Source organism: Acinonyx jubatus, chromosome E3 (assembly GCF_027475565.1).
Source record: "Acinonyx jubatus isolate Ajub_Pintada_27869175 chromosome E3, VMU_Ajub_asm_v1.0, whole genome shotgun sequence".
In the NCBI taxonomy this organism is placed as follows: domain Eukaryota; kingdom Metazoa; phylum Chordata; class Mammalia; order Carnivora; family Felidae; genus Acinonyx; species Acinonyx jubatus.
In genome coordinates, this window is record NC_069398.1 from 37,428,004 (window position 1) to 37,968,446 (window position 540,443).

Sequence of the window (540,443 nt, forward strand, 5' to 3'; positions counted from 1 at the left end):
GTGCAGACAAGTCCAGCCCCCTCCCAGGGCCCCTAATCGGCTGTGTCATCAGGCCCTGGCCACACGGCGGACGGTTAGGGAGCGCCTGCTCTGAGCTGGGCAGCTGGGGGCTGTGCCCATCTGATCTGCGGTGAAGACCACGGGACCCTGAGATGGGCGAGGGGGCAGAGACGTGGGCAGCGTGGGCTGGCACAGACGCCTGTCACCAGGGCCTGACTGTCTCCTGGCTCACTCTGGGCCTCGAGCTGGGACCCTCCGGGGCGGCCCCGAAGACCCGACTCCTGGAGGACAAGGAGACTAGCCAGTGTGCCTCCGGGAACCGGGGAGGGCTTCCTGGAGGTGGGGGACACCCATCCCCACCCCTGTCCGGGTGACGGGGACAAACAAATGTGGGTCTACAGACAGGCCTCCTGGGGCCGCCCTGGTCCTGCTGTGGCCTGTGTGGCCCAGAGCTGGCCACTTAGTGCCAGGGGGCAGCATCCACGGGGCACAAGTGGTGGGGACAGCCATAGCTGCAGGTGCCCAGGAGGAGCAGGTGGGGCCTGCCACGGAGCCTGCCCCTCAGCTCCTCCCTCCTCCCTCCTCCCTCCTCCCACCTCCCTCATCCGTTCTGCACAGCAGGTGAATGACCCCTCCCTGCCCCACCCCAGGCCCGGCACATGGGCTCAGGGCACCCCCTAACCCTGCAGCGCACACACATCATGGCCCTGGGGCACCGTGGCCTCCAGCCCCTCACCCGGCTGCCTACGGGGCATTTCTGTCCGGCTGCTGCCCAGCATCTGGAGCTCATACCCAACCAGGGGCTCCCAACCTGGAGCTCATACCCAACTCCCCCTGGGGAGCCAGCGAAGACCCTCGCCGGAAGGTACCCAGATGGGCAAGCACGTCCCTAAAGGGGAGGACATATTGGCATCATACCCAGGTCACTTTTGCATGGCAACTGGTTAATTCTGAGAACAGATCTTGCCTTACGAGAGAAGTGGGACGGACAGATGGATGGTTGGAAAGATGGGGGATGGAAGGAGGGACGGATGCAAGGTTGGAACCACGTGGTGGCCTCTGGTGCAGGACAGAGCTGGGGGCTGTGGCTGCAGAGTGGAGCCAACCCTGAGATCCTCACTCTCCCTTGCCAAGCCTGGCAGGACACCAGCCCCAGCGCGGCCCCCTGTACCTCGGGGCTGGCCGACACGCTCCCACGGAGAGCCCACTCCACAAAGACTGACCGCACTCTGGTCGTTCCTCAAGCTCTTTAATTTGACAGTCAGCACAGCGAGGCACCCTGGGCCCCAGGGACTTCCCGCCCGCCCCCTGGCATCTTTTTGCTCCTTCCCCCAGCAGTCAGGGAAGTCCCGGACACTGAGGAGGCCAGAAGCGAAGGCGGAGCCCAGGCCAGGGACGGGGGCGCAGAGGCTGAAGCAGCAGGCTCTGGGGGGAGGAAGGCGTCGCTCCTCCGGGCCCAGCCAGGCGGACGGCCAGCAGGCCCTGGTCAGAGGCCCCTCCCGATTTGCTGCGTGATCCAGGGCACGTACGTCTGGACGCGAGCGTAGACCCCGGGACGGTTTCTCACGGCACAGCTGTCGCCCCAGCTGACCACTCCCACCAAGTGCCAAGCACCCGTCGTCTTGCAGACGAGAGGGCCTCCGGAGTCGCCCTGAGGAAGAAGAGACAGCACTGAGCCCCGGCTGGCCTCCAGCGCGGGGTGGGGGCCGGGATGGGCTGGGACTCACCTGGCAGGAGTCCCGGCCCTCGGTCCCCGCACACAGCATGTCGTCCTGGATGATCTTCCCGCCCGCCAAGCGGTGCCTGGTGGCGTTGTGGTACTGCTGGTCACAGACGTCGTTCTCCACCAGGCTCACCACCACCTCCTGCAGACGGTAGGGCGGAGGCAGCAACTCTGGGGGAGAGACGTGACCGGAGGCTGGAGCGTGGCCCCCGCTGTCGGCCGCGAGCCTGCGTTCACGCCCGGATCGCTACCGTGGGGACCCCACGGTGCAGGGTCCCATCTCCCTCTAAATTCCTAAGACCCGGAAGGTGGATTCTGCCTTTAGTTGGAAGGACCGGAAAGAAAATGGGGGGGGGGGGGTGAGGTTTTCTGCCCCCCCCAATGTCTTCCTATAAGTTGGAAAAAAACTAAGAATATGAATTTCCTCATCACAGTGTGGGTCCCGAGCTCAGTTCTGCTTCAGGGACCCTCCAGCCTCTGGGTCAGATCTCCCGATTGGGACGCACAGGGGGTGGGGTGGGGGAGGGTGTGGGAAGGTGATTCCTTTCCAGAACCTGCAGCCGCCCACCCGCCAGGACTTCTCCGTGTGGCCAGGTCGGGAAATGCCTCGCGCGGCCCCGAACCCCTCCCAACCCCCACCCCGTACACACGGTGCACCATGACGGTGCCCCAGCCGGTCACCCAGCACTCGTCCTCTGGGGTGACTTCAAGCAGGGCCGACGGGAGCTTGACAGGCCTGACGTTAGCCGTGTATTTCACAGAGTGTGACAGCTGGAGCAGGGCCACGTCCGCACCCAGTTGGGCGTTGATGTAGTCGGGGTGGACGATGACGCGGGTCACATTCAGCAGCATCCTCCCCCCGTAGAGGTACACGTCCCCGGCATGGATGCGGTAGGCTGCCGGGTCGGCGTCCTTCCTGGGGTCGCAAAGAAGCCACGGAGGCGGGTCCTTCGAGGGCGGCCCCCTCCACCTGCGGGGAGGCCGAACCCTGCCTGGAGCCCGGATTCCCACACCTCCTGATTCGCCCAGAGCTGGACGGCAGCGAGCGGGACTCACCGGGCGATGCAGTGGGCGGCGGTCAGCACCCACTGGGGGTGGATGAGGGAGCCCCCGCAGATGTGCACCCACGAGGCCCAGTTATAGTCGTAGACTTTCAGGCTGACCTGCCACGGCCACTTCCCCTGGGGGGCACTGTGTCCCCCGACGATGCCCACCAGCTCGTTTTCAGGGAGGGAGGCTGGGAAGCAACATGAGGGGGGAGGGAGGCCGGGCCTCGGGCCCGGGGCCGAGCCCCGACCCCACCTAGGCCTCCCCCGAGGGCACGACAGGCAGCCCCAAGGCCCCCCAGCGACTGGAACTGGAGACAAGGTTACAGGAGCCTCTGGGAAGGGAGGACCCCCGTGGGGTCAGGACTCACCTGGGCTCCCCGCGAGGCAGGTCCCGGAGAAGAAGGGGGTCAGAAGCAACAGCCACAGCATCTGCAAAGAGAGAGGGCACGGAGGGACAGCTCAGGGCCGGAGGGGGCCAGGGGCCTCTGCAGCCGTGTGAGAGGGGACAGCATCCCTACCTTGCCAGGCTCCACGGGTCTCTGCTCTGGGGGCCCCCCGAGGTCCTTTATCCTTTGGCCACAGGAAGTGGGCGGGCGGCTTGGGCAGCGTTCCATTGTGGGGGTGGGTGGGGGTGGAGGATGGGGAAGAAAGGCAGCCGGGTGTCAGGCAGAGTGAGTGCAGGGGGGTGGGGAGCCGGTTCCCCATCACACACCCGGGAGGCCAGACTCCCACCCTGGCCGCCCACCCCCGGCTGACTGCGCTTCTCACCACACGTCTGAGCACCAGAGGCCGCAGAGCCCGTGGCAGGCCTGGCCCGGGGCGCTGTCCGCCCACCCTGCCCCGCTTCCGGCCAGTGCAGTCACGTCTCTTCCCGCGCGTTGGCCCGGCCGTCATGGCCACGGAGGGACCCCCGCACGTGACGCAGCGCCCCGGTCCCCGGGCCTCCGCCCCATCCTGAGTGGACAAACCCGGCTTCACAGCCCACCTTCCCAGCTGCCACCAATAGCACCCATCCAGGTGGCCTCCAAGGGGGCAAATGACACAATTTTTGTGGCGAGTCACACGGTGTCCCCTAAAGTTCCCCCTGATGCCGTATTGAGGCATGGGGAGGGCAGAGGTCCACGGTCTGAGATAGGTTCCTTCGACACCACCCAGGAGAGTTGGGTGTAAGCCTATGGCTCCTTCTACATCAGCCAATCCAATCTACATCAGGGACCCTGAACCCTGTGAGCCCCTTTTTCCTTCCAGCTTAGGGAAGCAGCCAGCCCTCCAGCAGCTTTTGGGTCCTGGCTGGGCCACCAAGGGTAAATGTCTGGCTGTCCCCATGCTGCCAGGATTGCTTTAGCAAATGTCAACATGAGCAGCTGCTGTACGGCGGATTCTCCTCCATTGTGATCAGGGCCTGGGACAAAACATGACGAGCGAGAGAGAGACAGGAGTGCCCTGTGCTCCTGGACAGGGCTGCATGCACAGAGCAGATAGCCTGAAGCCTGGGGAGAGGTGGACAAAGAGACTGGTAAGGAGAGAGAAACTGGATGAGTGATAGGGGAATGGGGCAAGACCCAGAGAGCGAAAGGAAGAAACACAGAGAGGTGTGGTTAGAGAGAAACAGAGACAAAGAGGAAGTACAAGGAGAAAAGTGGAGACCTGGTCCAGGTATGTGGACGGGGCGAGATGGGCCAGGGGAGAGGGGATGTGTGAAGTGGCTCTGAGTGCTGGGGCAGAAAGGGCTGGTATCATGGGCATCATAGTTTCATGACTCTACGACACAACATCCCGGGGGCCAAGCTCTGCAGAGGCCATTGCAATTGAAAAGATGGGCATCCGTCACTTCTCCTGCAATTGTGGGGCTCAGCGTTATGTTCTGTCATGGAGAAGGATGTCTTCAGGGAGAGTGTGCTGCTCTTTGCAGGTAAACTCCAGAGCCCGCCCTGTGGGGAGGTGTCCCGGGGTCATCTGCCTCACTGCCCCAGGCCCTGTGGGATTTCCCCCCTCCCGCCACCAGCTGGCGTTCCTCATGTTCTGAACCCAGGCATGAGGCATTGTGTTGCCCCCAGGTCCGGCAGTCTGCACCTGGAAGAGTTGAGCTGCTGATAGTGATAAAAAGTACTTGACAAGAAGGTCCGTATTCTCCCTCTGGAACGAGCGGTGTGCATCCAAATCGTGGGTTGCTATCCTCCTGTCCACAACCAATCTGAGGATTCCAGAAGATAGGTGAACCCTTTAAAACACCATAGTCTTCTCTTACATCCTTCAAAGACAATTCCTTTTCCCAGCTTTCTTTTCATTTTGAAGAGATGGCAATTACTAATTGAAGGCATGATGATCCTGTAGGAAATTGACCTACACGACTGATGGACATTATTTCATCCATCCGTATCCCTAAAGCACATCTGGTTGGAAATATAAGCCACGGATGCATGTCGTAAATTCACAACAGATGTGCAGCTCCCTGTAAGTTGCATGCTGACCTTGTCACATATGTGTCATCAGATATTATTAGTGACTTTTCAGATAACCTCTAAACATCAAGATGGTCACGTTGGAGAATCTGGTATAGATGGAATTGCACAGATTCTAAATTAGGCATGATTTTTCATTTTTAATGTTTCTTTTTCCTTTTATGAGAGAGCCCGAGCTGGGGATGGGGGAGAGAGTGGGAGATACTGAATCTGAGGCAGGCTCCAGGCTCTGAGCTGTCAGGATAGAGCGTGACGTGGGCTCAAACTGATGGGCTGCAAGATCATGACCTAGTGGAAGTCGGACCCTTAACCAAGTAAGCCACCGAAGCGCCCCAGGAATGATAGTTTATTGGCAAAGAAAGAGAAATTAAAGATAGCATAAAGGATGTCGGCTTTTAATTGAAATATTCTTCACACATTTGTTGTATTCGTTGTAGGCATACGTTGTAGTCCTTCCATATGTCTATAAATTATGTTGTTCTTAAGCACAAGTGTAGCTATCCTGTGAAAGCATGCAACAGTATTATTCCAGGATGGACTCTCTTCCATTGGGTGTCCCTTGTATCCCTAGGCTCATTCATTCCATAGCTGGAAGCTGGTCTCTCTCTTTCAAAGGTGTCCATTCTTTTCTAACCTAAACACTTAGGTGGTCAACACCATTACCTCTTGTTCAGCATGTGTAATTTGGCGGTCTATTTTTCTGGGAACATTGCTTAGAGCATCACAAATGATGTCATTACGTTAATAAATTCGGTTTCATTCTTCCCTCACAAGAAAGGAGAAGGAAAAGATTTCTTTGTGTCCCAGGCCCTGTCACTAAGACCCTTCCCAATGTGGAGAACAGGCTGGGTTGCCCAGAGCACCTTCGGTCCCTCAGCTGAGCCCCCGGGGCCTTCAACATTGCAGGAATTCCCATGGTGGCCAGCAGAGAGAGCTCGAGCACCACACACCCGGAGGGGCGGGTTCCTCTGCCTGGACAGTGAGGGCCAGCAGAGGGCGCACCATCGGCTTTTCTGACCCAGGACACCTCAGAGCAGGAAGGGTTGCTGTTGCTCCCAGAGGACACAGGGCCTCTGCCGCTGCCTCAGGACAGAGAGTAGAGCTGCCTTTCCAGCGCGTTCTGCCGCCCACCCCAGGGGAGACCTTGGGAGCTTTGCAGCAACTTGGCATCTCCTGAGTCACCGGGGAGAAGCTGCCTTGTTGTGCTGAGTGCTGAGGAGGGGGCGCTGGGTGGCTTCCCTGGGCAAGCTGGTTGCTGGGCAGCTCCCGTGTTTCATTCCTCCCCTTCCCAGACAGTATTTGAACAAGACATATTTTACTGAAGGACTCATGGATTGCGGGGTCCCACGACATCATCTCATCGATGCAGTCGATGGTTTGTTCCGGATTCAGGCTCGTTTCCGGGAAGAAACCCTGACAGACATTCAGAGCAACGGGAGCTGCATTCAGTTAGGATGTGAATACATGAAATGCTCCTCTCACAACCTTCTAGGAGAATGAGCTGGGACCCAGTTTCTGCGTCCTACTGGAACCAGAGACGGAGGTAAGGGCACAAACTGTCCCCCACATCATACATGGTTTTTTAAAAATTTCATGGTTATTTTTCCAACCTAGTGAAGTGATTGAAAACTACAGAAAACCTGGCAGGTAGGTGTCATTAACCTTATGTTACCTTTTAATTTAAATTCCAGTGAGTGAAGACCCAGTGGAATATTAATTTCAGGTGTCCAATATAGAGTAACGCTTGCACGCGTCACCTGGTGCTCATCCCAGGTGCATTCTTAATCCCCAGCAGCTGTTTCACCCATTCCCCACCTCGCTGTGGAAGCCCTCAGTTTGTTTCCCAGTGAAGAGTCTGTTTGTCACTGGGTCCTTCACCCCACCCGCCCCCCCTTTGTTTTGTTTCATTTCCACGTGTTAGTGAAATCACCTGATATTCGTCTTTCTCTGACAGGCATTTTTCACCCAGCATAACATTCTGTCGCTCCTCCGCCTCGTGGCCAATGACAAGATTTCCTGTTTTTACGGCTCAATAATATTACATTCCATATACTACATCTCAACTTATTCATCAGTTGATGGATGCTCGGGAAGTTTCCGTAATTTGGCTGTTGTAGAAAATGCTGCTGTAAACATCAGGGTGCATGTATCCCTTTGAAGGATTATTTTTGTATTCTTTGTGGAAATACCTCGTAGTGAAATTGCTGGATCGTAAGGTAGTTCCATTTGCTTTTTTTTTTTTTTTTTTTTTTTTTTTGATGAATCTCCGTGACGTTTTCCAGTGTGGCTGCACCAGTTTGCACTCCAACCCACAGTGCAAGAGGGTTTCTCTGTCCTCACATCCTTGGCAACACCTGCTGTTTCAACATTCATTGATTGTAGTCCTTCTGAAAGATGTGATGTGTTATCTCGTTGTACTTTTGAGTTGTATTTTCCTGAAGATCAGTATTGTTGAGCATCTTTTCACATGGCTTTGGCCATGTGTATGTCTTCCTTGGGAAAATGTCCATTCGTGTCTTCTGCCCATTTTTAACCAGATTTCTCCTTTTTTGGGTGCTGTATGACTTTATTTGTTTTGGACACTAACCCTTAATCAGATGTCGTTTGCAAATAGTATTCTGTAGGTGTTGTTGATTATTTCCTTGGTGACAGAAGCTTTTTACTTTTACGAAGTCCCATTATTTTTGCTTGTGTTCTCCTCAACTCAGGAGATATATCTACAAAGACGTTTGTACAGCCAATGTCAAATAAGATACTGCCTGTGTTAATTATCCTCTGGGATTTTTATGGTTTCAGGTTTCACACATAGGTCTTTATCCGTGTTGGATTTACTTGTGTGTATGTTGTAAGAAGGTGGTCCGTGGTTGGTCCTGTTTTGTTTCGCAGGTTGCTGTCTAGTTTTTCCAAAACCATAGGTTGAGGAGATTTTTTTTAAGTGTATGTATTTATTGTTGAGAGACAGAGAGAATGCAGAAGAGGGGCAGAGAGAAATGGGGACTGAGAATCCCACACATGCTCTGCACTGCCCTGAGATCATGACCTGAGCTGAACCCACAATCACATGCTTTGCAGCCACCCACGTGTCCCCAGACTATCTTTTCTTTTCCATTGGATATGCTTTCCTGCTGTGTTGAGAATTAATTGACCATATAGGTGTGAGTTCATTTCTGCGTTTCCGTTCTATTGATCTCTGCATCTGTGTTGTTGTTGTTGTTTTTGTTGATGTTGTTTTTGGCCAGGACCATACTGTTCTGTTCAGTACAGCTTTTGAATATAACCTGAAGCCTGGAATTATGATGCCTCCAGCTTTCGTTTTCTTCTTCAATTTTGTTTTTGCTGTTTGGAGTCTTTGTCGTTCCATACAAATCTTGGGATTATTTGTTGTAGTTCTGTGACAAATGGTTTTGTTAGTGTGATAGGGATTTCATCACATATGCAGATTGTTTTTAGGACCAACAATCGGAACCAACACAACCCGCTCAAGCTCACCCACCGAATATTCGTAACTCTATTAACTCTGCATGTCATTGCTCATGCTGCCGGGAGTCCCCACGCCCACAAAACATCACCTGGCAGATCATAGACACCAGCTCGGGGACAGGACTTAATCAGACCTCCCAGAGCCACCCCAGGGACACTTGGTTCCCAGAACTTTGTGTAAACCTCCAAACTCTATTCCCCTTGTCACCATAAATGCAGCCGGTCCCATGATTGGGTCCATAAGCTACATGACAAGGGAGGAATGAAAAGGCCTATGCTGGCCAACTCCATCTTGTTCTGTGTCCTTCACCTTGACCACGCCTCTTCCCCTTGAGTAACCTCCGGCTCACCTGCCTAACAGGACTCGGACCCTTCCCCAGCCAATGGGCTGAGGCCACAGCCATTACCTCACCAAGGGCCCCTAGGCCCCAGTAAAACCTCTGTCCTTTTGAAACTCGCTCTCTCTCCGGTATGTCACTACTGCGTCGGTGCAGGTAGGGGATTGAGCTCGAGCTAGCTCGAAAAAAGGCTCTTTGCTTTTACATCGGACTCGGCTCCGTGGTGGTCTTTGGGGATCACGAATTCTGGGCATAACATTTTCACAGTCGGAGGTGTTTGTGCGTGTAGACTGAAGATTTCTCGGTTGTTCACACACGTGCGCTCTACTCCTTCTAGAACTGACCTCCCATCGAGGGGGGCTGTGGAAGAACCGAGGCGGGACCTTCCCCTGGTGCGTATCGAGCCCTCAGGGGAGGGGCCCAGCGAGGGCGGGGGCCGGAGGGGCATCGGGACACCGGGCCCCGGCTCTGCCCATCAGACCCCCTCGGCTGCCATGTGACGTGAGGCCTCGGCACAGGGGGGCAGGGAGGCCGCACCTTCTTAACCTGGAAGTTATTTTTATGACAAGTGTGGTACGTGCCCCCTGGAAACTCTTGGCGGATATGGACGTACTAGGATAAAAAAGAGAAACAACCAAGAAATCCGTCCTCCTTCCTCCTTCCCTCATCCCACCCAGGGGTTGTCACTGTCCGTTGTCGGGGTGATGAGTTCTAGAACTTTCTGAGGCCTGGGTAGGCCTCGGGCCGGATGAGGTGTGGAGGGAGGCGCGTCTTGCAAGGAAAGGCTCCGAGGGGACAGGGTGAGGGCGGAAAGACAGGACTAGGCTCCTTCACGCCCAGAGCTGCAGATCAGAGATGAAGGGCACCTCGGGCAAGGCAGGGGTGGGGGTTCCTGTGTGCCTGGAAACCAAACCCACACAGCCGAGACCAGGAAAGGTCAGGGCGAGGGCAGCCAGAGCCGAGTCAGCGGCTAGTGTGGGGGTGGGGGCAAGGAGGAGGGGTCCCCCTGCGGAGGCCACGACGTGGGCCCACATGACCCATGTCCCCTGGGCACCCAGAGACCCCAGCAGCCTGGGAGGGCATCCCCGGTGCCAGAGAAGGAAGGCACCTAGGGACAGGACCCCCCTCCCTGTGCCTCAGTTTGTCAAATAGGGGGCAGAAACGGCACAGTGTCTAGAGACATTTGGCGGGGGGCACAGGTGGCCCTCAGAGTTTCTGTCTCAAGCCGGGGCCGGGTGCAGACAAGTCCAGCCCCCTCCAAGGGCCCCTAATCGGCTCTGTCATCAGGCCCTGGCCTCATGCCGGACGGTTAGGAAGCACCTGCTCTGAGCTGGGCAGCTGGGGGCTGTGCCCCTCTGATCTGCGGTGAAGACCCCGGGAACCTGAGATGGGCGCGGGGGCAGGGACGTGGGCAGCGTGGGCTGGCACAGACGCCTGTCACGAGGGCCTGACTGTCTCCTGGCTCACTCTGGGCCTCGAGCTGGGACCCTCCGGGGCGGCCCCGAAGACCCGACACTTGGAGGACAGAGGAGACGAGCCAGTGTGCCCCCCGGGAACCGGGGAGGGCTTCCTGCAGGTGGGGGACACCCATCCCCACCCCTGTCCGGGTGACGGGGAAAAACAAACGTGGGTTTACAGACAGGCCACCTGGGGCCGCCCTGGTCCTGCTGTGGCCTGTGTGGCCCAGAGCTGGCCACTTAGTGCCAGGGGGCAGCATCCACGGGGCACAAAATGTGGGGACAGCCATAGCTGCAGGTGTCCAGAAGGAGCAGGTGGGGCCTGCCACAGAGCCTGCCCCTCAGCTCCTCCCTCCTCCCTCCTCCCGCCTCCCTCATCCATTCTGCACAGCAGGTGAATGGGCCCTACCTGACCCACCCCAGGCCCGACACATGGGCTCAGGGCACCCCCTAACCCTGCAGCGCACACACATCATGGCCCTGGGGCACCGTGGCCTCCAGCCCCTCACCCGGCTGCCTACGGGGCATTTCTGTCCGGCTGCTGCCCAGCATCTGGAGCTCATACCCAACCAGGGGCTCCCAACCTGGAGCTCATACCCAACTCCCCCTGGGGAGCCAGCGAAGACCCTCGCCGGAAGGTACCCAGATGGGCAAGCACGTCCCTAAAGGGGAGGACATATTGGCATCATACCCAGGTCACTTTTGCATGGCAACTGGTTAATTCTGAGAACAGACCTTGCCTTACGAGAGAAGTGGGACGGACAGATGGATGGTTGGAAAGATGGGGGATGGAAGGAGGGACGGATGCAAGGTTGGAACCACGTGGTGGCCTCTGGTGCAGGACAGAGCTGGGGGCTGTGGCTGCAGAGTGGAGCCAACCCTGAGATCCTCACTCTCCCTTGCCAAGCCTGGCAGGACACCAGCCCCAGCGCGGCCCCCTGTACCTCGGGGCTGGCCGACACGCTCCCACGGAGAGCCCACTCCACAAAGACTGACCGCACTCTGGTCGTTCCTCAAGCTCTTTAATTTGACAGACAGCACAGCGAGGCACCCTGGGCCCCAGGGACTTCCCGCCCGCCCCCTGGCATCTTTTTGCTCCTTCCCCCAGCAGTCAGGGAAGTCCCGGACACTGAGGAGGCCAGAAGCGAAGGCGGAGCCCAGGCCAGGGACGGGGGCACAGAGGCTGAAGCAGCAGGCTCTGGGGGGAGGAAGGCGTCGCTCCTCCGGGCCCAGCCAGGCGGACGGCCAGCAGGCCCTGGTCAGAGGCCCCTCCCGATTTGCTGCGTGATCCAGGGCACGTACGTCTGGACGCGAGCGTAGACCCCGGGACGGTTTCTCGCGGCACAGCTGTCGCCCCAGCTGACCACTCCCACCAAGTGCCAAGCACCCGTCGTCTTGCAGACGAGAGGGCCTCCGGAGTCGCCCTGAGGAAGGAGAGACAGCACTGAGCCCCGGCTGGCCTCCAGCGCAGGGTGGGGGCCGGGATGGGCTGGGACTCACCTGGCAGGAGTCCCGGCCCTCGGTCCCCGCACACAGCATGTCGTCCTGGATGATCTTCCTGCCCGCCAAGCGGTGCCTGGTGGCGTCGTGGTACTGCTGGTCACAGACGGTGTTCTCCACCAGGCTCACCACCACCTCCTGCAGACGGTAGGGCGGAGGCAGCGACTCTGGGGGAGAGACGTGACCGGAGGCTGGAGCGTGGCCCCCGCTGTCGGCCGCGAGCCTGCGTTCCCGCCCGGATCGCTACCGTGGGGACCCCAGGGTGCAGGGTTCCCATCTCCCTCTAAATTCCTAAGACCCGAAAGGTGGATTCTGCCTTTAGTTGGAAGGACCGGAAAGAAAATGGGGGGGATGGGGTGAGGGTTTCTGCCCCCCCCCCAATGTCTTCCTATAAGTTGGAAAAAAACTAAGAATATGAATTTCCTCATCACAGTGTGGGTCCCGAGCTCAGTTCTGCTTCAGGGACCCTCCAGCCTCTGGGTCGGATCTCCCGATTGGGACGCACAGGGGGTGGGGTGGGGGAGGGTGTGGGAAGGTGATTCCTTTCCAGAACCTGCAGCCGCCCACCCGCCAGGACTTCTCCGTGTGGCCAGGTCGGGAAATGCCTCGCGCAGCCCCGAACCCCTCCCAACCCCCACCCCGTACACACGGTGCACCATGACGGTGCCCCAGCCGGTCACCCAGCACTCGTCCTCTGGGGTGACTTCAAGCAGGGCCGACGGGAGCTTGACAGGCCTGACGTTAGCCGTGTATTTCACAGAGTGTGACAGCTGGAGCAGGGCCACGTCCGCACCCAGTTGGGCGTTGATGTAGTCGGGGTGGACGATGACGCGGGTCACATTCAGCAGCGTCCTCCCCCCGTAGAGGTACACGTCCCCGGCATGGATGCGGTAGGCTGCCGGGTCGGCGTCCTTCCTGGGGTCGCAAAGAAGCCACGGAGGCGGGTCCTTCGAGGGCGGCCCCCTCCACCCGCGGGGAGGCCGAACCCTGCCTGGAGCCCGGATTCCCACACCTCCTGATTCGCCCAGAGCTGGATGGCAGCGAGTGGGACTCACCGGACAATGCAGTGGGCGGCGGTCAGCACCCACTGGGGGTGGATGAGGGAGCCCCCGCAGTGGTGCACCCAGGAGGCCCAGTCATAATCATAGACTTTCAGGCTGACCTGCCACGGCCACTTCCCCTGGGGGGCATTGTGGCCCCCGACGATTCCCACCAGCTCGTTTCCAGGGAGGGAGGCTGGGAAGCAACATGACGGGTAGGGAGGCCGGGTTCGGGGCCCGGGACCGAGCCCCGTTCCCATCTAGGCCTCCTCCGAGGGCACGGACAGGCAGCCCCAAGGCCCCCCAGCGACTGGAACTGGAGACAAGGTTACAGGAGCCTCTGGGAAGGGAGGACCCCCGTGGGGTCAGGACTCACCTGAGCTCCCCGCGAGGCAGGTCCCCAAGAAGAAGGGGGTCAGAAGCAACAGCCACAGCATCTGCAAAGAGAGAGGGCACAGAGGGACAGCTCTGGGCCAGAGGGGGCCAGGGGCCTCTGCAGCCATGGGAGAGGGGACAGCGCCCCTACCTTGCCAGGCTCCACGGGTCTCTGCTCTGGGGGCCCCCCGAGGTCCTTTATCTTTTGGCCACAGGAAGTGGGCGGGTGGCTTGGGCAGTGCTCCATTTGGGGGGGGGGGGGTGGAGGATGGGGAAGAAAAGCAGCCGGGTGTCAGGCTGAGCCCGGGGGCGGCTGCCACCTGGATACACCATCCCCGGTCCACGCCCCACCTGAGACTCGGCCGCCCTCAACCACGCGGACTGGCCCCCGCCAGTGTCTGCAGCAGAGGAAGATCCCCGCATGCCCCAAGGCAGGCTCCTGCACCCCCGGAGGCCGGGGAGGCACCCCTCCTCACCCCCAGCTCAGAGCACGGGTCCCCAGGCCTTAGGCATGTGGCGACGCAGCGGGCAGAACTTCTCCCCCAGGGCGGGTGGACTCCCAGGGCCCAGGACGCCCCCGCCCCGGCCACCGTTCCTACTTCGGGCGCTTCCAGAAGGAGGGAGGCCTTTGCTCCTCTGAGAAGGCCGCCGAGCATCAGCAGAGTGTGTGCAGGGGGGTGGGGAGCCGGTTCCCCATCACACACCCGGGAGGCCAGACTCCCACCCTGGCCGCCCACCCCCGGCTGACTGCGCTTCTCACGACACGTCTGAGCACCACAGGCCGCAGAGCCCGTGGCAGGTCCGGCCCGGGGCGCTGTCCACTCACCCTGCCCCGCTTCCGGCCAGCGCAGTCACGTCTCTTCCCCCGCGTTGGCCTGGCCTTCAGGGCCACGGAGGGACACCTGCACATCGTGCAGCGCCCCCATCCCTGGGCCTCCGCCCCATGCTGAGTGGACAAACCCGGCTGCACAGCCCCTGCCCCTCTGCCCCCCTTCCTCATTGGGAGCAAGCTGTGTCTCCCCTTCTTCAGCCCTTGTCAGAGCTCCTGGCCCCTGAGCTCCAAGTTCAGAAGAGCCTCTATGGTCGGTGGTGACGGTGATTTGTGCCCCAGGAACCTGGGGGAGGTGACCAGGAAGGTGGCACACCTTGACCTGGAGCCACCTCCAAGTGGGGACAGAAGGACAGAGGTCCACGATAGCGGCCCTGAGCCAGGGGGCCCGGCCCAGCCCTGCTTGTCCAGGGCACGTGGGCACGGGGCAACGGCGTGCACACAGTGAGCCCAAGGGACCCCAGGAGGCAAGCTGGGGTGGGGAAGTCTGGGTCCGCCATCCTGGAGAGCCCCACGCTAAGCATGGCTGCATGAGAGTGAACAGGAGTCCAAGCAGCCCAGCCCCCGAGGCCGGCCACCCAGAGCCCATCAGAGAAAGCGTGGCCTCCAGCGTCTGGGCAGAGGAGAGGGAGAACGTGGGTCCCCGAGGGAAAACGGCCGGCAAGGGAGGCCTGGAAGGAGGGCGCTCTCGAGGGGACAGGACTGCCCCTCCTCACACCCTCCTGCCTCTGGCCCATTGCCCACCCCGGGGACCCGCACCACAGCGTGAGGGGTGACCCCCGGGGCCGCGAACGAGCGCCAACCGTGTGGCTTTCTGCGTCGGTTGTGAGGACCGGGCCCCTCATCTCCAGGAGACGGGCCTCAGCCCACCGTCCCTTGGCCATCCTGGCTCTGGCGGCTAGGCGACCGGGCCGTGGGGGCAGGACACCTGGTCGCTTTGATAGGGTCAGGACCGGACCACCAAGAGAAGGCTCAGCAATGGAAGCAGAGGAAGGATGGGGGGCCGCATAACCGTCAACACCGAGGCCACAAGGTCGAGTCCAGGACCGTGGACAAGATGCCTGGTTCAGGGATATCGTGGGGTAAAGGATGTGGCTGCCCAGGCTGGTTGCAAAAGCCCTTCGTTGGGCAAAAGACCGGGCAGAGGGTCCTGGCATGGGCGCCGGCGTCTCAGAGGGAGCCTGGAGGGGGAAGGCCCTTCAGCGCCACGTTTCTCCCGCGGCCGGTGCTTGGGCACAAACCGGCGGAGCGAACACGAGTGACCGGCTTTGGCGAGACCTCGAGGCTCTCGCGCCTGTTCCGGGAGCCCTCACCGAGAGTGTTGCTTCGGGGGATCAAATCTGGCCTCACGCAGCGAAGCCCGGTGTCCCTCGTGACGAGGATCCTGCCCTTCCAGGATGGGAAGACGGTTGCCCAGGGCCATTTTGATGGAGCCCTCGACATGCCCCCAGCTATAGGAGCTTAAAACCCACTTTGATGTGGCTTCTAAAAACAAGGAAGCTTCATTTTCCTCCAACGTGAGAGTACCTTTGTTTTTAATTACGAAAATAATGTAAAAGACGCAGGCTACAAAAAATCATCGGAAAGTAGACAGCCTGGCTGACCTCCTGCTGGCAGTGGCCACTGTGGCCGCCCCCGGTCACTCCCACACACACGGGCGCCTGTCGGCCAGAGGGGCCGCCAGGATGCCCGCTGGGCAGGCGTCCCCTTCAGCCCCGCCCATCCGGAGACAAAGACATCATTTTTCACGACCCGCCACCCTTGGCTGTGTGGGTCTAGGGTAACTTACGGAAACAATTCTCCGTGGACAGACATTTAGGTGGCTTCCAATTATTTGCTGTGACCACAATGACGAGTTGGCGAGTGCCAGCTCTTGTCCGGAGTCTCCCATGACTGTGGCCCCAACCCTCCCCCCGCGCGCGCGCTGCGTGTCCCCAAGTCTATCACCGCTGGGCATCTTTATGTGGCCATGTGGCCCTCCTCGCTGCATTTCAAGTCCTTGCTGCACATCTACGCCCCTCCGGACCCCGAGGTGGAGGAAGGCAAGGTCGGTTCCCCTGTAACCCCGGGCGGTGCTCCCCCCCCCCCCCCCCGCCCCCGACATTGCTGGGATGAATGAATGCGATCCCAAGGATGATTCCGCCCTCTGCAGACTCGCAAACACCCTCCTTTAGGACGGAGTGCGCTGCGGGCAGGATGGCACAGGGGATGGCCGCCCGGGGTTGGGGGAGAGTCTCGGACCCCCATCCTCCGCCTGCCCGAGCCCGAGCCTTCCCACACTCCCCCGCCAGCACTCTGGGATCCCAGACAGGACGGCTGGGCCCCCCAGCTCTGCAGCCACACCCACCTCAAAGACCACTTGGCCACCAGCCTGTTTACCAAGACAGTTTAATGAGACAAGCACACCAGCCCCGTCGGGGCCTCCACCCTGCCCGTCCCCACGGGCGGGGAAGGATGGGGCTGAGGGAGGGGCAGGGGAGGGGAGGGCTGAAGCCGCAGGGAGTGGAGGGGAGTGGCGCGGAAGGATCCCTCTGGGGAGGTGACGGGGAGGAAGAAGCGCCGTCCTGCGCCAACCACAGCCTGGGCTCACCGGCACCTCCGCAGCTGCTGTCGGATCCAGTCCACGTGGCTCTGGACGTTTGTGAAGACGGCGGGCAGCTCATACATGGAGCAGCCGATGCCCCAGCTGACCACGCCCACCTGGACCCACGTGCCTTTCTTCTTGCAGACCAGGGGGCCCCCGGAGTCCCCCTGCGGGGAGAGGGGGCGGTCACGCGGCACGTCGGGGGGCGAGGCCGGGAGGAGACCCGCGGCCTGCGGCCTGAGCGCCTCACCATGCAGGGACCGCGGCCCTGAGTGCCGGCACACAGCATGTCCTCCGGGATGACCTTGCCATTGGCTCTGGTGTGCAGGAACCTCCGGTAACCTTGCTCACAGGCCCCCTCCTCTTCCAGTGGGATTTGCACCTGCTGCAGGCGGTAGGGGGGGCTCAGCGGCTCTGGGGTGGAAAGGAGGAGTCAGGAAATGGAGGCGCGGAGGCGGCTGTCCCCGCCGCCCCCCCCCCCCCCCCGCCATTGGCACAGACCGGTCGGCGCTGCCCACACCGCCAGGGCTGGGCGCAGAGAGGAGCCCCAGACTGTGGGCTTGGGCCACTTCTGCCGACTCCTCCCGCTGTCACGAATGGGCTCAGATTCCATAAACACACAGTGCGTTGAAGAGTGTCCCTCAAAAACTCACGCTCACCCCGACCTTCAGAATTTGACCTTACGTGGAAATAGTCTTTGCGGACGTAATCAAGCGGAAATGAGATCGCACTGGATGCAGGGGGGGGCCCTAAGTCCAGTGGCTGGTGTCCCCACGCGAGGACAGGCAGGGGGATTTGAGCCTCAGAGAAGGCGGGTCAAGAGACCAGAGGGGGGTGGGCACAGCTGAGGATGAGCCGGAAGCAGGGGGAGGCAAGGAGGGCTCCCCTGCTAAGGCTTCTGGAAGGAACCATCCCTGCCAACAGTTCCATTTTGGACTCTGGCCCCCAGACTGTGAGAGAATACATTTCTGTCATTTGAAGTCCCCCTGTGTGCGGTCCTTTATACGGTGGCCCCGGGACACCAATACGCCAGGCACCCGGGTCCTTCGTTTTCGCGGACCCACACCTCCAACGTCGTTCTGCCGTCTGAAAACCACGGGAGTCTGAGAGGAGCAGGTTTGGGTCCGGGCGCCCTGGGCTGACTGTCGCATCCGGCAGATTCTTTGACCCGTCAGGCCCGGTTCCTTCACACAAACCCAAAGTCACAGGGCCCACGTGGCCACCTGCCCACCCGCACACAGAAGGGAGTTTCCTTCTTCCCCGTGTATTCCGGACTCCTGAACCTTCCCCCCCACCTGCGGCCCAACCCAGACCCAGACGTCAGGAAAGATCTGGAACTTGCCGGCTCCCCTCCGGGACCCGACCCCCCCCAGGCATTCTCACCGAAGTAGAAGCCCCTGCCCCAGCCTGTCAGCCAACACTCGTCCTCCGGGCTGAAATCCAGGCTCTGCAGGGGCAGGGTGACCGGCCGAGTCCTGCTGGACATTCTCACGGGGGTGGCCAGCTTCAGCAGGGCCAGGTCAAACCCCAGAAAGGCAGCGATGTAGTCGGGGTGGATGATGACGCGGCTCACGTTCAACAGCGTCCTGCCCCCGTACAGATACACGTTGCCGGCGTGGATCCGGTAGGCTGACGGGTCGGCGTCTTTCCTGGGGGAGGTGGACCCCAGGCCCCGCTTGGTCAGGGGCACAACCCCGAGGGAGCCCCAGTCTCTGCGTCGGCCCCCTTCCCCCGCCCCCCATCCAGTGTGGGGGGGTTGGGCCCGCAGCGGGACTCACCGGTCGATGCAGTGGGCAGCGGTCAGCACCCACTGGGGGTGGACGAGGGAGCCCCCGCAGATGTGCACCCAGGAGGCCCAGCGGTAAACGTAGACTCTCAGGCTGACCTGCCACGGCCACTTCCCCTGGGGGGCACTGTGACCCCCCACGATGCCCACCAACTCCCTCGAGGGGGCAGGCGCTGGGGGAACAATGGGCAGGGGTCGGGGACGAGGCTGCGCCGTCCCGCAGACCCCAGGTGACTTCTGGGTCGTCCTCACATAGGTCAGAGTGTTGGCGGGGCTGGGGCGCAGGGCCGGGGGCCGGGGCGGGGAGGGCACTGTGCCGGGCTAGGACTCACCTGGGATTTCAGGCACAGAGGCCCCCAGGCAGGGGAGGGACAGGAACAGCAGCCACAGCATCTGCAGGGGAAGGAGGGGAGGGCCCGCGTGAGATGACCAGGGCCAGCCCCCAGGGTCTGGAAAGCCAGCCCCCAGGGTCTGGAAAGCCAGCCCGGAGTGTCTGACCTCCCCCTCCTCACCTGGATGGATGGTCGCACAGCCCTCCTCCCCAGCCCTCCCTGGGAGTCCCTTTATCTTCCTGTGGAAGGAAGTGGGTGGGGTCTGGTCAGACACACCCCCGCCACCTCAGGTGGCGGGGAAGCCCCTGCAGTGACTGGAGTTGGCCGTTGGGGCCCCAACCCCACCTCTTGCCCCCTGCCTCCCCCCGCTGGGCCCGCACAGCTCCTGGGAGAGACCAACTGGGCGCCTGCCAGGCCCGCACGTCTCAACCCAGCCGTTGCACGAGTCTGGTGACATTTTTAGTTGTCAGACTACGGGGCTCTTCCGGCGCGGAGGCCCGGACCCCACGACGCCCCCCAAGGCGCAGGGCCATCAGCCCTCATGCCCCGTGTCCAGGTGGACGTGGCCCTGGCCCAGGCTCGGCCATGCTGGTGGCCAGTCCCGGAGGCCTGGCACTCAGGTGTCCTCGGCGGGCGCAGAAGCGGCGGCCCAGCGGCCATCACAGCAGCTCAGGGCCCAGCCGGGTCACCCTCCGGAACACAGCTCCTACCCCGGGGCCAGGAACCCCTTCTTGCTGTCCACCAAACTCCGGCTTCAGGCAGGGAGAGTGGGGATGGCGGTGGGATCGCAGACAGCTGGGGACTGCGTCTCCTGAAGACAGACCCCACCGCCCGTGCCCCCCTTGCTGCCCAGCCACACCTGGGGTTCAGGTCGCCTCAGGGAGGGAGGCTAGGACATCTCTCTGGAACAGGAGTCTTACTTTCCATGGGGATTGTAGTGTGTGTGTGTGTGTGTGTGTGTGCGCGCGCGTGTGGGCCTGTATGTGTATATGTGTGTGTGCGAGCGTGCGCGCCTGCGTGCGCAAGCGTGTGAGTGTGCCTGCGTGCGCGAGCGTGTGTGTGTTTGTGTGCGCGCATGCGTGCAGGAGCGTGCGCCAACCTACGTGTGTGTGAGCCTCTCCCTGAGGAGCGGGTCTCCCTGGGAAGCCCCGGCGGTGCTCCCCACAGATCTTCCCGCGGGCACAGGGTCCCGTGGGGGAGGAGGCAGGCAGGGAGGCTGGACCCGCGGCTACAGGAGCCCCAGTGCCCCGACGAGAGAAGCCTCAGGGGGACACACGGGGAAAACAGGCCTGGAGGCTTGGTTCTCAGAGACCCCTGGGGCGGTGGCCACAGGAGAGGCGGTGCGGAGCGTGCAGTGCGTCAGGCCGGGGCGCAGAATGTGCCCTGAGACTCCGGACCAGACCTGCTGCCCTCCGGGAAGGCGCGGCAGCAGCCAATCAGGATAAAGGCCACGCGTGTGCCGAGCGCAAGATGCGGGAACACGGTCCACCGGGAGCGGCCATGGGCTACGGTCACCAGACACGGGGCCTGTGGCCTCCTGGATGCCTGGGACTCCTGGACACCTGGGCACCTGGAAGCCCGGAAGCCTGGACACCTGGGCACCTGGAAGCCGGGATGCCTGAGACTCCTGGGCACCTGGACGCCTGGACGCCTGGGACGGCAGGAGGAGCCCCGGGTGCAGGTGAGTTCCGGGAAGGGGTGGCCTGAGCTGGTCCTGTGCAGAGGTTGTGATATTGGTCCTCACGCGATGGGAGAAGCCTAGATCCGTCTTTTGTCTTTACTCTGTGCCTACCTGGAGTCGGGGCGAGGTCTGAGGACATTGGGCATTTTCACCCAGACCGGGCTGGGGAAGTTGGCCAGCTCAGCGTCCTGGCCGGAAGGGCTCCCACAGGACGTCCGACTGGAGGAGAAAGAGAAATAAACCTGGGGCCACGCAGCAGGATGGTGGGTTGAATAGTGTTCACATCCTAACCCTGGGTACCTGTGAACGTGACCTCACTGGAAACTGAGTCTTTGCAGACGTAACTGAACTGAGGATCTTGAGGTGAGATCATCTTGGATTCAGGGTGGACCCTACATCCTGTGACCGGCGGCCGTAAAGGACAAGGGGGGGGGGAGGTTTGGGACAGGGGGTGCGGGAGAGGAGGCGCCCAGTGACAGTGGAGACAGGGCTGGAGGGTGGCGGCCACGAGCCCCAGATGCCCAGGAGGGAGCCTTCCTGCCACGCTCGGGGCAGTTCCACTTCTGGCCCCAGACCTCCAGAGAGTCACCTGCCAGAGCGCACTCTGAGCTGCGGCCCGGGAAAGTAGCACAGGCTCTGAGGCCAACGCCAGCAACGCTTCCTGTTTGTTCACATTAAGTGTTTGCGGCCAGCGGGTGCGCTCCCCGCCGAAAATGAATTTCCAGCTGGAAAGGACCCTGGAACTGGGCGGGGGGCAGGGGGCTGCGGGCGAGGTGAGGCGCCCACACGTCTCCTGCCGGGAGGGACCTCGAGTTAACGGTCGACGGTTGTGGGCGTGCGTCCTGCTGGTGCCCGTGAGAGGGTGGCCACCGCCTGTCTCCCTCATCCTCCCGGACCCAACGCCAGGGCACAGAGGGGCAGAGACGGTGAGGCGGGCGGCGGGAGGCGCGTTCCCCCAGCGAGCCCCTCGGAACCACAGAAGCCAGGGACACGGACGGCATCCACATGAGGAACTTTGTAAGGGGGGCTGTTCATCATAAGCCTGATGCTCAGTGAGCACAGCTGCTCAGAAGGCCCCGGAGTGCGTGGCTCTGTGTGTGGGAAACGTCCAGAACAGGCAAATCTCCGCAGAGAGAAGGTGGATCTGAGGTTGCCAGGGGCGGGGCGGGAAACAGGCGCCTGACGGCTGTGCCCGTGGAGATGTGACCACCGCTGACCCGTGAGCTGGATCTGGGCAGCGGGAGGCTCCTCGCCCCCTCCCCTGTCCTCGGAATGTGGGTTCCACTTGCCTCGTCACTCCCAGGGGCTGCTCCGAGGACACAGCCTTGAGGTAGTGATGTGATACTTTAAACACCTGCACGGGGTACACGGCTGAGCCCGCTGAGGGCCTCCCGCGACATCAGCCTTTAAGCTCTGGTGGGCGGGTGCCGCAGCCCAGGACACGTCTTGTAGGTAAGGCCCGTTTGCTTGTTGACCCCGCCACCCACCCGGCTGGAGTGGCCTGCCTCCTCCTTCAGTCTCTCCCTTCCCTCTGCACGTGGGGGCCAGTTTCAGGTGACCCCCGGATGCTCCCAAGGAGCCCGCGCACCCGCAGCGATGGTTATTACCGCTGGCGAGATTCCCCCTTATCGGATGGACAGAGTCCCCCTTGGCCCAAGTTTGGTAAGAGTTTTATCACGAGGGGTGGTTGAATTTCTCAACCAAGAGAATCATATGCGTTTTCCTTATCTGTAGCATTGACAAGGCCGTTCATCTATCTCTACTCGGTTAAACCATCCTGGTTCAGATGCTCATCAGTTTTACTGCAGTTTTTAAAATACACCGTTGGCATCAGATGATAATGTTCTATTTTGGATTTTGAATCGATGTTCCTAATTGAACTTGGCCCGGAAATCTCCTTTATTCTATGTACCCAGCTCTGTTCTTTCCTCCTTCTTCTGTTCTTTCCTCCTTCTTCTATTCCCTGGAAGGGTGTGTTCAGTGGGGACCATCTGGTCCTACAAGATTTAGTGTCATTCTCTCGAGAAACCACACAAGGCTGGTGTTTTAATTTGTACTTTGTGTCTGGGTCGATTTTCAACTGCCCACGTGAAATGCTTCAACGATTACAGTTCTGTTCAGGCTCTCTCTCTCTCTCTCTCTCTTTTTAGTTTTTATTTATTTTTATGAGAGAGAGCGAGCAGGGGAGGAACAGAGAGAGAGGGAGACACAGAATTCAAAGCAGGCTCCAGGTTCTGAGCTGTTGGCACAGAGCCTGATGCAGGGCTGGAACCCACGAACTGTGAGATCATGACCGGAGCTGAAGTCAGACGCTTAAGGGACTGAGCCCCCCCAAAAGCCCCTCTTACTTATTCTGAATCACTCTTTACTGTGTTCTTTTAGTTACATGGTCTTTGATTGTATCGTTTATGTTTTCTTTGGGCTACATCAGCTGTTTTACTTCCGCAGTGAATGTGGCATTCTGGATTGTCCCATTTTCCCCAAACCCGGGGCTGGCCCGCTCTTGTCCCGCAGACACGCTCCGCGTCTATCCCCGCGACATCGGCAGGCGGCATTTTCCTCTTGTTGGTCCTGAACAGCTTGTGCTCTCCGTTTGGACATTTCTTTGACCCGAGAGCTCTTTGGAAGTGTACTTTTAAATTTCCAATTGTGTCTGTCCCTTGATATAAGGACAAACACATCTAAGATGACAACCCAGTCTGGTCCTGTTTTCTAACATAAGGCGATTGGAATGAGCTCAGAGAGCAGAACCCAAGCTCAGCGTTTCCCGAGGGCGCCGACGGAGGCCCGGGGCCCTCCCTGGCCCTGCACCCCAGGGACACGCACGTGCGGAGGGCGGTCCTGGGAGGCCCCTGGGGCAGGGACACCAGCCTCCTGTCCCCGGCCCTGTCCTGAAGCCAGGGGGAGCACCTGAAGGCATTGGGGGGGTGCCCCCCCGGACAGGCGGCTCGGCCCTCCCGCTGCTGGGCAGCCCGTTCTGCACGAAGCCCCAGGTGCCCGCCAGGCTGACGCTGGCGACCACAGGCACTTGCCAGTCACGGCTGCGAACCTGGTGGAGGCGCCCGGGGCTCCAGGAGGAGGGACAGTGCGGGCTACGGAGCGGGCAGGGGGGAGACGCGGCCGAAGGGCCCAAAGGCAGCTGGGCTGCAGGCAGTGACGGTCACAGTAGAGCCCCGCACGGGCCCGGGGTCACAGGCCGGCACCTCGATGCCCAGGGCAGAGGGCCGGGTGACAGGACAGTAGTAAGCGGACAGCGCTGGTGGCCTTCCCCACGCCCCCGGCAGCCTCTTGGCCCCGCTCCAGGTCCCGGGTGGGCTCAGGCACCCATCCCACGCTGCGGTGCCAAACCCCGCCGTGCCCCCTGGCAGGCAGCCGAGAGGGGTCACCCTCCAGGATCGTCCTCACAAGTCAGGGTGGGGACCAGGGAGGAGTAGTCACATGCACCTGACAAAGCTCTCGGGGTCACTTTGAGATGGCGTTCGGGTGAAAAGACATCCACAATAGGCTCCACCGAAATTCCTGGCATTTCTTTCTCAGCACCTACTTTTCCTCAACCCACGTGCCTCACAGATGCTGCCTCAAGCTGAGGCCCAGGTGTGCACCTGCCGGTGACCCGGACCGGTCCCTGCCCTCCTCCTGCGGTTGCCTGAGGGGAGCCTTCCTTACCGTGTCCACCAAGGGACACCCTTCCTGTCCTTGGAGAGCCAGTCAAGCATCTTCTCCTTGGAGCACTTCCCCCAACACCTGCGGAAGGCTTGCTCAGGTTCTCCTTAGCATGGCCATCATGTCTTCCTCTGGGGTGTCACTTATATGCAGCACCCTGTACTCATTATTTGCTTAAAAGGTGGTCTCCTGCCAGACTCAAAGACTGAGGAAGGCAGATGTCATATTCTATTCATATCTGGATCTTCCATATCCAGTCCAGGATCTGCCATACAGCGTGCCAGGATGGATAAGTGAGTGGGTGGGTGGATGGGCGGATGGATGCACAGATGGATGGATGGATGAGTGGATGGATGGATGGATGGATGGATGAGTGGATGGATGGATGGATGGATGGATGGATGAGTGGATGGATGGATGGATGGATGGATGAGTGGATGGATGGATGGATGGATGGATGAGTGGATGGATGGATGCATGGATGAGTGGGCGGATGGATGCATGGATGAGTGGGCGGATGGATGGATGGATGAGTGGATGGAAGGATGGTTGGATGAATGGATGAGTGGATAGATGAGTGGAGGGATGAGAGGATGGAAGGATGGATGAGTGGGTGGATGGATGGATGGATGAGTGGATAGATGAGTGGATGGAAGGATGGTTGGATGAATGGATGAGTAGATAGATGAGTGGATGGATGAGAGGATGGAAGGATGGATGAGTGGCAGATGGATGGATGGATGGATGGATGGATGAGTGGGTGGATGGATGGATGGGTGGGTGAGTGTATGGATGAATGAATGGATCAGTGGATGGGTGGATGGATGGATAAGTGGATAGATGAGTGGATGAGTGGATGGATGAATGAGTGGATGGATGGATGGATGGATGAGTGGGTGGATGGATGGATGGGTGGGTGAGTATATGGATGAATGAATGGATGAGCGGATGGGTGGATGGTTGGATGGATGGATGAGTGGATAGATGAGTGGATGGATGGATGAGTGGGTAGGTGGATGGATGATAGATGGTTGGAATTTTGAGATGAGGCTGGCCTTCTAGCAGAGGGTGGGCTGAGAACAGCGGCCCAAGAGTGGAGTATCGCTGAGAACATCCTCCCTCCCTCTTGCCAGTCCATCCATCCTTCTACCCCCACTACCCCCACCACCCCACCACTTTTGGCATGGAGCAACAACCTCTCCAACCCAAGCCCCAGAGCAGATGGAGCCATCAGGAAGTCCCAGGGCACCTGGGCCACCCCAGCCATACCCACACCCAAGAAATCATCGGTCACGTTCTGTCTTGCTTTGCTAACAGTTTAACGAAACAAAACTGAGACTTGGCCCCGGACCCTTCTGTTCCTAACCACACCCTCGCTCAGAGAAGTTTCCATTTCTCTTCTTCTTAGTGTAAGGGAGGAAGGAGCAGCACCCACCAGGGTGGAAGGGACTGAGGACCCTGTGGGGGTGGGGGGAGCAGAGGAGTCAGATGTTGGAAGGAGGACAGAGCAGAGAGACTGGGACAGGGAAGGAGCTGCACTCTCAGGAGCTGGGCAGGAACCCAGCCAGAGAGGTGACCTGTCGTCCCGCCTCCACCTCTGGATCCTGTTGGCCACAGTCAACTTTCTGAAATTCGAACAGCACTGATCAGTGGAACTTTCCACAACAATGGACTGTGTCTCTGTGCCCACTATGACATAGCGAGACTGAGGATGTGAGTTTTCACGTAATTCACTCTTGGTGATGCGTACGTGGCCCCACATGGCCGGCGGGCTCCCAGGCCCCACACTGGCAGACAGGGTGCAGGCCGTCCTGCAGGAGCTGGAGTGAATCCCCACTGTTGTAGGGAAGGACAGATGCCGGCGTAGGACCACCTCTCACTTTTCTTGGTGTCTGGCCCCCAGGGGAGGCTGGGTTCGATGGTGCAGTTAGGGAACATGAGGTAATGCAGGGGAAGGAGTGCCGGGAGGCGACATTGGTCTCATCCCTGAGGACTGGGGGGGACGAGGCTGGGGAGGGAGGCCGAGCCGCAGGAGGGGTCTAGAATGCGGCCTCCTGGAAACAGACCCCACCCAGGGCAGGGCAGTAACCTCGGGGCCTCCCCGGCTCAGCCACTCGCCCTGCCAGCAGATACAATTGGTCCAGGTTGTTCCTGAAGCTTTCAGAGCCTTGGAACCTCCACCAGGAAGTACCCCCTCCCCACCGCGGTCAAGTACATGCAGAAATCCTGGAGGCTGCTTTGCACACAGTTTAATAGGACAGCAGACAGCGGGGAGGAGGGAGGTCCCTGACGCTTCTTACCCAACGTGCCCGCTGTCAAGGAGACACCAGCTTCCCAGCCCCTCCTCTGCCTCGGGCCCCAAAGTCAGAGAAGGACAGGGCACCGCAGGGACAGGGCATCTGGGAGACGCAGGGACAGGGCACCTGGGGGAGGGGCCTGGCTCCTCGGCCACACAGGCACATCAAGGCCACAGGGGGACGTGCTGGTAGATCCAGGATGAGTAGGTCATCACGCAGGTATAGACCGCAGGATAGTTGATGTGCCCAGAGGCCATGCCCCAGCTCAGCACTCCCACTTGGATCCACATGTCCAGCCAGGAACAGACCAGGGGGCCCCCCGCATCACCCTGTAAGGGGGGCTCACCAGTCAGTCGGCCGCAGGGTGCCCCACTGCAACACCCAGAAGCCCTGAAACGGAGGGCAGGGGCGGGCCCGAGTCTCACCTGGCGGGAGCCCCTTCCCCTCCTCCCTGCACACAGCATGTCCTTCTTGATGACACCGCCGTGGCCTCCAGCAGGTGACCCCTGGCGGTAGATCTTCTCGCAGACCTGGTCCTCCACGATGGGGACCTCCGCCTCCTGCAGGCGGTGGGCTGGGGATGGCAGGGCTGCGGGAGGGGCTGGGTGAGAGAGGGCGGCTCCAGGGGCTCACGCCCCTCCCCCCGGGACGCCAGGTCACGCTCCCCTGGGTCCCTCCTCTCGGAGTCACCCGTCACACCATCTCTTGGATGGAAAAAAGGACGGGAATCATGGCCAATTCGTTGTCGTGTATCCAAAACCGCTCCGTGAAATCAGAGGCCAGGCTTGGGTACACGAGAGAAAGGCCATGCGGAAACCAACGAGCCACACCGAGGTCCCTGTCCCGACTGGCGGTCACACGGTGGGGGTTTTGAAGACTTTGCTACTTTACTCACAACCAAGAGGCCAAGCCTCGACATTCTGGCGCGTCAACAGAGCGGGGCCACGCCAGGGGCTGGGGGCCCAGAAAGGACGCTCACAGCCAGACCCCAGAAAGAGCTGGGACGGGTTTTGAGGGATCTTAGGGGTCCGGGAGCCACGCGGTTCCCTGCCGTGTTTGGTGGTCGCCGAGTGGGGTGGTGCCGGAGGAAGCCACACCCTCACTCTCAGCCTGCGGGTCCCCCCCAACCCCCGCAGCCGGCCAGTGACACGAGCCAGGGTGGGGAGGGAGCCCCTCCCAGGACCATCATGTGATCCTGAGCCCGGGGCCTCCTTCACCCCGGCCTCAGTTTCCCCGTCGTAACCTCCGGTGTGCAATCAGCCTGGGTAAACGGGCAGGGAGGGAAGCAAGGGAAGGTGGTCTCCCCGGGAAGCACAGCAGTGAACCCCTCCCAGCAGGACGAGTCCCGAGTCCCTGGGTTCCCAGCTGCAGGAGCAGTGACCCCTTGCTTGTAGGCTGTTGTCCAAGTTTAAACAAGGACGTTCTCAGATGCCTCCTGAGGCCGGGCCAGGGGTGGGTGGCCAGTAGTCCGGCCGGCCCATCTGTGACGGGCATGTTCCCCCACCGACCGAAGCCATGGGCCATGCGGTCCCCACCGCACCCCCGTGTCCTCTGCCTTGTCCCTCCTCTGGGCGCCCCCCCCCCCCGGTCTTACCGTGGGCCCCAAAGGTGCCCCAGCCAGTCACCCAGCACTTTGTTCCGGGGCTGAGCACCAGTGAGTCAGGAGCAAGGCTGACGGGGTTCACGTGCTGGGAAAGCGTCACGGGCGCCTCCAGTCTCAGCAGGGCGATGTCCGCGCCCCCACAGGCAGACAGGCTCGCGTTGAACTTGGGGTGGCGGATAATCTCGGCCACGTTGTGCAGCTGGTCGTGGTCATAGAGTCTCAGCTGCCCCATTTGGACCCTGTATTTCTGTGGCTCCCTGGGAGAGAGACCAGGAGCTTCTCCAGGAAGCCGGATGGGGGCGGGCACCTGGTCACCCCCCCCCCCCCAGCAGGACTGTCTCCAGGGGCTCAGAGCCTGAAGGCTCCCCCTGACGCCCCCAGAGCCACCCAGACCCGGAGTCTCCTGGCCCAGGACACTGTCCCCTCACACCGCCCCGGCCCTCTGCCTGCTCCCCTCCCGCCCCCTCCCCTGCCAAGGGGGCAGCCAGAGTCACCCACAGACCAACGCAGTGGGCCGCGGTCAGCACCCACTGGGGGTGGACGAGGGAGCCGCCACATTCATGCTGCCACCGGTCACACTCTTCGTTGAAGACCCTCAGGCTGACCTGCCATGGCCACTTCCCGGCAGGGATGTCATGGTCCCCGTCGGTGCCCACCAGCTTGGGCCCCAGGCCAGGCCCTGGGGAAGCACAGTGGGGAGCCATCAGGGACCCAGAGGCCGCCGCCTGGGGCTAAGCACAGCCTCCCACACTTAGCATCTCCCAAGGGTCACCACCCTGTCCCACTCCAGGTCAGTGCAGGCCCGAGGTCACCGATGGGTTTCAGGACAACAGGAGCACTACATGGGGTAGGCACTCACCAGGGGTCACGGGCACAGAGCCCCCCAGGCAGGGGAGGGTCACAAACAGCAGCCACAGCATCTGTGGGGGGAGAGGGGGCGGCTGGAGTCGGGACACCAGGGCTAGGTCCCCTGCGTCTGGGATGGAGAGGGCAGGGGTCTGGGCTATGTCCTCACCCTTCTGGGTCCTCTCCCTTCTGCCCCTGGGGCCTCGGAGCCCCTTTATCCTGCAAGCCCAGGAAGTGGGTGGGCCAAGAGCCCCCCCCCACTAGTGGTCAGGGCACCAGCACCTGCAGAGAACCCATTGTTGCTGGCCCAGGGCCAGGCGCTGGGAACCCAGCAGCCAGAGCGGACACAGGCCCATCCGGGGGTGAATCGGGCCTCCTGGGGTGATAGTAGGTGCCCAGGGTCAGGAAAGGCCCGTCCTGGGGGTGCAGATCCGAAGGGTAAGGGTGGAGCCTCGTTCTGCAGGCCCAGGCCCTGGGTCCACACCTGCCCTCCGACCCCTCGCGGGACCACCAGCTCCCCAGGCAGCCCCACGGGAGGTCCCGTAACCTGGCCCCAGCCGGCGAGGGCCATGGGTGCAGCGACCTCCGTGGGGACCCAGCACGACCTGCGTGGAGGCCTCCTCCCTCTTCCCAGGACTGGACACACGCTGGGCCAGCACAGGACAAGGCTCCCCAGTCTCAGCACCGGGGTCTGGCGGAGGTTTGCGGGACGAGGGTGCCGTGGCTGGGGGAGGGTCCAGTCATCTGGAGCCCGGTGGGTCCCTGCTAGGCCCTGAAACCTGGGCTGAGGGGGCAGGGTGGGACGCTTGGGCATGAGGGGCTGCCCCCCGACCCCGTCACCACAGCCGACCTCTCACCCGCGCCCTCGTCCGCCCTCAGCCTCCCTGCTGCCGGCACAGCTGGGTCCCTGCCATGGTTCCACCCGGTCACGTGGCCGAACCACGATGAGGGGATGGGGAAGCACCCGCCGACCCCTAAGAAGGGACCCCCGAACTCAGGAGGGGCTGGACGCTGGGCCCCCATCTGATGAATGATCCCAGAATGGTCCTACTACACGCCTGGTGGCTGTCCCTTTTAAGACCCCCACGTCCCCAGTGCAGGGAGGGGTGCCCGGGAGACCCCAACTCGTTTATGGACACCGATGTCTGGGTGGCTTCTCCAGGCACTCATGTCCTGGTTCGTCAGCTACAAATTAGTCAGAAAATGAAAGCTCCAAGCTCTTTAAAAATTTTTCAGTTCCATGTTTATTTGGTGTTTTGTGTTTGTTTGTTTTTTAAGGCAGCTGGGTTTGGCAGGGAGGGACAGAGCTGAGGTTTCTGGAGCAGAGCAGTGCAGGACAGGACGGGGCGCAGCCTGGGGGGCCCCTGATGTGGGACTTCCTTGCTGTAGGTCCGAGCATTCAGGACCCTGACGGACAGGTGTGTGGGGCGGGGAACAGCTGTCCCGTCACCATCACGGCCAGAAAATCCAGAGGCGCCAAAGGAGACCCCCGTTTTCCTGGTGAAGCTGTCCTCGCAGGGCAACCTGGCGGCCTGATGTCATCCCCGCAGGGAGGACCTTAGGGGACTGAGGCTTTCGGGACACATTATCAGAATGAGAGAAAGAGACGTTTTGATTTGTCAGATGGGACATTGAAAATCCAGGAAAGAATCTGGTGCCAGAAGGGGAGGAAATGGTCTGTAGAACGGGGCCGACACCGTCCAGGAGTGCAGGGTGTTCTGAAGGAGCAGAGGGGCGGAGGAGGACCCCCCAGGGCCTCCCGCTGGATCCCGAGCCTCGTGCCAGCGGAGGGAGGGAGGAGGGAGGAAGAGAGATCTAGGACCGAAGCCCCCCCCCGGCACCGAAAGCAGCACATCGTCCCCTGACATTCTTTCGGGGCCCCCGGGAGCCACCCCTCTCCTCTCTGCCTGGCCCACAGATGCCAGCGCCAGGGACCCCAACAGGCAGGCCTGGCCAGCGCCCCCCCCCCCCTCAGCAGCAGACGCACCACAGTCAAGCACAGACGCGGCCTTGGGAGGTTCTCCCAGAGCGTTTAATGAGACTCCAATCGCAAGCGGTCCCCTGTGTTTCCTGGGCTTTTTCCCACGCTGGACTCCCCTCGAGGAGCCGCTCCCCTGCTCCCCCCAACCCCGCAGGGAAACGTGGTGCCGAGACAAGGGACTTCGGGGGTCTGTCCCTTCTAGGGTGCGGGGGACAGAGGCACGTGCCGGCAGATCCAGGGCACGTAGCTCGTCACTCGCGTGTACACCCCGGGGAAGTCGCGATGACCACAGTGGTGGCCCCAGCTCACGATCCCCACCTGGAACCAGGTGCAGTTCCAGCGGCACACCAGGGGGCCCCCGGAGTCCAGCTGCGGGGAGAGAAGGCCCTCAGCCCGGGCTCCCCGCGTCCCCACGGCCCAGGGACCGGCGGGAAGGGGACAGAGGAAGAGGCCAGGGCAGCCGGGAGCCTCACCTGGCAGGAGTCCCGGCCCTCACTCCCCGCACATAGCATGTCGGCCTTGATGACCTGATCGCTGCTGTCCGAAGAGTTCTGATAGTGGCGGTTACACTCCTTGTTCCCCACCACGGGGATCTCCACCTCCTGCAGGTGGCGGGGGGGGGGCAGAGGCGCTGCAGGGAGGCGCCGCGTCAGAACCGGGCTCGCCTTCTTCCCGGCCGCTGTGTGCTGGGCCGCCCCCCACTGCCAGGCCTGACCCCGGGGCCCAGCACCAGCCCCCGCGGGTACCGCCCACGTCCTCTGTGCCCGGGCATCTGTCCAGATGCCCACGCAGCTCCAGGACGCAGGACTCCCTCGCCGGAGTCTGGGCCCCCGAGCCCGAGGACAGGTCCCAGGAGAGCCCTCCAGTGTCGGCGGGACTCACAGCTCCTGCGGGGAAACTCCGCCTCAGCGACAGAGGAGCCCCGCACCTTGTGGCTCGCCCAAACTCAGCGAGCCTGAGTTCGTCCCCCGTGACGTGACCGCCCCCGTGCGCCCTCCGACTGTGGTGGCCAGAGTCCAGCTCGGATACGGCAGGGGCCGGAGTCAAACGCGGAACCGCCTGCCCCGGGGCGAGCGTCCAGTTCCTGACGTCTGTTCCAGAAACTTCCTGCCCAGAACCCCGGCATCCGCCTGACCCTGGGGATCCCAAAAGGCCCGTGCAGTGAGCCACTCTCTTTAAAGGCCCAGCCACCCCATCCCCCCATCCTTCCCCAGCTAGTCTCCCCAATACCTACAGTTGTCCGCAATGTCACCCCAGCCGGTCACCCAGCACATCTTCCTTGAGGGGACCCGTAGGGAGGCAGGCGGGAGGGAGACCAGGTTGACATGCTCAGAGAGCATCACGGGCGCCTCCAGTCTCAGCAGGGCGATGTCCGCGCCCCCCCAGGCGGATAGGCTCGCGTTGAACTTGGGGTGGCGGATGATCTCAGCCACCTTGTGCAGCTGGTCGTGGTCATAGAGTCTCAGCTGCCCGACTTGGACCCTGAAGGCACAAGCCTCCAAGTCCTCCCTGGGGGAGAAGGGGCCCAGGGCTTCTCAGGGGGGGGCAGGGGGCATGCAGAGCTGGGAGGGAGACCCCAGGAAGCCCGCCCAAAGCAGCAGGACCCTGCACATGGCACACCCCCACCCAGCTTGCACCCAGCCACGGGGATGGTGACGCACTACTCACGGCTCAATGCAGTGGGCAGCAGTCAGCACCCACTGGGGGTGGATGAGGGAGCCCCCGCATTCGTGCTGCCACAGGCCAAGCCTCATGTCGTAGAACCTCAGGCTGACCTGCCACGGATACCTCCAGCCTGAGACATCGCAGCCCCCCACGATGCCCACCGACTCTCGTCCTGGGCTGGGGGCTGAGGAACAAGTTGAAGGGCTATCAGGGGCCCAGACAATGACCTCAGAGTTCAGGAAGGGACAAGGGAAGCTTTTCCCAAAGGGACAGTCCCCACAACCCCCGGACTACTTCTGGGAGCCCTGAGCACATTGGAGGGGATCCGGACTCACCAGGGGTCACGGGCACAGAGCCCCCCGGGAAGGGGAGAGTCAGAAACAGTAGCCACAGCATCTTCAGGGGACCCGAGGGGAAGAGCTCAGATGCAGCTTTCTCCACGGCGGCCCCTTCCCTGGGCGTCCCTCCCTGGCCCCCATTTATCCTAACAACACAGGAAGTGACCAGAGTGGGTCAGCCCTCCCCCGGGGGGGGGACACTCTGTGGCGAAACAGGGCACAGCCTTGCCACCTTCTGCCAGCCAGGCAGAGCAGGCGAGGGAGGAAACCCCCTGGGCCACACCGTGGGGGCAGGTCCCATCGTGAAGGACACAGTCGCGAATGTGGTGTCTGGAGAGAGTGAGACCTTCCGTGAAGAGACGGCCCGTCCCGGCTGCTGTCTCAGGAAGGTGATTTGAGGCTGAGACAGAGATGAACTTGAAGCCATCTGCCCTCAGCCTCAGTGTCACCCCTTAGCCCGCGGTCCTGCTCCCCTGGGCCCCGGTCACTCCTGGAAACTAAGGAGCCCGTCACCCAGGGCTGATGACACCCGGGCCGTGGCCCCAGGGGACTCACCGTCACTGGCTCTCACACAGAGGCTCCGGGAGGCTCCACATCCAGGCCAAAGGACAGTTTCAGCCACAAGGGAGTGGGGGCCGGGCTGTCGGAGGGCCCCCGGGGAACCCTGGGGACTCAGCCTTCTCGGGGGAATACGTCATCATCCCCAGAGCCAAAGGACGGTGTGGTCAGTGTATCCCTGGCCATAGCCTCGGGGGGCAGGACAGGCCTGGGGAACACAGGGAACGCTGGAGGGTGCTGAGGGCCTGTGCTGTGCCCGGTTTTGAGGCCGTGAAAGAATCAGAGGAAGAGGGCCATGAGATTCCCCAGGGTCCTTCCCCGGCCCCGGACACAGCCCCTGTGAGCCTGCCGCTCGCAGACCAGCTGCCGGCCACCTTCTAGGAGAGCCTGAGGTTTAGAGACAGTTCTGCTAACGGTGTGTGGGGACAGGTGTGTGCGTCTGACAGGAGACTCAGGAGGGACAGAGATGTTCCTCCGGTTCCCCACAGAGGGGAGGGCTCCGTGGGTTCCGCCGGAGAGGGCCCCTGTTACGGCCTGAGCTGTGTCCCCCGCAATTCACATGTCGAAGGGCCGGTCCCCAGCACCGCAGGACGTGACTATACCTGGAGACGGGGTCTTTACACAGGCGATTTAGGTAAATCGGGGCCACATGGGCAGGCCCTAATCCACTCTGGCTGAGTCCTTGTAAGAGGCAATGGGGATACAGACAGGCACAGAAGGACACGGCGAGGGGCCCAGGAGAGGGCCTCAGAGGAGCCGGCCCTGCCCCGCCTGGATCCCGGTCCTCCAGCCCCAAAGAGGGAGAAAAAAACACATGAGGCTGCCCCACGAGTGGGCGTGGGGGGCTTTGCTCCGAGCTGTGCCACTGGGCTGGGACATCTCAGGACCAGTTCGGTCGTGCTCCTGTGGGGATCCCTTCGCTCTATCTACGATTCACAGACGGTGCCCCAGCCGGGCTTGTACTTCCTGACAACTCGGTCTCTCTTCCGTGGAGTGTCTGGGCCTCCCTGCTCACCCAGGCAAGGGGAAGTGAGGGGGCGTCGGGGCCCGGGTCCCCAGGCCACCGGGAACCTTGTGTTGGAGACCCTCCGGGAGGCCCGCGCTCCGCTGACCTCAGCCACTCCCCGAGGCCCCCGAGTCGATGAAGCAGTGACCCCGGGCCCCGGGCCCAGCCCAGGCTGCATCACAGCTGAGCTACGGAGACGGGGAGGTGCTGGGAGGCCCATGCAGCCCTGAAGAAGGGGTGAGGAACCCCAGTCCCAACCTCAGGGCAGGAGACGGCGGCCTGGTCCTTTTCTGCTCAGGCTGACTGTAGACAGGCAGGGCCGGAGCATGGTGTGGGGCACCGGGGAGCCCCGGGGCAGGTCAGGGAGGGCACGGGGGCGACGCGCCCACTCTCGTCATCTGTCGGGCCCTGGCGCTCGGCTCCCTTCAGCAGGGCCGCCCAGAAGAGGCAGGAGACCCCGGAAAAGGCCTTGGGCCTACAGCCTGCAGGTGCCCAGGGGGACCAGCCACAGGTGCGGCCAGACAGGGAGCCTAGAAACACAAGCAGGGTCTTCCCTGCGGATGAAGGTGTCTTCTGAGGAGACCCTCCCGCCTGGATAGTTCCACTTTGAGCCCCAGGGGACACATCTGATGATTTCCATGTGAAAATGTGACTCAGGCAGCGCTGGAGGAAGCCGTGGGTGATGGGTGGGCACCTCTGTGTGCTCCTGCCCACTCCGACCACGAGGCGGGGGCCAGGCCGGAGACACACGCACGCACTCGCCATTCTGCGTGTCATTAAAGGCAAGGAAAAAAAATCATTTAGAACCGAGCAAACTGCCCTTCAAGGGCAACCTAAGGATATCCTCGGTAACGCAGCATCTCAAACCTTTGATACTCTCTGCGACGGTTGAGATAAGACTCGTAAAGGAAAATGTTGCAAGAGATATATTCAGCGAAAGAAATCAAATATCGTGATAAAGGTTACCGCCATCCTTTTCAAAAAGATAGTGTCGAAGACCGAGAGAAGCCGTATCCACAGTAACCCAGCATCAACAGTTCAGATATCAACACAACGGAATCAGGAAAGTGAGAGCCGGAGATACGAGGTGCGGGCGGCGCGGACACGATCTCATCTTCCTGCATACGTCTGTTCTAGAAGACAGGGAAGGGAGGGACAAGAAGGAACAAACACGGGGCTAGTGGCCCAATATAAAATATAATACGTTCACATGGTAGAAATCAGTCTGAGCACATCAGTGATCGTAATAAACACAGAGGGACAGAACTTAGTGGCCAGAAGTCCAGTTCTCAAGGTGGATTGGCTATTAAAACACACACATCCAGGTGATACACTGTTTGCAAGACAGAAGCAAAAGTCAAGGGGAGAAGGGTGGGAAAAGGTATTACAGGCAGATAAATGCCAGACCACCTGTAGTGTGATTTGTTGAAAAGCGTTTTTGGCAAGTTGGGAGTTTGTCAGCATTGAAAAACACACTCATCAAAACACACTCGAAGAGGGGTGCCTGGGTGCCTCAGTCGGTTGAGCCTCTGACTCTCCATTTCGGCTCAGGTCACGATCCCAGGGTCTTGGGATCGAGCCCCGTGTCGGGCTCTGGGCCGAGTGTGGAGTCTGCTTGGGATTCGCTCTCTCCCTCTCTGCCCCTCCCCTGCTCGTGTGAGCTCTGTCACTGTAAGTAGATAAGTAGGTAAGTAATTAAATAAAATCTTAAAAAGTAATTCTAGAAAGGTACATCACAGTAGATTATTAGGATTTTTCTCTAAGTTGTTGTCATGGTAAAATACACATAACGTAAAATTCACCTTAAACGTTTTGAGCACGCTGTTCCGTGGCACTAAATATATTCACAGCATACACCCGTCCCCACCATCCACGTCCGGAACTTCCTCATCTCACAAAACTGACGCGCTGGCTCCTGCCATCTGCTTCCCGTGCCTGTGATCTGATGGCTCCAGGGACCTGTGTCCTGCGGTGTGTGCCTGGTGCATGTCGATATGGTCCTCGGGGTTTATCTGTGTTGGAGCGAGCGTCACTATCCCCCCTTCTCGAGGCTGAATCACAGTCCCCTGCACAGACCACACGGCGTTTACTCATTTGCTGGGCGCTCCCTCTGGAACACGTGTGAGCTCTTCGGATGTACTTCTGGAGAGCCCCGAACCGGTAGAGACATGAGCCGCGGCCTTGGAGAGAAGGGCGACGTGTCATGGAGGCGTTAACACCTGTAGATTCAACGTGATTCCCGTGTAAATCCCAAATGGGCCTTTTCAGGGGCTCTGATGAGATTTTCCAAAAGTACAACACAGGGCCAATGGTACCGGGCCCTACCGGGGAGGGACGGCGGGAAGGGACGCCCTTAGTACAGATCAGGACTGTGGTGGGCCCGTGCGTCCTCCCAAGTGGCTCCGTCAGACTGACTCTGGCCAGTGTCCACACTGGGCTAAGCATCACTGGGGCTAGTTGGGTTCTGAGTCAGTACCGCGGCCCTCGATGCCTCTGCGCGCCGGTTCCCCACCTGCAGCTTGACCACCTCCCGGGGTAAAGCTGGCAGAGGAAAGTGCGTGTCTCCCCTTCCCCTTCCTGGGACCAGTGCTAACGACTGGTCTTTCAGTCACTCAACAAACATTTACTGAGCCCGGCGCCGTGCCAGTCACAGGGCCGTGAGAACACAATGCATAAAACGGGCAGAGGGTCTGCCCTGGTCTGGGCTGCAGAATAGGGTCATTGGAGGTGGTGAGAAACACAGTGAAGAAACAAAGCAGGGACCGACCAGGGACCCGGGGACGTGTGCAGACTAGGCTTCTGTTGGGGGTCATCAGTTGTCCTCAGGACAAAAGGACACCCTTGGGGACGGCAGGCTTGCAGGTGGGGATGAGGACATCTGTCTTCTCCCACCTAAGGCCCCGAGGTGGCCCTGCTGTGCCCGATGAAGGATGGAGGGAACCCGTCCTGGTGGGGGGAGGGGACGGAGAGAAAGGCTCACGGTACTGGTTGGGAACTGGGTGTGTCGGAGCAGGGGGGCGGAGGGCAGGCTCCCTGGGCACCCCCTGTGCTCCACCCTGCCTGGGGCTCCTTCACAGGGCCCTACGTACGCATGACGGCCCCTGAGAACCCTGAGATCGGGTTCTCAGCCAGCTCACAGTCCACTTCTATGTGACGTGTAAGACAGTCGTGTGACACGTGTGACCCATCAGAGGGAAGGTAGGTGGGTATTCACAGCCTCCTGTCACCGAGATCCCCCCTGAAGCCTTAAGATGGGAGATCCCCAGACCCGGTGCCGGGTCCCTTGCAGAGACCGCCCTCCCCCGGACACGGCATTCAAACAGGCTAATCAGACCCAGGGCAGCCCTGAGCCTCACCCAACCTGAGCCTGGCCCCAGGCCCCTGGCATCACAGCCACCAAGGAGCCATATGGGCTCAGGGCAGCCCGAGAGCCCACGAGATAAGCCAGTGCCCCGCTCAGGACAGGGAGTGACCGTTCGTTCTCCTTGCCGTGGGGTTTGCAGTAGCCTCCCCCAGCCCAAAGGTGGGGGGTCTGGGGTCAGAGACCAGGTGGGAACAGCCCGGATGGGGTGCGGACACCCCTAGCCCCTCCCCCTACCCCCACACCCACCGCAGGCTGGCCGGGCTCGCTGCTTCTCGTCCCCAGGGTCACCCCCCTCCGGTCAAATGCCTGTAAGTGGCCAGCAGGACATGTTGTCTGCCCGGCAGTCATGACTCACACCTGAAATCTTTGCTCAGCGCAGCGCTCTGGGTGACCCGTTTAAGGCCCAGGGACACGCCTGCTTATTTCACTGAGAAAAGGACACAACAGCCACGGAGGTAGAGCCGGGGGCCGAGGAGGCCGTGAGCACCCTGCCGCTGGCCAGGCCGGGTCCCCCCTCTCTGGCCTCAGACCCCCCGGGAAGTTGGGGGGGCGTGGGGGCAGCCAGACCCGGCGGCTCATCCCAGCTCACAAACCCCAGTTGTCAGTTTTCAGGAATTTGGTGACTCAGCGGTTATACACAGGCATGAATAAAATTAAATCATACGAATTTATAATTTAGACCATGAGGGTCACCCGGCTGGCTCAGGCAGTGGAGCATAGGACCCTTGATCTCGGGGTCGTGAGTTCCATCCCCACGTTGGGTGTAGAGATGACTTAAAAATAAAACCTTAAAAATAAACAAACAGGATACTAGAAACAGGTGGAAAATACACCCAAAAATCACAGACAACCCTCACAGCAGAAACCACTGACAAAGGAAAGATTGGGGAAAAGGACAGGAGTCCGTTGGAATGAGCTCATCTGGGGAAGAGAGGTTTATCTTCTAATAAGTTTATCTTTTACTTATTTAGTTTTTATTTCTCTACTGAGATTTCTTACTTTTTCATTAACTGTGGGTTTTTCTTTACACGGCGGAGCACAGTTTCAACAGCCGCCTTAGAGGCTTTGCCCCTGATTCCAGCATCTGCAAGATCGGGCCGCTTCCGTCCAGCCCTTGTACCGCCTGTGACACTGGCCACGGTCCTGGCCAAGTCCCAAACCCAGGTGTCCCGGCTGCAGCCCACGCCTCCGACTCATGCCCTGCAGGAGGGAGGTGCTGGTCCCGCCCACGGGGAGCAAGAAACCCCAGGGGCAGCCTCAGGGGGACCTAGACAGCCTTCTTCGTTTCCTCTCAAGCCGGTTCTTCAAACAGCGCCCCAAGGACCCCAGAATTCTGGGCAGGAGGCACCCAAAAAGGCCCTGGGCCCGCAGGTGCACAAAGGGACCTATCACAGGTGCCTAGGTGTGCAAGTAGGGTCTCCCTCAGAACCAAGGAGCTAAGGCGTCATTGGGGAGGAGACCCCACCTGTTCTGGAACTATCCAGGGGACACATTGGATGATTCAGTGCGAAAATGTTTTTAAAAAGTGCAAGCCCTCTGGGGCGCCTGGGTGGCGCAGTCGGTCGAGCGTCCGACTTCAGCCAGGTCACGATCTCTCGGTCCGTGAGTTCGAGCCCCGCGTCGGGCTCTGGGCTGATGGCTCAGAGCCTGGAGCCTGTTTCCGATTCTGTGTCTCCCTCTCTCTCTGCCCTTCCCCCATTCATGCTGTCTCTCTCTGTCCCAAAAATAAATAAACGTTGAAAAAAAAATTAAAAAAAATAAATAAATAAAAAGTGCAAGCCCTCAAAGAGGCCATGGGTTACACGTGATCACCCACGGGGCCCCTGAGCCCAGCACCCGTGTGGCCCTGCCATCCACCTGCCCCTCTCTTCAAGGCTGACAGAAGTAGGGATGTATATGCCAACAAGCGTGCCCACGCATACGCACATGTACGCGCACGTGCACGTACACACGTACGCACGTACAGACCTGTTCATAGGCACAGGTACACCTTCACGCGCACGCACGTACACACCTGCACACGCAGCCTCGCCCAGATGTTTAGAAGGACCCTGAAAGGTCAGCACTACGGCTGAGCCGCTCGGCCCAGGCTGGAGTCCACGGTGGGGGGGAGGGGGGGGTGTCGGCCCGGGTCCCCTCCAGCGCTGGCAGGAGGGGGCGGGGCGGGCCCCACGTGGCCCCTGTTCTTCCAGGGTCCCGACTCCGCCCCTTTCCCGGGGAGCACGTGGCTGCCCTCGCGTGGGCGCCGGCGGCACTGCAGGTCACGTGACGTCGCGGAAGGCGGCTCCTGGGTCCGCGGCGAGTGCAGACCTGCTCCCGGAGCGGGCGCGGGCGCTGGGATGGCCGAGGCGGCCCCCGCTGTCCCTTGTCAGCAAGCCGGTCCCACCCGGGCCTCCTCCTCCCCCCACCCCCGCCCGGGCAGACCGCCACGAGGGCTGTGGGGGGTGGGGGCCCGGCCTCAGGGCGCCTCTTCCCTCTGGGCAGCCGCAGGTCTCTGCGGGTCGCGGCCGCCCCACGGTGGAGGTCTGCACCCGCCGACCGGGCCCCTCTGGGGTTCAGGTCCTCCACAGTGTAATGGGGTCTTTGCCTGTAATTCCAAGGCGCCCCCGAGGGCCTTCGGGGTCAGCAGGGTCTTCCTCTGTGGCCTGTTTGGGGACTGCTCGGCGAGGCAGGGACTAAGGGCACAGACCGCAGGAACATCACCGTGGCCAGAGCTCACCAACCCCCCACCCCCGCCGCTCACAACCCGGGGTCGAAGATCCCCACCACACGGTGTCTCCTGCCCTGAGCCTCAGGCACCTTGTCCCTGGGGCCAGATTCTGAAGGGCCTTCCTGCTCCCGGGACCCAGGTCCTGGACAGAGGGGTGGGTGGACCTCACCCCCTGGAGCCGGCGCTCTCCCGGAGCCGCAACTTGTAGATAGCTGCTCCCGAAGGGGGCGGGGCAAGCGAGGTCCCCAGGCGCCTCCAGGTCCCAGGTGGGACTGGCCTTCCCGGGACTGAGTCCTCAGCCTCAGGGAGGGAGAAATCCAGCAGTTTAAGGGGCTGCATTGGGGATGGCCCACCCTGGGTGGGGTTGGAGGCCCCCTCACCCTCCTGCGGTCCACTCGGTTCCCCACGTCCTCTATCCCAGGATCTGGCCATGCGACTAAAAGTCCAGGTGCCCAACCAGCTCCAGGACGCAGGACTCCCTTGCCGGAGTCTGGGCCCCCAAGCCTGAGGGCCCGGAGAGCCCTCCAGCGTCCGCGGGACTCACAGCTCCCGCCTCAGCAGCAGAGGAGCCCAGCACCCTGTGGGTCACCCAAACTCAGCGAGCCTGAGTTCTTCCCCCATGATGTGACCACCCCCATGTGCCCTCCGACTGTAGTGGCCAGAGTCCAGCTGGGATGTGGCACGGGTCTGAGTCAAACACAGAACCGCCTGCCTGATGGAATGATCCAGTTTCTGATGTCTGTTCCAGAAACTTCCCATCCCGCCTGACCCTGGGGATCCCAAAAGGCCGTGAGCTACTCGCGGTAAAGGTCCAGCCACCCCATCCCCCCCATCCTTCCCCAGCTAGTCTCCCCAGTACCTATAATTGTCTGTGATGTCACCCCAGCCGGCGGAGACGGGGTCAGCCCAGCTCAAGACAGTGACCAGAGGGGACCACCTCCCGGCCGGCGCACAACCTGGCCTCCCTCCAGCCGCCCCTGTCTCCGGGGACCCGGATCTGTGGCCTCCCACACACGGGGAGACCCCGAGCCCAGCTGACGTCCCACTGTATCTGCCCCGTCTCCCCGACTCACTCCTTCTCATCACCTGGAGGGCTACCAAGCGGGGGCCACCGGCTTGAGAAGCGCCAGCTGGGCTCACCTTGTCCTCGCCGTGACAGGTTGGGGTGGCGGCCGAAGTCCTCACCCCTGGCACACGTGAATGGGAGCTTTACTGGAAACACGTGTTGCGTGGTGCAGCCGCTCTGGAAAACAGGGTGGAGGTTCCTCAAAAAATTAAAACTAGACCTACCCTATGACCCAGCAATAGCACTGCTAGGAATTTACCCAAGGGATACCGGAGTGCTGATGCAGAGGGGCACTTGTACCCCAATGTTTATAGCAGCACTCTCAACAATAGCCAAATTATGGAAAGAGCCTACATGTCCATCAACTGATGAATGGATAAAGAAGTTGTGGTTTATGTACACAATGGAATACTACGTGGCAATGAGAAAGAATGAAATCTGGCCATTTGTAGCAACGTGGATGGAACTGGAGAGTGTGATGCTAAGTGAAATAAGCCATACAGAGAAAGACAGATACCATATGGTTTCACTCTTATGTGGATCCTGAGAAACTTAACAGGAACCCATGGGGGAGGGGAAGGGAAAAAAAAAGAAAAAAAAGAGGTTAGAGTGGGAGAGAGCCAAAGCATAAGAGACTCTTAAAAACTGAGAACAAATTGAGGGTTGATAAGGGGTGGGAGGGAGGGGAGGGTGGGTGATGGGTACTGACGAGGGCACCTGTTGGGATGAGCGCTGGGTCTTGCATGGAAACCAGTTGGACGATAAATTTCAAAAAAAAAAAAAAAGGAAACACGTGTTGCAGATGTGATCAAGTTTGGTTGAGGTCATGGGCGTGAGCCCCGATCCCGTATGACTTTGTCCTCACAGGAAGAGGAGGAAGCCCTGGACACGGGCACAGGATGACCGTGTGATGGCAGAGCTTGGAATCCTGCTCTGAAAGCCAGACAGAAGCCGGGAGAGGCCTGGAACAGAGTTCCCTCTGAGCCTCCCAGAAGGAGCCAGCCCGCTGACCCCTGGCTTCTGCCTTCCGGCCTCCACAACGCCAAGAATAAAGTTCTGTTGCCCTAGGCACCCCAGTCTATGGCAGTTTGTGCGGTGGCCACAGGACACTGACACGTGCTGCCAGGACGGGCGGATGGGGTCTCTGCTTCTTGCCGGTCAGCGCCTTGGTACAGGAGCCCGAGGAGACGAGGCGCAGCTGTAGCTGCCCAGCAGGAGTCTTGACATGTCCTCTGGGACCAGGCGCGGGGACGGGAAACCCGGGTTCCCGCCCGGATCACGGCAGATCCGGCAGCCTGGGCCGTCCCTGCTCTCAGATCCATTGATCCAGCTTGTGGGCACGCGGCCCATAGGAAGGTCATTGATGAGGATGTGCCCTGTGTCCTGGAGGGGGCCCTCGTCCTCACACAGAGTGTCCTCTGTGCCACGGACATACTGCCCTCGTTCCCACAGGCCCAGGAACCCACGTGGGTTGGCGCCAAGCGCCGGCTATGTCTGTTCTCGTTTTGGAGAGCAGCCAAATGACTGTAGGCGGGTCCATGGGCCTGGTGCCACCGGCAAGCCTGTCGGGGGACAGCGTCTCTCACCGGCCGCCCGGCAGGCAGAGGAGAGCCCCACGCTGTGTCTCACGATGCCAGGGCCCAGCACAAACCCCAGGGCTTTGGTGAACCGTGTGTCCCCCGAGCCGCCCCGTGGACCACGGGCTCTGCTGAGTTTCTAGCACCGTCTCCTGGGCCCTCGCATCCCGGGGTAGATAATCCCGGGGTCTGAACCCGCAGAGGGTGTGGGCTGGGCGACAGGGGGGCCACCCTGCACTCGGTCACCTGCCCAGATGTCACGTCCCACGTGCAGGACCTGCCTCGGCCAGCGGCTGTGCCCAAGGGGGTGCCCACTCTGCTGGAGCCAGCTTCCTTCGCCCCCCTGGGCACCGAGCGCCACCTGCCGTCACGGCCAGCCCGCGATCGCCGGTTAATCACCCTCAGCTTTTCGTTGTCTTTTCCTAGAGCCTCCACGGGCTTAGTGATGGTGCCACGCACCTTGGCCCCACAGTCCCTGTCGTCCCCGATCTCTCGAACAGCTGACGTCTCATGGCCACGGCTGCACACCGGCCGGCTCCCCGGGTACCGCTGGGCCACTGCACGTGCCCTTTGTCAGTGCTGGGGGACCCGGGGCCGCTGCAGGTGCCGCCGGGCTTGGGGAAGCCCGCTCCCAGGGGGAGTCAGCACGCAGGAAGTGCCTGGGAGCCAGTGCCGGATGGGGAGGGAGGGGAGACAGGATCCAGCAGGGGAGGCCATGGGCGGCCACAGTCACAGGGTAGGGGCTCGGCCAAGGCCAGCTGTCCCTGGAGACTGAAGGAAAGGGCTGGCCAGCGGGCAGAGGACATGTTGGAGGCCTGCCAGCCCCCGCGTGCCCTCCCTCCAGAAGTTGCCGCTGACAGCCTCATCCCGCGGCTGCAGGAAGGTAAGTGGGAGCTGCTCTGAAAGCTTCCGCTCCCAGGCCACGGGCCTTACTTCCGTTCCTCCCTGTGGCCTGGACAGGCCTTGTGGCCGAGCCTGCTTTCCACAGGGTGGGGGTGCATGACTCGTTTGGGGGGGGACGCCACAGGGCCACGGTGGACTCGCACGTCTCCCCACCCACCAGCAAAGAAAGGCGTTGTGGGCTTGGGGGGAGGACCCCGCGATGGAGAAGGCCCTGCCCTGCGCCCCTGAGCCCACGGTGGCCTCTGGGATGGTGACTGGTCACGACAGGAGGCCTGGGCCAAATGCCCACAGCTGGGCTGCTGCTGGTACCTGTCGCCTCCCCCGGGCCCCTGGAGAAGAGAGAGCGAGAAAGGGAAACCAGGCCGCCGGCCCACATTTGTGCCTTCTGTCTGCTGGCCTTCCCCTCGGTGGCCAGCCTCCGGATGCCCCAGAGAGGGAGGGGACATGGGTGCATCCCTCCATCTGCGGGGCCGTGAGCATCCCCAGGACCTGTCACTGTCCAAGTGTCCCTGCTGAAATCTGTCCCCCTGTTCCAACACTCCACAGCCCGCCTGCAGGCACAGCTCCGGGCTGAGGCCCCGGTGCCCTGGGAGGGGTCCCCACTAGCTCCCCGCTGAGCCCGGCCCAGGGGCAGCTGCACTGCTGTCCCCCTGGGAGCCCTCGGAGGGCATGGCCGCGTCCCCGGTTCGTCTCTGGACCCCCGGGGGCGTGGGCGGAGGCGCCCGGTGCAGAGGGGGCAGTCCGTTGGCGCCCCCAAACCTGAACAACAGACCAGCCCAAGTGAGAGCGCGGGACCCACAGGACGCGGCCCGCAGGGGGCGGCAGAGAGCAGGACGGCTGGTCCTGTAGGGCCTGACCCAGCGCCCCACACCCTCCCCCGCCCCATTCCTGCCTCCACGTGGTCTCTTTCAATCTGATCAGGTGTTTCGTTAAGACCTGGGATTGTAAACACTTATCTTCCAGAAATGGGAAGCCAGCATCCTGTCTCATAGACAGAAAAGTACAGACAATGGAGGCAGTGATGTACCGCGGTTTGGGTGACGCGGGGGCTAGCCCCCCACCCCCGACCAGACCCCTGGCGCTGTGTCCAGGGGGGAGGGGAAGAGGGAAGAGAAGTCCAGGCAGGAAGCCTCTTCCACTCCAGGCCTCCAGCCTCCTGGCCACACGTGCACTCAGTCGAGGAGGCTGCTAGGGGTGCAGGCCGGCAGATCCCGGGAGAGGCGCTCGCCCAGCCTCAGAAACTAATGCCGTGGGACCCGGAGCAAATCTCCAACCTCTCTGAGCCTGGGCTTTCCTCCGTGGCTGCTCCTCCAGGTGTGGGAGATCTAGTGACAAGCACAGGTCCTGCCTGGCGGGGACCACGAGGGGGACCCTGGACAGGAAAGGCTTGGGAGCCCTAGAGCAGGTGGTGTTGGGAGAGCCTCACACAGGCCCCAGGGTTCAGCAGGGCGGGGCCATGGGCCCAAAACAGACAGCCTGATGTTGAACTTGGGTGCCGGCTGGTGTGGGTCACCTTTGTCAGCTGGCCGTGGTCATAGTCTCAGCCACCTGACACGGACCTCGTATTTTGGAGACGAGAGGGACAGGAGACAAACACCGACCTGGTGTCCTCGCCCTGCTTGGGTCTGGAGCCCAGGGCCTGGAATGGGAGGCTGAGGTCCCCCATGGACCGAATTGGCCCCAAGGGCCCTCTCTGCCCACACAGCCCCGAGGCTGGAGGTGAGGAGGGGACAGACGGTCAGGGACACTGGACCCTGAGTGGGGCCTGCACAGGTCTCCCCACCCCCACACAAGGCTCACACAGATTCAGAAACACCTCACCTTGGGGACGTCTGGTTGGAGTCCCCCAATCCTGACTTCTGCTGCTTTTCTTTAGAGTTTTATTCCCCACAGAGCCCCCCAAATAGCACACTTTGGTTTTGGCATCATGCAGCTGCATATGCCTTTCTGACTTGCGTCTTTGCATTTGCTGGATGTGGGCAAGTCCCCGTCCCTGACGCTGAGCAGCCGTGGGTGCCGCCTCCCTGTTCTGCGTCCCCGGTCTGGTCCAGCACTGATGCTCCCCCGCTGCTGCTGGGCCTTGCCCGTCTCCTGGGGGGACCGGGGCGAGAGCGTCTCCACCCAGGGCTGCACCTCCCCAGGTTTACTGGGTAACGTGTCCCCAGGCGGCTGCCCTACCGCGAGACCCCGCTGAGCCAGCCTCGACTGAACTTGGCACGCTTGGGCTTTTCATTTTTGCCAGTCTGCTTTCTAGATGATAGGATCTCGGTGTGGCTTTAATCTGCTTTTTTCCCCAGGTACTTTGTTGTTGTTGTTGTTGCTGTGACTTTAATGTTTATTTACTTTTGAGTGAGAGACAGAGACACGGAGTATGGGTGGGGGAGGGGCACAGAGAGAGGGAGACACAGAATCCGAAGCCGGTTCCAGGCTCTGAGCTGTGGGCCCAGAGCCTCACGCGGGGCTCGAACTCACGAGCTGTAAGATCATGACCTGAGCCGAAGTTGGACCCTTAAGTGACTGAGCCGCCCAGGAGCCCCTCCAGCTTTTTGTTTTACTAGAGAAAAAAAAAAAAAAACAAAACTGCTGTTGCAAGTTACAGGTGCCATTGGTATACAAAGTGGGAGGAGGGCCTGGAAGGGGACCTTCTGTACAGGACGGTCTGCGTGCAGCCATCCCCGAGGGCTGCCGGGGCCGGACGGGAGCCCGCGTGCTGGGGAATGTCATTGGAAGGTGGGGTGTGGTGCTAGACGCGTCCCTTCGACGTTGTCAGGGCCCCCGGGTGAACAGCGCTGTGCGCCCGGTAAGATGGTCTCCACGGTGTCCGCGGGCAGTAACAATCGTAGCACTCTAATGACAGACGCTGGAAGTGAGGACATCTGTGCCTGTGGCAACTGGACCTCCCGTGCACAGTATTCTTACGGACCTCACGATGCCCTAAGAAGTAAAGAGTAAGTAAGAGTAAGTAAGTAAGTAAGGAAGAGATTTCAAAAATCTCTTAGAAGAAGAAGGAGGTCTGAGATGGGCTCAAGGCAAGAGGGAGGAGGCCAGGCGGCCGGAGCTGGCGGCGGTGACACAGTGGCCTCTCGGAGTCGTCACAGGGAGAAGGTGGCAGGAGCGGGCCTCCGCATCTGGCTTATGTGAGAGCGCGACCGTGCGGGGTCTGCCTGGCCCTCCCCCGCCCCGGGGAGAGGAAGGAAGGGGAGGACAGTCTGGCATCCACGAGGACACCCAGCACGTCCCCGGGACACATCCACGGCTGCGACTGATGCTGCAGGTGTGGGGCACAGGGGAGGAATGGGAGCCTGTGACGCCCTGACCGCACAGCCAGGGGCCCCGGCCCGCAGGAAGAGGCGTGGATGCAGGCGTCCAGGGGTCTCCTGGCTCCCACGTGGGTGTTCTGTACCCGCTGGGAGGCGGCACCAATGCCGGACCCTCGCCCATCCCACACCCTGCTTGCTGTGTGCCATCCCACATCACGCCCGTCCCCGTGGGCTCAGCCCGGACCTGGGTCAGTGACACTCTGGGCCGACTCCAGCCACCTGAAGCAGAAAGGAGACTTCAGGAAAGGATACTGGTGGTGCGGCCTCCTCCCGCTGGGGAACAGGTGCACAGGGGCTCCCCAGTCCCATTCCCGGACGCACAGGGTTTGGAATGGTGTCCTCTCCAAATCATGTCCACTCGGAAGCTCGAAATGCGGTCCTATTCAAAAACCAGGGTATTTGCAGATGTCACTAGGTCAAGGTCAGACTGGAGGAGGGTGGGCCCTGACTGCAATGACTAGTGTCCCTAGGAGAGAGGAGGAGACAGAGGCACAGGAGTGATGTGTCCGCAGGCCAGGGAGCGCGGGGGCCTCCAGAAGCGGGGTGAGCCTGCGAAGGACTCTCCCTGGGAGCGCCAGGACCATGAAAAAGTAAATTTCTGTTGTTCTAGGCCACCCGGCTGTGGTGCTTGGCCACGGCAGTCAGGGAGAGTAAGACAGCCTAACCTGGGGACAGCCCAGGAGCAAGAGAGCGTGTCCTGCGGAGGCTGGGGGGCTCCCCGGTGACAGAGGCGCAGGCGGAAGGCAGGAGCCCCGCCCCTAAAGACTGAATCACACCTCACTAAAGTTTGAAAAAGAGAAAAGCTACAAAGCGACTGAAATAAAGGCGGCAGAGCCCTGGGGCCGGTGAGGGACAGCCGGGCTGCAATCCCTCCATGTGTCCCCAGGGCGTGTCTGCGTGTAGGGCCCAGCACATCATCCAGACCCTTAGGCACGCAGTTTGCGGCGATGTAACTCCCAGAGAGGAGGAAGCAGACGTGCCTTTGTGGGGCACCGTTCAAACCGTGTGCTGGGCACCAGCAGGGGTGGAAAGCCATTTAGCCATGCGTGGTGCGGTCAGGCGGACCTGTGCCCCGGCCCCAGTGTTGGCTCCCAGGGGCAGATAGCCCAGAGAAGATTCTTGCACAGAGAGCAAGAGCCTGGCTCATGGAAACGGGAGAAGAGGAAGCAACGAGGCAGGTGTTCAGAGCAGGTAGCCAGGCCCCAAAGGCGGCGTGTTCCGAGAGAGGAGGAATCTTCGGAAGCCGAATGCCGGCGACTGGAGCTCTGCTCGGAGGGAACTTGATCCAAGACGAGGAGCCACAGCAAACACCTAGGTCAGGACAGGTTGGGGGGGGGGGGGGGCAGGCTGCAAGACCCCCGGCCCCAGCACCTGTTGTAGCACAGTCCCACGGGGGGCGCATAGCGAAGGAAGGTGGGGATGTCTGGGCGCATTTAACACCATTCAGAAACACGAAGTCGGGACTTAAAACCCAGCGCGAGGAGCAGGGACCTTTGGTGTTTTCCTCTGGGCCCTGATTCACCCCCCTTCCTGGCAGGGGGGAATCCTGCAATGCCAGAGGCCACGTGCGGCTGTCCCAGCAGCAAACCTCGAGACCGCGGGTGTCTGGAGGAACCGACTGCAAAGGTGGGGCTCGGTAACCTACCTCGTTTCCCACTTCGTGTCCCCGGTTGGTTGACTCCGCCGGCTCGGTGCAGACATTTCAGCGAATGGGCTGTCGGGCGCTGTCCCCGGCATTGGGAGTATGCAGCGAGCAAACGACAGATGCCCCTGGTCTCCGACTGTGGGGACTGAAACCTAACAGACGGAGAGGGCGCGGCCTCCGCCACCCGCACCCCCAAACGCCTCTCTGGGGGTGGGCACACCTGCACACCAACGTGAGCGGTCTCTGTAGCCCCTCAGGCTCCACGGAGAAGCTGGAGTCGGCGACGGCAGAATCCAGCCCCTGGGGGCGCAGCGCCCAGGTGTCCGGGGATCGGGTCCCGCCGCCGGCCGCGCTGGCCACGCTCCTCCGCCCCGGGGCGCGCGGCCCTACGCCCCCGTGTGGCCGTAAGGAGGTACTGCAGGCCCGTCGTGTTAAGTCGGAACAGCTCAGGGAGCCCGGGTCAGGTGCGCAGCTTAGCGCGCCAAGGTCACGCAGCGGAGGTCAGGGCGTGGAGGTGAAGGTGCGCAGGTCAGGGTGCAGAGGTCAGGGCGACGAGGTCAGAGCGTGGAGGTCAGGGTATGCAGGTCAGGGAGCAGAGGTCAGGGCGCACAGGTTGGGACTCTGCGATCAGGGTGTGGAGGTCAGGATGAAACAGGTCAGGGTGCTGAGGTCAGGGCATGGACGTTAGGTGGTCCTCCCGGAAGCTTGTCGCCGTGTCCCAACACTCCACAGCCCGCCTGCAGGCACAGCTCCGGGCTGAGGCCCCGGTGCCCTGGGAGGGGTCCCCACTGGCTCCTGGCTGAGTCCGGCCCAGGAGCAGCTGCACTGCTGTCCCCCCGGGAGCCCTCGGAGGGCACGGCCGCGTCCCCGGTTCGTCTCTGGACCCCCGGGGGCGTGGGCGGAGGCGCCCGGTGCAGAGGGGGCAGTCCGTTGGCGCCCCCAAACCTGAACAACAGACCAGCCCAAGTGAGGCCGCGGGACCCACAGGACGTGGCCCGCAGGGGGCGGCAGAGAGCGGGACAGCTGGTCCTGTAGGGCCTGACCCAGCGCCCCACACCCTCCCCCGCCCTCCACGCGGTCTCTTTCAATCTGATCAGGTGTTTCGGTAAGACCTGGGCCAGAAACAAAAGCTGTAAATCGGCAGCAGAGACGGAAGCCCAGGGTCACTTGTTGTCAATAGAAACACAACACAGAAGTTAACTCGGTGAAGACCAAGTGTTGTTGCCAGACGCTGACCGTGTACTGCTGTGTATCAGGGTCAGCCGGTGACCCAGGCCGCCTCCGTCCAGAACCCGGAAGGAGGAGAGACCCGCGAGCCTCGTTTTCCCAGAGGAAGCTCTCCAGTGCCTGCTGGGACCATCACGGTGGGAAAGGCCTAGTAGAAACCCTTAGAAATGCCCTCAGCTCCCGTCTGAGTCTATGAATCAGAGGCAACGGGCAGCCCCAGGGGAATGGCAAAGGCTTGGATGATACGGGGAGGTGGCCCACTCCTGTCCCCGCTGAACTCACCAGCACAGTCCCTGCAAAAACCACACGGGTCCTGGTGGATATTTGGTAACTTCAACGGCAGATGCTGTGCCGGCATCTTTGCGAGGACAGATCGACAGCCCTGGGCCCCGGGCGCGTGGCTGTCGATCTGGTGAATGTGTTCTTTCCGAGTAGCATCAGGAGCGAAGCAGGCGGCACTCACAGGGAAGGACGTGCACCCGGGGGTCGCCCGTGGTCACCTAGCCATCCTGCACGGCGTCCCGCCGGTCCTGCACACTGATGACATCGCGGTCGTCGGCCAGAAGGCGCAAGTACCTGGTAAGACACACACCTGCCGGGGGCGTGACTCACTGGGGAGGCGTTTAGGGTGTGGTGCTTTGGAGGCACTGAGACATCCCTTCCAAGATGAAGGACAACTTACACGTTGTCCCTCCTGTCACCAAAAAAGAGGCATGTTTGGAGGCCGTATCCGCCCCACCAGGGGATTCTGCTCCGACCCAGTTATCGAGCAACAGTGCATCTGTCACCGGCCGGTTTCGAGGGGAGCCCAGAGTAAGAAAGGGATCTGCAGCAGACTCCAGCACGAGTGACCTCGGGGCCTCTGCGAAGGTCATGATCATGACCTTCCCAGGGAGTCCCAGCCAGTCAAGGGAGCCGAGCCGTGGCTCTAGAACTCTGCCCTATGCCTTGTGGTCTACCCAGACCCCCAGAACGTGAGGCAGCGGCCGGGTTTCCCCCCCCCACACACACACACACACACATCCCCACTCCAACCAGGACGTCTGTCCCAAGCCATTCAGGGGTCTCCCACGCCCGGCTCACAGCCTCAGTCATCTGGCTTTCACAGAACCATCTGCTTCCTGGTTCGTCCCGCCTGGCCCTGGGAGCCTGCTCCACGGGTAACACATCCGCTGACTCCCTAAGCTCTGAGCCCCTCAGGTAGCCCTCTCCTTCCTGAGAACCTGTCGCTGTTCATTCATGCATTCATTCATTCATGTGGCAGGCCTGTCCTAAGTCTCTGGCCGTTTACTAAGCACCCAAACTGTGGACCTGAATAAAACTCTGCCCTGCCCCTGCCCCGGGGGGGGGGGGTCCCCTGCAGGCTCCTCCCCCCACCCCCACCCCGGGGCAGGCACCCAGCCCCCTCGCTCTGCCACCACAGGCTGGACTGGACGCAGGCAGGGGTGCAAACGGAGTCCCAGCCGGCCTGCCGTCACAACAAAACCTGCAGCCTGGGGCTTGAGCAATCGCCAGTCATTCCTCACAGTTCCCCGGGGCGAGAAGTCCGAGCTCAGGGTGCGGTTCCCTATTCGCAGGGAGGAAAGAGACAGTGATCTCTCTCCTCTTATCAGGGTCAGGGTCCCACCTCTCTTAACCTTAATTACCTCCTGACAGCCCTTCCTCCAAAGACACTCACACGGGGCGGGGGGGGGGGGGGGGGGGGGAGGTCTGGGATTGAACGTGTGGACTGGGGGGACACAATTCAGTCCCGCCACAGATGCTGTGAAATCCCAGGGGGGCCACGCGCCCTGAGCGATGGCAGAGTCCGAGCACCATCTCCCCCTGGGCAGGAGAGTGCCTCAGGGGCCGCGGGGTTAGGATCTGCTCCCCAAACCCTTGGGTCACACCCCCTCACCCTGCATGACCCTGATAGGGAAGCACATCCCCCGCCCCTTGTCCCCTGGGCCCTGCCCTGTCTCCCCGCGCCCACACTCTCTATCTTACCCTGGGTGGGCCTCAGTTTCCCCTCTGTTTATCCCTGATCTCAGTCCCTCTTCCATGAGTCACTGGTCTCTGGCCTTCCTTGGCCAACCAGCCTTACAGGTTTCCGTGTTTTTCTAATTGGTGTTGGTGACTGCTTTATTTACTAAGGTTACTTACCTTTCCTTGAGTCACGCTTACTGATAACATTTTTCTTTTCCCATTTAGAAAAAAAAATGTTTTTAAAAATTTTTTAAGTGTTTATTTTTGAGAGAGACAGAAAGAGAGAGAGAGAGCATGAGCAGGGGAGGAACAGAGAGAGAGGGAGACCCAGAATCTGAAGCAGGCTCCACGCTCTGAGCTGTCGGCACAGCTCGGCGGGGCTGGTTTACTCAAGTCACAGGTAATGGTTGTGAGCAACCATTCTGGCCAGGCTTTGGGGCTTTTGTACCGTTTTTGTTGTCGTAAAAATACGTGACGTAAAACCCGCCTTTGTAACCAATTCCGTGGCCTTTGCACGTGTGCCTCACTCTGCTCCTCCATCCCGGGGGCTGCAGATACACCTCCAGCGGCGTCTCGTGGCACCCAGGACCCCAAACTGGACCCCCAGCTGCCCCTGATCCCCAGACCCGCCCTGCAGACCCCAGCATCCACAGTGAGCACCCCCAGCTGCCAGCCGCCCAGCCTCAAGGCTGGGGTATCACCCTCGACTCTCTGTTCTTCCTGTTCCTAAGAGCCAGTCCTAGATCCCCCCCCCCGTCACCCTCCCTCCTCCTTCCTGTCCACACCACTGAATCCCTCCCCACCCCACCCCAATTTCACCAAGAGTCAGCTGGCTGGTTTCCCTGTTGGTCCTGTCCTCTCCAAACCATTGTGTGCACCCTTTGATCTACCTAGCACGCCAGGCCACCCATGTCACTAAGACACTTCCCATCCCCCTCTCCCATAGGACACAGGAGGCCTTGCTGGACCCCTCCCCTGTCCTCCTACCCTGGCCCTTCTGAATCACTCCTGGCCCTGCCCTCTCTGGCCGCGTCCCTTGCCATCGCCCTCTGGACCCTCCCAGCACCTGCTTGGATGTGGCCTCCTCCAGGAAGGCCTCCCTGACCTGTGGGAAAGGAGCCTCCCTGACCGAGGCCCTTCCTCCCCTGCCCACTTGTGTGAATCTCATTGCGTGCCCCCTTTGCTGAGCGATCTCTCCTCTGGACTGTCAGCTCTGGAGACATGGGGATGGTCCTCGCTTGTGGCTCCTTGTGGCCCATTCCCAGCTGTGCTCCAGCACGGGCACACATCCGGGAAGCGTCTGCTGTGTCAAAGGGGCCAGAGAGTGTATGTGGATGGAGGCACGAAGGGCTTTGGGCTCATTCCTCCGGAGAAGACACAGCGGGGCGTGAGTCAGTGATGTGGCATGCCACGTGGGAGCTGGCGGGCCCCGTGGACAGGGAAGACGGCGATGCTGGCCTGTGGCAGGGAGTCGGGGGCGAGGCTGAGCTGCCCTCTCTGCCTCAGGTCCGGCCCGCGCCTCGTGTCCCTCCTCAGGGATGGGCCAGCAGCGACCAGGACCCGGCTCAGCCGTGGGGACACACATCCTTGGTCCGGAGAATCTCTAGGACCTGGAGTCTGGGGTGTGGTGACCAAGCAGCAGGGAGGGGACATGGCCCACTGGCCGTGGAGCACATGGCGTTTTCCTGTGGTACAGTCGGGGCAGAGCAGTGTGTCCACAGACAGTTCTCAGGGGCTCAAGGAGCTTGTGTGAAATACCGGAGAACTAGAGGACGAAGGAGGCATTCTGGTTCCCAGTAAAATCCTGCTGACTGAAACAAGAGAAGGGCCCCCCTTGGGGGCCCTTGTGGTTACAGTCACGGCTCTCCAAGCTCTGACAGCCCCCCCACCCGCGCCCCGCTCCCACCCCCAACAGGAAAGAAGCTGTGGACACAGAATCTTGGCAGGTGACTCTATCTGGCTGCAGTCAAGGAGCGCGGCTGGGTCTGTGCCGCGTTTATGGGGGCGCAAGGCCCAGGGGCTGTGATAGAAAGTCTCTGTTTAACACACGCTTATTGACCTGGATCGGTGAGCAAACACAGGAACAGCCAGGTCAGAGGGCGCCTGTGGCTCCGTGTGGGGCAGGGTCAGACCTGCCTTGCCCGCCACGGCCACCAGGGCAGGGACTTGGGGGCACCTGGGCCACGAGACACGGAGACTCATGGGAGTAGCCCCAGCCAGGTGAGTATGCTGTTCCTGTCTTCCACGCACCCCCCCCCCCGCATATTTTGAACTCCTCCCCCACCTGGGTGCAGGTGGGGAGGCAGACCCCCACACAGGGTTATAGCGCAATGGGGAGGGCCTTCTGGGATGCTGGGTTCAGAGCAGGGGGGAGGGGAGGTGGGAGCCATCAGGCTGCAGGGTCTGGAGGCAGGAAGCAGTGGGCTGGGGCCAAGGCCTTGGCCCGGGGTCCTAGTGCCCCTGTTTGAGGCAGGGCCGGCTGCACCACAGGACAGAGAGGTACAGACCTGACCGGCCCAGCCTAGCGGGGGCGAGGACCCACTCCGGCAGTGGCTCTGGGGTCCTCAGAGCCCGCCCCCGTCATTTAGACTGGGGGCGGTGGAGTGGGGGAGGCTCAGGCTGAGAGAGGCCTCTGGAAATGTGTGCCTGCAGGGCGTGTGGAGCCTGGTCCCCCCACGGTGTGTCCAGCTCTCTCCCTCGGCATCCTGGGCGGCAAGCATGTCTCCCATCTTAAAATGAACACGAGGCAACCCCCTTCTCCTTGGCCCCACGTTCCATACACAGGGAAGAGTTGAACGCCTGCGCGACCAGGTGGGCAGGTCCCGGGGGGAGAAGAGGCACCCTCCCCCTGCCCCGTGCACCCCGCTCCACGGCCTCTTCCGTGGGTTGGGAGGCTGGGGACCAAACTCTGCTGGTGCCAGGCTCGTGCTGCCCAGTCGTGTGGGACGCCCCAGCCCCACCAACCCACCCTCGTATCCCCTACTCGCCACGGCGCTGGAGGCGATCGGGTATTTCCTACACGGGTCGCGGAGCTCGCCGCTGGCCGGGTCAGAGCGGACACCGTGCCCCGTCACGGTCCCTACCACCCAGCGGCTGGGAGGGGCACACAGCAGGAGGTCTGCCCACCGCCAAGCCTGGTCTCAGCCTCTCCCCCAAGTGACAGTGGTTTGCAGCAATGGGCATCCAATGACCATCTGCCTTTCTCGTTTGGGGCGGGAAGAAACAGTCAAACCCACAGGTCACGGCACAGAGAGAAGGTCCCGGACTTGACTCCTTCTAATCTAACGTACAAACCATCTGGGGGACAGGGATGAGCAGGCTTGGGGACCACTGACCCGATGGGGAGGGATCATTATACCTTCACGCGGCCCCAGGATCCCAGATGGGGACGTCTGGAAGGTGCCCTCTGTGTCCTGTGGGGCCAGGGTAAGGGCTGAGGAGCCTGGGGGCAGGGGGCGCGGTTCCGAGGGATGCCCTGGCCCTTTGAGGAACTTGCAAAGGGAGCCCCTGGCCATCTGCATGTGTCCCCCAGAGCTGGAAGAAGGCTCCTTGTCCTCCTGGAATGGCCCCCGGAACTCGAGAATGCAGGTCCAGCCCCAGGCCTTCCTCCTTCCAGAGAATATCTTCTCCCGGAGTTTCCTTCGATGGGCAAAAGTTTTCAACATTGATGAAGCCCGATTTATCTATTTTCTCTTTACTGGCCTGTGGTTCTGGTGTTTTCCCCAAGAAATGATGGCCAGACCCAGTGTTGTGAAGGTTTTCTCCTGTGTTTCCTTTTAGTTTTGTATGTGGTGTGAGGTAAGGGGTCCGACCTCACTCTTTTGTGTGTGGATCTGTTTTCTTTTCAACCCAGCCCCTGGAGCAGTGGGCCTCCGTGCCCACAGCTTGGCCTCTGACAGACACCCAGGGGAGCAGGGATCCTGCCCCACTGCAGGCAGCTCCCAGCCACACCGCCCCCTCCTCGTGGGGTGGGCGTATGGCCTGGCATGGCCGGCCAGCATTCTTCCTCCTCGGGGTTCTACATTCACTGATCCTGCACAAAGGCCTCATCCCCGCCAAGACTCAGTTTCTCCTTTGTACCCGGGAGCTGGACCCAACCAAATCCCGTCTCTCCTGCTGGAACTGGTACACATTGAACACACAGCAAAGTCCCCAGCACCCTGGAAATGTCATGTACGGTCCAGCCCAACTACCTGTTCCATCCTGTCCCCGTGCCAGCCTCCCTTGCTGGTGCTGCCCCAGCCACACGGGTCTCTCCCTGCTCAGCCTGCTTCCCATTCCCTCTGCCAGGAAGGATCGTCCCCCAGCATCTCCACAGCCGGGTCCTGCTCCTCCTTCAGGACTTAGTTTGGATGTCCCCTCCTCAGAGACCCCCGTGACCACCCTATCCTAGCCAGGTGTGTGTCCCTTAGCTGCATGACAGCTCGCTGCACGCTTAGTGGCTTTAAACAAGGCACTCTTCTTACGTCAGTTTCCCACGAGAATGCCCTCATCCGAGGCGCTTTCTTGCTGGCTGTCGCGGGGGCCATTCTCAGGTCCTAGAGGCCACCCCACTCTTCCCTGCCACGCGGCCCAGTCTACACCACGCCAGCGTGCTTCTTCAAGGTCAAAGTCAGTGCTCTGGGTACGTGTGTGAGCTGACTGATGAAAGGACAGCCAGGGGGCCGTCACCGAGCATGTGTGTGCCAGAGTGTGAGCTCAAGGAGGCTTTGCGTTGACGATACCCGATCGGAGGGAGCCTTCTGCCCTCCCTCCCCCTGCCCTCCTCCAACCTGTCCTCCAGCTAAATGCCCCTTCCTTCTCCACCAATCTTGACTCTCCTCCCAGCAGGAGAGCCACTCTCCACCAGGGGGACAGTTCTTACTACTGGTTGATAACTTGTCCACCAGGGCCAAGGGGCCACATCTCCCCATCTCCGGGTATCCTCTCACCACACATAAAGACAGGACCTAGTCTTACGTTTCCTGCTCCACAACCTTCCATGGCTCCCCGTGGCCCACAGGGTCCGGCCCAGGACACACACCACGTTGGTCACCTCCCCTAACTGCACCCCTCATTACCCCGCTAGGCCACCCCCATGTGGCCAGCCCTGCTCTCCCTGCCCTCATGTGTGCTGAGTGCACAGGAGCCACCTTTTCGTGGCTACGCTATTTGTTGGATGCCTTACTCGCGCGACCCTGTGTGAACTTCCCGGCAGAAAAAGACAGAACCGAAGCCCGAGCTCCTCCCCAGGAAGACAGTTTATGGAAGTGTAGTAGCCACGTGCCCAGGCTCAGCTGCGGCTCTTGTTAAAACACACACTCCTAGGACCACTCAGAACTTCCGATCCAGGGTTGGGTCCCAGAGAACAGGTGTCTCCAGGGAGCCCCTGAGGATCCTGGCACCCAAGGTGGAGACCTGCAGCTGCCTGGGTGGAGGGGCAGAGGGGAGCAGCATCCCCAGGCCAGGCCCGTGCTGGGTCACTGAGGGGATCCAGGAGTGGGCAGCCCCTTTGGAATTCAGAGTCTGGGAGAGACCTGGAATTCTCACATTCTGCTTAGGGGGCCAGGCCCTCTGGCCTTTATCACCTGGGACCCGGTCACCATAGCCAGGCCCTACGGGCCATTACTGATGGGGAGGTAACCTAGGCGCAACCCGTCCCCAACCCAGCCATGCCCAGCCACCACACCGAGGGGACACCGCCCTCCCCTGACATCTGAAGGCTTGTGAGACGCCCTCATTTTACTCCCCAAGTAACAGGACGTCTGGAACCACATGCACTGAGCATCCGGTGGGCGCAGGACCTGTGGTCCCAGGTCCCGGGGGAAGCTGGTGGCCTCAGCACAGGGCCAACTAGGGGGTTCTGAGGGAAGGAGAGGGGAAGGGAGAGAAAGCAGGAGTGAATGAATGCAAGTCGCTTCCGCTGTCCAGCGCCCCCCACCCCATGCCGGGGAGCCTGGCCCAGGTGCCCTCCACCGGCCGCTGTCCAGGGTGGGGACCCGAGACACCTCCGGCTCCCTGACCCCAAAGCGCCCACGGGCGGAGCGGGCTGACCTTGGAAGGCACCCGCTCCCCACCGTGAGCTTGGGGTTTGGGCAGCGAGGCGGGTCCGACGGGGAGGTGCCCGGCGAGACCGGGAGGGGCCGGCGTTCGCTCCGGGCCGCCCGCCCCTCCCCCACCCGCCGGCAGCCCCGGCGCCCCGCCCCCCACCCCCCGGCCAGTCCCCGGGTTAGGGAGTATCCGCACTACTCCTCCCGTCGGTCGGGCCGGCACTCGGCCTCCTGTACCGGGTCAACTCATTGGGCGGCTTCGACGGACGCCCCGCCCAGGGCCCGGAACTGACCAATTGCAAGGGGTTTCACAGGGCGCCGTGCTCGGGGGACCGTCACCGTGCTGCGACGCTTCAGGGGATCCTTAGGCCTCGGTGATCTTTTCCGCCCGGCCCCTGGTCCCAGCCCCAAGGAGACCTCCGGGACCCGTGCCCGGAGAGCTGCCCGCACGGCATCCGGGGAGCCCTTGGGGATCTCGGCCTCCCCCTGGCCCCGCTGCCCGCCGGCGTGTCCTCGAGTGGACACACGCATCGCGAGGGGGAGTTTGTAGACGCTCCCTCCATTCGGGGACGCGGCTCCTTTAAGGGCGCAGGTGTCCGCGGCGCCGCCTGACTGGAAAGGAGCACGCGGATCCCGCTCCCGGGCAGGGCCCGGGGCGCGAGCGCGCGACAGCAGGGCGCGGGAGGCGGGCGGCGCGCAGCGGCGCGGGCGACGCGGGGCGCGGGGCGGCGGCGGGGGCGCGTGGGGCAGGCGCGCGGCGGGCAGGCTCCGCAGGCCCCGCCCCGCCCCGCCCGCCGGGGTCCTCGGAGCGCTCGGGCTGCGCGCGGAGCGGGCTCGGGAGGGAAGTCCCGAGACAAAGGGAGCGCCGCCGCCGCCGCCGCCGCCGCTTCCTCCTCCTCGTCCGCCTCGCTCGCCGGCCGCGGCCGCCCGAGGTGAGCGCGGGGGCGCGGGCGGGAGGCGCGGGCGGGGGCCGGGCTCGGGGCCTCCGCCGCCGTCGGGCCCGGGCCGAGCGGGCGCCTCTTCACCCCCGGCCCTGCCCCGCGCCCCCGCCCCGGGCAGGCCCCGCTGCCCGGAACCGGTCCTCCTCGGAGCTACGGGCGTGCGGCCTCGGCCCCGGGCCCGGGGTCGCGTCGGGCCGGCCCCTCGGCCCCCCGCCGCGCGCCCCGTTCGGGAGCGGAGAGAACGGCCCCCTGGCGCGTGCTCGGCGGCGTCCCCGAGGTGCTGCTGGCAGCGGCCGCTGTTGACAGGGACGCGAGCCTGGGCCGCCCCGCCGCCGGGGCTCTTCTCCGCCCCAGGGAAATTCGTTTCCGGGGTCACGGTCTGCACACAGACCTGTGGCGTCTGGCAGCTGGGGCGAGCGTGCACGGCCGAAAGAGTTGAAAGTGGGGGATTGCAACATCGCCGGCTCGTTTAGCGGGGGTCGAGAAACCAAAACAGTCTGAGTTTTCTTGTGCCTCTGAAGAGCTCCGCTTGCAGTTGGTGGGATCCCTCCCTGACGTTAGCGCTGCGCTTGAGGGAGAGTTTTCGTACGCGGTTGCTTTGTAGCCATCGAACGGAGGTCGGAACTGGTAGTTAACGTGAGTAGGAGGAAGCGAAGGGGATGGTTAGCCGGGCTCCTGATCGTGGTCTGCAGCTGCCCCGAAGACCGTACCACTTGGTTCGGCTGGTGTAGTTTGAAAATGTCCTCAGTTCCTCGGTTTGTGAAGTTGTCCTTTTGTTTGTTTTGGAAGTCTGTAGTCCTAAGTGTTTCTCGCTCTTAAGGAAACACTTAAAAGGTGGCTTTTGGGTAGAGCGTCAACTTCACCGAAAAGGAAGATGGATCCTGAATTTGTCTCGCTTTGCTCTGGTCTTTGGTAGCGGTGGAGGTTAGGGATGAGTTCTTCTTGCTGTTGGACCTTTGTCCGGGGAGTCCTGGCATTAGGGACCTTGCTTCGGGAACAGCCTGGGGTCCTGGGAGGTGTGTTGGGAGAGAGCAGGGAAGCGCAGCCTCCGCAGGCACCTGTGTCAGGTGCACCGAGTTTCCTGCCCCACCCCACCCCCAGGGGGTGGGAAAAGGTGGTCCACAGCTTCCCATCCGTAATCTGCTTCTTCCTGGGCCAGCCTGTGGGCTCCTAGCGCCTTCCCCCATTTTGTTGGGAAAGTGGAGGATGGAGGTGCTCAGCTCTGTGCCTTCCGGTAGCAGATCGGGATCTGAGAAGAGCACATTCCGGTGCAGCCCACAGTGGGAGCCCTGGAGGGAGCCCTGGAGGCAGGTGGCAGGCTGGCCTCTCGTCCCTCAGGCTGTGACTAGTAGTGCCAGGTTGTGCTGCCCTGGCTCCTGCCTGCTGCTCTGAGGCGCTCTCCTGACACCTAAAGCTGCGGAAATGGCTCTCTTCGCTGGGCGGGTGGATCTGGGACTCTGAATGAATGGATCCGCGCTGTGGCGAAAATGTAACAAACTGGCTGCTTTGTCCTGGCAGCAGGAGGCCAGTGGGAGTGGAAGCACCAGGTCTCTGCTTGGGACAGTGCAGGTGGGCACCTGAGGCTCTGCGACCCGATGGCACAAACCGAGTTTGCTGCCCAGTCCGGGTCCACCGGCCACCCCCGAGGAGGGGGCTGCAGGGACTTTGGTGGGCCCAGCCCTCATTACCTTCCACAAACCGGGACAAGCACATGCAGCCAGGCCCCAGGACTAGGTGACTCTGGCTGCTCTTCAGGGCAGAAGAGGTGGCCCGTGGCAGGGTTGTGACCCGCGGTGAGCCAGCAGACGGCACTCAGGGTCGCCCCCCTGGCCCGGCCCCGTCGCAGCCCCTCCAGAGTGCCCGGATTGTCGGTGTCCGTGGCTCCTCCCTGTGGGGGAGCGCTGGCCTTTGGTTTCACAGACCTGTTTTGTTGCCTGGCTGAGCTCAGACTCACTGGGGACCTCGCATGCCTTCGGTCACCGAAGCTCTGTGTGGGTTAATCCTGCAGAAGCGTCCTGCCTACTTGTGCTGTCTGCCCAGGGGGCGGGGGTGTGTGCTGCCACAGTGATCACTCCGAGGACGGTGGGGCGCATGGGGCCGCGGGCACTTGATTGAGAGTCCAGAGTGTCCCGTGCCTTCAGGGCTTCTGCAGGGAAGGGCATTTCCACTGACCCAGCTTGGTGCTGGGTCAGGTTCCGTGCAGAAGAGCCAGTTGAGGTGAAGGGTTTGAGAAACTTGGGGAAGTGAAGATTTTCAGGTGTCAGGGTCCCTGCCAGCCTCTGGCCAGAGAGCACCTTAAAGACAGACTGGGCTGTGCTCCCCTGTGCCCTGGCTCCCTGAGGGTACTCTGTCCACCTCATGCAAGCCCAGGTCCTTGCCTTCAGGATCACTGCCCCCGCCTTGTCGTTTTCCCTGGGCCTCTGCCTCTGTCCCAAACAAATATTCCAGACAGGTGTGCTGTCCAGTGAAGGAGGTCCCCCAGGTGTTGCCCTTCAAGGTCCCAAACCCCCATAGCATCATGCTCCTGGCAGTCAGGTCTGCACAGGGACGGGGAAGGAAGAGGGCAGGCCGGAGCCCTGGGACGGAGCGGTGACAGAGAGGAGTTCTGGTTGGGGTCCCAGCATGGTGCTGTCTGTTTTGGACTTAATGTTGCAGTCAGGGAAGGTTGGAGCCCATTTACAAGGTGTTCTGGGGTCAGTGCCACAGCCTGAGGTGGTGGCCGGGGTTCAGCCCGTTGGTCACGTCATCCTGACAGTTTCCTGAGTGGAGGACTTTCCTTTTTGACTTTTGCTTTTTCTTACAATAACAGAAATAAACTTTCTTAGTACCGGACCCCATCTGATTGGTCTGGTGGTGTGTCTGTCACAACTCAGCCGGCTTCCTGAGACCCGGGCCCATGGATGACCCCGGAGGCTGCGGTGCTGATGCCCAGGCCCCTCCTGCCCCTTTCCTGGGAACACAGTTGTCCAAGAGCCTCCCGAACCTGTAGTGCTGGGCCCCACCCAGAGTTCCCGACTCATGGCCACGGGGCCTGGGGACGTTCGTTTCTGACACGCACCCCGGTGACCCCACCACCCGGGCCTGCCTCTGCTGAGCTGGTGGCCTAACCGCTCCCGCGCTCCGGCGGGGTGGTGGGGGTGAAGGGTGTGATTTGGATTGGGTTGCTGAGGCGGGTGAGGGTCAGCCTGAGCCGGGCGGGGGGGTTTGCACAGGCGTAGCCGATGGGTGAGTGGTGGCAGCAGCCGAGAGGAGGCCGTCCCCCGGAAGGCAGAGGGGGACGTGAGCCGGGTTCGGGTTGAGGCTCCATGCTTAACAGGCACGTTACCTTCTGGATCTTCACTGCTGGTCGTCCTGAGTCTGTGTTGAGCCCCGGGGGCGGTGGGTGAGCCTGAGCCGGCAGGCGGGGCTGGTTTCACGCGTTGTCATGCATTGTCGTGGCTGGAAGGTGGTTCTGAACCCGGTGGAGGGCGCCCCTGTTGTCCTCAGGAACGTGAGGTGTGGTCCTTTCACCCACAAGAGCAGAGAGGAGACGCTCTCCTTGGAAGGCTGAGGGGCTGAGGGTCGGGACAGGCTAGGGGACTGCCTTTTTGTCTCGTTAAAGCCTTGTTTATGTTTCCGTGGACTTTGAAGACAGACTTAAGGCCAAATTCTCTAGCAAGGTTAGTGATCCCTGAGGGTACAGGGAAGTTGGGGCTCCGGCCTCTTAGGCTGTGCGGGGTGAGCAGCACCCTGGAGACCCTGAGAGGCAGCTCTCCCCGCAGGGAGCGTGAGCCAAGCGGATGGCGGGGGTAGGGGGAGCTCTGGGCCACTAGTGGGGACCCTGAAGGCACCAGGCCTTGGGGGTCTGTGGTCTGGAGGTGCTGGGGGACCTGACACCCAGAAGCGGGACTCTGAGTAACCCATTCCTCCTGCAGCGCTCCTGGGACTGGCGGGCCCAGCGGGCAGACTGCCTACCTCTGGGCCTGCATGGGTGTCTTCTCCCCAGGGGTTCCTGGGTCCTGCTGGCCACCCCACCCCCCCCACCCCCGCTGACTTTCCCGAAGTAAACGGGAGAAGAGTCCTGATCTCTCTGATGTTCGTGGAGTGCCAGTGGATGGGGAGGTGCGGTGGGGTGAGAAAGCAGAGGGGATGGAGGAGGGTCGGGTGCTGTGGGCCAGTTGCAGTCTAGGGACTTGTGCACAACGCGGTGGGCTTGCTGTCTGGGGCACCTTTCTACTCGGTTGGTTTCAAGAATAAGAGTTACTCTCTTGGCCAGACCTGAATCTAAATTGTGAGCCCCTGATTCTACACTGGGGGCCTGATGCCCCCCCCCCATCTCTGCATTGGCAGAGGGGAGTGGTCTGCCACTGCCCTGGCCCCCCACCCCGGTCCTCAGGCAGTGCTCTGGACATCCCCACCGTGTCCTTGCCTTTCCTGTGGAGACTGACGGTGGGAACCCTGTCGCTGCAGCCCTCTGCAGTGTGACAAGAGGGCAGGACAGGTGTGCGGGCGTCTTCTGGGAATGCTGGTGAACCCTTCCTGCACCGCACATACGTAGGCCTGTGCCGTGGCCCCTGGGGGTGGGATGTTCACAGGGAAGGGGCCCCACGTGGAGGTGTTCTGGGTCTCCGGAGCATCCTGGCTCCCTCTTTCCTGGAGAGCCGCCCGCGGGAGGAGGCCGGGGTCGCCCCTTGGGGACGTGATGCCCGGGGCAGACTCCAGGCTGGGCGGTTTGCTGGGAGCCCGGTCTGTGTCAAGCTGGGTGAGCGAGGGGAGGGGCGGACGGCTCCTGCACTTTGCCTGTCCTAACCGCGTGCTCTGCCCGGTCTCTTGCAGGGACTTTGAACATGTCGGGGATCGCCCTCAGCAGACTGGCCCAGGAGAGGAAAGCCTGGAGAAAGGACCACCCGTTTGTAAGGAAAGCTTTATTTCTGTGCGTAGCGGGGGGGCGGTTTCTCCCGGTGGAACCCGGGAACCCCATCCCGCCTGCTCTGTTACACACTCTGTGCAGGGTGCCCTTGGGAGTCTCAGGACTGTTGTGCGAGCAGGAGGAATGAGATGCCGGGGCGTTGATGTGCCTGTGTGGTTGTTTTCTCTCAGGGCTTTGTGGCCGTCCCAACAAAAAACCCCGATGGCACGATGAACCTCATGAACTGGGAGTGCGCCATTCCCGGGAAGAAAGGGGTAAGGGGCGCCACTCTGCTGACTTGCTTCTCCAGGGGAGGGGACAGGGTTGGGGTGACAGGTGATTCCCCCCTCCGCCACCAGTCAGCTTTAATTCAGAAAGAAGGAGCTGTGTTGCAGGAGGGGCTGGGTGTGGCACCCCCACCGAGCCCGGGGGCAGACCCTGCTGCGTGTTCAGGGAAGAGGAGCCTTGGGACGCGCTGGAGAAGGGCCCAGACGGAAGGAAGGGCCTTCCCGTTTGCCCTTCAGACCCGCTGCAGCTGAAGTAGCCAGGATATAGTGACGCTCGACCTGGTGGTCTTTGAGCCTGGGGCAGGTAGCGGGGGGTCCAGTCAGGGCCAGCGTATTTGAAGCATTTGGGAGTCAAGGTCTCCAGCAGCCCCGCATCCGGCTCTTTCTGGGTGACCCCAAAGCCAAAAGGAGACCCCTGAGGTGACCTGGTTACGCCCCGGCCTTATCGCCGCCACGTCCCTCCACCCGTGGCGTGGCGTTTGCGTGAGCTCAGCCTGGTGCTTCATGACAGCCTCCTCGCCCGATGCTAAGCTGGCAGGATTAGGACTCAGCTTTGTCCTCGGACGATGTGGTTTGCTTTCTCTGTTTGCCACGGCTCCGTGGAGGGCCGGGCCCGCACCTCTGCCTTTGCTAAGCCCATTCTCAGCCCATCGTCTGAGGCTGAGGCAGGTGCGCCGTGGCCTTGTCCCTCCCGGAGGAGGCTGGGGAGGGCTGTGCTGGTGGAGCTGGCGACAGGGGCCGCTCAGGTGGAGATCCTGACCCCCGATCCTGGGTCACGGGGTGGCCTGCCGGCCCCCGCCTGTCTTCCCGGAAGCCTAGCTCTCGCCACGCTCCTCTCCGGGGATGGCTCTTTCCGGCCCCCTCAGGGCCCGTGGCAGCCCCCACGGTCCCGTCGTGGGGACAGCCGGTCGGTTTGTGGGGCGGTGCTGGGGGCGTGCGGCAGAGGCCCGTTCCTCCTGGGCTCAGCCCGCGGCGGAGGCCGGCGGCACGCCTGACTGCACATTCGTTTCCCCGCAGACCCCGTGGGAAGGAGGCTTGTTTAAACTGCGGATGCTTTTCAAGGACGACTACCCATCCTCACCCCCAAAATGTAAGTAGAGCGAAGCCCTCACGACTCCCGTCTGCTTCCCCACGTTTGCCGTGCAGCAGCCCCGGGGGCTCTGACCCCTGGAGGCCGTGGACTGGAGCCAGGTGCACGTGGCGGGCGTAGTCCGGTGCCGGCTGTGATCCACCGGGAGGCTCCTGGCCCTGAGTCCCTGTCGGGGATAAGGTGCCACCACTGTCTGCCCTCGCTAGGGATGGGCGTCACAAGGATCACGGTCCGGAACCCCACCTCTCGGAGGGTTTCCTTCCCTGACCCGTTGTCACCGCGCCCGTTTGTTAACACACCACATCCAACTTGTTGGCTGCGAGCCGCCTGGATGGATAAGTCTCCGGAGAAGGCCGTGGGAAGAAAAGGCCGAGGCTGTCTTTAACGTCGTGCTACGGTTATGTCATCAAAGTGCACTTTCGCGAGACTCAGGACGGGAGGAGCACCAAATTCCTCCCCGCTTGCAGCTGGAAGCCACCAAAACCGGTCCGTGGTTGGCTAATTAAATGAGTGAAGGCGTGCCTCGTGTGGAGAAGTGTCCGCACAGCACGTGGCCACCGGGAACGGCCATACGGGAACATCTACGCTTGGGTTAGTAACTTGAAAAGGTAGAAGAACGTTTTCCATCATAACGGCGTCTAGCAGAAGAGTTTTAAGCATGGATAATTAGCAGGGTGACCCCTGGGATGGAGACTTTTCATTTGGCTGGTTCTTTGCTGTTTGAATTGTTTCTGCCGCGTGGAGGTATTGCGTTGAATAGTAGCTCTGATTAAGAAACGAGACAGGTCACGGCTGCTTTCGTCACTTGTGTTCAGCTTGATACCTGAATTCCAAGCGGACTTGACAAGGCAAAAAGAAAAATCCCAGCCGAAGAGCGGGAAGGGAAGACGGGCTGCAGATGGTCTCGCCTTTCTTTTTAGATCTTTTTGGTAAGGTTGTGCAATAAAGGATTAACCTGCAAAAACCTATTTTCAACATAATTGCAACAAACGGAAGTGTTTGACCCCGACTGTTCACAATAGTGTCAAATCCAAGTGTGGAAGTTTTTGTGGAAATCGTCACACGGATTCTAGAAGTCAGGAGCACGGAGAGTAGCCGCGGCCCTTAGAGTGCCGGGGGTGGTCGGGGAGGCCGGGGCTGAGGCACGTCGGTCCAAGGGCACCCACACCCGTCAGCAGGATGGGCAAGATGTAAACCGGACAGACCTGCCACGGGGACACGGTGACTGGGATGCAGGCCTGCCGGGCAGAGGCCACACGTGCCACGTGTTTATGACATGGGCGCAAGGCTAGTCCGGCGAATGGACCGGGCCCACAGGGTATCCCTGCGGAGGAGACAGGAATTCCCCCCCCCCCCCAAGGTAGCCTTCCAGATGAATCTCGACATCCAGTGGAAAGAAGGAACGGTGCGGCTTCTAGAAGAAGATTGGTAGATTTCAGCAGCGAGGCACAGATCGTGCTTTGGCCCCGTAGACAGAACATCGCTAACGGGGCTACGTCACACTGAGCACCACGTGTTCGCCAGAAGAAGCCAGTGAGGGAGAGAGATGGGAGCACACGCCCCCCCCCCCCGCCCCCCCCCCCCCCCCACTGACCCTGAAGGGCAAAGGGCGTCGGCACGCCAGTAAGGAAACCGCAGGCGCTGTCGGGCCACACGGGAGGCTGTCCCCTCTTGTGCCCGCAGCGTGGGAAGAGGTGCCGACGTCATCTCCCGCGGAGGGGCAGAGCAGCGGGGCCCTCAGACCCCACCGCAGGTGTGGATTTGCACCGCTTCCCCTGAAGAGCTGTCCCCCGAGTCTGCGGAAGCTGAAGTTGGGTCTCTCCAGGACCCGGCTGCTCTGCTCAAGTGAGCGTTCAGCAGACGCGCACGCACGCTCACCGCGGGTGGGGACCAGCTTGGTCACGGCAGCCCCATCTGTAGTGGCCAGAATCTGGAGGCGGCCAAGTGTCCCCGATCCAAAGATGGGTGGGGGCGCCCCGGGGACCCGGTCAGTTAAGCTCCGACTCTTGATTTCTGCTGGGATTGCATCGACAGCATGGAGTCTGCTTCTCCTCCCTCTGCTCGCTCCCTCTGTCAAACTTTAACGTTTATTTTTGACAGAGAGAGATGGAGCATGAGCAGGGGAGGGGCAGAGAGAGGGGGACACACGGAATCCAAAACAGGCTCCAGGCCCTGAGCTGTCGGCACAGAGCCCGACGCGGGGCTCGAACCCACGAACCGTGAGATCGTGACCTGAGCCAAAGTCAGACATTTACCCACCTGAGCCACCCAGGGAGCCCTCACTCTCTCAAACGTTAAAAAAAAATCCAAAAAAGAAGAATGGGTAGACATTGGGGGACAGTCTACAGCAGCCAGAGGGAAGGGCCTGCGAGTACCTGAGACTGCGCGTCTCCCAACGTGATGCGGAAGAGCAGAGCCGCACAGGAAGTCAGCAGCCGGCCCTGCGGCGGATGGGGTCTCGGCAGGGGCTTCTCTGACTGGAGGAAGCCAGCGGTGAGCAGAAGTCGGGGACAGGGGCTTGGGCGAGGCCGTGCCCGCCACGGCTGTGCTTTCCTAGGTGAGAAAAGAGATGGACCGCCCAGATGAAATTAAAATCAGGCACTTGTGCTGAGGAAGAAGCTGAATTCAGAGAGCAGAAAGGCGTGCTCGGGGCGAGAGCAGGTTCCCAAGGGCCCTTCCTGCGGGGGCTCGAGCCAGAAGGTGTGCAGCACGCCCACAGGTCAGGAGACAGACGGGATTATCGGGCGGGAGACGAGGCCGGGAGTTTCTCCAAGAAGCGGCCGGTGCATCACAGTGAGTGAAGGTGCTCGCCGTCCGGAGTCCCCAGGGACGGCTGACCTCCGTGAGGCTGCCGGGGGTCTGGGATCGTGAAACAGTGGGAGCTGGCGGTGGGCAGCACCTCCTCGGGGCCGGATGGCCTGGCGGCGTCATGTAGACATGTGCGCGCGTGACCCGCGAGCGCAGGGCCGGGAGGGCGCAGGCTGCTCCCCCTGGTGGCCCGGGGGGAGTCTCTGGGAGACTCCGGGTGCTGGTGCCCGGTGTGGTGGTGGTTCGGGAGTTCCGTCAAGCTACGTGAGACCCATCGTACTTTTTGGGGCGTAATTAACGTTTTTAAGTGAAGAGAAGAGGGGACAGTGCCCAGATAAGCAGAGAGGAACGCCCTAGCCTGTCAGTTGTGGTGAACGGTCCCCGGGGAGCTTCAGGCAGTTTTCCTGCTCTTCTCTGTTGTAGGATTTTCTACGTGTGTTCGTTTTTTAGAAAGAAGGAACTTTTGTTTTTGTTTTTTTTTAATTTTTTTTTTTCAACGTTTATTTACTTTTGGGACAGAGAGAGACAGAGCATGAACAGGGGAGGGGCAGAGAGAGAGGGAGACACAGAATCGGAAGCAGGCTCCAGGCTCTGAGCCATCAGCCCAGAGCCCGACGCGGGGCTCGAACTCCCGGACCGCGAGATCGTGACCTGGCTGAAGTCGGACGCTTAACCGACTGCGCCACCCAGGCGCCCCGGAACTTTTGTTTTTTAAAAGAAAGAACGTGGGATCCTAAGAGCCTCTCTTTTTGGAGCAGAATTTTGTGCTTTGAAAATGGCCACTTGTTTGGAAGGGCCGCCGAGTTTCTGCCCTCAGCTGTCCCCCCAGGACCGTCCTCACCTGCTGTGCTGACTTGGGGAGGGACGGGAGGGGTGGGGATGCCCAGGACTCGGCTTCGTCCGCCCACTGTCAGGAGGCAGGGTCCGGGCGAGCACATGGCTTCGCCTCCCAGTCCGGGACAGGTGCACGCCTGCCCCCGCCCCCCACCTACTGCCACCTCACGGCCACCGTCCTTCGCCAAATGCCTGGTGGCAGCAGGTCGCCCTGGTGCGGGGAGATTGCATCATCCTGCCAGACGACCGCTGCCGCCAGAAACACGTTTCCTTCTTCCCTGTGGTCCAGGCAAATTTGAACCACCGCTGTTTCACCCGAACGTGTACCCTTCGGGCACAGTGTGCCTGTCCATCCTCGAGGAGGACAAGGACTGGAGGCCGGCCATCACGATCAAGCAGGTACGGCATGCAGGGTGCTGGCCTCAGCCTTCCTGTGGGGCCAGAGGCCTGTGGTCTTTATCTGAGGCCGAGGCCGATGTCCCAGAAAAGCTTGCCTTTCAAACCGCTGACCCCTGTGTTCTCTTGTCTCTCACACAGATCTTGTTAGGAATACAGGAACTTCTAAATGAACCAAATATCCAGGACCCAGCTCAAGCAGAGGCCTACACGATTTACTGGTTAGTAGCGGTCTGGCGCTGCTTGCTGTGGCCACTCGCTGGCCTGCATGCGTTTCCCCGGAAGTCTGGTCCGGGCGGCCCGTAAGAAGGGGGAGCAGCAGGCTGGCTGTGGGCGGGAGAACAGTTCCTGCCGCTCCGGGCGGCCTTCGCGAAAGGCCGTGAGACACCAGCTGTAACGGGGAGACCGAGTGAGGCCGCCAGGGAAGCGTCTGAGGCCAGGAAGCAACCAGGACAGGCCCTGTAGGCAGCAGGAGCTGCAGGTGCAAAGGGCCTGTGGTGGGCAGGAACGGGTGAGCGAGGGCTGGCGTGGCCACGGTATTGTTGGGCGGGGAGGGGCGTGGCAGGAGGTGAAGGTCAGGTGATATGGGCCTCTGTTGGCCACTTTGTCCCTGAGAAGCTGTGGCTGGGCAGACCATGCGTTTGGTGAATCTCAGTCCGGTGCAGAGGAAAGGGCCCCCAGGTGCGGGTGCCAAAGGAGGCGTTTCCAGTAGCGCAGCTCCCCGGGCTCCAGATCTCGCGTCACGGCTCTCCTGTGGCCCTGTTTCCCACACCCTCCTGGGCCTGCGTGTGGGCCACCGGGGAGTAGCCCTTCCCTGTGTGGCACTGTGGTGGCCGGTGAGTCCCGTGGGCCAGCGTCCGCCACCTGTGCCGAGGGAGAAAGGCCAGGTGTGTGTTAGGGTGGGCGACAGGTTGAAACTTGGTGCTGTGAGCCTGGCTGGATTGTTAGCAGGGCAGAGGCCTCCTGGTTGTGGGGTCCGCCATCCCCTGGCCCTGCCAGCGAGCTTCCCCGCTGGTCTGGGAGGTGGGGCTTAGGCCTGGAGCGGGGCTCTGGGACCTGCAGGGCTAGCGTAGGGGGTAGAGGTCAGGCAGGGACGTGTTCCTTCCAGGGGACATTTCTGGAAGCCGTGGGTGCAGAGGGTGAAAGCCGAGGGCAGGACCGTTCTCTGGCCACCCTGAGCAGCAGGCTAGACGTCCGATGCCTGCCTGCGGGCAGGAGCTTGCAGTTGATGGCTCAGGTCCCTAGGCCCAGGCGGGGCGAGGCCCGCATCCCCAGGGGCGTGTTCCCGCCGTGGCTCAGCTGGAGGTCACGTGGTCCCTTGGCAGCTGTGTGCCAGTGGCTCATGAGATGCGTCCCCCTGCTCTCCGCCCCCGGCCGGGCGCTGTGCGAGGTCACCACGACCTCTGTCTGCAGCAGCCCGCTGGCCCAGGCCTCTGTGAGGCCACTCATGACAGTACACGCAGAGTTCTCACGACAGACCAAATGGTCTGCAAAGCCAAGGTCTCCGTGGCCTTCAAAGAGCTTGCTGCCGGCTCTGGCGTGCGCCTCGTTGCAGGGGTGACGTTTGCGGTGGCCGGTGGTGGCCACGGGCGCCATGGTGCCACTTGTGAGAGGCTGGCCTTTCTGTGCCTGTGTCCGTAGCTGCCGGGGCAGCAGCAGGCGCTGCAGGGTGGGCGGCCGCTCGCCTGGGGCCGCTGAGGGTCGTCCCTGTGGGGCCCGGGCTCCTGGCCGCCCGTCACACCACCCCTCCTCTTCTACAATTTCTCCCGCCAGCGGCGTGCGCTGGAGCACTTCAGAGCTGACTTGACTGCCTTCTAGCTCCTTCCAGAGCCCCCTAGGCAGCTGCCTCCATCCCGGGGGGCCCCGGGGCCAGGCTGGGCTATTGGCTGGGGTGGGAGCTCACGTGGCGTGGCCCAGCAACAGAGGCTTGTCCTGTGGCCTCGACTCCTCGGCTCTCGTGGCCCTTTGTCCCTCCACCCTGGGAGCCCCCGCACACCCCGGGGCCTGGGCCACAGGCGACCCAGAGCAGCGCCCTGAGAGGCACGCTTGTGGAGAGCACGGCTTGGAGGGACCCCTCTCTTCCGGAGAGCACTGCACACTCCCAGGTGCGTCCCCGCTGGACGCGTGCTGTGCCTCAGCTCCTTGGGTGGGGGGGGTCCCAGACCAGCCCTGGAGGTCATGGCGGTCCCCTGGAGCCCCGTGGGGAAACCGGCACCAAGTCCTGTCCGCCTGGCCAGCAGAGTGGTGCCCGGCAGTCTGGGTTCTCTCTCCAGAACCGTCGCTATGGTTTCAAACCGAGAGGTGCCGGTGGCCGGTCAGATTCGTAAACTTTGCTGCGCCCCACCCCCACCCCCACCCCCACCCCACCCCACCCCAGGCCTTCCTGACCTCGAGCCACCCTCTGAGCCCGCCCGGCCCTGGGCCCCCGAGGGGGCTGCACCTGCTGACGTGTCTCTCTCTTGACCTTCTCAGCCAAAACAGAGTGGAGTATGAGAAGAGGGTTCGAGCACAGGCCAAGAAGTTTGCACCTTCATAAGCGGCGACCGCGTGGCAGCGTAAGAAGGAAGGGATTGGTCTGGCAAGAACTTGTTTACAACATTTTTGCAAACCTAACGTTGCTCTGTACAATTACTAGTCGCCTGGGGAGGGTTGGGCGGGCGCCACTTTCCATTTCCGCCACCGGTACACAGTCCTCGACTCGCTGAATTGCCCGGTTTTTCATACAGGGTCTCTTCCTTCAGTCTTTTGTATTTTTGATTGTTATGTAAAACTTGCTTTTATTTTAATATTGATGTCAGTATTTCAACTGCTGTAAAATTATAAACTTTTATACTTCGATGAGCCCCGAGGAGCTAGTTTCCTAGTTTCCTTTGCTCGCGGATGCAGGCATGCTTCCCACAGTGTAGAGCTACGCCCGGCCTCAGCTGGCCTCCCTCCCGCCTCGGTCTCCGCGCACCCTGGGTTGTGTTGCTTACGAGCCTCAGATCCAAAGTCAGCCGGCGTCTCGTTCCCGCATCACTTCCTTTGTGTCTATATGGCGTTTTGTCTGTGTTGCTGTTTAGAGTAAATAAACTGTTTATATAAAGGTTTTCGTGGCATTATCGTCATTAAGAGCGTGAGGAGGCGGCCTCGCGGGGCCCGGCCCCCCACGCGGCTGCAGGCCGGCGGCGCCCAGCTCGCGGCCGTGCTCGGCTGCGCCTGGACCCGCGCGGCGCTCGGCCCGGGCCCTGTGAGGAGCGCTGTGTACGAGGAGGTGTGTGCCCGGAGGTTGTCTCCTGACCCCAGGTCTTTGCGCTCCTCAGAGGGCGGGTCTGGTCAGGGCGGAACTGGCGTCCGGAGCCTCCCGGAGCTGGCACCGGCCGGTCCGAGGTCCTCCGGGCCCCAGGGAGGACCGTGCGCAGGCACTGGCCGGAGCCCTGCCTGGGGGGGTCCTGGGCATCAGGATGCCCCGGAGGTAGGTCCGAGGCCACTGTGCACGGGCACTTCCTTTTTCCTGAAGGGCTGTTCTCAGAAAGCACCCCAGAAGCTGAGCCTGCCGCGCAGCTTCTGGAGCTGGCCGCCTGCTCACTTGGGCCCAGCCAGGAGGTGCTGCCGACGCAGAGGGGGACAGGCCCAGTGCCCCACGGCCTGGTGCCAGCAAGGTGGGGCCTTGGCCTCCTGGTCCCAGGGAGCACAGTGCGGAGTAGACGGGAGGCCCGGAGCCTGCCCTGTGCCGGCTGACCTTGCCTTCCCGGCCGGCTCACCTGTGTGGCTCCGGTGCAGGGACCCGGCCGGGCCAGAGGGGTCTCCAAAGGGGCGGGAGCTGGTCATCAGGGCCCTCGGTCAGGAAGGGCACCTCGACTCGCCAGGCAGCAGGATGGCAGTGGGCTGGGGGGGGGGGGGGGCGCGTGAGGCCCCTGTCCACAGTGCCTGCGTGGCCCCGCGGTCCCAGTGCCTTGCTCACTTGCTCGGCTGGACGCGTAGCTGAGCTCGACGCTTGATGTTGGCGATGTATTTTCTAATGCGGAGGGCCCCCCGGGGGACCCAGCCGGGTCGTGTGTGTGCGAAGCCTCTCCCAGAATGTCTTATTTTGTAATGACTCAACTACACTTAGTAATAGCCACACGTGTATATGGTTAATATATATGGAAATTCAATATATTTTCTAGTTAAAGCATTCTGAAGTAATCGATGTTTCTAGCAAATTGTCATGACTTCGACTAATGAAATGTCCTCTTGTGCCACAGTCCTTGGCTTAACGAAGATGTAACTCTTGTAACGGGGGAAGGAGGGACTGTGCCCGTCCTGTTTCTGCTGTGAGGGAAGAGCCTTGTTCCCGGCATGAGGCGCCTGATACTTAGTAAGGAATTGTGGGCAATACATTAACCACTGTATCTGAGAATCCTCTAATTAAAACATTTCCACAAGTGCTGCCTGCAGGCTGTGTCCTTTCCTGCCCTGTGCCACGCAGGCCGCCCCACCGCTGGCCTCGAGTCAGACCCTCGGTGGTTCGCGTCGGGGGGGGGGGGGGGGGGCTGGTCCCCTCTTTCGTCCCCGCTGGGACCAGGCGAGGGCAGCGAAGGCAGGGAACACATCCCGTGCTGACCCTTGGCGCCGGAGGAGGGTGTCCCTCCTGGGGACCCCGGGCCGGGCCTCCACAGGAAAGGGCGTCGAAATCCTCAGGTGCCCAGACCCTGACCACGTGTCAGCCCCACCTTGGGGCTCCCGGGACAAGCCGGCCACCGGAAGACGGGCTGTGGGTCCCCGAGAGTCCCCCTGGCCTCCCTGGACTGTCCCACCCAGGCCAGTGCTGCGCGCTCACACCTGTCTACCGAGCAGCGCCACCTCATTCCCTAACTGGGCCGCCCCAAACCCTCCTGGTTCGCATCAGCTCGCGTTGGGCTCTGTGGATGGGCGGCCTCCATTTTGAGGTTGCCATGACAACGAGTTGCCAGGTTGGAGGGCCAGGCTGAGCGCTGACTTGGGCTGGCTCGAACCAGTCTGAGCCTGCTCCAGCAGGGAGGGGCTGGCCCTGGTGCTGAGACAGAAGGGGGGGGGGGTTCTGCAAGGTGGCCTGTGAGGCTCGTCCAGAGACCTCCGGACCCTGTGACCCCACCTGCAGAGGCCCTGACCCTGACCAAGGAGGCTGGCTTAGGACCATGGGGTGGACAGGGGCTGGAGCACCTGGCCCCATCTGCTGTCCGGACCCCAGGAAGTTGGCAGGGCCGGGGCCTAGGTCCTCCCTTCCTGGTCTCTGCCTTCCCAGGTGACCTGCCACCACGTTCCTGAATGCTGCCCCTCCCACTCCTGGAGTCCCAGAACCTGGGCCCCCATCGTGCAGAGTGATGCTGGGTATTCGACTCCCCCAGCTTTGCCTTCTGATGTCACACACGACCTTCACCCCCTCCGGGGTGGGCCGGCACACCTGCCCCTGGGCCAGAAGCTGACGCTCGGGCTCAGTGGACAGACACTGGACAGTGGGCTGCAGCCAGGCCGCCCACCCTCACAGAGACCCGCAAAGCCCTGTGTGGGCCTGCTCCCCTTCCACCGCCAGGCCTGGTGCCCGGGACCACCCTGGTCCTGCACAGGCGTCACCTGTGCGGGTGCTGGCAACTGGGCCCCAGGAGCCAGCATTTCAGGTGAGGGGCCAGACCCCCTCCCACCTGGAGCCAGCCACCTCTTCTGCTGGCAGAAGCACCCAGGATGGCACAGGTGATGGGACAGGTTCCTGCAGTCAGCGCCGTGGCCAAGTCCCTGGGTGAGCCCCCACAATTCTTCTAGGCTCTCCTTCACCTCTGACAGGTGCTGCAGTGCCAGTGGGAGCGGTGGGAGGAGCCTTACTGCCAGAAGGCTATGCCTGCAATTCCAAGGTCTGCCGCCAGAGGGCATCAGGTCAAGCATGTCTTTTTTTAAGATTTTATTTTACTTGATTTTATTTTTACATTTTTAATGTTTGTATATTTTTGATTGAGAGAGAGAGAACACGAGCAGGAGAGAGGCAGAGAGAGAGGGAGACACAGAATCCGAAGCAGGCTCCAGGCTCCGAGCTGTCAGCACAGAGCCCAACGTGGGGCTCGAACCCACAAACCGTGAGATCATGACCTGAGCTGAAGTTGGATGCTTAACCAGCTGAGGCCCCCCCCAGGCGCCCCAAGATTTTATTTTTTAACTAAGATCTACATGTGACGTGAGGCTCCAACCTACAACCTGGGATCACTAGTCGCACGCTCCACTGACCGAGCCAGCCAGGCGCCGCAAGGGTGAGGTGGCCTTACAGAGACGCCCCCTCACCTCCTGTGCTGCCTTTCTCCCTGCTCTCCAGCAGCCATCCATCTGGAGCCTGGGGGTTTTCCCCTGGCCCCAAGGAGGAAACCACTCTCCTGCCCGCCCAAAGCCCAGAAGGTGTGAGCCCCTGGGTCAGTCCCAGCCGCCTGACCTTCTAGGTGAAGTGTTTTGTGCCCAACTCCTGCTGTGACAAGTGCATGTCCCACATTGCCTGCTCCCGGCCTCTCTCCCCACTGTGGAGTTACCCCCGACCTATGGAGGCAGGAACTGAGTCCCTGGAGGGCCAGCCTGCTGTGACCATGGTCAAGTACTAGCTTCTCACTGAGAACCCCCCTCACTGACAGGTGCATACTATGTCCATTTTACAAAAAAGGGAAACTGAGGCCCAGAGCTCGGCTATGAACCCAGCCGGTTGCTGTGTGGCCCTGAAAAAGCTCTTTCCCTCTCTGGGCTTCAGTTTCCTTATCTGTACAGGGCCAGTCGTAAGGTCTCCTCCACCCCAGCAGGCCGCAGTGTTAGGCCTAAAGCCTCGGCGGTGCTGGCCTCCAGTCCCTTGCTCCCCAAAGGGCATTGGATGGGGGTGCGGGCAGGAGCCCCTCCCCTGGCAGCTGCCCTTCCTAACTTCCTGTTTACAGCAGCCGCAGAATCTCTTCACCCCACAGCCACGATGATCACCATGGCAACCAGGCCTGTGTTTGTTCCAACAGGTTGGCAGAATCTGACGAAAGACTGCAGGAGGGGAGGGCATCAGCACCGAGATCCTGGCTCAGGACCCGCCAGTCTCCGGGGAAGAATGGTAACTGTCCCCTCCCGGATTCCTGCCTCGTCGTCTCGTGCAGAAGGAAGCCGAGGGGTGGCTGGTCTCTCGCTCCCCTGCACCCTTCTGCCCCCATTTGCCTGGCTGTGCTGGGTCAGGATGGAGGCAGGGCCTGGAGACAGAGCTTCCAGAAGGAGAATCCACCCTGTGGTGCTGCCCCCCGCACCACCCCCCCCCCCCAGCCGTAGTTCTGTGTCTCCTCCAGTACAGATGTGTGGAGGGCAGCTTGCATGTGTGTGGGTCTGGACCCAGGAGCTGAGACAGGAGGTGGCCCATCAGAGCAGTGTCCACTCCGGCTTGGGGTGATAGAGGAAGCACCTGGTTCCCCCACCCCGGGCTCCCCACACTCCCGCACCCACCCACCCGCACCACGAAATAAAAGGCACAGGTGTTCACAGGCGGACGGGCTGCCTCCCTGTGTGCAGCTGTTGGAAACCTGTTCCTCCAGCCTCTGGCCCTTCCTTCAGCTCGGCTGACCCCTGGCCTCCCCCGAGCAAACTGTCCTCGCCTCTGGGCCTTTCTGTGTCCCACACTGCCTGGGGTCCCACGTTAGCGATGAGGTCCTCTGAGTTAAAAACATCTCCAAAGCTGTCGATCCTCTAAATACAAGGTACCCTGATGATCCAACAAGATCAGCCAAAGGCAAGGCGGGGATCCGGGGACCCGGCGCCCCTCAGACAGCTCCAGAACCTCCCCGTTCCTTCCAGGACCTCTAGCACCAGCGGGAACTTGTTAGAAACGCAGATGGGGGCACCTGTGTGGCTCAGTTTTCAGTCAGTTTTCAGCTCAGGTCATGATCTCGCGGTTTGGTGAGTTGGAGGCTGGCGTTGGGCTCTGCACTGACAGGGTGGATCCTGCTTGGGATTCTCGGTTTCCCTCTCGCTCTACACCACCCTACCCCCAAATAAATAAACCTAAAAAGAAATGCAGACGGGTCACCTCTACCTAGCCCAGACTTTTGGCATCAGCAGGTCTGGGGCTGGTGCAACAATCTGTTTTAACGAGCTCTGCAGGCCAACACAGTGCGGTGCTGGCTCAAATTTCAGAGGGGGTGGAGGGTGGGCCAGGAAGGGTGCGCGCGGGGCATCCCGCCCAGGCCTGAGGTTGCAGGTGGCGCCAGAGCCCTCATCTGCGCCACCGGGAGGATCACCCACAGTGGTGATCGGGGTGGTTGTGGCGCGTGCCGGGTTGGTGCCTGCAGCACCCTTCGCCCGGGGTGCGGGCTGGCGGTGGGGTCAGCGCTTGGGCTGGGAGGGCGACTCGAGATGGCTGCGCAGCCCTTCCAGAAAAGTCCTCGCTGCGGCCCGGGCTTGTCTGATGCGGTTTCGGTGATTCTGGCTTCCCGAGGGTCCCCAGGGGACGGGGTCCTGACACGGCAGAACCTGCTCCCCGCTCTGCGCCTACCGGTGGCTTGGCCGACCGCTCCGCCCCCCAGGGGAGGGGGCTCCGTGGCCCGACCCGCTCGGCGGCCTGGGTGCGGAGGGGATCGCGCGCGCGGCGGGAGCGGCGGGGGCGTGGCGGGCGGGGGCGGGGCGGCGGCGGGCCCCGCCGCCAGGCCCCGCCCCCGCAGCGCTCCGGGTTCGGCGCGGCTGCTAGCGCGCGCTGTGCCTGGCGTCTCTGGAGCGGGTGCGGAGCGCGGCATCTCCGGAGCCCCCGACCGCGCGCCCCCCGCCCGGCCCACGGTGAGTGCGCGGCCTTTGGACGGCCTTGGGGCGCCCCCTCCTGCGACCGGCGCCCGGTCCGGCTCCTGCGTTTGCGGACCCCGAGGGCGCGCGGGGAGGCCCCCCGAGGAGGAGGGCGGCGGGAGGTCGCGAAGACGCTCCCTCGGCTCCGGGGAAATTGAAGCCGGCGCGTGCTCGGAGGGACGGTCTCGGGCCCTTCTCTGGGCCCGCGTCCCCAAGAGCGCCGGAGCGGGCGGGGATCGAGGAGACGGGCAGCAGGACCCCCCCCACCCACCCAACGACGCCGGGGCCCCCATCCCCGCCAGGCGCAGGCCGCCAGTGGGTCGCGGCCAGGGACTTCAGAGACGCTCCGCGGGGTTTCCCAGGCAACCCGCCGGGGGCGGGGGTGGGGGAGATGCCCCCAGCGCCCAGTCCCCCCCACCCTGCCGCCAGTCTCCGTACGACCCCTAGTCTCCACGAAATCCCTCCACGGGTCGGAATGGTGTAAAACAACACGCACCTACCAGGCTTCTGACCTGCCCGCGACCACCCGCTCATCAGGGAGGGAAGGACCTCGAAGGATCTGGGGGCCCCCACCCCCGAGGCTCCCGCGGGGAGCACCGAGAGGAGGGGGACGGGAGGGGAGGGAGGGGGGACATCACGGTGGAGACCGGTGAGTAAAGAGCGGGGGAGGGAGCCTCGGAGGAAGAACGGACAGAGAATTTCATTTTTCATGCGTTCATTCTAGAAGCATCTAGGTAGCCCCTGACAGTTGATCTCAGACTTCCTAGGGCTTCAGGTCCAGCTGCGGAGCTCGCTTAAAATCACATTCCCAGGCATCTCCCCAGGGACTGGGTTGGGATTAGATCTCAGGGAGCAGCATTTGTGATGGACACGGCTGCTGAGCTGTGTGCAGGGGAGCACTGTCTAGGGAGTCACAGGACAGTGAGAAATGCAGTAAAAAAAAAAAAAAAAATGTGAAGGGAGTGGCTGGCTGGGAAGAGAAAGCTGAGAGGGTGACACAGAGACCAGAATGTGGGGCCAGACATCCTGCCACTGCCCGTACACACCCAGGGTAGCATCAACGGACCCCTGCCCTCGCTTCACCAGGGACCGGATTTTGGTAAGAAGGGACCTAGTGTTCTGAGTGTTTATTATGAAGGTGTTTATTCATCGTGAGGGTGGCCAGGTGGCCACAGGGGACACTAACTAGGGAGATACATCTGGCTCTGCTCAGGTGCCCCTAGACTCACCCGCTTTGGTGCCACCTATGCCCACAGGTGGGCTTACAGGAGACGGGTGTGGCTTACAGCCCTCGCTTTGACTCCTGGCTCTGGGCGGGTCAGCCCAGCCCCGGGCTGCGAAACGGGACGGTGATAGCAACTTTGCAGAATTGTCTTTTCCTATTCACCCTGGGTCTTGAAGACGGCCAGGGGACAAGGTGGTACTTTCGGCTTGGCCCCAGTGCCAGTGTGGCATTCAGCTCCTTGGCCAGCCTCACTTTGTCCGTCGGGTAGTCGCTCTGGCCCTGGTGGCCGGGCACGAGCGGAGGCTACAGACACATTTTGCTGTGTGCTGCTGCCCGGGGCCAGAAGGGACAGAGACAGGGAGAGCTCAAGGAGGGGCTCTGTTGGGGGCCGGCAGAGGGTCCCTGCAGCCAGCAAGTGCTTCCTGGGGGTCAGCCACGCACCCACCGCTGGTGCGGCTCCGAGTGAGGTGCTGGCTGGCTCCCAGGGCCCAGGCCATTTGGTGCAGAAACGTCATCAGTGCCCCAGCAGCCAGGGGTTTCCAGGGCGACTGGAGGAGTGTCTGGGCACCCAGGGATGAGCCATCTCTCCCAGACACCGATGACCAGACGCCACTTTTGCCCCCATCTGGCCCGTGGGCTGAGGGAGGGAGCCCCACGGAGGGGGAGCCAGCCTGTCTGGACCCCCAGAAGTCAGGATGTGCCAGGAGCTTAGAGCTTGAGCACCACAGAATGGAGTTCATCCCTGGCCACTTGCTGCTGGCTCTGTGGCCTTGAGTAAGCGCCTAACCCCGGGGCCTCAAGCTTGGGGCCTTTTGGGGGCTGTGATTATGAGGTGAGGTGGCTCCCCCTCTACCCTGAACGTTTTATTGCCACAAAGACACCCCGTCTCTGCGGCTCAGGCCGTTTGGTTCCTGCGTCACGTTTGTCTCTGGGACTGTGAGCCCCTGTAGCCCCTGTCACACGCAGACGCAATTGGCGGTTGCCCTGGCAACGGCTCAAGCAGTGGCTGCTCCCTTGCTTTGGGGGGCCGGGGGGGGGGTAGCAGCCTCTTCCCCACAGCTAGAGAGGAGGGGGGTGCCCTGATGCCCGTCCCCTTAGGACCTCGCTGCTGGCGGTAGGGGCGACAGCTTCCAGAACCACATGCCCCAGCCGCTGAGCCCCGTCCACACATCCTCCTGATCTTTGAAGGGAGGCTCCCAGGGGAGGCAGTAAGAAGTACGAGGAAGGTGGGGGCCTCGTTTCAGGGCCATGGGCCAGTTGTCCTTTCTGTCCCCAGCTCTCGGGTCTGGTCAGATGAGACCCTCTGAGCCCAGCATTCCGTAGAACCAGGGCTGGGGCACCAGAGGGTAGGAGGATGTGCCATCTGCAGTGGTGGCCTGAGCAGGGACGGCAGCGCAGGGACCAGTGAGAGGCAGACAGACACAGCTGGGAGCAGGGATCCAGTTTGTTGAACAAAATCTGTAGGACTCATGAGGTGCTGTCTGCCCTGGCCCCAGCGCTCCCAACAGGGCACAGGATTCTAAGGAGGAGGGAGCAGACGTTAAGTAGAGATGTGCAGGAACACTAACTGCCCATGAGATCGGGGGCAGGTATAGTTGGAGTGGGCTGAGTCCCCATTTCCGGTTTTGTCCAGTGAAAACGACAGTGCTTCTCTGCACAGCTGTGCCTGGGCTGGAGGGGCCCTCAGTGAGTGGACAAGTGGGCACCACCAGGGAAGGGGACCAGGGCAGTGGGTGCAAAGGCCCTGTGGTACCCTGAAGGGAGCATGATAGGTCCTGTGCGGAGGCACAGGCTGACATCCTGGGGCAGGGAAGTCCGAAAGGTGGGCACCGAGGGTCAGATTCAGCCTAGCGGGGTGGGGGGTCAGCACTTTCCTCTGCTAGCTTTCAGCAGGGGTGCACGAAGACCACCCTGGGGTTTGGGGAGGCACAGGCGGGTCGGGAAGGGGTCGGGTGCCTGGGCTGGTCAGGGCTGAGCAGGAGCAGGGCTCGAGGGCCCACGGCTGCTTAGTGGTCCTCCTGCCCTTCCTCCGGGGTCTGCAGGGGACACTGTGGCCCCAGGGGGAGGTGTGCAAGTGCGCCCACAGGGAGACGATGGGGCGCTGTCCCTGGCTGTGCTGGGCGGGTGAGGACTTCGCCAGCGGCCCCTCCTGCGCATGCTGGCCACTCGGGGTGAGGGGGTCTCGAGGAAGGCCCCAGGCACGGTGGCCTCTTCTTGCCCAAGCTCCTCTGCAGGATGAGGACTTTGGGAGTCCTGGGGAGGGGTTGCCTCCTGCAGGACCTTTGCCTGCCCTGGCCCCAGACTGGACCATTACAGGCTGGGTGAATTGGACACCCCTCCCCGACAACTCCGTCCCGTTCGCAAAGCGCCCAGGAGATACAGGCACTTGCTGCTGAGCGGTCCTAGGACCCCAGGGACACAGCCAGGGGTCCCAGCCCTAGATGGGCGGCGGCGGCGGCGGGAGCGTGGCAGTACGGGCCCTCTGCGGTGAAGTCCAGCAGCAACCGTTGACGGAGCCCGGACCGTGCCAGCACGACCACCGCCTGGCAGCCTCGTCCCGTCTCCGGCGCGGCCCCGCAGGGATGTCCCGTCTTGCAGATGGGACACGAAGGCTGAGGGAGCCCGAGGGACCGGCCCCCGGTGGCCCCTGGGTGCCCAGCGCGAAGCAGCACGGGAGCCGAGTCGCAGGGCCTCAGGCTCCCATTGCCCCGCGGAGGCCAGGAGGCTGCGCCGTCAGGAACGCGGCTCGTGTGCGCTTCCGGCGGATCCGTTCGCCGCTCGATGTGCACCCGGTGCGGTTTCTGGGGCCGGCGCGGCGGTGCTGCTGGGACGTGCAGGGGCCGCAGCCGTGCGCTCTGCCCGCAGACCGCCGGCCATGACGACCCTGCTGGAGATCAAGAGCAGCGTGCTGCGGCAGGTGCAGGCGTGCCCCACCTTCCGCCGGAGGGCCGAGGGAGAGCCGGCCGCCACCAGCGCTGACCCCCCGGAGCCGGCCGCAGGGGCTTGGTGGGTGCTCCGCGCCCAAGCCTGCACCGTCGCGCGCCCCCGGGGGAGCTGGGAGAGCGGGGCGCGCCGTGGACGCCGCGCTGGGTCCCCGGATGTGTGGACACGGGGAACCCCCTCGAGGCGCAAGGCCGGCAGCTGGTCCTGGGCAGGGGGCGGGTGTGTGCCGGGGGCCCGGGTCTCAGGCCTGGCCTCTCCCTGCAGGAAGCCCGGGGACGGCGTGGAGTTCTTCGCGCACATGCGCCTCATTCTGAAGAAGGGGGAGGGCAGACAGGGCCTGCCGTGCCCCGAGGTGAGGATGGCCCAGAGCTGCTGCCCCGTGTGGGCCTCCCTGCCAGCCCCCTCTGCAGCGGGCCCCCACCCCTCAAACCGACTCCCACCGTCCCTGGGGCCCTCCCCCCTCTAGACCCTCACCCCATTTCTCCTCACAGGTCCTCTTGCACAGCGGTTCACCAGCCCCTGCTGAGCCCGTTGACCCCAGCCGTGGCCTGAGAGCCCTGACCCAGGAGGAGGTAAGGGGGAGGGGGCCTGGCCCCAGGGAGGGTCTGGGAGCACCTAAGATGGGCCTGGCCCAGGATCTGGGGACAGGGGGGACACCAGAGGTGGCAAGGGTGAGTGGGCCGGGACTTCCCATGCAAGCGAGTAGGAAGCAGAGCTCAGGGGGCCAGTGCAGGGCCCAGCAGGTGCAAAGGTCCTGATGCTGGGACTGCGATCTGCCAGTGGGGGGAGCTCCTGAGGACTACCCCCCCCCCCCCCCCCCCCGTCCCTCCCAGGCATACAGGGGGTGGAACCAAGGAGCCCTGACCCCCAGTGGCCAGGGCTCAGGGCCTGGGGCTGAAGGATACGGGGATGGGGCGGCTGGGACTCAGGGTGTGCGCCCCGCCCCACCCACAGGTGGAGATGCTCTATGAGGAGGCCTTGTACACAGTCCTCTACCGTGCAGGGACCATGGGCCCTGACCAGGTGGATGACCAGGAGACCCTACTGGGCTACCTTCAGCAGGTGAGCCCCACCGGCCCACCCTCCGTGCTGGCCTGGCCGTGCCTTGTCAGGGGAGCCCTTTCCTCTGCCTGGAGGCATCACCATCACCATCACCCATGTAACACACACAGACTCGCCCCACGTACGGAACACACACATACCCACACGTGCATGTGCAGATACACGTATGTGCTGGTAGGTGTGCCCGGGAGGATGGAGGGATGGGGACACACACACACACACACACACACACACACACACAGAAGGGTAGAAAGCACAAACCGACAGAGGAACGGACCCAGAGGATGGACCGACAGATAAACAGATCTTTCCTCCTCCTCTGTGTGTGTGTGTGTTTCCTCTGCCCCGGGAGGCCCCCAGGACAATGGCCAGGTTTGCCTCGGGGGTACCTGGGCCCTCACACCGGCCCACCCTCTATAGGTGTTTGGTACCAGCCCTGAGGAGCACGCTGAGGCCATTGAGCGCGTGAAGAAGGCCAAGGTGAGGCTGCCACCCACGTGGGCAGACGCTGGCCAGCCGCGGTGCTAGGGCTCGGGGTGGGGAGGACACAGAGCAGGGCCTTGTCGCGGTCACACCGAGCCTTCTGCAAGAGGCCGGTCAGCACCCTCTGCCCACAGGCCCCCACGTATGCCCTGAAAGTCTCTGTCATGCGTGCCAAGAACCTACTGGCCAAAGACCCCAATGGTGAGTAGGGACCAGCCTGGACCTCGGCTGTGCCCAGGTCCGGTGGCCACGGAGGGACGGAGGGCCCAGGGCTGGCGGCTGAGGCGCCCGATGTGTCTCAGGCTTCAGTGACCCGTACTGCATGCTGGGTATCCTGCCGGCCTCGGGTGCCCCCCGGGAGCCAGGGCCGCGCACGGAGCAGCGCTTCAGCTTCCGCAAAGGCAGCAAGCGTGGGGGTCCGCTCCCGGCCAAGTGCATCCAGGTCACCGAGGTCAAGAGCAGCACCCTGAACCCTGTCTGGAAGGAGAACTTCGTCTTGTAAGGGCCCTGGCCCAGCTGGGCGGCAGGGCGGTCGGGCGGGGGGGGGGGGGTGCTGCCTGCTGGGCCAGAGCATGTCCTGAGGACGCAGGCCGGTGGCTGCCACACTGTGCCTGCCCCAGGGGCCTGAGTGGGGGCTGTTCACGTGACCACTGTCCAGAGGAGGAAATCGCCTCAGAGAGAGGTGCCATGCCCCGGGGGCCACAGAGTCAGGATCCAAATCCGGGCGGCCTGTCCTGAGAGCTCGAGCTCGTGGACCCCTGCCCGCAGCTCCTGAAATTGTCCCTGCCCTCGCCCTGGGCAGGGGATGGTCCTCCACCCTCTGGGCTTCTCTCCGTTTTCCTTACAGTGAGATCGAGGATGTCAGCACGGACCAGCTGCACCTGGATATCTGGTAGACGCCCCTGGTCCCTGCAGGGCAGCGGGTGTGGGTGCACCTGCTCGGGGAGGGGGGGGTGGGTTGAGAGAGGACACTCAGGGCCCAGCCAGGCTCCAGACAAGCCAAGTTTCCGCGCCCCGCCCCTAGGGACCATGACGATGATGTGTCTCTGGTGGAAGCATGCAGGAAGCTGAATGAAGTCATCGGCCTGAAGGGCATGAGCAGGTATGACAGGTGGGACCCTCGTGCCCCTCAGACACCGGGGCTGCAGCTTGGCCACGTGGGCCAGCAGATAGTGGCTCCCCAGGGACCAAGGTGGGGCCGCCCCCCCCCCCCCCGCTTTGCCTAGGTATTTTAAACAGATTGTCAAGTCGGCCCGTGCCAATGGGACAGCAGGGCCCGCGGAGGACCACACAGATGATTTCCTGGGGTGTCTCAACATACCCGTCCGGGTGAGTGGGGGCCGGGGCTCCGCTCACGGACCGCCTGTTTGTGGGGTCTCATCCTCCGGGGATACTGCTGGTGGGTCTGCCCTGCGACTCCCCCAAGCATCTCCTGGCCTTCTTGGGCTGGTGGGGCCTTGAGCTGCAGGGGAGGGGGAAGGAACAGCTTCCTGGGTGTCCGGGCGCCCCTGAGGGCTCACTCGGTGCTGAACACCCGTCTCCGGGGCCAGCAGAGCTGTGTGTTCTCCTCTCGGTCCCACAGAGAGTCCGTGGGAGGGAGCCGGAGGGGGGATGGCCGGTGTGAACCCTTTCCTTTCAGGAGGTGCCCGTGGCGGGTGAAGACCGCTGGTTCAAGCTGGAACCACGCTCCAGCGCCTCCCGCGTTCAAGGAGACTGCCAGCTGGTCCTCAAGCTGATCACCACACAGGTGGGGAGCCGTGGGGGTCCCTTGCCCTGTGTCTTGGCCGTGCACCCCTGCCCACGGGCTTGGGCAGGGCTGGTGACGGGCGGCTCCTGCATTCCAGAGGGACACGGGCATGAGCCAGCGCGGGCGGGCGGGCTTCCTGTCCTACATGCTGCTGCTCAGTCGTCTCCTGCAGTTCGAGCACCGATCCGAGGAGGTAGCCTCGCCCTCCGAACGGGGCTGACCGGGCGCCTGGGGAGGCAGAGCAGGGGAGCCTGGGCACCGAGGGAAGGAGGGGATGGCGGCCCCTGCCTGCATCCACGCCTGCCCCCAACTCCCCCAGCCCAAGGCGAGCTGCTGGCGGGGAGAGCTCAGCGGGCCCGCGGCCACGATCCTCTGCCTGCACGGCGCGCAAAACAACCTGTCGGCGCTGCAGCTGGCTGTGCTGTGAGTGGGCGGGGCCTCCGGGGGCGGGGCACAGGGAGGCCGGCGGCGGGTGGGCGGGCCTCGGGGCGGGGCACGGGCAGGCTGGCGGCCGGTGGGCGGGGCCTCGGGGCGCGGCGAGCGAGGGAAGGAGTCCTCTGAGTGGGAAGGCATGAAAGGGGGCGGTGCCATGGGGGAGTTGGGGGCGTGTAAGGGGCAAGTAGGAGGGGCACGGGGGGGGGTGGTCTCATCGGGGTCTCCGTGCCCATGGGCGGGGCTCCCCCCGACTCGCAGGCACTGGCAGGTCAGCAGCCGCCACCATCAGACCCGGACCCTGGACTACGGCTACCTGCTGGGGCTGCTGGAGGACATGCAGGCGCATTGGGAAGCGTCTTCGCTGCCCCAAGAGCAGGTGAGCTGTTCCTGGGGGGTGTGCTGTGGGGCCGCTGGCGCTGGGGCAGACAGGGCGGAGTGCTGCCCACATGGGGTGCTCGGCTTACAGGGCCCTGTGGGGCTGAAAACAAACTTCATGACCCAGGATAGAGCGGGTACTGTGCAATGCTGAGACAGGGGATGTGTCCGAGTCCCAGGAGAGGGAGGTCGTGCCCTCCATCTGGGCGAGGGACGGAGGGAGTGGGTGCTCGAAGCTGGGTAGGGGGAACGGGGGGCGCCAAGGCCCTGAGGCCGTGGGGACTGTGGTGGCTGAGTTTGGAGAAACCAGGCCCACGGATGGCCCAAGGAGGCCCTTGCAGACTGGCTGCCCCTACCCACCCCGTGGGGAGGGCAGTGGGGGTCAGCTCCGACGGGCCGGTGCCCCCAGGAGGAGAGCCTGGCTGACAGCTTCAATGCCTTCTCCGAGTTTGGGCTGCGGCTGCTGCGTCAGCTTCGAGACTTCTTCCCCGCCACCAACAGCACTGCCGTCTACCGTCTGGAGCTGCTGCTCAAGTGGGTGTAGCCCAGGCCCTGGCCGGGGGTGGGGGCGTGGGGGGGTCGGTGGGGGTGGGTAGGGAGCCGGGCGGGGCAGCGCACAGTCAGCGGGCGGCCCCTCCAGGTGTCTCAGCAAGACGCAGACCTTCCAGCCTTCCTTTGAGGTGTGCTCCTTCCGGACAGAACTAAACGCGGACATCTCTGCTGCTCTGAAGGTGTGTCCGGTAGCGAATCTGTGCCCGGTGCCCGCCCCTCGCGGCCCACACGGGGGTGCCCGGCCGCGCCCACCCCCGGCTCCCGGCCTGCTCCGCCACGCTCCAGGGCCCTTTTAACCTCCCCCCCCACTCACCACCCCGTGTTGGTGGCTCGTCTTGCAGAGAGGCAACCGTGAGTGGTATGACAGGCTCCTGAACACCAAGAGTCCTCGAGAGCAGGTGCCGCGGGGGAGGGGAGCGGAGGGGGGGCGGCAAGTAGGTGCGGGCCAGAAGGTCAGTGTGAACCGGGCTTCCTCGCAGTCGGGGCCGCAGCGCCTCGCCGGGCTGGTCGAGCTGGCGGACACCGTCTACGAGGATCTGCAGTCCTGCTACGGCATCTACGCCAGCCTCTTCCACAGGTGGGGCCCAGGGCTCTGCCCGCCGTCCCTGCCCCCGGCCCCTCAGGGATGCCGCCAGGCCGGTGGCGGGGCAGGCAGGTGTGTGACATTTGTTCCCTGCAGCATCACCGACATCGACTTCTTCACACTCACTTTCCGGCAGCTGGAGCGTCTGGTGAGGAGGGGCTGTGGGGAGAAGCCCCCGGGCTGGAAAGGGGCCCGCTTTCCCTGTTGCTGGTGGCTTGAATGCGTCCTCCTGAGTAGGTGGCCGAGGAGGCATGGGTGCTGACGGAGGAGCTGAGCCCCAAGATGACCCTCGAGGTGGCCTCAGGGCTCTTCGAACTGTACGTGACCCTGGCGGACATCCAGCGTTTCTGGAGCAGCATCCCCGGCCGGTGGGTGCCCTGCCCCAACCTATCCCGTTCCCCCCACCTGCCCTGTCTGTCTCCTCCCACTGTTGGCCTCCCAGACCTGCACCCACTCCCACCTGTCCCCCAGCCTCCTCTAGGAGGCCTCTGGGACAGCCCGAGGGCCCTTGGAGGCAGGCTCTCCCGGGTGTCCCCTTGGGCCGGGACCCTGGGACGTGCTGGCTCAAGGTGTCGGATTCCGGGCGAGCTCCCACTGGCCTCCTGCCACAGCGACAGCCGCTCCCTCGCCCTGGCTGGCATCCATGGCCCGTTCCTGCCCGCTGTGAAGCTTTGGCTGCAGGTGCTGCGGGACCAGGTCAGGTGGAGGCTGCAGGGAGCCGTGGATGTGGACACGGTGAGTAGGCGCCCGGGCCTGAGGGTGCTGGGCTCAGCCAGGGCCCCCCCTTGCCACCCAGGCCTCCTGCCTTCCTAGCTGGAGCCCATGGACACCTCCTCCAAGCACAGCAGTTCTGCGGCCACGGCTAGTCTCTGCTTCAGTCACATCCAGGAGCTGTGGGCCCGCCTGGCATGGCCGGACCCTGCCCAGGCCGAGGCCCTGGGCACCCAGCTCAGCCAGGTGTGTTGGCTGTGCGTTGGGGAGCGTGGTCTGGGAGGAGACGAGTCTGGGAGGGCCGCGGGCCCAGGGGACACAGCCCGCAGCTCCTGAGCCCTCGTCTCCCACCGTAGGACCTGTGTGCGGCCACCCTCTTCTACACTGAGCTGCTGCGGAAGAAGGTGGACGCTCAGCCGGGGGCCGCGGGCGAGGCAGTGAGCGAGCCAGTGAGCGGCCTGGCGGGCAGGGGGCGGGGCGGGGCCACGACCGGGCTGCCGACCCCTCCCCCCCCCCCCCGACGTGGGGCGCCTCCCCAGCTCTGTGTGGTTCTCAACAACGTGGAGCTCCTGCGCAAGGCTGCCGGGCAGACGCTGCGGGGTCTGGCGTGGCCGGAGGTGACCTCGGGGCCCGAGGGGGTGCTCCCGCGCCCTCTGCTCGGCTGTGCACAGGCCCTGGACGAAGACCTGCAGCAGGAGGTCCACACCGTGACGGCGCACCTGACCTCCAAGGTGGGCGGGCGGGCGGGCAGAGGACCCGGCCGCCCCCTCACTGCCACTTGGTGCTGAGCTCTGCCGTCCCTCAGATGGTGGCTGACATCAGGAAGTACGTGCAGCACATCAGCCTGTCGCCCGACTCCATCCAGAATGATGAAGTGAGGGCCTGGGCACCGAGGGGAGCGTGCGCGGGGTGGGGCCCGGGCAGTGTGGCATTGAGGATGCTGCCCGCAGGCCGTGGCCCCGCTCATGAAGTACTTGGATGAGAAGCTGGCCCTGCTGAATACCTCCCTGGTGAAGGAGAACCTTAGCAGGTACAGCTTGGGGCGGTTGGGCCGGGGCGGGGCCTGGGGTCCCTTCATGGGCACGGCCACGGGCACGGAGTGTCCCTGCAGGGTGCTGGAGGCCCTCTGGGAGCTGCTCCTGCAGGCCATCCTTCGGGCACTGGGGGCAAACCTCGACGTCTCTGCCGATTTCTACGGCCGCTTCCACTTTACGCTGGAGGTAGGTGGAGGGGCCTCCCTGCTGGGGCTCCCAGGCCCTTGTCCGGGGCACCTGGCCATGTGCCCTCGGCCGGGAGGCCTGGCCTTCCCAGCCCGGACCGCTCCCCTGGGATCCCACCAGACCAGCGCCTCCTCCCTGCCGGCCGCCTGTGTGAGCAGCACCTGGGCCACCTGCCCAGACCGTTGTCTGGCCCCAGGCACTGGCATTCCTCGCCCCCACCCGCCCCGGTTTGCGCTAGGTGTGACAAGTGGCTCTGCCCCGGGGCTCCCAGGCGCCCTGGTGCTGCTCAGGGCTCCGCCTGGCACCGCCGCTAGCCCCAGCACGACCCGTGCCCCACATCCCTCCCACTTCGCCCTGCCCCCAGGCCCTGGTGAGTTTTTTCCACGCGGAGGGCCAGGGTCTGCCCCTGGAGAGCCTGAAAGACGGAAGCTACAAGGTGAGTCTGGCCCCGGGGCCTCGGGCGGCGGGAGACGGGGGCGCGGCGCCGGGGGGGCCCACGGTCAGCAGCCCCTCGGCTCCGCAGAGGCTGGAGGAGGAGCTGCGCCTGCATCAGTGCTCCACCCGCGAGTGCATCGAGCAGTACTACCTGGACAAACTCAAGCAGGTAGCGAGGCCCCGTGTGCGCACGCGCAGTGTGGGCACGCGGCCCAGCCCCCGAAGCCCTGCGCCGCGGTCACTGGCGCAAGCCCTTCCGCAGAGGTCCCTGGAGCAGAAGCGGTTCGGACGCCTGAGCGTGCGCTGTCACTACGAGGCGGCGGAGCAGCGGCTGGTGGTGGAGGTGCTGCACGCCGCGGACCTGCCGCCGCTGGACGCCAACGGTGAGGGGCGGGGCCGGGGCCAGCGGAGGGGGCGAGGGGGCGGGGCCTCTGGGGGCGGTGCTCACGGTCCGCACGCGGCTGTGCCCCCCAGGCCTGAGTGACCCGTTTGTGATCGTGGAGCTGGGCCCGCCACACCTCTTCCCGCTGGTCCGCAGCCAGAGGACCCAGGTGAAGAACCGGACGCTGCACCCCGTGTACGACGAGCTCTTCTACTTGTGAGTGTCCCCCCCCACCCCCCCCCCCCGCCCGCGACCCCCGCCCCCTCCCGGACAGGGGGCAGGGCTCCAGGGACTGCCCTTCGCCCGCAGCTCTGTGCCGGCAGAGGCGTGCCGCTGCCGCGGTGCCTGCGTGCTGTTCACCGTCATGGACCACGACTGGCTGTCCACCAACGACTTCGCGGGGGAGGCAGCCCTCGGCCTGGGCGGCGTCGGCGGCATAGCACGACCTCAGGTGGGAGGGAGCGCGAGGGCCAGGCAGCCCGTCACCTTGCATCTGCGCCGGCCCAGGGCCCAGGGTGAGTGAGGGTCCGGGGGTGGCGGGTTCGACGGCCGCCGCGGTCTCATGCCGGCCCCACCCTCCCGCCTGTAGTGAAGTCGGCACTGAGGATGCTGGAGGGCCGCACCAACAAGGAGGCGCAGGAATTTGTCAAGAGACTCAAGGAGCTGGAGAAGTGCATGGAAGCGGACCCCTGAGCTCCCGCCCGCCCCCCCCCCAGTCCTGCCCCGCATCAGCTTTGTGCAGTGGGGCTCATGCTCCCCCGTGTGGTGTGTGTGCTGCCCCGGCCGTGTCTGTGTGGTGTGTACGTGAACCCCTTGCGTCCAGTGAGCAGCCCCCACCCTGGATCTGGGGGTAACTCGCGGGGCCTGGCCACCCGGCAAGCTTCTCTATCTGCAACCTTAGCTTGTGCAGCCCGCGCAGGGTTCCCGGAGGGGTGGCTCTGCTCCCCAGGAGACATCAGGCTACGTCTGGAGGCGTTTTCGGTGGTCACGGCTACTACTGAAGGAGGTGCCGACGGCACCCATGGCGAGACCAAGGACGCTGCTGGAAGTCCTGCGGTAAACGTGACAGCACCCTCCGCCCAGCAAGGAACAGCCCGCCCCAAACGTTACCAGTGCCACAGCCCTTCTCAGAGGAAGCACGGTCTTCGTTTTGTGGGGTGGGGAGTGTGGCAGGGCCTCGCAGGCCAACAGGAGGGATGGCCCAGGTTTGGGTCTGGACAACCCCAGCTGTGGTGGGAAACCGCTCCCAGGTGTCCTGGTGGAGGGACAAAGTGAGCGTCTGGGACCCTTCACCCTCACCCGAGGGCACACACAGAGGTTTGCTAGGCAGCGCCCGGGTCTCCAATCCCCACCTGGCTCCTAAGCCTGGGGGAGGGTGCCCCCACGTCACTGTGAGGCCGGGACCTCACGCAAGGTCGATCGGTCAGGGTGAGGGGCCCCACGTCGGCCACTCAGCTGTGCAGTTACTGTCCCTCCGTGTGCGCACACGCGTACCCATGCAAGATGGGCCCCAAGCCCGGCACCCCACCGTCCAGCGGCCCAGACCCTTCCCGTCTGACCGTTCCCGCCCGACTCGGCCTCGCTGGAGACTGAGAGTCCCCTCCCCCCCATCCCCAGGGCAAGTGCAAAGAAACAGGCTCACACCGGGGTCTCCGGGCTTGCAGCTTCACTGGGAGGGCTCGAAGGCCCCAGAGCACAGCTGTGTCAGAACCGCGGGGACACAGTCCAGGGCCACTCGGTGTTGAGAGGGCTGAGGCTGCCGGCCTGTCTGTATCTCCACAAATACTGCCGCTCTCTCTCGAGTTTCTTATTGCTCCGCCTCAAAAAATATACGTGTCTGCAACCTTTAGTCTCTCTGCCGTTTCTTGATTCCTTTCCAAACCTGGGCGGGGGCCCTGGCCTCTGCCTCCTGCTTCTGAGAACCCTCTTCAGGGCAGCCGCTGCCGTCTCCTCCGTCCTCGGCATCAGGCCCGCGCTCCACAGGCTCGTCCTCGCTGTCGCTTTCACTGCTGTCTGTAAGCAGCCTGGAAGGGAGAGGTGCATTCACTAAAGGCACCATCCCCTGCACGCTCACTCACAGAAGCCCCAGCTGAGAACAGATTCTCCTATTCCCTGTGTTCTCGAAACCAGCACCTCTCCAGTGGGGCGGCCACGGTCCTTGACCACAGTCACAAAATCATCGTGCTGTTGTTTGGGGATCCACCCCCCCACCCCCCCCGCCGCCATCCACAGGAGGGGCCGAGGCCAGAGGAGAGCCCTGGGTCTGACCTGTCCCCATACTGGGAAGCCCAAGGACCTACCGGGTGCCAGCCAGCGGCCTGTTGGGATTTGCAAACTCTCGCCCAGAATCCACATCGAAAGGATCTGAACAGAGGAAGCAAGTAAGAAAAACACCCACACGTGACCTCAGAGCGCACACAAGCCTCCCACAAGCTGGGGCAGGATGTGCCGCCCCCCCCCCCCCCCCCAGCTTCTCAAAAAGAGGCTGCATGCCTGGAGGAGGATTAACATTAGCGCCCTGGCACCCAGCCAGGGGGCCTGTGTCCGTGCCAGGGCTCACCGATTTCCTCCTCCCCGGGGTGCTCCTTGGCGCAGGCCAGGAACTCCTGCTCCGCCTGCAGCACCTCCCCTGGGCCGCTGCAGGCCGCGTACTTGTCCAGGAGCTGGCGGTTCAGGTCTAGGAAGCCCTTGCCCCATTTGAACTTCCGCAGCAAGATGACAGCAAGGTCGGAGAAGCCTGATGGCGAGGACACAGAAAATGCAAGGATGTTGACAATCCCTCTCCCATCCCAAGTGTGCTCCCAGCACCCTCAAGGCCGTCCCAAGATCTGACACTCTGTCCCACGGTCCAGACGGCCTGCTCACCCACCTCCGCCATCCACTAAGGCCCTCTTCCCACATCTCGTGGGGCCGCCTGTCTGAGCCTCTACTGGGACCATAAATTCTCTGAGGACAAGTGGAGGGGTGACAGAGCTGGGACTGAAATCCTAGCCTGTCCACCTTGACCAGCCCACGGGCCCTCCCGTCCCTCCCGGGACGTGCCAGCAGAAAACACACTGCTGGGAGCCTAGCGGGCTCCGGCGCTCACCGAGGATACAGAAGGTGGCGGCAAAAGCCTCCACGCAAGACAGTTTGCAGGGTCGGCCGTAGTTCACGGGGTTGGCTGCTACCAGGTGGGGCAGCAGCCGCAAGTGGCCCCCGCGCATCTTCCCAAACGGTGTCTCATCCAGTCGGGCCCAGGAGCAGTCGATGACCGCGACCCCACACCGTGCCACCAGCTGTCTGTCAGAAGCAGAGGAGGGCTAGGTTCCGGGGGCCCGCACCACGGTGGAGTCCTGAAAACTGACTTTACTAGAGATACAAGAACATCATTCCCCGGCCCCGAAACAGCCTCAACGGTGTGTGTTCCCGGGGTAGGCTCCTTTATTCACTCCACAAACGTTTACTGAGGTGCTACTATGTCCTGCATTAAGGATGGGGGCGGGGGGCGCAAACTAGACAGGTAGAAAAGCTCAAAAAGGGCCGGGGGCTTACTGAGACTCCCGCCCACGCCCCTGACCCCCAGCTCCTACCTGTCCGCGGAGGACACGTACTGGGAGCCCACGGGGCTGAGCACCACGCCGCCGAACCTGTGGCCCAGGCGCAGGCAGCGCACCAGGCCCAGGCGGGCCAGCTTGCGGCCCGTGCAGCGCCGGGGGTCGCAGTGGCCCAGCTCCCACATGGCCAGCGGGCACGGCAGCCGCGCCGGCCCCGAAATACCCTCGTCCTCGGCCGCCTCTGGCTCCACGGACGCTGCACCGGAGCAGAGAAGGGTACCGAGCCTCAGGCGCAGCTCCGAGGGCCCGCCCCGGGCCTGCGACCGCCGGCCCATTCCCCGATCGCGCCCCACTCACCGCGCAGCGCGGCGCCCACCTCCTCCGCGAAGGCCTCCAGGGAGCGGCCCGCGGGGCGCCGAGCGCGGCCGCCTTCGGCCACCGGCCCGCGCGCCGCCCTCCTGCGGCCCATGGCGGGGAGCAGCCGGGGGTCCCCGACACTCGGCCGCACGCCTCCTCTGCGGCCCACCTGCGCAGGCGCCCGGCGCCACTTCCGGCCCGGCGGCGCCCACGTGACCTAACGGCGCCCACGTGACGGCGCGCGCGCGGCCGGCGATGGCGGCGAGGTCGGGGGGCTTCCTGCTGCTGCTGCTGCTGCTGCTGCTGCTGGGGCTCGCGGCGCGCGGTTAGTGTCCCTGCGCCCCGGGGCCCCTCCCGTGCGTCCCCCGCCGGCGCCGCCCGGCCGCCTCCTCACCGCCCCGTTCCCCGCAGGGCCCGCTGCCGCCGCCAAGATGAAGGTGGTGGAGGAGCCCAACTCGTTCGGGTGAGCGGCCCCGCGGGGCGCGGCGGGGCGCGGCGGGGCCGCCCGGAGCCCGGTGCCCCCTGACCCTGCCGCTCCCCGCAGGCTCAACAACCCGTTCCTGCCCCAGACCAGTCGCCTCCAGCCCAAGAGGGATCCTTCCCCCCTGTCAGGTGAGTGCGGGACCCTGGATGCGGGGGCGGCGGGGCAGGGAGCCGGGAGCCGGCGTGGGTTCCCGACCCGGGGGCAGAGGGGCAGCCTGGGAGGCCCGTGCCTTGGTTTGTCAGCCTTTCAGAGCTTGAGGACGCGATGCAGTTCCAGAACGTTCTAGGACAAGTTAAGTCGCTACCCCTTTAGTCCTTTTTAATTCCGTCTGTGGAGGTGATCTTCGTGAACAGTTGGGTACAGACGTGTTTCATGCTCACGTTCATGAGCACACAAGTAAAAGCGTGCACTAATTTGCTTTCGTGATTTTTTTCTCTTTTTTTAAGACTTATTTTCTGTCTTTTTCTGTTAAAGTAATAACGACACAGGTTTGCTCATTTGCTGTTGTCGCTCACTGTGTGTCTTGGAACTTAAGAGGGTGAACATAGGTCTTCACCCTTTTCGCTTGATACTTAGTGGTTTATAGGATGGCTCTGCGTGCCTTTGTTGCCAGGTGTTTGGTTTTTTGGCCATTAGAAACTTTCCTCCTGCGGATCGCCTCTTCCTACCCTGTGTGAGTGGTTTCCTAAGGTCCCATACCACAAGTGGAGTTGCTGGCTCGTTCAGTGAGAAATACAAGCAGGAAACATCTAGGTTTTTTTTTTTTTTTTTTTTTTTAACTGCACAGTACTGTGTTAGGCTCTGTGCTGGGAACACAGCAATGAGCAAAAAACACAGCTTGTCCTCCTGGAGTTGACGGTCTAACGGGCTGTGCGCGCGCCAGTAAGCTACAAAGTAGGTGAAGTGTAGAGTGGTTGATGGTGGGAAATGCTCCAAAGGTGTGAAAGCAGGGAAGAGCAAGCAAGCAAGCAAGCAAGCACGCAGGCGCGCGTGCGTGCCTGTGTGTGTGCGCGTGCGTCTGGGGCAAGGGTTGTTTTGAGGGTCGCCGTTTTAATTGTTGTTAAGTAAATTCTACACCCAGCGCAGGGCACAGAGGGGATGCTGAGTTGGGAAGTACTGCTCTATGGACAGCCCCCAGCCCGGCGCCCTTGGGGATTCCCCTTTTAAATAGGGGGACAGGAAAAGGCTGAGAAGCGACATTTGGTCGGAGGCTGAAGGCGAAAAGTAAGGGGTGGGGATATCTGGGGAGGAGGGGGCAGCAAAAGGAGTGGCCAGGTAGAGGCCTTGAGCGCGAGGCCAGAGGGATGGGGGCGATGAGATCCGAGAGGGACAGATGTGAGCTTTCACCCTAAACAGATGTATCCTGTTTGTTAGGAAAAGTGTGGAAAAGAGAAACAGGGCGGCGAACGCCACGTCTCGACGCGGCAGTAAGCGTTCGCCTCGCCTTTCCTTGTTTGCCTGTGGCCGTTCTGAAGAAAGGGAACTTGCGTTTTGTCGCACCATTTGAAACTATCAGGACACCTTATCCCTGGGTAGTTCCAGTCTGGATCGCACCTCCCACCCCCCAAAATTAGCGGTAATTCCATAACTGCTGTGTCCAGTGGTTTCACGGTCTACCCTGAGGGAGGAGGGTGTGCACCCATTTTCTGCCTCTCTCCTGTCCCTACCTCCGCCGGCCGATGGCACCTGATAAAGAGGGGTGTTCCTTTTCCCCCCTTTGCTTGTTTGTTTCTCTTTTCTTTTTGAGTATCATCGTTAGCTCAGATTTAAACCGTATTTCTGGAGCTATAGTTGACACATTCACTTTGATGAAGTGGGACGATTGACCACATCCATGCCGTCACGGCCCCAGACGAGGTAGAGAACGGTTCTCTCCCCCAGAAGATTCCTGTGGGTTTCTTTCCAAATCCTCGTCCCCGTCACTTTCTGGTTTCCGTCCCTGTAGAGGAGGGTCATCTGGGCCTGGACTCCAGCTGAATGGAGTTCTGGAGCACATGCTCGCCTGTCTCGTGTCTTTCCGGACTCGTGTTTCTGGGATTCCTCTGTGTTGTGCCATCACTGTTTTCTTTTTGCTGAGTATATACAGACACTGAGATTCGGGGCACCTGGGGGGCTCAGTCCGTTGAGCGTCCCACTCTTGGTTCTGGTTCAGGTCATGATCTCACCGGTCTTGAATCTCACGGGGGATTCGAGCCCCACATGGGCTCTGTGCTGACAACACAGAGCCCGCTTGGGATTCTCTCTTCCTCCCTCTGCCCCTCCCCTACTTGAGTGCACACACGCGCACTCTTTTTCAAAATAAATAAATGTAAAAAAAAAAAAAACCTAATATTTACTCATAGGCTGATTGATAAGGTGTTTGGTTTTTTTAACTTTTTAAAATCTTATTTTTGAGAGAGAGGGAGAGTGAGACGGAGCATGAGTGGGGAGGGACAGAGAGAGGGGGAGACACAGAATCCGAAGCAGGCTCCAGTCTCTGAGCTGTCAGCACGGAGCCTGATGCGGGGCTTGAACGCACAGACTGTGAGATCATGACCTGAGCCGAAGGACGCTTAGCCGACTGAGCCACCCAGGTGCCCCGCTGAGGGGTCACTTCTGTTCTGAAATTGTATCTTAAACCGAAGAGTTTTGGCCTACGGAGCCATATGCTTATATAAAACTCCCAGAGAATATTTGACGTGTTGGGATTATACAGTTCAAATAGTTTGTTAGAAAATATTTTAGAGCTTAGCTTTGTGTAATCAGGACAAAACTCTCCATTTTTACCACTTATCCCCACCTAAATGTGCGTCTTTTACTCTGATGCAAGCAGGCTTCCCAGAATGAGGTGTCCAGAGATGCTGCTTTATGGAAGGGGAGGGAAGGGTTCGGGGCATCACAGATACGGACACCCGCCCCGAGCAGCTTGGGGAGAGCACCCAGCTGTCTCAGCAAGAGCTAATTCTGCTAATTAAGCTTCCTTTTGAAAAACCACTAGTGTTACCACCAAAACCTTTAATGTGAGAACCTTGAAATTTTTTTTTAAAGCCTATTTAGTTATTTTGAGAGAGAGCACACACGTGTGTGAGGGGTGGGGGCAGAGAGCGAGCGGGGGAGAGAGAATCCCACGCAGGCTCTGCCCTGTCCGCGCAGAGCCCGACACGGGGCTTGAACCCACAGACCAGTGAGATCATGCCCCAAGCCGACATCAAGAGCCGGACGCCCAGCCGACTGAGCCACCCAGGAGCCTCAGTCGGAATGTTTTTTAAATAACGTAGCGCAATGATTTTCCTTAAGCAGATGAAAACCAGAATTCAGGAGGTTAGCGACCTGGAGGAGAGCAAGGGGCCTCCGGTAGAGATGGGCCCTTTCGTCAAGTCTGGCGTGCAGGCTAGAAAGTGAGAGTTAACAGGATCACAGCAGTTACCCCGCACTTTCAGTCGCTCGCTGAGTTGTTAAAAACCAGTGCTCTGAGCACATATGATGTATATAAACAAAAATGGTTCCAGTGAAGCACACGGCAAATAAAGTTGAAAAAATTCAGTGAAAAACTGTCCATTCAGCCTGACAATAGTAAATTTCTTTCAGCACTTAAATATTTTTTTTAAAGTTTATTTATTTTGAGGCAAAAGAGAGTGTGTGAGGGAGAGAATCCCAAGCAGGTTCCAAGCTGTCAGTGAAGAGCCTGATGTGGGGCTTGATCCCATGAACTATGCGATCTTGACCTGAGCCAAAATCAAGAGTCAGATGCTCAACTGACTGAGCCACCCGGGGGCCCTTTAAGTTTCTTTTTTTTTTTTAACGTTTATTTATTTTTGAGACAGACAAAGCATGAACGGGGGGAGGGCCAGAGAGAGACGGAGACACAGAATCCGAAGCGGGCTCCAGGCTCCGAGCCGTCAGCACAGAGCCCGACATGGGGCTCGAACTCATGGAGCGTGAGATCATGACCTGGGCCGAAGTCAGACGCCCAACTGACTGAGTCACTCAGACGCCCTTTAAGTTTCTTTTTTTTTTTGTAACGTTTATTTATTTTTGAGACAGAGACAGAGCATGAACAGGGGGAGGGCCAGAGAGAGAGGGAGACACAGAATCCAAAGCAGGCTCCAGGCTCTGAGCCGTCAGCACAGAGCCCGACACGGGGCTTGAACTCAAGAACCACCAGATCATGGCCCGAGCCGAAGTCGGATGCTCAACCGACTGAGTCACCCAGGCACCTGTTAAGTCTCGTTTTTAAAACAAAGTAGATGAGAGGACCCCTTAATGACAATGTAAGTTTTCCATATAGAGGAATATTCCTAACTTGATTTTTAAAACCCACACTGTTATGTTTTGTTGTGTTTTTCCCCCAAAAGCCACGTGTGGGCTTGCTGCTTCCCCGCCACTGACGTCTACAGTCTGGGGAGTTGGAAGGTCAGGGTTGTCTTGTCCACAGTTGTCTAGTTGCAAACCAGAGCAGAGCCTTCACGTTTCCGTGACTTCCCGGCCGTGTCGCGCTCATCAGCAGCTCAGATGCAGGCTCCGCTCAGGAGAAGATGGCACCAGTGAGCCCCTCCCTGGTTCTTCTCGCTTAGTTTTGTCAAGCGCACAGTTTTTCTTCAGGTGTCGGGAGTTGAAGGGCTGAGCCTAAAGCACTTAGCATAGAGGTCTCACCGGCCACCGGCCACCCGTCCTAAGCGGGGGCTCCCGTCCCTGTGGGCACGCGGCCCTCTCGGTGAAGCAGCTCCGGGCTTCTCCTCCGCCTATGGCTGCTGGGTCATCCCCTGCCGTCGGGGAGACTGGGGAGGGCCTGCCCGGGCTCGGCCACCACAGTGGTGCCACTGGGCCCGCCCCGAGGCAGGAGCTGCACGATCACGTGTGCCCCACGCCCGCTTCTGAGTGCTCCCCAAAGCCTTCCGGAGCCACTGAGGGCTCGGTGTCCTGCTGGCTGGTGTGGCTCCCGCTGTCGCCCAGAGTTCCCGCTCTGTTCTACGGCACACCTAGGACGGTGTCAGAAGTCTCACGTGGGGTTATTACTGTGGACTCACGAAACCTCATGTTCTTAAACTGAGCTGGCCCTCCCGGTTGCACACAGTTGGGTTCATCTGGTTTTAGCTGCAGGGACGTAGGTCATCCTTGTAACTTTGAACGTGCAGACGTTCACGTGGCTCACGTGCAGCCCGCCTTGTCCTCTTACCTTGTGCTCCCTGGGGAGGGGGGGGCATTCGTTGGTCCTTTTTAAGTGGAGGTGTAATGGGTCTGCAACATGGTGGTAGTTCCGGGCGTACAGGACGGGAGTTGGTATTTGTACCCAGCGCAGAGTGGTCGCCGTAGCAAGTGTAATTAACAGCCGTCGCCTTTCGTAGCTGCGCATCGCTTTTTCTTGTGATGTGGACTGTTGGTGTGTACTCTCTCAGCAGTTTTCAGAGAGAAAACGTGGTCGGGTTCCAGTCCCCGAGCCTTACTTACACTGGAAGTGTGTTCCGTTTGACGCCCTCACCCATTCGGTCCTCTGGCGGCCACCGGTCTGTTCTCTGGATCTTACGTCTGGTGGTTTATTTTTTAGATTCCATATGTGACATCCGGTATCTGTGTTTCTCTGATGTCACTTAGCATAGTGCTGTCGAGGTCCACGCACGTCGCGGATGGCAGGATTCCCTCGTCCGTGGCTGAGCGCTGTTCGGCTGTGTCTGCACACTGCCTCTTTATCCCTCCACCGGGCACGGTCACCTAGGTGCTTCCGTGTCTCGGCCGCTGAACTCAGGCTGCAGTGAGCACAGGGCTCAGGCATCTCCTTGAGATGGTGAGATGGTTTTCTTTTCGCTGTTGAGTCGCAGGAGCTCTTTGTATTTTGGGTTTTGAAGCCCTCCTCAGAGAGGTGGTCTGCAGATACGTTTGCCCGTCCAGGAGCTTGCCTTTTCATCTTGTTGGTCTCTCTCTGTGCGGAAACTTTCCCGTTTTACGTAGTCCCACTTGTCCGTGTTTGCTTTTGTGGCCGGATCCAAAAGTTCATCGCCAAGGCCACTGTCCGGGAGCTTCCCGCCCGTTCTCCTCCAGGAGCTTCATGGTTTCAGGTCTCACATTCACGTCTTTAATACTTTTTGAGTTAATTTGTGCGTGTGGTGTAAGGTAGTGGTCCGGTGTCCCCCGCCATTTATTGAACAGACCGTCCTGTCCCCACTGGAGATTCTCGGCTCCTTCTCGTGAGTCAATTGACCGTATGTACGTGTTTATTTCTGGGCTCTCTGTTCCATTCATCTCCGTGTCTGTTCTTATGTCAATACTCTACTGGGTTTTTTTTTTTCAGGTTTATTCATTTATTTTTAAGTCATCTGTACACCCATCATGGGGCTTGAACTTACAACCCTGGGATCAAGAGTCGCCTACTCTTCTGACTCAGCCAGCTGGGCGCCCCTAGACCGTTTGGATTCTGTTTATGATTCCGCATTCTGATACTTCTTTTTCCAAGCATAGTAAGAATGCTCTTTTTCATTGTGGCAAAATATACATAAAATTTCCTATTTTAACCAGTCCCTACAGTGCAGGAACATGAAGTACATTCACGTTGTTGTGTGCACCACCATCTGTCTCCAGAAACGTCTCATCTTCTGGAACTGAAACTACTTAAAGGCCACGCCCCTCTTCCCCTGCCCCAGCCCCAACACCACCTTCAACGTCTGTCTGAATTTGCTCTACATCGCTACTGTGGTCTGGATGTGTCCCCCCCCCCCACATTTGTACGTTGATGCCTAAACCCCCGAACTGATGGTATTAAGAGGTGCTTACGTCACAAGGGTGGAGCCCTCGACAGTGGGACCTGCACCCTGTTTTCCCTTCCCAAGGGAGGCGCCAGACCTTTCCAGCCGCTTCCACCACGTGGGGGACGTCAGAGGTGCCTCCCCCTGTCCCCACGAACCAGAACTTGACCGTGCTGGTGCCCTATCTGTACTTCCAGCCTCCTGAACTGTGAAAAATTAGTTTAGAACTCACCCCGGGTGTGGTCTTTTGTTAGAGCCACTCGGACTAAGGACCTCACGTAAGTGGAGTCCTGTGCTGGCCTTTTTGTGACCGGTGTGGCTCACTTGGCGTAGGTCTCCAAGGTTCGTCTCTGTTTTAACAGGTGTCAGGGTGAACTTGTGAAGGCTGAATAATACTCCATCGTACGTGTAGATTTTATTTTTTTAATTTCTATTTCTTGATGTTTATTTATTTTTGAGAGAGACAGAGACAGAATGCGAGTGGGTTAGGGGGAGAGGGAGACACAGAATCCGAAGCAGGCTCCAGGCTCCGAGCTGTCAGCACAGAGCCCGACGTGGGGCTCGAACTCACCAGCTGTGAGATCATGACCTGAGCCAAAGTCGGACGCTCAACCGACTGACCCACCCAGGTGCCCCTTAATGTTTATTTTTAATGTTTATTTTTGAGATAGAGTACGTGTGTGAGAGGGGCAGAGAGAGAATCCCAAGAAGGGTCCATGCTGTCAGCACAAACCCTGATCGATCCCACAAACCATGAGATCGTGACCTGAGCTGAAGTCAAGAGTCGGGTGCTCAACAGGCTGCCCCCCCCCGCCAGGCGCCCCGAGTTATTTTTGTGTACGGTGTAGAGTAAGGGTCCAGCGTCATCCTTGTGTGCGTGCAAGTTTCCCAGCACCATTTATGGAGAAGACGGTCTTTCCCCTGCTGAATGGTCTTGGCACCCACATCATATCATATGGATGTATGTTCAAGACTTTATTTATGAGGTATCTTCTGTCCTGTCGCTGCACCTGTCTTTAAGCCACGGTCGCACTGTTGTAATGTGTAGTCTTGCAGTAAGTTTTGAAATAAGGAATTTTTTCAACTGTTCTTTTTCAAGATAGTTTTGGCTGTTTGGGGTTCTTTGAGATTCTCTTTTAATTTTAGGATGGGTTTTACTATTTCTGTAAAAAAAAAAGAAAACGTTCCTGGGATTTTGATATGGATTGCCCTCAATTAAGTCATTTAGGAGAGTATTCACATTTTAATATTAAATCGTCTTATCCATGAACACAGGGTCTCTCTCCATTTATTCCATTTATTTACATGCTTAATTTTTTAGGTGCTATCTTGTAGTTTTCTCTGTACAAGTATTTTGCCTCTTCGGTTTATTCCAAAATAGATGTATTTTTTGGTACCGTTATAAATGGAATCGTTGTCTTAAATTTCCTTTTTGGGTTGTTGTCAGTGTAGAAAAACACACACCGTTCTTCAGTGTCAACTTTGTATCTTGCCCCTTTGCTCACAGATTTTTGTGGGCTCTAGGGTTTGCTTTTCTTTCTTTTCCCTTTTTGTTTATTTTGGGGAGGAAGGAGGCGTGCAGAGTGTCCCAAGCGGGTTCCTTGCTGTCACCACAAAGCCTGACGCAGGGCTCGGTCCCACAAACCGTGAGATCGTGACCTGAGCTGAAATCAAGGGTCAGACACTGATCCGACTGAGTCGCCCAGGAGTCCCCACTAGGGTTTTCTACATATGCGATCATGTCGTCTGCTAACGTGGCCACATAGTTCTTTCTTCCTTTCCAGTTTGGATGCCTTTTCTTTCTCGCCTGATCGCTGTGGTAGAACTTGAGTGCGGCGTCGACGGCGAAGAGCACCCGAAGGGAGGAGGAACGCGCTGGGTGTTGCCCACGTTCCGTCTGAGGTCAGCCGTGGGGTCTGCCCATACGGCTTCTGCGTTGGTGGCAGTTTCCTTCGTTTCCTTGGTTGTGGAGGCTGTGTGTCATGAAAGAGGGTTGAATTTTGTCAGGTGCTTTTTCTACAACAGTCGCGTGGCCGTGGGGTCCCCCCTGGGTCTGGTAGTGGATCGTGTTGTTACCGTGATTGTTGTATTTTGAACCATCCTCACGTTCCAGGAATCAACCCCACTTGGTGACGACGTAGGAACCTTTCAATGCGTTATTGCAATCAGTCTGCTAGTGTTTCGTGGAAGTTTTTTTGCACTCCTGTTCGGAGTGGATATTGGACCGTGGTTTCCTTGTGACTTGCTGACTTTGGGTTCGGGGTGACGCTGGCCCCACACCGTGAAGCAGCGTGTGGTCCGCTCTTCCGTGGCTTGGGGACCCTTGAGAAGGACTGATAAATGGTGCGTTCCTAGGTGATCGATCGGTTGGCGGCCGGCTCGTTCAGTATTCCGGTAGCCGTCTTTCAGCCAAACTGGCAGCTTTCCCACGTTCCTGCCTGGTTTTAGGGGTTTCAGCGCTCGTGTGTGTGTTTTAGTCAGTCTAGTGAAACACTTAGGATCTTGGGGAGCTTTTTAAAGAAGCAGTGTTGGCTTTTACTGCTTTTCGTGTTCTTTCTTCTGCCAGCTTTGTGTCTCGTGTGCTCGTTTTAGTGCTGAGAGTGTGAGAGCTAGGTCACGGGTGTGAGCGCGTACTTGAATGTGCCGGAGACGCCCGGCCCCCTCTCAGCACCTGGGCTCTGAGCCTCCTGCTCTCCTTGTCTCGAGTATTTCCTGATTTCTCTGAGTGTAATTACTCTGGATCTGTGCATTTCCTGCTTCTGCTGTTGATTTCTGGTTTCCGTTGTGATCAGAAAGTGGCGTTTTAGTCCTTTTAGGTTTATTCAGAACAGAACACCCGTTGTCTCTCCTGACCGTCTGGGGCATACGGTCGCTCTGGTGGCGGTGTGGCCGCCCCGGCCCTCTTTCTCCTGACTCTCACAGCCAACGGGAGCCTCTCTGAGGGGTCTCCTCTCCTTGGCCAGTCTGTGCCTTTTGACCAGATGGATAGTTAATTCCTTCACTTGGACGTGTTGATAAGGAAGGACTCCCAGGAAACAGTGTATTTCGTCCCTCGTTTCCTCCCTTGTGACGCTGCTGTCACTCTAGGGGTTCATAACATCAGGTTATTCAGATCTGATTGCAGTTTCTCGTCAGTTTGAGTCACGGACAAAATCAGTGTCCCCCCCCAGCTCCGCTGTCCGTCTCAGGCTCACCTCCTCAGACGCCGGAGACCCACCAGCAAAGACGTGTGATGGTTTTGTGATGCACCTTCCACATTCAGTAGACTGACGAGGTCGGGACGGCAAGCATCCCGGCTCTGTGCCGCAGCCGTGACTTTGCCTTCACCGTTCCAAGGGGAGGGCACCCTGTGGGGACCGGGTCCCCTCCGCCGTCCGCCTGGCGGGTGGGTTGACGGCCGCGTCCTTCACTGCGCCGCCTTCCAGGCTGGGTCCCCCGACGGGCCTCAGTTCTCGTCGCCCTTGGGTGTCTGCCGAGGGTCTGGGCCTGTCCTCCTTGGAGTTCCCCTCTTCTGTCACATTGGGGACTTTCTTCTGGTCCTCCCAGACGCTCGGCCCATCCGAGCCCTCCCATGGGGGCCCCCATGCTGCGACCCCGCCCCATGGCCCGGCTCTTCCGTCTGCCGGAGTGGCATCGAGCCCTCGTCTCCGCCATCTGCTCCGGCGTTCCTTCCCGCTGTCCCCTGTTCTTGTGTCTGCCTGGGTCCCAGTTCTTCTAGTACATTTAGAAGCCTTTACTCCCAGAGAGCCGTATGGGCTTCCGCTGGGACCGCTCTGTCACCGTTCCCCTAGATGAGGCCCTGTGTCCCCGGGTAGGGATTTGTTGCGACCCGGGCTCCGTGCCAAGGCTCCTCGTCGATGACCCGTGAGCGCGCGGCTGCTTTCGCCCATCTTCCTTTCCCCGTGTCCCCACGCTTCTTGGGGCCCCGTTGTCCCCCGGCCGCCTCCCGCCCCTGGCTCCACGAAGTCTCAGCGCTCACCTTTCTGCCCGAGGCCGGACGGAGGCCAGCCTGCCAGCTGCAGGGTGCCCGCTGTCACCCTCGGAGGTCGTTTCAGTGGGCCCCGGGGCTCCTGTCCCGAGTCTCAGCCGCGGGCGCCCCCGCCGGACTCGGCTGTCGCGCTCTCTTCCAGGGCCCGCGCACCTCTTCAGGCTCTCCGGCAAGTGCTTCAGCCTGGTGGAGTCCACGTGAGTGCGGGGCGCTGCCGGCGGGGACGGGCACCGGGACCCCCCTGACGCCGCTGTGCCCGCAGGTACAAGTACGAGCTGTGCCCCTTCCACAACGTGACGCAGCACGAGCAGACCTTCCGCTGGAATGCTTACAGCGGGATCCTGGGGTGAGAGGGGCCGCGGGCTGCTCGCGGGGACCCCCCCCTGCCCCCGACAGGCGCCCCCGGCCCGCCTCACGCGCTCGTTCCCCCCCCCCCCCCCCAGCATCTGGCATGAGTGGGAGATCTCTAACAACACCTTCAGGGGCATGTGGATGAGGGACGGCGACTCCTGCCGCTCCCGGAGCCGGCAGAGCAAGGTGGGCCCGCGTTGGGGGGACCCCGGGGGGAGGGGGCAGGCTCCTCGCCCCCCACCTGCCCACCAAGGCTCTCCCACAGGTGGAGCTTACCTGTGGGAAAAGCAACCGCCTGGCACACGTGTCTGAGCCCAGCACCTGCGTCTACGCGCTGACCTTCGAGACGCCTCTGGTCTGCCACCCGCACTCCCTGTTAGGTGGGCCCCGGGGGGGGCCGCCCCAGGGATGCGGGGGGGGGGGGGGGGGCAGAGGCGCTCGGCTAAGCCCCCGTCTGCTGGGTCGCTTGCAGTGTACCCGGCCCTGCCGGCGGCCCTGCAGCACAGGTGGGACCAGGTGGAACAGGACCTGGCTGACGAGCTGATCACGTCCCAGGTGAGGCGCCAGGCGGGCACCCCCTTGCCCGGGCACAGGGCGGCCAGAAGCTGGGGGTTCCCTCTTCCACGACCCTCAGGGCTATGAGAAGTTGCTCAGGGCGCTCTTTGAGGAGGCCGGCTACTTGAAGGCCCCGGAGGACAGTGACTCCGTGCGGGAAGGAGGTGCCAAGGCCCCGGCGTTGCAGACCCTCGAGAACTGCAGTGAGGTACAGACGGGGAAGGCGCCCCAGCCCTGGGCTGGCCTCGCGGGGCCACGGCGCTGCCCTTTTACCTGCTCTGTTCCAGGCACACGGGGAGCTGTGGAAGGAGGTCAGGAGACTCCGGAGCGTGCTGGCACAGCATGGCATCCCCTACACGCAGGCCGCGGGGGAGTCCTGCGGGGGTGTGGGGGCTCAGCCCACCCGCGGGACCCGCGCTGACTTCCTGCCGCTCGCCGTTCTGGCAGAGACGCCCCCCTCTGAGCACGGGGGCCCCAGGACACCCACAGACGGGACAGCGGAACAGCTCCGAGGCGACCCGGGACGGCGAGGGAACACCTTGTGACCTGAGACAGGCCTCGGGGGCAGAGCCAGGCTGGCGGGGAGGGGAGCAGCATCACGGGGGGGGGGGCGGGGGGGGGGCTTCCTCTGCCTTCGGGGCCGGCCGGCCATCAGCTCAAAGAGGCAGACAGAATAAAGATTCAAAGTTTTAATTAATTTCCATACTGATAAAAATAATTCCATGAGTTCTGTAAACCATTGCGTAAATGCTATAGTGTAAAAAAATTTAAACAAGTGTTAACTTGGAACGGTTCACTACAAGTAAATGATTATGCTTTATAAATACTACCTTCTGGGTTAAGAAAATTCATTCCAGTAACGACCTCCTCTAAATACTCAGAACAAACAGAGATTGAGGCTTCCATAAATTAATCCACGTGAAGTGTCCACACTGAGCTGAGGTCTTCTGCCGACCCCAGTTCCAAACAGCCGGAGGCCATAACGTGCCCCGTGATCGCTAACACCACACCCAGTGCTCCCGTCACCCGTGCGAGGGCGGTGGCCCAGCCCGTGAGGCCTGCGGGGTAGGGACGCCTCCTGCAGGCGACCGGGGCCACCACAGCCAAGACCCCGAGCGGAAAGGACCGGCCCAGGCGGGGCCGAGGGGCCCCGCGACGCTGCAGCCCTGCCTGGTCTGCCTGCTGTGCGGAGCCTGCCAGAGCAGCCTACGGGGAGCACGCAGGCTGTTCCCAGTTTGTCATCTGACGATGCCGAGGCTGGGGACCCACAATAAAAACGTTGTTCTGTTTCCCATAAAAGACCAAAGGTCTGAAATGTGAAACAAGTGCATAAATATTAATAAAAATAAAGAATTTTAAACGGTGGTAACAGTAGCACAAAATATACGTCATTTCTAAGAGCTAATAAATCATCATCACTATCATTAAAAACAAAGTCGATTCACTAAAACCAAGTCGATGGTCACCTGTAGTAGTGGACTCGCTGCAGCCCGCCACGGGCCCCCCTTAAAGGACAGAACTATCGCTTTGTCTTACGTTAAAAATGTTTTAAACCTCTTACTAAATATTTGGTCACTGATAATTTTTACCGAGCCATTCTGCGCTTTAAAAAATGCTATTAAAAGTCTTTGGCAAAGCCACAGTGGGCCGAGAGGCACCGGCGCTCACTTCCAGGCCAGAGGGGCCGTGACCTGCTCCCACCCCAGCGGCAGGTTCGGGAAAGATCCTGCAGCCATCTAGATGTGCCTCGGGGAGAGCAAAGTCTGGGTAGACCACTCACCTCTTTTGCTTCTCCCCAGATTGCTAGGAAAAATGACCCAGTGCAGACCAGAGAAGATTCTGGTCCTCACCAAAACCAGACCTGTCCTCGGGAGTGTTTTTGCCACGGCAGGGCAGCCAGGTTCTCTCTGCAACCCTGGGGTCCCCCGAGTGACCCTGGTAATACCTGGGTTACACCGCGGCCTGTGAGCCTCTCCCTTGCAGGCAGGGTTCCCCGGCGGGCGTCTGTCTGGTCGCAGGGAGGGGCATGAGTGAGTCTCTGGCCTCAGGCTGCCCGCGAAGGAGCCGGGACGCCCTCCAGCAGGCTCCAGAGGCTACGGGTGCCGAGGCACAGCTTTGTAAAACTAACGCGGAAGCCTCAACCAACGGGCCCCCCCGCCCGTGCTGCTCACTAGAGGAGAGAACGGACCCGCGCGAAGGGCCTCCTTCGCTCCTTTTGCAAGGCTCAGGCACTTAGAAAAAGTGGCCACGGGTCATGGGGCAAATCAGGCGCAACGCCATTTCACGGGCCTGGAATACAAACCTCCAGTTAATGTGCGCGTGCACGCCATCGAGAGCGTCCCTTTCACAAAACTAAAACCCTAGATGTGTCTTTCAGTCTCACTGCTATAAATACTATGTCTGCACTTAGTTTGGAAACTATTGAGAAGTCCTAGGTGTTTCTCACTACTAGATAAACGCTCATCTCAGAAGTACTAATTTCAGAAGAGGAAATCAAAGGTCTTTACCATACCGTGAATTAACAAGAAACTGACAGGAAATGTCCTCAGCTCACAGTACACATACAAAGCTTCATGTTACCGCGTAGTAAAAAAATCACGAACCTAGGAAGCAGCTTACAGCAACTTAGAATGCCTAAATCCCCCGGTTTACAAAGTGCTGGTCAGGGTCCCAGTGCGTCAGGTCCGCGAGCCCCCGTCGTTCCGGAGCCCGGGGGCGCCCGAGGGGCCGGTGAGGACGCGGCGGTCACCACGGGAGCGGTGGGCCCTCGCAGCAGGCGCAGGGCTGCAGGGCGCCGCCGCGGGCCCGCTCCCGGCACACGGCGCACTGCTTGGCTCGAAGCTGGAGGATCACCTGCGGGGCAAGACCCAGGTGACCCACCGGCAGGACCGGGGACGCCCTGGAACAAAGGCGGGGGTGGGAGATCCTTCACGAGGACCAGGGAGCTGAGCTGCCGCACCAGCGTGGGAAGGGGTGGCCAGGAGGGTGGCCGCCTCGATGGGCTGGGCCCAGATGGAGGCCCACACCTGTGCCTTGTGGCCAGCAGGCGGGCTCACGGGACTGGGCTCATCAGATCCCTGACCCGGGACCAAGCCCAGCGGCCAAGAGGGCAGCCAGAGCTGGAGGGGGAGTGGGGAAGCTGCACCTCAGACCAATGGAGGGAGAGAGTGCGCAAGAGACAGGGCTCTGGAACCTTCAGATGCTCCAGGTTCTAACACAAAGCCCTGGCCTGGAAGGGATCTGTAGCTGAGTGCAGAGAACACCGAGCGTGGAACAGGCCGAGATGCCACGGTGACTCTGGAGGGTGACTCCGGACCGCGCGGGGCAGGGCCGGAGGGCAGGGCCGGCAGGCGGGGAAGGAAGAGGGTTGTGGCCCCCGGACTCACCCCGTCCACGGCTTCCAGATCCAGGCGCAGCCGAGTCTGCAGCGAGTGCAGCTTGGGGAGGGGGGTGGCTCCGAGGTCGGCACAGCGCGGCAGCCCCGGGAGCGTGGCGCCCGGCCCTCGGCCCTCCAGCTCCTCCCGCAGCCTCCGGAACTGGGCCTCCACCTCCTCCTTCTTCTGCAGCGCCAGCTGCCGTGCACTGTCGGCCGCCAGCGCCCGCTCCTTGGCCTCCTTGGCCTCCCGCTGCCACGCGTCACAGGCCTGAAACCCAGGGGGCTGCGCTGTAGCGGCCGGTGCAGGGGGAGCCCCCACGCGCCTGCGCCTGTCCCGCCGGCCCTGCGCTCCAGCCCCTCCCGGCTCACCTGCTTCACCTGCTGCCAGGACTCCTCCCACTGCCGGATCTTCCTCTTGGCCTCGTCCAGCTGCCGCCTGACCCGGGCCAGCTCCGCTCCACTCGGGCTGGCGCTTGAGGCGGGGGCAGGGCCGGCGTTCAGGATGGGGGACGGGCTGGGAGAGAAGCTGCCGGAAACAAAGTCCCAGATGCTCCCGGGGACGCCGTTCAAGCCTGAGTGTGGACAAGACGAGACGGGAGAGGTCACCTGCGGGAGCACCTCCCTGGCAGCCTTTGGGGCTTGGCAGACAAGGACAGGTGCCCCAGATCTTTCTACCTGGCCCCTGTCCGGCTGCCTGGGGAGCTTGAGGCAGAGAAGGGAGTGAGTTTGCAAGTGTCGCATCGTGTGCCGCAGCGGCATCAAACTCTGGTCCCTGAAACCCGTTCTGCCTCCAAATCGTGAGGACCCCAGAGGGCCTAGGGTGACACCTACTGATCTGTGTTCGTGACATAACAAATTAAAACGATACTTAAAAATACTCCTTTAAAACATAGCAAGTCACGTGAAAGAACGTTTTCCAGGGAAGAAGCACCGTCCACGGTTTCTGCCCGTCTGTGCTGCGCTGAGTCTCCAGTGACGTCCCCAGCCTGAGGCCCTCCACCGCACACGAGTGACAGCGGGGCCACCATGTGTTGTCACAACAGTGTCTCAGGGTCCCGGCCACGCACAGGCCGGGGCTTCGTGCCCTGAGGCACCGCCAGCGAACCCACAGACTGGCCAGGGGACCCCCTGGGACGAGCTCACCCCACCGTCCCCGCCAGCGCCCGGCTCACCTAAGGAGCTGTAGGACGCAGCCGAGGAGCCCAGCACCCCGGGCTCCGACGTGAGGGCCGGCGGCTGCTGGGGGGGCGTCATGGCCGAAGAGACGAGGGGCCCCGACAGAGACTGGGAGAGCGAGCTGAGTGGGGAGGCGGACACTGACGGGGACGACAGCAGGGACGGGGAGCGGGGCAGGCGGCCGGGGATGGTGACGGGTGCCGAGCCCCCCGGCGACCGCGGACCTGCACGGATCGGAGGGGCCAAGTTAGCGGGAGGCGCTGACCACCAGACACAGCGCCTGGCCTCCAAGCTGGGGGGTGACCCCGGGGGGGTGGGGCACACGGGGGCCAGGGGGGCAGCCACCGTGTGGGCGCGCCCTCCTGGCGCAGTGAGCTCACGGGCGAGGGGTTCGGCGGGGGCTCCGCGGAGGCCAGACACCTGCCAGGCCCTGCCCAGCTGACCCACCCGCCAGCATGCTGGTCCTGGGACATCCGGGGACCCCCAAGAATGGTTCATTTTCACAGCAGACGAGGCAAACGTTTGGGGACACGGTGTCCCAGGGTACGTGTGCCCACAGCAGCTGCAAAGATGGTGGGAGGCTGACCGCGCACCGGCGTGCTGGGAGCACCCCCTCCAAGAACCACTGAACGGCTCTCCAAAGAAAGGGCCCAGCCGCCCCAGCACGGCCCTGAAAAGAGCAGGGGGTCAGCACTCCTACCTGCCGGTCCCAGGTCGCCCAGGTCATGCTCCTCCAGCTCCTTATCTAGGGGTGCGAGGCTGACATCGCCGGGATGAAGATCCACAGCGGGGCCTGTGAACAAAACACGGTGTAACCACGGGACGACCCCAGAGCCTCAGTAGAGAGCCCATGGCACTAGGACGGTTTCTGGGGCCCGCGTGTGAAAGAGCAGGGGAATGGAACAACGTGGGGCCCCCTGGAGCCCCCCGACTTCCGAAGATTTCCTCGTAAACCCTCTCCTGCAAGCAGGGTCTTCTCCCTTCACCCCGGCCCCACGTGACACGGCCCCGGCTCCGAGCTGCTGAGGTCAGGCCCACCAGCCCCCAAAGCTTCCAAGTTCCAGCAGCCGAGCGGCCAGAGGACCTGGACAGCGCGCAGGCCATCCAGCGAGGGCCGGGAAGGCCTGGTGACTCCCGCTCCCGGGACACGCACTGGGTCCACAGAAGACCCGGCGGCGCTGAAGGCACAAGTTCACCTGCACCAGCACCCGTCCCAGAAGTAGGTGGGCCTTTCCTGTGTGGCTGAGCCCTGTCCCCGGACAGCCTGCCTGCTCTGGGTCCGTGAGCCGGGCTTCTGGAGCCTTCTGCCTTTTTCCTGCCCCCAGCCTCCTAGTGCAAAGTGTCAAAAGCGCCCTGAACCCCGTGTGACAAATGACACCAAGTCACAACCACCAGAGAGAGACGCCATTGCTCATCTCTGACCACGTCCAGCCCTCGGCTGGGCCCACACTCCTGACCACATCACAGAAGCAGCCGTGCCAGAGACGTGCCAGGAGGCAGCAGGAAGGCCAGGCCTGTTTCAAACGACCACGTTACAACCCGGGAGCGAAGGCTGAACCCGCCAGTGACTGCGGAGAAGCCACCGCCTTTCAAATGAGAGGCATTTACCATGATTACCGGAGAAACTGGGGGGGGGGGGGGGGGGGGGACACAGAACTTGCGGAGAACGTCCCAGGAGCAGGCAGGTTCCCGAGGAGCCGGCTGCGGGACGCGTGCGGACTTCAGGTCCGGCCCCAGCAGGCGACCCCAGCTGCGCCGTCCCTTCCCTGTCTCTAGGGCTGCTGGGCACCACTCAGCCCCAGGGACCCACTGAGCTGGCCGCAGGGACAGCCCTTCACCCGACACTGGTACTTAGCGGCCCCCTGCTGCCTAAGTTCACAGAGCGCGGCAAGCACATCTGCCATCCGCGAGCCACTGGCTCCGGCCTCTGCGGCGCATGAATGGGACATGTGGGGGACCCAGTGTCTGGGCAGGAGAGCACTGCGCTGCCTGGCGAGGTCTGTCTGTGTCGTCACCACTGCCGCACCCACTCCACAGCCACAGCCAGGAGCACGAACCCCAGCCCGCCTCGGGCCTGCCCACTCCAAAGGAAACACTCTTCCAACAGAGATTTTTAAAGACTCGCGAGGGACTCATCCCGAAAGGAGGCGAACGTGAAGGGTGGCAGCTGGTCTGGGCACCCCCATGCGCCAGAACCCTCAAATCCCCCAATCACTCTGAAGAGCAAAGGGGCCTAGCCCGGGAGACCCAGGGAGCCCAATGCGGCACCAAGACCCCCCCTCCGCAGCCCTTGCGCTCGGGAGACACCGCCCGCCCGCCTGTGGGGCCCGGCCCCCACGGGGGGCTCCCAACGCTTGCTTCTCTGGCCTTCCTTTACAGCAGGTGCCTCCGGCCGGCTCGTTCTTCCTGACGCCCAGGAGCACAGGGGCATCTGCGTCCAGGGGCCGCCCCGACCGAGCACCGACTCATGAGTTCTCGCGGTTGGGAGCCGGAAGTCCAGAACAACGTGCGCACGGCTGGGCTCCCTCCAATGGCACAGCCTAGCTGCTTGGGGCTGGCGGATGCACCACCCCACCCTCCGCCTCCTGTGTGGGCTCCAAAGTACCTTCTTATTCAGACCCAAGTCACGCTGGATCAGGTCCCAGCCCGATGACCTCACTTTACCTTGACTGCACCTGGAGAGCCTGCATCCAAGCAGTCGTGTTCACAGATTGGGGGGTGAGGGGGGTCAGAACAGAGACGTATTTTCTGGGGGCACGTAATTTACCCCACAATAATGGGGGCCATGGACACCCCTGGCAACCATCATCTCCAGGTACCAGGCACCTTCCGCAGGCCCAGGGCCCAGAACTGCTGGGTGCCCCCCCCGCCCCGCCCCAGGCAGACCCGTCTCCCCTTGCCGTGAACGTAGGGTCCACTTGCTCTCAGGCCCACCCCTTGCTGACCAAGGCCCGCTTTCTTGATCTCCTACTTCCCCCTCACTACAAACCACTGCCAAGCCGTGCCAGCTGGCACCCATGCCCCCGGGCCCCGGTCAAAGGCAGCCCACCCTCACACCCGGTCCCTCACCCTCCTCCACTATGGCCGACTTCTCAGCCCTGGAGGCCTGGCCCGTCCCGTCCCGTCCTGTCCCTGCTCCACGAGCGTGCACACACATGCATGCACGCATGCACACACACACACACACACACACACGCCTGGCTTCGGCAGCCCTAACCCTCAGACACCGGCATCTCCCAGCAAGGGTGCCTCACCACCTCCTACCAGGGAGAGGACCTACTGCCTCACCAGCAGCTTCTCAAACTCTGGGGACATGAGGGCCCAGACTCTGAGCAGAAGCCAGGAGCCCTCGGCCCCTCCATCCTCCCTGAACCCTCGCTGGCGAGGGCCCCAAGCTCCAGCCATCTCTGCAGGCTGCCCCTCGTCCCCCACCTGCACAGTCCCAAGAGTGACCTTTCTAGGAGGCCAGCCCTGCAGGTCGAGGCCTACTGCCCACAAAGAACATGCCCCTGGTGTACTGGTGGACACTTATGGCCAGGCTCCTCTCACCCCAGCCTCTCCTCTACCCTTCAGCTGATGCCAGGCTGCAGCCAGGTGCAGCCTCCAGGGGCCCCAGGGGTCCTGGGAGACCGCCTGCTGGGCCTCCAAAACTCGCGGGCTGTCCCCACTCCATGCAGCACCAGCACCAGGTGCAGGGCGCCCTGCCCTCCCCGCCCCCCAGCACTACACCCCCTGCTCTACCCCCACCTGTCCACCACCTGCTCTGCCCCCCACCCCTGGCCCTGGCCCCTCGTGCCCCCTGGGCCTCCGGCCCGGACTTGCAGGCCGGCCAGGCCTGACGACACGGATCTAGCTTTCAGCAGCTGGGGTCTCAGGAGGGGCTGACGGGTGGTGTGCTTTAACGCCAACAAAGTTCCAGAACCACTTCCTGAATAACAAAACCAGAAATGAAGACACGGATGAGGAAAACAGGCTGAAGCAAGAGCTTTTCCTCACCTTGAAAAGACCCAGCCTTATCACACTCCCCGACCCCCGCCCCATGACTCAGCACAAAGAAGCCCCCTGGTCCAGAGCGACAGGAGGAGCCAGCCCCCACCGGACAGCGGCCGCGGCCAGGGTGCCCTGGCTGCTTGGGTGTCCGCGGTGGTCCCGCGCCTACTGCACCTCTCGGCTCTCGGACTCAGACCCAGGTCTTCTGGGATGTTCTCTTCAAGGAAGAGCTGACTTTCAAAGAGGCTTTAACACTCAAGATCCAGATGAACCGAATTACGTAAGCTCTGCCTCTGACCCAAAACCCGCCTTGCCCGACTGCCAGGAACCGCCCAGATGTTAATGAGAAATCGCGGAAGAACTGCTGAGTAACGGCCCTGGCAAAACCCCGACCCTGACATGACACAGCACATCCGAAAGGCGACGCGGTCCTCCGGGGTCAAGGGACGCGCAGGGACCATGCACACAGGACAGAACGGGGAAGCCCCGACGCCGGGCGCGCTCCTAGCACGCGCGCCCGCCGCGGCCGGGATGCCCTCACCCCGCAGGCCGACATGCCCTGACCGCAGGGTGAAGCGCCTAGCAAACCCACCCACCCACCCACCGGCCTCAATTTCCGACGGTGCAGCCGACGGTTCTCGGCAGGACAAGGCAGGAACCCGGTCCTCGCTGCGGAGCAAAAGACCCACCCTCGGCTAGGTAACGCGGGCCCCCCTCCCCCGGAGAAGCCCTGCGGCGCGCCCACGCAGGGGACCAAAGGGCGCCTCTGCCGAGCAGGTACCCAGAAAGGGGACGTTCGCCTTCGCCTCCGCGGAACCCGGTGCTGACCCCGGCGGTCACTCTCGGCCCCGGGGGCGGGCGACCGGAGCGGGTCCGAGGAGCACCTGGAGAGGAGGAGGTGTGCACCTGGGGAGGAGGGGGGAGGGCGAGGCTTGGCGCGCCTGGGGAGGAGGCCCCCGGGGGAGCGGGAAGGAGCGGGGGGGGGGGGTGGTGGGAGACGCACCCACCTGGGGGGGTTGGCACGTGGGGGTGCGGCGCACCTGGGGAGGGGCGGTTCGCGGGCCTCCCGGGGAGGCGCGTCGAGAGAGGGGGTTGGCTCTCACCTCGCCGGGGGTGCACAGCCAGTTCCGCATAACGACGACCCGCACCCTGGCGGCGCGGGGCTGACGATGCTGACTCACCGTCTACCGCGCCGCCGCCGCCGATTCAAACGCAGCCCGCTCCCCGCCCTCCCTGCGCCGCCCCGCCCCCGAGTGACGTAACCCTCGGGTCCGTCCCGCCCCCGGTGTCGTAAGCCTTACACCCGCCCCCGCCGGGCCGCCCCGGGTGACGCAACCCTCCGGCCAACCCGCCCACTCCGCCGGCCCCGCCCCCGCCGCACCTGTCGGGGTGCGCGCCAGCCAGCAGGTGTGCGTGGGCGGCCCCGCCGCACGGAGTCCTGGGCCGGAGGGGGGGCGGCCCCACCCCCTGGCCCCCTGTGTGGCCCCCGGCCGGGCGCGCAGCCCCCCCCCCTCCCGTCACCGGCCCTGGCCCCTCCCGGCGCAGAGCCCAAAGCCCGGGTCCAGGTGGTCGCGGGGGGCCTCGCCGGGCAGGGCCGCTTTCCTTCAGGTAAGGAAGCATCTTGGCTCCAGGCGGACCCGCTCAGGTGAAAACGCACACGAGGCAGCGGTCAGGGCGAACAAGCCATGACCTCCGCCCTCGGAGGTCACGGAGAGTCAGCTGCCCACAGCCCCACGGCCACCCCAGGCCAGCAGCTCCGCAGGGGCCTATTTTCACCGGCAGCCTGCTCATAGAGACAAAGGAAATGGCCTCTTGTCAAGTGGCCCTGAAACGACTCCACTAAACCACCGAATACACAATTAGTCTGCAAACAGCACCTATTTATTTTAGAATTTACTTGTTCTTTGTAGGCACTGCATTAGTAACGATATAGCCTGAACCAGACTACGAGCAGAAAAGGACCCGGTCTACACCCGCTAGGCACTAGGTAGGTAGCGCAGGCTCTCCGATCCAGGCGCCCCTGAGCCCTGGGGTCCTCGGCGGCAGAAGGACAGCCCGGACGGGCCCTCCGAGGACCAGAGGGCAGCTGTGAGGAGTGTGGTACTGCTCCCCGCTGGGGCCCCTGTTAACTGGCACATGATTTGACTGGGGATCTCAGGAGCGTGTTCAGAGAAAGGAGGCCCCTCCTGCGGCAGCAGCTCAGGATTCAGCAGCAACCGTTCTCTGTGAACAGACCGTGTTACTCCCGAACAGGAATTCATCTCCTCGCCTCTGGGCACTTGGTTCAGGAAACACTCACGTCAATGAAAGAATGAACTGCAAGATGGTGACGCGTGGAACCAGGCAGAGGCCCCCGTGGGTCACCCCACAACCCCAGGGGGCACAGGTGCATCCAGTGCTTTCGCCCGCTCAGGTGAGCAGAGCTGAGGACGGCCTCTCCTGATTGGTGGCAGGGACTTCATTCTCCTAATTACTTTCCCGCGATGCTCACACTTGACTATTACTACCCTTAAACTGGGGACAATAAGCCTTATTTTTAAAAACCGTGTTTTGTACACATAAAACACAAAACAACAAAATGAACCATGCCATTTATACCAATGGCTTTCCGGCTCATTTCCAGGGAGTAACCAAGGACTCCTGTGCGCAGGCGCCCCACGCGCCACCCAGACGGTCCCCCACCGCGTGTGAGTCAGCCAGGCGCCTCGAGGCTAACGCGCTCTGGAGGAGCCCTTCAGACACACACGTAGTTCCGATCTCCGTTCTGTGACCACGAACTGTTCGGCTCCCTCGAGTGGGCAGAGAACCTGCTCAGAGGCCAGGCTGGCTCCGGCTGCCCTCCTGTGTTTTGGCCCCAAGTTCAGACAAGGGCAGAGTGACCTCAAGCCTCCGCCCTGGCCTCTGCTCTCTGCCGGCGCGCGTGAGTCTGAGGGCTGAGTTCTCAAGCCCACCGGCCAGGTCCAGTGCACGCAAGCCCAGCACGTAAGCCCAGAGGCCTCTGGGGTTCAGGGGTTCAGGAAGGACCCCTCGCTCCACCCCAATTCCACATCCACGTAAAATAACACACACATGCCTGTTTTTGCTTAAAAGAGAACCCACACGGACGCACCCTACGAAGTATGTGAGGACTTGAACAAACTCCCCTAGTCTAAGGCAGAGCCCGGGCAAGAGTCGGTTTAGTCTTCACTCCTACGTGGACAGGATTTCCACAAAAGACCAGCACAGGGAAGCTGGTGGGGCGGCGGCGGGGGGGGGGGGAGGCACAAGAGTGTGCAGGGCAAGGAACCGAGGTCAGGGCTCAGAAACACCAGCAGGGGGAGGGGTGGTTTCATCAAGGACACCCTGTCCTCAGAGGGCTGGGCAGGCTGGACTCTAGAGGGTTCTTTGGCAGTCGGACAGCTCCACCGTGGAGCCCGTGCAGGAACGCTGGGGCTGTGCAGGAAGACGTGCCTGGCCACACAAGGCCCCGGGGTTCCAGAATAAGGCGGCCCTTTGCAGCTCAGAATGAGCACAGGGCTGGTAGCCTCGAGCCCCACATGGGTAGAAGTGCCCCAGGAGGCAGCCGCGACACGGGTAGCAAGGTCAAGCACGCCTGCCCGGCATCCCTCACATCAGCACAAGGGACACCAGGTGCTCTGATGGCCCGAGCCCAAGATTTGCCGTCTAAATGGCCACTGAAAGGACACCTCTCCTCCCTTGCCTTGGCTGCCGTCGTCCCCACCTGCCTCTCAGCCACGACCCCACGGCCGGTGGCGTGACTGGCGTCCACAGGTGCTGAGGCGTGGAAAACAACGTGCGTGCCATCCTTGGCTGTCGGCAACGGACAGTTCTCTCCGGGCGGAAAATACCACCCTGGGCCCGACCACGTGGCCAGCTCTGGCGTCGACGTGGTGCCCTGACGTGGTGCCCTGACATGGGAATGTAGGCGGAGCCGGCACCCGCCCCGCACCAGGAAGGAGGCACACAGGACGCATGTACCCCAGGGCAGACCGCTCCGCAGCGGCCTCCCCGGCCTGCCCGTGGCCACCCCTGCCCAGCCTGCCCTGGCGCAGAGGACGTGGAAACGCCACGAGCAGAGCCCTTGCCGGGTCTCCCTTGGCCGGAACAGAAATGCAGGTTTTGGGGAGCTCAGCGACACAAGCGTCCACAGGTGCAGCCAGACGTGGCCTGAGGGGCTGGGGGCCGGGTCTCCCCCCAGCTCCGCCCGCCCCTCTTCCCGGCTCTCAGGACAGCCCCTCCCCTCATCGGTCCGCAAACCCTCTAGGACTCCCAGGGGCTAAGGGCCCCTCAGCCGTGCCGCTGCCCTCAGCTGCATCCCAAACCCCTCCCACCCTGGTCGTGGTGACCAGGGGCCACAGCCTCGGCCCAAGGGTCCTGGTCCCCTCTGCAGCCTGTGACTCCCAGGGACGCGGGGGGCGGGGGTTTCTAGGTCATGGGCAGTACAGCCAAGTGACAGGTGACCGAAACACGCGTGCAGCGGGTCCTGAAAAGACACGACGTAAGCGCAAAGAAAAGCCAGGGAGCCGCGAGGGAAGTTTTAGACCTACCTGGGGCGGGCTCAGGCGGGTGGGTGCGGGGAGCCGAGGGCAGGGCGGCCGGGGAGGAGCTGCCAGAGCCGGCGCTGGACGCCACGCTGGAACCCAGGCTGGGGGCGAGCGGATGAGCCCCTGTGGACACCGGCAGGTGGTTCTGTGCAAAAACACACGAGGTGAGCGGGTGTGCACACGCAACGGCCGCCGTGAGGGCGCAGTGACTGCGGACCCGGGGAGAGCAGAAGGGCGCAGGGTCACGGACGGGACGGTTGTCCGACTTCTATCCCCAAAGCAAAACAGAAGTTCGACTCTTCCAAACGTTCTAGGGGGGGCTGTAAAGGCCGAGTTGGGTGCAGTCAGCACGACAGCTGCAATCAAGATTGGCTGGCTAATCAGGGACTGAACACATCCATCTAGAAAGTGTCTGATCCAAGGAGCTTTTCTGCAGAAATGGCTGCCAACAGCTGATCTAGGGCAGCAAAACACAATCCACCCAAAGACCTAACCAGAGGGGAGCCTGGGGGGGCTCAGTGGGTTAAGCGTCCAACTCTTGATTTCAGTTCAGGTCACGATCTCCATTCGTGGGATCCAGCCCCGTGTCAGGCTCCCCGAGCTGACAGCATGGAGCCTGCTTGGGATTTTCTCTCCCTCTCTCTCTCTCTGCCCCTCCCGGGCTGGCTCGCGCTCTCTCAAAATAAGCAAACATTAAAAAAGAGTTTATTTAAAAAAAAAAAAAAAAAAAGACGTAAGTAGGGAGCCCACACGGCCTCCAAAAGCAAAAACGGCCCTACGATCTCAGGTTTTTTACCTCTCGGTACTCAGGCAATAACCTGGGCGCCGCACGTTATCTGAGTTGCGGAGAGCAGCCCAGAAGAGCCCAGAAGAGCCAGCCGGGTCTGGGCGGCACCTCACCGTCCCAAGCAAACGGCACAGAGCCGCAGGCCGGGGCTGCTCGACACACGGCAGCTGCGTCCGCAGCCCACCCGAGGTCGCTGTGACACCAGGGCCCAGAAGCCACACCAACGGGAAGCGTGTGGCGTCTGGGTTTCGCTTCAAAATGCGCCAGCAGAAGTTCACTTTGGGGGGGGCGAGCTCCACCACCACAAGGGGGGAGGATTTCACTAGTGTGTCGGCTTAAGTGAAATTTTACCCACACATGAACATAGGTTTTGCGTGGGGAGCGGAGGGGAGAGAGGAACACACACAGCAAAGCTCCTCTGAGTGTTTCCCGGCCGGCTAGCCTCGCTCACGAGGGGCCCTCGGTGACAGACCCCGTGACAGCCGGTCACCGCGCGTATGAGGCTGTCGTAAAATTAACACGAACTGCATCAGTCCGGACGCCAAAGTCCCCGGCGCTCCCGGGGCTCAGGCCCAGGGGCGGGCCGTCTCCTCAGCACGGGGAGGGGTGCCTCCCACCCGCCCCAGCAGCCCCGGGCGAGGCGGGAAGGGTGGCAGCAACAAGGATGCTCCGAGACACCTCACAGCCAAGCCCAAACGCTGAGCCGGGGGCCCGAGGCGCCTGCTGTGACTTCACCCGCCCACAAAGTCATAGTGCAGGGACCGTGTCTCTCAAAGACGTCAGGGGACGCTTTATCCCGAAAACCGAGAATGACACTCTCAAGGCTGGGGGGCTGGGGCGTCCCCCGGCCGGGGCAGACTGGGGCCCACAGGCGAGGGAGGAGTCCCCAGAGGGCCGGCCTCCGGCCCCGTGGCCTTTCAAATGGAGGGTCCCAGGGAAACGCCAGGAGCCCCTCCGCTGGCTTCCAGTCCTCCCACCGGGCACTCGAGGTCCCCAGAGCCCGGCTTTGGGTGGGACAGAGGGCGTCTCTGGGCGCAGGTGGGAGGGGACCTGTAGATGAGCCACGCGGGCTCCTCGGGCTGCCAGCACGTGAGGACGCGTCAGGCGGTGGCAGCACCACGTCCCGAGGCCCCCGTGCGTTGGCTCCGTGGCCGCTAACGTTTCCTGCTTCGGATTCGCAACGAATGTCTTATCCACTTTACTCTCCAAAACGCTGCCAGATAACAGTTTACCCTCAACTCTCCTCTGCGGATCTCAAAGCTCCCGAGGCCACGAAGAATGTCGGGGTCACTCTGGAGAGTCCCGAGGGGGTGGCCTCAGGTGGGCGCCAAGCAAACCGGGGCAGAGAGGGACCGGGCGTGTCGCCCGCGTAGGAATGGAGAAGGAAGACGACAGGGGCCAGTGACAAGTGGCGATGTGCTGGGCCTGGGGGGGCCGGGGCCCCCGCTGCCCTACCGCACCGCACCCCAGGCCTCCCAGAGGCTCAGGCCCTCTTGTCTTATGGGGACGGGGACGGACGGCAGTGGTGGCCAGGACAAAAGCGTTGCTTAAAACGGGCAAGCGGGTCCGAAGAGCCTTCGGGATCTGCGCCACCGAACCGGGGTCGGGCTCAGGGAAGCCTGAGCTGAGGCCATGGCAGCCTCACCAGAGGGGACACGTGGAGGACACTCACGGCGAGAGCCTGTGATTACCTCAGGTGTGCACGTGTCCCCGAGCCGTGACGCGGGAGCAGGGAGTCTCTACAGCAGCCCCCAGAGACACTGGCCCAGATGCAGCTTGGATGCGGTCGTGGGCCGCCCTGTGTCCCCGGAAGCTCATTCCGCGGGGTCCTGACCCCCAAAACACCAGAGCGTGACCTGACCCGGAGACGGGGTCTTTACCAGGGAAATCAAGTTCACATGAGGCCGTCCTAATCAATGACCGGGGTCCTTATGAAAAGGGGGAAATGTGGAGACAGACCCAGACCCGGGGCCAGGGGGCTGGGGGTTGCGAGCAGGACGAGACAGGGAGTCGTCGGCTGCGTACGGGCCCAGGACAGAGGCAGCTCCCGCATAGCCTCGGAGGTGCCGACCCCACTGGCCCCGACACGAGGACTCCCAGCTCTGGACGGTGAGTGGTTGGGGCTGCCCCGTCTGTGGGGCTTTGTTAGGGTAGCCCCCGGACACACACGGACCACCACGGGCGGCTGCGAAGGGCGCCCCATACTCCCCGTGGGGAAAACGTCAGGAAGTTTTGGTTTCGTTGTGTCCAAAGTACAACACAAACACGTTTTGAATATGGAGACGAAAGACGTGTGGAATAGGCCAGTTTAAGAATTAAGTGAAAACATAATTACGTCCCGAACGGACAAGCACAGGGCTCTGGGTCAAGAGGGAACGTGCGAGAGTCCCAGCACACAGGGCGGCCCCGCTGCGGACAGCGGGAGCCCCCCGGGCGGTACCTGCTTGCTGTCCTGCTCAGCGGCCTTGTGGCTGCCCTCGGCAGGTGACTCTCTCCGCTTCGCCTACAACAGGAAAGCACCAGGGTTGGAAGAGAGCAGCACGGTTTACAAACAGACACCTCCGCTTCACGCACCGGAGAGAAAACGCTGAGCCCGGGGATCTCAGAGAACAGAAAAGGCGTTCAAGTCACCACCCTCTGTCCGTTCTCCCAAGTCTGTCTCTTACACCTGCACGCTGACCTCTAACCTCCGGGCCGGTCCGTGTGAAGGAGGGGGTGAGCTCTGTGCCCCCTGCAACCAGAGGTCGTGAGACCCGAGCCCGGAGAGCCGGGTAAGTCTTGGGGAGACCTATTCCGAAGCAAAGGATTATTCTACCGACAGTGCTGAAAGCAGGGTGTCAGCTGGCCCTTGAGAAGGCACCCCCTCGCCTCTCCCGCACCGGGAAGAGGACGACCCTCAGCCACCAGACGCTCCCGACTACGTCCACGTAACCCTGATCCGACATCGCTTTCCCCCACACATTTACCATCCCACAATTTACCTCCCCAGGAGCAGAAACTCCTTTTGTCCGGCCCCTTCTCCACGATCTACCGCTCTTTGTTAAAGGGTATATGAGGCGTCAGGTCTGCTTAGACCCGAAGGGGTCTTTACTTCCTCACCACCAAATCTTCTGTACGGATAAGCAATAAGGCTTCTGTCCCGTTTATCTTTTATCAGTTTAATTTGCAGAGGCCCCGTACCGAACGTGAAAGGGTAGAGGGAAACATTTGTCCCTCTCTGACACATACAGAAATCTTGACTGACGAGCCACCTGCCAGGAACACCGGGCCCAATGATGGCTCTGCTCACAGAGCTCAGGGCCAGGGCTCCCCCAGGTCAAACATCAACACAAAGGCCACAGACCCAGATGTCCTTCAGATCAAAGGACAAAATCAGATTCTGATTTTTATGACTACTTTTACAGTAAGTTAACTTGTAGTGGTATTTCAGGTCCTTCTGGCCTTTCTTCCTTTATTTTTTGGTTTCTGGATTTGTAGAAGGACCCAGAGTGACCACCAGGGGCAGAGGAAGAAAAGGTGTCCACGCAGGCCCTGCCCGGGGCCCCTTCCTTCTACGCAGTACTTGGCCTCGGGCTCAACCTGGGGGTCGTGCTGGTATTTCAGAGTTCCCTGTATCTCTGTTGTCCAGACTGACCCCACCTGCAGGGTGGGGTGAGGGCCTCCGAAGTCACTGACCACAGACCTGAACATACCTCCAGGCCAAGCACGCGTTTCCTGAAGCTGTTCTGTTTGCCTTTGCAACCCAGGGCTCCCTGTGGGGACCTCGCCCCTTCGTCCAGGCCCCTCTCCGGCCACCCCTGCCCCAGGCTCCCTGCTGCTGGGCCACACCCTCTGCCTGGGGTCGGCCCCTGAAGATGGCCCCGCTTCAGCAACCCCCCACCCCACCCTGTCACCTGTGCCTCTGGATCCCACCACTCTCTCCTCAGGTTTGGCCGATTTCTAGAACCGCTCCCAGGGCTCAGGGAAGCACTTACGTTTACCGGATTATTACATAATATAATAAACACTACAGACATTCAGATAGAGACATGTCAGGTGAGGTCTGCGAGGGCCCTGAGTGCGGGCGCTACTGTCCCTGTGCAGCTGGGGACCTCCACCCGCCAGCATGGAGATGTCGCCAGTGCAGACGCTCTCCACACCGCACACTTCAGCGATTTCATGGGCTCACCCCCTTAATTCCACCTGCAGCCCCTTCCTGCACCGGATCATGTCGGGTGGTGCAGAAAGTCCCAAGCTTCTAACCATGGCTTGGCCTTTCCGGTGACCAGCCCGCATCCAGGAGCTACGAGGAGCCCACCCAGAGTCACCTCTGCAAAACAAAAGAGGGTTTTGGTGGGTTTTTTTAATCTTGTTTTTTTTTTTAAGTTTATTTATTTTGAGAGAGAGCACGCAAGCAGGGAAGGGCAGAGAGAGAGAGGGAGAGGGAGAATCCTAAGCAGGCTCCACGATGTCGGCACAGAGCCCGACGCGGCGCTTGAACCCACCAATCGTGAGATCGTGACCTGAGCCCCCCAGGCACCCCGAAACACAAGGTATTTTTATCCCCTTGGGAATTTATAAGGGTTTCAGGAGCTGTGGGTCAGGAACTGGGATCAGAGAGAGATATACGTGTTTTTGGTTGTCTTGCAACGTGACCCCGTTGAGGAACACAGCATACCGCGTGCTCTCCACACTGCTCTCGTCTCCACCCGCAGGGAACCCCCTGCAGCCTGGCACCCACCACCCATCGTGTCCTAGTAGGTTGACTTATTCCCCATCCCCCTTTTTTAGGGAGGCCCCGTGCTGGGCGTGAGCCACGGGGCTTGAACTTACGTCCCTGAGATCAAGACCAGAGCTGAGATCAAGAGTCAGATGGTTAAGTGACTGAGCCACCCAGGCGCCCTTAGCAAGTAGGGTTTTTAAACTGCAAAATAATTAAAAGAACATAAAAGACGCCCTCACTAGACCACGCCCACAGGGGTGGGCACTGTTCTCGTGCCATCCAAGGCACGGGATCACCTACCGCACCTGGGCTGTTGCCTCCGAGGCACAACCCCCGCCCCCCGAGGCTCCATTCACCCTAGGCCCTCAGGGGGGGCAAGCCGGTGGCCCTGTGCCCACCACCTAAGCCCACGACCGGCATGGTCCCCTGGGAGCCACTAAGATGGGGGGGAAGGGGGGAGAGCTTCCTGCCACGCCCAGCGCCCGGCTATGCTCCTGGGGGTTCGGAGCTCTGCTCTGCTCGGTTCCTCCAGAGGACGCCAGCTGGGCTTGCAGAGGCACAAAGGCCCAGCGTGGGTGTGAAGGGGCAGCCCGGTCCTCCTTGTGGATGGGCCCGTGACAAGGCTGCAGGGTGAGGGGAGCCCATCTGCCGTCAGCACCCGCCAGACCCTGCAGGGCTGCAGCGGGAGAGCTGTCTGTCTGGTCTTCAGGCTCCATGGACTCGGGATCAGATCGAACCCCCGCGTGCCGGGGCGTGGGGGGACACTGGGTGCTGACCCACTGGGAACGCAGGATGGCTGTGTCGCCGCCGGGCACGGAGATGCCGGAGACGCAGAACAGACCGCGAGCTGGCAGATCACTGCCCGGCTCCTTGTAAGTAAATTCCACCCAGGTTTTCCTCAACTTTCCTGTTTTCCTCGTTTCTAAAAAAAGCGCAAAGTGGGGGCAGGAGCGCCTGGGGGGCTCAGTAGGTTGAGCGCCTGACCCTTGATGTCGGCTCAGGTCACGATCTCGCGGTTTGTGGGTTCGAGCCCCGTGTCCGGCTCTGCGCTGACAGCAGGGAGCCCACTTGGGATGGTCTCTCCCTCCGTGCCCTTCCCTGCCCATGCGCACGCTCGCTCTTTCTCTCTCTCAATAAATAAGTTAATTAAACAAAAATATACCCAAATGAAAAGTTAAAAAAGCAAAAGCCCAAAGTGGGAAGAAAGGCGGGCGGGGAAACGCCTGAGGCTCCAGTCTCCTCGCCGAGAGGCCGCTTTCTCAGCAGATCCGACACGCAGATGCAAACACCCTCCCGTCACCCTCTCGAAAGCTCAGAGCGAGAGCAGACGGGGAGCCTGCTACGACGCCAGGGTGAAGGGCAGGGCACGAGGCCTGAGGCCCCCCGTGTCCTCCACCGCACAGACATGAAGTCCAACCGGGTCAGGACCATCCTCTCCCCGAGGTGCCCCCCACATCTCTCAATGCCTGAAGCAGGCCTGCAGGGCCAGACCCAGGACCCAGAGCCCCGGCCGCCGTCGGGGGCCTGCCCCACCTGGACGTCCCCCTTGGCGCCACGGCCACCCACCTGCGAGGACACCCACCCAGACACAGGGCCCCTTCCCCACGCTCGCTGGAGACCACATTTCACGTGCTACCGACATGTCTGGGGGCAGCCGGCCCAGGCCAGAGCTTGGCTGGACTGTCCCAGGCTTCTAGAAGGAGGTGCCCCCCACCCCCTCAGGCAGACCGTGCAGCCGAGTCACCCAGAGACCACACCCATCCATGTCCCCAGCCATTCACAAAACCACACGGCAGCCTCGGCACCCTCCCCAGGACGCCATCCACTTACGTGCACGGGCTGGCCACTGCTGGCCGCGGAGCTGCGGGCGGGCGCAGGGCAGCCCCAGCCGTTGGCCGTTCCGAGGCTCTCTGTCAACAGAGGGAGGTGGCGCGCCATGAGCGACCGCTGGCTGCGAACAGAGCTGCGTGCAGGGCGACCTGGGGTCCAAGGGGTCCCCAGACCGGGGAGGGGGGCCCGGGGAGGCCGCTCGCCCCGCGCGACAGGGGACGGCGGCCACAGCGCCACCGAAAGACGTGCGAGTCCAGCAGGGACTGGCCGCCCTCCCCAGGAGGGCCTGCCGGAGTTGGTGTCTGCCCCCAGGGAACCGCAGGGCCGGCCACAAGGTAGGGAGGTCTCTGGGCGGGGGGCGGGGGGCGGCCTGAAGTGACCCTGAAAGGCATGCGGGGTGCTCCCGGCCCCCCTCCTGGTCCAGGCGCGCGGGCAGTCTGGCGTCACACACTTACTTTCCACGTGTGCGAAGGCGCAGAAGGGGCCCCGGGGGCAGTAACCGGTTTGGCGCATGTCGTTGCACTTTGTAGACTTGTAGATCTGGGCGGCAAAGAGAAAATAAAGCAAATAAAATCTACCAGTAAAACAAAGGGGCTGGGTTGGGAACGGGTTTCCACGGGAAGCCCAGAGGACCCAGCTCCAAACCACAACACGTCTCCTGAGAAGGCGGTGTGGATGTGACCCCTGCCCTGTATGCCGTGGCCCCAGAATCCCCCGCTCTCCGCAGAGCAGGCCTGACTGTCCTTGAAATAACACACAGGGGTGCGTGGATGGCCCAGTCGGTTGGGCTCAGGTCAGGATCTAAGGGTTTGCGAGATCCAGCCATGCATCGCTTCCAGCTCTGCAATAAAAGGACACAGCCTGCTCGGGATTCTCTCTCAAAATGAGTAAATAAACTCACAAAAAAAAAAAAAAAAAGGAAATCTCCCACGAAGTCAGTTTCACCACTTGGCATTTTCTGAAAGAGATGCTCAATTCAGTGCTCCCGGTATACAGCAGGCGCTCAACAAATGCCTGTGTCACGACCACATGCATGAGCTCCATGGTCAGCCCCGATTCCCTTCACTAGGGTCAAAGATACTCTCACGGCGCCAACAACACTCGGTTCTGGCCCTACAGCACACCAAGCGGGGCAGGCCCCAGGGTGCTCCTGCCAGACCCCAAATCCACACCCTCTGGAAGCCTTCCCCAGCCAGTGGCCTTCCTTCCCCCACAAAGGCCACGTACTCTCCTCGGTCTTCACTCACCCGCTAAGTGCCTGCGCTGAGATTTTAATGCCTACCAACAGAAGCAATTTCAGAGGGGACCTATGACATCAGGAGGCTGGCATTTTACGTGAATTTTAAAGCACAGAACCTCTGAAAAGAACAGAAGCCCCAGAAAGGAAAGAGGAGAGTAGATGCGGGGGCCCCTTCCAGGAGCCCAGGGCCTCCCTGGGCACGGCGCTGGGGAACGGTAAGGGTTCCGAGTACCCGAGGAGCCGCAGGGGTGAATGGGGACGGAGTGCCCTTGGGGCCACGGAGCCGCAGTGGAGGCGGCACCCTTTACCACATTTCTGAGTTTTAGAAACAGAATGAATGAGTCAGTAGCCAATGAGTCAGCAAAGGAAGCAGAAGACAAAAATCCCGAGTCGAGAGGGGCAATCATAGGGCCTGAGACACAGGCAGGCGGCAGAGGCCAGGCTCGGAGCTCACGACCCAGCCCAGGCAGGCCACGCCCAGCGCCAATCAGGTGGCACCATGGGCAGCCATGGGCCAGAACAGGGCGCCTCCTGCTCCCGACCGGCCCGCATGGCCCATCCCCCGCCGGGGCACTGACCCCTCCCTTATTCCTGCTCTCTGCCTCGACCGCTCCATGCCTGCCCCCTGCGGGGCCCTCGAGGCACCCCTCCTGCAAGCGAGCCGCACACCCCACCCTCCTGGACTGCCCCCCACCCATCCTGGTCCCCACACTCTCACAACCCTGAAGAGGGCTGGTTTGCTGTGTTTTTTTTAGTGTTTATTTTTGAGAGAAAGACACAGCACGAGCAGGGGAGGGGCAGAGGGAGAAGCAGGGAGAGAGAGAATCCCAAGCAGGCTCCATGCTGTCAGCACAGAGCCCGATGCAAGGCTCAAACTCACGAAATCATGAGATCCAGACCTGAGCTGAAACCAAGAGTCAGATACTTAACCAACTGAGCCGCCCAAGCATCCCTGCTGATCAGTAATCTTTTTTTTTGATTTTTTTTAATGTTTATTCTTTTTTTTTTTTTTTTTTAGCAAACTATTTATTTTTTTTCAACGTTTATTTATTTTTTGGGGGACAGAGAGAGACAGAGCATGAACAGGGGAGGGGCAGAGAGAGAGGGAGACACAGAATCGGAAACAGGCTCCAGGCTCTGAGCCATCAGCCCAGAGCCTGACGTGGGGCTCGAACTCACGGACCGCGAGCTCGTGACCTGGCTGAAGTCAGACGCTTAACCGACTGTGCCACCCAGGCACCCCATGTTTATTCATTTTTTGAGAGAGAGACCCATAGCACCAGCAGGGGAGGGGCAGGGAGAGAGGGACACACAAAATCGGAAGCAGGCTCCAGGCTACGAACTGTCAGCACAGAGCCCGACGCGGGGCTCAAACTCACGAAGCATGAGATCATGACCTGAGCCCAAGTCGGAGGCTTAACCGACTGAGCCACCCAGGAGCCCCTTGCTGGTCTGTTTTCACCACAAACCCAAGTGTGCTCTGGTTAGCTCTGCGAACTTCAACCGTCCGTGCCCTGCCGGTGCCAAAGGAAGGTCCGGCCTGGACCGGCTCCCGGAGGGCGGGGTGTCCTGCCTGGTAAGTGTCTCTGTTTACCTGCTCTGAGGTCACCCTGGATAGTCACAACGTGATTTCTGGTAGGGGCTCTGGGCCCGGTCGTGTGGGCTCGGCCTCTGGGGGGACTGGAGATGGAGGTCAGCACGTCTATGTGACCCCTAGTGAAAACCCCAGACACCGAGGCCCACACGCCTGTCCACAGACACGGTCCACGTGACTCCCTGCAGGATAGCCCTGGAAGCTCAGGCCCGGTGGGTCGGGGACCCAGCCCCGGGAGGGACCCCCCCACCCCCCCACCCCCCCACCCCCCCCACCCCCCCCCCGCCCCTGGCTGACCTCAGCCCCTATCCTGTCACCAACGAATCATGGCTGTGGGCACGACAGCGCTGCTGGGATCTGCGAATCCTCCCGGCGAATCGCAGGACCAGAGGGTGGTCCCAGGGACCCGGAGTCAAAGGGGGGAGACCTCCCCCTACCCCGGGCTGTGCGCCGATGCGGGTGCCTCGTACCTCCGGGTGAAACTGCTGCTCCGCGCGGGAATGGCAGTACTGACAGCTGTCCCCACTGTCACACCTCGCGGGCTCACCCCACTCGTCACCGTGCTTCACGCTGGGACACGGCGTGGACCTGGGGGGACGGGGGGGCGTCAGTGTGCCCAGCCGCTATTGGCACGCGGCGGGCGCACACAACCCCTGGGAGCGGGCCTCAGAGTGAGGGCCGCCTGAAGCCAGTCGGGGCTCGGCCGGCTCCGCGGCAGGTGCGGCTCAGAGGCACCCGGGTGGCGTGCCATGCGAGCGTTGGACAGGCAGCAGGCGCCCTCCCTCCTTCCCTCCCGAGCTGAGTCCCACACCAGTGATCCCACAGCAGGAAAACCCAGCCCTGATGCTCATTTTTCACGTGCTGTCGGACAGCCTTATCAAAATCTCTTTGGACTCCCGGAAAAAACGAGCCGCCGTGGGGAGTAAGGTTTTATTATTTTTCGGCACATTTTCCGTCCCTTCCATCTCCGTGAATTCATCTTATCCTCTCAGGCTGCGCTCTGGTGACTACCACTGGCAGGATGAGCAGGGGCGGCTCTCGGCCCCTGGGCCCTGAAACCGCGGAGACGGAAGGAAGGAAGCACGACCGTCTCTGACCCGCACGCGGCCGCGTCTGGCCTTTTGTGCGCGCGCACGGAGGCGGCAGAGCCCGGCACGCGCGCACACGCGGCAAAGCGCTGGCTCGGGGGGGGGGGGGGGGGGGGGGGGCGGGGGGGGGGTAGGCAGGTCCACGCTGCCGCACGCCGCAGGGGCTCACCTGTACTGGAACCTTCGCGGGCTCCGCCGCCGGTCCCTGCTGTTGTGGTAGTGCGGACACGCATAGCCCTGGCGACACAGACGCGGTGGCTTCGGACACGGCTCTGTCTTATAGCTGCCCAGCACGAAACTGGCGTCTGAAAACACAGGGGTCCACATGGGAGCACGTGCACGTGTGCTCAGCGGGCCAAAGGACACCGCGTGTCCACCCCACCGCCACGATCGGGAGCGAGACGCTGACACCCGCCACAACCTGGACGAGCCTGCAGAACGTGACGCGCGGTGAGAGGCCAGGCCCGGAAGTCTACCTGTCGCGTGACTCGAATACAGGAGCCGTGGGATGGGGCAGATCCCGGACGGGAAGGACACGGGTGCAGCCAGGGGTTGACGGCGGGGGCTCATGACAGGGTTCTAAACTAGCTCACCTGACAGCCAAACAACCCCTGAAACGCACACTTTAAAACGGTGCATTTTAACCCTGATATCAACAGTGGATTTGGGGTGATAAGGACCTGTGATGTCGGCTGGTGGGCAGGGACAAATGTCCCGCTGTGGTGGGGACAGTGCACACACGGAGTCACAGGGCATATGAGAATTCCATCTTTTCCTATCAGCGGAATCCCAAATTGCCCTAAAAATAGATTTTCAATTTTATTTTAAAAAAATTTTTAATGTTTATTTTTGAGAGAGAAACAGAGCATGAGCAGGGAAGGGGCAGAGAGAGGGGGAGACACAGAATCCCAAGCAGGCCCCAGGCTCTGAGCTGTCAGCCCAGAGCCCGACGCGGGGCTCGAACTCCCGGACCGTGAGATCATGACCCGAGCTGAAGTCAGACGCTTAAGTGACTGAGCCCAGGTTACGGTGCCCCTTGTATATCGTTTAAGTAGTTAATTTCACGTTTTCTGAATTTCATCTGAGAGCAAAAACAAACAAAAAGCCACCTGGGGTCATTTGAAAGCAAGAACTGATGAGAGAAAATCCTAAAAATGATACCCACTGGCAGCCTGGTTCACGATCAACACGGCACCTGCAGACGCTACTGTTCCCGCTGCCGTTCCCAGCAGGGCTGAGCTTCACGCTAAGGGATGGGAGAGCGGCAGGGGGAGGGGAGGGGCGGGCCCCAGCACCCAAGACAACGCGACCCGACCCTCAGGAAATGTCTGCAGGTTGAAGTTTAACGTCACCGCGTTGTCCAGCCACACCAAATACAGTTTCTAACTCATTAAATGACACACAGAGGGACACAGAAAGAACAAAAAGGGTCCGAGAAACAAAAAAGCCCATTTTAAGAAAACGAATTAGGGATGCCTGGGTGGCTCAGTCAGTTAAGCAGCCAAGTCTTGGTTTCAGCTCGGGTCACGATCTCGAGGTTCAGGAGTTCAAGCCCCACTTGGGGCTCTGTGTTGACAGTGCACAGCCCGCTTGGGATTCTTTTTTTCCCTTTCTCTGCCCCTCCCCTGTTCTCTCTCGCTCAAAATAAATCAAGTTTATATTAAAAAAGGAAAATAGAACCTAGAACACTTATACACAAGTACGGAGCGAGTGCCTCGTACAGATACAGTCCGACACAACCGAGAGATGATGACGTGAGGCAAACTCGGATGCGTGACCGACTGAGCCACCCAGGCGCCCCCAACCATGGGACATTCTGAAAACGGCAAAACCACGGCAACCAACAGTAGCGTAAAGGATCAGTGGTGGCCAGGGGCCAGGCCGAGAGCAGACCTTGACACGGCTTTGGCCAAGCCCAGAGCGTGAGCCCTAATGGAAACTGTGGACGTTAGTGAACGTGTCCGTGTCGGTTCCTTGCCTGTGACAAAAGTGTCACGTCGGGGCAAGGCGTTCACGAGGGGAAGGTGGGAGGGGGTACACAGGACCCTGTACCACCCGCGACACCTCTGGACATCTAAAAAGCAACAAATAAAATCTGCTAGTTAAAAGCCGAAACGCCACACAGAGATGGAAAATGAAGGCATGGCAACAACAGTCTGGAGCAACGCATCTGACCGCGAGTGTCGGCGCCACAGGCTCCGTCTGAAACGCTCAGGAACCGAAGCCAGAGCGCCTAACTGGACCTTCCTGACACGGACCCGGGTGCAGGAGCTGAGGGCTGCCCCCAGGGCGAAGCCACAGGCCTCACCGCCGCCTCCCTGCTCTCCCTCCTCAAGCCCAGCCTGGCTGGCGGCGTGCCCCCGCCACGAACCGGAGCTCACACAGGCGGAAGCGGGCATCCCCAGGAATGTGGGAGACAGGAGGTTCTCACGGGCTTTTTCCGGAAAGACAGAGACCCCGGGCAAAGCACGTGTCCTCAGGTGCTGGAAGCCGGAAGCTGCGGGCACACAGCTCCCGCGGAGGCGGCCCTTCCCCAAGCAGCGACACCACCACAGGGGGACGAGCGCGCAGCACCAGTGGGTGCCCCGAAACACAGAGGGGACCCTGGGGCATTCTTCACGCGGCCCAGCCAAGAGGCCAGCCGGCAGATGCCATCGTGGGGTGGGCGCCGGGCACTTGGTCTCAAGGAGGGGGTGGCGGTGGGGGTGGGGGGGGTAGTAGAGATGGGAGGAAAATCTGCATCAGCCTCGCATGACCTCTGCTGACTGATCCAGTACCCTGGGCCCTAGCGTGGACTTCCCGAGAGCAGGCAAAGACATTTGCAAGGAGAAAATTTGTTGCTCAGTAACGACGGCGTGAAAGCACTGTTTACACAGGTGCTGTCAGCCGAGCAAGTCCAAGGAGCCCCATCAAGACTTAGAGGACTTGTCTTAAAACCGCACCGCCCTTATCAGCTACCCAGAACAGACAAACACACAGAGAGAAGGCAAACTAGTGAGTGCCGGGGCAGGGGGGTGCTGCTTAACAGGGACCGGGTTCCGTGCACGTTACAGAAACGTTCCAAATTAGTGCTGATGCTTGCACAACACCGTGAGTGTACCAAATGACACAAACTGTTCACTCGAAAACAGCTGAAACAGTAAATGAACTACGTTACGGGTACTTACAATAACACCCCCCCAAATTTCACCGCCCACAGCCATCACTTGTGAAGCCTGCGAGGAGCGCGGGTCCCGCAGCTCCAAGGCACGCATCCAGGAGCTGCAGGGACTGAGCCGAGGGCCCCGGGAGACCCACAGGGCAGGGCCAAGGCGGAAGCACGGACGTCCCAAGAGCAGGTGTGCGGTGAACATCAACCCAGCTCTGGGACGGGGCGCCCGGAAGGAGCCATGCCTGCCACATACTCCCCTCCCCAGGAGGCAGCCGCTGGCTGACCTCGGCAAGAAGACGCCAGGGTAAACATCCAGAGCAACCGTGGGGCCTGGACGCCGGGGCTCAGATCCCACTCACCCACCGCAACCTGAGGCATTGGGGGTGATATACTCCGCTGGATACTCAGTTTCCCCATGTGGTCTACAAACGAAGGCGGCGAGGTCCACCATGTGGTCACTTTACAGATGGAGAGGACCTCCCCCCCCCCCCTCCATGGTGGCCTCAGGGTTACCTTGCCACCGGGGGTCCTCGCCCAGGATCTTCTCGATCATGGCCTGGCTGGCCAAGGCCCCGGGCTGCAAATCAGGGACGCCGTCCCCAGCGCAAAGCTGGCCGCTTTGCAAGGATTCCTGGGCCTGCAGCTCCCTGCGAGCAAATGTCACACTGGTTACAGCGCTGCCTCGCGTCTGTCCCAAGACCTCCCGCAAGGTGACGGAATCATTCGGTGCTGTCGCTCTGCGGAGCAACCTAGAAGGTTCGGGACGGGCGGCCCTCGGGCCTCAGGCACAGCCCTGTCCTGGGACGAATCCAACACCTTCAGAGCTGAGACGCGTTTAGTGAGGACTCGTCTGTCCCCCCCGGGGGGTCCCACAGGTGCACGAGCTCAGCCTCGTGAACTCCCACGGGCACACGGGGCAGCGGAAAGGAAACCTTCTCATCAGAGTCAAAGCCAGAGAGAGAGCGCTCAGGCCAGCATCCCAGAGAGGTGAGCTGGCCAGCCGCCCCGCGTGGACGCCCCACACACCTGATGTCACACACGGGCGGCCGCAGGTCCAGCGGGCCGTGCGCAAAGGCGCAGTGCAGCCCGTTCTTGACGCAGTGGCCACGGGCATCCGTCTCGTGGATGCACGTCCCGGTCTTGTAGTAGCGCAGGTGGTACTTGCGCTCCGTGTCCCCCGTCGTCCGGTGCAGGTACGGGCACCTGGGAAGCAGAGGGGCAGACACAGGCCATCTGAGGCCTCGGGGACACCAGCGCGGACCCGCCCCACTCCTCGTCGGCACCTGGCCAACGCCCTGCTCTCGCCGTCTCCCTGCGCACACTTATCTGTTCCGATCGCAGGCCTGAGGTCCTGGGCGGAGCACCTGTCCCCTGGACCCGTCCCCCAGACACTCAGATGCCCCACAGATCCCGCAACTACATCTGGTGGAAAAACACAGAACCAAATTTCCCTGGAACTCATCCTGCATCATTTTCTGATTATGGAAAAATGAAGTCCGTGCCCGGGATGCAGCAGCGCCCCTCATTTTTCCCGACGAGCATTATCAGAGGAGGACTTGTGCTCACTCCCATCCATCCAGGTGCTTCAGGGGACCCCTCGAGGGAAGGAGCCTGGGGAGAAACCCGGACACGGCTGGAGGAGGAGGCTGGTGGGAGCTGGGCAGGAGAGCGGGGGATGGGGGGTGGGGGGGGGGGCGGGCGGTACCACGTGCCCCAGATGGAGGGGGGCGGGCCGTGCCACTTGCAGGTGCCAAGCCACACACTCCCAGGGAGAGTCCCCCTGGGGCCCCCAGGCAGCAGGGGGCTGGCTCCACACGTGAAGCTGGGCACTGAGCCCACATGGAGGTCAGCCCCTCTAGACGAGAGGCACAGAAGGGGGGAGGAATACTGAAAAGAGCCTGAGCCGGGGACACCTGGGTGGCTCAGTCTTAAGTGTCTGACACTTGGCTTCAGCTCAGGTCACAATCTCACTGTTCCTGAGTTCAAGCCCCACCTCGGACTCTGGTGTCAGTGGAGAGTCTGCTTCAGATCCTCTGTCTCCCTCTCTCTCCCCGCCCCTCCCTGCTCTCTCTCAAAAATAAAGGTTTAAAAAAAAAAAAAAGACTAGTTTTAAAATAAACTTGAAAAAAAAAACGCACAGAGCCTGAGCCAGCAACTCGCCGTGAGCTGCCTGAGGGGTGAGGCAGGGGCCTGGTGTCCCCCTCCAGAGGGGACGGTTGAGGAGGACCGTGTCAGGGCCCAGTCCCACCTCAGTGCCCAGCAAACCATGCACCCGGCTGCTGGGAGCACCGTCGGGATGGCTCCCCACACACGAAGCAGGGACAAAACCCGGAAGTAAGGCACTGGGGGGCCACTCACTCTCAACCCCTCTCTCGGCCTTCAGACAGCGCACCCCAGAGCTCCCTGAGCACCTGGGGTGTGCAGGGCATGAGGGGAGAGCGCGCTGTGGCCGCGAGGCCGGGTCCCTGGGAACCAACGAAGCAAAAGCCAAAGGAGAAGCCAGCTCGGGGTCCGGCACTTCCGTTGCCAGATGCACGCCCCAGAAACGCTGCGAGACCCCGCTGTCGTCCGGGGGAGAGTTCTCTGCACCCGGGTCACAGCACGTGACCCACAAGAGCTGAAAGCTGCAACCGACCCCAGTGCCCATCAGATGACGCGTGGGGGAGCAACATGGAGCCCGTGCAGACCAGGACGCTCCTCGGCCTCGAAGGGAACAGAACTCGGACACGCTGGACAGCGCGGATAAACCGTGAGGACGCTGCGCTCAGCGAGAGAAGCCACAGGCAAAGCCCACGTGCTGTGTGATTCCACTCTACGAGGTCCCACGACTCAGAGTCACGTCCCCGGGAGGTGGGGAGTGGATGCGAGGGGCGTCAGTGCTGAGCGGGGACAGAGCTTCAGGTTGGGACGAAGAAAAGGACTGGGGAACAGGCAGCGGGGACGGTTATATACGACACTATGGGAGTCGTCCGTGTCGCTAAACCGCGCACTGAAAATGGTTACAACCGTTTTCCTACGTTACAAATGCTACGTTACAAATGTTCTATCGTAGTCTATCGTAGTCGTAAACAGAGCCCGCTGGAGACAGAGAGAGATGTTAACATATTTGTACAGACAAGCGTGCGTCACGTCTGGCCCTCTGCGGGATTTTCACAGGCGGACACGGCGACGTCACAGCACGCGTGCCGGGAGGACAGAGCGCGGCCAGCACCCCGGGGCCCCTCAGACAGCCCCGCAGTGAGGACACGCACTCCCTCGGCGACGGCAGAAACGGGCAACAGGGCAGATGTGCCACAGGGCACGAAGGCCCCGACGAAGCCTTCCACGGAACGCCACCTGTCGCAGACAATCCCTGCACACCCCTGAGACACGGGCGAGGTGGCACACAGACAAGACGACCTGGTGGCACTTTCTGAAAACAAGCATGGCCACGCCACTAGACACACACCTGGAAAAGGAGACAGGAGGCACGGCCCACGAGCCAGAGCGAGGACGGCGGGCGGAGCGGCTACAGCGAGGACTGGGCACCGCCCCGCGCCCCTCTCTATGCAGCCGTGTCCCCCGCCGGCCTGCGCGCACATCGCCCCGGCCCGGGACGGGTCTCTGGGTACGCGGGGCGTGGAAGCTGTCACGGGGAGCCCGTGACTAGAGATGAAGGCCGCTCAGCGACAACACGGCCCCAGGGAGGGGGGCGCTGGGCCCGCCCGACTGCCCCGTGTGACATCGCAGCCCTCGCTCATTCCCTAGCGGCCCCTCAGCTGGGCGCTAAGCATCGTCTCCTCTCTGGTGCTATCGCCAAGGCAACCAGGGCGTGGCCGAGGCCCCTGCCCGGCCCTGAGCAGCCTCGACTATTTCACTCAGGGCAGGACCCCGAGATACTGGAGGGCTCTTAACGACGCACAGTGGCTCCGCGTGCAGAAGGTCTAGGCGGTCAGGACTTCAGAGACAACATAGTGGCAAAGCCAGAAAACCCTCCTTCGGGCCGGAAAGACTCAGGGCTCCGCCCAACACCCCAGGCAGATTCTTCCCGCAGGAGTCCACTAATCCACCCACCTCTCCCCCCGGGGCCACTGCCAGCCCACCGCACCCGTGATGTGCCCCACGGTGACCGGATTCAGGTGGGGGCCTTGGTTCTCAAGCTACCTGCCACAGTTAGGGACCCAAACCGTGTAATTAAAACAGGGCTCCAGGCACACCTGGGTGTCTCATAGGTTGAGTGTTCAACTCTTGATCTAGGCTCAGGTCATGATCCCAGGGTCGTGGGCTCGAGCCCCGTGTCAGGCTCCGCACCGAGTGTGGAGCCTGCCTGGTATTCTCCCTCTCTCTCTGCCCCTCTCCCCTGCTCATGTGCACACATGTGCGCACTCTGGCTCGCTCTAAAAGAAAATCCAGCAGATCTCCATCGATGCCATGATGGAACAGCACAAGCCGGACGAGGGCACAGTCACGATGCTCTGGAACCCACGCGCCAGGATGCAGGGAGGACGAGACCAGGGGTTCACGGCCGCCCCTCCGTGTCCAGCAGGCTGTCCCCCTCCCTCTGGCAGCCCTTGCCTGAAACCAAAATAGAACCACCAAGGCCAGTCTGCAGTGGGTGACAGAGGTGGCCCACGCAGCTCACATCCACCGTGCGTTAGCACCAGCCAGGAGCACACTGGACCAGGCGTCAGAACCCCTGGAGGGCTTGCCAACCCCAGAAGGTGTGGTCCCCGAGTCGAGTCCAGGTAGGTTCCTCGGGTCCCAACTGCTGGTCCGGGGGCCGCGACAGGGGGTACCGCTGGGCGTTCGGGGACACTCAAGTACAACCTGACTCCTGCCAGTGTCCAAGGCGCTCAAACAGGGGTGGGGAGACAGAGGTGCAAACCAGAACAAGTCGAGCAACGCCACGCAGTCACGGAATGTGGGGAACAGCAAATATGGACAAAGACGTTGGGCTGCAGACAAAGGGGAGCAGGAGGGGCTTCTGGGGAAACCTCAAGGATCAGCTCACACCCGCCCCCTCCTCTCGGACACCAGGGATGGGGGGCTGACAGCCAACCCCGTGTTGGCCACACCCACCCGCTCAGCCCCGCACCCCCTGGTTTCCAAGGGCGGCCCGGACTCCCGAGCCAGGGAAGCGGCCCCTCATCAGTGCCTAGCGTGGGCCATCAGCACCGACAACAGGTCCACACCTTCCTCTGCGCCCCCACAGCTGCCACCCTCCCTCGAAGACAAAAGCCTCCACTGGCCGTCTCTCCACTGGCCTCCGAGGGGGCCTCCCTCCCGGTCACCTCCTGCAACTTCACTCACTCGGCTGGCTAACATGTAACCGAAAAGCGCGTGTCCTGCAGACTGTCAGCAACTCCCCGGCTCCGGACTATTAGGCTGTGACGTTCCGGGCCTGCCCTGGCTCCCACCCCACCCTACAAGCCCAAGCAGAGTTCCCTTGTAAGGTCAGTTTGGAGCAAGTCCACAGCTACGCGGGGGTGAAGTTCACCCAGGGCTCAGGGCCCCAGACACCTGGGCTTTTACAACTAAACAGGCGAGCGTCTTTCCCTAGAAAGGGCAGGCTGAAGGCAGTGTGGTGCGGCAGGCATGCCACACCTCGGACACTTAGGACGTCGCTCTGAGCCAACAAGCTCCCACAAGCACGCTCGGATTCAAGAGCGGGAAGCCCCTGGCCCACCTGACCCCGGGCCTGTGTCCCAGATACCCCAAGTGCAGTGAGGGGGGGGGGCTTGTGGGAGAAGAGCCAGGCCAGCCAGGGGAGCCCTGAAAGAATAAGGCCGCAGTAATGGGATGGGCTCACTTCCTAGTAAGCAAGAGAACCTACAACTGGGGGTCTGGAGGGTTGACTCCCCAGTAGCATCCTATGTACCGCAGGAGGAGGGTTAACCGGGGAAAGAGAGTGGTTACTTTGCACACGAGACAGTTGGGGGCTGCTTGATTTCCCCCAATGAAGATGTCCCCCGAGGGCCGCAGAGGCCGCTGGGAAGGCGCCTAACCATCCCCAGGAGCCCCGCACCTGCTCGCCTCAACAGGAGGCGCCAATCACACCTGGATTCCGGGTGCGAACACCCAGGCCAGCCCTGACCGCGGAGGGCTTGGCGTGGGGAGCAGGCCCAGCTGGGGGCCTGGGCTGTCCACACCCGATGCCGCTCAGCAGCTTTCAGGATGAGGGTGGGCCAGCGAACACCTCCGACAGGAGTCGCTCTCCTTGAAGCCCAGCCTAAGAAATACCTGAGATGCACCCTCACAAGTGGGAACACAGACTCGATGGAGCTGGGCCAGACCTCAGGCTCGGAAGCGGCTTTCTGCGCCGCCGACTCTCTCGACTCTTACTCGAGGATTGTCAAATGCGCACACCGCTCAGCTGACCCTGGCGCTCCAGCGCGGGCGGGCTTGTAGCCGCCGGGGCGGGGCGGGGCGGGGCAGGAACACGTGACCGCACGACCAATCGCAGCCTGCCCCGGGGAAGGGGCGTGTCCGCCAGAGCAGAGGGCCCTGAGACGGCGAGCAGGGGACGCGAGGGCAGCGGGACCTCCCTGGCTAATGGGGGGGCCCGCCCGCGGAGAAGAGGGGGTGACAGCCGGGGTGCCCATGGGGAGGGGGAGATGACACCGGGAGGTCTATCCAGAGGTGACACTGGAAGCGCCACGGAGGTGAGGGGGGGCCCTGGGGGAAGGGGCCACGGGAGGAGGCGTGAGTGAGGGGAGAAGATGAGCGCCATCCTAGGAAAGGCCGTGACAGCAGAGGTGCCAATCCCCCTGGAGTCCCCATCCGGTCCTGCCACACAGCTCGGGCCTCGAGCTGCTGCCAGCCAGCTCCAAGAACAGTCCTGGATGCTTAGGTCACCCGACAAGGGCTTAAGGGTCTTTGCTCTTTGATAGGATCCATGTTCTGAAATAACGGGTTGGGTGGGGGGGCGCTTGGGAGGCTCAGCCGGTTAAGCCTCTGACTTCAGCTCTGGTCACCAGAGCTGAACCGTTTGTGGTTTCCAGCTTCATGTCTGACTCTGTGCAGACAGCATGGAGCCTGCTTGGGATTCTTTCTTTCTTTCTTTCCTTTCTTTTCTTTTTTTTTTTTTGTTTTCTCTCCCCCAGCCCCACTCTGCCACTCCCCCCCTCAAAAATAAACGTTAAAAAAATTAACAGGTTGGTAGTACACATACCCAAAACAGTTTTCGAGAACCCATAAACTGAAATAAAAGAAAGGTTCTGTCCTTACTCTGGAAGGTAGTATCTACTTAGGAATTCCATGGTGATGCTTTGTGAACCGGAATATGTAGTCAAACAGGACAAACGCTGTGCTGTTCCACTCGTGGGGGGTGAGAAAGTCCTTCCCCCATGGAACTGAACGGTAATTACTAAGGAGAGACCCCTAGGAGAGACATCTGCTCTCTGCCAAACACTTCCTGAATTTCAGGCTGAACCTCGATACAAGTGACACAATCTTTACTAAGATATGTGTGACTTTCTTACTACATGGAGGGTCACAGGATGCACCCCAAACAGAAAATGTCAAACAGGCGCCTAACTGCCACTCATCTGGCTCTCAATGATGACCTCCGTGTCATGTAGATCACACGTTAATATTTCCGTAATAAATGATTGCCTGGGGGGCACCTGGGGGGCTCAGTCGGTTGAGCATCCGACTTCCGCTCGAGTCATGATCCCACAGCTGGTGAGTTCGAGCCCCGCATCAGGCTCTGTGCTGACAGCTCAGAGCCTGCAGCCTGCTTCGGATTCTGTATCTCCCTCTCTCTCTGCCCCTCCCCCCTCGTGCTTGCGCGTGCTCTCTCAAAAATAAACATATAAAAATAAAAAGAAACCAACTGCCTGTTATTTAATTACTATCGAGCCCAGCTGAAATGATCACCCACAGACGCTTCATCCGTCAGGTGATGTCTAACAGTGGGGCCAAATCAATACCAGGACATCCAGACTCTGGAACCCCAAACAGCTGTTCAAACTTGCTTTGTCTACATGTACCGAAAGCATCAGTGAATACTGTCAGTCCTTCATAAAGGGCTCTGGGGTGAGGTCATACACGCCGGGTGATGGGACTGCCGCACCAGGGTCAAGCAGCACTGCCTCCCCCCTTGGGGAACTCAAGACCCAAGGCCAGAGAGGTGACTGACATCGCCAAGAGAAATGAGGGACCTGATTCCAGGCCTCAGCCAGAGAAACATATTTCTTCTGAAGACACGTTTGCAGAAAAGATCAGTTCAAGAAGCAATTATATAAGGCACTTTTGAAACTTGACAGAAGTGTAACACCATCTTAACCAAGAAAGGGCTGGGCGCGTTATTCCAGCAAGCGTCAAGCTGCCTTGATAACAATCTTATTGAACTCTCTGGTGCTCAACTAAAAATATTTCAGTAAGTATATAAAGCTTATGATATCACCATAAACGAAAAGTTTACTCCCTGGCCTAAGCATCTTTGGAAAATGAAGGACACACATCACTCTGATGTCTGAGTGCAGCACAGTGAAAGCTGTCTTCAGAAGGGAGCATTTCACGGGGCTCCTGGGAGGCTCAGTCAGTCACGTGTCTGAATTTAGCTCAGATCATCTCGTGGTTCACGAGTTCGAGCCCCGTGTCGGGCTCTCTGCTGACAGCTTGGAGCCCGAGCCTGCTTCAGATTCTGTGTCTCCCTTTCTCTGCCCCTCCCCTCACTATCTCTCTCTCTCTCTCTTTCAAAAATAAACATTAAAAGAAATTTTTCTTTCAAAAGGGAGCATTCCTGGAGACGCAACTCCTTTCAAGGGATCAGGGGACTGAGCCCAAAGGACCTCCCCCAGATCAGGCCTGGATCCAAAGAGAAATTGAACAAGCAGTTCAGAAGTTGAACAAGTTATTCAGAGGGCCCGGAGCTCAGTGATGCTATCTGACCTCCAGGCAAAGGCGGACCAGCCCTCCTCCTTCCTCAAACAGCCCAGGAAAAAAAAAGCAAAACCTCCCCTTACTGGGTTCTGTCCGTTACAAGCCTATACACTCTGCCTGCACGTGCCCTGTTTTCCCATTCTACACATTGCTAAATAAATACATCTGTTCATAACACCATCAAGAAACTTGTAAGAAAAAAGCCAACCCAAACAAAACCTTGGTTTCTTAAACTTTAAAAGTGCTACATAAGCGACAGTCTGCAAATGAAATAACTTCCCTATCATTTTTTTTTTAAAGACGTTAGATATGTATGCTGCAAGGAAGTAAACATTCCAGGTATAACTTGCACAGGGTGAGCAAACATTTTAACACACTCTCTGAACCAAAAAACATGGGGCAACTACAAAACGGTCCTAAGCCTAACAGGTGCACCTCCTAAGGGTTGTCTCTAATACGGAAAACCTGGGGAACTGGGTCCGCGATGGGAAGTGAGGTCAAGTCGGTTGGCAGCGCCCAAAGGGTGTCCCGGAGACACAGTCCTGGAGGTAGAGAAAAGTCCGCCCACCACCACTGGTCACAAAGACCAGACCCCCGCTACAGGTGGCGGGTGCTGGAAAGAGCGGCCAGAGCTGGCCCCGCCCCACACTCACTCGTCGCCGTCGGGGCACACGCCGCTGGCCTCGTCGTACTTGGAGCAGTACACGTCCGGGCTGTAGTTGAAGGTGCCGTCGCGCCTGCGGAGCGGTCTGCGCCGACGCTGATTTAGGAAATGCCAATGGAAACAGGTAAATGGCCTGTGCTGGGCGCACTTGTGCTGCACAAACAGGGCGCACTGCTCTGTCCTAAATTCCTTTAGATACCTAAAAAGACAAACAGCGTTGCGGGTCGCTTCCGCCGCCACCGCCGCCGGCGGGCGGCCTCGAGGACTCGGGAGCGGGGACCGGACCCCGCAAGCCAGGGTGCCCCAACCTCAAGAGCAGCCCCCTCTCTGAAGGCAGACGGCCCCAAACGGCCGCCCCCCCCCCCCCATTCCCAGCGCGTTCCTCCGATCCCAGGCACGGTCCCGGACCCCAGGCGCAGCCCTCGATTCCCGGCCCCAGGCGCGACCCCCGCCCCACTCCGAGTCCAGAGGGCCACCCCCCGACCCAGCCCAGGCGCGAGTCCCCAGACCCCGCCCGCAGCGTCGCCCATCCCGGCCACGGACGAGACCCCCAACTTCAGGCGCGACACAGCGACCCCAGGCACGCCCCGACCCGGGGCAGAGACAGCCCAAGTCCAGATGGCTGCCCATTCCCGACCCTAGGTCCGACCCCGGACCCCAGACGGCCGCCCCCTCAACCAGCCCAGGCGCGACTCCCCAGACCCCGTCCGCAGCATTCCCCATCCCGGCCACGGACGCGACGCCCAACTTCAGGCGCGATACGGCAACCCCAGGCACGCCCGACCCCCCAAGCCGTGGTGCCATCCCTGATCCCAGGCGGGGGCCGCCCTCCTCCCCCCCCCCCCGCCCCCAGGCGCATCCGCCCCAGCCGCCGACCCTCCCCCGCAGAGGCGCGTGGACCGACCCCGAGCCTCCCGGCGCGCTCCCCAGCCCCCGCCCCCAGGTGCCGCCCCAGACCCTGGGCGCCGCCTTTCGACCTCAGGCGGCGGCAGCCCGCGTCGGACAGCGGTCCGCCGCCCCGAGCCCGGACGCGACGCGGAGGCCCGGGCGCGGGGCGGGGGGCGGCGCGGGGCCCCAGGCCGCACCGGAGGCGGCACCCAGGCCCAGGGGCGCGGGGCGCGAGCCGGGGGCGCGCGGGGCCGCCCCCCACCCCGTCCCCCGGCCCCGCCGCGGCCGGCCCTGCCACTGACCTGTAGTGGGTCGGCTTCTCCGTCTGCGGGGGGGACCCGCTCAGCGCCGCCGCCGCCGCTTTCGAAACCGACGGCATTTTCAGTCAAAACAATGCAGCGCGCATGCGCCAGGCGGGCCCGCCCCCGCCCCTCCGGATCTCCCCCCGTGCCGAGCCCCCCGCGCCCCCGCCGGCCGGCCCCGCCCCCGCCCCGCCCCCGCCGGCGCCCCGCGGACCCCAGACCCGCCGGGCGACCTAGCGCCGCGCCCCCATCGGCTGGCACACGCCCCGAGCGCGCCGCCCCGCCCCCGCGGGCTCCCCTCGTCCGCGTCCACCCCAGTCCGCGCTCTGGCGGACCCCGGCCCACCGCGCAGCGCCCTGCGCCACCCGCAGCGGGTCCCCCCGCACGGAGGCCGCGGGCTGGCTGGTCACTCTGGCTCTCCACTCGTCCATGACTCTGACCCCCGGGGCTGGGTGCTGAGCTGCAAAGAATGGAGCCTGTTGCTTGGGGCTGGGTGTGTGAGAGATGGGGGGCCATGGGGTGCGACTGCCGTGGCTACCCAGCTTTCTTTTAGGGGTTAGGAACGTGTCCCAAAGTTAGATTGTGGCGATGGCTGCCCCAAGTGAATATAGCGAACATTTTCATTGTATGCTTTAAGTGGGTGAAGTGAACACCATGTGAGTTATATACCATTAAAGCTGATTTTCAAGGAAGAATCCAGGACAGCTGGGTGGCTCGGTTATTGAGGGTCCGACTCTTGTTTCTGGCCCAGGTGATGATCTCATGTTTGGGGAGTTCCCCGGGGGCCTCCAGCTCCGGGCTATCAGCGAAGAGCCTGCTTGCGATTCTCTCTCTGCCCCTCCCCCCCAAATAATTTTTAAAAAGTAAACATTTTTTTAAACACCAGGCTAAAGGGGCGCCTGGGTTGCTCAGTTGGTTGAGCGGAGTTCAGCTCAGGTCATGATATTGGGGTTCACGAGTTCAGCCCCGCATCCGGCTCTGTGCTGACAGCTCAGAGCCCAGAACCTGCCTCAGATTCTCCTTCCCTCTGCCCCTCCCCCATTCGCACTCCATGTCTCTCTCTCTCTCTCTCTCTCAAAAATAAATATTTAAAAAAAATTTTTAAGCATATTAAAACAACGAAGAGCCCATGGAGTAAGCAGACATTTTTTTGTTGGGAACAGAGCCTCGCACCGCTGGTGGCCTGCATCCAAACAAGCCCCTGAAGACGCGTGGCCCGGCAAGAGGAGCCCAGGACGAGGATGAATAATGAAAGGACGGAAGTCACGGCTCACCTCTCCATCTGTCTGCTGCCACCCCTCGGCCAAGACCCGGTGTGGGGAGGGCCTGCTTGCACGGTCACTCGCTGGCCTCAGGTCTTCCTTTTGCTCAGGACAAAGCCCACCCGGGTCTGGGGTGCAAAGTCAGGAACCAGAAAACCCCTCACTGTCAGCAGCCCGGGGGGATACTCAGGACTTATTCCCGTGTGGTATGATGTGCCATCAAAAACAGCCATACCCACCATCGTGTTTTGAAGAGGTGTGAATTTCTATAGACAGATACGTCGTTTTCACAGTGGTTGTCCCACAGTGGCATCCTTAAGTGTTTCTGATTCTCTTCCTTTTGCTTATGACAGCGTCTAACTTTTCCTGGTAGATCACATTGCTTTTGCCATATGAGAGTAACTTTCAATTACAACAGAAATTCTTTTCATTAGGTTTTTTTATTCCCTACAAAAGCTGGGAAGGGAACAGTTAAGGGTTCTGGTTTGAATGACTGGGTAGCTCACAATTAAACGTAACAACCGTGCCAGGATGGAGAAAGGACGGCTTCGTTCTTTGTTCCCTCCCAGATAACAATCTTCCCAAACCTTGATCTACCTCCAAAAAATGAACATACTTGGGGGCTCCTGGTGAGCTCGGTCAGTAAAGCATGGGATTCTTGATCTCAGGGTCACGAGTTCCAGCCCACTGGGTACCGAGCTTACTTAAAAAAAAAAATAATAATTAACATATAAATCTATAAACATCTTTCTATCAATCCCACCTGCCACACAAGCGGAATTTCCCGGGGGCGGGCCCGACATTGAAACCCCTGCAGCAGAGAGCCTTCGGGAAGCCGGTGCACTGCCATGCAGCCACCAGTCTGCAAACACCCGGATCGAAGAGACCTCCAGTTAACTTCAGCACCACAGACATAATAAAACCTTCCGCTAGAAACGTAGTGAATAAACTCTTCCTCTTGTTTCCCTCATATTTAATTCAAAATTAAGCAGTTTCTCAGTAAGTAGTGTTTGGAAAGCGTATCATTTCGATACCCAAAAATCCTGCCTGTAATTTGTCAGAAGAAATACCTAGCGGGGCGCCTGGGGGGCTCAGTCGATTAAGCCTCCGACTTCAGCTCAGGTCATGATCTTATGGTTCCTGAGCTCCAGCCCCACATCAGAGCTCTCTGCTGTCAGCACTGAGCCGTTAGGGATCCTCTGTCCCCACCGCCCCCCTCTGCCCTCCCCCCAGCACAAACACGGGCTTTTTCTCAAAAATAAAACGTTTAAAAAAACGAAAAATGCTGCCCAGTTTTATTCCACTCAGAAAGTTGTTGCCTTGCTAAAAATAAGACTTTGTAAAGCCGAGAAAAGTTCATTATTTCCGGTATCTTTTGTAAATCCCACAATTTACATTTAGGTTTCTTTCCTCACTTCCTATTCTGGAAAAACAGAAAAACAAAGGAACTGGAGAGGACTAAAAGGCACCCGCCCCCCCCCCCGCCTTTTTTTTTTTTTAATGAGATGCACAAAAGGGAGGGGGTTGGCTTAATTCCACATCACCAAATTAAAATTTATTGTCAGTTTGTCAAACGAACATCTATTTCTACACAGCACGGTACGTCAAAAAACAAAAAGTTTCACTCTTCTCCCAGTTACTCTGTCTCGGAAAGCAAACGACCTGCAGACTGGGTTACGCTGGATTGCCAGTGTCACCAGAATTGCTTTGGAAACATGATCGCGTTGGAGAAAGACACATCCCAAATCCAACCGTACATAGTGCAACCAAAACCCTTTCCACGGGTCGGAAAGAGAAACGTCTCGGGGGCGTATCCGTTGGGCAGCAAATATCAGGCGAAGAGCCGGTTCCGCTCTGTGGACACTCTGCTCTGCCTTCACGCGGGTCGGTGTGGCCAGCTGTGCCAAGTCCTTCACTCTGGGGACGCGCATAACCAAGGCAGAAACGGTCAAACGCGATGTCAGAAGCCCAAGGGCGGCTGCCTGTCTCCTCGCTGCTAGCCCCCGCCGGCACCCCGCTACGTTCTCGCCTGGTGGACGGTCGGAGCTCCAGGCTCCTGAGAACGATCGCCGGGCTCCGGCTCCTCTTCTCCCAACACCTGTTTCAACCACCGGTCCGTGCTGGTCTCCTGCCTGAAGAAGCACCAGGCCACCAGAGCCATGAGCGAGAGGCTGAAGGGCAGCACCCTCCACCAGGGCCGTTGCTGCTCCCCTCCCAGGGAGTGATGCACTTTCCAGCGGGACGGGCTGGCTTTGCTGGAGGAAAACTGAATGGGACGGTTAGGGTCGTCCTCTTCCTCAGCCTCGGCCGCGGGCTGGCCCTGAGCCCGGACACCCGGCGGCGGCTGCAGGTGTCGGGAAGCCCCGCGCACGAACCTCAGCGCCCGGACAGCCCTGGAAAAGAGACAGCCGTGAGCACGCCCGCCCGCCGCGCCCGCCGCGCCCGCCCTCGGCCCCTCCGAGGCCGCGCGCAGCTCACCCGGTGGCCGGCGCACGCCAGACACGGATCATCGCGACCCTGACTCTGCGCTCGGCGGGGCGGCGCGGCCCGTTTGCGTCACTTCCGGAGCGCGAAACCGGAAACCGGTAGCCGTTGGAGCCTCCGCTCACGACTACAGAACGTGGGCCCACTCGCGCAACGGAAGTGACCCGCCTTCTCCGGCGGCCTTTTCCGTCGCAGCCGGCTGACGCAAGCCAGGCCGCACGGGCATGCCGGGAAATGTAGTTCTCCCCCAGCCAGAAGAGGAAAGAGCTGTCCGGTGCCTGGGCGACGGCGGGGCTGGGGCGAGATCGTCGCTCTCGGCCTCCTGGCGATGGTCCCTCAGCCGCAGGGCACGACCCCGGCGCTCACCGCGCGGCCGGTCTCCGCGCTCCGGGCCAGGGCCGCTGTCGGGGACCGAGGCTTCGGAGGACTCCCGCGGCACCTTCCTGTCCTTCGGGCTGTCCCGGGGCTCCCTACCCCACGCGGTTCCCCCACCTGGCTTCATAGCGAAGCCACGGTAGCTTTTGTCCTCCAGGCAGACTGGCCTTGGTGTTGTGAGAAGACTACACGGAGTGTCCAGGCATCATCTTGTGGGGACGTGGGGGGCGGGGGGTGTCTTGGTGACAGTATCAGATCGTGAGGCCACCTTGTGAGCTGTGATGTGCTACCTGCCTCATTCAGCTTCTTCCCCTCTGGAGCGTCCCTCTCCTGCACCTGCTTCCTGGAGAAACACCAGACTCCGGGACTAGTGCCCCCGCTCCCCGCCCCACCAGGCACTCTCCAGACATTAGGGCGAGAGTGGCAGGCTGGAGGTGTTCCCAGCTCAACAACATCTGGGAGTCCTCCCCACCCGGGGAAGCCCAGCTCGGATGCCCCGCGGCAGCTCAGGGCCCAGGCTAGACTGTTGAGAGGTGCCTGTGTCAACAGAGGCACCTGTGTGCCCGGGTCCTCCTCGCTGGGCCCCACCCCACCTGTTCCACCCTGCCCATGCGAATTCACCAGAGAACACTCTAGTATAAATAGAAAACAGAGAGTTTTATTCCAACCCAAGTTAGGACAGCTGCCCAGGAAATGCGATCTTCACGGGGAAGAGAGTGTTCTGGAGAATGAATTGTTTTTAGACTTTTTTTTTTTTTTTACATCTTGTGAAAGCTCAGAAGATTATAGATCAGCATATAGGCAGCAACATGAATTTTATCATTAAGCGGTGTTGATGGTACCTCAAGGACAAGATGTTTTCCTTTAGGCTGCCGTTCACAAGATGGGTGTATGATGCACGCACGGGGGACTGTAAATGAGGCTTTTGGTCTAAGCAAAGTGCATGTACGGTCATGCCGATTTAGAAATCTAGCATGGGGGTGCCTGGGGGGGCTCAGTCGGTTGAGCATCTGATCCTTGATTTAGGCTCAGGTCATGATCTCATGGTTCGGGAGTTCGAGCCCAGCATGGGGCTCTGTGCTGACAGTGTGGAGCCTGCTTGGGATTCTGTCTCTTCCTCTGTCTCTGCCTTTCTCTCAAGAAAATTTTTTTCTAAATAAATAAATAAATAAATAAATAAATAAATAAATAAAAGAAATCTTAAGTGGCTTCCCTTCTAGATCATGACTTTAGAGAGCTTTTCTTCTGGCCAACCACAGGACCCCAACCCAAATCGCTGCCAAACTAACTCACCCCCAGGGACCCCCAGGAGTCTGCTGTGGTCCACAGGATGGGCCAGAATCACCCTCATGTGCCGCCTGGAGGTCTTCCTGGAGGAGGCGGAGATCAAGGAGCTCTGAGGTTAGGGGTGGAGCTGCTGACTGAGACTGATGCAGCCACCTGTTGGGGACGCTGAGGGCACTGGGCACAAGCTAGTCTGGGACAGCACAGTGAGCGCAGAGCTGAGAGAGGGGGGTAGGGGCTGGGGCATCACTCCGGGTCAAGGCAGCCTCCAGGGGGCCACGAATCCCATCTCAGTCTCGGTGACTGCCCTGGATGGGTGACAAAACAAGACAGCTTGGACAGGTGACCTCAGCGCTCGAGCCTCACTTGTAAAAAGGGTGTCACGTGCCCTTCTCGGGCCACCGTGAGGACTGGTCCCGTGCCTGGGGAGTCTGTGGCTGGTCTTGGGACAGCTACGATTGATAAAGGGGTGGCCTGGAAACACCCTTCCATCCTGCGGCCCTGAGGCAGTGGGGTCACCCTTACTGCCACCGGGTTCTGAGGGGCATTCGAGGCTGGGGTCTGGGGAGGGGGGGAGTGCCTGCTCACAATGAAGAATGAGCAAATCAGAGTGTCCAGACGACCCCTCCTCTTTCTCCTCTTCCTACTGCCACTCGGTGTCCATTGTAGGTGAAAGCACTATGCAAAAGACATAGTTCCTGTAGAGTCTTTCTTTGTTTTAATGTTTATTTATTTTTGAGAGAGCAAGAGCGTGAGTGGGGGCGGGGCAGAGAGAGAGGGAGACACAGAATCCGAAACAGGCTCCGGGCTCCGAGCTGTCAGCACAGAGCCCGACGCGGGGTTGGAACTCACAGGTCAGGAGCTGAAGTCAAATGCTTAACCGACGGAGCCACCCGGGCGCCCCAAGTCTTAAGAGGACAGAAGCCCCTGATCTCGGGGAGCCGGCCTTGCGCTCACAGGGCGGGTCTCCTGGTGGACATAAGCAATTTCAGGGGATAACACTGGCTCCGGTCACTCCAGAACCGGTGGCTCACGACAAAACAGGACCCTTCTGCAATCACATCTGGACACTCAAACACGTCCCCCTGTCCCGGCGGGTGGGTCGGACCCTGTCCTTTTCCAGCTGTGGCTGGGCCTCAGCTGCCTCCTTCTGGGGAAGATGTATTAGGTTTCCCTCCAGGGCTGAACCACGTCCCCCCAAATTCACATTCACCTGGATCTCCAGCAAGGACTTTATTTGGAAATGGGGTCTTTGCAGATGTAGTTAAGATGACAGCATCCTGGATTGGGGGGGGGCTACATCCAAGGACCGGTGTCCCCCTGAGGAAAGGAGAAAAGACACAGAGAAACACGAGGGAGGCCAGCAAAGAGGCAGGCAGAGACTGGAGCGACGCGGCCCCAAGCCAACGAGCACCGAGGGTCGCCAGCAACACCAGAAGCTGAGAGAGAGGCCTGGGACTGACTCTCCCAGGGGCCCGTCGGAGGGGCCGGCCCTGCCGACACCTTCCCTTCAGACTCTGGCCTCCAGACTGCGAGAGGAGGGGTTTCTGTGTCTTGGGCCACCCCGTTTGTGGCACTCTGTGGGGCGGCCCCCCGGGAGACAGCGCGGTCACTGTCACCCTGCTTCCGGACCCAGAGCAGAGCCCCTCGGCCCACACAGCCCCTGCCAACGTGCTCCTACCGAGACACCACGTCCCGCGGTGGGCCTGACTCCCGCTTACGCCCGCCTTGTTCAATGACCCATGTGCCCCGGTGGCCTGTGACTGGAGGGCAGCGACGGCCCCAGATGCTGCGATCTCCTTGACCCTCCGACGCGGTGGAGCCACAACCGGATGGGTCTGGGGGGCCCCGGTGTGTCTGGAGCCCTCTCCTCCACGACCCCGACATGCCAGGCCGGGTGCTGGCGCTGCCTGCTCGGGTTCGAGCCCCCCCTCCCCCGTCAGAGCGTACACCAACACCTGGGCCTTCATTATCTCAAAGCACACAGAGAAACCTCTCTGGGGCCTAATGTCCCGCTAATGGGCGGGGAGGCCCAGCCCTCGTGGGCCTGAGGACAAGACTGGTTCACCGGAGGCCGCCTGTGAGCTGACATATTGGCGTTATTGATTTTCGCCAGGACGATCTATATGAGGCGCGTGGGGGGCAGGCAGACCCACGCCTTAGGAAGAGCGGGGCCTTTCCCCCGGGGACCGAGGCCTGACCACGGGGGCAGTGGGGGCACAGAGGTCCGTAAGGCCTGACGCTGCCCACAGCGGGGCTGGCGGGGAGCAGGTGCTGGGACACGTGCTGGGGTCCAAGCCCGGCAGCCTGAGTGCATCAGTGCCCGGCCCCACTCCAGGGGTCCCAGTGGGCAGCCGGGGGCTTGCGACCCCCCATGCCACTCGGCCTGGCCCTGGCCACCCAACACCAGGGTAGACACGTGTGGGCAGTGATTCTGGGAAAGTGTGTCCACTGACCCAGGCCAGGGTCCCCCCAGACTGTCGCGCCCCAACCCAGCCTTGCCAGTAACAAAAGCAGGAGTTCAGCCTCCACTCGTGGACTCCTGGGTTCGTCTTGAACGTGGCTCAGACTCGGGAGCAGCAAGGGTGTGGCTAATTCACGGACACCCCTACTAAGACCTCAGATCTGCTTCTTAAGCCCCTCACGCCTGTCCCACACCTTCACCCCCTCAGGCTGTGCTTTGTGGGGCCCTAGCATCGATTGCTGGGACTAGCGCAGCTGCGCCCTCCCTGCACTCCAGCCTCCGGCCCAGATGCCCGCCCCGTGCTGTGCTGCCCAGGTTCCTCGTCCCAAACCTTTAACTGCTCCGGTGTCTCCCCTGCTCTAAAATTCTCCCTCTTAGGCTAGGGGTCCTCCATGGTCTCTGGTCAGGCAGAAATAGAGCATTGAGATAATGCCAACAGAGAAAGACGGGGCTGGCTGATTGTGGACTGTCTTCCATGGCTGGCATTAGTGGACATCCCCTCGCCAGGCCCCCTGCAGGACCCGAAGCCTCTGTCAAAGCCCCAGCGCCACTGACCAGGGGCCTGCGCCAGAGGCCAGGATGCAGAAGTAGGCCTGTGGGGTGGAGGGAAACAGGGCCATCAGGAAGGAGTGGGCCCTGGGAGGGGGGTGGTGACCGTCATGGGCCCGTCCGCACACTGAGATTTGTTCCGGCCACAGAGGGCATGGCTGAGGGCCCAGGCGGCCTGGGCCTCCTGTGGCCGGGAGGAAGGGCCCAGCTCCGCTGCCCGCCAGGAGGCCCTGCACAACACCCAACCCCACTTTCCAGCCCATGCTTCCGGCCGTGAGCGTCCCGTGGTTGCTGAGCCCAGGCAGAGGGGCTCAGAACAACACTGGTGACTAGCGTGCTGTCCTGGGGGTCGCAAGTCCGAAACGGCCCCCAATCCAGGTGCCTGCAGGGGAGAGCCGTTTGCTTGCGTTTCCCGGATTCGAGGCCCCTACGTTCCACCTTCAAAGCCGGCAGTGACCCTGCTTCTGTGGTCACGTCTCCCCTTCCAGCCCTGAGCTTCCTCTCTGGTAGGGCCCCCGCGATGACCCTGGACCCACAGGATCATCCACAATCACGTCTGCAGGGTCCCCTTGCCACGTGGAGTGACATGCCCACAGTACCCGGGGATGATGGCGGGGCTGTCCGTGGGGCCAGCCAACCATGGGGGTGCCAGCTCCCTGTGGCCTGGGCCTTTCCAGGCTGTCCTCTCTGCTGGATCCCCTGCGCTTCCCATGGACAGGCTGAGTGAGCTGTGGTCCCATCGGTGCCAAGCAATTAGCTTCACGAAGGAGGCCAATCTCTGGTCACAAGGGCTGGGACTTCCTCGAGGGCAGGGCCACGCCTCACCTTGCTCAGAGCCTGGGGAAGGGTGCCCATGAGGACTGGAGGCTCCACCCAGACGGCACTCCCCTCGGGTCCCCGCGGCCCACCTTGGTCAACTGAGTGCGGTGGGCGCCGGCACCAGCTGACCCCCTTCCCGGGCCCGGGCCCCAGTCCTTCCCGACGAGCTGCAGGGGACACTGCGGCTCCAGTCTGGACACCTGGGGAGCCCCTCTCTAGGGTCCTGGGCTGTCCCAGAGGGCTGCTGCTGGACTGTGCTGGGCCACCCCACAGCAGACTGAGGTCCAAACGTAGACTGGACTCACGACACAGACCGCCCGGGGCCTGGCGTCACCCCGGTCAGTGAACACAGGCCGTAGGGAGGCCTGCAGCCTTCCCCTGGCACGCGTAGGGGCCCTGCCTCCGGTGAACCACCTGCTTGCGAGATGTTGGCAGCTCCGTAGGTCTGCCCCTGCCAAGTCACCGGCCTGGCCCGGGGGGATGGCTTCATTTCCCTGAGTCCCCCAGAGCTGGGGGTTCTGACCAGGGGCTCCTGCACTGGGCCCTCAGGTGCTCGGGAAATGACCGGCAGCAATCACCCACGGCCCCCACTTGCAGGAAAGGCCTGGGTCTGTGCCCACACCCCGTGTGTAACGGGGTGCCACTGGGTGGGACGGGGGCTGTCCCCTGCCTGAAGGGAACAGAGCCTGGAGCGGAGGCCAAGGGCCCGGGGAGGACGGGAGGGCATCGTGACCCTCCCAGGGAGCTGGAAGGGACATTAGGGGCCAGGTGCATGCCGGGGTGGGAGGGGGCCGCTGTCCTGTGCTCAGAATCTGGCTGGCCCACGAGCAGTGGTGGCTTTGAGCCGTGGCGGACAGGACCCTGGAGTCCTCCCAGCGGGCAGTGTGGGGGGTGCTCCAGGGGAGCAAAGCACCCGGCAGAAGCCGTCTCTGGTCCACCGGAACCTCGGAATGGAACTTTACGTGGAAATAGGGTCTTTGCAGATGTTACGAATATGAGGTCAGACTGCAGCCCAGCGGCCCCCGAATCCAACGATGGGCGTCCTTGCAAGAGAGGAGGAAATGGGACGTGGCCCTGTGTGGATGGCGGCAGAGGCTGCCGGGACTCAGTCACCGCCAAGGAGCGCCGCAGCAGACGGTGGGGGAGAAGTGTGGCACGGGTTCCCACCTGGACAACACCCGCAGTTCGGGTGACTACGGGGGGGCCCCCGGACACTCGGGCAGCACCACGCACAGTCCCCCTGGGGCCTTGCTGATGGTGTAACCCGAGGGGAGGAGCACGCTCCACGGTGGGGGTGCGGTGGGGTGGGCGCCAAGCCCCCCAGAAAAAAGCTTGGCACCAGGGAAAGAGTGGTCATCTCAGCTTGGACCCTGGGGGTGAAGCCCTGTGTCGGGGGTGGGGCAGGGACACGCCTGCAGCTGTGGGACCTAGGAGCCGGGGGAGGGGGCCGGGATGTGGGGCCCCCGGGGGTCCTGCTGGGGGAGGGAAGAGACTGCTCACAGGGCCAGCAAGGCCTGGCGGTTAGAGGGGGCTGAGTGGGGGGGGTTCCAGGGCCCCCCCCCCCCCCCGCACGAGGCCACCACGGGGGCTGGTGGTCCCGCAGCTTCCTCTGCCGGCCTGCAGCACCATTTACCCAGAGAACTGCCCGGGCAGGATGTGCGCTGGAGAAGGGCTACTCCAGAAGTCAAAATAGCATGAAATTTAATTTTCCGCCTATTTGACAAAGCTCGGTCCGGGTCCCAGTCGGTGGCGGAGATAAGGGCCCTCGGCCCCGGGTGTGAGCCAGCTGGGCCTGCGGCAAACACTCCACGGTCCCCGGGCAGGTTGAGGCTCCCCCCACGGGGCCCTGGTTGCCGGGCGCTAAAGCAAACGGGCTCTATTTGCCCAGTCTGCGATGACAATGCAGTCGCCAAATATTTGCCAGCCCGGCCGGCCTCGGAGCGCAGCTATAAATGCTGGAGCCCAGGTGGAGGCGGGCCCGCCCCGCGGGAGCTGCAGGCCTCCAGGTAGGAGCCCCACCGGGTGGCGGGCGCGGGATGCGGCCTCCCCCCCTCCCCGGGAAGGCTGCGGGCCCTTCCCGCCAAGTGGGCTGTGGGGACCACCCACCAGGGGCCATGGAGGTCGGTTGGGGGTGGGGGAGGGCGGCGCTGAGGCACAGGGGTGCGGCTGAAGGAGGAGGAGCCCAAGGAGCCCAAGCTGGGGCCACGGGACCCCTGGCAGGGAGGAGCCACAGCACAGCATGGCCCCTGCCCTCCCCAGGCCCGCCTGACCCTGAGTGACACCCAGCCTCCCTGGGGTGAGGGTTCTGACCACCTGGGGACCCCCTTCTCCCTCTCCCCACGTCACCCTCTCTTTCTGTGCTTTGCCAGGAGGCAAAAGGGCTCACCACCTGCCTTCCCCGCTGCGAGGGCACCACCCCCCGGGGGGGGGGGGTGACCGCTCCAAAGCTCAGAGTCAACCCCCTTTGGCATCAGGCCAGGGAGGGCCAGCACCTGCCCCCCCCCCCACCTCCTCAAACTCCCACCCCACACCTTCCCTGCCTCCTGCTGACCTGCTGACCCTGCCAAACCCCAGGTGCCCGGCCAGGGAGCAGACAGATGAAAGCTTGGGACCCATCAGACAGCATGGGAGAAACAGCGCCCAGCTCTGAGCCTCCCCTAAGCCCCCGAGGCCCCCCGAAGCCGTAAGGGCTCTGGGCCCTGGACCCAGCAGGCTGGCCGAGGCCGTCAGGCCCAGTTCCCGGGCTCAGTGTGGGCATCTTGGGGGCCCCCTGCCAGCACCTGGGTAGATGCCACCTCGGCGGGCCTGTCCCATCAAGAGCCAGGGCGATTCCATGCTGGGACCAGGACTCTGCTCCCCTGGGCTGGCACTCCCCTCGCCTGCCACCTGCCCCATCTCCACGGTCCCAGCAGAGCCACCTCTACACCCCTTAGCTTCCTGTTCCCCACCCCTGCGATGCCCACCGCCCACGGTGCCCACGGTCCCAGGCTCTCTGCGAACCTCACCAGCTTCTGAGCATGACACCCTCTGTAAGCACCAGTGTGGCTGCAAGGCCACAGGGACCTGACGGCCGACCTGTGCTCTCTCCGCCTCCCTCCCCAGCTGCACCTGCTGCCCCAGAGTCCCCAGAAGCTCGGGCCTTGAGGAGATGGCCGCAGGCGTGATCCGGCCTCTTTGTGACTTCCGGCTGCCCCTGCCCACCCACAGGCCCTTCCTGCCCTCAGACCCGGAGCCCCAAGAGACTTCTGAGGAGGAGGGGGAGGAGGGGGAGGAGGGGGAGGAGGGGGAGGAGGGGGAGGAGGGGGAGGAGGAGTTGGAGGGGGCGGGGCCAGAGGGCCGCAGCCCAGCCCCCCAGGCCTCAGGCTGGGCCCCAGAAGCAGCCCCCGGGGGTCCCAGCAGCCCCGAGAACCCCCTGCAGCTGCTGCGCTTCTCAGAGCTCATCAGCGGCGACATCCAGCGGTACTTTGGCCGCAAGGACAGGGGGCGGGACCCGGACACCCGTGACATCCGTGAGGACGACAGCTCAGCCCAGGGCCTCCGCTGTGCTGACCTGGTGAACCGGGCTCCGGGTGGGCCCCCCAGTGGCGAGGAGGCTATGGAGCCCGGCGTCCTCTCCCCGAGGGGTCCCGAGGGGCAGGCACGCGGGCTGGGGCCCCTGGCCGAGCTCTTTGACTACGGGCTGCGGCAGTACTCAGGGCCCGGGGCCCCGGCCGGCCGCCGGCTACGGCTGGAGCGCAAGTACGGCCACATCGTCCCCATGACCCAGAGGAAGCTGCCGGTCTCCTTCTGGGAGGAGCCGGCGCCCGGCCCCCTGGGCCTGCTCCGCCCCGGCACGCCCGACTTCAGCGACCTGCTGGCCAGCTGGTCTGCAGAGACTGGCCCCGAACTGCCCGGCGGAGGCCCCCAGACCCTGGATGGGGTACAGCTGGCCGAGGCCTAGCGAGTGGGCCGGGGTCGGGGGTGGGGGGCGGGCTGGAGCAGCAGGCGTCTGGACTGTCACTGCTCTCTCGGAGGAGCCCCTGGGGCCCCCCAACCATGGTGGCCGCCAGCAGAACGAGCCAGCTCAGGTCGGGACTTGGCAGGCCCAGGGAGTCGGCCCCCAGCAGAGGCCCCCCGGGCAGGAGCCGCAGCCCCTCAGAGGTCGCGTGCTCAGGGGGTCTACACACTGTGCCTGGCTCTGGGCGAGGCCATTCGCCACCCAGACATCCCTGAGGCCCCAGGTGGGCAGCAAAGGGCAGCTGTTCCCACCACCTGCCCACCGCCCGGTCCTGGGGCTGCCCCTCCTTGAGGCCCCGAGGCAGGTGGCAGGGCCAGCCACGTGGGAGGGAAGAGCGAGGGCCTCCTTGGAGGCGGAAAGAAAGGGCGCTCCCCGAGCGTGGGAGCAAACGCGACATTCGCTCCCCAGATCGGGGCAGGGGGAGCTGCTTCCTGTGCTGGCCACCGCACGGGCGTGACCCAGGGGACCCCAGACCCGGGCCAGCTGGCCCTCAAGGAGGCCTGCAGTGAGCGGCTGGGGCCCCGGGACGCCACGGCCGTCGGCAGGAAGGCCCAGGAAAGCCCTGGGTGGAGGGCTCACTGGGCTCGCGCTCCTGGGGGAGGGGACTCTGGACTCCGACAGCAACAGGAGCTGGCACGTTTATTTCCGGGAAAGGGATGCGGGCGTGAGCGGGCGGGCGGGCTCCTGGCAGAGGGACCTCTCCGAGACCGCGCTCGCCCTCCGCTGCGCCACCCGGCTCATGAGGACCGCCTTCCACTGCAGCCACCTGCCGGGAGACGCGGCTCACGCCTGCTGACCTCGGGGCCTCCCGGCACCACCCTGACCTGGAGGGGTCTCCAGAGGGCGGCTTCCCTGCCCACCTCACGGCCTGATACACGCCCCAGCAGTTCATGGGGACCGCCTCTCCCGGGGCCGCGTCCTTGATGAAAAACCGCTGCCTCACCAGGGACCCGAGGACCCTCCTGCTGCCCAGCGTCAGCGCCCACGGGCCCTCCTCACTCCACAGCCGCACGACGCTCTCACGCAGGCTGGCCAACTCCTCCGCGCGCTGCGGACAAGGGCACCGTGAGGAGGGGCCAGCGCGGGAACGCAGGAATCTGGCCACAGGGGGCCCGACAGCAGACGGGATTTATCTCCCTCTGGACAAACCAGGCTCTTATCTACCGGGAAACCCCGCTCAGGCCAGACACGCAGATGGACAGACATGGGGAAGGCCACAAAGCCAGAGGTTGTGCCGGGGAGGGGGGAGGGGGGGCAGGGTCCACGGAGGGGCCACCTCTCTCACCAGCTTGGTTTCTGTATTAAACTTGAGGTTCTGGATGGTCTTGTTGTCTTGGATGCTGTTCTCCAGTTTCATTATTTGGTTCTGAAACTAAACACGGCCCTCGTCTGTCGGGCGGGGCGAACCCTCGGGCCTGAGGCTGGCCCCTACCCCCGTCCCCCCGTCACTCAGGCAGGAGCTGGCCCGTGACATGTGGGATCTGGGGCGCGTCACTCAGTCCAGGGTTCAGCCGGCGCCTGTCACCGTGATTGCTGCCAGCCCAGCGTCTGGGGACTCTGGACAGGTGTCCCCGCTCAGGGTGTCTTGGTTCTGGGGCCTCCCTGGGGGCCCCTCTGCCGAGTGTGATGGGCACAGGGGCTCAGGGGTACCGTGACCAGCTTGCCCTGGATCTCCGCGATCTTGCGCCCGGGGTTGCCCTCCCTGAGCAGCTGAACAGAGGACAGCAGAGAGGCCAGCTCCTGCCGCACGGCCCCGACCTCGAACTCCCTGTAGGAACAGGAGGGTCTGGGCGGGGGTCCCAGGCCCAGGGCGTGCAGAGGGAAGAGGGCAGGGCGTGAGGGGGCGCCCAGCTTTGCCACCCCTCCAGCGGGAACTGGGGGGGACCCCAGGGGGTGACAGAAGGCCAAGTGGAGGATGTGTGTGGGCTGCACCCGGTGGGGCCAAGCGCAGAGCTGGGGAGATGCAGGGGGCTGCGGGAGTAGGAGACTTGTGGACACAGCAGGGCCGTTCTGAGGCCAGGAGCTGGGGCCTCACCTGGCCTTGCCCTCGGCCGAGATCTTGAGGTCTGAGTCGCTCTTGTGGAGGACGCACTTGTCGGACACGGCCTCTATCTGCAGCAGAGGCAAGGTAGGCGGGCAGCCGGGGCGGCACAGCAGGGTGGGGGTGGGGGGAGGCGGGGCGCCCGGCCCTCACCCACCTGCCGCGGCAGGCTGTCCACTCGCTCCCGCACCTCCCTCAGGTGCGCCTCAGCCTCCTTCTGACAGCGGACCAGGCCCTCCAGGGATTTCTGCTCTGAGCCTTCCCACTCTCTCTTTGCCTAGGACACGGCGGGGACAGGGAGGGGGGACAGATGGATGGACGGGGCCCACTGGAGCCAGAGTTGAACCCAGGCAGCAGAGAGCTCTAGAGGGGGCCGACTCTGAGCTCGTCCACCCAGTCAGCACACAGCCACTCTCCAGGGACCTGGGGACCCCGGGCAGGGCCCCCAGGCTGGGCAGAGCCATATCCGGAAGAAGGAGGCCTGGCTTGGCCCCGAGCCCACCAGGAGTCAGTCAGCAAGGGCACAACGGGCAGCCTGCCCACACCTGCAGGGGAGGGGTCTCGGGAGGCCTGGGGGGGCCCCGCCCCACAGCAGAAGGGTAGACATGTGGCCTTGGGAGGCTTGGGGGGCCCCGCCCCATAGTGGAAGGGTGGACGTGTATTCACAGCAGCGCCTTCCGTGGCCAGACCAGGGGGCGGTGCAGTGTCCATCAGCAGAAGAAAAGATAAGCTGGTCACACACTGTATGGGAGCATTTATAAGAAACGTCCAAAACAAGCAAATCCGCAGAGGCAGGCGTCAGATCAGCGGTCGCCAGGGGCCTCGGGGTAGGGAGTGACCACTAGCCACACCAGGGCTTCCTCTGTGGTGACAGGAAGGATCTATGAGTTATGTGGTGGTTGTCCAACCCTGAATACACGAGCAGCCGCGATCCCCACCCTTTCCAAGGGTGGACGCTAGGGCGTGGGAATTAAAGGTCAACGACACTGTTACTAGAAAGAGGAAAAAACCCAAGGGCCAGGCCACCTTGCCGGCCCCTCTGGAATCCGCTTTGTGGTCGGGGCCACCATGGGCCTCGTGGACAGCAGCTGGGCAGGGGTGGGAGGTTTGGGACCGCCTGTCAGGCCTGCTTGCTCGGGCACTGGAGATGGCTGGGGCTGGGTGTGGGGTGCAGGTGACCCCCCTCTGCTCCGTGCTCCCCCCTGCTCCTGCTCCGTGCTCCCCTCTGCCTCTGCTCCGTTCTCCCCTCTGCTCCGTGCTCGCCTCTGCTCCTGCTCCGCGCTCCCCTCTGCCTCTGCTCCGTGCTCCCCTCTGCTCCGTGCTCCCCCCGCTCCTGCTCCGCGCTCCGCTCGGCTCCGCGCTCACCTCGCTCAGCCGAAGGCTCAGTGTCTGCTCCTGCAGGTCCAGTCTCCAGCTCAGAGCCAGGAAGTGGTCACTCAGGTCCTTCACCTGCGTCTCCAGCTCGGCCAGCGACACCTCCAGGGCCTGGCTCTTCTCTCGTTGCTGCGGGGCGCTGGGCTGAGTGCAGGCACCTGGGGAGGCGGGGCCCCACGGGGAGACCGACCCGGGCCCCGCGGCCCTCACCAGGTCCAGCGCGCTGTGCACCTCCCGCTGGGCCAGCTCCCCGGCCAGCTGCACGGCTTTCAGGTCCTCCCGCAGGCAGGTGGCCAGCTCCGCCGCCCGGCTCTCCTCCAGGTGCCCCTTGACGTCCCTGGGAGTCGGTGCCCAGACAGACCGCCCCTCAGCCGAGGCTGCCTGCCCGCCGAGGCGCTGGGTCAAGGCGGGGGCCTGGCGGCGGGCTCCAGAGCCATCCGGGAGACCCGGGGAGCAGAGAAGGGTCACAGGGCCCACCAGGACGGGGGCTGTGTACAGTGGGGGCACGCTGAGTCCTCCGTGGGGGGGACGGGAGCCCCCATCAGCGGGGGCGGGGGGAGGAAGGGGTTGGGACACCCACCGGGCCTTCTGCTCGGCCAGGAGGATGCGGCTCAGGGACACCTGGTTCTGCCGTACGAACTTGGTCAGCTGGACCACGGCCCCGTCCAGGCCCCGGCACTGCTCCAGGAGGCGGCGTGCTTCCTGCTGCTGTGCGCAAGTGGCCCTGAGCCCAGGCGCCGGCCGGCCCGGCCCGGCCACCCCCAGCCCCTGCCCCCCTACTGCGCACCTCGTGCTGCCCCTGCAGGGCCCGGACGCGCTCCTCGGCCAGCTCCTGCAGCCCCCGCCACCTGCTGTCCAGCTCCTCCCGCAGGCTGCCCTCCGCCTTGAGCCGGGCGCTCTCCGAGACCTTCATCCTCTGTGGGGAGACCCGCCCCCGCCTGCCGTGAGTGGGGCTGTGGGGGGCCCGGCCCGGCCGCAGGCCCGCGGGCTCCCACCTTCTCCAGGGCCAGGAAGCTCTTCTGCAGGAAGCCGCACAGCTTGGCCTCTCTCTTGAGGAAGCGGAGGCTCATCTCCTCCCCGAGCTTGGTCACCTGGGCCTGCGGGGGGTCAGCGCGGCCGCCATGGGGTCGGACCTCCCTCCTCGCCATGTCCGCCCCCGGCCCCCCTGCCATCTCGGACTTCTCTGCTTTCTTGCCCAACCGGGCCCATCACAGAGGGGGCTCTGGGTCCTGTGTCCCCCATTGCCCCCGAGCCTCGCAGAGCTGGGCCTACTGCACCCTCCTGAGGAAGGCCAGCGGGGCGGGCGGGGGCCATGTGTCCCCCCAGAGCGCCAGGCACCAGGGCTGTGAAGGGTCTACAGGGTCCGGAACACACTTGGTGCTCGTGGTGACCACCAGATGCCACACCCAGGGAATCGCATCCTGAGCCGGGAGCCTCCGTGCAGGAAGCCGAGTAAGTAGAGAGCGCTCCACGCTCCACACGCATGGGCGCACACAGGGATGTGCGTGCATAGACCGCACACGCACTTCGCCCTTGAGCTCTGGGCTCCTGCCCCCTCCTCCCCACAGGCAGCTGTGCCCTGGGCCCCGCCAGCCTTGCCCCTGCACACGGGGCGCTCTGGAGCAGGTCAGCACACAGTCTCTGTGAGAGCCCAAGGGTCTGTGCCTCAGTCTGTCCGCTCTGCAGTTACAGCGCAAAAGCAGAAGCGGACGACAGTAAATGAGTGGGCTTTGCAGAACCAGGCGGAGGCCACAGGTTGCTGACCGGGCACCCGAGAGCGCTTGGGGAAGACGCGGGCACTTGGAACCCGCCTGGCACGTCAGGAATCCGAGGGCCAGTGAGTGCCTCCCGGAGCTCCTGGCCGCAGCGGTGGGCAGGGTCTCGATGCAGCCAAGACGCCACCTTCCCGAAGGGCAGAGGAAGGGAGGCCACCGAAGCTGGGCAGCCGAGCTATGTGGGCAGCAGCTGGGAGCACTTGGCCCGCGCAGGCCCTGGTCTCTGTTTGCAGAGCTGAAGAGGCTGGGTCTGGAGACATGCCTCCCGTGCCCTGCCCTGCCTCCCAGGGTCTCACGCAGCGGGGGGCACCTGACCAGCCCAGGGCTGGGACCACGCCGGGAGATGGCCGAGAAAGGGGCTTCAGGGCTACAACGTCCTATGTCCTGATTTGGGTGCTGGTCACAGGAGGGGGGGTGAGGGGCGGGGGCTAAGACAGGGCCACTGAGGTCTCATCTGTGCAGAAGGATGAGCTCGGTCTCAGCGCTTCCCAAATCGCAGCCCTGGGCCACGTGCGGCTACTGGGCATCTGGAACGTGGCTCACGTGACCGAGGGACCTAAAATGTTAGCTCATTTCCACGGACGAAGCCACCTGTGGCTGGTGGCCACCTACCGGACGGGGCAGGACCGTGGGGGGACCACGTGGGCCCAGTCACGTGGGCGGGAAGGACACGGGCTACAGGTGCAGTGATCTCTTCTGACGGACCCTCCTGGTGGCGGCTCGCCTGGCTGCCCGGGCCCGGCCTCCCTCCTGGTACCTGCGTCTTGGCCACCTCAAGGTCTGCCCTCTGGCTCGCCTCCTCCTGGCTCTTCTGCAGTCCGCTGCAGGCCGCTTCCCGGGACTGTTCCTCCTGCTCCAGCCTCCCGGCCAGCTCGGCCAACCTAGGGCAACGGCGAGGGTCACAGCAGCCCGGCCGGCCAGAGGGCCTGGCTGTGGGGCTACCGTGAACTTTTCGGGGCCTCCGGACACTGAGAGTCCCTCTCGAGGCCAGGCCTGCATCCGGGGGGGCCCAGGCTGACCTACAGGCCACCTGGGCAAACACAGACAAGGATAAGCCGCTGACTTCTGTGTACCCATGCGGGGACGTGACAGCGGCTTGGATGAGTATGACTGATGGGGAAGAGAGCGGTAGGGATTCTGGACCTAACTCTCTTTTCCCCACAGAGGGTCCGGGGGGGGGGGGGTCCGAGCCCTCCACCCTGTCGACCAGCAGCGTGGCACCAAGGGCCAGGGGACGCCTTCCCTGCCTCGGTGCCTCCTACCCACGTGACCACACGTGGGAAGTTCAGAGCCGGCCCCCAAGGAGGGAGGCAGGCGGAGCCCACCTGAGGCTGGCCTCCTGCTCGGTGTCCTTCCGCTCAGAGTCCTGGAGCGCCTGCTTCCTCCGGACCTGTGTCAGGGCTTCCCGGACCTCCACCAGCCTGGCACGCAAGAGCCACTTCTGCCTGGGGCCTGCCTGGCTCGCCCTCCTGGCCGCCTTTGGGGTTCATGTCCCAGCCCAGGGGCCCCGGCAACGGGTCTCCTGCCCTTTTCTCTGCAGGTGCCACGGCCCATGCAAACCCAGACTTCTCGGGCTGGGCCGTGGATACACGCTGCTTACCAGAGCGAGGCGACCAGGACCCCAGGTTCCCGCCCCAGCCGCCGCTTTCCCAAAGCCCCTGACCTCCCGCTGGGGCCCAGGCCATCGGTGTGGGGTACCTCCTGTCCAGGGCCTGCATCTGGGTCTGGTTCTGGGGGCTAGGAAACTGGAAGGAGGAAGGGCAGGCTGAGCCTCACAGCATGGCCGGCACCCACAGGGGCCGGGGAGCCCCGCCCGTGGGTGGGGACGGCGGGCAGCTGACCTCGAGGGCCTCCTTCTCGGGGGCCCGGGCCACCCGCCGTAGGTCCTGCTGAAGCTTCTTCAGCTCCGAGTCCTGGAGTTGCACGCAGGCCCGCAGCCGGAGCATTTCCCGGAGCAGGCTCAGCATGGCCGGCTCACAGCGGTCCCTGTGTTCCCGCAGGGACACCACCTCGGCCTGCAGGTCGGCCACCCTGGCCAGGGCGAGGAGCAGGCTGAGTCGGGCCGCGTGTGCCGGGGGGTGGGGGCGGTAGGCAGCGTGGCTCTCCCTCCCCGGCTCCACACGGGCTCACCACTGCTCCAGCTGCTTCCAGGGCTTAGGGGGATCCTGCTCGGGGACGGACGTGGCAGACGCCAGGTGGCTGGACTCATACCTCTCGGAGATCTCCTCCAGACTCAAGAGCCCGGGGCTGGCCAGCTCCTCCTCCAGGGAGAGCCCCAGGTCCCCCAGGGTGATGGTGCTCGCCTGGGAGGGGGGCGAAGCCCCGGATAAGGGGTGGCTAGCGGCCAGCTCTGTGAGAAGGCGACCTCTGGGCCGGCGAAGGCCCCCAGGTGGAGCTCAGGATAACAGGGACTGAAATCCCTGTCTGCTGAGCTCAGTGTCCACTGCGCTCACCTCCACCCGTCCGGCTGAGTCACCCAGCGCAGCCCTGGCTGGGCTCGGCTCGCGCTGCCCCAGAGAGACCGGAGCCTGAGGACACACGGCACTAGGCAGCAGAAATGGGGCAGTGCTCTGCCTGCCCAGTTCCAGAGGGAGCCCCCGGGCAGCGAGGCGACCTGAGGGGTCAAGGAATTAGTGCCGTCCCGGGTGGCCCACACTCCTGCCCTCCTGGCTCGGCCCCTGTTGGTACCAGGCTCACCCGACACGGCTTCACCGGCAACCACCGTCCGTGGCCTCAGCCGCTGCCCAGAGGCCCCGGGCCTCGCACCAGGGCGGCTGGACGGAGGCAGGGAAGGCCTCGGGGGGCACCCACCCTCGCGTCTCTCCTTCCGATCCAACAGCAAGGTAGACAGAGCCGCACGGCAGCAGGGGCTCTTCCGGAACCGTCTTTTCGTCACCAGAACCTTCGCACGTCACGGCCCAACTGCCAGTGGAACCCGGGCCCTCAACTCTCCCGGCAAGGCCTTCCCAACTGCCTGTTCCCAGAAAGACCCGAGAGGGCACCATTCAGCCGGCCAGGGCCAGGGCAGGGAGTGGCTGCTGGCCTGTGGGCCAGAAGCAGGGACCCCAGCGGGCCCCAGGTGGGAGGGACAGGTGGGGGCATTCTCCGGCCAGCCGGTCAGAGAAGGGGTTGTCCGGGACAGATAGAACAGGCAGAGGCACGCGGCCGGAGCAGGAGAGGGTGCCGGCCGCAGGCGCGGGCTGCGCGCGGGCTCCAGGATCCTCGTGGCCACAGTAAGAAAGCAAACAGAGGCGGCTGCAGCGTTTCCATGGTGCATTTTATTTAATCCCACGTGACGAATGTGCGGCCGGTTCATGCCGTCAACGCAAACCACGACATGCACACTCTCCCACGCCAGGTCCTCCCAGCCTGACGCGGTGCTCCCCCTGCCCGGTCGCTCACACTCCCACGCCAGGTGCTCCAAGCCCAGTTCTGTGCTCCCCCTGCCCAGTCGTTCACACTCTCCGCCAGGTCCTCCCAGCCCGGCACGGTGCTCCCCCTGCCCGGTTGCCCAAGCCCACCCACAGAGGGCACAAGGTGGACACTCCGAAGTCAACCCGTGGTCCGGGGCCCTTTCGAGGCCCTGCCTGTGGCCACATCACCCCCCTCGTGGCCCAGAGCAGCATCCAGACCAAGGGCCCAGGGGCAGCAAACCGCCCAGACTGGCCCTGAAGCTGTCTGGCAGCTGGTGCCAGCACATCCCATGGGCGTTTGTCGGCCACAACTGCTTCCTCACCCGTGGGTTTCTGTGTCTCTTGCCTTCCCCGCCTCCCTGTGGGGTCCCACATGCGCATCCAAGACGCCCCGTCCCAGATACCCCCACCCTCAGCGGTCCTGCAAATCCCCCACTGCTAGACTGTGGCTGGTGCTGAGCAGGAACAAGGGAGCCAAGCTGCAAGTGTGAGGGTACGATTCCTTTATTTCTCCCTTTCAAAGCCCCCGCTCCTCTCACCGCGTCCCCCAGGGGGGCTCCCACCAAGAAGGGACCAGCGTTTTGAGGACCCACTTCCTTTAAGGGGCCAGAACCAAGGCGAACCGTCCCCCACCCCATCCCCAGCTGCTACAATGGCACCCACGTCACCTAGTCTCAGAAGTAGGCCAGGGAATCACCTCCAGAGAAGGTTTCCTAGGGCTCTGGGGACACAGGACACCGGATCCAGGCCCATCTAGCCTAACAGAGGCACAGCATTCCTGCTCTGGGCTCACCAGCCCATCCCAGAGCCCACCTGCCCATCCTAGAGCCCACCTGCCCATCCCAGAGCCCACCTGCCCCAGGACTGGAACTGGAGCTGTCCTGGAACACGGCCCCGGACCAAGGGTCCTCAGAGGCCAGAGGGAGCCCCCACGGGCTTAGATAGCAGCTCTCAGTGCCGTGCACTCTGGCGACAGCTGTGGGTCTGGTCTGGACCACATCGGGGTGACGGAGGCGTTCACCCCATCGATGTTTTCGGCTTTCTCTCTGGCCAAGACCCCAGAGAGGCCGTGTGGTGAGTCTGGCAAAAGAGCCTAACTCCCTACAGAGCTGGCTGCAGAGGCCGCTCCCCGGGGCCCCGCCTCCAGGTGTCCAGCTGGAGCCTTTGCCAGACAGGTTCCAGTGCCCAGGCCCATCACCTCACGGCCACAGAATGAGCCAAAGGGACAAGGCCACGATCTCTGCAGCAGCTGTGCGTCACCCGGGCCCCAGCTGGTGACGCACAGTCGGTGTGGTCCTTCCAGGCCGGCCCGCAGGGGAACAGACGGCACACGAGCAGCAGAGGGCCCTGCCTGCGGGCTGGCACCACTGGGACCCACGGGGTGCCGCTCGCTCACGGTCTCACAGGCGCACAAACACAGACACACACGTCCCGAGGAGTAGGGGATGCCGGATCCAGTGCTGATCCAGGGAGCGGGGCGGGGGGGGCCCAGAGAAGGGCTGAGGCCTCACGTCTGGGCCAGGGAGAGCTCTTCAAGGCCCCCTTTCCCGAGCCGGTACCTGGCTAGGTCTTTCCTGGTCACCAGTCCGACCACCTGTGGAGGCAAAGCCAAGTCAGTGACGCTGGCAACCCCCTGCCTCTGGGGAAGCCGCTGCCCCACGTGCCAAGGGGCAGCACAGTTGGGGGAACCCCAGGACCGAGCAGGTGGCCAGTCTGGATACCGAACCTCGAGTCCCCCACAGGAGCCGAGAGCGAGTACCCACCCGCGACCAGGGCAGTCAGCTCAGGAGGCAAAGGGCGAGGCTGGCACCCGGGCTCCCGCGGGCACGCCCTCCCCACCACTCACCTGGTTGCAGTTGTCCACCACCACCAGGTGCCTGAGGCCCAGCGCCCGGAACAGCTTGAACACCCGAGGGAGGGACGCCTCCTGCAAAGGGAGGGGACAGGGCCTCAGCTGACCTGCCGGCCCCGCTAGTATGGGAAGGGGTTGGCTGGCGGTCCCCCCTGCACCTCCCCCCTCCGCACAAAGATGCGTCCCGGAGACGCCTGGGGGGCTCGGTTGGCTGAGCGCCCGACTCCTGATTTCAGCTCAGGCCACAGTCTCACGGTTCGTGGGTTTGAGCCCCGCGTGGGGCTCTGCGATGACAGTGCAGGGCCTGCTTGGGATCCTCGCTCTCTTTCTGCGCCCCTCCCCCGCTCTCCCCCCCTCTGCCCTTCCCCCACTCGTGTGCGCCCCATCACGCTGTCTCAAATTGAAAAAATGTAAAAAAGAGAAAAACAAAGGACGTGTTCGGAGTGGCTCCTGCCCTGGCCACAGCCTCTCGGGCAGGCACCTGGGGCACCGTGTAGGGGGAGGGGTTCATGAACTCTGAGAGGTCCATGGTGCACTCCCGCTCATCCTGGGACACATGGATGGACTGGATCGGGGGGAAGCGTGGGTAGGCGTCCCGGAAGTCCTTCAGCCGAAGCCGCCGCCGCACCAGGCCCATGTTGGAGCGCTCCACAAACACCTGCAGGCAGTGGTGTGTCAGGACTCGGGCGCCCGGCTGTGTCTCCTGCCTCCCACCCCCACCCCGCCAGGCGCCCGGCAGCTACCTTGTGCTTCAGGAGGACGATCAGCTGGGAGCGCAGGATCAAGCCCTGAAGCCGGGCCGGCTGCAGAAAAGAGACCCGTCTGTGGTCTGTGGGTGAAGCCCAAACCCGAGGCCCTTCCTGTCATGCTCAGTGGCCCCGCGGCGACCTTCGAGGCAGACACCGGCCCTGCAGCAGGCATCTCGCACACTCCCGGCAGCGGCAACGGGACGTGACCACGGGAACGAGGCGACGAGAAGCCGGGGTGAGACGCACACCGCGGCCCTGACATCCCAGGCAGCTCCTGACGGGTGTCCCCCGCCCCCCCCACAGCTCCTCAGCTGACAGGGCAGGAGCCCAAGACACGTGGATGGCTGGCCACCCCCAGCGGGCCGCCTCTGCCCGGCTTCCTGATTCCGTTCCTTCCCAGCAAGCGGGGCGAAGCCCCAACTGCGCGTGCAGGGTCTCCATATCCGCAGCACGGCTGCACAGGCCACGCATGCAGCCGGGAACTTGGCCTCTGCCAGCCGTCCCGGGGCCGCGTGCGCGCGGGTGGGCCGCCCCGGGTACCTGGCTGTCGTCGGCCAGCTCCACCACAGGGAACCCGTTGTGATTGGAGGCCGTGTTGCTGAGAACGTCCACGATGACGCCCACCTTCTCCCTCCTCCGCAGGCAGACGACCGGCGTGCTCATCACCTCCCTGCGGAAGAGCCCCTGCTGTGGCCTTGCCGTGACCAGCCACGGGACCGAGGGGAGCTCCCCGCTCTGCTCACACGGGAGTGCACGCGTGATACGTGTGCAGCCCCCGTAGGCGGGAAAACCGGGGACGGGGAGCCAGGAGCCTGCAGACCCCCAGGGGCTTCCCCGGCCGGCTGCCCACACGGCGCTTCCCCAGACCCTCAGACACGGGCCCTCCCAAACCGCCAGAAGCCGCCACGGTGCCACTGTACCTGGCGGTGAGCGAATGTGAGGTGACGGGGGCCTCCCAGTGCAGGAAAGGCACGCTCTGCAGCTGGATGTGCATGTCGTACAGGCCCTGAGGACGTGCGGGCTGTTGGCGCGGGGGCTCTGTCGGTCCCTCCCTCCACCTCTGCTGCACACCCCCAGCCCCCAGGCTCAGGCTCCCGGCCAGGGGCATGGAGGGCCCACCAAGCAAGGGACAAGAAGGATTGGGAAGCCTCTTCCCACAAGCCACACCTCGATGAAGATGTCCCCCACAATCTTGGCAGTCATCAGGACCAGCATGATGGGGAAGCCATAGGTCACGTTGCTGGTGGCCTCCATCATGATGACTGTCAGGCTGAGCGTCATCCTCACGATCCCACCTGTCCAGGGGTGGGGGGGTGTGGGAGGGGAGTCAGGGGTGGCGTCCAGCCTCTGTGGGCCACAAGGCCTCTCCTACCTCCCCTGCCCATCTGTGTTCGGTGTGCACACCTGCATGCCCCCCGACCCCACCATTTACCCTCGTGGTCCGCCCGGGCAGGCCGCACTGGGTGGGGACAGTGACCCTGCACAATGACACGGGGTCAACTCCTGCCTTCACTCCTCCAAGGGGAAGATGCCCCCTCCTAACCTTGGGACCCCACGGGGAGGCCAGGACTCACCCAGCTGGGCGGCCGCTCCCATCAGGGCGTATTTGCCAGGATCCGCCCAGATCTATGAGGATGACAGAGGAGGGTCAGGGGCTGGCAGCCCCCTACTCAAACCCAAAGAGATGCATGACGCCCCAGGGGCCACTGGGCCCAGCAATTCCAGCCCTAGAAGGAAACCCTATGGTTTACACACACGTGAGCAAAGTGGTCTGTGGCAGCATCCAGGGTGACAGAAACCTGGAAGTACCCTAGGTGCGCCCCGCTCAGGATGCCCCGAATGACCTATGCCACCTGCACGCACCGGACGACTCAGTAGCTAAGACAAAAAGCACCTTCTGTGCGCTGAGGAAGGACAGTGGCGCCCACACGCACGCAGCGGGCACCATCTGTGCAGAAATGACTGCACCGTGAGGGAGCAGGGAACCCAGCACGTGCACAGCACGGACAGACGCGGGTGACGCCTCACAGTGTGGGGTTCTGCTCAGGAAATGCCCAGAACGGGTGCATGTGCAGAGACGGGGTGTGGCAGCAGCTGCCAGGGGTGCAGGCTTCCTGGGGTGAGGGATGTCAAGCATGGCGCTTGACAGCAGAGACTCGTACACAAGTCTGAGAACACGCTAAGGAGCGCCGAACTATGTGCTTCCGCGGAGGGGGAGGCCTTACGGTGCACAAACCGCTTCAGGATTGAAAGACCACCACCCAAAGACCACGTCTGGAAGGAAACCTGACAAAACACACAACCAGAGCCTGGAAAAGGGAGCAGATGGGGGGACGGGAGACTCTGCCTGTGCCTTCTCACAGGTTTTTAAATCTTGACTAAAATAAGAATAAAAACACAAAACATGGAAACCAAGTCCCAGAGGCCGGCACATGCGCCTCGGTCACATGCTCCCAGGGCCCGTCCTGTGACGGGAAACACCAAGCCTCCCCGACGAGCGTCTGTGCAGCACAGACAGGCAGCTGGGCCACGGGACGCGTCAAACACCCGCGTCCAGGAAACTCAAGGCCGAGCACAAGCGCCGTCCCGCGCGCTGGGAGCCCACACTCACCGCGGCCCCGGTGACGTAGGACAGGGAGATCCCGAAGAGCCGGCCCCAGGCGGCCCCGATGAGCAGGGACGGGATGAAGACACCAGCGGACACCGTGAGCCCGTAGGTCCAGCAGGCCAGGAAGAAGTAGACCAGGGTGAAGAGACCTAGCGTCACGGGGTTGTAGGAGCCTAGGGGAGAAGGGGCTGGCCAGGGCCTGAGCGTGGACCCACCCGCGTGGGCCCACGCCAGCAGCCGCCCTCCAGGAAGAGAAGGGTCCGGCCGAACCCCTGCACACCAGCGTGCCCACCACTGCGGCAAGGGTGGTGACCCCTGCCCTCAGGGCACAGCTGGCCGGAAGGCGATACCCGGGCCCTGGGCCCAGTGACCGCGGGTCGGTCAGAGAGCACGTGGGGACACGCGGCTGGCACCAGAGAGCCTGGGCACTCACCTGGTGGGTCGTGGAAAAGGCTGACCACGCTCTTCTCGGGGGTGTTGAAGAAGGCCGCGGCCATGGAGTTGTACTCACCGTCCGCACAGAAAAGCTGTGAGGGTGGAAGAGCAGACAGGCCGCTGGGGCCAGGGGCCAACCACGTGATGGGTGGGGCAGGTCAAGGCCTAGCAGGGGCCAGCAAAGAGCCAGGCCCAGGAACGGCCAGAGCATCAGAGGTCCAGCCTGCAGGGGCCAGTCCACGGAACAATGGGGTACACAAGGACTCCGGGACGCACCCCTGAGCACACTCCCGGGGCTCAACAGGCGGCCACCTGAGCGCTGGTGTGCAGGGGTCCGGCCCTCCCAGGCAAGCACAGCTGTGGTTCCTGGACGCCTAACCCACAGAGGAGGCCGGCTCGGGTGGCCAGTCGGCTGGGGGAAGCCCAGACCCACACCCGTGACACCGGTTTCTATCCACCCGTCAGTGGTCACTCTCTGGTGCATCCGCCAGCCCCTGGCCACCGTGAATCTGCTCTGCCTCCGTGGACCCGTCTGTTCTGCATGTTTCACATACAGAGCGTCACACACCATACGGGACTTTGTGTCTGGCTCCTCTCCACAGTGTTTTCGAGGTTCCTCCATGCTGTATTGTGTGTCAGGGCTTCACCCCTTTTCATGGCCAAATAAACCCATTTACAGGCAAACCCTGTCGTGTTTATCCGTGTGCCAACCACCAGAGCACGTGCGTGCGTGTGGCTGCACTTTTCAGGCCCACACCCACAACAACCCGCTTTGGAAGTCCTCGTGTGGCCCTGGGCAGGCCAGTGCTCTGGAGGGAGGACCGGGAAGATCCTGTCTGACATAATGCCTCTCCCTGACGCCCGGTGGCCCTGGGAAGCCCCTCCATCCCGGAGTTCAGCTGTGCCAGCCTCCTTCCTGCTGGGCCCCGGCTGGCGGACCCTTCCCCCCAACCCTGGACCCCCTACCTGGAGGGGATAGGACACGGAGCTCCCCTGCAGGGGCTGGCAGTCCCGCGATGAGTAAATCAGCACGAAGGCGACCGTGGCCGTGACGGCAGCCACCAGCATGGCCTCAATCACCTGGAGGCAGGGCCGGTGGATGTACCTAGAGCAGACAGCAGGATGGACAGGGCCTTGGGACGGCTGGACGCCTGGGCCGCTGCCATGACAATGGAGACCATGGCTCCAAGGAAAGCCCGTCACAGGACACAATGGGGTGACAGTGCGCAGGCACCAGGTCATCTGGATGCTCCCTGGCAGCACTTTCAGTCCGGGCCAGACAACAAGAAGGAAGGTGTGCGTCCTTGAGCCCAGGACCCGCCCGAAGGTTCAGGAAACTTGCGAGCTCCCACGCTGCTCTGCAGGTCTGCGGGCCCAACTATACCCCGGGTCGAGACGCCCAGATGGACCAGGCCGAGGCTGGATGGAGCAGCTGGGAGGACCCCAACCCCAGGGCCCCTTTCCGGGCCTCCAGCCAAACCCAGCCTCACCCAGCCCCTGGCCAGTGCTGGCCCATCACAGAAGGACACACGTTGGCACACGGCCTTCCGCGTGGCTCCGTGGGCACAGGGCCCACAATACATCCGTTTTCAAAGGCCCCAGGAGCCACACTGGTCTGTTTGGTCCACAAAGTGCAGGTTTCTCACCTGATTCGAAACATCGTCAGCCAGTAATTCAAGGCATTGAACACGGCCCCAAGAATACCACCTACGACCGGGAAGGGGGAGCATGTAAGGGACACGGGGGAGGAAGGAGGGGGCCTCCCAGGCAGCAGAGGCGTGGGAAGGGAGCAGTGTATGTCTGTGTCACTGCACCCTGACAGACGCCCTGGCTTGTCTCAGAGGCTTTGCTTTCCTTCCAGGAAAAAAGGTTTCTCACAGCAGAAAGCACCATCCACAGCTCATTCTGTTTCTCTGTGGACCCCCTGCCTCCCCCCCCAACAGCAGCTTCTCCGGTGGAGAGGTAAAGCTCTGGTCTTCGGGCTGTGGGCTCCCTCCTGGGGGCGTGTGCACAGGGCAGGACACGGGAGGATGTGGGGTGCGGGGCTGCTTTCCTCTCCGGCCACCTCAAAGCTGGGCCAGGCTGGGCTCTGGCAGGCCCTGACCCCACTGGAAGGGACCTGCGGCCGTCTGGGGGAGTGACAGGAAGCACGGACCAGCCCTTACCCACCACGCCCATGGCGATGAAGATGGGGATCTCGTGGATCGTGTACACCATCGTCTGCACAGGGGAGAGAACGAGCAGCCCGTGAGCTGTCTCCACGCAGACCCTGGTACAGACACGGCCCGCAGTCTGCCCGTGCACACGGCGCCCCCAGCATTTGGACGCAGAACCGTGGGGGTCCCACGAGACAGAAGCGCCGGGCATTCTGAGCAGATCACGCTCCCTGTAAGGCTTTCACCTGCTCCTGGTCTGCGTCTCCGTCCAGCTGAAGGCGGGGACGGCCCAAGCTTCTACCAAATGGCGGTCAGCGGGGCACAAGTGAGGAAGAGCCCCGGGAACGCGTCTTGTGACCCTCTGAGCCACCCAGGGCTCCTCTGTGTCCGCGTGCGCGGCCCCTCCCGGGAGTGGGATCTAAGCACCTTTGTCCAACAGTCAGCAGACGGCCAAGATACCCCCGGGAGTGTCCGATGGGTGTCAGGCATCCTAACCTGACGGGCAGTTCCGAGGTGTGCTTTCCTCCCATCTCCGGCCCTCGGCACTTAGCTCAATCATGCAGCTAAAACCAGCTATTTCTCTACAGTCCACGTTCTCAGAATGAACCGGAATCATCCCGGGATGATCTTGGCCCCACACTAAGAAAGAACCGGGAAGGACGCGGGAACACATTATATTACCTCTGTGTCAAATCTTCCAAAGTTGATCAGCCCTGGGCTCGACAGGTCCCATATGTTTCCATGATAAATGCTCAGGACAAAATTGAGGGTGAACGTGGAAATCATGGAAGCAAAGAACTGTAGGCAGAGAGAACGAGCGCCATCAGAACGAAGCCCATTGGGCCGAAGTCCCAGAGCCAGGAGGCTGGGTGGGGGCCTTCCCCTGTCACTTAGGAGGTGTCTGGAGACCCTCCCGAGGCTGGCCCCTCGCGGCTGGACGAGTGGGTCACTGCCTTGTGTGGATGAGCGTTGGGCCAAGCCAGTGATGGAGCTGAGGGACGAGCTGTGCGGGGTCTGGGGTCCTGATAAGCAGGAGAGCAGGTGGCAAACAAGGCCCGTGGCCGACGGGGGACGGGCAGCGGCTCAGGTCAAGTGATGGGCAGGGCCGGCCATGACAGACCCACAGGGTGCACGGCTCCCAGCACGTCAGGGGACGTCTCCCCAGGAGCAGGGGCCCGCCAGACAGCAGAGGCCAGGGACTGGCAGTGCCTGACTCCAGCGAGGGAGCAGCCCTCCACAGACTTACTATTCTCCACGTCAGGAACTGGTTCCAGAAGGAGGCGCCCTCCTCCAAGCTGAACAGCACCCCACCTAGAACGGCAAGCAGCCCGGCACTGCCGTGCTGACCCAGGCCGCGGGGGACCCCGCATCTACCACAGCCCCTGCCCCACGAGACCCCAGGGCCCCAAGACCATCCAGGGCGGCCACAGGGCCTCTCGGGGGCACGTGCCCATCCTCACCCCGAGCTCAAAGTCTGCCAACACCAAGAACTCTCCTCCACACAGTGGGCACGGAGACCTCCCCGGCACAGGCCGCCCTCCTCACCCACAGGGGCTCCAAATGCAGCGGACACTCCGGCCGCAGCTCCCGCTGAGACGAAGTCCCGCTTCTCCGTGTCTCTGCGGAAGTACTCGAAGATCTACAACAGGAAGAAACGGGGAGAGTGGGGCTCAGCCAGCCTCCCCGAGGGCACTTCACTGAGAAAGGGCCGAGGTCAGCCAGAGGCCACGGAGACAGGGCCCGAAGGCAGAGGGGGGCAGGGAGGAGGGGACATGAAGGCGTCTCGGGACAGCCATCGACTTGCATTCACAAAGACCAGACAGCTGACGAGGCGACACACGCTGAACGCACCCTTGCATGCCAACAACCGAGAGAGGGGACCGAAGACACCCATTCACAACAACGAGGACACGTCACAGTCTGCCTAAGAGACACGTTAGAAACTCAAAACCCCACCGCCAACTGCGAGCAGATGAGCTGAAAACACGTTCTTGACTGAAAAATCTAAGACTCTGCTTATAAAAACAACGAACGTGTGCATTCCCACATCAACTCAGCGCACTAGCCATCAAAACGTGGTGGCTTTTAGGGGAAACGTGACAAAAGTGCTCTGGAACAGGTCCCGAAACTAAGCCTCTTCAATGTGTCCATGAGTCACTCTTGCCTCCTCGTTCTGCGTGCCTTGGGGATGGTCGCGGGAGAGGCCAAGGTCCTGGCAGAGCCTCCCAGGGATGCGTGGTCGTCCGTGTCAGCAGGAGAGAACTCACCTTGAAATCTCGCTTCAGCGACGTTGACCTCCCTTGGGAAATCCCGGCGGCGATCACAGAGCCGGAGTGAATCATCGGCCCCTCCTAGAAGCACAGGACAGCCGCCCTCAGACAAGCGTGGCTCCGAGAGAACACAGTGGCCTCGGGTCGCAGGCAGAGCGCGGGGGACTCAGGCTAGGACGGCACCACACGCGCTCCGTTACCTTTCCCACTGCCAGTCCGCCCACCACAGACAGGATCACTCCAGACACTTTGATCACGAGGGTCTAGAATACAAGGGAAAACACATCGAGTCTCTGATCGAAGGCCACACGGTCTGGGAACCTGTAGCAAAGCTGTAAACGTGAAGCAATCCTGACTACGTGTCCAGCCCCAGCCCCACGAGACAAGGCAGGTGGGGAGGGCCCACACGTCTATCGCGGGTATCCTCGGAGCCGGGCTCCCGGCTGATTCTTTCCTGACTTCCTTATCTTCCCATTTTCTACCCTGAGTACTCGTGTGTCCCAGGGAGCAGAAAGCAGCAGGAGGTACAGCTCCTCCGGGCCCCCGGGTGCATTTCTCTGCCGACCACCTGCCAGGGTCGCTGCCCACCGCCGCCTGGCTACCCGTGTGGTAGCCAGCAACGGGGCAGATGCTGCTCCCAGCGGCTCTGAGGCGAGTCCTGCCCTTTGCAGCAGGGCACGGGGCCTCCCCCGGGGTGTCACCCCCAGTGCACAGCTGCCGGCCCCCAGGAGCACCCCCTCTCCCCAGACAGGGTGAGAAGCCTCTGGCTGAGGCATGCCGACCCAACACCGGAAAGGACAACGGAGGGACCACGCTCCTGACCCCCCCAACCTCCTCAGAAACAGGGTGTCAAAGACAGTAAGTGTAACGAACATCGAGGACAATTTTAAGAACAAGAGAAGCGTCACGGCAAGCGTACCCACCACTCTACCAGAGTTGTTCTCGTTTGGAAACATTAACCACCACGCAGAACTTAGGTTCCACACCGCCGTGACCCTAACAGATACCCCATTTCAGCATTTGTGCAGGACTTAAAGCGCTAAGAGAAAACCTCACCACCTTCCAAAGCAAGATTACGTAAAATCCACGCACGTGCTCACGGGCAGCACACAGAGTCCATCTGGGCCGGTCCCCACGTGCAGGCGGGCAAACCGGGAGCTCCCGACCCCGCGAGAACCCCACGCGGAGCGCCTGCTGCCAGCCACGCGCCCCCTCCGGGCCTCACCTTGAGCCGGACCACATGCGGGATCTTCACCCCGTTGAGGAAGCACTTGATCTGGGGGATCCCGCTGCCGGCAGCGACCGGCTGGAAGGAGGCAGAGGCCAGCACTGAGCCGGGTCAGGTAGCGAGGGGCCGCAGCCACCACCCGGCCCAGGAGGACACAGCCACGCGGGGCCCCACACGGGGAACAGCTGCCCACGGAGGGATTCTCGCTTCACCCCCTAGGCAGTGACCACCGGGGTCGGCAGACCACGGGAGGGGTGGGGAAAGGAGAGGAAAGGAAGCCCGGTGTCCCCAAGAGGGCACGAGGGGCGGGGGACGCTACAAGACAGACAGGAGGTACATGCCACACACTGGCCGATGGGGCTGGGGGGGAGGGCACCGCACAGCACCCCACACAGAAGCTTCTGGATGCTATACCCACGACAAGAGAGAGGCAAAGGGGCAGGCGAAGGAAGGCAGGCTTCTGAGAGACACGGGGGGGTCCCTTCCACCTGGGCCGGCCCCACAGTCCTCGCTGAGCAGGGCAGGAGCCCGGCGCCCTGGGGTCGGGGGCGACTGGACGTTTAACACCTGCGCCAGAGGCCCCAGCAGTGTAGCCACGCCCACCCGGCCAGCACAGTATCAGGGCTCCCACCCACGCAGGCGCCCCTGCCTCGACCTCCTGGTGGCCCTACCTCCACAAACGCGACGATGGCGGAGCCGACGAGCACGAATGCGGAATTGAGGGTGGCCCACAGCAGAAGGGAGAAGGACAGCCCGCCCCGCTCCGTGAACTTGTCGATGTCGAGGGCTCGTCAAGGATGAAAACTTTCCTGCTCTCTCCTGCGGCCCGGCCTCCCGAGCCCCAAGTGCCAGGAGCTGCGCACTGACCGGACCGTCACCTCCCGGCCGTGACAGACACGGGCACGCAGCCACACCTCCCCACCCTTGATAGCACACACGCGGGGCTCAGAGGCTTCGCTGCCAGTGGACCCTCCTGTGCTGGGGACCACAGACGAAGGATACTGTCCTTGACGACCTTGTACTTCAGGCCAGCCACGTTCTCCACCACAATGTCGATGAAGCAAGCCACGAGGCCCGTGAGGATCCCGATCATGGCACAGATGACCCAGCGCTTCATCTCCACCGTTCGGAAGGCCTGTGCGGGGTCGGGGGGGGAGGGTGCCCATCAGAAGCGGGTGCGGGGGGGGGAGGCCCCCACTGGGAACGGCACGCTACACACGGACCCCGCATCACGGGGAGGCGGCCTCTGGTCATCTCAGAGGCAGTGGGCCTTCCCAACCGATTTGCCATCAGAGGCCGCCACCTTGGGCGCCTGGGAGGAGGCGGCCTCCGCCACCCACAGGACACAGCCGCTCCCACACGGGGCCCCACGCTGGTGTCTCTTGCAGAAGGGATGGAGGTGTGAGGACCACGGAGGGGGAGGGAGATGGCGCCAGGGCAGCGCGGGGCAGCGGCGTGGGCGGCCCGCGCAGACTCACCGTGTGGTTGATCCGCCGCTCCTCCTCCAGGAAGAGCTGGTTCTCGCTGTTGTCATAGTCCAAGCTCTGCGGGCGGCAGACACAACGCCACGCCTGACCCCACGCTCCAGCTTCACGTGGGGCGGGGGCGGGGGACAGGTGCCCAGGGGCTGCTTGGGGTGGGGCCCAGAGGAAGAAGGCCCACCTCGTACTTGAGGGACAGGAGCTTCTCGTTGTGCGGGATCTCCTTGGGGAAAGGGTGAGGGGGTTCCAAGTCCTGTAGGAGAAAGAGTAGAGCCACATACTTGACGAGCCAGCACATTTAAGAAAAAACCACAGGGGGGCACCTGCGGCGCTCAGTCGGATAAGCACCCGACTTCGACTCAGGTCACGATCTCACGGTTCTTGGGTTTGAGCCCCACGTCGGGCTCTGTCCTGACAGCTCAGAGCCTGGAGCCTGCTTCGAATTGTGTCTCCCTGTCTGCCCCTCCCCTGCTCGTTCTCTCTCAAAAATAAACACGCATTATTTTAAAAAAATTAAAAAAAATTTTTTTTTAACGTTTTTATTTATTTTTGAAACAGAGAGAGACAGAGCATGAACGGGGAGGGTCAGAGAAAAAGGGAGACACAGAATCCGAAGCAGGCTCCAGGCTCTGAGCCGTCAGCACAGAGCCCGACGCGGGGCCCGAACCCACAAACCGTGAGATCGTGACCTGAGCCGAAGTCTGATGCTTAACCGACTGAGCCACCCAGGCGCCCCCCCCAAAATTTTTTTTAAGAGCAAGCACAAACGAGAAGGGGAGGGGACATGTGTCCATCTGTTCTATGAAGCCAGTAGTCTGTGGACCCTAGAGCCAGACGAGGGTGCCACAAGACAGGAGGGCACAGGCACACCCGCTTAGGAATGCAGACACTAAGTCCTGGACGAGGAACCAGCGCATCGGATCCCTCGGCACCATGACCAAGGCAGGTTTATCTCAGGGACGTGAGACTGGCTTAACGTCCGAAAATCAAGTAATGTCATGTTTATGGAACCATGGGAAATACATTGTTGGTCTGTCCCAGGGGCCGGCACCCGGCTCCGAAATCCCATGGCCTTTCTGCAGGGTGCCTGTTCCCAAGAGTCCTATCCTTGACGATGGACCAGTAAACATGAGTGAGGGTTTCCCTGAGTTCTGTGAGCCGTTCTAGCAAATTACGGAGGCTGAGAAGTGGGGGGGTGGGGGGGGGGGGGGGGGGGGGGGGGTGAGAACCCTGACCGGAGTTAGAGTTGATGGATCAGAGGCACAGGTGACAGCCTGGATTTGTGACTGGCATCGGAAGAGGGGGTGGTCTCGTGGGACTGGGCCCTCAGCCCCGGGCGTCTGCATGATGCCGGATAAGAGCGTCAGAATTGAGTTAAGTTGCAGGACACCCGGTCGACGTCTGCAGAGAACTGCCTGGCGAGGAAAACCCACACCTGGTGTCTGAAGTGTGGTTGAGTAAAAACAGTTCAATACCGTTTCAACAGAATAAAGGAAAAAATCCACACAGTCATCTCAGTAAGTTCAGAAAAAGTGCCTGATAAAAATTTGACACTCCTTCGTGACAAAAATATGTCACAAAGAAAAGAACCACGTCAACCTGGTCGAGGCGTCAGTCATCACCCTCGATGGCGAAGGACTGAAGCTCCTCCCGGAAGACCAGGAACAAGACGAGGATGGTCACTTCCACTGGACCTCGTCCTGGAGGCTCCGCCAGGCCCGTCAGGCAACAAGAGAGAAAAGGCATCCAGAGTGGAAAGGAAGAAACAAAACTCTCTATTTGCAGGTGACATGATCTTGTATACACAAAACCTCAAAGAACATACTAAAAAATTATTAAAACTATAACACATTCAGTAAGATTGAAGGATATGCGATCAGCACGCAAATATCCAACACATCTCTAAATGCCTGCAATGAACAACCAAAAATGAAATTAAGAGAACCCTACTTACGTTAGCACCAAAAGTACAATATATGAAATGATACTTACTCCTAAAATACATTTACCAAGGGAAGCGTAAGACGTGTGTGCTGAAAACCACAACGCACCGCTGAGAGAACCTAGAGATGTGAATATGTGGACAGACACACTGTGCTCACAGGTCAGAGGACTGAGCACTAAGAAGAAGCGACGAGTCCTGGGCCGCCCCAGCTGGCGTCCCCAAAGAAACCAACATGCTTAAAAACCACACAGAAACACAAGGCGTCTCCAGCGGCCAATACGAGCTTGAAAAAGGAGAACAAAGTTGGAGGACACTCACTTCCTAGTTTCAAGACTCACATGAAAGCTCCAGTCCCCCGGACAGTGTGGCCCTGGCTCCAGGACAGACACAGGGATCGGTGGAGACAAGGGGGACCCAGAGCCTCACGTGGATGGCTGACTTTTGAACACGGTGCCAACACAACTCAGTGTGGAAAGAAGAAGGGTTTTTCTGAGAACGGTGCTAGGGAACTGGTCATCCACATCCAAGAGAGTGAAGCTCTACCCTCACCTTCCATCAGACAAAATCAGTGACAAACAGATTCAAGACCCAAAATCATAGAACTCTCGAGGCGTCTGGGTGGCTCAGTCGGTTGAGCATAGATCTCAGGTCAGGTCATGATCCCAGGGTTGTGGGATCACGCCCCAAGTCAGGCTCCGTGCAGGCAGCACAGAGCCTGCTTGAGATTCTCTCTCTCTCTGCCCCTCCTCCACTCGTATGCCTGTGCATATGGGCATTCTCTCTCTCTCCCCCAAAACAAACAAAATCTTTAAAACCAAAGAAGTCTCAGAAGAAAACACAGGAGAAAATCTTCATGACCTTGGACTAGGCAGTGGCTTCTTACATAAGACAGCAAAGGTACAGTAACAACAGAATGAAATAGGTAACTGGAGTTCATCAAAATTAAAGAATCCTTGGGAATGCAAGCTGGTGCAGCCACTCTGGAAAACAGCATGGAGATTCCTCAAAAAATTAAAAACAGAACTACCCTACGACCCAGCAATTGCCCTGCTAGGCATTTATCCAAGGGATACAGGTGTGCTGTTTCTTTTTTTTTTCTTTTTTTAATTTTTTCTTAACTTTTATTTTATTTTTGAGACAGAGAGAGACAGAGCATGAACGGGGGAGGGCCAGAGAGAGAGGGAGACACAGAATCCGAAACAGGCTCCAGGCTCTGAGCTGTCAGCACAGAGCCTGACGCGGGGCTCGAACTCACGGACCACGAGATCATGACCTGAGCCGAAGTCGGATGCTTAACTGACTGAGCCACCCAGGTGCCCCAAGGTGTGCTGTTTCAAAGGGACACATGCACCCCCATGTTTATAGCAGCACTATCGACAAGAGCCAAAGTATGGAAAGAGCCCAAATGTCCATCGATAGATGAATGGAAAAGAAGATGTGGAATATATACACGATGGAGTATTACTCAGCAATCAAAAAGAATGAAATCTGGCCATTTGCAACTACGTGGATGGAACTGGAAGCTATTATGCTAAGTGAAATTAGTCAGTCAGAGAAAGATATCATAGGACTTCACTCCTATGAAGACTTTAAGAGACACAACAGATGAGGGGCGCTTGGGTGGCTCAGTCGGTTGAGCGTCCGACTTCGGCTAAGGTCATGATCTCACGGCTCGTGGGTTCAAGCCCTGAGTCGGGACCTGTGCTGACAGCTCGGAGCCTGGAGCCTGCTTCCGATTCTGTGTCTCCCTCTCTCTCTGCCCCTCCCCCACTCATGCTCTGTCTGTCTCTCTCAAAAATAAACATTCAAAAAAAAATTTAAGAGACAAAACAGATGAAGCTAAGGGAAAGGCAACAAAAATAATATCAAAACAGGGAGGGGGACAAAAGAGAAGAGATTCATCAATATGGGGAACAAACGGAGGGTTGCTGGAGGGGGTGTGGGAGGGGGGATGGGCTAAATGGGGAAGGGGCACTAAGGAATCTACTCCTGAAATCATTGTTGCACTACATGCTGACTAATTTGAATATAAACTTAAAAATAAGTAAATAAAATCTTTAAAAAAGTTAAAGAATTCTTACAACCCAATAATGAAAACGCAAATAACCTGATAAAAACGGCACAGAATGGGAACAGACATTTTTGCAAAGAAGACATACGGAGGGCTGCCACCAGCCATCACAGAAATGCAGGTCCGAACCACGGGGCACCGAGGAGGAAATCAAATGCAAGTCGGGGGAGCCGGGCGGGCTCAGGAAGCACTCCCCGGCAGCTTCCGGACAGCTCGGCACGGGGCAGGGCAAGAGGGCATCACGCTGTCCAAAGGTCCCTCACCCCTGAGGTCCTTGTCCCCAGAGTCCCCCTCCGGCCGACTGGAGGCCCCTCTCCCCCGGGTGGTGCCTGTTCCCCTGGCCTTTCCCCAGCTGTCTCGTGCTCCCACATGACACTCTCGCTCAGTGTTCCCTCCCGGCTCGCGCTGCCCCATCTCTGCTCACGTGGCTCAGCCTCAGGGCAAGCAGACCTTCGGTCGCCCAGGCTCTGGGGTCCCCGCGAGACAGCTGGTCATTTTGTCCCTGAGCTCTGCACGACCCACGGCTGCCCCCCTGCTCTGCCCGGCCCTGCCCGCCGTCCACCACCTTCGTGTTCGGCGCTCCCCGTCCGCCCCCTGCTGGGCGGCACCCCCACAGGAGGAAGGGGTGGGTGGTGAGAGGCGAAGGGTAGGGGATGAGTCTAGCACTCACGGGGTCGAGCAGCTCGTCATCCAGATCCACGTTGCTCATCTGTCCGATCCGGAAAAACGCTGAGCGTGGTGACTGGAAGCGTGAGAGAAATCACAGGGCGCTCAGCCACAGGCAGCGCTGACACATCTGGGGCCCCCCACCCTACCGCACGGCCGGCGGGGGGCCCGGGACGAGTTGAGCCCCTGAATGGGAAGCCCAGGCCTTCCTGGCCCCAGAGGCCGGGCCCTCCTCTGCTCTACTGAGACTGCAGACAGCTGCCAGCCCCGGGGACCAAGGGCTGCAGGACGCCCACGCGAGCGTCCTCCAGGCTCCCCCCACCCCACCCATCCTCCTGTGTCTCGTCATTGGGAGACCGGGAGGCTCCGGCAGGTGGGGACCTGTCACAGGTCTCCATGCAGCCCCTCCAGACATGTGGTCAGGGCGCCCGCACCCCCAGGGTGCCTCTGAAGCAGGGCCGGGCTCCTGGGCCCGGGGGCGGGTCAGCCACAGAGGACAGACACCCGGGCGCATGGTTCTTCCTACACCCACCGCCCGGCCACGTCGGGGGACTGGCCAACGTTCGCACTTCAGAGAAACATCATGTTGCAGCGTTAAGTATGTCCCAAGTACTGCGTGGAACATACTGGCACCGAAACGTGACTCGTGGTTTCTCTGAGGAGGGCACATGCAGCTGGGCGCCTTGCACTGGGGGTCGGCCCAGACGCAGCGGACAGGATGCAGCACGAGAACGAATCAGACGCCAGCCCCCTGGCCACGGTTCCCGCCGCGTGGTCAGCAGGCAGATGACCCTCCTCCTGATGGGCGGTCACAAGGTCAGCAGCCACCTGGCGCCACATCACAAGGCGCCAGCCGCCTCCCTCCACCTCGTTACGTGGGCATCCTGCCACCTGGTGTCCTCAAAGGAGCGAGGGTGCGTGCACGACAACAGTATGACGCCTGGAGACGGAGACCGCATTCGCGTACCTTCTGGGACGGGACGTCGTCACGACTGTCCTATTTCATTACCGGTCACTGCTGTCGACCTCGCACTTCGTCCTGTCTGCGGGCTCAGGCATCCATGGGGCCCACGCTTACCCCACAGTGCTGCGTGTTCCCGTGAGGACCCGTGCCCCGTGTGCAGCTGGGCACGTCTGTCCACACACGTGCAGCGAGTTCTGGTAGAGCGGGGTTACCGACAGAAACATCTGGTTCTCTCTTAAAAACGATCGGGAACGGCCCCAAACTGCTGAATCTGAGCAGAAAGGCAGGATGGGGCTCCCCGGCTTCACGCCCTGGGCAGGAGGGCCAGCCCCGCTGACGACTGCGCTGGGCCGGCGAGAGGTCCCAGTTCTCGAGGGAACCGCAGCCAGGAGGCCGCCTGGACCTGGAACAGCCTCCGCTCTGCGGACAAGACGTGTGGACCCGGAGGGGTCCTGGGCCACCGCCCCCGGCCGCAAGCCTGAGCGTGGCCAACACCGAGTGCACTTCCTTGGGCGCACATCCACACACGCTGACCGGCCGGCGGACGGGGCGCAAGCGCGGACAACCCAGCTGAACAACGCCTGGGCAGAACTGAGCGCTGAAGTGAGGGGCATCTGGAGACGGTGGTCTGTGCTTCGACCCGGCAGACGGAGCCACTTATTCTCCGGTGATCACGAAAGGAGCTCGAGTACACCAGGCAATCACTCCTCCGCAAAAAGGGTGCCCTAAGTCGGGACCCGCAAAGTGCTTCCTCTGACGTCTAAACGGTTTGCAGGGGCCAGGCCGCCGCACTCGCATCACCTCCGGAGAGGTGCGGCAAGAAGGGTCCAGTGGGCACGGTCCCCCGTGCTCAGGTGACACAGAGGCTGCCAGGTGTGGAGGGTGGACCGCACCCCAGCAGAGCACGCTGGACCCGGACCGCGTGATGGCAGTGGAGGTGAAGCACCCCCCCCCCAGCCCCCCCCCCCAGCTTCTCCACGTCTTTTCTGGGCTTCAAGGCATCTTCCGGGAAACATCTTTCATGGTGAGAAAAACCATTTACTTGAAGTTCAGTGATTCATCTCACGTCGTGTCTGTTTCTCTCTCTTAAACACGGGGGAGGTGACATACGAGCTCCTCAAATTACTGATACGCACAACAGCCGGGACGGAATCTCTAGGGCGTGAAGATCCCAGAGATTACACACTGTGCAGCTGCACGGACCTGACTCTCTGGAAACGTCGGGCCTGGGGGACGAGAACGGATCGGGGTGCGGGAGGGGTGACCACAAGAGGCAGGACGAGGGAGCCTCGTGCCGACCCACACGGTCTGCACGGTGACTGCGGTAGCGCTCACACGGAGGCACCTGCGTGACGTAGGGCGGAGAACCGTCCGCGTGCCAACATCAGTGTCCCGGTTTCAGCGCTGTGCTGTCACTACGGGGACTGACGCAGTGAAGGAAATGGGGGCAAGGCGCTCGGGCCTGCTCCGTATGGCCTTGTCAACTTCCTGTAAATCCACAGCTATTCTTAAAATTAAAAACAAAAGCACGTGCAAATGGGACCTGCCAAAAAACCCCTGTGCATCAGAAGACACAACGGAGGGGAAGGCAGCCTGCAGAGAGGGAGAACGTGCTATGAATCGCGCTTCTGAAAGGAGCCAAGCACCTTAACCCTGAAGAACTCCCACAAGTCAACCACAAAAAGAAGCCAATCACAAAAGTGGGCAGAGGCCCCGAGTACACGTCTCCGCAGGCGAGATGCATATGGCCAGTGAGCACAGGACAATGTGCTTGACGTCTCCAGAGCCATGCACATCCAAGCCACCAGATGCCACCTCACACCTGTCAGAACGGCCACCACCAAAGCCCGGAGTCGTGAATGTGGCAGGGGTGCCCAGGAGCCCGAGCCCTGTGTGCCGGGGTCGGGGGCGTGATGGTGCAGCGGCCGCGGCACACAGCCTGGTGGCTCCTCGGACAATTCAGCACAAGATGACCACGTGACCCAGCAACCCCACCTTGGGGGTGCACTGTAGAGCTGGAAGCAGGCACCTGAAGAGATCCGTGCACACCCCACTCACGGAAGCATGATCAGGCCACGGGGCAGGGGGCTGGGGGGGAACCCAAGTGTCTCTTAACAGATGAACGGATAAATCCACTGGGGTCCACATGTGCAAAAGAAGACAGTCTGGCCTCGAAAAGGAAGTAGATTCTGCAATCTGCTACGACGCGGAGGAACCTTAGGGATGTTATGCTGAGAGACGGCAGCTGGCCACGGCAAGACAGACGCTGTGACTGCACGTACACCACAGCGCGGTTCCTAGTCGGGTCTACAAAGACGGGAAGTAGAAAAGTGGGCGCCAGGCTGGGGAGGGGCTGGGACGCCAGTGTTTCAGTTGTGCAAGGCAGGCGAGTTCCCTGACGGGCAGTGGGGACAATTGCACAACATCAATGCATCTGACACCACTGAACCGTACCCTAAAGACTGGTTAAGGTGCCAAGTTCCGTCATACGTTTTTACTCAAACATAAAGCAAAAGTTTAGAAGCAACTTATTGGGGCGCCTGGGTGGCTCAGTCAGTTAAGTGTCCGACTTTGGCTCAGTTCATGACCTTGCAGTCTGTGAGTTCAAGCCCTGCATCAGGCTCTGTACTGACAGCTCGGAGCCTGCAGCTGCTTCGGATTCTGTGTCTCCCTCTCTCTCTGCCCCTCCCCCACTCATGCTCTGTCTCCGTCTCTCTCAAAAATATGCAAACATTAAAAAAAATTTTTTTAATTAAAAAACAAATCAAAACTTACAAGCTGTCTCTTGTTCTATTCGACCGTGCCGCATTCTGACGGCCGCCAAGGTCCATGCTCCACACTGAGGACAGGGCCGCAGCGGCCAGGGGCACACAGGCAAGCAGACAGGCGCCTGTAAACCGAGTGCAAACCCGAGGGAGCCTGTGAGAACCTGGCACGCTGGGTCAGGTGGGCGAGGAGGCGGGCAGGCTGAGCCCCATCGAGAAGGAGTGAGCCGTGCAGAGGGGGCAGGGGACGGTGGGCGGAATCGTCTGGGACGGGAACGCCACCATGGCCTCTGCCCGGGAGGCTTCCCTGGACGTTCTGTCTAGGCCTGGGCCTGGTCTTGGCCCTCAGCTCTCCAGCCTGCCTCCTTGCTGACGACAGGGGTCTGTCCCACCCACGCTGACCCTGCCTGAGTGGTACTAAAGACAGGAGGGACACCCATCTGGAGAGCCCTCACGGAGGGCAGTGGGGCAACCAGCCTGGACCCTCCAAGGTGGGGCTGGGCAGACAGAAAGGGAGGACAGGACACAGACGCCAAGGCAGAGGAACTTCCAGGATAGAATGACGAGGTGCTAGAAACCACCGAGGAGAAAGACGGGGGGCTCGCTTATGTCCAGCACTCAAGGGGCTGGGGAGGACGACGGATGAGCCTCCCGGGCAGATTCCCCGAACACCCCGCCCTGGCCCTTGGCGCTCCCCGACTGTGGTCTGCGGCTCCAAGGTCACCAGGGAAGACCCGGAGATAAGCCAGCTTCCAGAGAAGATCCCTGGAATCGATTCTAAACACTAACCTGACAGTGCTACCCGTCTCCTGACCCTAAGGTGTCCCAGGCAGATCCTCCCAAAGCTGAGATCCCTGGAAACGTCCTGCATTTACAAACCCTGCAGACACCCCACCCCCCACCGCTGAAGCATCTGCTTCTGCCTCAGATTTCCCCCAGAAGTTCTCCAAATGCTCCGCTCCCTGCTACCCACATACGTAACCATGACTGGCTGACCACACCCTCTTCTTGTCCCAGCAGCACAACGGCAGTGACTCGCTGATAAGTCACCATCACCCCACACTCCGGCCCCACGGGCCCAGGGGCCTGCCCAAGGGGACAGCATCCCACAGGTGGCTCAGAGCAGCCTGCTTCCTTCCAGGCAGGCAGCTGAGCTCAGGAGGGTCGCCAGTCCACCCTGCCCACCGTGCTTGCTCCCCACGGGGCACTCAGCAGCCTGGCAGGGAGGTCACCCGGCAGGCACTGCCCAGAACAGCTTCTTCAGGAGCGGAGCAGGCTACGCCCACGCCGCGGTGGCACCACCACCACCACCACGCGACTCTGGACACAATGCAACAAACCCCAGAGGGCCAGTAGGTGGCCAAGACAAGCTCCCGCGTCTGATTCACTAGAACATTCCTGCAGGGGGGTTGCTGGCCTGGGATGTCATTTTAGTCCAAATGGACCTGGGACTGAGAGCAGCACCAGGGCGCCCCCGAGCCTAACGATGAGCTCGGCCTGCGGGCCCAGAGCAGACCCTCCCACCAAAAGGCCAGCATCGAGGAATCCCGTCAGCCTCCAGCGGAGTCACCCCATGAACGACAACCCAAGGACAGTCACGTTCGTGCTGCCGTTCCCAACGCGAAGACTATGAACAGTGGCTACCGCTGGCTGGCTGGGACGGGCACAGCGCTGAGCGCAGCACGCACACGGACCTTTCTGTGGGCGGGGACGCTGAGGCAGAGGAGGCTGCGGGGCTCGCCTCCCGGGGTGCGGAGCGACACTTCCAGCTCAAATGCCTACAGTCTCCCGCGTGCCAGTCCACACACAGCGGGCTACGATCCTTTCAGGCTGGAACGGCCAGCTTCCTGCAGCGCTCTCCGCAAGATACAGCCAAATTCAAAGCCAGCAGCTGTCCCCTGCAGGTCCCACCCGCCTCTCTCCCCACTCCCACCTACTTTCCAAACACGCACAGGATCCCAAACACACCCTTCATCCTTTCCCAGCCATTGGCCTGCCTGAGGGTCTCACACTCTTCAAGAATGGAACCAGGGGCGCCTGGGTGGCCCAGTCGGTTGAGCGGCCGACTTCGGCTCAGGTCATGATCTCGCAGTCCGTGAGTTTGAGCCCCGCGTCAGGCTCTGTGCTGACAGCTCAGAGCCTGGAGCCTGTTTCAGATTCTGTGCCTCCCTCTCTCTGACCCTCCCCTGTTCATGCTCTGTCTCTCCCTGTATCAAAAATAAATAAACGTCAAAAAAAAAATTTAAAAAAAGAATGGAACCAACTGTGACCTCTTCTGTCTCTGGGGCCCCTCACGGTCTTCCCGGAGCAGGAGGCCTGTGTCTCCGTGAGCCTGCAGCCGGTCGGAAGGAAGCTGCTTCGTGCGCTTCGGTGTCCCAGGCACACTGCACACAGCCGGGCACTGAGTACGTGCAGGAGAAACTTTTTTCTTAATTGTTTAAGAAAGGCTAGTCTGTTACTACCTAACACAGATGAACAAAGAGCTTTGCATTTTTTAAGGGAATAAATTTTTTTTTTTAAGGAAAGATTTCAAAGAGCTCTTAAAAAAAGAAAATGAAACAAAACAAAAACCGTAAGAGCCAACTCCTGTGTCTATTTGCAAAGAGAAACGAGGAACCCCAGGGCGCCTGGGTGGCTCAGTGAGTTAAGCATTTGACTTGGGCTCAGGTCATGATCTCACATTTCCTGGGTTCTAGCCCCACGTCGGGCTCTGGGCTGACAGCTCGGAGCCTGGAGCCTGCTTTGGATTCTGTGTCTCCCTCTCTCTCTGCCCCTCCCCCACTCGTGCTCTGTCTCTCTCTGTCTCTCACTCATAAATAGAAACGCTAAAGAAAAGAGAGAGAAGTGGGAAACCCCAGCACGTTCACTCTCGAGATAAACCCAAATTCCACCCCAAAGTTTACAATTTCTTTAATTAAAGCCAGTTTTATGCTTCCATTTTGTAGGCCTCGGGTTACCTTCTTTTAGAAGAGGAAAAAATAACGTTCCAAGAAGAAAATGACAAAGCACCCTTATGCGTTCCCCCCCCCAAATGAGCCACTTCAGATCACTTCTCATATAGACACAGAAAGCATTTCAACGTTAAGATTTCACTCAAAGAGCCAACGTGGGCTTTGGCTGTCCGATGCCTCTGGGGCGGGGGGGCGTACAAAGATAAGCCCTAGAGAAACAGCCTGAGGCTTGGGTCCTCTCTCATCTTTAAACACTGTCCAAACGTTTAAAGGACAGATCTAGACCAGGAGAAGAAAAACTGAAAAATAAACGCAAAAACAGTAAGAGCAAGCAATGGATAAAAAGAGTCCAAGAACTCAAAATCAACACCACACGCAATTCATTAAACACCTCCACCGCATCGCCGATGTGCTGACCACCCCGCAACCACCCTGACTCGCTCCCAGCGTCTGTGTGGACGCCCCAGTTTCAATTAATTGCTAAGGGCACCTGGGTGGAAATACTCGTCCTTCCTAAGATCGCCCCGTACTGGTGCCTGCAGAAAAGGGGGGCCGGCAGAGCTCCCCACCGCCAGAAAACACTGTGCAAGCGGAAGCTCGTGGAGCCGGGCCGGCCCCTCGAACCCCACTAGTCACCCGGCCCAGGCCTTCCCTCCCAAGACTCCAGAACCCAGGGCCCAGGTTCCAGCCAGCGCTGCCATCTGCCAAAGCGGCCCCGGGGCACGTTCCGGAACTAGTCGAGCCTCAGCTGCCTCCTCTTCGGCAGGGGGATGGTCAGAGCACCGATGCGCCAGCCAGCACCCGCCGGGCACGGGGCCACCGCCGACCCGGCGACCCCTCGCCCGCCAGAGCCGCTGACCCGCGAGACGGAGCGGCCGGGAAGGCGTAGCCCAAGGCCGCCCGGGGCGCACCCGCCCGGCTCCCGGCTCCCGGCGGCGGGGGACCTGAGGAGCGGGCCCGGGGCTCTCCCGGCGGAAGAGACTCACCTGACGGGCGGCCGCGGGCCCGGCCCCGTTCAGCAGCGGCGTGCCCTCGCCGGCTGGCGCCCCGGGCCGCGCCGTCCTCCGCAGCAGGGGCGCCGCCTCGTCGTCGTCCAGGTCGCGGCCGGACCACGACACCTTCTTGGACACGTTGGCCATGGCCAGCAGCGGCCGAACCGGCCCGGGAAGCGCGGCGGCCGAGTGTTTGTTCTCGTGACCCGCGCCGCGGCCACGTGACCGGCGAGGCCAGCCCCACGTGATGCGCGACGGCGGCCGCGCAGGGGCGCGCGCGCGCGCGGTGCCTTCTGGGAGTTGTAGTCCCGCGCCCGGCGCCGTCCTGGGTGGTGGGGGCTCCGCGGCAGCTGGGGTCGACGAGAGGGGCGCCGCCCGCTCGGGCGCTTGGGTGACCGACCGGAGTCCGGCTTCCGAGAACGGGTCACGGCAGGAATGGAGGGGAGGGCCGGCGTCCGCGCGGACGAGACCAGAGGAAAGGGGAGGAGGGCAGGTGGCCGCCGACCAGTAGCGCGGAAGGACGGGTGGACACGTGGCCGCCGGGTTGCCGGGGAGTGAGCGGTCGCCGGCGCCCGTGAGACACGTGGCCCCTGTGGCATTGCTGCAGAACCACGGTGGGGAATCACGCACTCGCAGACAGGGGGACATCTGCTAAACTGCTGGGCAGCTCTGTTCCACAAAGGGCTGGGACCGCCCTGTGTGACACGGGATTGACGCCACCGGGCAGACTGAGGCTCCCGATGGCCCCTGCGCTGGGTGGTAGGATAGTCTGGTTCAGCGCTCAAGGCTGAGCATTGTCTTGGAGTCACCTTGGAGAACAAGGTCCTTGTTCTCAAGACACACCGCCTATACAGGTGGATGGCCTGGTCGTCATAATGACAGGTGGCCACCGACAGGGAGGACAAAATGTGACAGAATGTTGACTCGGTCAGTCTAGGCCAAGCACTTATGATGGTGCAATGTATTCCTCTTACAACTTTTGTATTTTAGGTTTGAAACTTTTCAAAAGAAAAAGATGTAACAAGTGTGTTAGAGGGGCGCCTGGGTGGCTCAGTCAGTTAAGCGACTGAAGTCGGTTCAGGTTATGATCTCATGGTTCGTGAGTTCGAGCCCCACATCGGTTCCGTGCTCAGAGCCTGGAGCCTGCTTAGGATTCTGGGTCTCCCTCTCTCTCTGCCCCTTCCCTGCTCTCGCTCTCTCTCTCTCAAAAATAAATACACATTAAAAAAACAAACAAACAACTTTAAAAAGTGTGTTAGAGGCTCTGAGGCTGGGAAGGTAACAGAGCCCCTCCCCCAAATAACTCAAAATCAAAACTAAAACCAAACTAACAGGAAGTAAATCCCCAACTGGGTTTTAAATTTTCCCCACAGTTACTGTGCAATGCTCTTCTGGAAATTCTAAGAATAACATTCTTTCGAAAGAGGTGTTTTGTCATTAGCGTCTTAGGGCTTTGCCCTTTCTGGTGGTGGATAAGAGCGGCATGGTGGCCTCCAGTTTGTGGCCCAGCGCACGGAGGCTGGCACACACTGGCCCAGAGGAGCAGGCAGGGTTGGGCTGGGTGCATTTGACCGAGTGGAGTGGATGATGGGGTCCAGGCCAGCAGAAGTGCTGAGCTGAGTGATAGGGAGGTGAGAACCGATGGGGGATGAAGGGATCCTGCTGGAGGTGGGGGGGCATCCCTGTCGCCAAGCAGGGTCAGGCTGGTCCTAAAGGCCAACACTGTCAGACGAAGGGCCTGGACTTGTGCTTCTGCGGGACCAGTGGCCCTTGCAGAGGATAGATGGCCAGGTGGGGAAGAGAGAAACCAGCCCCAGCTTCCTATCAGGCCCTGGCCCCCGCAACATAAGGAGGACACCTGGGTCGTCTTGTCCTCTTTACCCAGAAACACAGCAGACTCAGGTCATAGCTGGGATTCGACAGATCATGCTTTAAAATGCACAGGGGACTTTGTCACTGGCCCCATGGGGATGGCCCCATTCAGACTGCCTTGCTCCAAACCCTGGATGGCTTCCCTTGTCTCAAATACTCACTTACCAGAACCCCCTCCTGCCCCTGCCGCTGGGTCAGCCCTGACTGCAAGTCCTTCCCCAGGCCACTGTACCCTCTTGGGATCCCCTCTCCCACGAAGTTTCCTGAATGTGGATGTGAGAGCCCACGGCGATGTTGTCTGCCAAATCCCTGTGGTTTAGGGTTTATGGACTCGTAGGGGTGCTGCTGTGAGCTTCCTGGACCCCGGGGTGTTATAAGCACCCAAGGGGGGGGACACTCAGAAGTAACACCCTGAGTGGTCTTTTTATGCAGGGGGCCCAGCTGTCTCTGAAGAAATACTGCTCAGATTACCAGTCTTCCCTAAAGAAGGATGTTCTCTCTCCTTCCTTAACAGCACAGTGGGACAGAGGGAGAGCTCCAGAAAGAGCCCGAGGCGCCTGGGAAGGAAGAGAAGGCACAGCTCTCCCTGAAGGTGTGGTACCCTGGGGAAGTTCCAGAGGAAGCAGAGCCCAGTGATTCAGGGGGCAGTCACGTGGCCACCCGGTGGGGGGGGGGGTTCAGTTCCAGAACCCCTCCTCAGACCTTGACTCATGGACAGGTGGTGTAGGGGGAGGTGCCTGGCTGAGTCTGAGCGGAAGGCCCCAGATTGCTGGGGCCACAGCTCTGCAGAGAGCGAGGGAGTCACCTGTCCCACGGGGCAGCTGCAGGGCTGAAACCAGGGTCCCTTGAGGCTGGGCTGGTGCGGGCTTGGGGGCCTCTCCAGTTTGCTTTCTCATTTTTATTTAAATATCATTAATGTTTGTTCATTTTTGAGAAAGAGAGACAGAGACAGAGTGAGAGTGGGGGAGGGGCAGAGAGAGAGAGGGAGACACAATCCGAAGCAGGCTCCCGCTCAGAGCCCGATGCCGGGCTCGAACTCACGAACGGATCACAACCTGAGCCGAAGCTGGATGCTTAACCGCTGAGCCACCAGGAGCCCCTTCTCACTTTTAAAGTGGGGCAGTTCTCAGGATGCCTGGGTGGCTCAGTCGGTAGAGTGTGCAACTCTTGACCTCAGGGTTGTGAGTTTGAGCCCCACGTTGGGTGTGGACATTACTTAAAAATAAAATCTTTAGGGGCGCCTGGGTGGCTCAGTCAGTTGAGCGTCCGACTTCGGCTCAGGTTATGATGTCACGCTCCGTGAGTTCGAGCCCCGTGTCGGGCTCTGGGCTGACAGCTCAGAGCCTGGAACCTGCTTCAGATTCTGTGTCTCCCTCTCTCTCTGCCCCTCCCCCACTCATGCTCTGTCTCTCACTAATAAATAAACGTAAAAGAAAAAATTTTTTAAATAAAATCTTTAAAAAATAAATAAAACTCAACGGGGGGAGTGCCGAGAACCCAGCCCGTTTCCAAACTCCGTGATTCCACACCTCTCCCACGTGGGGCAGGGTGGGGGGGGGGGGCGACTGCCCTGTTCTGTCTACACTGACTCCTTCCTGATTCTGTGAGCCTGGGTTTGGCTCCTCCTCGGTTTGGGCATCTCCACTCCCGGAGGGGTTAATGTCCATCACCCTACGATGTCAACACAGTAAACCCCGCCCCACCATGTGGCCCCGAAAACCTCCTCCCGGGTGCCCACTCGAGGGAACGGGAGCGCGTGTCTGCACAGGGACTCACGTGACAATGCCCGGAGCAGCTTTATTCGCTGAAGCCGAAGCCTGGACACAACCCCAGTGCCCATCAGCTGGTGGGGGCGGGCACAGCAGAGGACGGGTGCCTGACGTGCTGCCTCGTGGGCGAGGCCGGGGGGCTCAGCGGCAGGGGCAGACACGGAGTGGGATTCCATCACGAGAGATGTCCGACGTCCAGGCAGGTCGGCCGAGACGGGGAGCCGCTCCGTGGTCGCGGGGGCTGGGGCGGCAGGAGCGACCACGGACAGGCATGGTTTGCGGGTGAGGGGCCGTGGAAACCCCCCCAAAGTGGAACGCGGTGACGGTTGCCCAGCTCGGTAAACTCGCTGATCGTCTTTGAACTGCGGCCGTGACACGGGTGAACTTGGTGACACGCGCTCCGGTGAGGGTCCGGCGAGGCTGCCGTTCGTTCCTGAATAGCCTGCTCCCTTTGTGGGTCCCCCGTCCCGACGGCTCTGGCAGCCTCTCCAGCCACCACAGCACCTTAAGGGAACCCCCAGGGCACCCGGCATAGGGCAGTGGAGCCCTGGGGCAGGAAATGGATCCCTGGTCTTCTCCACGAGGGACACGGGAGCAAGGACAGCCCAGAAGGACTCTTCCATAAGCCGCCTTAGAGAGGCCCACGGTAGTTCAAATGCACCCACACTGTTTCCAGGAAAACAGGGTTCTCCATCGGCAGCCCCAGCCCAGAGAGTCTCCACTGGAGTCCTGCGCTCCCTGCTGGCAGGTGGGGCCCAGCTGGCATGGTGTCACAGCCCATTCTGTCCCTGCCTGCCATCCTCCCACAGCCCCGCTCTGCCCAGTGGCCCGCCCCCCCCCTCCACGCTGCCCTGTCCCCTCCGCAGTCCGGGAGGGGGCCCTCTACGGGGGTGTGCTGGGGCCGGGGGACAGGTGGCTGGTGCTGCTCAGGCTGTCCCCGTCCAGCCCGAGAACAAAGCCTCAGGGACAGAGCGCCAGGCAGCTGCACTTCACCCTCTGCACGAATCCGCCCACCTGGTGGGCGTCGTCCAGCGTGAGGATAGCGCCCGGAGGGAGCCCCCTCCCAGTGGCGAGGCTTGCCACCTCCCCGGGGACCAGCGCCCGGTCCCATATGGCCAGGCCCGCCACGCTCCCCACGAAGGCCTCGGAGCTGTCGAACCCACCCCCCACGCTGTCTTGCTCCTGGCCCAGCACGAGGGACCCCCCTGGAGGGATCTCGTAGCCCTCCCTGAAGCGGGAGCCAGTGGCCACTAGCCTGCGGTCTACGTGGAGCCGGTACCTGCCCAGCGTGGACGTCCAGATGACACACACGTGGTGCCACCGGCCGTCCAGCAGTGGCTGCAGGGGCAGCTCCCTGAAGGCCGGGTCTCCGATCACGAAGTGGACAGAGCCAGGGACCAGGGAGTCCCTGCCGTGCAGCACGAGCTTGTTGTCATTCTCCTCGGTGGCGTAGGAGAGCAGGGTGCCCAGGTGGCCCGAGGCCACGCGGACCCAGCTGCAGACAGACAGGGCCCGCAGGCCTGCGGGGAAGCCGGGACTCAGGAAGGCGACGTTCTGGGTGGAGGCGTTGGGGAAGACGAGCACGGGGCCCACGTTGCAGGCTGGGGACAGACGGGAGAGTCAGCCCGGGCACCAGGGGGCTGCAGAAGCACCCATGACCGCGGGCACTGCCCTTGCTGTGGGGCACAGGCCACAGACCCCGTGGCCGACCTGCCTCAAGCAGTAACTGCGAGGGTGGCTGTGCACGGCCCTGTTGGTCCTTGCGGCCGAACCACCAGCCTGTCTCGCAGCTGGGGACACCGGGAGCTGGGGCAGTCACACAACTGGGCAGAACTGAGCCCCCCGGGGCTGCTGCAAGGGAGCCCCACAACTTAGAGGCTCAAAACCACACAAATTCAGTGTCTTCCGGGTCTGCAGGTTGGAGGTCAAAAGCCAGACGTGGGTCTCTCTCCCGGACTCAACTCACAGCGTGGGCAGCCGTGGTTCCTTTGCTGCCCTTCCAGTCTAGCGATGCCCCCACTCCGTGGCTCATGGCCCCTCCCGTACATCCGTCTAAACTTTGCCCCTGGGGTCACACCTCCTTCTCCGATCCTGACCTTCCTGCCTCCCCTAGAAGGGATAATCCCGGATCCCCTCCCATCTCCGGATGCGTCATCGCAGACGGAAGTTCCCCTTGCTGTGTGAGGTGACGCATCCACAGGGCCCAGGGATCAGGACTTGAACATCTTTGGGGTCATTGCCCTTCAGGTCTGCCTGACCAAGGGTCCATGGCGGGGGGGGGGGGGGGGGGGCGGTGGGCCCGGGGCAGCTGTACCTGCTCCAAGGTCCCAATTGGCAGGCTGCGGACCTACATCTCTAACTCGCTGGCCCACTGGCCTCAAGAATGAAGGGGCGTTTACCCCAGGCGGCACCCCAGTCCTGTGTGCCCATCTGTCCCTAACGCCCAGGCTGCGGGGGATCCGCAGACAGACCATCCCCTGCACGGCCCCCTCCTTCCCGCCAGCAGGTGCGACTGTGAGGCCAGTGTCCTCTCCGCACAGCTCTGGGGAGAAGGCTGTTCAGAGGGGACCGGAGGCCCAAGGAGGCACCAGCGGGGGAAGGGCGGGCCATGGTACTTACCCTCTCCTGGTCTCTCGGGCGGCCGGGTCCGCCGGCTGCCTGGGCCTGGTGGCTCCCGCGTCCCCTGGAGACGGCCGGCGAAGTCCTGAGGTGGGTCCCCGGGCTCAGGCGGAGCTTTGAGCGCCTGCCCGCCCCTCTGCAGCTTCGGGGAGCCTGGGTTTGGCAGCCCCAGCTGGGGCAGGGGCAGGGGCGGGGGCGGGGGCAGGGTCGAAGTCGGCCCCGGGGCCACGGCGCCAGGACCGGCCACCTGCAGCCGTCCCTCGAGAGCAGCCAGCCTGGCGCCCTGGCTCTGCACCAGGTGCGTGAGGCCGGCCACCGTGTCCTGTAGGGCCCGCAGGGCCAGGCCCAGGCCGCTGAGGCCGTCCCCCTGTGCCTCCCGCTCCTTCCCCGCCTGGGCCAGCTGCCTGTCCCTGTCACTCAGGGCGGAGTCCAAGGCCAGCAGCCTGGAGTCCAGCTTCCGGCTCCTGCGCTGTGACTTCTGCACCCAGGTCTTGAGGCGGCCCAGGTCGTCCTGCACGGCGGCCTGTGACCGGTTCACGGCCAGGGCCACGGCCTGGGTCTCTAGGGCCAGGCTCTGGAACCGAGTGTCAATGTCGTAGGACAGGTTGTAGTTGCTGGCAAGGCCCCGCAGGTGTGTGAGGGTCACCTCTTGGAGCCTCCGAAACTAGAGAGAGGACACACAGCCATCACAAGGGCCGAGGGCCGGGGAGGACGCGGCACATGACTTCCCGCTCACGCGTCTGGGCGCCTACCGAGCCCTGGCCGTGCTCCGCACTGATGTGATCCCCAGGTCGCTGCTGAGGGGTGGGCCGATTACCGCGGCCCCGGGGCGGCCGAGCTCAGAGACGTGGGTGACCAACCCGAGGGCCCCGGACTGCACTAGGTGGGGCGAGGGCGAGGGCTCCCATGCCCCCTCCGCCCCACATCCCCCAGCCCTGTGACCCTCAGGGTCCTGCCCCCCCCGTGACCCTGCGCCCCTCCAGCTGCACCCCCCAGGGCTCCCCATGCCCCCTCCCAGCCCGACGCCCACCCAGTCCCATGGTCACTTGGCTTATCTTCATAACAGAGCCTAAGAAACCTTCTGTGCTGCTTTCCAACCACAGGTGACAATAGCATCGGTTGAACGGAAGAACCGAGGACTCCACGTTTGGGTCCCCAGAGCGCCGACAACTTCCCACTCTGTTTCTGTGACACCATCAACTGCCCCGCGTAACTGGGCACCCTTACCTGCTCTTCTAGTCTGCGGAGCCTCTCGAAAAATGGTTTTCTTTGCACTGCAGGGCCGGCTTCCTGCGACAGAACCCCATGCAGATACACAGGCACAAAAATAAGGAAGACAGACAGGGTCGTCCGCGGGCCGCCCATCCCGAGGACGTGCACAGGACGAGGCCGTCTGCTGTGAGCTCCTTCGCCACCCACAGCCCTGCTCGAGTGCCACGGGAGCGAGCTTCCTCCCTCCACCACCTTCGTGCAAAGCATCTGTTCGCCAGCCGGCGAGCTCTGGGGAGATGGTCACGTGTCCCAAGGACACGAGCTTAAAAACAGAGGCAAACAGTTTCTCCGGAAAATAATTCTTCTGGGTGAGAGCCCTGGCCTGGCTGGCTCAGAGGCAGACGGAGGTGATGGCTTTAGCAGGGACGCACAGACTCGTGTTCCCACCAAAGAGAAGCGGAAACAGGACAGGGCCCAGCCAGGGCCAGGGAGCCCCCGGGGCCAGGTCTGCGGTGGGGTCCAGCGTGCTAGTCCCATGAGGCCCATCTCTCTCCTCTGGATAAGGCAGAGGACGGGGTTGGGAGACGTCTTAACTTATTTTGGGGTGTAGGTTGTGTGGTGGGCTGCATGGTGGTCCCCGAAATGGTAGGTCTGAGTCCTAACTCTGTGAATTGCCTTGTGCCTGTGAATGGGAGTCTGTATTGAAAAAAGACCCTTGCGGGTGTCTTTAAGGGTCTGGCGATGAGCCCATGCTGAATTAGGGTGTCCTTAGAAGAGACAGAAGAGGTGAATACACGGGGGGGAGGCCATGGGAAGACGGAGGCAGAGACTGGGGTGACGTGGCCACCAGGAGAGCCAGGGGCCGGACGAGGCAGGAAGGGTCCTCCCCCTGGAGCATTGAGGACCTTGACCTTGGACCTCCATTGGTTGCTGGCCATAGGCTGCTGCCCAGGACGCTGCCGCACTTCCGGCCCTCTGGGGCTCCCTCTGCTCCACCCTCCGCCTATCACTCTCCCAGGCCACGTTGGATCCTTGCTCCTGCTGCTGTCTCTGTCCCTTGTGTTCCCCTGGCCCTGGGCTCCTTCACCTTTGTCATTTTGCTGCCATCGAAGGGGCACCTGGGGGGCAGAGGAGCCATGCATGTCTGAGCACAGCCGCGTGTTGAACTGGCTGTGCTTTTATCCTGCTTCCTCCCTGCATCTCGGTCCCTACAGCTGGCCCTGGGATGAGGTCCCCACCTGCCCCATTTATTTAGGCCGATGGCTGTGCTAGTGTAACCAGTGATCGCCACAGGGGAGCTTAAAACAATGGAAGTTTATTCTCTTGTAGTTCTGGAGACCAGCGTCCCAGGGCCCTTCTCCTTCCTCCCCAAGGCTTCAGGGGAGGACCCTCCTGCCTGGTCCAGCCCCGGGCTCTCCTTGTGGCCATGTCACCCCACTCTCTTCCTCTGTCTTCCCACGGCCTTCTCCCCCGTGTCTCTGTCCTTCTGTCTCTTGTAAGTTACACTGCTCCCTGGATTCGGGCCCACTTGCATAATCCATTACGATCTTGAGGTCTGTAACTTAATTACATCCACCAAGACTCTTTCTCTGAATAAGCTTGCATTCATGAACTTGGATCTAGTTTTTGGGAACCACCATGCAGCTTGTGACAGAGAGGTTTGAGAGGCTAGGGGTGTCCAGGGATGGTGGGGAGGCTGGGACACGGCACAGGCTTCAGTGAAGAGACTCGCGTGAATCTGGACACAGAGCTGCCGGGTCCCCAGTGCCTGCTCGACCTCCTGCAGCTGGCGACTCCTCTGCACGTCAGCTCTGCCGCGGGATGTGGTCAGGTGGCTCTCTGGAGCCGAGCCGTCTGACCCCGGAGCAACCACCCCCCCTTTCCTGCCATGTGACTGGTCGGAATTGCGCTGCACCACAGGTGTAATGAAACTCACACTGGATTACAGGACTTCAAACGAAAAAAGAATGTGAAAGATCTCACTAAGCATCGTACGTTACATGTGACATTGAAATGGTAATATTCTGGATCGACTGGGTTAAACAAAATATGTTCTTGGGGCACTTGGCTGGCTCAGTCAGTAGAACATGCGACTCTTGATCTCAGGGTGATGAGTTCAAGCCCCGTGTTGAGTGTGGAGCCTACTTTAAGACGTACGTATATATATATTCGTATTGTGTATGTAACACGTATGTTAAAATTAAAATGATCTTCACCTGACCTTTTTACTGTTTTAGTACAGCTAACAGAAAACTTAACGTTACATATGGGGCTCACAACCTATTGTGATGGGACAGCATTGCCTGGGGAAAGACTGGATATGCAGCTGTGTGCAGGCATGTAAGCACGTGTAGGTGTGCAAGTCTGCAGTGTGCAAGCGTGTGCGGGCGTGCAAGTGCGTGCAGGTGTGCGAGTGTGTGCAGTTGCACTGTGTCAGGTGACTTTCAATCTCCTTCATCGTCAGTTAAAAAAAAATAATTGTAGTGGAAATTATACACAAAATTCACTTATTTTAAGGCTAAAGCTGAAAGCGAGTAATTGAAATAAATGTCTACATATTGGCTTGTGGGACTCTGAGGTTCCGCTAGCTTCCAGAAAGCAGCAACCAAAGCCAGGCACCTGCCCCCAGGTAGGTAGGAGGAGGGTGGGAGCTATTTTAAAAAAATTCTCTTAGATTTTTTTGGTTTTATTTCACTCTAGTCAGTTAATTAACACACAGGGCAATATTGGTCTCAGGAGTAGAATCCAGCGACTCAAGGGCGGGAGCTTCCTCCGGCCTGGGGGAACTTGCATTTACCAACAAAAAGCACCGCCCTTCCCCCATCTATCAAAACAAATTCCCCTCGTCCACATACAGAGCTTCCCGCCCTTCACTGTCTCATGTTTCATGTGACGGCTCAGCTAAGGGTCACTGGACACTGGGACCTGCTGACAGAAATCTCCCCGGGCGGAACAATGCCAAGAGCCAAGGAAAAGCTCAAAAACATCTTAATCACTACCCCCGGAGAGGGAAGAAAAGCTTTGTGTCTGCAAGGCCAAAAAAAATAAAAAAAAGGATCTTAGGAGAAAAGGAATAATCAAGAGGAAAAAAGTTGCTCTTGAAAATGAAAACGAGGATTTTCCAAATAAATAAGTGAATCCGCAAAGCTGAAAGACAAGGTTTGAGTGATTGCCCAGAAAGTAGGGCAAAAAGATGAAGAGATGGGGAAGAAAAGGGAAAAAACCAGCCTTTGAGGTCAACCCGATAAAACACGAGTGTAGAGAGTGAGACTCAAGGAAGTGGGGAAGATAATCCAGGAAGGTGTCACAGCCAAAAGCACCCACCATCCCCAAGGCCACACGCCAGAGGGGGCCAGGTCTCTCCTCCAGGGTCAGGACCCCACGGACGATGGAGAAGATGCTAAAAGTGTCCACAGAGGAAACACCTGGTCACGTGGGAAAGACTGAGACATTCCTCCGAGAACTGAATGCTGGCTGCCAAAAGTACACGAGCACCCCTTAGCATTTCTGAGGAAAAATTATTTTCAGTGTTTATTTATTTTTGAGAGTAAGTTTGAGTGGGGAAGGGGCAGAGAGAGAGGGAGACCGAGGGTCTCAAGCACTGACAGCAGAGAGCCCCATGTCACCAACCGTGAGATCATGATCTGAGCCGAGGTCGGACGCTTCACCCATGGAGCCACCCAGGCGCCCCCAAGTTAGTTTCATTTAAAATTGTTCATCTCGCTCACGGGGCGCCTGGGTGGCTCCATCGGCGAAGCGTCCGACTTCGGCTCAGGTCGTGATCTGGTGGTTTGTGGCTTTGAGCCCCGCATCTGGCTCTGTGCTGACGGCTCGGAGCCTGCAGCCTGCTTCAGATTCTGTGTCTCCCTCTCTCCCTGCCCTTCCCGCACTCGCTCTTTCTCCCTCTCTCTCAAAGATAAATGTTAAAAAATTTAAAATAAATTTCATCTCGCTCCAGTGTGAACTGGCCCAAAGGCATGTTTCAAATACGTATAGGCTTAAGTTATCTTCTGCGCACCTATGGGCCTCATAGGCTTGGGGAAAACACGGGGATGGAAGTTGAACGAAGTTGCTGTAGGAACCCGAGAGTGAGGCTCTCATCCAGAAGCGGACTGGGAGGAATTCCCCGAGTCCCAGGAAGACATCGTCCTGGACTCCTCGCACCTGTCACAGCCCACACCCACTCCACCGGCTCCGCTCCTGCAGAAGCATCCCAGGCCAGCCGTCCTCACCGCCAGGCCCATACCTGCGCAGCACGAGCCTCGCACCTGCGACCCTGCGACCGCCGCTGCCCCCTACCGGCCGTTCTCCTGCCTGCACCCAGGGCGAACCTTCCAACAGGAGACTCCTTCGCAGCCTGCTTAAACTTTCTTATCTCTCTTTGCCGACGGACATTATCGCTCCTGTATCTCGTTGTGCTCCTGATTTGTTTTTAATTTAAAAAAAAAAAAAAACGTTTATTTATTTTTGAGGGAGAGAGAGAGAGAGCGCGCTCAGGGTGGGGGCAGAGAGAGGAGGACAGAGGATCCAAAAGCGGGCTTTGCATTGACAGGCTGACAGCAGCAAGCCGGACGCGGGGCTCGAACTCACGGACCGGGAGATCATGCCCTGAGCCCAAGTCGACGCTCAACCGACGGAGCCACCCAGGCGCCCCAGCTTGTGCCCCTGGTTTGTGAGCGGGCACTTTATTTTCTTCATTCTCTGTCCTGGAAGAGTGCTTGCTGTACGCAGTAGGCATTTAATTTGTGCATGCTGAATGAATACACCCTTCCCGGACTCCCTCGCAAGGGCAGTCGAGGCTGAAGCGGCGCCTCCCCTGTGAGGTCTTTCCAGATCGCCCACGGCACTGCCCACCGCCCGTTCGTCAGGACGGAGGGCAGCCCTTGGAACGTGACCACCGAGGAAGTGGATTTCGGCCAATTTACAGGGCCACCTGCGGCTGGCGGCCCCCGCGCGGAACCGTGCGGCGCCCACCCCTGTTGGGCCGCCCCTCGGGACCCGAAACCACTCGAGCCCTCGCTGCTTTCAGCCGGCGGCCGCGGCTCAGGGACCCGGAGTTGGCCGGGAGCGCGCTCGGCGCTCAGCGGGTGTCTGCGGAGGCGCGCGCGCTCGCCCCCGCCCACCAGGGCCCCCGCCCCGCCCGGCGCAGGCGCAGAAGCGGCCGCTCGCCCACGCTTCTTCCGGCTTCCCCAGCCTCGCGGCGGATTCGTCGCGATCGGCCCGCGGGACCGGCCTCGCAGGCTCGAAAAATTCAGCAGCAGCTCTGCCAGCGCGCGGGGAGCTCGTGCTCCGCGCTCTCAGTCTGTAGTCCGCGAACCGCTTGCGGAACTGGGCCTCGGCGACCGTGGCGAATCGGCGCGGGGCGGCAGCGGCGGGGCCTTGAGCACACCCTGGAGACTCCGAGATCGAGCGGGTGCGCGCTTCCCCGAGACACTCTCCCGCCCCGGAGACCCGTGCGCTCCCCGAGACCCGGGCCCACCCTGAGACCCCCCCGTCCGTCCCCAGGCCCGTGCGCGCCCCGACACCCCGTCTACCCTTAAGACCCTCGCCCACCCCGAGATCCCCTCCCGCCCCGGAGATCCATGCGCTCCCCGAGACTGGCTCCCCCCCCCCCCCCCCCGCTTCGGGGACCCCTGCTCGCCGCGCCGTGACTTGGGCGCCTTGACGTGGGCTCCTGGCACAGCTGTGAAGGGGGGTGTGGTACTGGCGGGTCGCTGGCGTGTTAGCTGGCCACCGGAGCCCGCTTGGACCCGCTTGGACCCGCTTGGCTGGGTGAGGAGGCCCTAGGCTGTTGGGGACCCTGCTTGGTCCCCTGAGGCAGGCTTATCTAGGGCTGGGTCACTGGTGATGGACAGGTGCCTGCGTATTGGCACTCAATGCTGCAGGGGCGCCTGACCCGAAATGCTACCTACAGATGGGATGGTTTCTGGGAAAGAAGGGGGTTTGGCAGATGGACAGTCTGTTAGATGGACGGTCAGGCAGTTAGAAATGCTGCAACGCAGGTAGCCCAGGGTCTCAAGCTCAGCACTGTTAGCATTTGGGTTTGGATAACCCTCTGTCGTGGGTGCTGTCCTGCACACGTGGGCTGTGTAACCAGCATCCCCGGCGTCTGCCACCCGCTCACGAGATGTCAACAGCACCCCCACTTGTGGCCCTGGGGCACAGTGACCCTACCGTAGAGGGCATCATGGAGGCCCCAGCTATGACACAGACTCTTGGTAGGAATGGTGACGGATGCCGGAGGGGAGGATACTGCTGGGTGACAGCAGGGGTGAGGAGAGATGGGGTCCCCAGAAGCTTAACAAGAGGGGCCAGAGGGTCTGAGCGTATGTGAGATGTGACTGGTGCAGATGCCAGGGGCTCCTCGGCCTTCTCATGTGCTTCTCTGCGCCCCAGGATGGACCCAGCGCGCTCTGCAGTCCGGCTGACCGTGCGGGAAGCGATTCACACCCTTTCCTCTTGTGAGGATGGCGGCCGCGTCCTCTCCACCTTGGGGTCCCTGAGGCGGTATCTCAGCGGAGCGGAGAACCCAGCCCTTCCCGGGGAGCAGGAGGAGTTCGCCAGGGTGCACTTTTCCGCCCTCCTCAGGTGTCTAGTGGGCAGGCTGAGCCCAGGCTGGCTGGGGCTTCTGCCCGACGGCCAGGTGGAGGAGCTGTGGGCCAGCTTCTTCCTGGAGGGCCCAGCTGACCAGGCCTTCCTGGTGCTGATGGAGTCCATCGAGGGTGCCGCCGGGTGAGTGGGGGGGGGCCCCGATTCCGGGGCACTTGTAACGTCTGAGGCAGGGGCATGGCCGGAAGGGTTGCGAACCAGCAGGTTCTGTGAGAATTTGGTGTCCTGAAAGGTGCGGGAGGAGCAGAGCCCCTGGACACCGAAAGCAGTTTGTCAACCTCCCTTGCGACGAAGAGGCTCTTGCAGCATTAGGTCCCACTGTGTTGGTGAGGGGAGGGGGCAGGAGCGTCCCCATCCCGGTGGCCTCGGCAGTGGGTGAGCTCCGGGCTGAGGTGACCTAGGTAGGCGGTGGGCCTCGCCAGCGTCCACGGGCCCTTGGCCTCACTCGTGGCTGTCAGCTCTGCAGTGAGGCCCCTGGGCGCTCTGGCAAACTCCTGGTGGGGGGGGGGGGGTACTTGCTCAAGGCGCTTCCCAGACTCAGGTGTCAGAGCACGGGACGGGCCTGTGGGGACGCGGCCTTCGTGCGGTGGTGAAGCTGGGTTTGAGCGGTTCCGGAGATAAGCGGCAAGCGCCCTGTGGCGCGGAGCGGGAGAGGAGGTGGCGTCGGTGACTCCATGGGGCCCGGCCGGTGCTCACGCCGCACCACTGGCTGACTATTTGGCAGTGGGATGTAGACCTTTTGTTTTCTTCAATGTTTATTCAGCTTGAGAGAAAGAGAGCATGAGCAGGGGAGGGGCAGAGAGAGAGAGAATCCCAAGAGGGCCCCAGGCTGTCAGCACGGAGCCTGACGGGAGGCTCGATCCCACAAACCCTGGGATCATGACCTGAATGGAAATCAAGAGCCACCCAGGCGCCCCGGCGGCGGGATTTAAATGCTCGTTTTTTTAAGCGCTGATGACGCCGTGGGACTGCTGGTTTACTGACGGCTGTGGCTCCCCCTCCGGGCGGGGGGCGCCGAGGGTGGGGGGCTCGCCGCTCCGCCCGTCACACCTGCTCTTGCTGCAGCCCGAGCTTCCGTCTGATGAAGATGGCACAGCTCCTGGCCAGGTTCCTGAGCGCGGGCAGGATGGCTGTTGTGATGGAGGGCCAGTGTCGCCAGGTGACGGAGCCGGCGTCCCCGCTGCTCCAGGAGACGCTCCTCGCCAAGGTGGTGGGCTTGCCCGACTGCCTGGGCAACCGTCTGCAGCGGGAGAACCTGGACGCGTTCTTCCCCCAGAATTACTTCCCTCTGCTCGGCGAGGAGATGATGCGGGCGCTGCAGGCGGTGGTGGACTCCCTCAGAGGTGCGGGCCCCTCCGCGCTGTCCTTCTGGCCGGCTTCTCTGGCCACCATCCCTTTCCTCCTTCCCCCCCCCCCCCCAGCTTCTCACGGCCTCTGGGGACTTGGGATTCTCAGGGTGACGCTGTTGGCAGGTCAGATGTTGCCTCCAGTGTGGGGAGGTAGCGACCTGTACCCTGAGCTTCACCCGTTCTTAGCCGTTGACCTCGGAGCTGGAGCTGACCTTGAATCCTTTAGCTCCTGGTTGGCCTGCCGTGGAGCCGTCCGGATGGGGCTGCTCTCCACGGGCCCTGGTGCCCTGGTGTCTGCTCTCCCACCACGGGGCAGCTCAGGGTCTCACCCCTGCACGTCCAGCATCCCACCGGCCAAGGCCGTGGAGTGGGTGCCATGCTCGGGCTCCACTCGAGGCCCTTCACGCGTGTGCTCACGTGGTCCCTGTGCCCGCCCCACGAGGGAGCCTCCGCCACTGTAGATGGGAGGGAGCCCACGGGTTCCATTGGGGCCCCTGCCAGGCCGTCCCTGCTCTGTGCTGGGGGGAGTCGCCAGCATGTCCTGAATGTGTCCAGAGCGACTCTGGGCCACGTCTGCTTCTCGGCTGGGTGACTGCGTCCAGTTCGCCTTTTAGGGTCTCAGCCACTCCCTTCAGGTGGCAGAGTGCATCGTGACCGTCTCAGGGTGGCCACTTCCGGTGGGGCTGGGGCGCCATCCTCCCCTTGTCCCCGAGTCCTGTTTCCTCCCGCCCGCCCACCTCACGTGGCCTTTGGTGCCTCCCCCTCCCCGCGCCACCACACCGGTCCCCGCTCTGTGGGGTCATTGTGGCGATTAGGTGAGCAAGAGCGTGTGAGGCTTTTTGCAATTACTGTTGGCTTCCAGCTGTTGAGGTTCCAGTTGGAATCAGATCGAGAAAAACGGTGCTTTTACAGCGCACAGACGCCTGTCTGGAAACGAGGTCTGTCCCCGCCTGGGCAGGTGTTGTCCCGTGGCCCTAACCGTCGCCCTTCTTGAAAATCTCGTTTTCCCTCTTGCCGCAGGTGGCTGGGACTGCTCCGTCTCCTTCCTGTCGCAGGTGCTCGGGAAAGCCTGTGTCCGCGGGAGGCAGAGTGAGTGTTTCCTGTCCCGGGGGGTCCGCAGCGCTGTCTGGGCGTCTCCCCCCGCTTCCCGTCGGCCCTCCCGGGAGGGGGAAGACAGCGCAGTTCCCTCGCCTGGGCCTGGCCCCGGGTGGGCTGATGTCCATCGCCCGGCCCCCCGGCCCCGGGCTCAGGGGTCCCCGTGTGCTTCCCTCAGAGGAGATGCTGGGCGTGCTGGTGCCGCGGCTGACGGCGCTCACCCAGGGCAGCTGCCTCTGGCAGCGGGTCTGCTGGCGCCTGGTGGAGCGTGTGCCCGACCGGGCGGTGGAGGCGCTGCTGACGGGACTGGTGGAGGTCGCCGCGGGGTAAGGAGCCGGGAGGGCGGGCGGCGGCGCCCAAGCCTCTGGTTTGTCGGACCTCATGCGGTGAGGCCATGGCGGACCAGCCCAGCCCAGCCCCTCCCCTGGCTGTGGCCGTGGAGACCCCTTTCGCTACCCCCCACCCCCGGGGCTGCGCAGGCATGTGCGTGTGCGATGGCGCCCGCCTTCACACGGCGTCCCCTGGCGCGAGTGCGTGAGGGTGGGTCCCGCCGGCTGTGTCTTTGGTTCTGGGCGCGGGTGTGTGTGTCCAGGGACCCGTGTTCTCTCTCTGAACCGTCTGAGGTCCCACCCCCTCTGCTGCCGGCTTATTTGCCAAATCTTGTGAGGAAGGCATTCACCCCCTGCCAGGCGCTTCTAGTCCCTCCCAGCTCGTCCTTGGTTTGTGGCTCTTACAAGGTGTCCAGGCTGCCCTGTAAGCGCGTCAAGCCGCGAGCCGATGGCTTCTCTGTCTTCCTTCCAGGCTGTGTCACGCTCCTGCCCTGAGGCTGTGGGTTGGTTTGCGTGGGTTTGTCTCTTCTGTTTCTGTTTTTTTGGTTCCTGCTGCCGTTCTTTTTTCTTTTTCTTTTTATCTTTACAACTTTGCGTAGAACGTGAAAGGGCCGAGGGAGGAAGAGCTGTATCCTCCCGTCTTTCCACACCGGCTGGAGGGTTTGCTGGGCTCTCACCCATGGAGGGGAGCGGGGAGGGATCCCACTCTACACCAGTCGTCTGCAAACTGCGGCCTTTGGGCCAAACTCAGCCCGCCGTGCGTTTTTACAACCGTTTTGTGGGTCCACAGCCGCGCTCGCTCACGCACACGCCCCCGGCTGCTTCTGGCTGCAGGAGGTCTGCGGAGACCGATGGCCCGTAAACGTAGAGCTTTTGTTCTCTGGCCCTTCCCAGATAAGCCTGGCCACCCCTGCTCCGCTTGGGCAGAGCGGGGAAAGGACATCCTCTTGCACGGAGGCGCTGGGCTGTCCCAGGTTTTCACGTTACCGGGAGGAGAGCGAATCAGGACGGAGTCCGAGCTGAAGCGCAGGCCCCGGGCTCCCAGTGGTTAGCGCAGAGCTGGGGAGGGGTGCAGCTCGGACCTGTTGAGATCTGGGGTTCATGCTTTTCCCTCTCCCCCCGACTGTGCCTCACAGGCCTGAAGTCCTCTCACGGCTGCTGGGGAACCTGGTGATGAAAAATAAGAAGGCCCAGTTCGTGATGACCCGGAAACTTCTGTTCCTCCAGTACCAGTACTCGGTGAGGGCGTGGGCCGAGGGCCACCCTGGGGGCCCAGGAGCAGTGACCATAGCAGGTGCAGCTGAGCTCGGTTGTCCGAGATACCCCGCTGACCCTCAGCCCAGAGCCGTTTGTGCTCTGGGAGCCTGGGCAGACGGGTCTTAGCCCGGCAGGTGGGCAGCTGGCGTCTGCCGACAGACAGTGACAGGATGCCTGGCTTTTGTCCCAGACGCCCATGCTGCAGAGCCTGCTGGGGTACCTGGCCACGGACAGCCAACGGCGCCCGCTCCTCGTACAGGTAAGCGCGGTCTGGTCCTCTGTCTGGGGTGTTCTGGGACCACCTTTTGGTGGGAGAGAGAGAACGTTCCTGCCTGGAACAGAGGACGCTGGCAAGCACGGGGGCACCGAGGCCCGTGCGTTCCCGCGCTGTGGTGGGGAGGTCGCTGCGGCTGTGTAACTGGGCCGCGCCACCTGCCAGGCACTGAAGGGGCTCCTGGAGACGTGGGGCAGCTGCAGTGCCGTCCGGCACGCCCCTCTGGCGCAGCAGCGCTACGTTAGCAAGGCCGTCCTCATCTGCTTGGCGCTCCTGGGGGAGGCGGAGCTCCAGGACAGCCGAGACGGTGAGTGGGCCACGCGGACACTGTCCCCACCCCGTCCCTGCCCGTCCCCGCCAGCCCCCTGTGCTCACTGTGCAGAGCTGTCCCCTCCTGTCTCCGCCTGTCCCTACTGGCCCCCCAGTGCTCAGTGTGGGCTTGGTGCTTCCAGAGCTGCTGACTAGCCTGATGGCGGGGGTGAAGAGTCGCCTGGACAGCAGCCTGCCCGTTGTGCGCCGTCTGGGCATGATCGTGGCCGAGGTGGCCAGTGCCCGGCTCCACCCTGAGGGGCCACCCCTGAAGTTCCAGGTGAGCAAGGGCCGCGCCCTGTGTTTCCCTCCCTGGTATCCCCTTGCCTTCTGGGGTCCAGGCCCACGAACCTTCTGCGTGTTGATCCCTCAGCAGTGCCTGAACAGATGTCCCAGGTGGATTCCGGAGGTGTTTGGAAGCAATCTCTCTGGCGTCCCCTCCCCTCTGTTGCTGAGCCCCTGGGATGTCCTCCTGGGTGGGGGTGGGGGGGAGAGCAGCCCCTCAGGAGGGCGGGCTCCTGAGCCCGTGCACCCAGCACAGCCCACTGCCACGTGGACACTTGGCAAGTGGGGCAAGTGGAGGGTGGTGGTGGGCGCTCCCCGTGACTCGCTCCAGCCCGTGTGCGTTGCAGTATGAGGAAGACGAGCTGAGCCGTGAGATGCTGGCTCTGGCAGCCCCCTGGCCTGCGGCCGACAGCCCTTTGGAGGCGAGGTGAGGGCTTCCTGCCCCTGGTCTCCACCCCAAGCTGGGCAGGCCCGGTTCCTGCTGCTCTCTCACCTTGTCGTCTTGGACTCGTTGCTGAGACAGAAGCCGAGAAGCGCAGGGTCGGGGCCGGGAGAGCATTTCCCTGGGGAAGGTGGGTTCTGGGGCCAGAAGCTTGTGTGGGGCCTCCCCGACGGGTTCCTTCTTTGCTCCCCACAGCCCTGTCGTCACTCCAGAGGCTGCAGAGACCCCCGGCAGAGGGAGCGTGGACGGTGGCGTCCCCCAGGCCCTGCCGGAAGGCTCAGGCTCTGACCTGGACAGGTAGGGGGAGGCCTCGGGTAGAAACTACAGAGGTGGGGGAGCAGTCCCGCGCTGGCCTCAGAGCCACGCATGAGCGTGGGAGTGGACGGCCCACGCTGTCTGGAGGCCACGGGTCGGCCCCGCGGCCGCCCTCTCTCCGAGTGCCCTCCCATAGGAAAGTCTGCTGTTCCTGAGGTGCAAGGACTTGGGGTGAATTCCCGGGACTCAGGAGCACGGCCTGTCTGCTCCCGGGTGACGGGCAGGCCCCACCGGTCTCTGTTGCTTCCCCAGTGACGATGAGCTTGTCCCCTATGACATGTCGGGGGACCAAGAGCTAAAGAAGAGCAAGGCACCCACCTACGTTCGGGACTGCGTGGAAGGTGGGTCTCTTCCCTGGCGGGAGGCCCCTCCAAGCACCTACCCTGGGGTGGCTGAGCCGTGGGAACCCTGCGTGTCCCGGGACTCGGCTGCCTCTGCCCAGCGTCCAGACCCTGGCTGCCGGCTCTGCCTCTGCAAGGTCAGGGCTGGGGACCAGTGCAGGCCCGTGTGTGTTCTGTGCAGCCCTGACCTCGTCCGAGGATTGGGAGCGCTGGGAGGCGGCCCTGCGGGCCCTCGAGGCGTTGGTCATCAGGAACCCGGCTGCTGCACGCGAGGTGAGTGGGGCAGGGATGTCGGGGAGGGGTGTGTGTCTGCCTAGGAGGCCCGTGGCAGGGATGGGGAGGTGGAGGGCTGTGGGGGCCAGGGCCGCAGGGCCTGAGGCACACCGACCCCTGCGCACAGGTGAGTGTGGAGCTGGCCAAGGTGCTGCTGCACCTGGAGGAGAAGACGAGCGTGGAGGGCTTTGAGGGGCTGCGCCAGAGAGCCCTTGTGGCCGTCGTGGTCACAGACCCGGCCCCGGTGAGTCCCCGTCCCACCGCCCAGTCAGTGTGTTGGGGCCCTGCCTCTGGGTGGCGTCCATAGCGGCCTCTCGTGTGCCTGGCTCAGGTAGCAGAGTATCTGACCTCGCAATTCTACGCCCTCAACTTCAGCCTCCGACAGCGCATGGACATTCTGGATGTAAGTGCCCTGGGGCCCTCCGTCCCACCTGTCACGCCCAAGCTGCCCTCACGAGGGCCAGGCCTGGCACAGCGCCCTGCCGAAAGCTCCACGGTCAGGACCAGAGGCCTCCCCAAGTCCCCCGTGGCTGGACCCAGGGGCTGGGACTGGCAGCTGCCTGGTGTTTTCTGGGCGGCGCACAGGATTCAGTATGGGCCGTGTCCTTCATCTGAGACAGAAGCTTTATTGAGACAGAATTCCCACGCGGTACAGTTCCCCATCTTAAGACAAACAAAATGTGGTCTGTGCACGTGTCGGGATGTTACTTGGGCCTCGCAGAGGAGGGACGTGGTAACCTGCCACAACGTGGATGAACCAGAGGACCCTGTAGGATTCCACTTGTGTGAGGTCCCTGGGCCGTCAGAATCAGAGAGACTGAAGTAGACGGTGGGGAGGGCACATCGCAGGGGAAAGGGCTGCGTCTGGGAAGACGGAGTCTTGGAACGATGGTGGTGACGGCCATACGATGTGCACGCACCCGCTGCCGCTGAGCTGCGCGCGCACGGCTGTCAAGACGGCAAGCGTGACACTGTGTGTCTCATGAGACGGCGCTGAACAGTCACCACCTCTGTGCTTGCAGTTCAGGGGCATCTGGTACGTTGACGGTTCAGTGTCCTGTGCCACCCTCAGAGGAACAGCCCTTAGCACGCACTGCCCGGCCGGGCGCCTGCAGCCACTAGGCTGCTGTCCGTGGCCCTGCCTGTTCCAGGGCTCCAGGCATGTGACGGCGCAGGCCTGTTCCGGGGCCCATCTGTGTGCAGGTGGCTGGGCAGCAGGTTGGTGAGGCTCTGGAACCGTAGGAGCTCTGGGCGCAGGAGCGGGGCCACCTTTCCCTTCTGTCCCCCACAAAGTGAAGCGATCCTGGGGTAGCCGGAACTGACTTCCTATGCAGTCCCCAGAATGTTCCCTGGCGCAGCCTGTGACAGCCGATGGCACCGACGGGCACTCGGTTTACCTCGGGTTTGAGAAGATGCCGCCCCTCCCTAGAACAAGGACCGCTGCCCTGGGTCTCCCGCTCCTCTAGGTCCTGACTCTGGCCGCCCAGGAGCTGTCTCGGCCTGGCCGCGCGCCCAAGGCCCCCCAGTGCGACCCACGGGGCCCCGCTCCCCCGCCTGGCAGCGCCGTGGCTCCCGCCTGGCGCGCGGTCGTGGAGGAGCGGATCAGAAACAAGACCCGGCGGTTCTCGCAGGTCAGCCAGCCCGGGCTCAGGTCCTGGTGGGGGATGGGGCGGCACCGACACTGCTGTTGTGTGGAGGGAGGGCGCTGGGTACAAATTGCGTGTCGGGACACGTGCCTTAGGGCATCAGAGCCTCATGGCTTTAATATGCGGGTGCAAAAAAAGCCCCGGAATTCTGCGTCAGCAAGAAACGGCCTGTATGTGCCGTGTCCGCGTGGGCCGGGGCTGTGACGGGGGTGCGTATGGGACAGCAAAGGGATGCGGCACCTGTGCGCACCATGTTTGCAGGGCTCTGCCAGGCGGGGACGGGACGCTGGCGCCAACCAGTTCAGCTCGGTGGCTGGCTACTTCTTCTTCCCACTCATTCAGCACTTTGACAGGTGAGCGGGAGGCCTGGACGCCCTCGAGTACCAGAGGCTTCCCAGGATGGGGTCTGTGCTGGGGTTTGGGCAGCAGCAAGGTCACCACCTGGCTTTCGGTCCTTCGTAGCTTAAATGGCAAAGCGAGGGCGTCAGGATCTGCGGTGTCTGTCACGGATGGCGGGTTGCTGGCGGGTTCCCGGTGGGCCGGGCCGGAGCCTCGCCGTGGAGCCTCAATGCTCCACGCGCTCTGTGTCTGTCTGACGCCTTCTCCTCATGGCTGTGGGAGCCACACGGGGACGTGCGGTGAGGGGGCGCCTCCAGGGCGCTGGCTGTCCCTTGGTGGCCCAGGGGTTGGAGAATGAGCCCTGACCACGCGTCCCGCACACACACACCTGATGCTCTTGTAGACCGCTGGTGACCTTCGACCTTTTGGGAGAAGACCAGCTGGTTCTCGGGAGATTGGCCCACACCTTGGGGGCCCTGATGTACCTGGCTGTGAACACCACGGTGAGTGGGAGGCGGAGCTGGTGGCCATCCTCCCGGTGGGCCTCCCCTTGGCCCTGGGGCTGGGTTGTTGGGACCCACCTTTGGGTGCCAGGACCCCTGCCCGCTGGCCTCTGCTGTTTCAGGTGGCTGTGACCATGGGCAAGGCCCTCCTGGAGTTCGTGTGGACCCTTCGCTTCCACAGTGACGCGTGAGTGGCCGTGTGGCTGAGGAAAGTGGTCCCACGTGGACGTGGAGGCGGGGCTCCCAGGACAGCAGGAGGTGGGGGGGCGACTCCCGTGGGCGTGGCCGAGAGGCGGGGCGGCCTGGTGCTTCCCAAGCACGAAGGGGCAGGGCGGCTGGAGCGTGCGTTGCTTGCCCATGGGTCTGCTGTACCGCGGAGAAACGGGGTCTCCCTGGCCTGGGCTCCGTCGGCGCTCAGCGTCCCGGCCTGGCTTGGCAGCTACGTGCGCCGGGGCCTGCTGTCCGCGGTCTCCTCCGTCCTCCTCAGTGTTCCGGCCGAGCGACTGCTGGCAGACCTGCCAGACGAGCTGCTGGAAACCCGATCCTGGCTGGCGGGTGAGTGCCAGGCCCCCAGCTGCATGGGCGAGGCGGGTGGTTGGAGGCTGGTGCAGTGGCCATCGGGGCACGGGGCACTGCAGAGGCCCCAGGACCGTCACATCCCCCCCGTCTGTGCACGAAATGGTCCCTGGTGGGGGGGTGGGGACTCAGCTGTTCTTGAGTCACTCTGGGGAGGTCCTGCAGGAGGACCCAAGAGAAGGTGCCCAGATGTGGGAGACGGTGTGTTTGTTCTGGAAAATTCCGTATCTTCTGTAAGGTCACAAGAGCCATGCAGGAGGCACGTTACCTCACCAGACTCGCCAACTAACTTGGATAAGCTTTCCTCCCTGCACCCTCTCCCCCACCCCTCGCCAGTGTTCTCTTTGAAAAGTCTGTTGGAGCACACGTGACCTCCTGCCCGTAGGCACCTGTGTTGCCCACCCACCGGTGTCCACCCGGGGCTCCAGGCCGGGAGTAGACACTCTGACATGGCGCCACACTCGGGGGGGGGGCCCGGGATTCAGGCGGGGCCCGTCTTGTCGCGTCAGTTAGTTTGCAGAGCACCCTCGGGCTTTGTCCGATCACGCGTGTCCGGTCGGCTCTGGGTCCTCGGGCCCCGTGCCACAGGCGTGTGGCGTCCCGCTTCCCGGGACCAGTGGCCTCCCCGCGGAGACGGTGGTGTCCGCTCCATCCTGCTGCCTCCCTGTCGCCGGCCGCTGGCTGGGCGCCCAGCCCCAGGGAGAGTGGGGTGCTGCCCCCACACACGGCCAGGCCCCACCAGACCCTGTGGGGGCTTGTATGGGATGACTCCCTAAGAGGAAATGAGGGCTGGCCTGCCCGGCTGTGGGCGCCGCCGATGTCCTGCTCTATTTTCGTCTTTGGCAGATGTGGCTGACCGGGACGCGGACGAGGACTGTAGGATGCTGGCTGTGAAAGCCCTGCTGCTTCTAGAGAAACTCAGAGACCGACTGCTCCCCCTTGCTTCTCCTTAGTCCTCACTGGAGAGGGAGGCCCGCCCCGCCAGCAGCCCGCGGGAGGGCCTCTGGCCCTGCGTCCACAGACAGGGCCACCTGAACATGGCAGGAGGGGGGGGTCCCGAGGAGGGAGGGAGCCGCTGGGGCCCCTATGGGCTGATTCTCAGCCTGTCCCCGAGCCCGTTCCTCACCTGAACGCAGACTTTAAAAAGCAACAAAGTGGAAGAATAAAAAGGAGCCAGAGGTGTTCAAACCCATTCCTCTTGGCACTGACTGCTCAGGCAGGGTCCGCGGTGCCTTGATGTCCCTCTGAAGGGGGACACGGTTCTGGCCGCTGGTGACGAGCTGGGGGTGGGAGACCCCAAGGTCCCCCTCCCTGCACGGACATGTCGTGGGGCCAGCCCTTCACGGTGGGGGCTGGTGATGGGACACGCCCACGTGGACGGAGCCACCAGGCTGCCTCGTGCAGAGAACTGCACCCCCCCCCCACACACGTGCTGGCCACCCCTATGTCTCTGTTCCAGTGGACGCTGGGCCCCGTGGTCAGGGATGGCGTGTCCTGCCGGGAGCCGTGAGACGTGCTCTCTTGGAACTCGCCTGGGTGTTGGGACGAGGCGCAGTGAACACGCTAGTATCTACAGTCCATCGAGTTCCACAAGGTTTTTAGGCTTTACAGACTATGCTTGGGAGACGGTCCTGGAGAAGAGGAACCAAGTCCCTGGGCAGGAAAGGGACCTCAAGGCCCCTTCTGAGCAGGACAGCCGGTGCCCTGGGGTGTCAGACACAGCTGTCATTTCAACGAGAAAGTCAGGCTCTTGCCATGAACCCTGGCAGGTTCTGGGGGAGCAGCAGCGGCTGTCAGGGCTCGCTATCCTCTTCCTCCTCCTGCACCTCCTCGTCTGCCTCTCTGTGGTCGTCGACGCTGTTGTGGTGGACCCGCCCGGACATGGCACGCATCACAGGGAGGCCCAGGCCCCGGTGCACGGCGTCCACGGTCTGCTGGCTCACGTAGTAGGACATGTTGGCAGAGGGCACTTTCTTCTGCATCTCCTCCAGATACCTGTATGCCTGGGTGGGGACAGCCGTTACCGGGTTAGTCTGCAGCGAGAACCAGGGGAGCCGCCCCCTCAGTCTGGGGCACGGAGCTTCCTGGGCACCCGCCCCAGGTGGTGAGGGACACCTTCCCAACAGGGCAGTTGTCTGTGACTGCACGGCCTTTCCAAGGTGTCTGACTTTAAGCTTCTGTCAATGCTGTCAGCTGTGATCAGCACTCCCGGCCGAACAGGTCCAGCCAGCTGCCCCGGAGAGTCCCGTGAGTGGCCTGTGCTCGAGGACCCACACCTGTCCACATGTGCCCAGGCCCACCACTCGCCTGCTGTGCCTGCTTACATCTGCCTACACCTGTCCCCCCTTCCACACGTGCCAACGCCTGCCCCACACCTGCCCTCACCTGCCCATGCCTGCTCACATCTGCCCAGGCCTGCCTGCACCTGCTAACACCTGCTGCACCCACAGGGAGGGCCACATACAAGAATGAGGGGAGGAACAGGGTCCCATGTGGCTTCTAAGGCCCACTCCCAAGGTACACTTCATATCAGCTCAGATGTGATCAAAATTTCTAGGAGCTTTAAAACTGTTTATGGGAAAGATCAGATCTTAAATTTTTTTTTTAGGTATTTTGAGGGGCACCTGGGTGGCTCAGTCAGTTGGGTGTCTGACTTTGGATCAGGTCATGATCAGGCTCATGAGTTCTAGCCCCATGTCGGGCTCTGCACTGACATCACAGTGCCTGGAGCCTGTTTCGGATTCTGTGTCTCCCTCTCTCTCTGCCCCTCCCTTGCTTGCTCTCTCTCTCTCAAATAAACATTTAAAAAATAAATAAAGTGTATTTTTAGAGACAGAGAGCACACATGTGTGTGAGCGGGGGAAGGGGAGAAAGAGAGACTCCCAAGCAGGCTCCACACTGTCCACAAAGACCCCGACACTGAGTTTGATCTCATGAACTGTGAGATCATGACCTGAGCTAAAATCAAGGGCCAGACGCTTAACTGACTGAGCCAACCAGGTGCTCCAGATCTTAGTATTCTTTTTTTTTAATGTTTGGTTTGGGCAGGGGGGAGGGGCAGAGAGAGGGGGACAGAGGATCTGAAGTGGGCTCTACACTGACAGCAGAGAGCCTGACATGGGGCTCAAAGTCACAGACCATGAGATCATGATCTGAGCTGAAGTCAGATGCTCAACAGGTTGGGTCACTCAGGTGCCCTTAATCTTAGCATTTCTTAAAGATGATAAATTTCCTGAGCAATTTTATTTTGAGCAGACAGAACCAAGATATAAAAAGTAAGAGAGAAAGATGAAAGTGGAAAGGTGAGCCATGAGTGTTGGAAGGACGGAGGATGGGCAGAATGCAAGCCCTCTGGCATTCTCAAGCGAGGTGGGGGGACACCCGCACAGGAAGAGATTTCCCGAGAATGTGTCCACTGCCTGTGTGACCCAGGCACCATGCAGGGCTCACGGGACACAAGCACAAGGCAGGCCAAGGCCAATGCCAGGGCTCTGAGCTTCGGGAGCGAGGGGAATTGAGGGCGTGCCCCCCCGGGGTGGGGTCTGCCAGAGACCGCAGGGCTGCACTGTGGCCCAGGGGCGTCACCCTCCGTGTGCACAGCTGGTGTCGGCACGGGCAAGGAAGCAGTTTCCAGAAGGCAGGCACGGTCACCAGACCCAGCTGAAGGGTGACAAAGACAGAAGTGCTCCTGGATGTCCTGGCCACTGAGGACACTGACCAGGGTCAGGGGCCTTGGGGTTGGGCTCCTACGCGGTGGTGAGGTGAGTGCGAGGGAGCACGGGAGACATCGGAGCAGCGACAGGGGCCTTCTTTCCCTGCCCGGAGGAGACCTAGGTCTGTCCACCTCACCACTCATGTTTGTTTCTTCTAAGTTAAGGTTGCTAAGTCCCACAGGCTCCAAACAAGGGCCACTGTGGGAAGCTGAATGTCACATAGAAAACCCACCCTCACTGACTCGAAGAACCAGAACCAGAACTGAGGTCAACTGCAGCCGCCAGAAGTGAGGAGAGGTCAGAAGACAATCACTGAGGGGAGCCCACACCCTGAGCATGAACGCGGCTCTCTGGTCAACCTAGCTAGCACATGCTGCATGTGGTGGGGACAGGGGCTGACTTCAAGCCCAGCCCAAGGTGATGTCTGAGCATAGAGGCTCTTGTTGCTGCCTGCAATGCTGGAAGGAAGGAAGGCAAGGAGAGAGGAAGGAAGGGAGGGAGGGAGGGAGGAAGGGAGGGAGGGACGAAGGGAGGGAGGGAGGGAGGAAGGAAGGAAGGAAGGAAGGAAGGAAGGAAGGATGGAAGGAAAGGAAGGAAGGAAGGAAGGAAGGAAGGAAAGGAAGGATGGAAGGAAAGGAAGGAAGGAAGGAAGGAAGGAAGGAAGGAAGGAAGGAAGGAAGGAAAGGAAGGATGGAAGGAAAGGAAGGAAGGAAGGAAAGGAAGGAAGGAAGGAAGGAAGGAAAGGAAGGAAGGAAGGAAGGAAGGAAGGAAGGAAGGAAGGAAGGAAAGGAAGGATGGAAGGAAAGGAAGGAAGGAAGGAAGGAAGGAAGGAAGGAAGGAAGGAAGGAAGGAACCTAAAAAAACCAGTCTCTATGGTGGTTTATCCATAACGTCCAGGAACTGCTAGACGTAAGGAACAACAAGATGTGACCAAACTCGAGAGAAAAGACAAGGGAGCTAACTCGATGTGATCCAGAAGCTACTAGTGGGGAAAATTGTAACAGCAGGTGTAATACAGGCCCAGGAGCAACATCAAGAGTACTGAACAGGACTGGTAAACTTGAAGCAACGGTAAAAGCCACCACCAAAAATGAGAACCAGAGAAAACTCTGGAAAAAAAAGAGGACAATCAGTTGAACCAGGGGATAGTATACACAGATAATTGGAGTTCCGTAAGGAGAGGAGAGAGGGACAGGAGGGAATTTCCCCCAGACAGGGAGAAAGCACTAGTGGTCACACGCTGGTAAAGGAAAGGTACCCAGAATTCATAAGGGCCACAAGCAACGTTGAGAAGACAAACCCCCAACAAACTGACAGGGGAGGATTCGGGCACTTGGAGGAGGAGACGAACCTATGAGCAGCTGCGCAACACCGGTGGTCAGAGAGAGAGGGGCACTGAAACCACCATGAGCTACCGCGACGCACCCACCAGGATGGCGGAAGTGAAAGACGGGTCGTACCGAACGTGCGCGGAGACGAGGCACAGCTTTGGAGGTCGTGAGCAAAAGTGGCCGCTCGCGCATAGAATACCACCTTTACTTGTAAACGTGACTGCAGGTAAGCATGGCTACTCAGACTCGGGTTCATGGCAGACTGTCTCAAAAAGGAACCAAGGGGCCACCACATCAAGGAAAAGAGTAACAGGCAAGAGTTTTGCCAAGGATAAACGGAAGGATCTCAGAAACCTTACATATCGGCCACCACGAGCCGGACGTCTTCCCAATGCCATATTTTCTGACGAGGCTGGTGGTGATTTCTGCAAATATGGTGTTCTGATACGTATAATGAAACGTGTCAACATCTTCTAACTCCTCAAACAACATGATGTCATAAAACGATGCGTGTGTAAAAGATCTGAGACAGACCATCGAGTTTTAAATGTGACAGACTACAACAGCATTCCAACATCGCAACTAACTTTTGAGAATTGCCACCTGGGGCGCCTAGGTGGCTCAGCTGACTTCAGGTCAGGTCATGATCTCATAGTTCGTGAGTTCGAGCCCCATACTGGGCTCTCTGCTCTCAGCACAGAGCCTGCTTTAAATCCTCTCCTCAAAAATAAACAAACATTAAAAAAAAAGAATTACCACTTGTTGACTTGTGGCGCAGCATCAAAGGTGGTCTGCACGTGTCTGAAAAGGCCCCTTCACCTACGTATTGCTGTGAGGCTACATTTTCTTCATATATTTCAGCTAAGAAAAACCCTATTTTACCAAATTGAGTGCAAAAGCAGAAACTGATCCCATCGGATTTAGCCGGATGAGAGATTTGGAGAAATGTAACATAGTGCTACTTTCCTCACTCAATCTGTTTTGCAAAATATAAAAAATATAAAATTGCTTCAATGAAAATGTTACTTATGTTAACATATCGCGGGTTTGAGTGAATTAACAAATATTTTTACATTAGTTTTTATTGGGTAATAGTAAATCCTGATAGGTGCGCCCCACACAGACCACTGGTCTTTGGGTCCTCAATAACTTTCCTAGTGCAAAGGGGTCCAGACACCAAAATGTCTGAGAAGTGCTCTGGTAAAATGAATCACCGAAACCCTTCTGCAAAGAAAGCTCCAGGCCAGGTGGGTTCAGGTAGGCATTCTATCAAGGAAGGAAGAAATCACAGCAATCTTACATAAACTCTTCTGGAAAATACGGGAGGTGGGCATGCTCCCCAGTGCATTTTATAAGGCTAGAATAACCTTGAAACCAACCGTGAAAAAGACACTACAAAAAGGAAGAAGTCTGGCAGTTTCTTAAAACGTTAAACACACACTTACCACACAACCCCACCATCCCAGCCCTGGGCATCTACCCGAGTGTCTGCGAACCAAGCGGGAAGGGCAGGGCGCCTGCGATTCTCAGAGCGCTCAGAAAAATACCCATGTTAGGTAGAAAATAGAAATTTGAACACACGTAAAATGAGTAAGTAAACGTAGCAAAATGTTTAAACCTGCCAAATCTGATGAAGGGTTATGTGTGGGTTCTCTTACTCTTGTAATTCTCAGTTTGAAATTATTCCAAATAAAAAAGGCTGAAAAATCAAACACAGGAGAAACACCTGCGACTCAGAGGGCGGGGACGGCCTCGAAGCGGAGCCCGCCCCCTTCCCCGGAAGCCCCGCCCCTTCCCCGGAAGCCCCGCCCCCGCTCCACCTCACCGCCTGGAACTCCTCCGTCTGCAGGTAGTGCTGCACCAGGAAGCTGTAGACGTCCCCGACGCGGACGCTGCTGTCCAGCTCTGGCTCCTCCAGGAGCAGCTCACACTGCTTGACCGCCTCCTTAGGGTCCTCGGCATATGTCCTGACAAGAGCAGGAACACGGCCGGGGTCAGGGGTCAGGGGTCAGAGCAGCCTCCCCACCTGAATGAGGAGCTCCTGGAGCGCGCGGCAGAAACTTTTGTGAAGTTAATTCCCATGAATTAAACTGGTTCATTACTGAGTTCATTCATAAACTCACCGATTCGTTGAATGGAAACTTGGGCTAGCCCGCACTCCTGCTACTGTGCTACACTCAGCTTGTCACCCCAATCCCTGCCGGCCCACCAGTCTGGAGGGGGACACTGATGCAGGGGGATGCAGGGCGCCCTGCCCGAGGAGGTCAGGCAGGGGGTGAGCACCAGCAAAGACCAGCGCAGCGGCACGCTGGACACGACACGCTGGGGCCCGGGGTCCGTCGCCAAACAGGTGTAAGTGGCGGGGGGACCAGGAAGGAGCTCCAGGGTGCCCTGCTCCTTGCTTCCCAATGTCCTGCTCTCTCCCTCCCGCAGCCCAGGCGTAGCAGATATTCCAGAACTTACGTATCCAAGCAGGGAGCCCCACTTTGTACAAGGGTTCAAAATATTTTTGCAACTTTTCTTTTAAAAGCCTGTTCCCAGATGAGGAAAAGGCTTGTACTGGTTCAGGCATAAGCCAAGCCCTGCTGCCCACATAGCGGGCTCCTGGCAAAGCTGGGTGGGTTGCCAGGAGATAAAAACTGGCATCATGTCCGAATTTACATGGTCTCTCCTAAAAACAGCAACAACCTGCTGCCTGCAAGCGCCCTTCAAACCGTCCCCGCACCCCTGGGTGCTGTGGTGGACCGCCGGCTCCCAACCATCAAGCTGGAGCTCTGCACACACTTTAGAAGGCCCCAGGCTCCCCTCACACACATGCTCTCCTGACCCACATCTGCCTCACTGCCCCCACCCCAGACTTCTCTGTTTTTTTCTGGAACTGGCCTGGGAATGCACCTAGGTTTGAGAATTCCCCAGGAGGAACTTAGTGTGAAGGACGCAACATGATGTCCATGCATCCCACCCAGGGTGCACGGCCCCCCCCCCCCCGCAGAATGCCCGCCGCAACCCACCCAGAGCCACGGGGCTCCCCACGGAATGCCCGCCACGTCCCACCCAGGGCTCATGGGGCTCCCTGCTGAGTGCTGGCTGCATGTGACATCCAGGTCTGGTTCCCAGCCGTGAGGGAGAGCCTGGGGGGTCCGTGGGGTCCGAGGTGCAACCGTCCTGTGAACGCACCTTCGGGCCTGGATGAGCCGCTTCACCAGTGCCATCTTGCTCTGCAGCTGAGCCAGCTTGGTCTCCTGGTCCAGGGGGCTCTTGGCCTTGGCCTTGGCCAGGCACTTGTAGGCCTCGGTCAGCGCCCCGTGGGCTTTGTCGTAGTTTTGGTATTCATCGATCTCCACCTGCAAGGAGGAGACCCGTCAGGGCCCGCAGGGGTCCACGAGCTGCCCCGGGGGCGGGGGGGACCGGGGACCGGGTGGAGGGCGTGTACCTGGGCGCAGGCCTCGTAGAAGCTGGCCAGGAGGTCCAGGGCCCGCCCCTTGGTGTAGAAGCTGATGATGGTCTTCATGATCTCCGGCTCCTTCCGCCAGTCCAGGGACTGCAGGTAGTTGGCAGCCATGATGTAGATCTCCTTTTGCCTCGAGACGCCCGCAAAGAACACGATCTTCTCCGTGTCCCCCGACTTCAGCAGCGCTCTCATGGCCTAGACGGGGAAGCGCCAGGCAGGCTCACGAGGATTTCACCACCAGAGGGAGCTCAGGGCTCCTTGGTCCCTGCAGGACGCAGGCAAGCCCGGGCAGGGACAGTCCGTCGGGCTTAAACTCGCTTAAACTTGGGGCAAGCGGAGATGCGAGCCGCGGGCACGTGGATGCCACCCCGCCGGCGGGCGTGCTCACCTTGACCTTGTTTCCCGCCTGCGTATACTTCTTGGTGGCCAGGTGGTAGCTGCCCTGGCGCATGCAGCAGTTGGCGATCTGCTCCAGCAGCTGGCGTCGAGACTCTTCAGACAGGTCCTTGGAGTCCTTGGGCACGGTCATCTTCTCAGCCATCTCCTCGGTGATGGTCATGTTCTGCTCCAGGCAGAGCTGCAGGGCTTCGTGGTGCTGCAAGGCGCCGGGGGGGGGGGGGGGGGGGGGGCGGCGGGAGGGGCGGTCACCACGGGGCCCGGGGCGGCGGCTCACCACGCAGAGGCCGACGCTCAGCCGGGTGACCGTGTCACGCTATGCACTATGCAGGGCAAGTGGGGGGCGGGGAGCCCCAGAGCACACTGTCCTGCTTGTGGGAGGAAAGAGAAGCCAGAAATTGATTTTCTTCCACGATTCTTCTCAAATTTTTAAGTTAAGGGTTTGAATTAATTTTCTTAAAAATTTAGGGGAAATTTTGTATCCTTCACTTGAGGGCAGGTCTTAGAGGAGATGCCACCTCTGTGGTTTGGACGGCTGCGCGGTGCTCCACCACAAGAGGACGCTGGCTCCTCGCCGCCCCGCCCGCAGGTGCACACCTGCCTCGTCACGCGGGTACAGCCCTGGCGCGCCACTCCCATGGCCGCCTGCCAGTGCGCTGTTGGGACTGATCCCGGGCCAGGATGGGCAGTGCCTGCTGCGTTCCTGTCCTGCCCAAGCACACCTGTGTCCCACGACAATCCAGGGGGTTTGCTTACCTTTTCACCTTCATGGGTGGAATCCGGGGCAAACGGGATCTCCGTGAGTTTTGATTTGTATTTCTCTTATTACCAATGAGGCTAAGAATCTGATGTGCTGGAACCACCCACATTTCCTTCCTTTTTTTTTTTTTTAAGTTTACTTATTTATTTTGGGGGGGAGGGGAGAGAGAGAATCCGAGCCATCCGCAAGGAGCCTGACATGGGGCTCGAACCCACGACCCTGGGATCATGACCTGAGTTGAAATCAACAGTCAGATGCTTAACTGACAGAGCCACCCAGGCGTCCCCACCTACATTTCCTTCTTATAAGAAACTGTCCATAATCTTTGTCCTTTCCTTGTGAGTTGCTGGTAAATTTCCTACTGTTTATAGGAACTCCATACATATTAGGAACAGGACACTTTGGGATAGAGGTAGAACATATCTTTTCTCATTTTATTATTTATCTTTACTTTTTTATGGTGTTTTTTTCCACGTGTTATTTTCAAATTTACATTTGGTTACATCAATGAGTCTTTCCCAGTGGGTTTTGAATCCTACTCAGAACACACCTTCTGTGTTTTCAGACTGTACGAGACGTCCCGTGGCTTTCGGTGCTGGCTGCCGTTTCACTGGCACACTTAAATCGTAGACACATCTGGAACTTGCTGGGACACAGGAGACGAAGAGGGTTTACTTGCGTGTTTTCCCAAGTGGCTGCCTCGTTGCATCAACCCCTTTGAGCGGACGGTTCACCTTTTGCCCCCGGTTGTGAAGTGCTCCTCAGCACCTGCTAGATGTGCCTACGTAAATGGTTCTCCTTCTGGTTTTTCTAATATTTTCCACTGACCCGTAGGCCTGCTCATGGACTCGACCTCAAGTGTTCTATCTCCGATGCGTTTTACAATCTTGGGGCCTTGTCACCGCTTGTTAATCTTCTTCCAAATTTTTCCCGGCTGTTCTGGCTTATCTGGGTTTCACTGTGAAACTACAGAATCCGCTTATCTGGCTAGAAAAAGCCCTGTGGTGTTTTTGCTGGCTCAGATTAGGCCTGGGACTGCCTTAGGGAGGGTGGACATGTGCATCTATCTGCTGGGTCTGGCCATGAACCCGGCACGTGCCTCTTACTTGGGCGAGAATTCTCGTGTCGCTCACCAGGGAGGCACGAAGCTACAAGCACAATTGTGGCTTCAGGAAGAAATAACTTTCAATTTGGACAGGCTGATTTCGCATGGCTAACAGTTTTCTTCATCTCCATTCAGTGGCTATCAGGGACAAGCCTTCTACTTAAGAGTATGGCTGCAACACGCCTGAGAGTGCTACCAACAAGTGACGGTTAGGACGTGGCAGGATGGGAGCCCTGTGCACGGCTGCTGGCAATGAAAACCGGGGCAGCGGCTGTGGAAGACGGTCTGGAGGGTCCTCAAAAAACTAGAACCGAGTTGCCAGATAGTCTGGTAATTCCGTTTCTGGGTAAATGCCTGCAGGAATTGAAAGCAGGGTTGGAGAGAGATTTGTACACCCGTGTTCACAGCAGCAGTATTCACAGGAGCCAAGAGGTGGAGGCGAGCCAGTGTCCGAGGGCAGGGAAACGCGAGGCACTGCCTATGCGGAACGGAGTACTACTTGGCCTGAAAAAGGAAGGAGGTTCTGACACCTGCTACAGCACCGATGAACCTTGACGGTACGACACTCAGTGAAACAAACCGGACCCACGAGGGCAGATCCTGTACGATTCCACTTACGTGTGGTCTCCGGAGTCGTCAAATTCATAGACACAGGAGGTAGACGGTGGGTGCCGGGGCTAGGGGAGGATGGGCAGCTGGCATTTCAGGGGGACAGAGCTTCGGTTTTGCAAGATGAAACGAGGTACGTGGAGACTGCACCACAATGTCAACGCACTTGACACTCAGAAAGAGCAGGGCACCTGGGGGGCTCAGTCGCCTAAGTGTCTGACTCTTAGTTTCGGCTCAGGCCATTATCTCATGATTCGTGAGTTTGAGCCCCATGTTGGGCCCTGACAGCACGGAGCCTGCTTGGGATTCTCTCTTCTCTCTCTCTCTCTCTCTGCCCCTCCTGCGTGTGAATGCTCTGTCTCTTTCTCTCTCTCTCTCAAATAAATAAACCTAAAAAACTTTTTAAACACACTTAGAAAATAGCTAAGATGCTAAATCTGATGTCACGTGTGTTTGCCGCACACATGGAAAGGACGAGCACACTGCGCTGGTTACGACGTGAAGACTCACGAAGGGGCTGCACGGGTGAGCCCATTCCCAGGCTCCAACACCCCCAGGACAGGCCAGAGCCACAGCCTTCTTGTGAAACCGTAACCATGAGAGACGGCAAAGCTACATCCACCGTGTCTGGAAAAGGTGGCCCCGGGCTTTGGTGCCTGAGTGGGCGCCACGCGGGGGCCCCAGGCCATACCTTCTTTGCGGCCAGGAGCAGCTCCACCGCCTTCTCGTACTGATTGTGCTCAAGGAAGAAGTCCGAGCAGCGGGCCAGGAGGGCAGGGTCCGACCTCTCGTCCAGGTCCTCCGCTATGAGTTGCAGGGCCACAAACTGCTGGGTGGCGAAGGCCAGCTCCAGAGCCTTGGAGAAGTGGCCGGCCTGTGGATGGCGGGGCACTCTGAGCGGCCGCCCAGGCCCCAGGTCCCGAGAACGCCCGAGTGGCGCCCCCGGCATGGCGGCAGGCCCCGGGGTACCCGGCCGCTGGCTCACCTTGTGGTACAGCATCACCGCCCTGTCCACGTGCTCGCCCTTGTCCTCGTAGTAGAGCGCTGCCTCCGTCATGTCCTCGGGGGAGCTCAGCAGGGCCAGGTTCATGAGCTGGTCGTCCAGGCCATTCTCCTGCGGGGACGGGGTCGCCAGGGCCTCCTGTGCACTGTGCTGAGGGCGCCCGAGGAGCCCACCGCCCCTGCCCGGCATGCTGTTGGTCTACATGACTGTGATTTCCAGTGTCGAATGTCTCCCCGGGTCCGCACACAGAATTCTGGGGGGGCTCCCTTCTCTTCCTATTAACAATGTTGTAGGACCTATCTGACACGAGGGTTCTCCAGGCTGGGTAGGGGCACACTCGCCCACTCAGAATGTCCCTCCTTGCTGTGCACAGGCCCCAAGCGCCAAGCCAGCCTGAGTGCTCGCTTTTGCAAACACCGCCAAGGAGGCTGCGGCAGGCGGATGGGGGGCGGACGCTCCCGGCGCCCAGAGTGAGGCGGGCGTGGTGGAAACAGGCCGGGGTGGGGAATAGGGCCTCGCGATACAACTCTCTCCTCTTTCTGAAGTGACCTGGGTGGAGCCTCCCACCTGCCCGGCTTTAGCCACCAGGGGCTGCACGCCGGCCGGCCGCCTACCTTGCACAGGCGGATGGCGTTGTTGAAGGCCTGTGCGCGCGCGTAGAAGTGCACTGCCTGCCTCACCTCCTCCTGACTCTCGTACTGGCGGGCCAGATGATAGGACGCAGCCCAGTTTCCGCTCTCATTTGCGATCTCAGCAGCCTGGACAGACAGCAGGGAGCCCTGGGGCCATGTCTCTGCCTCCCCACGCCCGGCAGGCCTGCCCCCCTGCCCCCTCTGACCTTCTTTATTATTTTTTTTAATGATTATTTATTTTTGAGAGAGTGAGAGACGCAGAGAGTGAGCAGGGGAGGGGCAGAGAGAGAGAGGGAGACACAGAATCGGAAGCAGGCTCCAGGCTCCGAGCTGTCAGAACAGAGCCCGACGCGAGGCTGGACCCCACGAACCATGAGATCATGACCTGAGCCGAGATAGGAGGCTTACCCGACTGAGCCCCCAGGCGCCCCAGAGGCGTCTACCTTCTGGATGTTGCCCTGGAAGCAGTGGATGCGGACCAGGGAGAAGTAGTCCTGTGCCAGCTCGTAGTAGTGCAGTGCGGCGTCCATCTCTGCCTGGCTCTCCAGGTACTGGGCCCACCACCTCCATAGGGTCCTGGGGGGAGCCCACGATCCCCTTCAGGGCCTGCACACCCTGGAAAGGAGCCCCGGGACCCCAGCACCACCGGCAGCCAGGAGGGCGCAGCTCTGCAGGAGAGCACGGATGCCTCATGCTCCGCCCACCCCGCCACCCACCTGAGGGAAGCAGCGGCAAGATGCCCCTGGGCACCACGGCCAACCCTGCGTCTGCCCACCACCTGGCGGCGACACTCACTTGTCCTTCATCTTATTGACGTAGAGCTCCAGGGACTGTGGGTCCTCCGAGAGCATCCTGGGCACCTCGAAGCGGTGGGTGTCCGACTTCTCGTAGCTGCAAGGCCAGCGGGGCAGTGGCTCCTCCCGTGGTCTCAGCGCTGCCGGCGACCCCAGGCCCGGAGACCGGAGCCCAGCGCGAGACGCTCGGGGGCCTGAGGTTCTGACGAGACTGAGCTCCAGCTGCCCTGCGGAGCCTCCCACCCAGAAGGCTGCCACCTGCTCTGTGGCAGTGCCTCAGCCTACGAGCTTCTTCTGAGCGCCTCCAAGGCCCTCCCCGGGGCAGAGAATGAAGCAGGGGCATGCGGGCCCCTCCCGGCCCTCCCCACGGGCCCTCGCTCACTGGCCGAGGGAGCAGGGGAACAGGGGCCCGTCCCGGCCCTCCCCGCGGGCCCTCGCTCACTGGCTGAGGGCCAGGCTGCGGTCGGCGCTGGCCTCCAGGTGCCTGGCGTAGTTGTAGTAGGTGGTGCGCAGGTGGATGCGGTCCCGCAGTTCCGCTGCCTCCACGGCCTTCTGCCACTGGTCGGACGCCTGGTACAGCTTGTTGAGGAGGTCGTAGCGGCCGCACTTCCGGTACAGCTGCTCGGCGTCCTCCTGGAGAGGGGAGAGCGAGCGTGGGCCCTGGGGCTCCAGGAAGCCTGCTGGTGTCCCCTGGGGGCGGCGATGCCCAGGCCAGCGTGGCAGTGTGTCCCACGGGGAGAAAGCATCAGCCAGGAAGGCTGGGGGGCTGCCCCTGCATGCCGGGGAGGAGACCCCACCTGCTGCACCGTCCTGCGGACCCCAACCCCACCTGGTCTCCCAGGGGCATGACGGCCTGGGAGTTTCACGCACGTGCCTGAGACGGGGAGGACAGCGGAGGAGGACACAGGCCTCGGTGGCGCCTCAGGGGCCTCGCCCTGCTTTCTGGCGGAAGCTAGTGACCCAGAGGAGCAGACGCCATGGCCTCCCCAGTGGGGCCAGCCGCAACCCTACCTCTGCCGCAGGGCAGCCCCCCCCCCCCCCCGCCCCTTGCGCCGCCCGCCCGCCCTGGGGCTTTGCCGGACTCACCAGCATGCCCAGCTGTATGGCCAGCACAGCCACCCTGGCCTCCAGCTCTGGCTCCTGCTCGGCCTCACGCAGCGCTCGGGCTCCGCGCGCGTGGCCCATGTTCCCCAGGCACACCTTGGCGACGTCCAGCCGCTGGGTCTTCACGCACACGCGGGCCATGTTCTCCCAGACTGCCTCGCTGTGCGGGGGACACGGCAGCCGTGTCAGCTTGGGGCCCTCGCGCCACCAGCCCCACAGAGACGCGTGCCGGACGGGCTTCCTCGGCACAGCGATACGGCAAGCCGGGGCCCCGACTCCTCCCGGGGCTGAAGGCCACCTGCGTGTCCTCTGCAGCCAACAGGGCCAGGGACGTGCTCAGGACTTTTTCCTCCCTGCCTTGATGGCCTTCTGCTGTGCAAATGCTCCTCTGAAACACACCTGTCCATGCCCTCAGCTGGGCCGAGGAAGAAGGGAAAAGGCCACAGGGAGGAGGGGCCGTAGAACCTTCACACCCCAAGGGGCCTGGGGAAGGGGGTGCGGGGCCCCAAGCCTGATGGACTGAGGACCAGTGCATGATGCCCAGCGTGGGGTCGGAGGGCCCCTCATCTGGGCTGAACAGAGGCAGGGGTCCCAGCACATCCCCCGGACCCCGTCCCTGTCCTCATGCCCACGGGCCCCCGTGACCCCACGCAGCCCCAAGGAGGGGAGGTTCGGAGGCATGGGTCCCACCCCCCACCTTAACCTTCCAGCAACCTCTCTCCTGCCGACAATGACCTGGGGCTCCTGCCCTCCCCGGGTCTAGAAACTTCTGCCTTGAGGTAGCTTCCCCCTCCCGCCTTGGGAAACAATAGAATTCAGGGGTCCTGGCGCTGTGCACCCTGCACTCAGATCCTCTCTGCACAGCGCGGGCAAGGAGGGGGCGGCTGGGTCTGCGGCACCCCTGGGGCCCCCGGCTGTGTGGTCAGTGCATCTAACCGCAGCCTTGCCTGTGAAGAGCGGGACTGCTGAGGAAGGGGGAGGGAGGGGACGCTTGTCAGGGCAGAACCTCCTGTCAGCGGAGGCACGTGAGCACGTGGCCAGGGCTCCAGGAGGGCCGGCGGTGACCGGTGAGCCTGGTGGTCGCAGTCAGAGCGCAGGAGCTCTCTTCCGGCTCACGGAACTGATGGAGTCGCTGCCCCTCCTCCGCCAGGCGGACGAGCCTGGGCTGCCGCGAGGTACTGGATGGAAACAGGCTCCCCCTCCCTTCCGGACGTGTTCCACATCAGAGCCTTCTTTAACGTACTCTCCACCCGAGGCTGAGACCAGCGTGGGGGCGGGCCGGGGCCCGGGGTCCTCGTGTGTCCCCACCCTCTGCCGAGTTGTGAGCACAGATGGCTGCCATCTGCGTATGATGGAGGGGCAAAACCCAAAGAAGCAAAGGAACCCGGCGGCCCATCTCAGCTCTTTCCCGACTCGGTTTCCGGTGCACTCCTAGGCTAGAGGGGTCCGGCAGGCCGTACGCACGAGCAGGGAACAAGCATGCGTCCGGAGGACAGCCCGAGCCCTGGCCGCGGGGCTGAGGCTGTGGGCCCGGCAGCCCCGCCACCGGCCTGCACGCAGGACCGGGGGCCCTGGGCTTTGGACAGCCGCCAGCCCGCTGCAGCTCCGCGCTTCCTGTCGTCCCCGCCACGACGCGCTCACATCTGCACTTCATCAACATGAGAGACGCTGACGCCAAGGCACACGGGCCGCCTGCCGAGGGGCCTGGCCTCAAGATGGCCTCTCTTGGAAGAGCTGCCGGAACTGGCCCCCGAGGCCCCTCTTCTCGGGCTTGCCCCTCAGGCTTGCAGGGTTCACGGCCTCCCGGTGCACCCAGCAGCCCCGGCTTCGCCGCTCTTAGCTCCCGCCACAGTGCCCGGCGCAAGCAGCTCTGGGGCACAGGGAGGGCCCTTGGGGGTTTGGGTGCCCAGGGTGGGCCCCGCGGTCCCACGGGTGGCTGAGGAGGGTCCTCTGTGGGCAGGGCCAGATGGCCGATGGCCTGGCAGGAGGACCCAGTGAGTGGCCTGGGCCTCCCTGCCTCACCTGGTAGAGGGGCTGGAGGGAGCTGACCCAGTAGCCACCAAAGTCCACCCTGGGAGAAGTGACCTAAATAAATGAGGGGGAGGGGACCGATCCCTTCTAAAGGACGACGGGGGAGAGGTGCCTTGGCGAGGTGACCCCTGTACCATGCGCTCAGGGACTCGGAATTACACGCTGGTCCCAGACCTTGGAGAAGGGGGCCATAGGCGGAGGGCTAGGGGTGCCCCTGGAGGGCAGACAGGACCCTGCCCCCCCCTCCCCCCCCCCCCCCCCGCCCAGCCTCCGGGAGGCTGGAGCAGAGGCAGGAGAGAACACAAGCCAAAGAAAGAAGGCAGGTGGGAAGAAGTCAGCCGGCACGTTTGCTACAAAGGACACGTGCTGTGACACGAGCAAAGCCCATCAGGGACCCAGAGCACAGACGTTGTCTTGAGACTTATGATTCTCCAAGGACCTGCCCACCCCCCCCCCCCCCACCGCCTTTCAGGGACATAGGCTTGGTGACGTGGGGCTCTCCGAGGCAGCAGGCACAGGGTCCCCCCCCCCAACAAGAATGGGATGCAAAGTCGGGGGGGGCTGTGACTGTTCCCACCATCCTGATGTTGTGATAATCAGCGCAGCCTAAGCACTCGCCACGTTAAGACCATGCACGTGACCCCAGACTGACTTCTCTCCCTGGGTCTGCTTTTATCAACGCTGGTGAGAAACTAAGCCTGATTTACATGACGGGTCACGTGGGGAAAGTCTGTGACTCCAGGTACCTGACTGTCCTTGAGACTGATGGCGCGGCAAGCTTGAACGTACTTTTTGAACACAACGGTTACTAATCTCACGATGACCGCTTGCCATTGAATGAATTGTAAAACTGAACCCCCCTCCCCCTGCGCACACACACACAAGGGGCTGAGGCTTCCAGGACACGAGGTGGTGAAGTCGTTGGAACTCTCCAGAGCTCCAGAAGCGGCAGGCGAGCAGGGCACAGGCGTCCCAGGTGCCGACAGGGCCAAGCTGAGGGGACCGAGCCCGTCCCTCTCCAGATTGTCGGGGCCCCTCTCGCAGGTGTGTGGCCTCCTCTCCCATAACGAGGGCGCCCGGTGCTGGCCGGGCAGCTAGTGAAGGCGGCGAGCAGCCAGAGGGGCCCGAGGGCTTTCCCCGCGCGACGTCCAGGGCACGTGTGTTTGTAGAGGGGGGCGCGGGCGCCGCTCTCTCTGTGCACAGCCGCTCCGGGGCCACGGTTGGGCACGGGGTTCTCCAGTGGGGTGGCACAGCCTCCCCCGAGTGTCTGCACACGCAGAGGGGCCGCAGTCCCCTCGGCAGGGACATGCCCTCTGCCCTCAGGCCCTGCTGGGCCACCTGCCCTGCACATCCAGAAGCCCACCTTCTTGCACCTCCAGGACAATGCTCTGGCCCGGCAGGTCTGCAGGTGTGGCCCCAACCCAGGCAAAGGCCTGTGTCAGGAGGCCTCTCTACCACGCCCGGCCATTTCCTCCACCGTCTGTGAACTGCCACGACGAGGGCCGGGGCACTGTGGGTTGCTGGTACCTACGCGCTAGGGGAACGGCCGGCAAATCCCTAGAGCCGGTGACTGGCCACCAGAGCCCTGCCTGTCCTGAGCTGGGTGCAGATGTCCCCAGGCCCAGCGCAGGGGCTCATGCTCCGGGCGGTTATCTGCCGCCGTGGTGCCCGAGTGCCAGGCTGGCGGGACCGTGGGCCTGCTCCGGGAGGGCAGGGGAGGAGGGCCCCGGAGCAGGGCTTCAGAAGCCCCCCGCTCTCCCCTCAGGAAACGTGTCCTGTCGGCGTCTGGTTGCAGCAGCCTTGCTGCTCTTTGTTGCAGTTGGCTACGCCCTCCATCCAGCTCACAAAAAACAGCCTCAAAAACAACCATTTCCTCTCTGCCGAGGGGGGGACACACGCGCGCGCCGCACACACACAGACGCACAGGCACTTCCCCGCAGCAGGCCCTCTGCCTTCCAGGACCGGCTGTTCCGTGGCGGAGGCACAGGGCAGGGGCTCGGGCAGCCAGAGGCTGAAGAGCTCCGGCACAGCTGAACTGGCCCCGCTCGGAGCCCGGCTGCTGGGTTTGCTCCGAGGAGCTGGTTCTAGGGAGCCAGGCGGGACATACCCCCTCGTCGCCGCCCGCCTCTCCGGTGGCTCACAGGGAGGAGAGGCCTAGCTTCTCAGGAAGACGGCGCACGCACCACTCTGGACTGTTGCTGGCGCCCCGGATCCCTCCCCGGGATGGGCGGAGAGGCTGGCTGCAGCTGGGGCCTGGCCCTGCTCCAGGTGCAGGAGGGAGGGTAAGAACGGGCCCAGGTGGGCTCACCGGCACCTGTCACATGGGCCTTCCAGACGCCTCTGAGAATGAGCGGTGATGTCCTCTAGCAGCCCCTAGCTGGTCTCGGCTCTCCCTGGCCACAGCGACTGACCGGGGCTGGGACTTTCTCCAGGACAAGCGGACGGCACCGGCAGTCAGCGATGACTGTTCAGAAACTGGTGGCCACAGCGGTGCTGGTGGCCCTGGTCTCTCTTGTCCTCAACAACGCGGCGGCCTTCACCCCCAACTGGGTGTACCAGACGCTGGAGGACGGGCGCAGGCGGAGTGTGGGGCTGTGGAAGTCCTGCTGGCTGGCAGATGGGACCCGGGGAGGGCCGAGCCCCGGGGCCCGGCCGGGGCCGGCGGACGCCAGAGACTGTGAGGCCCTGGGCTGGGGCTCTGAGGCGGCAGGCTTCCAGGAGGCTCGAGGCACCGTCAAATGTAAGTCTGCTGACTTCCCCGTCTCCTTTAGAACGGTCGGGGCACATCGTGGGCATGGGGCGCGCGTCTGGTGATGGGGACCCGGGCAAACCCCGAGCTCTGCGCCCACCCTCCAGGGGAGCCCCGGCCACAGTTCTGCTGAGCCAGACCTGACTCTGGCTCCTTTTGGGTGGAATTCTTGGGTGAGCATGGGGCTTTTCTCTGCCTTTATGCAAAGCTATGGGGGCAGATACATTAACGAAATCAAGGAAAATACACTTTCCTTGATGGAAAATACAGATCGTTAGTGAAATAAGCAAGAAGCTTAAAAACACGGCTGAGTTCTGACTTCATTCCACGGATTGACAGAGTCGTTCAGGCAGCGACTCGGGTCAGATGGCAGACAGGACCTCTGGGAGGGGACCAGCCTGGGGGCAGGGAAGGGGCTCAGGACAGTGGCTCTGGAGAGCAGAGCCCCTCACGGGTTTGTCCCCGCCCCAGCTGGTGGCCTGCGGCCGGTCTGTTCACCACTCTGGAAGGTGGGAACAGGACTTTGACCGTGGGGTCAGGTTTGAGGGTAGGGGAGCAAAGGGCTCACAGGTGTAAGACACTTGTCACCTAATGTGTCACCTATGTGGTCACAGTGGCTGACAGGCAGAGATCTTCTGGAGTGGACCCTGTGAAGCTGCTGCTGAGGGTCTAGCTCCAAGATCAGCAGGAGACCGAACTCGAGCTGGTCTTTTAGAGAACGTGAGGCTTCGGTGGGGGTTTTGTAACTGCTCTCGGAGGGTGTCCCCAGAGTCCTCATCGGTGACTACCCCCACCTGCCACGTGCCGGGGGCGCTGCCCGGCTCAGGGGCCGGGGTGGGGGTGGGGTCCCATTCCACAGGCAGAGACAGAGGCTGCAAGAGGCACGTGCTCCACCGAGGTCCCTGTGGGGAGGCCACCCCAGTTTTTCTGCTCAGAGCCCCTTCCTCTGGGTCTGGGGGTCTTCTGGCGGGGGGGGGGGGGGGCTGTGCCTGTCAGCCCCTCCCCCCTCCGCCACAAGCAGGAATTTCAAACTTTTCCGCAAGCTCTCAAAACTCAGTGCAGTTGAACTTGGGTGCCAGGAGACTGGCTGGCGGAGAGCAGGCCTCTTGGGTTCTGAGGTTGTCCTGGCCCACAGAGCACCCCTGGCCCATAGGCAGCCCACATCACCCATCCCCTGCCCGGGCCTCAAGCTCCAGCTGGTGCCTGCCCTGGGCGTCCAGACCCTCTGTCCCCTTGCCGAGGCCAGGAGGAGGATTTACGGGTTGGGACGTGCTCTGCCTCCAGACCCCCTTCCCACCCGGCCAGCCGCCTGCATCCCCTGACAACCTGATCAGCAACTCGTAAGACTTCTAGGACATCCTCCCACGGGTACGGCATCTGTGGAGCTAATCCTTAACCGACACGAGTGTCAAATATTCGCCGCAAACGAGGGAAAGGCCATGGAAGCTTCTCGTGAGGGAGACTGAGCTGCTGACACGCTTCTCATCTGCCCCAGGGCGCGAGCGCAGGGCAGCAGGAGCGGCGACCGGGCGGACTGCGCGCTGCCTGGCGCTCCTGCGGGGGCACTGGCACCTCATCTCCCGGCCCGCGGCTGCCACCCGTCACACCAGCACCCGGCGTGCGGCTCCGCTGGGCGCAGGGATGGGGCAGGAGGGAGCAGCGGCGCTCCGCCAGCACCTGCCAGCTCAGCCCTGAACACCTGCTGGCTCCGCGGTCGTCTCCGTCCGCGACAGGCAGGCGTGTGTGGCGTCAGCCCGGACTCAATCTGCTCCGAGCTCCCTTCTCGGGGCCCGAGAGACTTCAGACGTTGAGGCAGGTGGGGCGATGGCGGACACGCTCGTCCGCTCTGCTCTGGGGGCCCCTGCGTGGCCCGGTAAGAGCCACTCTGCACTCACGGAGTGAGCACGGCAAGGGACCACCCGCCATGACGGGTCAGGGGACCCCGCTGCAGGGTGTCCCAAGTGTGCCGGGTCGGGGACTCCGGGGCTGGCCCCCCATGTACACGGGGTCCTGTCCTCCAGGACCATTGCTCAGGTGGCTTTCGTCCCCGTGAGGCGATGTGGGGGACGCAGCGGCCCGAGGTCCTCCCCTAGCTCCCACGGAGACCTCACAACCCAAGTCCCCGGCAGCGTGGCTCTCTGCGCGTGTTTCACGGCTCCGGATTCCAGGCATTCCGTCCAGCACCCTAGCCTTTTTCTGAAGCGAGGCGCGGCACGGGTAAACGTGTACGGCTCCGGGGCCCCAGGCGCAACTGTGCGCATCACACTGCCCGGCCTCAGTCCCTCATGTCACAGTTCTGCTGGGTGCCGCTGCCCAGGCTATGCACGAGGTCACGTACCCCGGGCGTGGCGGACGCCTGCCGGGCAGGTCCCCCGCGGCTGGTCAGGGGAGTGGGCTCGGGCAGTCGGTGCTGTACCCTCTGGCCTACATCCTCACGTCCACGGGGGCAGAGGCTGAGGGGGTGGGGGCGGCACGCGGGGCCGCGGGCAGTGCACTGGGACAGAGAGCTGGGGGTGGGCGAGTGGGAGGGCAGGGCCCTGGCTCCCGGGGCCACGCAGGCCACTCTCCTCTGTGCACCTCCAGCCTTACCTCCCCCGGGTCTGGCTCTGAACCGGAGTGCCCGCTGTCCTGGGCTGTTAGTGCCCACCGTGTTTACCGCCCCTCGTCTCTGAGGTCACCCCCACCTCCCGCGTTCGACCGCCTTTTAGCGTGGAAGAAACTTGTGTGTGGTCACGTATCGGTACAAGTAACAGCAAAGAACACAGAGCGGGAAGACCCCCCCAGAGAGCATACGAAGAGCGGGGCCTCCACGGGAAGGGAGGCCGGCCAGTCTTCCAGTGCACGGAAGGACCCGCCTGGAGCCCGTTCCGTCCGCACAGCAGGGCCCGTCTGGTCTCCTGCACGCACGTGTGGCCACTGGTCAGGCTGGCCGCGACTTGGGTTGTGCCCCGAAGACGGTGTGGGCAGCCAGGAAGGTTCGAGCAAATCGGCCTGAAGCCTGGCTCGCAGCCCAGGGGGGAGGCGAGGAAGCGCGGGTGCCGGTGCCGGTGCCTCCCTCTGCACCAGGAGTTCCCACTCGCCGGGTCCGGCCTCTGGCACCCCTGCCGTTTACTGGGTCAGAGGAGCGTCAGGCCTTCTAGCAACTGCAGGGACTTTTTCGAGGCGACTTTGAAACGCACGGTGTGTGAGCTGTCAGCCCACAGGGCAAGAGAGCGGTGTCTTCCCTGTGGGAGGGCATAACCGGCCACGCTCACCGTCTACACAGCAAGCCAGGTCAAAGGCAGCTGCCGGCTCCGGAAGGTGTTCAGCCGTGGGGCCTGTCATCCTCCCGCGGCCCCTCCCTCCTCCTCTCCTTTCAGAAGCCTCTCTGCCCGCAGGGCCACCCTGACTGCTACAGCCCTGTGCGGGTCTGCGCTCAGGGACAATGGCAAGGAGGAAGCCGCTGGACACACAGTGGGCAGGAGCGGCCCTGTTCCCTCTGGGCTCCTCGGCTGCGAAATTTGAAGGCCGCCTGCCCGCCCGTGGGCGAGTCACAGATACCACCGTGGGCTGGGGCCCGGTGGGGCCGGTCCTCTGCTCTCGTGGCGGGGGCTCCGTGCGGTAGGGGTCCGGCTTCACGGCGGGCGCACTCCTGCAGGCCGGCACTCTGCTGCCCGGCACGTGGGGAGGTCTCTCCACGGGCCTCTCGAGGCAGCACCGCAGCCCTGACCCCGTCTGTGGTGCATCCCCTGTGCGTCTGGCTCCCGGGCCTGGGGCGCGAGGGGAGTGGAGAGCTAGGAGCCAGGGAGAGAGGGCCGCGGGGCTCCGGGCACACGTGGAGTCCCGACCTGAGCTGACCGCCCGTCTCCCCCTGTCGTTCTCACAGTGCAGTTTGACATGATGCGCGCCTGCAACCTGGTGGCCACGGCGGCACTCGCTGCGGGCCAGCTCACCTTCGTCCTGGGTCTGACGGGCCTGCCCCTGATGTCGCCCGATTCACAGTGCTGGGAGGAGGCCATGGCTGCCGCGTTCCAGCTGGCGAGTAAGTAGCCTCGGGCCCCGGGCAGGCAGAGCGACTGCACCCTCAGCTCGTGGGGGGCTGGTGGGCCCACTGTGGCCTTCTCCTGTCACCACAACCCGTGTGGGTCACCCTCTGGCCCGTCGCTGGGGTGGAAATGACACAAAAACGCGCATGGGGAAGTGAAGACACAGGAAGCATCCGGATGGGTATTTCTGTTCACTCCTGAGCTCCTGCCTTTTTCCATTTTAACACCGGCTGCTGAGGCTCTAGAGTGACCTGCTCTGCTTCCCACAGTCTGGGACCACGCAGCCGGTGTGGCTGGTGGTCTGGGCTCACGGTCCTCCCACAACAGTGCAGCAGCCTGGCACAGGCAGGGTGAGAGCCCCCACCTGAGCCCACGCCCCTGCCTTCCCCGCTCACATTGTGCTAGCGGGGAGGTCTGGGCAAGCTCGTGGTTCCGGCCTGGCTCAGCTACAGGCCCTTTTTCGTGAGCAGCAAAAAGCAGAGAGGACACCAGTGTCCGAGCATACGCGCCGTGTCCTGGCACCCATGCCCACCGCCCGTGCTGCCACGGGAGCGGGCCAGGAGGCCGCAGAGTGGCGAGACCTTAGGGGCGGCTGTTGGGGGTAGCAGGACAGGGAGGGTGCGGACGCACCCGTGGTCCTGAAAAGCTGAGAGGGGCGGTGGGAGTCGTAAATGAGGAGTGCGACTCTTCTGGGAGGTTCCACGCAGGTAGCCACGGAAGCTGTCCAGGTGACCCCGGTGAGTAGAGGGGCTTCTCTGCTGGTGTGCCCTCGGCTCTGGCCGCCGGCTCAGTTTTCCTGATCACCGAGACCTGGGGGCAGTTCAGGTCCCCCGTTGCCTGCTGGGGAAAGCACGATCGTGGTCCGAGGCGGGGGCGGCGTGGCCAGGGTGTGGGGACGTTATCGGCCGACCCGCCTGCCTCTCCTGCCAGCAGAGAATTGCAGCAGGCCCCAAAGTTGAAGGTACAGTTCCAACAAACCGGGTGAAAGAAACCAGGAAGTCTGAAGTGAATCATTCCGGGAATAATGGCCCCCGGCCCTTATCTTTCTGGAGAGGGAAGCTGACCGACTGGCAGGAATTCACACGCTGCGAGGGACCCGGGTGGGAATCGGGAATTGGAAACAGGCCTTCCTGCGCCTTTTCATAGAAGGCGGGTGGTCCTGGGCCGGTCACTTCCCCACGGCCCCGTCACCCACAGGGCCTGGGAGCACAGAGGGCCGACCAGGCGGCTTCCAGGAAGGAGTCGCCTTGGGGCAGGGGTGCCGGGCATGCACACCAGCTCTGCCACCCGCAATCCATGGAGGTCGGGGGCAAACTGCCAGCCCACTGGCTCCTCTGTCTGCCCCCAGCAGGCTGGTCTTGAGAATTAAAGAGGCAGGTGGGCTGGGATGGCTGATCACCTCGGCCTCTTTGCCTCGTCCACGGCTGCGGGTACAAACACAGACATCCCAAAGGACGGTGGCTGTTCAGAAAACTACCCCTCTGCCCTCTGCTGACCTTAGGGCCATAAGGCAGAAACGGGGTCCTTGGCCTCGTGGAGACTGCCCACCCCTACCACAGGGAGCTTATCTGAAATTCCACCCCTCCCAGAAGGAAGTGGAAGATTAGGAACAGACATTCAGTGACAACCTAGCAAAGAAAGGGACAGATCTAGATCCTGGAAATAACTCCCTGCGGCAGCCCAAACAGACCACGGCATCTTTTATTAGAATTACCGGAGAGAAATGGCAGGTTTGGCGTCGAATGGTCAGCTCACTTCCTGCGAGCCCTCACTTCAGAGCAAGACAGTGTTGTTTCCAGATAACATAGTTTTGAAAAGGCAGCCCGGGGGCCCCGTTAGGTAAACCCGGCTGCCCGGCGGCAGCCCAGGCCGTCCCGCGGCCTGTCCTGCCTGTGGGGCAGGCGCTTTCTCTCCCGGGTGTTTCCAGACCGTGGGGCTGCCGCGCACAGACCATCACACAGGCGGAGGCCGCCGGGAAGAGCCAGGAGCGCCAAGGGGCGCTGGGGCCCCTCCTGCCCCTGCAGGCGTCTCCTGGTGGCGCCCTGCCCTCACCCCCACAGGTCTGTTTTGCCCAAAAAGGAAATGCACTTGGCCGTGTTTAGACTTGTTTCATTGACAAACAGTACAGAATGCAGCCGTGTGCCTTTCTGCCACCACGCTGCTAATTTTAGAGTTAGGTTTTTTCCTGTGCTCTGGTCTGCTTTAAACAGTCAGGGAGAGACTGAAGGGCGCCGGGATATCCTGTCCCAGGAGGGGAAATGCCTGCTGGTACCTGTTATGCAAGCGAACCTTCAGTCCCCAGTGCCGGGGCCAGAGGGTGGGCAGCAGGGAGAGATGGTGCAGGCGAGTCCGCGGGGCGGCGGGGCGAGCTGGAGCGTGCAGGGGCCAGACTCCCTTCCTGTCCGCCACTCTGTCCCTCACACCTGCTCCAGCTGCCACACGTGAGGTTCCCGCCTCCTTGTAGAACTTTCCACGTGTAATTCTAATTTGCTTTAGAGTTGGAAACGCTTTCTGTCCCTTATTCCACCTCCACCCACAAGTTTAACATCCCCGTGTGGCCTCCACGTGCTCCCTGTGACAACAGCTCCCATGGGGGCTGTGGCGGCCTGGCGGACCCCATCCCAGGGTGAACAGCCGCCATGGGCGGCCCCCTGCTATGGCCATGTGCCCATACAGGCTCCTGGCAGCTGGCTCTGCTGACCCTTCCCCTGTCCTTTATTCTCTCGCTTGCCCGTGTCTGGTCTCCCTGCTCGTGTGCACGAAACGCACGGTCATCCTGGTCTGATGACCGCAGGCAGGTGGCCGTCGGACCCTGCATCAGACACCTAAGCGACACCCAGGGCGAGACAGTCGAGGGCGGCTTTGGCAGGCGGCCTGCCCGGCAGGCGCGTCACAGGGAGGCTCCTTTGCTCTAGAGGGTTCCTGAGCATACTGGGGCTTTTCCTGGGGCGTCGAGGTGCTGCACCAGGCTCCGGGGCCCTGGATGAGCCACCTCACCCTGTGCTCTCGGGCAGCCGGGACCCGAGGTGCAGGCTCAGCCACACCTGCCGCTGTGATTACCCTGAACTCCAACCTCGTGTCTGCTGGGGATGCCGCAGGGCAGCGTCGTCAGGGCTCCTGGGTCAGCCGAAGACTCCCCATGGAGCCTGGCGTGCATGCCGGAGCAGCCAGCACCGGGGAGGGGAGTCTCCTCCTTGCCAGAACATTGGTGGCTCCGAACTTTCCTAAGTTGACCCCACCTATGGCTTGTGAGGTGCCAGTGGCCCCCGGGCTCCAGCTGCCGTGCGGGAACCAACCAAATCTGTCCCCCGGCGGATTATTTCCAGGTGGGACACTCTCACGGCTATTCAGGGCTCTGTTCCTCAGTCGAGCTGCACCTTTGAAGGGCAACTCCCTGGTCGTCGCGGAAGTGGTCTCAGAGCACCGTGGCCGCAGGTGCACATTCAGGCTGGCCTCCCTGCAATAACTGCATTGAGCTCTCCTGGGGGTGAGGCCCCAGTCCCGAGAGCCCTCGGCTAGCAGTCTCTGCTTCTTGTCTTGCCTGATGACGTGGTGGGGGACCCAAGGACTAGGCCGCTCATCTGTTCCCTCCTCCACACCCCTCCCTCACCCCCACTGCTCACCGGAGAGCATGTGCGGCACCTCCCAGCCCCTCCGGAGACCGGGAAGTCCTCCCGCGCTGCAGCAAGGGCCCCGACGGCCGACCCGGGCTGGGCCCACTGTGTCGGGGACGCCCAGGGGCGCTGAGGAAAACTCCAGTCCCTCTGTGATGTCCCAGCATGGGGCCCGTAGTCCAGGCGTCCCACTTCCCTGGCTTTGGGTCCACTGGTGACAAATCGACCGTGGTGTAAGGCTTCTCCTCCGTCTCAAGCGTCCGCGACTTTGTAACGTTTGATGTGACTCTTGGTTTACGATTTATTAGCTTTGATCCTAAGTGGCCCCTCATCTCCACGTCTGCAGAATCTCAGTCCAGCCTCCTCGTCTGTCATCCGAGAGGCCCTGCAGCTTTTTCAGACCGAGGGCTTTCCGTACAGCACAATCCCACCACGAAACGCTGTAGTTTGAGGACAGATGAACAACCGACTCGCGCAGGCCAGTGTTCTGCGTTGTGCTGAACCCCTTCATGACAGCACCAGGCTGTCCTCGGGACCCCTGTCCAGTGACTCCTCACGTCCTCTGGGCCGCTGACGAGCAGCCCCGAGCTCACAGGCTTATGCTCTGTCCCTTGGCACTGCACAGAGTGCAGGGTCCCTGCACACGTGGCCCGGCCAGTGGACGCCAACCTTCACCAGCCCGCTCCTCCTCCAGACGCGAAGCCTCCGGAACTCCAGCGGGACGACCCTGGGAGCAGAATCATGGCAGAACCTCCTGGGCTCCGAGTCTCTGGCTTCCTCTCTCTGCTTCTGGAAATAAGCATTTTTTTTTTCTTGGGATGGCAAAATTTACATGCACACTGAGCACCCCGTGCCCGTGAGAATGCTGATGTCGTTGGTCCTGGCGGCTCGTGAGCTGGTGGGGATTCTGCCATTCGTAGGCTCGGGGATCCTCTCGTGGGAATATCTGAGTTTTTGTTTTTCACGAAGAACAGGGCTTGGCTTGGTCTGGACAGAGTGCTCTTCTGTCTTTGGCCCCTGCCTCCACAGCGCTGGTCTGCACCCCAACCACATCCTGCGTTTGTCGCTCACTTCCACGTCCTCTGGGGGCCTCGGCGCCCTCAGCCCTGGCATGCCAGGCGCCGCGTGGGAGCTGCAGCTCCGTGGAAAGGTGACCGGACCCGTCGAACCTTCAGCTCTTCCTTTCCCAGAATCCCTCCCTCTAGGAAGGAGCGTGTGGACCCCGTCACTCTGCTGTTCACAGAAGCTGGGACATCCCAGCTGCGGCCGTGCCGAGATGGGCCATGTGCTCTTTGTCTGGGAACGCTCTCCCTGGAAGCCGTCACGACACCTAAGTCGCAGGCACCACGGGGCAGGCGTGCTGTGTGAAGGTTCAGGGTTCAGCTGCACGGTCTCTCCTTACGCCACCTGCGTGTGCTCGACAGTCACTCCAACAGGAAGGCCCTGTGACAGGCACCGCAGCCCTCGGAAGCAGGCAGGAAGGAAGCGAGGGGAAAGGGACGCCGTGCAGGCCGAGCTGTGATTCGCAGCGCCCGCGTGGCCGGCTCACAGGAAGCGGCTGTTTGCTTTGGAAACAGATTCGCGAGAATGGAACTGACTCCGCATGCAGAATTCAGGCTGTGCTCACACTCGCCCCTTTTGTGTGTTTCTGGACAGACGTGACCATCGCTGACAAGTCCTGGGAGAGCCGTCTCCAGGACACTCCCAGGGGGTCTCCACACCACATGCCACAGCCGGGAAGCCCGTGGTTTGAGGCCGGCGGGGCCGGGGCTCCTTCCCACACCCGGGCCCCTCGCCCCGCAGGAGAACTTCATGAAGGGCCACGTGCCTAATGTGCCCCATCCTTTCCACTGCCGACACAGGGCACACAGGACATCCCCGTGTCTGTGCGGTTCGTACCGCCCCCGGGGACCCAGACAGGGTCACCTGTCCTCGCGCGACCGGACGGAACATCCCCCCACGTGGTTTGGGCGTTTCTCGCGGTTCTGTGCCTGCACAGCTGTTCTGGCAGGTTCTCTGCATCTTCCCGCTTGAGGAGAGGCTTTTCTAAAGTCATTTTTTAACGTTGGGGAGTCAAGCTCTTCTCTGACCACACGTGTTCTGAGTTGAACTGGTCTTTACACAGGATGAGTCATGTCAACGCAGATTTTTAAACCGGTTTTCACTATAGATCCCCCCCCCCACACTTCTCCTAGAAAAAAGAGCCAAGTAAGGTGCAGCCTCTGAACCAAGCCAGAGAGGGGAGACGCACCGCAGACTGTGCTCGAAACCCGCCCGGTGCCGCCTACCGCCGGCCGGACTCTAAGATTCCGTCCGGCAGGCTCCACGTTGACATGGAGCCGCCACCTCTGTCACCCACGACTGCGGGACGTGGGCGCCACGCGCAGCTCGTTGGTGCACCTGTGAATTCTTGTTCTTTACTCACTCTGTCCTCCCCCACCCATTCCTTCATCTCTAACATGAAAAACGTTACTCGTCACCGGAGGCGGCTCCACGCTGTGGCGCCAGAATCTGAGCATCGGGTGGGCCGCACGGCCCCAGGGAGGGGGGAAGAAACAGACTCGGATGGCAACAGGAGACAGCGACCCTGCTTTCAGAAACACCCGATGCTCGTCTTGAGAAAATAAGCAACAATACATTTCAGTAACCCCGTGAGGCTGGCCAGTGTGGGCCCGAGGGACACCCGCCACTCGGGGCTCGGACGGCGCGTGGGTGCTGGGTGGGGGTGGGAAGCCGGCGGCTGCTCCGCCCATACGCGTCGGGGACGGGTCCCGTGAGTCAGGGTCTTCAGTGCCTGGAGGTGCCCCGTCCACAGGTGGCCACCCTCTGGGAGGGTCTGTGCCGGCTTGTGCCTGCTTCCCCGGCGCAGCGCTCCCCAACCTGCACTCACCGTGCTGGGCCAGGGCGCACCTCCCTGGTTAGCCCAATAAGAGCGCCACTTCGGCTCCCCGAGGACGCGTCAAGCCTCTGCACAGCACATGCGTGTGGAAACCGGCACAGGGGGCAGAGCGGGAACTGGCACGTCCCGCTGTGGCTCCAACGCTGAGAGACGCCATCGCGGCTAAAGGGCCCTGTCCCTCCGACGGGCTTGGGTGCTATAAAGTCGCTCTTTGTCACGCCTCCTTCCCAGAGGCCCATGCCGCATTTAATTCCGCACCACGGGATCTAGTTGGTTTGTCTCAAATAATTCACTCCGTAAGTGATTCCTGGAAGGCCCTCCGGGAGGCCTCCCACCAGCCCAGGGGTGACAGTGGGGGACAGGCCGGGGGTCCAGGCTGAGCTCCGAGCGCAGTCTTCCTCCCCAGGGCTGGGCCAGCACGGGCCGGCTGAGCCAGCAAAGGCCCGGAGAGGCTGGAACCCGGGTTCCCGGAGGAGTGAAAAGGGGCCAGCGTGGCTGCAGCCTAACAGAGGGCGGAGGCGGAGACGGAGACTCGAGGCCTGGCAAAGGCGGGCGGCCCGGCACCCGCATCTGAGTGACAGGCGCCTTCTCCCTTCCGGTGCCAGTGAGCTAGGGGGCCTGGATCCTTCCGGCTCAGGGCCAGCTCTGCACCGGCCTGTCCTGAAATGTCTCGCGACGGACTTCACAGACCCGTCCTTACTCTTTAGTGCTGTCGGCCGACCCCAATCAGCCGCGGAGCTGGGGAGGGGCTGTCCACCCCCACAAACGATGCTGCAGAACCGGGGCTCAGGCCGCAGAGCAGAGGTTTACAGACATTCCTATAAGCAGCGCAAGGACGCCGGACGCCGGCAACGGGCGGGCACAGACTTGGACCGCGGCGGCCATTCGGGTGAACCCCTTCCCACCCGCTGGCGTGCCCTCTGCTCGGCCTGGCTCCCTACAGAAGGCTCCCACCTGCCCTGTGGGAGCACCCGTCCCGGTGCCTCCTGGGTGACCTCAGGCACGACCCTGTGCGCTCGCCTGCTCTCCCGGTGCTCCCTGCTTGCCCCATCCTGCCGGGCCTTGTGGAAAATGGTGCACAAGGAGCTCCCTTCGCCGGCAGAAAATGCCCGAAGACACAGAGAACTGAGGGGCACACACCAAGTGTTTTCATGGTCATGGCACAAAACACAGACTCGAACTCTTTTCCCCGACAACACAAAACTTGGGGCCACAGAACGACGAGCTAGGGATACACTCTTCACCGGGAGAGAGAAACGCCAGAAGATTCTTTCTGTCAGTGTGCATGACAAAGACAAATAGTTATTTTTAACAGAAAGGAAGTATCCAGAAGCTTTCTGTGTATAAAAAGCTCTCCTAAGTACTGCAGAGAATTAACAGAGATTAGTCACTGCCGCTATTGTTTAGCACATGACTGGGGTGGATCAATGTTTAATTCATGCTTTCTGGAAGGTGCCGCGATAATGACACCGTGCTGCTTGTGAAAGCTGGCTCCCCCCTACCCCTGCCCCCGTCCTGCACTAATTTATAAGTTTCCAGAACCATGAGCTGGCACCACTGTGGCTCAGCTCCGGGGCCACGGGGGTCGTGCAGGGTCTGGTTTCCTGAGGAAAGCAGGGGAGGCTGTGGGGGACGGAGGGACCACAGGAACAGACGGACGATGTCACAGCACAGGGCGGGGGAGGGACCACAGCGGGAGGCTGGCCTGGCCAGAGCCCAGGGCGGGGGACACGGGCGAGTCCGGCAGGCGCCCAGGGTTCCGTCCGGATCACTGTAAGAAGCTCTGTCCTCATCAGGTGCTTTGGGTTCCAAGACACGGCTTCCCCTAGGTCGCCACAGCAGAGGTGTGGTGAGAGCCGCCCAGGCCCCTGCTTCTGCCCAGCCCTCCCTGCCCTCTCCAGCCACGCCAGCCACTCCGGCCACGGCTCCGGCTCGGCATCACGCCTCCTTGCGGCCTCATCCGGCGCCTCCTGGCTGAGGGGTCGGAGACCCACACAAGGAGTGGCGGGGCCTCTCCTTCGTGCCCGTAGGGGCTCCCGGCCCGGACTCAGCCCTGAACTCTATCAAACGCCAGTGTCCGGTTATCCTAGGCGGCAGGCCCCAGGCACGAAACCTGCGTTTCCCTGAGGCAAGAGCAGATAAACTGGGAGAGTAAGGGACGCCTTACTTTCGAATGGAGCATTTCTGCAAGCCGGGAGCAGCTCACGCAGAGGAAATGGCCCGGCCCTGCTGGACCAAAGGGAGAGTGCGCCGGGACCAGGCAGCTTTCTCGCGGGGCCCCCGGAAATTGTTCCGTGCCAGGATTAGACGGCCCCCCAAAGGTCATAAAGGCCCACAGAGGCCAATGAAAAGCGGCTCCACGCTGAAGCGTGGCACACAAAGGGGCGAAGGCCCACAGGGGGAGCAGGGGCTGCGTGTCCGCAGGGCTCTACAGACCGAGCGGCCGGTCCTGCCCCAGCTCCACACGGGCCTTTCTGAACTCTCCTCTCTCACTTGCAGGTTTCATCCTGGTCATCGGGCTGGTGACGTTCTACAGAATCGGCCCGTACACCAGCCTGTCCTGGTCTTGCTACCTGAACATTGGTGCCTGCCTCCTGGCCACCCTGGCAGCCGCCATGCTCATCTGGAACATCCTTCACAGGAGAGAGGACTGCATCGCACCCCGGGTGATTGTCATCAGCCGCTCCCTGACCGCGCGGTTCCGCCGAGGGCTGGACAACGAGTACGTGGAGTCACCGTGCTGAGGGCCGCTGGGGGACACCTGCTCAGGACTTTCTCCACTAGAAGCAAACAGCGTAGAAGCCGCAGGGCTGTCCGTGCGGGCCATCCGTAGGGTTTCCCATATATACATGTACGACCCACAGCTACGTTTACTACGTCACACATAAGCATATTACGTGGTTATATACCGCCTGCGCCACGCTCCTGATGCGCCCACCACTGGGCTTCACTGTCCGCACGTTCCAGGAGGAGAGCAGCTCCTCAGGTGCAAGGACGGCAGCCAGCTCACTCTGCGCCTCGGTCTAGGATTAATTTATTCTCTATCTGTTGAGGGGTGGGTCCTCGGTCACATTTACTTTGGTAAAGCAGACTACCCGGGAAGATTTTCCGGAACGGTCCGTGATCTTCCTCGAGTGACTTAGAATTTACAACCAGATGGCTACGGTTTTATGACAGGACTGTGTCAGTAATGTCCGTTTTGCTCCTGATTATTTTTCTAAGTTAAAATAAAATGCAAACTTCCCACCACTGTCTAAAACTCGTGTTTTATCCATCACGCTGTCATGCGGGTGAAAAGAATTTGGTCTGGCCTTGTGGCATTTTGTGGGCCGGCAGGAAGAGAAGGCTTGAAACATTTTTAAAGGCCCGGTGGGAAGACACCTGTGGGTCGCTCAGTCCCTTACACTCCTGTGCCACCAAGGGCCTGCAGATGAACACTGTGGTAAGACAGATCCTCCGCTGGCAGGGTAAGGGGGGAAACGTTTATTTGTTTAAGAAAATTCAGAGAGACCGCTTTACGCTTTTCCCCCTATAAAAACCTTCAACCTAGCTTCAGCCAAATTCTGGGTGGTCTACAGATGCCTTCGTGACACGACACTGATTCCAAATGACACTGGTCCTAAATCGGGAGGAGGTGAGTCAGCTGTTACTCCCCAGGCCAAACGGAAAACACTGAAGAGTTGCACTTGAGGGGTTCAACACCGGCCCTCACCCTCCAGAACCCCGGATGCCTGTCCACATCTGTCAGGACAGAGTGCCCACCGCACCCACCTGGACGCTTCCTGTGCACTGAAATGCTTGGCCCTGCGCCACCTGGCGGCAGTGATCCCCAGGAAGCTGACACTGGGGCCCGCGGGTAGCACACCAAACCAGGGTCAGATCAGAGGCCCGCTGGCCGCCTCCCCCAACATGAGGCCGCCTCCCCCCAAGCCAGGCCGCCTCGCACTAAAAAACGTTAAGCCTCGCTCTTTCGACCTTCTGGTGAGCATGAGGTAGCTGTGTGGAGCCTATCTTCAGTGAGACAAACAGTGCAGTGCGGCTCGTGCTTTAAAAATCATAATGCAATTGAGAACGACTGAAAAGCATCTAAAGCTTGACCATTTACAATAAACTCATCACATGCTGTAGAAATAACCAGATTTGTGTCCCACCCCAGCACACTCACGGGAACGTTTAAGTCTGACCTTCCTCCCTCCGAGCTTCCTTCCACAATGGACCCTTCCACACCCCCCAAGCACATGCTAAAAATAATAGATTTTTAAAAGAATAATGAAACAGTTAAGATGTACAATTTCAGGGGCGCCTGGGGGGCTCAGCCAGTTGAGCGTCCAACTTCAGCTCAGGTCATGATCTCACGGTCCGTGAGTTCGAGCCCCACATCGGGCTCTGCGCTCACAGCTCAGACCCTGGAGCCTGCTTCGAATTCTGTGTCTCCCTCTCTCTCTGTCCCCCCCACCCCTTCACTGACTCTGTCTCTCTCAAAAATAAATAACGTAAAAAAAGATGTACGATTTCATAATATTACACATACGACTATGCTAAGGCACATTAAAGTATTAAAGCTAACCACGTAGCTGTGATTGGGTTTATGGTAAATGAAAGGAGGCCAGAGAAAGACTGGGCTGTGCCATCAGCCACTCTGGTTCACCTGTCAAGTGAAGAGTCCTCTCGTAGAGAGGTCAGTGTGGACACGGCCCGCTCCAGAAACAAGGTTTGGCCACAGTTTTAGAAATAAGACAAGGGACTGGGAGTCATGCGCTCATTTGAAAAGTACCATCACTGCAAACGAGGGGCTGTTCTAGGTGACAGGTTCAGTTTTCATCTGTGTGTTCCCGCTTCACTTTTACCACGTAATAATTTTCCTGCCCTTCGGATGTGAACGCCTGTAAGTGCTCTTGAGAAGAGTTGCTGAATTCTCTCAGGAATGGAGACGAGGCTGCTTGGAGACAGCCTTTGATTAAACATTCTAGAGCATGGGGCGCCTGGGGCAGCTCAGTCAATTAAGCGTCCGACTTTGGCGCAGGTCATGATCTCGGGGTTCATGGGTTCGAGCCCCGCATCAGGCTCTGCACTGACAGCTCGAGGTCTGGAGCCTGCTTGGGATTCATATTCTGTCTCTCTCTCTCTCTGCCCCTCCCCTGCTCATGCTGTCTCTCAAAAATAAACATTAAAAGAATTTTTTTTTTTTAAATTTAGAGCGATTTTAACTGTGTTTCCCTGTACTGTTTCAGGTGTCTGTTACCGAAGCCTTCCTGTTTAGTAGCAATTATTCCCAGAGGAACAGGTACTGCGAATATCTAGCGACTGCAGAACTTTTGACTAGGAGGTACCCGGAACACTTAAAAATCAATCAAATACACAGCAGCCCAAGAGACTCTGAGCCCAGCAGAGGGGAGCTGGGCTTGCCCACGCCCTGCTGTGCTGCCTAATTCACCTGCCTCCGTGGGTGACAAACCAGGAGATCCTCTGTGACACAGTCACAGAAGAGTTACTGCTTCTCAGAACCTCGAGAAGGGACAGAGGCCTACAGAGAGGCTCCCGGAGGTGCACACGTGCCCTCATACCTCAGCGAGCAGAGTCCTCACCTTTTGATGAGCTTGATACATTTCAAAGCTTCATCCATGTCTCCGATGGTGACAAAGAAGCTGAAGTCGAGCATGGCATCCTGAGTGGGCTTATCGCAGCCCTCCAGTCCGACGAAGTCTCGCAGGGGTCTCCTGCCCACCAGGTGGGGGATGCGGTGGCGCCCCGGATCCCCCTGGTCTTCCCCGTCTGCTTCTCCTGGCTGAATGACAAAGGACACCATTAGCTGTCGGGTCGGGGAAGCGGATACGCACACTGAGCCTCTGCTCGAGATGCGTGTCCGTGCGGGTCTCTCCGCAGGCGGGTGCGGAGGTGGCCGCCATCCCTGACGGGCACCGGGCAAGCTGTGGGCGCTGGTTGTGGGCAGCGGAAAGCACAGGCTGTCCCGCGTAGGGACCTGTCCCTCAGCCTCTAGCTCATGAATGCCGACCCCTCGGTTACTCCACAGCCTTGAGAGGTCTCGCGACCAAGCCAGGCGCTCTCGCACGGGCACGGGGCCCTAGAATCAAGTAACTCCAACGCGATTTCCGGCAGAACTTTCCAAAGCCGTAACCCAGATTAGTCTTGTGCCCTCACTGATGTTTTTCAGAAGAACCACTGACCCTGCGCGGCGCTTCCCAGACGGGCCTGGGGAGACAATGTGCTGACGGCACCTGGGCCCTCCCCGTCCCCACCCTGCTCCCTTCCGCCCTGCCAGGTGCTGCTCTGCTCCATCTCGCCTGGGGCCCACACGCGCCCCGCCTCCCGCATCATACGCTTTTCTCTCTGCGAAGGCCCCAGTTCTCTGCCTCTCTAAAGGTGGTCACGGCCCACGCTCCTTGGACCCGGCTCCCCTGGCTAGTCCCTGGTCTCCTGGGACGTTGTCATTGATAACAAGTGTGTACTCGGTCACTCAAACGACCATACATTTCTTCACCACAGATTCATAGCTCACAGCTGCTAAAACTCCTGGAATTTCCCCATGATAAGGCCTCAGAATGAAGGTGACTTTGGGTCTCTGCCCAGGGGCGGGGTGGCTGCCGGGAGGACCCGCCACTGCTCAGAGGGCTCCAGCGATGCCTCCATAACCGCCCAGGACTGCGACCGCAGGCCTCCGGGCAGGGAGGGGTGGGGGGAGTGGCACCCGGCGAGGACTCGAGGACTCGGGAGCTCTGCGCCCTCCCCCGGACGTGCCCTGTGCGTCTCTTCATCTGGCTGCTGCCTTGTGTCCTTTATCACGTCCTCCACACACCGCTAAACGCGAGTACGTGGTTCCCTGGCCTCTGGGAGCCGCTCTAACCGGCTGCAAGAGCCCGAGGAGGACCCTCCACTCTGTGGCCTGTGGCGGGAGCACGGGTGGGGGTGGGGGTGCGGGACGGAGGCCGTGACTCGTGGGACCTGGCGCTGTCTCTGGGTGCATGGTGTCAGAACCGACTGGATTGTGTTGAGCATAGAGCTGTGTACAGAAGAGTCAGGTCACTATGTTGTACACCTGCAGCCAGTGTAACTTTGGATATTAACTATGTTTCTGTAAAAAAAAATCTTTTTAAGAAAAAAAAAAACGGGGGCGCCTGGGTGGCCTGGTCGGTTGAGCGTCCGACTTCAGCTGAGGTCATGATCTCATGGTCTGAGTTTGAGCCCCACGTTGGGCTCTGTGCTGACAGCTCAGAGCCTGGAGCCTGCTTCAGATTCTGTATCTTCCTCTCTCTCTGCCCCTCCCCCACTCGCTCTCGGTCTCCCAAAAATGAATGTTAAATAAAAAAGAAAAAAACGGAGTTGAATTCTCAGGCCTCCAGGTGGTATCTGAGACTTTCTTCGTGTTGTGGGGGGCTCCCTCGCCACGGCGGAATTGGGTCTAGGAACCCTAACAGATCTCATCGCCGTGGCTGCTGCTGCGTGACCCCTGCCCCCACTCGGTTCTCAGCAGCCCCCCATCTTGCTGCTCCCTGACGTTCACCTAAAGTCTCTAACTTGGGCACTTGAAACACTGGTAGGATTTGTCAGACCCAGATGTGGATGGCAAGGCCTTTACAGGCACAGAGCAGAGCATAAGCAAAGGGCCTGGGGCAGCCCCCAGTCTGGGTGGATGCGCGCAGGCCGGGTCACTTCAGGAGGAGGCTGAAAGCTGCAGTCGGCCCTGAGCGGGAACTTTCAGAAAACGTGCGCACACACTGCGAGGCAGAGGCCAGACTTCCAGCCGGTCAGTCTGCTGTGGACCCGGTGCCCCATTATGATCAGAACTGGGCCCACTGTGGTTGCGCCGGGGAATTCTCACAGAAACAAGAGTGCCGTGGCTCACCCGCCACAGGCAATGGCCGCTGCCCTCGTTTCGGAGCCTCAGCTCTGTTCCGAGAGGGGGCACTGAGCTGGGGACCCTGGGTTGTCACGTTCTCATCCACACCCTCAAGTGTGCAGACAGGGGACCTCCGGACGCAGTGCTGACGGCCTCGGATACGGGTCAGTAATCCAGAAGAAGGGCAGCTTTTAAAGAAACACGATGCTTCACAGCTTCCTCTTACTAGCACGTTAGAGATCAAGTTAATAAGATTCCCTTTTTTGCTAATCTAGTTCATAAACTATTTCCTGCATTACAACATGGTGACGGACTGTTCAAGCCACAGTCTGAGCCAGGACAGGGGCTATGCGGAGCGACGTAGGCGTGCGGCTCCCACACCGGGGCTGCTGTGGCATCAGACTCCCCGACAAGCCTGGGGACAGAGGGACAGAGGAACGCAAGCAGAAGGGGCCACGTGCGAGTAAGGCAAAGTCTAGGGGCCGGATGGTGAGGGGAACACGGAAGGCTCACGCGAACGGGAGAAACCAAAGTCCACGCTGGGAATAACGGGCAGAACAAGACAAATGCGGATAAGATTGACTTTCCTTCTAACCTGCAGCCCGTGGAGAAATACGTGAGGCCGGCAGAGCAGACGTTCCCCCAGGAACCCCACTGTCTTCACGGTCGGTAATGCTTTTGCTAGCGGGAAAACCCCCTCAGCCGGACGACAGCCAGGCCTCCGGGATCCTGGAGTCTCCAGCGTACAGACGGTCCGTTTGGAAACCTCCTTGTCATTACCATCCTCCGCCCGTCCAACTCCCAAGGATAACATCTGCCTCTCATGACCCCGGTGCGGCTCTTTCTGCCCATGGGTCCTGTCCCCCTGCCGTAATAAAACCACCCCTTTGTACCAGAACACCTCAAGAACTTTCTTGACTGTTCGCTCTTGAACCCCGCTTCAAACCAAATCAGGGAAATTAGGAGGAAAACTCGACAGGAGGAACCATAAACACGCTCTCATGATGTTTTGAGCCCTCAGGTCAAAGGAAAGACGAATGAATGTTCCTGAGGTACGTGAAATGAGAATGAAATCCAGAAAAATGCCGGCGTGAGGGCAGAGATGGTTTAAAATAAGGGAATGAAGAAAAGCTGTGGGCGGAGCCGCGAGACACTCACGGGTCCGGAGACCCTGGCGACAAGGAGGCCGAGCCCCAGGGGAGGCAGACAACTCTTTGCAAGACAAGCTAGCTGGGAGCGTGCACGTGTGTGAAAACAACCCCGTTCCATCGAAAATAAACAAGCAGACGTGTGAGTGAGACACGCTTCCTGAAAAGCCACAGGCTGGCCTGTCCCCAGGGGCCACCTCTGCGCCCGCATCACCGTTAGTCCCCTATCCGAGGACCGCGGACATGTCACGTCCGTGCTACCTTGTCTTGATGGCACAGCCAAGGCTTGTCACTTTCCTGACCCGGGGGCCTCCCAGCTGCTGGAGTTTTGGGGCACAAATTAGAGCACGTGGTGCGCGGTGCGTAATGAGGGGTGAGCCGCGGCCGCCAGAGACCCCCCGCCCCGCTGGGCCCCGGGAACGCGGCCCCGCGCTCGCGGGGCTCCCACCTTCCTCGTGAAGTAATAGTGAGGCACTTGAATTCCCAGAAGGGTCTGGTAGGCGGGAGGCCGAGAGAAGCTGTCCTGGAGCAAGAAGCCATGCTCTTCGGTGACGAAGAAGGACAGGACCAGCACGTCAGCCTGAGGGAGAGGGAGACGCTGTCGGCTCTGGTGTGACCATGTCACCTTCCATCGTGCATCTGATCCCCACGTTCACGGCCAGGATGTTGACACACAGAGAAGAAGGACGAACGTGGGCACACAGCCTCATGCGGATAATCCACTAGCCCCCTTCTGGAAGATGGGCCACACCCTGCGTGGAGAGCCGCTAAACCCTCTTAGGGACGGGTTTTCTTGTAGCAAAAACAAATCTTTCCCCACCCAGCTGGTAAACGACACCAAAGAACTCTTGGGTGTCGTTTTTTCTGTTCAGCTCCTCAACTCTCATTTCAAAGACAGCAGCAGAAAGATTCTCTCATCCGCTCTTGGGGGGGAGGGGGGTGGAGGGACCGGGGCGGCAGTGCCATCCAGCCCCCTGTGGACAGGAGCAGCAGGAGGTCCAGGGGGCGAAGCCCTCCCGGGCCTCACCCTCCTCGAGAAGCCCGGACGCGGCACCCGGTCAGCGTGCCGGCAAGGGCCCCAGAGTGGCAATCAGCGCGCACCCTCACTGCCCGCCCGGGGCCGTCTCCCGTTCCAGTCACAGAGTCATGGAGATGCCACCTGTTGACCACTCAGCATTTCAGAACGAAGGATTGGCCGTGCGTCTGAATGTCTGTGCGTCTGAATGTCTGGGGGCACAGACACCCACCGCTGATAATCCTGGGCCCTGTGCTCACCACCCTGGGGAGGGGGGCGCTTCCTTGGGCAGGGACACAAGGCCGCCAGCGTCAGCAGGCTGGCTGCCCTTGCCGACTTACTGGGACCGGCTACAGACCCCTCTCGGAACAAGGTCATCACAGGGAGGCACAGCCGGCCGCTGGCCTCTCCCAGGGAGCTCCAGACATTCTGACAACGTACGTAAGGAAAGCATCAGAGGCCTGGACGCTACGGGGGGGTGGGTGGGGGATGCCTGGTAGGGTGGAGGTCAGGGGCCAGGGCGAGGAGGTCAGTGGAACCGGCCTTGCTGACCCAGCCCCAGGACACACGCCCGCCATGGGTTAGCTCTGTTAACCGTTAGGGTGGCAGGCTCGGTCCCAGGGAGAAAGTAATATGCAGCACTCGACGTCATGGGAGAACTAAGACAGGACAGCCCGAGTGGGAGCAGACAGAGAGGGTGGGGCCCGCCACCACGCAAACCCAGAGGCCACGCAGGCCACGTGTTGAGGAGGCAGTCTGCTCCACGGGCACCAACCTCCCTCCAGCTTTCCCATAAACCACGTCAGGACCGTGAACCTGCCCAGACCCCTGCACCAAGAGACAACCACGATGCAGTCAGGGTACCGTGGGGTCCGGGCCGTCCTCGGCGGGGGGCTTCTTGTCCCCGGGCTGCAGCGGGGCCCCCGGCGCCTCCCGCATGGCCTCGCACACGAACAGCCTGGGCTCGCTCTGGTCCCAGAAGTGGCTCACAGGAACGAGATCCCTCAGTCTTTCGTCCGCAAAGGCGGGGCTCCTGAAAGAGAAGGCCCGTCCTGAGTCCCGAGGGCTGAGATGCGCTCTGGAAACGCGTGCCCAGCGTCGGCGTCCGCGTCCGCAGGCTGCTGTGCGCTCCACAGACTGCCTGCTCCGGGGCCGCTTCCCACAGCACGCTGCAGCCAGCCTGCAGGGGGCACGCTCACATCAAACAAAGCCAGTCAAAGAGGCCCAGGGCAGCCTCGTCGGAGGGCGTGTGACGCTTTGGCTCTGGAGACTCCACAGAGGGCGCCTGCCAGGACCGGTGGGGACCTCGTGTCCTGTAGGGCAGACACGTGCCGAGGGGTAGGTGTGCTGCCCACAGACAAGGTGGGTCTGGAGGCAAAGGAAGGTCAGATCTCAGAAGCGGAGGGGAGTCTGCGGGGAGGCCATGCACTGTCCCTGCTGCCACCGGAGGAGTGACAGGCTGGGCCGGGGAGGACGTGGCTTGAAGGTGGAGGGCAGAGGGAAAGTTTGAGTCTGAGACATGATTCAAACAAGGGAAATGGGACGAGTCACAGCCGAGGCGACTAAGGGAGAGGTGAGCTGTGAGGTTTCCGAGCACACAGCCGAGACAAGAGTGATCTCTGGAAATGAGGTGCAGGTGATGACAAGAGATTCCAGCGGACATTTGGGGCCGAGAAAGCAGAGCGAGGCTGGGGAGAGGTGAGGACGGGCCTGTTTGGCCGCCAGTGGCGACCAGTTTCAGCCCCCAGGAGAAAGAAGGTTCTGGAAAAGGGTTTCAGCAGTGGAGTGGGAGGGGACCGTAACAGAGAAAAGGAGCAGGTGCCCGGCAAGGCCGGCCTCGGGCTCTGCTGTCGGGCACGCGTTGTGGGTGCCGGCCGCAGTGTGCACCCTGTGTCCTGAGCCGCGCACTGGGCCCTCAGGTGTCACTTTCCAGAGTCAGAAGTGAGCCCTCAGTGGGGCAGGGCGAGCGTGTCCCTGGCAGCAGCAGGAACTCAAACACAGGTTATACGAACTCCCTGAAGAGCAGTGATTACTTTTCTAGAAAGACACCACCACCCAGACAGACGCGCTCCCTTCCCAGGTGCAGACAAGGCTGAGTGACCACCACTCCCCCCAACATCCGGGCCACCGTGTGCCCATGGCTGCCACTGCCCTTCCAGAAGCCCGTTTCTGCCGGGTAATTCCAGGACCCCAGGGGCTCCCATCCATCCCAACTGTCGGGGCTGTTGGCTTCACTGTTTCCTCCACCACCACCTGCTAAGGGGCTTCAAGTCTGGAGCGTCACTCAGCCACCACCTGCTCGGAAGCTGTGTATCATTTTCACTAGCTTTACACTGAAGTCACGCCGAATCATAGCCTTACTTCTTGGTCTCTTGCCCGCTGAAGGACAGCGTCTCCCTCTGATCAATCTGCCCCGTCTTGAGGTCCAGGAGAGTCACAGTGTCCATTTCCACGTCGTAGAAGCAGATTTTGGAATCGGGGCTGCCGTCAGCCTAGGGGAAGACAAAACAGGGCTCACGGAACCACGTGGCTGGCACCCCGTGGGTTTGAGAACAAGCGTGTGGCATCCACGACCCGCCGGCCACTCCAGCACTCCTAACGTGGGTGTCGGTGCACCGTCGTCCCACTGAGACAGCTGTCCGGGGGGTACTTTGTAATTTCAGGGGGCCGAGAAACTCTAGAACACTGTGGAGGTCCAACGCCAGCTGTCCGGCTGAGGTGGATGAACCATAGGGACACGGAGGAGTGGATCCCCACGCGCCAGTTCTCACACAGGCGAATGAAGACGAGAGAAGGGGAGCAGCTTGGCTGGTGGGGGAACGAATGCCAACGACTCGGGGAGATTGTGCAAGGCTTTGTCTTACCAGGCGGCAGGACGCTAAATGGGGCCTGAGGACTCAAGAAAAACAAGAAGATCAGCCCGTCAAAACTTCAGACAGAGAACACCATAAGCCCGATGGCAGCGGTTTCTCATCACAAACACCGTCCACGAGAGGAAAGACCAACAACGAACCGGGAGATGCGTCAGCGACACTGAAGGTGCCCAGCCTCCTGCCCCCACCCCGCCCCCTGCCCAGGGAAACGGTGGACCACTGCCCGCGCCAGCCCCTCCTTTCCAAAGTGCACCCTCCCGCGGGGAGCACCAGCGGGGCTGGGGACAGCTGGTTTTCACCACAAGCTCGCTTGTGCTGCCTGAACTTTATTTCTTTGCCATGTTTTCTTTCACTGCGGACAAGAATTCCTGGTGCAAGGAGAGATGTTTTTGTCCCTTAAGGTCACCGCACTGTCCCCGCCCATGCCATGCATTCACCCCAGCAGCAGGGAGATGGTGCCGTGTCCTGGGATGCCCACCCTGCTTCTGCTTCCGTGCCCCTGGGCTCTGGCACCGCCCTCCTGCTGCCCGAGGACCCCCATCTCCAGCCAGACTTAGCCTCTGAGACTCAGGCTTGTCTTCGCTGGCCCACGTGCCGCCCTGAGGAGCCTCGAACTCAGCACTGAGACAGGACGCCCCACCGTCCCCCTTTCAACCTCCACGTGGCTGCCCGGGGTGGAATCAGTCCCCGCCCATCCGTGCCCCCCGCCCCAGATGATCCCCAACCCCCAGAAGACTTCTGCACACCCCCCCACCGCTGAGAAGCAACCTGTAGAAAGATGCTACGTGACGGTCCTGTCTTGCCCCTGCGCCAAGGCTGGCGCCCGTGTGATGGCCCACTGACCGTGCTGGCCTCAGCCTCCACCCTCTGCCAGGGATGGCAGGCCCTCGGGTCGTGCTGTACCACCTGCTTATACTCCGGGCGTGTCTCCCTGTGCCTCCCCTGCCCCTGCCACATGCTCGTCTGGAAGCCTCCCGCCCAGCATGGCCCGCAGTTGGACCGTCTCTGATGGACGTCTGTTTGTCCACAGGAAGGGGCCACACTCTCCTAATTAAGCATCGGCTTGTGTCCGCGGTGCCCAACACAGTGTCTGGTTCCCGGAAGGCAACCGGTAAGTAGGTGGTGAAAGAATGGATTCGCAAGCAAACACTCATGGGCAGCAAGGCTCACTGCCTGCAGGGCAGGACAGACGTGTCCGCGTCCCTTCTGTCAGACTCTGCTCCCTGGCTGTCCTTGCCTTCTCTAAGCCAGAGGCTCAGAGGGCCTTGCTGCCCCCTCATGCCAAGAGAACCCAGCCAGCTGGTGAAAAGGTACAGAAAAGAGAAGAGGTGCAGAGGGGGACCCTGCACAGGGGGACCCGCTGTCTCAGAGGAACTAGGGACTGGGGACAGGTGGGGGCTCAGGTCTCGTGGCAGGAAGGGAGCACAGTGGGCACAGCCGGAGGAGGCCGTGGTCCGGGGGAGGGGGGCACAGTGGGCACAGCCGGAGGAGGCCGCGGTCCGGGGAAGGGGGGCACAGTGGGCACGGCAGGAGGAGGCCGCGGTCCGGGGAGCAGCTGCCGCCGCACACCCACCTTGCTGAGGAGGATGCTGATCTTGCCGCCGCTGGCGTTACACCTGAGCGAGGCCATGCCCGCTGCGCCCGGGATCAGATCGGCCAGCTTCCGGTCACCACAGTGCTCTTTGGCCTCTCTGTAGGGGGACACGGGGGCTCAGGGCAGGCGCAGGCCTGTGGCTGGGCAGCTCACAGGGCCAGAGCTCGCTCTCTGAGAGAACAGAAACCTTCCTTCAAAGAACTCGGGGCTCCTCGAAGGCGTGGTTGCTCGCATGCCGGGGGTCTTGCGCCGCGACAGAGGGCCCAGATCAGGGTACAGGGAGAGCGTCAGCAGTTTAAGTTGCTAAACTGAAGTACGATGACAATAACGTCGTATTACTTTCAGGCATAAACATACTGATTCAACGTCTGGGTCAGTCTGTAAAGTTCCCAGGCTTAACGAACAGAAGTGAATACGTATCCCTCCCCCTACTCCTCTGTGCTCAGCCTGTCCCTGCGACACGTTTTGGCCGTTCGTCCTGCCAGAACAGGCTGCTGTCCCACATGCCACGTACAAACACGCGTGTCTCTAGCCCGTTTACTGGGTTCTGGCGTGATGCTGTTACAAACGGCACTGGGTCGGCAGTGGTGGCTCCTCCTGACTGTTTCCACTTAATTCTCATTTCCTCTGTGTTTCCCTGGTGTCCTCTGTGTCCCAGGATCCCTTCTAGGCCCCGTGTCCTTAGGCCCCCCAGGCTGGGACAGTTTGTCTGACTCCAGGCTCCTGTGACATTTCCTGCCTCCGTCCTAGAATTTCTCCAAGGAGCCTCGTGGTCCTGTTGGAGAGCGCTGTGGAAACCCGCACCTGGGCCCTGGGTGTGCTGGCAGAGCAAGGCCCCGCCTGCGGACTCACTGGTGCCCGGACGTGTATCCGGAGATGTCTCGACGCGCACCTGACGTCTGTGTCCGTATGAAGCTAAACGTGACTTGTGCTCAACCCTTCGCCATGAGGCTCATTCTCGCCTCCTCCCCTCGCTTATGTCACCTCCTCCGAACACTGAAGCCCCGGCTCCCAAAACCTGCACCTTCACTCTGTGCAGCTGAGCGGCGGCGCGGGACGCTTGCCCTGTGCCCTGTGCGGGGAGCTCTGTGGACGGCAGTGCGGTCCTGTGTCCGGTCCCTCAGCCCCCAGTATCAACACCACCACCACCACCACTACCCGAAGGGCCGGGGTCAGCACCGCCTCTCCAAGGGCTGGTTCACACATTTCTACCGTACTTAGGTGACTGTCACATTCCGTACTCTATCCTGTGATCCCCTGAAAGATTTTTAAAATTGACGCACATTAAGACTCATTTTCTGCTGTAAAGTGCTATAGCCTCTGACAACCGTGGTGCCTTGTACTTACCACAGAAAAACATTTTTAACGTTTATTTTTGAGAGAGAGACAGATTGGAAGTGGGGGAGGGTGAGAGAGAGAGGGAGACACAGAATCCGAAGCAGGCTCCAGGCTCTGAGCTGTCGGCACAGAGCCCGACGTGGGACTCAAACCCACAGACCGTGAGATCACGACCGGAGCCAAAGGCGGATGCTTAACCGACTGAACCACCCAGGTGCCCCTACCACGTAGAAAATTTTACTGCCTAAAAACTCCCCTGGGCTCTGCCTGCTCAACCCTCGTCCCATATGTGCCCTCCCCCACTACACAAGTATTAAGAATTTAAGCCAAGGGGTCCCTGGGTGGCTCATCTGGTTGAGGGTCTGACTCTTGATTTCTGCTCAGGTCATGATCCCAGGGTCGTGGGATCAAGCCCTGCATCAGGCTCTGCGCTGAGCATAGAGCCTGCCTGGGACTCTCACTCTCTGTCTGCCCCTGTCCCCTGCTCACGTGAATGTGTGCTCTCTCTCTCGCTCTCTCTCTCTCTCAAAAACAAAAACAACAAAAAAGGAATGGAAAGAGATCCTTCTTTTTTCCAAACACTGCACCAAGGTAAAGCAAAGCTCTAGCTGTCACGGGTGTTGTTTAGGCATTAGCAATATTGCCCTCACTCCACGCTCACGGGACAGCAGCACAACCCCAAGAATAGAATGGGCCCAAAACAAATTTTCAAAGCCAAGATATAGAGCGTTTCAAAAAATTCAGCGGTACGTTAACGCTGAAATGACTCTTGTCCGTTTCTACCCACCACGCTGTCTCCTGGTTAGTTTTTACAAAGTGTGCGGACATACCTCACTTTACTGCCCGTCCCACACACTGTGTTTTTTACAAACGGAAGGTCTGAGGCAACCCCGTGGTCAAGAAGTCAGTCGGTGCCGTTTTGCCAACATCATTTGCTCACTTTGTGTCTTCAGGTTCCATTCTGGTAATTCTTGCCTTATCTCAAACCTTTTCACCGTTGTCATATTTGTTATGGTGACCTGCGCTCACAGGTGCTGAACGTTCAGGTGACGGTCGGCGGTTTTTAGCAATAAACTGCTTTCTTATTTAAGGCACGAACATTTTTTTTTGACATAATGCTACTGCACACTTGACTAGAGAACAGACCTATCTTTTACATGTACCGAGAAAATACAAAATTAATCTGACTCACTTTATTGAGAAATTCACTCTATTGCAATGGCGTTGATCTGAACCCGCAGTATCTCCCGATATACGTCTATACTTTTATTTGGACAAAAACCGTACCTTCGGGAAAGATCAAAGCTTTTAAAGTGAGCCAAGTCTGTCCCCACAACCAGGAAATCTCCACAGATGTCAAGGAAGCATGGGCTCCCCTCCGCCTCTGGGAACAGTAGGAGCTGTTTCACGGTCCCCTGAGGAAAAGGAAAGGAGAATGATTAAGGGAAGCAGCGTGCACGTAGCATCTTACTTTTGGTACTGAACATTACTCACAGGTAATTGTGTTCGCACTAAGCAGGCTCTCAGGTAAGACGCGCAGAACCTAGCAGATTCTAACACTACACAGGGAAGGCTCAGGGGTGTGTGGTGTTCACGGCTGCCAAAAACCGTGGAATTTCCAGTGAAAAGGGCCACAGATGTGTCTCCGCTCACGTTAACGAAGGTGACTTTGGGTCTCTGCCCAGGGGCAGGGTGGCTGCCGGGAGGACCCGCCACGGGTCAGAGGGCTCCAGCGAGGCCTCCATAACCGCCCAGGACTGCGATCGCAGGCCTCCGGGCAGGGAGGGGTGGGGAGAGTGGCACCCGGCGAGGACTCGAGGACTCGGGAGCTCTGCACCCTCCCTGGACGTGCCCTGTGCGTCTCTTCATCTGGCTGCTGCCTCGTGTCCTTTATCGCATCCTTCCACACACCGCTAAGCGCGAGTACGTGGTTCCCTGGCCTCTGGGAGCCGCTCTAACCGGCTGCAAGAGCCCGAGGAGGACCCTCCACTCTGTGGCCTGTGGTGGGAGCACGGGTGGGGGTGGGGGTGCGGGACGGAGGCCGTGACCCGTGGGACCTGGCGCGTCTCTGGGTGCATGGTGTCAGAACCAAGTTGACTTCTGGGCACCCCATGCACGAGGACTACTTAGTGTTCGGTGGTGGGGAACCCTGTTCCTCCGGGAACCTGCAAGGCTTCCCACGTTGCTACCTGTCACCTAACTGCCACCACCCCCAAGCACTGCTTGGCCCCTTCCCCGGCTGTGGCCTCAGTTCCCAGCTGCCTGGCTCCAGGTCCTCGGACCGCACCGTGGCCCCGCCCACCTGACCTCACTGTGGGCAGTTCCCCCCCCACCACGCCGCTCACACACAAAACCCATCTTCCAGCAGAAAGTAACAAAACTAAAGCCAGAATGCTTGTCCCCATCCCTCCGGGCTTCACACCCCCCACGGGCTTCGGATGAGGGCCTTTAGTCAGGCCAGCTGGTCCTCCTGCCTCCTCTCCCACTGCTTCCGCCCCCACCAGCCCCTTCTTTGGAAGCTCGGGCCCCCGTAATCGAGGTGCCCTCACCGACACCAAACAGCAGAAAGCACCGGGGGCGAGTGGAGCGCCACCTCCCGGCCCGGAAAGGAGTCCCCCTGGAGAAGTGGACGGTGCATGGCAGCCGGCGTCGTCTCAAAGAGGCAACAACAACCGCGGTGTGAGAGTGTACGTCCTCAAGAGTGGGGAGCACGGTGTGCAGAGACGCCCCCAAGCTTTCCAAACCCGAGAGCTACTGCACGTTGATTACGAGTTTCCACAGGCACATACGCCTGTTAGTTAGAAAATTCACACCCAACTCCTGCCCATCTGTTGTTGGAGGACCCTAAGGCCGTCAGCGGGCTTGTCAGTCGTCTCCACGTTTCACAGAAGGCCTTTCACCCTTTTTCCCAGCAGGCCACGCTCCCATTCCCAGTATGCCTTTCACCCTTCCCCAGCAGGCCACGCTCCCTTTCCCAGTATGCCTTTCATCCTTTTTCAGCATGTTGACCACCCTGTGAAAACACGAGGAGAAGACTCCCAGTGACTCCAGGCTGTTGAGCAAACAGGTGCCGGTGCCCACAGAGCCCACTGGGCTCCCCGAAGTGTGCCACCCACCTTGGGGTTGGAGGGTAGGTTTGCTCCTGGATTTTGAGCCTTGCTCTGTGTTTTGAGCTCTCCGGGCTTACCTGATATGTTTTAAGGCTTTGTCCTTTTTGAGAGTTGTTTGGCCTTTGGTCCAACTTCTTTTTGCAACTATTTAGGTCTTTTTTTTTTTTTTTTTTTTTTAGAAAAAAAAGCTCATAAGATATAGGATCCTAGGCACCAAAATGCTCTTGAGGTCATGCCATGCCCCTCCTTTCTGGGATCCTGACTGGACCCACGTTTAAAAACTATGCCCCCTCCTAATGGGATTTCTAACCAAATGGACAGACTTAACGAAAAATAATTTCTAACTTCAAAAGCCATTATGGGGAACGTTTGATCTTCCTCAAATTGTTTTGCTCAAAATTAAATCACAAAGCTCCAACTCGAAAAAATGAAAAACAACCTCGAAACACACAAGCCTGAACGGGATGCCCATCTTAATCGGTGCCTTGACACTTGCAGACGTTTTCAGGATTCTCAGTTTGCCTCTTTACAAAAATACCATTTCTGAATTAACTGAGGCAGACAAACAACTGAAATAAGTCAAAATGGCCTCTGAGGACTCTTACTTCCTCTCCCCCGGTGGTCCTTATCCCCAGGCTGACAGCCACCTTGTGCTTGGGCCCCAGCTCTGGGGCCACTTTCTCTTCCTCACTCTGCACCTGCCCCCACTCCCACACAGTGCTGCTGCCTCACTCCACTCCTTTTGTCAAACTTCCCTTTTCCTCTGAGTCTCCCTCCACTCCTGAACTATTCACACCTGCCTCCTTAAAGTAAAGGCTTCCGAAGATCCAAATAAACCTTGAATTTTTTATGTTCCGTGGCCCAAGGCTGAATCGTGAGCCTTAGCTGCAGTTTCCTAAAGTGACTGGGACCTGCCCCGCCATAGGTTTGTTGAATAATTTAACATTTATTCGAACTTACCAACCCGGTTTCTTATTTTTATCATTTAGTGCATGAGCCCAGGCCAAATACTGGATGAACCTAGCCCGATGGGAACATTCCGAAAGGGATTTAGAAAAACTAAACTCTGTGATTTTGCAAGGTGCTAGAACACTCACTGGAAAGCACCAAGCGATTACAGTAGCTCTTCCCAAGCCTGTTGATTGGAATAAAATTCATATTTGCGAAAAGAGAACATAAAAAGGGCTGATGAACCTGTTCATTAACTATCACAATTGACTTCAGGGGCGCCTGGGCGGCTCAGGCGGTTAAGCATCCAACTTTGACTCAGTTCGTGATCTGACAGTTCATGAGTTCAATCCCCACATTGGGCTCTGTGCTGACAGCTCAGAGCCTGGAGCCTGCTTCCCATGCTGTGTCTCCTTCTCTCTCTGCCCCTCCCCCGCTCATGCTCTGTCTCTCTGTCAAAAATAAACATTAAAAAAATTTTTTTAAAACTATTATAATTGACTTCAGATCGCTTTCAAAGAAAATACTGGTCTTCTTTAAAAAATGTTTTTAAGTGTTTATTTATTTTAAGAGAGAGGAGAGAGGGAATCCCAGGCAGACTCCATGCTGTCAGCACAGAGCCCGATGCGGGGCTTGAACTCACGAAACCATGAGATCATGGCCAGAGCCGAGATCAAGAGTCGGACGCTTAACCGACTGAGCCACCACGCAGGTGCCCCTCTGGTCTTTAGATGTCGAGCCCACCTGGGTCGCATTTAACTCTGTTTATGTCACAGACTGAACCCGGGTCTTAGTTAAAACCAGGATGGAATGGGAAATGACATCCACTCCACATGGAGTTATCTGGCAAACCAGCCAGGGTGCATCCTGGATGAATCGCCTCAAGGAAAAACTGCTAAAATTCTTAATTTTCAACTGTGGCAAACGAAGGCCTCTAGACAGAACCAAATATGCCTGTTTTCTGGTATTACTGCAAAGGGCCGGGACACTGGAAAAGACTGTTACTACTTACGGGCTGAAGCACACCAGGCACCTTCAGCCTTCCGGCCAGCCTTTCCAGTCCCTCCTAATTGCCAGTAATGGGGCTCCAAAGAGGTACAGGGGCTCTTCCCAATGTTCCCTCTTAACTGGCTCAAACTACTCTCCAAACTGGGAACGACCCTCTGTCCTTACTGACACCGGGGCCACACTCCCGTTCAACCTCACTGCTGTGAAGCTGCCCCGGCCTTAGAATACTGGAATACCAAAACAGTTCAAATAGTGGGTGGCCCCAATAGAGCCCAACAGTTTCCTGTCCCTGAGCCCCTTTCCTTTTGTCTAGGTCCTGTGAGAGACACACACCCTTTCTCCTTACTTCCTCTGACTAGTCATCTGTTGGGTCAAGCTTTCTCAGGGAAGTATCAGGTTAGAATTTTTTTTTCTCCCAAAAGGGGGAATTAACTCTCAATTTGACAGCAGTACTCAAAGTAAAAGACCCTTTGGCGTCTTTTATTAGCTCCTTCTCTGATGGCACCGGGGCCGGGTCTGGGGACACTGGTTACTTGTCCCTATTGGAGGAGCTACTATCCCCTTTATAAGCAAAATCCTCAAACGACATTGGCGGAATCCATACTGCATGTGCTATCAAGATTCAAACGGATTCCTCACAACCTGTCCCCGGAACGGGACCCTCAAATATAGATGTCCTTCAAGGCACGAGACCCATGATGACTTACGAGGCTCAGGGCCTTGTTATCCCCTGGACGAGACCCTGTAAGAGCCCCGTTTTACCTGTGAGAAAAACCAGTGGCTGAGGGTGGAGGTCTGTTGAGCTGGAAACAATAAATGAGTTGCCCCTGGGCACCTCCTTGTTCCCAACCCTCCTACGCCAACATCCATTGCAACCAACAGTTTCACCGCAATTGATGTGCGCGTTTTTAGTATTCTAGTTGACGAGGATAGCCAGCAATGCCCCAGTGTTTCTCAGAGTGTCCTTCCTCCTTTTCGCAAACCTTTAAAGCGGATTTGGATGATGCAGTTTTCTGGAGACTCTGGGCTGTTACAGCATGTAGAGGATTTGCTTTGCTTCTGCTTCTCCTCGTGGGAAACAGCGTTCACCTGTTAAAACTTCTGGCCTTAAAGACACAAAGTCTCCAGGGCGCCTGGGTGGCTCAGGTGGCTAAATGTCCGACTGTTGATTCCAGCTCAGGTCACGATCTCACCGATCATAAATCCAAGCCCCGCGTCGGGCTCTGCGCGGACAGCACGGAGCCTGCTCGGGATTCTCCCGCTCTGACCCTCCCCTGCTCACACGCAGTCTCTCTCTCTCCTCTCTCAAAATTAATAAACTTAAAAAAAAAAAAAAAAACAGAGACAAAGTCTCCAAAGAAAGGTTGCAGTTTGCTCAAACTCAGGCTCGACGCTTTGGGCATCCGATCTCAGAACGAGGACTCCACCTGGACGCACATGAAACCCCTCATGACTGCTTGACGCGGACAGATCACCTTGCCCATCACAGGAACTCCAACTCAGGTTGGACAGGAAACTCGTCCAACCAACGCGCACTTTCATGGTGTGCGGAGGGAAGCGGCGGGCACCGTGCCAGCTCTGCTACAGCAACTCCCGTGGCAGCCATCGAGGCGGCTGCTTTACCGCCTGCTGCTTCAGCCCAACAGGCTGCCACAGACCCGTCCTGGAGCTCAGACCTCAGCCGGGGTAAAACCGCACACATTTACGCCAACACTCGGTGTGCCTTCGGGGCCGCCCGGGGTCCGGAGACGTTCTGGGAGCCACAAGATTTCCTTAGCTCCAATGGGGATGAAATTTCAGATGGCTCCTACGTCTGAAATGTATTAGAAGCCTCACTTCGGCCAGCAGCTCTGACTGTCGTTAAGGGCATTCAAGACTTGGCTCCCTGGAGGCCAAAGGAAACCACTAGGCTGCTATTTCCACCAGCAGTGTCGCTGTCAGGGAGGCCGGTAGCTAGACCTCAGTCATTTTCCAAAGGGACGTTCTTCCAAATGACGATCTGGAACAATTGACCAGAGGTGCCCAACGATTGGCCCCAGAAGAGAAAGACAATGTTGGAAACATTGGTAATTGTCGGTTTGATAAAAGTTCGACCAAGTAACACCCCGGCCCCGCCAGAAATTCCAAAGTCCCACTTGTTACCACCAGACACGTATTAAACCACTGGTTTACTCACAAAATGATAGGGTTCATGAACAAACGTGGAGACGTATTAAGAGAAGTGCCACGAGAGGTGGCCGCCTCGCTCGCCCTGCCTGTCAAACGTATAATCTGGAGAAGCCTCCTCGTTTCATAAAACGTGCTCGTCTCACGGACGTAAATATGTTTTGGTCACGGTCCGTATCTTTTCTCACTGGGCCGAAGTTTTCCCTTGCACACAGGCCCCTGCCGTTTCTGTGGCTAAAATTCTGTCAGAAAACATTACCCCTACCTGGGAACCGCTCTCCAGCTATGCAGTGACCAGGGGACCCATTTCCCAGGCGGGTGCTGCAGTGAGTCTGTCCTGTCTGGGTGGTTCTGCAGCGTCGTCACCGTGGGTGAGTCACATTCACCTAACGGCACCGCTAAGACTCAGTTGGCAAAATGTGTAGAGGCCCTCCAACCATCGTGGCCTAAAGCACTGTGGTTGGTCCTATATCTGAGATCCCCCGCCGTGGGGACTCCTAGGCTCTCACCCTGTGAGGTCATCACAGGGTGTCAGTGCACTTGGGCCCTGCCACCTCTGACCCACAGCTGGTAACAGGAGATGCACTTCAATGTTGTAAAGGCCTAAATGCTTCCATTAAAAATAACCATGCTTTGACAGAGCGATCTTTTCACCGTGCGCTCCTGGGAGACGGTGACCTTAGATCAGCCTTGCCACCTGGAGGCTGTCAGAAAAGAAGCCTCCAGAAAGATTTTCTTCCCCACTGGAAAGGTTCTTATCAGCCACGGGTAACCAGCCTTTGTGCTGCCGAACTACAGGAAATAGACTCTGGATTCATGTGACGCATCTAAACGAAGCAGTGAACCCCGAGTGGCCCTGCGTGCCGTCCGGTGACCTGAGAGCACAGATTTCCTGGAACCGAGGCGGACGAGACCGCTTTGCCAAGACGTGCAGCCCAGGCCCATGCTCCTTCTCCTCGCCGCTGCAGCTGCTGTCTTTCATGACAGGGACGCTTTCGTCTGCATTTCCCACACCCTCGAGAAAGGGCAAGCCTCTTCGTTTATGGCCTTTCGCTGAAGCCTCGTCATGATCCAATGACACATGAATCTTTCATTTTCACAAATGTTTTCTGAAGAGCGAGAAGGTTCAGAATTTGCAGAAGTCTTTCCTTCGTCGAAACTATTACCCAGATTCATGGTGTCTGAATTTACAAGTGTACGTGTTGTATCCGTGAAAACACCTCTGGTTCCACACAGCGCGTTTGAGATGACAGTACTGATTTAAGACGTCTTTGAAGTTTTGCCGTTTTGCAAGAAGTTCATCTATTGCTTTCTTTCTCTGCTTGCACTGTATCCTCCCAGATGCACAGCTCATTCTTTCAGGGTGCCCCTGCAGGCCCGCTGTGCTGCCCTCATGGCTGTCGTTGAGGGAGATTTCAGGAGGAAGACACGGCCTCAGTTTGCTTCCGCAGGGAGAACCCTTCCCCCTACGTCAGAGTAAGTGCTGGTAAGGATTTCAGTCGGCTCCCTTCACACCTGGTCCTGGCTTGTCATATGATTTGGCCTTATCATGTTACTTCCTCTTTTGTATGTTATCTTAAGGTCTGTATTTTGTTACTTCTTCAAACTTTTGAAACACCACGTACCCAACAAGGAGATGATCTCCAAGGCTTACGGCACTGGAACCGTACAAACTTTAGGCTTGTGTACCTTCAGGCTGCCTTTCTCCGCCTCCTGACCTTCCGTGTTACTGAAACGTGGCCCTAAGTGGTTTGCAGCAAGCTATGCACTTCACCTGTGATGTGGGACAGGACAACCAGGCAAGGTCCTTCCTGGCACGGAGGAACAGGACCACTAAATATGGAAAACGTGACTTGATCAGTGATGCTTTCAAAGAAAGATCTTGATCAAAAAGGGGAAATGTGAGAATAAAGGGAAACCTCGTTTAGAAAATGGAGTCGGGGGACGCCTGGGTGGCTCAGTTAGTTGAGCATCGTACGTCGGCTTAGGTTGTGATCTCACGGTTTGTGAATTCAAGCCCCACATCGGGCTCTGTGCTGACAGCTCACAGCCTGAAGCCTGCCTCAGATTCTGTATCTTCCTCTCTCTCTCAAAAATAAATGTTAGAAAAAAAAAGTCAGGAGGCCGGCAGGGGGCGCTCTCAGCCCCACCTGCCAGGTCGGTTGCAGACTCCACAGGAAGAGACCAACCGTGCAAGTGGATACGCAGCTGGCCCTTGGACAACAGGGCTCTGAGCCGCGCTGTCCACTTACACTGACCTGCACATTTCTTTGTAAATATGGTACAGACTAAAGATATTTTCCTTGTGATTTTCTTCTCTTTTCCCCAGCTTGCTTTATTGTCAAAATACAGTATGTAACACAGATAATTGTTTCTTGGCCTTTCGGCTAAGATCAAGTGTAGTACAACACGTATTACAAAATATGCGTTAACCAACTGTGCTACTGGTAAGGCTTCCGGGCACCAGAGTTTTGGGGAGTCTAGTTACATGTGGATTTTGACTGCTTGGGGGCTTGGCCCCCTTGCCTATAAGTTGTTCAAGCGTAGACTGCTACCCCAGCAGGAGGGAGGTCCCCTCCCACAACAGCCCAGCCCCCAGCTCACCCCAGGGGACGTGTTGTCTACAACAGCCTCGCCGCACCCGCAGAAGAGCCTCCTCTCCCGGTTCTGCAGACTTGCTGTGGTTTTGCTGTAACTTGCTCGTCCCGGATGCAATTCTCTGCTACTCCCCAATGAGCCCAGTTCTGCTGGCTGTCCACCCCCCAACCCTACAGCGGGGCCCGCGGGCCACCTGTGCTCACATAGCTGCGCCATTCATGGGCTGTTAACACGGCCCCTCTTGGCCTCAACAGGTGTCCCCAACCAATGCCAGCGGCAGCGGGCTCTGGCCTCCTTCCCTGCAGCTCTCTCTCTGCCTCCCTTCCCACCTCCAACAGGTTGAGGACCTCACGGTGGAGGTGGGGCGGGGGGCGGCATCCCCACGTGAGGCTCTACTCCAGGGCCTCCCCGAGGGGCACTTCCCACCCGCCCTGAGCCCCACCAGGAAGAACTTGGAAATCTGCGGCACGCAGGGTGAGCAGTGGATGACACGGCGCAGGCGAACTGTAGCCCACAGAAACCGAACACGGATCCCAGCAAAGGACTCAGAGACAGAAGACGCAGTCCCACTAAGAGCTGAGACCGGGGCCGTGAAAGTTTTCCCGACCTTGACACAACGCTGCTGCGTGTCCCGGGCTGAGCGGTGGCCCCTAAATCTGTCCACCTGGAACTTGTGACCGTGACCTTATTTTGGAAAAAAGGTCTTTGCAGATGGAATTAAGGATCTCAAGAGAAGACTGCTCTGGATTAGGGTGACCCTAAATCCGAGGACAAGCGTCCTTATAAGACACAGAGAACAAGACACAGACACAAGAGGGCCAAGTGAACACAAAGGCAGAGACGGAGCGATGCATCTGCACAGCAAGGCACACCGGGGCCGCCAGAAGCAGGGGATGGGTGGGATGGACGCTCCCTCAGAACCTCAGAAGGAGCCAGCCCTGCCCACCCCTGGGTCGTGGCCTCCTGAACTGTGAGAAAGTAAATTTCTATTGCCTTAAGCCGCTCGATTTATGGTGCTTTGGGATGGCAGGCTCAGGAAACTAACGCACCAGGTCAGCCCCGGGCTCCTGCGTGTGTCTGGGATACGGACACAACATGCAGGGCAGGGCCTGTCCAGAGCCTTCAGGATGGACATTAACTGCAGCAAACGTTTCCTCCCGCTTCCAGCCCGTGGACTCGGGGTCCAGCGACCCAGTCCTTATCACTGTGCGGGGCCCTTGCCCCGCCCCCCGATATCACAAATCCCGGCCGTCACCGGTGGAGCAGCCAGCTTGGGGTCCAGTTTACCACCAAGCACCAGGCCGGGGGATTACGGTCTGGCCGCGTGCAGTCAGTAAGTGGCTGTGGCTAGACTTACAGATGGCCTTTTACACTGTTCTAGTTGCTTTACCATCAAACCCTCTCGCTCCAGAGCAATGATTTACCTGCCAGGTTCGAACTTGAACTCGGTTTGGCTCCACGGTGTAAACGTTTTCCTCGTGCATGGCTAACACTGGAGATTCACACAGGAAGGTTCCTAGGACGAGAAATGAACAGGATACGACGGCAGCCCACCTTTGCACACATGCTCAGACTTCAGCTCCTCACGCACGTTTCCTTCTCGCCCCGGCCCTCACCACAGCGCAGTGAGGGGTGCGTTCTTACGGGAAAGCGAGGCCCGAGGCACGGGGACAGCGCGTGCAGGCCCGGGGCTGGTGCGGGGCTGCGGCACCAGGGACCCCGCCCTGCCCCACTCACTAGCCGTCTCCTCTCTCCTCCAACTAACTAGTAGCTGGTGCGGCTGTTCAAGCAGGTGTCCGTCCACTCTAGGTGGACCTTTGGAGGCCACCAGCCCTAGTCTCTGGGTCTAGACCGGTTCTTATCTAGTCAGGGAGGTGATGATACACACGAGACAGAAAATACGTCAGCACCTGCCGTGCTGTCTTCCCGTGAGGCAAGAAGTTCATCCCTGCCCCGAGGGGGTCTGCCCTGGAAGAGAGGACGTTAAGTAAGGCCAGAATACGAGGCAGGGCAGGAAAAGTCTTCTAGGAAAACTTAGGCAATGAAGTGTTAGAGGAGAAAAGGAGGGACGGGTTGGGAAGCGGGGACAGCCTCCTCTGGGGTGAGGGAGCAACACCCCCAGGGACGTGAGAGCGGCTCAGACAAGCCCACAGGGAGAGCCTCCCAGAGTACGCGATGACCGGACCCGTGGGGTCAGCACGGGTGGACATGACAACCATATAGGAGAGCCGGCCAAGAAGCGCATCCCGAGGGTCGTTCGGGTATGCTGGACACGACCCCCAGAGCTGTCAGGTCCTTATCTCTGGAGCCGTGAATGTTAGGATAAGGGCAAAGCTGGAGGGTTGTGAGATGGGGAGATTGTCCTGGATGACTCAGGTGGGCCCTAAAGGCAACCACAAGCGTCCCCGTAAGAGGGAGCCGATTTGCAACAGGAACGAGGTGACGGTGCGGGTAGGCCCTGGAACGATGGGGCCCAAGCCAAGGATGGCCAGCAGCCGCCAAACGCTGGAAGAAGCGAGGGACAGACTCCCCAAGTGCTCAGGGGGTAGCGCGGCCTGTCAGCACCTCGATTTGGCCCTGGGGAAAGTGAGTCGGGACTCCTGACCTCTACGGCTGTGAGAGAGAAAATTTCTGCCTAGGTTGCGGTCACTGTCACAGCAGCCCCAGGACACTCCCGCAGGCCTGTGCTGAAGAGTGAGGGAAAGGCGCCCGTGAGAAGGAGGCAGAGGCTGACAGAGCGTCTCTGACAGCCCATCTCACGTTTCCAGACACAGGCTGGCTTTGGTCAAGGTGCCACGGGGCTCCTGCTCTGAGCGGGTCGGGAACCAGTTCAGAAGCCGGGTTATCGTAGCAACCCCCTTCCCCAGAAAGCACTGCAGCTGTTCACTGTCCTGGCACCCAGGAGGGCTTCCCGGCCACCCCCCGCTGGCTTCGGTAGGGTGCCGCCCATCAGTGAAGGGCCGGAGCCCTGGGCCAGGGCCCACACCACGGGCACCAGCACCCCTGCTGGATGGCGAGAAGACAAAAGCAGGGTGCTGTGAGCCCCCCGTGGGGGGACAAGGTTCTCACCTGCATTCCGTAACGTGGCTCCAGAAGGCTCGAAGATCGCCACCTGTTTCCCGTTCCAGACAGCAACGGCATCCTATAGAGAGTCACGGAGATCATAAAGCAACCTGCCACCGGCACCCTTACCGCCCCGAGTGACCCAGACAGCTGGCCAGGTCCTTTGTCCACACCGAAGAGCCCGGCCGAGCCCAGCGTCCCCCGCGCGGTCACCTTGGTGGCGAACACCCCGCGGACGTGCATGTCTGTGCGCAGGCTGTGCGTCACGCCCGTGGACAGGAAGGACACGCTGAGCAGGCTTGGGGAGGTCTGCACCACGGCCACTTGCTGGTGGAAGTGTGAGCACATGGCCTGCTCGCTGAGGATCACCACGGAGCTGATGCTGTTGACCGCCAGCAGGCTCTTCCGCGAGCCCCACTGGGTTCCGCGCCACAGACGAGACGAGAGTGGGGCAAAGAGGAGGGAGGCGCGGTCAGGAGAGCGGCACACGCGTGGAGCGTCGACAGTTTTCCCGGCACTACCTCCCCTCGTTATGGAAACCGATTTACAGATTTTTAAGCGTAAAGTACGCGCTGTACGGAAAACCGTAAAACGCGGACGCTCCAGGTGTGACGCGACAGGGAGACACTGGCGTGGCTGTCCCGTCTCCGGTCTGTTCTGGCCCGTTAATTGTCAATTTAGGGATGTTTATTCTTTGTAAACGGACAGCAGGCTGACACAGTGTATTAAGTCGTGTGGCTCTCCTCCGGTGACACGAACTCCTGCTTTGATAACTTCACATCACCCTCCAAATCTACCTCAGTCTGGCTTTGGCTGCGCTATCCCGTCCCACGGCTACTTTTACCCATTCGCGACCAGCGTGCACTGTTTTAATTGCTGTAGTTTTGAGATATGTTCTGGTCGGGGATACGGAAATGTTCTGATTCTGTACGTGTTTTCCTCAGCCATGTGCCATGTGCTCTCCCAGAGGAGTTAATTTTGTTGAATACCTCCGGAAGGGAAAAAAAAAAAGGTCATGATTTGCACAGACGTACATGTAATGGGTAAGTTTACTTGGGAAGAAATGACACTTCTATAAGATCGAGGCTTCTCTTTAAGGAATGTCTCAGTGCTTACTTGGTTTCTCTTTAAGTTCTTCAGGAAAATTAGCAGGGCTCTTCCTATCTCTTCAAATCTGAGAAAGTCGTACGTTCTCTGCCGACCTGATAATAATCTATGCTCTTTGCAGCCATTCATTTTGGCCTCGGTAAGATATTTAACTCCCTACTTCACCGAGAAGCGACTTTTACCTCCGGCTGTGCCACAAGGGTCTAAGGGTAGCCCCCAAAGTGCCATATGGTGCCCCTGACCACTTAGCACGTGTGTCCTCCTGTCCTGACCCGGCTGCGCTTAGGTAGATCTGGTCTCAGAGGACCGCACACCGCAGGTCTGAGGACCAGGTCTGAGGCAGCAGGTCAGGAGCCCTGAGGCGGGGGCGGGCACAACTGGAGCAAAGTGTGAGGCAACGGCCACCTAACGCTCTGGAAGTTGGGCAAGAGGCAAATGAAGAAGGCCTCAGGAAAGTCCGCTGGACCCGGCAGGAACAGCAGCGTCTGTGGCGCCCTCCCTCCCCCCCCCCCCCCCCCCGGGCAGGTGTGGCCGGGAGGTTGGCTCCCTGTCTCATCGCGGCCACAGCATCTCCCAGGTGGCGTTTCTCACTCCCCTGGCTCCACGTTGTGAGGGTGGGGTCCCTGCGGCTCACGGGGTGCCCGAGAATGCCGGGCCCCCACGCCCGCGCCCCGGCTCGCTCATGGTGCGTGGGCTCCACTCTGGGAGAAGCGGCCTGAGGAGACCACAGGCCACGGAGCCCGGCTCCCTGCTCGCAGGGCAGGCAAGGTATCACTGCACGGAAGTGGCCACCGTCCCCTTTCTGAGCTCTGGAGGGGTGACTCAGACTTTCTTCCCCCAGGAGGAGAGACAGCCCACAGGAACAGAGCTCCAAAGCGCTCCCCGGAGGAGGTGACCTCGCTGGAAACAGAACGTGGGCAAGTCCGAGCCTCAGGGTGCTCTCGGAGAGAGCGGGGGTTTGGGTGTGAGCATCGGGAGGAGGCTGGGAGCTTCACGAGAGCTACAAGCTCCCCACAAGCCAGACCGATGCCCAGAGGGAATGGGGGACAGACACGCCTAGAGCGGCCTTACTGGGTCACAATGAAGCACCGACCCTGAGCTCAAAGACCACACCTGCCCAAATCGGATGGGACTGGACCGTGGGGCAATCGATGCCCAGAGCCACTGGCCAGCAGCTGAGTGCGGCTGAGGCACGAAGTTCGGCAGATCAGGGAGAGGACGGTCAGAGAGCCTCACGGTCCCTGCTGCGCCAGGGGACAGAGACGTCACTGTGGTGGTCCAGCCACCAAACAAATAAACAAGCGGCAGCAAGAAACCCTAGAGGCGGGGGGGGGGCGGCTGGAGGAACGGTTTGCAACCAAAAATTGAGAGCCACATAAAACAGGAGAGTATGACAGACACCCTGGAAAGTAAAAGCAAACAGAAACTGCCAGAAGGCCCAGACGTCACGTTTAACAGGGCTTCACAGCAGCCACTATAAACATATTCAAACAATACAGGTAAGGGCACCTAGAGAAGCAAAGGAAGGTGTGACACTGCATCTCCCCAAATACGGGCCATCGACAGGGAGACAATTCATAATAAGAGAGCAGAAAAGGCATACGCCCAAGAGAAATGAAATCATATGTCCACACAGAAGCTTGTACACAAACGTTCATGGCCACGTGAGTCACAACAAGTCCAGACATGGAAACAGCCCATGTGTCCATCGATGGAACGGACGGAAGGAGAACGGGAACGAAACGTGGTCCACGCCCGCACTGGGCGCCCCTCAGCTGTGGGAAGGGATGAACCGCCCACATGCACCGTAACGGGCACAGACAGGGAACACGTGACGCTCGGTGACAGAGGCCGGACACGGAAAGCGGCGGATTGTACGGTTCCGTCTCTACCAGACGCCAAGTGCGGGCAAACCCAGAGACAGAAAGCGCGCGCGTGTGCGCACAGAGGACAGGGGATGGGGGGTTGGAGGGGGAGGAGTGCACACTCCGAATACACTGAAAGGAAAACCAGGGTGTCACCCATCTCGACAAAGCTGCTGTCAGCGTAGAGAGAGGTGACGGAGAGAGGGTGGGTGGACGGAGAACACGGGTACCGAGCACTACACACCCACAGTCCCGTATCCACAGTTCCGAAACCCCAAAGGCCTTCAGAGTCATTCTGTTGTTTTTATAGGGCCCTAGGCTGAGGAACTGGCAGGTTCAAAGCCAACCACGTCCTCCGCCGTCGCAGGGCGGAGAGAGTGCCCAGCGCCCCGGTGCCACGTACCTTGATGTGTGTGATGTTGCCTTCGAGCTCAGTGGGGGTCTGAACGGCCCACCTGTCCTTGCCCTCGGCCGCTCGGCCGCTCTGCAGGCCCGGCAGTTTTCTCCACATGGCAACTCGCCCCTTATCGGTGCCCGCTGCCAGGAGACCTGCGGGTAAAAACGAAGCTCTCTGAGGTGAAAGGGTTAAAGGCAGGGGCAAAGGCTCTCAAACATCCGAACCAGCCCTCTGCCCAGTGAGCTCCGGCACCGGCCCCGCCCCCACCCGCGTGCACCGGGGGTGCCGGTGCTGCTCCTCTGGATTTTCCACGAGAGCAGGGGCCTGGGTGCCCGTTCGGTGCTGCTTCCGGGGCTAGCCTGGCACCCAGTGCCCGGCAGGCACAAAATAAACGATGGCCTGGCTCGTCGCCCGTTTTCCTGTCCTCCGTGTGTGTACACGCGTGCACACGTGCGTACAGGCACATGCATGCGTATTGTTACTTTCCCACGCTTTTCCTCGCGGTTTCAGGAGGGAACACAGGTCACCTGCCTGTACCCACGGTGGCCACACTGTCGAGCAAACCCGCCGACCTTCACGTGCTGTCATTTTCCCGCTCCCCAGTGACTTTGCTCAGGCGACTGACAGTTACAACCCATCTACCGCTCTCTGAGTCGCCACCAGCCGTTTTGCAGCCCACAGAGCGAGGACTGAGGCCGCCTCTCTCTGTCCGGCACCCGACAAGGCTCACCTTTGACTTTACAGTAAGAAACACAGTTTATATTCTCTCCTTTCTCGAAACCAAACTTCTCTTCTGGACTCAGCACGTAATTCTCTCCTCCTTCCAAATCCCAGAATCTACAATGAAAGGCAGATGGCGCCATTCAGGGGACCATGTCGCGCCCTTCCCCGCCTCCCAGGGTCTTGCTCCATGTGCACAGCGATCGGGAAGCAGACGGAGCCCGAGGGACTCCGACACGAAAGGCCCGCCGTCATTATGCTTAGATCTATTTGATACCTTGTTCATATTCAAAGGGAGCAGGGTTCGTGACACACCAGGTCACAACGAGAACGAAGGGACCCCAACCACAGGCATTAACATGGGAGAAATCCAAGTATCACATGGAGCAGAGGCAGGTAGATAAGCCAAGACGTGATTCCACATACGCCAGGCTCGAGAAAACCACGCGTCGGAATCGGGACGGGCCTGCCCGGTGAGGGCCGAGAGGGGACGCCTGGGTCGGTGCTGTGCTCTACTCTCTGACCTCAGAGCTGGTTGTATGGATGTGACTCCAAAGGGACTGACCCTCGATGGCGGTGCCTGCCGAGCATCCGGGCTCTTACCTGAGGATGGGCTCCCCTACGGCGGTCACGAGCACACTGTCCTCAATCAATGCGATGTCTGCCCGGTGACCTGTCTTCCCACTCAACTTGACCTGATGACGAGAAACAACCTGAAGGAAGCACGTTGCTCTTTGGAGCCCAGAGCATCCAGTGTGTGGTGGCCTGGTGGGGATGTGCCAGCCGGGTGGGTGGAGACACATGGAAAGGCGACGCCCACTCAGCCACACGACTCTCTGTGGTATGTTAAATGGCTAACGACTGTGCCTTCCGCGCATGGCGCACGGTGAGCACGTTTCTAGAGCAACTACCAAGGCGAGCCCCGTTCAGACATGACCACACGCTCTCGGGCAGGTGTCGTGACCCTGTTCTGCCCGGGCCCCCCGGCCAGTGAGAGGCTCACGGAGATCTGGACCCGGGTCCACATGACTCAGGACCCTATTTTCCACTGCTGTGCCAGGGGCACCTAAGTAATTGTGTAAACACCTATTCATAAGAAATCAATCAGCTCGGTAACCTACAGGATCATCTTCAGGAGAAGTTCAGAATTCTCTCAGGAACATGGACTCAGCTGGTACAAACCAGGGGACTGGCCAGAGGCAGGGTGGACCAGCCCTCACTGAGCGGCAGGCCGAGAGCAGTGGCCAACATGGGGCTGAGACACCTGCTCCAGAACTCGCTGGATCTCGGCAGCCCCACAGCTGGACGTGTGCTGCCCAGGAGGGCGACTGACACGCCTTGGGGCAAAACAGGGCGCGTGCAGGGGAGGGGGGGCAGTGGCGGCTATGATGGAGGGAAGTGAGGGCCCCATCTGCACAAGGGTGGGAAGCAGGACGTTGTCCCCCATCCCGTTCCCACCGTGAAGGTCAACTGAGCTGCTGCTGCGGGGTGAGCAGTTGTCCCTAGTCAGAGCCGGGTGTCCAGGCTGCGAGCTGGCCGCCCTCTCCCGCCCCCGCCCGTCGGCGGATTCCCGCAAAGCTCCTGGGAACGGAGTCACCTTCGTGACGGTCCTGGACGGCGGTGCTCAGGTCAGGTGAAGCCTGGCCCGGCCGCCCTGCTGCCCGCCTACCTTCATCACTTCCTCCGCTTCGCCCTCGGGCCTCACCACGAACAGGGACAGCAGCAGGCTCCGCGTGACCACCACCAGGGCCTCCCTCCTCTCCAGGTAGAAGAGCGCCTGCACCGAGCTGTCCGTGGACGCTGCCTCGGTGGTCTTGCCTTTCTCGTCCACATAGTGCACCGTCCCTAAGGGCAAAGGGGTCAGTCCAGGTGGGGGGCACTCGCCGGCGGTCCCTGTAGCTACTTAGGTGCGATTGCAAAGCATAAACACGTCCATTATAAAACTTTACAAACCAAACATTGAAAAACCGTCTGCACATAGACTCCCCGGCCATCTCTGAAATAAGCTTCACTTCTCAGCCCTGCCCACCTGCCGGGCGGCCTCGAAACTCTCTGTTCCCCCTGATGTGCTGATATTAGGTGCACATCCCTCACCCAGACGCCGAGACCTGGAGCCACGGCCCTCCTGCAGCCGCACGCGTTCTCCCAACCCAGAGGCCCTCCCTCCCCTGCTCTGCCTGGCCTGCCGGCCCCTCCTCAGCCTTCTGAGTCGGTGGGGAGCCTCCGATGAGTGCCCGCCAAGCAGCCCTGTCTGCTGCCCTCAGGAGCCTCCTCACCCTCCCCGTCTGCTCTCATCGGCTTCCAAGGATAACGTGACTTCCCGTTCAACCTTACAACTTCAAGGTTGTGCCGAGGCCCGTGGTCAGCACGACGTCACCGTGCCGGCACCGCCTCAGCGAGCATCTGTGGCAGGCTTGGTGACACCCACACGTGTTCACTCAGCTGACGTGTCCCGCGAGCTCGCAGGCAGGGGTCTGACTGCACAGGGTGACCCTCCCGAGGCCCACAGCTCCTGTGGGAGGGGCAGGCCTGACCCTTCCAGAGCCAGGCTTGTCCCCACCGCGCACCCCTGCCCACTGGGCCTTCTTCCCACATCATCTCCTCGACTCCCTGCTAAGGGGGCCTTGGCGCTGGCCTCTTCCTCCCGGCACCGCCCACGCCTCTGTACCCACGCCTGGCCCTCTGGACCTCCTCCAAGTCCCCTCCATCAGCCGTTTCTTTTTACCTCCAGAAACAAGCGGTATCTCTACCTTAACAAGGGCAAAGCCCAGCCCTGGCAGCTGCCCTCTGCTCTCTTCTTCCCGTCAAGGCTGAGCTGCGCGGCGGCCCGCCCTGTGGAAGCCATCGTGAGCCCCCCTTCCCTGCTCTCACTCCTGCGGCATGCACACTCGTGTCTCCCATGACTGTAACCCTTCTTCTTTGCCCGCACCCCATACCGCACTTATCTGCTGCCGCGGGTGCCTGTGTCCCTGCTCACACTGAGGAGTCAGGACCCAGACAGACGGTGCCCCCGCCCATCCTGCCCTGTCACACTCCCTCCCCAGAGCTCAGGTCAGGGCGCTTCCGGGCCACACAACAAGAGGGCAGCACCGTCCCCCTGCCCTGCACACGGGAGCGGCTGGGGCGGGGGGAGGTACCAACGGGGCCTCGTCCTGAGGGCCCTCCAAACACAAGCCGAGCCCATCCGCCTCCATCAGGACCAGGTGAGGCCCTTCTCTGAACGCTGGGTCAGTGATGGCCGAGAGTCGCTGACGCGTCACTCTGAGGCTGGCACACACACAGGCTACTGCTTTTTTATGCAGACACATCACCTCTTTGTTCACAGTCCCTACCAGACGCCCCTAAACGCTTCAATGTCCTAGAATCCCCACCTAAGATTCTCACCATCCATCAGGCTGACAAAGAACGACAGTCCCTCTTGAGAGCCCATTTTCAGGAGACTCCCAAAGCTGCTTTTCCTCCAGTTAAACATGTCCAGGGCTCGCTCATCGCCACTCACAGCCGCCTTCGCCAGCTGAATGAGGTCCCTTTGGAAGGCGGACACGACAGGAAGTCAGATTCCCAGAGGTTCCTTACAGGAAGGCGTGGTCACTGCAGATGTGCCCGCAGCCCGCCCCGCACCAGCCCCGCGCTCTTACTCACTCGCCAGGAGGGGGGAGCCGGAAGATGCAGTGGGTTAGGTGTTTTCCGTAGTCGTGCTTCAGCAGAGGAGGCCCTTGTACCCGACCCCTTTGGTCCAACCTCCACAAGAGCAGGACACCAAGCTGGAAAACCCAACACCGTGTGAAGGAGACACAATCTTACGGTGACCGGTGGGAGTGTTACGCGGTGCGAGAGAATAAAGGCCGATTCCTTTTACGACAAGTCACAAAACTGTTAATGTGTGCGCCGTGAACGTGGGAGGAACAGGAGCCTTCCGTGTGCCCTCTGCCACCCTCACTCCCCCAGATAACACCTGCCACACAGCCAGCTTTCAAAACTCAATTTTTGAATAGACTCAGATTTACCAAAAGCGGTAGAGATCATTCAGAGAAGTCCTGTTCTCCACCCCTCACTTCTCCCGTGAGCAGACCTTACTTAGCATAGTGCGTTTCCCAGATTTAACAAGCCGACACTGACGTACTGTATTGACTAGAGTCGTGCTTTATTCGCACTTACTTTCTCCCTGGGTCCCCCCCCCACCAGGAGCCACAGGACATTTGGGCGTCACGTCCCCTTGGGCTCCTCTGGGCCGGGACAGTGTCTCTGACCCCCCCAGCTTGCAGGACCGGTCAGGGATGCTGTGGGGCGTCCCTCCGTCGGGACCCGTCTGACGCTCTTCTCGCGACTGGGCTGGGTTGTAGGTTCGGGGAGAAGGCCACGGAGACCGCGCACCCTTCTCGTCACGTCACGTACACGGGTGATCAGTGCCACTGACGAGCCTCATCTGTGCCACTGCTGACACTCTCCGCCCGGTGAGGTCCCTTGGGTGACCCTGTCCACAGTGAAGTCTTTGCTTCTCCCCCCTCTCCGTCCCGTACTATTTGGAACGAAGTCACCCGCTTGAGTGTGGACCATCTACATAATCGCTTGGGTTCTTTAGGACGAGAGATTTGTCTCTTCTCCACCACTCACTAATTACTACATCACGGGGTCATACCCCTGTTTATGTCACAGACGGTGACTTTCCGCTTTGGGTTACAATCCAGCACCACTTGGTTCACTTTCGAGCTCCAGCTTCGGCCACCGGGTGGTCTTTCGTTAGCTCCTGCGTCCCTCCGACCCAGCCCGGACCGCGGGATCTGCGAGCACTTCCCTTACTTGCTGGCTCTCCAGATCCTCTGGGCTCAGGGCCCGGCCCCAGTCCTGGGATCAGCCGTTTTCCCAGGAAACCACCACCTGGGGACAGGCGTACTACGTGTGCAATTTTTAAGTCATCGAGCTCTTAAGCTTAGGGCGCTCACGAGCGCGAGAGGTCGGGTGGGGAGACGGTGCCGTCGGGCCCGGGCCAGGAGGCCTCCGTGGCTGTGGAGGCATGCTGAGCTTTGCCAAACAGCACCACTTCCATAGAATCCGTCAGCAAGGAGGCCCACCCAGCTGTCAGGGCACATCTCCCGCTCGAGGAGGCTGCCACACACTCTTCTTCCCATCCTTTGTTCTCTCAGCGTGCCCCCGATCGTCCCACAGGCCCGAGAGCACTATATCATCGTAAACGGGAAAGTGCTTTCCAGATACAGATGGCCCTCGAACAACTCGGGTCTCAACGTGGGTCCTTTTTAGGTGGACTTGCAGGGTATGGTGCCGTAAACGTATCTTCTCTGCCGTGTGAGTTTTTTGCACTTTTCTTTATTCCAGCCTACTTTATGGTAAGCACGCGGTATATGATACACCCGGTGCGTAAAACGTTGTTATTCAACTGTTATGTTACTGGCCAGGCCTTTGGGTCAACAGAGGCTGTTAGCAGGTAAGCTTCTGGGGAGTCAAAGTTATACTCAGATCTCTGACTGGGAGAGGCTTGATGCCCCTAACTCCCAGGTGGTTCCAGGATCAGCTGTAGTGTCGGCCTTAAAAGGCAACTTACACACAAAGTCTCTCAGCAAAGCCCCGTCGGGTTTCTGGGTAACCAGGTGCCAGACTGGAGGCAACACCTGAGCTGCCCAGTCTCCCTTGTGGTGACAACATTCATCACAGTTTTATACACTCTAGACACAGGTCACCTCGGAAGACAAGAAATCAGCCCCACGCACGAGCAAGAGTCTAATGTCGTACGAGACGAAAGTGCAGTCAGTGTGTTGACACGTGTCGGGACATACCATCACTTCACGTGACCCGTGACACATTAGGACCCACAACACCCTGACTGATAACAAATATGTCCTCACTCATTCAGAGGACCAAACATTCCCTCACCACCGGTTCACGGAATCTCCCATGAGAAGGGCCACAGAGGTGTCTCCGCTCACGTTAACGAAGGTGACTTTGGGTCTCTGCCCAGGGACGGGGTGGCTGCCGGGAGGACCCGCCACGGGTCAGAGGGCTCCAGAGAGGCCTCCATAACCGCCCAGGACTGCGATCGCAGGCCTCCAGGCAGGGAGGGGTGGGGGGAGTGGCACCCGGTGAGGACTCGAGGACTCGGGAGCTCTGCGCCCTCCCCGGACGTGCCCTGTGCGTCTCTTCATCTGGCTGCTGCCTCGTGTCCTTTATCGCATCCTCCACACACCACTAAGCGCAAGTACGTGGTTCCCTGGCCTCTGGGAGCCGCTCTAACCGGCTGCAAGAGCCCGAGGAGGACCCTCCACTCTGTGGCCTGTGGTGGGAGCACAGGTGAGGGTGGGGGTGCGGGACGGAGGCCGTGACCCGTGGGACCTGGCGCTGTCTCTAGGTGCACGGTGTCAGAATGGAGTTGAATTCTGGGCACCCCGTGCACAAGGACTACTTAGTGTTCGGTGTTGGGGAACCCTGTTCCCCACCCCTGCTGGCACTGGCTCCGGGAACCTGCAAGGCTCCCCACGTTGCTACCTGTCACCTAACTGCCACCCCCCGCCAAGCACAACAAGTCTATACTGAGGGACAGTCTACAAAATAACCTGTCTGGACTCCTCCGTTTGGTGATATCACCAAAGACCAAAAACAAGAGAAGAAAGGAAAGATGAGACCAGGGAAGCGTTCGTGATTCAGGGAAACCAAAGAGAAGGGACAGCCAAACGCAGCGCGTGGTCCTTGGCCACATTCTGGGTTAGGACAACACCCACCGTGGACGGGACAGGATGGGACAGCCCGAGAGGGCGCCGCCTCAGCGCTCGCCTTCCTCAGCGCGAGTGCCACACACATGGCAGCTGTGTACAAGTCCTTGTCCTCAAGACATCAACGCCAGAGGACCTGGGGTGAAGTGTGATCTCTGCGACAAATTCTCAAGTATTCAGGGGAAAAGATAGAGAAAGCAGACGTGTCAAAATGTAACAACCAGAGAATTTACGTGAAGGGTACACGGTGCTCCTCGGGCTAGTCTTTCAACTCCTTTAATAGCTTGAAACTTTTCAGAAGTGGCAACGGGACAGAATGCATCGGTATGTGCTGCTGTGAATCGGAAGAAACGGGAGAAGCTTCGGGAAGCTGTGGGCGCTGGAGGGCGGGGTGGAGGGGAGCGGAGTGCATGGGGTTGGAGAGTCCTGTCACGGTAGAGACCTTTTCATAGTCTGTGGACTTTGACACACGTAAACGTATTACCTTGCCCAAGGGAAATGAATGACCGCAGTGTAAAGTTTCTGCCACCTGTCTGTGAATCGAATTAGGTATAAATGCTGACTCTCAGCCTGGGAACCCTTACTTAGCACTTTCGGCTGATAACTCTGTGTTGTGGGAAGTCCCTCGGGTCTTCACCCACTAGATGCCAGGAGACGGCCCCCTCCAGCCACTCTGACAGCAGAAACATTCTGCCAACTGTCCCCCGGGGGCAAAGTGAGCTCCATGAGGAAGCCCTGAGCTAGACAATTAGGACCAGGGCCTCCCAGGCAACGAAGGAGTGTGCTCAGGGAACCTGCTGATTCGGGGGTGGGGGGTGGGGGGAGCATAAAAGTGACAGTACCTGTAACAGTCACCTCACCTTGATGAACATAGTTTCCTAGAAAAGTTCACTTAAAAAATTACAGACACACCTCTGCCAGAGTATGACGGTAGGACGAAATTTTCAAACCTTACTTTCAGTATAAAACAGATTCTGCCATGACATCCAACAAGGTCAAGTGAATTCCGCAACCACTAGGTCTCAAATTCTGACCTTCAACACGCTTCCCCACTTGCACTCTAACAGCACCGACGGGGATGCAGCGATCCGAAATCAGTGACAACCACGTCTGCTTACCCTGTCCCCCGACACGAGGCAGTTCCCGTTGGGGCTCCACTTGAGGACGGTGATGTCGCTGGTGTGGGTCGGGGGGACCGCATGCTGCTCCTTGTCCTGCTTATTAAACACTGTCGCTTCTCCGGTCTCCCAGCCAACAGCCAGGATCATTCGCGTCGGATGCCAGCACAAGGAAGTGACCCGGAACGACCTCTCGATATGCGTATCGGGCGCATGCTCACCCTACAACGGACAAGAGGTAAATCCCACGTGGTGAAGGGAGACAGCTACTCTGGAACTTCTGGCTGATCAATGAAATCGGTATCAGCTAGAGGATATAAAGAGCTGTTTATTAAGGAAATGTTCTACTTAATTTTCATAGAAACACCAATCTTACCCTTGGCTATGAAGGCATAGAATTAAGACTCAACTGGCCACGCTGACCAGGTTATCAAGGCGTATGATCTCATACCTCATACTCACAACGGCTTGGTTGCTAGCTAGCATTTCAATGGGTTCCAATAAAACTTTATTTACAAAAATAAGCACTAGGCCCGGAGGTCAAGTGCGTTGACCCCAAGGTCCTATAAGTGCGGGCTCTTTTTTTTTTTTTTTTAAGTTTTTTAATGTTTATTTATTACTTTGAGAGACACAGAGACAGAGTGCAAGCGGGGGAGTGTCACCAACCCTGACACGGGGCTTGAACTCACGGACGGCGAGATCATGACCTGAGCTGAAGTTGGACGCTCAACCGACTGAGCCACCCAGGCACCCCTGAGTGCAGGCTCTTGGGTAACCCCAGGAGCCTTTCCAGGGTCTGCAATGCCAAAGCTATTTGCGGCCCCTCTCACCTCCAGGCTGTTTTCCAGGAGCGGGGGACCTCAGATAGGACCCAGAAGCACGCAGACATCACTGATGACCTTCGCCGCTCCAGTGAAGGTGCTGTGGGACTGCAGAGGGTTGCAGCGGGAAGGGAAACGTGATTGTCTTTGTGACACGCGAGGGGTGTTGTGCACGGAGAGCGGTGGGGAGCAGGGGGTGGGGGGGCTTCTACAAAGCTCTCAAAGAGCCATCCTGGAAAGAGATGTGCTGAAGTCCTGACCCGGTACCTGTGCCACGACCTTATTTGGAAATAGAGCCTCTGCACATGATCAGGTTAAGAAAAGGTCATTAGAATGAGCCCGAAGCCAATGGCTGGTGTCCTTACAAGAAGGGGAAAGAGACACAGACACACATGATGGCAGTGGAGTGATGTGGGTACAAGCAGAGGCGGCCGCCGGAAGCCAGGATGAGGGCTGGCATGGTCCTCTCCCAGAGTCTTTGGGGACAGCGTGGCCCTGAGGAGCCCTCATTTCAGACTGTGGCCTCCGGACTGTGAGAGGACAGATTTGTTTTAAGCCACTCAGCTCACGGGGATTCATTATGGCGGCCACAGGACACCCGCAGAGCTTCCGATGGCCAACGTGGCCAACAGGAGACTGGACCGGGACGCACAGATGCACGGAGGGGTTGGCTCTGGTCAGAGGCCACAGGCTGACTGTAGAATCTGCTAGACACTCCTAACCATGTCCCCAACCTAAGTGCCGGGGCTGAGAGAACTGTCCACACTGAAGGGCTTTTATAATATTGGGAGTTTGAACCCCAGGAAAATGTGATACACACACACACACACCCCACATTCCACACACTCCCCCACACCCGTGTGCACACATATACGTGAGAACGAAGAGGAGGAGACAAGAGCCAGAGCTCTGGGAGTCAGTACTGTGGCTTCTTACTACTCACTTGTTCCAGGTACACATCCACGCTGCCTCCTGAGGTCGTGCTGACGGAGGCAACTGCCAGGAACGGATGCACAGGGTGCCAGTGGATGTGGGAAGGAGACCCAACGGAGTCCGGGGCTTCCACTCGGTGGTCAAAATAGAGGGCCATGATGACACTCAGACCAAGTCAGGGCTCAAACCTGCGTGGGAAAGATGGCCAAGTCCTGTTGGCTTTGAACAAAACAAAGACAGCGACCATCCGAGGAACCGGGAAGGACAAGCATCATGAAGCCAACATCGGAACATGATGCAACTGACAAAGGCCCCTTAAGACCATGCAGGCAACTTTATGTGGAAGAGAGCTCTAACAGGGGGAAAGCGTACAATAAGCAAGAAATTGGACCCGGAATGATCCAGGCACGACAGAAAGAATAAAACACTGCCATCAAAACAATAAAGTAAAGCCCGGCAGGCTAGACGACATCCTTATTCCAATCATAAGGAGGACAATTTGTATTTCCATAGCTGCCCTTTGAGCAAAAATCTCCAGCCAAATAGAAGTGAAACTGCTTCACAGAAATATATAGAAAAACCTAGTATTCGATTTGCTATAAAGCCTGAAGACCACGGCTGTCTTCAACATCAGACTCTCAGGTAGTAGAAGGCAAGAGGGTTCCTTGGCTAGAGAATCGAGAAAACGAAGCCACAGCAACAGTAGGGACGGTGAACTTGATTCTTTCTCCGGACTTAACGTCTTTCTTTCCCGGAAAAGATTTGCATACCGCCCCGCGCAGGAGGGTGGGATGGTGCGTGACTGGCCAGTCCCGCTGCCCACTTCTCACACCCTCGAGTCAGTCTGGGGCAGCTAACTGGCAGATAAGACAATATTTGCAGGTTCGTGTGCTATCATTTAAAAGTATTCAACGTCATGCCCGTTACCAGATAAAGAAGATGTGGTTTACATAGACGACGTACTGCTTGGCAATGAGAAGGAATGAAATCCTGCCATTTGCAACAACGTGGATGGAATGGAGGGTATTAAGCTGAGTGAAATAAGTCAGTCAAAGATATCACAAAGATATTCCCTCATATGTGGAACTTGAGAAACTTAAGATCATGGGGGAAGGGAAGGGGAAAAAACAGGGAGACGAACCATAAGAGGCTCTTAAATACAGAGGACAAGCTGAGTGTTGATGGGGGAGCAGGGGGAAGGGGAACATGGGTCATAGGCAGCGAGGAGGGCACTTGTTGGGATGAGCGCTGAGTGTTGTACGTAAGCGATGAATCACGGGAATCTACCCCCAAAACCAAGAGCACCCCGTATACACTGTATGTTAGCTAACGCAGCAATAAATTATATTTTTTAAAAAATGGCTGTTACCAGAAAGATAGAAAATAACTCTTGGCAAAGATGTGGGGAAATCAGAACCCTCGTGCACTGCCGGTGGGAGTGCAAACTGGTGCAGACGCTGCGGAAGACGGTATGGTGGTTCCTGAAAACTCAAACACAGAGTTCAGCAGCTCCACCTCTGGGTGTACACCCGGAAGACTGAAAGCAGGGGGTCGGGTACATCCTTGTACACGCACGTTCACAGCAGCACTATTCACAGTAGTCAGAAAAACGGAACAACCCCTGTTTCTTGACAGATGAATGGAGAAACACAATATGGTGCACATACAGGACACAGAATGAACCAGCCTTGAGATTCTGACATGTCACAATATCGATGAACATAGGAGACGTTACATTCCGCTCAGCGAAATAAGCCAATCACAGAAGATCGAATGCAGTGTGTTTCTACCTCTGGGAGGGACCTAGCATAGTCACAAAGAGACAGAAAGTGAAAGGGTGGGTACCAGGGCCTGTAGCGCTGGGGGATGGGGAGCTAGTGTTTAATGGAGAGAGGATTTCTGTTTGGGAAGATGAAGAATACTGAAGAGGGTTGGTGGGGATGGTTACACCACACGTCAATGTGCTTAATGTCACCGGTTGTATACACGCAAATAATTACAATGGTAGACTTTATATTACGTATATTTAGCCACAAGAAAAAAAAATGGTGTTAAAAAAAATGGATGCTGCGATGTTCTACCATCGGAGTGGAGAATGGACTACGCCATTTGCTTTCGCAGCAACAATAATTCTATCAGAGGAAGCCTCGAAGTCTCAGCTTGGATTTAGAGAAGGAAACCCATTTCAGGAAGAAGCTAAATGCACGAAGGTACAAATGAACAGTCACGTATCAAACGTTCCCCCTTTTCTTCTGAGTATATACTGAGTCCGAAACACAGGCACACTTTCTGAGGTGGTGTTCTCACTGCCATGGAGTAAGGAACACATGCTGGGGGCTGCTGGTGGAGCAGGGAGGCACGGGCGGGAGGTGTGGGGGGCCGGAGTCAGGGGAAGGGGCAGGATCCAGAGACCTCTCCCCCCCCATCACAAAGGGGACATCCACTCCGGACGGGGCTCCGACTGTCCTTATGCACTTTCAAATGAAGTCAGTACAACGGAAAAAAACCGCATAAAAATCGGGGCGTTTAAACGAAAGGAAACGTTTGCGTTAAAGCAAAGGAAAGCTTTTGAGTTTTCATGTGTCGCAGCCAACCAAGGGTGGAAATTTGGGGCTATGACAAATTTGTACTCGTGTTTAACAAGTTTACTTGGTGAAAATATTGCTCTGAAAAATAAGTCACGTTAATTTTGTTAGACTGAAGGAAGAGTTACCACAGCACTTGAGGTAAAACCTGGTTTCCCCTGTATTTTTGGTCTCAAACATCGCTGTGGAATAAGCATGGGTGCTCACAGGTTTTATTTTTTTAACGTTTTATTTATTTTTGACCCAGAGAAAGAGACAGCATGAGCGGGGTAGGGGCAGACAGAGAGGGAGACACAGAATCCCAAGCAGGCCCCAGGCTCTGAGCTGTCAGCACAGAGCCCCATGAGGGGCTCGAACCCAGGAACTGTGAGATCATGACCTGAGCCCAAGTCGGCTTAAGCCAGCCAGGCGGCCCACTCTCAGGTCTTTAAACTACTTTTTCCTGCCTGGGACTTCCTGGGAGACTCCCTCCCCCACACTCCACCTTTGGATATTCAGAAGCCCCATCCCTCTCTGACTTCACTACCAGGTTGTTCTAGGCTTCTCTCCAGCGTCCCCACACAGGCCGGTCCTTCATTGCAAAGTCCTTCAGACTTTATTGCAAATGTATGCTTGACTGACTTCTCTACCTGCTGCAGGTGGGAGTCCCTGGCTGCACCCCCAGCCCTGAGAACAGCACCCCCTCCAGGCGAATACGATGAAGATATTGATTAGCAAGGGAAGTTGCTCTTGCTGGTTTATTGCAAACAGCGGCCAAGGTGGGTGAGTCCGTTTTTACCCAGTGTGATGGATTGCTCACCATTCCTCCTTGTACCTGCGTTTCAACGTTTTTCCACTACGAAGAGGTATTATCTGCATGATCATAAACAAAAGCTACCAGGGTAAACACAAGAAGAGGTGACTAACAATATTATCCTTACCTAACGACACCGATCAGTGGCATCAGTTCGCAAACAAGCGCACTTCCTTTCCTTAAACTCAGGGCCTCTAGAACAACAACAAAGTGGCAAATGTACAAACTTTGAGGAAAAGAAGCAAATTCCGTTAGTTCTAAGCGATTTGCTCCTGTCCGACGCCAGTCCCTGCCGCGGACCACCGCCTCGGGGCGCCCGGCTCAGCTGGGGGTTCGGGGTGCGCAGGCTGACTGAGCAGCGAGGGGGGGCGGGGGGAGGCTCTGGGGGGCGGCGGCAGAATGCAGGGGCGCGGGCACTCGCGGCCACCCAGCCGGCGCCCCCTCACCGCAGACGGTTCAGGGTCACAGCCGCAGGCCTTGCACGCGAAGGCCGACCGGCCGCGCATAGGGGCGGTTTTCTAACCCCCACCCCGTCCCGCGGGGGTCCCGGGAGCCCTGCCGGCGCCGCCCGCCTCCCCTCCCGGGCCCCGCCGGGGGCTCGTCCCGCCCCGCGGCCCTCGGTGGAGCCCGGACTGCGCCCGCTGTGGCCATCATCGCGTGCTGACCTCGGACGCCGCGCCCAGCTCCCGCCGACCCCGACCCGACCCGCTCGGCCGAGGCCCGGTTTCCGGAGGAAAATGGCCCGGGGGTCCGCGGGACTGGGGTCTGGCCCGGCTCGTCATCGCCCCGCTCCCCCGCCCCAGACCGCCACGGAGCCCCTACCCGGCGGCTCGCAGCCCTCGCCCTTCGACCCCACTCACCTCCATGGAGCCGCAGCGCGTTGCCCGGACAACGGCTGCGCGCGGAACGCGGAAACTGCCGAACGTGAGAGCGGCGGAAGCCGAGGCCACCCGAAGCGCCTCGAGAGGCCGGAAAGAGCCGAATACGGTCGAGAGTGTTCGTGAGGCGCCAAGGGCAAGAGTCCCTGGCGGGTCCCCGCCGGCGGCCAGCTCCGCGGTCCTGCGGGGCATTTTGTCCCCGTCGCAGTTCACAACCAACAACGCCAGCTCAGAAAGGGGAGCTAGGAGGCCAGCATTTGCCTGTGCTGCGCAGAGAAGGGAAGCGGGTGACATTTTTATAGGTGTGATGAGGATGCAAAGCCTGTTGGGACCGGCTCCTGCAGTTTCATCTTAATAAACGGGTTGGTCAGCTGACAGTGTGGAGGAGAAACGGAACGCCATCTTCCTTAAGATTCTCTTCGGTTCATCTTCTTCGGTCTTTGGGACCGCACACCGTTTGCTGGGCTCTACTTTGTCTCATCTCAAGGAGGAGGGTGTGGTTCAAGAGGATTTCTGAGCAAAGCCGATTGATTCGACGTAATACTTGATGTGCATGCAACGCTTTGGGGGCCGTATGGACTCCTTTGGCGAGAAAATGGTAGCCAAGGGTACCTATGGCTTCATCCCATTAGAAACCAATGTGACTCGTGGCGGCAGATTGCATTCCCAAAGGCACTAGAACGTGCGCCCTGGCCTTTTCGGTCAGGCGTGCTTAAACTTGGAAATTAACTTTGAACAACACAGCAAAGTCATGTCGTTAAAGGGAAAAAAAATTGCTACAGCAAAGTCCACATTAAGTGAAAACAATAAAAGGAAAATGCAGATACTACTGGATCCGACAGGATAGGTGCTGGATCACATAGGTACAAGGAATATGCCGTTTTTAAAGACGTCATTTTCAGAAACAAAAACATTTATTGGGGGAAAAAAAAAACCCTGACATGAGACACTGTAGGTTTAAGGTGTACTGCGTGTTACTTTGATGCATTCATGTTATGTGGCGGCTGTAGCGACGTCGGTCATATGACGTAACTAAGTACAATATTATCGTCTGCATCCGTCTTATTGTGCATTAGAGCTCTACGACTCATACGCTGCTCCTTCCAGGTTTGTACCCTCGAACACCACCCCGCTTATCCTCTCTTCCGTAATAAACGCGAGAATTTAGAACACACTCCTTTATCGCCAGGACGAAGAAATATGACCCACGTGCCCAGCGCCATCCACTGCACTAAGAAACTTCAAAAGCACACACTCGATCTAATAAAGGGCGTATTTATCTCACTCAATTGCATTTGTATACTTTGTCGTCAAAAACCCGGTTCGCGCCGGATTCAAGACTCTGAGCTGAGGCGGCGTTTACTTCTCACGCATCCGTCAACACGGCTCCGGCCAATCACAGCCAGGGCGCTGGCCCTATTGGCTGTCTACCCGCCAATCCGGAGAGACGCATTGGCCCGCACGGCCGCGAGGCCGGCGTCACAACACTACCAGCGTCGCAGGCCCGCCCCGCGCCCCCTCCCAGCGTCCGTACGTGCAAGCGCGCGCGCCGGCTGCTGGCCAATGGCAGCGCCCCTAGGGGGGCGCGCCCGCTGGAAACTCGGGCGTGCTCGTCCCCGCGCGCGTCGCCCCGCCCTGCCCCGCCCCGCGCGCCGTCCGCCCCGCCCCGCCCCGCGCGCAGTGCCCGCCGTCTCCGCCGGCTGCCGTAGCCGGAACTGCTGCTGAGCGCGGCGGGCCGGGCCTCCGGGAGCTGAGAGGCGGCAGCACCCGCGCCCGCAGCCTCGTCAGCCGCTCGCCTGCCGCGGAGGGGACGTGCCGGGGCGAGGGCCCCCGGGCAACTGCTTCCGAGGCAGGAAGACCACATCGACGTCGCGGCTTCTGTGCAGCGGGCTCTCGGGGGCCGGGGCTGCCCGGCCCGGCCGGTTCTGCGGGCGCCCGGGAGGCCCCCGGGGAGCCCGCGAAGCCAGGCCGCTGCGAGGCGTTGATGAAGAAGGTGACCGGGGGCCGGGGTTCGGGAGGGGTGGGCCGCCCCGACCGCCTGTCATGGCGAGGCCCGGGCCCCAGGTGGAGCGGGGCTGCGGGAGAAGCGGCCTGTGCCCTCGCGTCGGTGCTTACGCACGCGGTACTCCGTCGGGGTGGCCCGGCGGAGTCCGGACCGAGGAGTGGCGCGGTGACAGCGCTCTTTGTGTGCAGCCAGAAGTCGGCCCGGGAGGGAGGCTTTTGCTTTTTCCTTCCCGAAGCCTGACAAAACGATGTCGAGTCGGGATTTTTCGCTTGAGGTGATTCCACCGCTGCGAACGGTCAGGAAGTAGCGTTGGAGGTTTTCGGTCAAAGGATTCCATCCCCGTGGTTTCCTTTTCCTGTAGGGGAAAACTGTGAAATGTGTCAATATCCTTTTGGTTCTGAGAAGCCGTGTCCTTGTGCGTTCAGGTCTTCCCTGTATTCAGCCAGGCACACAGGCAAGTCTGTTGTGTTGTGGCCGGTGTATGCCCTGCGTGGGTCCTGCCTGGCTTGACTGTGGGTAGTTTTGGGGATAAAAGGTCCCTGGGAGTGGGTTTCTCCGCATAATAACCCAGAGAAAGGCCCTTTGGGGTATTCCCAGGTTTCTTAGGTACAAACGATAGGTTGAGAAATAGGTCGCCTTAAGTGCTGTGCAGTGAAGTCCTCTAAAAAGTTTGGGTGTTTGCCCTGTATGGTTTTATTCTTTGGCAGGTTTTTTTTGTATTTGTTTTTTTAACTGTCATTCCTTAAATTCGAATAATTTGTAAGACCCATTCCAGCAGATGAAAACTGGCACAGATCATTTTGTGACAATACATCGGAGCAGTGGGAAGTGTTACTATGATTTTTTGCTATGATTTTTACTCTTCTCTAAATGTTTCAGTGAGAGACCATTGCCCCTATTCCTGTATTTCACCCATAGCCTGGATGCCTTGCTGTCTTTTCCCTTTTGAACGAAGCGTTTCCATTCTCAGCAGCTTTGTTGAGGATGTCAAACAGTTTGGACATAGTATCATCACCTGTTGAGGAATTTAATTTTCATCTTTCTTGCTTTATCACAGGTACACATTACTGACCCTTTTGGGGCTTATAATGTGATGCTACCTGATCCTGACTCAGTTTTTGAGCGGATCTGCTTCTCGGGCTTGCGCACATTTTTAGGGTCCTCAGTTCTGTGGTTGACATTTCACACTGCCGCGGGTAACAAAGTTAATGCGAGGGTTTTATCAACGGTTGTCGAGAATTTTTACACGACCCCGTCTTCTGCCCATTCTTGCATTTGGATCTGGACGTGTCTGCGGATGTCACGTTCACTGGTGGCTCCAACCTGTTCCATGCCCCAGGCTCCTTTGTTGTAGAAGCATTTTTAATTCGTAAATCTCGGCAGCAGCACACACCTCCCACCCTAGGAAGCAAGATTCCCAGAAACCCCGAGCTTATTCTTTACGTGTGTTTTAAAATAAGCAGGCGGACCGGCAGCCGCGGGCCACCATGGAGTCCCCTGTGCACGCAGGCGAGCCCGCGCCTCTCCCCTGGCGGGGTGGATCCGGGCCCCTCGCCCCCGCTCCGGGGCCAACTTTGGGGAGCGGCGTGTGGGGCAGGTGCGCGGGCCCGGAGCCCCGCGCGTTTTGGGGGCGGGGAGGGGTGGGGTCGGGGGCGCGGGCGCCGAGGCTGGGGCGGCTCTGGGAGACGCCGGCGCGCGAGCCGCCCGCCGCGCAGGCCATGAGTCGCGGCCCCACGGGGTAGGTGGCTCGGGGCTCGGCCCCGGGACCCCGGGAACTCCTCCGGGGCCCGCCGTCCCCGGCCCTCCCCACCCCCACCCCACGACCCCGCCGGCCGGGGCGCCGCGCGGGCAGGGCGGTCCGGCCGCGGCCCCCCGGACCGCCAGCCCCGCTGCCTCCGCGCCTGCCGGCCGCCGTTCGCCGGGGTCGGCGTCGGGGGCCGGGGGCCGGGCCGGGCCGGGCGGCGGCGGCGGCGGCGGCGGCGGCGGGCGGCCGGGAGGGGATCGGGAACAAACAACGGCGGCCATGTTGAGAGGGCATCGGTGCGCTAAACTTCTCGGGCAGGCTGCCGGGCGCGCGCCTCACCGGGGTCCCCTCCCCTGCCCCGCCAGGATGACAGTGAAGTTGGGAGACGGCGGCGGCGGCAGCGGGGAGGACGGGCTCAAGCGGCTGGGCAAGCGGTCGGCCGAGGAGGACTCGCTGGAGGGCGAGGGGCCCGGCGGCGGGGACGCGGCCGAGGAGAGCGGCGGCACAAAGAGGGACGCCAGGACCCCCCGGGACGGCGGCGACGGCCCCCCTGCGCCCGCGGGCGGCCCGCAGGCTCCGTCCCCGCCGCCCGCCTGCCCGCAGGACCAGCACCACTTCCTCCGGTCCAGCGTCAGGCCGCAGAGCAAGAGGCTCAGGAAGGACTCGTCGTGCGCCGGGGGGAGCGGCGGCGCCGGCGGCTCGGGGCCGCGAGGAAAAGGTAGGAGACCCCCGCTCCTCCAGGGTGTGCCCCGGACCCCGGGGGGTGGGGGGGTGGCTCAGAGGGACCCCCGCCCGCGTCCCCGCGCGCGCTGCCGCTCACTTCAGGTGGCACTGGGCAGGGGACGTGCCCCCTTTCTCCTCCCAAGAGGCTGTTGCTCTCCGTGCTGAAACTCCGGGAAGAGGCAGTGAGTATGTGTTCTGGGCAAGTACAATGGGTTCCTGAGTCTGGGGGGGTTTTCCTGGTAGAGCAGCCTCGGTGACCTACACGGTGGGCTCTTTAAACCACAGACAATAGTTGGGAGGGGAAAGGCGAAATACCTACCATGTCTCTTTCCTGGACACGAGCTGGTGGACGTACAACAAAGGAGTGGGCTTTTGAAACTCATATGATGAGCCAAAAGTGACGGATCACAGACTCTGACTTGGGCCCATCGCTCCCTGTCTCCTGTAGTCTAGGCTCAAAAGTGCTGAGGACACGGGGGTGCAGCCCTTAGACTTTCCACCGGGCGCCACGAAAGGCTGTCCCCTGGGGCAGGAGGTAGTGAGAACATCTGCGGCCTGGGACGTACCTACCGTCTGCGGTGTTGGCCCCGTGTTCTGGCCCGATGGACAGGAGTGCAGCTTCGCTAGGGTCCCTTCCAGAACCAGGAGGAGAGCCACGCCGTGGTGCTGCTGCTGCTGTGTTCATTCTCCGTCGTGTACCGCTTTTCTCTGTAAGAGAGCTGCTCTTAACGTCCTTTTCCTTCGAGGCCGAGTCTGCAGCACTTTTACAGGTAGCAAATGGAACAAAGTTCCAATGAGTTTTTCAGGAAAAAAAGCCTTATGTTTAGTTCCTTGGGAAAAGGTAAGTGCAATTTGTTAGACGGACCTGATCATCTTCAGAAGGAAAGATTTCAGAAACCAACGGAGAAAGAACCCACTTTGGAGACGTGTGCCAAATGTGTACGATTCAGCAGAGTTCTGCCTTGTCCTCATCTGAGGAGGCCGGCCTCTGAAATCATCCTGGCCTTACCAAATTTTTGTTTTTGGTAGATTGGGTTTAAGTAAAGTTGTAAGTGTGCGGTAATTTGGCACGTTTCAGAAATTAAACCTTGGGTCACATACGTTTACGTTGGTGTGAGAGTTGTCAGTTAATTAGGAAAACGTTAATTTGCTTTATTTGTTGTGTAAACCAAATAGCTTTTCCGCTCCTGGTTACAGGTGTGTAAGTCAGCTCAGCCCCTGGGATGCCGTCAATGGTTTGTGGCTTCAGAAGCCCTGGTGGAGCTCAGGGCCTTGCCAACTTGGCCCTCTGACCTTTCATCTGCTTGTTTGGCTTCTTGAATCTGCCAGAGAGAGGCGCCCACTCCCCTGAGAAACCAGGCACAGTGGTGGCTGCTCACGTGCGACGGGCCGAGTGAAAGCCCTTGGTCACCTGTAAATGGCCAGCTGTGCGTCAGGTGCCGCGGCGCTCTGGCTTCGGTGTGTGGTTAGACTCACAGCCGTCAGGTGATGAGGGGAGGTTTGCTTTCGTTTGCCCAGAAGAGTGTGGCTCCGACGGAGAAGGGCCCCTGGAGGAGCCTCACATCACATCGGTTCTTGTCCCAGAGTGTGGCTCTGAGTGGCGATCGACTTTTCATTAGGAAAATGGAAGCTTGTCAGGATATGTGCTTCTTGGGAGCTACGTACTTTCTTATTTTAGCAAGCTGATATTTCCTGGAGTGAGAGTAAAGTCAAACCGTAATGGTGGCTTTTAGGAGAGGAGTAGGAAGCATGTCTGCTTTGCTTCACAGGGAAGGTTGAGCCTGGAGTTTCCTGGTGGGGTCTGGTGTTGGCTCCACACTTCACGGTGCCCCGCCATGTGTCTCAGGAACCTCTGCTTGCTTATCATCTCCATTAGCAGCCAGCAAAGGTCAGGTTCTGACTGTGTGCCCCGTAACCTTTGCAGACACTTCTTAGAGGGGCATCTGTCTTACAGATTGTGGAAATCTCCACCTGGGGTGTGGAGCACAGATCCAGGGGGAAATGAACAGTCCTAGCGTTTTTTAGTTTTTTCAAAAAATGAGATTTCCATTCGTCTGGTTGTTGGCGGTTCTTTGGCCGATAGCTTGCAGACAGGCGTGCGAAGCTTGCGGTGAGTGTGGGGGGGACGGTCTTGTGGAGGGAAGGAAGTCCCCCTGGATTGCTGTCTGCAGTGCTGTTTTCTTGCTCTCCAAGAGGACTGTGTTTTGTCAACTTCAACAAACAGTGACTTTCTAGCACGATCCTGCATGAAATTCTTTTTGAATTCTAAAGGTCAGGATTTAGCACCTAGGTGCTGGGCATCTCGTATCTGTTACTTCAGTGTCAAATGGGCGCAGAAACTGAAGTTTGTTGTTTGAATGACGTGCTCTACCTAAGCGGAAGGTAAGCCGCAAACCAAGGATGTGTTTGAGCCTGAAACCCAGAATTCACATATCTGTAAGAACCAGGTCGAGGACACAGAGCTCTCGAGGCTCTTCCGCCTTTGGCCAGTTCGCGATGTGGGTGACTGAGCAAACCTGTCTCTCTCTCGGAGGCTTGGTTTCTTTGTGAACGGAGATAACGCCAGCGTCTGCCTCGGTGCAGTAAATATCACCGCTAAGCCCTGGTGTAAGTCGTTAAGAATCTCCCAACGCCTCTGTTACAGGAAATGTGGATAGTTTTGAGGTTAGGGAGCTAGAGAGGCTGGGCAGGTGGACACGGGCAGGTGTCACCTGTGGGGAGGGGGAGAGAGAGGTCCCAGGAACGCCCGTGAGCTGCTACCCGCCCTGTCGGGCCAGTTGAGGTGGGTGCAGAGTAGACTCTCGCTTTCCACTGCTGCCCTCCCTCTCCCCTGCTCCCTGCCCAAGACCCTTCCTTCCACCCACCTGCGGGCAGGCTGGTCATGAAAGTGCGGGCTCCACAGTTGGGCTGTGTCACCTGGTTTCTCTGTGCTCGTTCTGAGGGAATCAGCAAATCCCTGTGCAGAACTTATGTATGTTTTGCACAAACCGTGGGCTACTCATAGCTTCTAGGTGTTTTTAGAAGACATCATGTGGGCTCTGCCACCCCAGTGGGGTCAGCCTTTGGGAGACGAATACCATACCGGAAAGAGAGGTGAGCCGGCAGTCGGGAGACCCAGGTTCTACCCCCGGAGCTGCTGTGGGGCCGGTTCGGCTGTGGGACAAACGGAGGTCCCTTCAGTGGACCAAACGTTAGGTTCTTTACTTTCCGAATGGGTCGGCTGAGATAGTGGTGAAAGCCACCTTAAGGTAATGTTGAGGGATGAAGGGGTCAGCTTGCAGTCTGGACGTGGGTCCTCTGTGTTTCAAGAGAGCATTCTGGAAGGTAGGTTCCGTGAAGTCGGTGGAGCTCTGTGTGTGTGGGCCTCTGGGAGAGCCCTGCGCAGGGCGTGGTCAGAGTGCGCCCCTCCCCCTGGGGCCTTTCTGTCCATCGGCACTGGCACTTTGCTTCTCATCTGCTCCGGTCGCTCGTGTTGTTGCTTCCCGGGCTCTTGGGTCAGGCCCCAGGCCTGGGATTCTTGTGGCCAGTGTCAGTCGGTAAGTGACGTTTAATAAAACCAGGTGCGGCGGCGGGGCGCCTGGGTGGCTCGGTAGTTTAAGTGTCCACTTTGACTCAGGTCGCGATCTCGTGGTTTGTGAGTTCTGGCCCCGCCTCAGGCTGTCTGCTGACAGCTCAGAGCCTGCTTCGGATCCTCTGTCTCCCTCTCTCTACTCCTCCCCTGCTGGTTCTCCGTGTCTCTCAAACAGATAAATTAAAAAAAAAAAAAATTTCAGTGATGACCGTACGGAGCCCACCGCGGCTGCCTGGGCAGGGATACCAGGCTTTGCCAAGAGCTCTCAGACCTCTTGGGGAGAAGAGGAGGAGGAAGGCGGGGTGTTCCCCCCTGTGCCCCATGTGGTGCGGCACATTGTAGAAGACACGGTAGCCCTGACACACGGTGCTGCTTTGTGACCCCCGACCGCACGTCGGGTCAGGAGACCTGCGTCCCTGGCCACCTCAACTCTGGGCCCTGAGGAAGCTGTGCGGGATAGAGAGGAAAACACCCGTAGCCCAGGGGCTCTCCGTGAAAGACTGAATTCAGGGTCATACAGACTGCACTGGCTTCACGTTGAAGCGGCGGACAGAGAGCATAGGCGAGTAGATAAGGCAACATCCGAGTGTTGGCTGGAAGGTGGAGCTGATTTTCAAACACCTCGCTGGCTGTTAACATCAGAACTACCATTTCTATGGCACCCGCTTGTGGAGTTGCCCTTGGCCCACCGAGGATTCCGTAGGATTTTTGTTTTACGCTGTACACCATGTCTCGTTTTGGGTTACACGAAGTGGTAAAGAGAACAGAGGAAACGCGACAACGAGCTTTGTCGTGGGCGGTGGCGTGCGCAAGCATCTTACCTCGCGTGACCGCAGCGTTAGCGCCGAAGACTGACGTGAGAAAGGCCGAAGAGATTCTCGGGTGTCGTGTTTGCCTGGGGTCTTGAGAGTTACCTGCAGAAAATCTCGTCATTCGCTGAAGAAGGCGTATGTTTCGTGTGCCTTGGAGGGAGACCAGCCCAGGGCGCGTTGAGGTCGAGGCTGGGTGTCGTGTGGAGGCTGGAGACGCGGCAGACGCTGCGGGCGGGGCCCGGGACACGCGCCAGGACCGTGCGGGTCCAGGTCACCTTCGGCTCATGGAAGAGGAAGTCTCGGAGGCGGGGACCCCACGCAGGGGCTCCGACGGCACAGCTGCGGTGTCCCTTGCACTCTGTGGAGACCCGGCAAAGGCCGAGCAGGAGGGAGGCGTCCTGGTGGAGGCGAGCAGCTTGCGGAAGACCGGCGTGCGCCACGTCTGCTGACACGACGCCCTGCCCGGGAATGGCTTTGTTCCCCCTCGTCCTTCCGGCCTTGGTGGCGAGGGCGTCCCCTCAGTCACGGCTGGGCTCTAAGAGTGAGCCTGGCCGCTGTAGTGTCGGACGTGGAGGGCGTGTGCTACGAGGGGCACAGAAGCAGCCCCTGTCTCGACCGTGGCATGTTGTGACCGGAGGCGGCCAGGTGAACGGACCGGCGTGTGTCATGCTCGGCCTCTGAAAGATCCCCGTCCCCTCTCACCACAGACCCAGGCCACGAGGAAGCGTTCCGGTGCCTGGAGACGCGCTTCCGTCCGCGGACACTGGACCGTCTTTCTAGCTGAGGGTGGACGAAGTGCGGGGTGGCCCGCCTGAGTCCCCCTCGAGGGACGTTACGCAGCACCTCGCGGTGCGGGTCTTCTGCCAGTCTCCGCGTTCATACCTTTGGAAGGAGGCTCCCCAGACTCAGAAGGAAACGTCGAGGATAGCGAGTTAGTGCGTCTTCTGTGTCTTACCTGGTCACGTCCCACGGTTTTGTTTTCAGCGGTACACGTGCTCCCCAGTCCTAACTCTTGCCGCTGACTGCCGCGTGAGCTTGGGCATGTCATTGAACCTGTCTGTTCCTTTTTGCGTCGTAGGCTGAGGGAAGGATGTCGAGGTCAAGTTTCCTCTGTCCTGAAATCCGTGGATTTTTCAGCTCGGTGTGTAGTAAAAATACAGAAGCATCTGTGACGCGGGCGTCAGCCACCATGGTGTTGTGTGGCTCGAGGGGAGGATGCCGGGGTTTGGAATAAGAGGCTTGGTTCTAGCTGCCCAGAGGCCTCGGGGCTTTCGTGCTTTTGGAGTCTCGGTCTCCCCGTTTCTGAAATGTGGATAATAACCGCACACTGTGAAGACAGAAAGGAGTAAAGCGTTCGAACGCGCTGTAAAGGTGCCGTAGAAATCCACACTCCTTTCCTGGTCCAAGCAGCTGCACTGTGGTGTGCCTGCCAGGCCACTGTCCCTGTGCCTCAGTGTTCCCATTCGGAAGGCGGGCATCGTCTCCCGTTCCGGTGACGTGAGGGGCGTGAGTGATGGTGCCCTGGACTCCTGCAGAGACGTGGTCCGGGGCGGGGGGAGGGGGGGCACATGCAGGAGGCAGAAGGCCTAGCTCGTCCCGGCGGGGATTGGGCCGCCACAGCCGGCAGACCCTGGCCGCACTTGTGCATTTGTCAGGTGCACGCTCTGGAGGGCAGGCCGTGGCCAGGGTTGATGATTTGGAGACGGGGGAGGAGGCCGTTAAAGTTGTCTCACTCAGGGGTGGCACAGGGCTGGCCTGGGAACGGGGAGAAGCTGGGCGGCCCCTGGGCAGCTGGAGGACTGGGGCACAGAAGCAGGTTGAGAGGGAGGGTGGGCTCTGTTCTGGAGGCACTGGGCTTCGGGGCCTGGCGGGGGGCCTCTGACCTGCTCTCCTGCGGTGCCCCAGCTCTCGTCAAGCGTCCGCTGTGAGGCCCGGTGCCAGGCCTGGGCACAGAAAGGTCAGAGCCTGTTCTTGCCTCCTGCGACCTCGCCGTTGGGATCCTTCTCTTGTACATTTTTTTTCTAGGTTTGTTTGTTTGAGTTTTAAGTGTTTTTATTTATTTCTGAGAGGGAAAGCGTGAGTAGGAGAGGGCAATGAGAGAGGGAGAGAGAGCGAATCCCGAGCTGGCTCCACATCATCAGCACGGAGCCCGACGCGGGGCTTGAACCCACGAACCATGAGATCCTGACCTGAGCCGAAGTCGGAGGCTCAAACCGGCTAAGCCACACGGGGCCCCTCCCTCCAGGTTTCTTGGACGCTGACTTCTCGTCTCTCAGGCTCTCGCTTTCTCTGTGGCCTCGCTTGGGGCGTGGGCCTTGGTCCTCTGCGCGCATCCACTCCCAGCCCTGAGAAAGCCCCCGTACCCAACCTGGTCTTGCTCACGGCGGTCTTCTCTTCCCCCTGCGGCAGCTCCCCTCTGTCCTCGCTGGCTTCCCTCTCCTCCTTCATGCGTCGCTCTTGGCATCTGAATGTTTCTGCACTGGGGGTGGTGTCTCCCGGGGGCCCAGCGTCACGGTCTGCCACAGTGTCTCTGCTCCTGCGTCTTGTTTCTGCCCGCAGCTGAGGGCTTGAATGAGCCGGGATGAGGCGCCCTCCGTCCTCAGCTGGAATTTGGGGGATGGGCCAGACAGCATGTCCTCTCCCGATGAAGCTGTGCGATTCTACTTGACTTTCATGAAGCAGTCGAGGTCTCGACTGATGGTCAGCAAACATTAGAAATGGTTACTTGGCGTGATTTGCTTCGTTTGTTGAACAAGAACGTTCAGACGTTCGCTTTACTCTGCGCTCTGTCCCTGAGGTTCCTTTCTGCTCGGAAGCGCTTCGGTCCTGTTGGCCTTCAGGCTTCGCTCCCCTGGTCTGGAGTCTCCCCGGCACCGTGATCGGGGACCTGTCGCGAGAGCTGGTGGGCTGCCCGCGTCGTAGACCGCAGAGACGCGCGTGTGACTTCCAAGCACACGCAGCCCAGCGCCAGGTGTGGGCTGGCGGAGCCGGCGGCCCGGGTGCACCGATTGGCCTGCCGGGCGGGTCGCTCTTGTTTTGGAAAAAGAGCTAAGCGAGCGTTTCGCCACAGGTTGAAAAGGACTCTGAAATCCTTTGTTGTGGGTGGCGCAGGGGCGATCGGCCAGCCCTTCCTCGGGTCGCTACACCTCAGGAATTACAGGCTCCAGAATCAGCCACGAGTGCCTGGGTTTCAGGGTGTCAGTGCCCTCGCGGGAGAAGCGCCTCCGGCTCTACAGGGCGTGGTGTGAAGCCAGGTGTCCCGGCAGGTGTGCTCGGAGGTCGCCGCCTGTCAGAGACGTCCTGGGGGATGTTGGGTTTGTTCGCTAGGTCACATCTTGGGTTTGGTTTGGTGAGGAATGGACAAAGTCAGATGTGCGTGGCGCACACCCTCAGCCCCCTGGGAGGAGGGAGGACGCCCGGGGGACGGTTCTGTTGTGCGCGTGGGCGGCGCAATGAGTGGCAGGCACACGGGCCGCGCTGGGAAACCCTCACTGTGTCTTCCCCTCCGACAGCGTGCTTGGGACCGTGGGCATCAAGCTCCCGGACACCACGCTGGCACTTCCTGCCACGGTAGAAGTAGTCTGTGCTGTCTCGCACAGGGGCCACTAGCCACTTGGGGACACTGACCGCTAGAAACGTGGCTGGTGTGACCGAGGATATGAGTTTTGTGTTTTATTGAGTTTTCAATAGCGTGTGTATAGGGTCTCTCGTGGTAGCGGCAGTGACTTGGACAGGGCAGCGGTGACGAACGGCGGTTTCTGGGCCCCAGTCTTGTTGGCTTCTGAAGTCCCTGAACTTTGGCACACTTTTCCACGTGAGACAATCCCAGCCATTCTGCGTAGCCGCGTGATCTTTCTGCATGTGTGACAACGCATTCTGCTTTCTGGGGACTGACTCGTGGGGAAAATGCTCCTTATTTCGGCACAGCGACACGGAGCCGCGGTCCGGCAGACCTCTTGGTGCGCAGTGGCCCTGCCTCCCCCCGTCCCTCAGGCCACCCCCACTCCACGCCTCGTGTTTCTCCAGGGTAGTCTTGGCCAGCGGAGATGGATCAGTGGGCTTAAAGTTTTGCACGTCCTGTGCTTTGCTGTGAACGCCCCGTCTTTGCCCCGGATCTGGAGGCACACGCCTGTCGAGGGGGTGAGGCGGGCGTAGCCTCGCCGGGAGGCCCTGCCTGAGCGAGCGGGGAGGCGGCCTCCCTGGACAAGCCTACGATCATCTCACCGGGAAAGCATTTCACGATATTCAGCGTTGGTTTCGCTTTTGCTTTCCCAAGTGCTTTTATCTTTATGGTCTTACTTTACCCCCGTCCCCAGCCGGTGAGAGTTTGCATTGCTCCCCACCGATGGTCCTGCAGGTCCCTGGGGGAGAGTCCGGCTATCGTGGGTGTATGCGGGGGCTTCCCTTCTCTCTGAGGAAGGAGCCAGATAGGTGGGAGGAGTGGGCTAGGTCGTAAACGTGTTCTATCGGTGACCCTTGCCCCTCGCGGATTGCCTGCATTCCCCCGGGAGTGCCGAGCCGTCACACTTCGCCGTGCTCTTCCCGTTCAGTGTGCGTTCCCGGGACTCGTCACTGTTGCTGGCAGAGCACCTGCGGGCTTGTCCGGTCACTCTGGAATGTCAGATTTTGTCGGTGGAAGTTTGAGATCTTTTAAAGGTTCCTTTAAAGGCATCAAGTGATTTGCATTCTGAAGTATGGGTTGTTTCTAAGAGAAGGTGGTATTTCACACATGCTTAAATGTTTTCTTGAGTTTGAATTTCACTGCGTTCGTTTGGAAAGACCAGAATTACTTCACCCCAGACACATCTGAGAAAGAGAGACGCTGTGACATGTGACGTGTGTTTTCAGGTCACGGGGCAAAGGGCGGTCTGCCTCCGGTGGGGACGTTGTGTTCTCTTATTGGGTCCACGGAAACCTCGTTCTGCTTTCGCTCTCCGTAAAAAGATTGGAAGGAGTCAGGTCAGGTCAGCATGAGGTCATCGGTGAACAGCCCCACCGGGCAAGTGATGGGTCCCAGGTGCCGTCCCGTGTGGCGCCACCCTTGACGCGGGTGCCGCGGGGCGTCCCCGAGCCCTGCAGCCTTCAGAACAGATCACTGTATAGTTCTTTCTCTCCAAGGAGCCGACGGTGGCGGATCGTCGTCCGGAAATGGGTCTGGGGCCGCCCCTCCTGCCCCTGCCGCCCCTGCCGGGGGCTCCCGCTCCTCTTCCCGGAACTTGGGGTCATCAGGCGGTGAGAAGGAAGAAGGCAAGAAGGCCCGGCGGCAGTGGGAGTCGTGGAGCACAGAGGACAAGAACACCTTCTTCGAGGGGCTGTATGAGGTGAGCTCTGGGGCCAGGACAGGCGGCACGGCCAGCCTCTCGCCTCTGTCCGCGTTTCCCTGTTTGCCTTTGCCTTGCTAGCCACGTGGCTACCAGATCTCTTAGCTCAGCAGCTCGGTGGGGAGCCCCTGGAGGGCTGCAGGCGTGGGTCCCCGAGACCCATGCCCCGCCATGGACCTCGCCCTTTGTCCTCACCGTGTGACCTTAACAGCCGGTTAAGAGTGAGGTGGTTGTTAGGAAGCGTCTCTGTTGGATTCCTTTCCTTCTCTTCCAAGGGTCTCTCCATTGTCTCAGGAACATTCTCTCCTGAAGAGCACTGTCCTGTCCCTGTGTCTTCCCTGTGCAGTTGAGTGGGCTGACTCGGGAGGCTTGGTCGGTCCCTGACAGGGAGGGACAAGGGGACACTTGGCACATCAGTCAGAGCAGGCAGCTCAACCCTGAGAGATGTCACAGCTGACCTGGGACAGAGTGGAAAGTCCTAAAAATAGAAGCTGCCCCCCCCCCGCCCCCACCCCATTCCCAACCCCAATGTCCAAAGAGAGGCTGCCGTGCTCCCTGCTGTGCTCCCCACTGTGCTCCCTGCCAACCTTTCTCACTTCTCTGTTTTGCTTTCCCAAATATTTGCAACCGTAATGGAATACTCTTTTTACTTTTATTAAAAAATTTTTTTCAACATTTACTTTATTTTTGAGAGAGAGAGCGCGCGCGCGCGCGCATGAGCCGGGGAGGGGCAGAGGGAGAGGGAGACACAGAATCCAAGGCAGGCTCCAGGCTCTGAGCTGTCAGCACAGAGCCCGATGAGGGGCTCAAACCCAGGAACCGTGAGATCATGACCTGAGTCAGCATGGCTCGAACTCATGAACCATGAGATGGTGACCTGAGCCGAAGTTGGACGCTCCGCCGACTGAGCCACCAGGCGCCCCAGACATACCCTCTTTACTAATCTCAAGTACCTTTTCGTGGTACGTTATAGTTTTTTTGCTCGGTATACTGTTAACGCCTAAAAACATTCTACTTCACGTGCGAACAAACCGGCTTGCGTGCTCACTGTTTTTATAAAGGAAGTTTGACTGCGACGCAGCCACACCCATTCACTTGTACGTGGTTTCTGGCCGCTTTTGACTACAGTGACCAAATCGAGCAGTGACAGCAGACACTAGTGGCTTGCAGCACTTCAGTGCTTACCCTCCATCCAACCCTTGCTCTGTTTGACCGTCCTCGTGTTGTTGATTGGGGTGGTTCCTTCCGGATTCTGTGATGAGTAGCGCTGGAGTGAACGTCCGTGTACGTGCGGTATTGTAGGTTGCCTCGTTGGGGTGCGGTGTCACGAGTGGGTTGCTCAGTCAGCGAGCCTGATGCCTTTGTTTTATTTTTTTTTTTAACTTTTTCCGTGTTTGTTTATTTTTGAGAGAGAGAGAGAGAGAGAGACAGAGTGTGAGCAGGGGAGGGGCAGAGAGAGAGAGAGAGACACAGAATCTGAAGCAGGCTCCAGACTCTGAGCTGTCAGACAGAGCCCAACGCAGAGCTCAAAGCCCCGAACCTTGAGATCATGACCTGAGCTGAAGTCGGAGGCTTAACCCCCTGAGCCACCCACGTGCCCGGAGCCTGATTCCTTTAATAGCGAAGTAATGGGAGTGATGGAAAAGTCTTCCCAAGCCTGGCAAACAGGGCTCATGGCAGAAAGGGGCTTTGGAGCTGATACGCCCAAGTGTCCTTGGAGAGATTAGAGCCGCGCGGAGGGAAGACTCCGTGCCGATGGCAGAATATTCCCCTGGCTGCCCTTCTCCCTCCGGGGAGTGCTTCGGTTCTGCTGTCCCTGTTGGAGGAGACCACCGTGTCCATGCCGAGGGACTCAGTCGTCCGGGGAGATCACGGAGTGTGTATTTGAGGCTCGTTCTGCCAGGTGCAGAGTCCCTCACACAGGTCAAGTGTGTTCTTTCCCTCCCCGTGACGGTTTCAGAGCACGGCACGGGCCGGTTTTGTATACTCACGTGCCCAGACTAGGCCTCCCTGAAGTTGTGTGTTAGGTGTAGAAGAGCGGAGGGCCGAGGACTGGCCTTGAATGTGTAGCTGACCCTCACCTGAAACCTTAGCTGCTTTGGTGTGGCCCCTCCTTCCCGGGGGGTGGCAGGGGGTGCAGCTCTGTGGGGGTCTGGCTGCCAGGGTGCAGAACGAGGGCGGAAGATATGCTCGTCTGTTAAAAAGTGCGGGGAGGGTTCCCTGGCAGTGACCCGCCCCACCTGTCTTTGGGTAAATTAGCTCAGTCCCTTGTCGCTGGGCCAGCTTTCTGGTTGTACGTTTTCCGCCAGCGAGGTGTTTGAGATCTCCTGAAATCTTGGATTAACCATAATAGTTGACACTTCTGGTCACTTCATGCTTTCCACAGCTGAGACTGGGTGTCCCACGTATCGTGTGCGTTTGTGCATGAGAGAGAGAGGACGAGTGTGTGCTTTACCACTGAGCTACGTGTCTGACGTGGGCTCGGCAGGACCCTGGTGAGGCCTTGATGCAGGGCTGACGAGCTGGGGTTGGGGGGATGACAGAACGGCTTGGACTGAGGGGCGCGGGGGCCCCTGCGGTGTGTGTCAGTCATTCCTGCCTTTTCCACGCACACGTGGGACTCAGCTGTGCTTCCAGCGACACAGACCCAGCTCGGCACAGAGAGGCACAAGGGACTGAGCAGCTGTCATGACCGAGAGGAATGGGGAGGGGCAGTCTCAAGCCTGACCCGTGCAGGACTCTAGTGATGATGGCACGGAGCCTCTGTCACCCTGTATGTGTGGGGGGTGACATTTCTGTGCTGTCTCCTGTTTCAGACACTTCCCAGAGGCAGGAGTGCCACCCTCGCCGCCCACTAAACTTGGGACGGTTCCGGGAGGGACACAGACGGGCCAGGCCTGTCCCAGACTCTTCCTGTGGCAATGGGTGTGGGCCGTGGCCCCTGTCAGGGAGCTGACGTCACTGTTGTCATCCTTGACGTCATTACCCGCTCGGTGTTGGTTGGTTCTTCACAAAGCCTGTTGCCGACTTCCCGTTTTCCCTTTTCACGTTTGTGACTTCCGCCTCAGTGGCCAGGCTCCCGTGCTTAGTTTCTCCCCGGGTAGCTTGTGGGTACAGGCCCCTGCGGGACAGAGCGCGGGAGCGGTGCCAGGGTGCGAAAAAGCCGCCCCGAAGGGCCGATCTGATTAGGGAGTGTAACAGGAGCTTGAAAAGTTGCAAGTCCATGCTGACAGGCACCCCAGGAACTCGGAAGGCAGCGTCGTCTTAGAACACGGGATGGGGAATCACCAAACCCAGAATCTGGTTCCAGCCCACTGAGAGCGTGTGCCTCGTGGGTTTGGTTCCCGCCGTGCAACGAAGCCGAGAGATGGAGAGGCCGTCTGCACGCGTTCCATTGTGGTTCTGATCAAGGGCTTTGGGGGGGGGGGGTGCTGCAGAGAGCCGGGCGCCCAGAGGAGGGCATCAAAGACGCCTTTTCGTGTTTTACCTGCCGTTGTGTGTGTGTGTGTTTTCAAATTTTTCAATGTTTAGTTTTGAGAGAGAGAGAGAGAGAGACAGAGCATGAGCAGGGGAGGGGCAGAGAGAGGGAGACACAGAATCCAAAGACGGCTCCAGGCTCTGAGCTGTCAGTACAGAGCCTGACGCAGGGCTCGAACTCAAACTGTGAGATCATGACCTGAGCCAAAGTGGGTCACTGAACTAACTTAGCCACACAGGTGCCCAAGCTGTTTTTTTAAACAATGAACGAGTTCTTTTTCAAACTTTCATTTTTCATTAAAAAAAAAATGCTTATTACTTAGAGTGAGAGAGGAAAGCAAGCAGGGAATGGGCAGAGGGCAGAGGGAGAGAGAGAATCCCAAGCAGGCTCCATGATGTCAGCACAGAGCCCAACACGGGGCCCCATCCCACGAACTGTGAGATCATGACCTGAGCCAAAATCACGAGTAAGATTCTTAACCAGCTAAGCTACCCCGATGCCTCTTAACTTTACATTACAAAAAATTTTTTTTTCCACGTTTATATCTGAGAGAGACAGAGTGCGAGTGGGGGAGGTGCAGAGAGAGAGAGACACAGAATTCGAAGCAGGCTCCAGGCTCTGAGCTGTCAGCACAGAGCCTGACGCAGGGCTTGAACTCATGGACTGCGAGATCAGACGCTTAACCAGACTGAGCCACCCAAGCACCCTTTAACTTTGAATTTCAGACTTGGAGGAAGAACTTGCAGAAAGAGGACAGAGAATTCCATATACCTTTCCCGATGTGCACGTAACCTCAGTGGGGCCAGCATGATGAGATTCGACGTGGGACCGTAGCATTTACTGACCCGCAGGTGTTACTAGGTTTAGCTAGTGTTCCCACTGATGTCCGTTCTGGATCAGGGTCTCACTTTGCATTTAGTGGACATGACTCCTGAGCACTCCATTGGGGACCTCCTTCCGGCTCTCAAGACCTGGACCCTTTGAAGACTTATGGTCTGTTAGGTTGTGGAATGCCCCTAGCTCTGGGCTTCTCTGAGCTTTCCTTATGATTAAACACACTTTGCACTTTTGTCAAGGAAGCCACGGGAGTGTGGGCTGTCCTGGGTGCATCCTGTCCGGAATGTGTGAGGTGTTCTGTCCCGTCCTCGTGGTGTGACCCCTGGTGACTGCATTCAGGTGGCACCTGTCAGGTTCTGTGCTGCCTAGTCTTTTTTTTTTTTTTTTTTTTTTTTTACTTTGAGGCTACGTAAATAAATACCCCATTTTTCATTTTTTCCCCACTAACTTTAGCCACTATTGCCACTTCTTATCTGAAATAACCATTGTTACAGCGTTTTTCCATCACGATTTTCTGACTTCATTATTCCTACACTTATTAGTTGGAAATCTTATTCAAGAAAAAGCTCTTTCGTCTCCTCTGTTTAGGTGTGAATTCAGTAATTCCTTTATATGTGGATTCAGGGATAAGTAGGCTAGTCTTTGGGTCACAGTCTATTCACACCACTGATGGTTTTGTTGCCCAGATTGTGGCAGATTTGTCCACTGGGAGCCTCTTCAGGTTGCCTCCTGTGTTCTTCCCCCAAGCTCCTGTGATGCCGTCGACACTTGCATCTGTGCACAGCAAGATATTCCAGCCTCACTGGTACTTTCCCTGCTCCCATCTCTCCAAGAGGCCCTGGTTCCTCTCGGGAAGTGGGATTTAGAAACCAAGATATGGGTGCTGGGGGTGCACAGTGCTGCTGGCATGCTGTCATCTCTGGGCCCTCCCCAGGACTCCTCACTGCCTCAGCTTCGGTGGCATCTGCAGCTCTGGAACAGTGCTGGTGGTGACGGTGTTCTCTGGAGCATCAGTTCCAGTCTGAAATTCTCAGAAATTCTCAGCTTTTGCATGAAGATGTTGAAGGAAGGATGGCCCATAGATGTATTCAGAGCATATTCTGTGGTTCTCTAAGTGTTTATATTTGCGGCCCGTATTTGAGTATAGGATGCATTTTGTTTGACCAGAGCAGTGAGGATGTTTCTGGATGGTTGTATTGTTTTAAGAGGTCAGGTATACAACACTCTGAGCTCCTTCGTCTTTCTGTTCTGTGTTCGCACAATTGTCTTCATGGTGCTGTCTTCTTTCATGGTCTCTAGGGGACTCTGGGCATTAACCTTTTCATCTGAGCCATGAGCATTGTGTCCTCCTGCTCTGGGGTCCTACTCTTTGGTCTCCCGTGCTATGACGGTTTTATCCCTGAGTTTCTATTGCTGCCTTATCCATTATTCCACTTAAGACCTCAGTCTTCACGCACGTCTTTGGGGTTTCAGAAAAACAAAACAAAAAAACCCCTGAGGTTCTGGAGAGGAGAGGCTGAAGCTGATGCCGTGAAGGACACGTGCTTGACCACTGCACGGTCCGTTCGGCTTTCTCCTTTCCTGGGAAGCGTCTGTGCGGTACGGAAGCCTGCCTTGTTGTAAGCTCTGTGCTTTTAACGTGCGCTTAATTTTCTAGCACGGGAAAGACTTTGAAGCCATCCAGAACAACATCGCCCTCAAGTACAAGAAGAAAGGGAAGCCCGCGAGCATGGTGAAGAACAAAGAGCAGGTCCGCCACTTCTACTACCGCACGTGGCACAAGATCACCAAGTACATTGACTTCGATAACGGTGAGTGTGCCGAGGCTTGGCTCGCGGGAGGTGGCAGGTGGGAGGCGCGGCCGGCTCCCGGTCAGAGCTGGTTTCCGGCAAACCCATCAGACACACCGCGGCATGGTTCTCACCCGGCCCTGCTGCCAGGGCTCCCGTGCCTCGCGGTGCTCCGGCTGCTGGTACCTCTGGTGACCGCCGGCCGTTTAGCTGAATGCATTCCTCGTGCTCTGGGCCTGCGTCCCCCACTGGGAGGGGAGGTCACCACAGTGGATGAGGACAGGCGGCCACAGGTGCAGCAGGCCAGAATCGGACCCCCCCACCATGCGCACACACAGCCAACGCCCACCCTTCTCTCCCCGATGGTGGCTCCTTGGGGTGGGGGTTGGGCAGGGCCGGGGTGGAGGGCTAGCTCTCCTGAGGCTCACGTCTGGGTTTGAGGCCAGGCTTGGGTAGCCATGTCTTCAGTTCACCCACCCGGGTCATTCTCCAGTGCAGGTCTGACGTCCCTCTCGGAGCAGCCCCTCTGTCCCCACGGGTCACGCCAGCACTTGATCATTGATTCCACCCTTCTCGACACTGGTCTTCACTTCCACAACCGCTCTTGTAGCTCCGTCCTTCCAGACGTTTGCTTCTATCGACTCCGTTCATTTCTGACCCTTCTGTGTAAACAGTACGAATCCTCACGTGGGACGACCGAGATGGTGGTGGTCATCCCCACTTTGAGCCTTTGCCGTGAGCCCTTTGTGTCAGCCCTTGGGGACTCCCGTGTTGCCGCCTGGGCCCCGCCTGTGGGCCGTTCCCTCGGCACATTGGGGTGTATTTTAGTCACGCGGGAGCCAGCACCACCCAGGGTGACCCATCAGCCCCTCTTCCCTGGCTCCCCCTGGCACCTGGGGTTCCTCCTCTGACCTTAGAAAGGCCCAGAGAGCACGATTCAAGGGGTGTGCCTTTGGGTCAAGGGCCGGATGGTAAATATTTGGGGCTTCGGGGTTTACCGTCTTTAACAAAACTGCCACGTTCTGCCGCCTTAGCTCATTTGTAGACCAGATGTACGCACGTGTGTATTGCCGTGTTCCCCAAATACTTCCTTCACAAAAAGAGGCCGTGGGCTGCATTTGGCCTGCATTTGGCGACCACTATCCTAGAGGAATCCTTTCTCGCTGCCACTGGCCTGTCTGGGAGCCCTTGGGGAAGGGGCGCCTAAGCTCTAGATGGTCACGGTTATCACCTGACACCGTCCCTTGCCGTTTCTTCCCTTTGAATCTTTGTGGACATCTGTAACCCGCCAGTCAGAGTCCTGCTGGTCATACCTCAGAGCTTCTGGGGTCTGTCCCCACCGCCTGGTCCCCTTTGGTCCTGTTCTAGAGCATCGCTCTTCTCCCCGTCTGGTCCTGCCCTTCCTAGTCTGCCCCTCACGTCGCCAGATCCACAGCGGGGCCGCGTCTGCCGGGCCCGGATCCTTCCCTGCCCCCTGTGGTCTGCTGGCTGGCCCGCTCTGTGCTCGCTGAGCACGCCACCCCGAGGGCACACGAGAAAACCCGGGTTCGGACACGGAGATCCTTTCCTGACGGTAAGCGGGGGAGCCGAGCCCCACGGCCAAGCCAGCGCCCTCTCCCCAGACGCCCCCGCCGTGTTCTCAGCACAGTGGCTCACCCTCCCTCCTTTGTGCGTCGGCTTGCAGGCCACCTTCTCCCACCACTGTGGGATTTCTCCGTGTGCTTTCTGTTCAGCCTTGTTTCCTTGAGTCGGCGTTACCGCAAATGTTTCCTTTCAGACCGGCACCTCACTTCTCGTGTTTTTAAGTAATGCGGCGTCCCTGTCCACACGGCAGTCTCCTCCAGAAATCCTTTCTTCGGGTAAATTCACACGACAGGCGAAACGAGCTGCGTCTCATCTTGAGTGTCTTGTCCCCCTCGCGGCACGTCTGCCTTCCCACCAAGGCCCCGTGTGCAGTGCACGATTGTGCCCAGGGGTTGGCCATGCTGAGCTGCTGTCTGGCCAGCAAGCGCCATCATTTCTCACTGCTGGAGCGCCTTCCGCTGGCGCCTCGGGGCGGAGCAGATCACAGAGCGATGGGTGGGTCCAGCACCTCCTAGCGGCCTGCCCCTTCCGTGGATGGGGACCACCCCCGGTCAGAGTCGGCAGCCCTCTTGCCGATACTGTTTTGTTCATTTGCTTTCGGTGTCCACGTGACCAGTCACGGAAGATCGTCTGCTGGCCTGGGTGCGTGGTGGCCAGTCAGCCATGTGTCATCGTTGACCAGGTTGTCCCCACGGCGTCCGTGTGTTTGCTGGCTGTGCTCACCCCTACCTGAGAGCGCTGCTTGGATCTCTAATTGATTGGAAAACATCACCACCGGTCCAGGTCCTGTCGAGTCCGAGACTCGACAACATCCATCATCTTCACAGATGTTTTTGTGCCAGCGGCCGCAGGCACAGTCGTAGTTCTTTGGCTCTTTGTGTTTTTTTTTTTTATACTTTTTTTTGTTGCACATCCTGTTCTCTAGCGGCTTTCAGTCATCCACGAGAGGGGGCTCTGCCCCAGGGGCTGGTCCCGGAAAGCTCTCTTCATGTGAGAAAGCTGCGGGGTGAGAGGGAGGAGGTGACTCCGGGGCTGCCGGCGGGCACACTGTCTTTCATGCCGACCACACTGTGGGCAGGGTGGCCACTGTTTTGGGGACACTCGGGTCCCCAGGGCAGATGCAGTACCACGCACAGGGGTTTTTTCTTGGTTGGATTTGAGAGGCACTTAGGGTCGATTTTCTGTGGTTTTGTCGCCTCCTCCTCCTGGATGGCCTCCTGAACCCCCCTGGTCCCGGCAGGTGCAACTCCTCTTCGGTTCTTTCCCTGACTGGGCCGAGGGGTGGACGAGCCACCGCTCTCGGGTCCCACCCCTGCACCTCATGTCGGTTCCACAGCAGGCCCTGCGGGCTCAGACCCAGGGCTCCCTTCTGTACGGTGTGGCCCACATCCCCGCTGGCCTTTACCTAACCTGTGTGCTTCTTGGCGTCTCAGAATAGTGGCCCACGAGAAGAGCCTTCTTTCTGTTGAGCTGGCGGCTCCGCCTGGGTTTCTGGCCGATCCCAGCGAGCACGTTGGTGGCAGCCGGCCGCCCCTTCGTGGCGCACGGGCATTAGTTCAGGGCTCGGCGCTGCCCAGCCGCCCACCCGTCCTCAGCCGCTGCAGCCGTAGATTCACTGCTCTGGACGCTTCACACAGACGGTACCAAACAGCGTGTGGCCTTCTGCGTGTGACCTCTCACACCGAGCATCACGTCTTCTTTGTGCATTCACGTCACTGCGGGCGTTAGAGCCTCGTTCCCTTGTATGGCTGTCACTGTTCTGTTGTCGGTACGACCCGGGCTTGTTCGTCCTCTGCCCAGCGGACCCTAAAGCATCCTTAGTAGCGATCTCCTGTGGGAATCCAATGAGACCTTGCGTCTTTGTCAGGAGAACCTTGAGGAGCAGTTGACCGGTGGTGTTAGCAGTCCCCGGCTCCTCGCAGCCTGTGCGAGGTTCGGAGCTTTTGTTTTAGATCGTTTATTCGAGGTCTTATTTTCTAGTTGCTAATATATCGTAGTTTTCCTTGCCTGGTGGTTTAATCACACGTGGGTGAACGTTGCGACTTTGGAAAGGGGTCTCCGAGGAGATGCCGGAGAGAGCGGTCGTGAGGACAGTGGAGGCTCAGGTGCACCGGTCACGGCTCTGTGAGGCGACATAAGAGCCACCAGACTGCTGGGGCTGGGCCGATAAGTTGTATCCAAGTTCGCTTGCAGCTGCCGTGGAACTTGGGTAGTATGGAAGGGTTCTCTCGCGTCTCAGACCTCAGCGCATAGGTGGTCCAGGCGGGTGCCAGGGACCTAGGGCCTGCCCTCCTTCTGCGTTGCCGTCCCTGCATGCTGTCTGGGTCCAGGACGGCTCCAGGCAACAACTCAGCAGGAAAGAGAGGTGTGTGAAAGGGACACGTTCTGTCCCGAGTTTGTCTTCAGTCATTTCAGGAGCTTTTGGAAGCCTTCTGCTCACACCAGAGGCCAGGACCTAGGGTGCGGGCAGGGATGTGTGGCGTCTGACCCGGATGCATCGCTTCCCCATGAAGGGGGTCTGTTGCTCAGGAGTTGGGTATCAATACTTGTAATCGTAGGGGCTGTGGCTCCTCTTCCGTGTGGCCCGGGGCCCGGGGCGGGCTGGTCAGCGGTCAGAGATGGTCCGACACCCCACCTCCCTGGTCCTGGGACTGCCGGCCTCACACAGAGCTCGGACGGATTCTGTGTGTGTGCAGAGAGATGTGTGACAGATTGAGTGGTCACGCCTGCCCCCCTCCCCCCCGCCTCCCTGAAGCTGGCCACACCCCCCCTCCCGGTTTCTCCTCCTGGGGGCCATTGCGCTGCCTGGACATCACTCATCTTCTAGCCCCTCCGCAGGTTTCTTGTTTAACTTCTCACGTTGCAGATTTGAAAAGCGGCCCTGTGTTCCCGTGGGCTCTCCACTCCGTGTCCCCAGAGTCGACGTCCCGCACACCCCTCCCTGCCACGAGCTGGCCGACCCCGGCGTGTGTGTCTTCCCCCCTAACGCTATCCGTCCTTCGTCTTTCAGTATTCTCCCGTGGACTGAAGAAGTCGTCCCAGGAGCTGTATGGTCTGATCTGCTATGGCGAGCTGCGGAAGAAGGTTGGGGGCTGTGAGTATGGGGCTCCAGGGGGTCCCCGCACGTGTGGCTGCTCCTCACGGGGCCTGTCGGACCGTCGCCGTTGGGTCTTTACTGCCACGGCTCTTCTTTCCCCGATTTGACTCTTGAAAACGTCTTACGTGTGGTGCGCTGGCGAGCACCACGGCCCCACAGACCCTCACTTTCCCTCTGGCTGGCATGTCGTTGACATTGGCCACGTCCGTGCACCCCTCCCCACACGTGCGCGCCCTCTCGCTCAGGTGTCCTAGACCCAGGCACGTTGTCATGCGTGCCCGCCTTCCTGTCACCACTCGACGTGCTGCCGTCTTCCCTAGTACCCGTCCGCGTTCAGTTTTTCCGGAAAACCCAACGCACCTGTCCGGGCGCCAGTTGGGGACGTGGTCCCACTCGAGCCTGTGGCACCCCTTGGGCCCGTAGACGAGAACAGCCTCACGTTTGGTCTCCCGAGACACTGGTACTTGGGAGGGTCCAGGTCCCTCCGCGGGTGTCTCGGTGCTCATCTCCTTGCACCCAGATTTCCGATAGACATCGGCTTCTCTGGCCTTCCTGGGGCACCGAGCAGCTCGTGGCCGACCTTGCCTCCCCGTGTGACCTCCGAGGAGAGGGGCGCGCTGGTCTCTGCAGGTGCCCCTGGCCACCGTCGCACGGGGGAAGAGCGCTCACCCACAGGGCCGCTCCCGAGGCCCCATGAGACTGTGCGAGGGGGCCGCTCAGAGGGGGCAGCGGGGCAGGGGCGTGGAAGCAGCAGAGGAGGGGGGGACGGGCGTTTATGGATTGCTCCGCATAGGCCAGCCTGGCTCCCCGCCTGTGTCCTCTGGTGGGTGGTGTGTGGGGCCCCTTCTTTGTCCCTGTCGTGCCCATGTCTCAGCCAGTCTGACTTTGCGTGATGCTGGCCTTCATCTGTCAGCGCCTTGCTCCCTAACTTTAGGCGGCTTACCGTCACCCTCCCTGGCTATCGCAGGATCCCCTGCACTTGGACCTCAGCCCCTCTTCCTGCCGCCCTGCAGCTCAGCTGACCCCGTCCTGCCGGTGGTGCCTCGTCAGTTCCTCCCAGCCCAGTTGCACATCACACTTGCACGTTCTCTCGCACACGCACCCCATGAGGCCCTGCCTGAGCGCCCCACCCCCCACAACACTCCCCCGATGGGTCCATTTGCGGGGACACCGTTGTGTCGTTTTGTGAGTCTGCAGGGAAGGGCAGGCTTCGAGGTACTGCCTCGTGCAGGGCACCCCCAGGCCACAGCCTCTCTTGACTGCTCGTTGGGAGCCGCTTCCGGGCTGTGCACGAAGCGTGCTCAGGGCATGCCAGCGGTGGACACGCCTGTTTCTCCCTGAGCTCTCCAGACTCACGAATCCTGAAGCAGCGGATGTGGTGTCTCTGCTGTGTTCCTGGGATTCGGACACGCACTGCTCGTGTCTAGCATCGTGGTAGCTCCTGTCCTGGGCGTTGTCCCTGGGGCTCAGGACGCTGCAGTTGGATGAAAACGAGTGACCGTAGGCTCCTTGGCCATTAAGTGACAGGTTTTCTTACCCCCAGGACTGAGTCTCACACGGGGGCTTTCTGTGACAGGGGCTGGTGTTGGGGGGCCCGGGAGACACCCGTGTGTCTGGGCAGCTTTTCTTTGCAGGGCGGCTGCTTGGCTGCGGACCTGCCTCCCCCTGCCGCACCTCTTTCCCAGCAGCTGCTCCCTCTGCGCCATTTCCCTTCGGTCTGCGGGGCTCGCGCTGGTCTTTCTCGCCACGCGGTTGTCGTGTGTGGCTGTGAATTCTTTCAGTGGTGAGTCATCTGTAAAGCTTTATGTTGTTTTCTTTTTCCTTTTCTTAACCTTTTTTTAACATTTATTTTTGAGAGTGAGAGCGAGGGAGAGAGCAAGAGAGAATCCCAAGCAGGCTCCACACTGTCAGCTCACAGCCCAGCGTGGGGCTCGAGCCCACGAACCGTGAGATCATGACCTGAGCCGAAATCGGGAGACGGACGCTTAACCGACTGAGCCACCCAGGAGCCCTTAGGTTGTGTTCGTTCTCGAAAGGTGTTTTTGCCGGATGTGGAGCTCTGGTTTGATAGTTTTCCCTGTCTTCACTTTGAAGCTGTTATTCCCCCGTCTCTGGCCTGCGCTGTTTCTGGTGAGAGGCCGCTGACCGTTGTGTCCTCGCGCCTCTGGAGGGGATGCGCCACATTTCTCTGGCCGCTCTAAGGATTTTGTTCTTGTCTCGCTTTTCTGCCTGGTTGTGTGTTTATGGCCTGTTAATTTCGTTTCCCCAAAACGTACAGAAGGGTCCAAAGAATTTTGCAGTGACCCTCAAACCCCCACCACCTCCGCGTGCTCTCTGTCCCTGTGTCTTCCGTTGAGGACAGCAGTAACCCTGGGAGGGCAGAGGAACGTGGCGTCTGCTCTAGTGAACGCACAGGGTCTCGGTTTGTCATTCGTCCACCCCGGGCACCTAGGCATCCACGACCGACGATACCGGGCCCAAGGATGGCACATGCCCAGGGGGAGAAGTGTGCCTGCCGGGTGCCCTGAGAAGCGAGTCTGTGAGCTCGGAGGCTAGGGATGAGGAGAGGCGCAGCGTGCCGGGGGTCTGGGCAGGAGGCAGGCAGCGCTTGCTTCCCCCGAGAAAGTCCCGAGGGAAGGAGGGCCGTGCAGGTGCCGACGGCACCTTCAGCACCGTCTTTGCCGGAGGAGCCGAGGCTGCCGGAGGGGTTGTGTTTCGGAAATCCCTGAATGTTCTGTAAAGGAACTGGGGTGTTTGCTTTCTACTTGAAGATAACAACCTGGGACCATTTACCCAGTTTGCTCCGAACTACTCCACGTTCACGTTTATTTATTTTGCATTTAGGTATGGATGACAAGAATGCCACGAAGCTGAACGAGCTCATCCAGGCGGGGTGAGTAGGTCCGTCTCGGGGAGCGTTGCTGTTGTGTGGACGCGTGCGCCCTTCCCTGAGATGCAGAGCTGAAGATGCGTGGGGTTTTCTTCCCTTTGCTCGCCGAGGTCCCTGAGGTGCTGACCTCCCCAGGGTTCAAGCTGATAGCCTCTCAGAGCCCCGGGAGAGCAGGGAGACTTGGCCTGGGCTGCTCCCTGTCTCGTTCTTCCCTCGGGTCCCCCACGGGGGTGGCAGCGTCCACGCGGCCCTCCCCGCCTCACGTTCCCTTCCCCACCTCATGTTGGGGAGTGCCTTCTCCTCTCACCAGAGCAAGCCCTGTCCCACTTTTCTGTCGCCCTCCCGGTCCCTTTCCTGTGCTGCCCCTTCCCGCACCTGCTGGGGCTCTGTGCCCCACGAGGCGAAGCCAGGTCTGATGCTGCTGCGTTCTGCCCTCACCCTCAACGGCGTCCGGGAGCTTGGGGTTCTCCTGTTTGCTTAGCCCAACTGCAGAAGCCGTTCCTGCCACGGAGGTGGCACGTGGCCCCTGCCACGTGCCCCATCTCCCGTCGTCCCAGTGGCACCGTGTGCTTTGACCCCTGGCCCCGACTCTGGTGTTGGCCTTGGAGCCCTCCTGCACTGTCAGCCTTGCTAGGTGATCCCGGCCCCCAGCCAAGTGTCTGACTCGAGGCTCCAGCCCTGTAACTGCCCAGTCTTCTCTCCTCCTTCGCCCCTCCTGGGACCATCCCAAGGGCGTACTGAGCTCTGTGCCCCTGCGTGCTCTCCGTGGGCCGTCTTAGTGCTCCCCGGGGCTTCTGTCCCCGTTTGTGGGTGAGGGATTCCAAATCTAACTTGTCCCCAATTCTGTGCCTCGATTTATAAATCCCGTCATGTCCTAGACGTCTCCTGGGCCCCAGCTGGAAGTCTCTGGGAGTTCTTTCTGGGAAAGGCCCCAACCCCACACTCTCAGGTCTCCCCTGGCCACCGCTTGCTCTCTTCCCATCAGGTGGAGGCAGTGTGGCCCCTCGGCCTCTCATAGCTGCTCCAGCCGGTGCCCTGACCGCCCCCGTTCGGCGGTCTGCAGCTTCTGTGTGCGTGCGTGTCTCCCTCGGCCCGGCCCCCGTCACCGGCTGCCGTGTCTGTCACCCCGCCCCGAGCTCGTGTACTCTCCCCAGATCCCTGCTCCTCGTCTCAGCTGGACTCACCTGCCGTCCCCAGCCCCCTGCTGGTGGAGGGCTGGTCGGCCCTGCCACCTCTGCAGTCACGGCTTTCCCGCACCCAGGTCCCTTTTCTCCCTGATTGTGTTGTCGGGTGGTCTGCAGGCCCATCCCTCAGGTGTGAGCCCCTGACGGGTGGGGCCAGCCGTGTGACTTCTGCTCTGGCTCCAGCCCGGCGTCTTCCCTTACAGGTGCCCCTGTTCAGTTCTGGGGGCTTATTTCTGTGAACAGGCCCGATGGTAACTAGGCTTTGCGTATCACCGCTGCTCCGGCTAGCCCCGACTCACCTGCCGCCCCCACCCCGTGCCGGGGAGTGCGGGTCACCTTAAAAATTCGTCTTTGGGCAGAGGGAGCCTCCTGGAGGCCACCAGCTGTGGCCTTGTGGGTCATTTGGCTCCCCTCCCCCGCCAGCCGCCTGCTACAGTTTCTGAGTTTGTAGGCTCTTTGAACGGCTTGTGTGCACCCAAGGAGCCTTGGACGGCAGGCGAAGTCCTTGGTCGAGGTGGTTTCTGACGCTACCGTCTGCCCAGCGGGCGAGAGCTGCCCTGCGGCGGCGTGCTGTCCCCGGATGCGATTTTGGGGGAGCTCTCACTCGACCTTGTACCTGAGACGCCCGAGTCGTTGGCTGAGACTCTTCCTGGTTCTTTCTGCTCAGGGCGTGTGTGGCCAGCTTGATGGCAAAACCAGTTCGCTTGGCTCTGTCTTAGGCTCTGTCTTGGTCTTGTTGGGAGGGCCCGCACGGGGAGAGGGTGGGCTCCTGGGCTTCTGGAAAGGCACGCGGGCCTGATGCCTCATGGTTGATCTGATGTGAGGAAGGCGTGTTTTGATAAGTTTGAAAGTGTCCAGAGGATCACTTTTAGGAGCTGCCAGAGATTGGAGAGCCCCAGGCCCTGAGCTGGGGGTCCGAAGGTCCAGGTAACCTCAGACACGGCACCGGGCGCCCTCGGTCTCAGTGAGGAACCATCACAGTAAAGCCCAGAGGTAACGTGATGGTCAGGATTATTCTGGACAAGCAAGGATTCCTGTTTGCTTTGAATGTTTACAGTTGGGTTATGACCCGTAAATATTAAACACGCATGAGTCTGGACCGATGCCATCGGTGATTGGGTGACTCTGTGGGGGACAAGGGATGAACTTCCCATGCAAGGTTCCACGTAATTTGCGTAGAACCTCCGCCTGCTGGGAGGGGAGCGTGGCTCCTTCCCCCTCGGGTGTGGGCTGCGCGCGGGGAGGTGGGAAGGAGCCAGATGGGACACCACCTCACCCCGAGAACAAGGTCAAGGCTGACAGTAGCAGGTCACGTTGAGGGCGTGAGAGGGTGTCTACCTTCCAGTGTGAACTCTCTGAATCCACAGGTGTGGGGCTGCAGCCGGAGTCCCCCGGCAGCAACTTCCCTCCCTGAGCCGTGCTGCCAGGGGACCGCTGCAGGGATGCCCTCGGAGCCTCCTTCCTGCACAGCCCTGTGAGTGCGTGATGACCCCACCCAGATCCAGAAGGGGGGGTCAGTGTTTAACGCCCGCCTCCCTAGATGCCCTCTGCTCAGGAGAAGAAGGAAGGCAGACAGGCAGTCACAGTGGTAGGCATGAGTGGAGAGGCTTTAGCTTCGGCCATCCACAGTGGGTGTTTGCAAACAGCGGGAGCTCGGTGCGTATGCCCTCTGACCCCACCCCACTTCTAGAGAGCGGTCAGATCAATGGGCAAGCCACGCTTGTAACATCTCAGATTGGCTCTCGCTAGCAAGAGGGCATCACAGAGAAGACCAGTTCCTGGGCGGGACATAGGGGCCTCTGTTCTTTTTCTGGAAGTGAGGCGGGGTGTGTGCGTGGCTGCGTGGCCACGGTGAGGTGGCTCGATGCGGGGCTCCCACCTCACGCTGGGGTTCTCTTTGTACCCCCGTTCTTTTTTTTTTCAAGGTTTTTTTTTGGTTTTTTTTTTAACATTTATTTATTTTTGAGACAGAGAGAGAGAGAGCATGAACAGGGGAGGGTCAGAGAAAGAGGGAGACATAGAATCTGAAACAGGCTCCAGGCTCTGAGCTGTCAGCCCAGAGCCCAACACGGGGCTCGAACTCACGGACCGCGAGATCATGACCTGAGCCGAAGTCGGACGCTTAACCGACTGAGCCACCCAGGCGCCCCTCAGGGTTTGTTTTTGAGAGAGAGAGCGTGAGCATAGGAGGGGCGCAGAGAGAGGGAGACACAGAATCCGAAACAGGCTCCAGGCTCTGAGCTGTCAGTACAGAGCCCATCCTGGGGCTTGAAGTCAGGAGCTGTGAGATCATGACCTGAGGCAAAGTCGGACACTTAACCAGCTGGGCCACCCACACAGTGGGGCGTCCCCGTTCTTGACTTGACACGTGTCTTTTGTTATTTGAGTCTTTAACAATAGCTTCTTTGTCTATTTAGGAGAGAAAAGTTCCATGTTGGGGAAAGGTGTTCTTTTTTATTAGCTTTAAATTGCTATAATCACATTTGTTCTGTGGAGCTACGTTTATAAAACGTATTTGTCTGTATTTCTGGCAGCGAAAACGTAACATCCGTGGCTTCAGCCTTGACTGGGCCTCGTCGTGCATGGGTGCTGTCACTGCCTGGTGGTAGGACCGTCTAGGAGCCCCTGGAGGGCTGTGGGGTGAGGGAGACCCCCCAGTGCTGGTCTCCCTCCGGGACGGGTAGGAGCCAGCTCTGGCACAGAGCTCGTGAGGCCCTGGGCTGCGGCAGGTTCAGCACAGGGCGTGGTACCCTGGCTCCTGCTTCCTTCTTCCTTCTTCCTCCTGGCCCCATCACCGCGGCTGTGGCTGGGGGTGGGGCGGTGCTCGGGAGAGTCGCCGGAACGCAGCTGTGGGTGGCAGGCTGCACGCCTCACTGGGATCCGGGTTTCTGACTGCCGTTTCCTCCTGCTGCCCCATCTGGGACGCTCCCTCCGTGCCCTCGGTGACGGGCTCTTGCTCGTCCCTCAGCTGCGAACTGGGCCGCCCCTCCCTAGCCCTGGGACTCCGTGAGGTCTGGATGTGACGCGTCTTTCACGTGTGACTGTCAGCACGGCACTCCATCCAGCGCTGCGGGTGTTCACCTGTCAGGCCCTTTACCGGTCCGTCAGGGTTCCCCGGGCTCCCCTCCCTGCCCCCCCGCCCCCCGGCAGATCCCAGGCGGAGAAGTACATCGACGCCAGGTGCTGCCAGCTGCTTTGTTTGCTTGGACAGACGAGTGTCGCACACCAAACTCGCCTGTGTCTAAGAAGCAAGACGGTCACTCTGTTGGCCTTCCAGGCAGTTTATCGTGAAAAAGTTTAAACATCGGAAAGGTTGGAACAGAGGTATGGCAGACAGCTCCTTACCCTTCACCTGGATTTACCAGTGCAGGAGTGCATCCAGAGTGTGCACGCGTGTGGGGGCGTGTGTTACTTGTCCTGTTGTGTTTTAATGTGTCTTTTTCCCCTGCTGGACTGTGGACTCGTCTGTGGTCCGTGCCGCGTGCCGCGTGTCGCTGTCAGTAAGTGGGTTTTGAGCTGACGTCTTCAGTATATGTGTGCCCGTGTCTCACGATGGCCCGTAAACAACAGTGAAGCGTGCAGTGTCTTGCTTCGCCGTTCCGGGATCCTGCAGAGTAGCGTCACTGTCCCGGGAGTCCCCCATGCTCCCCGGTCGTTTCCCTCCTCCCTGCCCCTGGTGACCTCCCACCTTTACTGTCTGCACAGCTGCCTTTTCCAGAATGTCACTGAGTTGGTGTCATACAGCAGATGTCCTTTTCAGACTGGCTCCTTTCACTTGCTCTTCTGAGTTCCAAGAAGTGTGCAGAGTTGGGTACCACCCCGATCCAGATACAGGCGGCTCCGTCACCCCACACCCCCTTGTGGCCGCCTCCCACACCCAGCTCCGGCAGCCCCTCAGCTGCTCTCTGACCCCTGTGGTCCTGCCTTTCCCGGAACGCCATCCAAATGGGGTGATGCCATGTGTGGCCTTCGGAGGTTGGCATCTTCCACTCAGCGGTACCCTCTTGAGATCGGTCCCTGTGGGTCCGTAGTTCATGCCTTTTCCTGCAGAGCAGTGTCCCTGCTGCGCCGTCCCCTGGTCTGTCCCCTGGTGAGGAACATGGACTGTTACACAGAAGGAGCTGCTCTAAACCTTCGCCTGCGGGTGTGTGTTCCGTGTCGCCTGGGCAAGTCCACAGGTGAGCATGTGCCGCTCCGTGGGGAGATGGCGTGCCACTCTCCAGTGACCGTCCCGGGCGCTGCCCACGCCCTGCATGCTTGGCGTGGCAGCTGTCCTGAGCCGTCCTTGGGGACGGGCAGCAGCATCTCCCGGTGGTGTTGGTGCGCGTTTCCCTGGCGACAGACCGCATTGAATGTCTTGTGCTTGTCCTTCTGTCTGTCTCTGGTGATGGGCCTGCTCAAATCTCATGTCCGTTTCCTTATTACTGAGTTTAGAAAGTTCTCCAGGTGTCATCTGATGGGGTTCGTGAGCAAACAGCTAGGAAAGAATTCTCGAGACGTCTTTGGCGCAAAAAGGTGATTTTATTAAAGCAGGGGGCCAAGACCCGTGGGCAGAAAAAGCCGCACTGGGGTTGTGAGGAGTGGCTGAGTATATGCTTTTAAGTTAGTGGGGGTTAGGGACAGGGTGAGTCTCTAAGGAATTTGGAAGCAGGCTTTCAGGACCTGGAGGGGCTAGTTCCTGTTAGGCTAAGGTAACTTTTAGTCCTTAATCAAACAGAAACGTTAAGGCAGGATGGCTGCCATGAGTTCCTCGCGGAAGGTCACAGGCGTGCTCCGGGTGTTAGGGGGCTGTGGGCCGTCAAGAGGCTTACCTGAAACTGCATTTTTCTTGCCTCTGTTTCCCTCCTCGCAGACACGAGCCTCGTGTCAGATAGGCAGCGGGCAGTGTTTTCCCCTGGTCCGCAGCTTGTCCTGCTTTCGTGGTGCCCACGGCAGGGCGAGGTGCCCGGTCCCGCCAGGGTGCCGTCCGCCATCTCTCTGTGCAGGCCGTGACCTCTGGGTCTCATCCGAGAACTTCGTGTGCCCGAAGGTCACGCGCTGCTGCGTGTCTTTGTATGCAAGTCTTACGGTGGAACATTTTGGTCCGTGATACGTGACGTGCCGTTTATGCCGGGGTGGGTTTTTGTGGGCTGTGTGACCGCTTACTCCAGCTCCATCTGTTGCAAGCACTGTCCTTCCTCCCTTGGCTCTTTTGCGCCCTTGTGTGAAGCCAGGGGCCTTGCTGTGTGGGTCTGTCTCTAGGTTTCCCTTGTGTCCCCCTGCCTGATGTGTCCATTCTTCCAGCAGCAGACCCTGGTTCCCACAAACAGAGCAAATGGCCCGTAAAGGTGAAGCAGGTGGGGGGGATCCGTACGGTGCCCGTGGAGAACTGTGGCTTTATTTAAGGCCGGAGCTCGTGGGGCATTTATTTAAGTGCCTTCCCATCCTTGCTTCTCATGCAGGCTTTGTTCGGTGAACTGTGGGTGTCCTTTCATTACAGATCTGTGGGACTCGGGAGCAGACGGGCTGAGGAGAGCTCTGAGGTCCCCTCTCCCTAGAATGGTTGCAGGCGGGCAGCATAGACTTAGCACGCGCTTTCTGGGTTCATCACGTGATTTTGCAGACGGGAAAGCCAGGCTCCTGTGCATGTACGTGTAGAGGAATTAGCTTGTTCCCTGTTGTGTCAAAGTGACGACAGGGGGGCGGTTTGCATGGAGCCCTCTGTGTGGACCTGTCGGAGGGCAACCTGTGAGTCTCGTGCAGACGCCGAGCCCTGGGGTGCTGCTGCCTGGCCTCCCAGAGCCGAGCTCAAGTACGGCTTTGCCCCCGCAGGCTCTGGCCTCAGGCCACTCATAGAACTTCCATTTGAGAGAATAGGGAAGGGATTGTAATCTCAGAATGTTCTGGTCCTACCAAAGGCTGCTCAATTTCACTTTAAAAAAAAAAAAATAGGAAGTCTCAAAAGAGCAGTTTAACGGAAAATGTGATTATCGCAAGCGCAGGTGCCCCCTGGCACGGCCCCTCCCGCTCTGTGTTGTTGGTTTGGCACAGACGGAATGAGAAGTGACGGGCAGAGAGGCCCGCCAGCCCCAGAGCTGTCGCTGGGGACAGGCCGGGACTGAGACCATCTGTGGCACGCCCCCGGCCGCACGTGGCCACCTCCGTTTCCCGGACTGAGATAATTATACTGCACGTGTTTGGTCTCAGTGGAGCGAGGGGCACGTTCTGCGTAGACGCCGTCTGAATCGTGCCACCTGACACAGGGGAGGAGGCCTCCTGGTGTCCCCTGGTCTCTGGGCAGCCTGCCCGTCCTCAGTGCCGCTCGTGGCATCCCGCATCGGATTCCCGGCACAGGGGGCCCAGCGGTACGCTGGGGGCGCCGGGTACAGAGGCGGAGTCCACGGGCGTGTCGCTGCTGGAATCCTTGAACTTCCTGTTCGAGCGGGCTGTCTCCAGCCGTCAGCCCTGCCCCACGTCGCGCCTCCCGCTTGGCCCTAGAAACGCTCAACGGGGGGCAGTGGTGAAGTCTGCCCTTTAGGGGACCCGTGTTGGAAATTTGAGCGGCTTCCTTGCCAAGGAGGAGGGGCGTGCGGCCTTGTTTCCTCAGAGGCAGAGGCTGGGACGCGCTGTGGCGTGTGTGATGTGTGTGCCCCCCAGCCGCGCCCCACTGCAGGGTGCCCTTGGCCTTCGGAGCTCCCATTTCGGGGCGATACTGGGTAAAGCTACGTGAGTGGTGTGCCAGTACGACCTTGTGAAAACGTCAGTGGTGCACACCCTCAGTGTAAAACAGAAGCGGACCCCAGCCCCCCACCCCCTTCCCTCTCCAGAAGTAACTGTGCGCAGATTCCACGTGTGTCCTTCTGAGGCCGGTGCGTACAGATAGAAATCCGTCACTTTTTTCACATCCTTGGAAGCACACCGCGTGCGTTCTGTAACTTTTTCACCGAGGTTTTCTCAGAAATGGCAAGGACAGAGCAGCTCTCCTGGAGGGGGTCCCAGCTAGCCAGCATTCGAAGAACTGGTTAACGCACAGTCGTAAACGGTATACAGACCTTGACCATTTTTCCAAAATGAAAACCGCTTTCGCTCACTGGCATCGGGTAGCTCGTTCCGGAGGTCCGTGTTTTGTATGGCAGCTCCAGCCAACGTGCATCCTTCGTGACTTTCCGGAGGCAGAGCGAGAGAGCAGCAGGGCCCAGGGCAGTGGCGCTGCAGCGTCTTTCGGACTTGTTCTGCCCGTGCATGACTTCACTGCCGCTTTGCAGAGCAGCCAGCCGTTATTATCTCTGGAGCATTCTAAGTGTGCTTTTTGAAAGGAGCTACCGTTGTGGTTTTCCTATTTGTTGGTTACATGGAATTACTTTAGTTTGTGTACTATATACATTTTGGCCATAGCAGCATCCAGACGGAGTGTCACCCACAGCTGTGACAGTGTGGCTGTGCCCACAGGTCAGTTCTGGAGAGCACGAACAAGTGGCACCGTGCCTGCCGGCTGAGAGTGTCCCGTACTCCCCAGGCACCACTGCCGTGGTTTACAGTGGTGTTCATTGCGAGGGGGGCTCAGACTTTCTCTCGCGGGACCTGAGGCGGAAGGGGAGGAGAGAAGGGCACGCGTTTGATGTCTGATGGGGGTTTCTGCGAGGTGGGTTTTCCAGGGGATGGACAGCAGCTGGTGCCGCGCCGGTTGCCAGGCCAGAGGGCGCGCAGATGTCCTCTACGGTGTGAGGCTCGGGCAGGAAAATAGTGGAACCGCCCGGGTCATGATGAGGTCTCGCCATGCACAGCTGTGACCCTAGCAGCTCCCTGGGGACCCTCACCTACCCAGGCTCTGTGTGTTCCGGGCACGCTGGCCCTTGTGTGTGTGCCGGGTGGGGAGCGGCTGGTCAGTTGGAGGCTTCACTGTCTCCTTGAAACTCTGTTCCCAGGGCCACCACCGTGCGCTACAAAGGGAGAAACCTGCGGATCAAAGCGCCCATGTGCCGAGCTCTGAAGAAGCTGTGTGACCCGGACGGTACGTGAATGCGGACTTGGGGCAGGGGCTCGCGCGGGCTCTCGATGGACGGTTCGGGGTCTCGCGCTGGTTCGGAGTCTGCTCAATGTGGTCCTGCCGGTTGGCGGCACCTGCAGTTGAAACCCCTGGTCGCGGCAGCGCATCCGCATAGGAGATCAGGGTGCCCTCAGAGGCCCCGGCTCGTTCAGACCAAGTGGCAGCCGGCGTCGCAGGTGACTCTCTCCTGGCCCGTCGCGGCCTGGTCCGTGGCTCAGGCTCCCAGATGCACAAGCGGCCACATCGCAGTTCTACTTTAGAACGTGGAGCCTCGCAGGCTCCCCTGCCAGTCTCCCTCTCGAGACTCGAGGCCGTCTGCCCGGAGCACCGTTTCACATTTTGCACTGGCGTCCGTGTGCCCGGCTCTCACGGCCCCTTCTTGTCATAGGCTTGAGTGACGACGAGGACCAGAAGCCGGTGCGCCTGCCCCTGAAAGTCCCTGTGGAGCTGCAGCCGAGGAACAACCACGCCTGGGCCCGCGTGCAGAGCCTGGCTCAGAACCCGAGGCTCAGGTAACGTGGCTTTTGGCATCCGTGGGGAGCAGTGGAGCTCCCCCAGTGCTCTGAAGGCGCCTTCACGCTCTCTGGCCCTGCGTGCGCTCACTGTGGCCCTCAGACCCAGAGTCCCACCTGGGCAGGTGCTCGTGGGCCGAGCACAGGATGCATGATGTGGTTCCCAGGTTGATGGCTCCAGAATCTTTCCCTTGTGTTTACCCTCAAAACCCCTTTCCGCTCCTCTCTCGTCATCTTCCTGGACGTGTAGGTCTGATTCGTGTACGCGGCCCCGTGTTGGGTGTGCACCGTCTTCCGTTTATGCCTCCTCCTTTTTGGTTGAGTCAAATTCTATAACGTAGAATTAACCGTTAGTCACTTCAAGGCATCTGACTCGGGGGCCTTGAGGACCTTTGCACAGCGTTGTATGAGTATCTCCTCCGTCTGGCTCCAGAACGTTTCGGTTCCCTGAAAGGAAACGTTTCACTAAATTGTGCACCCCACCCCCCACCCCCCCCCCACCCCACCAGCCTCCAGCCGTCACCCATCTGCTGTCTGTCTCTAGATTTGCCTGCCAGGGACAGTTCACTAAAGACAATGGTGCCCACGTGGTCTTAGGTCTGGCTTCTTTCAGGGAGCGGGACTTTTTTCTTTTCCTTTTTTCTTTTTTTTTTTTTTAAGAGAGAGAGACAGACACGGGGTTGGGGGACAGGGGGGAATGGGCAGACAGAGAGGGAGACACAGAATCCCAAGCAGGCTCCAGGCTCTGAGCTGTCAGCACAGGGCCCGACACGGGACTTGAACTCAAGAACCACGAGATCATGACCCGAGCCGAAGTCGGATGCTCAACTGACTGAGCCACCCAGGCGCTCCATGGGAGCAGGACTTTTTTGAGGTTTGTTTGTGTCAGGACCTCATTGTTTCCTTGTTTTAAGTTTTTTGGTATTGATTAAGTCTGGTCAGGCCACGCTTTCTGGACCCAAAAGGTGCTAACAGAATAGGAGGGTGGGTCATATCACGGCCTGTGTCCTGAGGGAGATCTCGTACTGTGTGCAGTGGGCACAAGGGATTGCTCTTGTCTTCTTACGGTTTCGTGTGAGTTTCTAGTTATTTCAATTTAAAGGGTTCATTTTTAAGACAAGGCGTGTGTGGCCTGCTGGGGTACTGTGGGTTCGGCCCCTCTGATACCCCTTCCTCGATCCCATGGCCTCGCCTCATGGCCTCACGCTGCCCTTCAGAAGGTCCCCTCCCTGTGTAATGGCCGCCTTGTCCTGCCTGTGATTTCTCGGCAGGATGATCGTGGAGCTCCACCGGAAGGTCTCCAGCCTCATCGAATTCTTAAAACAGAAGTGGGCGCTCCACGAAGTGCGGATCGTATCCTTTTACTGCTAAAACAAACTCGCCCAAACTCCGCGGCCCCTGCGCCTGAGGGTGGGGTCTTGCTTCTCTGGCCTGAGAGTACAGCGCGCCCACGGGGTTACGTAGAACCAGAACTAAACCTGTAGCCCCTTGTCCTGGAGCTCGGGTGTGAGCTCCTTCCTGTTGTCCACACTGCCGGTGGCTGCATCTGGTCCATGTGGCTCGGGGTAGGGGGCGTGCACGGCGTCCCCGCTGGCAGGCTGAGTGGCATGGCCGAGGACAGCCCAAGACTTCCTGTGTCCCGGGCTGCCCCCAGCCGGGAGGGGCTCGTTGGGTGTGACATCGGTGAGGGAGGAGGTGCCTGGCCGGTGGTCTGCTCGAGGCCCGGCACTGCCCGGTGGGGCCCACTGCTGCGGCTGCTCCTTGACCTCTGTGGCAGCGGAAGACGCTGGAGGACCGGCAGCTGCAGCACTCACGCGCGGCGCCCGCGCAGGAGAAGGTGGCCCTGCACCTGTTCCCCGGAGAGAGCTGCACGCTGACACCGCTCCCGGGCGTGGCCCGCGTGGTGCACTCCAAAGCCTTCTGCACAGTGCACTGGCAGGAGGGCGGCCGGTGCAGGCAGAGCGCCAGGGACACCCACACATTGCCTCCAGCGCAGATCCTGGGCATCCAGAGCGGCCAGGGCACGGCCAGGGGCCAGGTGAAGTGTCCACGGGGTGGCGCCGAGGGCAAGGGCCCCGGACGTCCCCCTCCGTCCACCGACGCCTCGCAGAGCTCCGGAGAGAGTTCCCCTGAAAGTGCCCCCGGGGAGGGGGCCGCCCCAAGCCTCGGTGGTCTAGACACTCCTGACAGGCTGCAGGATGCGGGGGCGCGGCTCGAGAAGACCCCCACGGCTGCTCCTGCAGATGGCCCCGCCCGAGAGCCCGGGGACGTGCCGTGCACCTGCGGCCAGCTCCCAGAACTGGAGGAGGAGCTCTCCCTCCTTGACCCCTTCCCCCGCTACATGAAGTCCTGTCAGGACCTCATCATCCCCGAGCAGTGCCGATGCGCGGACTCGCGGCCCCCAGGGTGCCCCTCCCCAGAGACTCGTGGTCCTGGCAGCGCGGAGGCGGCTGACCTTGCCCGGGCCGGGGCCCCATCCCCCGTCCGGGCCCCACCGGGTCCAGAGCTTCAGTCCAGTCCCGGGCTCCAGCCAGATGTTTGCACTAAAGACTTGGCAGACGCACCCGCGGAGGAGCCCCAGGACAAGGGGAGCCCCCTGGAACCCCTGCCTCAGGGACAGCCTGCCGCCAAGCCTCCGAAGGACGTCCCTGCCAGCCGGCTCGCCCAGCAGCTCCGTGAGGAGGGCTGGAACCTGCAGACCTCCGAAAGCCTTACGCTGGCCGAAGTCTACCTCATGATGGGCAAGCCGAACAAGCTGCAGCTGGAGTACGACTGGCTGGCCGTGCTGGGCCCCGAGGGCCAGGCCCCCGGCGGGCAGGCGCAGGGCCCCCGCGGCGGCTCCCCGCCCCCCACCTTCCACAAGCAGCGCCTGCTCAGCTGCCTCCTGAAGCTCATCTCCACCGAGGTCAACCCCAGGCTGGTGAGTGCGCCCCGGGGCTCTTGGCGGGAGGGGAGGAGGGGGGATCGGGGTGACCCTGCGCCCCCAGGGCTCTCAGCGGGAGGGGAGGCAGGGCCCAGGGTGACCATGTGCCCCAGGGCTCTCAGATGGAGGGGTACCGGGGGGACCATGCGCCCCAGGGCTCTCAGAGGGAGGGGAGAAGGGGGGGACCATGTGCCCCGGGGCTCTCAGCGGGAGGGGAGGCAGGGCCCAGGGTGACCATGTGCCCCGGGGCTCTCAGATGGAGGGGGGACCGGGGGGACTATGTGCCCCAGGGCTCTCAGAGGGAGGGGAGAAGGGGGGACCATGTGCCCCAGGGCTTTCAGTGGGAGGGGAGGAGGGACCCGGGTGACCATGTGCCCCGGGGCTCTCAGTAAGAGGGGAGGAGGGCCCAGGGTGACCATGTACTCCAGGGCTCTCAGCTGGAAGGGCAGCAGGAGGGACTGGGGTGACCACAGAGGCCATGCTTCACAGAGCAGGGCTCCTGTTTGCTGCCAAGCCCGGGCACTGTCCTTCGTGGCTCACACCAGGCTCCAAAGACGACAGTGACCAGTAAGCCGTGCCTTGCTAGGCCTCAGTAATCACGCTGAGCCCTCACGTGCTGGCCGAGGGGACGGCGATGCAGCAGCCGCTTCCAGGAGCCCAGTGGGGGTTGGGCTTCGGCTAACGTCAGGAACGTTGCGAGTTTCAGCAGAGAGAACGACAGGGCGGTTTGTGCTTTAGTGTGGCCGTCCTGGAGGACGGTGGCACAGGCTCAGAGGAGGGAGGAGGTGAGAACGGACGGGTGCTGGCTCCGCCCCACGGGGTGAGGGCTCCGGAGCTCCTCGGGAGGCTCTGTGATGGGGTGGCCCCTAAGCCAGGGGAGTGGCTGTGACCCCCTCCTGGGGCGTCCAGTCAGCAGAGACGGGGTGGGAAGGTGCCACTGATGAGAAAGTCCGGTGGGCTTTCCTGGGCACAAGAAACAGAGTCTGCGGCAGCGGGTTCCTAAGTTGCTGTGTGGGCTCAGCGGTAGCGTGAGGGTTCGTGAGCTCCGGGCAGAACATGGTGGCCAGGAGGGAGTGGAGCTTGGGGGACAGAACGGGACTGTGGGGTCCCTGTGGACCCTTCGGTGCCAAGTCCCGTCTACACAGCACACCCACTTCTCCTGGGCGGACGGCCCTCGGTGAGCCTCCTCCCCCCTCTCCCATTCTTCTCCCTCAGGCTCCCCATCCCCTTCCTGGCTGCGTCCCTGCACGGCTTTTTTGCCTCTGAGAGGTGCTCCGTTAGTACGTGGAGGGTGCGAGTGGTGCCGTGGGGGAGGTGGCGCTCTCGGGTGGGTGGGAACCGGCCGGATGCTGCAGAGGCCGCATGGGTGCGGCCCGAGAGTGAGCAGCAGCTTTTAGATTTAGTGGTGTGGAGGCCGGCGACCTGCGCGCAGACAGGGGCTGTGTTTGGGTAACTGGACAGAGATGAAGAATTTACGAAGCAATCTCAAGTTAGGGTTTTGGAGGCCTCAGGGGAGGATCCTGGTGAGACAGAAGCATGTCCGGCACCCTGGGGAAGGAGGCCAAGTGAGGCCAGCTCCTGAGAAGCCTGGGGCGGCAGGGGACGCGGGTCCTGGCCTTGGCCTTGCCTGGGAGAGGAGGGAGGAGCAGCTTGGAAACACTGCAGAGAACTCAAAGCAGGGTGCTCAGACCCATGGCCCCAGGGTGGGGCCCAGCAGCCTCCACGTCTCCTGGGGACTTGTGGGAGATGCAGGCTCTTGTGGCCCAGAGACCCCGTCTGGACCTCCGGACCCAGGCAATTCTGATACGGCTCAGGTGTGAGAACCAGCGGGCAGAGGCCTAAGCTGAGCGCAGAGACCTTGAGTGAAAGGCGGGCCGGCTGAGCCTGCGAGCAAGTGCAGCGGACGCCTGGGCCCCAGACAGCCGGGACCTCGATGGGAGGCTGCTGGGCGCGCTGTTGGCTGCTTGGATGGGGACGCTGGATAAGCCACGTGGGAGGGGACGGAGAGGGAGGGTCCCACAGAACGGGAAAGGTGGGCAGGGGCTGTGGGGGCACAGGAAGACGCAGGGTCACTGAGCAAGCAGAGCAGACCAGGTTGTGCTGACAGCAGGGGACGGGGCTCCCTAATTCACAGAAAGCTCGGCCCGGTGGGCCCTGGGGGCGGTCGGGGAGGAGGTCACCAGAGTGAGGCCTGAGGTGGGCCTGAGGGCGTGTCTCCCCCCGGGGCCCCTGCGGGTCAGCAGCCCGCGCTGGGGCCTGCAGAGCCCCGAGGTTGGCATTCCGATTCCGCAGAGGGCTTTTGGACCGTGAGCGTGGTTAATTGTAGAGACTCTCCGGCTCAGGATCAGGACAGGCCGGTGCATCCCCCTCGGGCGGGCCTTTGAAACGTGGTTGGTGTCACCGGCCATCCAGCGGCTCCCTCCAGCAGCGCGAGCACTTCGTAGGCTGGTGGGAGACCCGCTACCTTCACACATCCCTGCCTCCTGTCACCGCACGAGGGGGTGGCCTGTCTGTGTCACCTACGGGCAGTGAAACCAGGAGCAGAGAATGGTTGTGCCCCTGAGGACCTGCCCGACCGGGGGCTTTTAAAAGTGGCCTTCTGCCAAGTGATTTGGGGACGCTGCACTTTGCCATTGTAGAAGTGTGGTCTCTGAGCCCGTTGGTGTCCCCTAAGCTTGAGGGCATTCTCCTGCCTTCCGTTCGGGGGCACTCGTCCCAGAACCATTGTTCACGGGCTGAGTTGGGCTCCTGTGGTGGCCCTTTCTGTCCCAGGCTCCAGAAGGGAACGTCAGCTCCACGGCTTCTGCGAGGCCCGCCCAGGAGGAGCAGTCCACGACCCCGCCAGGGAAGGTGGTGACCGTCAGCTCCCGGAGCCCGCGCTGCCCGCGTAGCCAGTCCGCCCTGCGCAACAGCAAGGCCTTCTCTCCGAGCTCCGCGTCCTGCTCCTCAGGTGAGACCCATCCGTCCCGGTGACTTCCTGGCCGCGTGGGCCGTGTCAGCTGAGGGCACGGGGATGCCTGACGCCCGGCCCCGCTGGCCCGGATGTTAGAGCAGAAATCCCCACCCCTCACGGGGAGGTGAGCACGCGCCTGACACATAAGGCTTTGAGGTCCTGGGGCGCTCCCGGTGGGAAACAAGGGGTGGCCCGTGACAGTTGGGTCGCTTCGGGGGATCCTTGTGAGGTCAGCGGAAGCCTCTCTAACATGCTGAATCGGTGGCTGCGAGTCGGAGAAGGGAGTGTTTCCCTTCACGTTACAAGTCAGCCCTCGGGTTAAGGGATTCCCGAGCAGTTTTAACTCTGGCCTGCCCGTCTGCGCTGTCCCTCTGTCCCAGCTGTAACTGGGGAACAGCTTAAGTTCGGGGTCATGACTTGGGTTACCTGGTACACGGGGCAACAGGCGTTGAGGACGGGCACATGCTGTGCGTCCTCGCCAGGTGTGAAGGGTGTCATAACGGTCCCTGTAGGTGGGTGCTCTCGCTGCAGGACCTCGGCCGTCCTGGACGTCTTGAACGTCCCTCACCAGCCGGGGTCTCTGCGTGATGACCACCAGCCCCACGCCTTGTTCTTAATCTGACCGAACAGACTTAGCGTCCTGTGTGTTAGTGGTTCTCCGGGGTTGTTTTCTGAGACGTTCTGAGCACGTCACTAGCTTCCTGTTTTCTGTGTGTTGGGAATAGCCTGCCTGTTGAACGAGAGCACCGTGTGGTGTCCTCTGGGGTGACCGAGACTGGGTCTGGTGTCCTTGCAGATGGAGGCTCAAGTGTCAATGGTGGGGCTGGCTGGTGGATGGTGTGGTCTTTTCCTGCCTTCCGTTCTGTTTTTGAAATTACATAATTCTGTGCGTTCTTGGACACCCATCTCTTTCTTTCTTTTTTTTTAATGTTTATTTTTGAGACAGAGAGAGAGCATGAAGTGGGGGAAGGGGGGTGGGTGGTTAGAGAGAGGGAGACAGACTCCGAAGCAGGCTCCAGGCTCCAAGCTGCCAGCACAGAGCACGACGTGGGGCTCGAACCCAGGAACCCTGAGATCATGACCTGAGCTGAAGTCGAATGCCTAACTGACTGAGCCACCCAGGCACCCTGACACCCATCTCTTTCTGAATTGGGGATCCTTCTAGACCAATACGTTTGTGGTGCCAGAGTCCAACTGGTGCCTAGAGGGTCTGTCTCTGGACTGCACGAGCAGGAGCTGAATTTCACAGATTTGTAAATGAGCTAAGGAGAGGGGACCCGTGTCCACCACGAAGTGAGGGTGCATGCAGGAAACAGCAGAGTCCCAAAGTCGTGGTTCCTAAGTAAATATTTTCTGTCCTTTTATCTCCGGGCTGTTTCTGGTGTAACAGAGATTGAGAGCCGGGACCGGTAGACCGTGGCGCGTGGCCTCGCGCAGGCGCACAGGCTGCTGGGGGCCGGCCGCCTACGCCACAGCTGCAGAACTGTATGGCCCAGCAAGCTAGCAGTTACTCTCTGACTCTTTATAGAGAAAGCTTGCCGACCTCTGGTCTACGCAAGATGATCTGGAAGGTTCTTCCAGCTCTTAAATGTCTTTGAAGGCCTACCTGCACTTCCTGCTGTCGATGAAAGCGGCAGAGTGCCTTTATCGGCGAGGGCCAAGGTTTTACTCACAGTGGGAGCTAGAGTTCCAGGGAGAAGATAGGAAGCAGGTTTGGGGACTGAAATCGGAATAGTTGTCCCGAATTCCTTCCCAGTTCTCTTCCTGAGACCGCTCTGTTTGCGCTGGGGGTGCTGCTGGGTGAGTGGTTGTTTTGGCTCTCCTTTGGTCTCTAGGTCTGAGAAACCCGCCGAGACCCCTGTTGGTGGCTGGCCCCTCCAGCACAGGCAGCAGTGACTCAGACGGTGGCCTTTTCGCTGTCCCCACTACTTTGCCGCCCAACAGCCGACATGGGAAGCTCTACTCTCCCAGTAAGGAGACAGAACTGACTTTCCGTCAGCACCTGAACTCCATCAGCGTAAGTGGGGGCGGCGCCCTGCCGGCAGAGGTGGGGGGGGCCCTGCGTCCCGGGGGCTCTGGGGGCTCGCTCTCAGGCCCGCGCTGTCTCCTCACAGATGCAGTCGGATTTCTTCCTGCCGAAGCCCAGGAAGTTGCGGAACCGGCACCTGCGGAAGCCATTGGTGGTCCAGGTGAGGGTGCCCTTGGGAATCTGGGTGCTCCCACCCCTCGGCCTTCCTGCGGCTCCTCCTGTGAGACCGAGGCCTCCGCCCCTTCTTCCTTCCTTATGCCTGGGACGGAGTAGTAACGGGGGCTCTGACTGTGCCCCGAAGTAATGATAATCTTTGCATAGCTTGGAAAGCCCTTGCAAAACAACCAGGAAGTTGTGGGGATTTGAGTCCCAAGAGTGTCCCGGGCGGGGATACGTTCGAGGACTGTCGGAGCCTCTGTTTAATGTGTACCTAGTCAGCGGAAGCAGTTGGCAAGGTGGGCGGAATGGCTCTCCTGAGCTCCTAACAGTGAGTGCCAGAGACCCCATAGGAGCCACACGCGGCCCCGAGGGCACAGCCCGGGAGCGACAGGCCTGCGACTGCAGGGGCATTTGTACTTACAGGTAAAAAGATAAAAGGGGTGACGCTCGGATTCTGAAAGGACCGTAAGCTTAGACGTTGACCAACGTGTTACGTGAGAATAAACGCGTAGGTCTCTGTTAGTGCTGTCGTCTTCCTGTCTCGAGATGAACTTCCTTAGAAATGAGCTGACACGACAGGGCTGACCCAGAATGGTGTAGAGCGGCCCCCCCTTAGCCACGGATGGTACCCGAGGTCAGCGGGGAGCAGACGTTGTCCTGACAGCTCGTCACAAGGGCAGCAGTAGGCTCGCTGCGTCATGTGCCTGTGCCGCTCACGTGGGCGACGAGCTGAGGGACAGGAGTCCGTGCGGCGCCGAGATCCTTCGAGACCATGCTCGCACGTTCCCGTTCCAGTATATCATCATGGTGTTGCCGCGTCGTGACTCGGCGTTGTTGATTTGTTACCGTGCCTAACTTACAAACTTGATCGCAGGTGTGTCCACACAGAAAAAGCCCACGCGGGGTTTGATGCCACGTGCACTTGGAGGCCTCCGGGGGGGTCTTGGAACACGTCCCCCGTGGATGTGGGAGACGGTTGTATTCCAGGTCCCGTGTGCGCCGCGCGTGGAAGCTGCATGTCGGGTGAAGTTCGCGAGTCCTGCCCGGGGAAGCGGGAGGATGCTGGCTGGCTCGTGGGAGTCCATCCAGGACTACAGACTTGCGTGGCCTTCCGTGGCGGCCTTTAGTTTTGTGACTACTCTATCGGTTCACGATTCACGCGGCGTAAAGGTCTGACGTGTATTGTTCAGTGGCGTTAGTACGTTCCCAGGGCTGTGCGCCAGCCACCGCCGTCTGATCCCGGAACATCTTCACGTTACCTGAATTGCCCCTCCCCACCAGACGTTGGCAGCCACGACCACCACCAGCCCACTTTCTGTCTCTGTGGATTTGCCTCCTCTGAGCGTTTCACGTAAACGGAACCGCGTGTAGTATGTGCTCTTTTGCATTTACGGTTTTATAGAAAGTGTCATTGGCACACGACCCTGGTCTTTCGTTCCCCTGCCATCCAGGCTGCTGTCACACGCCTAGGGCAGGGCGGCGGGGCTGCTGCAGCCCCGGCATTTCCTGTCCCCCCTCTCCGACGGCGCGCGTCTGAAGCGAGGCCAACACACAACCTGCACGGCTCCTTGCCGTGGAAGCGGGCTGCCCGGCTGCCTCCTGGTAGCTGAGCAGACCTGTCGGCCCTCTATGTCGTTAGTGGCCCTGGTAGCAGCCACCTTCTCTCTGTGATAACGCCTCGGGGAGCCTCTGCGGGATAGGGAGACCACACCTGTGCACCCAGAGCCGGCAGCGTCTCGTGACGCTTTGTGGTGTCAGATAGACCGCGTTCACGTTTTACTCCAGTGACTAACGGTTTCGGCAATTCCCATAATTCCCTACTAGGCGGTGGTCCGGTTGGCACTTAATTATTCACACCCAGGAGACCTAGGCCAGGAGCAGGGACGGGTGGGCAGAGTGGCGAAGGCCCTTTGCCCGTCTGCGTCGCAAGGAGCCACTTTATTTTCTTCACCGCAAACGTGAGGAGTCCCACATCTAGGGTGTGTCTCGTAACCGTCTCCGTCCAGTGCTCGTGAGTTGTGCAGGACTGGGGGGGCGTTCTGGGTTAGCCTGGCATCGCTCCCCAGGGCTCTCCCCGGAGAGGCTCCAGTATTCAGGGACTTGGGGTCCATGGACACAGCTGTCCTCGGGGTGCCCTGGGGGCCCTCGTATCATCAGCTCTAGTGCCGGAGCCCCCCTCGGGCCCCTCTTACCTGGAATGTCCCCTCCAGCCCGTCACTCATCCCCTGAGTGATTCTTGGTGCCAGGGCCTCTCCATCACCTGATGACAGGGTCCTCTTCCTCCACAGAGAACACTGCTTCCTCGGCCATCTGAAAACCAGTCCCACAACGTCTGTTCCTTTTCCATCCTGTCCAATTCTTCCATAACTGGTAAGTGCCCGGCTTCACTCCTCCGCTACACCCGGCCTCATCTTTGGGCACGCTAGACGTTTGTGCCGTTGGCTCTCGGCATGACCTCCCCAGCATTCCTCTGTGCGTCCCGTCCACAAACACCGGGTGTGCCCCCGTGTGGGCCGGGGCCGTGGAGCAGCGGGCCTGGACCCCTGGCAGGTGGGGTGCGGGCAGCTTCCTTCACAGGTGGGCTCGGGGGGCCCTGGCTTGGAGGCTCTGCTCGCTAGTGTCCGGGGAGCACCTGTCGTCCGCCCCCGGCAGGCGTGACCTCGGCGTGTGCATGGCACGCTGCCGAGGGTCTGGAGGCGCAGCAGGAGCCCTGGCTCTTTGAGGGACACTTTGTTCCACAGTAGGGATGGCGAACGGAGCTTGCACTCTGCGACGCACCCTCCAAGCCAGCCTCGATCCGCACCTGTCGGGCGCACGCGCCGGAGCGTCGATGGCTCCTCGTGCCCACTCTCGGCTGCCCCGTCCAGCGGGGGCGCCCACCTGCCGAGGCAGAGTCAGGCTGTGCGGGCGCACGTCCCCCTTTGGGCCCGCGCCGGAGGCAGTACGACTGCACCCTTCCAGCGGCCTGGGGAGCGTGGCGGCGCTGAGTCCCGGGAGCCGGGGCTTTCTCCCCGTCTGACCCCGTCTGACCCCTGTCAGACGTCAGCCAGGGTTTGGGAGGCTCAGTGCTTCCCGAAATGGTTCAGCTTCTGTCTGCGGCTTCAAAGGAAACCATGTGCGGCCCCCTTTGTGCGGTCAGAGGGTGCAGGCCGACGCGTCTGTCTCTGTTCTTGTCCTCACAGGCAGAGGCTCGTTCCGGCCCATCCAGTCCTCCCTGACCAAAGCGGCCCTGTCTCGGCCGATTGTGCCCAAGGCCCTTCCACCCCAGGCCCCGGGCCATCTGGCCAGTAAGTTTCTGTCGTCAGCACGACAGCCTGGTGCTGTCAGACAGAAGGTTTCTGTTCTCTTCTCCGGCAGTCCTTGTGTGTGGTTACCCTTCGGGGCCTTTGGCCTTCTTGGAAATGAGGTGTGAGGGGGCCCCTGGGGCACGTGTCAGGGTGTCCCTGGAGCCGAGGTTCGAAATGTCCTTTCTGCTGCTAGGTGCTATCGACTTGGCAGCTAAAAGTGCCGGCATCATCCCCGGGAGCCCCCTGCCTGTCTTGGACACTGAGGGCTTGTCTGGCATCTCCCCGCTCTCTTCAGACGAGGTGACCGCTACCGTCCCGGGTCAGGACTCCACCAGCACCCACCAGAACGGAGACCCCATCCCTGCCGTGGGGGTGAGTGTGTTTAGAAAGGCTTCTTCGCATCCCCACCAGCTTCTGGGATAGGTCGGTCACTTTCCAAATATGTGGGCACCGAGGCCACGGGGCTGAGGTCACGCTGGGGTCCCAGTTCTGCCTGAAGAGTGGATGGGCCCCGGTAGGCCGGAGGAGAGTGCCTGAACCAGGGAGGCCATGGCGTGGGTGAGCATCTTGTGGTCCCGAGGGGAGAGCCACCAAGAAAGGCAGTGGGGACAGGCTTGCTGTGATGCGGCAGGATCCAGAGCTAAGACAGGCGTGGAGCTCTTGTCTGCAGAAGTCGCTCGCCCTGTCTCCCCGCCTGGCCTCCGACTCCCCCCACCGCCCGTGCCCTCGGGCTTTGCTGGGACTTGGCTTGCCTTCTGAACTGGCAGACGACCCCAGGTGTGGGCGGAGGGTCACGGGCTGTCCTGGTGGTGTTGTAGGGCGCCAGCGGCCCGTTCGTCAGCGTTCCCTCGAGGCCTGAGCGGGAGCCAGTGACGGACAGTTTCCAGGTAGGATGTGCTGTCAGTAGCTGAGCACAGTGCCTGCCCCGGGACCGCTAGGCCAGGCCCCCACCCTCAGGGTCTTCCTGTGACCCTCGCCTTGCTTCTCCGGAGGTTGTGGCAAGGGCACACAGACAGCCGTTGCCGCCCGGTGGCTTTGTCCGTCCACCTGCCTCGCCCAGACAGGTGAACGTGTGTCCTCCGCCTCAGGTCCTTCCTCCTTCCCCTCCGCAAGGCGGCCTGTTTCAGACGCACCCCTGGAAGGACTAAGTGTCCTGGGCCAAGGCGGAGGAGGGTGGCAGCGGGGAGCGCCCCCCCCCCCCCCCCCGGCACTCCCCCTCTGCCCGGTTTACCAGCTGTCCTGCCGGCCGCCTCCGCCAGGCCCTCCTGCGCTGCCCGCCCTGGAGTGGTTTCAGGAGAAGTGAATCCCCTGTGCGTGTTCCTCGCTGGGGAGGAAGAAGCGACCGCTCGGGTCCTCGTTTGCGGCAGTCCGCCTGTCACGCAGTCACTGCTCGTGAAGCTGAGGCTGATTTTGCATTCCGTGCTCCTGACTGACTCGCTGTGTCTCCGCCCAGGGCTCACCTGTTCTCTCCTTATCTGAGCTGGCCAAGGCTCCCCTCCACAACGGGCTCCCCACACCCGTGCCCGCTCCGGAGGGCTCCAGCAGCCGCCTATCCCCGCCCAACGTCTCCGCACTGCTGGACATCTCCCTGCCCGGCCCGCCTGAGGACGTGCTCTCGCAGGGCGAGCCCGCCACGCACATCAGCGACTCCATCATCGAGATCGCCATCAGCTCCGGCCAGTATGGTGAGGGTCGGGGCGCCCGTGTGCCCTCCTCTCCAGGTCCCCCGGGGGCCTGACCTCCTGCCAGGTGTCTGCACACTTGCTGGGCACGCTCCCGTCCTGAGTCCCCTCCGGGGTGTGGAGGGTCTGCTGCCTGTGGGGGCGGCCCCAGTGGAGGGCCCGCAAGGCCTCTGCAGCCCAAGGCTCAGAGAGGGCCTCTTTCTGGCTAGCTGTGAATCCTGGTTGTGCGGGCCCTTGGAGGGTGTTGGCCTGGGGCCTTTGGGGCCCTGGCCTCCCTGGCTCCCCGGACAGCTGGTCTGCTTCCGGCTGTGGATTCACACACAACTCAACTCGCACCGTCGTGCGTTTTCCTGGTGAAGTTGGGAAGCGTGTGCCTCAGAGGGCTGGTGTCGGCACCAGTGACGGGTTGGGGTGGCCCTCACCGTGGGGTCTGGCCCTGTCAGTCATAACCACAGCTACTGGGGTTGCCACCACGGGTCTCCCCTGCAGGCCAATATTGTTCATCCTCCACGGGGCCCCACGTGGCCCCGGGTCTAGGCGCTCGTGGTGCCCGACTGTGCCGTGCTGCTGTTTGTTGATGGCAGGTTGGGGAGGTGGGGTGCTCTCTCACCCCCCCCCGCCATCTCTGATCTGGGGTGTCTGTTGACAGGTGAGGGAGTCCCTCTTTCTCCAGCGAAGCTGAATGGCAGTGACAGTTCCAAGAGCCTTCCGTCCCCATCCAGCAGCCCCCAGCCGGACTGGATCGCCTCCCCCACCCACGACCCCCAGTGGTGCCCCAGCGACCCCACAGACTCGTCGCTCAGCAGCTTGTTTGGTGAGTGTAGGCGCCTGGGTCATCGTCGCAGGCCAGCAGGGCGCCAGCGGGCTCCCCGTGGCACATCAGGCGGGGACTGGAGTCTAACGTCTCCGCACTGCGGCAGAAGTCCTAGAACTCCTGTCCTGTTTCGGGGTGCATCCCGCAGCACTTACGCAGGGGAGATGCACATCACCGTGCTATGGCGAACGTGGACACGTGTGACCCTCAGCTCAGCTGAGATGGGTGCCTTGCCCCTCAGTCTCCTGTGCCTTTCTCCGGGCCGCCCCTTATCTTGGCTCCTGCCTGCGCGGGCCTTCTGCCCTTGTTGTCGGCAGGGCAGGATGCGGCTCGGGGGGTTTTCAGTTTCCTCCCCCATCCTCAGCGTGTTCTGAAGATCAGAGCATCGTGGGATGGGTCCCCTCCCCAGGAGCTAGGTGTTCGTATGGTGGGAGGAGCTGCTAAGGACAGCCACACCGGCCTCTGTGGCCTACACAGGAGGAGCTCCTGTGGCACGTTGGGGTCAGCGCACCTGGTATTGAGGGCAGCCGGGCATGCGCGTCGTCAGGGGACTGGTGGCCCCTGAAAGGGGCTGTTGTACACACGATGAGCCGGGTCGGCGCACGTGTGGGCACCAGGCCTGGTGGCCCCGAACGGTGGGGGCTCCATCGATGGCGGTACGGGTAGGCAGCGTCGATGATGAAATCGCATAGGACAGTGCGGGTGTTTGCAAGGTCAAATATAACTTACGAAGAGTTGGAGACAACCTTACACGGAGGAGAGGGTGATGACCAGACGCTGCACGGAGAGCTCTGCCAGCCTCCCCGTGTGAGAAGGGCCACGCACCACGCAACGGCTGCACCCACATGAGCATGGGGCTGATGCCGGCCCCGTGCGGCCCGCGGGATCCTCCCCTTGGACGGGTCCGGGCTAGCCAGCCTCAGCATGCGTTCTCCTTCTCTCGGCAGCGAGTTTCATCTCCCCGGAGAAGAGCCGGAAGATGCTGCCGACCCCCACGGGGCCCCCCAGCGGCACCTCTCTGCTGGGCCCTAGCTTGCTGGATGGCAACTCGAGAGACTCCTTCGTGTCCAGGTCCCTGGCTGACGTCGCTGAGGTGAGTGCGCAGCCTTCGCCCAACTTCCACCACCAGCCTGCCTCCCGGAACTGGCCTTCCCCTCCAGCCGGCCCGTGTGGTGCCTGAGAGCTGCGAGTTCTCCCGATTAGGGAGGCAGCGTCCGTTCCCGCGCGGCAGCACGTGACATACCCTAAGTGACAGCTCGGCCCTGGAGGCTGGGAGCCTGGGACGCCCTGGCGTCGGGCCAACCGCTGGGCCTCTGGGGGCAGCCCGGCCAGGGTTTGGATCTCGTTCTGTCCTACAGCAGCTGCGTGACCCGAGGCAGGAGTGCCGCTCCTCGCCGCCTTGCTTCTGGTTTTAGCCGAGTGGGCGGCAGTGGTAGGGAACCTGTCATCGTTGCTGCCCCTCCCCGATAGACAGGGACAGTGCAGGCAGCGGTAGAGGCCCGTCATCGACGCTGCCCCCAACAGGCAGAGACAGCACGGGCAGCATTCCCCTGCGTCGTGGCAGGAGGCTGCTGGCCAGCGAAGCTGGAGAGTGGGCTCTGCTCCCCCGGGCTCCTGCCCGCATCAGGTGATGGCAGACCCTCGACGTGGAGCTGAGACTCGGTCTGAGAGGCCCGTTTCATTGTCTGCTCACGAGGCTCCCCGGGTACCCGCCCCACAGGGAGCGAATGGTGTCAGCAAGCAGGTGAGGCCAGCGAGGACAGGTGTCCGTCGACAGAGTGGACACAGGTGCACTGAGCTAGTGTGGGGCATGCAGCTCTGGTGCTCAGACTGAGGCAGAGGATGTGCCTAAGAGGGAGAGAACGCCACATCTAGGTCCCCCCACCCCAAAGGGTCGAGTCAGTTGTTAGGTTCTCAAGCAACACTCCTTACATACTTTTCCTGTGGGACGTCCAGGCGTCAGCGGTAGCTCCTGGGGATTTTATAGTCAGGTTCTGGAGGGAAGGGCGCTCACGGCTGTCTCCCAGGGATCCTCAGCTTCTGTGAGTCCTCACCTGTGCCTGGAGATGTGGGGGCCTCGCAGGGAGGCTTTGCAGAGTTTCGAGCCGACCCGGGATGTGAACAGATCTTCTGCCCAGACAGAGACACAGACAGAAGAACGCTGTACCCACCCTCCCTGCACGTTTCTTAAACCCCATGGCTCTGCGGTCACGTGTGCAGACCATCTGTCCCCTTCCCGTGTGTGCACGGACGCTTACGAGCGCTCAGCGTCCGTGCAGACAAGTGCAGCACACGTACCCGTAGACGGCACGCCAGGACCTCGCGGTTCATAGGCGGTCCCCAGAGCAGCTCGGCAGTGTCCGGGGCTGTTAGAAGTGTAGACTCTTGGGCCCACCCCAGGCCCACCCCAGACCCACCCCAGGTTCATCCCAGGCACGTGCTAGACTGACCCCCGGTTCTTCCCAGGATCAGCCCGGGTTCATCCTAGGCCGTCTCCAGGCCCTTCTGATAAGATGTGAACAGAGGTGATGGGTGTGAGTTGTAGGTGGGAAATGTGGAGCCAGGCTGGCCCAGATTGACAATGATGAAGCCGATGGGGGATGTACATGGAGAAGAGAGACACTATTTGCTTTACTTTTTGAAAACGAAGTTTAGTTTCTATGATATTTCTCATAAAAAGTTTAAAGTTTACTTATTTAAGTAATGTCTTCATCGCATTGTGGGGCTTAAACTCATAACCCCAAGATCAGGAGTCACATAGTCTTCCAACTGAGTTGGCCAGGCGCCTCTCATAAAAAATTTAAAATTCGGGTTCCTACCATAGCTGTACTCAGAATTTTCCAAAGCCTTCTCATTCGTTCACTGTGTCATGCAATTCATTGACAAATACTTACCCGGGGCCTACTCCATGCCAGGCACTGCTCTGGGCCCTGAGTGCACAAAAGCAACGCCCCTTGCAAAGGAGGCAGACGACACACACTGACGACCGAGTCTCCTGTGTTTGTGCCCGGGGCTCTGCTCCGCACACGCTGGTCTTTGTCCCTGTTTTCCTTCCTTTGCCCTGTCCACCAGCTTGCTCGTGTCTTCAAGAGCCAAAGCCTGTCTTCCCTCACGGTCTCTGCACTTCTTATTTCTTTCCTGGCCATGTGCTCCCCACCCCCGTGGCCACCCTCTATCTCTGCGTCCGTCTCGTTTGCCTCGTTGCTTATTGATCGTCTCCTGTTAAGTGGTGTGTGCTGGGAACTACCACTCTGATCCCGGCCGCCGGATAGCCTGGTTAGCTGTTGTGCACACCTGTCAAGAGAGGCAGTGCTCAAAGTGACAGAATAGCCGTTGTGACATGGCTAGTTGCTGGGGGATTCTAATCTTCACTATACACACACCAGGTTCATTGACCATCCACCGAAGTCCCCGTCATGGTGGCCATTCGCTTCCAGTCCAGCAGCCAGTCAGTCCCCGGCTGACATGGTCTTCCCTTGTGTCCTCTGTCCCACAGGTTGTGGATTCCCAGCTGGTGTGCATGATGAATGAAAACAGCATCGATTACATATCTCGATTCAATGATTTGGCCCAAGAGCTAGCCATCGCCGACCCCAGCCGCCGAGAGGTCCTGTTTGATGGCAGTGGAGGTGGGCCCCCCGTCGGTGACCTGTCCCAGTGACCACACCTCGTCACTGGCAGGGCATCCTGGAGGCTGCAGAGGAGGGCTCACGTGGCTGGTGGTCCTCAACTGTGGTAGGTGTAGCCCTCTTCAGGCTAGAGAAAACACAAATCAAGCCCAGGCCCTCCAGAGGACGGTCTGAACAGAGGAACTTCTGCACCCCAGAACGCACAACACGCAGCAAGTCGTGTCCCAACGGGCAGAGGCCAGTGGTGGCACGGGACACGAGGACGAATTCTCTGGAAGGGCCTATGTCAGCCGTGGCCATGGGGCTGGAGCAATTCCCTGCCAGCCATGGGGTCTCCTGTTAGGGTCAGCATAGCGACCACATTTCTGCCCACGCTTCTGCCTCAGTTGTTGTGTTCGATGTTCCAATGGGCTTTCTTTCTGAGAGAAAGGAATGGGTGTGCCTTGGCGTAGTCGCTGGTCCCAGGGAGTTGCGGCCTCCCCATTCTCTGCAGGGATGCTTCCAGCCACCGCTGCTTTCTTTCTGCCAAACCTATGCACTCTTGGGTTGCTTTCTCTGCAGAGTGATGACAGGGACAGCAGGGCATGGCCTAAGCTCTGCCTCGTGGGGTCTCTACCCTTAGCAGACCCCTCAGAGGACTCTCGGATCACAGGGCGGCCTAACGGGTGCCATCACCGCAGAAACCTAGGGGTTTGTTCTGACTCAATGAGAAGGAGGAAAGAATCCTGTTTTATGCAGGCTGTGTGGACTTTTAGGGGAAAAGTTCTGCTAAACTGGTTGGAAAAAAGTTTTCCTCGTGTTTTGAGAATTAGGAGATGTCACAGAAGAGCAGAGTTTAATGGTTTCCTTCCCGTGTTCAAGTTTCTTCCTGGCGATCTGAGTCTCTTCTTGGTCAACTAAGATGTTCTCTCTCTGTTGGGACCACACTTGAGCCTTTGCCAAGGAGCTCCTGATCTGCCGGCGTGCTGCTGTCCGGCACCTGACGGCACGGGCCTTGTGGGGAGGGGTGTCTCTGCCTCAGCATCTCCTGTCCCTTCCGTGGGCTTTCGCGCAGAGCCTCCCGGGCACACAGATTTCATCCTTCACGTTATTTCCACCCCGTGGCCTTCCGTCTCTCCTCTTCCTGCGCGGGGAACGCAAGCAGAGGTCAGAACGCCTGGGTGTAGTCGGAGCACACAAAACCACATCCCTCTGGTGTGCTCCCCGGGCCCGGTGACCATTTGGCATCGCTGCAGATGGTTCCGTGCCCGGTCTTCCCGCAGAGCGGAGCCAACAAGGCTCCTTTGCTTCTCGGCCTTGGGAGGCTCCACAGACAAAGCACCATGCGGCCGCATCTGTGGCGGCCGGGAGCCAGTGCTGTGGTGTTGCTCAGGTGAAACCTGCGTCCCGCCGTCCCACCTGCTGCTTCACCCTCCGCCCTGCAGCCAGGCTCTTTGGCTTCTGAAACCCGCCAGAACTGACCACCGTTTTCTCTTTCCTCTTCCCGACTGGCAGCAGAATGGAGCGGCAGCCTCCCGGGCCAGCCCCGGCCCTCTACACGGGCTTCTCTCCCTGTCCGCTGTGAAGAGTTGAGGCAGCGTGAAAAGAGAGAAAAGGTCTTATGCGAGCAGAGGGGATGCTCCTGATCTCACCATCTCAGCAGACGGATGTGGCCGCTACAGGCTGCGGGCAGGGTCGTTCCCCCCGAGCAGTGGAGGAGAGCAGGCAGTTGGGCTTCCGGGCAGTAGCCTCCTTCCCTCGTCTTAAGTGTCTCTCAGAGCTCTTGCCTATAAGGAGGTTTCCCTCTTTCGGGTCTGGGTCTGGGTCCAAATAGCACCAATAAAGCCACTCTTCTGGACTCCTACAGAAAGTCCTAAAGCTCTGGAGATGTGTCAGAGAGGGACAATGGCGCCCCTTTAATAAAAGATACAGATGGCATCACTTGAACCACAGCATCTTTAAACTAGCTTATGTGGTTTTGTGATCCATCCATCCGTTTCCTGGAATTAGCGCCCTGTTGAGGTGATAAGATCAGCAGATCTGTCCCTGGGCATCTGGCTTTGTTAGGTCTTTAGTAGGTTAGGACACCAGACCAAGTTCAGGCCACTCATAACTTGCTTCTACTCCCACTGTCTGGGACCAGAGACGCCAAGTAACGTTATAGCACCGGTGCTGGGAGCAGTGCCTGGTGGCAGTGTGCACGTTGCCAGAGACGGTAGAAGGTCTTAAGCTGCTCTCCTTAGGGGACGCCCCAAGGCAGTCTGGTGGGTAGGGTGGCACAGGTTACTCAATGACGCCTAAAAGGAGGAAAAGTAGGAGGAAAAGCTGGATCAGCTTTTGTAGGCCATTTAGTGTCTCCTCCCTTTGGGGGCTGGACCACAGACTCTTCGGAGTGTCATCCAGCTGGGAGGTGGGTTAACGAGGACAGTGGGTGGATTCTTCTCACCTGTAATAAAGCTGACACAATTCCAGAGAATTCTGCCACTTCTACAGCAACCAGACAGGTATAAATAAGCATTTGCTCGCCATGCTAAGGGGAAGTGGCGTCGTTAGCATTAAAAGGATGAGTGTGTTTTCTCCCAGCCTAAACGTATGTGTATAAAAATAAGCAGCTAATGTTCAGGGCTGGAATTTTCAAAAGACCCAAGCAGAGAAACTTCCCTCTTCCTTTATCTTCCTCTGCCTTCCCAACGAAAGCTGTCATCTCCGTGTGAACCTCTGGCTTTCTTCGTGCATTCGAGCACATTGTAAGACCAGGGCTGTTCCTCAGAAAATCCCTCCCGAGTCAGTCTACTGCTGTCTGGGATCTTTTTGCTGATTCATCTTCTTTAAAGATTGAGACGGGAGATAGCTGGTCTCCAGGGAGTTGGTGTGTTTGGGCCTTGATTCCTATGGTGACTATCCAGTGATGAGCATTACACTCTAGAAAATAGAGACAGAAGTCGAAGCTGGAGGCCCCACATAGGATTGTTGGTGACATTTTCCTCATCTTTCCGTATCTCCTAGGTGTAGAGTACTTGCTCAGGGAGTGGGGATATTTGAAAACATTTCATCCATTGATCTACTTGCTTTCTCACATTTCCAACTTAGCATCAGAATCCTGGAAAGGGTGTCCTTTTCAGTTTGATAGCATCTTTTAACTTGATCACAGCATGGGATCCAAACTTGTGCAAAGAAAAGTTGTGGAATAAAAGATTTTGGAGACCAGTAGAGGAGGAAAGCAGCAGTTGTGGTTTTTGTTTAAGACATTGAGATCTATCAAATGCATTTGTGAGAAAATAGGGCACCTTGTCTTATGAAAAAAAAAGGAAGAAACCCACTGCAAACCTTTCCTGTCAGACCTCTCTGGACCCCGCAGTAATTTGTAACTCACGTTAAGTCTTGGAAGCACTACAGCAACCTGGACCCTTTGTTTTGTAACAGGATAGCTGACGCTAGAGCTATGGTCTGGGCCGCAGAATTTACCGCTGTTTCTTTTGATAATCGTTAAGCCATATCATCTAAGGTTTCGGCTTGTTTGAGATGTGAATTTGTTTTATAGATTATAAATATACATATACAGTGTATGTATAAAGCAGAATGCTTGTCCTTCCTGATTATTTTTTGTACCATATTGTAAATTATATTATTTATTCTTTACCAATTTTGGGAATAAAAGGTGTTTTGGTTATTTAATATAATAAACAAAAGCTGTTAAACTTCTTATGTTTAAATTTCCAGTTCAACTTGTAAATCTGTTTTTATTATTGTGCATAAATACATACTAATACTTGATCTAATACTTCCCGAGTGAGCCTCTCCTTCGCGCGGTCTCCGAGTGACATCTTTGCAGCCCGGCTAGTGGGCGCTTGCCGCACGCCGGGCAGTCCCGCGCGCCTCCAGGGCGGGCGGCGGTCCCCGGCCCTGAGGCGCTTCCGGGGGTGCGCGGCCCGCGCCTGCGCAAGGGGATCGGGGGGGGGGGGGAGGGCCCTGGCGTCCGCCTCGGGTGGGGCTACGTTCCGCCCCTGCCGCCCTGCTGCCCAATGTCGGCGCCCGGGGTCTGAGCGGCATCTGTTCTCACCAATCGGCTGCGAGCGCGGCGCGGGCCTCGTCCAGGGCCTGTCCGGCGGGGCGGGGGCGGGGCCAGGCGTCACTATTGGCTGCGGCGGCGTGACTGGCATTGGCGATATCTAATGGACTCCGGCGGACGGACCTCGCGCTGCGTAGGGCCGGGCGGGAACGGCGGCACAGCGGGGCAGGAGGCGCCGGGCAGCGGGCGACATGTTCCAGGGCCTGGATAGCGAGGGCAGCCGGTCCGGCTCCAGGTGCGTGGCGGGCGCGGCCACGTGGCGGGGCGCGGGTGACGAGTGACCTCACAGAGCCGAGGCCCCCTCTTCCCCGTCCGAGAGGCGGGCTCTCAGGCGGGACGCGTTCCCCGCGCCCGCTAGGGTCTCGGCGGAAGGCCCGAGGCGCGCCGCCCCTCGCGTCTCACCACGGGCCCGCGTTCCCTTCCGTGTCCGGCGCGCCCGGGGACGCTGGCCGAGCGGTGTGCTGCCTCGGGGCCATGCCGGTGCGTACGCGGACCCGCCCTCCCGGACCCCGTGCTAGCGCCGGTGTGCGGTGGACGGGGCCGAGAGGTGGGGGGTCACCGTGGGTGTCCTTCTGGATCCTGCATCCTGTGGGGCCGGGCGCTACTCTCCCCTAATCCCGCAGCCCCGTGGGGCCAGCCCACGCCCTCCCCTAATCCCGAGGGGCCGGGCGCTGCTTTCCCCTAATCCTACAGCCCCATGTGGCGGGGCCCTACCTTCCCCTAATCCCGCAGTTCCGAGGAGCCAGCTCCTGTGAGTCCGGGAGCTGCCCTCCCCTGGTCCCGCAGCCCCTTGGGGCTGGGCTCTGCTCTCCCTTGGTCCCATAGCCCTGTGAGGCCGGGCGCTGCCCTCCCCTAATCCCGCAGCCCCGTGGGGCCAGACCCTGCCCTCCCCTGGTCCCATAGCCCTGTGAGGCCGGGTGCTGTCCTCCCCTGATCCTGCAGCCCCTGCCCTTTCCTAATCCCGCAGACCCATGTGGTGGGGCCCTGCCCTCCCCTGGTCCTGCAGCCTTGTGGGGCCAGCTCCTGTCCTCCCCTAATCCAGCAGACCCGTGTGGCGGGGTCCTGCCCTCCCTGATCCTGCAGCTCCGTGGGGCCAACCCTTGTGTCTTCCCGTAATCCCACAGACCCATGTGGCGGGGTCCTGCCCTCCCCTGATCCCGCAGCCCCGTGGGGCCAACCCCTGTGCCTTCCCCTAATACCGCAGACCCATGTGGTGGGATTCTGCCCTCCCCTGGTCCCGCAGCCCCGTTGGGCCAGACGCTGCCCTCCCCTGATCCCAGGGCCTTGTGGGGCCAGGCGCTGCCCTCCCCTCAGGCGCTGCCCTCGCCTGATCCCACGGCCTTGTGGGGCCAGGCGCTGCCCTCCCCTGATTCCGGGGCCTTGTGGGACCAGGCGCTGCCCTCCCCTAACCCTATAGCTTGGGAGCCAGGCAGTGTCTTCCCTGCCTTGCTGATGGAGAACCAGGCTTACTGCAAGTGGTAGAAGCAAATGACCAATTGTTGGGTTTCTGACTGGGCTTCAACATTCAGGAATACATGGCAAGCTTTCTTTTTAACTTGTAAACGCTGTGTGGGTATTAGAAGTCACATAGATTACAGTTGCCAGAGCTAGGGAGAAGGTCTGTCTTGGCACTGGAGCAGCCAGCTTGTACTGTAGAGTCTTGGGGGGGGGGGGGGAGGTGTAGATGCCGACAAGTTCCAATTATCGTGAGCCTCTTCTGTGCCCCAGCCTTGACCTAAAAGTAGAAGGGAATATGTGTGTGTAGCAGCTGTTGAGATCGATACAGTGTAAATATTGCTTCAAAGAACCGCTTTGATTTGCTGAAACCCTGTACATCCGGGGGAGTTAGGGCAGTCGTCACTTCTACACCTGACCAGGTAATTAGCTATCAATCCAGTCACATACGTCTAGATGTGTACTGGCGGGGGCCAGAGGTTCATCCCGCAGTGCCCAGAATGCGCCCATATTCTGGTGCTCAGGAACCACTGGGGAGCATCACTTGTGCCCGCTGGGTGGAGGCCCCTTCTAGCACTTTCTCATTTATGTCCTTGGGTCTGTCCCCTGTCATGCACATGGCCTGGCACTGGATGCCCAATAAACGTTGGCGTTAACGAATAAACACCCTAACGCTGGTGTCCTATGGACTTCTCGAGCTGCAGAGCCTCTGCTCTAAAGTATCAGTTCACGCTTCCTTTGGAGAGGGTATTATGGACAGGAGACAATTTCTTGGCGAACGTTGAAGAAGGAAAAGCAGTCTTCTTGGTTGAATGATTCAATGTGATTGGAAGCTGCTGCTGGGATTGGTCACAAGCTTTGGGTTTCCGCAGCCGTGTTAAAGGGATTGATTAGCCGGATGGGCCTTGTAAGGCTCACCTTTCTTTGGCTGTTGAGGGAGGGAGTCAAGTGGTGGCTGCAAGACCACCCGGCCGGGATTTCCTCTTTGAAGAGCCTACATCTTCTCCTCTCTTGCTAAGGGGTTATCTTGTGTTAAAGAGATTTTGAGCCGTACAGGCGTCACACTCCAGCCAGCATTAGTCTGAGGTCATCCACCTAAGCTGTAAACTGTGCGTTTGGAAAGTCTTGTTACCGCTTCTCTCCAAGTCTGAGCAGTCCCCAGAAAGCTTTTCTGAAACCCGGACGCGAGCTCTCGGAGGGAGGGTCAGGGGCACGGGGACCTGCCTCTGCTGGTACCGCCGTCCCCTTGAGCTTTATCTGTGGCTTTTCTTTGTCACGTGCCCTCTTGCTCCTCTTGTGTACTTGAATGCTTTTATTGGAATGTATTGAGGGGTAAGACGAGAGAAAAAGGTCATTGGATCGTGCCCCTCCTTTGGGAGTTCTGAACTCACCAGTATTCCCATCTGCCTCCCTGCAGGTAGTGTCCTAGTGATAACTGCTCCTGGTAATGAGCCTCCTGGAGGCCACTCGGAGCCTTTGCCATGGGTTCTGTTTTTATCAGAATAACCTCTTTCACTCTCAGTCCCCTTATTTGAGATCCTGTTGGGCAGCCTGTGCGGTCTGCAGATCTGCTCCAAGGGTGGGCAGCCCTAGTGCCCACCCCACGCCTTGTGATGAAGATGTCACCACCCAGATAGCTTGGTCAGTAGGCACAGCGATCTCTTGACTGCAGCATTCTGGGCTTCCTGTGCTCCCTTTGTTTTCAACGTAAAATAAAATTCAGGAAGGTATATAGCATAATGTAATAAGCGCTATATTTCCACCACCCCAAATTAATATTTGGTCATTTCCAGTAACTCTGGCTTCCCTCCTTTGCCCCCGGGAGTACCCCTCCCACACAGAGACCACAGACTCAATTTGGGCCTTGCTTCCTCCACAGAGATCTTAAGTTCCAGTAAGACCTAGCGCTCAGTGGCATCGCTGATTGGAACAGTAGAGCCCCCTGCGCACGGCGCTGGCTTTCCCCACAAACAAAGCTGCTCCAGGCTCAGGACTTGCTCTTGCCATCTTTCCGTGCACAGGGTATGGTGCACATGCCCAGGGACAGGCACTTGGGCTCCCGGATGAGCGAAGCAAGGGTGCAGCGCACAGGGGACCGGGAAATTACAAGGTTGTGGAGAGAGTCCTAAAGAGCTCTGAATCAGAAGGAATCCGCTTCAGATTAGAGCAGGACCTGGGAGGTTGAAGGAAGAGCCATGTTTCAAGTAAACTCGTAAAATAGGAATTTGAACTCAGCTGAAGTCTTGATGATAAATTCAGTTCAGTTCTGAAGATTGCAGATCCCCATCCCATTTGTCAGCGAGATGGTTGTAGAAACCCGAGAATGTCTGGCCTGCTGTAGCCAGCCAGGAGTGTGAGACTGGGCTGTGTGATCTATAAATGGTGTAGAAGTCAGATGGCCTTAGTGTGGTCGCCAACAAAGTAGGTGACCTGAGGTCTTATTAAGACCTTTTGGGTTGTTTTTTTTTTTTTTTTTTTTTTTTTTTTTTTTTTTTAGTTTATTTTGAGAGAGCACAGGTGCAAGAGGGGGAGAGGTGGAGACAGAGGGAATTCCAAGCAGGTTCTGCCCTGTCACTGCAGAACCTGACCTTATTATTATTTTTTTTAACGTTTATTTATTTTTGAGACAGAGACAGAGCATGAACGGGGGAGGATCAGAGAGAGGGAGACACAGAATCTGAAACAGGCTCCAGGCGCTGAGCTGTCAGCACCGAGCCCGACGCGGGGCTCGAACTCACGGACCGCGAGATCATGCCCAGAGCCGAAGTCGGCCGCTTGACCGACTGAGCCACCCAGGCGCCCCAGAACCTGACCTTATTAAGAACTTTCTGGGGTGCTTGGGTAGCTCAGTTGGTTAAGCATCCAACTTTGGCTCAGGTCATGATCTCACAGTTGGTGGGTTCAAGCCCTGCATCAGTCTCTGTGCTGACAGCTCAGAGCCTGGAGCCTGCTTCAGATTCTGTGTCTCCTTCTCTCTCTGCCAGTCCCCCACTCATGCTCTATCTTGCTCTGTCTCTCAAAAATAAATAAATGTTAGAAACAAAAATTTTTTTTAACTTCCTAATTTAAATCTCGTTACTGGTTTTCTTTTTTTCTTTTTTTTTTTCTCTCAAATGAAAGTAACTTTTTTTCCTTCACCAAATCGTTAAGGAAATACTAACTGCTGAGTAGGTATCCACCTTCCCCACCCTCCCAGGCAGCCAGGGATTCAGCACCGGCACCATGTGGAAGGCCTGCTGGCGCGTGGTATAGCAAGGCTTGCCCGTGGAGTGTGTCTGGGTCCCAGCTGGCACGTCATCTGCCCTGTATAAAGCAGAGGGGTACTTTTCTGCAGTCCTGCTTTACAGCCAGAGAGAGTCTGAGAACACCCTTCACTTTAAATTATAGTCCATGGTCAGCTCCCTTTCTAGCTCTTTATTTTTTTTTTTAATTTTTTTAATGTTTATTTATTTTAGAGGCAGAGTGCGAGTGGAGGAGGGGCAGAGAGAGAGGGAGACACAGCCATCAGCACAGAGCCCGACATGGGGCTTGAACCCACAAACCGCAAGATCATGACCTGAGCCAGTCAGATGCTTAACCGACTGGCACCCCTCCCTTTCTAGCTCTTTTAAGGAAACAAAAAGCATTTTAAATGTCTTTTTTTTTTTTTCTTGTGACCTAAGTCATGCGCAGTGCTTGCAAAGCCTCATGCATTTCACGTGGTTTCGAGCTCTGAGTTTCCTTCAGTTTCCCCCTGTCTGTAGCATGGTCCGGTTGCCCAGGACTAGTGAAGGCACACGGGCCGCTCCCCGGTTTCAAAGTCTGTTTCAATAGTGCCTTCTCGCCTTTAAAATGCATTTTTAAGATCTTTGTACGTGTTCTGCAAAGATGCACACAAACTCGGTGCACCACTGCTCTACTGACGTGGTTTGAAGCTCTGGGGGAGTCCAGGCAGAGCTTTGTGAAAGTTTCTTAACTCTTCAGTTACCGCCATAAAAAGTGACTCGAGGTCCCAGTCTTCCCCTTCATAAATGTTTCCTGAAAGCCTCCAAATGATGCAGGCTGTTTTCTCACCGGTCGAGACTTGGGGTAGATGCTGCGGGGGGGTGCCCGAGTGGTCACGTGGTGCCTGTGTGCTGAGGTGAAGCCAGCAGTTGTGCTGGTGGGTGTGTCCTCCGATCTCTCTGATCGGCATTCTATTGGTTTTACCGGACTTCAGGACCCGAGGTGATTACTCTAGTGTGGACTGCGCAGATCAGTCCTGACCCTCGTTTCTTCTAGAGGCCTTTAACAGAGGCCTGAGGCTGTAGTCTGCACTCTAGACCCAGACTGCTTGGGCCTGCCTTCTGGTTCTGCTCCTTCCCACACGACCTTTCTTTGACTTTTCTCTGTCTCTGATGCACCGTCTGTGAAAATACTGCCTGCCTTAGAGGGTTTGTTGTGTGCGCTCCTTGGAACAGTTGACGGAAATAGTAAGTACTTAACACATGTCAGCTACGATATTAAACACTACTGAATGCGTTTGTGGCATTAAATTTTTAATTTTTTAAATTTAATTCTTTAAGGAATTTCTGCAACCTCTACACCCCACGTGGGGTTTGAACTAACGACCCTAAGAGCAAGAGTCACACGCTCCACCGACTGAGCCAGCCAGGCACCCCAATTGTGTTTGTAGTATTGTGTACTCTTGTGTACTAATTAAAATTAGCATTAAACTCTACTGAATGTGGCTGTCACTTTGTGTTAGGGAAATTAATTTTACTTACCACAGGGTCACAATAATTTGCAAGTGTACCATTTCTAGAGGAGCTAGTGTCAAATAATTGTAATTTTTTTCTTAGACATCAGAAGGTGTATTTGTCCTGTGTGGTTACGCCGTACTGCCTGAATGGTGATGTCCAGGGCCATCAGTGACTCACACTCCCTCTGTGCTTGTAGGGCCATGAAGCCCCCGGGAGGAGAGGCCAGCAATCTCTTTGGAAGTCCAGAAGAAGCTGCTCCTTCAAGCAGGCCCAATAGGATGGCATCTAATATTTTTGGACCAACTGAAGAGCCTCAGAACATACCTAAGAGGACCAATCCCCCAGGTAGGACCTTTGTGAGCCATTAATCCTTCTGCCTCTGTCTGTTCTGTTCTATGCTGCTCTTTTGATAACATTTTTTATTTCTTTGTGCTGACCCCCCCCTTTTTTTAAAAATGTTTTTAATGTTTGTTTATTTTTGAAGAAGAGAGAGAGACAGAGTGTGAGTGGGGGAGGGGCAGAGAGAGAGGGAGACACAGAATCCGAAGCAGGCTCTGGGCTCTGACCTGTCAGCATAGAGCCCGATGTGGGGCTCTAACCCACGAACCGTGGGATCATGACCTGAGCCTAAGTCAGATGCTTAACCGACTGAGCCCCCTGAGCGCCCCTGGAATGTATGGACAGTTTTATCCTGACTTCTGCTTTTTGTCTGAAGGTGGCTCAGTCATTCTTGAATCCTCCTTCCTCGGACCAAAGACCCTGGCTGAATCCAGGCCCTGAGGATACAGAGGAGACGAAGGGGTTCGGTTCCCACCAAGGGAGGCTCTCCCAGTTGTTTGAAGGGCCCCTTGTGATTTCAGAAATTATGTGCAGGTTACGCATTTAAACATTTTTCTTAGGGAGAATATTTATATAATAGATATTTTATGTTTATTTTTGAGAGAGAGAGCATGAGCGCATGCACAAGTAGGGGAGGGGCAGAGAGAATCCCAAGCAGGCTCCGTGCTGTCCGTGCAAAGCCTGATGTGGGGCTCGAGCTCAGGAACCGTGAGATCGTGACCTGAGCCATCAGGCGCCTCTAGGGAGAGCATTTTAATCCAGTTGTCAATGGGATAGAAGCTCTAAAAAGATGACTCTGTTCATATAACGCTTTACCGTTTGGCCCACCTTCCAGTAGTCACAGTGAGACAGTCTTAGAAAAATGTTTTTTGACTGATAGACTATCCAGTTGAGTGACCACGCTGATAGTTACCTGTATCCTGGGGAGAATAACATTTGTTCATCAGTGAAGATCTGAGAGGCCGGACCCAGATGGCAGACGCCGCGGAAGCGAGGCTCGAACAGCTCCCCACGCCGCTGCAGCCCTGCTGCACGTGTTTCTTTACCAAACCCTAGAGGAACGGCTAGTTCTGTGTTTGGTTGGTGGTTTTCTTATGGCGAGGGAGGGCGGAGGGTTAAAGTTGTGGGTGTAGCAGAAGAAGCAGGAGTTCTTCAAAGTGAGCAACATTCTCCTCGTATCTGGCGTACAGGTGTGGGCTGGAGGGGTCAGCCCTGCACTTCCTGTGTGTCAGCGATAGCCGTGTAGGTTACCTTATGTGCCTCTTGCACCTACGACTGGCCGCTGGCTCGGCAGGGTGTCTGGGGCTGCCCCTGGGGTGGCGAGTTCCCTGGGAAGTATGGCGGTGCTGCTTTGCACACCCTCCAGTGATTCCCCAGTGGGCAGCCTGGGCCCCTCCTGGTTGGAGAGAGAAGGAGAACAGGAGAGCCTCTGTGTGGTGTGTGGTCCCAAGATGTGGCCACAGCTGCCGGAACTCACTCCCTGGGCTGGGTTCCTGCATGGACCTCGTGGTCCTGTGGTTTGGGGCCTGTTTTCGGTCCTGCCAGGTGCTCTTTGGAAACCATCTGTGTGGAACTCTCAAGGGAAGCCTGAAAGGGAAGCGTGCCAGCGTGCCCCGCCCTGCAGACCTAAGCCCCTGCCCACGTGTCCGGGGCGGAGGGTGTGACTTAGCTCGCCATCATCGCTGAGGACTCACCGGCGTGGTCGGGCCCAGTGCTCACCGACCCTTCACGCGTGGGCTCCGCTGGCTGCCCGGCTCACATCTCCCACAGCTTGTCCTCCAGTTCTAACAACAGGAACCGGATATTTTTCAGGGATTGTGCACGGTGCTTTGTCTCTACACCCCTAGGAGGTTGGGGGGGCGGGGTTCTTTACAGAGAGGGAAACAGGCTCAGGGGGTTCCCTGCAGCACCTGGACCTCACACCTCACCAGGGGCGGAACTAGCCCTCGGATGGCACTTTTCTGGACTCCAGTGCTCGTGTTCTGAACTTATCACCTGGAAAACCAGTTGTGATAAGTGTCTAGAAATGGAATTGCGGGATCATTTAAAATTGCCCCCCATGTCGGCCACCCCCTGTGCCGCACGTGCTCCCCACCCTGCCGACACCATGTCTGTCTTACGCACTTTGATTCTTCAAAGAGCACACCTTGACTTTATCTTCCTTCGGTTATGAGTGCATCGAGCACCTTTCCTTCCTCAGAGCTGAATTCATTGCCCAGGTAAATGTCGACCAGCAGACAAGCAGGCTGACCCCTCGTAAAGGGCAGGAACAGAGCTGTACTGTGTAGGGCTGGACCTACACACAGGAGCAGCACACCGACAATGCCACGGTCTCCACAAAACTCAGGCGTGTGGTGACCTGGGGTGGGGGAGACACGCAGGCTTCTGGGAGCTGGTCGTCCTCTGTACGCTTCGGCCGGCGGTGACCTGGGTGTTGGCTGTGTCGTTATTTGAGACAATTATGTCTTAGGAGATTTTCAGTTACATTTTATAATTAAAAAAAATTTTGGAGGCACCTGGGTGGCTCGGTTGAGCGTCCGGCTTCGGCTCAGGTCCTGATCTAGAGGTGCGTGAGTTCGAGCCCTGTGTCGGGCTCCGTGCGTCAGCGTGAAGCCTGCTTCAGAACCTGCTTCGTATCCTCTGTCTCCCTCTCTCTGCCCTTCTGCCAGTCATGTGCTCTTAAAAAAATAAAACATTAAAAAAAGGTTTTTTTCCTTAATGATCAGTGTCTTTAGCCAAAAACTTCAACTTGAGTTACTTTTGTTTGTCTTTCTGAGAGGGAGAGCCAGCACATGCGTGCACGTGGGGGGAGGGCAGGGAGAGGGAGAGGGAGACAGAGAATCAATCCTAAGCGAGCTCCACGCCCAGCGCAGAGCCCAAAGCAGGGCTCAATCTCAGAACCGTGCGTGAGATCATGACCTGAGCCCAACGCTTAACCGACTGAGCCATTCAGGTGCCCCCAAATTGAGTTACTTTTATGTTCCATTTTTTTTAGAAGCTGAGTGCACATTTTTAAAAGAATTTAATTAAGGCTTTGTAGCACAACCAGAAACAACACAGTATGGGACGACCTTCAGCAGTACTTTTCTCCACTTTGTGGTGGAGACGCTTTTGCTGACTGTAGCTCAGCAGCATCACTGGGGATCACTGAGGGCTCATCTGCCCGGTCCCGCTCTGCCCCCTAGACTTGCTGCCCCCTCACCAGCCGCCCTAGGTCGGTCCTCTTGTTACGTATCGCCTCCTGACAGTTGACACACAAGGCCAGAGGGTTGGAGCCACTTGTCCAGGCTCAGTTGGCAAGTGGCTGTTCAGGAGCTCCCCCCGCAGTCCAGTGCTGTGCCATGCTGTGCTGGCTTCCCCAGCCCGGTGTGCAGGGCCTGGGAGGGCAAGGTGTGTGGACACCCCAAGGTGACACAAGCATGCGCCCGCTTCCTGCACAGGCGGCCCCGGGACACTGGCATCCCAGCAGCCGCTCTGGGTCACCATCCACTCTGGCGGTGGAGCCCATCCCCTGGGAGCCCACGGGCCTGCGTGCTCGTGTTTCTCCGTGTCAGCCGTGCGTGTTACTAGAGCCAAGCAGGGACTGCTCGCCACGTGGTTTCTTAAACAGTAGGCAGAGCTCAGCGCTGCGAAAAATGACATGATAAGCAGTCGTGAGTCCTGCACCCCGTCCATCCCGTGTCCTATGTGCACACGGCCCCCCGGGGCGGGGTGGGGGGACGTGGAGTAACCACTTTGTTGATTCAGATACAAGTGAATATACGCTGTACAGAATGTTGTGTGCCTTTTGTCGCTGAGCGGTATATACATCCAGGAGATGTTTTGTTATCGGTACGTAGACAACACAGCGAACGCTCTGGAGCATTTGTGTCCCTGGCATCCTTCTAAGCATGTGATGTCTGAGCTACAGTGAGGCATTGAATCCGCTCACAGCGCTGTGAGCAAGGTCCTTTCATTCTGCAGTTGAGGATTTGCGGGCACAGAAAGGCCAAGTAATTTGTGTGTGGTCACCTAGCTAGTTAGTGGGATGCATCTTTTTTTCTCTTGTGAGATTTTAAGGTACATCCTTGGTACCTGAGGGCCGTGACTGTGACAGCCCTCCCGCCCCCGCGTGCCGAGAGGAGCTGGCATCTGTGGAGTGAAGAGACGGCCAGCTGGCATTGTGTGACAGCCATCTCTGCTTCACGGAGGCTTTTGGGCGTTGACTTTGGTGTCTGGTCAGAGTCATCAGCTGTGAAAAGTTAGGCATTAGATGCATATCTTCATTATGACTCATCAAGTCCCTTACCTGTACTGCAAGGCGTTCCGTGTCTGAAATTTGCTGACACATGTAGTTGTCACTGGGCGTTCTGGCCAGAATGAGGTCAGAAGAATGACTGATCTGTGTTATTTTCCAGATTACAGGTCTGCCTTGAATATGACATGTTGTTAAATTCATTTATGTCTGTCTGACCTAAAAGTGCAACAGCTATTTGCTTTTAACATAAAGGACTTTTCACGGGTTTAATGAAGAAGACTGTTCAACAGACAACACACCAAGTTCAAAGTTAAGGAAATTTTAGTAGATGGGAAGTGGTGTTTTATGCCACCTTACCGTCTTGTCTCTAGAGGCCAGCCCGGTTCAGCTTCCAGAAATGAAGGTCCCAGAAGGCCCCCAAAAAAGCAGGTCTGACATAGGGCTTTAGGGACCCTCATCAACCCAATCACCCCAACCTTGTTGGCCTAAACCAGGGACTGGCATTGAGGTGTCCCTAGGAGGAGAGGTCTCTGAAGTAATGAACGTCGAGGATGGGACCAGATGGATGTCGTGGGTTTGCTCACTGTTGTGTAATTGTTTCCACAGGGGGGAAAGGAAGCGGTATCTTTGACGAATCCACGCCTCTGCAGACGCGACAACGTCTCAACCCACCCGGTGGGAAGACCAGTGATATCTTTGGGTCCCCAGTTGCTGCTACGACACCTTCAGCACACCCAAACAAACCCAAGGTATGGGCTACGTCAGGTAGCACACGCGAAAGTAGGAAAAACAAAGGCTCTGAGGCAGGTGTGGTGTGTGAGGGGGAGGAGGCAAGGTGGCTGACGTTGGTTTTCCTGAGTGCGGTCGCTAGTCACAGGGTTTCCCATCTCCCCTGAGTCACGGGAGACTACACGCCAGCCTCGTGATGACTGTAGCCTGGGAAGCTGGTCTCGTGTGCCGATGGGCGACCTGGGCGACCGTCCTTCCCTGCAGGTGCTAGTGGTCACCGGGAGCACAGCAGCCCCATTAGATTAAACTTGCTCCGGTGTTTCGAATTCATGGGCTCATCATCATACTTGGAAAAGTCTAATTGTTGCCGGGAGAGTGCCGGAGGACAGAATGTACCATGTGCCAGCATTCCCGCGTGAGCCGCACCTCAGGGTGGCTGCTGTGGAGGGAGTTTTCCTTTTACGGGAGTACTCAGCCAAAAATAAGGAAGGAATAACAGAATTCAAATATCACCATTTTGCCAACTTGTAATGAAACTGTGGATCTCGGCGATGAGCATCTGTGGCTGACATCATGTGGGGGATAAGCTTAGGAATCCCCCGGGCTTACACCGCAACATCACAAGACGGGACCACCAGAAATTACAGGCTGTTCCTTTTGATAGAACATCATAGACCACCTTTGAATTCTTGTCAAAAAATCGAGGCAGAGTCAGACCGAACTTCACATTAATTGATACCACAGGGATTCAGGCAGAGTAATGCAAAATAGAGGGCTCTACGTAGCAGTCACAGGAGGCCAGTCAGTAATCCCGACGGTTAAAAAGAGATTGAACATTACACTTCTGGGGCACCTGGGTGGCTCAGCGGGTTGAGCATCCAACTCTTGATTCTGGTTCACGTCCTCTCATGGTTCCAGAGTTCAAGCCCCGCGTCGGGCTCCTCGCTGACAGTGTGGATCCCGCTTGGGATTCTCTCTCACTCGCTCTCTCTCTGTGCCCCCCCCCCAAATAAATAAATAAACGTTAAAAAAAATTTAAAAGAATACAATTCCTATCAAAGTCCCAACCGCATTGTTTGGTTTGGTTTTACTTTTTGTTTGTAAAAAAGGGAAAGACCCACCCTAAAATTCATAGGGAATCTCAAGGAACGCCGAGTGGCCGGACAGCTTGACAAAGAACAAAGTTGGATGGCTCTCACTTCCCAGTCTCAGAACTCGGTACAAAGTTCCATTCGTCCAAACAGTGTGGTGCTGGCCTAAGGACACAGAGACCGCGGAGTAGCACGGAGAGCTGAGAAATAGACCCTCACGTGCGGGTTTAATTGGTTCTTGCACAAGGACGCCTGGGTCATTTTGATGGGGGAGGACAGTCTCTTCCGCCAGGACAACTGGATATGCGCGTGCCAGAGAGTGGAGGTGGACTCCTAGCTCACACTGTGTATAGATGTGAACTAAAAATGGATCCAAGATCGAAATTTAAGGGTTAAAGCAGTAAGATTCTTAGAAGAAAACATAGGGATGACTCTTCACAATCTTTTTTTTGTGCTTTGTTTTGTTGTGTTTGTTAAGATTTCATTTTAAAATAATGTGCACCCAATGTGGCTCACATTCACGACCATGACCCCTAAGAGCTCTTCTGATGGAGCTGGCCGGGTGCCTGATCAGTGTTTGCGTGGTTTTGGCAGTGGTTTCATAAACGTGACACTAAACACTGGGAACAAAATTTTAAGTAAGTACGTTGGATTTCATTAAAATTGAAAACTTTAGGGGCGCCTGGCTGGCTCCGTCAGTAGGAGTGTGTGACTCTTGATCTCAGGGTCATGAGTTCAAGCCCCACGTTGGATGTAGAGATTACTTAAAAATCTTTAAAAGAAATTTTTTAGACTTAAGTGCATCAAAAGACACTGTTAGGAAAATGAAAAGACAACCCATAGAGCGGGAGAGATCGTTTGCGTTGCAAATCCTATCATCGGATAGCCGTTTATTCTCAGGAATACATAAAGAACTTCCGAAACTCAGCAACAGAAAGACAGTCTGATTCAAAAATGGGCAAAGGACTTGACTGGACGTTTCCCCCAAAGAAGATCTATAAGTAAGCACATAAAAACATGCTCAGCAGGGGCGCCCTGGGGGCCCAGTCGGTTAGGCGTCCGACTCTTCATTTGGCTCAGGTCAGGATCTCAGTTTGTGATTTATGAAGGCCCACGTTAGGCTCTACACTAGTGCAGAGCCTGCTTGGGATTCTCTCTCTACCCCTCTCTCCTGCCCCTTCCCTGCTTGCGCTCACATGCGCACGTGGTCTCTCTCACAATAAATTAGAGGAAAAAAAGGCGCTCAACATCGCAGTTGGAAGTGTGGCTGAGCCCCAGACGGCAGAGAGCTCACGTCTCTGTCGCTGCAGTATGTTACGTGGGGGTTTGTGTCACCGTCCGTGGGTAAAATTCTCCACAGTGAAAACATTTTTAAAAGTTAAAAGTAAACAAACCCGTCTGTGCTCCGATTTTTATCATACATTTGAAGGTGGGTAAAATGTTTCTGAATCATGTGTTGACCTGCGTTTTGCCTTGTTGCAGGACCACGTGTTCTTGTGCGAAGAAGACCCAAAGTCGGCCCCTAAAGGTGAGCTGCTGTTTTCTGTCCCTCCCCTGAGTGTGCTCGCTCTGGGAGAGTTGCTGGTGTGTCCCCAGGGGATGAGGGAATATTCCATGCCCCTTCCAGCCTGCTGACAAAAACAGGCAAGGTCGTGTTTGTTGCTGAGAGGATGTGTAGTATTCGAAGAAAGCCAGGGACGTGGGCTCAGTTGGGTGGGTGAAAACTTCCCAGTGGGCCGCCATGGGCCTTTCTTCACTTCTTGTCATTGGTGGTCAGCCTACGTCTAAGACTGGGGGTCCCCTTCTAGAAGCTGATGTCATGTAGTGAAGGGCAGGGATCTGAAGCCTTGAATGGACGTATGACCGAGGGTAGCACAGGCAGCACTGATGCAGAAGAGAAGCACACAGGGGACAGCAAGACCGGTGGAGTGGGAAGGGGGGGAAACGTGAGGCCTGTGTGTGGCGGGGAGAGCTGCCCCGCTGGCAGGTGCGTGCCAGCCTGTGCTGAGAGTCACCACTCCCCCGATGGGGAACCAAGATAAACGGGAGTGCCTTCATCTAGAAAGGCTGAGTGACTGTCCACAAGCCTTGCCTCACCTTGCTGGATCCCTCTCTTCCTCGTCATGCTCAAGTTCAGAAACTTTGTTATTTGTTCTTGACGTGGAAGAAAGGGGAATGGGGTCCAAAAAGCAGTGTCAAGGAATAATTAACTTAAGGAATTTTCCAGAGTTTATGGTATGAAGCCCTGGTTCAAGAATGCCCTCTGCTAATCGGTATGTGTTCTTGGGACAAGACGGAAGCCTTGCTCTGTGCTCGTTATGGTGTGCCCTTGGCGGCTGGTCTGTGCCAGTCTTTATGTGGAGCTCGCCTGTCTGGTTGCTGGGCCGCCTCTAACGGGATGGCCTGCTGACTTTGTCCCACAGCCGCAGCCAGCACCTCGCCAGGAGAAGAGCTGGGGCAGAAGGGCGGCCCTGGAGACGCAGGCCGCACCCAGCAGCCTGTGCCCATGCCCACAGCTGACAGCCACGAGCCCAGGTTGGGCCCCCGCCCTCGTTCTCACAACAAAGTCCTGAACCCGCCTGGAGGCAAATCCAGTATCTCCTTCTACTAAGAGGGGCTGCCGCTTCCCCTGTAGCCAGACAAAACACCGGAGAGATAGGATTTCAAATACTGTAGTCTTGTAGCCCAAAGGAGCCGGGTGGGGAGAGGGTCTGTTGTGTATCTGAAGCCGCAGCTCGGGCACGTGGCCATCCCAGAGCCGCGGAGGACCTCACCTTCCAGACTGCCGGGAGACCTGTCTTGGTGGGTAGAAGACGGGACTTGCTTGTAACTGCAGACGTGATGGGGCTCTGCGAGGGGCGCGGGGGCCAGTGGGGCCGGGCCACGGTGAGTCCTGGTGGCATGGGGTTGCCCTCGGCCTTGCCGCACTGGCACTCTGCTGGCCGGCCGGGGGTCCAGAAATCACTAACACGGCAGCAGAGTTTAAATTTAAAGCCTTGGCAAGAAAATCAAATACAACATGTGTGTTGCCGTGGGATACAGGAGCAAGGTGTTGGCCAGAACACTACGGGCGGGGACTGGTGGGGGTGGGGTCTTTGGGTGGCTGGCCCCTCAGATCCTCAGCCCGTTGACCGCAGGACGGTTCCCGTGCCTGCCGCTTGGCCCCCCGGTGCCTCCTTTGCCATCAGCCCCAGCGTGTGGCTCCACACATTTCCTGACACGTCAGTTGCTTGTGTTCGGCAGCTGTCAGCAGAAACCAAAAAGTCGTTCTCAGTCTCACGCTTTGTGGCAGCATTTTGAGGTGCTCCGTGTCTGCCATCCAGACGCTTGGCCATGCGCAGGCTGGTTTCACTGTGATTTGTCCCCTCTTTTCCTCAGCGGCCTCCATGCTAGGTCCGTGCCCATCACCAGCCAGGCGGACAGACCCCTTCTCAAGTCAGATCTTCCTGTTGGCCAGCCCCCCTGACTTCTGCAGCTTTAAAACTGTCCACATGCATCCAGACAGTGGGTTACTTAAATCCTTCCTACATCTTTAGTCCTGTTGACGGTGGGAGGAAGCAGTGCTCCTGAACCTTGGGTTCTTAGGTTCGAATCTTTAATAATATCTAAAGAGCTATTATAAAATCCCAGCTTTACATAAGTGACTCTGGACGCTGATCTGTTTCTGACACCTTTCTAGGAAAAAGTCACTTGCTCAGGTAGAGTAAAGAGGAAGCAAAGTTCGCTTAGCTGTTCTTTATAAAGCTTTGCAGAACCTCCAGACCATGTTCAGTTTCCAGAGGAAACCTGGAGACCTTGGGCCAGAAGATGAAATGGTTCGATAGCGAAGTCTCAACTGGCCAATTCCTGCTACTCGCCAGCTGAGATAACGGGCTGGCCAGAGTCCCGTCGCTCTGATCTGTCGGGCGAAGGCTTCTCCCGCCTGCCCCTACAGGGCTACATTCTCTGTTCTTATGCTCACTCACATTGGACCAACAGCTCACAGGGGACGGGGTTTGGGTGGGGGTACCTGTCAGTACGAGTGCCTACAAAGCCAGTGCCATGTGCTAAAAACACCTGCATCCTTATCACAGTGTAGAAAAGCAACAACGCTGGGTTCAGTCACACCCACCGTGGCCTAGACACCGAAGTGCCTGCGGGAGCCACCTGCCGAGCTCCACTCTTAAACCTGGTGCACGTGGCTTTGTCAACCAAAGACCGTTTTCCCCCTTTCAACTGCCCTGTGCTCTCTGGAGCCAAGAAACTCATTCCATGCAACTCTTCCTGTCTCGTGCAAGTACTTCCTGTCTCCACCTTTCAAATGGCCATTTATAGGAAAGTTGGTTGGAACTCAGAGCATCTTCCCCCCTATTAAAAAATGTCATAAATGGTGGTTAGGGCTTAAGCCCAAACACACGTTAACGTGCTTAACGCAGTGTTCTCGTGGTAGAAATGAAGTACCATTTATGACTCTGTCTTGTGGTTTTCAGTGTGCAAGAAACTGATTTGTGAATTCCAAATTGGATTGCCAGGAACCCTGATACCGTAGTGCTGGCCCCTGTGGCTTCACCCCTGCCCTCACTGCCCACCCAGCGAGAGGAAGCAAGGAGGAGCTCTCTACTTCTGTCCACCAGCAGGGATCTCAGGCACAGATGGGGGGGGGGGGGGGAATAGGGGTGGGAATGGAGGGAAACCAGAACTGTAGCCAGAGCCTCTGTGCAGTGGAGACAGATGCGCTGCCTTTGATCTCCATCCTTCCCTCCCTGGGGCCGCGGAAACAAGTTTAGGGTGCCTGGTGGTCTGGTCACTGGAGGAGCAGGAGAGGCCTTTCTGCTCCTGTGAGCCAGTGGGGTGGCCATTCCTATGTGGAAAATGCTCTGTAACTGGGGACTGCCTGTATTTGGAAGATTCATTAACTCAGCATCTTGTTTTCAATCTCTAAGCTGCATTGAGAAGTTATGTCTGTATTTTTATTAAGCCTTAAAATTTTTTTTATGTGCATTTGGTGCCAACTTTTTTCTAGAGCTGTATCAAAAACAAGAAGTCTGTACTCACAGCACAATGTAGTTTTGATAGGGGCATCTTGTTACAAAGCAGGACTGGGTATACACGTTGAATTAAACTTCGCAATCACGTACTCGAAGTCTGGGTCAGTCTTTTGTGTGCATGTTCACATGTGCTTCTCAGCATCCATTTCCCGAAATGCCTGGACCCTGCTCCTTCCCTCACAGGTGTTCTTTGCTGAAGGGGTTTGCCTTCACCCCCTCCCCGCCCCACCCCTGCACCATTTAGCCAGAGGATGCCCAAGTTAATCTTCTCAGAGGCTATGGATTTACAGGGGTTGTTTTATTATTTAAAAAAATTGTTCTAAGGCTTATTTTTGAGAAAGGGAGACAGAGCACGAGTGGGGGAGGGGCAGAGAGAGAGGGAGACACAGAATCTGAAGAAGGCCCCAGGCTCCAAGCTGTCAGCACAGAGCCCAACACAGGGCTCGAACCCACAAACTGCAACATCATGACCTGAACTGAAGTGAAACACTTAACCGCCACCCAGGCGCCCCATGGGTTTACAGTTTTAAATTTGGAAACCAAAGACCTACCTTTGAATAGAATGAACAGGAATTTGTCAGTGTCCTTTTGGGTTTCTGTAGGTAAGTTAAAGGTAATCATTTTTTTTTTCCTCCTAACCACTTGTTTTCCTAAAGAAATGACAGCATTGAACTTGCCTCTTGAGTGGGATTTCCAACTCCAGTAACAAGCTTGGTAATAAGTAGATGTGGTGCTGAGCTTTTAGTCTGCCATTAGATTAAAGTCCTGCAAAGAAAGCACAGGTTGAACGTCTTTCCCTCTTACATGATAGCTATTTCCCTATGTCGTAAAGCAAACAGTATGCATTACATGGACCTAGGGTGATGAAACCACTCAGACCACCTGCTGAGAGGCCCCCCTCACAGCCCCACCCCACAGGAGGCTGCACACCATTCTCCCTGCTGGACCACAGCCAGCACCAGAATAGCATATCAGAAAGAAACCGGACATACGCCACGGACGCCGTCTTCGTTTGTTCATCCGAAAACGTGTTCGAGTGCAGAGCATGTCCCAAGACGTGCGCTAGGCACTGGTAACGTTAAAGTGGCCCCAGCCACAGGGCAGTTCAGTCCTGGAGAGTCACCACCCATTTGTCTCCAGCAGCTGGGCAGTGGCCACGTCTGAAAGGACCAATGTAACTGAATGTTACGGTGAGGGAGCGATCGACAAACGTGAAAGGGTTGCCGTTTCACGTCCTGTGCTTTCTCCAGAATGTACTGGCTCCATTAGCGGAACGGAACTTGTTCTATTTTCAAGCGTGGCAAGAATGTATGTTCCTCCTGTGTTACCCGGTCATTTCTTATTATCTCCTTAATCCTTAGCATTCTTGAAGATCACAAGTGAAATATTCCTGTTGTATGTTTGACGACGAAGTGCCATCAAAATTCAGCATAGGAAGAATTAAGGGAGACGTTACAGGGTCCTAGGTGACTTCCTAGCAAATTAAAGTATAACCTTTTTAAAGTTTTTATTTAAATTCCAGTTAGTCAACAAACAGTGTACTATTTCAAGTGTATCAACACTTTGATACATCGCCCTTCGCTCGTCATGACGAGCGCACTCCTGGAAGTCCAGTATGCCATCCATTGTGCCACAGAGCCAGGCTAAAGCAGCACTTTTTTTTTTTAATTTTTTTTTTCCAACGTTTATTTATTTTTGGGACAGAGAGAGACAGAGCATGAACGGGGGAGGGGCAGAGAGAGAGGGAGACACAGAATCAGAAACAGGCTCCAGGCTCTGAGCCATCAGCCCAGAGCCCGACGCGGGGCTCAAACCCACGGACTGCGAGATCGTGACCTGGCTGAAGTCGGACGCTTAACCGACTGCGCCACCCAGGCGCCCCTAAAGCGGCACTTTGGAAACCCAAGTACTCACCTTACATTTTAGGGTCATGTGCAGAGGGAAAAAGAATTGTGCCCCAATTTAGTTTACAAATCTGAATGGAAGTCTGTTAAAGCAAGTTCTAGCTTATGTCGCCCGAGTACACGAGTGGCGTCCTCAAGTACGCATCAGGAATTGCCCAGCGGCTCATCTTGTTAAAACTTCGTTCTGTTTTAGCCAGTTTCAAGTAAGTCTGCCCAGTTATGTTAGTAATAAAAACAAATAAAGTTGGTGGCCAATTGGCCTCACAGCGGGGGCTACCCTACTGTATATTTGGTACTAAGAAGGTTCAGAGGGGTCATGTTTCTGAAAAAAGGCCTAAGGCAGAAGTCTTGAACATTCCCCCAAAACACTCACAAGCTTTTTTTGTAATTGGCTCAAAAAGAAAAATTACACATACTTGTTTGTCCTGACTCTTCATCTTGAGAATAAACCTAACAATTCTATATTGCGCCCTTACTATATTGCTAGAAATGTATGAAGCCCCTTTAATGGATTAGCTTATTAATGTTCATAACTTTCCTAGGAGGTTGGTAGTATTTTTAGGCTCAGTTTGGAAATGAAATGGGATGACTGAGTCACTTAGCTAGCATCAGAATCCAGATAATCTGGGGGCGCCTGGGTGGCTCGGTCGGTTAAGCGTCCAACTTTGGATTCTGTGTCTCCCTCTCTGTTCCTGCCCCATTCATGTTGTCTCTCAAAAATAAATGTTTTGTTTGTTTTTTTTTTTTCTCCAGATAATCTGGACCTGAGACAGAAACCTTAGTTTATCTCTAATGGGGTGGGTGAGCATCCATACAGCAAATTAGGTTGCAAGGGGAAAATTTGTGCAATAGTATTCAGGACATCATTATCTGCAGGAGAGTTCATTGATTTGGTGCAGTCAGGTTAGGATGAACTGACCTTGAAGCATTTCATTAGGTAAAAGGGATGAGAGCATTTCTGTTCGTATTAAGCCCTGACAAGTTTCGGGGCTGTTGTTTTTAATCAACTACTACTACCTGTGTGACCCTCAAGATGCAAGTGTAACTTGTGCGTTGGTGTCCTCGGATACCGGTGAAAGCAAATGCAGATCCCTGTGGAGCAACTCTAAACTCACACTTCAAGGTGTTTCCACAAAGATCCAAGGGATCCTAGTTCGGAAGGGAAAGGAGGAGCAGCCTAAGCAAGAATCAACCAAAATAACAGACCGCATAATCAGATTCGCAAAGGCTGCAGATACTGTAATTATGATTTAAAAAACAAACAAACAAACAAACAAAAACCTTGCTAAAGAGATTTCATTCAAGTGGATGCAAGTGGAGGAAATAAGAGCCTATCAAGACATAGAATGTAGGATCAAGAAGGACAAATTGAAAGGACAACCCCTGAAATTCAGAACCCAGTGGGGTGATTACAGCTATCGCGAAGCCGGGGAGTCTGAGGAAGTTGCACACAACGCAGGACAGCGCAGCAGCCCGGGTGGAAGAGCTTATTCGGGGACTTGGGGACAAGATGGGCAGCGTCACTTCGCCGGTACCCGGGCACGCGCGCGGAGCTCAGGGGCAGGCAGCTCTGCGCCGCGGCAGGCGCGGGATGGCTGCTGCGGCCGCAGCCCCTACGGCGCAACGACCGTGTCCATATGCTCCTGGGACAGGGCGAGGTGACGTTTAAAGTCGGACCAGTGTCGTGGGAGCTGCGGGAACCCGCTCAGGGTGACGTGCGCTGGCGAGCTGCGGCCGTGACAAGCCAGACCGGAAGTGCTCCCTGCCCCGCTCGGCCGAGCTTCCGTCCCGGGGGCGGGCTACCTCTACGTCACGGGCCCCGCGACCCTTAAGTGGTGCCGCGCCGCGGGGCTCGGGCGGGACTTCCGGGCAGCAGAACTTCCGGCCGCTGACTGACGGGCGCAGCCTAGGCAGCGGCAGCAGCAGCAGCATCAGCAGCGGCGGCGGCGGCGCCCGAGCCCTGAGGCGGCGGCGGCGGCGGCGGCGGCGGAGGAGGAGGAGGAGGAGGCGACGGGCCGCGGCCTGCGGACTACGGGCAGCCGGGGCGGGCGGGCGCGCCGGCGGACAGCGGGCCGCGCTGGCGGCGGCGGTGGCCGCGATGATGGAGATCCAGATGGACGAGGGCGGCGGCGTGGTGGTGTACCAGGACGACTACTGCTCCGGCTCGGTGATGTCGGAGCGGGTGTCGGGCCTGGCCGGCTCCATCTACCGCGAGTTCGAGCGCCTCATCCACTGCTACGACGAGGAGGTGGTCAAGGAGCTCATGCCGCTCGTGGTCAACGTGCTGGAGAACCTGGACTCGGTGCTCAGCGAGAACCAGGAGCACGAGGTGGAGCTGGAGCTGCTGCGCGAGGACAACGAGCAGCTGCTCACCCAGTACGAGCGGGAGAAGGCGCTGCGCAAGCAGGCCGAGGAGGTGCGTGGGCCGGGCCGCGGCGCCCGGGGGACCCGCCCCGCCCCGGGGACCCCTTCCCGCCCGGGGGACCCCGCCCCGCCCGCGCCCCTCCCCCCACCCCCCGCGCCCCTCGGCCGCTCCCCGGGTCCTGACCCCGCTGCTCCAGCCAGCGGCAGCAGGCAGCCTGAGCGGCCTGAGCCTCTGGCCAGGCCTCTCTGCCCGCTCCACACCCACCTCTCACTCCAGGCGTCCGTTCTCTTGGCCCGTGTGTGTGTTTTTGCGAAGCCGTTTCCTAGACCCCCACCCCCACCCCCCGTTACTGCCTTTGCCTGCTGCCATTCTAAATCCTCCCCGAAACGGGACATCTGTCCTTGGGGTTCTGCGCCCCGAAGCGGGGTGTTGTCCCAACACCTTTCCCTTAGGCCCCAGTGCAGCGACATGGATGAATTTGGTGATTGATGTAAACAGCTAACTGAAGCGGCACCTGGGTTGCTCCTCTGGCACCAGGGGAAAGACCCCAGGTTTCTGGAGGTGACGTCTTTGCCTTGTGGTTCCCTCAGTTGGGAATGTTATTAGCTTACGTGGAAAAGGCTGAGAAATTTCACCCTGGCTTCTGGGAAATTAAGAGTGGAATTTTGAAATATTTGATTACGTTTAGGAAACCTCCGTAACCTGGAAATCACTTATTTACGAACCAGTCAGAAGAACCATGCGTTGTGGGGAACACCGCTTGACTTACTCATTCGCTCTCAAATGCTTAGTGCCAACTGTGTGCCAGCCCCGGGCGGGTGCAGGGGGTGTGGGTCCCCAGCCCTGCTTTGCCGCTGTGACCTTGTCCACATCGCCTGCCCACTCTGGAGTTTGATTTTCCATCAAATGAATCAGGTGCTCTAGACAATCTCTAAGCCTCTCTGAGGGTCTTTCATTCTAGGCATTAAGTGATAGTCTTTGATGTATGAATGCGAAGCTGTTTGTTACATGAGCCACATTTGTTTTCAGTTAGTTTGGCTTAGCGCAATTTTTGATGTTAGTATTGAAGCAGAAGATTGTTTGGGTGTTGAGGCTTTTTCTTGAATCGGAGTGGTTTACATTCTAGTTTGGTTCTTAAGTCATTCCTACGCAGGGTAGTTATTTTGCCTTTGGGGTCACACATCTGTCAAGAGGCTGTTGTGTATCGGTTGGGGTACCAGTCTGGCCACTGGTTTAAAGTTCTCAACTGGAGGGGGTGCAAGAGCTCATAGGATTGTAGTGCTCAGAGTGGCCCTAACTGGGGAAGGAAGTGGGCCCAAGACGTGGGGGGGCTGGACCAAGGTCACAAGCCCTACAAGAGCCAGGCTGGACCCAGTCTACCCGGACTCCTGGCCTGGTCTCTTCTGTATCGTGCTATCGCGAGAGGTCAGAGAGCTGCACCCCCAGAAAAGTGGAGTGCGGGGGTTACCCTTGCCCGGCCGCGGTGGTGGGGAGTGGCTGCGGCCTCCCCTTCTCTGATTCCTCTCTGCAGCCACGTGATGTCTAACTGATGTTTCCCATAGATGTGTTTTCTTTCTTCCCGTGCCTGTCTGGTCCCCATGGTGGGTGAGAAGAGATGAGAGGGGAAGATCAAGATTGACCACCTTAAGGCTAACAATGATAACCTTCCAGCTTAAAAAATTAGCGAGGTGTGGATCAGGCCTCTGCTCTGCTCTGTGCAGTTCGAGTGCAGCCACGAGTGACTGTGCTTCCTGCCTCCCACTTGCACTCGTCTGGATTACAAGCTGGGGGGTGTGCGTGTGGTTAGCAGGACACTGCCTTTGAGGCCGAGACCCGGCATCGCCCGGCTCTTAAGAGAAGCTGCCTAGAGCTTCCTGAGCAGAAAGCCATGAAGCAGACAAATGCTGGCTAGCCGGCCCAGGGCTGTGATTAGCTGCTAATAGGACGCCCTTGGAAAGACCTCAGGCCATGTTAAGAGTAAAGAAAAAGGCCAAATACTGTAACCATTTTGGCATTCTGTCTCATCCCTTAAATCTGCCAGACATTTATTTCCAGTTTTGTGGAAAAGACCACTTCTTTTCTAGTCAGGGAGTTGAGATCACAGATGTGTGTCTCCGAACACAGGAGCTGGAACGTCACAGGCTGAGGCACGTTCGTGGCGCAGAGTAGCTCCTGCGTCCCTGGCCACTCTGCTCAAGAAGGCTTAGTCACAGCTGGGTAACCTGAGCCACTGTAGCCTTCCAGGCAGACAGAATCTGCAGGTTTTGTTTAAAAAGCCTTGAGCAGCGCAACTACCCGTGTCCCCCTACTGCGGCCCGTAATCACTGCAGCCAGGGATTGCGAGCATGTTCTGGTTCTGGGATGGCTCATTTGGTGGGAGCGAGGGCGGCTAGAGACGGTGGGGGCCAAGCAGCGGGTCCAAGCCCTGGAGTCCACATGGGCTTGAGCACCAGCCCTGCGCTTGGGAGCTGCACTCGCATCGCCTGGTGTGCCCCTTTCCGGCCGCAGTGGCCACCTCTAGGGCAAGCGGCTTGCCAGCTGCGAAGTTCTTTTCCTACGAAGTGCCAAGTCTCCCCGTTGGCTGCCATTTGCCTGGAGAACTGTGGCGAGGCAGATTTAGTTGAGTCAGGGGACAGCGCCTCGGATTTGCAGACGGCAAGCGCTGGGCATCTCGGTCTCTGATTGTGTGGGGTTTGCCCTTGGAATTGAGATCTCGGAGTCCTGCTCAAACTTGTGCAGCTAAGCGGACCTATTGCTGGCTCTAAAATTTCTTCGGAGACCTTAAAAATTCTGAATCCTTATCTGATTGACAGGAAGTTGTTTTTTAGATCCACCAAGTTCCTTCCTGTTAGGAAGGGTGGCGGTGGGCAGTTGGGTGAGAGCGACACAGAGCAAGTAGTTGCCCACCCAGTGTGACTTGAGGGAGGAACAGGCAGAGGGCTCCCCGGGGCAGGGCAGGGCTCAGGCACGTAGTTCATAGGAGGAAAAACAGTCGTTTTTCGGCCAGATGTGAGTTTGATAGCCGTTACTTGCATCAAAATCGTCTTCACCCTAAAGAGACTACTCGTGGTGCCCCCAACTCATTCAAGTCAACCAAGCGGATGCCCTTTCAGAGAAACGTGTGCCGATGCCTCGGCATTTGGTGCTACCAAAGGTAGGCATCCGACGGGAAGAAAGTTTTGCCCCAAACTGTTTCTGGTTCTGTAAAAGTAAGTTATTTCTCGGGAGAACATTTGGATAGGATTAAGCTGGATCCACTCTGTAGAGACGATCATTTTGCCTCTTCTCATAAGTGAATTAATGCACTGAATCAGAAGCTTTTCTTCTTGTTTCCCAGATGACAAATAGTAAATTCGCTGCTGCTTGGACAAGGCATGTCATCTTCTGATTTTGCCACGTTGTGATGTTAAAAGTAGTTTTTAAGAGCCTTTAAGGTTTTTTTTAGATAAAGCCATTAAGATTTAGTGGCCAGTACTGCCTCTCCCAGTTACTTCTAAAGGCTGGCCCGCTGTAGCTGTTCTGAGTCTCCCAGAGAACCACAGAATCGCCCTTAAACATGCAGACAGGTTGGGGCGTTCCCCGGCCAGAGCAAACGTGTGGAAGGTGCCCACTTCGGTCTGCTGGCCTCTGGGCCCACAGCCCTGCCACCTGCTTGTCCTGCCGTGTCAGGAACCCTCCGGGCCCGGTGGCGGCGGCTAGACAGCGGTGTCAAGGACTGGAACAAGTTAGTGTGAGTTCTTCCCAAGCGAGGGCTTCTTTTTTAATGTATGTTTGTTTGTTTGTTTGTTTATAATGTTTTCAGTTTGTTTTTGAGAGGGACAGAGAGCACAAGCATGGGAGGGACAAAGAGAGAGGGAGACACAGAATATGCAGCAGATTCCAGGCTTTGAGCTGCCAGCAAAAACCCTGACACGGGGCTCGAACTCCCAGAACTGGGGGATCATGACCTGAGGCGAAGTCGGATGCTAAATTAAAGTTAATACCTGGGTTTTTTTTTTAATGGTATTAATTTAATTTTTTTTAATGAGCTCTGCCCCTCCCCCTCACACGGGGCTGAAACTCACAACCCCTGAAATCAAGAGTCACATTCTCTACCAGCTGAGCCAGCCAGGCACCCCGCTGGGTTTTTTATTTTTAAGTTTTCTAAAACTTGCTGTTTTGGAACCATTTATAGAGGGTGCGCAAGTAATACTCTGCGTACATTCCCAAATAGGAGCACTTTTCTACCTTGTTCTTTTTATTTGCAAACTTTTTAACGTTTATTTATTTTTGAGAGAGAGGGCACATGTACGCGGTAGCAGGGTGCGGGGAGGGAAAGAGAGAATCCCAAACGCAGGGCTGGGTCTCACCAACTGTGACTGCGAGATCATGACCTGAGCCACGAGTCAGAGGCTTAATGACTGAGCCCCCCGCGCGCCCCCTGCACTGCTTTTCTCTCTCTCCATCCCTCCTCCTCACTCTGCCAACAACTCCGGGGTCCTGCTGGTCCTCTCTCCTGGATCGGTGCCTTGCTTTCTACTTTTTGAGACTGTCACAGGCTCCTGGTTTTGCAGGACGCTCCTTGGTTTGGCTTTCACGTGACCGCGTGACCGGGTTCAGGACAGCAGAGAGCCCCCAGAGGTGACATCACGCATTTCCTGGGGTCCCTGAAATCCTTGCTGTGTACAAGATGGGTGTCGGGCGGAGGCACCTCTCTCAGGTCCCATTCATTGTGAGGGTGGCGGGATGGCCTGTTCACTGTGCCAACACAGAGCTGCAGCGGACAGCCAGGGGCGCCATCAGTGGCAGGGCCAATGTGCCTTTTCGGGCACGGGTTTCCTGTGCTCTGGGAAAGGTCAGGACATTACCTCCCAAGCCCCACAGTCACTGAGTCCTGGCTATTCTTGTGGCCTGACTTTAGGCTTCCCGTGCTTTTTTGGTCTCCTTTGCCACGGTCCTGGTTCCAGTCGGCATCGTCACGCTGGCCTGCCAGCCTCTCTCCCTGTCCCAACCCCTCCTCCACCAGAGGGGACTTTTCCAAAGACACGTCCCATCCGGGCCTGCACCCACCCGTGTCCTCGTTCACCAGAGCCCGCTGAGTGCCAGGCTTGGCTGCAGGCTCTGGGGATTAGGTCTGGGGGGGGAAGGTACGGGGGGAGATGCTGCTCCATGTTCCCGTGCAGTGGGGGCACAGGATGCGGGGTGAAAAGTGGGGACAGAACTACTGTGGGTAGATGGACAGAGACGACACCCCACCCCCATGCTTGAACCGGCCAGGCCCACCTCACTCTGGCCAGCTCCCTGCACCATGCTCTGCTCCCCCCACGCTGCCCCTCTGCATGGTCTTCCAGTCCCCGTGCACCCCTGCCTCCCCAGCGTCTGGCACAGGGGCTTTGTGGACACATCCAGATGCTGGGTGCTTGGATGGATGAGTGCCCGACCAGAGGGAGGGGCCCTGTCGCCCCAGTTGGCCCACCCTACCCGGGAGTGGGCCCTGCCCTTGCGCATGAGGATGAGGGAAGCGGCCTTCCTCTGCCTCAGTGCACACCACACCCAACCGTCCTTCTAGTTCCCGGAGGGCAAGGCCTCCACCACTGAGTCTACGGGGCAGCTGTCCGGTTCAATAGCCAGTGACCACATGGCATCACTGACACTGCACAGGTGGCTTGGGCCGCAGGGGAAGTGAGTTTTTACTTTATGTCACTTTAATTCCTGTAAACAGCCACAGCATCAGCGGCCCCGCCCTGGGCAGGCAGAGCAGGCAGAGCAGGCAGGAGGCATCCCCTTACACAGCCTCGGGCCAGAAAGGGAGCTGCTGGCAGTGATGGTGGTCCGAAAGAGGAGAGCACCCAGAGCAGGAGGACTGGACACGGGAGACCAGACAGAAGCAAAATATTGTGACATAAGCAACAACAAAGGAATGGCAGCTGTTCGGGAAAGAGCAGGAGGCGAGGGAATTCTCGAAAGGCTGGGAAGAACCTGTCGAGAAATCCCCAGCGCCCACAAAATGGCTGGCGTCACGGCCCAGGTGGAGATCTGGGACCCCGGCCGCGTCTTCCCTTCAACGCGCTACACTGTATGCGTTTGTGCAGTGTGGCGAGTGTTGACCTGTTCACACCCAGAAACCGTCCCTGCGGTCAGGGTGACAATGGTCGCCACCATCCCTGAAGTTTCCTTCTGCCCCTCAGTGGCCTCTCCTGTGTCCCCCACCCCCAGGGAACCGCTGATCCGCTTTCCGTCACGGTAGATTAGTTTGCGTTTTCTAGAACTTTATAAATAGAATCGTGCAGTTTTTTGGTCTTTTTTTGGTCCGGCGTCTTTCTGTGTAATGACTTTGAGACTCATCCGGGTTCTTGCAGGTGTTGTCCGTACCCTCCCCTTACTGCTGAGCTGGCCCCGTTGTCCGTCCCGCCCGTGCCGGTGAAGTGGGGAGGTGCATTTGTCCGCGGCCCAACGCCCTGCTGCTGTAGCTTGGGACAGGCCAGCCCGGAGCCCCTGCCTGCGGGGGTCCTGGGGAGACACCCCGAACCCAGGAGAGGCCACGAGCAGTGGGTGGCTGACAGCAGATACTTGGAGCCCGCGTAGTCATCACCTCTTATGGCCAGGAGATTTGGGGAATGCCAGGTTAGGTGGGGACAGGTCCCTGTCCCCGAGGACTACCCCTTGTTCGGGAGGCCTTGTGGGGCAAAGGCTGGCAAGTTTAGATTCTGATTGTCAATAGCGACAGGTTCAAAGCGACACATCTCATAAGAGTCTCTGGGCTCCCATCCCCAGGAACTCTGCCCGCTGTCCAGATGCCCTGCTGCTTCATGGGTCCTTCCCCGGCCTTCCCAGCCCCCTCCTCAGCACTGTGGAAGCCCGTGGGTGCCTGCTCACGCGTGTGGCTCAGGGTCTCTGTCACGCCTGCCGTGTTCATTTCTAGACAGCAGCCCCCTGTGCCCACGGAACGGCCAAACAGAGTGCCCCTGGCACGCGTACTCTCAGCCTCGTAGGAGCAGGGGCCAGGTACGAACGGGGCGGGCAAGCGCGTGCAAGGAGCCGGGCACACCCCTGAGAGAGACTCGGCCATCTGTCCCAGGCTGGGACAGTCAGGCTCTTAGTTTTATCTTCCCTTCCTTCTGTCCCACGTTACCACCCACGTCAGGTATTTTGTGTATCTGGTGTGTGTGTTTTATATAGCATATACTTAACATATAAAGTATATGCTAATACTTGGTATGTAAACACACCCATAAAAATCTTTTTTGAGACATAAAAATAAAGATATTTTTCCTGTCTTGCCAATCCTTAGAAGTCAGTGTGAATTAAACCATCGCCATTTATTGGGATTCGGTTCAGGCGGATGCTAAACCAGTGGTCCCTGTGACATGAATGTGAGAAACTTCTGCTTTTTCTGTGAATCCAGCCTGATTCTTGGATTCCTGCATGGCCTGGCCCCCCACAGGTGTGCATCCTACCAGAATACAAAACTGCACTTTCCTCTCTCACCCTGTGGGCCACCCCCTGGGCTCGGCGGGCCGGTACCTGGGGGTAACTTCCCGGCTGCTCCGCCCCGCTGCCCACACTGCGTTTCGTGGTCTACGTGGTGACACCGTTGGAAAGCAAGCTGTAAAAGAACATCTGTGGTGTGAGGTCTTAGGGGTTCATCGCCCCAGGGAGAGCCCGGTAAACATTTCATGAGTGCCATCACCGTACAGGGGGTCAGCCTCCAGGAGAAGGGCGCCTCCCCCTGTGCATGAAGTCTGTGCCCAGCACCCCAACTGTTTACTGCCCGGCCTGCCTAAAAGTCCAAAAAAGAGGACTTTTTTCGGAAATCTGCTCTATCCCTGCACCACCCCAGAAGGAATTAAATGATGACTGATGCAAAAAAACAAGGTCTTTGATTTCTGTTGGGTTCATTTTTTTTTTCTTTTAATGTTTATTTATTTATTTTTGAGAGGGAAAGAGAGACTTTGAGCAGGGGAGCGGTAGAGAGCAAGGGAGACACAGAATCCGAAGCAAGCTCCAGGCTCTGAGCTGTCAGCACAGAGCCTGACTCAGCGCTCCAGCCCACGAACTGTGAGAACCGTGACCAGAGCTGGAGTCGGATGCTTAATTGACTGAGTCACCCAGGCGCCCCTGGACTCTCTTCTAACAAACCAGCCAGAGTTGAATTATTTCCTGTGTATGACCCTGCCCTAAAGGACACATATGAGGGAAGGATTAGATTGAATATGTTAACTTACTTTGCCATTAAAATAACCGTGTGTTATGGAAGTTGGCAGAATTAACGATTATGTTATAAAAAGTGTTTACCTGATAATCTCTCTTACGTTGTGGGAATTAGGGATACTGATTTCTGCTGTGTTTTTAATTTTATATTTGACACAAAAGGTCAGTTTACTTCTTACCTTTGCTTTTATGGACACACTGGGATGAATGACCTCATTCCATGGAACACTGAGGAAATTCTCTGGTTCTGAGTTAGAAAGAGCCCGCGCTCAGGTTATTTCAGTGTGTGTCTTGAAATTCACCTGAAAGCAAATTCGAAAACCAAAGTTGAGTTTAACTTTTTTTAAATGTTTATTTCTTTTTGAGAGAGAGAGAGAGAGAGACAGTGCAAGCAGGGGAGGGAGAGTGAGAGAGGGAGACCCAGAGTCCAAAGCAGGCTCCAGACTCTGAGCTGTCAGCCCAAAGCCCAACACAGGGCTCAAACTCACAGACCATGAGATCATGACCTGAGCTGAAGTTGGATGCTTAACCGACTGAGCCACCCAGGCGCCCCTAGTTTCACTTTAAAACAGCACTTTGGGGGCGCCTGGGTGGCACAGTCGGTTAGGCGTCCGACTTCAGCCAGGTCACGAGCTTGCGGTCCGGGAGTTCGAGCCCCGCGTCGGGCTCTGGGCTGATGGCTCAGAGCCTGGAGCCTGTTTCCGATTCTGTGTCTCCCTCTCTCTCTGCCCCTCCCCCGTTCATGCTCTGTCTCTCTCTGTCCCCAAAATAAATAAAACGTTGAAAAAAAAATTAAAAAAAAAAAAATAAAACAGCACTTTGTTCATGGGAGAGAGGGGGCAGACTCCTTAAAACAAATCGAAAAAGAGAATTGTGTGGTCTCTTGGTATTTAGAAGTGCGCCTTCGGTGTTTGATGTCTAGATGCTGAGAATAGGACGCGTTTTCCTCAACTGTGTGTTGGCCGGTCCTTGCTCTTTGGGGCGCTCAAAAGACTTGTCACAAGAGTGACCATAAACACTGTGCGTTATCCTGTGCTTCGTGATATTTTGAGGAGACTTGGTTAGACAGATGGTTAACTTCAAATGCACTCAAACCCGTGGTACGTATAGTCAGCACGTGCACCGAGTTTTCACTCTGCTGCAGTCACGCCTTCCAGACACCTTTGGGCCTGAGATGCTACTATGTGTAGAGTGGGTTCCGGTGGGAGATTTTTGTTTTTGTGTCTTCAGTACCATGCAGACCCACACAGCCCAAATGCTGACGGTCAAATTTTTATTCTTGTCAGTTGTAGTCCTATTTTGTAAAAGATTCTTTTTTTTTTTTTTCATTTTTTTTTTAACGTTTATCTTTATTTTTGAGACAGAGACAGAGCATGAACGGGGGAGAGGCAGAGAGAGAAGGAGACACAGAATGAGAAGCAGGCTCCAGGCTCTGAGCCATCAGCCCAGAGCCCGACGCGGGGCTCGAACTCGTCAACTGCGAGATCATGACACGAGCCGAAGTCGGGTGTTCAACTGACTGAGCCACCCAGGCGCCCCACAGATCTTTTTTTTTTAATGCTTGTTGATTTATTTTGAGAGAGAAAGCCCGCATGTGAGCTCCTGCGAGTGGGGGAGGGGCACAGAGAAAGGGAGAGAGAGCATCCCAAGCGGGCTCCACCCTGTCAGCCCAGAGCCCAAAGTAGGGCTGGAACTCACAGACCGTTAGATCATGACCTGAGCTGAGATCAAGAGTCAGATTCTTAACTGCCTGAGCCACCCAGGCGCCCCTCGTCAGATTCTACTTTTAAAATTTTGGAAGATTTTCTTTACAGACTTTACTTATTCTCCACCCTACCCTGTCTGCCACCACTGAAAAATCTTGATTCCCTTAAATCTAAACTAAGTGGTGTCTAATTAAAAATATTTTCTGGGGCTCCTGGGTGGCTCAGTCGGTTAACCGGCCGACTTCGGCTCAGGTCATGGTCTCGTGGTCTGTGAGTTCGAGCCCCGCGTCGGGCTCTGTGCGGACAGCTCAGAGTCTGGAGCCTGTTTCAGATTCTGTGTCTCCCTCTCTCTGACCCTCCCCGTTCATGCTCTGTCTCTCTCTGTCTCAAAAGTAAATAAACGTTAAAAAAAATTTTTTTTTAATATTTTCTGCTTTTTTGAAGCCATCTATTGAATTTGGGGTGACTTTGCTCACCCAGATGATACAGTGTCCTGCTACCAGCCCCTCCCCCACGTGGCCCACCCCTGTGCCCGGGGAGCTGGGGTTGGCAGCCTCCTTGCTTCTCTCTTGAGCTCGCTGCCAGCCAGGGCGCCCCTGCCTTCTCCCTCACTTGTCCAGATGACATGCGCTTCTTCCTGAGTCTGGCTCTGAGCGTGTCCTGCTAAAACGCAAAGATTCCGTATGGCGTCTCGGCCAGGCACTGTTCCTCCACGTTATTTGTTCCCTCTAATATTTGATGAAGATTCCATTGCGTGTTCTATTTCGGGTGAATGGCGGGCTTGCGCTGTTGTTAACCAGAGTTACTTTAATGACACTGAAATAATTCCTTCAAGAGGGGAAGAGAGGAGGATTTCTTGCAAGCTGTCCATGCCACGTCGTGTCTGTAATGCTGTCACAGACCCGGAGGCCTTGCGGGGCCCCCAGTCGGTTCTGTCTGGTAGGGTGCCGACGTCAGGGAGCCCAGGAACAGGGGCTCCCCGCCGCACACGCCGTGGTCCAGAAGCCAGCGTGGAGAGCGTGGACCCGAGGCCGGGGTCCTCACATCTGCTGGTGGTCACTTGGGCTCACCCGAGGGGCTGCTCCACGTGAGCGCCCACGCGCCTTTGAGCAGGGGTGCGAGAGGGTGGAAGAGACCCATCCCTAAGGATGGAGCGGTTCCCGCCCCGTAGGGCCATTCCTTGGGCACAGGGCTCCATGCAGCCCGAGAACCACAGATGCCCTGCTTACCCACCGTGGGCTCTGTGTCCCTGCCCCCTGCGTGCCCTTCGCCTTTGGCCTTAAGGATGCCCGTGTTCATAGCTTCACTTGGTGCTTGCTCCTGGTCAGTGTCTCCATCCTTCTCGACGCTGAAAGCCGTAACGTGCCAAGGTCAGAGGACTTCTGCTGTGGTCTGGTTTGGGGCTGGCTTCATCGGGAATCTGCAGACACGTCGGTGGTTGTGTTCCATGGCAAAGCTTTCCGGCACTGGCACTTAGGTTGATTTTAATGATCACCTATTGGGGGGGGGGGGGGCTCCTGGGCGGATCAGTCAGTTAAGCGTCCGACTTCAGCTCAGGTCATGATCTCATGGTTCGTGGGTTCGAGCCCCACGTCAGACTCTGTGCTGACACCTTAGAGCCTAGAGCCTGCTTTGGATTCTGTTGTCTCCCTCTCTCTCTGCCCCTCCCCTGCTTGCTCTCTGTCTGTCTCTCAAAAATAGACGTTAAAAAATTTTAATCATCACCTATCAGGATACACTTAAGAAAGTCTGTCTTGAGCTTCGTAAGAACCTGGGAAGGACAGCTTTCTGACACGGTCTTTAGTTTGGAAATCCCTTAGCTGGTTTCCACATGTCAAGTGCAAGTAACACATGACGAAATAGAGATGGGGCGGTTGTCACGACGTGGCCCCTTCTTTGTGTGAAACCACAGTGGTGCTGCTGGCCCCGGGTGGGGTCAGTGTAAAGGAAGGGAGAATTTTCCGTCTTCTGTCAAACAGCCCTTGACGGGCTCGCGATGACTTTTCTCTTCATCCCAGCCCTGAGGACTTGGTCACCAAAAACCGGGAAACCTTCCCGAGGTGCAGAGAGCTGGTGCTTAGAGACAGGGAAACTGCTTCTTCAAAAATAAATACAGAAGTGACTCCACACGGTGCTCTATCACGGCGGATGTGGTAGAGTGTTTCTGGATGTAGAAAGAAGCTCCACTCTAGAAGGATGAGCAAGTGGGAATAACCCAGAAAACGTTGAAAGGGGACTTGAGAGGATGAGCGTGGAACAGGTATTGAAGGGTAACGTTAACAGTCCACGTTCAGAAAGCCCCCTGGTACTGGCTCACAGACAGACCGAAATCTCTACTAGGGTTTTGCCTGTGATAAAGGTGGCATTTCAAAGCAACGGGACAGGAGAGACCATTAAGTCAACTTGCACAGTGTGCGCACCCAGCCGCGTCCTGGGGCGCGTCTGTAGCCTGTGAGACAGACTCGAGCAGGCACAGAAGTCCTTGCAGATCACGGAGAGCAGCGGGGACACGGTCGTAGGACGCTGGGCCAGGACGTAGCGAGCTGCTCGTGGAAGAGGTGCAGTATGTACCGGGTCGGTTTGTGGAAAATGTTCACTAGCAGAGTCAGCAGGGAACTGAAAGCCGGGACGATTGTGGCTGGTCGCTTTCCCACGCGTGCGGCTGGCAGCATTCTGGTTAAGCTCTGTGCCGAGGCAGCGGGGGGCTCTGGGAAGGGCTGCTGCCCTAGCCTCGGGGGAGCCGGAGCTGGGCGACCCTGCCGAAGGGTCGTCAGCCGAGTGCGACCACAGCCTTCGAGAGCAGGTAGCCATCGTGCCTTTGCGCAGGCGGTGACCCCAATAACGGGCGTGTGCGAGCAGCTCGGAAGCCCCGACAGCGGGTAATCCACGGGATGGAATCTGCTCTGCACGCACCGCTTCTCACGGAGGAGGTGGTAGAGTGTTTCTGGATGTAGAAAGAAGCTCTGCCCGAAGCCACCGAGTAAGTCAGGCCACGCGACCCTGTGTACAAGAGATTGCACGTCTGCCCTGTGCACCCACACCCACACACATCTGGAAGAACACCTCCTAATCTTAAACCGACTCCAGAGAGTAGAATTGTGGTTTCTTGAAAATAGCCTTCTTTTTACTTCACGCTCTCACCTGATTTTCCTACAAAAGCACATGTTGTTTACATTTCATTCTTCTCTCTCTCTTTTTTTTTTTTAAATTGAGAGAGGGATAGAGAACATGAGCAGGGAGGGACGGAGGGAAAGAAAGATCCCAAGCAGTCTCCACACTCAGCATGGAGCCCAGCGTGGGGCTCGATCCCACGACCCTGGGCTCATAACCTGAGCCGAAATCAGGAGTTGCCCACTCAACCGACTGAGCCACCCAGGCGCCCTTACGTTTCATTATTTTCATAATTTAAAAAAAAAAATTTTTTTAATGTTTATTTATTATTGAGAGGCAAAGACAGAGCATGAGCATGGGAGGGGCAGAGAGAGGAGGAGACACAGAATACGAAGCAGGCTCCAGGCTCTGCGCTGTCAGCACAGAGCACGACACGGGGCTCGAACCCACAAACCACGAGATCGTGACCTGAGTCGAAGTCGGATGCTTAACCGACTGAGCCACCCAGGCGCCCCAACATAATTTTTTTTAAGTAATGGGAATTAAAATTACCCAGTTTAAAAAATATCCTTATCAGTCTGTTAACAACAGTTTATTCTTCACACACTGGTTCAGTCCCAAGCACACAGAACAACTGACTTGTATTTTGTGCGCAGCCACACCATCAGCGTGCATTTTCCTGCTCCTGGGGCGCCTGTCTGCCCCTCCCCCAGGGTTCCCGCCCTCTCCCGCTGGGCACAGACAAGTCGGCTTGGGACACAAAGGCCTTGAGCCACTGGGTCCTGGGTGCAGTTGTTCCGGCACTCTTCCAGATGCCCGAAACCCAAGACCAGCCATCAGTTTTATATTCCCATCTCTTTAAAAAAATATATATTTTTTTAATGTTTGTATATTTTTGAGAGAGAGAGAGACCATGTGAGCTGGGGAGGGGCAGAGAGAGAGAGGGAGACACAGAATCTGAAGCAGGCTCCAGGCTCTGAGCTGCCAACACACAGTCCGACGCGGGGCTCGAACCCAGGAACCATGAGATCGCGACCTGAGCTGAAGTTGGGCGCCTAGCCGGCAAAGCCACCCAGGTGCCCCTGTATTCCCATCTTCTGAGAAACTCTTCATGTGTTAATGTAGCTGATACTCCTGCTTCCTACAAACGAAATCGCTTTTTGTTTTTCAAATGAATTGTAATTTATTTATTTTTACTAGGCTTGTTATGTTTTGTTTTTTTAATATGAAATTTATTGTCAAATTGGTTTCCAAACAACACAAAAATAGGGAACGCTTCACGAATTTGCATGTCATGTAATTGTTGGTAGCAATCATTTGCTTTTGATGTTTGTTTGAGAGACAGAGTGTGAGCAGGGGAGGGGGGAGAGAGAGGGGGAGACAGAATCCCAAGCAGGCTCCACACTGTCAGTGCAGAGCCTGATGCGGGGCTCAATCCCATGAACCCTGAGATCCTGCCCTGAACGGAAATCAAGAGTTAGACGCTTAACTGACTGAGCCACGCGGGAGTCCCAAGAATTGTCCTTTTTTTTTTTTTTTTTCAAAGTGCTTTCTTTTCACTTGATTTGATGATAATTTTGCTTAGCTACTTAGCATGTAAGGGAAAGATTCCAAAGACCGATCTCCATTGCTGGTTATTCCAGTAGTGATGGCTTCCTGAACTGAGTGGCAATTGGAATACAGATGAAGAGCCAAGTAGACTTGACCTCGTTTAGGTGTGTTGTGGTATCGAGAGGAGTAACGTCACTCTGTTGCAAAAGGACCAGGCACCCGACTTGTGGGGCCCAGTGTGGAAATGGAACTGTGGGGTCCCTTGTCCAAATACTAGTAGGAATTGCAGGATGGCAACAGCAGAACATTAAACCAGGCGTGAGCCCCCCCCCCTTTTTTTTTTAATAAGGGTATTTATTATTTTGAGAGAGGGAGAAAGAGCACAAGTGGGGTAGGGACAGAGACGAGAGAGAGAGAACCCCAAGTAGCCTCTGTCATCAGTGCAGAGCCGGACACAGGGCTCAGACTCATCAACTGTGAGACCATGACCTGAGTGGAGACCAAGAGTCTGATGCTTAACCGACGGAGCCCCCCACGCACACCGAAGGTTTCTTGGGAAACTCTGGTCCCTCCTCAGGGGCCCCCGTGTGTCGGGGTTTGCTGCCTGAGGGTGACAGGCCGTGTGGCCTCGGGAGCCTGTGAATGTCGGTCCCGGAAGCCTTTGACCCCTCTGTGAGAGGCTGCTGTCGCCTGGCATCCCGCGTTCACGACGCGCCTGCTCTGTTTCTCCTCCCGCGTGTAGAAATTCATCGAGTTTGAAGATGCCCTGGAACAGGAGAAGAAGGAGCTGCAAATCCAGGTGGAACATTATGAGTTTCAGACCCGCCAGCTGGAACTGAAGGCCAAGAACTACGCGGATCAGAGTAAGTGGCCCGCCAGAGGGGGACCGGCATTTGAATGTGTCTGTTGTTCCCAGGCTGACCCCAGCTGGGAAGGATGTTGAGAGCCTTTGATGAAAGGAGAGCGAGGGAGCCCGGGACAGCCATATTCTACCCGCACTGTCACTCGCCCTACCCTTTGTCTTACTTCTTTACGCTGCCATGCATTTCCCGTAATCAGCCTCCGATTCCTTGTGGAAATAAGTAAACGAAGCTCCTTTGATGACAAAGCATTTTGGCTTCAGGCTGCAGTCCGAGCCAGACTGGGCCAGCGCGCCATCCCGTGTGACCCCTTGGGTTACAGCTCCCGTGCGGTGCGGGCCCCTGTCTGCGTGGCACCGAGGGGACGCCGCTGTTGGGTGGTCGGGAGGCCAGGCCTGCTGAGGGAGCCCGCTGGCGTGGCCTTGCCTGGGGGTGCCGGGCTGGCCGGGGGCCTGCAGGATCACTGTGTCCCCTGCATGCAGGGGCAATGGAGTGCTTTTGGATGAGGGTTGTTATGAGAAGCATTGTTTCGGTTTTCACAAGTCTTTGTTTAAAAGTCAACGTTATGGTGACCCATGAGTAGACGTTTTCGTGACGGAGAAAGGACACAGCTGAAGTTTGAACAGAGGGCCACAGGCGGAAGGTGTCCTGGCCGCACGCTTGCTCAGTGGGGCACAGGTGCAGGGTGCCTGGCTGTCTCGTGGGCTCCCCAGCAGGCCTGTGGGGCACCCGGGTGACTTCCCTGCATTTCGTGGCCAGAGTGGCCCTTGCTGAGGGACAGGGATTGTCAACTCAGGGGGAACCCCCGTGCCCGGAGGTGGCACGTCACGGCGTGGTCTTTGCAGCCTTTGGTACGTGTAAGGGACACTTGTGTGTCCCGTCCCACATTTCAGATGTCTTCTGCTCTTTGCCTCGGCACGGGGGCTACTCACGTATGAACTCTGCCCCCTTGTACAAGCCACTTGCTGGAGTCCTGTCTGCACCTGACTCCGTCTCGGGGGCCGCCGGCCAGCTCAGACGCAGCCAGTCGCCCGTGGCCGAGCTTCAGGCACCCTGGTTCTCCTCGTGGCAGGACTGAGCACACCAGGTGCCGCCCAGACCAGCCAGGACCTGCCTTCTGGCGGCCCCGGCGTTCTCTCCTGAGGGTGGCCCTCTGCACCAGGCGTCAGTTTGTCCTGGGACCCTCTGCCCACGTGCCGAGCCCGGAGGGGAAGTGAGGGGGCGCGGAGATGTGGGTTGTGCCGTTGACACGCGGCGGCTGTGTTTTCTAGTTTCCCGCTTGGAGGAGAGAGAGTCCGAGATGAAGAAGGAGTACAACGCCCTGCACCAGCGACACACCGAGGTGGGTGCCCTCCCGCGGCCCAGCAGCTGTGCGAGGCTTCTGGCCTTTACTTCCGGTTTCTCCTGCCCCAGCCAGAAAGCGGTTAGCCACGTGCTGGCCAGACTCCCTTTCGCGAGCGTCGTTTTTACTGCTGTCGGAGCACAGCGGGCCTGGAAAGTACCACAGTTAGAGGAGGGGAGAGGGGCCGGGGTCAGTGGGAATGACTCACATGGCAGCCTCCTCCTCCACAGATGATCCAGACCTACGTAGAACATATCGAGAGGTCCAAGATGCAGCAGGTTGGGGGTAACAGCCAAACCGAGGGCAGCCTGCCTGGGAGGAGGTAAGGCGGGAAGCTGGAGGTGGCAGCCTCTCTGGTTCCCTCATCCCCGAGGTGCCTGGGCCGGGAGGGCAGGGGGCGCTCCGGAGAGCTGCTTCTCCCTGACTCGGGTTCCTGGCCGGGGTGCGTGGCTGGAGCAGGAACGTGCCCCGCCCGTGCCCCTGGCGCCCAAGCCGGTCCAGGGGAACGGGGTGGCCCTCCTGCTGGCCATGTGCGATTACAAAGGCCCTGGGATAATGGGGTGGCCATTCCTGATCATCTCAGGGCCTTGTTTCTGGACCCACCTACTCACTAAAACTTGCCTGTGGCCTCCCATCGACACTCGTGGGGCTTCTGGGGTCACGCACAGACAGGTGCAGAGACGCCCAGAGTCTCTGGGACTCCACTCTGGGGAGTGGAGGCGGGCGGGGCGGTGCGGTGTTGTGTGGGACGCCCGGACCAGGGCCGCTCAGGGACGTTGGAAGCCCAGCTCTGGCCCCTGTCCTGGAGCAGCCTCTTCCACACCCCATTTTCTCCTTTGTAAAACATAGCAAGTGGAATCTCCCAGGAGGAGTCAGGAACGAAGGTTCTGATCTCTGTGAGGCGTGTGTGTCTCATTCGCTAATCCAGGTCTTCGTGACTGTGGGCCTTAACTACCTCGAATCACGAGCACTGATGCGTGGGTGGGGAAGAGGCCTAGACAGCCTGGTGACCGCTGCGTGGAGCCACATTCTTACTGCAGGCCAGGGTGGCACCAGCAGATCCAGAGGCCCTCGCTGGTCTGAGTCCAGGAGCTCCGCTGGTTTTATTTGGGGGGTGGAGAGAGGCCTGCCGAGGCCAGCTGCTTTCTCCCCACTCTGTGCCCTTCAGTCGGGATAAGGCCCAAAGGAGCGGACTGTCAGCAAACTTCCCGAGGGTGTCGGCAACTTGAGGGAGTTGGCCTGGGGAGACCCAGGTTACGGACCTGGGCCGGGTGGGCCGGGACAGAAGTCCCAAGTCTCTAGTAGGTCGGAGGAGGGGCCGGAGGTTGGAATCCCAGGTCCCCCAGATCGAGCTTGGTGATGGGTCCATTTCCAGCAGTGGCCCGTCATTCCTGCAGGCCAAGGCCTCAAGTCATGGTCACGTCGCATGAAGCCCTTGCTGGCTGCGAAAGCTTTCTCCGTGCCTGCCTCTTCGATGGGTCACGCCGCAGACGGGAGGGCTCGGGCCCTGCCGCTGTGACCGTTGCCGACCACGGTCTTTACCAGCGGGCAGAGCTATTGTATCCTGTGCTAGAGGCGTCTGACTTGAAAACAGAAGCACTGAGCACGCATGTGAAGAAGGCCTAGCAGGACCTAGGAAAGGAGGTGCAGGGACGGTCAGCCTGTTTTTCACAGCCTCCCTGCTTCTCGCGGGGAGCGGGGGCGCCGGCCCTTGAGGACGCTTCCCTGCAGTGAATTCTCACGCCCCAGGGAGGTGTCACACACTGTGCTGTTCGTTAGCTGAGTCAGCACCAGGTAGTGAGGGCATACGGACCAAACGGTTTGAGTGACAGAACTCTGTAGGTATCGTTTCTGGGTCACAGATGTCTGAAGGTGGGATATAGCGATCTCGCAAGCTACTGGTTCACGGCTGAGATTTTCTCTTGAGTGCACTGTGAGGTCCTCACTCCTGCACTCAGAGGTGCCGGGAAGATTTCTGAGCAGCGGCACTTGAATGCTAACCTGGGGCAGGGGTCTTTGTGTTGTTTTCTGTGGGGAGTTGGTCAGGGCAGTCTGGGCTGGGGCTGAAGCAGCTGGGCGGTTTGGGCATCTCTGATGAGCGCTGGGCTCGTGGCCAGTTCCTGAGAGCTGCAGCATTCCAGAACCTTCAGGCTGTTTCCCTGCCAGCCTCCTTTAGGACAGGAGCACCTCAAAGGTCACAAAGGAGAGAGCCCAGGGAGAAGGGCCCAGTTTTCCCAGAAACCGGGAAGGTGTGACTTCTGAGTTCAGGACTTGGAGGCCATGAGCGTGCAGGGTTCTACGAGGGGTCAGCACGCTGGGCCCCAGGGATGCGCAGAACCTCAGGATGACGCAGGCTCAGCAAAAAGCAGAAGCTGCGCAAGTTACAAAGCCTGGCACCGAACATCCTGGCCGTCACCGGGGGCCGGGTCAGGCCTCAGTTTCTTCCTGGATGTGGAAGAGGCCCCACGGTTGCAGGATGGGGTTGCTTTCCGTGGATGTCTCCATGTGCGCCAGACGCAGGACCTGGTCTGGGAACCTGCTCTCCCGCGTGTCTTGTGGCTCCCTCGACCCTGAGCCAGTCTGGACGGAGCACGGCACCAGGCCCTCCAGCCTCCCTGGTGTCGGAGCTGGGCTCCAGCCCGTTGCGGGTGCCACCCTTCTGCTGGTCAAGACTCAAACTCGAGAGGGGCCGGCTCACAGGGTCCCGTCTAGGGTCCCCTCCGAGGCCCCACGGCCGTTTGTGGAAGCTCTGTGCGCTGTCCTCCCTCCGGGCCCCAGGATGGTCATAAGCAGCCCCACAACCTGTTCAGCAAGGAACGGGTGTCTTCCGTTCAGCTGACAGTCCACCTCCTGTTGGTGTAGACCGTACCGCCCTCGGTGGGGGGGAGGGGGGACTCTGGCAAGAGCCCACAGGAGCCCCTACTTTTGTAACACGGACCTGGCGGCTGTCCAGGAGAGGGAGGGGCTCTGGTGCGGATATCCGCCGAGCCTCTTCTCCCTGATTTGATCCTACTAGAAGGGAACCCCACGGTCGAGGGGTATGTAGTCACCATGGTCTCTAGGCCGTCAGCAGTCCATTAACAAACCTTCCTGAGCCAGAGCCCCACCCGTGTGAGAGAGTCCTACTCGCAGGAAGAACGCACCTGAGCTGTCAGCCGAGACCTCCTTGGATATGGTCGGCCTCTGCCGGGTCCCTCTGGCCACGAAGAGGAAGGTGCTCCTGCCTGGTGATGGCCGGAGCGGCACTTGTCTGGGTGGGGGGTGGAGGGGGTTGCTGTGGGTCTGCACGGCCGCCATCGCCCTGCTAGCCGGCCCCTCGGCGTTGAACTTCCTCAGCAGCCCGCAAAACCGGCCACCTCTCCTGCATCGCGTGCCCGCAGCCCACACTCTCTGAGGGTGCACTGTGCGTGTCTGACTGCTCAGGACTGTTTCCGGGTGAACAGCCTCTACCCCACGTTCCCAGAGGGAGTGCAGGTGGAAACAGGAAGCATGAGCCTTCTCTTGCCGCGCTACTGCACCTGGGGGCCCGGGGAGGCCCCTCCCCCCCCCACCATCCTGACCTGCTTCTCCAGGGTGTCCCTCTCCTGCCGCAGCTCTTTGGGGACAGATGTACGTCTGCCCCAGCTTCCAAGTTCAGTCTCTCTGGCCCCTCCTGGAGGCTACCGGTGCTGGGAGCCACCAATCGCTGCAAAACCTACTCCGGCGTTTTCTTCACTCCTGGCTTGGTCTTCTTAGTCTGTGTGTCTTTAGAGACGCGGGTTAGGGTATGTGTGACGCGTGCTCCATCCCCACGTGCCCACGTGTGCCAGACGGCACTCGCCCTCCTCCCTGTGCAGAGTATGTGTGCAACCTGTTCGCCTGCACAGGCCCCACTTGGGGGCCTCTCGGTGAAGCGGAGAGGGTCATGTGTCTGTGTTGTGTGTCTGTCGCGTGCAGATGTCTGCGTGTTTCCACGTGTCTGTTCCTGTGGAGGGAAGTCCAGAGTGGGGTGCCTGGCCGTTGGCCCGCACCACACACTCACCCTCCATGTGAGCACGTGTGACCTGAGCTCCTGACCTCTGCCCTCTAATACTGTCTTCTCGTCTCGCCCTCTGTGCTGTTGCCGCTGTGTGCTGGCCCTTGTCTGTCGCTGCCCTGCAGTCCTCGCCAGTCGTGGAGGAAAAGGTAAAGCCTGGGGCAGCGTCTGCGCTGTTGCGCGGAGTGCTCGGGGTGCCCTGGGGTTCGGGAGAGTCGGTCCGGCCGTTGGTTCTTAATTACAGGTGCAGGGCTGGTCCTCGCCCTGCTCTTTGCAGCAGTGTTACCGATCATGGAGTCTGGATGTGGCGCTCGGAGGCCATGGAGAGGCGGCAGTGGGCTGGGCCCGGGTTCCCGAGCCAGCCCCAGACTAGGTGGTGGTGCAGGGGCCCTGCCCGGCAAGCATCCACCTTGTTCTCAGATCAGACCTTGGGTCCGCCGCGCTGGACCCGGCCGGGCAGGGCTGGAGACCCTGTGCTCTGGTGTCACACGGTCCTGGACTCACAGTCGCTCCCAATTCTGGGCCCAGAGCCCGCTGTGTGACTGTGACCCTTGCGGGCAGCTTGACCTCTGCAGGCGGTGTGACTCCCTAGGGCTGCGGCTTCTGAAGTGGCCAAGCTTTGGACAGGTCTGGGCCACAGGTGGGCAGTGCCCAGCAAGTGCCCAGGGGACTGTGGACCCGGCTGCCCGTGGCTGTGTGAGGAGCAGAGAGAAGAGATGATGTTGGGTCCCCAGGGAGGACGCCATTGCAAGAGAGCAGCCTGACTGCTCACGAGGCACGTCTGTGCACAGAGCCGTGGAAGTGGGGGACACGTGTCCTCCGAGGCGGGATGCTTACACGCTGCCCTCCACCTGGGTCCCAGGGACCCACTCTGCATCTCTCCGGAGGTGGAGCCAGGCCTGAGGAGAGGGATCCCCACGTTGGCCCCGGGGGCCTGAGGGGGAAGAGCAGGCGATGGGCATTCCTGGGAGCCTGGCCGCTGTGGCCTGAGACCAGGCCCCTCCTCTGGGGATGTGCTGACCGTGTGGCGGCCACTGCCTTCCCAGACACCTGGGCGTGGCGGGGGGGCGTGACGGGCTGCTGGCAGGAGGCAGCCTGAGCACCAGCTGAGCCTCAGGCTTGCTGAGGTTTTGATGGACCTGCAGGCTCAGAGCTTGCTAACCTGATGTCTTTCTTAAGATCTGAGTCTCTAGCTCTCACGTGAGCAGCTGAGACACGCCTGAGAACACGTCCTCTGTCACGGGTGACGAGGGCTGCGTGAGGCCCCTAAGGTCGTCCACGGGAAACCAGCTTCCTGAGAGGCCGTGAAGGGTGCAGCCCCCAGGAGCACTCCACTCCTCTGGTTCTGTCCCTGCCACAGACTGACTCTGGGACGGCACAGCCAGGTCTCAGCGGGTCCAGGGGAGGCAGCGTCTTGCTGAATAGGACACACGAGCCGGCCTCAAAGGGGACGAAGCAGGACTCCAACTCAGACCCCGTGTTTTTCTCCTTCATCCTGGCCACGGCCAGAGAGCCCGCCCCCCTTCCCAGGGCCAGGCCTCACGAAGCCCCTGCCCGGCTGCAGCAAGTTCACATCAGGGGTGACGGCCTCACGTCTCCTCTCTGTCACCTGCACCCTCCAAGCACCGCAGGAAGCTGCCTGTCTTCTCTCTCCAGAACAGTCCAGCCTCTGGACCCGGCCGTTGGGGAACTCTGCAGAAGCCCCCCACCCCTCCTCCCACCACACTCTCTGGGGGGTCAAGCTCCAAGCGTGAGATGCTGTGGTGCGGGGGCCTTAATTCTTGGCCCGAACAGCTCTGGGCAGCACGGGCTATTGAGTGGACCACCTTCTCCCGGGTGTGGTGTGTCTGCCCCGGGGCAGGGCATGCATGGGCCGGCCTGGGCTGTGTGCCACCCAGGATCCAATCAGAAGCCCCCAATGGAACGTCCCCTGGGGACTGAACTTGGCAGGCAGCTTTGGGCTTCATCCTGGCTTCATCCCTGTCTCCTGGCACACCTTTAAAAGAACTCCCTTCTGGGGTCTTTGCTCCATGATGACCAGGAATAACTGCGTGGAGTGGGAGAAAGGGGCCCCCTCGGGCTGTCAAGGACACCAACACCCAACAGGAGGACGGAGCCCCTCTTCACTCTGCACACGTCGGTTCTGACGTTTTGCAGTGAGATCTCATGAAGGAACATTGGAGCGGGTTGGGGGGCAGGGAGCGAAGTACAGAGCGAAGAGGTCGATCCCTTCTGTCTGGCCCCAGGACACAGACGCAGGGCCGACAGCAACAAGCAGGCACGCTGCGCCACCTATAGGAAAGACTGCCATCGTAAAGTCTCCCCCCCCCCCCCCCCCCCCCCCCCCCCCGGGAGCGCTCTCTCTGCGGCCACATTGCCAAGGGGCCTGCTGCTGGCTCCCCCGTGGGACTTCTTAGTGCACATAGCGGGTGTAAGACCGAAATCACCAAACGTGAGTCGCGGTGAAACAAGGAAGTATCACACAGGCCCGCAGGACAGCCCAGGTTCCCCTGAACATGAGACCGCGTTTAGTTCCAGAGGAGCTCGGGGCAGGCGGCCCCTGTGCCCCCACCCAGGACCCTGCTCCCTCAGAGCAGGCCCCTGCGTGTCCAGAGCGAGTCCCGTTCTCGAGTGGTGAGCCATCTCTAATGTGCGCTTCCTTCCTTTCTCCCTCATGTTTCAGCAGGAAGGAGCGCCCCACCTCTCTGAACGTCTTCCCCCTGGCCGACGGCATGGTACGTGCACAGATGGGGGGCAAGCTCGTGCCTGCGGGGGACCACTGGCACCTGAGTGACCTCGGCCAGCTGCAGTTGAGCTCCAGCTACCAGGTTTTGTAGCCGTGCCGTGGAGTGAGGTTCCCCCCGCCTCCTCTCCCCCGTCCCGTCCCCCCATCGTCCCATGCTCATTCAGGAAGCTGTCTTTGCGGCCAACCCTTTGCAGCTGCCCCTGGGTTCGCAGGGCCTCTCGCGGAGGGGCGTCCGAGCTGGAGAGAAGGACTGCTCTGGGGCGCATGGGCCTCAGGCCAGGGCTGAGCTGACCCTTTGTTTGGGGGCACAAGCACGTCTGTTCCTCAACTCGCCCCAAAGTATGAGCCCCGTGGCCAGACTGGACACCGGCCCAGAACGTGCCGTCCTCCTAGCATCTGAGGTTTGCACGCCAATTGTGGGGAAGTCCAGGGTGAGGGGTCGGCGGCTTCTCCTCTAGACTGTCCTTACTGTGCTCCTGACTTCTGGGTCTCCGAGTCTGGGGAGATGGCTGTCCTGGGTGTGTGCAGTTATCTGGGGAGTGCACGCCTCAGCGGGGTCCCCGAGAAAGCCAGGGGCAGGGACTGATTCAGGGCCCCTGGTCACGTGCTACCGGTTTCGGTCTGTGAGCTCAGCCTGCCTTCACCAGACAGGCTGTGGCCCCATCGCCAGGGGGGATGCCACCCCCAGGGCTGGAGGAGGCGACCCAGGCCTGGTGCCCTTCCCGCAGAGGCTGTTGGAGGTGCCTGTGGAAGGCCAAGCCCCTGGGCCTCTGGACTGGGGCGGGCTGGCGGTTGTGGGGCCTGAACTTGTGGAGCTTCTCCCTGCGGCAGCTTGTGGCTGACTGTCCATTCGTCCCTGGGTGTCCAGCTTGACTGCTGGAGGTGGCTGCAAGCTGCCCGTTCTGTCACCAAGTGACCCCACTCGCTTTCGCTTTTGCTGCAGACACTGAGCATGTCTCTGCGACCTTTGACCTGGGTGCCGGCCCACCTGTTAATGGACCTGCCCGTGTGGGGGGTGGGGCAGAAGGGCAGGGGCCTGGGGGGCCAGGTGCGCCCCCCCCCCCCCCCCCGGCAGAGCCTGGCTATGCCACTGGAGGTGATGGCTCATGCGGGGCGGCCGGGGGAGGTGGCCGCGGGCGTTGCGGGGCCGCTGAGCCCCGCCTCTTGCCCGCACCCCCACCAGCTTTCTTCCTGCGTCTCTTCCTGCCGCTGCGACGTCCAAAGTAGCTTTACTCTTCATCACCGTGTTTTCTGTTTCAGTTCGTATATGTGTTTTATTTGCCTTTTTTTAATTACATTTAAGTTCTTTTTATTTTGTGTTCTAGGTTTTAAGGTCTTTCTAATTTCTTAATTTTTTTTGTTGTTTTTTTGTTCTGTTTTTTGTTTTTATGTGCTGTATTTTCAGTGTTTTAACCAAACAGTTGTGGCTACTCATGGTGAGGAATGACCGCTAAGAGTTTGGGTTCTTTGCATTTGGAGGTCACTGCCACACGTTGATGGTTTAGGAGGTTGAGAGGTTTGCCGTTAGGTAAGTGGTGGCCAGAGCGTCCTGCGGGTAGGCGGCGGCCTGTAGGCTCAGGGAGAGCCAGGGGCTGGGGGAGGCCTGGCTGCGCCACACGGTTCCCCTCGGTGACTTTGGGGGCGAGGAGGCCCGCTGCAGACCCGCAGACACCAGCAGGCGGGGCACAGACAGGCCACCGGACGTGGCCGTTGAGGAGGCGGCCCAGAAAACGTGTGGTCCAGAGAGGTGTGGACTCGAATGCCAGCCTCCCTCGGCCCTCTCGGACTTCCCCGTGCCTCGGGTCCCCTGCGGCCGTCTCTCGAGTGCTGGCCCAGGGCTCCGTGCAGCAGAGGGCCCCTGCCTGTGGGAGGCCTGGGAGCCTGTGTCGTGTGGGGTGGACAGACCACTGGGGTAGCTCCATCACAGAGGCTGTCAGTGTGCCTCGTGTCACAAAGAGGATTTTTCCTTCTCAAATCGGCCTTAGGCAGTGGAACCCAAATAGAAAATGCTTGGACAGGGTGCCCCCAGGGAGACAGGACCTGTCACGCGGGGCCTGTGGCCTCAGCACATTAATAATCTGGGCCCGTTGTTCTTGGCTGTGGGGGCCGTCCTGTGGCCTGCAGGATAGTGAGCGGACCCCCGCCTCCACCCACTGGACCCCAGGAGCACCTACCCGTCCCCAGTTGTGAGAGCCACGGGTGTTCCCACACATCAACACACATCCCCGCGGACCTGGCCGCCGGGTCGAGGAGGGTGTCGATTTGGATTCCAGGCAGACGCGTCCCCGCAGCCTGTTAGATGAAGCTGGAGGTCACCACCCCAGGCCCTGGCCTGACACTGACCACACGGGTCAGGAAAAGGCAGGTCTCAGAGGTCCCCAACCAGCTCTGCCTCCCGGTCACCTAGAGGCAGCCACAGGAGCCTGGTCAGGCCTTCCTAGTTGAAGGCGGGTGTGAGTGGGTCCCAGTGTGTGTCCAGCCTTATGGAGAAGGCCATGCACCCCTGCCGTCAGCTCCTTCCCCTCAGCGCCCCCAGAAGCACCCCTTCTGGAGAAACCGTGTGAGCCACTGCCGCTGGCGACTGGGGTGTGCGCCGGGAGCTGGGCCCCGCAAGAGGGTGGTGATAGGGCCTGGGGGTGCTGCCGGCAGGTTCTGGCGTGCCCACCGAGGACCGGGTTGGGGGTGAGTCACGGTTGTCGGTGTTCGTAGCCGCATGGGGCCAGGTTATGGATCTTGTCAGGAGCTTCAGGAAGAAAGACCGGGAGAGGAGCGGGCTGGTTTCCTGCGTCGTACTTCCTCAAGTAGAGCGTGTTCGCGGCAGGAGGCTCTCACGGTTAGCGGCCGAGGGCGCATTTTAATGGTCGGTCTCTGTCCGCTCCGGGAATGTTTTGAGGGTGACCCGTTCCGTGGAAGAAGAGTCACAGTTTGTTGGCATTTGTGTGGACGTGTAGGTGCTTGAGCCGTGGGGGCCGAGAATTCCACATTCCCTCTAGTCTCTGCGTTTGTTCGGGAGGTCTGTGCCCCTCCCAGCGCCTGGCTACGGCCAGCACTGGGAGCGAAAGATGGAGTGGGGGGCGGGAGGCGGGAGGCCGAGGCGGGAGGGAGGCGGGAGACGGGGCTGGCCGGCCGGCCGGCCGCAGCACCCGTAGCTTGATCCGAAGGCATGCTCCGCCTCCTCCCAGGCCCCGTAGAGCCCTCCGCCCCGCCCTGAGGCCGCACCTTGTTTCCGACCCCCGCCCCGCTGGCTGCAAAGGGTTGCTTGTCACGTTCACCTAGCTTCACGTCCATCACACGCGGCACCGGCGGGCTGTTCCCGGGAGCGTGTAGGCTAAAAGCCCCGATGGGCAGCATTTAAATAAGGCGGCAGCAGCCTCTGCAAAGTGGGAGGAGTGGCTGGGTGAACCGAGGGACCGGGCCCGAGGAGCTGGCCCGACAGGAGAGCAGGGGTCCTCCTGTCCCTCCCGGTCCCGGCACAGAGCGCCGTTTGACCGTGGCCGAGGGAGCCCAGCACGGGGGCCCCGTGGAGGCGGCCAAGGCCCCTGCTGGCCCTGCACGGCGTGCCCGGCCGTACCCAGAGCCTGGGGGCGTGGTGGCCCACGTGACGAGCTTCTGCCTTCCCTGTGTCTGGCCCTAGTGTCCGCAGGACGAGATGTCCGAGTCGGGCCAGTCTTCCGCGGCTGCCACGCCCAGCACCACGGGCACCAAGTCCAACACGCCCACGTCCTCCGTGCCCTCGGCGGCGGTGACGCCGCTCAACGAGAGCCTGCAGCCGCTGGCGGACTACGGCGCCAGCACCAAGAGCAGCACGCGGGCTCGGGAGAAGCGCAACAGCCGCAACATGGAGGTCCAGGTCACGCAGGAGATGCGCAACGTCAGCATAGGTGCCTCGGCCGCCCGCGTGCTCCGGGCGGCACCCCCCCACCTGCTAGCCCGCCGTCCCCTCCGGCTACCGCTTTTAGCTCGGGTGCCAGCACAGACAGCGCAGACATGCGTGGCCTCCCCGGCCACGGAGCCTGAAGTGAGCGATCAGGGTGGCAGTGTCCTCGTGGGGTCGTCCCTTCCTCTTAGGACACGGTCAGATGAGACCAGGGCCTGCCCGTGTGGCCTTCACCTCTTCAGAGTCCCCATCTCCAGATGCAGTCACATGCAGGGCTTCCGGGGGCTGTGGCTTCAGCGCGTGGACTCAGGGGGCAACCCGGCTTCTGACGGTACACTGCCATCACCCAGCAGACGCACTCACTAGAGGAGGGACAGGAGGAGAGACAGGGCTTTGGGTCTGGTCGTTGGAGGTCATGAAAAGGAGACCCGTTTCTGATGAAGGGGCCCCACGTGGCCGCCGGCGAGGAGGAAGCCCTTTCCTGACGGTCCCTGCCTGGCGGGGGTCTAGTGTGGGGTCTCCAGATACGGGGCCAGAAGGCAGGCGCCCCCCCCCCCTAACCCTGGGGTTCCTGTGTGTCCCCCCCCACCCCTCAGGCATGGGCAGCAGTGACGAGTGGTCTGATGTTCAAGACATCATCGACTCCACTCCGGAGCTGGACATGAGTCGGGAGCCCCGTCTCGATCGCACGGGCAACAGGTACTCACTGAGCCCGGGGGCCGGGTGGGCTCAGTGTTCACTGTGGAGGTGGGGCCTTTGGCGAAGGTGCCCCCTGCAGCCTCTTGCACAGGCAGCGCTGGCATTGAGCAGCCCCTTGGGCGGTGTTGGGAGAGCCCCCGCCCGCAGCCCAGAACGTGGCCCACTCACCCTGCCCTCCCCCGGCCACATGTCCTCACAGCCCAACCCAGGGGATCGTGAACAAGGCTTTTGGCATCAACACTGACTCCCTGTACCACGAACTGTCGACCGCGGGGTCGGAGGTCATCGGGGACGTGGATGAAGGAGCGGACCTGCTAGGTAAACTCAGGCCACCCCCGTGACCCCAGGGCCTCGGGCTTGCTGCTGTTGCTTTTGTTCGTAATGAAAGCAAAGTCTTTGTCAGCTGCAACCTAGGGGTTTCTTTTCACAGTTTTGTCGAGATATATTTCACATTCCATAAAAGGTATCCCCTTAAAGTATAAAGTTCAGTGGGTTTCAGGGTGCTCACAGAGCTGTGTTACTGCCTAATTTTAGAGCGTTCCATCACCCTGAAAACCGTGCCCGTGCCTAGGCGGTGCACTTTTTAGCAATTGCGCTCCTCGCAGAAAATGCCCAGACAGGGTCGGTGCCCATCTGCAAGCCCTCGGCACCGTGGTCGCCTCCAGAGCTCCCTGCACCTGGGTCAGAAATGGGTGCAGAGACAGTTCCCCATGTGAACTCCCTCCGGGGCCTCCTTCCTGTCCTGGGGTGGGCGTCAGGCATGTAGAGGCCATGTATGCAGCCGAGCACTGCCCTTGGGGTCCGGGGCCAGGTGGGAAATCGGATCCTTGCAGTGGCACGCCTCACCCCCCACCTCCACTCCCCCCCCCCCCCCACCAGCTCCTGCCCCTGCTGACCTCATCCCCTGAAGGCCTGCTGCAGGACCAGAGCTCTCGGTCCCTTCCTCCCAGCAAGGCAGCCTCTGGGACAGAGGGTGACCGTGTTGTGGGGGATCTGTGGCTCTGGCTTGTCCTCTCCTCCCCACGCCGGCTTCTGTGGAGGGATGGTACCCCCAGCTCTCGTGGCTTAGGAGGGGGCAGCCAGTCGGCGGTGCCACTTCAGCCCAGAAATCCGTGAGGCCGCCTGCAGGCCCTGTGGCCCGGGTTTGGTCACTTGCTGCCCAAGGAGGTGGAGCTGCCTCACGTGGATGAGGTTTGTTTTGTTTTTTAATGTTTATTTATTTTGAGAGAGAGAGAGCGGCAGAGGGGCAGAGAGAGAGGCAGAGACAGAGAATCCTAAGCAGCCTCTGCACTGTCAGCCAAGAGTCTGACAAAGGGGCTCGAAGCCACGAACCCACGAGATCATGACCTGAGCTGAAAACAGGAGCCAGACGCTCAACCGACTGAGCCGCCCAGGCGCCCCTTGCGTCGAAGAGTTCTACTTCCCACCAATGTCCCTCTGCACTGGTGACCTTTGGCCATCAGGGACTTGAGGACATTTGTAGAGTGTGTCTGCCTCGGGCTCAGCTCCCCTGTGCGGACGGCAGTGTCTTCGGTGGATGGCCGGGCTTCCGGCTGCAGACGTGGCCCGGCTGGAGCCCACGAGGGAGGGCCACCAGCTGGTGGTTTCCATCTGCACAGCCTCACTCTCTTAGCTCCGGCCCTGCTGGTTGTCTCGCTCGGGCCGCGGAGGCCCCCCGGGAGCACAGCCGCCTGCGGTGAAGCCTACTTAAAAAAATAACAGAAACTGTTAACATATAGAAAAAAGGTACTTAGAGGAAATCATTTTCAATATTCTGACACCTTTGCACCCTCCTTTATAGAGGTCAGGTAATCCTATATACGTTCCAATTTTTATTTTTGGAGAAGTAGTGCGCGTTTATGACAATATTCGCATAATACCAGAAATTGCCAATAAGAGCATAAAAACCAGACGATCGTGACGAGTGCACCTTCCCAGGTGCCATAGCACACACACGTACGTGGCACGTGGAGGGTTTCGGGTCATGTCTGTCCTCCCCTTTGTGGGCGATGTTACCATCTCTCTGACCTGCTAATACCCCCAGTGCGCTTCACCTTGTGGCATGAGGCTGTAAATTACTCAACCCGTTCTGCCAGGTTCTGGTTTTTGCTGTTTGGATACTGTGGTCACAGATACCTATGGGCGTAAATCAGCTCGCCCCCCTGGAGACTTCTTTAGGACAGGTTTCTAGAGGTGGGAACCTCAGCATAGAGATATGGGCTCCTGACGCTGGCTCCACGTTGCTTTCCCAGATGTGGCTTCCGTGGGGCTTGTGCCTGGCTATTCTTCAGACGTTGGACCTGCCAGGCCGGGAGCGGCATGGGAAGGAACTCCCGTCCCTAGAGTTTGTGCCCGGGAGCAAGGCTGTAGTGGGTGACCGGGCGCACGTGTGTGTCCGCGAAGGAGCACCTTTCTGCCAGGCCCACCTTGGAGGCTGTGAGGGCGTGAGGGCCTCATGTATGCTGCACTCCTGAGTCTCTGATGAAAGAGGTGGCGGCCTTCTCCCTGGAAGAGCGCATAGGCACACGGCGTTCGCGTGTCCGCGACCCGGCTCCACGTTCGAGTTCCTGGCCGTGGGCAGCTCAGCTGCCCCGCGCCGTGTTTAGGGGCCGGCCGCAGGTTGGGGAGGGGACCGTAGGGGAGGCGCCCAGCTGGAGTCCCAGACCTTGTGCTTTTCAGTCTCGTCTCACGACACGGCTCCAGTCATCGACACGGTCACGAGAAGAGTCACACCAGCGTTAGATGTGCGCGTCTGCCTTTAATCTGGGGTGCTGCCACCGCCCCCATTTCATAGATGAAGAAGCTGAGCCCGGGGAAGGTGAAGTGAAGCAGCACAATGGGGACTTGAACCCAGGTCCAGCCAGAGCAGCAGGCGTGACTGACCGCCCTCTGTGCTTTCTAGGGATGGAATGTCATGGGTTTGCCCAGAGCGCACAGTCCAGTGTCTCTGAGTGAGCTCAGGGCCGTGAGGTCAGCACCCCACAGCTCTAGAGCACTGTCCCCCCCGAAGGAAGCCTGTGCCCACGCACAGTGACCCATCTGTCTGTGTGCTTGCCCCCCCGGGCGCTTCCTGTCACCTGGCCCTCCTCTTCCACCTGGCCTCTTTCTGTGCACCAGTGCCCGTGAGGTTTGTACGTGTTGTAGCAGGGGTCAGCGTTCCATCCTTCCCCGGCAGAGCAGTGCTCCGTGGCACAGACGGGCCCCCACCTCATGTGGCCGTTCATCCACTGCTGGGCATCGTGGCTGATGCTTCTGCTCCACATTTGGTCCCTCGCGTGGTCGTGGAGGATGACTGGAGTTGGCCGGCCTCGTCGCCGCCCGTGACTCCGGGTGGCCTGCCCGCCAGCACGTCCCGTCATTGGTCACTGGCCGGTGGCCACCCTGGGCCCCGCTCTGTTCTGGCTGGCGTGGGCCCCGTTCTTGGGCGTGCCCTTCCAGAGCCTTAGGCACGACGGGCATCTGAAAGGCAGGCCGCCCCAGGGAGCTGAGAAGGAATCAGGCGCTGTCACACTGTGTCAGTGGGGCGCCAGGCAGAGGAGCCCTCCCTTTGCCCAGCAGGGTGGAGGAATGGGCTGTGGTCGGCTCCAGACCCCTCGCCGAGGGGCCCCAGCCCCGTTGTCTGGCTCGGCTAGAGTCTTTCTGAAGAGCCTCGCGCCTGTCCCCTGCGTTCCTTGTGTGGCTGCTAAACAGCAAAAAGCCTGCGGCCAGTGGGCGGCCGTCCTCACAGTGGCAAGGTCCTGCGATAGCAGAAACACGGTGATGTTGTCGGCGTGGCTGAGGACGGCGTCCTTCGAAGCTCTGCGTGTCTGGATCGGGCATTTGGATCGTGTCTGTTCGCCACGGCATTTGGACTGTGAATTCCTTTAGCAAAGAAGGAATGACCCTGGATGGGCCTGTCTTGTTACGTTTCACTGAGCTGACCGCACCGCTTGTAAGATACACCGTTAGTTTAGAAATCTCCAGGAAAGGAAGCCCTTGCTTCAAGTTGAAGGGGGAACACGCCTTCGATCGTGAGAGCACGCCCAGTCTCAGAGGTGCCGTGCTTCGAGAGTGCGCCTCTCAGAGCTGACATAGCTGGGGAGCCGAGGAGTTAGCACCTAGTGACCACGTAGCACGTGCTGGGCGTCTACCAGGGAGTTTCCAGGGAGCCCGAGCTACGGAGGTCATGTCTCTCCTTCACGGGCGAGGAAACCTAGGCTCAGACGAGCCAGGCAGTGCACCCTGCGTCAGCGAGTTGGGAGTCTGAAGGCCGCACAGGCCGACCGGACATGCATTCTACCCGGTGCGCTGTGCCCAGGTAGCGGGGTCCCGCCCCGTGGCAACCAGACCCAGACGCCGTCTAGACGTTAACCTTGAGAGAGAGACCAGCCCGTGTGCACAGAACTCGGGAACATGATGGAAGAACATAGAAAGGGGCGCCCGGGTGGCTTAGTCGGTTAAGCATTCAACTTCAACTCAGGTCATGATTTTGCAGTTCGTTGAGTTCAGGCCCTGCATCAGGCTCTGTGCTGACAGCCTGGAGCCTGCTTCGGATTTTGTGTCTCCCTCTCTCTCTGCCCTTCCCTCCCCTCAGAAAAAAATAAACATTTAAAAAAAGAACACGAAAGGCCTCATGCATCGAGAACTTCTGCACGCTCCGGGTCTGCGGGCTGAGCTCTGTAAAGCTGCCGGGTGGCCTCACGGCTCAGCCCATTGTCCGTACCCAGCCCCGGCCGAAGAGCTTCGTGAGCAGACTCCAGACTCTGTCCAGGAGAACATGTGAGAAGAGCCCGGAAAGGGCTAAGAAAGAACAGGCTGCAGGGCTGCCTGACGCTCCAGGCACCAAAGGGTTTACAAGCTGTGACGCGGAGGGCGGCGGACCTGGGGTGGCAACAGACCGGTGACCCCTCCGGTTCGTGTGAGGAGAGCTGGCCCCGCGTGGGAATTCACCGACGCTGAATGTGGTGCTTCACATCACCGGAAAACGGGTGGATTAGTTGAATAGCCATTTGGTGAAGAGTGAAGTCTGGTCCCAACCTCCCGCCGTACACAGAAGACTTTGTAGGGGGACTTCAGACCTAAACATAAACACGCAAGGACAGCGGGACTGGAAGAATGCCGGAGAGTGTTCTCTGCATGGCCACAACCGTAGAGGAAAGTGCTGCCAGGTGTGGCTACGCACAAGTCAACATACACGTGATCTCCCTCGCTGACAGAGGTCAAGTACAGTGGAACCTGAGCAGAGGATGAAATCGGGAAGTTCCCAGAAGATGCCCACCAACCACAAAAAGATGTTCAACTTCAAGAATGAGGCAGGACAGAAAAGAGAAAACACAGATGAGTTTTTGTTTTTGTTTTTTTCTCACAAGAGCAACAAACACGAAGCAGGTGCTAGGGCGCCCACGGCCGGGAGGTGGTCGTGCGGCCCGCGGAGCCGTGCTGGCGGGGTGAGGTGAGCGGTCGCTCCTACCTGTCCCCGCCTGGAATCCGGGGTGCTGGGTGGTGAGTGCACGCCCCTGTGCGCTGAGCACTCATCCCAGGCGAGCGCAGATCTCCAGTGCACAGTCCCGTGACACGGCGTCAGGTGGGACAGAGCAAATGGGCCAAGAGGCTGGGTATTTGCCCTTGGTTTGTGCGTATGTGCCTATGTATGTATGTATTTATTGGGAGAGAGAAAGACACAGCGTGGGGAGGGAGGGGCAGAGGGAGAGAGTGAATCCCACGCAGGTTCTGCACTGCCGGCGTAGAGCCCAACGTGGGCCCGGAACCCACGAAGCCGCAGGACCATGACCTGAACTAAAACCAAGAGTCAGACGCTTAACCGACTGAGCCACCCAGGTGCCCCTTTGGTTTTGTGTTTTAAAAGCTGGTGTTCTTCAGGGCGCCTGGGTGGCTCAATCACTTGTGTTCCAGTTCAACTCAGGTCGGGACCTCACAGTTCGTGAGTTCGAGCCCCGCGTCAGGCTCTGTGCTGACAGCTCGGAGCCCGGAGCTGCCTTGGATTCTGTGTCTCCCTCTCTCTCTCTGCCCCTCCCCTGCTCATGCTTTGTCTCTCAAAAATAAAAATATTAAAAAGAAAAGCTGGTGTTTATCTGGAAAGAGTTCTGAGAGACAGAAGATCAGCTCTTGAGCACGGTCGCCCTGGGGCGTCGAGACGAGCGGTCACGTCCACTGTTGAGCTGGCACATTCCTTTATCACTTCCGTTCCTGCAGTACGTTGTGTCATTTACGTCAAGTGATGAAGTGACCACGTACACAGTACTGTTGCACCCAGTCTTCAGCTGGGAAAAGTTTGGAGCCCAGGAGGAAGGCACTGCCGGCCCCACACGCCTCCACCCCTGTCCCCAGCGCCCCTGCTTTCTGCCTGCCTTTCCCTCCCTGCCAGCCGGGCCCTTGCTTGGTTCTCTTTTTCTGGCCGTCCTTTCCCTGAGGTCGCGCCCTTCCTGAAAGGCCTGGGCTGGCGGGAGAGGCGGGGGGCCACGAGGCCAAGCTCACGCGCTCTGGGGGCACCTGGGGCCTGGACGCCCCCGGCCCCCCGGCGCAGCCCCCGCGCGCTCACCCTCTCACCTTCCCCGGCCGTCGCTGCTGCGTCTTCGGGGGCCTCGCCCTCCTGAGGGCTGAGCAGGCGTGGGGCCCGGCACTCGGGGTCTCTGTTTTCCTTCAGGGTTGCCATCCCCAGTGGGATTTGTCGCCCACAGGCCTGGTGACATCTGCTTGTATTCTTTCACGCGTTGTTGCTTTCTCTGTAATAAGAATTTCTTTATTTTGTTGGTTCCAGTCACCAACTGACCTTTGTCACTTCCTTCCCCCGTCTCTCTGTGCTTTGCTGGACACGGCCCCAGGGGAGTTCTCAGGTGCGTATCTCCAGCCGTCTGCCACCCCTCCTCACGGCGCTGTCCGGCTGCAGTGGGGGGCATCCTGCAGTGGGGGACACTCCCCACTCTGTCCAGTCACCACAGGCTGTGCGGCCTGTCCCTTCCTGGGTCCCCTCCAGGCCACTAAGGCACACGTGCTTCTGCTTACCAGCCTACTGCCGCTCGGAAGCTTCTCTTGGTTTGCTCTACTAGCCCACTGACAATGGCCCTGACACGTGAGGGAGAATGGCTGTGCCCTGGACCCTGTCCCTCAAAGGCAGAGAGTGCCCCAGTGACATTTCTCAGGGTTCTCCCCTGTCAGGCACACCCCAGAAGTCAGGGGTCCCATGCCCACGTGGCAGATGGCCCAGCTCCGGGCTTCTCCGATTGTTCGCAGCAGGAGACTCTGAGGCCCCGGCCCGTCCACACGCAGCCTCCCCCGTGTACTCGAAGGCGTGCCAGGTCCCGGGCACAGCTTTCCCTCATTTGCAGACTTATGCCCTTAACCACCACCCTCACGGCCCAGGACTCTGGTGCACGGGGTCAAGTACACTGCCCGGCCCCTCATCTCATCACCCGCTGCCCTTGGCCTGGTGACCTGTGCAGCCAAGGATGCAATGTCCAGAAGGAGCAGCTGGCTCCGTGCCACCCCCCGGCCCTCCCACCCCACCCCTGTGTCCATCCCACCTGCCCGCCGGCCCTCCCCTGTGTCCACCCCCCGGCCCTCCCTCCCGTCCTCTCCTGCGTCCACCACCCCGGCCCTCCTAGCCCTCTCCTATGTCCACCTTCCAGCCCTCCCAGCTCTCCCCTGTGTCCACCCACCAGCCCTACCGGCCTCCCTTGTGTCCACCCCCCTTGCCTCCCACCCTCCCCTGTGTCCACCCTCTGGCCCTCCTAGCCCTCCCCTGCATCCACCTCCCGGCACCCCTGGCCTCTTCTGTGCCCACCCTTAACCCAGCAAGAAGAAGGCTCTGTGCCACCACCCCGGCCTGCCCACCCTCCCCTGTGTCCACCCCCCCAGCCCTCCAAGCCCTCCCCTGTGTGCACCCCTAACACAGCAAGAAGCAGGCTCCGTGCCACCCGCCCTGGCCCTGCTGTCCTCCCCCGTGTCCACCCCTAACACAGCAAGAAGCAGCCACACGGCACCGCCACCCTGCTGTTCACTGAGGCTTAATGCGCTTCTTTCTCTCCCTCCCTCCCTCCCCTGCCCCCCCCCCACCCCCCGCCACCCGGCTCCCGCACTGGGCTCCCGCACTGGGACGACTCTCGCAGTGCGCCATGATTTCTTTGGTAAGCCCAAGGCTCTGTTTCAGTTTGCGTTCCTCCCTTTCTTGGCTTCCTCTGTCTGCCTCACACCTTCTCGTGCTTCCTGAGCCTTTTGCTTTGCTCTGCATGGTGGGATTGGCGGTGGGGTCAGCAGGGGCCACAGGCACTCCTGGCTCCAGGGTGGGGTTGGGGCTCGAGTTGGGAGCTGCAGTGCTGAGCCCCCCAGCCGCCTCCCTCTGAGCACACCCTGGACAGGTGAGGGGGGGCGGGCCACATCCGAGGCCAGGGGGTGCAGATGGGGACAGCCATCAGAACCCACTCTGCGCACACCGTGTGTGTCAGGGGTCTCGTCTCACGATCGCCTCATACCGGGGGGGGGGGGGGGCGCTGGTGAATGGGAGGAACAGACCCTGGGTCTCTGGGGCTTTCTGTCCCAACAGATGAGGTTCAGTCCTTTGGAGTTGCTGTGGCACGCCTGCAAAGCTGAGATGGCGGGGTCCACTGTGGGGCTGGCTTACAGGGGCCGGGTCGGCCCCTCTGGGCACCAACCCCAGGGAACGTGTCCTCCCCGCTCTCCCTTACCCCTGTCTCCTGCTGTCCCTACCGCGGCGGGCCAGGTTCCCCCAGCCCTGCTCCTGGCCCCAGTGGAGGGCCACGCCTACCATGGGGCCATCCCATCTCCTTGGCCAGGGCTCTCTGCCATCCTGAGCTGCCTTCTCTGTCCCCATCACCACAGCACCAACCGCTGTTCTCCCGGGGACGGCCCTGCAAAGGGTGTGCCTCCCGAAGGGCGAGGGGAGACAGGAGGATGCTGGCAGAGAGGACAGATTGAGGTGGTCCTTGGGGCCGGCTCACGCTGGTGCCGGCTGGGCCCTGCGGCACGCTGGCCTCACGTGGATAGCCGCGGGAGCTCAACCCGGGGCTGCCGTGCCCATTGAGGCAGCAGGGCCCTCCTCAGTACCCTTCAGGGGCTGTTCTGGGCTTGCATCCCTGACTGTGTTGTTGGGTTGAGAGCCCTCCTGAGGAGCCGCAGAGACCCCTCTGCAGGGATTGTCTGGCTTCCCGGAGACCAGACTGCTGGCCTCGCGCCCTCACCTCTGCCCTCCCAGGGCTGAGCCACCCCCCAGGGAGGATTTTTGGTACTCTGGGGCAGGTATAGTAGTGTCAGGGTCTGGCCTCGCCAGGCACAGGTAATCTCTCTGTGCCTTTTGTTGCAGGAATGGGCAAGGAAGTGGGGAACCTGCTGCTGGAGAACTCACAGCTTCTAGAAACCAAGTAAGGACTCCTGTCTGGCACAGGGCTTGCTGAGATGGCCCTCCCCCAGGGCCGGGCCTCCCTGTAGCAACCCGGAGCTGTGACCTCTCAGCCCCTTGGAGGCCCCCATCATAGCAAGCAGGCTGGCTCACGCAGAGCCCTCGTCTTTCTGCCTTTCCAAAGAAACGCTCTGAACGTGGTGAAGAATGACCTCATCGCCAAGGTGGACCAGCTGTCCGGGGAGCAGGAGGTGCTGAAAGGGGACCTGGAAGCTGCCAGACAGGCCAAAGCCCGGCTGGAGGGCCGCATCAAGGACCTGGAGGAGGAGTTGAGGAGGTGAGCGTAGGCCTGGAGGCTCCTGGGAGGAGGAGGGGCCAGGCCCGCCCCCCACCCCAGTCCTCTCCTCCCCCGGGCGGCAGCCTCACCTCCTCTCTGTTGCAGCTCACTTGTGGGCCTCCTCTCCCCATCCTCCCGGGAGTCCCCCAGGAGGCATGGATGTCGCGCGTTGGGTGTCCTGCCACTCTCGTGCCTTAGGTTTATTGAGGAGGAGGGAGTTCAGGCACCCAGGAAGCTCTGGGGTCCCCTCCCCAGCACTCTGCACCTCCCTGTGGCTTCTCTTCCAGCCTGATGCTCATCCGAGGGGTGCCTGTAGCTCCAGACCGGAGTGGGGGTGTGACAGGAGGGGGGGGGGGCAGGCGGCACTTGTCGGGCCTGCAGGTGCCGCACACCTGTCTGGGGCCGGCCTGCGGCCCTGCCACCTGTGCACGTGGCCCTGCCTGCCCGTTAGCCAGGCCCCACGGCCCTGCTGGGCAGCCAGGAGAGACATCTGGGCTTCCGGGCGTGAGCTAGCAGGGCTGTGGGCTTCCGCCCCCCCCTCCCCACAGTCACATTTCCCTCCTCGTCCTGCAGAGTGAAGTCAGAAGCCATCATCGCCCGCCGCGAACCCAAAGAAGAGGTGGAGGATGTAAGCAGCTATCTCTGTACAGAATTGGTATATTCCACTATTAACATGCGGGGCAGGGGGGGGCGGGTGGTGCGGGGTGGGCTCCCGGGGCGCGCTAATTCTCTGGGTCTCTGGGCCCTCCTCATCCTTCCTCTGTCAGCTCCTATGCCCCTTCTTAGTGGGAACCCCCGTTCGGCCTGTGGGCCCCCTCTGAGGTGCAAGGAATGTTCTCAGGAGCCCTCTGCTCCTGGGGGGTTCATACCTGACATGCAGGGAATGTTTGTAGGGGCCTTTGCCCGTAATTCGTGGACCCCTTCTGGCCTCCTTTCCAGAATAGAGCCCAGGTCTGGTGACTGGGCCGCTTTCCTGCAGGAGAGGGTGGGGCCCAGCTCCTCGTCCCAAAGTGAGTGGTGTGTCCTGGCCGCACCTCTTGTCAGCTCTTAGCTTCAGGGGTGTCAGGGTGCTGCTCACGTAGCAGCCATCCGAGACGCAGTAGGTGCTCCTTCAGCCCAGCGAACCCCACCCCCAGGAGCAGAAACAAAGGTGCGGGTGAATCGTGGAGCCACGGGAGGCATCAATCGGGGCCCGTGCCTCCTTGCGTGGGGCCGGGGTCTCGTGCTCCCTGGCCCAGCAGCTCCCCCTGGCCCCTCACCCCTGTGCCAGACTGTAGCAGCCCAGGACACAGCTCCTCGGAGCAGACTTGGTCCTGCCACAGCACCCACAGACGGCAGACCCCACACATCTGCCAGAACCTCCCACGTCCTATTCGGACGTGTGACCCCAGGTCCTGCTCACTGCACCTTCCCTAGAACCTGTCTTCCCATGGTTCCACCTGGGACCGGCCTCACCTGTTAGCGTTGACAGACGGTTTCACCTGGGATCGCCAGGGTGTCCAGGGGCCGTGTCGTAGCCCTCAAGTGTATCGTGTGACCTTTTGGGGGCGGGCAGGCCCCCGGCATCTCCTGCCCCCTGCCCACACCCTCCCCGCCACGTTTCCTGAGGCTCCGTGGGAACCCGCCCTGGGATTCGCCCACACCTGGGCCGGCCCGGCGAGGAAGCGCAGTGTGAGTCGGCCAGCAGGCCCCTCGCTGGCTGACCGGCAGCGCCCCCCTCCCCCCCCAGGACAAGATCCCCATGGCGCAGCGCCGCCGCTTCACGCGGGTGGAGATGGCGCGTGTGCTCATGGAGCGGAACCAGTACAAAGAAAGGCTGATGGAGCTTCAGGAGGCCGTGCGGTGGACCGAGATGATCAGGTGGGTCCCCCAGGCTGCCCTTGGGGTTCTGGAAGGCACCCCCATCTCCTTTTGTGATCTGTGACCCCCAGAAGAGGCCCTGACGGTGGGATTGAGTTTGGTCTGCACCCCAGCCCCGTGTCTCATAGGAGGACTGGAGGGACCTCATGGGAGCTGTTTGGGGGCCCCGACCCGGCCAGGGGCTAGAGCTGGGCTGGGGCATGTTGGGCCTGGTGTGCTGGAACCCCTAGGGGGATTTGAACCGACCCACGCAGGGACCCCTCTTCCCCGAGGCTCCATTCCTGGCCACGGGGAGGGCCCCCCCCCGCCCCGCCCCGCCCCCCCCCCCCCCCCCCCCGAGAAGGTCCTGGGCAAGCGAAGCCAGAGAAGTCCAGCAACAGCGGTGCAGGGTTTGACTGGGTAGGGCCCAGAGGGGGTGTGGTGTGTGGGCAAGTCCACTGGACGCTGGCCGATCGGGGCTCCTTCCCGGCCCCTCCCCGCAGAGCATCCCGAGAGCATCCGTCTGTCCAGGAGAAGAAGAAGTCCACCATCTGGCAGTTGTGAGTTGGGGCGCCGGGGTGGGGTGGGGGCAGGGACGGCTCCCCACTGGCCGCCCCTCACTTCCCATGCCTCCGCTGGCAGCTTCAGCCGCCTCTTCAGCTCCTCCTCCAGCCCCCCTCCGGCCAAGCGCTCCTATCCCTCGGTGAACATTCACTACAAATCACCCACCACGGCCGGCTTCAGCCAGCGCCGCAGCCATGCCATGTGCCAGATCTCGGCTGGCAGCCGGCCTCTGGAGTTCTTCCCCGATGAGTGAGTGTCTCCCACTGGCCTGCGTGGGGGCGGGGGGCGAGGAGGACACGTGTGTCCCGGGGCCTCTCCCCTCTGGGCTCCGAGGCAGGAGCCTGAGGCCTGTGCTGGGGGCGGGGTCCCTGCTGGGAAGGAGGCTAACCTCTCTGTGCCCACACCCTGACGGGGCGCCCCAGGTGTCCCTCCCCTCAGTCCCTGCACAAAGTCTCTCAGCTATGCTCCCCTGCCCTGGGGGACCCCCCCCCCCAACCCCACCTGGCCTGTGCACCTGCGCCCCACAGGGACGCTTGGAGCTGATGGGAAGTTTACCAGCAAGGGTAGCTTTCTTCCGGGGAATAGGCGTCCTTCGGAATTTTATGTTTTCCTTAGTTTTGATACCAAGAATCTGGCTCCAGGGCAGAAGTGGGGAATTCTGTGTCCTGCATCAGAAGACTGACGTTGCCCTGGAAAGGGTTGGGGGCGGGGGAGGGGGCACCTCACTGCAGGGCCCTGCCAGCCAGCCCTCGGTGGCAGCAACGGCCGAACGGGCACCGGGGCACGGGGCGCACGCCCCACAGGGCAGACCCGCGCGGCCGAGGAGTAACCTGCCGCGTCTCCTGCCCAGTGACTGCACTTCGTCCGCCCGCCGGGAGCAGAAGCGCGAGCAGTACCGGCAGGTGCGCGAGCACGTGCGCAATGACGACGGGCGGCTGCAGGCCTGCGGCTGGAGCCTGCCGGCCAAGTACAAGCAGGTGCTGCAGGGGGCGCGGGGCACGGGGTGGGGTGGGGAGGGTGCTGGGGCAGCCCTGCAGTGCCCCCGCGGCCCCTCCTGCCCGGGGCCGGCCCTCTGCCCCACGCCTCGCGCCCACGTGGCCGCTCGGCCTTGTGGTTGCAGCTGAGTCCCAATGGGGGCCAGGAGGACACGCGGATGAAGAACGTGCCTGTCCCCGTGTACTGCCGCCCTCTGGTGGAGAAGGACCCAACCATGAAGGTGAGCCGGCCCAGTCGGCCTGGCAAACGGGGGTGGGTGGGAGCACCTGTCTCAGGCCCCGCCGCCCCCAGGGGCCAGCGGAGGGGACTGGGCTCCTGACCACACGGCCCTTCTCCCAGCTGTGGTGTGCTGCGGGCGTCAACCTGAGTGGGTGGAAACCGAGTGAGGACGACTCCGCGAATGGAGTCAAGCCCCCGCCAGGCCGTGACCCTCTGACCTGCGACCGGGAAGTGGAAGGAGAGACCAAGAGCAACCACACGTCCCCCGAGAAGAAGGTCAGAGTGGAAGGCAGGGCCGGGGACACCTGCTTTGCTGCCGTGTGTGTACTCGGGCTGTGCCCGGCACTGGAGTCTTGTGGGGAGTGACAGAGACAGGATGACTAAGGCCAGGGCTGGAGACTGGGCTCATCTGAGGACCCACCCCTTGTCCAGGGCACGCGGGGCCTGTGCTTTGTCCTCGGCGGGTGGGGAAGTGTGGAGGCCCAGCCGCTCTGCAGGCGGTAGGGCTGGAGGGGTCAGGCCACCGGGCGCTTCTCTGTCCTTGCAAGCTGTGCACAGGAGGGCGGCAGGAAATGATTCACCCATGGGTCCTTGTTCTGTGGCCTAGGCTGACTTGGGGGGCAGGGACTTAGACTCAGGAGCTCAGTTCTCCATGGGAGTGAGGCCACACATGCCAGCGGTCTTGGTAGAAAGTCCAGTCCTGAGTTTTTGTCGCCCTGCTACAAGGGAGGACAGCCGTCTCCCCTAAGGCCACAGGCAAGGTTATCTCCTGATAGAGTCCAGGTGGCCCCACCGCCCCGTGCGGCTGCTGGTGTGGCCCGCACCCGGCACCAGCCCCCGTCTCCTGTGCCCCAAAACAGGCAAGAGAGCTCCCCGAGGTGGATGCCACCTCCAGCCGCGTGTGGATCCTCACCAGCACCCTGACCACCAGCAAGGTGGTCATCATCGATGCCAACCAGCCGGGCACCGTGGTGGACCAGTTCACCGTCTGCAATGCTCACGTCCTGTGCATCTCCAGCATTCCAGGTGAGGGCCAGCCCCGCGTGGACGCCCACACCCACAGCGCTGGGGTCTGTGCCGCTCCGCACGTGGCTGCGACGTAGAGGTGGCCCGGGCCTTGCTTGGGACATGATGTGGACACTCGGGAGCCTGTGGGGGTGTCCCCATTAGTGTTGTGAACAACTGGCGAGACCCAGGGTGAGGCCCACTCACCCAACTGGAAGGAGATGCATTGGGCCCCGGGACAGACGGAAATGTCAGTTGGGTGCTGAACGTGGACCTACTGGGGGGCCCAGCTCCCACTGCCCGGCTGTAGCAGGGAGAGCTGGGGCCCCCCCAGGCTTGGCTTTGCCGCACGCCAGCACCTGGGGGTGGCCAGGGCCCTGCCGGGGTCCATTTGCTGAGATGACCCCAAGCTCCTCAGACTTCTTAAGGTTCTGTCATGTGACCACAGTCCTTTGTTCAGAGCCCGGAGTCTCACTACTCCACTCTCGCAGGCTTCCCAGGCCTCCAGGCGGTGGTGGCCTGCAGGCCCCCGTGCTGAGGCTGGGCTGGCCTGAGAGGAGAGCCTGGGGCCCACCTCCTCCCCCAGCACCCACACCGGGACAGGAGCCCTGGGTGTGGTCTTGTAGTAGGGGCTTCTTGGTGAGGAGTGACGGGGCGGTGACTCTCCCCCCAGCGGCCAGTGACAGCGACTACCCTCCGGGGGAGATCTTCCTGGACGGCGACGTAAACCCAGAAGACTCCAGTGCAGACGGTGTGCTGGCGGGTATCACCCTGGTGGGCTGTGCCACCCGCTGCAACGTGCCACGCAGCAACTGCTCCTCCCGAGGGGACACCCCAGTGCTCGACAAGGGCCAAGGTGAGTCTGGGCCTGAGCCCGGGCAGCTATCTTCTCTGCGCACCGCATTCCTCCCCACCGCCCAGCCAGCCAGGCTCACCTTCTCCTCACGCAGGGGAGGTGGCTGCCGTCGCCAATGGGAAGGTCAACCCAGCTCAGTCCACGGAAGAGGCCACAGAAGCCACGGAGGTGCCAGACTCTGGGCCCAGCGAGGCGGAGGCAGCTGCGGTGCGGCCCGGGCCCCTCACGGAGCACGTCTTCACTGACCTGGCCCCCACCCCGGCCCCCAGCACCCAGCCTGGCAGGTGGGCGATCTCGGGACGGGGCAGACAGAGGGGAGGGAGACTGGCAGAGGTGGGCGGGGACGGGCTTCCACAGGCCACCCTGGAGCCGCCATCCTTCCTGCAGCGAGAACGGGCAGGAGGCCGACACGGGGGGTGTGCAGCCAGAGCCGGAGCCCAGCGCAGACCCTGCGGGGGCCAGCACCAGCGCTGCCCCCACTATGTGGCTGGGAGCCCAGAATGGCTGGTAGGTGGCGCCCTGGGGCCGCGGTGGGGGAGGGTCCCCGGGCAAGCACCCCGCCCACCACGGCCTCCTCCCACAGGCTCTACGTGCACTCGGCTGTGGCCAACTGGAAGAAGTGTCTGCACTCCATCAAGCTGAAGGACTCTGTCCTGAGCCTGGTGTATGTGACCGCCAGCAGAGGCCAGGGCACGGGAGGGGCCCGGGGTGGCCTGGCCTCCACCCGCTCACCACCATTCCGTTCCAGGCACGTGAAAGGGCGAGTGCTGGTGGCCCTGGCAGACGGAACTCTGGCCATCTTCCACCGAGGCGAAGGTGAGGCCTGGGCCGAGCAGCCACCCCTGTGTGAGCGGAGCTGGGCCCCGGCCAGGTGTGAGCAGGTGTCTTGGGCTCTCTGCAGATGGCCAGTGGGACCTGAGCAACTACCACCTGATGGACCTGGGCCACCCACACCACTCCATCCGCTGCATGGCCGTCGTGTACGACCGCGTCTGGTGCGGCTACAAGAACAAGGTGCACGTCATCCAGCCCAAGACGATGCAGATCGAGGTGAGTGCTGGCGGCAGGAGGGTCTCCATGCAGGGGCGGTCAGCTGAGGTCACTCCCAACGTGCCTTCTAACAGGCACTGGGGGCTTCGTGGGGTCACGGGAGACGTGCTCGGGGAGACGACGTCACCGGCCAGGCTGCGAGTGCGTCTGTCCGGATCCCACCTGCTGCTGCACTCTGTGACAAGTCAGGGTGACACCACGTGGGCCCCACACGCCTCCCCTCGGCCACCCGGCCGTGCGCGGAGGGGGCCGGTGGGTGGCGACAGCTCCTCCTAGGAGCCTGGACCTTGAGGAGCAAAGCAGGCAGTAGAGGAGAAGTTGCAGTGACCCGGTGGCCGTGGCGGGGTCAGAGTACCCCCCCCCGCCCCCACTGACGCAAGCTGCCGTGACTCCACAGAAATCGTTTGACGCCCACCCACGGCGGGAGAGCCAGGTCCGGCAGCTGGCGTGGATCGGCGACGGGGTGTGGGTGTCCATCCGCCTGGACTCCACGCTGAGGCTCTACCACGCCCACACCCACCAGCACCTGCAGGACGTGGACATCGAACCCTATGTCAGCAAGATGCTGGGTGAGGGGCTGCGACGGCTCGGGGGGCGGGCAGGGAGGGCCCCTGGCCCCGCCATGCTGACTCCCCCCCCCCTCCCCCCCCAGGCACAGGCAAGCTGGGCTTCTCCTTCGTGCGCATCACAGCCCTGCTCATTGCGGGCAACCGCCTCTGGGTGGGCACCGGCAACGGCGTCGTCATCTCCATCCCGCTGACCGAGAGTGAGTCACCCCCCACTGACGGCTGCTGCCAAAGGTCGAGAGTCAGGGCCGGGGTTGCGGGGCGGGCTCTGCTGGGCCATACTGGGGGGCTGGGGTGCCTCCCGGGCTGCGGCCTTGCCCCGCGCCCCCCCCCCGCCGCCCCTCCCGTGACTCCTCTCCTGTCTCTTCCATGTTCCGTCCCCCCCATCTCCCCCAGCCGTGGTCCTGCACCGAGGCCAGCTCCTGGGGCTCCGGGGTAAGTCAGAGCACCTGTCTCCCGCCCCTAGAGGGAAGCCCCCGCCTGAGAGGCCCTGTGGGCCGAGGCCGGCCTGGCCCCTCGGCGAGGGCGCACTCCCACCCTCTGCCCCTCGCCCGCTAGAGATCTGGTCTCCTACTCAGGCTCGGGTCCTGGGGCCCTGCTCTCTCTCCAGCCAACAAGACCTCCCCCACCTCCGGAGAGGGGGCCCGTCCGGGGGGTGTCATCCACGTGTACGGTGACGACAGCAGTGACAAATCAGCCAGCAGCTTCATCCCCTACTGCTCCATGGCCCAGGCCCAGCTCTGCTTCCACGGGCACCGCGACGCCGTCAAGTTTTTCGTCTCTGTGCCAGGTGAGGAGGGGCTGGGCCCACCCCCGCTGCAGGGCCGTGCATGGCCTCCCTTCGGCTGCCCCGCTGAGGCCCCTGTGCCCCGACAGGGAACGTGTTGGCCACTCTCAACGGCAGCGTGCTCGACAGCCCGTCCGAGAGCCCCGGGCCGGCCGCCCCTGCCTCTGAAGCCGAGGGCCAGCAGCTGAAGAACGTGCTGGTGCTGAGTGGCGGGGAGGGCTACATCGACTTCCGCATCGGTGAGTGGGCGCTGCCCGGGTCAGCGTGTCCCCAGCAGGGCCGTCTCATCACCGCGGCTGCTGTCTCCCTAGGCGACGGAGAGGATGACGACACGGAGGAGAGCGCGGGGGACGTGAACCAGGTGAAGCCCTTGCTGTCCAAGGCTGAGCGCAGCCACATCATCGTGTGGCAGGTGTCCTACAGCCCCGAGTGAGGCTTCGGCTTCCGGCGCCCCTCCTGCCCGACGCCAACGTGTACATACGACCCCGCCCGCCTGCCCACTGCCCGCCCTGCAGGCAGCCCGGCGCCAGCCCCTCTTCTAACCTCTCAACCTGCAGCTTTCACCTTACGGCCGGGCGTCCCCGACAGCGGGCGGCAACGTGGGTCAGGGAGGCAGGGAACCCGGGTGGCACTCTCACCAGGGAGGCGAAGGACCTCTCCAGACAGACGTGCTTTCCCCGGCAGCTTGTGGCCGGCCCCCCATCCCAAGTTCCCACGTCCCAGGGGCCCTTTGGGGCCAGAGCGAGGCAGGATCCCGTGGTAGGCCAGGCTGGGAGGAGGCCCCACAGGCAGCTCCCAGCTCCCCCCGGAGCCCCCCCACTTCCCGTGCTCCTGGAGCAGGAGGCAGGGATTTCTGCCCGCCAAGTCTTCCCAGCCGGAGCCCACTAGCCTTTGCCTGCTGCCTGAAGGGGGGGCCTGACCCTAGGGGGGCCGGCCCAGCCACTAGCCTTCCCTGGACGCTCCCCACCCCGCTCCCTGGCACCCCGGGAACTGGCATGAAAGCGCGTGACCAGCCTGCCTAAGGCAGCTGCCCTCTTTCTGCTCGCTCTGTCGGGCAGGAGACCCCCCTGGCAGGAGCAGGCTCTGGAGTCCTACCCATCCCAGAAACCCCTAGGGTGGAATTTCTCAGGCTGCCAGGGCAAGCCCAGGCCTCAGGAAGAAGGGGGAGGCCCCTGGCCTCTCCTGGGGTCGGTCCTAAGATACAGGCTCAGCCTCAGGGTGACAGGGGAACTTGTCTGGGGACTGCCTCCCACAGTTTCCAAGGAGCCCAGCTCCCGAGACACACTCTAAGTGCCTAGGGCTGGCAGTGTGGCCGGCTCTGGGTGTGGATGGCCACTTGCTTTGAGGGGTGCCGCCCTGGACTGCTGCTCCCTGAACCTACTGGAGAGGGGCGCTGGTTGGGGCAGCCCCCGGCCCTGCTGCCCACCCACCTCCCACCAGAGAAGCACACATCTCCGGCAGCCTCCCCAGGAGCCCAGCCGGCCTGGCCACAGCCCCGTGCAGCTGCAGGCTTCCCCCCACCACCCTGCCACCCTCCACTGTGATGTACGTTCAGTCCCTTGTCTGTTCCCACAGGCCGTGCAGTGACTCGGGGGCTAGCTGGGTGGGTGCGGCTGGGGGGGAGGGGCTGGGCGGACATTCTCCTCAGGCTTTGGCCCTGCAAGCAAACCCACGTATCTGCTCTGTATGTAATAAATGTCTTAACACGTAGCTCTGTGTCCCTGGGCCCAGACCAACGTGAGCATAAGCACTTCACTTTATTGTAAACACAAGTGCCGGCCAGCCTCAGCGCTGGCCCGAGTGCGTTTCCAGGCGGGTCGCAAACCGGACGGCCCCTGGGACCCGCGGGCAGGGCTACTCGTACAGCCAGTGGCCGGCGCTGTCCTCCCAGCACAGCAGCTCGTCGCCGCGGAACCAGAGGGCGATCTCGCGGCGGGCGCTCTCCACCGAGTCGCTGCCGTGGATCACGTTCCTGCGGGAGAGCCGCGTGAGCGCCGGCGGCCGCTGGGGCGTCGCGACGGGCTGGGCGCAAGCTCTGGCGGCCTTACTTGCCAACCTCGACGCAGAAGTCCCCGCGGATGGTGCCGGGCGCCGCGTCGGCCGGGTCCGTGGCCCCGATGAGGGCCCTCGAGGCGCGCACCACGTCCAGCCCCTGCCACACCTGTGAGCGGGTGGGCGGGGTGCTCGGCGCGAGGCCAGGGACGGACCGCCCGCCCTCCCGCCCGCGGCCGGCACTCACCATGGCCACCACCGGCCCCGAGCCCATGTAGTCCACCAGGCGGCCGTAGAAGGGGCGCTCGCGCAGTTCGGCGTAGTGCTCACGCAGCAGTTCCTCCGAGGCCTGCGGCGGGCCGGGGTGGGGTCGGGCCGCGCGCGCCTGGACCCCCGCCCGCTTCCCCCTGCGCCCCGCCCCGCCCTCCCTCACCTGCACCAGCTTCAGCGCCACCAGCTTGAAGCCTTTCCTCTCGAAGCGCCGCACGATCTCGCCCACGAGCCGCCGCTGCACGCCGTCGGGCTTCACGGCCAGAAAGGTGCGCTCGTGCACGCCGGCGCAGGCTGCGGGGACCCGCGGGGCGCGGCGCGTCAGGCCCGTCCGCCCCCCGCCTGTGCCCCGGCGGCCCGCCCCGGCCCGCGCCGCTCACCCGCCGGGAAGAGGTGGGCCAGCACCGTCAGCACCAGGCAGATCATGATGGCGGCGGCGGTGGTGGCAGCGGCTCGGACCGGGCGGGGCCTGCGCTTAAAGGGGCCGGGCCGCGGCCCGGAGGGCGGGCGCTGAGGCTCACGCCCACCCCAGGACCCCTGCGACACCCGCCGGGCGCTCCCCAAGCCCCAGACTCCTCCAACCCAGCCTCAAACTCAAAGAAACCACACCCCAAGGCTATGGCTTCTGCCTTTATTCGCGTGCAGTCTGCCAGAGTCCCGGCAGAGGCCGCACGCGACGGGGACGGGGAAAGAGCCTGGAAGGTACAGGCGCCAGCGCGAGGGCGGCACACGGCCAGCCCCGCCGCCCGCGGCTTCCCCCCAGCAGCCATCACAGAGCTGGGGGACAAAGGAAAGACATAAGGGCAACGGCCCGTCCTTTTCAGCACAAGTCGCCGGGGGACGGGTCGGATGCAAGCTCCCGGGGGTTCATTCTCGCTCTCACACCGGGGCCCAGCGCCGAACGCTTCCCCGACAGCCTGCCCGCTCTGGAGTTTTACACCGCGGCGGCCTTGGCCTTTTTCTTCGCCTCCTGTTTCGCAGGGTAGTCCCAGGGATGCTCTCGCGTCCTCTCGAGATTCAGCATGGGCTCCTCGGTGCTGGTGTCCCCGCTCTTCCGTCGCTCCGCTAGAATCATGGCCCGGAGGAGCGGCGGGTAGGGCACACGGCACTGAGCGTCCTCGGGCGGTGCCGGCGTGACAGCCGTGAAGGCCGCCTCCTCGTGCTTGGGCACCAGCCGCCAGTCGTGGTGCATGACCTGCGCGATCTCCCGGGCCTCGCTCTCCGTGTGTCCTGGGAAAGAGGGCCGGCGCGCATCGCACACACGCTCGCGGGGCAGGCTGCGGCCGACGGCCACCCCACCCGGGGCCCCAACGCCTCACCTTTGAAGGTCAGGATGCCCCAGGCCTTGCCGTGCTCCAAGTTCTGCAAAGCAAGGGCAGAGGGAGGGGGGGGTCGGCTCAGAGCGCGCGCGCGGCCCCGGAGGCGGTGGCGGGGGACGGGGCGCGCGCTCGCACCTGCGCCGTGTAGTCGGGCCGCACGCGCGTGAGGCGCCAGTAGCACGGCTCGTCGTGCTGCCACAGCCAGGACTTGCGCGTCACGAGGCGGCCCAGGCCGAAGAGCGGCAGGCGGCTGAGCAGCTGCAGCAGGCTGCTCTCGCGGCGCACGTCGGCCCAGGCGCGCGCGGGCAGCCGGCGGCCCGAGTGCGGCCGCGTCAGCGTCCCGTAGTCCAGCGCATAGCGCTGCGAGTCGCGCGGCCGCTCCCGTTGCTCCCGCAGGGCCCGCACGCGACGGGCCAGCTCGGCGATGAGCCGCGGCCGCAACTTCTTCCGCGCCATGGTCCGCGCCCCGCCGACCGGAAGCCGCTCCACCGCCGCCGCCGGAAGCGGCCGGTGTCCCGCGCAAAGGCGTCCGGGCTCGGCCGGAAGCCAGTTGGAGGCCGGGCCGGCCATGTCGCGGACGGATACGGGGAGGGCGGGGAGCTCGCGCCGGGGCGGGTGTCTGCGGCGTCCCCCGACATGGGAGGTCTCGGACTCGGACGCCGAGGGCCCCGCGGGCGCGGAGGAGGGTGCGAGGGTGCCCGGCCCGGCGGAGGAGCGCAGGGCGGCGGCCAAGGCGCTGCGGCCCGAGCAGGCCCTGCGGCGCGTGGCGGTGCGCGTGGACCCAGGTGCGGGCGGGCGCGGGGAGTGGCCGCGGGACCCAGAACCTCCCCCTGCGGGCGCCCCAGGGGCAGCCGCATCCCCAAGGCCGCCTCCTGTACAGGAATTGGCGTGGGTTTCCTGGCGGGGACGCGTGTGGCCTGGGGGCGACCAGATGGTTGCCTCGCCCGCGGGGCAGGGAAGTAGTGACCGCTGTGTTCTTGCGGCCTTTCGCAGCCGTTCTGGAAGATGCTGGTGCTGGCATCCTGCTGGAGGCCCTGAGCACTCTGGGCTGTGAGTACCAAGTGGAAACCCAGCGCCTGGCCCGGAGCCTCAGGTGGACCAGAGCAAAGCCGGATTCTTGCCCCGGTACCGTGAGTGTTCTGGTTTGTAACAGAGTACGATTCTGGCTAGAGTGTTTTATGTGGGAGGCTTCACACACCCTGCACATTTTACAGATCGGTAAACTGGGAAGGAAGAACACTGAGTGGGTGGGGCCCAAGCTACTGTGCTGGTAAGTTGCAGGGCTCCTGTCCTTAGAACCCGACTGGCCTTGGACCTGGCAGGGGATGGGACATGGGTTTTTTAGCAGAGTAGTTCTGGTGGACCCTGGGATTGACTGTGGCCAGGAGCCTCAGAGCCACCTGGGTGCCCCACAGGTGCCTTCTGAGGTGTGGGACGCAGGTGAACAGGATTTCCTGCTGCTCCTGGAGCCGGAGGAGTTTCTGCAGGGCGTCAACCAGCTGACCCAGGTGCTCTGGTGGGGGCGGTAGTCGTCCACAAATCTCCAGGGGCTGGGTTTCTTAGCGTGGGGGAGCTGTTCTGCGTGTCTCCCTTCCCTGCTTAAGGAGAGAAGGTCAGACAGGGCATGCATGCAGCAGTCTGGAGTTCTCATCAGGAACTGTGGGGCTGTTGTGGGCAAGATGGAGAAGCCAAGTGGGTTCTTGGCCTGGAAGTGGATGGGAGCCACAGTCATTTCCACAGGATGAGAGTCAGGATGAGGAAGGTTTCTCAGAGAAACTAGCGAGAAGTCAGAGGCGTTCAATCAGACTCTGCAGGTTTTGTTGTCTGTTGTTAGGTACTTATCAAACGTGTCATATGCCAGCCACAGGGCAGGCTAGGGTGCAGGGATAGAGCAGAAATGGGGGATGGGGACTCAGACTTGCTCTTTTCAGTACCTGGGACGTGCCCGGGGCTTTCACATGTTCTTTGCTTTTGCTAGAGGCGTAAAGCCAGTTTCCAACAGGAGCTGGCTGGGTGACCAGAGAGAGACTGTGCCTGTTTTTCCCAGGACCCCTCAGTTACTCCCAAGCTCGCTTTTTTTTCTGTCTGCAAACTGGCTGTGGCCTGGTAGCCCGTGGGTCCTGCCTGCCACGGCCTCCAAAACGGGTGTGTTCATCCTTGGCTTGCAGACCTGTGGCCCACCCTGCTCGGTACCGTGGATCTCTCCTGAGGGCTCCACCAGCCCCCACGTAGCCGTCATTGGGCTGGATGCCTACCTGTGGTACTGGTCACCCTAATGCCTTCAATAGGCCCAGCTGGGATGGGAGGGTTCAGGGGAACGGTGGTGGCTTTGGGGGTGGCTGTGACACAGCTGCCCCCCTTCCTTGGGCAGATCGGGGAAACAGAACTGGAGGGTGGGAATGGCAGGGTGGCAAGAGCCGGAGGGACAGGCAACCTCTGCTCAGGTCTCACCAGCCCAGCAACATCCACGAGACAAGGCAGCCGGAGACTGCAGCAGTGGCCCGTACGGCAGTGGCACTCAGCTGGCCCAGGGTGGAGGAGGTGAGGGCTGGTTGGGTGCGGTGAGGTGTTTGGCCTTGGTCCTGGAGCTTGGACTGCTCTCCAAGGCCCCGCAGCCCCGATTTTGGTCCCAGGCGGCATGTGGGGTTGGTCTCAGCTGGGTGTCCCCGAGGGTGGCCTCCGCTGACGCACTCTGGGCTCACGTCCTCAGGCCCTGGTGCTCCTGCAGCTCTGGGCACACCTGGATGTGCTGCTGGTGGCCTCCTGGCAGGAGCTGAGTCGGCACGTGTGCGCATTCAGCAAGGCCTTCGCGCAGCGCCCTCGCAAGTGCGTGACCACCACCCTGACTGGTGGCTGCAGCCGGGAGGGGGGACAGGAGTGCCTGGAGAGGTGGGACCTTTCTGATAGCTTTGGGAGCAGGGAAGACCGAGGGCTTTGTTGAGCTTGGAGAGTGGGACATTCAGAAGGTGAGAAGTTTCTAGAAGTTCCCCTGCATCCTTCTCTGTCTGCAGGCAGTACCGGGAGTCCCGTGCCTTTTCCTTCTGCGTGGCTGGACGCTGGGCAGGGGGTGAGCGAGTGGCAAGAGATGGCACAGGGCTTCGGGGGGTCTGGTGGCGGCAGATCAGGCAGTTCAACCGGGTCAGCCCGGCCGTGGCCGATGCTGTTGTCACCGCCTTCCCCTCCCCCCGCCTTCTGCAGCAGGTAGGTCCCCCTGCACTGCCCCCCCCCCCCCACGTTTGGAGCCAGGTCCCCAGGACCTGCCCTGCTCATCCCTGTGCCTGTCCTAGGCCTACAGGACCTGCAACACAGAGCAGGAGCGCACGGCCCTCCTGGCTGACCTCCCCGTGAAGACGGGCGATGGTGCGCGGCCCCGCAGGGTGGGCCCTGACCTTGCCCGCCGCATCTGCCTCTTCTTGACCACGACCAGTCCTGAGCTCCTGCTGGACCTGGGCTCCTGACCACGTCCGCAGGACCAGAAGGGGGTACGCCGCCTGCCCTGCCTAGCGGGTTAACTGGAAACTACCACAGGCCGAGGGAAGGGAACAGCGCTGCACGTGGGGGATGGGAGGGTGGAATGCTCAGTCAGGTCTGGCCCTCTGGCCCCCTGGCCCCGAAGGGGTGGTGCCGGGAGGAGCAGGAGATGACGCTCTTGCCAGGAGCTGCCACGCTGGCTGGAGAGGGTGGCGTTGAGGTTCCCCTGCCCTGGGTCCTGTCCACGGCGGCTACGGGCCTGGTGCCCCAGCGGAATGGTCAGGAAGGGGAAGAAGCGGTAAGATGGGGTCTTGCGGGAGGAAAGGCAGCCAGGGTGTCTCCTGGAAAGCACCGTAATGCAGCTGGACCTGATAAGGAAAGAGCCCCAGGCCTCGTCCCGCCACCACTGCGAGGCGTTGCCCAAACGCCGAGTTTATTAGGGTCATTTCAGCCTGGGACGGGAGAAACAGCAGCTGACGACATGCAAAAGGCAAGTTAAGAAAGAGCCCCGGCTGGCGGCAGCCGCGGTGCCGCCCCTGACGTGTGTCCTCCGCAGCCCACAACAGCCGCCCGGGCCCGCGGTCAGTCCCAAAGAGCCAGGACGGCCGCCCCCACACCCAACGCAGGAAGCAGGTGCCCTTGGACGGTTCTGCTTTCAGGAGCGCAGGGCCTGTCCCAGCCTCGGGTGGCAGAGGGACGGACCTCAGCTCCGTCCTGTCTGCTGCCCTGGAGCGTGGCCCAAAAGGGAGGGACGGAGAACGCGCCACCTCGGCCCGGAAAAGCAGTTTTCGTTGGAAAACAAGTTAGGTCCGTCGGCAGCGCTTCCTCTGGCAGCGCCGGGTCTCAGGGCCGCCGGGATCGGCCATGGCCTTGGGCGAGGGCGCAGGGGGCTTGTGGCGGCCACAGCTCATGCTCAGGACCCAGCCCAGCTTGTGGCGCAGCACCTGCTTCAGGCCGGGCGGCAGGGGCAGACCCTCCAGCGTGTCCCCGGAGTCGGGCCGCAGCTGGCGCAGGCGGTAGCAGCACAGGAACTGCAGGGACGTGACGCTGGCGCACGAGCGGATCACCTTCATGCTGCTCTTGGCCGCGGTGGAGCACACCATCGGGTAGAACTTCTTGTTCTGCAGCTTGGTGGCCGCCACGCCTGCGGGAGCAGGGAGCATAGCCTGAGCTCTGGCCCCCTGTGGGGGCTGCGTGTCCCCCGACGGCATCTGAGGACACGGACATCCCTGACGACTCTCGCGCCGGGGATCCCGGCGCCTCAGGCTTCTGTGAGGACAGCCCCTTGGGGGGCCTGGGGTGCTTGGCCTGGGGCTCCAGCTGCCGGCCCCGGGGGCCCGGGCCCAGCCGCCCTCACCTATGCACTTCCTGTTCTTGAAGAAGGTCAGCGTGCCGTGCCAGGTGTCCAGGTGCACACCAATGATGGAGCCCTGGCCGAATCTCGACGAGAAGCTCATCTTGTCGCCCTTGTGGTGGAGGAGCCCTGGGGGGGGGGGGGGGGGGCGGCGGAGGGGTGAGCCATGCCGCCCCGGCCTCCCACCCGCCCCACCGGCCGCAGTGCCCCGCGCACCCGTATAGGAGAGGCCCCAGCTGTCCTCGTCCCTGCCGAGCAGGCTGCAGAATGTGTGGTGATACTTGTCCAGATCCACGTCTGATGTCCCAATGCCCACCATCTGGGGAGAGCGGGGCGGGCACAGGGGGTCAAGGGCCTACCAAGGCCCGCCAGCTGGGAAGGTGGGGGGCGGGCCTGGGCCCTGGAGGCACTCCTGCCCCCCGCCCCCCGGCTGCTTACCATGTCGGTGCCATAGACGGGAGAGGTCATCTTGATCTCCCAGAAATGCTGGCCCTCCCCCAGCTCCTTGGTGCCCCGGATGGCCGCCGTGCCGCAGCTGTACTCCGTGTGGAAGTTGACCTTGCGGTTGTCACAGCTCAGCAGGGTGGCCGAAGACTTATTCAGGTCATCCCACACCCAGTCAAAATCTGCGAAGGGGGAGGCCAGAGGCCAGGGCTGGAGGGCAGGCTGGCCCCAGGCTCCTCCCCGCCCCCCCCACCAGGGGCCCCCAGGCACTCACGCTCATCTTCCTCGCCGCAGCGACAGTCCTTGCCCCGGTGTGCCACGTGCAGGCTGTTGCAGAAGGAGGCCTCACTCGGACTGTCACAGTCACAGAAGGACTCCCCGGTCACGGGCACAGCGCTGGGGATGGGTGGCGGCAGGGCTGAGGACTCGGGGTCTGAGTCAGAGTCACTGTGCTGGGAGGGAAAGACTGGTTGCTCAGGTGTGGGGCACCGCCGCCCACCATCCCTAGGCCCGCGGGTCAGCGGCTCTAATGGCCCAGGAAGGGACCCGGGGATTTGGCCCCAGAGGGCTTCCCGGCTCTCCCACACACGCACTGCCCACCCTTGCCAGTGCCACCCACGGTGACCTTGGACAGCTCCAGCCTCCTGGCAGTGGCTTCAAGGGCTCCACCCCGTTTCCGCACAGCCAGGGGCACTGGGCTTCCAGCTGATGTTGAGCCACCGGGGCCGCCTGCCCGCTCCACCGCTCCTTGTCCTCTAGGCAGCTTCCAGGCTTAGGATACGCCGCAGCCCTACCCGAGGGCAGCCGGAAGCAAGGGAGCCCCAGGGCGAGGGCCGTGCCCCCGGGCAACAGCCGGACTCCAGCAGGGGCCCCTCGCCGTGGCAGTGCCCGTGCACCCTATCCACGTGGTGGGGCACCCTGGAGCCCCGTGGCCCCATGCCACTTATACAGTAGGAAAACACTGAGTGGAGGCTTGGTCTTCTGCCTGAGGGGCCCAGTTGTCAGGGCACGTGTTCCAAGTCTTGAAGGCCTAATGGTGACCCAGAGCCAGATCCTTCTTGCAGGCCAGTTAGGGACACTTACTGTGCACAGGAGCTGTTCCTGTTCTAAAGACACAGGCCTTTCTGGACACCTGCCTTAGCTGTGGACTCCAGGCCAACCAGCAAGGGGCTGGGGTCCTGGTCCGGCCCCACCCTCCAACTCCCTCTCCTGGCCTCTGGGCCCTCCTCTCGCTCCCTGAAATGCCCTCCGCGAAGCAGGCCGGCAGCCCCTGCTCAGACCCGGGCTGGGCCTGCCATACCTCAGCAAGCCACTGCTCTGAGTGAAGGCCCACAGCCTCCATCGGAGCCCGCCAGGCAGCCTCCCAACCCCCCACAGGCCTGTCCACTTTCTCCCACAGGGTGAGGGTGGTCCGCCTTTAGACCGCAGGTTCCGCGTGTCACTTCAGAGAGGCTCTTCCAGCCCCTCCATCCCCTGCTGTGCTCCCAGTCCTGCAGATCTCTCTCCTCCCTTCTCCCACCAGAGTGGAAGCCCCTCGAGAGAACCCAGTCCTTGTTTCTTTTCCGTTACAGTTGGGGCCATGGGGCTGTCACCCAGAAGCCGTGTGGCAGAGACCAAGCAAAGAGAATGGGAAGTTTCAGTTACAGACCGATGCCAAAGGGATACAGGAAGGAGACCCCAAGCACCCCACTACCATGGAATGCTGATCCCCAAAAGCCAAGGCAGACTGGCTCTACTGGCCAGGGGCGGACTCTAGCCCCCTTCCCACTCGGTCAGCAGCCAGGGTCACAGACGAGAGCAGAACAAGGGAGAGGCGTGTTCGTCCTTCAGAGGTTCTCGGGGTGACCGGCCCACCCACACAATCCAGTACTCCAGGTCCAGCAGGTGACAGATGAGCAGCACATGTGTGTCAGATGCTGTGACCCGGCCCCTGAACACCTCCCGCATCTCCCAGTGATGAGCTGGTAAAGGCAGGGACTGGCAGAACAGACTGCTCTGGGTCACGTGGTCCAGGGGAGCCAGAGGCAGGACAGGAATGTAGGCCTCTGGCCTCTTGCTGGCTGGGGCAGGGAGGCCCTAGGAAGGGGCTGCCGCCCCAACTCAGAGCTGCAGCCTCCAGGTCTGGAGGTTCCGTGGGGTTCGGCCACACTCACCCTAGAAGAGATGCAACCCCTTCCTCTCAGGACACCTGGCTGCGCAGGGGCAAAAGGGTGGGTGGCTGTGACATGGCAGACGTGAGTCGCCCAAGGGTCATCCCTGCAGGAAGCCAGAGGGGCCTCGGGGCAAAACCAAACCCCTGCCTAGGTCAAGGAGACTCAGGAAGCCCTCCGCAGTGCCCACCCAGCCAACAGGCACAACGGCCAAGCAGCCCTGCCGCCCCATCCTGGCCCGGCTGCGGCTGGCGCGGTGAGACTCGGGTGCGTCCGGCACCCTGCACCCCAGTCAAGCCACTCTGTGGACGGCTCCTGGCTCCTGGCCTTCCCGGAGCTCTGGAGTTGCCAACAGAGAAAAGGTGCTGCAACTTTGGCCTCCAAAACTCAGAAGTCTTCCTACACACACGTGTGCATATGCACAGACGTCAAATGCACATCTGTCCAGGCAAGAGCACGCGCGTTAGGTTAACGATAGCTACCTTTGGAAGACGGTCAGGTGAGTGGAACAGAGAAGCTTCCGTTGAACAAACTGACAGAAAATAGAAAGCACAGAGAAGGATACAGCACCTGCCCTGGGTCCTGTCACCCCGGGACCGGTGGGTCCTCAACCGAGATAAACTGCCTGGGTGAGCACAGAGCACCCAAGAGGCAGGAGGGCCCGTCCTCTGCCCTCGGGCGCATCTTCATCTTTCAGTCTGGGCTCAGGCAGTGCCCGTCCTGGGTGTCTCAACCTTTCGGTCCAGCCATGTCCACCTCCCCCGCTAGGACCTACCTGCCCATCTGAGTCGTAGCCCCAGTTAGCGCTCCCCGCCAGAGCCACGGCCCGGGCATCCGCATCTCGGCGAGCTGCACTCAGGACAAAATGCCAAGCTGTGCTGCTGCGAGGACGCCTGGCCATGGTGGACAGGATCTGGAAGAAAACCCAGGTTCTGAGCCAAGAAGATCTGTGGCACCAACTCCCACGCTCCGTCCTCAGCCAGTGGTGCCAGGCCCATCTCAAGGTGGCCACTTTTAGGAGCCACGTGTGCGCCCAGCCAGGGCTCTGGAACTCTTCCTGACCTCACACCTCCCTCCAGCGTGCAAGCACCTTGATAAAAGCCAGACAGAGAGCATAGAACACCATCCAGACACCCATGACTCCCGAGTGTGGATTTCAGCCCCTCTCTGAGCTCAGCCTACTGAGCCCAGCTGTCCTGCCTGCGTGTCCCTCAGGCATCTCAAACCTTGTCTGGCTCCTCCTCTGTTGCCCAGTTTGACAAATGGCATCTCCAACCGCCCAGTTCCTCATGCCAGACCCACCGCAGTCATCCTGAACACCCCTTTCCTTCCTTGGGCGGTAGCCTAACAGCGTCACAGCACCTCCAAGGCGTGGCCTGAACACCTCTCCATCCCTGCGGTCGCCCGACTTCCCAACCACAGCTCACCTTCCTTCTGGCTCCTCCCACTCCACTCATTACAACCAAGGTTGTGTTCGGAAACACAAATCCTAAAAATTAAACAACCCTTAAAAAGCCCTGAAACCCCTCCAGCCTTGCATCATTTACAGAGAATGCAAATTTCTGCAACACCTTCAAGTTCGCCTGTGCTTCCCCAAGCCGCAAGGGCCCCGTTGCAGTTGCTAGCCCTGCCCTGCCCTGCCCTTTGCCCGGAATACCCTCCCCTCCCGTGCTGGGCTCGCAGGTTCCTTGCCGGCTTCTGTAACCGTCCCGGCGGTCCCCTGCACCGAGAGCTTCCGGAGCCCAGGCGCCCCCGCCCGCTCGGCGCAGGTGGCGGCCCCGCCGCAGCGCACAGCAGGCGACGCGCTCCCGACCCGGTCCTCGCGGGTGTCCGCTGCCGCGCGGTGGCGGGAATTACGACGGGGACGCTTGGCACAGCCGCCCGCACGAACAAAGGCGCACCGGGGCCTCCCGCCGCCAGCGGAACCGCCAGGCCAGCGGGCGCGGGTGCCACCGGCCGCCGCTCACCTGTCGCCGCCGCCGCGTTCCGCCGGGCGGCCGTGACCTACTTTCAGCTCCCGAACGAGACGTAAACAATCCCCGCCCCGCAGCCCGCCCCCCGCACCGCATTGGCCCTGCTGCCGCGGCCGGGTGTTGGCGGGCGCTGGCGGCCCGGAGCAGGGGGCGGGCCGCGCGGCACATGTTTCCTGCCGACAGGATGCTGGGCCTGTCAATCCTGACTCGACACCCCTATTGGTCACATCTCAAGCCGTCGGGGAGAGGGCCCGTGCGCCCGTTCGGCATAGGGCGAGAAAGGGCCCAACACGGAAGTGAGTCCATCTCCGGTTCGCCGGACGCACCGCAACGTGCGTGCACCTTACGTGGGACGTGATTGGCTGAGTGCCGCGCGAGTGGCCCTATCAGGACGGCCAGGGGGCGGGCGCTGCGCGCTGGAAGCGGAAAGCGGCCGCGGGGCGCGGCGGGATGGAGGCGGCGGCCGGTGAGCGCCGGGGTCCTCGGGAGTGGGAGGGTCCGGCGCGCAGCTGCGGGGCGCGGCCCTGGGTTTTCAGCCCGCGGGCAGGCAGGTGACGGGCGCGGGGTCGCCGTACTGCGCCCCGTGCGTCCGATTCGGGGGCCTGCTGGTGCCGGAAGGTCGGAGGCTCAGGCTGTAACCGACGTACTGGTAGAGTTCTGGGTTAAGCGGGGGTCCTAACGCGAACCCGGACGTCTCTTCTGGTTCTGCGCGAAGTACTAGGGTAACTTTCTAAAGGTTCCTGCTGAGGAAGAGAAGTGGGGCGGGGCGGGGGGTGCAGAGGAGACTTTCCGTAGCGGCGCTTTGCCGCGCGCGGCTCGAAGTCGTGCTCGGTCCGGTCCGAGTCCTCGGGGCAGACCTGGGGCAGGCACTGTGTGCTTTTGTGACAGAGACCCGCCAGAAGCCGGGCCAGTTGTCCCTCTCGGTTTTTCTTGTGGAGGCTTTGCAGGTGGGGGCCTTTGAACCTACCCGTGGAGCGTTGAGCAGGGGGGTGGTATCAGTACCGTTGTTTGTGGAGCCCGCCTGAGGACCCGGGCTCGCAGCGACGGTGGTGGGGAAAGTCGCTTGTCGGACACCGGGCAGGAGTCTGGATGGCGAGGGCCAGAGGGCGCTGAGGTAACAAGAGAGTGACGCACAGGGGTTGCGTGGATGCGGATGGCAGCCCCTGGGGGTGGCAGGGGTGGGAATGGTGACTATTCAGTGACATTTCAGGCTCCCTGAAAGGAGAGGGAGGCTGAGGCAGAGTGGCCAACGGCCAGCAGGGATCCACGGTTGTTGGACCCGGGCCCTCATGGGGAATAGCCAAGGATGCAGGTGCAAACTGTGGCCACCCTAATGCACGTGGGGTTTAAGGACCGGTCTGAGTCAGAGAGGCGGTTCTGGTCCCCCGGAGCCAGAAGCGTCCTTCCCGAGAAGAGGACGCTGGGCACCCACAGGTCCGTCCTAGGAGCGGGGGTGGGGGCCGCCCCAGCACAGACGCACCTGCCATCTGTCACGATGAGCCGATCCCCCATCGTCTTCCATGTCTGCCTGTTTTCCCCTGGAGTCAGCTGGGAGCCAGCCGCCCCTCGGCTCATCGACCACGTGCGGGCCGCGTGTGAGCGAGCTCACAGGTGTGCAGTGTAAGGGGCGGCTCGAGGCCGGTCAGTCCCGCCCCAGCGGCCTGGCTGCAGGCAGGGGCTGTGGTGGCAGCATTCAGAAAACCCGAGGGTCAAATCTGGGGCTGGGCGACTGGAAGACCTTCCGCCTGGGGTGTTTGCTGATGTCAGGGTGAGGGGGCAGGTCTCAGAATCTGGGGCGTGGGAGGTGCTTGGCGACCCCTCGGTGAGTGAGCCTTGAAGAGCGCCTGGCACTGAGGTCCTCTGCCCTCCTCCCTTCCGGCTAGAGGCTGGAAACCTGGCAGGCGTCCAGCACATCATCCTCGTGCTCTCAGGAAAGGGGGGGGTCGGGAAAAGCACCATCTCCACGGAGCTGGCCTTGGCCCTGCGCCATGCAGGCAAGAAGGTGAGCACCCCCCAACCCGGCCACTGCGCGGGCGTCCCTTCTGCCCCTGCCTCGGGAGCCCCCTGTGCAGTGTGGACGTCCCGCTTCCTTGCAGGTGGGGATCCTCGACGTGGACCTGTGTGGTCCCAGCATCCCCCGCATGCTTCGGGCACAGGGCAGGGCTGTGCACCAGTGTGACGGCGGCTGGGTGCCCGTCTATGTGGACCAGGAGCAGAGCATCTGCCTCATGTCCGTGGGCTTTCTGCTGGAGAACCCCGACGAGGCCGTGGTGTGGAGGGGGCCCAAGAAGAATGGTAATGGCCGGTGGTAATGGCGGGCGGAGGGGGGCAGCCAGCCTTCCTACTCGCCTCAGCTGTTCCCATTAGAAAGCGCAGGAACCGCGGGCCCTCCCCACATTGTTGGGTAAAGCAGAGACTCCCACGGCAGGCTCCCTGTTTCCACGACGGTCCTGCTGCCCACCTGACCCATCAGGCTGGTGCAGGGGATGAGGGCAGGAGGCCCCGGCGAGACTGGGCTCTGGGGTTTCTGCCCCAGCAGGCTGAGCGCGGGGGCTACTTCGGGGCGTGCCTGTGTGGGCCGTCGCTGCAGGCCGCCTCACCTCCAGCTGCCAAGGCTTGAGGTGCACCCGGGTCCGGGCACCGACACCCCCAGGAGGGTCACGGGTCCCGGCTAAGGCCTGAGCAGGAGTGTTGGGGGCCCGGGAAGGAGCCTCCCTGCCGCGCGGTGCACTTCCGTCTCCCAGAGGAACGGCTTGCTGTGCTGCCCTCGGGCGGCCCCTCTGCTGGAGGCTGGCTGCTGGCGAGGGACTTGGAGAGGCCCCTGTGAGACCCTGGCCTCACCTGCCCCCGGGCCTCCCTGGGTCGCTACAGCGCTGATAAAGCAGTTCGTGTCGGACGTGGCCTGGGGGCAGCTGGACTACCTGGTTGTAGACACGCCACCGGGGACGTCTGATGAGCACATGGCCACCGTGGACGCCCTGCGTCCCTACGGTCCCCTGGGGGCCCTCGTGGTCACCACACCCCAGGTACCCCGTGAGCTCCTTCGGTCTCCTGGAGGTCTGGGACCCTACACCCAGGGCTAGGCAGAGTGACCCGCTGGCCACGGTCCTCTCTTCCTCGGTCTCAGGCGGTGTCCGTGGGGGACGTGAGGCGGGAGCTGACCTTCTGTAGGAAAACGGGGCTGCGGGTGCTCGGGGTGGTGGAGAACATGAGCGGTTTCGTCTGCCCACACTGCGCGGTGAGTCGTGGGGACTTGGCGGGGGTCAGCAGCCCTTGAGGGGGTTGGGCTGGCTGGGACAGCCCGGGACCTGCCCCTCGGCGTGGGGGAGCCGACGGAGGGAGCAGCACGTGTCTGTTGTAGGAGTGCACCAGCATCTTCTCCCGGGGAGGCGGGGAGGAGCTGGCCAGTCACGCCGGAGTCCCCTTCCTGGGTGAGTGTGTTGCGGCCCCCGTTGGCCCTTGGGCTGGCTCTGGGAGTCCCTGTGCGGGGCCCTCCCCGCCGCCCTCACGGCCCCTCCCCTGCCGTCTCCCTTCACAGGCTCTGTGCCCCTGGACCCGGAGCTCACTAAGAGCCTAGAGGAGGGTCGAGACTTCATCCGGGAATTTCCTGAGAGCCCAGCCTTCCCTGCGCTCCTGTCCATAGCCCAGAAAGTTCTGATCGAGGCGCCTGCTCGCGTCCCCTGATCGAACCCCCCCCCCTCGGCCCAGCCCCCCCCCCCCCCCCGCAACGGGCCTCCTGGCCAAGTATATACAGACCCAAGCAGAAGGGTGTGGGGCCAGCATTCCCTCCCTCGGCCCTGCCCCTGGAACCAGTCTGGTGCTGCCGTGGCATCAGGACAGCAGAGCGGCTGACAGTGAGTGGTTCCCCCAAGTTGGCCCGTGGCAGGGCCCAGGGGGATGTGTGGGGTCCCGGTGGCCTGAGCTCTCCCTGGCTGGGACGTTCCCACTTGGTCTCACGGTGCTCAAACGGCAGCCGTCTCCCCCTGGGCCCCAAAGCCCACGTGCCTGGAAAATCGTTGGGGCCTTTGCTGTCCTCGGGACTCCTGTGACAGAAGGGGGGTGGTGACAGAAGAGAGCGTGTCGTGAGGTGTTAAGCTTGTCACTTCAAAGGAACCCACAATTAAATGTTTCCCCTCCACCCCTCACCGCGGTGACAGGTCTGATGCTTCCAGACTCTCCTGTCCCGGTCCCGGCTCTGTGTTTGCATGTTGCGCACGTCTCAGCAGGCACCCCAGCCCCGAGCCCTCTGGATACATTTGGGTCAAGTGTGGTGGCAGCACGTGGAGGGCTTGGTGATGGCGGAGAGGCATGTGCGTTGGGGGAGGCTTAGCCGCTCCCGCCTCCTCCCGCCCCAGGGCCCAGGGCAGAGCTGAGAGCAGGAGAGAGGAGCGAGGTGGAGGGCAACCTCCGGTCCCACTTCCTGAGGGACAGGGGCGGGCGCGCCACGGACAGATGCTTCCGGGTGTGGAAAGAACGGCAAAGGGGGCACTGCCGAGAGCTTTGGCCAGGAGCTGGGGGCACAGACCGGTGTCCCAGCTGGCAACAGAGGCTGCCCCGGCTGAACCTCGGCTTCCCAGGACCAGGGCCTCCAGGGACACTGCACGAAGAGGACAGCTGAGGTTCCGGGGCCCCGGAGTGGGTGCTGCCGCCCCTCAGGTGTGGGCGGGCGTCCTAGGAGGGGTGTGGTGGTGGGGGGACACAGGACGGGGACCCGGGACGGAACCCTTCTTCCCAACCCCCCCCCCCAGGCTACACCCCTGCGGTCACACGCATGTGTTAGATTGCTTTTAATTACCGACTGCGGGGGCGGGGGGTGCTATGTGATGGCGGTGCCCCCACCAGCAGAACCCCCCGGCTGCCCCGGGTCCTCCCAGGGACGGGACCCCGGCAAGCGAGCAGGTGACGCCTGGCCCCCGAGGCGGACATCGTGTCCCCGCCGGGCTCTGGGCCGGCGAGCCCGCGGTCAGCAGTGAGCAAAGTGGGCCTCGGCCACATCCCGCAGGTCGAGGCCGGCGATGGCTGCGGGGCCGGTGCAGGTGATGTTGTTGTAGGCGTACGCGGGCGGCTGGCCGTCGTCGCCGTCCAGCGCTGCCCGCACGAAGCGGGGGACCACGTCGGGCTGCTGCAGGGCCAGGGCCCTGAGGGCCCGGAGGGGGCAGCCGCAGTCCCAGGGGTTGCCCTCAAGCCACAGGCGCTCCAGGCCGGGGGCCCGCGGCACGAAGGTCCGCAGGGAGTTGTTCCTGAGGTTCAGGTAGCGCAGCTGCCCCAGTGGCGCCAGCACGTCCTCGGGCAGGGCCTCCAGGCGGTTGTGCGACACATCCAGCCAGAAGACGCGCCGCAGGGGCCTCAGGGCGTCCGCAGACAGCGCCGCCAGCCGGTTGCCGGCGAGGAGCAGGTACTCCAGCTTGCCGAGCCCCTGGAAGAGCTGGCCGGGCAGGTGTGCGAGCCGGTTGGCGGTGAGGTCCAGCTCCAGGAGCTCCGCGAGCCCCTGCAGGCCCTGGTCCTCCACGGCCACGATGCCGTTGTCCCGGAGGAAGAGCCGGCGCAGCCCCGAGAGGCCGGCGAAGGCGTGCGGGCGGATGCGGCCCAGGCAGCTGCGCTCCAGGTGCAGGCTGTGCAGCCGGCCCAGGCCCTGGAACGCCTGCTCCGGGAGCGCCCGCAGGCAGTTCCCGGACAGGTTCATGACCGCCACGCTCAGGAGGCCGAGGAAGGCGCCCGCCTGGATCTCCTGGATCTGGTTGTCGTTGAGCGTGAGCACCTCCAGCTGGCCCAGGCCCTCGAAGGCCTGGCCGGGCAGCTGCCGGATGCGGTTGTGGTCCAGCCGCAGCTCCTCCAGGAAGTGCAGGTCCTTGAAGGTGCGGGGCCGCAAGCCCGCGATGGCGTTGCGCGAGAGGCGCAGGACGTGCAGGCCCAGCAGGCCGGGGAAGGTGTCCTCCAGGAGGCCGCCCAGCCGGTTGTGCGACAGGTCCAGCCAGCGCAGCGCCCTCAGGCCCAGGAAGGCGCCGGGGGCCACGGCGGCGATGAGGTTGTGGTCCAGGTAGAGCTTCTGGAGCTTGGGCAGTTTGACGAAGACGTTGGCCTTGACGCTGCGCAGGGCATTCCTACTCAGGTCCAACTCCCGCAGCTCGCCGAGGCCACAGAAGAGCGCGGGCTGCAGGTAGGCCAGCTTGTTGCCCGCCAGCACCAGCTCGCGGAGGCCGGCCAGGCCCTGGAAGGCGGCGTCCGGGAGCACGGCCAGGCTGTTCCAGCCGAGGTTGAGGTCCCAGAGGCCGGACAGCCCCCGGAAGAGGCCCTCGTCCACCCTGCCCAGCAGGTTGTTGCTGAGGCCGAGCGAGGCGAGGCCCGGGGTGTGCAGGAACGTGTGGGCCGCCAGGCCCCGCAGCTGGTTCCGCTCCAGGTGCAGGTGGTGGAGGTTGTGCAGGCCGAGCAGTGCCCGCGGCTCCAGGCTGGCCAGCCCGCTGCCCTGTAGGTTGAGGAAGCCCAGACCGGAGAGGTTCTGGAAGGCCGCCGCGGGGATGGAGGAGAAGTTGTTGCCGTCCAGCCACAGGGCCCTGGCGCCGTCCGGGATGCCGTCGGGCAGCCGCGTGAGGTTCCTGGAGCTGCAGAAGACGCTGAGCTCGTCCGAATAGTCCTCGTGGCCGCAGGTGCAGACGGCTGGGCATTGCGGGCTCTCAGCCTTCCCCAGAGCCCCGGGCTCCGCTCCCTCCAGGCCGCAGGGGCCCAGCGCTGCCCAGGAGACCAGGAGCACGGCCAGGGCCGGGCCTCCTGCAAGGAGAGGAGCCGGAGGACGTGAGTCCCGGGGCGAGCGAGACCCGGGACGTTCCAGGCCTCGGCCTGCGCCCGCAGCCCAGTATGGAACTCGGCACCGAGACCACAGCACGTGACCGTAAAGACAGGCGCTGCCAGTCAGGCGGCAGAAAGGTGGGAGCCGAGTCGTACTCACCCCGCCGGGACTACAAGCGGAGCCAGACAGGACAGCTGTCGTCCGGCTCCAGACCAACTGTCCTCTCCACCCGGCAGGGCAGCGATGCCCCTTCCCAGAGGAAACCTGCCCGTAGAGCTGGGCGGCCGTCTGCGTCCCGAACACAGGCACCGGCCAGGCTGCCAGGTGGGCCCAGGGGGAATGCAGGAGGGCTTTCTGGCACAGGCCCGGGTCACGAGTGCTCGCTGCCCTCGAGCGCCGGCCGTTGCCCCCAGATTGGAGGGCCCTCACACGAGTGCTCCCTGGCATATGCAGCCTGCTGCCGGCATGGGGACAGAAGCAGGGTGGACAGAACGCCATCCCCTCACCAGGGGCCAGGGGTGTGTTAGGACAAAGGGCGCTGGACCTCACAGCAGCGCCACCCCAAAACCTGCATTGAACGCTGGGCTACCCACAGAACTGGGCCTGTCCCAGCCCTTGGAAGGGCTCAGGGACTCAGTGTGAGGTCAGAGCATGCCCCATCCCCTGTGGACGGGACCAGGCCCCACAGGGCTGGAAGGGCAGCAGTCCCCAGGGGAGGGTCTCTGGGGGTTGAGAGGGGACTCCCACCCTTCCTCTGTACCACTGTCCTGGGCCCTGGGACCAGAGTGGCGGTGGACAGAGGGACCTGAGGCATTCTGGGACCCCAGCAGGGACACTTCCCCCATCGGCCCACCCAGAAAGGCCCGCCCCTGACTGGGCGGCTGCCCCCCGAACGAGGGGCCGGGGCACTTGGGGGTGCCTCACCTCTCTTCAGGGCCATCCCGCGTGCAGAGCAGACCGCAGGCGGGCAGTGAGCAGGGGTACGTCTACTGGGGCCGGCTGCTCCTGCCCTCTGACTTCCCCACTGCTGGGGCAGCCAGCACCCTGCCGCAGGCCAGCCCAGCCCTGCTGACCCGGGTTCCATTAACCCCCTCATGCCCGGCTGCCAGCATCGGCCCTGAGTGCCCAGAGTGCAGATAGCACAGGGGAGAGTCGGGGGGTGCCGCGTTCACCCCGAAGCCACCTTTGGGGATCGAGGTGAGTGGTGGTGCAGCTCTGGGGGACGGGCGTGTCCCCCCACCTTCGCCCTGCAGGGCTGAGCGGAGCAGAGCTGGGGCAGCAGGGGTGTGGGGGCAGGGGTCTCCCCTGCAGCAGCCTGTGGTTGGGACAGCTTTGGGGAAGCCGAGAGAGGAGGCCCCGCTGCTTGGCCAGCCCCCGGAGCCCAGGTGGGGGCCCCTCGGGCCGCTGTGGGGGACCTCCCTGCTCAGCAGATGGCCACGTGGGAGTTAAGTAGGAGCTGGGTCTGGCATGCTGGCCACACCTTCCCTCCCCCTGCCCGTTTCCTAACAGCCTGGGTGGGGTCCTCATTAGGACTCCCCGGGGCTTCTGCGACCTCAGGGTCAGCTGGTGTCTGGCCGCTCCTCCTCCCCCAGCCTCTTCTAGGAACAGCAGCCGGGCTCCCGGCCACCTCGTATTTGCTTTCCTAGCACTGCCCTCCCGGGAAGAGCGGAGGGAGGCCCAGCCCTGGGGGCCAGGTCTTGCGCCGCAAGACCAGCCTCCACCTGCTTTGGGACTCCTGATGTCCCCAGAGCTGTTGGGGTGGGGGCACGGCCACGGCCACCCCGCTCCGCACAGGATGGCAGCCCAGCGCCTGGCCTGCGGGCAGCCCCGGGTCAGGCCAGGAAGTGGGGCGGCAAGGTGCTGGCTGCTCGAGCGAGGGGAGCCCTGCTGCACCTTCATCCACCGGCCTCCGCTCTGGCTGCCCAGAACCCCTCTTCCCTGGGGCTGGCGGGGTGCAGTCGGCCCTCCAGCCCCGCCTCCCGGTCTCTGCCCACGGGGCCCTCCTCTGGCTGCGCAGGCGGGGCTGGAGGCAGGGCTTGCGGACGTTCAGACTCCAACGTGACGCCCCCACCGCGAGGCGACGCGGAGGGAGGCGGTTGCTTCACAGCCCCATGGAGGGGACAGTGGGCAGCTGCGGCGCCCCTCCCCAGCCCCCCACCCTGCCTCGCCCCTGCCCTGCCTGAGCTGCTCATGCCTGGGGGTGAGGGCAGCTTTATCTCTCCCTTTATTGAGCTTTGGTTGATTTCCAGGTCGTTCTGAGAAATTATAGATCTGCCGGGAGAAAGTCCACGCCCAGAAATTTACACGGTAAACACGCACTGACACAGCGCAAAGTGCGGACTCAGCACGTTCGTGGCCGAGGACCCTCGTCGGGAAGGGAGGGTGAGCGTGGGGAGGGGACCGTGCTGTCTATAGATCCCGGGTGGGGCGCTGGAGAACTCGGGGGGCTGGGGGTTGCCGCAACGCCAGCCTGTCCCCGGCGCCCCAGGCCTCCCAGAGCGGCCTGTCCTGGCTGCCGGGTCCCTTGCTGCGCCTGCCATGCACGGTTGACCGCCCGAGGGTCTGCCCGAGGCGCGCGGCGTCCTTCGCTTCCAAGCTTCTGTGTACGGGGTTAGCGCACTGGCTTTGGCCGCTGCTGTCGTGGAGGCTGGGCGGTCCTGGCGTCCAGCTCAGACCTCGGGGCGCGACACTTGGATTGCTCTGGGCGGTCGAGTTGCACACCGCACCCCCGCCCCGGCCGTCCCCGGCCCCAAAGGGGAGTGAACGTCGGCTGTCGTTTGTTTCTCAAATGTTGGTGACGCACCAGCACCTCGGGCTTGTCGCCGGGGGAATGTCCCATTTTGTGATTTTGTTCGATTGTCGGATAGTCTGATGTGTGTGTTTAAAAATTTCTTCTCCAGATACAAGTCCCCCATCGGGCATATGTGGGCCGTGGCATCCTGCCTGCTGTCCCTAGACCCTGCAGGGTCACTGAGCTGGGTTCCTCGGGTGCCAGCCTGAGGGACAGCAAACCCAGAGTCCTGACCGTGCAGACCCTCGTGTGGTCACATCCCATGTGCCACAGGGACCAGAGTGCATGCACCGTGGATGTGCGTGTGGACACGATGTCGGGGCCCCCGGCCGTGGGGGGCTGCCCCTGAGGCCAGAGGGTGTGGGGAAGTGTCCGTGGCTTGTGGAGCAGATCCCCGCCGGAGCAGTCCAGCCACCTGCGCGTGGCCCCTTTTGGTTCCTCAAATGTCGTGGGAGCAGCTTGCCGGGTGTGTGAGCCGAAACCGGAGCCTGTCGGGGTGAGGGTCGTGCTCAGGTTCGTGGCGGACGGGTGTTCTCACCATGCTGTCTTCCCGCCCCCGCACGCGGTGCTCTCGGTGCTCCTGGGATCTCGGGTCGTGTGTAGGTTTTCTCCTAGGTGGTTGTTGCTTCTTGATATTATTTGATCCCTTTTTTTCCCTTGGGTTCCGTCTCCCATCAGTCCGGGCCGGACGCGCCTGTCGCTTGTGGGGCGGCACAGTGAGCGTTAGCTGGCGCGACGCCTTCACCGACGGCTCTCTTCCGCGCCAACAGCCTTGTGATGCGTAGAAAGCGCACAGCCCTGCAGTTTGGACGGCGTGCCCCCCCCCCCCCCCGCCGCTACAGGACCCTGTGTGCGCTCTGTGGTCTTGTGCGTCCCCCACACAGCAGCGTGTGAGGCCTTCGTGCCTTGTTGGCTGAACGGCTGTCGCCCTAGGGATCTGCACCACGTGTGGGTCCACTCGCCAGCTGATGGGCGTTTGCTTTGTTTCTGTTTTGGGGGCTGCTACAGCGTTGGCGTGAACGCTTAGATACAAGTCTTGGTGTGGACGTGTGTCTCGTCCTTCCAGTAGGTTCTCAGGAGTGGAATTGCTGCTTCACAAGATATTTGTATATAACTTTTTAAGGATTTTGTTTTTAAGTAGCCTCTATGCCCGACGTGGGGCTCAAACTCACCACCCCAAGATCAACTCTCATGCTCTCCTGCCAGCCAGGCACCCCTTATGTCTGACTTTTTAAAAAACCATTCTCAAAAGCGTGACATTGTGAGAAGTGGGAGCGTTCCAGCTGGGTCTCGTCCTCACCTGCACGCGGGGTGTGCTGTCTGCAGGTCAGCTGCTCCCATCCCGCGATCCTCCGTGTCGTGGACAGTTAGGGCCGAGCGCCTTCTCATGTGCACAGTGGTCCTCGTCTTCACGGGCGGGGTGTTGATCTGAGTCTTGGACGTTTTTAAATTGTTTTCTGAGTTGTCAGACTTTAATTGTCGGTTATCAGACACGATACTTGCAGATACTTTTCCTTGCCTGTGGCTTACCAATAAAAAAAAAAAAAACAAAAAAAACCTTGGGGCGCCTGGGTGGCTCAGTCGGTTAAGCGGCCAACTTCGGCTCAGGTCACGATCTCGCGGTCCGTGAGTTCGAGCCCCGCATCGGGCTCTGTGCTGACAGCTCAGAGTCTGGAGTCTGTTTCAGATTCTGTGTCTCCCTCTCCCTGACCCTCCCCTGTTCACGCTCTGTCTCTCCCTGTCTCAAAAATAAATAAAAAACGTTAAAAAAAAAAAATTTAAAAAAAACCTTGTCCTTTGAAACGTGAAAGTTTAGTGAAGTCCAGCTTACTGAGGTTTTTTGTGTTTTATGCTTTTTGTGTGCCTAACCCAAGATCACAAAGTTCTTCTGATCAAGAGACACGGAGTACCTTCCCATTTACTTACATCTTCCTTAAGTTTTCTAAACTTGACACTATTTTTTTAACTTTAACGTTTATTTATTATTTTCACACAGAGCAAGAGAGCGAGCGTGAGCAGAGAGAGAGAGAGACAGAGAAGCCCAAGCAGGATACTTGCTCATCACACAGCCTGATGTGGGGCTTGAACTCACAACCTTGAGATCACGACCTGAGCCGAAAGCAAGAGTTGGACACTTAACCGACTGAGTCACCCAGGTGCCCCTTGTGTTTTTGATAAAATAGTTTCTACTTATGTTATTAGTCTTGGTGCTGTTGTGAATGAAGTGGTCTGAATTTCATTTCCAGGTAATCATTAGCAGGTAGAAAGATCCTGTATTTCTCTTACCGATCTTGTGTCCGGGACCGTCAAACTCACCGGCCAGGTGTGTGCGTGTATCTGGATTCCGTAGGACCCTGTCAGCTGTGACTAAGAACGTGTTCGCTTGTTCTCTCCAGTCTGTGTACTACCCCTTTTCTGTTCCTTTCTGTGCCTCGCTGCACGCCCAGTACGATGTGGAGTACGGAGGTGAGAGCACACCTCCCTCACCTGCCCCTGGTGTTGGAGGCGAGCATTCGGCCCGTCACCATGACTTCTGATGCTCTGACAGGCGGAATGATGCTCTCGAAGATACCCTGTCCTTCCGCCGGAATCCGGACTGTGTCGGGTTGCACGGGCAAAGGGAGTGGAGGTGCTGATCAGCCTGGATAGTGGGACTAACCTGGGTTTTCCAGATGGACCCAGTGTCACCACAGGGGTCCTTGACGGTGGAAGCGGGGGGTCAGGAAGGGCGGGCGTAGGCAGTGAGAGGACCCCAACCACGGGCGGGGAGTAGACAGGGAGTACGCCAGGAGCCGAGGAACGTGGGCGCCTCCGGCAGTAGGACGCCTCCCGGAGGACGCAGCCCCGCAGACACTGTGGTCCGGCGTGGCCCGGGTCCGACTCAAGGCTGCCGGCACGAGGTCCGCGAGGAAACTTCGCACGGGTGTCTTTTTTCCTGAGGCCAAGGAAGCTGCGTTCCCGCGGTTGGACACTTCTCACCACGAACGTGCCGGGTTTTGTTCCTTGTTGCGCTGCGCCCGTTGAGTTGATCCCGTGGATTTTGTCCTTCCTTCCCCTAGGATGGGCCGCGACGTCTGTTGGTTTTCAGGTGTGCGGCTGATGGTGCAAGTGCTGCCGTATTTGGGTTACTGATGCTGTGTTACAAAGTTAACATCTAGGTTCACCAGGGACACCGACGTCTTCTGTCGGGCCCAGGCTTGCGTCGCAAAGGAGCTGGGAAGCGTCCCTCTGTCTTCTGAAAGAGTTTGTGAGTGATGGGTGGTATTGACCGAATGTTCCGTGAAGTCACCAGGCTCTTCCTTTGTGTGAACTTTAGACTTTCTGTGTTAATTCAGTTTCTTATTACAGGTCTGTGGTGTTTTTCTGGTTTTTTCTGAGTCCATTTAAGTGATCTGTGTCTGTAGGAATTCATCGGTGTCGTTCACTCGCATTCCTGGAGAAGCCTTGACGTTTATTTCTGCAGGGTGGGTGGTCCGGTCCCGTCTCCCGCGTGAATTTGGGAACCTGGGTGTTGTATCACTGTGGGTCTGTCAACTTGATGATCTTTTCAGAGAGTTGTGGGTTTACTGTCCGGCTGATTTCCTGTCTTCTTCTTCTTCCTTTGTGTTTCTCTTGCTCTTCTCTAGTTTCCTGAGGTAGAAGCCTTTTCTGTGCAGGTGTAGGAGGCCCTGGGCTTGTCTGTGACTGACAGACGCTGGTGTCGGCCTTTGCTTCTTTTGACCCACAAGCTTAGAGATCTGTTACTTCACTTCTAAACGGGGGGAGGTTTTCCTCACTTCGTTCCGCCACAGGTAACTAATTCCGCTGGGGTCAGAGGACGTACTTTGTATGCGTTGGCTTCTGAAAACTTAGGACAACTTGTTCCGTGGCCGGAGTTGTGGTCTGTGCCTGAGGACGCCGCTGCACGGGCCGTTCTGAACCCAGGCGGGTTCCGTCGAGCAGTCGCGCACCGTGCTCCTTCCGCGTCCTCAGCGATGGCATCGACGCGGTCTGGCTCTTGCCGAGAATTAAGACCTCTAATCCTTACTGCTACGTTACTTATCTTCCTTGCGATTTCTCAGTTGTACTCTTGCTTACGCTGTACATACGAAGTGTTCTTTGTCCCCAGGGGCTGCCACGCCCACTCAGTGGACAGGAGCCATTTGCTGCTTCATCAGAGGACTCTTAGAAAGTCAGGGTTCCAGGTGACACATAATTATGACACCTGTCTGAGCTGGCAGCCGGGGAAGGAAGACACAGGATGTGGTGTCCTGCCTCCTCGCCCCCCTCTCCCCGCCTACACACACCCACCTGGCCACGGTGGGACCCCGGATGGGCTTGACCCCCACCTCTGCGAAGGGCTGACCTTTGATGCAGACAGAGCCCCGGCGGCACATGGGCACAGGTGTCTCGCCATCTGGATCTGTGGGCCCCACACCAGACCACGTCCCAGGCCTCCCTGCTGCTCCGGCCCAGGATCGGCATCCTGGGGAGATGGACCAAGAGAAGCCTCTGCTTTTATGGTTTCACTGACACGTTAATGATGAAAAGTTCAGGGGGCTACACCACGATGAACGTCCTCAAAGGCCCTGAAACACACACTCGGGTCACTGCTGTGAACCTCACCTCGTACACAGAGACATGTGGTAGGTTCTGATTAGTAAGGCCCGGTCACCGCTAAGACCCCAGCGCCTTCCTAGCTGGAGAGCAGCACCACAGCAGGGCAGACAGACCCCAGCCAGGAAAGCAGGCGCACGGCCCTAGGGAGAGACTCCACTCCTCCCCGGGCCGCGGGGCCCTGGGCTCGTGCCCGATGGGAGGAGGACGGGCCGCCTCAGAGCCCCTACGTGTCAGGGAAGAGGTGAAGGAGAGAAGCCACGCCAGGCCCCAGCCACACCGCCGTGCCCCGCACCGCCCACTTCGGAGAGGCTCCCAGCTTCGCATCCGTGCTCAGAAAGGCGACACCTAGGAGCCCAGGAGGCGGGAGCCGCAGCAAGAGATCAGCGAGCAGGAGGGCACCCCTGACCCCTTCAGGAAATGCTGGAAGGAGGGTGCCTGGCTGGCTCAGTGGGGTGTGAGTTCAAGCCCCACACTGGGTATGGAGATTTAATTCTTGAAAAGAGAAAAGAGAAAATGTTGCAAAGAAAGACGTCTCCCCAAGTGGCTGAAACCCACGGAGGGACAGCCCATAACCGTTTACGAAGGGAGCCGGTGGTGTGAAAAAGTGCACAGAGCGAGCACCAGGCTCCCAGCAGAATCACCTCCTTCGAGCTCCCCACGAGTGAAGAGACCTCCCCCTGCTCCCCCCACCGTGTTGCCGTCATTTACAGGAAGCAGACCGGGCTTGTACAAGGAAGGCCAGAGTGCAGCCGCCAACACACTCACATAGAGTTGGCCAGACCAGAGGAAAGCGTGTGACGAAGCCCGGTTCCCCTGGGGGTGACTTTCAGCCACACTTCTGCACGTCCTGCCGGCGCCCCAGCGTCCCCACCTCACTGCCCCACTAGCGCGCCCAGCCTCCCGGGTGCTGGCGACTCCCGAGGGCGCGCTTCGGCCTGGACCCGCCCCCCGCCCCAGTGGACGCAGCTGGACCCCCCACAACCGCGTGCTCACCGCTCGGCTCACGCTGCGCACCCTTTGGCCTCCCCTGCGGCCCCACACGCACTCGAGATCCCGTGGAGACCTGCCCGCCCCCACCTCCGCACGGCTGCGAGTGGCCCCCAGGGTCCCCCCGCACCCTGTCCGCCGACCCGCCTGCCACCGCTCCCCAGTCGCCTCCCCTCACGGCTCAGCCACACTGGGCTCCCGTCGCGCACTTCTGCCCCAGGGCCTCGGCACTCGCTGGTCTCTCCCAGAGATCAGCAAGGCCCTCTCCCTGAACCTTTGGTTTTTGCTCACATCACCTCCCTGGCCACAAGGCTTCCCGCTTGCTCCTTGCCCACTTTATTTTCCTTAGTGCTTCCTCAGTCCGAGCTGCCCAGGATGTCCATCTTGTCACTCCGTCCCTCTGCCAGGACAGAAATTCGACAAGGGCAGGGCTTTCTGTGTTCACTCAACCCCGAGGGGAGCTCGGCCTCGGCCCCCAGGTGTTTGTCACACCGGTCACTGGGGTTCAGGACGAGGAGCAGTGCCTCTCTCCCCTCCCCCCACCTCAATACGGGAGACCCACGGGACAAAAGGCCAAGCAGCAAGACCGCAGAAAGTTCGCGAAGGAAACGGGGCCCACGTGGGGAAAAGGAGGTTCCCTAAACAAAGCTCACTGTGCTCCTTTACGTTCCTGAGCGCTGATGTGCTCTGAAAAAGACGCCATTTACGACAAGAACAAAGTAGACTGGGACTGACGTTCCCGGAGAACCAACGTCTGGGAAGGGAGCCGTGACACCCGACGTCACCCAGGCAAGTGCTGCGCGGCGCTCTGCCTTCCCCTGGGTCGGGCAGGGAGTCTCTACTTCCTTGGAATTTCCCACATGGTCACGGCAGCCTCGACACACCTGAATTTACCTTAACGCGGTCACTCGAGGGGGACGGTCCTACCAGAAGGACCCACCCGGTGGCAAGAGTTCACTCGCAGGGCCAGGGATGATGCGGTGACCCCAGAGCACCTCAACACAGGCTCACGTGTGCCACAGCGGGCACAGCCCACGTTCCGGGCCCTGTTTGCTTGGCTGTGCCTGTTATAATCACACTGCGAAATCATCACGGTGGCACTTCTCTGAGTTCGAGGAGCCATGCTGGTGACCTACGGAAGGTGAGGGGTCAGTGGGAATGCGTGGAAGTCGCAGCCAGGTGGTCAGAAGGGCAGGAGGCCTGGGGGGGCCCAAGCTTACAGCCATCTGAGGGGACAGTCTCTTTGGGGACCGCGAGCCTCAGTCACAGGGCCACGCGGACACTGGCACTACACGAGTTTTAGCAGCAGGAAGAGCAGCAGAGACCCTAATGCCAGACGGGGGGGGGCATGTCCATGGCCTGACACTTGTCACAATTCCAGAAATCCGGTGAACCCTATTCCGGCCCAAACCACAGCCGTCAATACTCTAACGTTCGTACATACGGGCAAAGGGCCAGGTGGGGCCGTGTCCCTTCCTAGAAACAAAGACTTATTCTAAAGCTGTAGTAAGGGGGAATGTGGGGCCTCAGAACGGGTCTGCACCCCCGGATGCGGGCCCTCGGGCTGGCAGTGCAGACGAGCAGGGGGGACGTAAAGTGCCTCCAGGGAGGCAAACCACCGACCACCAGCATAACAGCATCTTCACGTGAATTACAAACACGAGTGTCAGAAGCAAGCACGTAACCAGGAGGGCAGCAGAGGACGGAAAGTAGGAGACACGAACTTGACTCCATCAAAGATTTCTTCAGTAAGACGACAGAGTGCCGAGCGAGCAACTCAAACACGTGTGACCGGAGCGCGGCTGACCCTCAACGGGGAAGGTCGGCGAGGAGCAGAGCCAGCAGACCACTGGCCAGAAGCCCGAGGAGAGGCAGCCCGGGGTCGGAAATGCACACGGCCAGCCTACGCCAGCACACGCGAGGCCCGCGGAGCAGCCCCAGGGCGGTCCACACCCTCGTGCGGCGGACAGGACTCCTCCACCGGATGGGCCAACACGTTCTCCCGCGTGGAAGTGCCCATCCTGCACGGCCAGCTGGGGCCCACGTGAGAGCGTTTGAGCCGTGCCACAGCCCAAGAGCCAGTGGGGGTGGCCCAGCGGGTCCCACCACCAAGGACAACATGTGCCAAGGGAGTTGCTATCCGGGGCTCCCGGGGTGGGGAGAGGCCGGGTGCAGGAGCGTGCTTCTGTGTTCGTACGTTTCAGAAACGTTTATTTCTCTTCTTTGGCATCTGAATGTGCAGTCGGTAACACGCAAACTAAGGAAACACATCCCCATGGGGTGGGGGGGGAGGTGGGCTGGGGAGGCGGTGGCCGTGGGGTCCCTGGCTACACGAGAACTGCTCACGCACAGGGCCCGGCCGGAGGGGGCACAGCAGAGGGCCACACCGGATACCCGCGCTCTCCGGTACCGCCAGGCCTCGCAAAGCACCACGACGCATCCTGAGACGCCCACGCCACTACGCCCAGTTGGCGGTACAGAGCTACAAAATGAAGCATCTAGAAGGACCCACAGAAACCCCATTCCCTGACACACCTGGGGGCGCAGGGGGGCTGAGGCTCCACCTAAGGCATCCTCCTCTTTGGACAAGGGTGACTGCTCCCCGGCCGCACGGCACCGTGGCCGCACGGGCAGCTGCGGAGCCAGGACCTGCACAGGTCCTTGGCGACCGGAGGCCGTCTGAGGAGAGTGGCGGGAGACAACCTCAGCTGGACGAAAAGCACTAACCGTGGGCCGTCCAGCAGGAGAGGGTGGGGCAGGCAGGGCCTCGGGCGCCGTGCGTCGCAGGGCAGAGCCGAGCGGAGGAGGTCGGGTCGGAACCGGGAAGACCTCCGGGTGCACACGTGAGCGGCCCGTCCTGCCCCCGGCTGGGCCCCGAGCCTCATCCCTCCCCGTCCCGCCTCTGGGTCCTCCCGCTACCCCCACCTGGGCTGAGACTCAGTGCAGCCAGAGCCCGCCCCGCTCCCCCAGCCGGGGTCTGGCCTGTGGCGGCTGGCTACGGAGATGGCCACTGCCTGGGACAGCGGCTTTCGGGGTTTCCTCCGGCAAAAGCAGAGGGAACTCAGGGCAAGGACACGCAGGTCAGGGACCTGGCCTCCCCACACTTCGGCCAGGGCGAAGGTGATGGGGGCCTCTCCCTGCAGGGGGGCCAGATGGATCAAACCTCAGCAGGGGCGGCAAGGTGCCGGCGGTCGCATCCGAGAGCTCCTTCATCCACACGAGGCACGGTATCCACGCCTGTCCCTGCGGGCGGCCCGGGACCAGGCACCCAGGGATCGGGGCACCGTGGGGCGGAGGCCCCAAGCACAGAAACACTGTGTCAACCAACCCTTCACTGCCCCGGCCCAGGCCAGTGCCCCAGGTGGGGCTGGGGTTCTACTCCACGTCCACACGGAAACGGCTCTGTGAAGAGGACGCCACAGGACCCAGCAGAGAAGGAGGTGAGGGCGACGCCGTCCCCCAGGCGTCCTGCTCTGGGGGGCACGGGGCGGGGAGGGGGCCGGCGCTCACAGGGCACCATGTGGGGCTCACACGGCGAGGACCAGGGCCCTACCGAAGGCCAGAGAGAACAGAGAGTCCACAAGCAGAGCATCGGGGAATAATACATTTTCTAGACTTCTCTTATAAATATGCATTAGAACATCTGATAACACGGGCAAAGGGCTCTGAAATTAATTTAAAATTAAGCCAAGATTGAATTTCCTGCACTCCTGGCAGGAAATTCACCTAAAACATCTCAACACCCAAAATGTGCTTGAAGGCGGCAGCGGCCACGGGCGCCCCAGGCCCTACGGCCACCTCAGTCCCGGGGCACCTTGAAATGGTCCTTCTCTTTGCGGATGGCCCGCATGGTGGTCACCGGGTCCGTCTCGCCAGCATGCTGCTGCACCGTCTTCTCCCTGCGGAAGCCGAAGGCCAGGCTGCAGGCCGCACGTGGTGCCCCCCCGCCCACCCCAGGGCCCCTGGGGTCCCGGGGCCCCAGGGAAGAAAAGAGCAGGCAGAAGTCGGGACATTCTTCGAAACGAAAGGCCGGCACTAACAGCCAACTCGCGTGTTCCTAACGGTAGAAGGCCTGCTGGCCAAGCCGTCCTGCCAGTGACCCAGAGACAGGGGACACGGACTCCACGCTGGCTCCCGGCAGCGCCCCGGTGACAGAGCTCCACGAGATTCCCGGGGACCGTGCCTGCCCACGCGTGGATCCTGACTGCGGTGTCAGAAAGGACCCCACACCCTGGCCACGTGTAAGGAGAACACCCCTGACAAAGCCGCCTGCTTCCTAGGCTCAGGGCACTTGCTAAGACCCCGTGGCGTCGCCTGAGCCACCCGGGAGCTGCAGGGACTGGTGAGCGGGCCCCCGCCGGCGGCACGAGGGCGACCCAGAGGTGCCCACGCCCCTCACCTCACTCTCATGAACGGGTTGTAGGTGAACTCCTCCGCGATGGTGGACGGCACTGTGGGCTCCCCGATACCGTACTTCTCCTGCAGAGGACAGAGGTCACGTGAACACGGAAACGTCTAAAGGAACATTTCAGAGTACTTCCTAATCTTAAAATATCATCCAACTCAGAAGGCAAAGTGAACGGGGTCAGGTCAGTGCAAGGACGGGCCCCTTCCCGCTGTGGAGACGCGAGTGTCCCGGCCACCACCGACAAGTTGTCCCTTCTCCCCTTGCTGTCCTGGAAGTGGAGGGGGACGCGAAAACTTTTACGCTGATACGAAGTGTGTGTTTTACATGATAAAATAACCAGCAAAAACGCAGAAAACGCAGAAGAAAACAGCACCAGCCCTGCACCAAGACCAGTCATGGGCCTTGCACAGCTCACTGCTTGCAAGAGCGAGGTGACAGGTGCCCGTGGTCCCTGCCCTGGGCTCACAGCCCCTCTAGAAGGCGGCAAGCTCTCGTCACAGGCTCCCCAGGAGAAAAACCCAGGACGAGCCCTCCGGTCGGGATGGTTTCACTCCCGATCAGCACCATCGGGCCCACTGGTCACTCCTGTACGGACCTGTGCGGGACGTCAGCTGGCAGCTGGGGGTCTCCGCCCTTCCTGCGGCCCCTGCCCTTCTTCTGCCGGGCTGATCTCGAGGGCCACAGGGTCAGAGCTTGGACAGCACCTGTCAGCACCCACACACAGGGCCCTCAGACCCGAGGGTCCCGGTGCCACCCCCAAACGTGACCAGTGGTGGCAAGAGGGGATCCTTCAACCGCTGGTGGGATGCCAAGTAGGGGTCTGGCGGGAGGTCAAGACGAAGGCTTGTCGCTAATCTCTGATCCTCCCCTTCTGGTGAAAACAAGCTGGGTGTTTTAGAATATTCCCTGCTTCCTCCAGTATTCACTCCTCCTGAGAATTCCTTCTCCACCTCCTATGAGGGAAGGAAACAAGTTAACGCTTCTAAGGATAATTCTAAAACACGTCTTGACACGTATAGTCAGAGAACCATACACGGTCATCACCTTGTAGATTATCTATTAAAATGAGTGCTGGGGCGCCTGGTTAAATGTCCGACTTCAGCTCGGGTCATGATCTCACGGTTCGAGTTCGAGCCCCACATCAGGCTCTGTACTGACAGCTGAGAGCCTGGAGCCTGCTTCGGATGCTGTGTCTCCCTCTCTCTCTCTCTGCCCCTCTCTCAAAAATAAGTGTCAAAAAAAAATTTTTTTTTTCATGTTTTTTGAACTTGGGTAAAGCAAATATTTCTTAGATAAGAGACAAAAAGTATGAACCATAAAAAAGTTAATATGCTGGACTTGATTATCAAAATTAAAAATGCTCTTCAAAAAACATTGTCAAAAAAATAAAAGGAAATCCACAGAACGAGAGAAACCAGCCGACAGAGGACTTTCGTCCAGCATATACTTACAAAATTCTCTTGTGATCGAAAATTAGTTCAAATTTTTAAATGGCCAAAAGATTTGAACACACAGTTCACAAAATGGCCAATAAGCACATAAAAAGACGCTCAACGTTTTGAGACACTGGGGAAATGCAAGCTAAAACCACAATGCGACTGCGCTACGTACCCATTAGAATGACTAAAACCACAACGAGTGACGATGCCGAGGGCTGGCGAGCTTGTGGAACGAGTGGAACTCTCACACTCGGCTGACACGAATGTAAAGTGACAGCCACTTAGGAAGCCAACTCGGCACTTTCTCTACAAGTCAAACGTACACCGCTACCACCTACCCGTTTCACTCCTAGGTATTTACTCGAGAGAAACGAAAGGGTGTGTCACACACGGATTTGTGCACAGAGGTTCACAGCAGCCAACGCCCGGAAACAGCACAAACGTCTAAACCCAACAATGGAATACTGCTCGGCGGTGAAAGGAATCAACTCCTGACACGCAGCAGCAGGGGTGCACCTCCGAATCCTGCTGCTGAGTGAATAGGAGACCGTGCATAAGGTACCTTCCGTTTACACGAAATTCTAAAAACCGCAACGGCTCTAGGGCACCCAGCAGATCGGTAGGTGTCCGGAGCCGCGAAGACAGTGAGGCGTGAAGAAGCCTTTCAGGGGTGGTGGAACGTTCTGTGTCTTCATCGGAATGATCGTCGTTTCAGTGGTGTCAGTTTATGTGTCAGAATTCACTCAGCCCTTCACTTGAAACTGATGTGGTTTATCACATGTGAACTGTACCACCACAGAGTTGACACTCGAGAAAGACAGCGTGAAAACCGTCAACAAATTTGAAAACCTTGACAAAATGTACACAGTTCCTTGAAAGACAGAAGCTGCTAACAAAATGGACTCGAGAAGGTGCAAACATCTAAGAGCCCTACGCAAAAGACAGACATCACTTCTAACAACGACGACGACATCTTTCCACAAAGAGAATTCAACGTCCAGATGGTTCCAATGGTGAATTCTAACATTAAAGGAAAAAACAGTATCACAGAAAGATTCTTTCAGAAAATACGAGGAAACACCTTCCGAGTCACTTAATGAGACCAGCGCTGCCCCAGTACTGCGACCAAACACGTTACAAGAAAATAAAACTACAGGCCAATATCCCTTGTGAACACAGACACAGAGGGACTGTGGCAGCGTAACGCAGCATGACAAAGTCTGTCCAGAAAGCAAGGTGGGTTTAACATTTGAAACCAACTGAGGGGGCACCCGGGGGGCTCAGCCGCTTAAGCACCCGACTCTCGGTTTCTCAGGTCATGGTCTCACAGCTCGTGGGATCAGGCCCCGCATCAGCACGGAGCCTCTCTCTGCCTCTCTCTCCAAAGAAATTAAAAAAAAAAAAAGAAACCAATCGATGTACCCCGCCATATTAACAGTAAAAACAAAATATGGTTACACACTAGAGAAAAAGTCAGTTTGCAGAATTCAACACCCACTCGTGATTAAAACTCTCAGAAAACCAGGAATGGAAGGGAACGCCCTTAACCTAAGGAAGATCACAAAAAACTTGCAGCTAACGTACGGGTGACACACCGAATGCTTCCCCGCCGAGACCGGGAACAAAGCAGAGGTGTCCGCTCCCACCGTCTCTATTCGGCATTGTGCCGGAGACTGCAGCCGGTGTGATTAGGCCAACAAAGTAAATAAAAGGCACATCAATCGGAAAAGAAGGAAGAGAAGTGTCTCTTTAGCCGATGACGTGATTGTGTGCTAAGGAATCTACGAAAAAGACGCTAGAGTAAGGGAGCTTAGCAAGGTCACGATACAAGATCGAACAAGTATCATTTGTATTGCTGAAGACTTCAACAATAATCACTTTCAGCCAAATACAAAAATGTGAAGTACTTAAGGATACATTTAACAACCTGCACAGCTTCTTTAGCAACGAAGATTCTAAAAGACTGCCGAGAGGAACTGATGACCTCAGTAAATGGAAAGCGACAGTATATTCATGAAAAGACTCAACACTGTGACGATCTCCGTTCTCCACATCTTTTGTGGCATCACAGTCCCAATCAAAAGCCAAGCTGACGTTTTGGTAAAAATTAACAAGATCCTAAAATTTCTGTGGAAATGCAAAGCTCTTCAAAGAGCCAAAACCAATTTTAAAAAAAAGGTCACAGTTGGAGGATTCATACAGCCTGATTCCCAGACTGACCACAAGCTACGGTAACGGAGACCATCTGCTATTGATGGAGGAGAAGCCCAGAGACCCACGGAACAGCGAGGAGGGTCCAGAGGTGACTCACGCCTGCCCTGTCCGTTTTACTTAGCCAAGACGCCAAGGTAATCCAACAAGGAAAGGACGATCTTTCCAACAAATGGTGCTGTGCGGCAGGATGTCAACTTGCAAAAGCAAATGCACTCGCACCCCGACCTCACACGGACACCGACGTCGATACGAGCAGGATCACGGGCCTAAGTATAAATCTGAATGACCCTAAGAGCTAAGACCATACAACTTTCAGGAGAAAACACAGCACAGAGTCTTGGCGGCAAGGGGTGTGCAAAGATTTCTTAGGACACAAAGGGTGTAAAGAGAAAGTATCAACAAACTGAACTTCATCAAAAGTGTCAACTTTTATTCCGGAAAAGACACTTAAGAAAATAAAAGGGCAAGCCACAGACCGGGTGAAAATATTTGAGATATGTATCTGGTAAAGACGTGTTTCCAGAATACATAAGGAATTCTTGCAACTGAGTTCAGTTTTTCAAACGGACCAGAGATTTGAACAGACATTTCACAAAAGAGGGCCTGTAAGAGGCCGACAGCCCCCAGAGCAACGGAAACTTTAAAACCACAGGGAGACACGGCTACATGCCTGTTAGAACGGCTGAAATTGAAAACGTCGGCGATACCTATGCACGGGGAGCCCCTGGGGCTTACACGTCCCCAGAGGGCGGGCCAAGAGGCTCGGGAGCTTCTTCAAAGTTAAACGTGCACTTCAGGCGGCCGGGCCCCGCTGCCCCAGGTCTGTACCCGCACACCGGGAAACCTGTGTTCACACAAAGACGTGCGCACAGAGGTTCACGGCAACTTTGTTTACAATAGCAAAACGCTGGAAACGACCCAAGAGTCCATCCACCGCGGATAAACAAATTGCAGTACAGCGCACCGCTCAGAAACCAAGAACGGGAATGGATCTCCAGTGACGTTGAGCTGAAGAGCCAGACACGGCCAGCGTCCTACGGCTCTGTTTCTGAGACTCCAGAACAGAGCGACCTACGTGACAGCCGATCTGCAGCTGGGGGGTGAAAGCAGAGTGACACGGGAAACTCTGAATCTCGACTGGGGGTGGGGGGCCCACACAGGGGCACACAGGGGCACATACTGTCAAAAGTCATCAAACCGTGTACTGCTCACTCAACACCGCTATGTTTTATCAAATGGCAAGTATCCTCAGTTAAGATTAGTTTTTTAGAAGTAGATAACTATGAAGCAAATCAGTGCAATGTGCACGGGGGCGCCTGGGGGGCTCAGTGAAGCTCAGGTCATGACCTGAGCCCCACGTAGGTTAGAGGCCCGCGTCGGGCTCCGTGCTGACTGCTCAGCGCCTGGAGCTGCTTCAGATTCTGTGTCTCCCTCTCTCTCTGCCCCTCCCCCACTCGCACTCTGTCTCTCTCACTCTCAAAAATAAACACTTAAAAAATTTTTTAATAAAAGTAGGTAACTACGAAGCGAATTAGTTCAGTATGAATAGATTGCTATGGAAAAAGCAGCAGGACCCATTACTAAACGAAAAGGAACAGTACGTGTGGTACGTACACAGGGTGAGTTCATGGAGATCACTAAAATACTCGCCTACGTGCACTGCGAAAAAAAAGGGATAATGTTGACCAAGTGATAAAGGTAGTGTCTTGGGGCGCCTGGGTGGCGCAGTCGGTTGGGCGTCCGACTTCAGCCCGGTCACGATCTCGCGGCCCGTGGGTTCGAGCCCCGCGTCAGGCTCTGGGCTGACCGCTCAGAGCCTGGAGCCTGTTTCCGATTCTGTGTCTCCCTCTCTCTCTGCCCCTCCCCCGTTCATGCTCTGTCTCTCTCTGTCCCCCAAAAAATAAATAAACGTTGAAAAAAAAATTTTTTTTTTAAAAAGGTAGTGTCTGAAGTCTTACAGGTGTTATTTTGTGAGCCTGTGCCCAAAACCTGATAAAGATGCTCAAAAAAAACAGGTGATTTATTAAGAAACAAAACTCCAAAGTAGCACTGGTCATGAACGGAGCAGAAGGCCCAGCGGCACCTGAGGCCTCCAGGTGTGGCTTACTGACACCCGTCAGCCACCGGATGGGGAAGGGCCCCCAAGTCCAGGGGCACCTCCCTCAGCCCACCCACCTGCAGCAGCATTTGCAGACGCCCCCCTGAAGACGCCTCCGGGACAGTAGGCCACCCCTGCAGCCACACCTCTGAGCACCCCTAGGGGTCGCCACGGAAATCAATGCCTTCCGGACTAGCAGCCTCTGGGGCAAATCCCGCCTCTGGGGCAAATCCCGCCGCTGGCCGGCAGGTGCGCTTTCCCCAAACGGGAGGCGGAGGTGCTCACTCACAGTCCCCCCTACCCTGTGCTCAGGACGTGGGGCACAGAACAGGGACCCGTGGCGCCGGCCTCACCCGGGCACCTGCTGGAAATGCGGATTCCCAGGCCTAACCCGGCCCCACTGTGTCAGAAAGGACGTTAACCAGAGAACTGGGCCTTCCTCGCGGAGTTCCAGGAGGGCCGCTCCGAGACCAGACTGGCTTGCCGGCCAGGAGGAGCGCCCTCTGCCCACACTGGACACCGCGCCCTGACAGCGCTGCTCCCGGAGAGGCACTTCGGGGTCACGGACCCGCGGACGCACCCCCTCCCGGGGCGCCCCACTCACCTTGGCCCAGGCCAGTTTCTCCTGAATGGCAGTATTGTTGGGCTCCACGTGGCGCGCGAACTTGAGGTTGTTGATGGTATATTCGTGGCCGCAGTACACTCTCTGAGGAGAACACCAAACTGAGTTCAGAGAGTCTCCGTGATCTGTCCTCAAAGCCCTCGCAAACACGCATGCGGGGCTCTGGGCCAGGTCCTTTTAGCGACACGCACCGAGGTGTCCCTGAGGACAACGGGCATTTCTCGCGTGTACGTTAAACAGCAATAAATAGTACAAGAAAAGCCACGCTTCCAGAGGAAATGCCTCTGCCTTCCCACTCTTCCCAACACGGGGGACAGGACGGGCGGGAGGTGAGGACCTCGCTCCGTGGGGCCCCACCTACCGTGTCTGGAGGGAGCCGGCCCAGGATCTCAAGCAGGGCTTTGTACATCTCGTCCGCTGTCCCTTCGTAGAACTTCCCACAGCCAGCCACGAACAAGGTGTCGCCTGCAAAACGGGACAGCCACGGAGCAGTGGGGGGCTGCCGGCAGGACACCCCCTGAGGGGCTGGTGGCCAGCTCCTGAGCTACACTGGACACCAAGCGTTCATGGCTGTACCCACAGCCGGCCTCTACCAGACCCCGATGGGCCACCCCCAACTGCCAGGTTGGACCCAGAAAGACGCCCAGCTCTCGGCTCCCGTGCCCCAAACTCTCCCGTCAAGTCTTGCTAACTGGCACTACCAGTCCCGCCAACAGCGGCTCAAACTCACCCCTTAGGGTCTCCCGACTCCTCCCTTCACTGTCCTAGCCTGTCCCCATAGCGCTGAGACCCCCCACCAGCCCTTGTCCCCACCCACCCAGCAGCCCTCCCAGGCCCACCTCCCTAAGGCGCCTATTTTTTCTTTTTACTTCTTTATAATTGTGTTGGGGGTTGTTTTTTCTTTTCTTAAGTAATCTCTGCACCCAATGTAGAGCTCGACTCACAACCCCGAGACCGAGAGTCACGTGCCCCACGGACTGAGCCAGCCCCCCAAGTCTCCTCTCATCCTGGGCAGCAGTGCCAGCCCATAGAACCCCCGGGATCCCACCGGCCACCACCCGGGCCCTCAAGACCCGAGCCTGCCGCCTCACAGACCCCCTTCCTGCCTCAGCCCTTTAGAGGGGCGTCCCCTCCTCCTGACATCCCTGCTCCTGACCCACCTCCACCCTCTTCCTGACTCCCCTCCTGGCCCTCCTCCAGACACCCTGCTCCTGACCCTCCTCCTTCTGACCCTTCTCCGGATACCCCTGCTCCTGACCCTCCTCCGGACACCCCTCCTCCTGGCCCTCCTTCTGACACCTCTCCTCCTGACTCCCCTCCTCCTGACACCCCTGCTCCTGACCCCCCACGGAGGCTCTGTGGGCTGCTGCTTCCGGCCCTGGGTCCTCCCTGAGAAGGGCTCCGTGCCAAGCGGGGGCTCAGGCACCGTTGTTCTCCAGGCCCCGGTGGCGGGGAGTCCTCCGCCATCAGTGCAGGCCAGACTCTTCCCCGAGGTGGGGGTGGGGGGGCCGCTGGGACCACAACCCAGGACCAGGGTGCCACCGTGGGGCCATCACAGTGTGGTGCAGCACTGTCCCCACAAGACGACAGGACGTCCTAGTGGGGTCAGGACTGGGCTGTGCCCCTGAACAGCCCCACCAGGTAGGGTGAGTCAGAACCAGCTAGAAGCCAGAGAGACCACAAAGGAGGCCGGGCTGCACACAGGAACAGGAGACTCGGGGGCCCGGCCTTCCCCTATTTCCACACCGGGACCTGCCGGACGTCCCGGTTCCCACACGTTGAGTCCTCACCGTCCGTGCCGTGGACACCTGAGCTGCGCCGCGAGGGCACACGCGACTTGTCACGTACAACACGCCCCCGCCGGCCGTGGTCTCATGGAGGACACACGCACCGCATGGGCCTGGGCTCAGACCGGGGTCTCTGCGCAGGCAGACCCGCCTTTCAAGGCGGGGACACGGCTTCTCCCCTCTGTGCCGTCCCGAGGGACCCGCCTCACTCCAACCCCCAAGAGCCCACCCGGCAGATGCGCAGACTGACGTCCAAGGACCCACCCGACGCAGCAATGACAGGGGCGCAGACTCTCCCGGGCCCGGTGCCCACCTGCCCCCGCACAGGCGGGCGAGGCCCAGAGTGAGCTCAGGGCTGCACAGCCCGAACTCGGGGTCACCCCAGGGACCACACCTCCTGCTGCTGCACCACCGAAGACACTGAGAACGGCTGCGGTCTTTAAAGTCGGCTTCGACGGGGGAAGAGGGGCTCACGAGCGCTGTGGAGGTCCCAGAGGCCCCGTGCACCCCACGCTCCGTCTGTGGTTTCCCCGAGTTAACGTCTCATGTCACCCGCGCCGCACTTGGCTGTTGACTGAGCCCCGCCGCAGAGCCGACATGGGTCCCCACCCGGATCCCCACACGCACCCGCCCGGCTGCAGAGCCGCTCTGGGCCCCCACGCTGCCTCTGGCCGCCGCAGGGCCTGCTCGAGGCTGGGGCTGATACGCTCTGCCGCTCCGGTCCTCACCAGCTCCCCCATCAGCAGCAACATTCTCTCACTTTCTCTCCGAAGGGAAAAGCCCCTTCGACTGCTGGAAAGGCCTACCTGCCGGCCACTCACGCAGGCCGAGGCCGGGGGTGCATCCAAACAGCGGCCTTCCCGTGCTCTGCCCCCAGGGCTGCAGGCCCCCTGCGGCCCCCTGCCACAGCCCTGCTCGGGAAGCCTGGCCGCAAACGCTCCGCTTCTCTGCCCCGAGCTCTCGGACAACCCTAAGTCACGGGGGTCTTTTAAAGTGCACCCCGCCTCAGCACGCACATCAGAACACTCCTCACCTGTGAACACAGCAGGAGGCTCAGAGCTCCCGGGCTTGCTCACGAAGTAGCAGATGTGGCCGGAAGTGTGGCACGGTGTCGACAGGCACTTGACGTTGAGAGACCCCACCTTAAACGAAGCACGCACTGGCATGGGCTCCCTGCACGCTGCGAACTCGCCCACGGGCTCCCAGGAGGCGGACCACCGATCCCACGGACTCCCCCTCAGACCCTCAATGCCCCAAGGAGAGCGCGGCTTCCATCACCACTGCTCCACTGAGCAGGACACAGATCTCGCCCGTGACCGTGGGACCCCGACCTCGAGGGCGCCCCAGAGGCGAGGCGCACCCTGCAGCCTGGTATTGCTGGTGTGCAAAAGCAAAGGGGCTTCTTTTGCTTTCTTCCTCAACATCGGGCCAAATTTGAACCAGGTGTCGTGCTAGAAAAGCTAGCTTTCCTTCTAAAGTACTTGACCTTCCGTTTGGTTTTCCTTCTCTGTCTCCCACTGCCCCCCTGCCAACTTTAAAAAAAAACTTTCAAACCTACCAAAAAACTGAAAAAAAGAAGAACTTCTGTGACCTTTACCCGGTCACCAAATGCTAACGGTGCGCCCGTCCGCAGCGTGTCCTGTGCACACACACCTGGAGTCGCGCACGCGCTGACCTATCGCCCCTAAAGGCTCCAGCTGAGTCTCCTAGGAGAGGGACGTGCCCTCGCTTAACCGCACAGCGTCATCACTTCCAAGAGACGTGACGCTGATGTGAGAACCTGATGCGTGCGTGCTCTGTTTTTCCACTTCCCCAGCGGTCTCAAAACCCTGCCTGGCAGCCTCTCCCCGCAGCCGGGACCATCGGCCTACTAACGTGCCTGTGATGCTCCTGACACTGGGGGCCGTGCAGGCCTAGGCGGCCCCGAGAGGCCCTCCACCCACTCGCAGGTTGTGCTGCCTCCGATCCCAAGCCCTCGAGGTCCCCTCTGGGCCCCTGGGTAGGGGAGGGAACTGCCCAGAGGCCAACCACGTTCGAGCGCTTCCCATTCGCTCGCTGCTCACCTGCAGCGTGGACAGATGCGTGACCTTGTGAGTCAGTGCCCCGATCCGGTCGTCGCCCCCACACACCTTCAACCCAGGCTCCAACTTGCCCAGCTTCTCGTTCCCACCAGCGTGGTCCCTGGAAGTTGGAAAGGAGACCTGGGCTCCTGCTCATGGGAGGGGCCCGCTTGCTTTTAAACCCCGACCAGATGTTCTTTCCTGGTTACCTTCTCAGAAGTGGGAACGCATCTCCCAACACAGGAAACTGGCCTCAGTGTCATTTGGCTCCACTGAAAAGAACGCTCTCAGATACGCCATTCCCAAATGAGGCACTTCCGTGCCCCTGCCCTGTTGCGGGAGAAGCTTCTGGAGCGACCGACCCAAATCACAAACACCTGGATAATCCCCAAGCCCCCAGCTCCCAAGCTCTGGGCACATAAGAGTCGCCAGAGGATCTGTAAGAAGCACCAAGTCCTGGCTCCTGCCCCGCTCCTGACGCCGTTGGCCAGGGGGCGGCTGGCACAGCGGGAGTTTCAAAGGCCCCCTCGTCCCAGTTTGGGACCCGCCGCTCTGAGCACACAGGCTCGTCTACAGTTACACCCAAAAGAATAAGATATCCAGGAATAAACCTAGCCAAGGAGATGAAAGGCCTGTACTCTGAGAACTATAATACACTGAACAAAAGCGTTTGCAAGAAGTGGAGTAGAAAAACAAAATCGCTAAAATTTCGACACTACCCAAAGCAATCTACACGTTTAATTCAATCCCTATCAAAATAACACAAGCATCCTTCACAGAGCTAGAACAAACGATCCTAAAATCTGTACGGATCCACAAAAGACCCCGAATAACCAAAGCAACCCTGAAGAGGAAAGCCAAAACTTCAAGCTTTATCACAAAGCTGTCCTCATCACGACAGTATGGTACTGGCACAAGAACAGACACTCAGATCAATGGAACAGGACAGAGAACCCAGAAATGGACCCACAAACAGATGGCCGACTCCTCTTTGACCACGCAGGAAAGAATATCCAATGGAATAAAGACAGTCTCTTCAGCAAGTGGTGCTGGGAAAACTGGACAGCAAACATGAAGAAAAATGAACCCGGACCAATTTCTTACACCAGACACAAAAATAAACTCAAAAATGGATGAGAGGCCTAAATGAAGACAGGAAGCCATCAAAATCCTCGAGGAGAACACAGGCGGTAACTTCTTTGACGTCAATCAGAGCAACTTCTTACTACACTCTGGAGGCAAGGCAAACGAAAGCAAAAGTTGGGACCTCATCAAGATAAAAAGCTTCTGCACAGCGAAGGAAACAATCAACAAAACTAAAAGGCAACTCACAGAATGGGAGAAGATATTTGCAAATGACATATGAGATAAAGGGTTGGTATCCAAAATCTATAAAGAACTTATCAAACTGATGTGCCTGTGATGCTCCTGACATAGGGGACCGTCCAGGCCAAAACACAAATAATCCAGTGAAGAAATGGGCAAAAGACACAAATAGACACTTCCCCAAAGAGGACATCCAGATAGCCAACCGACACATGAAAAAATGCTCGACATCACTCATCATCAGGGAAATGCAAATCAAAACCACAATGACGTATCGCCTCACACCTGTCAGAATGGCTCACGTGAACAACTCAGGCAACAAGAGACATTGGCGAGGGTGCGGAGAAAGGGGAACCCTTTTTGGTGGGAATGCAAACCGGTGCAGCCATTCTGAAGAAAAGTATGGAGGTCCCTCAAAAAATTAAAAACCGAACTACCCTACGGCCCAGCAGTTGCACTGCTAGGTATCTATCCAAGGGATACAAGAACACCCCAATGTTTATAGCAGCATTATCTACGACAGCCAAGGTAAGGAAGCAGCCCAAGTGTCCTCTGACTGATAAATGAATAAAGAAAATGCGATATATTTATGTGCATACACACACACAACGGAACATTAGTCATAAAAAAGTATGAACTCTTGCCGTTTGCAACGACACAGATAGGTCTAGAAAGTACAATGCTAAGCAAAATAAGTCAGAGAAAGACAAATACCGTGTGATCTCACTCATATGTGGAATTTAAGAAACAAAACAAACGAGCAAAGGGAAAAACAAATCGGGGGATGGGGTGGGGCAAGCCAAGAGACAGACTCTTAACTACAGAGAACACACTGATGGTCACCAGAGGGGGCGGGGGAAACAGGATGGGGATTAAGAGTGCGCTTGTCGTGACGACCTCCAGGTGACGTATGGAATTGCTGAATCACTGTACCGTACACGTGAAGCTAACGTAACACTGTACGTTAACTGGAGTCAAAATTAACACTTCAGGGGTGCCTGGGGGGCTCAGTCAGTTAAGCATCCGACTCAGGCTCATCAGTTCATGGTCTCACGGTCATGGGATTGAACCCTTGTGGGGCTCTGCATAGGATTCTCTCTTCTCTCTCTCTCTCTCTCCTCTGCCCTCTTTCTCACTCACGCTCTCTCTAAAATAAAATGTTAAAAATTAAAATATTGAAAACTTTAAAACATGCAAACACTTATATCTAAACAAACAAACACACACACACACACACACACACACACACACACGGGCAGAGGCAGAGAGCAAGCTGGGGCCAGGCCAGCCCTGGACACACGCCCCCCCCCACCCACCCCCACCCTGCAAGGGATTCTAACCTCAGCCAGGACACTCCTCCAGGGCTCCCAGCGCTCAATGGGGGCAGCCTGACCTGCGCTTCAGAAACAGGAAAAGAGTTCCACCCCTGGCCTTGTGGGGCTGGAACCACGCCAGCGTGAGCCCAGGGCCCTGACCTCGGAGCAGGGCTAGTGTCCCAACACCAGATCAGCCTTCCCAGGACAAGGCGAGGGCTGCGGATGGCCAGAGAGCGCCTGCTCCTCACCACACATTTATCTACGGAGTCCTCCGGGGGCCCAGACACGGCAGAGCCCAGAGATAACGGGGGCGGGCCCTTCCCCCACCCCCAGGTCAGCTCCACACAGGCCAGCGTCCCAGCACTGTCCCCCACTGACCTGCAGAAACACCTCCGCCTCCACCGAGGAGAGCGAGGACAGTGAGAGAGGGAGGCGCCTACGCCCTGGGGCTCAGCCTGGGACCCAGTTTGGGATCTTGTGTTCCAACACAAACGGGTGAAAAACCTCAGAGCATCGCAACATCAGAAAAGTGACGTGGTGGTTACTTGGCGCAGGAGAGAGGCCGCAGCCCGCGGGGCACCTTCCAGAAAGAGCAGCTGGCTGGGCAGCGGCCAAGGGCACGGCAGTAAACCCATCCGTCCGCACCAGGAATTAACACCTGACGCCCCCATAGACTCTCAGCGGCTTAGTTACATCGACCGAGAAGGTGCCACCACAGAGCAAACTCTGGCCGACCCACGTGCCCAGGACACTCCCACGGGGAAGACGCCCCACGCAGACTCAAGTGCAGCGGCAGCCTCGGGGACGGGCTGTCAGGGGCTGGCTGCCCTCAGGCACTTAATTAGAAAAGAAAATGAGCCAAATAAAGATTTTTTTCCAGCTGAGAAGAGACTCAAAAGTTTCAAAAACCCCACAGCAGGGTCTAAAACCCAAACACAAGTGCTCCTTTCATCCTTTTCCCTTCAAATTTCAAAAACCACAACCTCTCCAAATACCCCTGCTTGATTTTTAAAAACACTAACGTCTAGTTTCTTCCCCGACATCAAAGCCGGTCTCCCATCACACAAGCCCAAGAGCCTTCAAAGATGTGGCTGGAGGTCCTCCCCACAGAGCCCCGGAGTTAGCAGAGCCCGTGGCCGGGGCCAAGGTCGAGGGGCAGCAGCCCGGAGGCTGGCGCCCTCGAGTCCTCTCACGGTCCCGCCGGGGCCAGCCCTCGGCTGCGCAGAGGATACAGCTGGGAGGGGACGGCTTCCGGGGACCCCGACGCCCCAGGCCTCCGCCTGTGGGAGGGTCCAGGGAGCCTGCAGGTGCCGACCCCCACGGACGCCAGCCTGGGGCATACAGGCCCAGGCAGCTTGACTGACGTGGCGGTAGCTCGGGCTCCAGAGCTTACCAGTGGTGGTGGGTGGTGAGCACTGTGGTCAGCTTCACGCCGTGCTTTCTCACCGTTTCTATGACCTGCAGCCAAACGTGAGACAAGACATGGGCCACGGCCACGCTCCCAACACTGGCTCCAAAGCCCGCGGCGGTGCCCAGCGGGACCCAGGGTTTGCCGGGAGGGGCTGGGCCCTGACCTGACCCTGCCCACCTGTGGCCCCCCCGCCCCCCAACACCCCTCCAGCAGCGCAGGGCAAAGGTGGCCTTTTTCTCTCACGCAGCAAGTGGCAGCTCCGTGCCAGCCACAACCTGAGCCCCTCCAGACGATGTCGCCGCCCCCAGAGGCAGTGCGGAGGGACAGCAAGCCTCGTGGAAGGGCGGGCAGGCTGAGGGGGGCTCCTGCTCCCCGCCCCCCACCAGGGACCTTACAGACAGAAACCCACTTCTCTCCACACCCCAGCCTTTGCCGGCCCCACCCCTCCCTGGCCTTCCGCCCCAACAGCAGAGTGGCCGGACACTAGTTCAGTTGTTTTTCAAAACCAAATGGATTAATTTCAGTTCAGCTTCGGCCAAGCCGCGAGGACACTGCAGAGAGGAACCCCGGCGGGGGACAAACACGCAGCCCTGGGGCCTCCCACCTTCTGAGGCTGCACCGGGTCCACGATGGCGGCCTCCTTGGTCTCGCCGTCGATGATCAGGTACATGTAGTTGTCGGTCAGCGCGGGCAGCAACTCGACCCTCAGGGTTCCCTGGTCCATGGTGGAGCTCTTCCTACAGTCCGTGTGATGGAGAAGGACGCCCAGCAGGGCCGGACCTGAAGACAAAGGGCAGCCCCGGTCAGCGTCCACAGGAGGCCGCACCAGGCTGACACGGCACAGGAGCCCTGGCGTCCTGATGTCACGACCTGGGGAAGTGACAGTGAGCAACAGAGCGTGAGGCTTGCTGTGTCTGCTTCTCTGAGTTCCTTTGGTAAAGAAGAAAATATCCTCACTTTACCATATCCGCAAGGAAAATACAGAAAATTATTCATGTGCATATTCACAAATCATTTCTCTCAGACCATGATCCTTATTTTCTTTCCCACGGGTTCCAAGAGGACAGAAGGACCAGCTTGTGGCTGTGATCAAATCACCGTCAGCTGTGACCGCCACTCGTTCTGGGTGCTCACACCTGACTCAGACCAGGAAGAGAGGAAGCCCGAGGGCACATGCCCAGCGGGACTACGTTTCAGTGCCCCGCGGCCCAGCTAACAGAGCCTCAGTCACCCGGGCTCACCGCCCCTCCCAGGCCTCCAGCCAGAGAAGAGAACAATATTCACTTTCAAAGGGCAGAACTGGAAGTCTGGATAACCCCCAAAACCCACCAGGGGCCACCAGGGTTCCAGATTCAAGTGTGCAGGAGACGGAATCACCATCTGTTGAGCCACAGGACCCCGCCAGGGTAAGAGCCAAAAGCATCCTCCACCAGGGAGTCAGGTGCCAAGGTATTTTCAACAAACTTATTCAACCTAAAAATTCACAGAGGCGCCAACAATACTCTAAGTCTTAACGCGAAAAAAGATCAGCACCACTAAAGGTGAAATTCTGGGGTCGGTACTGGGATGGGGGGCCTCTCCCTGAAGGGATCCAAAACGCAGGCAGCACCAGCTGACTGACGGACCGCGGCCCCAGGGGCGGTGGCGTGCTCATGGGGAGACTGGCCGAATCGCAGCTTTAAAGGGGACACCAAGTATCCAATTCCCCTTTCCTCTGACAAGCGGCTGGCATTTCCCCGGCCCTTCTCGCCCACGGCAAAACAAACATTTCTGTATCATCCAGTTTCTGTGATATTCCACCTCTGCTAAAGTCCAGTGCTATCAGGGCCCAGGAAGGACTGCAGAGCAGAGTGGGGTGGGGGTGGGGGGTGGGGGGTGACAGGATTAAAGGATTAAAGCAAGACTGCAGGCTGGGAGAGGAGTGCTACCAGAGAAGGAACACTATTTACAACCTGTGCTGAGGCTTCTCCTGGGGAGCCTGGGGAACTCACAATTATTTCTTCAGGCACCACCAGAAACATTAGTCCTTTTCCAAAAATTATATGCCTGAGAAATGCTTCCAGCTCACTGGTTTGCGACCAGTTTGCTTGTGTATAAGCAGAGGGCACAGGGCTGCAGCCTATAGTCGGGGCCAAGTCCTGAGACCTGTTTTGAGGGGCTTCTCTCTCTCTCTCTCTCTTTTTAACATACGGATTTTTTTTTTCAGTTTATTTATTTTGAGGGAAAAAGAAAGCACGAACAGGGGGAGGGGCAGAGAGAGGGAGGGAGAGAAGCCCAAGCAGGCTGCACCCGGTCAGCACAGAGGCTGCCCGGGGCTTGAACTCACAAACCATGAGATCATGACCTGAGCCGAAACCAAGCCCCAGACAGGCGATCTGCCAGAGGCCCTGACAGTCGGGTGAGGGCCTCCGGGGGCCCTTCCCTTAGCAAGGGCAACAGCTCACCCACTCCAGACCCCTGAGAGCGCTCGCTGAGATTTTCAGGGGCTGGCTTCCTGTCCCTAACAGCTGTGTGCTCATTCGGGTAACGACTACCCATCTGCAAAGGCTCAGGTTAACCTACTGCCCCTGCCGCTACACCAGCCACAAGAGACGTCAGGAATAAGGAAAAAGAGATTTCAAGATCAAGGTCAAAACATTCCCTCAAGGCGGGAGGGAACACGGTGACTGTGACAGCTGCAGGAGCAGGCCCCTGGGCCGGCGCGTCCCACGCCTCTCAGTCTGGAGGGCTGGGTGGTGAGGAAGAGAGGCTGGGGGGGGGGGGGGGGGGCAAGGTTCCCACGGCTCCCGGGACCCGCGCCGGGTCTGTGCCCTTTGTCTACACCTCGGAATCGTGTGGCCCGGGTTTCTCCTGGAGGAGAAGACGGGAACGCGCTCCCCGGGGCTATGGGCCCGCCCGGGCGGGGAGGCGGCGCGAGGCTCCTTACCGGGCACAGTTCCTGCAGCAACCCCCAGCTGACCAGTGACCCCGCTGTCTTCAGCCCCCGCCAAGCCTGACTCAAGCGCCGCGGCGCCTTTTCCCGACCCCAGGCGGCCTGCCTGCGCGGGGGTTACGAGCCTGTGTCGACAGAAAACAGCGTCAGCCCGCGGCGGACCGGCGCCTCCCGGGCCGTCCCCGGCGCCCCGGCCCCCCTCGGGCGGGCGCGGCGGCCTAACCGCCGTTACCCGGCCCCGACGCCGGCGGAATCCCCTCCGCGGGCCGGTCCCCGCGCCCCCGACCCCTGTCAGGCGCGCGCCTCGTCAGACCCCGGCCAGCCCCGGCCCACGTACCCAGGCCGCGGCGGACGCAGGCGGCTCCCAGTGCGGAGACGCTCCGGAGGCCGAGCAGTCCGCGGCCCAGCACCATGACCCGGGGCGGCGGCGGCGGCGGCGGCGGCGGCGGCGGCGCGAGGGGCGGGCGGGCTGCACACGCCGACGGCGCACCGCGGCCAATCGGCGCCCGCTGCCCCGCCCCCCAGCCAATCGGCGCACGTCTCGCGCCCCGCCCCAGACCCCGACCAATCGGCGCTCGCGTCCAAACCCGTGCCCGCTCGCGGCCCGGCAGCGGCAGACCTGAGCTCGGGCCGGGAGGCGGCAGGAGGCGGCGGAGGCGGCGACCGGAGAGTAGCGTCAGGGCCTCCGCCTCTCTCCAGGGACCAGACCGGTGGCCGAGGCAGCTGCTGGACAGCGGCTCCCAGGAGTTCGAGCGCTGCGACTCCCGAGCGCCCGGTAGAGCGCAGAGCGGAACTGGCCGTAGCCGACGGGACGGCGCTCAGAGGTAGTTGGTTCTCTCCCGGGCGCCGTAGGCATCAGGTGACCGCGGTCCTGCGGAGTCACGTGACTTCGGGGTCGCCCGGCCGGGACATGGCAGCCCCCAGGCCGTTGTCCCGCTTCTGGGAGTGGGGAAAGAACATCGTGTGCGTGGGCAGGAACTACGCGGAGCACGCCAGGGAGATGCAGAGCGCCGTGCCGAGCGAGCCGGTGCTCTTCCTGAAGCCGTCCACCGCCTACGCCCCCGAGGGCTCGGCCATCCTCATGCCGGCCTACAGCCGCAACCTGCACCACGAGCTCGAGCTGGGCGTGGTAATGGGCAGGCGCGGCCGCGCGGTGCCCGAGGCCGCGGCCATGGACTACGTGGCCGGCTATGCCCTGTGCCTGGACATGACCGCCAGAGACGTGCAGGACGAGTGCAAGAAGAAGGGGCTGCCCTGGACCCTCGCCAAGAGCTTCACGGCGTCCTGCCCCGTCAGCGCGTTCGTGCCCAAAGAGAAGATCCCCGACCCTCACAACCTGAAGCTCTGGCTCAAGGTCAACGGCGAACTAAGGCAGGAGGGTGACACGTCCTCCATGATCTTTTCCATCCCCTACATTATCAGCTACGTTTCTAAGATAATGACCTTGGAAGAAGGAGATATTATCTTGACCGGGACGCCAAAGGGAGTCGGACCCGTTAAAGAAAACGATGAGATCCAGGCCGGCATACACGGGGTCGTCAGTATGACATTTAAGGTCGAAAGGCCAGAGTACTGAGTCTGTACAAAGCACCCGGACTTCTTAAGTTTCAGGAGAGAAGGGAGGTGGACAGAAGAAGCAAGCAAAATTGTTAAATGCAACGATGCTTTAATAAGAAATAATTTTTAAATATGACTTAATTGGGTTGTTATGACTTAAGGAAGACGGACTCTTCCAGGAAAACGTGATCGAAAAGCTGGGCCAGAAATGGAAAGAACGATTGTCTTTTAGGAAAAAAAACAAAAACAAAAAACAAAGTTTTCGTGAAGCTTCCAAAGAGGAGAATTTATCAAACTAAATGTTCAGAGGCCTTACTTTCCTTTCCTAAAACCAGACTGGATACGACTTTTCCGTGAGTCATTCTGGGATCAGGAATTCAACACTGAAAATCTGCAAAGGAAGTTGAAAATCATGTTTTCTAAAATTCCTTGATCACGATAACCATCTGGAGGTATTGTAAAAATAAAAAATTCCCACTTTACTGACACATACCAGGCCCACCATATTAATTGGCAGAATTAATCTCCAGCATTCCAAGTGATTCTTATCACGGAACTGGGGAAAACCACTGCTCCACATAATCAGTTAATTTAAGATTCTAATAAGTGACCAATTAATGATGACCTCACCCATCTGTGCCATGGCCCGTAGATTCTGAATTTGGGAGATAATTTTGAAACGATTTTTTTCCAAATAAACATGCTATCTTTTGTTTGGCCTTAAAGTGTACTTTTTCTCCTCCAGGAGTGGCTAGGAAGGACGCTTTCGCATGAAGGGGCTTCAGACCTTGATCACTGCTCTTTGGCCTCTGGAGCACTGTGCTCTACTAACAGAGTTAATCAGCTCCACCTCCAGCCAGACACAGGAGGCTTCGGGGAAGTTGAATGGCCTGGGAGAGCTACTCTTGTTCCTGCCTGCCCTCCTGGGACGGAGAGTCTCGGCAAGACGCACAGTGCCAGCGTCCGCCGGCCCCTCCCAGAAAGCTGAGGACATCTCATTTAATGATAGCTCCCATTTATTGAACCCTCAGTGCTGCTAGGCACTGTGCCAAGAGCTTTCCGCGTATTACTGAACCCTCAGCAAAGCTGTGAGATTGCTCTGCCTGCCGTCCCTATCACACAGGAAGATGGGGATTCAGAGGCTAGCCGGCCTGGCTCCACAGTCACTCAGCTGAGGGAGAGAGCCGTGCTCTAACCCAGCTTTCCTAAGACCAGAACTTGAAGTCTTGACCACAAGGCAGGCTGCATCTTGTAAGCAGATCTACAAGAAGACTCAGACGTTTAGGTATTACGCAACCCCCACATTTAATTCCACACTTACTGTGAGGTGCCGGGATTGGACTTGTTTACTAAATGTCACGCTATCTTAACTTCTTTTCTAATCAGGTTTCTTATTGTAACTGCTTAAGCAGTATACGCTTATTACAGAAGAGGTAGGGAACATGAATAAGCAAAGCACCCAAAATTTCTTTCACCCAGAGCCAGCTACAGTGAAGCATGCAGTCTACCTTCTTCCAAACCTGTGGATGACATTGTAATTTTTAATTTTTTTAAACATTTGTTTATTTTTAAGAGACAGGGCGAGACAGAGCACAAGCAGGGGAGGGGTGGACACAGTCCAAAAGCAGGCTCCAGGCTCCGAGCTGTCAGCACAGAGCCCAACATGGGGCTCGAACTCACAGACTGCCAGATCATGACCTGAGCCAAAGTCAACCGACTGCGCCAGCCAGGCGCCCCTGTGATTTTTTTTTTAATTTTTTTTTTTTAACGTTTATTTATTTTTGGGACAGAGAGAGACAGAGCATGAACGGGGGAGGGGCAGAGAGAGAGGGAGACACAGAATCGGAAACAGGCTCCAGGCTCTGAGCCATCAGCCCAGAGCCTGACGCGGGGCTCGAACCCACGGACCGCGAGATCGTGACCCAAGCTGAAGTCGGACGCCCAACCAACTGCGCCACCCAGGCGCCCCAGCCCCTGTAATTTTTTAAAAGAAGATCTGCTCATAACACAATTTTCTAACCTGTTTTTCTCACCGTACATTGTGACTGTGCTATGTCGGTTGGCACATTTCTGCAGTCCTGATTTCAGTGACCGCGTAAGACTCTCAAGTCCGTCCCCCCATTGTTGGCAATTGAAATCGTCTCTCATTACTTGCTAGTAGAGTGAGCACGTTTGCAGTTATTTCATCCGGCTGGTTCTCCTAAGGGGAAGAGCTGACTCAAGGGCCCGCTGGTATTGAAAGTGTGTCAGTCTAACTAGGTTAGGATACAAGGTTCAACTGAGACGGGTCCATCGAGCTGACAGACCTTCAAAGCCAAAAGGTAGGAGGCAGGAGCAGTGCTCACATGCAGCGCCCAGTGGCACAAGCCAGCTCCCAGGGAGCGCAGGGTGCCCCTGAGGTCAGCGTCCACCGCAGTGGTGGCATGGGCTTTGTCACAAACGGCTGACAACAGCATTGCACGTATAGCACAGAAAGTCCTTGGCTGGGAGAATAAAACACGGAGAGACACCAATTCCCACAATTCCTGCTCTTGCTAAAATCACTGTAAGCCCAGGAGGCATATTCCCCCCAACTTTTCATTTTGAATAAACTAAACCTACCAAAAAGTTGAAAGACTAATACAATGAGCTCCGTACACCCTTCGTTAGGTTCGGTAATTATCAATATTGGCTATGTTTGCTCTCCCCCTCTCCCTCCACACAGACATATGCCTAAGCGCACTTGCGTTGGAAACCTGCAAACGGCAGAAACCCTCTACCCTTCCAGTGCGCATCTCGTACGGGCAGGGACCTCCTACACACAATACCGTCAGCACCCTGAAGGGAACAATCCCATGCGGTAGTAGTTCCTGTAGAACCTATGGTTCACGTTTGTGCTTTTGCGCTTTTTCTTTAATGTTTCTTGAGCTTTTATAAAAAATGAACACTCTACATCCACTTGATAGACTATGAAACATCATTCCAGGTCACTGAATACAGATTTCGTAATCCCTTTCTCTGGCTGTGTCATAATCCCTTTCTATGGCTGGTACTATGGCAGAGCTGAGTGGGGTTCTTGTTCAGGTGACTTACTGAAGGACCACCCTCAGGAGAAAACTCAAGAGGAACCACAAAAGGCAGAGAGCAAACTAAGAAAGAACGTGGTGGGCTCGGAGCTAGAGGCGAGCTTCAGTGCACTGGCCGTCCCAAGGGGAAGTCACTGCTGGGACCTGCCCCCACCCTTCCCATGACTTCCCCAGGTGGTTCTCCGCCTCCCAGGGAAGCTGAGGGCTGGAGATGTCTACCTGGACGTGAAGGGACCTGGCTGAGGCCCGGCGGCCCCGGCAGGCGGCACACGTTTCAAATGTTTTGTTATTGGAAACACAGTACTTGAGTAAATCGGATACTATTATAGGTAAAGTGTTTGTTACAATGTGTCACGTAGAAAGCACTCGATAATGTCAGCTATTGGTATTGTTATGTCCGGAAACTCATCCCAAGGAAGTAAGAATGTGGACAAACACTTAGCTATAGCTGGTGTTTCCAAAAGCAAAAGCTGGGGAGCACCTAACATGTCTAGCAGTACTGGGGAGATGACACTCAGTACCCTACACTCCTGTGATGAGAGGATATGCGGCCATTGAAGTTGTGTCCAGTAGTAAGTGATCACAAAGTTCCCAGTGTGGAAGCAGATTATAATGTAACCTGCGTTTGCAAATTGTATGTTTTCACAAAGAAAGACAGATACGTGACAGGAAAGACGTACAGGAAAATGAAAAGTGCTTGTACACGCACGTCTGTAACAGCGCTGACTGGCTGACCACAAGAGCCAACGGTGGGAACAGCCCAAGCGTCCGTCGACAGATGAGCAGATTAGCCTCCCTTCCATCCACACGGTGGAAACTACTCAACCATAAAAAGGAATGAGACTGACACACGCTGTAACATAGGTGAACCGTGAAAACATGATGCTCGGAGAAAAAGCCAGACACACAAGGTCACACAGTGTATGGAGCCCCTGGAAGAGGCAAGCTCACAGAGATGAGGTAGATGAGAGGTGCCCAGGGGCTGGGGGTGCAGAAATGGGAGTTCTAGTCTAATGGGGGCAGAGTTTCCGTTCGGGATGGTGACCACCATCTGGAAATGAATGGTGGTGACAGCAGCACAACATTGTGAATGTACTTAATGCCACTGAACTGTAAGCCTAAAAATGGCTAAAATGGTGAATGTTACGTGATGTATATTTTCCCACAAAAAACAACAGCAAAAACATACACACAAGAAAAGAATGCATCACACACCAGGGAAAGACTTCGGGGGCGGGAGGTTAGGGCTTTCCCCGTTTGTTATCTAGTATTCTCTAATTTTTCTACAATAAACACGTCAAACTTTATAACAAAATATAGTTAAAAAGCAGAAACCACCCCAGGGTTCCTCAAGATGAGTGACAGACGGACACACGGACACCATGTTTCTGCCACGTGCACAGTATCAGGCAAATAAACTCACCGGCACAGCATTAGGAGAGGAAGATCTTCCCGAAATGAACCACTAGTGGATCAGGAAGAATCGTACAGCCGCCATGCGACTGTGGACAGCAAGAGCAAAGCTGCAGGTCCAAGGACGCGGAGACCAGGCAGAGCAGCTCCTGGAGAGCAGCGGGGGATGCAGGTCCCGGACAAGGGCCTGTGTATTTTGTGGGACGGAGTAGCTTCTTTACCTGTTAGTGTGTGAATTCTGGCCATTCTACAACCAAACTTAGGTATCAACCAATTTGTCATCTTCATTTCATAAAGGTGTGAGTTACAGTTTGTGGCGCCCCTATGATTCCGTGTGGCCTGACCCCTGGCCCTATAGACTTCCTGTGTCATCAGGTGAAATAAAACGTCAATACTACCCAAAGCTATCTATGCATTCAATGCAATCCCCATCAAAATTGCACCAGCATTCTTCTCAAAGCTAGAACAAGCAGTCCTAAAATTTGTATTTTAGGCAGGAAACCATTTGTATTTTAGGAAACCATCAAAACCCTAGAGGAGAAAGCAGGGAAAAACCTCTCTGACCTCAGCCGCAGCAATTTCTTACTTGACACATCTCCAAAGGCAAGGGAATTAAAAGCAAAAATGAACTACTGGGACCTCATGAAGATAAAAAGCTTCTGCACTCCAAAGGAAACAGTCAACAAAACCAAAAGGCAACCGACAGAGTGGGAAAAGATATCTGCAAATGACATATCAGACAAAGGGCTAGTATCCAAAATCTATAAAGACCTCACCAAACTCCACACCCAAAAAACAAATAATCCAGTGAAGAAGTGGGCAGAAAACATGAATAGACACTTACTTCTCTAAAGAAGATACCCAGATGGCCAACAGGCACATGAAAAGATGCTCAACATTACTCCTCATCAGGGAAATACAAATCAAAACCACACTGAGATATCACCTCACGCCAGTCAGAGTGGCTAAAAGGAACAAATCAGGAGACTAGAGATGCTGGAGAGGATGTGGAGAAATGGGAACCCTCTTGCACTGTTGGTGGGAATTCAGACTGGTGCAGTGGCTCTGGAAAACAGGGTGGAGGTTCCTCAAAAAATTAAAAATAGATCTACCCTATGACCTAGTGATAGCACTGCTAGGAATTGACCCAAGGGATACCGGAGTGCTGATGCACAGGGGCACTTGTACCCCAATGTCTATAGCAGCACTTTCAACAATAGCCAAATTATGGAAAGAGCCTAAATGTCCATCAACTGATGAATGGATAAAGAAGTTGTGGTTTATGTATACAATGGAATACTACCTGGCAATGAGAAAGAATGAAATCTGGCCATTTGTAGCAACGTGGATGGAACTGGAGAGTGTTCTGCCAAGTGCAGTAAGTCATACAGAGAAAGACAGATACCGTATGTTTTCACTCTTATGTGGATCCTGAGAAACTTAACAGAAGACCATGAGGGAGGGGAAGGAAAAAAAAAAAAGTTAGAGAGGGAGGGAGCCAAAACATAAGAGACTCTTAAAAACTGAGAACAAACTGAGGATTGATGGGGGGTGGGTGATGGGTATTGAGGAGGGCACCTGTTGGGATGAGTACTGGGTGTTGCATGGAAACCAATTTGACAATAAATTTCATATGAAAATAAATACACAAATAAAAATTTAAAAAAGAAATGCATAGTCAGGGCATCCCTCCAGTGACAGGTACGGGGTCTTCTTAAGTAAATGCTGGTGGACTCACAGGTCACCAAGGCAGCTGCGCGGAGGCCATTCAGAGCCCTCTGCCACCTTGCTAGGGTCCTCAGGCTGTGGCTAGAGAACACGGAGTGTGAAACACAGCCCAATTTCAGAATGCCCGTGTTAGGCGTCTGTATTAGGCTGCTGAAGCCAGTGGCAAAGCAGCCAGAGCAGCTGAGGCCCATGGACCGTAAGAGCCCACACCTGGTCCTGGCACCTGTGGTCCAGGCCTTGGTCTTGGGGACCCGCTGCTAGAGGTCAGGGCACCAGGGGGCCGGGCACGGCAGTTCGTGACACGCCATCAGGGCCCGGTGTCCTGCCTCGTCTCCTGGGCTCCTGGACACCCACTCTTGCTTAACCAACAGAGAGTGTGAATGTGGACACCAGGCGGGCACCCTCAACTTCCCTCTCCTCCCCACCCTGAACCTGCCCGCTCCAATGGGAAGGGCATGACCACCGCCCACCCCCCCACCACTACCCTCCTCCTTCCTTCCCTGCCTGTCGTCTGGATGGACACCTGTACCCTGCTTCATCGGGCACACTCCCTGCCTGCCCAACTCGGGCAAGTCCTCCATCATCTTGTTTCTTACCACGGTCTGGACACACCAGGTCCACCCACGGCTGCCCATGGTAAAAGCAAACACCACGCTGCTGACAAATTTGTGTCCCAACACCTGCTTTCTAAGAGTTTCATATACTTACCTTTTGTTTTTCACTCCGGGCGTGGGGGACGGAAAGGCCAAACCTCCCAGACTGCGGGCCAGTGTTGACTGTGCTGGTGGGTCTATGCAGCAAGTGTGGAATGGCTGGGGCTGAGCAGGACAGCCGGGGTGGGGGCGGCGTCCTGCCGGGACACCCTCATCCTTCCAGGCCCCAGGCTGGCGCCGCTCCTAAGAACTTCTGAGGCTGGTCTCCTCCCAGCTGAGTCGGGCTCACACCTGTCAGCCCTGAGTCAGCCAGCCTCCATAAGCGTTGAGCGGCTTCATGTGTCATCACAGGAGAGGATCAAAGAAGCTCTTGAGCGTTCAAAGCCGCTGCCCAGCACTGACCCCGGTTTCTACTGTTCCCGCCCCTCCCCAGCTCCTGGAGAGCAGTCAGCCCCTGCCAAGCTGCAGGGACATCATTTTCGGAAGTTCTGATCCTTCTCCGTGGAAACAAGGCAAAGAGGAAAGGGGCTTAAAGAAATTATTCATATATACCAACAACGAAGCAACAGAGAAATCAAGGAATCGATCCCATTTACAGCTGCACCAAAACCCATAAAACACCTAGGAATAAATCTAACCAAAGAGGTGAGAAATCTATACACCTAAAACTATAGAAAGCTTATGAAAGAAATTGAAGAAGGCACAAAAAAAAAAATGGGAAAAGATTCCATGCTCCTGGATAGGAAGAATAAATATTGTTAAAATGTCAATACTACCCAAAGCAATCTACAGATTCAATGCGATCCCTATCCAAATAACACCAGCATTCTTCACAGAGCTAGAACAAATGATCCTAAAATTTGTATGGAGCCAGAAAAGACCCAGAATAGCCAAAGCAATCTTGAAAAAGAAAAGCAAAGCAGGAGGCATCAAAATCCCAGACTTCAAGCTACACTGCAAAGCTGTAATTATCAAGACAGTATTGTACTGGCACAAGAACAGACACTCAGATCAATGGAATGGAATAGAGAACCCAGAAATGAACCCACAAATGTATGGCCAACTCATCTTTGACCAAGCAGGAAAGAATATCCAATGGAATAAACACAGTCTCTTTAGCAAGTGGTGCTGGGAAAACTGGACAGCGACATGCAGAAGAATGAACCTGGACCACTTTCTTACACCAGACACAAAAATAAACTCGAAATGGATGACAGACCTAAATGTAAGACAGGAAGCCATCAAAATCTTCGAGGAGAAAGCAGGCACAAACCTCTTCGATCTCGGCTGCAGCAACTTCTTATGCAACACATCTCCAGAGGCAAGGGAAACAAAAGCAAAAATGAACTACTGGGACCTCATCAAAATAAAAAGCTTCTGCACAGTGAAGGAATCAGTCAGCAAAACTAAAAGGCAACCGACAGAATGGGAGAAGATACTTGCAAATGACATATCAGATAAAGAGGTTAGTATCCAAAATCTATAAAGAACTTACTAAACCCAACACCCAAAAAACAAATAATCCAGTGAAGAAATGGGCAAAAGACACAAACAGACACTTCTCCAGAGAAGACATCCAGATGGCCAACCGACACACGAAAAAATGCTCAACATCACTCATCATCAGAGAAATACAAATCAAAACCACAGTGAGATACCACCTCACACCTGTCAGAATGGCTAACATTAACAACTCAGGCAACAAGAGATGTTGGCTAGGATGCGGAGAAAGAGGATCTCTTTTGCATTGTTGGTGGGAATGCAAGCTGGGGCAGCCACTCTGGAAAACAGTATGGAGGTTCCTCAAAAAACTAAAAACAGAACTACCGTACGACTTAGCAGTTGCACTACGAGGCATTTATCCACGGGATACAGGTGTGCTGTTTCGAAGAGACACATGCACCCCTACGTTGACAGCAGCACTATCAACAACAGCCAAAGTATGGAAAGAGCCCAAATGTCCATCGATGGATGAATGCATAAAGAAGATGGAGTATATTTATACGATGGAGTATTATCGATACTCGTATATCGATACACTCGTATATTGGCAATGAAAAAGAATGATATCTTGCCATTTTCAACTACGTGGATGGATCTGGAGGCTATTATGCTAAGTGAAATTAGTCAGAGAAAGACAGATAGCATAGGACTTCACTCATGTGAGGACTTTAAGACACAAAACAGGGGCGCCTGGGTGGCTCAGTCGGTTGAGCGTCCGACTTCGGCTCAGGTCACGATCTCACGGTCCGTGAGTTCGAGCCCCGAGTCGGGCTCTGGGCTGACAGCTCAGAGCCTGGAGCCTGTTTCAGATTCTGTGTCTCCCTCTCTCTGACCCTCCCCCGTTCATGCTCTGTCTCTCTCTGTCTCAAAAATAAACGTTAAAAAAAATTTTTTTTAAAGACACAAAACAGATGAACATAAGAGAAGGGAAGCAAAAATAATATCAAAACAGGGAGGGGACAAAAGAGAAGAGACTCTTAAATATGGAGAACAAACAGAGGGTTACTGGAGGGGGTGTGGGGGGGACGGGCTAAATGGGGAAGGGGCATCAAGGAATCTACTCCTGAAATCATTGTGGCACTACATGCTAACTAACTTGGATGTAAATTTAAAAAAAAATCATATCTGTGGGGAAGATTAAACTTGTTTATTAACTGATGCAAACGTTTTCCAATTTGGGCAAAGCTGGAAGAAAAGGACTTCTGACAAAGGAGCTGGGCTGTACGAGAGATTTTAAGATTCACCCCTCTCAACCAACTCCAGAAGGTAACACAATAACAATTTATAGAAACATTTTTACCACATTTGAACAAAATACAATTTCATCCATAATCTTCAAACTCGTTTTCCGCTTTCCAGGGAGTCGAAGCTCATATCCTTGTTCAGAGTTTAAAACACCCTGTTTTAAGCATGTCCTTGTCCAGACAAGTTCTTGCTTGCCTCAGTGGGGTCTGCAAGCTTACACGAGAGCACGCTAACTCTCAGTCCGCCCCTTGCTCTATGTGATAAAAAGAACTGCAGGAAGGAGAGAGAGAGAGGGAGGGAGTTAACTTTAAAAACCACCACGCACATAAAGTTGAAAACCAGTGAGCACAAGAGAGCCACGATGAGCTGTTCTGCAGGTGTGAGCATACACCTGAGAGAGTCCCAGTCTCAGGGCCAGTTTGGAGAGAAATTACAGATGTGGCTCCTGAGGCTGATTTTGTAAAAATCTATGTTATTTGTTTCATGGCATTTCTCTTTGGTAGGAAAATTGGAGTTTCAAATCCAATACTTAACAAAAAGAAGGGTTTAAAGTGTCTTCAAGGGGCACCCGGCTGGCTCAGTCAGTGGAACATGTACCTCTTGATCTCAGTGTCATGAGTTCAAGCCCCACACTGGGTGCAGAGGTTACATGCGTACAATCATGCATAAAATAGTGTCAAGCCAGCAGCTGTGACAGATGTTAACCCGTGGTGGCGACCTAATCTGTCAGGCTATGGGGACGTGGTGATGTGCTTTATTGTTAACAACGTCTCCCTTCTGACAATAAAGCACCTTCACCAACATTTTATTTAACGCAGGGCAGAAGGGCACATCAGCTAGCTGGTTTACTTTCAAAGACTACTAGGAAAAGACTCCTGGCAGGAAACACTGCAAGACTGAACTGGGCAACGAAGCTCCGTGGGCACCTTCCCATGGAGCGTCCCCACCCCCCTCCCCCAGTCGGGGTGCGGCTGGCCGGAGCACTGGAGCTGCCTCATTCGGCAGCACTTTTCAGGGCCTTGATGGAGCGGTTTTTAAGTTGCAGGAAACAGACAGTGAAGCAAATAGTGGTCCCGCTCGGAGAAATCCAGATAAACTCCATCTGGGTGAGGACTCGACCACTCTGCAGGTGCACAGAAGCCCACTTCAGCACTGCTGGTAGCCTGCCTTTATGTCTCTTCTCCCAATTCTCCTCGAATTCATGCAGGGAGGACACATTCCTGGTTTCTTCACTAACTAATGAATTGAATTAAATCTCTGATGTGTTCATTTTATTTTTGTATGACAGTCATGGCTTTACCCTTTTTGGAAATCATTTGACACTAACATCACACTTAAAAGGACCTGTAGTAATATCACCATGTGTTTTAAAACATTAAAATACCTTCTTTTGAAATCCCTCCAACTAAACCATTTGAAGTAGTCATAGTTTTGTTTGTTTTGAAGGAGAGACAGAGAGACAGAGAGAGAGAGAGAGAGAGAGAGAGAGAGAGGCAGCGGCAGAGGGACAGAGAGAATCCCAAGCAGGCTCCACACTCAGCGCGGAAGCCAGTGTGTGGGGCTCGATCTCACGAACCATGAGCTCATGACCTGAGCCAAAATCAAGAGTTGGACACTCAACCGACTAAGCCCCCGCAAGCACCCCTATTTTTAATTGAAATATGCATATACAAAATACCCCATCTGTACAACAATACTTTTTGTCATTTTTTAACTGATTTAAAATAATTGATAAATTGTATTTGATTCTCAAGATCTTTATTACTTTTTTTTAGTTTTTTTTTAATGTTTATTTATTTTTGAGACAGAGAGAGACAGAACATGAACGAGGGAGGGTCACAGAGAGAGGGAGACACAGAATCTGAAGCAGGCTCCAGGCTCTGAGCTGTCAGCACAGAGCCCGACGCGGGGCTCGAACTCACGGACCGTGAGATCATGACCTGAGCCGAAGTCGGCTGCTTAACCGACTGAGCCATCCAGGCGCCCCAAGATCTTTATTACATTTTGTATTATGATCATTTTAACTTTTTAGTTTATTTCTGAGAGACAGACAGAGTGAGCAGGGAAGGGGCAGAGAGAGGGGGAGACACAGAATCCCAAGCAGGCTCCAGGTTCTGAGCTGTCAGCACAGAGACCAACACGGGACTTGAACTCACAGACCATGAGATCACGACCTGAGCCAAAATGGGCCACCTAACTGACTGAACCACCCAGGTGGCCCTGTGATATGACCATTTTATATCTGCTTAAAATCTTTGTTCAACCTGACTTAAATACTTTTTAAAAATATTCTTTGGGAAGGTACAACATTTACTTGAGAGCAATTTATTGGTATGTTTGAATTGAGTTAGGAAACCTGCAAGTAACTTGCCATGAATTTAAATTGATCAAATTCATTAGCAACTTGCACCTCGTATTTGGAGGGAAAACAAAGTCGGTCATAGGTCTGAGTATGTTCTGAGTTGGGAACGGACAGTATTCACATGGACCCACGCTAATGGTGGACGAGACACAGCATATCCTTGCAATTTCCCCCTTAGGCCCAGCAATGAAGAAGTCTCAAAGCAACGTCCTAGAAATATCAGTGAGACCATAGGTAACTCCATGTCGGTAACCCACTCGGATATGCTTGAGGCCACAAGGAAAGAAGCCCCTGGAAAATGGGAACACCTGCTTCTGAGGCTGGGCTGGTGGAGATGCAGTGTTGTCAAAGGCAATTTTAGAGCCTCTGCGAGATCACAACTACTTCTGTGATTATACTGAGACGCGGCTGGCCTTTTCACTCTCATTCTTCCACAGAACACACGGCGGTTTTCCAGAGGCTATGGAACATGAGATGACGACATTGCAGACTGTTAAAGGAATGTGTGCTCATGAACGTGTTTTAGGTTATTCTCGATGTTACGTCCTCGTGAAGTAAATACAGACAGATATAATTCTCTGAAAGAGGAGCTTGAAAACTTTGAAGAGCGTGAAGGAGAAAACTTTTCAGACTGGCAGAAGGAGAGGAGTCACGTAGGCTGCAGCCCTATCTCACCTGTGACCTGGCACAAGTAGCAGTATTTCTTGGTCCCATTTTCCGCATTTGCAAAACAACAGGAGTTTGTCTCAGTCCCCTTTCCCCTTTAATACTAAGATTCTGTGACACCACCCCCTCCCCCCAAGGCTGCGGCCCTGCTCTGGTTAGAGCAGCAGGATCACAGCGTTTTAGAGGGTCACAGAGGCTGAGTGGCGGGATTAGAGTTCAAACCCGGAGACTGTGTAGCCCCCCGCAGCCACGCATGTGACCGTGCCATCCAATTCTGCTTACTGAATTGAGGGGCACCGCCACACAGCTGGGGCAGGGCGAGGACCAGCTTTGACAGCCCAGTGCACTGCCTTGGAGTTAACCTAACAGATAGTGTCTTTGTTGGTCTATTTCTTTCTCTCTTTCTTTTAAAGATCCTATTTTTAAGTAATCTCTACACCCAACGTGGGCCTTGAACTCAGAACCCTGAGATGAAGAATCCCACCCTCCACCGACTGGGCCAGCCAGGCACCCCTTGCTGGTCTATTTCTTTGGTGTCCTGTGGAGTCCCTTTATACTTTACGGGGGAAAAAAAAAAAAACAAACAACAGATGACTTGCATTGTTTCCACAGTAGCCAAGTCCTTCTGCACATGTGGAATTGGGCATTAAAAATAACAAATTCCCGAACTTTCTAGGTCTTACTCTAGGATTTTCTTATTACTTGAATATATAGAGTGACATAGTACTGTAAAATATACTAACTTTTAAGTAAAGTTTGCTTCTCTCCAGAAGAAATTGCCACTTCAGCGCTGTTTTCTGTTCATCCGTCATTGTAAGAAACTCATTCACCTGGTTAAAACGATCAAACACACATTTCCGAAGTCTGTATAAATAACTCATCTTGACAGCAATGTGGAGCTTCACTTTGCTCACTTGACTGGGATTTTATTCACACAAGTGACAGCTCAATTCTCTAAATGGAGGAGAGGTCAGAAAGGCTCTGAAGGAAACCCCTGAAGGGAGTCAGGTGGCTCAGTCCAGAAAACTCCCCTTCACAAACTAGAAACCGCTTGGGACCGAGGTTTAATGGTAAACTTCAGGAGCGGGTTCTCACCATAAAAAACACATGCCTGTCATCAAGCCCACACGCCCCTAAGTATCTGCTGCCGTCCCCATGGAGGCCACCGTGTGCGCTGACTGCATCGGGCTCACTTTGCACAGCTGGTCGTGGCACGTCGCCAAACCCTCCTTCTGTCTCACCACCGATCGGCACCCCCCAATGCGCTGTTCTGCCCACTGTGACTACAGAGAAGGTCTTTCTCCACTGCAGCCAACAGCCTCCAACACTATTCCCAGCAGCGAGATTAGCGGTGATTGGCAAACGTGCAATTATTTCTTCACTAAAGCAATGTGTGTTTCCATCAAGACTGATTTTTCCCCCAGACCTCTTTATTAATGACTTAATTTCTATCAAATGTCCACTGAAATAACCTATGTTTGGGGGAAGAGAATTCAATCTGGAATTATTTCTAAACACACGTTCCTTTCTGCTACTTACCGTGCAGCCTAAAGTCTCCTCTGCAACACCTCCCGTGAGGCTGCAGGCATGGAGGGTGCCTGTGTGGTCAGTGACATCAATTAGCAAGTGGAAGCTGACAAAAACAGATTTAAGTTCCAAAGAATCTCGGTGGCAAGTAGGGCAGGTGCCGGATGCTTCCTTCATAACGTATCCACAGCCCGAGCTGAAAAGAAACAAAGACAGTGATTAACAGGTGAGGGCGTAAATGACCAACCTGATCTCTAGCTGAAGAACCACGTTCCCGTAAAAGTCTAAACCAGAGTAAGGACTTCCGGAGCCCTTAGAGCAATGCAATGCCAGACGGACGGGCGAAGCAGGCAATACCACAATTTGCGGTCAATCCCATTTTCCACTGCCCTGCATCCCCCTGCTGGGGCTCCTTCACCCCTTCCCTTCTGCAGACAGCGGCAGGACCGGCTCTCAGCCCTGGAAATCTGTCACAGCCTATTCCTTGACACTGCAGGTACGTCCGTCTAGTCTCCCTGGCTCAGGGCGCTGAGGGCAAGCCCCGGTTCCACAAATGCTCACATGATGCTTCTGTACTAGGCTTCCACATGTTGACAGAAAAATCCTAGGGGTGGTCAAGTTCACACCCTGAATGCTGTTAGTACTGCCAGGAGCCCACTCTTCTCTCTTTAGGGGAATTACATGCTGTTCCATATGTTTGGAGCAGTCTGCTTTAGCCACTTGGAACAGAAAGTCCGACTCAAGTTTCTTAAGTGGAGGGGCGATCTGAAGACGGTACTTTCTTGTCTGGGCACGTATCACTTTTAAGCTAAATTTCAGATGCTTTTCCTCATGTATCAATATTAAAGATGTAGGAAAAAATGAGAAAGACATTAAAATTTTCAAAAAGTTTTTGAAAAATATTTTTCAAGAAGTAAACACCTGACATACATTGCCACCTCCACCTGTTTTTTTTTCAACTTTAATATCAAATCATAAAATGTTTTTAAAATCCATAGATCAGTATCCTGACTGTGGTGGTAGATACACAAAGCTACACATGTAATAAAACTACATAGAGCTTCACACACACACACACAAATGACTGTATGTCAGTCTGGTGAAATTTGAATAAAAATCATCAGATTGAATTAATATCAATACCCTGGCTACGATACAATACTATAGTTTCATAAAATGTTACCATCGGAGGGAAGTGGAGAAAGTGTCCATGGATTCTCTTTATTAGTTCTTACAACTCCATGTGAGTCTACAACTATCTCAATAAAATTTTCAATTACAAAAATTCATAGTAATGTCCTAGATGTTTCTTGCTAAGCATCTTTTGGCTAAGATTATTAAATCTACTGGGGTTTGCTTTTGTACAATAACTTTGACCTAGGAGAGGCTAGAAATCATATTTACCATGTGGCTGAAAATAATTTTTTTTAAGAGAGAGAGATGAGGGAGGGCAGAAAGGAGGGGGGAGGAGAGAGAGAGAGAGAGAGAGAGAGAGAGAGAGAGAGAGAGAGAGAGAGAGAGATACCACAAGGAGCAGAGACACAGAGAAGTAGGGCTCGAGCTCATGAACCATGAGATCATGACCTGAGCTGAAGTCAGATGCTTAACCGACTGAGCCACTCAGGCGCCCACAGCTGAAAAGAATTTTTTTTTTTAAATGCTAAGGGCATCTGAGTGGCACAGTCTGTTGAGTGTCTGACTCTTGATCTAGACTCAGGTTGTGACCTCACGGTTTGTGAGTTTGAGTCCCAAGTCGGGCTCTGTGCTGAGGGTGTGGAGCCTGCTTGGGATTCTGTCTCTCCTTTGCCCTGCCCCTCCCCCATTTGTGGGTATGCACATGTGCTCTCTCTCTCTCAAAAATAAACAAGGAAAAATTTTAAATGCTGTCACTTGTCATCTCAGTTCGAAGTTTCTGGCAGTATTATATCTTTTTATTTTGTGACTACAGAAACACAGCAAATCAAATTTTACCTTAAAAGACAATTATAGGGGCACCTGAATGGCTCAGTCGGTTAAGCAGCTGACTCTTGATTTTGGCTCGGTCATGATCTCATGGTCATGAATGGAGCCCCACATCACGCTGAGCATGGAGCCTGCTAGATTCTCTCTCCCTCTCTCCCTGCCCCTCTCCCTTGCTCTCTCTCTCTCAAAATAAATAAACATTAAAAAAGAAAGAGAGAGAGAGAAAGCTTGGGTGCCTGGGTGGCTGGGTTGGTTGAGCGGTCTGACTTCAGCTCAGGTCATGATCTCACAGTTTGTGGGTCTGAGCCCCGTGTTGGGCTGAGCTCTCAGCACAGAGCCCGCTTTGGATCCTCTGCCCTCCCCTCTCTGCTCCGCCTCCATTTTTGCATGCTCTACCTCTCTCTCAAAAATAAATATTTTAAAAAAAGGAAATTTTTGCCCAGCTAGCTCAGTCGGTAGAGCATGAGACTCTTAAAAAAAGGAACTTTTTGTTTAAAGGCAGTTATAGGGGCACCTGGCTGGCTCAGTTAGTGGAGTGTACGACTCTTGACCTCAGGATTATGGGTTTGAGCCCCACACTGGGTATAGGGATTACTTAAAATCTTTTTTTAAAGGCAATTATTGGGGCACGTGGGTGGCTCAGTTGGTTAAGCATCTGACTTCAGTTGAGGTCATGATCTCGCGGCTTGTGAGTTCGAGCCCCACGTCAGGCACTGTGCTCAGAGCCTGGAGCCTGCTTGGGATTCTGTGTCTCCCTCTCTCTCTGCCCCCCACTCATTCACTCATTCTCTCTCTCTCTCCAAAGTAAATAAACATTAAAAAAAATTTAAGGCAACTATAATCTTTCAATCTAAGTAGTCTGTCTTGGAAACTTAAGTATGGGTTATTCATTTATACCTTTCATTCAAATATATAACCACTGTTATTTCAAAGAATATCTTTAACTTTTGTAGGGCTTAAAATTTATTAACGTTAGTTGGTCTTTATTTCTTACAAGAATGACTTTGCTGACAGTAATATGTCTGCTTACCATCGGTGTCGAACAACAGTTGTGGTTGCACCATCAATGTTCAGTGTAGAAATGTGAGCATAAAGAATCCCGTAGAAAGGGTCAGCTTTCCCTTCATTCTTCAAAGCTTTTACCTTTAATTGTTCAACTGTATAGACATCAACTATTGCATTTACTAAAAATAAAAAGTAATTAACAGCTCTCTATGTATTCGAAGAACTCCAAAAGATTATATCCAAATAGAAAAACTATAAAGTTCAAATGAGAACGTGTAACAGGTTCAGTGAAGTAACAGAAAAATTATTATATCTGCTATATTAAACATGATTATATAAATGGACATAACAACAAAAAAAAAGCAAAAAAAAAAAGGAAAAGAATGGGAATTTTAATTCATTTTATTTCATTGAAGACTTTCTGGTCATCAGAAGACACCAGTAAAAGCGTGGGAAGGCAAGCCTCAGAGTGGGGCATGCTAGCAATCTTAGAGGATAAAAAGGACTCCTATCTACATACATAAATAATTCTTAAAAGTAAGAAAAAGACAGTCAACTCAAGTTTTTAGCTCCCATGAGATTGGCAAAAGGTTTTAGATACCTCTAAAAGTTTTATACAACCTTTGAGAAAGTGGAAATATAGCAGTTACAGAATAAGAATATGGTATCTTTTACTGTGTAAAACAAAGTACTTCCTTTTAAAAATCCAAATAACATTTAAAGGTCGCTTACAATTTATGGGATCTTTCAGATAACTGTCGATTTCACCATCCAGAGGATTTGTTTCTTTATTCTCTCTTATAAAATTCAACAGGATGTTAGCTTCTGGTGTATCTTAAATCAAAAATGCACATTAAATGAAAAACAATGGATCACTTTTTAGATAACTGCAAGTGATCCAAAATGATTTTTAATAAGTAAAGGCATATGAAAACATAAATAGGATATTGTGCAGCCATCAGCGGTCTATTCAGTGAAGAGATGTAGACCAGACATTGTTAAAGGGCAGCTTACAAAACTATGTGGAACAATTTCCTTTAAATTAAATACACACACACACACACACACACACACACACACACACAGATATGCAAGGTTATCTGGAAGAGTATGTATCAAAGAAATGATTCCCTTGTAAAATAGTAGGAGTATAGGTGTTGTTTTCCCTTTTTGCTTTTAGTATTTTCTGAATTTTATATGCATTTCTTTTCTGATCAGAAAAAAATCTTTTAAGTTTATTTGAAAGTCTTGCTCCTCGACTTGGAATACAAGTATTCTCAGGAATAGTCAGAATGTGTACCAGAAGGTTTCCATGTGACCCCGACACCTTCAGCCCAAGCCCCCAACCTCCAACACCTGACGGCCTTTCAGCCCTCCCTGACCGACTCCAACACTCTGTAGACCTGCCATTGCGGGGGGCCCCTCCCCACGGAGCCCCGGGGCAGAGGCAGGCACTTCTCTCTAGTTCCTGTTCAACCAGGAGTCCTATCACTGAGCTTTCACAGAACCATCCTGAAATTCCTTGTGAGCAGGGCTTCTGCCCTTCCAGCCCTGAGGCTCTCATACCCAGTACAGTGACTGTCCTTTCACTCATCTGACCATCCATCCACCGTGTCCGGCCTTGTTCCAGAAAGGACTCACGTCATCTCAGTGCTTGGCAAATAAAAGGCATTCAACAGATATTTGTAAGTGAGTGAGTGAATGAATGCATGTTTCAGAACCACAGACGGAACTGCGGCACTGGAGACAGGGGCAGGGGCTGGACCGAGGTCACAGAAATCCAACCACGGCCCCCCCCCACCCCCTACCCCCCTGCAGGTGTGGCTATGAAGATCCCTGCCGACGACAAGGTTCTCAGGCCTGTGTGGTGGACACTCACAGGGCAGAGAAAGCCATAAGCAAAGCTAGGATGACAGTTTAAGCCAGTAGAGGTTTTTAATTTCTACTTGGCTGGTATAGCCCAGGAAATTAGAAATAAGGGTGATTAAATATGCACATGAGGCGCGCCTGGGTGGCTGAGTTGGTTAAGTGACCGACTTCAGCCCAGGTCATGATCTTGTGGTTCGTGGGTTCGAGCCCTGCGTCGGGCTCTGTGCTGACAGCTCAGAGCCTGGAGCCTGCTTCAGATTCTGTGTCTCCCTCTCTCTCTGCCCCTCCCCTGCTCACGTTCTATCTGTCTCAAAACAAACAAACATTGAAATTTTTTTGAAATATTCACATGAAAATTCACACACCCTCCTGAGTACTCTCCTTTTCTCTTTGAGAAACAGGTGTCTATTCTAGTGATGCTGGCATTGCTCAAACACTTTGACATTTCACCTTTGCATCTGTTTTCAGAACCAAATAGACAACATCCATTGAATATGTGTCTCATTAACTTAGCTTTGAGTTTTGTCCTAGTGAGCTTGATAACCTTTTCCAACAGACAAACCCAAATGTCTTTTAGAAATTTTCCCAGGCCTAATTTACCCTTAAAGGATGGAGCTTTCTTAATCATTGACATTACTCTATATAATACTATTAAAACTATTAATATTGATAAATTATTAAAAAATAATAAACCATAGTATTCCTCTCAAGGAAAGAAATGGAAAAAAAAGGAACCAAAGCGTGCAGTCTTGTCTTAAATGTTGAGAATAGATCACAGTTGTGCCACCATCGATTTATAAAAAGCAGCTAGAGCGATCCTTTTAGTTCATAGAAAATGCCACCCTCTGCTCCAAATCCTGACCTGGTTCCCCTTCCCTATGACCTCTCATTAGCCTATAAAGCCTTCTTGAGACCCACCCTCCCCTCTGACCTTGACACCTCCTCCTGCCTGTGCTCCGTCAGCTGCAGCCACACTGGCCTCCTTGCTGTTCTACCCACAAGCAGGCTCCCTCCAGCCTCTGGGCCTTTGCACTGGCTGCTCCTTTGCCTGGCGCTCTTTCCTGTGGTTAACCCTCTCACTGCCTCACCACGTCTCTGCTCAAATGTCACCTTCCCAACGAGGCCAACCTTCCCTATACCCACCATGTCATTCTGGCCCCTCCTGACCCATTCCTCTTTTTCTTCTTAAATACTTCATAATCCACAGATGTGTTATCTTTGTTGTTTCTTATCTCTCTCTCCTGCTAGACCGTGAGCATCACGTGGGCAGAGACATTTGTGTTTTGCCACTGGACCCCAGGAGAATTCCTGGCACACAGCATATGCACAGCAGATGAGATCTCAACGAAGGCAAGCCAGGGCACATCACGTCACCTTCCACGACACCACTTTCAGGGACACGGCGTCCCTGGGCAGATGTGCAAGGTCCAGTGCACTTATGGAGACAACAGAGTCTTGTCGCTTTAGGTCATACTTTAAAAAATTCTGCTAATGGTTTGCTCAAAGACAGAAAATTGCTTTATAATTCCCGGTCAGTGTCGATGCTCTGTTAGTGGCCGGCAGAGTGAGCTGCTGTTCAAGAGGGAACGCTGTCGTATTTACATCTTCCTGAGATTGTGAAGGGTCATTCCGGCTCTGGTGCCAGGCTAAGCATTCTATCTGCAGTACAAAGTGCTCTGAGGATCCTTAAAAGGGCCAACCCCTCACGTCTCCCCAGATCCCGCTCCCCAGACTGCATGCTGGAATAAACTGTGACTGCTTTCAACATCCACGCCAGTGGGCCTTAGGAGTATTTCATTCATGCTATGAACTAATGATATTATGTATATGTTCTCAGTACTCCAGTATGAAATTATTTGAATATAGTAAAACTGAATTTATTTTTAAAACAGAAATTTAGGGGGCGCCTGGGTGGCGCAGTCGGTTAAGCGTCCGACTTCAGCCAGGTCACGATCTCGCGGTCCGTGAGTTCGAGCCCTGCGTCGGGCTCTGGGCTGATGGCTCAGAGCCTGGAGCCTGTTTCCGATTCTGTGTCTCCCTCTCTCTCTGCCCCTCCCCCATTCATGCTCTGTCTCTCTCTGTCCCAAAAATAAATAAACGTTGAAAAAAATAAATAAATAAATAAATAAAATAAAACAGAAATTTAGGTAATCCAATCAATAGCATTGATCTCTCAGAAATCATTACAAGGGATGATACTCTAAAAATGAATCTAGTTTTTCACATTTCTTTAGTAAAGACAGCAAAGAGATAGCTTGCTGCAAATTTAAGAAATATAAATGTAAAGCAGATAAAGCAGTTTTCACTTTTAATTCAAATGAAATCCAAGCATTGTTTTCATTCTTAAATATACTGCACAAATACTGAAATGTGTCAGACAGACATTTCCAAAGGGATAAGAAATTTCAGATAGCCTTTTACCTGGATTAGTTGTAATAATGGTTTTTGAGATTACTGTTGCTGTCATGCAGTTCCGAAATTTGTCAAAACTTATTCTTACATCTGAGGCAAATATTACTGTTTAGGGGGAAAAAGTCATTTTAAAATTATTATGTGTGGGGGGGGTATAAAAAATGACAAACAGTGAACACAATCATCACAGTATCATACCTGTTTCTCGTGGCATCCAGCTCTGTGCAACTAGAATAGATTCATTATCCCAACTGCGTATTTTTAAAAAGAAGCAAAAGTCAAATACATTAGGGAAAACTGGCAGTGACCACTTTATTTACCAAAAAAAGAATGTCCTAATGGCTGGAGTTAACGATTCCCCAAGTTATCAAGGCACAAGTTAAGGATGCTGGCTTCTCCTGCATTTTGCAGGATACACGGTCTATTTCACAAAGCATTTAACAACTGCGTGATAAATCATTCCTTTGATACTATTCATCTTTAACAACTTCTGCCCCATCAATTCCATCTTTGCCCACTACTTAGGTCACTCCAGGCGAGTTAGAACTGAGTGACTACAAATTGAAAGCCTTTAAAGTCTCTCTGTCAGACCATTAAGAGAGGGCTCCCACATTGGATAAACTGTTCAGGGGACCTGATGGGTTGAAGGCCTGTTTCACATTAATGGTTTTTGTTTCTTGGTTTTTTTTTTGTTTTTTGTTTTTTGTTTTGGTGCCCTGGCTTCTGGAGTCTAGATAACGCCACGTCCTACCCTACGGTGCCCCAGGTGCAGCCTGGGACAACACTTGCTTTTCTACCATCTTCCCACGGCCTCACTCAAGGATGCTACCCAGGCAATCAGGGAAAATCTGGCTGGTTTATTACCAATGGGACCAAATAAATCATTGTTTGTTATAAAGCAGAGAACAAGAATGAACCAGTCACAGTGGAGTCCATCTAAACAATCCCGTGCTGCCTAAAGATCTCATTTTAAGTTAATCTTACAGCACAGAGTGTAACAAGTCAATGTACAAGAGCAAAGTCTCCAGTAATTATTTCTCTCCAGTCATTACCCCTCTCCTACTATGAAATCCATCATCTTTTTGGTGAAACAAAAGCATTCTGTCTTGGTGATAACAGCAGGGATTTCAGTTTGGAACAGATGTGGGAGGTTACCATGTCATTGTAAAAGAAGACTCCGTCTCATCATAGAGTTTCACCTCACATCTCTGGCCTTTTCTTCGGTCTGAAGTTGTAAAGTATTTTGGTTCTCCAACCTCAGGAATTGAAGGAAATAATTATTCTTCACCTATAGTTGTAGAGGTACTTAAATGTTTGTTAATGGAAGTACTCAAATCTTTATCTTTTAAATATCAAATTAAAATATCAAAATAGAATCACTACTATATACTTGGTGATTTTAAAAGAATCTTCTATCTAGGGGTCATCTGAATGGCTCAGTGCAGCCTGCTTGGGATTCTCTCTCTCTCTCTGTCTCTGTCTCTGTCTCTGTCTCTCTCTCTCTCTCTCTCTCTCACACACACACACACACACACACACACACATGAACACACACACACACACACACACATTTTTAGAAAGCATCTTCTGGGGTGCCTGGGTGGCTCAGTCAGTTAAACGTCTGGCTTCGGTTCAGGTCATGATCTCACCGTTCGGGAGATCAGGCTCCCATATCAGGCTCCGTGCTGACAGCTCAGAGCCTGGAGGCTGCTTCAGATTCTGAGTCCCGCTCTCTGCCTCTCCCTCTCCCCCCGCTCTCAAAAATAAGCAAACATTAAAAAAAATTTTTTTAACATCTTTTATCTAAACTAGGTATATTTAGCTGAAGTTATAAGTTACACACTTTGATTAAAGAGAGATACAGAAATATGTGCTTTAAGACTATGGGATGTTTTCAACATGTCAAAAACCATGCTCCAAGACAAGCCCCTGGGTGGCATCTAGGTAGACTCACTGAGGATAGAAAGTATATTTTCAACACCCTGTGATCCCCGTGGCTTGGCTCAGAGCCTGGCATGGAGTATATGTGACTGAATGAGCTCAGTCTTCCAAGGCCTCAGCAACCTCTTCTTGCTAGCACAGGTATGGTATCAATGCCTTCTTTGCCGCCTCCATAGGGATAAGGTGGTGAGGACCAAATGAGGGACATATGGGAGGGCACTTTGACCCCCATCTCGTTTGACCCACATTGCGGATAAGAAGATCACGGAAGTGGAGGTAAGCTCAGGGGCCCTTCTGTCCCCCCAGGGAGTTCTCAAATTTAAGAGCAGGCCCCTCTGACAGCCGCACAGCAGTGGCCCAAGCATGGGCGGTCAGCCGGCTGCTCCTTAAGCTACTGTCACCACTGCATCTCCTGGCAGGGCTGAGCTCCAGGGGAAGGAGCTGAGGAAAGACACAGCTGCCAGCAATAGAGAAGGATCTAGAAGGAAAGTCGGAGGAAAGGACAGCCCGAGGAGGACAGAGGTCTGCCATACCACAGCACACAAGAGAATTACAGGAAAAGGCCTCTAAAGTGAAGAGAAAGAGGTAAGAAAGAAGAGAGAAAGGGTTAAACAAAAATGTGAAGAAAAGGAAATGAAAGAGGGATGGAAGCAAAATGGCAGAAGAAAGAATGGGAAAACAAAGAGGGAACATCATCCTAGAAAAGAGAGTACCAGACCCACGGCGGTTAAGCAGGAAAAGCTGTTGCAGGCTTCTGTTCATACTCGATACAGAGTTTTAGAGAATTCTTACTACATTGTAATATAATGGCATTATATGGAATTGCAGGGAAATTGAGATCATATTTCGCCTTTACCTAAGAAGCTAAAATTGCCCAGGGCGCCTGGGTGGCTCAATTTGTTAAAGGTCTGACTTAGGCTCAGGTCATGATCTCAGGGTTCATAAGTTCAAGCCCTGTGTTGGGCTCTGTGCTGACAGCTTGGAGCCTGGAGCCTGCTTCAGATTCTGTGTCTCCCTCTCTCTGTCTCTCTCTCTCTCTCTCTCTCTCAAAAATAAGTAAACATTGGAAAAAAAATTTTTAACAAGATAAATTGCCCAGAAAGGGATCTCTCCAATTTTAAAAAAAATTTTTAAATGTTTATTTGTTTTTGAGAGAGACAGACAGAGCATGAGTGGGGCAGGGGCAGGGGCAGAGAGAGGGAGACAGAATCGAAAGCAGGCTCCAGGCTCTGAGCTGTCAGCACAGAGCCTGATGCGGGGCTTGAACTCAGGAGCTGTGAGATCATGACCTGAGCCAAAGTCGGATGCTTAACTGACTGAGCCACCAAGGCACCGCTTCTGTTTTTCAATATTTTCATATAGGGTATTTATTCCTCTGATCTGAATTATATCGAGGGCTCACTATGTGGCAGGCACTGTGCTAGGCTGGGGCTAAGGTGGACAGCAAAGCAGACGTGGCTTCACCATCACAGGTCTGTCAACAGGGAGAATCAACCCTGTCATTTAATACAGAAAAGCAATGAGCAATTACTTACAACATTATCTACATTATCTTCAATACCCAGGGCTATTTCATATACATACATATACATATACATATACATATACATATACATATACATATATATATATGGTCTTTGACTATCATCACTATATATGATGAGGAATTGGTCTTGCTCCTTTCATCTTCTTCATGAGCTTTTTTTAGTGAAACTTTTTTTTTTTTTTTTTTGGTAGGCTTCACACCCAGCACAGAGTAGCTTAAACTCATGACCCTGAGATTACGACCTGAGCTGAGATCAAGAGTCAGATGCTTAACTCACTGAGCCACCCAGGGGCCCTGAAACCTTACTTTTGAGATCTCTCTCTAAATGCCTGCCAAGTGACTAGTCTGACCAACAGTTTGAAACTCACTGCAGCAACTGTGAGAGAGAGATGATGATGTGCCATTGGTGAGGGGCTCCACAGCACCCCACGATGCCTGCATTAGGTCACAGACCGGCCACACAGTGGATATTCTCACCCCCATCTCAGGATATCACGAGCACACACGCGAATGGACGACATGAGTTTTCCAACTTCCACTCCTTCAGGAGACTTCCTGCAGATCTTCAAGTCAATGAATTTACCCTTTCCATCCGTGTCTTTATTTAACCCAAGTATGAAAAGCTCTCGTACAGTTAGTAGATCATTTATGAGTGTGCTACATTTCACACTCAAATATGATTTTCTTTTGCTACTCACTCACAGATAAAATGCTACTTTGATGTTGATGAGAACTTGTACCATTTTCTGAATTCAAGTGACTATGGATCAAGAAAATTTACTCCAACTGGTTAATACTTTCCAAACAGAAATGCAGTGATAGGACTCCCTGCCAAAGAAAGGTTGGCTTTGTTGAGGCTTTAACTCACCGACCTCACAGCTGCAAGCACGTTAATAATCTTTCCATCCAGACTGTGTCCATTTGCAACAATATCACCCAGTGAATAGTAATCACGAGACTCTTTAATAGGTAAGTGTATCAGAGCAAGGAGCTTGGTGTCCACTTCATAACTGGAACAAACTTTCACGGTGGAGTGATTCTCACTGAGCAATAGTTTACAGTTGCTAAATTGTAAACACACACACACAAATAGTTAATATCAAGTGACTTTCTAGTAGAAAAATATTTCCAGGTTCACATTAAATTATCTTTTTGCTTGTGACTTAGACTATATCAAGACAATTTATACCCTCAGAAACGGTGAAAAATATTGTACAATATTTTTTGTCTAAAATGTATTTTCATTAAGAAAATGTTCTGATGACCAATCCGTACCCGAGTTGTAAGCATACGAGTTTCTGACCTTGCCCAAAACTCTGAGCTTCTGTTTTGTTCTCTGTGAAACAGGGGCATAAAAGTACTGTGAAATGTCAGGGTGGGGGTATCCCATCATTGCCATCTCTTGACACCCCCTTCCCTGCCTGCATCAGGACCGTGCATAGACTTCCTCCAATGATGCTCTCTGTGGAATAGATGCCCAACATCTACATACTGAACTTGAATTGAGGTGCGCTCCCCGTGCAGCCAATCAACTCCCAAGTCCCTTCCGGGAGCCTCTGTCCAGCCCTCTAACCCAGGCCCTCTTCCCGTACCCCCCCTACTTCTGCAGGGTTTTATCTTATCATTTCTCACCCCAACTACTGCCTTGTCTCCTAAGCTTCCTTCCCCGCTCAGGTAGCCGAAGTGATGTTCCTCGACCACAAATATGAACATATTCTTTCCCAGCTCAAAGACCTTCTGGGCTAGCCATCGCCAGAGAATGAAGTTGGTAGGCGGGCAGGCAGAGCTGCCTGTGAAGTTTCTCTGCTCTTCTCTCCAGCTTTCCCTCCCACTGCTCCCTGCCCTTGCCCTGTATTCCAGCCACATCAGATACTAGATGATGAGAGTGACACGTACACCTGCACCCGCACTAGTTTTTAGACCAAATATAGTCAAATAGCAACAGTTTCCTATGCTTCAACCTACTATTAATTGTTCTGGAAAATGCCAGGAAGTTTCATGCTTGTTCCCTCTACCAAAAATGGTCTTCCTCCTGACCCTCCCTCCATCCATTCGTACGTTCATTCCACAAATATCTGCCGAGAGCTATTATGTGCCAGACCCTAGTCTAGGCAGAGGGAATACAGTGGTAAGAAGACGGACAAGACCTTTGATCTCATGGAGCTCACAGGTATAAGTGGGGGACAGACAGCAATGAAATCATTTCAGATCGCAGGTTATGATGATAAGGGCAAAGGGCGAGGTCCCAGCGAGGGACTGGCAGGGCCGCTAACACAAAGTAAATGGAGAAGGCCCAAGGAGGTGGCGTTCAAGTGGACACTTCACTGAGGAGAAGGAGCAAACGTCCAAAGCAGATGAGAGGAGACTGCTCTGTGCAGAGGGAAGTGAAATGCATGTGGTGTCGGTGCACAGAGCCCAGTGTGTTCAGAAAGTGGAAAGAGATCTGTGTGGCTGCACAGAAACGAGAACTGGGGTCTGGTATATGCCGAGGACAGAATGGAAGGGGGGGGTATGTGTGCAGTGGGACTCTGGCCCACTGACAGCCCTGTACCAGCCTCACCTTTCTCTGGAGAACCGTCCTCCATCAGAAATGCCAGCAGCGGGGAATGGAACGCCGCCAGTGGCCTGCGAACACGGGGCCCGAAGCCCACCGCCCTTCCTTCAGGGGTGCCACTCACGTTCCAGAACTCCCTCCTGGCTCCGGTCGAGCCGCCTCTCTGCTCTACCCTGACCCTATTGTTACAGGCGGCCCCTGACAGCCACCACCTGCACACAAAAGCTCCTCCTGGCTCTGCTTCCAGACAACCCGAACTAAGAGAGTAAAGCATGTAGCCAGAGTCGTACCTTTTTGCTATGACACATATACTGGACTTACAAGATTTAGCTCTCCTTCCTGTTGCTCAGCTTTAATGTGACTAGAGTCAAATTTGTCTAAATCTAAGCACGAGAATAAAAGTAACAAAGCCAGTTTTCATGTACTCCTGTATCAACGTCCATTACTTCACAATCAAAGGTAAATACTGTGAGGAAGAACTAAACTTCTAATTTTCAGGCTGAAGCCTCTACCCTCAGTAAGCCCTCTGCTAACCTGACGCACAGGCACTTAACAGCGACGGCCACGCTCGCACAAAGGTGTTGACTCTGTGCTGGAATATTTACCCAGGAGTTGCCGGGCTGAATTTTTCTTCTCTTTCTAATTCCTTTCGTTGGATGAGAGGATTTTCAATGATCACTACAAGAGGAGGAAAAGATACTATCACAGAAGAGTAACTAGATAAATAAAGAACAGGTGTTCCTAACAACGGACATTACAATGTTATTTCTAACTTGTGAGTCCGTGTTACACATCCTTCATGGTCCTTTTCTTATGGCACGGTGAGGCACAGAAGCCCAGGGTTTGGCCATCAATTTGATCCCAGATGACATTTCTTATGTTTTGGGTTTCAGTCCCAACTGATGACCTGCATTAACGTTGCTTTGTTGACTAGTCAGTCTCAACATGTGATCTGGTCATGACCTGCCCTTCCGTAAATCCTATACTTTAAGTGAACTTCACCCCATTCACTGTCGCCTTGGGAAACGAGAGCCTTGGGGCAGAAAGAGCGATACAAAATCCACCTCCTGACTTCAGTTCCACAACTCATCAGCTTTATGACTTAACATTTTAGGGCTTCTGTTTCCTCATTATGGTCTACATGAGACCTCTCTGTGCCGTTTCGCGAATTCCTCACGCAACCACTCCATGATGATCCCTTTTTACAAATAAAGAAGGCACAGAGGCTAAATAACTTTCTTAGGTTTTATATCTAGAAAGTAGTAGAGCTAGGCTTACACTTGTTGATCCAAAGTTTGTAATCTTTTCACTCCACCACACTGAGATCCTACTTAGCTTTATCATTATCGTCAGCCTTAATGCTTTCAGAATCCCTTATCTCATTCACCCTCACACCCATCCACATATGGTTTAAAACCAAAATATATCTTGAGCTCCACATAACTAAGGTACTGGCATTCATCCAAGAAATGTTTCTCACTGTCCTGGGCCCTGTGAAGTTTGCACAGTTTTCTGCCTTCAGAGTCCACATGTTATCACTCAGTTACAGAGACACTACAAACAACGCTGCCAGCTCACAAGACAAGGGAATAAATGTACGAGTAGGTGCTAAGCCACAGGAACACGTAGTACCCTGCTGGATGCCGCAGCGCTGGAGAGGAATAGTTCAATTATGTGCGCTACTCTTCCCCTCTTTTTCCTACCACGAAAGAGGGCTGGTGTACGTGTTGTCTCCCGCACGAGGATGGAGCTGCCACCCACCGGATGACAAAGTTCTGCACTGACACCAGGCGCACAACCTCATTTAACACTCACAAGAATCTACAGGGCACTAATGCATAGTTGAGGCTCAACAAGGTTAAGAAATTTCCTCAAAGCCATGATGTAAATAAGGGTTGGAACCAGGATTTGAACCCAGATCTGTTTCCAGAGTCCTTGTTTTTTAGTACAGTACACTGGCCCATCAGAGGGATCCTGGGATGGGCAAAGGATACCAAAGACTTGGTATTTGAATCTGAAAGCAAAGCTTCTTAAAGTCCCATTAAAATTCAAACATTATGTTTTATCAAAAGCTACCTGGCAGCCTTATCATGTTTGCGGAAAGACAAACAGGTATTGATGCAAACTCAAAAAGGAAAGAAACCAAAGATCGTAAAGCTACCTGGTAAAAATACGGGAGTATCACATTAATGGATTTCAAGCAATGAAAAGCTGCACGCCTTCCTTCTGATAAGGTTCTTGAGAATTAGGAACCGTGTTTTATTTTGACTCCCTCAAATACATCACAGGAATAATAGTCTAACAGAAACAGTTTAAGAACCAATGCCCACTTACCACACTCTCCAATCCTAAAGCTGTCAGAAAGAGATCTGATGTAGCCTTCGCTGCCCCAGGACGCTGCATTTACAAAATGCGCTGGTGAGTCCCGAATGGTAAAACTGAAAGTGTACCTCTCGGATCCAACATCTAAGGGAAACCAATGCTTTCATGTTTCAAATGAAAACTCTTAAGTTTGAATAAACAGGATTATTATGATAACAAACATACTCAAACACATGGTAAAAATATTATTTCAGATACAAATTCTACGATGTTATGCCTGTATGAATCTCAAAGCTGCCAGTCGGTAACTCTCCTCACGACTGACCCCTCTGTTCTCTTTCCCCAGTTATCTGTGGATTTCGAGGGAAATGACACATAGGCTTGAACCATACAGATAGTAGCTTAGGTTCTGCAATTTCTCTCTTACTGATATTATTTTAAACTAAGTCGTAATTCAGATCTAAATTACTTCAAATAAATAAATGTGTGCTACCAAATGCGCCACTAGGGGTCAGCAGGAACATCTTTTCCCCCTGAAATAAAATTTCTTCCCTGCTTTTTTGCTGATTAAAAAAGCAATACAACCATGGGATGCCTGGGTGGCTCCGGACGGTAGAGTAACCAATTCTTGATTTTGGCTCAGGTCAAGATCCCAGGGTTGTGGGATAGAGCCCCGCGTCAGGCTGTGGAACCTGCCTGGGATTTTCTCTCTGTCCCTCTCCTAAACTCACTCTCACTAAAACAATTTTTTTTTTAATTTTTTTTATAAAGTGGGGCACCTGGGCGGCTCAGTCAGTTAAGCAACTGACTTTGGCTCAGGTCACGGTCTCATGGTTGGTTCGTTGAGTTCCAGCCCCATGTCAAGCCGTGTGCTGACAGCTTGGAGCCTGGAGCCTGCTTCAGATTCTGTCTCCCTCTCTCTCTGCCCAACACCCACCCCCCCCCAAAAAAATAAACATTAAAAAAAATGTTTTTAAATACAACCTAACATACATGTATAAATTACAGGTATCTACCAAACTGTTATTAGCGTTTACCTTCGGGAAGGAGACTAGGTTCAGAAGAGCTGGGGGCTGAATTAAAAAGTTCATTTTTCAACTATATAACCTTCTGTAACGGCTTGAATTTTTAGTGAAAACATATTAATACATGTGTAATGTTTCCTTAAAGTCAGTAAGCACGCCTTGTCTCCAAAAGGAGTTTTGTGCATATATGCATAAAAAGTAGTCAAACACCACAGGAACAGCTCTCTACCCTCACAGTCTGATAGGTAAAAATTGTATTTCACTGTTGTGATTTTAGCAAATGTTTAAATACTGACATTTTTCTAATTCATGTATTTTAAGTTATTCCTTTTAGAGCTTAGAAAACAGATATATGGATTTGCTCAAACTATTCAAATGATAATTCTATTAATCATGATGAAATAAGTGAAGGTGTAAGCAAGCATGGGTGCAAAATGACATCTTCATTATTTACATCAAACTTAAGAATACCGCATGAAATACGGGTGCCTGAGTGGCTCAGTCGGTTGAGCGTCTGACTTCAGCTCAGGTCATGATCTCACAGTCTGCGAGTTCGAGCCCCTCCTCGGGCTCTGAGCTGAGCGCTCGGAGCCTGGAGCCTGCTTCCGATTCTGTGTCTCCCTCTTTCTCTGTCCCTCCCCCACTCACGCTCTGTCTCTCTCCGTCTCAAAAATAAATAAACGTTAAAAAAAAAATTTTTTTTTAATTCCATGAAATAAAAGAAAGCTACCATGAGTCAAAAAAAGATAGGCATAATTACTCAGGTGATTCAAACAAAATTTCTGTCTAATGAGAGCTCTGACCTCCCTCCAGCGGTCCAGAAGCACTGAGACTGCAACCTTTAACACGCAGCACTGATGTTTGAAAAGCTAACAGTAATGCGTCGCTAGTTTTGGCGTTTTATATGGTATTGTTCTGTGTCACCTACAATAGTTTGAAAACGAGTTGATTTTGAAAATCTAATTTTAGTCTTGGATTATGTTTTCATAGTCCTAAAACCTTTACACAGGTCAAACAACTCAGTGGGAACCACTAAAACCAAAGGTATTTTCCACATACAAAAAATGGATTTTTTCCACTGGGTGGTCTGGTTGAATAAACATGCAGATGTGCTGCTGGACTTCTCTCCCTCAACACGACTCTATCATGACACTTCCGTGCTCAAAACCCCTGTCCTTTGTCATGTTCTGTCTTAGCTGTACCTATGTATGTGCACCTCTGAGGCTGAGAGTGATCGTTAAGGTAGAGTCCTTACTATGGCCACACAGCTGTACATGTCATTAAAAATGATTTTAACGTCCTTCCACATATGGCCTTAAATCAAGTACTTTACCATACAATAGAGAGCATGGCCATTGCCCTCAAGGAGTTCAATGGGCATGAGAGGTTCAATAACTTAAATATACTTTGTTGCAGTCATAAGCCACACTTGATGAAAAATGAAGCAAAGAGTCAACCAGAACTCAGCTTTTTCTGTCTGGAAAGCCTTTGACATCTGTTTTCCCAATAACTATACCAATTATTTTCTGAAAAACAAAAGGGTTATAGAAGACAAATATTAAACACAGATGTAGATGGTAAATTTAATTTCATGGACTTGTTATATTTTACTGGCTCTAACAAACATTTTTGACTAGGAGCCATTTAAATATATTTACTCCAGACAAACATCTAAAAGAACTTCATAAATGTTCAATTCCACGAGGAATAGTACGAAGCAATAAGACAGTTAACTGCCACTGCAAATATAATCATTTAATACTTAGCAAGTTTCTACTTTACTTTCAATCACTAGGTGGAGCGCAGTCACTGCCCATTGCTATCCATTCTTACTGAATTCATTCAAAACACATGTATATACAGTTTTATTTGCCACGGTCTTCAAAGCTTTCCTTAATATAGGACTTTCTAACAAGCCACATAAAATTGCTTAGCTTTGTAATCCAAACATGCTAAACGGTAATATAAATTTGATTGTAACAAAACTTGTATATTAATGCTAATAAATCTATGCTCTGAAGTCCTAGATCTTAACCTTAAAGATATTTTAACATCTCCCTAAACATTTTAACGTTCTCTTTAGTGACTACCAAAGAAAAATTGAAAAAGTACTTTAAGAAATAAAAATGTTTTCCTGAAAAGATAAATCTAAACTTACATTACTAATTCTAGCAGCTGATTTTAACCCTGCAATAATCTGTTACATTTAAAATATGTTCAAACTTTCAAGACTACCACATTCTAGCTGAGCTATTAACTAGTCTCACTACATTTAGACACACTGCTATTTCTTAAATTCCATATGCATGCAGATCTCACCAAATTGTGTTGTAAAAATACACCTAATGGAAATATCGAGTACAACTTTCTAACCGATGAGGAAATTAACAAATAGCTTACCTTTCAAGAAACACTATAACAGCAACAATTATTTTTTAACATTAACAAACTTCTCATTACACATTATTACAGTTACAAGTAAATTTAATCCCATTTTAAGAAACCGGGTTTGTAAATGCCAGATATAAACAACAGATTTGCTAGGGCAGGGAAGGTAAGGGGGTGTGATTACCTTACGATAATAGGATTCCATCTAGATTTTGTTTGACTAAATAAGTCTTCGTATATTTGAAATGATGGACTCCCCCTGCAGCCCTTCAGTAAAAAATGAATTTTCACATAATATTTCACAACTATATCTGTCGTGTACCTTTAGGTCATAAAAGGAGCCTACTGATAAGTATTTAAATGTATAACTTAAGTACAGTTTGGTCAGAGAATAGATCTTGCTGAGTAAAAATGTTTTAATTTTATTATGCTAAATTGGAGCTGTTAGTAAATATTTAATTAAAACAATACAACTAAACTTGATTATTTTGAACCATTGCTAATCATACCTACAATGTCCTACCCTCTGACCAAAAGAGAGCCTAATTTTCATGTCGCTGACATAAATTCAAAGCGGTTTAGGGGTACCTAATATCTAATAATGGTACTGATGCAGTGAGTATCTTGTCAATTATATAAGCACGTGTCAAGTCAATAATGTTGATGGAATATTATGTTACCAAATAGTTTCATTAGAGACCCAAACCACTAGATCTTAAAACCTACCAGGTTAGCCATATTTGGATACAGATCTGCAAGTGCCGTGAAGGTCTTTGATGCAAAGGAGTTGGCCATTCTTTTACCTACATTTTAGAAAACATAACTTGAATGCATAAATTAAATAACTGAAAAAACCATGAAAAGTGCCAACATTTTAAAAAATCGTCTAGGAAAGCCTCAGATATTTTATTCAGTCTTTGGGAAAAGTTTCTATTTTAACAGCGATACGTAAGTCAGTACAGATCAAACCTGTAAAAAACATGTTTCAAAAAGTCCTTTTACAGTTTTGAATGATATAGTTAGGTTGTAATTTTTAACTTTCACTTCCCCAAAACATGTAAATTTAGCAATTTTTGAGCACCCTGCAAGTTTAGAGTTTCAGGTAAAGATGATTCAATGGGACACTTGCAGACTTAAATATTTATTAGCATAAATCCTACTTTTGGAAATACAGCAAACTCTGTTGGTAAATACCTCAAATCTGGTTACACTGTGTCTGGGAGAGGTAGTGTTTTACCCGCATCTCTAGATGGGAAGCTCCATGAGGGAAGGATGGCACCTCAGAGATTTTCATGAGTGTATTTCAAGGCTACCTTGCACATAAAAAGCACTCAATATCAAATGGATGATATCAAAATATCGGATGGTGGCCCCTCCCTCAGGGTCATCACTCACTGTACTGTAAGAGGTTTCAGTGTAGCAACCTTTGTCAGCTGCACCAAACTGGTAGATGTATTCGATTTCACTTATTTACTCAACACGTGCAGGTTGTGTCTGATCTGCCACAGGCCCTGCATCAGGACGGGCAGGGCTGGGAGCTGGTCCCTCACCCAGGAGCCTCAGAGCAGCAGTGAAAACAGAGGGTCAGATGCAGGACTGGATGTGTACAGCCTCAGGGCCACGGATCCAGATCCCTGGCAAGGGTAGAGGGAACACGGTGGCAATGCCACGGGGCACAGCTGTGGAGTGCCTGCTCCGAGCTGGCTCTACGCTACAGACATCAGACACAGCATGACAATCTCGGGCTGCCCTACCCCCCATCTCCCAAATTCCCCTTCCTGAGCTCTGGGCCCTCCTCCCACTTTCAAAGGGCAACCTTCTGGGGCGCCTGGCTGGTTCAGGCAGTAGAACATGCGAATCCTGGTCTTGGAGTTGTGAGCTCAAGCCCCATGTTGGGTATAGAGATTACTTTTAAAAAATAAAAAGGCAAACTCGGTCAATGAAAGATGATCTCTAAAAACAAAATCGTCAGGGTGCCTGGGGGGCTCAGTCGGTTGAGCCTCTGACTTCGGCTCGGGTCACGATCTCGCAGTTCGTGAGTTCGAGCCCTGGTCAGGCTCTGTGCTGACGGCTCAGAGCCTGGAGCCTGCTTCCGAGTCTGTCTCCCTCTCTCTCTGCCCCTCCCCCACTCGTGCTCTGTCTGTGTCTCCCTCAAAAATAAACATTTAAAAATTAACAATAAATAAACAAAAGCAACTAAGAAAAATAAAAGGCAACCTCCCTCCGGCCCCTTGTTTCAGGCCTGGTGAGGGCATGGCTGGGTCCTGGGCCCCACTGCTGGCTCCAAGGCGTCTGGCTCACAGCCGGACCCTCAGGACAAACCCTACCAACCCTCTGAATTTGAGGCCATTGTCCCCAACTCTGAGCAGGCCACAGTCAGCCGATTTGAGGCCTAGGATGACAGTCAGGAGCAGAGGGGGGGACGGGCCCTTGCCACACACCCCGCTGACTTTTTTCTCCGGAGCCCAGAAGGGGTGTGTTACTCGGGAAGCCTGGGTGCCAGGGGCGGTGCGGTGGAGCCGGCCTCAGACTCAGACTCGGCCGCCACCAAATCCTGTCCTTCCAGGCACTGATCCCAAACCGCCTGGGCCCGGCCCTGCGCATTCTCCCAACTGCCTCCTGAATCCGCTGGCTTCTGCCACCCCCCTCCCTCCCCTGACCTCCTTATTCCTCCCTACCTCCACCTTTGCCTCCCCCTGACCTCCGTACCCCTCTCTGCCTCCCCATCCAACCCACGCCCTGCCCTGCCCTGCGCCACGACCCTGACCTCCCTGACCTCCGTACCCCTCTCTGCCTCCCCCATCCCTCCCACGCCCTGCCCTGCGCCAGGACCCTGACCTCCCTGACCTCCGTACCCCTCTCTGCCTCCCCCTCCCTCCCCCGCCCTCCTCCATCCCCCTGACCTCCTTACTCCTCCCTACCTCCCCCTTTGCCTCCCCCTGACCTCCGTACCCCTCTCTGCCTCCCCCATCCCTCCCACGCCCTGCCCTGCGCCACGACCCTGACCTCCCTGACCTCCGTACCCCTCTCTGCCTCCCCCATCCCTCCCACGCCCTGCCCTGCGCCAGGACCCTGACCTCCCTGACCTCCGTACCCCTCTCTGCCTCCCCCTCCCTCCCCCGCCCTCCTCCATCCCCCTGACCTCCTTACTCCTCCCTACCTCCCCCTTTGCCTCCCCCTGACCTCCGTACCCCTCTCTGCCTCCCCCATCCCTCCCACGCCCTGCCCTGCGCCACGACCCTGACCTCCCTGACCTCCGTACCCCTCTCTGCCTCCCCCTCCCTCCTCCATCCCCCTGACCTCCTTACTCCTCCCTACCTCCACCTTTGCCTCCCCCTGACCTCCGTACCCCTCTCTGCCTCCCCCATCCCTCCCACGCCCTGCCCTGCGCCAGGACCCTGACCTCCCTGACCTCCGTACCCCTCTCTGCCTCCCCCTCCCTCCCCCGCCCTCCTCCATCCCCCTGACCTCCTTACTCCTCCCTACCTCCCCCTTTGCCTCCCCCTGACCTCCGTACCCCTCTCTGCCTCCCCCATCCCTCCCACGCCCTGCCCTGCGCCACGACCCTGACCTCCCTGACCTCCGTACCCCTCTCTGCCTCCCCCGCCCTCCTCCATCCCCCTGACCTCCTTACTCCTCCCTACCTCCACCTTTGCCTCCCCCTCCCTCCCCTCTCCACACCACAGAGAACTGCTTCAACACTTCGCTCGGTCGCACACACGGAGTTCCGTCCCAACGCGGAGGTGCAGCCCTGGAACGTCCAGCTCATCCGGCCTCTGCCAGACCACGCCCCCCAAAACCGCTCAGTCCCCCCGACGCGACCCCGGCCCCCTGAGGAGCCCCACAGCCCCCCGGTTCTTCCCGAGACGGGCTCCGCACATCCTGCCGGTCTCCAGAGAACACCGCTCCCGCCGCCCTGCCCGCGTCGCCGCCCGCCCTCGGCGTCCCTCGTCGGCTCCGCGACGCCGGCGCCGCGCTCAGCTCGCCCGGCCGCGTCCCCACAGCGCCTCTCGGCTCGGCTGCGGGGCACAGGTGCACGGCGCCGACCAGCGAGCCCCGGGGCCAACGTAAGTGGTGCCGCCGCCGCCGCGGCCCGCCGCACCCCCGCCCCGCCGCCGGCCACCCTCCGTGACACGCGGCCGCGGAGTCCCCTCGCCGCGACCACAGCGCTTCCGGCCAGCTGGCTTCGCGAACCCCGCTTCGGAAGGCCGCGCCCCGCACGCAGGGGGAAGCAAAGGAAATGAGAGCCGCGCGACTCGCACCCCGACTCGCCCCGCGCGACGCGTCGCCGCAGGCCCCTCGCGCGCGCGCCCCTCACGGACCGCGCCGGTCCGCGCGCTCGGGGTCCCAAGGAGTGCCCTGCGTCCCCGGCCCCACGCGCCCGGGCCAGGCCGGCCGGGGCGCGACCGCGGCTTTCACCTCAGCCGCCGCGCCCCGCGGCTCTTCGCGCCCGCCCTGCCCTCGCTCCGCCGCCTCTCCACAGCGCGCGGCGCCGGCCGCCCGCCGCGAGACCCTCAGCGCAGGCCCCGCCCCTAACGGCCCTCGCCCCGCCCTACGCCCCGCCCTCCCTCGCCCCGCGCCTCGCCGCGCCCTCCGCCCTGGCGCGTGCTCCGCCCAGCCCTTCGCTCTGGCCCCGCCCCGCTCCCTCCGCCGCCCGGAGGGCCCCGAGGTCCCGCTCCGACCGCGTCTGGTGAGGGGCGGGGCTCCGGGAGACTAGAGCGTGCGTGGTCCCCGGCTCTTCCGTCCCCGCCGGCCCGGACAGCGGGCAGGGGCGGCGGGGCTGCGCACGCGCGTCGGGCGCCCAGCAGAAGTCCCAGGGTCCCAGGACCCGGCTGGACGAGGCTCTGCAGGTGCGCGTGCCTGTGCCTGAGGGTGCGGCCGCGGGAGGAAGCCCCCCCCCCTCCCCCCGGGGAGGAGGGCGCGGGCGGCCCCGGGGCGCTGTCTCCAGCGTGTCGGGTGGGGGAGGGGCACAGGTGCCAACCGGGTGGGCCACTACGGGTGCCGGCTGTTGGGCTCAGGTGAGCCGGACAAAAATTGCCGGCTCTTCGTGATTTTCATTACCACCATTTGGAAATCCCTTTAGTGTAATGACTCATAAACGAATTATTGTTACTAGAGTACTAACCAGGGGCAAACGAGTCAAGATCCAGCAGCTAGAGCTATTAAATTTGTCCACGTGTACCATTATTGAAGTTGTTGAGTTTCTCCCTTTAAAAGGAGAAACAACTTTGGTGCTTACTGTACAACCGTGGCTCAGTCGGTCGGGCGTGGGACTTTGGCTCAAGTCGTGATCTCACAGTTTGTGGGTTTGAGCCCCGTGTCGGGGCTCTGTGCTGACAGCTCAGAGTCTGGAGCCTGCTTCAGATTGTCTCTCCCCGTCTCTCTCTCTTTGCCCCTCCCCTGCTCATTCTCTCTCTCTCTCAAAAATAAATAAACATTTAAAAAATTAAAAGAAAAAGAAAAATACAACATCAGAGGCAAGTTTATGTTACCATCCCAACATAGCTTTTACTTTTCCTCATTTGTTAGTTTTTAATTTCCCAAATAACAATCAAAAGCCAAATAAAGTACATGCCCAACATATCAAATTGAATAGAGAAAGCTTTTTAAAATTGTCCGTTTTCCTCTCCAGTCTTTGTCTTTAAAAGAACATATCATGATCTTTCCAAAAGAATGAACTGGCATTTTAAGTCAATTTTAAAGGGAAAAAAAGAAAGTATAAAAACAGTTTGCAAGCATTTTTCACTTGAGCCTCAGTAGGGGAGTCACATTTTTTTTTAACTTTTGTTTGTATATTTCATATCTTAGTAAATTAATTTTCGCTGAAAGCTATCTGAGATTAAGCGAGCATAGTCAGCCTAGGACACAAAAGGCTTTTCAGAAGACACGCTGCTTGGAAACACGAGCCTAAAACAGTGGGGCTGTTTGATGTTAATAATCCGATCGGGACCCTCTTGTTGCGAAAAGGATTCGTTTCATCCGTTTTTTATAGCAATTCGGTCAACTTGGTTTGTTCTTAACAATAGAATTGACTTGTCAATGCGTTTTGGATGGATGTGAACAGAAGCAAGGACAAGGAATGCCTAGGCTTGCCACTTGACGGAGGAGTCAAGGGTGAGCGAACAAAGGTCAGAGGTAAGATAGCTTGCGTGTCTGCCTAAAGAAATGGTATGAGGCTGTGCCCGTCGCCTCCCCAGAGCATGCCAGCTGTCAAACCATCTTAGGAGTATGTCACAAAGGAGTGACAGGAAAAATATATAGTAATCAACTTTACACTTACTAATCGGGAGGAAAGGCTTGGCAATTATTTTAATGAATTGCAACACCACCTTTAATATACTTAACAACAAAAGGACTTTTCTGAAGTTGATCCTGTAATTACAGCATCCGTCCTGGGTGCAGAAATACTGAGTGATCAATCATTAGTGTCACTCCCCACTCCTCTGTCCATCCAGGGACCAGCCAACATTTAAGTAGATTCTAGGTGTGCTAACGCTTACAGATATTTGTGTACATTTTTGCGCACGTTTGTCTGGAGAAGAGGAGCAAGGTAGCCCATGAATGGGACAGTAAGAAGTAGATAGGGTTCAAGGGCAATGCAAAGTGATTAGGGGCTGCTGGGGCAAACGAGAGGAGAGTGAAAGCACATTTGGGGGGAGCAGGACTCGGGAAGGTTTGAAGAAGCATCAGAAGGCAGAGAATTCCTGAAAAAACAAAGCACTAGCAACTCCAGACTAGTAGCCCCAGCACCAAGAGCCCTAGAACGTTCTGGAAAGTTCTGGGGAAGATCCATACAAACTGCTGAGTCAGAATCCAGGGGGCTGTGGGAAGAACAGATCCCTTCTCAAGTGTGGGTGGCCCAAGCCGGAAAGAACTTGACTTGTTCCACCAGCAGAGAGGAGAAACAGAACAGTAACATCTGACCGGAAGCAGCCGGAATCCAGGTGGAACTCGGAAGGGACTGGAGAACCTATGAGGGCCCCAGGTGCACAATGCTCCGTGGTAAAGTGAGCAGTGAGCGGGCTGGGCACCCCGTAGTGCCTGTAGTCCACGCACAGGGACTGCTGCGCCTGGCAGTGTGTCCCTTCTGTGCTCCCCGTGCCTGATGTCCACATGCGCTGAGGGAGGGGACACCAGCAGAGAACTGACACATTTGGTCCTTGGAGCCCACTCTGGCTGCCCCTCAGTCGATCCCACCAGGAAGTTACTGCTGTGACATTACGAAGGGCGCACCTCTCTGGAGGGCTGTCATGGGCCACTTTATAGCACAGTGCACATCAGACACACACAACTTGTTAAAACCCTCCTAGCTTATGGCAACATACCTTTACCAGTGGCATTGCCGTGAACTGTATCACAGACCTCTCACGTTCCAGCCGCACATCAGCAACGTCCCAGGCGCTTGCCCCACCCGAGGGACCAGGGATGTAGAGCTAAAACCAAAGTCAGACGCTCACCCTGGGCCAGCCGCTGGTCTTCCAGTTCTGTGGCAGATGTGCAGCTGGTAACTGGAGCTCAGAGCCTCAAAGGTAGCCTTGAATCCCATCTTCTGCTCTGCTTTTGTCTAACCAGGTGGCAGGTTCCGTTTTTCCTGGAATGGCTCTTGAACCTGTCCTTGTCTCCCCATGTTTATGGCAACCACTCTCACTTGGGCTCCAGTGACATCCTGTCTCATGACTCGGACCTCTCTCTGTTCCAGCCCGTCCTACACCCCCATGCCAGACTGAGCACAGCACTTCTCTGTTCTGGAACTTTCAATACTGTCCATCATCGCGTGAATCCATATTTTTCTGGAAGGGATCATATGGTCTCTGTTGAAATGACTCCGCTCTACCCTTATAGTGAAAAAAACAAAACAAAACTACCCACAGACAATACCTGAACAAATGGGCATGTCTGTGTCCTGGTAAAACTCCATTTACCAAACAGGCAATGGGCTATGTCTGGCCTGTGAGCCATCATTTACAGACCCCTGGATTCCAGTCACAATTCCCTAGTTTGGCATTCATCACTTTCTAGAATTTGGACTCAGTTTAAAACGCTACCCCTCTTTCCCACCATTTCTCTAAAACATGCCCATTTCCCCAAGACTTGCACGTAGGTAATGAATTTATGTTTAGAAATGCATTTCATGGAGCACCTGGGTGGCTCAGTTGGTTGAATATCTGATGCTTGATTTCGGCTCAGATCATGATCTCACGGTTCATGGGCTCGAGCCCTGCGTCAGGTTCTGCACTGACAGCTTAGAGCCTGCTTGGGATTGTCTCTCTCCTTTGCTTTTTCTACCCTTCCCCCACTTGTGCTCATGCTCTCTCTCTCTCCCTCAAAATAAACAAATAAAACAAAAAAAAGATTTAAAGATATATGACACCTGGTGACCCCGTGAACACAATGTCTTTACTTCCATTGCCTTTGCTTCATTGTCCATCACGTTCGTCATCACATTATTACTTCTAGAAAACATTTTCATAAGAGCTCCCTCGAGGGGCACCTGGGTGGCTCAGTCGGTTGAACGTCCAACTTCAGCTCAGGTCATGATCTCATGGTCCGTGAGTTAGAGCCCCGCGTCGGGCTCTGTGCTGACAGCTCAGAGCCTGGACCCTGCTTCGGATTCTGCATCTCTCCCTCTCTCTGCCCCTGCCCCACTCACACCCTGTCCCTCTCTCTCTCAAAAAAAAAAAAAAAAAAAAGATTTTTCAGAGCTCCCTGGAATGAAGCCACCCCACCGCTTTGAATGATAACTCCTGCTCAGTCTGCCTGTCCCAGAGTCCAAAAGTCCTCCAAGGTAAGAATACAGGTGCTTGGGAAAAGCTGTGCGCAGCACCACCCTTTTCTCATTCTGGGTCCAAATCCCAGGCTTTGCCTTTGTTAGGTTTGTTTACACGTTCAGTAATTTGCTCAGAGCACGATCGTTTATCTGTGTTGTTTGATATTTTGGCACGGGCCAAAGGAAGCACGAGAAAACGCCAATTACGAAAGACGTTTCAAAATTTAAAATCATCACTCTGAGAAAAGGACGACAGATAGGTCTCGTTGTGCTTAATTTCCATATACACTCATCAGAGCTCTCTTATCATAGCGGATTCTTTGCGCATGCACGTATCTAAAACGAGGAAATACCTGGGGTTTAGGAGGGGCTAGCAGGAATCGAAGGAACTAAAAGTCAAGCTGTCTGGTCACATTTCAGCTTTGCCACTAATGAGCAGTGTCGGTCAAGACTCTGCGAGTTTCGTTTTCCTTATCTGTCAAATAAAAGGTTTGGACAGATCCGACGGGACACAGATGAACACAAAAGTACAAACCCTGCGGGGAAACACGATGTGTTTATTTGTGTATGTGTCACGATCTCCTGGACCGAAGCTTTTTGTTTTTGTTTTTATTTTTTTTAATGTTTATTTATTTTTGAGAGAGAGGCAGAGAGAGAGACACAGAATCTGAAGCAGGCTCCAGGCTCCCAACTGTCAGCACAGAGCCCAACATGGGGCTCGAACTCACAAACTGTGAGATCATGACCTGAGCTGCATCAGCCTTTACGTTCTGGTGGTTCTGGTGACAACAGGGAGACCAGCAGATTCACATTGTAGGGCTGCTTCTAGCTCTAGCCTGCAGCTGAATTGGGGGCATGATCTACTTTGTGTCAAACGTAAATAAACATGACCCTCCCCGGCTTCTTTTTTACACACCTCAGGGCCGTAGTCGGGGTAGTCATCCCTGGGAAATGATGGATGGGAAAATGTGGAAGGAAATCCCATAACTGGTATTCTTATTGTGTTTATCCCTAAGTGAAACGTTATTCGAGTTGTACAAGATAAGATGATGTTCTCCATGTCAACTCCATATTACAAGATCTTTTGATCTGTTTTGAAGAAAATCACCAATGTTTTTTCTCTCACACCGGTTGACGTTAGCTTCAAAAGGCTAATTAATGGTCAAATTCCAAGACCCCTTGGGAATGCAAGCTGGTGCAGCCACTCTGGAAAACAGTATGGAGGTTCCTCAAAAAACTAAAAATAGAACTACCCTATGACCCAGCAATGGCACTGCTAGGCATTTATCCAAGGGATACAGGTGTGCTGTTTCGAAGGGACACATGCACCCCCATGTTTATGGCAGCACTATCGACAAGAGCCGAAGTATGGAAAGAGCCCAAATGTCCACTGATGGATGAATGGATGAAGAAGATGTGGTATAATGTACAACGGAGTATTGGTCGGCAATCAAAAAGAATGAAATCTGGCCATTTGCAGCTACGTGGATGGAAGTGGAGGGTATTATGCTAAGCGAAATTAGTCAGAGAAAGACAAATATCCTGGACTTCACTCCTATGAGGACTTTAAGACACAAAACAGATGAACACAAGGGAAGGGAAACAAAAATAATATAAAAACAGGGGGACAAAACACCAGAGACTCATCAATATGGAGAACTAACTGAGGGTTACGGGAGGGGTGGTGGGAGGGGGGATGGGCTAAATGGGGGAGGGACACTAAGAAATCTACTCTTGAAATCATTGTTGCACTAGATGCTCACTAATCTGGATGTAAATTTAAAAAACAAAAATTTTTTTTTTAATTCCAGGACCCCTCACTCTTTCGGGGTCAGTATTCTTAAAAATAAAAGTTGCCTGTGTTTTATTACTTAACGGAAGCTCATGACTTCAGACAGTATTTGTATTGATTTTCCCGCTCGGGTTTAGAAAAGCAGCAGTGGGAAGTGGTTCCCTCCATTTTGGCATTCCAGCGAAGAGTGAAATAAGTCAATGGAATCGCTCCTAGATCATAAAAATTTTTTCCTCCTGATCAGTCTTTTTATGACCCCAAGGTCAGAGCTATTGCAAAATTTTATTGTGGCTTGACAAATTCTCCATGTCAAGTCTATATTACAAGATCTTTATTTCTTCAATTAGACAACTGGAAACAGATACCACCTGTGCTCCCATATTTATTGTGTCAATAAAGTCCATTATAATTACGCCATGCTGTTGAAAAATGGCACGCAGGGAACTGACAGACTGCTCTGGGGTCACCATTTCACGTGATACCAACCACTGATCGAATCATTTCAGAGGCTTTAAGCTGTGGATTAACAGGGGAGAAAAAGACTTTGTATATCACATCCTTTCATTTATATTTTGCTAGGCTCTCTTTTTTTTTTAATTTTTTAAAATTTAATGTTTATTTATTTTTGAGAGAGAGAGAGAGAGAGAGAGAGAGAGAGAGAGAGCCTGGGTGGAGAAGGGGCAGAGAGAGGGGGAGACACAGTATCCGAAGCAGACCCTGGGCTCTGAGCTGTCAGCACAGAGCCCGGCACGGGGCTCGAACCCACGAACCATGAGATCATGACCGGAGCTGAAGTCGGATGCTTAACTGACTGAGCCACCCAGGTGCCCCTGGATAAAGACTTTATGTTGTTCATCTCCTTTCCCTTTCCCCCTGTGTATCTGAGTGTACTTCTTCAAGACCTAAATGCGTACTATAGCTAAACAGATAGATTCTTTCTGACCCTGTGATGCAGAAGTTGCCCAGCCCCTATGAGATATCTTGGTCACTTTGCCAGATATGATCTGCTGTGTCACAGGAGCCCCCAAAACAACAGCAACAACAACGCATCAGAATCCTGTGAGTAGGATAGTCCTTAATAGTTTCATTAAGATAGCACTGTGAAAGTTAGCGCTTTGTTTGAGAAAATTTTATGGGTTCATTTTATGGGTTAATTAGGGCCTTTGTCATTGCAAGTGACAAAATACAATCCAACTGGCTTTCAAGGAAACGGATCGTGGTGCTGGTGGTGGATTTTACTGGTTCTAGTAAAAGTCGGGATAGTTGAGACAAAACTCTTGGGGTGTCTGGGTGGCTTGGTCAGTTGAGTGGCCGACTTGGCTCAGGTCATGATCTCACAGTTTCTGGGTTTGAGCCCCGTGTTAGCTGGCTGCTGTCCGCACAGAGCCCACTTCAGATACTCTGTCTCCCTCTTTCTCTGTCCCTCCTCCTCTCCCACTCGTGCTCTGTCTCTCTCTCTCACTCTTTTTCTCTCAAAAACAAACAAACAAACAACCCAATCCGGAGGCTTAAACCCAAGTCTCAGCTTCTCTGCGTCCCCTATGGAGCTCATTGTCCCTACGGATGAAATACAGATTCTGGTCTGACTGTCACTGTCTGGAAATGGGTCACTGTCCCCACCCTGAATCAATCCCTATGACCAGGGAATGGAAAGCATTGATGAGCCTACTTCAAATGCCCAACCCTGTAGCTAGGGTGGGCCCCCTCTCCCTCCCTCCCCCCCCTCCTTCCCCCCCCTCCTTCCCCCCCCCCACCGTCCTAAACTTTTGAATTTAAAGGAAATTTGCTGTCCTTCTAACAGAAAGGCGAATGGACACCAAGGAGCAAAAACAACCCACATCCCTGACGCTCCGGGCACAAACGATTGATGTTGGAACTTGATCACTAAAAGAATGGCTGTCCAGGAAGTAGAAAGAGTGCAGGCTTCAGAGTCAGACTGTATTATTGGGGATCAGATCCAGTGGCAAACAGAATCACCTCCACGACTTTCAGGGCCCAGTGCACGATGAAAACACAGAGCCCTTTGTTCAAATATTAATCAGAATTTCAAGATGGCGACAGCAGATGGTAAACCAGGTACAGGGCCCTTCCAGGTGGGGAACCCTGGGCCACCACGCAAGAAGCACACCCATGAAGTTGATTCTGACTGCAGATAACAGTAAACAAATACCAGAGACGCAAGCAAGATAGACGTTTCTGTCTCACGTGTAAGTCCAAAGGCAAACGCTCCAGGGTTACTTGGCAAAACTGTCAGGGACCCAGGCTTTTTCCAGCTCACCCATGTGGCCCCACCCATCCTTATGGTCCAAGCTGTCCTGTCTGTGTTCAAGGAACTGAGGAATGCCCAGGGTGTCGGCGTGCAGGAAGATGATGGGGCAAGGAGCCCTGTGAAGGCTCCAGCGAAGGATCCACCTCGCTCCTTCCAACTTTTTGTGTTTTTCCACCATCTTGGGTACTTCTGGGCGTGTAGACTTCTTGTATCTTATCCCTGTATCTTAACATCAGCTTCCCTTTGTGCCCAAATTTCCCTTCCTGTAAGGACACCAATCATATTGGATTGGGGGTCACCCCAATGACCTTATCTTAAGCTGGTTAAATCTGCAAAGATCCTATTTCTAAATAAGGTCACATTCTGAGGTCCTCGGGGTTAGGACTGAAACATAGTTTGGAGACACAATATAACCCATAAGAAGAAAAGATGGTAAAGATCTGATGTGAGAGGGTGTTTAATGATTGTAGAGTTGAGGACGGTTTCCTCCATTGACATGGAAAAGCCCAGAATGGGCAAATTCCTAGAGACAGAAATCAGAGCAGAGGTTGTCCGAGACTGGGGGTGGGAGTAAACAGGGAGTGGATGCTAATGAACACGGGCGTTCTTTTTTGCACGATAAAAATGCTCTCCAGTTACAGTGTGGTGATGGTTGCACAACTTTGTGAATATACTAGAAACTGCCGAACTGTACACTTTAAAAGAATTAATGTTACAATATATGAATTATACCTCAATAGTAATAATTTTAAAGGACGCCTGGGGGCTCAGTCAATTAAGCAGCCAACTCTTGACCTCGGCCCAAGTCATGATCTCACTGGTCGTGGGATAGAGCCCCACATTGGGCTCCGAGCTGACAGCACAGAGCCTGCTTGGGATTCTCTCCTTCTCTCTCTCTCTCCCTCCCTTACAAAATAAATAAACTTTAAAATATATGTTCTTAAGACATCCAAGGCTTCAGGAACTTTGAGACACAAGACCCATGCGAAATAGTTTGGGATGAAGCATTTAAATGAAAGGAGAAGCTACAAGAGATATATGGAGTAAAGGTGTTAAAATCCCTTGAAAAATATTATTATTGTCCTTAAGAAATCCCTAATATCAGATAAGAGAAAATATATCCATGGTGACTAAATGTGAGCAACAGAATGAAATGGGAGAAGGACCAAGAGAGGAAGGGAAGCTAGCACTATGTCTCTCTCTCTCAAAAGTAAATAAACATTAAAAAAAACAAAAAATAAAAAAATAAAAATCCCAAAGAATGACACACGGCATTTTTTCAAGTGGACTGTGGACTGAATCTGGCTGCCACCTGTTTTTTTGTACGACTTGGTGAGCCATACGATGTTTTCTACGTTTGTTTTTTTTTTAATGGTTGAAGAAATCCAAAGAAGACTATTTCACGACATGTGGAAATGATACGAAATTCGAATTTAAGTGTCCATAAAGTGTTAATGGGTCACAACCACGGCCACTGGCACTCGTATAATCTAGAGCTGCTTAGACGTGGTAATGGCAGCCTTGAACAGTTTCTTTTTTTCTTCTTTTTTTTTTTTAACGTTTATTCATTTTTGAGACAGAGAGAGACAGAGCATGAACGGGGGAGGGTCAGACAGAGAGGGAGACACAGAATCCGAAATGAGCTCCAGGCTCTGAGCTGTCAGCCCAGAGCCCGACGCAGGGCTCGAACTCACGGACCGCGAGATCGTGACCTGAGCCGAAGTCGGACGCTCAACCGACTGAGCCGCCCAAGCGCCCCAGCCTTGAACAGTTTCAACAGAGACTACATGCCCCGCTAAACCGCAAATATTTACTATCTGGCCTTTTATTTTATTTATTTGGTTTTTTAAATGTTTATTTAGTTTTGAATAAATAAATAGAGCGTGCGAGCAGGGAGGGACAGAGAGAGAAGGAGACACAGAAATCCGAAACAGACTTCAGGCTCTGAGATGTCAGCACAGAGCCCGACACAGGGCTTGAACTCATGGACTGTGAGATCATGACCTGAGCCCAAGTTGGACGCTTCACCGACTGAGCCACCCAGGTGGCCCAGCCTTTTTGCACATTTTCTTCAATGTTACATATGGCTTGACACCGACCTCACTTGTCACACCGTTAGGGCAGCAAGTTACTGTTTGGTGAAAAAACCCAGGGAGACAAGGGCACCGCTCTGTGCCCGATGGAGGCACCGTCAGTCTGTACCCCTTGGCCCTCGTTCCGGCAGCTCTTGTGTGTAGTTTCTTAGAGCGCTCACAACAGCGGCCAGCGTGCGATCTCGTTTGTGCAAAGGGAAGGCCCGAGGAATCTATTGCTCTGTTACAAGCTGCCCCAAAACAGAGCTTGGGACGAGCCCATTTGTCATCACCGTCTCTGTGGCTCAGGCGGTGGGCATGGCTTTGCTGGGTCCTCTGCGTGGGGTCTCCCGGGGCTGTCTCAGGGTGTCACCCAGGGCTGGGGTCTCATCTGAAGGGGCTCAGCTGGAAAGAATCTTCTAGGCTCAGGCGGCTGCTGGCAGAACTCAGTAATCTGAGGTCTGTTGGACTGATGGCCTGAGATGCCGGCCATGGGACTTGCCATCCTGGCCACTGGCTCCATCAAAGCCGGAAAGCTGACGAGGAACCGAGTCTGCTAACAAGACACATTCGCGAGGCGCCTGGGTGGCTCAGTCGGTTGAGTAGCCGACTCTTGATTTTGGCTCAGGTCACGATCTCACAATTCATGGGTTCGAGCCCCACAGCGGGTTCTGCACTGACAGCGTGGAGCCTGCTTGGGATTCTCTCTCTCTCCTCTCTCTGGCCCTCCCCCACTGGTGCTTTCTCCCCCTCTCTCTCAAAATAAATGAATCAACTTAAAAAAAAAAAAAAATACAGGGGACCCAGTACGGCCCATGCAATATTTGAGACATATAATACAAAAAAAAAAAAAAAAAAGTATTCATTGTGTAGCAGAGATTCAACTTTAACCCAGCGTCCTGTAGTTTCATTTGCTAAATCTGGCCCCCACCCTCAAATATGGCCTGCTCAGTTCCTCTAGCCAACTAAGCTCAGTGACTGTCCCCCAGGGGACACGTGGTGATGTGACAGCCGGTGGGGGAGCGCCTGGTGCATAGAGGACAGGGTGCTCCCACCATCCTACTGTGCATGCGCATCAGACAGCCCCCGCAATAAAGAATCCGACCCCAAGCATCAATGGGGCTGAGGAAGGACGACACGCTGACATAGGGGTCTCAGCCCTCGTTCCCACAGACTCCTCCTGTTCACTGTCAGCCTCAGCGCCCAGCTGCTGTGCTAAGGTCCAGAAACCAATCTCCAGGTGCAGGAGTGAGGAAGGTGGTTGGAAGGGGGGAGTGAGGGAGGGGGCTGGAGGGGGAGTGAGGGAGGTGGTTGGAAGGGGGGAGTGAGGGAGGTGCCTGGAGGGTGGGTGCGGGTTCATCAGATTCTCTCCACAAACTTCCTAGTTCCTCCAACCCCGCTTGACCCAACCCAGGCAGCCGCCACACTCTTAAATGTTTATTACAAGCTCATGCTTGTCTGTCTTTAACCAGCTCCACTAAAGATCTGAGCAAATCTCAAGCAGCTTCAAGAATTCATAAGCAGAAAATGATTTAAGGGCCCTGACAGAGAATGTAATTACCTTTTTTCTTTTTTAATTAATTAGGAGATGTTACTAATACCCCTCTGTCCAGAACATTTCACTGTGGTTAATGTTCCTGGAAAGAATCAATTCAAAATTCGCCGATAACACAAATAGGCGGGTCCCAGTAGCATCCAACAACTCACAAAGTCATTTGCCCAAGATTAACACCATTTTCCAATGGGAACTCATATTGCTTTTATCCATACTACATGCAGTGTAGACAAGAATTTCATCCACTTGTTTTCTGCTTCTTAAAAAATCTATCGCACTTGTTTAAGTTCACCCAGGGGGCACCTGGGTGGCTCAGTGGGCGAGGTGCGTGACTTCGGCTCAGGTCACAATCTCACGGTTCACTGGCTTGAGCCCCACATTGGGCTCTGTGCTGACAGCTCAGAGCCTGGAGCCTGCTTCTGATTCTGTGTCTCCCTCTCCCTCTGCCCGTCCTCTGTACATGCTCTCTCTCTCTCTCTCTCTCAAAAATAAATAAACATGAAAAATGTTTTTAAAAAGTTCACCCAGGAAAATGTTACCCTTAAAGGTGTATCGAAATCCCACCTCGAGGCACAAAATATGAAGTTGTATTTATAGCATGTGACGACAGCACCTATGAACGCATCCTCCGCCGTCAGACCAGGGGCTATAAAAGTCAGAAGCCGTAAAGGTCTTAGTTATTCTTTCCTCCCGCCAGTGGCTGCATGGCTGGGAACACGATGTTAGCAACAGTGATGTTTAAACCACAGAACAATGCCAGTGGTAACGCGAATGTTCGATACACGGGCCATATCCATCTAAATTCTCATTCTGACCCTGTAGTGAGCGACTGTTACCGACTCTGCTGGCTTCTGGTTTAGGATTCATAACTGTAGGCATTATTGAGGTGTCAGAAAGCCTTTTTAAAACTCCAAGCACACATTTCACAAAGAAAATGGTAAGTTAACTTCTCTGTGCCTCAGTGGACTCCACTCTAAAAAGGGGATAATGATAGAAGCTAGTCACAGAGCTATTCTGGCAAATAACCAAGCAAGTTCCCAGCATCTAAGGCAGCGATCAGTTCCCCTTAGTTGCTCACGATTATTTTTATTATTGTTACCTGTGGGTTTGAAAGCAAACAGATCAGCCCAGGGAGAGAAATGGGGTCAGCGTGAGGGAGGGCTCGGGCAGAGGGGTGGGCTTCAGGGGACAAATGGAGATCTGCAGAGGACCCGCTGGGGACCCGTGGAGTCGGCGTAGGGGGGAATGATCTCTGCGTCTTCTCTAACACTGAAGGTCACGGCATTGTTCACGGGAAAACGGTTACTTTTACATTATATGAATTCCACCTCGATACAAAGAAATCTTTGCTGGGAAAAAAAAATTACCCAGAACATGTACCTTCCTTGGCTAACCTCCTCCAGAGACTTCCCCAAGCAAACCCAAACCCCCCAGCGCCCACCACCCACAAGTGGGGAGACTGTACGTCCATTACACCTGCTGGTCGGGAGCCCCAGAGAAGGGAAGGGAGAAAGCAGCATGAACGAATTTCAGAGTAAAAGTCTTCTGAGTAGGGGGTGCCTGTGTGGCTCGGCCAGTTGGGCATCTGACCCTTGGTTTCGTCTCAGGTCATGATCCCAGGGTTTATGGGACCGAGCCCCGCTTTGGGCTCCACACTGAGCGTAGAGCCTGCTTGGGATTCTCTCTCTCCCTCTCCGCCCTTCCCCTGCTCACACATACTCTCTCTCAAAATAAATAAATAAACATTAAGACAAGAGAAATTCTATTTAAAAAAAAACCACTTAGCATTTTTTCAGTCTTGAGTCATTTGACACAAGCTCTTTCAGTTCTCAGAACTAGAGTTGCCAGAGTTGGCCGATAAAAATACCGGACGTCTGTTAAATTTCAGACAAACAATGAATCATTTTTTGATGTGTCCCAAATATCGCACGAGACATGATTATACTACAAACTTATGTGTCCTGTATTTTATCTGACTCCCCACCCCCCAGCTCACCCTGTCAACTTCATCTGCAACTCGGCCAAGCCATCAAGCCATGTCCTGAGGGGTTTTCCAGTGCTGGGAACAATTTCAGCTCTTTTCTGCCCCAGGGCCTTTGCACTCACCTGCTGTGTTCCTGGAATCCTTCTCCCCAAGCTTGGCTCTTTCTCATCCTTACTAATGAGTCTCACCTTAAATGTCCTGCTTTTTTTTTTTTTTTCTTTCTTTCTTTTAAATGTCCTGTCTTAAAGAGGCCTCTCTCCCGGCCAATGTGATTCCGTCCTGGGTCGCCCGGTTATTTTGTATCTCAGCACTCTACTCACTTCCTTCTAACACTCATGATATTCGTGACCATTTTGTGTGTTGCCTTTTCATTTCATTTTTTTATTTATTATTCATTTAGCCTGTTGCCTCCATTTGGAAAGCAGCAACACTGATTTATCCTGTTCTCCATACTCCGTCCTTCATGCGTTCATTCAAGATATACACGGTTCTCGGGTGCGTGGGTGGCTCCTTCAGTTAAGCGCCCAACTTTGGCTCAGGTCATGAGCCCACGGTTCGTGGGTCCGAGCCCCACGTCGGGCTCTGTGCTGACAGCTCGGAGCCTGGAGCCTGCTTCGGATTCTGTGTCTCCCTCTGTCTCTGCCCCTCCCCTGCTTGTGCTCAGTCTCTCTCTCTCTCTCAAAAATAAATAAAACATAAAAAAAAAAAAAAGCTTAAAAATTAAAAAAAAAACAACAACACTGTGCCAGGCATTGCTGCAGATGCTGTCAATCAACAAAGCCCCTGCTTGTTCTGAAAATGGTTCTGAGGTCTTGTGCTTGGCCTGGCCTCACTTCCCTCTGCTGTCACTTGTAGCTTTTGCTTGTGCAGAAGGCAGGAAGGGCAAAGGTGTGTCCCCAGGGACACGTCTGGTTGGTGGAGCGGCCCCTGCGGGCACCCTCGTCAGTGTCCTGGGGCTACGGTCACAAACAACCACAAACTCGAAGGCCTCCAACAACAGAAGTTCTGGAGGCCGAAAGTCCTAAATCAAGGTGTGTGCAGGGCCACACTCCCCGCAGAGGCTCTCGGGCAGAGTCCTTGACCTCTTCCAGCTCCGGGGTGCTGCTGGCCGTCCCTGACCTTCCTCGGGTGGTGGCCGCACCCTTCCAGTCTGTTCCTGCTGGCAGGCGGCGCTGTCCCTCCGTGTGCGTCTGGGTCTTGCCTTCTGGTAAGGACACCAGCCGTTAGACTCCGAGCACACCCTAATCCAGTGTGACCTCTCCTAGTTGCACCTGCAAAGTCCCCATTCCCACGTTAGGTCGCATTCTGAGCTTCCCACGGACGTGAACTTTGTGGCGGGATGGCACTCGACCCAGTACCTTGGTGTGTCCGCTGAGCGAGGTCACAGAGGTCCGGGATGCCGTCATTTGTTTCCAGGCCTGTAGCAAATGATAAGGAAGGCACAGGTTCGGGTGCCAAACCTTTGGTCTCGCCGCCCCAGCTCCCCTGCTCTCGAGGGGTGACATGGGGGTCGTGCGCCCGTCCACACTCTGGCTCAGTCAGGCTGTCCTGAGTTCTTGGCTGTGATGCACTGTCATAACACCGAATGTCACAGCATTGCTGTACTGCCAGGACAGACCTGCTGCCCAAGATCGAGGGACGGGCCCCAGGACCCTGGCACGCCATGTGGCGGCCTTCCCTCGACTTCCTATCTCTGAAAGCATCCCTGCCTTGAGAGGTACGGGACTTATTCCTTCCCATTCTGGTGCCATTAAACAGAGGCCACACTTTGCATACTGGACCCTGGGTTACGTTAACCATTTCTGAGATTACGTTCCATTGCATTCTTAAAAGTACATCATGTTCTGGGGCGCCTGGGTGGCTCAGTCGGTGAAGCGTCCGACTTCAGCTCAGGTCATGATCTCGTGGTTTGTGAGTTTGAGCCCCGCGTCAGGCTCTGTGCTGACAGCTCACAGCCTGGAGCCTGCTTCAGATTCTGTGTCTCCCTCTCTCTCTGCCCCTCCCCTGCTCATGCTCTGTCTCTCTCTGTCTCAAAAATTTAAAAAAAAAATTTTTTTTAAGTACATTATGTTCTAATCCTATTATCTGTTTTTATGTTTATTTATTTCGAGAGAATGAGTGCAGGATTAGGAGAGAGGCAGAGAGAGAGAGAGAGAGAGAGAGAGAGAGAGAGAGAGAGAATCCCAAGCAGGCACTGTGCTGTCAGCTCAGAGCCCCACGCTGGGATCAAACTCACAAACCGTGAGATCATGACCTGAGCTGAGATCAAGAGTCGGAGGCTTAACCCAGTGAGCCCCCTGGGTGCCCCAAACCTATTTTCTGAGACATCCAGAACCTTCCAGCAGGAATCCATTGTGAACACCTGCACAGGTTGTTTCTGGGAGCCCCCTGTTTGCTACAGGCTGTCCCGTAGCAAAGGACATTCTTGGCTTGAAAAGAAAAAGTTTCTTCCCTAATGTGCCCTGAAGCCTTTGTAGAATGACATAGATTCCGTCTGAGACGGCTTCATTGTGAGAGAAGTTACCTTTATTGTGTGACGGTCAAAGCGCTGCGTGTGAGCACATCGGTGGGCCGGGCTGCCGGGCCACAGGAGAGGAGCGGTGGGGTCATCCGTCGAGATCAGGGCTGTTCTGTGGGTCTCGAATCCGAAATTCCCAAGGGCACTCTAGAGACGTATACAGCTGGAGATGCCAACGTGTGTGTGTAATTATACAACTTACATGTAATTTGCATAAACCGCACAGACTGAATTTGGTCTCAGACTTTTATAAATACTGCTTGTTGTTTCCTTTAAATAGCTCCACTTTTTTCCTCGTGTACCCTCATCCCTGCCCCATCCCAGGATCTACAGAAGAGGTATACAGACACGACAAAGAGGAGACAGGGAATGGCGCTGACCCCAGAAAAAGTGTCCCACGCCGGCACCCACACGCATGCACGCACTATAAACGTCGGAAGGGCACCCCATCACTCTTCGATAACACCGGTGTCTCGGCTGGATCACAAAACAATCCCAGTGTGTCGTGAAAGCACCTGGCTTGTGTCTCCCGCCGAGGCTGTGCACAGAACTGGCCCGTTCTGAATATGAGACTCTTATCAGATTTTAGGGTAGTCGACCTTCCGCTCCCTGAGACGTTGGGTTCCAGAGAAATGGCTCGGGAAACTCAATGCACCCCATTCTACTCTAGGGATAAAGACAAGGTGAGTGGCTTGTAGGTTTTTCCTTTCCCCCTTTCCCCTCCGTCTTTTAAAAACGTCTTTTGTCGGAGTGTTTTCCACGAGCAGGGAAACCGACACCCGTGTGGACAGATCACCTGTGCACATTCGTAAGTTCTCTCACGCGTCACATGCTTGCTTTGGGGGCCTTCCACCTGCGGCCGCTATCCTGATCTTCAAGGGACTCTTGCAGGGCGGGAGGGGGCGTCACCGTGCTGAATTCCTCCCTTCCGGTGCAGAAGCCACAATGGCAGTAGAGTGAAAATGGGGCTTGCCCTGGCGCTGTTTCCCTGATCATCCAGTTTTTCAAAAAAGAATCAACCTTCTAAAATTATTCAGCATTCAGGGGCACCTGGGCGGTTCAGTCGGTGAAGCATCCGACTTCGGCTCAGGTCATGATCTCGCAATTCATGGTTTTGAGCCCCGCATCGGGCCCCGTGCTGACAGCTCGGAGCCAGGATCCCGCTTCGGCTTCTGGGTCTCCCTCCCTCTCTGCCCCTCCCCGGCTCGCACTCTGTCTGTCTGTGTCTCTCTCAAAAATAAACACACACAAAAAAGATAATACATACAATAAAATAACTCAGCATTCACTTTCCAGACTCACTCTCGATGAAAACGTTTCTTTCCCCAGGTAGACAGTAGGTTCTCATTATTCACAGATTCCGTATTTGGCAAACCGCCCACGTGATAAAATGTGCCTGTAACTCCAAACGCCGTGCCCGACACTTTGGTGGTCATTCACGGACACGTTCAGAAGGGCAGACGCCTGGAGTCTCCTGACCCAGCTGAGGTCCGCCACCGCCGTCTCGCCCCAGCTCCCCCGCTGCAGAGAAGTGTGCTTTTCGAATCTGTTCACACCCGCTTTGCTCTCACTTGTGTCTATCTGCTGATGATCTTGCCACTGGAAAAGATGTTCCCTCTCCCCAGTGCAGGGTGCCGAGATGGGCTCGTGGACAAAGTACCTTGTCCATAGGCTTTGTTCAGGTGGGAGTTAGACCACCGTGGGCCGTGAGTTCACCGTGCGTGAACTGACCGTGTATGTTAAATAAGGTGTCTGTGAACACAGCCCGTCATAAAACAGGTTACGTACTGATCCGTGGATGAAAACGGGATCAGAGGCCCGCAGGCATTCGGGCCCGCATTTCCCCGGGAGAGAGGCTTCAGCGTTTGCTCATTCGGGGTCCAGCGTGACTTTCTAGACTTTGGCAACTGCGAATCACAAGAAACGGCTGCATCTGCACCGTACCCGGGATGGACAGTTCATCACACTTCTTACCGTGTAGGAAATGAGCCCAGAGGGCAACACCACAGCCAGGCATGGAAAGAAGCAATTCCTAATGATCAATTAAAAGCTTGATTTCCTTTTTATGCTGATTACCCAGCTCCTCCCAGGAGTCAAAAGCCCACGCAGCACCACATGCTGAGACACAAAGATGAGGAAGAGGTTATTTCTATGAAGGATGAAAGCTGGGGAGATCCAGGGTGCCAGCTCAGTCCTCCTGGACCCCCAAGGCCCCGCCACGCGCATGCCCCTTGCTTGGGCCAGTAAAGTAACGCTCCTGGGACTTGCACACACAGACTTGAAAACCAAGGAGACAAGATCTGCAGATACAATTATTGTGCCGACTTGCAGAAAACCCCTGGCTAGCCAGAATATTCCATCCTGTTAAATTTCGGTTCCCGTTTCAGGGCGCCTGGGTGGCTCAGTCGGTCAAGTGTCCGACTTCAGCTGAGGTCATGATCATGTGGTCCATGGGTTCAAGCCCCTGCATCAGGCTCTGTGCTGACAGCTAAGAGACTGGAGTCTGCTTCAGATTCTGTATCTCCCTGTCTCTCTCTGCCCCTCCCCTGCTGGCACTCTCTCTCTCTGAAAAATGTTACAAAACTAAAAAATAGGGGCGCCTGGGTGGCTCAGTCGGTTAAGTGTCCGACTTCGGCTCAGATCATGACCTTACTGTTCGTGAATTCGAGCCCCAGGCCAGGCTCTGTGCTGACAGCTCAGAGCCTGGAGCCTGCTTCAGATTCTGTGTCTCCCCCTCTGTCTGCCCCTCCCCTGCTCACACTCTGTGTCTCTCTGTCTCTCAATAATAAATAACTGTTAAAAAAATTTTAAAAGAAGATAAATAAAATAAATCAAAACCAGCATGAAATGATTAGCTTGGAGAGAATTCAACTTTGGCTAAAGAGTCTTTAAAATCTGGCTACCACACCATGGTGGAAGGAGGCGGATCTTAATTTGGTCCAATCAGCACCCCCTCAATGTCCCACCTCACCCACCTCCTCCTCCAATCACCTGAAGAGCAATAAATCATTCTCCTCCCTGGACCTATCAAGTCCCACCGTCCAAATCTTTAAATGACCCACCAATGGTGCCACCAAATTACTCCCTACGGGAGAACCTCATACACTAGCCTGGAAACAATGCTACTTCTCAAATGTACTTTGTATAATTCAGAGGTAACTTCACCTAAGAATATGACTTAGACACTTACATTCAGAGGAAGTCATCACGAAGGTAACATACCTAGATGATTACCATATGCAAAGAGGTCACCTGTCCATCTTGCCAGAAGGTCAGGAGCTGAAGGATGGGGACGTCTTGGCTGACATCAGCACGGGGAAGCATTGTCACCAATTTGTTGTTTTTTTTTTTTTAATGTTTATTTATTTTTGAGAGAGAGAAACAGAGTGTGAGTGGGGAAGGTGCAGAGAGAGGGAGACACAGAATCCGAGGCAGGCTCCAGGCTCCGAGCTGTCAGCACAGAGCCCGATGAGGGGCTCAAACCCACGAACCACGAGATCATGACCTGAGCCGAAGTTGGACGCTTAACCGACTGAGCCACCCAGACGCCCAATTTGTCACCACTTTGACATTTAGCTTCCTCTCTGAAAAGATACAGAAGCTTTTGTCAGAAACATGATCAGTATATAGAGGACCTCGCCGGTGTCTAAAAACCCCGTGCAGAATGACTTTTTCAAGATGCTGTTTCCTACAAAAAACATTTCTGATCAAAATGTCCCTGCGATTCACCGTTATCTAACTGGTGTTTGCATTTTCAATATGCTGAGAGCCCGCGTGCCAGCTTTTTGATCCAAAATAAGCTTTCTATTTTGGAACAATTTTATATTTACAGAGACGTTGCAAAGATAGTACAGCGAGCCCCGAATACCCTTCCCCCACCCCCACCCCCCATAGCGTCCTACATAACCATAGCGTATTTGTCACCACTGGGAGGCTGGGAGTGGCGAGTTGCTACTAACCAAATTCCAGGCTTGACCTGGATTTCACCAGTTTTCCTATTAAGGTCTTCTTTCTGTCACTGGAGCCCATCCAGGGGCCACACTGCGTTTGGCCATCAGGCGCCCCGGTCTCCTTCGGTCGTCAGCTGCTCCTTGGGTGCCCAACCCTGCCAGTCTCGGGGTGGTCATGCGTCGTGCTCAGTGTCCCCCAACCTGGGTTTGTCTGATGTCTTCTTGAGATTACAGCGGCGTTCTGGGTTTGGGGGAACAAACTCAGAGGTCAGGTGCCCTTCTCACCACATCACGGCTGGGATGCCTCACGTCCACGCAAACCGCTCACCTTGATCACCTGGTCCAAGTGCACCTGCCAGGTTTCTTAGCTGCAGAGTTACTTTTTATCCCCCTCTCCAGGCCCTTCACTGTGAAATGAGTCAGTAAGTCTAGCCCACCCTGGAGAGGGAAGGGGGTGGAAAGTGTCCCCATCTCCTGGAGCCCCGGGCTGGACACAGCAGACCACAGAGCTCCTGCAATGGTGACCTGGCTGCCTTTCCTCCTGTTCAACCCAATCTGAATGCATGAAAAGTTCATTTTATTTTGTTATTTTTTTTTAATTTTTAACATTTATTCATTTTTGTGAGGCAGAGAGAGACAGAGCATGAGTGGGCGAGGGGCAGAGAGAGAGGGACACACAGAATCTGAAGCAGGCTCCACGCTCTGAGCTGTCAGCACAGAGCCCCATGTGGGGCTTGAACTCACGAGCTGTGAGATCAAGACCTGAGCTGAAGGCAGACACTTAACTGACAGAGGCACCCAGGTGCCCCAAGAAGTTCATTTTATTTATTTTATTTTTTTTTTATTTTTTTTTTCTTAAGTTTATTTATTTTTGAGACAGAGAGAGACAGAGCATGAACGGGGGAGGGTCAGAGAGAGAGGGAGACACAGAATCGGAAGCAGGCTTCAGGCTCTGAGCCATCAGCCCAGAGCCCGACGCAGGGCTCGAACTCACGGACCATGAGATCGTGACCTGAGCCGAAGTCGGACGCTCAACCGACTGAGCCACCCAGGCGCCCAGAAGTTCATTTTAAAAAGGGACAGGCGGTGCCTGGGTGGCCCAGTAGGTTAAGTGTCTGCTGATTACGGCTCAGATCATGATGTCGTAGTCATGAGATCAAGCCCCACATCAGGCTCTATGCTGACAGCTCAGAGCCTGGAGCCTGCTTCCCATTCTGTGTCTCCCTCTCTCTCTGCCCCTCCCCTGCTCATGCTCTGTCTCTCAAAAAACAAAACATTAAAAAAATTAAAAAAAAAAAAAGGAAGGAAATTCTGACACCTGCTCCAGCATGGATGGACAGGAGGCCATGACACTCAGTGGAATGAGCCAGTCACAAAAGGACAGATATCATATGATTCCATTTATACGAGGTCCCTAGAGTCACCAAGTTCATAGAGACAGTAAGTAGATGGTGGGCACCAGGGATGGGGGAGGGGAGGTCCGTGTGTCATAGGGACGGCATTTCAGTTGGGGAAGACAAAGAATTCTGGGATGGAGGGTGGTCGCCGAACGACGGTGTGACGGTGCTTAGAGCCACTGGACTGTGCACTGAAAATGGTCAGGAGAGTAATTTCGATGTTATGTGTCACCTGTTTGCATAGGTTCAAGTGTTTCAAACGCCTTCTGCATGCTTGAAAAGTAAAAGCAAATGAACGAGGATGGGAAGACCAAAGCCCTAAAACTAAAGAAAACCAAACCACGTGAATTCAACTGCATTTTGAATGGCTGTCACTGCCCCCCGCCCCCCCGGGAGGCCCTGAGAAGAATCCCACGCATTCACAAATACAGGATTTCACTTGCATACAAGCCACACTCCGTCTCCAAGGGCAGGGCAGCCAGCACACTAGGAAAACTGCTCGCAATTCCTGGACCCTTTCCCAGATTTGTTGTTTGTGGCAGAAATTGTGAAGCGGTCCTGAAGCTCCTTTAGGTCTATTGTAGGACTGAGCAAATAAAGGTATCGATGGTGGTGGGATGTGCCCTGGAGGATGGGTGGGAAGAAGGGAAATCGACACAGACACACGACCTCCGAGGTAGGCACATGCGTGAATGCGAGCATGTGTGTGCGTGGATATGTGTGTGTGTGCGTGCACACGTGTGTTTACTTTCTAGCTTTGTCTGAGTCTCTAAACAAACACACCCCAACTCCACTGAGCACACCCAGCACCCAGAACTTGGCCCCTAACACCCTTCCTCACTAACAGGAACCAAGGCTCCCCAGAAAAATGGCTGATTTTTCCAGGACTTGGGGAGAAAAGGCCAAAATGAGCCGGAACTGCCTCATTATACCAGAAAGAAAGGAAAAGTTCCCAAAAGTATAATGGGGGTGGGTCTACAGGACCCAGGAGCCCGCTTGACAGGACTCCCACGGATCACGCTTGGGATAATTTGGACACTGAGACAATTAAGAAATTGTCACAGATTTATCTTTAAGAAACCATGAGTCCACACCAAAAATAAATACATAAATTAATAAATGGGGCAGAAGTGGGGGCTCTCGCTTCAGGAGAATGCCCACTGGTGTGGGTGGAAGGTTGCTGAATCGGAAAATCACCCTTCTGCACCCATCACAGAGACACTGGTAAAGGCAAGAGTCATTAACAGATGTCACATCTAATGGGGCAAATGGATGAGGAGCAGGGTGTTTGCACGGCATCTGCCCACATACTGCTTATTGGTCACCAGGGAAAACCAGCAACTCTTACTGAGGCTCTGTCTCAGAACTTCTTGACATGAGTGATTGGAAATCACGCCCCCCATCAGGGGTAGCTGGAGCCGTGACACCCTGCAAAGGCCACTTCCGTGGAATTCTGACTGGGGGCAAATAACTGAATCCAAACGTGAGGAAATATCAGAAACCCCTAAATGAGAAACATTCTATTTCTTCTGGTGGGGCTGGGGCTGTCGTCTACGAAAACGTCAACATCACAAAAGACAAGCGAAGCAGAGGAGCTGTTCCAGATTAGAAGGAATTACAGACACGACGACTGAATGCAATATGAGATCACGGACTGGGGGAAAAATGCTATAAAGGACACTGTTGGGTCAAATGACATTTCTGAAATATGTACTGATCGGTCTTCAGAGAGCATTGATGAATGTGCCATGTGTTAACACAAATAATGTCTTCGTGAGATCATGAAATTTGTTTTGATCTTTCAGACCCCCTGACACAGAAACGTGGTCCTAAAATGACAGCTGGTTTGCTCCAGAATATGAAAGGACAAAACTCGAGAAGTGATTTTTGTTTGCCTTGGTTCATAATACTTGGGTCTGGAAAGAAGCTATGAAGCGTAATAAAATTTGAGAGAGGTCTGCTCAATTTTCTGGGCTTCCTTCTTAGTTTACTGATTGATGCGCCCTCCGGACACGTGAAAGCGATTCATTCCATTGCCTGAATAGCAGAGATTCTGGGTCTTATCAGAATACGTGTCAGGGGCGCCTGGGTGGCGCAGTCGGTTAAGCGTCCGACTTCGGCTCAGGTCATGATCTCGCGGTCCATGAGTTCGAGCCCCGCGTCGGGCTCTGGGCTGATGGCTCAGAGCCTGGAGCCTGTTTCCGATTCTGTCTCCCTCTCTCTCTGCCCCTCCCCCGTTCATGCTCTGTCTCTCTCTGTCCCAAAAATAAAAATAAACGTAAAAAAAAAAAAAAAAAAAAGAATACGTGTCTGTGCTCAATGTCAACTTTGTCGATTTTTCAAGAGGAGAACCAACCCCCAGAGGTACTGCACCTATAAAAGAGCTAATGTTCTTTATCAGCAGATTGCCTTATCATTCAAAATTTTATTTCCACTTTGATTAAATAGGTAACCTAGGACTGGTTCCCAGGCACTCATGACCCTATGTTTTTTTTAAGTTTTTTTTTTTAATGTTTATTGATTTTCAAGAGAGAGAGAGAGACAGAATGCAAGCGGGTGAGGGGCAGAGAGAGAGGGAGACACAGAATCCGAAGCAGGCTCCAGGCTCTGAGCTGTCAGCACAGAGCCCGACGCGGGGCTCGAACCCATGAACCACGAGATCATGACCTGAGCCAAAGTGGGACGGTTAACTCACTGAGCCACCCAGGCGCCTCACTCGTGACCCTATCTCAGCCAAGTGTCCGAATCTCCGCAAGACAACATTTTCGTTTTTGCATTCCTAGAATGGGGTCCCAAATGCAGAAAAAAATAAATAAATAAAACCCTCCGAATATCTTTTTCACTTAACACCATCTCTATGATTTGCCAGCAGATCCTTCCCAGGGCCACAAAGGTTTGTTCTCTTGCCTTATAAAAGTGGGTGCTAGAAATAGTTGGGTTTGTGCCTGTGTGGGTAGCATGAGGGCAACACAGGAAGAGCGGCCAAGTCAGAAGAGGCCCTCAGCCCACCGCCCAGGCATGTTGGTGGACGAAACTGTTATTTACAGAAGTGTCTCCGAAATGCTGGGCTACCTGGGAGTCTCCCCTGGATGCTCTTTAATGGCCTGGCTTCTAAAATAGTTGCTAACATAGGTGAAAATACGGATCAAATCCCTTTATGAAATAATCCCGTCCTATTTCCTGTACTTATCAGTATCCTGGGGGCACTATGCCTCTGTTTGCCCACAAGGGAATCAAATTACGTCACACGTTCAGTTACTATTAGAATGGGGTCCTCAACCTTACTTCTTTAATTTAAATGGAACGTTTTCTAGCCCAGAGATTCTCAGTGAGAGATGCACATCAGAGCTACGGGGCACCTGGGTGGCTTAGCCGGTTGAGCATCGGACTTTGGCTCAGGTCACCATCTCGACAGTTTGTGAGTTCGAGCCCCGCATCGACCTCTGTCCTGACAGCTCAGATCCTGGAGCCTGCCTCGGATTCTGAGTCTCCCTCTCTCTCTGACCCTCCCCCACTCTCTCCCCCCCCTCTAAAATAAAGAAACATTAAAAAAAAAAAAAAAAAGATGTCTACTCCAAAGACTTATTGAATCTCTGTACTTGATATTGTTGGCTTAAAAAAAAAAAAAAAAGAGGATTATGTCTCAGAATAATTACATGTTCTGTCATGAGATTTTTTTCCTTTATAAAAACTATGTCCGTTCACTGTTATAAATCAGATGTAATATTCAGTGACTGCTTTGAAAACAGGCTTAATCATTAGCCTTAGAGACACTTTGTCTAAAAAAAAAAAACTCAGAACGGTTTTATTACCTTGTTTTGTGTGCCCTGGAGAAAACCAGATAACCTGCGAAGTTACCGCATTCTTATTATGAACTCTCATCAGACCGTTCGGATGTGAAAACTCGCAGTAATAAAGTAACCAGAGCCACTAAGTCTCAGCAGGCACAGAGTCACGCTCCCCGATGGGCCCTGCCCTAAGCCCCCTGCCGGCACATCTCCAACAGCCCCAGCCCGCTGGGAAGGGACTCTTCTGATCAGATTGTTGACACTTGACACAAGAAACTGCAGAGAACAGACCTCTGAGCCCAGACGGGCTTTTGGACGGCAATGGTTTTCCAAGCCTGGATTTCCAAAACTCTCCTAATTGAGAAGCAGGAGCCTTTCCGAGAGCCGAGCCCCTGGGGAACACAGCTTTGCACGTAGGACTAAAAGATGTGGAGGGAAGGGTTATTGCAGGTACTTGTTTGGGGTATGGTTGATGTCTTTCTAATGTTCTACTTTCTGGGGACACAAGGAAGCCCCGTCCCTTGGTAAGCCATCTGTAGTCCACAGCAATTCAGTAAAACTGCTTTCAGAAGCTGAACCATTTTGGGGCGCCTGGGGGGCGCAGTCGGTTGAGCGTCCGACTTCAGCCAGGTCATGATCTCGCGGTCCGTGAGTTCGAGCCCCGCGTCCGGCTCTGGGCTGATGGCTCAGAGCCTGGAGCCTGTTTCCGATTCTGTGTCTCCCCCTCTCTCTGCCCCTCCCCCGTTCATGCTCTGTCTCTCTCTGTCCCAAAAATAAATAAACGTTGAAAAAAAATTTTTTTAAAGGAAGAAAATTGGGAGTTCCCCGGGGTGGCTCAGTCGGTTAAGCATCCGACTCTTGATTTCCGCTCAGGTCATGATCTCATGGTTTGTGATTTCGAGCCCCACATCGGGCTCTGTGCTGTCAGCATGGAGCCTGTTTCAGATCCTCTGCCCCTCCTTGTCTCTCTCTCTCTCTCAAAAGTGAATAAACATATGGGGCACCTGGGTGGCTCAATCGGTTAAGCATCCGGCTTCATATCAGTTCATGATCTCATGGTTCTTGAGTTCGGGCCCCATGTTGGGCTCTGTGCTGACAGCTCGGAGCCTGGAGCCTGCTTCGGATTCTGTGTCTCCCTCTCTCTCTCTCGAAAATAAATAAAAAATTTAAAAAAATAAACCTAAAGAAAATTGTTTTAAATGACAAAGAAGGGGGACCCTTCTCTTAGTAATTCGAGAAAAGCCACACAGCCCTCCCAGGATTGTTAATCACCCCGCACTGCAAAGCTTCTTTGCCAACAGAAAAGCATGGGAGCACTGAGGGCCGTCTGCCTGGTCCCTCGGGCTTCTAGGGTACCTGTCACCGTGCTGCTGAGGCATGTCAAATCGTCCACAAAAGGGGCAGGGACCTCACAGCCACATGCCAGGGTGCCTCTGTTTACCCTTGCAGGCTGCTGACCCGTTGGAGAGGTCTTTTCCCTAACCCCGATTGCTCCTGGAGAGGAAGCCAGGCCCCGGGACACACAGTGACTCAACCACCAAGGAATCAAGAGAATTTACTCCACGTGACACCTGAGTAGGACTGGCCACACGCCCTGGTGCTGGAACAGACGACGGAGCAGGGATTTTGTCCTGCTCTTCGACACAGAGTCCCAGGAGGCCCCGCGCAGGGCTTTTGTCTCCTCCGGGTCACAGGGCTGTTTTCTGACCTTAGAGCACCGGGGGTTTAGCACTGGACTTACATCATTTCCTAGTTTTTAGAAAAACCTTTAACCACCCTGCCTCTGGGGCAGGGAGCTCCCGGTGGCAGCCGGCCAATAGCCTGGCCCACAAGCGGGTCTGATCCCCATGACGGTGAAGACAGGGACCCCCATCCGTCCAGTACCAGTGCCAGGAGCGTGCTGTTTAGGCCTTTTGACAATGCAGGGGAGAAAGAACCACCTTCTCCACGTTACAGGCGGATAAACAGAAGCTTTACAAGGGTAAGTGACTCACGCAAGCTCCCCCCGGGGGTGAGGAGAACAGCCTCGGTCCCCAAAAGACGGAAGGAGAGAAGGAGGGAAGGAGGCAGGACAATGACGGTAACTTGCCACATGGTTATGTCTCCACCTGAAACAGGGAATGTTTCTTCTGAACTAGAAACCATTTTCTCTGTGAATTCCTAGGGATTTGGAAACGCACTGGCTGATACAGGGGCCACCAGCCACGTGTGGCCTTTGAAATGTGACTGGTCTGAGGGCACCAGGGTGACTCAGTCAGTCAAGCATCCGACTCTTGATTGCACCTCAGGTCATGAGCTCACGGTTCACGAATTCAAGCCCCGCATCGGGCTCTGTGCTGACAGCACGGAGCCTGCTTGGGATTCTCTGTCTCCCTCTGCCCCTCCCCCACCCCTAAATAATTAAAAATAAAAACATTTTGAAACGTGGCTGGTCTGAATTGAGATGTGCCGTAAATGTAAAAGACACGTCGGACCTCAAAGGCTAAGAACAAAAAACAAGAATGTAAGATAACTTCGTGATAATGTATATTAACCACACGTTAAAATGCTACTATAGCGAGTTAAATCAAATCTGTCATTAAACTTCCTCTTACCAGTTTCTGTTTTCCTCCTGTGGCTCCGGAACATTCTCGTTCTGTCTTGAATGAGACGTGAACGAAGCCTGTGGTCATCTCGATGTCCTGCTCATGTCTGCAGGAGCGGAGGCACCAGGTACTGAGATTCTGCCTCCTGGCACCGGCCACCGAGCCACCCAGCCACCCAGCAGCGGCTATGCCCAGAGCCTTCTCTGCATGGCATGTCTGGGATGCACCCTCGGGGGCTCGAGACCTCCTGGTGGTGGGTCTTGTCCGCAGAACAACGGCCCCCCAAAGACGGCCACATCCTAACCCCCAAGATGTGACGTTAGGTTCCCTGGCAAGAGGGAATTGAGGGTTCTAATCATCTGCCTTCACAATATGGTGATGCTGAATTAGCCAGGTGGGCCCAGTGTTGTGCCGGGGGCCCTGATCCATGGAGAAGTCTGGGTGCGAGAAGAGGTGACCATGACAGCAGTCCCTTACCAGCACGACCCCCCCCCCCCTTGGTCGACGAGCCCCAGCCAGGCCCGTATTTTGCGGTGCCCTCCCCCAGGAAAAGTAGGGTTCTGGACGCTGTAAGTGAACCGACCGGCAGCCCTCAGCCCCTCAATCCCCACTCACCTGACTCACCGGGGAGAATCACAAAGCCACTTCCTTGGACTCTTCCCGGCCCACAGGCAAGGGGCACAGTCGCCCCCGCCCAGCAATGACAACTAATTCAAAACAATTCCATCCAGCCCCTCACCTGAAAGCCCCTCGAAGCGGGTCTGCGATTCTCTTATGACACGCAAGTGTCCTCGGCCCCGAAATAACTCTGAGACTTTCCTCTGAAGTTTGCAGGGGGGGATCCGCACACGCATGTCCAGCCCCGGGGCTTGCGTCTGGGCTGCCCGACCACAGGGGAACAGCACCGCCTCCTGTCCCCTTGCTCCCAGCCCGAGCCGAACACTTCATCGACGCAGGACACCGTCAACCGACATCGAGCGCCACGCACTCAACATCAAGCGCTGAGCAAACAGGGTGTTCTGTTGGAGAACATTCCGGATGTTCCGGAGGCCCGCGAGGTTTTGGGGGCTTGAGCGCCTCCCCTGATTCACCCACAGGAAGCTTCGCTGAGCACAGAGCCGGGCTGGGGGAGGGCAGGCCCTGGGCTGGGCTCTGGGGCTGAAAGCTGAACTCAAGATCCCTGCCCTTTGCGGGAGCCTTGTCCTCGGCCCGCGCCGCTGGAGGGAGGAATGCTGGAGTGGCCCATCCGTCCAGCAGTAGGTGGGCCACCTTGGAAAGTTCTGGAGTGAGGGGCCCCTGTCTGTGGCTTGTGCCAGCGACTGGCAGGCCACGCCCACCAGGCCAGGGAGGACGAAGCGTTCTGCCCAGAAGGCCAGTGGCTGAGACTGTGGAAGCCTGGTCTCCGGCAGGTGCACACCAGCCTCTCAGCCTTGGCTGCCCCCGTGACCCCCATCAGTTAATCTCCCGGCTCGGCCTTTCGGGTCTTACTTCTTTATTCTTTTCTCGTACGCTTTCCGTCGCGTACCAGAGAAGAGTCGGAACAAAGCAGCGAGACTATTGGCAGCGAGAAACACCCTCGCGATTCTGTGCACACATACCCCAGGTGCATCGCCAAGCGGAGCCCGCGGTGAGCACACTCGCAAAGTGACAGACCGACACAAAGTAGAACAGTCCCGAAGGTGTAAAACCAGGGCTGAGGGCGTGTGTGTCCAAGATGATTGGCATCAGTCAATGGGAGGCCGGATTTGTGCTCTGCTGCTGATACCTGATGTGTTTGTTATAATTAGTTTCCCGTGTGTGTATTAATTGCATACACGCCTCTTGACAGAAGTGACATGCTGGTGGCAGCGATGTGGGCTTGAAGACACGGGTGACTTCTGATCGAACCCTAAAAGTCACATGTGCAACCAGAACCTAAGACACGAGCAGAGCCCCTGGGTCATTTCTGTCACAGGAATATGTGGACAGAACAGCTTCTTGGAGCCGCTCACGTAATTGTGTCACCTTGATGTGTGACACGCGTAGTGACAGTTTCCCTGGGTCCGCTAACTCGCAGCGGACTTTACAAGGACTTTGCCTCAAGGCTATTGGCAGCCTGAGTTTGATTCTGCAGAGGAGGGGAGGGAAGGCTGTTCATAGAGCTTCTGGAACTCAAACCAAACGCTCCATGCACCAACAAATGCCAAGAGTAGGGGCGAAAGTTTTAATTTTTTTTAATGTTTATTTATTTTTGAGAAAGAGAGAGACAGAACGTGAGTGGGGGAGGGGCAGAGCGAGAGGGGGAGACACGGAATCCGAAGCAGGCTCCAGGCTGCGAGCTGTCAGCACAGAGCCCGCCGCGGGGCTCGAACCCACGGACCGCGAGATCATGACCTGAGCCGAAGTCGGCCGCTTAACTGACTGAGCCACCCAGGCGCCCCATCTCCGGGACGCTTCTTAAGTCTACGATTTTTTCATAATAAAAAGTTTTCAAACGTTAAAAAAAAAAAAACCAAGAAAAAACTCTGCTCTCCCGCATCTCAGCCACCGCACTCCTGGGATAGGGGGGCGGGGGGCACCCCCAGAGGTCGCTCGAAGCTTCACCTCCGTCGTGAATCGTGTTTCTGTGGTATTTTATGGTCTCCTGCCTTTGAGCTATCAGGGGTGTCTTTGTCAGCAGAGCAAAACACTGATTTTCTGCCCGTCCATCTACTTCGAAAACGGACGCGCTGCCTGCAGCCTGCGATCCGAGCCGGAGGGACAGACGCCGGAACCCGCACGGTCCTCCCAGCGCTGACTCCTACCAGGAGCAGACAACATGCACACTCACTCTTTTCCGGTGAATCACCTTTCGCTGCAGGTTCACTTCCAGGGCAGAAAGGCAAAGCTTTCTTAATCGCCCCTCAGACAGGACCTGTGCGTGCGTGCAGGAGTAAATAGACGCTGAGTGTCCCTAGGAGAGGAAAAGAATTAAACAAGCAGTGAGAGCGAGAGCCTCTCTCCTCCAAAACGCAGCTCCACCCCAGGAGCTGGGCACGCAAACATTTGCACAGGTGAATACAACATAGAAAAGGAAGTCGACCGAAGCGCGTAGGAGTGGGGAGTGGGGAGGAACGGTCCCACCGAGCTCCAGGCCACGGGCATCTCAAGGGAAGCAGTCACAGCCGTGTTCACACACTGACCCTGCTGGCGACGCCGGGCCTTCCCCAGTGACCGGCCATGGGACGGCTTCGGCCCCTGCCATGCAGGAGCCCAGGGGCCTTCAGTGGAAGGCCTAGAATTAAGACCCGATGTGACATCCTGCCTTGACACCTGAAACCAGGGGGCCTCGAGCGACCAAGCTGGAGGCCTCCCTCCAGCTCCCACGGAGAGGCTCGTCCTTGTCAGACGGAGCACAGCACCTGCTCGGCCCTGAACAGCGGGCTTCAGGTCCCTTGTCAGCCCACGAGATTGTTCACATGGGCCCGTCAGGTGCTCCCACAGGAAGGGAGCACCTTGCCGTCTTGCTACCACAAAGCCTGCCGCCCACAGCCCCGGCGGGCTCACTCTGTTCCCAAGTGCAACTGCCGTGGCCCTGCGTGGCTGGGCCATTAGTCCACGTCACTGGTAAGCCGCGACTGGTGTCATCTGTCCAGTATCGGGTGTTGAGCATCCACCGTGAACAGGTGAAACGCCCAGAGTCTAAGAGACCCCCAAAAACGAACCACCAGAGTCCAGAGTCAAAGCTAAGCAGCAAGGGTCATTTATTGCAGGTTCGAACCTGGACCTCTGCGCCCCCGTTGCCGGTGACGCCAAGAGGCCCTGAGAGAGGTTTTTACACCCCTTTTATAGACAGGTACAAACAAGTCATGGGGAAATCAGGAATTTTCCACAGTTACAGAGCTGCGATTGGTCACTTAACAGTATTCGATTGGTTCCTGCCTTTAGGTCAGACCACAACCGGGGGTACAGGTATCACAATGATTGATCAGGAATACATGGATGTGCCAAGTAACAATGGTTGATCAAGAATATACGGATGTGCCAGGCAATAATGATTGATCAGGAATACATGGGCGCGCCAAGCAATTGTACAGAAGCGGAACAAGCTGGTTAAGCTTGGTTAGGTTTCAGTTTCCCGTAACTTAAGCTTTTAAGTTTCAATTTTCTCAGGCCTTTCACAGGAGGTGGCTAAGACAGGCCTCCCTGTCCCTAAACGCACCCGACGCGGGGGTTCTCAGCTGGGGTGATTTGTCCTGCTGTGGGATGCTCCACGATGTCTGGACATCTTTGGTTGTCGCAAGCGGAAAGGGGTGTTAGCAGCAGCACGCAGGACAGCCCCCACCACAGACCAGGTCGCCGCGCGAGGTAAGGCGAGTGGATGAGCGCACTCAGCACAGCGGATGACCCCTGCCCACAAAGACGTCCTTCACTTGGGCTCCAGAACAGCATCCTCTCCTGGCTGCCCTCCTGTGCCAGCAGCCACAGCTTCCCCGTCCCAAGGCTGGCTCCCCCTCCGGCCCCTGACTCTAAATGTTGGGGGACCCCAAGGCTTCTCTGTCCCATCCTCAGCCATCACCCCCGGGCGAGGGAGAACGGTCTCGGGGTTTAGACTCCCCCCTGCACGCTGGCGCTCCCAGAAGAACATTCCAGCTGGAGCTTCTCTCCTCCACTTCTTGACAT

General features: G+C 58.5%; 29 protein-coding genes, 4 long non-coding RNA genes and 2 other non-coding genes across 105 annotated transcripts in view; 14 read left to right on the top strand and 21 right to left on the bottom strand.

Annotated features, from left to right (window-relative positions):
• Positions 1-1,232: 1,232 nt before the first annotated feature.
• LOC106982788 (serine protease 29-like) lies at positions 1,233-3,401 on the bottom strand. The gene is made up of 6 exons (XM_027055231.2): positions 3,291-3,401; positions 3,141-3,201; positions 2,780-2,960; positions 2,374-2,639; positions 1,728-1,894; positions 1,233-1,651 (listed from the first exon to the last, which is right to left on the bottom strand). The coding sequence occupies exons 1-6, from the start codon at positions 3,384-3,386 to the stop codon at positions 1,487-1,489; spliced, it is 936 nt and encodes a 311-aa protein (XP_026911032.2). The 5' UTR covers positions 3,387-3,401; the 3' UTR covers positions 1,233-1,486.
• An 8,114-nt stretch (positions 3,402-11,515) lies between these two features.
• On the bottom strand, positions 11,516-13,693 carry LOC113594978 (serine protease 29-like). The gene is made up of 6 exons (XM_053213850.1): positions 13,576-13,693; positions 13,426-13,486; positions 13,065-13,245; positions 12,659-12,924; positions 12,010-12,176; positions 11,516-11,933 (listed from the first exon to the last, which is right to left on the bottom strand). The coding sequence occupies exons 1-6, from the start codon at positions 13,669-13,671 to the stop codon at positions 11,769-11,771; spliced, it is 936 nt and encodes a 311-aa protein (XP_053069825.1). The 5' UTR covers positions 13,672-13,693; the 3' UTR covers positions 11,516-11,768.
• Positions 13,694-16,633: 2,940 nt separating this feature from the next.
• On the bottom strand, positions 16,634-19,957 carry LOC113594979 (putative serine protease 29). The gene is made up of 6 exons (XM_053213852.1): positions 19,815-19,957; positions 18,956-19,016; positions 18,616-18,796; positions 18,221-18,486; positions 17,088-17,251; positions 16,634-17,004 (listed from the first exon to the last, which is right to left on the bottom strand). Exons 2-6 carry the CDS (start codon positions 19,014-19,016, stop codon positions 16,840-16,842), a joined length of 837 nt encoding a protein of 278 aa, XP_053069827.1. The 5' UTR covers positions 19,815-19,957; the 3' UTR covers positions 16,634-16,839.
• A 6,765-nt stretch (positions 19,958-26,722) lies between these two features.
• LOC106982772 (mastin-like) lies at positions 26,723-33,252 on the bottom strand. Its single transcript, XM_027043671.2, has 9 exons — positions 33,027-33,252; positions 32,695-32,875; positions 32,261-32,535; positions 31,500-31,657; positions 29,059-29,119; positions 28,698-28,878; positions 28,191-28,456; positions 27,022-27,185; positions 26,723-26,925 (listed from the first exon to the last, which is right to left on the bottom strand). The coding sequence occupies exons 1-9, from the start codon at positions 33,085-33,087 to the stop codon at positions 26,761-26,763; spliced, it is 1,512 nt and encodes a 503-aa protein (XP_026899472.2). The 5' UTR covers positions 33,088-33,252; the 3' UTR covers positions 26,723-26,760.
• Positions 33,253-46,534: 13,282 nt separating this feature from the next.
• LOC113594977 (uncharacterized) lies at positions 46,535-51,699 on the bottom strand. Its single transcript, XR_003415455.2, has 3 exons — positions 49,179-51,699; positions 47,753-47,999; positions 46,535-47,147 (listed from the first exon to the last, which is right to left on the bottom strand). It is a non-coding gene; the product is annotated as an uncharacterized LOC113594977 (long non-coding RNA).
• Positions 51,700-59,203: 7,504 nt separating this feature from the next.
• Positions 59,204-72,732, top strand: UBE2I (ubiquitin conjugating enzyme E2 I). Of its 2 annotated transcripts, none has more exons than XM_027043666.2 (7): positions 59,204-59,331; positions 64,156-64,232; positions 64,420-64,503; positions 65,533-65,605; positions 69,537-69,646; positions 69,785-69,864; positions 72,116-72,732. In XM_027043666.2, the coding sequence occupies exons 2-7, from the start codon at positions 64,167-64,169 to the stop codon at positions 72,177-72,179; spliced, it is 477 nt and encodes a 158-aa protein (XP_026899467.1). In that variant the 5' UTR covers positions 59,204-59,331; positions 64,156-64,166; the 3' UTR covers positions 72,180-72,732. The 2 variants fall into 2 exon arrangements, with proteins under 2 accessions (XP_026899467.1, XP_053069041.1); XM_053213066.1 differs by lacking the exon at positions 59,204-59,331 and adding an exon at positions 59,795-59,976.
• Positions 72,733-78,279: 5,547 nt separating this feature from the next.
• Positions 78,280-92,411, top strand: BAIAP3 (BAI1 associated protein 3). 14 transcript variants are annotated; one of them, XM_027043659.2, is made up of 34 exons: positions 78,280-78,406; positions 82,500-82,640; positions 82,842-82,929; positions 83,069-83,149; positions 83,532-83,639; positions 84,060-84,119; positions 84,257-84,323; positions 84,425-84,620; positions 84,970-85,014; positions 85,147-85,224; positions 85,349-85,451; positions 85,762-85,869; positions 85,967-86,062; positions 86,189-86,292; positions 86,563-86,680; positions 87,089-87,213; positions 87,320-87,410; positions 87,573-87,629; positions 87,711-87,808; positions 87,911-87,962; positions 88,052-88,182; positions 88,426-88,549; positions 88,628-88,771; positions 88,882-88,974; positions 89,065-89,256; positions 89,331-89,399; positions 89,476-89,555; positions 89,637-89,745; positions 90,110-90,181; positions 90,269-90,349; positions 90,443-90,563; positions 90,655-90,778; positions 90,872-91,077; positions 91,152-92,411. In XM_027043659.2, exons 2-34 carry the CDS (start codon positions 82,510-82,512, stop codon positions 91,253-91,255), a joined length of 3,456 nt encoding a protein of 1,151 aa, XP_026899460.2. In that variant the 5' UTR covers positions 78,280-78,406; positions 82,500-82,509; the 3' UTR covers positions 91,256-92,411. The 14 variants fall into 14 exon arrangements, 11 of the variants coding, with proteins under 11 accessions (XP_026899460.2, XP_053069726.1, XP_053069720.1 ...); XM_053213751.1 differs by having other exon boundaries at positions 82,500-82,929; XM_053213752.1 differs by lacking the exon at positions 78,280-78,406 and having other exon boundaries at positions 82,168-82,640.
• On the bottom strand, positions 83,018-89,697 carry LOC128313694 (uncharacterized). The gene is made up of 4 exons (XR_008294742.1): positions 86,618-89,697; positions 85,444-86,097; positions 84,968-85,057; positions 83,018-84,599 (listed from the first exon to the last, which is right to left on the bottom strand). It is a non-coding gene; the product is annotated as an uncharacterized LOC128313694 (long non-coding RNA).
• Positions 92,214-94,658, bottom strand: TSR3 (TSR3 ribosome maturation factor). The gene is made up of 6 exons (XM_027043662.2): positions 94,456-94,658; positions 94,135-94,354; positions 93,651-93,844; positions 93,123-93,299; positions 92,863-92,926; positions 92,214-92,586 (listed from the first exon to the last, which is right to left on the bottom strand). The coding sequence occupies exons 1-6, from the start codon at positions 94,565-94,567 to the stop codon at positions 92,409-92,411; spliced, it is 945 nt and encodes a 314-aa protein (XP_026899463.2). The 5' UTR covers positions 94,568-94,658; the 3' UTR covers positions 92,214-92,408.
• Positions 94,659-94,685: 27 nt separating this feature from the next.
• GNPTG (N-acetylglucosamine-1-phosphate transferase subunit gamma) lies at positions 94,686-107,378 on the top strand. Of its 2 annotated transcripts, none has more exons than XM_053213762.1 (10): positions 94,686-94,786; positions 94,867-94,918; positions 95,000-95,067; positions 105,786-105,840; positions 105,906-105,989; positions 106,087-106,180; positions 106,260-106,374; positions 106,467-106,549; positions 106,629-106,757; positions 106,837-107,378. In XM_053213762.1, the coding sequence occupies exons 2-10, from the start codon at positions 94,887-94,889 to the stop codon at positions 107,092-107,094; spliced, it is 918 nt and encodes a 305-aa protein (XP_053069737.1). In that variant the 5' UTR covers positions 94,686-94,786; positions 94,867-94,886; the 3' UTR covers positions 107,095-107,378. The 2 variants fall into 2 exon arrangements, with proteins under 2 accessions (XP_053069737.1, XP_053069736.1); XM_053213761.1 differs by having other exon boundaries at positions 94,696-94,780.
• On the bottom strand, positions 107,224-144,884 carry UNKL (unk like zinc finger). Of its 8 annotated transcripts, none has more exons than XM_053213755.1 (15): positions 144,747-144,884; positions 143,546-143,755; positions 135,054-135,230; positions 134,541-134,674; positions 131,046-131,181; positions 130,259-130,376; positions 127,410-127,494; positions 126,955-127,034; positions 122,863-122,925; positions 119,639-119,780; positions 111,802-111,894; positions 111,098-111,325; positions 110,304-110,497; positions 109,936-110,193; positions 107,224-109,402 (listed from the first exon to the last, which is right to left on the bottom strand). In XM_053213755.1, exons 1-15 carry the CDS (start codon positions 144,821-144,823, stop codon positions 109,295-109,297), a joined length of 2,103 nt encoding a protein of 700 aa, XP_053069730.1. In that variant the 5' UTR covers positions 144,824-144,884; the 3' UTR covers positions 107,224-109,294. The 8 variants fall into 8 exon arrangements, with proteins under 8 accessions (XP_053069730.1, XP_053069729.1, XP_053069735.1 ...); XM_053213754.1 differs by having other exon boundaries at positions 110,295-110,497; XM_053213760.1 differs by having other exon boundaries at positions 110,295-110,497; positions 143,546-143,652; positions 144,747-144,882.
• A 2,427-nt stretch (positions 144,885-147,311) lies between these two features.
• LOC106982767 (protein CCSMST1) lies at positions 147,312-148,643 on the bottom strand. The gene is made up of 2 exons (XM_027043653.2): positions 148,487-148,643; positions 147,312-148,401 (listed from the first exon to the last, which is right to left on the bottom strand). The coding sequence occupies exons 1-2, from the start codon at positions 148,516-148,518 to the stop codon at positions 148,026-148,028; spliced, it is 408 nt and encodes a 135-aa protein (XP_026899454.1). The 5' UTR covers positions 148,519-148,643; the 3' UTR covers positions 147,312-148,025.
• A 6,967-nt stretch (positions 148,644-155,610) lies between these two features.
• PERCC1 (proline and glutamate rich with coiled coil 1) lies at positions 155,611-158,531 on the top strand. The gene is made up of 2 exons (XM_053212889.1): positions 155,611-155,989; positions 157,086-158,531. Exon 2 carries the CDS (start codon positions 157,132-157,134, stop codon positions 157,921-157,923), a length of 792 nt encoding a protein of 263 aa, XP_053068864.1. The 5' UTR covers positions 155,611-155,989; positions 157,086-157,131; the 3' UTR covers positions 157,924-158,531.
• Positions 158,532-158,606: 75 nt separating this feature from the next.
• On the bottom strand, positions 158,607-166,486 carry CCDC154 (coiled-coil domain containing 154). The gene is made up of 18 exons (XM_027042961.2): positions 166,173-166,486; positions 165,868-165,944; positions 165,301-165,565; positions 165,012-165,201; positions 164,869-164,915; positions 164,496-164,591; positions 163,928-164,051; positions 162,391-162,492; positions 162,183-162,311; positions 161,976-162,100; positions 161,606-161,732; positions 161,387-161,524; positions 160,179-160,298; positions 160,016-160,092; positions 159,631-159,748; positions 159,266-159,352; positions 158,841-159,028; positions 158,607-158,746 (listed from the first exon to the last, which is right to left on the bottom strand). The coding sequence occupies exons 1-18, from the start codon at positions 166,484-166,486 to the stop codon at positions 158,620-158,622; spliced, it is 2,451 nt and encodes an 816-aa protein (XP_026898762.1). The 3' UTR covers positions 158,607-158,619.
• Positions 166,429-191,939, bottom strand: CLCN7 (chloride voltage-gated channel 7). 2 transcript variants are annotated; one of them, XM_027043649.2, is made up of 25 exons: positions 191,711-191,939; positions 184,049-184,120; positions 179,544-179,615; positions 179,360-179,425; positions 178,884-179,016; positions 178,553-178,662; positions 177,879-177,959; positions 176,854-176,916; positions 176,651-176,734; positions 175,929-176,022; positions 175,630-175,694; positions 175,065-175,181; positions 174,393-174,447; positions 173,874-173,934; positions 173,194-173,332; positions 172,226-172,319; positions 171,796-171,965; positions 170,759-170,810; positions 170,352-170,479; positions 170,105-170,190; positions 169,725-169,854; positions 169,179-169,238; positions 168,917-169,093; positions 168,430-168,510; positions 166,429-168,177 (listed from the first exon to the last, which is right to left on the bottom strand). In XM_027043649.2, the coding sequence occupies exons 1-25, from the start codon at positions 191,861-191,863 to the stop codon at positions 168,091-168,093; spliced, it is 2,430 nt and encodes an 809-aa protein (XP_026899450.1). In that variant the 5' UTR covers positions 191,864-191,939; the 3' UTR covers positions 166,429-168,090. The 2 variants fall into 2 exon arrangements, with proteins under 2 accessions (XP_026899450.1, XP_026899452.1); XM_027043651.2 differs by lacking the exon at positions 184,049-184,120.
• Positions 191,940-195,360: 3,421 nt separating this feature from the next.
• Positions 195,361-199,960, bottom strand: PTX4 (pentraxin 4). Its single transcript, XM_027043646.2, has 3 exons — positions 199,204-199,960; positions 197,977-198,640; positions 195,361-196,958 (listed from the first exon to the last, which is right to left on the bottom strand). The coding sequence occupies exons 1-3, from the start codon at positions 199,453-199,455 to the stop codon at positions 196,318-196,320; spliced, it is 1,557 nt and encodes a 518-aa protein (XP_026899447.2). The 5' UTR covers positions 199,456-199,960; the 3' UTR covers positions 195,361-196,317.
• A 4,378-nt stretch (positions 199,961-204,338) lies between these two features.
• On the top strand, positions 204,339-216,323 carry TELO2 (telomere maintenance 2). 2 transcript variants are annotated; one of them, XM_027043645.2, is made up of 21 exons: positions 204,343-204,601; positions 205,585-205,920; positions 206,863-207,140; positions 208,167-208,235; positions 208,420-208,567; positions 209,707-209,809; positions 210,018-210,086; positions 210,267-210,408; positions 210,554-210,690; positions 211,043-211,122; positions 211,333-211,434; positions 211,705-211,793; positions 211,975-212,066; positions 212,194-212,310; positions 212,398-212,469; positions 213,533-213,697; positions 213,974-214,065; positions 214,455-214,554; positions 214,677-214,741; positions 214,994-215,109; positions 215,977-216,323. In XM_027043645.2, exons 2-21 carry the CDS (start codon positions 205,586-205,588, stop codon positions 216,081-216,083), a joined length of 2,478 nt encoding a protein of 825 aa, XP_026899446.1. In that variant the 5' UTR covers positions 204,343-204,601; position 205,585; the 3' UTR covers positions 216,084-216,323. The 2 variants fall into 2 exon arrangements, with proteins under 2 accessions (XP_053069671.1, XP_026899446.1); XM_053213696.1 differs by having other exon boundaries at positions 204,339-204,601; positions 214,994-216,323.
• On the bottom strand, positions 212,673-292,663 carry IFT140 (intraflagellar transport 140). Of its 10 annotated transcripts, none has more exons than XM_053213690.1 (33): positions 291,984-292,661; positions 291,251-291,317; positions 289,342-289,548; positions 289,115-289,226; positions 287,756-287,933; positions 285,992-286,213; positions 281,794-281,915; positions 281,536-281,678; positions 279,821-279,996; positions 278,755-278,846; positions 278,162-278,268; positions 277,438-277,583; positions 274,276-274,479; positions 274,069-274,141; positions 272,424-272,515; positions 262,457-262,584; positions 259,811-259,928; positions 257,726-257,856; positions 256,229-256,397; positions 254,798-254,929; positions 250,932-251,131; positions 230,011-230,188; positions 229,367-229,557; positions 228,926-229,021; positions 228,574-228,706; positions 228,113-228,256; positions 227,481-227,609; positions 227,187-227,369; positions 224,014-224,220; positions 223,608-223,820; positions 223,352-223,518; positions 222,000-222,141; positions 212,673-217,133 (listed from the first exon to the last, which is right to left on the bottom strand). In XM_053213690.1, exons 5-33 carry the CDS (start codon positions 287,900-287,902, stop codon positions 216,924-216,926), a joined length of 4,395 nt encoding a protein of 1,464 aa, XP_053069665.1. In that variant the 5' UTR covers positions 287,903-287,933; positions 289,115-289,226; positions 289,342-289,548; positions 291,251-291,317; positions 291,984-292,661; the 3' UTR covers positions 212,673-216,923. The 10 variants fall into 10 exon arrangements, 9 of the variants coding, with proteins under 9 accessions (XP_053069665.1, XP_053069662.1, XP_053069663.1 ...); XR_008294732.1 differs by lacking the exon at positions 289,115-289,226 and adding an exon at positions 221,620-221,873 and having other exon boundaries at positions 216,994-217,133; positions 291,984-292,663; XM_053213687.1 differs by lacking the exon at positions 289,115-289,226.
• Positions 232,621-232,752, top strand: LOC113595021 (small nucleolar RNA SNORA72). The gene has a single exon (XR_003415495.1). It is a non-coding gene; the product is annotated as a small nucleolar RNA SNORA72 (small nucleolar RNA).
• Positions 233,829-248,605, top strand: TMEM204 (transmembrane protein 204). Its single transcript, XM_027043647.2, has 3 exons — positions 233,829-234,799; positions 238,674-238,829; positions 247,846-248,605. Exons 1-3 carry the CDS (start codon positions 234,520-234,522, stop codon positions 248,088-248,090), a joined length of 681 nt encoding a protein of 226 aa, XP_026899448.1. The 5' UTR covers positions 233,829-234,519; the 3' UTR covers positions 248,091-248,605.
• On the bottom strand, positions 261,740-261,863 carry LOC113595027 (U4atac minor spliceosomal RNA). The gene has a single exon (XR_003415500.1). It is a non-coding gene; the product is annotated as a U4atac minor spliceosomal RNA (small nuclear RNA).
• A 1,010-nt stretch (positions 292,664-293,673) lies between the features above and the next one.
• CRAMP1 (cramped chromatin regulator homolog 1) lies at positions 293,674-350,811 on the top strand. Of its 3 annotated transcripts, XM_027043643.2 has the most exons (21): positions 293,674-293,994; positions 296,116-296,468; positions 305,975-306,177; positions 312,150-312,303; positions 316,877-316,960; positions 319,808-319,856; positions 328,942-329,027; positions 329,452-329,575; positions 330,847-330,928; positions 331,353-332,495; positions 335,271-335,448; positions 337,287-337,468; positions 337,566-337,640; positions 339,928-340,009; positions 340,822-340,926; positions 341,120-341,298; positions 341,745-341,813; positions 342,380-342,611; positions 343,258-343,422; positions 344,370-344,515; positions 346,919-350,811. In XM_027043643.2, exons 2-21 carry the CDS (start codon positions 296,117-296,119, stop codon positions 347,081-347,083), a joined length of 3,855 nt encoding a protein of 1,284 aa, XP_026899444.2. In that variant the 5' UTR covers positions 293,674-293,994; position 296,116; the 3' UTR covers positions 347,084-350,811. The 3 variants fall into 3 exon arrangements, with proteins under 3 accessions (XP_026899444.2, XP_053069679.1, XP_026899445.2); XM_053213704.1 differs by lacking the exon at positions 293,674-293,994 and having other exon boundaries at positions 296,102-296,468; XM_027043644.2 differs by lacking the exons at positions 293,674-293,994; positions 296,116-296,468; positions 305,975-306,177; ... (1 more) ...; positions 316,877-316,960; positions 319,808-319,856 and adding an exon at positions 319,863-322,511.
• Positions 350,812-351,177: 366 nt separating this feature from the next.
• JPT2 (Jupiter microtubule associated homolog 2) lies at positions 351,178-368,787 on the top strand. Of its 2 annotated transcripts, none has more exons than XM_027043641.2 (5): positions 351,178-351,334; positions 357,472-357,620; positions 362,458-362,600; positions 365,154-365,199; positions 366,095-368,787. In XM_027043641.2, the coding sequence occupies exons 1-5, from the start codon at positions 351,291-351,293 to the stop codon at positions 366,280-366,282; spliced, it is 570 nt and encodes a 189-aa protein (XP_026899442.2). In that variant the 5' UTR covers positions 351,178-351,290; the 3' UTR covers positions 366,283-368,787. The 2 variants fall into 2 exon arrangements, with proteins under 2 accessions (XP_026899442.2, XP_026899443.2); XM_027043642.2 differs by lacking the exon at positions 351,178-351,334 and adding an exon at positions 351,427-351,579.
• Positions 368,788-372,563: 3,776 nt separating this feature from the next.
• On the top strand, positions 372,564-420,345 carry MAPK8IP3 (mitogen-activated protein kinase 8 interacting protein 3). 17 transcript variants are annotated; one of them, XM_027043621.2, is made up of 33 exons: positions 372,564-373,018; positions 388,268-388,388; positions 389,657-389,727; positions 389,958-390,049; positions 393,868-393,891; positions 396,426-396,570; positions 400,123-400,369; positions 400,962-401,064; positions 401,264-401,382; positions 407,886-407,897; positions 409,170-409,187; positions 410,381-410,438; positions 410,601-410,753; positions 411,327-411,408; positions 412,483-412,613; positions 413,096-413,152; positions 413,235-413,405; positions 414,007-414,058; positions 414,277-414,372; positions 414,492-414,647; positions 415,232-415,397; positions 416,050-416,232; positions 416,327-416,516; positions 416,620-416,739; positions 416,816-416,896; positions 416,981-417,048; positions 417,134-417,282; positions 417,680-417,851; positions 417,935-418,048; positions 418,245-418,283; positions 418,459-418,638; positions 418,725-418,874; positions 418,947-420,345. In XM_027043621.2, the coding sequence occupies exons 1-33, from the start codon at positions 372,701-372,703 to the stop codon at positions 419,066-419,068; spliced, it is 3,960 nt and encodes a 1,319-aa protein (XP_026899422.1). In that variant the 5' UTR covers positions 372,564-372,700; the 3' UTR covers positions 419,069-420,345. The 17 variants fall into 17 exon arrangements, with proteins under 17 accessions (XP_026899422.1, XP_026899417.1, XP_026899412.1 ...); XM_027043616.2 differs by having other exon boundaries at positions 411,327-411,381; positions 414,007-414,133; XM_027043611.2 differs by having other exon boundaries at positions 372,565-373,018; positions 414,007-414,133.
• A 2-nt stretch (positions 420,346-420,347) lies between these two features.
• NME3 (NME/NM23 nucleoside diphosphate kinase 3) lies at positions 420,348-421,409 on the bottom strand. Its single transcript, XM_027043640.2, has 5 exons — positions 421,278-421,409; positions 421,061-421,191; positions 420,875-420,976; positions 420,684-420,796; positions 420,348-420,607 (listed from the first exon to the last, which is right to left on the bottom strand). Exons 1-5 carry the CDS (start codon positions 421,321-421,323, stop codon positions 420,490-420,492), a joined length of 510 nt encoding a protein of 169 aa, XP_026899441.1. The 5' UTR covers positions 421,324-421,409; the 3' UTR covers positions 420,348-420,489.
• Positions 421,410-421,514: 105 nt separating this feature from the next.
• MRPS34 (mitochondrial ribosomal protein S34) lies at positions 421,515-422,716 on the bottom strand. The gene is made up of 3 exons (XM_027043639.2): positions 422,352-422,716; positions 422,217-422,259; positions 421,515-422,127 (listed from the first exon to the last, which is right to left on the bottom strand). Exons 1-3 carry the CDS (start codon positions 422,670-422,672, stop codon positions 421,832-421,834), a joined length of 660 nt encoding a protein of 219 aa, XP_026899440.1. The 5' UTR covers positions 422,673-422,716; the 3' UTR covers positions 421,515-421,831.
• EME2 (essential meiotic structure-specific endonuclease subunit 2) lies at positions 422,641-427,331 on the top strand. 4 transcript variants are annotated; one of them, XM_027043628.2, is made up of 8 exons: positions 422,641-423,001; positions 423,210-423,346; positions 423,632-423,724; positions 424,385-424,476; positions 424,661-424,757; positions 424,927-425,105; positions 425,228-425,417; positions 425,504-427,331. In XM_027043628.2, the coding sequence occupies exons 1-8, from the start codon at positions 422,641-422,643 to the stop codon at positions 425,672-425,674; spliced, it is 1,320 nt and encodes a 439-aa protein (XP_026899429.1). In that variant the 3' UTR covers positions 425,675-427,331. The 4 variants fall into 4 exon arrangements, with proteins under 4 accessions (XP_026899429.1, XP_026899430.1, XP_053069685.1 ...); XM_027043629.2 differs by having other exon boundaries at positions 424,927-425,042; XM_053213710.1 differs by having other exon boundaries at positions 425,512-425,699.
• On the bottom strand, positions 426,104-431,888 carry SPSB3 (splA/ryanodine receptor domain and SOCS box containing 3). 3 transcript variants are annotated; one of them, XM_027043632.2, is made up of 7 exons: positions 431,603-431,874; positions 430,411-430,548; positions 427,760-427,937; positions 427,480-427,667; positions 427,258-427,360; positions 427,045-427,170; positions 426,104-426,831 (listed from the first exon to the last, which is right to left on the bottom strand). In XM_027043632.2, the coding sequence occupies exons 1-7, from the start codon at positions 431,774-431,776 to the stop codon at positions 426,491-426,493; spliced, it is 1,248 nt and encodes a 415-aa protein (XP_026899433.1). In that variant the 5' UTR covers positions 431,777-431,874; the 3' UTR covers positions 426,104-426,490. The 3 variants fall into 3 exon arrangements, with proteins under 3 accessions (XP_026899433.1, XP_053069683.1, XP_053069684.1); XM_053213708.1 differs by having other exon boundaries at positions 426,104-427,170; positions 431,603-431,888; XM_053213709.1 differs by lacking the exons at positions 430,411-430,548; positions 431,603-431,874 and having other exon boundaries at positions 426,104-427,170; positions 427,480-427,695; positions 427,760-428,322.
• Positions 431,889-431,910: 22 nt separating this feature from the next.
• On the top strand, positions 431,911-436,303 carry NUBP2 (NUBP iron-sulfur cluster assembly factor 2, cytosolic). 4 transcript variants are annotated; one of them, XM_053213720.1, is made up of 8 exons: positions 431,967-432,074; positions 433,043-433,219; positions 433,492-433,610; positions 433,705-433,903; positions 434,480-434,634; positions 434,736-434,846; positions 434,970-435,039; positions 435,147-436,303. In XM_053213720.1, the coding sequence occupies exons 2-8, from the start codon at positions 433,129-433,131 to the stop codon at positions 435,290-435,292; spliced, it is 891 nt and encodes a 296-aa protein (XP_053069695.1). In that variant the 5' UTR covers positions 431,967-432,074; positions 433,043-433,128; the 3' UTR covers positions 435,293-436,303. The 4 variants fall into 4 exon arrangements, with proteins under 4 accessions (XP_026899437.1, XP_053069695.1, XP_026899436.1 ...); XM_027043636.2 differs by lacking the exon at positions 433,043-433,219 and having other exon boundaries at positions 431,911-432,074; XM_027043635.2 differs by lacking the exon at positions 431,967-432,074 and having other exon boundaries at positions 432,342-433,219; positions 434,540-434,634.
• Positions 436,304-436,378: 75 nt separating this feature from the next.
• IGFALS (insulin like growth factor binding protein acid labile subunit) lies at positions 436,379-449,618 on the bottom strand. Its single transcript, XM_053213705.1, has 4 exons — positions 449,305-449,618; positions 445,529-445,751; positions 439,317-445,396; positions 436,379-438,373 (listed from the first exon to the last, which is right to left on the bottom strand). Exons 3-4 carry the CDS (start codon positions 439,486-439,488, stop codon positions 436,572-436,574), a joined length of 1,974 nt encoding a protein of 657 aa, XP_053069680.1. The 5' UTR covers positions 439,489-445,396; positions 445,529-445,751; positions 449,305-449,618; the 3' UTR covers positions 436,379-436,571.
• A 742-nt stretch (positions 449,619-450,360) lies between these two features.
• HAGH (hydroxyacylglutathione hydrolase) lies at positions 450,361-469,146 on the bottom strand. 9 transcript variants are annotated; one of them, XM_053213717.1, is made up of 10 exons: positions 468,720-468,828; positions 466,055-466,320; positions 465,433-465,497; positions 461,401-461,518; positions 460,371-460,479; positions 457,912-458,015; positions 457,533-457,634; positions 452,033-452,130; positions 451,169-451,248; positions 450,361-450,689 (listed from the first exon to the last, which is right to left on the bottom strand). In XM_053213717.1, the coding sequence occupies exons 1-9, from the start codon at positions 468,793-468,795 to the stop codon at positions 451,176-451,178; spliced, it is 1,011 nt and encodes a 336-aa protein (XP_053069692.1). In that variant the 5' UTR covers positions 468,796-468,828; the 3' UTR covers positions 450,361-450,689; positions 451,169-451,175. The 9 variants fall into 9 exon arrangements, with proteins under 9 accessions (XP_053069692.1, XP_053069690.1, XP_026899407.1 ...); XM_053213715.1 differs by having other exon boundaries at positions 450,361-450,668; positions 468,720-468,826; XM_027043606.2 differs by lacking the exon at positions 452,033-452,130 and having other exon boundaries at positions 450,361-450,668; positions 466,055-466,230; positions 468,720-468,869.
• Positions 469,147-469,289: 143 nt separating this feature from the next.
• FAHD1 (fumarylacetoacetate hydrolase domain containing 1) lies at positions 469,290-470,658 on the top strand. The gene has a single exon (XM_015080966.3). It carries the CDS (start codon positions 469,293-469,295, stop codon positions 469,956-469,958), a length of 666 nt encoding a protein of 221 aa, XP_014936452.1. The 5' UTR covers positions 469,290-469,292; the 3' UTR covers positions 469,959-470,658.
• An 8,769-nt stretch (positions 470,659-479,427) lies between these two features.
• MEIOB (meiosis specific with OB-fold) lies at positions 479,428-507,631 on the bottom strand. 3 transcript variants are annotated; one of them, XM_027043600.2, is made up of 14 exons: positions 507,545-507,631; positions 503,852-503,928; positions 502,206-502,263; positions 499,725-499,856; positions 497,996-498,068; positions 495,705-495,900; positions 492,505-492,605; positions 491,548-491,600; positions 491,359-491,454; positions 487,801-487,902; positions 487,094-487,247; positions 484,114-484,297; positions 483,318-483,404; positions 479,428-479,816 (listed from the first exon to the last, which is right to left on the bottom strand). In XM_027043600.2, the coding sequence occupies exons 2-14, from the start codon at positions 503,918-503,920 to the stop codon at positions 479,706-479,708; spliced, it is 1,416 nt and encodes a 471-aa protein (XP_026899401.1). In that variant the 5' UTR covers positions 503,921-503,928; positions 507,545-507,631; the 3' UTR covers positions 479,428-479,705. The 3 variants fall into 3 exon arrangements, with proteins under 3 accessions (XP_026899401.1, XP_053069681.1, XP_053069682.1); XM_053213706.1 differs by lacking the exon at positions 507,545-507,631 and adding an exon at positions 505,567-505,767; XM_053213707.1 differs by lacking the exons at positions 503,852-503,928; positions 507,545-507,631 and adding an exon at positions 498,498-498,588 and having other exon boundaries at positions 502,071-502,211.
• Positions 507,632-507,905: 274 nt separating this feature from the next.
• LOC113594960 (uncharacterized) lies at positions 507,906-516,591 on the top strand. The gene is made up of 4 exons (XR_003415441.2): positions 507,906-507,975; positions 509,152-509,260; positions 511,817-511,910; positions 515,486-516,591. It is a non-coding gene; the product is annotated as an uncharacterized LOC113594960 (long non-coding RNA).
• A 21,601-nt stretch (positions 516,592-538,192) lies between these two features.
• The window catches only part of LOC128313692 (uncharacterized), a 6,318-nt gene continuing 4,067 nt past the window's right edge, over positions 538,193-540,443 (bottom strand). Inside the window, exon 2 of the long non-coding RNA XR_008294734.1 lies at positions 538,193-538,734. This is a non-coding gene — a long non-coding RNA (uncharacterized LOC128313692). The remainder of the gene's footprint in view (positions 538,735-540,443) is intronic.

What these genes read in the sequence shown, in the direction of transcription:
- LOC106982788 (XM_027055231.2), bottom strand. Translation starts at nt 3,386, where the DNA reads ATGGAACGCTGCCCAAGCCGCCCGCCCACTTCCTGTGGCCAAAGGATA. An exon ending in GACCCGTGGAGCCTGGCAAG is followed by an intron (nt 3,202 to 3,290) that starts GTAGGGATGCTG and finishes CTCTCTTTGCAG; the next exon opens with ATGCTGTGGCTGTTGCTTCT. An exon ending in CTGCCTCGCGGGGAGCCCAG is followed by an intron (nt 2,961 to 3,140) that starts GTGAGTCCTGAC and finishes GTTGCTTCCCAG; the next exon opens with CCTCCCTCCCTGAAAACGAG.
- LOC113594978 (XM_053213850.1), bottom strand. Translation starts at nt 13,671, where the DNA reads ATGGAGCACTGCCCAAGCCACCCGCCCACTTCCTGTGGCCAAAAGATA. An exon ending in CTGCCTCGCGGGGAGCTCAG is followed by an intron (nt 13,246 to 13,425) that starts GTGAGTCCTGAC and finishes GTTGCTTCCCAG; the next exon opens with CCTCCCTCCCTGGAAACGAG. An exon ending in AGGGCCGGGACTCCTGCCAG is followed by an intron (nt 11,934 to 12,009) that starts GTGAGTCCCAGC and finishes CTCCTTCCTCAG; the next exon opens with GGCGACTCCGGAGGCCCTCT.
- LOC113594979 (XM_053213852.1), bottom strand. Translation starts at nt 19,016, where the DNA reads ATGCTGTGGCTGCTGTTCCTGTCCCTCCCCTGCCTGGGGGCCTCTGTG. An exon ending in GGGCAGGGGCTTCTACTTCG is followed by an intron (nt 17,252 to 18,220) that starts GTGAGAATGCCT and finishes TTTCCACCCCAG; the next exon opens with AGCCGCTGAGCCCCCCCTAC. An exon ending in AGGGCCGCGGTCCCTGCATG is followed by an intron (nt 17,005 to 17,087) that starts GTGAGGCGCTCA and finishes CTCTCCCCGCAG; the next exon opens with GGGGACTCCGGGGGCCCCCT.
- LOC106982772 (XM_027043671.2), bottom strand. Translation starts at nt 33,087, where the DNA reads ATGCTGTGGCTACTGTTTCTGACTCTCCCCTTCCCGGGGGGCTCTGTG. An exon ending in AGGGCCGGGACTCCTGCCAG is followed by an intron (nt 29,120 to 31,499) that starts GTGAGGCTCCCG and finishes CTCCCCCCACAG; the next exon opens with ATGCTGTGGCTGCTGTTTGT. An exon ending in GGGGAAGGGGCTCCCGCCAG is followed by an intron (nt 26,926 to 27,021) that starts GTGAGACTCGGG and finishes CCCCCCTTACAG; the next exon opens with GGTGATGCGGGGGGCCCCCT.
- UBE2I (XM_027043666.2), top strand. Translation starts at nt 64,167, where the DNA reads ATGTCGGGGATCGCCCTCAGCAGACTGGCCCAGGAGAGGAAAGCCTGG. An exon ending in CCCATCCTCACCCCCAAAAT is followed by an intron (nt 65,606 to 69,536) that starts GTAAGTAGAGCG and finishes CCTGTGGTCCAG; the next exon opens with GCAAATTTGAACCACCGCTG. An exon ending in CGGCCATCACGATCAAGCAG is followed by an intron (nt 69,647 to 69,784) that starts GTACGGCATGCA and finishes TCTCTCACACAG; the next exon opens with ATCTTGTTAGGAATACAGGA.
- BAIAP3 (XM_053213743.1), top strand. Translation starts at nt 82,510, where the DNA reads ATGACGACCCTGCTGGAGATCAAGAGCAGCGTGCTGCGGCAGGTGCAG. An exon ending in AGCGCGTGAAGAAGGCCAAG is followed by an intron (nt 84,120 to 84,256) that starts GTGAGGCTGCCA and finishes CTCTGCCCACAG; the next exon opens with GCCCCCACGTATGCCCTGAA. An exon ending in CGGCGCACCTGACCTCCAAG is followed by an intron (nt 89,257 to 89,330) that starts GTGGGCGGGCGG and finishes GCCGTCCCTCAG; the next exon opens with ATGGTGGCTGACATCAGGAA.
- TSR3 (XM_027043662.2), bottom strand. Translation starts at nt 94,567, where the DNA reads ATGGGCCGCAGGAGGGCGGCGCGCGGGCCGGTGGCCGAAGGCGGCCGC. An exon ending in CCCCGGGGAGGAGGAAATCG is followed by an intron (nt 92,927 to 93,122) that starts GTGAGCCCTGGC and finishes TCCTCTGTTCAG; the next exon opens with ATCCTTTCGATGTGGATTCT. An exon ending in AGGCCGCTGGCTGGCACCCG is followed by an intron (nt 92,587 to 92,862) that starts GTAGGTCCTTGG and finishes TCTCCCTTCCAG; the next exon opens with GCTGCTTACAGACAGCAGTG.
- GNPTG (XM_053213761.1), top strand. Translation starts at nt 94,711, where the DNA reads ATGGCGGCGAGGTCGGGGGGCTTCCTGCTGCTGCTGCTGCTGCTGCTG. An exon ending in TTCAGCCTGGTGGAGTCCAC is followed by an intron (nt 105,841 to 105,905) that starts GTGAGTGCGGGG and finishes CTGTGCCCGCAG; the next exon opens with GTACAAGTACGAGCTGTGCC. An exon ending in CCACCCGCACTCCCTGTTAG is followed by an intron (nt 106,375 to 106,466) that starts GTGGGCCCCGGG and finishes GGTCGCTTGCAG; the next exon opens with TGTACCCGGCCCTGCCGGCG.
- UNKL (XM_053213753.1), bottom strand. Translation starts at nt 144,823, where the DNA reads ATGCCGTCGGTTTCGAAAGCGGCGGCGGCGGCGCTGAGCGGGTCCCCC. An exon ending in CCCGCCTGAGCCCGCCCCAG is followed by an intron (nt 111,895 to 119,638) that starts GTAGGTCTAAAA and finishes TTTTGTTCACAG; the next exon opens with GCCCCGCTGTGGATCTTCAT. An exon ending in TGCGTCCTACAGCTCCTTAG is followed by an intron (nt 110,498 to 111,097) that starts GTGAGCCGGGCG and finishes GTCCACACTCAG; the next exon opens with GCTTGAACGGCGTCCCCGGG.
- LOC106982767 (XM_027043653.2), bottom strand. Translation starts at nt 148,518, where the DNA reads ATGATCCGTGTCTGGCGTGCGCCGGCCACCGG. An exon ending in TGGCGTGCGCCGGCCACCGG is followed by an intron (nt 148,402 to 148,486) that starts GTGAGCTGCGCG and finishes TCTCTTTTCCAG; the next exon opens with GGCTGTCCGGGCGCTGAGGT.
- PERCC1 (XM_053212889.1), top strand. Translation starts at nt 157,132, where the DNA reads ATGGCCGCAGGCGTGATCCGGCCTCTTTGTGACTTCCGGCTGCCCCTG.
- CCDC154 (XM_027042961.2), bottom strand. Translation starts at nt 166,486, where the DNA reads ATGAACCGGCCGCACATTCGTCACGTGGGATTAAATAAAATGCACCAT. An exon ending in CCGAGAAGGAGGCCCTCGAG is followed by an intron (nt 164,916 to 165,011) that starts GTCAGCTGCCCG and finishes TCCTCCTTCCAG; the next exon opens with TTTCCTAGCCCCCAGAACCA. An exon ending in GCTTCCTGGCCCTGGAGAAG is followed by an intron (nt 162,312 to 162,390) that starts GTGGGAGCCCGC and finishes GTCTCCCCACAG; the next exon opens with AGGATGAAGGTCTCGGAGAG.
- CLCN7 (XM_027043649.2), bottom strand. Translation starts at nt 191,863, where the DNA reads ATGGCCAACGTGTCCAAGAAGGTGTCGTGGTCCGGCCGCGACCTGGAC. An exon ending in CGCTGAAGCGAGATTTCAAG is followed by an intron (nt 176,023 to 176,650) that starts GTGAGTTCTCTC and finishes TTCCTGTTGTAG; the next exon opens with ATCTTCGAGTACTTCCGCAG. An exon ending in CCTACGTCACCGGGGCCGCG is followed by an intron (nt 170,811 to 171,795) that starts GTGAGTGTGGGC and finishes TCATCCTCATAG; the next exon opens with ATCTGGGCGGATCCTGGCAA.
- PTX4 (XM_027043646.2), bottom strand. Translation starts at nt 199,455, where the DNA reads ATGCTTTGCACGAAGGTGGTGGAGGGAGGAAGCTCGCTCCCGTGGCAC. An exon ending in TCCGCAGACTAGAAGAGCAG is followed by an intron (nt 198,641 to 199,203) that starts GTAAGGGTGCCC and finishes TCCTCTCTCTAG; the next exon opens with TTTCGGAGGCTCCAAGAGGT. An exon ending in GCCCGAGAGACCAGGAGAGG is followed by an intron (nt 196,959 to 197,976) that starts GTAAGTACCATG and finishes GTCTGTCCCCAG; the next exon opens with CCTGCAACGTGGGCCCCGTG.
- TELO2 (XM_053213696.1), top strand. Translation starts at nt 205,586, where the DNA reads ATGGACCCAGCGCGCTCTGCAGTCCGGCTGACCGTGCGGGAAGCGATT. An exon ending in TGGTCACAGACCCGGCCCCG is followed by an intron (nt 212,311 to 212,397) that starts GTGAGTCCCCGT and finishes TGCCTGGCTCAG; the next exon opens with GTAGCAGAGTATCTGACCTC. An exon ending in CTCATTCAGCACTTTGACAG is followed by an intron (nt 214,066 to 214,454) that starts GTGAGCGGGAGG and finishes ATGCTCTTGTAG; the next exon opens with ACCGCTGGTGACCTTCGACC.
- TMEM204 (XM_027043647.2), top strand. Translation starts at nt 234,520, where the DNA reads ATGACTGTTCAGAAACTGGTGGCCACAGCGGTGCTGGTGGCCCTGGTC. An exon ending in GGCTCGAGGCACCGTCAAAT is followed by an intron (nt 234,800 to 238,673) that starts GTAAGTCTGCTG and finishes TCGTTCTCACAG; the next exon opens with TGCAGTTTGACATGATGCGC. An exon ending in TGCCGCGTTCCAGCTGGCGA is followed by an intron (nt 238,830 to 247,845) that starts GTAAGTAGCCTC and finishes TCTCACTTGCAG; the next exon opens with GTTTCATCCTGGTCATCGGG.
- IFT140 (XM_053213691.1), bottom strand. Translation starts at nt 287,902, where the DNA reads ATGGCCCTCTATTTTGACCACCGAGTGGAAGCCCCGGACTCCGTTGGG. An exon ending in CGCAGCCTGGCCCTCAGCCA is followed by an intron (nt 229,022 to 229,366) that starts GTGAGCGAGGGC and finishes CTGGCCTTGCAG; the next exon opens with CTACGAGAAGTCGGACACCC. An exon ending in TGCTCCTGGCCGCAAAGAAG is followed by an intron (nt 224,221 to 227,186) that starts GTATGGCCTGGG and finishes GGCGCCTTGCAG; the next exon opens with CACCACGAAGCCCTGCAGCT.
- CRAMP1 (XM_027043643.2), top strand. Translation starts at nt 296,117, where the DNA reads ATGACAGTGAAGTTGGGAGACGGCGGCGGCGGCAGCGGGGAGGACGGG. An exon ending in GTACATTGACTTCGATAACG is followed by an intron (nt 312,304 to 316,876) that starts GTGAGTGTGCCG and finishes TTCGTCTTTCAG; the next exon opens with TATTCTCCCGTGGACTGAAG. An exon ending in GAAGCTGTGTGACCCGGACG is followed by an intron (nt 329,028 to 329,451) that starts GTACGTGAATGC and finishes TTCTTGTCATAG; the next exon opens with GCTTGAGTGACGACGAGGAC.
- JPT2 (XM_027043641.2), top strand. Translation starts at nt 351,291, where the DNA reads ATGTTCCAGGGCCTGGATAGCGAGGGCAGCCGGTCCGGCTCCAG. An exon ending in TAAGAGGACCAATCCCCCAG is followed by an intron (nt 357,621 to 362,457) that starts GTAGGACCTTTG and finishes TTGTTTCCACAG; the next exon opens with GGGGGAAAGGAAGCGGTATC. An exon ending in CACACCCAAACAAACCCAAG is followed by an intron (nt 362,601 to 365,153) that starts GTATGGGCTACG and finishes GCCTTGTTGCAG; the next exon opens with GACCACGTGTTCTTGTGCGA.
- MAPK8IP3 (XM_027043611.2), top strand. Translation starts at nt 372,701, where the DNA reads ATGATGGAGATCCAGATGGACGAGGGCGGCGGCGTGGTGGTGTACCAG. An exon ending in TGCGCAAGCAGGCCGAGGAG is followed by an intron (nt 373,019 to 388,267) that starts GTGCGTGGGCCG and finishes TCCCGCGTGTAG; the next exon opens with AAATTCATCGAGTTTGAAGA. An exon ending in CGCCAGTCGTGGAGGAAAAG is followed by an intron (nt 393,892 to 396,425) that starts GTAAAGCCTGGG and finishes CTCATGTTTCAG; the next exon opens with CAGGAAGGAGCGCCCCACCT.
- NME3 (XM_027043640.2), bottom strand. Translation starts at nt 421,323, where the DNA reads ATGATCTGCCTGGTGCTGACGGTGCTGGCCCACCTCTTCCCGGCGG. An exon ending in GGCCCACCTCTTCCCGGCGG is followed by an intron (nt 421,192 to 421,277) that starts GTGAGCGGCGCG and finishes GGGTCCCCGCAG; the next exon opens with CCTGCGCCGGCGTGCACGAG. An exon ending in TGGCGCTGAAGCTGGTGCAG is followed by an intron (nt 420,977 to 421,060) that starts GTGAGGGAGGGC and finishes GGCCCGCCGCAG; the next exon opens with GCCTCGGAGGAACTGCTGCG.
- EME2 (XM_027043628.2), top strand. Translation starts at nt 422,641, where the DNA reads ATGAGCCGCGGCCGCAACTTCTTCCGCGCCATGGTCCGCGCCCCGCCG. An exon ending in GGCGGTGCGCGTGGACCCAG is followed by an intron (nt 423,002 to 423,209) that starts GTGCGGGCGGGC and finishes GGCCTTTCGCAG; the next exon opens with CCGTTCTGGAAGATGCTGGT. An exon ending in GCTGGCCCAGGGTGGAGGAG is followed by an intron (nt 424,758 to 424,926) that starts GTGAGGGCTGGT and finishes TCACGTCCTCAG; the next exon opens with GCCCTGGTGCTCCTGCAGCT.
- MRPS34 (XM_027043639.2), bottom strand. Translation starts at nt 422,672, where the DNA reads ATGGCGCGGAAGAAGTTGCGGCCGCGGCTCATCGCCGAGCTGGCCCGT. An exon ending in GGCCCGACTACACGGCGCAG is followed by an intron (nt 422,260 to 422,351) that starts GTGCGAGCGCGC and finishes CTTGCTTTGCAG; the next exon opens with AACTTGGAGCACGGCAAGGC. An exon ending in GGGCATCCTGACCTTCAAAG is followed by an intron (nt 422,128 to 422,216) that starts GTGAGGCGTTGG and finishes CCTCTTTCCCAG; the next exon opens with GACACACGGAGAGCGAGGCC.
- SPSB3 (XM_053213708.1), bottom strand. Translation starts at nt 431,776, where the DNA reads ATGTGCCGCGCGGCCCGCCCCCTGCTCCGGGCCGCCAGCGCCCGCCAA. An exon ending in GCTACGACTCAGATGGGCAG is followed by an intron (nt 427,938 to 430,410) that starts GTAGGTCCTAGC and finishes TTTCCCTCCCAG; the next exon opens with CACAGTGACTCTGACTCAGA. An exon ending in CTGGGGCCTCTCCTATACGG is followed by an intron (nt 427,171 to 427,257) that starts GTGCGCGGGGCA and finishes CCCCCCCCCCAG; the next exon opens with GGCTCCTCCACCACAAGGGC.
- NUBP2 (XM_053213720.1), top strand. Translation starts at nt 433,129, where the DNA reads ATGTCTGCCTGTTTTCCCCTGGAGTCAGCTGGGAGCCAGCCGCCCCTC. An exon ending in TCGTGGTCACCACACCCCAG is followed by an intron (nt 434,635 to 434,735) that starts GTACCCCGTGAG and finishes CCTCGGTCTCAG; the next exon opens with GCGGTGTCCGTGGGGGACGT. An exon ending in CGCCGGAGTCCCCTTCCTGG is followed by an intron (nt 435,040 to 435,146) that starts GTGAGTGTGTTG and finishes CTCCCTTCACAG; the next exon opens with GCTCTGTGCCCCTGGACCCG.
- IGFALS (XM_053213705.1), bottom strand. Translation starts at nt 439,488, where the DNA reads ATGAGGGGGTTAATGGAACCCGGGTCAGCAGGGCTGGGCTGGCCTGCG. An exon ending in CGGGATGGCCCTGAAGAGAG is followed by an intron (nt 438,374 to 439,316) that starts GTGAGGCACCCC and finishes CTCTCCTTGCAG; the next exon opens with GAGGCCCGGCCCTGGCCGTG.
- HAGH (XM_053213712.1), bottom strand. Translation starts at nt 468,795, where the DNA reads ATGGTGCTGGGCCGCGGACTGCTCGGCCTCCGGAGCGTCTCCGCACTG. An exon ending in CTCACCACCCACCACCACTG is followed by an intron (nt 461,519 to 465,432) that starts GTAAGCTCTGGA and finishes TCCAACTTCCAG; the next exon opens with GGACCACGCTGGTGGGAACG. An exon ending in CGCATCTGTCCACGCTGCAG is followed by an intron (nt 460,480 to 461,400) that starts GTGAGCAGCGAG and finishes GCTTCGTTTAAG; the next exon opens with GTGGGGTCTCTCAACGTCAA.
- FAHD1 (XM_015080966.3), top strand. Translation starts at nt 469,293, where the DNA reads ATGGCAGCCCCCAGGCCGTTGTCCCGCTTCTGGGAGTGGGGAAAGAAC.
- MEIOB (XM_053213706.1), bottom strand. Translation starts at nt 505,729, where the DNA reads ATGCGCAGGGCCGGGCCCAGGCGGTTTGGGATCAGTGCCTGGAAGGAC. An exon ending in TCTGAAAGATCCCATAAATT is followed by an intron (nt 487,248 to 487,800) that starts GTAAGCGACCTT and finishes TTTTATTTTTAG; the next exon opens with TAAATGCAATAGTTGATGTC. An exon ending in GAAGCAAACTTTACTTAAAA is followed by an intron (nt 479,817 to 483,317) that starts GTTAGTATATTT and finishes TCCTTCCTGCAG; the next exon opens with TTCTTTTTATCACATAGAGC.